This window comes from Chionomys nivalis, chromosome 3 (genome assembly GCF_950005125.1).
Source record: "Chionomys nivalis chromosome 3, mChiNiv1.1, whole genome shotgun sequence".
Classification (NCBI taxonomy): domain Eukaryota; kingdom Metazoa; phylum Chordata; class Mammalia; order Rodentia; family Cricetidae; genus Chionomys; species Chionomys nivalis.
Window position 1 is genome coordinate 102,726,982 of NC_080088.1, and position 576,716 is coordinate 103,303,697.

The 576,716-nt window shown below is 45.3% G+C and overlaps 3 protein-coding genes across 5 annotated transcripts in view; 2 read left to right on the forward strand and 1 right to left on the reverse strand.

The window, feature by feature from the left end:
• Positions 1-28,226: 28,226 nt before the first annotated feature.
• Galnt17 (polypeptide N-acetylgalactosaminyltransferase 17) lies at positions 28,227-467,430 on the forward strand. Its single transcript, XM_057764269.1, has 11 exons — positions 28,227-29,931; positions 193,549-193,732; positions 231,016-231,182; positions 260,754-260,928; positions 266,507-266,704; positions 376,856-376,973; positions 437,752-437,937; positions 443,711-443,848; positions 447,382-447,477; positions 461,358-461,525; positions 462,711-467,430. The coding sequence occupies exons 1-11, from the start codon at positions 29,694-29,696 to the stop codon at positions 462,837-462,839; spliced, it is 1,797 nt and encodes a 598-aa protein (XP_057620252.1). The 5' UTR covers positions 28,227-29,693; the 3' UTR covers positions 462,840-467,430.
• On the forward strand, positions 235,086-235,950 carry LOC130871085 (39S ribosomal protein L12, mitochondrial). Its single transcript, XM_057764270.1, has one exon. The coding sequence runs from the start codon at positions 235,094-235,096 to the stop codon at positions 235,697-235,699; it is 606 nt and encodes a 201-aa protein (XP_057620253.1). The 5' UTR covers positions 235,086-235,093; the 3' UTR covers positions 235,700-235,950.
• Positions 467,431-492,335: 24,905 nt separating the features above from the next.
• Caln1 (calneuron 1) overlaps positions 492,336-576,716 on the reverse strand; it is a 476,552-nt gene continuing 392,171 nt past the window's right edge. For all 3 annotated transcript variants that reach the window (XM_057765690.1, XM_057765691.1, XM_057765692.1), the window contains 2 exons: positions 514,213-514,369; positions 492,336-500,241 (listed from right to left, as the gene is read on the reverse strand). In XM_057765690.1, coding sequence (XP_057621673.1) covers positions 500,114-500,241; positions 514,213-514,369 — 285 coding nt within the window. In that variant the 3' untranslated portion in view covers positions 492,336-500,113. The remainder of the gene's footprint in view (positions 500,242-514,212; positions 514,370-576,716) is intronic.

A 576,716-nucleotide genomic window follows, 5' to 3' on the forward strand; every position in this document is an offset into this window, starting at 1 on the left:
ATGTAGGGGTCAAATGTCAACATTGGGTGTCTTCCTCAATTACGTTTCACCTTATTTTTTTAAAGATTGGATCTCTTTTTTAACGATTTATTTATTTTTACTTTGTGTGCATTGATGTCCTGCTTGCACGTGTGTCTGCATGAGGGTGTTGGAGCCCCCGAAACTAGAGTTGCAGACAGTTGTTGATTGGCACGTGGGTCCTGGGAATTGAATATTGGTTCTCAAAATTGGGTCTCTTGATAAACCCAGATATCATCAATTTGGCCAGATGAACTGGTCAACAAGCTACAGTGATTGACCTGTATGCACCTACCCCTCTAGCCTGGGGACACACCACCACTACCACCACCATCACCATGTCCTTCTTTTATAGAGATGCTGGGAACCAGAGTTCATGACCAAGTCATCTCCCTGGCTCATGGTAGATCACTCACCTAGAATCTTGCAGTGAGGCCCGTGTCTATTTGATTTTGTTCTATGCCGTTATTTTTTTTCCATTCTTATACCAGAAGCGAAAAGTGTCTCGTGTGTGTTTTCTTGAGCTTTCATATAAAACTGGTTATGTAACAGATGATCAATAAATATTTGCTGCATGGATTTATGATTGAGGACTCGAGCAGTGGATGAATTCAGAGAGAAGCATTACAAGATTCTGCTAAAGCGTTTTTAGAGTAGGTTACCTTGACACCAAAAAAAGCAAAACCAATAGGCACTCAATAAAATATTTAATATGTAACAGGAATTTTGATATGTCCATTAATTTTCCCATAGCTGTGATAAGATACCTGACAAAATAACTTAAGGGAAGAAATGTTTACTGGGGCTCACAGTTCAAGAATGCAGTCTGTCATGGTGGGGGGGGGGGGCACGGCAGCAGGAGCCTGAGGTGGCTGGTCACATTGTATCCATTGCCAGGAAGCAGAGAGATGGATGCTGGTATTTAGCTCACTTTCTCATTTTGTGTGCAATCTGGGACCATAGGTCACACTCATTGGGGGATTCTTGGCAATCATCCCATCAGTCACACACACACCCAGCCCTTATTGTTAAGATTCTAGAACAAGTCTGAAAAAGGTCCTCAGCTCCTCACTGGGAGAATCAGGGCAAAGGCTCTACCACAGAGCCACACCCCAGCCCCTCACTGGGGGATTCTAGGCAGGGGCTCTACCACAGAGCCACACCCCAGCCCCTCACTGGGGGATTCTAGGCAGGGGCTCTAACACTGAGCCACACCCCAGCCCCTCACTGGGGGATTCTAGGCAGGGGCTTTACCACTGAGCCACACCCCAGCCCCTCACTGGGGGATTCTAGGCAGGGGCTCTACCACTGAGCCACACACCAGCCCCTCACTGGGGGATTCTAGGCAGGGGCTCTACCACTGAGCCACACCCCAGCCCCTCACTGGGGGATTCTAGGCAGGGGCTCTGCTGCTAAGCCGCATCCTCAGGCTTGCTTTCAGTTTCTTAAACTACCAACATAATTTCCACCCCACACCCTTACTGGAACCTGTGGTTCTGTGCCATGTCTCCCAGAACTGCTTATTTCTTGTCCTTCAGAACTTTAGCCAACTGCTATTTTCTCACACAGACCTGCACTGACCCCCTAGACAAAGCATACCCACCTCCAGCCCGCTGTCAGTCTCTATACTTTATTATCTAATTTTTGAAGGTTTTTGTCCAACAATGGGCATTCTACTTCTCTAAAATGTAATCTTTGTAGGAACTGTTTTGAAAATCTTTTTTTTTTCTTGGAAAATCTGTCTTACATAAAAGTTAAAAGATGGGCACATGATGCCACATAGCCTAAACAGTTCGTGTGACACCACATTATAAATGTAGGTAGAGATGCGTGGATACATCTGTACCCAGACCAGCACACCTTTCTCCCCAGTCACCTGGGTAATTACAGCCAGTGCGTAGTATTTCAACCTAGATACGGTTTCTTACATTTCCCAAAATCAACACATCTCTTGCAGAATATCACTATGCCCCTTCTCTTAAAATCTAACAGTTTCAAAATTTCATCTATTATACAGTCTTGGTGCCCTGAAAATGTCTTTTTTCTTTCTGTCACTTTTACCTTCCCTCCTGATCTGGGATCCATTAACAGCCACACTCTGCACTCAGCTGTGATGTCTCCTCAGTCTTTTTTTTATTTACTTTGCCCATTAATTTTTCATGGTGTTGACTCTTCAGAAATCTCTAAATTCTTCAAAGAGTTTGAGGAGCTCATCTGTCCTGTAGAGCGTGTGGCTCTGTGAGTGTGTCTAGGCACCTCCCTGTTGTGTTAGCCCGCTCCTTCTCTTTTGGGGAAAGATGTACACATGTGTGTAGATCTGTGTACAGAGGGACACAGACAAGCGTTTGTGTGTATGTGCATACATGTACAGACTAGCAGTTGACCTTGGGGTCTTCCTGAATTAATCTACCTTGTGTATCAAGGCAGGGTCTTTTTCCCTGACTTAAATGCAGGAGAAGGGGCCACTTGTTCGTCCTGGCTCCTGGCTAGCTTAGCCCCAAAATAACCACACAAACTCTATTAATTAAATCACTGCTTGGTCCATTAGCTCTAACTTATTATTGACTAACTCTTTTTTTTTTTTTGGTTCCTGTCCTGGAACTAGCTCTTGTAGACCAGGCTGGCCTCAAACTCACAGAGATCTGCCTGCCTCTGCCTACCAAGTGCTGGGATTAAAGGCGTGCACCACCACGGCCCGGCACTATTGGCTAACTCTTATGTTACTTTAACCCATTTATCACCATGTGGCAGCGGCTTACTAGGTAAAATTCCCAGCATCTGTTTCTGGCAGCTCTATGGCATCTTTCTGGCTCTGTCCTTCTTTCTCCCAGCATTCAGTTCTGTCTTCCCTGCCTGCCTAAGTTCTGCCCTATCAACAGATCAAGGCAACTTCTTTATTCATTAATGGTAATGACAGCACACAAAGGGGACTCCCACATAGAGCAAACATCACATAGAGTTTACCAGTTTGGCCAGTCTGGCTTGCTAGCTTGCTTCAGGGATCTCCCATCTGCAAACCAAGCTTTGGGATTACAGGGGGACTGCCTGCAATCCTGCCCACCTGAGTTTTATGTGCATTTTGGAATCCTGAACTCTGTTCCTCATATTCACATGGCAAGTACTTTACCTGTCCAGCCATCTCCCAACCCTGCTCACTGCCTCTTTCTGCATATTCCTGTACGGGCATACACACGCACATACTTCCCCTATGTAATAAATTGGAGATTAAATGGCATTTCACTTCTAAATATCTTCTCTTTTGTTTTTTAGAAATAATGATATTTCTCTCTTGTAATGCAACTGATGTCCTCTTTCTTAAGAAACTTAATGATTTTATAATTCCATCTATTATACATTCCAAATTCTTCTAAGTGCCCTAAAAATATCTTTTTCTGTCAGTTTTATTTTCCTTCCTGATCCACGAAGGGCCACAGTGTACACTTGGGTATGATGTAAGACTAGGGCCAGGGAATTCCAGAGATCAGCCTGCTTGCCTTCCCAGTGCTAGGATTAGAGGTACACATACCACACTTAGCTTTTCACATGGCTCCTGCGCGATCTGAACTCTAGGCCTCATGTTTGAGGTGCCAGTACTTTACTAACTGAGCCATCTCCCAGGCCCTGTTGTTGTTTTAATACAGGGTCTTTGCCATGTAACCTAAGCTGGCTTTAAACCCACGATCCTCTTTCCTCAACAGATGGGGGGCGGGGGTTGAGATGCAGCTGTGTGCCACCATGCTCATCTGAGGAGCTACTTTTTAAACCGTTATACCATGAGCTCTGTCTCTCTTAAGAGATATAAGAGATATAAATACAGGCTAGTGAGATGGTTCAGCAGGTCAAGACCTCTGGTGCCAAGCTTGACGACTTGAGAGTTCAATTCCTGGGATCTGCATCCTAGTGGGAAAGAGGGAACTGACTCCCCAAAATTGTTCTCTGATATCTAGTGTGTGTCAAAGCACACACACATGCATGCACACACACACATGTATATGAACTAAAAAGTCAGAGGGGTGAAGGGCAGGACCAGTTAAAAGTGATCCAGTGGGCTGTAAAGACCTGTAATGGTTAGTTTTTCTGTTTTGTTTTATTATTATTCTATATGCATGAGTGTTCTGTCTTTGTGTTTGTCCATGCACCATACATATGCTTGGTGCCCAGGGTCCAGAAGAAGGTGTGGTATTCCCTGAAGTTACAGACAGTTGTGAGCCACCATGTGAGTGTCGGGAATAGAACTTGGTTCCTTTAAAAGAGCAACAAGTGCTCCCAATCATGGAACCATCTTTCAAGCCCTCTTTAAAACATGAATTTTATTCATTAGCACTATAAACATCGTTATGACCATTATTATAATTATTATAGAAAGGGCACACAGGTGCCATAACCCACATATGGAGGCCAGAGGAAAACTTATGGAAGTCAGTTTTCTCCCACCATGTGGGTACCAGGGATTGAACCCAGGTCGTCAGGCTTGGTAACAAATGCCTTCTACCCACTGAGCCACCTTGTCAGCCCACATCTTTGTAGTTACAGGAAGAAAGTAATACAAACCAAGTTTCTGGGTTCTATGAAAAGCTTAGGGGGCGCTATTAGATAATAACCCTGCAGTAGAAGGCTCTCCTTCATAACAAGGACCATTCACATGTGAGTCAGACATGGATGCAGACAGATTTTTCTGTTCCACCAGCCAGCTCCCAAATCATTCCAGGGAGACTTATTAATTATGAAAGTTTGACTAATAGCTTAAGCGCGTTTCTAACTAGCTCTTATAACTTAAATTAACCCATTTCTATTGATTTGTTTTCTGCCTTGTGACTTTATTACCTTCACTCTGTCCTGCTATGCTACTTCCTCTGAGTTGGGGCATCTCCTCTTTACTCCGCCCCTTTTCTTCCCAACATTCTCTCTGACTCGAAAATCCTGCCTAGCTATTGCATGGTTAGCTTTTTATTAAACCAATCACAGTGAAATATCTTCACACCGTGTAAAGGAATATTCCACTACACTTGGTCCCTGGGAGAATCTTTGAAACTGACTCCTTCTAAAGATCAGATTCGCAACTGCTGTCCATATGACAAAACTGTCACCTTGGCATCACCAAGTCCAGAACTGAAAAGTCCAGGGCTTGTTTGAAGTGTTTTGATCTAAATGCTCTTCCATGGTCTTAGCTAAAGTACTAAGTGCTGCATAAGGGAACCCAGTGTCAGTCTGAAGCAGTTTTTTTTTTTCCATTTAAATTTGCTTAGAGGTTAACTGTTCCCGTTTATGAAGGACCCCACTTTTATAATGACTGGACAAGGGGAGTCTGATGCTCTGGTTCCCCAAGAATTACCCCATAGAGAGCATTTCAAAGGGACTGAATGGCAAGATCCACTTTCCAGCTATGAGGAGACTTCATGCAGTGGAGTCTGGGAAAACTCCATTTTATACAGCTCTTTAGGAACCTTGGGTTAAAATGTGGAACAAATTATGCACCTTTGTTTCTACTTCTCTTTGTAAGACATACTAAAACTGTAGAAAAGAGATTTTTAAAGTATAGTTTAGAGGGCTGGAGACATAACTCAATGATTACGGGCGCTGGATGATCTTCCAGAGGACCTGGGGTCAGATTCCAGGATCCACACGATGGCTCACAACTGTCTGTAATCCTAGTTTCATGGGTTACAGTACCCTCTCTTTGCCTCCATGGGAACCAGGCTTGCTGGGGTGTCCAGATATACATAAAGATGACTCATCCGTATGCATAAAATTAAAAACAAATCAAAAAGCTTAAAAGATGTATTTTAGGGGCTGGTGACTTAGCTCAGTAGGAAAAGGTGCTTATAGCACCCCACCCCAGGGCCCACATGATAAAAGGAGAGCAGCTTCCTGAAACTCTGTTCTCTGACCTTCACATGTGTGCCATGGTGTGAACAAACACATACATATGCACACATGTATATAAGTGTAATAAAAATTGTTTGAAATTTATTTAGAAGCTTGTTTCTATGTAATAATGTATAACACACACACACAGAGAGAAAGAGAGAGAGAGAGAGAGAGAGAGAGAGAGAGAGAGAGAGAGAGAGAGAGAGAATAGATAGCAACATCCCTTGCAAATGATAGGCACTTTGCCACTAAGCTACATCTCCAGTTCCTAGATATTTTAATTTTGTAGTACTATTTATCTTCATACATACACACACATGTATGTGTGTGCCATTTATTGACATACTATTAAAATAAAAATAATGTGATTACATATTAATAAAATAGAATCAAGGGACTAGAGAGATGGCTCAACAGTTAAGAGTATATGCTTTTGCAAAGGCTTCATGTTCAGTTTCCAGCACTCACATCAGGCAGCTCACAACTGCTAATAACCTCAGTTCCAGGGGATCCAACACCCTCTCCTGGCCTCTAAAGTCACCTGCATACATATAGGCACATACCCTCCTACCCCCCCACATATGCCCATAATTAAAAATTGTTTAAATAGAATAAAAACAGATCATAAAAGGATAAACCTGAAAGGATTTGCACATGATTATAATGATTCCTTCACTTGGAGACCATTTAATTTTCCAACAGTCTTAAGAGACAGCGCTTTGCTAGAGCCAAGAACAGGGAGGCTAGATACAAAACAAAGACCACTGGCTTTGTGTCACTGGTTCTCATGGTTTAGTGGAAGAGGCTGACTCTAGGTCAAGAGAAACCCTTCACATTGCTAAGTGAAATGACAGCACTGCTCTGAGCTCAAGGGAACAGAGAAGAAGGTGAGAGGGTATGAAGGCTGGTTGGGAAATACTTTCTGAGTGGCATGTCCTTTAAATTGGGTCTGGAGGGATGAAGCATCATAGAGAGGCAGAGGCTGATGTGAAGTCATAGCACAGGGTGTCTGCAGTGAGGACAGAGGCCAGAAGCGACATGTAGAATATGAAAGAAACAATGACTCCTTGTTACAGGAGGGCAACAGTAATATAGAAGGTAGAACATGAGGCTGGAGAAGGAAGGATCTGACTTGGAGGTTCAAGTTCCTAGATGTGATCATTGTTCTAAAGGGGTGGAACTAGATGTGTTTAGGTTTGCCTCTTTGGTTACTCCAATAAAAAGTAGGTTTGTAAGTATTTTAATTACTCACTATGTAGACCAGGCTAGCCTTGAATTTACAGAGATCTGCCTGTCTCTGTCTCTGTCTCTCGAGTGTTGGGATTAAAGGCATGCACCACCACCATCTGGCTCATTTTTACATTTTTGAAACAATATTTTTATTACGTGTATTGGTATTTGGCCTACAGATATGTCTGTATGAAGGAGTCAGATCCATTGGACACTGAGTTACAGACAGTTGTGAGCTGCCTTGTGGGTACTAAGAATTGGACCCTGGTCCTCTGAAAGAGCAGCCAGTGGTTAAAATCACTGAGCCATCTCTCCAGCCTCCTTGTATCTTTTAATTATTAGTTAATAATGATTATCATCTTGACAGGATCTAGAGTCATGTAGGAGACCATAGCTGTGAGGGGTTATCTAGTTAACAAAAAGGGGAGAGTCACCATCAATGTGTGTCACTCATCTCCCTCTGCTTCCTGACTGTGGATGCAATGTGACTGGCCACCTGATGTTCCTGATACTGTGGCTCTCCTACCATGTGGGCTGCACTCTCAAACTGTAAGCACAAATAAACCTTCCTTCCTTCCCCTGTTTCCTTTTGTCGGAGTAGTTTATCACAGACGGGAAATTTTCTAAGCACATATCAAATCAAAATCTCTCATGAGCATAAAATTTCCCTCTTCGAAATTCCACCCAGTTTAAATGCATCCTTATGTGTGTTGAAAGCCACAAAGAATGATAGTCTTGACAGCATTACTCAGACAACATATGCCACCAATAATGGAGCCATAACTCAAGTACGTGAAATTTTTTAAAAGATCTCACAAATCCAAAGGAAAAGAAGCAACAGAAATATGGAGATAAAACGTAGGCAGTCACAGAACAAAAGAAGATGCCCAGATGACTAATAACACATTTGAAAAGGTGCTAATGTCATTAGTCATCAGAGAAATGCAAAGTAAATCAGTATTCAAAACACCTCACACCTCCACCTGAATGGTTAAAGGCAAATAAACATGACTGGGAGATGGTTCAGGCAGTAGAGTGCTCGTTGGACAAACATGAGGATCTGAGTTCAATTCCCCAGTATCCATATAAAAAGCCCAGTGTTGTGTTGCGTATCTGCAATGCAGAGCCAGGGAGACAGAGGCAAGAGGGTCTTCAGGGCTTGCTGACCAGACAGGTTCCGTGGGAGACCCTGTCTAGAAAAATTAGATGGAGAGGAACTAAGAGAAACAGTCAATGCTAACTCTCTCTCTCTCTCTCTCTCTCTCTCTCTCTCTCTCTCTCTCTCTCTCTCTTTCTCTTATAGACCAAATAAAAAGGTGATCCCTGAGACTCTTCTGCTGTCAGAAGCTAGGCACAATCACAGCCCCCATGCACTGATAGTAGGAATAAAGCTTTTGTGACCTTGTGAGCACTTACTACTAGGTTTCAATATAGAAACTTATGCAATCTCCATATCCCAGTAGGCCCACTAGGATAAACACTTCAAGGAAATGTGGAAGGGGCTGCAGATGTCCATGTGCTTGTTCAGCGTGCTTGACACCCTGGTTCCCATCCAGTACTGTATCAACTGCCTTGTTGGTGCATGCCTATAATCCCAGCATCTGGGAGGTAGAGACAAGAGGATCAGTAGTTCAAGGTCATCTTCGGCTCCATAGCAAGTTGGAGAAACTAGCCTGGGTACATGAAACTCAGTCTCAAAAAAATGTATGGGCCCCTTATTCATAAACTACTTGTGACACTTGTATTAATTTGCTTTCCACCAGTGTGATATCTGTGACCTAACATAGACAATCCAAGGGATGGGGGATTCAGAGGGATCAGTCCATGGTCAACTGGAGGCAGGGACTTAGACAGAACGCAGTAATAGGAACACAATGGCCATGTGAACATGACAGACAGGAGATAGTGAGATGGGAAGTGGCTTAGTACAGTACACCTGCTGCAAATCCTCCCTGCCCCATGGTTCTACTTCCCCCAGCTAGGCTTTACCACCTGAGTCTCCAGAACCTCCCCAAACAGCACCATCATCTGGGGTCAAGCATTCAACACAAAGGCCTATAAGGGATGCTTCATATTCAAACCCTAATGATAGTCACAGTGGCAGTCTCTGTTATAGTCTTAAGAGCCATTTGTAAGGAATTGCAACATGGGCATTGCAAGCAAACTCTGTATCTTAGTTTCTCTCCCTGCTGCCCTGATAAAATACCCTGGGGAAAATGACTCAAGGAAAGCAGGGGTTAATTCGGCCTTGGAGGTACAATCTGTCATGGTAGGGAAGCCAGGACAGGAGAAATCAGAAGAAACTGGTGAATACCCGCTCTCATCTCGCTGTCTTTATCTTACATAGTCTACGCTCCCCTGATAAGGAAATAGTATTTCCCATGATATAAGTATTGTACATCAATTAATGTTATCAAGATAAATGCCCACAGACATGTCCTGAGACATATCTCCTAAGTGATTCTGGATCAAGTTGTCAACAAATGCTCACCATCACACTCTGCAACACTCAAATGAATGAGACAGACCCACGGACAACCACTCAGCTGACATTCAAAGTCAAAATGTAGAAAGGTGCCTAGACAAAAGGGCACATCATGTGTGATCCCACTGATCTAAGTCAAACAACTAGGTGTTGGAGGAGGGCCGCTTGTTGGTTCATGGCAGCCTGGCTAGCTTAGACCCAAAATAATCACACAGAAACTACATTAATTAAATCACTGCTTGGCCCATTAGCTCTAGCTTTTCATTGGCTAACTCTTACATATGAATTTAACTCATTTCTATTAATCTGTGTATCACCATGTGGCAGTGGCTTACCATCAAAGTTTCTGCATGTCTGACTCTAGCTGCAGCTCCATGGCTTCTCTATGACCCTGCCTCCTTTCTCCCAGCATTCACTTCAGTTTCCCCCACCTAGCTCTGTTCTTTTGTCCTATCACAGGCCAAGACAGTTTTCTTTATTCATTAACCAATAAAAGCAACACATAGACAGAAGGACCTCCCACAATTAGGGAACCAAGAATTGGAGGGAATAAGGGAAACAGGTAGTTAATAAAACAAAGAAAAACAAGCCTGTTTACAGAACATTCTCTCCTTGACCAAATTTACCTATTTTTATGTGAACCCTCTTATTTTTATTGAACCTTTTTTATTATATGTATATTTATGTTGTACAGACTGATAATTTGAGACATGTATACTTCATGCAACAAGCAACTCTAGCTGGTTTCTAAGCATTGTGGTGCATGCCTTTCATTCCAACTACTTCAGAACTTGAATCAGGAGGATGATAATTTCAAGGCCAGCTTGGGATACATAGCAAGACCCTTAAAAACTACAAAACCAGGCCATGATGACACCAAGTTTGTGGCAATTTATACACCATCCCTAGGAGGCTAGTGTGGCAACCAGCTACTTTGTAAATTGAGTATGCCATCTGGTTCTGTCAGGTCAACAGCACAGAGCCAAGGAGCCTGAGCACCTATTAAACTGATTGTTTTGCTACCTCCTGTGTCTCAGTTCCTCATGGATAAAGGAGGTGGTTATAGCATTGACCTTAAAGGTCTTGAGGTTATAACAAGTCAAGCCATGTAAAACAACAACAACAACAACAGACCACGGAGACAGATCAGCTACACAGTGCTGGCCAACAGATCTGACTTTGGATCCTTGGAACCCTTCCAAAAGCCAGACATAGGGACACTGCCATGTCTATCATCAATATATGTATCTGTCTGTCTATCTGTCTGTCTATCTTTCTTTCTGTCATCTGTCAGTCCATGTATAATCTATCATCTATTTATCCATCTTCTATATGCCCATTATCTATTAAAGATAGACGAGTAAATGAATGGATACATAGATGATGGATGGATACATAGAAACATACATGGGTAGATGATAATAGATAGGAGGATGTTATAAAGAGGAGAGAGGAGGAGGGGAGGGGAGACAGGAGAGAGAGAGAGAGAGAGAGAGAGAGAGAGAGAGAGAGAGAGAGAGAGAGAGAGAGAGAGAGAGAGATGAATCATCCCTGGAGCTCTCTGATCAGTGAGTCTAGCCAAATCATTGAGTTTGGGGCTTAGTGAAAGAGCCTGTCTCAAAAAATAAGGTGGAAAGAGATAAAGGAAAACACTGATGTCACCTTCCAGCCTCCACAGAAAAAGACAGAGGGACCACCTCCAGTCTGGGCCATTAACCAGGATAGAAAGAACAACACAAGAGGGTGTATTGGATGGTGTATCACAAGTAGTTAACCTCACTCTCATCTCCTCATTGGAGAAATTCCTCAAGTGTCTCAGCCTCAAATTGAATAATTTTCCAATTTCCTCCTTAAGGTAATTTTTTAAACTACTGAGTTTTATAGGCTGGAGCATGTAAGACACTGACTACTGTATGTCTTTTTAATTAGATCCTCTACATGATAATTAAAATCTCGCTCTGCATCCTAGCTATTCTTAAACTCTGCTGTGATGCTCTTCTGGCTGGAATTGAGCTGACCATCTGGAAGCAGTAAAATATCTTAACCTTAAAATGCGAACTATCAGTTAGCGATACCGCAAATGAGACTTGCTCGCCGTTTCTTTAATGGGGAAATGCCAGGGTTCCATCCTTCATTCTGTCTAATCAAGAAACTGCAGAGTCTCACAGTTGGAAGAAGGCTTCCAGAAGTCACATGGCCCTTCTTCCTTCATCTCTGTAGAATAAGTCAAGGCCCACCCTCCCACTGAGGGCCTTGGGGCACATGGCGTTGCAGGGGGAAACTCCAAGCCTGTTCTTGGAAGCATCTTCTTCTTTTTCTTTTCTTTTCTTTCTTTTTTTTTTTTTTTCTTTGATTATTTGGGAGTTGGAGACAGAGCTCCAAAGCCTTGGAAGTATGTGAGTGAAAATGAGACTGGCTGGAAGTTTAGAAATAATTGGAGTAGAGCGAAGGGAACGTGAGGAAGAAATAAAGTGAGAATAAGTTAGGAAAGAGAGATGCTGAGGATGTAAAAGAGGATGGGTAAAGAAGGAAGCCTTTGATGTGGTACCCAAGAATCCTAACAATGGAGCCAGGCATGGTGGCTCACCGGGACAATGTTAACGCTTGATGTGGAAGGAAGACAATCATTGTAAGAGACCAGAAAATGGAGCAGAGGTTTCCCACTAGGGAATTTCTACAAGGTGGTCCAGGAATCCGGACCATTAGCCAAGGAATGCTATAGTTTGTCATCACAGAGCTTCAGCCGTGACAGGATCCCGACTCTGCTTCCCCAGCCCTGGGATGACAGACATGTGCCCTTCTGCTCAGGCGTGGGTTTTGCGTGGGTGCTGGGGATCTGAATGCAGGTCACCGTGCTCAGAAAGCATCCCACTTTCCTTTCTGCTGCTGAGATACAATACTCTGACAGAAAGCAACTTAAATGAGAAAGGGTTTGGCTTACAGTTATAGGGATAGAGTTCATCACGATGAGGAAGACATGACTGCAGACTGAGGTGGCATAGGGACAGCAGCAGGAATCTAGCTGACCACATGACATCAATACTCAGGAAGCAGAGTGAGAACAGGAAGTGGAGTCATGCCATACAACCCTAAGCTCTTCCTGGGTGACTGCTTCCTCCTGCAAGGCTCTGCCTCCTAAAGGTTCTATATGACAGCAACCAACTGGGGACCACTATACAAACACATGAGCCTTTGGAGGACATTTATCATTCAAACTGTAGCGTGTACTAACTGATTTGCTAAATGAGCCATCTCCCCAACCTTGAAATTGATGCTTCCTGGTCTCTGAACTTGGCATTCTGTGTTCAGGTCCATATTTTTCCATTTACGGTGACCCTGGGCCAAACACACAACTGTATTAGTTAGTTTTCTTGTCCACATGACAAAATACTTGAGCGAAGCGGTTTAAAGTAGGAGATCTTTACTTGACTCACAGTTTCAGAAGGTTCAGTACATTGTGGTGAGGAAGGCATGGGGGTTGGAATGCCTTGGTCCATAGCAAATGGAGCTTGGAGCTGTTTAGTTATACCACAGCTGCCGACAAGACGCAGAAGGAGCACATGCAGGAACCAGATGCAGATACTGCCTTCAAGGCCCACTTCCAGCAATTTATTTCTGCTGGCTAGACCACAGTTCCAAAGGTTCTGGAGCCTTCCAATACAGCACCACCAGTAGAGGACCGTGTGTTCAAATACATTTCACAATCATAACAGTGACTTTTATTAGCTTTGGTTTTCTGATCTATAAGGTTTATGAGTTTATCTATAGTTTATGAGTTATCTATCTATAGGGTTTCTGGAGGATCCTGAGGCAATAAGAGTACCTGCTTTTGTTGGTGATGTGTGTGCGCACATGTTTTTGTGTGTGTGCACATAAGTGCATGTACACATCTGTGCACACGTATGTGGGCCAGAGGTCTAAGTTAGATGTCTTCCTCTAACATCCCCCATCTTACTATCCTGTAGGGTCTCTCATTGACACATGAGCTCACCAATTCAGCAAGGACAGCTGGCTGATGAGTCCCAGGAATCCTTGTCTCTGCCTTCTTAGTGCTAAGGTTACAAGGGCACACCATCGCGTATGACTTTGTGGGTGCTAAGACTCTGAACTCACTAAGTAGTTTGCTTACTGTGCTTGCTCCCCAGGCTGTGGCTCTTGCCGTATATGTGGAGTTTGGAGACGTTCACCTGTTCCAGGTCAGGGCAAAGCCTCTGAGATAAACCTCTGAGAAGCATTCTACTGAGTGATGTTCTTCTCTGGCACTGGCTGCTCTGGTGTTTTCCCTCTGACCCTTGAGCTCTGCAGCACAGAAATGTTTTGCAACAGGACCAAGCCTGTCTGGAGGAAGGCTGAAAGCAGCAGTCCTGCTGGAGGGCAACTGAGCCCTTTAGACTTAACGGTTTACAACCGGGGAGCTGCCGGTGTGTGCGGCAGTGACCTTGAGTTGACACTCCCCACTTTCTGGTGGAACACTATCAAGATTCTCTTAAACCCTTCTTCCTCATTTTCTCTGCTGGGCACCTTGGTAGGAGGCTAGAACAGGCAGCCCAAACAGCCATATGACTCACTGAGTCCCAATCCCTCCTCTTTCCCTTTTGAGTTTCCAGTTACCTTTCCAGGCTTCCTCTCCACCCTCTTCCCACCCAAATTTGATCGGGGGGGGGGGGGACTAATTTAATTAGAATAAACCCCAGGTCTCTGAATATGCTAATCCTCCTCTCGATAGCTGCTATTTCCACATCCTGCTGTCTTTTACAGCTCTGCTGAGTGCAATGAGCCTTAGCCAGAAGCTGGGATAGGAGGCTGACATCTTCCTTGTTGCCCTGAGCTGGGACTCATTTATTTGGTAGCAGGGCTGCTCCCTTTGATGAGGATAAATAGCTGCAATTGCTGACCCACAACCCGTGGTGTCTTCCGACTCCTTCCGGGAGTGCATCTGTTATTTGATTAAGGGGGGTAGCTGTGAAGGGAAGAGGCATGGTTTCCTTTCTTACCAATTTGTGGATGTCAGGCAGATTCTTCGTTTTCTGGACTCAGAAGGACTTGAAAGGCTGAATGTTGGCTCAGGTCAAGGGATGTTTAATTCATTACCTGTGAGACTTTAATAGCCTCATCTAGGTCCTGGTGGGAGTTGTAGGTGGCTAATAACTTCCGAGAATGTTCTTTACTTTCTTCTCAATTCCCCTTTGTTCTGGCCCGTTATGTACGGAAGTCGGATTTGAAAGAAAGGGAAGAAGTTTCTAGGCCGTAGTACTCCTACGCGGCACTGCTTCTGTCTCTGCCCCTCTGCCTTCCCACTCTGCGATAGTCTGAGAAATGACCCTCAAAGGCTCCTGTATTCCAACACTAGGTTTCCAGCTGATTCTGTTAGGGAAGGTTATAAGACTGAAGAAGGTGCTATCATGGGGCAAGGGTGTCACTGTGGGTGAGCTTTGAGGGCTTATAGCCCGGCCCCACTTTCTGTTCTCTCTCCGTTTCCTGTGTGTTTGCGAAAAATGTACCATGGCTTCCCTACCATTATTCTAGCCCCCTGGAACCATCAGCTAAAATAAACCCTTTCTTCTTTGAGTTGCTTTTGGTCATGATGTTTTCACACACACATACACACACGTACTAAACATGAGAACATGAACTCGATATGGCACATGTTAACTAACTATCCCCACAAGCCTAGGTTAGTTCACATTAACTACTAGAGATGATCAGATTCAGATCATAACTAGTGCAATTAGTTTCCATGGCCAAGATAATCCAAGTCACTCCCTACCGCCAACTGCATATGGAGGGAGCAGGGTCCTCCACCTCATAGTGACAAGCCACTCAGACTCAGAGTGATCAAAGTGAACGAGACAGTTTATTTAGGAGCTGTCCAGTTCCGGCACCCACCCAAACAAAATGGTAGACATGCCGCCTAGTCCAAAACAGCCATGCATATACCTCTAAGCACAAACCCCTTCTTCCTCTTCCTTATTGGCTGGATGCTGGCAGAGGTTCAACTGTTGCCTCAGCCACCTAGGTCTCATTCACCCCTCTCCTTCCTTTCTCATCGCCCACCCCAAGTTATCACCCATGTCCTAATTGGCAGAGCTTTGATATTGTAGATGTGTTATTGTTCCACTGTGGACATAACCGACTAAGCATCTCCTTAAACCACCACCACCCTTAATGCCAGCACTTAGCAGTTCCCTGACCTGACATCAGCCTTTGGTTTAAATGTATGCTATCCAACAGTCAGCTGCTGGGGCAGGAGACCCTGCTGTCTCCGGTGGATCTAAAGTTTGTACTTACGTAAGATACTTGATCATGAAAATGGACCACCATATTTTGTTTCTCACACACAGAAGAATAATATCCCTGTCCAAAATATAAAAGAATTCTTATGATTCAATGTACTCATAAATAGCTTATTGAAAAATAGAAATGAGGCCAGATGTGGTGGCGTAGACCTGCAGTCCCAGTACTTTGGAGGCTGAAGTAGGGGGTGTCACAAATTTGAAAATAGCCTGGACTATGTAATGAGATCCATTCTAAAACAAAACAAGGGAAGGGAAGAAAATGGAGGAAGAGTGAAGGGAAGGGAAAGGAAAGGAAAACAGGAAGGGGGTATTTGAACAAGTATTTCCTGGAAGAAAATCTTTAAGTGACTTAAACATACACCAATGTTTGTTATCATTCATTATCGGACAGAAGGAAAATGAGCCAGGCATGGTGGTGGACATCCTGTGCTGGCTAGTTTTATGTCAACCTGACACAAGCTAAAGTCATCTCAGTTAAGGAAATGCCTTCACAAGACCGGGCTCCAGGCAAGCTTGTGGAGCGTTTTCATAATTAGTGATTGATGGAGGAGGGTCCAATGCATTGTGGACAGTGCCCTCCCTGGGCAGGTGGTCCTGGGATCTGCAAGAAAGCAGGCTGAGAAAGCCATGAGGAGCAAGCCTGGAAGCAGCATCCTCCATGGCCTCTGTATCAGCTCCTGCCTCTAGGTTCTTGCCTTGCATGAGTTCCTGTCCAAACTTCCTTCAGTGATGGACTGTAGTGTAGAAGTACAAATGAACCCTTTCCTCCCCGACTTATTTTTTTCGGTCTTGGTGTTTCATCAAAGCAATAAAACCCTAACTAGGATGAATTCCAATAGTTGGTAGGCTGAGGCAGAAGACTTGATTTAATTTCAAGGATAGCCTGGGCTACAAAAGCGAGACCCTGTCTAAAAACCACACCACCACCAAACCCACAATAAGGAGTCACGTTTTACCCACAGTAATAGCCAAAATGAAAAAATACGAGCCATATTGGCAAGGACATAGAGTAGTTTGGTGGTTTCTTGTGGAAGAAGATGTGTTTACCATGTTTTGCTGCAGTTATATGTTTAGGCATGAACTCAGTTCAAATCAAGGCTTGTCAGGATAGCAAGATGGGTCAGTGAGTAAAAGCGCCACACAGCAAGCCTGACCACACAGGTTTGATTCTCAGGACCGCACAGCAAGCCTGACTACTCAGGTTTGATTCCCAGGACCACATAGCAAGCCTGACCACATAGGTTTGATTCCCAGGACCGCACAGCAAGCCTGACAATGCAGGTTTGATTCCAAGGACTTCCATGATGGAAGGAAAGAACCGACTCCCATAAGTTGTCCTCTGACTGCTATGTACATAACAGAGTACATGCATACATGCACATATGTGTACATGTTCATACACATGAGTAAGATAAAATAAAATTAGAACAAAAAAGGCTTGTACACAAATGTTCTTAGCAGTTTTACTCCTAACAGTAAACAGGAATCTCTAAGGTCCCTAACATGGCACTTAGGGGCAGTGCCCTGCTACTACATGTTCTGTAACTTCAGTTACTTGAGAGGCTGAGGGAGGAGGGTCATAAATTCAAGACCTGTCTGAACTACAGGGGGAGGTCCAGGCAACCTTTAGCAACTTGGTGAGACCCGGTCTTAAATGACGACAAGAGGATCAGGAATATAATTCAGTGGTAGAATGTTTGCCTAGCACACACAAGGCCTTCAACTTCAGTGCCAGCAGCATAAAAAATAGATTAAAACATTAGGTCTTGGGAAAGAAACTGGAATGTCTCCAGGTAATTGAACATTACTTTTAATCACAGAACAAAGAGTGAATTATTGATATCTGCTGCAATACGGATTAATATCAAAATAGTTGTTTTGAGTGAAAGAAAAAGTACACATTGCACAGTTTCATTTATATGTAAACCAAATCAGCTTGTTTCTGGAAATAGAGTTTAGAGAGACCCGGTTAGTTCCAAGGGTGCAGAAGGGAACTTGCTGGAATGATTAAAATTGCCTGTCTTTCACGTGGCGTTCGCTGCTTTGGATGTTACAAAACCACAGCAGCTCTTTACGCATTGCTGTGACCTGATCCCTGGCAGAGTGACTTCAGGAAGGAAAGGTTTCTTGTGTCTCACAATCCAAGGATGCAGTCTGTCATGGTGGGGGAGGCATGGCAGGAGAAACGTGAGGCAGCCGGAAGCAGAGAGAGAAGAACGTGGGTGCTCAGCTCACTTCCCTTTGATGCTGGCCAGGACCCCAGCCTGTAGGGTGCTTCTGACCATATTCAGGTCAGGTCTCCCCCTGCAACCCTCTCTGGAAACACCCTCACAGATATACTTGAAGGTGTGTTTCCATGGTGACTCTAAGTCCATAAAAAGCCTGGCTTTGCAACTAGTGCCTGTAATCCCAGTTCTGGAAAGGCAGACAGGCATGTCCCTGGGGCTTGGTGGCCAGTGAGTCATGCTGAACGGGGTTCTGCGAGAGATCTTGTCTCAAAAACTAAGGTGGCAAAAATAAGGTAGTGAGCTACTCAAGAAGACACCTGATGTCAACCCCTGCCCCACACCATACACATGTGTGCGCGCACACACACACACACATACACAGGAGGGGTATTAAAGAGCAGACTGTGGTTCCCTACAAAACCACACCGTTCATGTTAGGAATAAAGCCTGGTCATTTGTAAGAGGCAGGCTCGAGTAGAAAAGCAATGGTTTCTGAACTTTGTAAATGTCAGTTCATGTGACTTTTTTTATATGTCTGTGTTGAAGAATTGAATACACTAAGCTCTGTGAAGTTATTATGGGTCTGGCAGATGGTTTTATGTTGGGTTTATGAATATCTATAAAGAAATTCCTCCACATACTCTGTGCACTGGCCACAAAGAGGCTTTCTCTTTCCATCACATTCAAATATTTCTTGTATTTCTTTTTATAGGAATCAAAGTCTTGATATATATATATATATATATATATATATATATATATATATATATATATATATATAATGGCAGGCAGAACTAAATTCCAGGACAAATGGTCTATATTTCAGGTGGAGCATAGCATGAGCCCTGTAGTGTAAGCCTGGTGTCCCATCCAGACCAAAAACTGCTCATGCATTTTCCCTCTTCCTTCCTTTCCCTCCCCTCTGACTTCCTCTTTCCCCCATTCCCCTCTCTTCTCCCTTCTCCTCTTTGTCTCCTGCCCTTCCTCCCTGCTTCCCTCCCCCCTGTCCTCTCCTTTCTCCTCTTTTCTCCCTTTCCCTCTCCTTTCCATTTTGATACTGGGGATTAAATGTGGGGTTCCACACAAACTTCGCAAATACTCTACTAGAGAGTTATACCCTTAGACTTTTACTTTAAATATTATTATCATTGCTTGTTCTTTACCTTGATTAATTTTTTCATTGACAGTTTCATATCTGCATATAATGCATTCTGTTGGCTCTCATAGCCACCCTTTTAAATTTTCCTTCCACTTCTGTCATCTCCATCCTCCATACCCTCCTTATTTTGTTTTGTTTTGTTTGTTTTCTGACACACTGATTTTTAACAAAGGCAGTCGATGTGGCCTCATATTTGGAACTGTCATTTGTAACCTGGCAGACACTCTTTTGGGTATGCTGATGAAGGCAATGACTGTCCCTCCTCCAGAGTCTACCAGTTGCCGATAGTTTAATAATTAGGGCCTCGTGAGGCCATCTTTGACCCATTATTGGCAGTTGATAGGACCAGCCTTGTGCAGAGTCAGCCTAGGCAACCACAGATGCTATGAGAACTGTGGACCCTGCAAATTACAATGCCAACCTGCCATGCAAAATGTGCCCACTGAGGCAACAGTGGCACCGCTGTTATGGGAGTAATAAACTGCTCTTGGATTGGTTTAAAGGCCTGCTGCACAGGAGAAAATTCATGACATGCACTGTGATTCCAAGAGTAGTTAAGAAAAGTCAGGCAACGGTGGTGCATGTCTTTAGTTCCAGCACTTGGGAGGCAGAGGTAGGTGATCTCTGAGTTCAAGGCCAGCCTGCCTTACAGGGTGAGCTCCAGGACAGAGCCAGGGCTGCAGAGAGAAACACTGTCTCAAAAGCAAACATACAAACAAGCAAACAGCATGGTCTCTTAGGGAACCTGGGACTCATCAATTTGATTTTCATGGCTGTCAGGCAAGCTTTAGAGATTTTCCTGTCTCTACCTCCACAGTGCTGGGATTACAGGTATGTGTTACTGTAATAGTCAAGATTCTCTAGAGGAACAGAACTCATAGGATACACATACGGGATATTATATATGTAACATATTTACATATATACATATTAGCATTGAAATATATGTCTAAAATATTTATATTACATATACTCGCATACATATCACATATGAATTACATATACATATTATACATTACATAAATACATATGTTTATATATGTATTAAACACACACATATTTGTTATATACATATACTACATATGCACATATACGGGATTTATTCAAATGGCTTAGAGGCTGTGTTATGACTAGTTCAACAATGGCTGTCTTTTGCCAATAATCCTGTAGATGTTCATTCTACAAGTCTGGATGTCTCAGTTGGTCTTTGGTCTATGTTGGAATCCCAGAGAAGTATGTTCTCATCTTGTAATCGTGAAGGAATGCCTCAGTGGCAGAATAGATGATCTTTTCTGATGTGGGATTCCCCTCTGTATGCTGCGAATATGTGTTATCACCAGTGGTTAATTAAAAAAGCTGCTTTGACCTATTAGCATAGGTTTCTTATTAACTAGCTTTTACATCTTAAATTAACCCACTTGTATTATTTTATACTTGACCACAAGGCTCATGGTTTGTTACTACTTGCCTCTTGAGTGGCTACTTGGCATTTGCCTGACTCTACCTTCTTTCCTCCTCTATCTCTGTGTGGATTTCCCACCTTGCTATATTCTGCCCTGCCATAGGCCAAAACAGCTTCTTTATTAACCAATGGTAATAAAACATATTCTATTCACATCATACAGAGGAGGATCCCACATCATTTGTCAAGAATGAGGACAAATTAAAAAAAAAACAACACAAAAAGATTCCTTCTTTCATGTCTTTTTATGTGGGCTGCCATCAGAAAGAAATAATCAAATTGACAACTAATTATTCATTATAGCTACCTGCCCAGTTTTCTTTTCTTTTTTTCTTAAATATAGGTCCTAAGGAATCAAACTCACACTTGCATAGCAAGTGCTTTACCCCCTGAGCCACATCCTCAGCCCCTATTCATGTATTTCTTCACCTATTTAACCAGTGTTACTGTGTAAGTCACTACACAGATACAGAATATGGCTTTTAGCTTTACTTCTCTTGCACCAAGCAACAGAAATGTGAGTGGATAGTTACAAGGATGGTAAGCAATCACAGTACCATAGCATCTAGACAGATGTGCAATCACAGTACCATAGCATCTAGACAGATGTGCAATCACAGTACCATAGCATCTAGACAGATGTTCAGTCGCTGTGCCATAGCATCTAGACAGATGTGTAGTCACTGTGCTGTAGCATCTAGACAGATGTGCAATCACTGTGCAGTAGCATCTAGACAGATGTGCAGTCACTGTGCCATAGCATCTAGACAGATGTGCAGTCACTATGTCGTAGCACCTAGACAGATGTGCAGTCACTGTGCCATAGCATCTAGACAGATGTGCAATCACTGGGCCATGGCTTCTAGACAGATGTGCTGTCTGTGTCATAGCATCTAGACAGATGTGCAGTCACTGTGTCATAGCATCTAGACAGATGTGCAATCACTGGGCCATAGCTTCTAGGTAGATGGGCATAAGTGGCACATGTTAAAATTTCTTTGGAGGAATGGGATGCTAGGCTGGGACTTTGCTTTTTTATGTTTTTAAATATTTTAAATTCGTAATGTGTGTGTGTATTTGCGCGTGTGCACGTGCACACACGTGTGTTTGATGGCATGTATGTACCATAGCACATGTGTGAAGGGCAGAGGACTCCATGTGCTGGGGTCACCTTCCACCTTGTTTGAGGAGGGGTCATCTTGCTCATCACTGTGTACCCCAGGCTAGCTCTCCCGTGAACATCAGGGGATTCTCTATTCTCCGCAATCCCATCTCTATGTTGGAGGCCGGGATCACAGATCCAGGTTCTCCATGCCTGACTTTAGGTGGGCTCTGGGGATCCTAACTCAGGTCCTCAGGATGGTGCAGCAGACATTTTACCTCTGAGCCATCTTCCAGCCCAGGACATATTACTGAAATGTAACTTCAGGACAGGCATACAATTTCATCACTCCCAATAGGCCTTTCAGTCATTGATCCATTGATAGATTATTGATGGCCAGAGAACTATGACCCAGACTCTTCTGAGAGCACACTGCACTGGGAATCATGGCCTCAGAACAAAGATTTTTGTAGTTTAACTGAACTTCATAAAAAAGAAAAATTTGAGGATCCATCTGAAATAATCCCTCCCTCCCTCCCTCCCTCCCTCCCTCCCTCCCTCCCTCCCTCCCTCCCTCCCTCCCTCCCTCCATCCATCCCTCTCTCCTCTGTCCTTTATCCTCCATCTTTTCCCACTCTCTCTTTTCTTTTTAGAGACAGGGTCTCACTTGCACTGCTCTCCCTTCCTCAGCCTCAGATTTTCTAACTTAAAATCTTGAAACACTTGAGTGTGGGTGGTACACGGCTGTGATTCCCAGCACTTGGGTGGCCGAGGCAGGAGGATCATGAGTTTGAAACCAGTCTTGGCTACCTAGTGAGTTCCAAGCAAGCCTAGGCTACATAGTGAGACCGTGTCTCACAACATGATCAATAAAAATAAATAGGTTTTTCTCTTAAAGTCAAGAACCAATCTGTTCCTTTGTGACAGAAGTGGGACACAGCCCTCACCTCCTGGTGATAGGCCACTCAGACACAGATATGTTGTTTTGCTGGTCTCTCTAACAGTACTGGGGCAGATGGTGTAAGAACAGAGGGAACTGCTGGTTGGGGGAGCATCACCACCCCTTTTGGGAGACGGAAGGGCAGGGCTCTGTGACACTCTCTCATCTATGTGGATTTAATTTATGTCGCTCTGTGGGCCTACGAATTTACCCAGCGAGTGGAACTGATTTAATTCATTTCTTTCCTATCCATTCAATCTTTGTTCATAGAAACACATGGGTCTCCACCCTGAGTCTTTTCTCCACCACGCTCTGAAGCTATGCAATAGTTCTGCCAGCCTTGGCTCTCTCGACACCATGCTGCCTTCAGAGCTGCGGGCTCACAACGGATACTCAATGACTTACATTCTTCTATATACACTCAGTCGTGTAGATCCCCAGACTCGACTAACTGCAAATGGAAAATACTAGGAGGAGGGGGGGGGGCTGGGGAGTTGGCTTACTCAGTGAGTTGAGTGCTTCCTGTCTAGAAATGAGACCTGAGGTGGGTCCTCAGAACCCATCGAGAGCTGAACATGACAGCACACAGTGTCCTCCCAACACTGAGATGCTGAGATGGAGGGTGGGTCAGGAGACTCCTGAGGAGTCAGCAGGACAGATAGCCTGGAACACACAGCAGTAAACAAGAAACCCTGGCTCAAACTGTAAAAGGTGAGAACACCCGAAGCTGCCCTCTGATACCCACAAGCATCCTGTGCCAAATATTACACACACAAATTTCATCTGTACCAACCTTTATTTCCCTTATCATTGTTCCCTAAATAAAGCGACACCAATGATTCCCACAGCAATTACATCATGTTAGCATTAGTGAGCTAGAGAGTGCTTTTGTTTTAATTTTGGTTTTCCCATTTTTGTTTTGAAAGAGGGTCTCACTCTGAAGTAGGTGATGGCCTGGAAATCATGTATGATTCTCCTCCCTCAGCCTTTCAACCACTGGGATTATAGTCACACAGCACCCCAGCTGCCTTAGACAGACAATTTAAAAAAACATAGAATGATGTAAACAGTTCATACCACACTATTTTATGTAAAAGATTGGCATTTGTTACTTTTTAATTTAGCCTCACCTAAATTCTTAGGACAGGGTCAGAAGGCAGCCAGATCCTTTGCCAGAATAGCACACAAGTGGCCTCTAGCCCAGTTGCTGTTAAAGTCCTTGCTTCCCTTGGAAACACTGTGAGCCAGGTCTCTACCGTCTACATTTTCTCTGAGCCCAGATGTCATTTAGACTCCCATTGGAAGGACCTGCGAAGCTCTGTTTACAGCATTCAACCATTTTCTTAGCTCAAACTTCTAAAGTATCCCACATTCTTCCAAAAACCAATACAGTCATGTTCTTCACAGCGACATCCCTATTGTCCCTAGTCCAGACTTCTGTGTTGTTACTTTGGAAGAGTCCCTTTGGCTTACGGTTCCAGTGGAGAGTCTATGACAGACACGGAAGCCTTGAGGAAGGCGTGACAGCTGGCAGTCAGATCTGGAAGATGACATATCACATCTCCAACCACACAGAAGGCAAAGAGACACTGAACTGGAAGTGGGCCAAGGTTATACACTCTCAAAACCGGGATCCCAGTTGCTGTGGAATATTAACTATGTAAAAAACGTGTTACATTTGTTTATGCTGTGAAGTATCACTTGAACTATGTAAAAGTGTGTTGCTCTTGTTTATGCTGTGTTTGTTTAACTATGTAAAGATGTGTTGCTGTTTCACCTTGCCTGCCTAAGGCACCTGATTGGGCTAATAAAAAGCTAATAAATAGCTAGACAGAGAAAAGGTAGGTGGGGCTGATAGGTAGAAAATAAATAGGAGAAGAAATCTAGGCTCAGGGGTGTTGTCAGTGGTAGAGCCCCTGCCTAGAATCCCCCAGTGAGGGGCTGGGGTGTGGCTCAGTGGTAGAGCTCCTGCCTAGAATCCCCCAGTGAGGGGCTGGGGTGTGGCTCAGTGGTAGAGCCCCTGCCTAGAATCCCCCAGTGAGGGGCTGGGGTGTGGCTCAGTGGTAGAGCTCCTGCCTAGAATCCCCCAGTGAGGGGCTGGGGTGTGGCTCAGTGGTAGAGCCCCTGCCTAGAATCCCCCAGTGAGGGGCTGGGGTGTGGCTCAGTGGTAGAGCTCCTGCCTAGAATCCCCCAGTGAGGGGCTGGGGTGTGGCTCAGTGGTAGAGCCCCTGCCTAGAATCCCCCAGTGAGGGGCTGGGGTGTTGTCAGTGGTAGAGACCCTGCCTAGAATCCCCCAGTGAGGGGCTGGGGTGTGGCTCAGTGGTAGAGCTCCTGCCTAGAATCCCCAGTGAGGGGCTGGGGTGTTGTCAGTGGTAGAGCCCCTGCCTAGAATCCCCCAGTGAGGGGCTGAGGTGTGGCTCAGTGGTAGAGCCCCTGCCTAGAATCCCCCAGTGAGGGGCTGGGGTGTGGCTCAGTGTAGGGAATCACCCTTCATCTATTATCTTCAATGCAGGCCTTTTTGTTCTATCCTATCGCTTTTCTGCATGACTATCCATTCTTCACTGCATAAAAATAAACAGTTCCCAGTCTGGGCATGGTGGTATGCACCTGTAACCCTAGTCCTTGAGAAGATGAGACAGGTGGATTACAAGTTTGAGGCCAGTCTGGGCGACATAGCGAGATTTACCTCAAAAATCAAACCCAAAACTAATCCAACCAAACCAAATTTCCCTTGCGTCTCAATACCTGAAGATTCCCATGTCATAGAAAACCATGGTGAAATTAGTATGATACGCTATCCTCTGACTACATTGTCTTGTATTTTGGGAGGGTGGGGGATGCAGGAAGAGTGACCCACAAATGTGGGATTGAGCAACGACAGCACATCTTCCGGCCCTTCACCAGCTAGCCTCTGCTGCAGCTCTGACACTGGCTGCCCTGGGTCTTCAGAGAACAACTGTGGAGACCCAGCCTCAACGGGTCCCTGATGATCTGAAGGCCTTGAAAGCCAGGGTTTCCTCGCACCAGCTTCATTCTTATCTCACAGATATCTAAAAGTGCTTTTTCCATGCTTTTTGATATTACTTTTTTTTTTTTTTTTGTTTTTCGAGACAGGGTTTCTCTGTGGCTTTGGAGCCTGTCCTGGAACTAGCTCTTGTAGACCAGGCTGGCCTCTAACTCCCAGAGATCCGCCTGCCTCTGCCTCCCGAGTGCTGGGATTAAAGGCGTGCGCCACCACCACCTGGCTTGATATTACTTTTTATTAAACTGTTGTTTTGTACTCAGTTCACTGTAGATTATAAAAAGTCAATACCCTAAGGATCTTGTTGAGCAGGCTCCGAAAAAATGAAAAATAAAACTGGAGGCCAGTGAGTTGGCTCAGGGAGGTTAATGTGCTCGCTGCCACGTCTGACTACTCAGGTTCAATCCCTGAGACCTGCAGAGCGGAAGGAGAGAACTGACTCCTGCATGTTTGTCCTCTGACCTCCACATGTGGGCTATGGCTCAAATACATATCCCGACACGTATGCAGCTAAGCATTTTTTTTTTTTAAATGGAAGGAAATGGAACTAGAGAGATGTCTTACTGCTCTCTTAGGAGAAGCAGAATTGGAATCTGTCATGGATAGGGTTTTTAATGCTGTGGAGAGACACCACGACCAAAGCAACTCTTATAAAGGAAAACATTTAATTGGCGCTGGCTTGCGGTTTCAGAGGTTTAGTCCATTGTCGTCATGGTGGGAAGCATGGTGGCAGGCAAGCAGACATGGTGCTTGAGAGGTAGCTGGGAGTTCTACATCTTGACTCACAGGTAGAAGGAAACTGAGACATCCTGACAAGACTTGAGCTTCTGAGACCTCAAAGCCTGCTCCATCAGTGACGTACTTCCTCCAACAAGGTCATACCTACTCCAATAATGCCACACCTCCTGATAGTGCCACTCCCTATGTGCCAAGCATTTAAACACGTGAGTCTATGGGGCCCACACCTATTCAAACACCATAGGATCCAAGCACCCTCAGCAATGGCTCACAAACACCTGTAACTCCAGTTCAAGGAATCAAATACCTCCTTCTGGTCTCTGTGGGGTTACATACATACATACATGCATCCACACATACACGTGTGTATGCATACACGTTCACACGCCCAATGCACACTAACAATGTAATAAAAAGAAAAGAATAAGATATTAAAAAAGAAATGAAGATTGTTATGGTTTTTCATGCCCCCCCCCATCTTTTCCTTTTTTTCCTTCCCTCCCTTTCTTTGGGGATTAAACTGAGGACCTCACATATGTCCAGCAAGTACTATATCAGTGAGCTATATCCCTGTCATTTTCCCCTTTATTTTATTTTAAGGTAGGACCCTCACCAAACTGCTCAGCCTGGCCTTGAGTAAAAGGTCCTCCTGTCTCCTCTGAGCTGCAGACCACCCTCAACCACCAAGCCTGGCCTTCCATGTATCTTTTTTTTCCTGGTGTGAAAAACTGTAAAAGTGCTTGCTGCTGTTGTTTGAAATAACAAGCAAAGACAGCAGAAAACATCCCCCAAAAACAAACAAAAAATTCTCTGCTTAATTGGAGAGCCCAGCTTGCTGACAGAGACTGCCATCCCAGTACTTGGGACCTGAGGTCAAGAGCGTCAAGAATCAGGAGTTAGGGACCAGCCCAGGCTAAGCGAGACTGAATAAACAAAGAAACACCAAAATCCCAACAAAGTCGAAACAAACAAAGAACAAAAATACTCTCCCCTTTACAAGAAACCCAAGCGAACCTGGAACTTACTTTGCAGCAGTGGGGATCTCTAGTTCCTGATCCTCTAAATGCTGGGCTTATAGGTTTGCCGGACGCAAGACTGGATTGTGAAGAACTGGGGATCCAGTTGAGGTCTAAGCAAGCACTCAACTTCAGTTCAACAACAGAACTACATCCCAACCCCAAACCCCAAATCCACCCACTCTCCCTCACCCTGCCCCAATTAGAAGCCTAAACCCAAACCAACCAAACAAAACTAACCAAGGATCGACAATAAACTTTCATGGGGTAGGAAGAATGAAGGGAAAGCCCCTGAATTCACTCAGCTATCTGTTGACAGCCTGGTTTCTTTCTTTGGCCTAACAAATTAAAGAATCAGAGGGCAGGTTTGGATTCCAGTCTTTGGCACTCCTGGGTCTCCGGAAAAGAAGGAGGTTGTGGGAGACCCATTAGGGCCATAAATCCGTGTGTTACTAATAAGATGTTTACTGAAGTGTGGGTGAGCACAGAAGCAGCAACTCGGATGGTCAGAAGTCTCCCAGGGCCCTAGCAAGGACACAAGGCCTGGCTCAGAAAGTAGTGGAATCCGAGTCTCCACGCCAGATTTTCCCTCTAGCCATTCCGGGCCAAGCTAAGCAGAGCAGCTTAGCCAAGAGAAAGGAACGTCTTCCTTGTCTGCCGGGATGGAACAAACCCGCCCGCTTAGAGAGCGCTGAGAACCCCAAGGGTCCCTCGCAGCCCTTAGCAGCCAACATGACTTGACTGCTCTCGGGTCCCGCGCGCTACCCACTCTCTCCTGACGCCCCCACCCTTTCCGGGTGCGCGCGCAAGAGCGGGCCAGCTTCCCTTGGCTGTGCGCTCCGCAGCCTGCGGGTGGCAGCGGCGGTGGCGACTGTCTCTCGGGGAAGAGGGTGACCAAGGGACCGCGGAGGAGGAGTCGGCGCCGCAGCCGCTCCCCTCGGGACCGCGCCCCGCCTTCCGTCACCACCTGAGCATCCCCCTTCTGTCTCCCCAGCTGCTTCGGTCTATCCCACCATCCCCCTGGGAGACAGTGTGTACTCTCAGTGCTGCAGCAGTGGTGTCATTGCGTCCAGAGATCTGGACACTCGGATCTTGGTTCCCCTGAGGGCTTGGGACGAGCGGCACGGGCCGTGGTGACAGGCGGCGGAGGCACCAGCGCGCATCTCTCCCCCGCGACGTTTAGAGAAGCGTGTAGAAAACTGGTGTGACTTTGGAGGTCCGACTCTTCCTTCCGGCCAGCCTCGCGACGCGCCACCTCCTGAGACAGGCCAGTGTGTCCGGCAGGCCCGGAGGCTCGTGTGGGGACTTGGAACGTGTTCGGTAACCCGTGGCGCTGTGCGCACTGGTGAGTTTTGCGGGCGGGGTGGGGGCGGAGAGGACGCAGCGCTGGGTTCCTGCTCCCGCCCCTTTCCTGCTGCCTCCCCCCCCCCCCCCCCCACTTTGAGAGAGTCATTGAGATTTGAGCGTGACTGCGGAGCCTGGAGGATGCGGGCAACGGGAGCGGGCTTTTCCTCCTCCCGGAGTGATGGAGAGGGCCGGTGAGCTGAACAAAGACACCCGCCCGGAGGAGCAGGTCCTCTGCTGAAGAACGCTGTCCTAGCCCCGCGACGGGCGCCTGCGAGAGTGTCAGCAGTGCAACTCCAGGAGTGGCGCGCTCTTCAGCCGGCGGGCGCAGAGCTGGAGCAAGGCACCTGCGCGCCACTCCCGCCACGTCTCTGGAGCATTCCGACCATCTTCGGGTTGTTCCTGAAGGTCCACGTCTCCGGAGGTCCAAAGTCCAAAGGCGACTTGTTCTGGGTGCAGCGGGGAGAGACCCCGGGACCTTTATCTTTTGCTGCCTCTTAGAAGTGATTGCGTGCCGTGGACGAAGCAGGCATTTCAGGGACACTTTTGCAAACCAGGGGCTTTCCATGTGAGTGATCACGCTTGGTCCCCAACAGCTGTGTCTTCCCAGTGGTCTCTGTCGCCTGAGCATCGGCGTTTTGTAGCCGGCAACAGCTGGGATTCCCCCAACCCACTCCTGGCCATTGTCAGGTGTGAAGGGTCTGCACGGTCTTAGACTGCCCTGCGCCTCGCAGGTGAGGCTGGTAGAGGCGTGGGTCCAGGGAAAGGACCAGCCGTGTTGTTTGATGGCTTCACTGAGAAGAGTCAAAGTGTTGTTGGTGTTGAACTTGATAGCGGTGGCCGGCTTTGTGATCTTCTTGGCTAAGTGCCGGCCTATCGCGGTGCGCAGCGGAGACGCCTTCCATGAGATCCGGCCTCGCGCAGAGGTGGCTAACCTCAGTGCGCACAGCGCAAGCCCCATCCAGGATGCGGTCCTGAAGCGCCTGTCGCTGCTGGAGGACATCGTCTACCGGCAGCTTAATGGTAAGGACGTGCACTGACGCCCGTGGGTTGCTGTGCGTGCGGGGGCACAGGGTGATCTCCCTGGCTCTCTGTGCTCTGTGTGCTCTAAGCTGACATCTGAATGAGTCTGATTTCTCGCTTCCATTCCGGTTCAGTGTCTGGGACTATTGTAGAAACCACTACCTGCTTCTTTCCCATAATGCACTCAAGCTGGAAGTTTGGTCTTACGCTAGAAACATGTCACTACAGTTGACTCGGTCTCTGCTTGTGACTTGACTCTAGCTTAGTCAGGATGGACTGCAGGCTAGGGACATCTGGGAAGGAAATAGCTGTCAGTGCATGGTGTTTGATGGGAGAGCTGGTAGTGAAGTGGGTGTCATGGCTTGCGAAGTGAAGGCTTGAATGGGTACAGTATCCCTTTAGGTTGAATGCATCACTAAGAAGGCAGACTCTTCCCTTTCCCCTTGCCTGGGTGCAGGGTGAGATTCTGAACGAAGCAGCAACCGAGGATCAAGTTCTGGGTGAGTCTGGGAAGCAGATGTTCATTCACAAAGTTCAGAGAAATAAGGAGGCACGGCATCTAGGTTTGTAGCATTCTCCAGAACCCGTCCCATCTAAAATATTCTACAGGAGTTACGGTAAAAGAACAGAGTCAGTGGAGCTCATCGCTGTTTCCATGTGGTCCCTGGGCACTTGCTATCTTCATGGTGTCACATCGCCTGTCTAGTATAAAGAAGACTGAGCCGGCACACATGTCCAGCCCTCTCTTCCCTTCCTAACCTTATGCATGTTCCCATGGCCCGGAACTGCCAGCTGTTATAATGACGGATAATAATAATTCTTGGCTGTGTACTAGAGAGACATTACAAGCTCCGCGTGTTCAATGGTAGGATATTACCGTTAGTCCAGGGAGGTTCCAGCCCGTCCGTCACAGGAGAACCCAGCAAAGCAGACTGGGGGAAGTTAACCACATTGCCTGTGTACTGATGTCAGTAAGTAGTACTTGAGAGGCCGGTTGGCCACAGAGCCCTTGTTCTTGGCTACAAGGCACAGATTTCTTTTCATGTGTCTGTGGTCTGTGTGCAGGTGTGTGTGTGTGTGTGTGTGTGTGTGCATGCTTGTGCACATAGAGGGCAGGGGTCAACCTGGAATATCATTCCTCAGACACATTTACCTTGGATATTTTGACACGGGGTCTCTCACTGACCTGGTGCTCGCAGAGTGAGGCTGGTCTGTCAGCATGCCCAGGGATTCAGCTGTTTCTACCTCTGGCTCTGGGATTACAAGGACATGCTACCATGCCCAGATTTTAAAAAATGTTGGCTTTGGGGACCGAACTCAAAGCTCCTCATGCTTGCAAAACAAGCGTTTTACCAACTGAACCATCTTCCTGGTCCCAAAGTGCACATTTCTATCTACAGCCTCCTACTTTGAATTTAAAAGTGTATGTGTGTGTATGTGTGTGTGTGTGTGTGTGTGTGTGTTATGTATTTCAGGAGGGTGAACACATACAACAGACTACATATAGAAGTCAGAGAACAACTTAGGAGAGTCAACTCTCTTTATCTACCACGGAGTCCTGGATGGTCTTAGGTCCTCGGGCTTAATTGCCTTTACCCACTAAGCCATCTCACGGGCTGGCTCTGAGTTTTAAAGTATAACAGTTTGTTTTTTTTTTTTTGATAAATGAACTACATGGATCTGTGTAGTTTACATAGAACCTGTGTAAACTTGGGTTGGGGACCAGACTTCACCTGTTTCCACTGATGAGAGTGACAGGCCAGCCTCAGGACAAGTGGCCGAGGACCGGGGAGACAGTTTTCTTCTTGCCCTTTGATGAGAGGGGTGTGGGCAGCCTCCTGCAATCATGAAAAGATGTCATAGTCCCCTTAGCATCATATCATTAGCTTCCAGGGGGCTTTGAACTTGCACCTTTAGTGTAAAGTTGTGGCCCTAATTACACCTCTCGCAGGTAATGAGACCAGACCATCGGGGCAGCCCACCAAGGCCGTGTTGAAGCTCTTCTCCCAAGCCCTCAAGACAAAAATGAACAGAACAAGACTAAATCCCTCAGTTCATTTCTAGAGCAACTAGAAGAACATACTCTCAGCATGCCGGAGGTGGGGTAGGAGGACCAGAAGTCTAGGGCTAGCCGGGCTAGATGAGGAGAGCTGGGAGGCTGAAATTATTTTTTCTGCATAAATACCCACAGAAGCACATTCATAAGACACCCCCAAAAGAGCCAGCGCTTGCTGTCTTTCAAGCTATATTCAGGAACACATTAGTTTGTAGCAGGTCATCTTAGTAAGAGTTTCCATTAGTGACATAAAATACATTATGGCCACACCTCTTAATGGCAATTATAAAAGTTCTGTGTGCTACTATACTTGTTTATTAATTAACATGTTCATTTATTTATTGTGGTGGGAATGCATATGTACACGCATACATGTAGAAGCTGAGAGTCATTTCTCTGCCTTGTACTTTGAGACACAATCTCTCACTGAACCCGGAACCTGCCATTCTGGCTAGACTGGCTGACCAGCAAGCTGCTGTGACTATCTTTCTGAGCCTCCCCAGCGCTAGGATTATAGGCAGATGCTAGCAAGTCTTGTGCAGCAAGCACTTTACCCAATGGAGTAATTTTCTCGGTCGCTCTGTGATGTTTTTTAAGGTAGCAGGTATGCATTTGCAACGACCCTGCAGGCACCTGCCCTTCTTTGTTCCTTTGAGAGTTGCTGGCAGTCACCCAGTGACTATTAGGGCTTTAACATGACTCTGGAACTTGTTGCCTGAAGGTGGAGGCTCTTAGCTGCCATTCCACTCTCCTGCCTGGACATTACTTATTAAAATCCCTTGCAGGGTCTATGTGTATGCAGAATTCAGGGCTCCATGTCCTAGAGGCTTCTTTTCAAAAGGCAGGGAGTAGGGGTCTGAGACTTTGCCTGTAATGAATGTCTCACTCTCTCCATCAGACACCCCTCTGCCTATACCAGACCTAGCAAAGGCAGATGACACACTCAGATTGCAAAGTCAGCTGGCCGGGTGGGACTTGCAAGAAGCCAAGATTTGCTTCTAAGGGGCTCTGGGTCTGGCTTCTTTCTCTGAGCCTTTTGCTTTGCAGAGAATGCCAATGCTAGGGAAATGCAGGGGTAGCTCACTTGGTAGAGCCTTTGCCTAGCTTGCACGAGGCCCTAAATTCTATCCCTAGCACTGCATCAACCAGGAATGGTGGCACCAACTTCTAAGCTCAGCCCTAGGGAGGAGAAAGGAGGATTAATACTTCAAGATTATCCTTGGCTGCCTATGGAGGCCAGCCTGGGCTACATGAGTCTGTCTCGGCATGAAAGGTTGGTGAAATTCCCTGGGTAGGGAGTGGGGTGGGTAGGAAGGTAGAAAAAAATTGACTGGTTGAGTGGGGAGCTAGAAGAGGAAGGCTGGGAGCTGGCTCAGTGACGTCCAGTTGAGAGTTTTCCTGGACAAGCTATGACTTCAAACTGGGACTTGGCAGATCTGTCATCCAGGACCCTGTGTGTGATTTGTAGGGGCACACAACCTGGAGGGCAAGAGCAAGGAAAGGTTGTGATGTGGAGAGAACCCTCCCCATCTCTACCCTGCCTTCAGGGGCACTAGTCTTTGTTCTTGTTTGGAGGACTGCTTATTCTATTGATTATACCAGGCTGCCTGCTGTACCAGGAGGCTGGGGGAGCGGGGAGGTAGGACTCTTCCTGGTATACAGAGAACTGTGACTAGGGCTTCATTGGGGCTCAGGCTGTGCACCTGACCCGTTGCCACTGACAAGTGAATAAAGAACCAGGGTTCTTTATTCCTCAGCTAGAGCGAGACAGTAGGCACATAGCAGCTCATAGCCAACTTCTTAGTGTCATATGAAGCTGGCATTTTTAAAGTTGCTTGGAGCTGGTCTAGGGGTATAGTTCAGTGGCAAAATGCTTGCCTAGTGTGTGCAAGGTCCTGAGTTTGATCTCCAGAGCAACAAGAGACATACAAATAAACAAACAAAAAATCATTTGGGTTACTTAAAGCCTTCCTGTGGCCTCTGGGGTCTAGCAGGAGAAATTCATGGAGATTCCACCAACCTCTGGGCTTTGGTTTGCATGATTGTTTTTGCTTGTTTGAGGTTGTGCCTTGAGGCTGGATCCATGTAGCGCAAACTAGCCTGAAGCTCCCCTAAGTAGCCAAGGATGGCTTTGAACTCCTGATCCTCCTGCCTCCACCTTCTCAGTGGCAGGATCACAGGTTTGCCCAGGCTGTTTTCTCTGAGGCTCACCATCTTTATATTCGTAATTGGCGTCACCTCTGGCTCTTTGCTGAGACACCCATCATTGACCTTAGGCTCAGTAGCCTGCACATTGCAACTCAGTCTTTGAGAAGAGTTGGTTATACTGATTTCTCTGCACAGTCCTCAATTCTATCCATGCTTTCAGGCTTGGCTCTTACGGCTGAGGGTTGTCAAATGTTATGTGGGCAACCATCCTGTTGCACTGAGCTGTTCAAGGTTTTGGTGATGGTCATTTTGCAGTCTTAGCCCGAGCTCTTATGCCTCAGTGGGTTTAACTTTGGAGTACAGAAATGACTCAAGGCTTTTTTTTTTTAAAGGACTGGGGCCCTATTTTAGACTTCTGCATCCCACCCTGTCTCTTACCATCTGTGCGTTGCATATATGGTGGGCAGCTGAGGTTTACTGAAAGCTAGACGGAAGCTGAGTTTTACAAAGGAAATGATAGCCACAGAGAAAATAACCTCCAGATTGCAAAGGCTGGGATGGGTGGTGTGGCGAAAGGAGGGGTTGGGAAGGACTTAATTTGGAAGACTGAGTGTAAGAAAGCTGTCTTGTTTCTGTCGTACTGCCTCAGTTCTCTTGCCTATGCCTTCTTGCCTGTTACCATCTTGCTTCCACCATCTTGGCTCTGCCGTCTGGCCAATGCTTTCTTGCTTCCAATACATTTCCTCTACCATGTTGTTCTCATCATCTTGTCTAAACCATCTTTCCTCTCTGTCTTGTCTCCCCTGTCTTACCCTCACCAGTTTGCCCTCCCTACCTTGCCCTCACTATCTGCCTCCCCCATCTTGCCTGCACTGTCTTGAAGTTGGTCTAGTTTTTTTCCTTCTTAAATTAAAGGAACCAGCTTCTTCAAGGAGCTTGGAAGTAAGGTGGTATTCCAGGTTAGACACCAGACCAGGTTAGACAATAGCCAGTATCAGTATATTTGGGTGTATGACTTTATATTATGAATATAGTTTTAATATTCTTTTCTGTAACATAAAATCAATTTATAGAACATCTGGAAAAATCTTTTAAGAATCATACACAAGAAAGCAAAACTCTCTTAAAATCTGTTAAAGCCGTTGCCCGGTGGTTCTTATAGACACAGAAACTGATTTCATGGTTGCTGTTGGAATTCCCCGGTCACGAGGTACATGATGTTTGGTTTCCTGTCACCTTTTCTGTCACCTTCTAAGGAAGTTATTTATTTCTCTCATTTTAGAGATGAGGAAGGTGAGAAATAGAGATATTGTTAGATTTAGCTGGTGTGATCCACCGCGATGCAGGCAGAGTGGAGGAGTAGGGATATGTCTTTTCCCCTTCATACAGGACCATTGCGATGAGCGGACGGGAGGGGAAGAGGGACCCATGCCAGCCTCGCTCCTCCTTCAAAGTCCCCAGCACAGTGAACTGGAAGTGGGAATGCCCGAGCTTTGGCCCTGTTCTCTGTCAGCCCCGGGCAGCTGTGTCGTAAGAGGAAATGCAATTGATTTTGAGTTAGTTTCCAAATTTAGATTTCAGAAGGATATTGAATAGAAGCCGGGTTGCTTGGAGAAATTGAAAAATCCTCGCGGAAATAGAGAGAAGTCAAAATTACCTCTCCTGCTCCTGCCCCTAAGCCACACGAGTGGACGGAGCCAAAGTCTAAAACTGCAAAGAAGAAGAGGGAAAATTAAAAAAAAAAAAAAAAAAGGACAAAAACCAAAAACTAAAACATTCCCAGATAACCCAAGGGCTATGCGCCAAAATTCTCCAGGCAGGGAGAGTGAGTTGGCACAGTGGGCACAGAGGAAAATCTGCTCTCTCTTGACTGCAGGTTAGCGCCAGAAAAAGTAGGATTGTGGGCAGCCCAGGCTGGCCTCAAACCCCCTGTATAGCTGAGAGTGACCTGCAACTCCTGATCCTCTTGCCTTCACTTCTATGGTGCTGGGGTGGCAGGTATGCATCATGATGACCAGGTTTTGATCTTGGTTTTGTTTTTTCAATGCTGGGATAGAATCTAAGGCTTTGAATGTGCTAGGAAAGCACTCGACTAGCAGAGATGTTCCCAGGCCAAGGCTGTTCTTTGGTGAGTGGCAGAGCCCAACCCAGCATTGTTTCCCTTTGCTACCTGGATAATGGTATCCTTACATAGACCTTGGATGCTAAGTGGTACCTGCATGTCCTTGCGGAGAGGACTAAAGGACAACATTTGTATTAAACCCAACCACTGCATGACTGCCAGGCAGAGAGATCAGTAGGAAGAGCACTTGCTACTGATGTCTAGGGGATGACTCCCAGGAGCCAATTCCATTTCAGGGGATCCTGCACCCTCCTCTGACCTCCACAGGTACCAGGCATGCATATACCTCCATGCATCCAAAACAGTCATACAAATAAAACCAGAGTAATAAACACATCTTTAAAAGCCTCAACCACTGGGTTGATGGCTCAGTAGTTAAGAGCACTGACTGCTTTTGCAGAGGACTTAAGTTCTATTTCCACCATGCTGGGTGACTCACAGTCACCCATCCTAGCTCTAGAGCAGTGGCTCTCAACCTTCCTAATACTGTGTGTGGCCCTTTAATACAGCCCCTCATGTTGTAGTGACCCCCATCATAAAATTATTTTCATTGCTATTTCATAGCTGTAATTTTGCTACTGTTATGAGTTGTTATGTAAATATCTGGTATGTAGGATATCAGATATGAAATCCCTGTGAAAGGACCCTTTGATCCCTCCACACCCCTCCCCCCCCAAAGGATTAGGGACTGATAGGTTGAGAATGGCTGCCTTGGGGGATCTAGCGACCTCTTCTGGTCTCTGAGGGCACCTGTACACACAGACACATACACATACATAAAAATAAAAATTAATCTTTAAATCAACAAACAAAGCCAAAAACAAACAAACAAAAACCCAACCCCAGTCACTGTAGAGGAGACTAGCATGAAGTCAAGTTTGCATGCCTTCTCTGTGCAGTCTAGACATTCAGCAGGGCCTGGAGGCAAGGTTGGCCAGTGTTCTAGAAGGTTTGATCCATGGAGGCGGGGGTAGGTTGGGGGCAAGGGGGTGCAGTGGGAGGGTGGAGCCAGGTGCTTTTCCTTTCTCCTTGGCATCTGGGTGAAGCTGGCTCCTTCTGGAGAAAGGGGGAACTCTATTCTTGGACAGCACGGACGTGCAGACAGGTCTGAGCAGTGTGAGTGTCGGACACCCTGTCAGTGGGGAGCAGCTGCCTCCTGCCCAGTTCGGGGGCAGCGGAGGAAGCAGCCAACATTAGTGTCGCCATCGCAGTCACTGCTGTCATCACCATCACCATCATCATCACCATCGCCATCACCATCATCATCATCATTGAAGAGATCCAACTGCCCCAGACCTGTGCTTACTGCCACACTGAGACACTACTTATTAAAAAGGGAGAAGGCTTAGCCGTGAGTGTGAAGAATGACAAGGAGAAAAAGGAGCATGGGCACGGGAGGCCTGAGTCCCCGAGACAGCTGAGATCAGACAACCTGCGAGTCTTTAAGACACCTGCAGAAGAAAGATTGTAGAAGAATGTCAGACAGGGCCGGTTTCATTTCCAGAGCTGTCAAGTTATGAATGCTGTGATTTTAGGTCAGTGGCTCCACTTTTTCACTCTAAAGTGGGGTCATGGTATGTCAGGATGAATTGAGAATAAAAACAGAAGGTATAGGGGCTGGGGTGGTAGTCCGGTTGGTGCCCTGCTTGATGTTCTTCAAGCATGAGGACCTGGATTTAAATCCTCAGACGCCACATTGAAAAAGAATCTGGGTGTGGTGGCATGCACTTGCAATCTCAATGCTGGGGAGATGGTGATGGGGAGATCCTGGGCTTCACAATCTGGTCAGCCTAGTGTAAGCGTAGCTCCAGGCTCGGTGAGAGACCTTGTCTCAGAAAGCCTGGTGGATGGGGCCTGAGGAGCAGCCCCCAAAGTTGACCCCTGGCATCAACATATACATGCACACGTTTACAAACATAAGCATGTGCACTTACATATCTGTGCACACTGCTCACACGGGCTGACATTTGTGGCCATGTATACCCATGCTAGCAGCAGCTGTGGCAATGTCAACTGGCTTAAAGGCACCCGTGGGATGACTCCCCATCATATTCCTGATGTTGGTAGGCATCTTGGGCCACAGCACTTACTCAGTAAGTACTTTCGAGCAAGCCAACAAACAGCAGGAGCTGTTTGATAGCAGAGTGTGACCCTGGTTATCTGATCCCAGAGGATTAAGTAGGGGCTCTTTTCACTCTAATTTTCTTGAACTCCATGGACTAATACTTTTTGGTGTTATTTTTTGAGACCATGTCTTATGTAGTCTAGACACACCTCACACTCATGATCGTCCCTTCTCAGCCTCCTCGCTCCTGGGGTTACAGCTGCGTATCATCTTGACTGGTTCTACTATGTCCTGTCTTTGATATGGTGACATGATAGCATCTATAAAATTCACATTGAGAATTTTGTGTCACAGAGATATTGCAAAATCAATCTCATAATGTTGTAAGGAGGTTGGTGATTTTGTGTTGGGCTGTGGCTTGCACAAACCTGCTAGACTAATTTGTGATCCCTTTTCTTTTTTGTGTGTTTGCCTGGAGATGTCCTTTATTTCATTTTTTCTTCCTCCTCTCCTCACCCCACGCCTTGCCTTACAATGGCAGCACTTTTGAGGCCTAGGAGAAGGAATGGCAGCCTATTACGGCAGCCTACCCCTTAGCCAAGGTTTCATTGTCTGTAGTTTTAATTACTAGAGGCCATTGGCAATCAGTAGTATATGAAGATCTTTTGAGAAAAAGAAAGAGAGGAGAAGAGGAGGAGAAGGAGAGAGAGAGAGAGAGTGATTGAGGGAGTTGGAGCTGCTCACATAACTTTTATTATGGTCTGTTGTTGTAATTGACTCTTTTATTACTAGTTACCATTATTAAACTATTGCTCTGCTTCATTTATTAGTTGAGTTTAATTATAGGTATACTCTGTGTGTGTGAGTGAGTGAGTGTGTGTGTGAGAGAGAGAGAGTGTGTATGAGTATGTGTGTGTGTCAGTGTGTGTGTGAGAGAGAGTGTGTATGAGTATGTGTGTGTGTCAGTGTGTGTGTGTGAGAGAGAGTGTGTATGAGTATGTGTGTGTGTGTGTGAGAGAGAGAGTGTGTATGAGTATGTGTGTGTGAGTGTGTGTGTGAGAGTGTGTGTGTGAGTGTGTGTGTACATGCGTGCATGTGTGTGTGTGTGTGTGTATGTGTGATTGCAGGTGTGTACTTGGAGGTCAGAGGACAACATCAGGTGTCATTTTCTACCCTGTTTGAGACAAGGTCTCTTGTTGCATATGTCAGGCTAGGTGACCTGAGAGCTCCTGGGAATTCTCCTGCCTGCACCTTCTCTTTTGCCATAGAAGCATTGAGATTATAGAGATACACTATAGTGCCTGGCTTTGGGTAGATTTATAGGGTATGAACTCAGGTCATCACTTGCACGGAAAGTGCTTTACCCTCTAAGTCACCTGTCCAGTCCAGGACTTTGTTTGTTTGTTTGTATTGTAACAAGGTGTACAGTATTGGAGTTATTAGCTTTATATTACTATAATACATAGTAGAAATAAATCAACACATGGAGAGGAAATTCTCGTCTGGGTTGGTATGATCTGTGGTTTCAGGTGATCCCTAGGAGATCTGGGATGCCTTGTTGTATGTCAAGTCTCCCTTACAATGGATGCTGGCCGCTCACCTTGAGGAGTTAACATGTCCTTGCCACTAAGTGTGGACTACATGCCAGAAACAGGGAGATGAGTAGACAATGCCTACCTAGACTTTGCATGGTACTTAGAAACATCAGTGTGTGCATGTGAATGTATGTGCACATACATGTTCATGTGTGTATAACTGCATGTGTGTCCAGCTGCGTATGTATACACAGGTGTGTGTGTGTAGGCTAAAGTCAACCTTGACTGTCATTCCTCTAACTCCTGTTCACCTTTATTTTTAGACAATGTCTATCAATTGTCTAGAGCTTGTAGATTAGGGTAGGCTGGCCGGCCAGTAGCACCCCAGTGCTGGGATTACACGTATGTACCACTACACTTAGACTTTTATATTAGTTCTGGGCATGAAACCAGTGATCGTGCTTGCAAGACAAGCACTTTGCTAGTTGGGTCACTTTCAGTCTGTCTGTGATTTTAACCAGCTCCTTAAAGAATGCTAGGACCAAGAGTGGATGTGATGGGCTGGAGAGGTGGCTCAGCAGTTAAGAGTGCTTGCTACTTAACCTTGAGGAGAAGAATTCGGATCCCACAATCTCCTGGGATGGATCACAAACATCTGTAACTACAGCTCCAAGGGTACCTTCTTCTGACTCCCAGGAGTCTTCTCCACGCGTGTACACATATACTCCCACCCCCCACATGCAGGTGCAGGGTCATATGTATGCATGGGTATAGAGGTCAGAGACTGACTTTGCATGTGTCTTCCTCGATTGATGTTTTACCTTGAAAGATAAGGACTATTTGTATGCACATCCAGGCATATGCACGCCCCAGAGTACGTGTGCAGGTCAAAGGATAACTTTGGGAAGTTGGGTTCTCATCTTGTACCTTGTTGAGATTGGGTCTCGTTTGTTATTTGGAAGTCGACTGTGATCTTCTGGGCACTTCTCCTATTTCTGTCTCTTGTGTTGCTATAGAAGGTATGTCCTTGGACTTGTAGTTTAGTTTTTGTGGCAGAGTCTCTTCTGGAACCCGGGGCTCACTGATACAGCTAGAATGGCTGGCCAGTGAACCTCAGGAAGCTTCTTGTCTCCACCTCCCAGTTCTGGGGTCACAGATGTACACTACCACATCTGCCTCTTTACACAGGTTCTGCAGATCAAAGTCAGGGCCTCATGCTTGTACAACAAGCACTGTAGTAGCTGAACTGTCTCCCCATCCTGGATTCTTGAACTCTTACACTCAGTGGGAACCAAACTGGGGTTCTCTGCAAGAGCAGCAAACACTTTAGCCACCAAGCCATTTCTCTAGCTCCTTCTCTCAAAATTTAAAAGAAGGATCAAAAAGATAATTTGAACATCTGTTACCTTTGTTATCTCTTTTATCCCATCTTCCTCTCTCCTCCTCCTCTTCTTTCCTTTCCTAACACTTCGAATAAATGCAAGATCCCCACGGATAGACATTCCTGTCCCATAGCAATATCTTCCATCCATCTGTGGATGCTGGTGACATGTAGATGACAGTCACCTTCATCATGGGTAGAGTTGTCCCTTTTAATAACAACCTCCCTAACTGCAGAGCCCCAGCTTTGCCATGCGTGAGTACCAATGCTCTGTCATGATGATGGGTGGCCTTAAGTCACTATGGAACATGCCAATAGTAAGCATGTACTGGAGTTCAAGACGAGCCTCCACCCTAGCCTCAAAGAGCAGGCCTAATGGTATGGTTAGCACTTACTTTAGAGTGTCCTGGGACTGTCCAGGTACAGAGTGTGTGCATGTGAGCCTCTTCTGGTGTTCCTCCCTGGTACAAAGGATACAAAGACAAATCAGAAGATTTGGGTTTTAGGCCTATTCTCTTTCTTTTTTATTCCTTTGTGTGGGGGGCATGCATATATGTATGTGAATACATATGTATGCATTTGCCTGTGGAGGTTAGGGGTCCTCCTTAGCTGTGGTCCCCCAGGTGCTGATCAGTGCTTAGTCTTCTAAGATAGGGATTCTTGCTGGCAGGGAATTTACCTACTAGGCTAGGCTGGCTGGCTGGCCAGTGAGCTTCAGGGGTTCATCCTCCTGTCTCTGTGGCTCCAATGCTGGGTTTACAACAACACACACACTCACAAATATAAATTATTCATTCATCTGGATTCTCATGGTGCTTTGCAGGGTCAGCTTTTAGCCTTTGAATTGTAGACGGTTATTGACATGCCTGACTTAATAGTTTGTAAGAGAATACATCTCATTCATCTGTGTGTCATTGGGGAACTCATTTACAATCCTCCCGCCTCAGCCCCTCAAGGGCTGGTACTGCAGGTATGCAAACACCATATCCAACTCCACAACTTTTTATTGAGATCTGCTCTAGCTTTGTTCTGGTTGCTGTGACAAACGCCTTGATGAGAAACAACTCAGGGACCAAAAGAGCTTCTTTTGGCTTACAGTTCCAGAGGGATAAAGACACTTATGGTGGGGAATTCACGGCAGCGAGAGCCTGACACAACCCTAGCAGTCAGAATCCATACATAGAGAGAGGGAAAGAGGTCATGCCAGGCTGTAAAGACTCCAAGCCCACCCCAGTGACGCACTTCCTCCAGCAAGGCTCCGCCTCCTGAAGGTTACATACCCCCCCCCCAAAAAAAAACAGCGCCACCTACTGAAAACCAAGTGTTCAACACAGGAACAGACAGGGAACTTTTCTTGTTCCAACCACAACATCTGATGCATTTCCTTCGCCAAATCTACTTATCTCATTATGTCCTGACTCATAGGCAAGGAAGCTGGACCTCAGGAGATTTAAATAAGTTGTCTGGAGACTCCCACCAATAGCTCCAGTCTGCATCACCCGCCGCTGCAAGGCACGTACTGAGCCTGAGGTGTGAAAGAAGTATTTATTCGGCAGGTGGCAGCTGGTCCTGGGGCCGCAGAGGGGAAGTGGCCAGGAGGGAGGCAAGACTGCGAACCCTCTCCGCAGCCTGTGGCAGGATGATGCTCAGGCTTAGCATTCACCCATGTGTAAAGTTGTAAAGCTGTTAATTTTAAGACTCTAAATTATGCTGTGTGAGCTTTAAATCCAGCCCATAATTAGAATAAAATGTGAGAAAAGTGAAATTGATATTAAGTTAATTAAAAGGCTTTGCTTATATTGCAAGGAAATTAGCACAACAGAGTGGGCTTGCTGACACAGGCTCATTGTTAATTTCTCCTGTTTGGGCAATGCTCCGCAGGCCTCAGGCAAGCCTTGTTCTATGGCGGCTGCCCACCCCCATCCTCCTGTAGCCTTAGTACTTGGAAAGCTGATTGCACATTCGTCCAGTGGAATCATCAAGGTCGATCATGTGTCCATCTGTTGGGGTTGCCAGACTCAAGTCTGTATTTCTATTACAGGGTCTTGTTCTGTGATCTAGACTCTCTCCCTGACCTGTTGCTTGTGAAAACAGGTCAAGCTAGCTGGGTGGTGAGCCTCGGGATTCGGGATTCTGATGATCTCTGCTTCCTCTTCACTGAGAGTACAAGTGTGTGCCAACTGTACCCAGGTTTGGTTTTTAAAGTCTAGATTCTGAGGATTGAACTCAGGACTTATCCTTGCAGGGCAAGCGCTTTACTGAGTGAGCTTTCTCCCCTGGACTCAGTCTCTGTTTCCAGTATGATCAGCAAAGAATGAATTGCGCATGGATGAGAAGTGGGGTGGCAGAAAGTGGCTGGAATGAGAGTCACCTGTTTCCTTTTTAATTTAATTTTATCGTTGCTATTATTGTGAACTTTGTATGTGTATCTGTGTGTGGGTATGTTCCTGCGCATGTAGGTGCCTATGTAGTCCAGAAGAGCGCATTGGAGCCCCTGATACTGGAGTTGCAGTTGGCTGTGAGCTGCCTAACATGGGTGCTGGGAACTGAACTTGGGTCCTTTATAAGAGCAACAGCGCTTTGAACCAGGAAGCCATCTCTCCAGCCCCGAAAGTCACCTATCTGAAAGCCAACTTCTGTATTCAATCTGTTGTTGGCTTTAAGAAAGCAGGTTTCTTCTTGGCATTCCAGCATCTGTTTTGCAGAGTGGTGGTAGGGGCATAATCACTCCCACTTATCTTCCTCGTGGAGCCCAGGCATTAAGTATTGAAATATAGACCAGCTGTTTGCATTTATAACAGCTAAATAATATGCATATTGTCTTTATTATGGCTGATAGAAACTGGCATTTTCCATGATGAAGCAAGGCAGAAAGGCAAATTTAAGCATTAGCAATTAAAAACAAACAAACAAACAGAAACAAGAAGCCCTGGCCGCTGCAGTCTCTGCATCCTAAATCATGCAAACATTTAAGTTTGTGCCAAAGTTGCCCAATTGCCTTTCGAGCAATTACCGAAATCCATTCAGAGATAAAAATGGAGTTCAGGGAATAATATTTAAGAGCTCTTTAATGAGGTTAAAAACTTTATTAATTTGCCAAGTTTCTCTAAAATCCACTCCTTTTCTTCATTTTTTTGTTTGTTTGTGTTTTCCTGCCTACTCATCTTTCTGCGGTTGAACTGATTCCAGGAGTTTTTGAATAAAGGGGCAGAAAGGACTCTGAAAGTATACAAACCTCAGGAATGATTTCTTTTCCTTCATTAGCTAAAGGTGAATATTCAGGGAGATGTAAAAACACTTGGGCGTTGTTTATTCTCTTTAAGCAAATTGATGTGAGAACAAAAGCTGAGCAGTTATTATAGTGGGTGGTTTAAATTAAGCTCTTTTTTATTTTATTTTTATTTATTTTTTAAAAATATTTATTTATTTATTATGTATACAATATTCTGTCTGTGTGTATGCCTGCAGGCCAGAAGAGGCCACCAGACCCCCATTACAGATGGTTGTGAGCCACCATGTGGTTGCTGGGAATTGAACTCAGGACCTTTGGAAGAGCAGGCAATGCTCTTAACCTCTGAGCCATTTCTCCAGCCCTCTTTTTTATCTTTTAAGGCAAGATTCTACACTCCTTGACTAGCCTTGAATTCACTCTACCTTAGGCTGGCCTTGAACTTTGTAGCTTAGTATAATGGCTAGCTTTAAAAGTCAATATCTTAGGATTTCTATTGCTGCAGGAAAACACCATGACCGAAGGTAAGTTGGGGAGGAAAGGGTTTTATTTCCATTTCTGGTATATAACACTTTCTGGTAACTGTCCATCACTGAGGGAAGTCAGGGCAGGAATCTAGAAAAAAAAAATGAAGACGGGACATAATTACCAGCCATGGAGGAAGACTACTTATTTACTTGTTTGGTCTGCTTTTTTATATACCCCAGGACCCTTTGCCCAGGAGTGGTACCACTCACAATGGGCCATGCCTTTCCCACATTAATCATTAGTTAAGAAACTGTACCACAGGTTTCTACAGGCTAATCTGGTGGAGGCATTTTTATCAGTTGAGGGTCACTGCTCACAATGACTACGGTTCTCCTAAATCAACATGAAACTAGCCAGTGCATTTAACTTCATGTGACCTAGACTCACTTGGGAAGAGAATCTCAATGAGGGATTGTCTACATTGGACTAACTCATCCAAACGCCTGTGGGGGATTGTTTTAATCTAAGTCAGTTCATGTAGGAAGACCCAGTCCATTGCAGGTAGCACCATTCCCTAGGCAGAGGGTCCTAGACTTCATCAGAGTCAAGAAGTCAACCTGAGCGCAAGCAAGTGAGGGAGCCTGGATGCATGCATTCATTTCTCGCTGCTCTTGACTCTGAGTGTGATGTAGCCAGTGGCTTTGGGTTCTTGCCACCTTGCCTTCTCTACACCACTGAGCAGTAACCTGGACCTATGAGCTGAAGCAAATCCTTTTCCCCACTAAGTTGTTGTTGTTGTTATTATTATTGTTTTGGCCAGGGTATTTCATCACAGTAACAGAAATGAAATTAGATATACTCAGGCTGGCCTTGAACTCCAAATCCTTCTGTATCACCCCCCCCCCCATGCTGGGAGGCACTATACATATCTGGCTTCTTTAACTTCTTTATTCTCATCTTCCTCATCCATATCTGAGCTTGCAAAACTAAAGCTAGTCCATGTCTCATGGTCTCCCCATCCTGAAGCACCGTTATTCATTCCTGCTTCTCTTTGGGGGTCATGGGAGACATTAATCTGTTTGGTCTCTTTCCCCCAACATAAGAAAGGATATAGCATTCACAGTTCACGTTTTCATTAAAGTGGAAGTTAACTTTTTCATAAGTGTCTCTCTTGAAAGCCTGATCTAGAAAATTCTGTAACACTGAATTCCAGACAAGGGTCAGAGAAGTGACCTGAACCTATATAGCTCCTACCAAAACCACCTAAAGTCCAGGGCATTTTGTGCAATGGGATATGAAGGGGTCCTGAAGTTAGATATAGTCTGTATTAGTCAGCTTTGCATTGCTGTGATAAAATAATTGAGGCCAGCAACTTAAAAAGAGGAAAGATTTATTTCAGTCCATGGCTGGTTGGCCCACTGTTTTGGAGCCTTTAGCAAGCAGGAACATCATAGAGGACATATGGGGCTGAGAAAGTTGATTATGGATGGCCTAAAGAGAAAGGGAGAAAGAATGTGAAGGAGAGGGTCTAGGAATCCAATCTCTCTTTCAGGGGTACTCCCAGTGACCCCACTTTCACCCATTGGGTCCTGTTTCTTAATGGTTTGACCACCTCCTAATGGTGCTGTGGTCTGCTTATCAAGCCCCCAACACGTGGGCATCTGAGACACATTCTAGATGGAGACTATGCAAGAATCTCAAACTTCCATTTGGGTTTTTCAGAAGGCCAAGGGAAAACTTTGGGTTTGGGTAATTCACAGTAAGTTAATCCTCACTGTCAACTTGACTAGTTGTAGAATGACCTGGGAGATACACACACCTCTTGGTATGTCTGTGAGAGCATTTCTAGGGAGGTTTAGCTGAGGAAGGAAGATTCATCCCCAATGTGGGCAGCACCATCCTATAGGCTAGGATCCTTGATGGAATAAAAAAGAAAGAGGAAGAAAGTGAGTTGAGCACCAGCATCCACCTCTGTCTGGTGCTCCAGCATCCATCTCTGTCTGCTTCCTGACTGGATACAGGTGACCAACTGTTGTTTCCTGCTGTTGCTCTTGTTTTCCCTGCCTTGGTAGACAGTGTCTTCAAAATGTGAGCCACAATAAACCTCCCTCCTGTAAGTTGTTTTGGTCAGGTGTTCGTTTACAACAAAATAAAATCAGCTAACACATTCAGGTGTCCTTGGTGAATCTAAGTTTATCTATCTGGAGAGCAACCATTGTCCCTACAAATGCAACAAAATCTCTGCAAAGTGAAGTTTGTAAAATATCTTTAAAAGTAGCTTTATGTAGAAGATTGTAGAATAGCATTATTGATGTTGTGATGGTGACAGTTATGGCCACCAAGGAACAAAACTAGTAGTCCCTCACAGCTCAGTTTTGTCCCCTTAAAAATCTAGATAATGGAGAAATGTGTTCATGTTCTGAAATTTTCTGGAATCAGAAAGATAGATTTATGCCCGGCAGATGACTCAGTTGGGAAAGTGTTTGTTATATAAGCACGGGGACCTGATTCTGGTCCCTAGAACCCAAGTGAAAATGTCAGATGTGGTAGCAGATGCTTGCATTTCCAACTGAGGAAGTGGATACAGGAGACTCCCTGGGGCATACTAGCCAGTCACTCTGACCTAATGGGTGAGCGCCAGACCAATGAAAAACCCTACCTTAAAAAGCAAGGTGGATGGTTCCTGAGGAATATCTAGGATTGACCTCTGACCTCCCCTACGAGTGTATCTACATGCACTTGCATACATATGCATACTTAAATGGACATATACCTGCATGTACACATACATTCACTAAATAAATACATAAGGTGTATTTACTGATAAGTGAGTACATTTCAGTGTAAATGATGATTAGAGCTGGTCATATTTACATCTTTAAAGTATTTCTCTCTCTCTCTCTCTCTCTCTCTCTGTGTGTGTGTGTGTGTATGTGTGCATGGGAGTAGAGTACCCACCGAGGCCAGAAGAGGGCATCAGATTCCCTGAAGCTGGAGTTACAGGTGATTGTGAAAAACCTGATTTAGGTGCTGGGGACAGAACTTTAGTCTTTTACAAGATCAATCAGTAAATTCTCTTAACCATCGAGTCAGTTCTCAGCTTCCAGATCTGCATCTTTAGGAAGTAGATCTAAAGGAACAGGAAGTGATTTTTTTCCATGGTTTTCAAAACATTATCTATACATTCTTTGACATTCTTCTGATCGGAAGGTGACATTTAGTCCCCTTCTAGTTGCCTATGTTCTGGCCTTAGTGTCTTACTTCTAGTGAACAGAATTCAGTGAAAGACTGTCTCATGATTTTGGAGGCTGCCTCACAAAGACTAATAGAACCTCTGGCCTGGAAGCTCTCTGGGAAAGCCATGTTGGACGTCTGCCTGGAAAGAGATGGGGTCTCCAAAGAGCTAACCTGTTCGTGTTTGCCCACTCACCAGACACACAAGATAGCTACTCTTCCTATCACTTTGTCTCCCAGAACCCCCAGACTCTTCCAACTGATACCAAGTGATCTAATATAGACACCAGATGTCCCCACTCCCAAGTCTAGACCCAATGGCAAATTTATGAGCAAAATAAATGTAGCTCTTGTTTTGAGCTGCTAACTTTTTACACAGCAGTAAATCACTGGTGCAGGAGGGTAGTATCCTTGTGTTTAATAAGGGGATTTTTTTTCCCTCTTTAAAGCATAAGAAATAGCTGACTGCTGCTGCTGAAGGCACTGATAGCAACACTAGCAGTCATAAAGGTAACCACAGAGGGCACTTATTGGGCACTTGTCTAATGTACCAGCCACCGTACTAAAGGCTTTATATGGACATAAAAATGGGTAATGAGTTTCTCTGGCAAGTCTTGGATTCACCTGCCATCACTGGACTGTGGGCAAAAACCTGATTACTACGGGGAAGTTAGGCCAGCCAAGAATTTCAGATGTCTTGCAGCCAAGTCTCTGGCAGTTGGCCTGGATGACTGTGGAGCACTACTGGATACAGATCGGAGGATGGGGCTGTCTCTCCATGACTTCATCCCAATGGACATCGCTTTGGTTGCTGTTACAGTTTGAACGTGAAGGGTGTCCCTCAGACTCATGTGTTGAAAACTTGGTTCCCAGAGGGTGATGGTGTTTTCAGAGGTTGTGGAAACTTCAGGGCGGAGGCCAGGTAGTGAGTGTTCAGCTGGAAGAAGTAGGTGGTAACAGACCTTTAGTGTGTATCTTGTGTTAGGAATTTTCCTAACACGAGCTCTCTGCTGATGCAAAAATCCCAATCAAGCCAAATCACAACAAGCCAAATTTTAAAATATCCAGATTTAATGGGATTCCTGTGCTCTTGGGTGGCCCCTAGGGGAAACTGGGAAGCAGCAAATGCGACCACCACCTAGGGGAGAGGAGAGAGACCACAAGGGAAGCAGTTTAAATAGATTGGGGGAGTGGTCAAGATTTTGGTGGGCAGTCTTGACACTCCTCCGGGGAGGAGTCAAAGCTTGGTGGGCACAGAGACAGGGCCTCCAAAGACAGAGGCCAGAGACCAGGACTTGGGACTTACATCTTGTCCTTGATTTTTTTTCTTGTTGTACACTCTCATTCCTATGTGACATAAAGACCTGTCTCTGAGGGCTGTGGTGTAAACAGATGTTTCTGTCCTACCTGGTCCCACAGCCGTTCAGTCCCAAAGAAACACACAGAGGCTTATATTAATTATAAACTGTTTTTATATAATTAATCAGTTTTAATTAGCTCAGGCTTATTACTAACTAGCTCTTACAGCTTAAATTAACTCATAATTCTCATCTATGGTTAGCCATTTGGCTTGGTACCTTTTTTCAGTGCAGCATTCTTATATTGCTTCCTTTGAATCTGGGCGGCGACTGCAGACTGAGCCTTTCCTCTTTCTATAATTCTCCTAGTCTGGTCACCCTGCCTTTACTTCCTGCCTGGCTACTGACCAATCAGCATTTTATTAAACCAATTTGAGTGACAAATCTTTACAGGGTACAAGAGCATTATCCTACAGTACTGTGGAAGAGGTTTAGTCAGTAAAGTCATGAAACCCTGAGTGAGGATCCCCAGTACTCATGGACAAGCTGGGTGTGGTGCTGTGTACCTGTGACCCTGCTGCTGGAGAGGTTGAGAGAGTCAGGCCCATGCTTGGAGTTTACAGGGCAGGCAGTGTAGCCTATTGGTGATCTCTGAGTTCAGTGAGAGATCCTGTCGCAAGAAAAAAGGTAGAGAGTGACTGAGGAAGCTCCCCTATGTTTACCCGTGTCCTGTGTGCGTGTGCAAATAGTGGGCCATTTGCTGCTTTTAGATGTGACTACACTGTAAACACACAGTAGATTTTCCTTTCTGGGGTTAAATAAAATATACCTCAGTCTTCTCTTTTATTCTGATGGTGCAGTACACTGGTTTAAATTATGGTCTCCTTGCAGAGGAAACAAATCACTTTTTCCAGAATGACAGCATCTCTTGTTTAATTCTTATTCTGTTTGAGTGAGCACATGCGTGGGCATGTGCGTGTGTGTGTGTGTGTGTGTGTGCACGTGCGCGCGCACACACACACGCATAACTGAACACATACTGGAGTGCAGGGGATGTAACAAGCTATTGCTTCTCATGCTTGACTGACTTTCCTGTTTATGTGGGGAACTTTTGAAAGAACTTCCAACTCCCAGCTCCCTCAGCCTTGAGATTCAAAATTTACCAGTACAGCTTTCGACATCTAAAATCTGAAAATACAAAATGTGATAAGCACCCAAATCTGATACTTTTTGGGCGATTGACATGCCAGATTCTGGAGTCTGGGTTACACATATTCAAGTGGTACATTCATTTGTGTTTGTGTGTATACATGTGTCTACACACACACAACACACACACACGTGAAAGTATGTGGGTGAGCACCCATATACAGTTATGTTTTCATTTGGAAGTCAGTGTGCAACCTTGGCTATCATTCCTCGGATACCATTCCCCTTAGCGTTTTTTTGAGACAAGACCTCTCACTGGCCTGGGGCTCACAATGTTGGGTCTGTTGGCCCTTGTGAGTCACAGGGGACCTCCCTTCTCTGCCTCCTCATAGCTGGGATTACAAGTGCGTGCCACCATACCTGAGTTTGAAAACATACGTTATGGGGACAGAATTCAGGTCCTCATGTCAGCCGTGCAAACATTTTACCTCCTGAGTCATCTCCTCAGCCCCTTGCCTGGTATATTCCAGTCAAATATTCAAAACTGTTATGTGCTTTCAATCCCAAGTATTTCAGATAAATGGCACTTGAACTGTCTAAGGTAAGAGTTCCTTTGGAGACTGGACTAGCTTCTTTTGTATCACTTGGACAAAAATACATGAGCACCTCTCACAGGGAAGTATCTATTTTGAGAGTTCAGTCCATGGTCACTTGGCTCCACACACCTTGGCAAAACATCATGGTGGCCGGAGGGTGGGGCAAAGGTATTTCTTCACAGTGTGATAGACAGGAAACAGATGCAGAAGGGATTAATTTTAGCTCTGCCTCAGACGGTTTGGTCCATGGTGGTTTGGTCCTATGTACTGGAGCAGAATGACATGGTGGGAAGATGTGGCAGAGCCTGGTCCTCACTTCTTGGCAGACGGCAAGCATAGGAGGGGGATACAGGACCAGGCCAGGGTAGGATGTAGCCTTAAGGATATGCCTCCCGTGATCTACTTTCTCCAATTGGATCTACCTTCTCTCTTTAACTCCATCCCAATCATACTGTCATACAATAAATCCATCCAGGGATGAATCTGTTGATTAGCTCAGAGTCCTTGTGATCTATGATTTCTGGAAACTTCTTCACAGATACACCCAGAACTGTGCTTCACCAGACGGTTGTGATTGACTATCACAGGTGTGTATATCTATATGTGTGTGTGCATGCATGTGTGTGTGGAGGTCAGAGGTCAACCTTGAGCACTCCCCTTCACCGCTTTCCATGTCATTTTTGACAGAGAGTCAGTCACAGAACCTGGAACTTGCCCAGTATGCTGGACTGCCTGGAATCCTCCTGTCTCCATCTCCCAACACTAAGGTTGCAAACATATAACACCACACCTAGCTTTTTATGTGATTGTTGGGGTCAGAACAGAGGTATTCCTTGCAGTTTGGGGGCAGCCACTGTGATCTTGGAAGATATCCTCCTAGATATGGAAGCCATTTTCTCATGAGAAACAGCCTGTGTGCCCGAGAGTTTATACCCAGGCAGACATGTTCCCAGTGCCAGTAACTGCATCTGTAAATGTGATCAGTTTCCCCAAGGCTGCTATGGAACAAAGATCCGCGTATTTACGAGGAATGTAAATCACGACTTCTAGTGGGTTGTTTTGTGGCTTGCCTTCCTTCCTTCCTTCCTTCCTTCCTTCCTTCCTTCCTTCCTTCCTTCCTTCCTTCCTTCCTCCTTTCCTCTCTTTCTCCCCTCCCCTCTCCCCTCCCCCCCCCGGATCTTTCTATGTAGCCCAGCATGACCTCATGATCACGACTGATCCTCCTGCCTCAGTTTCCTGAGTGATGTACTCTAGCTTCTGGCTTCTAGTGGATTTTTCTTTTATTTTTTGAGACAGGGTTTCATGTAGCCCAGGCTAGCCTCAAAGTCCCTATCTAGCCCAGGCTGGCTTTGAACTCTGGATCATCCTGCCTCCATTTCTTGAGTACTATGATCATAAACAAGAGTGTGACACCATGCCTGGTCCTTGGGATGCTGATGCTTAGATCTAGGACTTCTTGCCTTCCTAGCAAGCACTCTACCAACTGAGCCACACCCTTTTCTCTTCTTTCTCTTTCTCTGTTGCTGAGGAGTCAATCCAGGGTCTTATGCATGCTAAGCAAGTTGTTCCACCAGCGAGCCACACCCCAGTCCTTCACGGTGGTATTATTCCAGCCAGGTTCTCCATTACTGAGCCATACCCCTAGCCTCTTTTACGTTATTTAAAGTGAATCTGCCCCCTCCTTTGGGGCTTCCTTTGTGGGTTCATTGCAGTACTGATTTCCTTGATTGACAAGTCAATGCCTTCAATATTTCTCTTCAGACCCAATAGCTATCCACAGCCAGTTGGTGTCAACTCCCCTTCCTGCATGCCTTGTCTGCTGCCATCCTGCGCTTTCTTCCATCTCACTGGGACTGGCAGTACTGGCGGTACTGGCGGTACTGGCGGTACTGGCGGTACTGGCGGGTACTGGCGGGACTGGCGGGTACTGGCGGGACTGGCGGGACTGGCGGGACTGGCGGGACTGGCGGGACTGGCGGGACTGGCGGGTACTGGCGGGACTGGCGGGACTGGCGGGACTGGCGGGACTGGCGGTACTGGCGGGGACTGGCGGGACTGGCGGGACTGGCGGTACTGGCGTCTGGCTAAGTGTTTCAGTGTCTTCGGTCTGTGAAGTGTTTTGCTCACTCACACAAAGCAAGCCTCCTCTATTAACACCGTTCCCTTAGTCGGTGTTTTGTCCTGTATCACTGTCCTTGTGTATAGTGTGTATGTTTCATATGTGTGGAAGCCAAAGGTGGATTTCAGGTGTCACCCTTAATTAGTTCCGACCTAAAACAACAACAACCTCCCCCCCCTCCCCAAAAATTTAATGTGTGTAGCACAAGTATATGTCATGGTGACTTGCATGTGTAAGGCCTCTTCTTCTGCCATGGATCTCAGGAACTGAATTCAAATCATCAGGCTTGACCCACTGAGCTGTCTTTCCAGCTCCTATGTCTTTTTTGAAACAGGATCTCTAATTGGCTGGCTGGCCAGCAAGCCCCAGGGATCTGCCTGTCTCAACTTCCCCAGTCCTGGTATTATACGAGTTTGTACAGCTTGCCCTGCTTTTCACTTGGGTTCTGGGAGATTGGACTCAGGTGGTCACGCTTGTACACCAAGCACTTTCCTGACTGAGCCATCTTTGAGCTACACTTCTTAAACTGCCTGTTATCCCTCTGAACAGAGATGCTCTCTGATAGGAAGGTGACATATCATGTCACAGTTTCTAAGAGCAACAGGGTCGGACTCCCAGGAGATGCTATGTTGCCATGGGCAGAAACCATGAGTATATTTTATGAACTTTTCCAAATCTTTGGGCATACCTTCCTAGTCTGGGCATTTCTTTTTCCATCTTTCCAAAATGTTCCACTTGGGTTTTACTCAGTTACAATCTCTTTCCCCCTATCACACATAATGTCATCAGTTTATGTAATTTAATACGATTATATAATTACAGTAACAAGCACAGCTGGCGTGAGGAGGTGGGGGGATGGCAAAGTTGTTGGCAGGTGCACAAGGCAAGTGACAAGAGCAGACACAGGCAGGCCCAATAGGTGTCTAGCAGCCCTGAAGCTGCGGAAGCATCCCTGGGCATTTGCGGTATCTATGTTTAGCAGGGATGTGGGATGCCAGGCAGTGAGGTGGGTCAGTTACGAAACTTTCTATTGGGCTGGAGATTTGGACCAGCTGGTAGAGGACTTGCTTAGTTGCACAAAGATCTGGGTTCCACCCTCAGCACCAGATAGATTGTAAGTGGTGGTGCACACCTGTAATCCTAGTTCCCAGGAGCCGGAGGCAGGAGGATGAGAATTTGAGGGTCATCCTCTGTTGCATAGAGTTCTAGGAGTTCTAGGCTAGCATGGGCTCTGTGAGACATTGTCTCCAGAGGGGCAGGGAGAGAGAGAGGGAGAGAGAGAGAGAGAGAGAGAGAGAGAGAGAGAGAGGGAGGGAGGGAGGGAGGGAGGGAGGGAGGGAGGGAGGGAGGGAGGGAGAGAAGGAGGGAGAGGGAGGGAGGGGGAGGAAGAGAAATTTTCTATTGATTTAAGACATTTGTTCTAGTAAATTGGGAAAACAGCAAAAAATAGAAACACAAAAATAAACAAGTACAATCCCACAGCCTTAAAATAATCTTTTGTTCTTTTGATACATTATTGCATCTTGAAGTCTCACGATCCAAATCAGGAGCAGAAGGAGAGTGAGCATGAGCAAGGAACTCAGGACCGCGAGGGGTGCACCCACACACTGAGGCAATGGGGATGTTCTATCGGGAACTCACCAAGGCCAGCTGGCCGGGGTCTGAAAAAGCATGGGACAAAACCGGTCTCGCTGAACATAATGGACAATGAGGACTACTGAGAACTGAAGAACAATGGCAATGGGTTCTTGATCCTATTGCACGTAATGGCTTTGTGGGTGCCCAGGTAGTTTGGATGCTCACCTTAATAGACCTGGATGGAGGTGGGTGGTCCTTGGACATCCCACAGGGCAGAGAAACCTGCTTGCTCTTTGGGCTGAGGAGGAAGGAAGACTTGATTGGGGGAGGGGGAGGGAATGGGAGGTGGTGGCGGGGAAGAGGCAGAAATCTTTAATAATTAAATAAATTAATTAATAAAAAAAACCAAAAAAACAAAAAAAAGAGCACAGTGAAAATAAATGCCAGTGTTTGTCTTCTATGCAGAAAGTAACACTGTGACATTTTCACCCTGTATTATTATAATTATTTGTTTGTCTCCTATATCGCTAATAACATGTTATCATTAATGTCGCCCTGTATTATTCTATTAAATTTTCCTGTTACCGAGGCAAAATACCACACATAAGCAACTTAAGGGTGGAAGGATTCATTTTGGCTCATGGTTTCCCAGGTATCTGTCATGTTTGGGAGGGCAGGGTAGACAGGAAGCGGAGGAAAAGTGGGAGGCTACAAAAAGAATCCAGGGCAAGATAGAGGCCCCCAAGAGCTGGAAAGACGGCTCAGTAATTAAGAGCATAGACTGTTCTCATAGGAACTGAATGGGTCCCAGCACCCAGACTGGAGGCTCACCACCACCAGTAACTTCAGTCAGGGCATCTGACGCCCTCTTCTGGCTGCTGCAGGCACTTGCATGCAGGCATGCACATTTCTCTACACACACCATAAAAAAAAAAAAAAGACAAAAACTAAACAGCACCCCAGGGACACCCCTGCTGGTCACCAATTTCCACCTAGCACCATCTACCATCTACCCTTCCCCAGTTGCCAACGATGCCTTTGTGTTATGAATTCATCAGGAGATTATGTCAGAGCCATCAGCTCCAACAAGCTCTGGAGATGGCCTCACAGTCACACCCTGATGTTCCCTTCAGTGATTCCTTAGGTGTTTCTTAATCCAATCAGACTGACAGTTAAAATCAACCATTGCTCTGATTAAAGGCCTTCTAAGCGCACATTCCCGGTGCTGTGTGTTATTTTCATTCAATCTTTCGCTATCGGCAGATACTTTTTAAATCCTTTGAAATGGCATGACACGAATCTTTTTTTTTTTTTTTTTTTTTTTTGTAGAGCGCTTAATGTCCAATATCAAATGGAAATAGTCTCCTGTGGATTTTTTTTTTTTTTAAAGCCAAAAGGTAGAGGCTTTTAAAAGGCTTTTGGTGTATTTTGTCAAACTGTTTTTCCATTAGAGCTCCACTTCTGCCAGCCATGCGTAAAGTCTTTGTGGTCCCTTGTTTTCCTCCACAATGAATAGATATCAGAGTTTTTCAAATCTCTGCTAATTTGACAGATTACAATCACATTTTCTTTCATTTCCGTGATTGCCAGCGAGGTGCAAATTTTATTTTTTTTTACCCCCAAATGCCATTCATTTGCATTTGTTTGAAAATTCACGTTCTGATTTCGCCGTTCAGAGTGGAGCCTGTCTGTTGATGAGTTCGATTGTTGATCTGCATGCATCTTGATAACTTGAAGAAGTCGTCTTTGTCTTTCATACCCAAGAAGACTTTTCCATATGCACCATTTAACTCTTTATTCCTGAGATTTTTTAAAATGAGATTTCCAGCTTTTACATTTTCACGCAACATTCCAATTTTCAACATTTTCCTCTCTTTAATGTCTTGAAAGATTTAAACTTTTCCCTCCATTTAAAAATTTTATTGTTACTATTGTTTTCTTTTTTGTTTATGTGCATGAGTGTGGTTGTGTGTGCATGCACGTACCCGCAAAGGTCGAAAGAGGGGGCTATAGCTACAGGTGGCTGAGCCTCCTGTTGAGGCTCAGGCCCTCTACAAGAGCAGCAGGTTCTCTTAATCACTGAGCCTTCTCCTAGGTGGGTGTGGTGGTTTTGAAAGAAAATGCTCCCCAAACGGAGTGGCACTGTTAGGAGGTGTCTTGTTGGAGTAGGTGTGGTCTCGTTGGAGGAAGTGTGTCACTGTAGGGGCAGACTTGAGGTCTCATATAGGCTCAAGGCTCTCCCAGCGTCTCAGTTCACTTCCTGTTGCCTGCTGGTGTAGGACTCTCAGCTCCTTCACTAGCACCGTGTCTGCCTGCTGGCCACTATATCCCACCATGATGATAATGGATTGATGATAATAGATTATCATCTAGGCTGTTAGGCCAGTGGGCCCCAGGGATCCTGCTGTCTCCACTCTCCCAGCCCTCAGATTATTGGCACCTGGCTTTTTACTCAGACTCTAGGGTGTTTAACGCAGTGACCACCTTGCTGGCTGAGACTTCTCCCGTGCCCCTGAAATATAATTTGAAGATAGAACTGATAGGGTGTGAGATTGAGGGAAGAGGACTGTCGGGGTGACACAAGTTTTTACTTTGTCAGAAGGAAAAGTGTCCCTTTCCCTCAGTGAGTTTCATACCGAAGACAGAATACACCCTGCGGACTCCATGTATTTAAACTTCCCTAGTCTGGTCTTTGTTGTAGCCTAGGCTGGCCTCAAAGTTGTAGTTTCCATGTCTCAAAATAGGATTCAGGGGCTCTGTGGGTAAGATAATTGCTATGCAAGCATGACAACCTGAGTTGGGATCCTCAACACCCACATAAAAACTGGGCATGGTGGGGTGTGCCTCTAACCCCTGCACTGGGGGAATGGAGACAGGCAGAATCTAGGGGCTCACTGTCTAGGCAACCCAGCCAAAATGGTGAGATGTAGGCTCACTGGAGGACAATAGAGGAAGACATCTGGCATCCAATCTGCACTTTACACACTTGTGTACAGATGCACACAACTGCACACAACTGCACACACACACACACACACGACTAAATAAAAAGTCAAAGGAGCGTGGCCTAGCATATGTGAGGTCCTTAGGTTCAATCCCCACTATTACCAGCATGCATGAGGCTGAGGCAGGGGGACTGCAACTTTGGAGTCAGCCTGGGTTACATAAGGAGTTAGTCACCAGTCTCACTATATAATAAGAATATTTGCCGAGAAAGCCCATACTGGAGGAGTGCAAATACCCAGAGCCTGCACGATGTATTCCATGTTCAATATAAAACTTATTGAGGGGACAGAACACTGTCAGGCAATTTGGTGACAGCTTGAGTGTGTGTGTGCACGTGACAAGATTCTTATTTTATTACCATCCCAGTTGTTTATTCCCTTTTTATTTTATTTTTAAATTCTGCGTATTCATTTGTCATGTGGGTATTGCAAATGCGTGAAATATCCACAGAGGCCAGGAGAGGGTGTTAGCTTCCCTGGAGCTGTAGCTACAGGTGCTTGTGAGCCTCCCTGGAACTGAACTTGGGTCCTTTGCAAAAACAGTAAAGTGCTCTTAACTGCCGAGCCGTCTTCCCAGCCCCTCATTGCCTTTTAAAGATGACATTAAACCGACTAAGGATGCTTGCTGTGCTCTAGAGTGGGTTAAAGCCCATCTCATTTCTAGTGAGTGATTTCAATATTGCATAGTTCATTTATAATTGAATAATGGTGGCTCCCCCCTGCCGCCTCCATTTTGAAGGCATTCTCCAAAAAAAAAAAAAAAATGCTGTTTTGTTTTCTCTTTCCAAAATAAACATGAATCTGCATGAGAGATCAGGAGTCTGTGGAAGGAAGCGATAAAATTAACTGGAATTAGGTCTCATGTTTGAATGCATCACACACCACGATTAGGAGAGAGAGGAGAGAAAGAAGGGATGGGTTCAGAGAGGAGCTGGGTCTTGAAAGACCGACCTACTTCAAGGAGATGAATATTTAAAAATAAGAGCTTTGAAAATAATGCATTTATACCACGGAGCCAACACTCAGAGCAATAGAGAGGTATTTACGAGGAGCCTGCTTTTCTGAACTGAGTAGCCTAGCTGGTGCTGTGCCTACAGGAGTACCTACCCTTCTGGAAGAAGTGCTAGGCTTCAAGTTTGAAGATGCGTGTTCTGTCTCTAATACATGTTTCAAGTTGGACCCTTTAATGACGCCTCCCTTGGAGGCCTGGTGGTACGTGTCTATGATCTCAGCACACAGGAGGCCGACGTAGGTGGCATAGCCGCAAGTCTGATCCCAGCCTGGGCTACACGTGGAGAGTTCCAAGCCAGAATGGGCTACATAGCAAGATCTTGTCTCCAAAAACAAAACAAAACAAAACCTAAAGGCCGGGCATGGTTCTCTACATCTGTAACCCCTGCACATGAGAGGCTGAGGCCGAAGAACTTAGCGAAAGGTTGAGACGCTCGTGATCTCTGTGGTGAATTTCCTCTTTTTAGCTCAGGCTGGTCTTGAACTCGTAAAGATCCTCTGCTTCTGTCTCTTGAGCTCTGAGATGACAGGTGTGTGTCAACACACCAGCTCCCCTACACTTCCGAATGAATTTTGGATGCAGTCTCATTCTAGGAGGGAGGCCTCATGTCTTTTCATTTCCTGCTTAATTCAGTTTGCTTCTGTTTAAAATCATTGTATCAGCCTCCAGAGGCTGGTGGCAGCAGACACCGTTCCTGTCCCCATGGGAGGCACAGGAACTTTTACCTCCCAGCTTTTGGGGTGGTTCTTTGCTCAGGCTTGGGGCAGTTTCGCATACTACTGCTTTAATCAGATCCAGCTAATGACTGGAAGATCCCTCTGTAGATCCGAGTCCTGTGTGCCTCTCTATGTGACCCAGTGATTCTGACTACCTTGGTCTCTCTGCTCATTTTGAGATAGAGTTATTTCTGCAACCCAAGCACTTGGGGAGGTGGAGGGAGGATCAGAGGTGTAGGGCAGCCTCATAGAAAACATTTGAGGCCAGCCTCGGTTTGAGGAGGCCCTGTGTTGACAACAATACCATCGGAATCTTGCATGTGTGTTTGTGTACGTGGCTATCTAAAATAACAACTGGGTGTGTGCTGCATCAATATTAGTATACTGATGGCTAATTGGGAACTGAGTTGCATTCCCCCTAAATGCAAGGTATAGATAGCTTCAGGGGACAGAGATCTGGGATCTTTTGATCCTCAGAAATACACTTTGTTTTCCCCTCATAGTAGTGGGGCTGGAACTGCAGAGCCTTCTGCATGCTGGGCAAGCACTTCAGCACTGATCTACGTCGCCGTAGATAGAGCTTGTCTTTTTACTGTTTGTTTCTTTCTGATATGAGCTTTCTGTAGGTAGCCCAAACCATCCTCAAACTCATAATCTTCCTGCCTCTGGCGCTCAAGTCCTTGGTTTACAGACTTCTACATTGTACTTATTTGTCTATATATTTATTGTGCTGGGGGCTGATTCCAGGGTATTTCATATGCTAGACGAGTGCTCTTCTACTGAGCTACAGTTCCTTTTACTGTTTTCTTTGATCTTGCAGTGGGGGACCATAGAACCCGGGGCTTTGTGCATGCCAGGCAATCCTTCTGCCAGTGAATTCCCTTACTGGTCCACATTAGAAGTATTTTACTTAGAAGTTATTCTAAAAATTATGTGCATGCATGTGAACCTGTGTGAATCTTTGTACACCATGCGCTTGCCTGTAGAGGTCAGAGGAGGGCATCAGACTTGGTGTTACAGGTGCTTATGGACTGCCTAACTTGGGTGCTGGGTACTGAACTTGCATCTTCTTCAAGAGCACTGAGCCTTCTTTTAAGCCCCAGTTTATAGGTATTTTAAATAGTCAGCACTGTTTTGTCCTTTTTTTCCGTTTTATTTTGTTTTGTTCTGTGCTAGATGTTATAGTGATTTCCCAATAAATGTAGTTAATTGAAAGCCTTTATGGGATTTTTATTTATTTTTTTAATCTTAAAAAAAATTGTGGTTTAGAAAAATCTATTGTTGTCCTGGCTCTGTATGTAACTGAGGATGACCTTGAACTCTTGGTTCTTGCCTCTACCTCCCAAGTGATGGGATTACAGGACTGTGCCACTGTGCCCAGAATCTGGAATTTTCCTGCCCTTACAATGCCTAGTGAGTTTGAGGGACTCAAAGCCCAAGAGAATTAGGGGGAAAAATAGGCCAAAGGCTATCTGTATGAATAATTATTTCAGAAACAGAATTTAAATTTCATTAGGCATATTCTCATTAGAAAATTTTGATTTCCAATTACTTGCCTGCTGGTGTGTGGGGCGAACTTGCTTATTATCACTACCAGGTCCCCCACTCCATTCTCCTCGATCCCTGCTTGTAGCTATCATAGAATATACAATGAGTGGAGACTGGCTTTTTAAATCTCTTTGGACAATTTGCAAGCGTGCAGCCCACTGTAATGGAATTCACAATGTTGTGCCGAAGGATTTTTTTGTTTTCTTCTGACTCCGAAGCCCCTGTGCTATTTGCTTTTGCTCTCTTTGAGAAGGATTCTGGGCCGCTGCCAGGGACAGCTCGGAGTCACTTGTAACTATATTAGCCATACACGCAGCTGCGTGGGCTAAAGATGAGGGTTACTGTTGGTGCCGGGTTGGGCGATGGCTTGTCTTTAATTATGGTGATGGAATTTGTAAAGGCATAGCCAGTCAGAGAAATGTAGGCATCTGGGGATTACACAGAACAGTTTCAGAGTGTCTTGAGTTTCTACACAAGTTTCTGAGAGCACACCTTTGTCTCCCTCGCTCACTCATCTATAGCTTCCTCTTCCACTTTTTTTTCCTATTTTTTTAATTGAGACAGGGTCTTCCTATGTAGTCTATACTGGCATAATATTCTCCTGATCCTCTTGCTTTGACCTCTTGAGTTCTGGAGTTATGTGTGTGTATATACACATGCGTATGCATGCATGCACTGTGTGTGTATATGTGGGTGTGTTTGTGTGCACTTAATGCTTCCAGATGCATGTGTATGGATGTTAGAGGTTAGCATCAGGTTGAGAAAGAATGGCTTATTAGTTTGTCTAGAATGGCTGGGCAGTAAGTCCTAGAATCCTCCTGTCTCTATCTCTCTAGGACTAGAATTACAAGCATGAGCCACAATATCCAAGGTTAATTTTTGTTTGTCTGTCTGGGTTTTTTTTTTTTTGTTTGTTTTGAAGGACCAAACTCTGTTCCTCATGTTTGCAAGATAAATACTTCACTAACAAAGCAGTCTCCCCAGTACCCAGAGAATGTTGTTTTAGGAAGGATGCCCTGATTCTGCCTCTCATGCTAGCCTCCTGTCTGGCTGTGTTGTCTCTTGCTCTTGAATAGACCTTGAGTTATGCAGCAGGTTATCAGAAGGCAGTGCGATGATTTAAGCCTCCTGAGCATTGATGGCTGGTGCTTATTGTCAACCCAACATGATTGAGAATCACCCAGGAGACAGCTCTGTTCATATGTCAGTGAGAGAACTTCTGAGCTCATTGAGGAGGGAAGACCCACCCTGATTGTGGGCAGCACCAGTCCATGGACTGCTGTTCCAAAATGAATAAAAAGGAGAAAGCAAGTAGAGTGCTAGCATTCATGTTGCAATGGGAATGCTAGCATTCATCTGGATCTGTTTCCTGACTGTGGATACAATGTGACCAGGTCCTCCACATTCCTGCCAACATGCATACCTCACCACAATGGACTGCGCACCCTCAAACTGTGAGCCACAGTAAACCCGTTCTTCCTTAAGTTGCTCTTGCCAAGTATTTTGTTGAAGTGCAAGAAAAATAACAAATGCAAGAAATATGGGATAGCTAATTTTTTTTTCTTGATCAACTTACATAGAGCCTCAGGTATTTCATGACAAAAGAGGAAAAGGAAATATAGTTAGATTTGAAAGTTGAATGTGGGGGACAATGAACAGCAAGGACTGGGAGATAACACTCCGATTTCTGCTTTGTGAATCTGAGAGGGTAGAGGGCAGTCAATGTGACTGACAGGATGAAGTCTGCCAGGAAAAGGGAGGTACTGAGAAAAGAGTTTGGTTTGGGGTCTCTTTGATTCGTTAGGGGATGCTTGCACGCACACAGCTTCGGGAGCTATAGGCCCACAGATGTAGCTTCAGTGAGAATGGACAAGCATTTTCTAGGAGCTTTTGGATAATATCGGATTGAGTAGGGTTTTCTGGTCTCACTGGCTCTCCACAGAAATCTGCTGTGAACTCTGAGCCCATGCCGAGGCAGCCAGCTTTAGATGTGTTCTGAAGCATGCTGGGAATGAAGTGGCTCTCAGCACTTGCTTGGCTGTGTGGTGTTAGGGTAGTCAGTCAGGACTTGGAGTTACTCAGTTCATCCGGCAGCAAAGTGTTGAGTTGGTATGATGAGACCTAAGAGAATTTAAGTGGTGAGAAGACCGACTGTTATGGTTTGACCCTGAAACACCTTGTACAAACTCATGTTTGAATGCTTGGTCTCCTGACATTGGTATTATTGGAAGAAGTTATGGAACCTTTAGAAGTGGAGACCTGGCTGGAGGAAGTGGGTCACTGGGAGCGAGCCTTGCAGATTCGTAACTAGGTACTCTCTGCTTCCTGGGCTGCTGTAGGTGGGTGGTTCCTGCTACACACACTCCCCTATCACCATAGCCTGAGTAAATCCACCAGATCTTAACCACAGTGATAGGCTGTGCCCTCTGAAGCTGTGAGCCAAAAGAAGCCCTTCCTTCATTGCGTTGCTTTTGCCAGGTTTGTGGCTACAATGATGAGAAAAGCAGCTACGTCACCAGCTTTCCCTCTTGGGATCTGAATGAGGAATGTCCCCCACAGGCTCATGCATTTAATTAAACATTTGGTCCCTGGCTGGTGGTACTGTGTGTCCAACCATTAGGAGATGGAATGGATCCCTGGGAGTGGGGATTGAGGCTTCGTATTCACTTCCTACTAATGGCTCTTTGCTTTCTGACTCTGACTAGGCTGTGGTCAGCCAGACTCATGCTTCTGTAGATATACCTTCCCTCCATGATGGACTTTATCTGCCCTTCCCCCCCAAGAATTGTAAGCCTGAAAGAAAACCCTTTGTTCCTGAAGTTGTTTTTGACAGGATATTTTATCCTAGCAATAGAAACAGTGACAACAATAACAACAAAAATCAATATACCACTCTAAAATGTTTTGTCTGAAGGAAGGAAGATGTTTGGGCTGCAGTTTCTAAACTCCAGTTACTGAAGAGACATGGCTGTGAGCCAGAGCCTGGGCAATATGTGTTTACTGAACTTTGTTGTTGTCTCTGGGTTTCCTATTAATGTCACAGCTACTAGCATACAGAATTCCTGCCCTTCCTTTACCAAGAGAAGTAAGGGCATCCAATTGAATCTAGCCTGACAGATTGTATACGCAACACTGAGTAGAATATAGGGACTAGACTGTGCATACTGGAAACTCAAAAAATGCATGTTTTGTTTCTTGAAATGTTTTGGAAAGAGTTATAGAAGTATAAAATACATTAAAGTTGATATAAAATATGTACTTATTCCTACTCAAATTAAGGAAATTATATTAATTAAAAAATACAGTGTTTGCTTGCTTGGTGACTTCAGTGACCTTTTGAAATATATAGTCCTATTGTTAATCCAGAGACTTCTGGGTACATGCCATCCACAGTGTTCTTTTCTGTTTCTTTGAGATAATATTTAGAGGTATCAGTCCTTTAGAAAAAGGAGATTCCCTTAGCATTTAGACTTTTAAAACAAGATTTATTTTATTATTTTTAATTATGTGGATGTAGGGTATATGCATGTAAGTGAAGTTCCCACAGAGGCCAGATCCCTCTGGAACTGGTGTTACAGGCAGTCATGAGCTTCTTGGTGTTGATTGCTGGCTTGGAAATGAGCGTGGGTCCCCTGCAAGAGGAGTATGTGCTCTTAAGCAACGAGCCATTTCCCTATCCCCTAGAAAGTCTTATGGTGTAATTCAGCTTGTGACAAATTCTCTAATTTTTCTCCCTCGTGACAGCTTTATTTCATTTTCATATTTGATGGATTATTTTGCGGTATACAGGAGTCATTTAGGACTTTTAAAGCCATCATTATACTGTCTTCTGCCCTCTGTAGCTATGGATGAGAAATTCACTGCTACCTGTGTTATTGTTCCCCTGTATGTAATGTGTCATTTCCCCCTCTATTTTCAAGATGTTAAAATGTGTTTATCTTAATATTTATCTTGCTTGGGGTTTATTAAGATTGTACCTATCAATTTGATTTTCAACAAACTTGAAGGTGTAGGTATATTTCTTCATCTCTTTTGCTCAGTTCTTTCCCCATTTTCCTCTGGAATCACAATGACATATATAATGAGTTGATTGGTATCATCACAGAGACAGAAAACTGTGAAGCTCTGTTGATTTATTAATGTTTCCTCTCTTCCTCTCTCCTTCCTTCCTTCCTTCCTTCCTTCCTTCCTTCCTTCCTTCCTTTCTTTCTTTCTTTCTTTCTTTCTTTCTTTCTTTTTCTCTTTTCTTTTTTCTTTCTTTTGTTTTAAAAGATAGGGTTTCTCTATGTACCAACCCAGGCTGTCCTAGAATTTGCTCTGTAGACCAGGTTGGTCTCAGACTCATAGTGATCACTTGCCTCACCTCCCTGAGTGCTGATATTAAAGGCACTCACCGCTTTTCTTTCTTTAAAGTGACAATTTCTACTGATTATCCTGACTTTTGATGACTGCCTTGCTGGTTTCCATCATTTAGTAATCTTGTCCAACTAATGTAGTGCTCTTTTCATTTCTAGAATTCTTATCTGGTTATTTTACATCATTTCTAACTTTGACATTGAGGTTTCTTTGTGTGTGTATGTATGTGCGACGTGTATGCATGCTTTCCTCTGTGGTGTGTGTGTGTGTACATGTGTGTGTAGGTGCATGCGTGTGTGCACATGCATGTGGTGGGTGGAGAGTGATATTAGGTGTCCCTTCAATTGTTCTCATGTTTATTTATTTATGGATAGGGTATTTCACCGATCATGGAGCTCATCAATTTGGCCAGACTGGCTTATCACCCAGGGATTTGCCTATTTCCACCTCCCCAGCATGGGAATTATAAGTGTGTGCTGCTGTGCTTGGCATTTTTTTTTGTGGGTTCTATGGGATGGAACTCAGGTCTGTGTGTTTGTGTGATAAGTACCTTATGACTAACCCATCTCCCCAGTCCCCAGAAAACCCTCTCTATCCATTCTTTCACTGAATGGACTCTGTGATTTTAGGGTGGGGGAGGCTTGAAACATAATGTTTGGTGTGTGACTTGTCCCCCAAAGGCTCCTGCCCTGGAAGCAGGTATAGCAATCTTTGGAGGTGGCAATATCTGAGGGGTGGGGCCTCATGGACAGAGATTAAGTCATGGCCACCTGAAAGGATTAAATCTGGTTGGGGGTTGTTAGATCTGGTAAGAGTGACTTAATTCCCCACAGAGGGAGTCATTGGAAAGCAGCAATCTTGACTCCTCTTCAAATCAGCCTTCTGCTTTTTCCCTCCTGCCATATGGCCCGCCTTTCTCTGTAGCTCTGTATCTTGTTCTGCCTTTATCTCTTTGTCTCCTCACACATTTTCACAGCCAGAAGTACTCACCAGGGTCCAAGCATATGGAACCACCCAAACTTAGACTTCAGCTTCTGAGCCTGGGAGCTTAAAAACCCCTCTTATCTTTCTCTCTTTTTAACTTAATTTAGCTTTTTTATATGTATGTGTGTTTTGCCTGCATGTATGTATGCTCAGAAGAGGGCATTGAATTTCCTGGGACTGGAGTTAAAGATGATTGTGAGCTGGCACGTGGGTGTTGGGAACCAAACCCAGTTTCTCTGCAAGAGCAGCAAGTGTTCTTAACTGGTAAGCCATCTCTCCAACCTTTCCCATCCTCTCTTTTTATCAATTAAAAAAATCTTTTCCTTTGGTAAAGTATTTTGCTGTGTAGCCCTAGCTGACCTAGAGCTTGCTTTGTAGACCAGGCTGGCCTCGAAATCACAGAGATCTGCCTGCCTCTGCCTCTTGAGTGCTGGGATTAATGTGTGTGTCACTGTGCACATCTTGAATTATTTTAATTGTGGGGGGTCAAGCATGTGTGATATCTAGGGTTATAGGCATGTACTGTCATGCCTGATTTTTTTACATGAGTACAGAGGATCTGAATTCAGATCCCCATTCTTTCATGGCAAGTACTTCATCCACAGACAGATTCATCTCCTCAGTCTCCAGCCATGGGTATTTTGTCACAGCAGCACAACATATACAGAGACAGTGCTCCCTAAATAATGTTAAAATAGATCCATCCACTGGTGATAAGGAGGACAGTGTGTTTCCTGGCTTAAACCACAAACTGAACCCCTTTCCCTGAATAATGCAATCCCTATTTTCTTCGGTCTTCTAGTGACCAGGTTTTGGTCATCTTCCCTATGTTCTGTAATAATTTACATTTAATGCATAATTTAATGCATAATTTATTTGCCTGTGTCTTGGTGGAGTTTCTGATTCAACAGGTCATGGGTGGCTCCCAAATTCACATTGTAAAAAAAAAAAAAAAACCTTAAAAAATTGATCTAGTGCATGTATGAAGTGGGTGTGGGTCTGCATGTCATGGCACACATGTGAAAGTCATAGGACAACTTTGTGGAGCCTGTTCTTTTTTCATCATTCCTTGGGCTCAGGAGATCAAGCTCAGGTCATCAGACCGGGTGGCAAGTATCTTTACCTACTGAGCCATCTCATGGGCCTGAATTTATGCTTTTGACTAACAGCAAATACCAGGGTGAGGCCACTGGCCCTGGGCTGCACCTTGAGAATCAGCTGTGCAAAGCCAAGGACACATTTAATGAACGCTCCTACCTGCTCTTTCCTTGGAGCTGGTAGTAGTGAAGGATTTTGCACAGAGACTTTTCACCTAGTATTGTCAGGGGTATCTTTGGGATCATTAATTAAAATTTTATCTATCTATCTATCTATCTATCTATCTATCTATCTATCTATCATCTATCTATCTATCTATCTATCTATCTATCTATCTGCCTATCATCTATCTATCTATCTATCTATCTATCTATCTATCTATCTATCTGAAATCTACTTTATGGCTCACTTAATCTCCATAACCAAGAACCGTGTTTCAAGAGCCCCATAAGTAACATTTTGAGAAAACCATGTCCCCTGCTATGTATTCTCTATGTTCAACTGTTAGACCAGGTTCTGGGTCATGGTGAAGGCAGAGCTGGGAGGCTTCAGCAGCTGTCAGGGTGTGGGGTGGGGTCCTCTTGAGATTCCAGATGTTCTCTAGCTAACTGCAGAATCATGATCTTATGTGTCATCTGGAAGCATATTCTGGTCACCATTCCAATTTATTATTGAGTTTTATTGAGTTATTTAGAAAAGAATGCTTCCCCGTGAAGGAACAGCTCAGCATGTTCAGGGCTGGCAAGCTGAGCTGTGGGGTCGGGAGAGGAAGTAGTAACAGCTCCTTTGAAAACTGCATGGATTTCACTTCAAGTAGTCTTGTCCCAAGGAGCTCTTGAGAACACCAAGCAGACCCATTGGCCTGGACCTAGGCTTTGCTGTTGTCCCTTGATTCCTTGATCTACCCAGCCTAGGTAATATATTCTCCCATATGCTTGTGCTTGAAGTTCAAGGGCTTCCAATCCATTCTTCAGATGACTTCCCCATCCACTGTGGTTCTCAAGGAAGAGAATGAATTCCAAGCATTGTTCACGAAGACTCTGAAACCCGACTCAGAGATCTCCCCCAGGCTAGAGTCAAGTGTCCCTCTATAAGAACTAACAAAGCACACTGCCCAGCTGTACCACTTCTGGGTATATGTGTATAGGAATCTCAGCCTAGAGACGTCTGCCTATTCAATGTGTGGAAGCAGCCTAGGTCTGTGGTAGTTTGTATGAGAATTGCCCCCCCCCCTCCGTAGGCTCATATATTTGAATGCTTTAAGGTCCAGTGTCACTCTCTTCTCACTGTCTGTGGATCTGGATGTAGAACTCAGCCTACTGTTGCAACACCAGGTCTGCCTGCATGCTACCTTGCTTCCTACCATGTTGATAATGAACTAAACCTCTGAAACTGTAAGCCAGCCCCATTAAATGCTTTCCTTTATAAAAGTTACCATGGTCATGATGTCTCTTTGTATCGATAGAATAGTGATCAAGAGAATGTTCATCAAAAGGTGGTTGGAAAGTGTGTGTGTGTGTGTGTGTGTGTGTGTGTGCATGCGTGCCTGTGTGTGTGTGATGAAATATTTGGTCGTAAAAACTAAAATTAACTTTTTAACTGCCAGCCCATCTATGTGCGATAAATTTACTTTTTTATTTCAAACTAGAAGGTACAATTGTATCCCTTTTGTTAGAGTTTCAGTTTGAAATGCTATCACTACCCTTCCCCAAGCCCCTGTGTGTTAAAGATTCAGTCCTAGTTTGGTGCTGTTGGAAGATGGTGGAACCTGAAGAGGTGACTTAGTGGGAGGTTAGTAGTTCTTGCTCTCTCTTTCTCATGCTGGTAACGGCCACCATGGTATCCTGCCTCACCGCAGGCTGCAAAGCATGGGACTGCCATCTCCAAAGCTGTGAGCCAACACAAACCTTCCTCCTTTTTTTTTTCTTCAAGATTTACTTTGTTTTAATTATGTGTAGTTGAGTGTTTATGACTGCCTGGTGTGTGTGCTAGGAACTGAGCTTGAATACTCTGCAAGAGCAGTATACACTCTTAATAACTGAGCCATTTCTCAGTCCTCCTCCTCCTCCTCCTCTTCTTCTTCTTCCTCCCTCTTCCTTCCTTCTTTCTTTATTTACTTTAAATATTTTATTAATTGTATGTGTATATATAGAGGAGTGTGAATGTGTGGGGGTGTACAGTACCAAGGTACACATGGAGATCAGAGAACAGCTTGTAGGGGTGGTTCTCTCCTTCCGTCAGGGATAGAAATCAGAGGCCATCAGCCTCGGCAGCAAGAGCCTCCACTCACTGAGGGACCTTTTCCATTGATAGCCCTGGGTATTTGTTGCAGTAACAGAGACTGAGTGACACACTCTCCATTCCTTACCCTCCACCCCCTCTGCTTCTCTTCTGGAGAATGGGACGCTTGGGTCAGAGTCTAGGGTGGAGACGGCCTGAGGTTCCAGCTTCTTCGTAAAAGCATGGTCTCTGTTTTCTCTCACCTCTGCTGCAGCCCTAAAAGGATCGAGTCTCCCTCCTGGACCAGGCCAAGTCTCTTGCTGGTTCTGCTTTATCTTATGTGAGCTCTGTGGCTACAAGCTGGGGTATTTTAGATTTAAGGTTCATAGTGAATGGGACCTTGAACTTGATCCTAAGTCAACCAGTTTTGATGTTCATCTTTCATTGGCCTTTACTGGGCTGTTCAGCGCTGGAGACAGTGGAAAGGGAAGATGGTCCCAGTTTATGGGAACTCCAGACTCAATCCCCTAATGTGGAAGTTGGTAGGCGTTACTTTCTTAGTTAGTACTGAAATGAAAGAAGGGTTTGGACCTGTACAAACAAACGTAGCAACCTGGTCTTCTATGTCAAGACTGGTGATGTCTTGGGAAAACATTTATCCTCCCTAAGGCAAGAAAGACCAAGCATGCTGTAACCTGGCAACTCTGTCTCTGTGGACATAAATACAGTTAGCCATCTTTTTAGTTTTTCGTTCTCCCCCTTCCAGTTCCCCTCTTCTGTTTTTTTCTGGATTTAATATATTATTTCACTCTTTACTATTTTAATGTGTGTGTTATGTGCATGTGTGTATATGCATGCTTCTCCCCACCTCCATGTATGTGTACCTATATGACTATATATGCGGAGGACCAAGGTGGGTGTTGGGGGTCATCCTCAATGTTTCTTTCCAACTTACTCATTGAGGAGGAGTCTCTCAGTCAAAGCCAGCACTTGCCCATTTGCATAATCTCTCTCTAGACAGCTTGCTCTGGTATCCCCTGTCACTGCCTTCCAAAGCTGGAATTAGAGGCAGCTGCCATGCCTACCTGGCATTTTTGTAGTTTCTGGGCATCTGAACGACTCCAGTCCTTACACATATGCAGCAAGTGATCTGAGCACTTGGACCACTTCCCCCAGCCCCTACCTTTACTATTTTAAAACAAAACTTGATTCTGCAACAAATGGTCCCAGCTGCAGTGTAGAAAGGTACTGGATATACAAAGAGAAGCCATCCCTGAATCATGAGAGATTACTTAAAACTGGTAATTGAGTAAGAAGATCTAGGAGAAAGGGGATGAGAATATCCGGGCCTGTGAGGCAGCTCAGTCAGTAAAGTTCTCGCCTTACAAGCAATGGGATCCAAGTTTGATTCCTGGAAAAAAAAAAAAAAAAAAAAAGAAAGGTGGCTATGGTGGGGGAAGTGTGGAAGGGTGGATTCCTGATGTAGAACTAGGTCCTTCTGAACAAAACAGCCACCATCTTCATCGAACCAACTGCATCTCCTTGTAAAAGTCCATCATGGTTGGGCTTGTTGACTGTTGGCATTCCCTCACAGAAGGAGGGGTTAGGGAGGGTCATTGAACCCTCATCTGAGATTCCTGCCACTCCTCCAAGACACTCGAATACAATTCTGCCTTATTTACATGTGTGCTTGAAGCTCTGGATCTTGCAGGTCCTGGAATATATACCCTGGGGGAGGTTAATCGAAGGGGCTCTCTGTTGGTTAGTGTTTGTAAACACAGCATAGCTAGAGTTGCCTGGGAAGAGGGAGCCTCAGTTTGAGGAATTGCCTCCATCAGATTGGCCTGTGGGAAAGTATGGAGGGCATTTTCTTGATTAATGATCGATGTGGGAGGACCCCACACACCATGGCAGTGCCTGGTCACGTGTCCTGGGTTGTTAAAAAAAATAGACTGAGCAGGCATGGAACCGAGCCAGTAAGTAGCATTCCTCCATGGCCTCTACTTCGTTCAGTTCCTGCCTCCAGGTTCCTGTCTGACTTTCCTCAATGATAGACTGTGATCTGGAAATAGAACGAAATAAATCTTTTCCTCTCTAGATTGCTTTTGGTCATGGTGTTTTATCAGAGCAACGGGGAGCAAGCTAGAACAGGAAGCCATCATCTATTCCGGGTGAAGATTTCCCAGGGCCACTATTAGGGGGTCCCCTATGCTCCTTTAGGAAACCCCTCACCCATGCTTCGCAAGCAAGCTCAATAAACTGATTTGCTCCCCAGGATAAACACTGACCACCAGCTGACCTACTCTGAGTTCGGGGTCAGCGATATCTTAATCACAAAGGGGAGGCACCTGAAAAGTATTAGTTGATTTTGTCTTCTGGCTTCTACGTGTATACATGCACACACATGTGCACACACATGCATGCACACACACATTCATGCACGTTATTCATGCATGCACACACAGAAGCACAGACCCACATACACCTCCCCTCAGAGAACCTTGAGAGAGACTAAGCAGAGACTCCTCCCCCACCTCGAGTTCTGCTGCGGTCTTTCTCTCCTTTGCTTATTTATATCGTTGTTGGGAATTCGGCTCAGTGGTTCATTTTCAAAGTAGCCTCTGAAATAGCTTTCTAATATTATCCCCTCCACCCTTCATCCATCTTCCACTGTGGGATTCTTTGGGGAATACAGGGTGTGCTTCCATCAACCCCTGCTGGCTGGAAGACAGGCTGTACTTGTCCTGGGTGATGTCAGAAAATGATGGATGACCGTGCTTCCCTGGGAGGGTCAGGTCACTTTACACATTGAAATAGCCATTGCTTTGGACACGTCACAAGATCCCTAGCCAAAAGCATATCTCATAAGAAATGGGGCCAGTGAGGATAGGGAAGGGCTTTAATGGAGAGGTAGCCTAGTTTAAATGCAAAATACATTTAATGGTCTGGGAAGTGTGTGTGTGTGTGTGTGTGTGTGTGTGTGTGTGTGTGTGTAGGTCAGAGGACAGCTTGGAGCAGTCTGTTCTCTTCCTCCTCCATAGGGATCATGGGGGTTGAACTCAACTCACCAGGCTTGGTGGCAGCCTTCTTTGCCTACTGAACCATCTTGGTGGCTGCACCGTGTTTTAAGAGTTAAGGTTTCAAAAGTTGCTTCTGTCGCCATTTTGTCCCTGCCATTAGGAAAGTAACTAAGATATAGATGTCACGCCCTAGAGAGAAGACACACTCAGAGAAAGGGAGACCGGAGGGCCTTTGGTCATCAAAGTGGTGTGCAAGAAGAAAGGGACACCTCATTAGCGTTGATGCTCTGGGCGTGCTCCCAGGGGCTCCATTAAGGTCTGTCTCAGTTAGGACACCAGGGGAAGGGTTGACTTAGCTTCTACACTGCTTCTCCTGAGCCTCTTGGACTTGAACTTTTAAACTACATTGGGCGTGTCTTTCAGGAATGTTTGAGCAAAGACTGGATGTGAAATAAATATGAACATGATTGTTTTTCTGAGGAACAACTGGTTATTAAGAAACATCTGCACAAGATAATCTTAAATATTAATGTGAAGCTAGGAATACTTAGAGTCCAAAGGGAAGAGAAAGAGCAAAACCCTGGCTTTCTTGTGATAAACTGTTTTGACTTTTTAGTTTAACATGTAATTTGCTTAAATAATGAAATCCATAGTTGTGTGTGGAGGTCAGAGGACAGCTTGCTGGGGCCACTTCTCCCATTTTACGATGCAGGTCCTGGGGGGTTGAACTTTGGCCCCCAGGCTTGACAGCAAGTGCCTTTATGTTCTGAGTCATTTTACAGGTCCCTGTGTTTTTAAAATGTTCTTTAATAGTTTGGCTTGAGAGTAATAAAGGGCAATTTATGAGGTTGAAACTCTGATGTTCCTTTTTAAATTTAATTTATTTTTAATTAAAATATAATCACATCATTTCCTCCTTCCTCTTCTCTCTCCAAGCCCTTCCATGTTCCCCTGCCTCCCTTTCAAATTTGTAACTTCAATTTCTTTAATTACCATCGTTACACACATACACAAATAAATATATAAATATGACCTGTTAAGTCTGCTTAGTGCTGCTTGTGTGTATATATTTTTATGGATGACTGTTTAGTATTGAATAACCAATTAGGGGAAGATTAATTCTTCTATCACCTAAGGGGTAGGACCTCCTTTAATTTCCCCATCCATATTAGCATGTTAACTGGTGTTGTCATTGTCCAGGTCCTGATTTGGAAGTCATATAGTTAAGATTTCATAGGTGTAGCTTCCCTGTTATATCTAGAAGACACAGTCTCTGACTCTTCCAATCTTTCTACTCTTTCTTCTTCAGTGTTCCCAGTTGGAGCTAGGCTCCCCACGATCCATGGTTTTCTGCATTTTAACCAGTTGTAGCTTGTTGTAGTAGCCTCTACCTGTGGAAAAAAGAGGCTCCTTTGATGAGAGGTGAGAGCCACACTTACCTGTGGGTATAATTATTTAGAATGCAGTAATAAATTATAATGGTTTAGCAAACGTGGCCATGTTAAGTTCTTTCCTAAGACCCATGACCTCACTAGCCATGAGTAGTTGGCTAGGTTTCCAGAACCAGGTACTAATTCCCTTCTGTTGAGCGCATCTTAAGTCCATATAGAGAGCTGTTGGTGACTGCAGAGGTGCGAGGGCCACTATTGCACCTCTGAGGTTATCTTGTCATGTTGGTCAGTGTCATGCATCATAGGTGCTACAGCTGGGTAGAACTTTGGACTGCTCTCTCAGCAGTTTGTATAGCATCTTCTGATACCCTGAAAGCTGGTCCTCAGAGAGGATGCTTTCAAGTCCTATCAACCTCAGTTCCCTCAAGTCCTGTGTCTACAGTGTGTGGTGGCTTCAGAAAAGAGACTCTTTCAACTTCTGGAAGGCAGCCAAGGGCCTGTATTGCTTTGGGAGTCACTTGAATTATCTAGATAAACAGTTCCAAAAGAGATTTTTCATGCTTGATAGTGGGGTTTTTGTTAATCTATAGCTCTTGGGGATAACATTACCACCCCCAAGTAGCACAACTTCATTTAAACTCTGTGTGTGTGTGTGTGAACAAGTGCCTTTATGTGTACTATATATAATCTTAGATAAATATAAAACATGATTTCTATGCCTTTTCTAAACATTCTTAATTTTATTTATTCCCCCCTTCTCCCACCATCTTCTGCATTGTCCTCCTCCTCCCTGTCCCCAGTTAAAGCTCCCCACCCATTTTCCCATTTCAAACTTATCAGCAAATGCCTTCAGGTTCTGAATCATCTCACAGGTACCCATACTTGCCCTCTCTCCCCCTGCCTGCAAGATCTCATGTAGACCAGCCTAACCTCAGACTCACTAAGAAGCTGAAAATGACCTTGGACACATCTTCCTGCTCCCCAGTGCTGCGTTTACAAATACAAGTCACTGTGAGGCCTAAAAATCCATAAATCTTGTGCATGTGTAGTGTTGATAAGTGTGTATTATGTAGCCCATACTCCAGCCATGTAGAGAACAAGTGAATTCCCCAGAAATTTGCTTCTCAGTCCTCAGTCCTTCTTCTTCTTCTTCTTCTTCTTCTTCTTCTTCTTCTTCTTCTTCTTCTTCTTCTTCTTCTTCTTCTTCTTCTTCTTCTTCTTCTTCTTCCTCTTCCTCTTCCTCTTCCTCTTCCTCCCTCTTCCTCTTCTCCCCGCCCCCATATGTGTGTGTGCATGCACATGGTCCAGAGATTGACTTCAGGTGTCTTCCTCATCTTATGTTTTTGACAGATAGACTGGAGGGCTAGGGATCCAAAGCAATCCTCCTGTCCTTGTTCCCTATCCAAGTGCTGGGATTATAGGCCTGCATTGCCACATCTGCATTTCTTTTGTGGGTTCTGGGGTTAGATTTCAAATCCTCTTCCTTGCAAGGCAGACAACTGAGCTGTTTCCCCAGCCCTATTCTGGTATTTTTAACCTGTTAATTAGTTTTGTCAAGAATTTCACGAGAATGAGTCCTGGGATACGTAGTTCCTTGTTTCTCTATTTTTCTCCCCCTCCCATTGAGTGTGTTTCCCTTTTTTATTTTTGTCAGAGTTCTGCAGTTTTTATAGCATAGCAGATAGTAAGTATGTTAGATTTGGCAGCCACCGAGGTTCTGTACTAATTACTTAAATGTGCTGTCATGGGAAGAAAGTAGCTGTAGGAATATGTAATTGACTGAGCGTGACTATGTTTCAATAAACCTTTATTTAGAAAACAACAGGTGGCTAGTCTGCCAGGATAAGTGAGTGCTCCTCTGATGACTATTACCTTGTTTCTCAATTTTATTTTTAATCTTAATTGTGTGTGTGTGTGTGTGAGAGAGAGAGAGAGAGAGAGAGAGAGAGAGAGAGAGAGAGAGTATGATGACTGCAGGGGCTAGAAATGGACATCAAAGCTCCTGGAGCTGGAGTTATATAACTGCCATTGTAGGTAGTGGGAACTGACCTCAGGCTCTCTGCAAGAGCAGTATGTACTCTTAACCTCTGAGCCATCTCTCCAGCCCCACTCTCATTTCTTTTTATTGCCAACTAGCATTCCCTGTATGGGTGGATCACAGTGTATTTATCAAATAACTCCAGCCATTGCTCACCTGATGGGCCAGATCGTGTTTTATGTGTATGCCTGTGCCTCTCTGTGTGTGTGTGTGTGTGTGTGTGTGTGTGTGTGTGGCACTGTCAGAGGCCAGAAAAGGGTGTTAGATTCCTTGGAACTAGAGTTTCAAGCACTTGTGGACCATCCAAATGTGGGTGCTGAGAAGCAAACCTGGATCCTCTGGGTGAACAATAAATGCTTTTAACTGCCAAGCCACCCCTCTGGCCTCTACCATGGACATTTTGTACATGACTTGCATATTTGTAGTTGGTTGTTTTTTACTCTTTCGCTCTTTGGGGGTCACCACCCAGCTCCCAAATAAATCACATGGCAGGAGGGGACTTATTCTTACTTATAAGTGTCCAGCCTTAGCTTGGCTTTTTCTAGCCAGCCTTTCTTAATTTAAATTGTCCTGTATATCTTTTGTCTCTGGGCTTTTATCTTTCTCTGCTTCTTTCTCCGTGGCTTGCTTGTAGCTGGGTGGCTGGTCCCTGATGTCCTCCTCTCCTCCTTTTTTTCTTGTTTCTCGGTCTTCTCTTCCCAAGTTTCTCCTTTTATTTATTCTCTCTGCCTGCCAGCCCCATCTATCCTTTCTCCTGCCTTGCTATTGGCTATTGCTATTGCATTCAGCTCTTTATTAGACCAATCAGGTGTGTTAGACAGGCAAAGTATCACAGCTTCACAGAGTTAAACAAATGCAGCATAGAAGAATGTGATACATCTTTGCATCATTAAACAAATAGCATAAACAAATGTAACACCTCTTAAAATAATGTTCCACAACATTTGAGTTTTGATTTTTCTCATATAAATATCTAGGTGGGTGTGGGATCACCGAGCCACAGGGAGGTTGGCTGCTTAACTCTTAAGCTGCTTTACAATTTAACAAAGTCCAACGTGAGCGTTCTAGTTGCTCCTTGTTTTTTGCCAGCATTTGGTGGTATTAGTTTTTCCATTTTAGCTGTTGTGGTGGGCAGGGAAGGTATCTCTCTCCCTGTGCTTTGAAGTCTTCTTGATTGACATAACCCAGTATCTTTATTTCTGAGGTAGTGTGCCGCTGTTGACCTGTAAGATGTTAATAGCGCTCATTTTACCAGTGTGTGTGTACTCAGAGCTGTTGGCAGATCGTATCTTGCTCATTAATCCTCCGCTTTGTTGACGTGAATGATGTGAACCGATGCCCAGGCACCTTTTTGGATGCGAATGCTGAACTTACGGGATTTGGCTCAGTTGATGCCACAGATCTGACCTCACTAATGGTTTTTCATAAATGCCAGGATCCTTCTCCCTCCAGAGCCTGGAAATCAGGCCAGTCCTCATTTATGGAAACAGTCACTGCAGATTCTGAGGCTTTCCTTTCTCCCTTGAGAGCCTGGGGATCAGGCCTACCCACCCCCATCTTCACCCCTATTTCTTGAAACACCCCCTGCCATCTGGCTGATTTCTCCCTCAGGAGGTAAGATTGAGAAAGCACACCCATATGCTGTTGGTTATTCTGTTTGTGTTTGGATGTGGAGTTTAATTTGTATCAGAAAACAGCAGCATTCTTATTCCATTGATTTATTTTTTTATTTTTTTGCCTCTTTTTGTCAGAGGGAAGAATGAAAGCTGGGAAATGAGTTACAGGAATAGCAAGCGAATAATAAGATAATGTGTTTTGGTCTGTGTGCTGTTACAGAAGGATGCGTGTTTTACTGTCCTTCCTTCCATCTGTGTTGACACAAAGCAGACTGGATCCTGGTATCAGCGTGGTATCTTAGAGATACAGACCGTTTCTTGTACACGTGTTCTCAGTAATAAAAGGAACCCCTCAGAGCAGTTTCGAGTAACTAGGATGTCTATTTTATGAGCAAGGAGTCTGAAAGTCACGGAGGTTTCCCGAGGAGCCCCCTAGTTGCTGCAATAGGGCACTGTGCCTAGGGAAATAGGTTTTGCAAAAATTCCTTGGTTTGTCACATGCTTCTTTTTAGCTATTATGTTCCCACCCACCTGGGAAGAGGAAACACGGGGTTGGATTGTCAAGATCAACTAAGGTTCCTTATAGCAACTGGAAGATGGAGAAGAAAGGAGTAGGTAAGGAAGAGAGCTTCCTCAGTGACTTGTCCTAAAGTAAGACAGAACCTAATGCTGGGGCCAGTGGGTAAAAGTGCTTGCTACTGAGTCTGATGACCCAAGTTCAAATCCCTAAGACCCATATAGTAAAAAAAAAAGAACAGACTCCTGGAAATTTCTCTCTCTCTCTCTCTCTCTCTCTCTCTCTCTCTCTCTCTCTCTCTCTTTCTCTCTCTCTCTCTCTCTCACACACACACACACACACGCACTCACGGGGGGGGGGGGAGTTAGAGAGTTCAGAATAGTCAGGACTACACAGAAAAATCTTGTCTCAAAAAATCAGAAGGAGGAGAAGGAGAAGGAGAAAGAAGAGGAGGAGGAGGAAGAAGAACCCAGCACTTACATTTGCTTACTAGTAAGGATGCGCTGTGACCCTGGGCAGTCCTGTGTCTCACTTTACCTTCATTTCTCACCTGTGAAATTAGGTTCTTAGGCCATGAGCTTCTCTCCCCTTCCCGGTTTAAATGGAACTCAGGTCCTCTGCAAGATCAGGACAGCTACACTGTTAACTGCTGAGTCATCTCTCTAGCCCCCACACCTGTGTTTGAAGCTGGTTAAGCTACTTAATACGGTGTGCAAATTTATGGATCAGCTTGTATCTGTGTGTGTTCATGTGTGTGCAGATGCAAGTATGTGTGCATGGAACATGTGCGTGTGGAGGCCATTGCACAGGGCAGGTGTTTTTCCTTGGAATCCATCCATCTTTGGATTGTATGTTTGTTTGTATGTATGTATGTCTGTACGTATGCATTTGTTGAGACTGGATATCTCACTAGCCTGGATCTCACCAAATAGACTAGGATATCCTGGCCAGAGAGCCTCAGAGAGCCTCCTGTCTCTGTCATCCCGGTCCTGGAGTTATAATCATGCATCACCCTGCCCCTCTTTTCCCGTGGCTACCGGGGGAACCAAACTCGGGTTCTCATGGTTATGGGACAAGCACATCACTGAGATGTCTCCCCAGTCCCTTTAGTATTATATGCTAGTTCCTCATCTCAAAAAAGGGAGAACGAAAATACTGGCTTTTCCGGGATGTAACTTGTGCTAATTGAGAACAATCCCATGGTAGCTCTCTGTAAGGGCTGTACACTTCTTTTCTGCTGTCTCATCAACAGGCGATGGCTGATCAATAAAGGTCTGATGGTTCCATGGCTGTCACTTTAAGAACATAAAGACCTTTAGATTTCTAGTACCCGCTCCTTCAGCCATTGGGTTATAGTCACACTCTCTGTTGATCTGGAGTCTAAGTATGGCCCGGCCCTCCCTCTCTCTCCCTCCCTCTCCTTCCCTTTCCCTCTCTCCCTCCTTCCTTTCTTCATTCCCCTCCCCTCCCTTTCTTTTCCTCTCCCGTCTCTTTCTTTCTTTTCTCTCCTGAGACAGAGTCTCATGTAGCCCAGACTTGCTTCACATTCACTATGTGGCCAAGGATGATCTCAAACTCCTGACCCTCCCTCCTTTACCTCCTACTACTGTGAACCACTGAACGTGATTTATGTGGTGTTGGGTGAAGAGCTTGGGACTTTGGGCATGGCCAAGCAAGTGCTCTACCAACTGAGTTATACCCCTAACCCCAAATTCACCTTTCTAAATTGTTTCCAGTTACTGCTGCTCTCGGGTTATACTGGGAGAATTCCTGCACTGGTCAGCAGCCTCGTACCAGCATAACTGTTTCTGGCTGAGATCCACGTCTCTTCTCTGTCGAGAGTGACTCATTTAAGCACTTCAGGATGCTACTTGAACTCTGATGAAGCGGCCAAGGGGACTGAGCCTAATGGACAAGGCTGGAAGCTCTCAGTGTTTCCTTGAAAGTTTCACAAAGGATCATTCATTTCCCGTGTGATGACTTTTAAGAATTTGCATGGTTCCCTTGTTTGGCTCATGTTAGGAGCACCATAGGTCTTACTATTTTCACTTTTAAAGCCCACTGGTCCGTATAAGTTATTTGAGGGAGTCTTTACAGATTAGGGTTCATAACCTATGTATCTGTGTATCTAACAATGTATCTATCCTCTATGTATGTATGTATGCTTGTATATATCTATGTATGTGTGCATATGTGTGTGCATGTATCATCTATCTATCTATCTATCTATCTATCTATCTATCTATCTATCTATCTATCTATCTTTCTATCTATCTATCTATCTATCTATCTATCTATCTATCTATCTATCTTTCTTTCTATCTATCTATCTATCTATCTATCTATCTATCTATCTATCTATCTATCTATCATCTATCTATCATCTATATTGATTTATCTAGCATCTATTATCATCATCTCTCTCATCTACCTATCTATTTTCATTCATTTACTCCCCATCCATCCAAAACCATCCATCCTTCCTTGTATGCAACAATACATACTGTTTTTTTTAATCTGTTTACCCGTTCATCATCTACCCACCCACCCACTCCTTCATCTCTTCATTCACTTCCTCCATCCATCCACCTACCCACTCACTCACCCATTTACCCGTCCATTCACCCATCATTAAATGTGGTTAGACTGAAAGGGTATAAAGAAAACACAGACCATGTTCCTTTAGTGGGAGGATTATTGGGCTGTAATAAAGCTCCTGTTCCGTCTCCTCTGGAAACGAAACATGCACTCTCACACATTAGTTTTAGTGAGCCGAACTAATAGTTTAATCCATTAGATGAATATTGACCCTTCCTGTACACACATCTCTTCAGAAAATGTTTTGGGAAATGTGCTGACTTCTCGAAGTAAAGGCACAAATGTCTCCAACCTGATCTCTTATGTTGAAAATCGATTCCTCCCGGAGAAGCTTTTCAGAGCCTCGCGGTGCTGATGACAGGAAGCTTTTCTCCGAGCAAGGCTGCTGCTGAAGCAAGCTCTGTCATTGTATCAGGCTGTCTTAAAAGAGCGTCTGTTTCTGTAAGTCTGCCTCATGGTTCGGGCATGATATGTTGGGATGGCGTGTCTACATCCGCATTCGTCTTTACTGTGTACCCACATTCATGCACATCCCTACAAATCATCCTATAAATAATCTGGGATTCGTGGTCCAGCCGCTTGGTGATATTTCTTGCTATGTAAACTATAATTTGGGTGACTACATGTCTGCTGATGGGAACTTCTCTGATGATTCCTAGAGACTGCGCGTGTGTGTTCCCTTGAGTGCATACATGTGTGTATGTACGCATACATGTGCATGTATGTACTTGTGGAGGCCAGAGGTCAACTTTGTGTGTCATTCTTCAGGCACTAACCATTTTGTTACTTGAGACAGGGTCTCTCGCTGGAACTCTGGGTTCACTGATTAATTTGAGTTGGCTGGATCATCCTGTCTCAACCACCCTAGAACTTGGATTACAAGCATGTGCCACCAAGCCTGGCGTTTTTAAAAATTGCTTTTGTGTTGTATGTGGATGTGTGTGAATATGGTGTATGTGCATGCCTGGGGACGCCAGAGTAGAACATAGGGCATCCTGGTCTATCCTTCTCTGCCATATTCCTCGGAGACAAGGCATCTCATTGAGCCTGGAGCTCTCCTGGAGGCTAGCAAGCCCCAGTGATTCTCCTGACTCTGTCCTCACAGTGATGGGGATCAGGCTCCTGTGCGACCCCTCCTGACGGTTTTCGCATGGGTTCTGTTGACCCATTCAGACCTTGTGCTTGTATGGAAAGCCTCTCATGATCTGGATGGTCTGTCTAGCCACTAGAAGCTGGATTGTAATCGTGGTGTGTCGCTTGTTACCCTGCAAAAGTGTTTACCAATTTGGCGCTATGAGCTTGGGTTAAAAACATCATGTTTCCCCCTTTTCTTCCCTTCTTTCCATCTTTCCGTGAATGCATGAAGCTATGTGTGTGGTTGTCATCACTATGGCTATTCAGATTATTTCTGCATTTTCCCTTAGCATCATGTGGTAAATGCCCTTTCTCACTCTTGCCTGGCTGTGATGACACAATTGCTCACTCTTTGATATATCATTATTACTGTCCCATTGTCTACCCATGGATAGTAGGTCATTTCTGTTTTTTAAAATACTGAGTGTTCCCCTACATAACATCTGTAACACAGACATGGAAAGGACTGAGTTTTCTTCTTCTGAATCATTCACGTGTGCTGAATGCTGTGTTTATTGTTATTACTGTTAGTTTTAATTACTCCTCATAACCAGGTATATTCTTTTCTCAAAGAATCAAGCCACTGTGAGGATCTCTCTGCCAAAATTGGCCTGAAATTTTTTCTTTGTGCTTTCTAATCTGGTAGTTTATTCTTATTACTGTTAAATTTTCATTCTCTGTTATGCTGAGAGGAAGCCTAGGATAGGTGAATACTCTGCCCACGGAGCTACATGCCCAACACTAACTTAATACATTTTAAATAGTATGCATACCGTTTGGACTGGCGTTTAATTCATACCTCCATTAAACCCAAGTCCAGTTACTGTCGTAACAAAGAAGCGTGGCTTCCAAATCAAACATGGTGGCTCCCATCTGCATACCCAGCACATGGGAGGCTGAAGTAGGAGGACGCAGAGTGCCAAGTGACCCTGGTCCACATCGTGATTTTGATGCGAATGTTGGATGGTGAAATCTTGTCTCAAACAAAAGCAAAAACAAACAAAAACAACCTCAAAGCAACAAAGAGACTCTGCATTCATGTATTCTCATATGTTCTAGAAGCTGGTAGAAGGTTTTCTTCTGCATGAACTATTTATGTGCTCTCTGTGCCCCTGAGTGCATTTGTAATATGTACACAGATTTTTCTAACGTTGATATTGTCATCCTTTCTGTGTATTTTTATGCATTCTTAAGCTTGCTAATTTCTCTAAAATTACATGTAATAATGCTTGCCGCAGAATGGGAACACACATATTTATTGAATGAATGTTTGTTTTTCCTCTAAAGCTTCTGTTATTATAATTTTAAAAACTCGGAGTTAAGAGAAGAATGTAATTCTGTTTCAGTCTATTTCTTCCTATTCGGCCTGTTGTACTTAGCAACGCGTTGCCGATGAACTTAGACTGAATCTGGATTTAAGCTAATTTTTCTTCATTTTACTCTTTCATTTTAGATGTAAATGTATGAAGCTGCATTTTATTATACTGTGGTAGAATTGGTACTGTATTCATTACTTTCTCGTTGCTGTCACCAAACGCCTGACAAGATGCAACTTAAGAGAGGAAGGGTTTATCGTGGCTCTCAGATCAAAAGCACGGCCTATCATGGTGGCCAAGGCGTGGTGGCAGTAGTGTGCTGCAGCTGCTCACGTGGCGCTCACAGTCAGGAAGCAGAAAGAGAGAGGAATGGTGGTGCTCGCTTTCTCCTTTTGATTCAGTCTAGGACCCCAGTCCATAGCACAGTGCTGACAGCCCGAGGGTGCATGTTCCCTCCTCCATTAACCTAATCCAGAAAAATCCCTCACAGACACACCCAGAGGTGTGTCTCCCAGGAGGCTCAGGACCGTGTCACAGTGACAACCAAGGCTAGCCACCATGGATTAGTATTTAACCCCTAACATTTTTTTAATTCCTAACCTAGGAAGCTTCTCTTGTTTTAGTGGTCTGTGATTTGGTTTTAAGCTAACATCACTGCTTATGAAATTTTTGTTTTCAGTGTATTTTTGTGTTTGGTGGAGAATTTCCTCTTTTATCCCTCCCTTTTCCTAAATAGCAATATTTTTCCTTTTTGCTCTTTAAACTTTCACATTATGTTGAAGCATATAAATAAGTATTTTAAAAATAGCCAAGGCAAAGGAGGTATAAAGAAGTACATTTCTTGGGAGATATAATCGGAAAGGTTTACATTATACTTCTTGAAAATATTTGGTGGTTGGCTGGTGACCATGCTTGCTCATATCTGGGAGGATCTGGAAGCAGAGATAGGACAGGAAATAGGCCACTCCTCCTAGTGATCCACTTCCTCCAGGTATGGTCCCACCTCCTGAAGTTTATCCAACCACGATAACAGCATCCCCAGCCTGGAACGAAGTGGTCAAACACCTGAGCCTGTGGGGGTCCATATTCAAGCTGTAGCTTCCGTAAACAACAGGCGTTAGGATTTTAATACAGCACCAATGACCTTCTTTTCCCCTAAAACCCTCTGTGTCTACTTCATCATTTTGTTTTGCCTTTGATACCATGGAGTGCCATGTCCCTCCCTCTTCATTCCTTCCTACTCCCGTGTCCACACACAGTTGAATAGTTTAGTTGTTTTCTGTCGTTATCACAATGTGGAAGACAGCCGCCCTGTTTTGTGTTGCTGTATAAAACAGCCGTTCATCTGGAAAAGTGAGGAGCAGGCATGAGCCGGTTGGGGCAGGGATGGGGTGGGGGACGGGAGGGTGAATGTTATGCCCCGTGGATCACCTGAGCAAAGGCCTTGGGAGGGAGGAGACCATGTGTCACCTAGAGAGTCGCTAGTGCCTGGAGTGTAGCAGGGGGAGATGAGGAATGAGCTCTGCGTCATCAGTTGGCGGCTGTACGGGAACTGTTCGTGAGTCCAATTTAAACGGAAAACACATTGAGCTCGCGAAGCTGAGTCAGCATTTGTTTGAAATAGACTCGCCAACCACTGCCTTGGTGCTGCATGCCTGTAATCCCAGTACTTGCAGAAGTGCCCTGAGTTCAAGGCCACCCTGGGCTTCATGATGGGACCCTATGTCAGATAAACCTCAAGTAATAAAGACAATAATTATAACAACGGCAATAAATGGTAGCGATGGTAGAGACTTTGAGGTGTACTTCTCTTTCCGCATCTTGTCCCACACAGACATTTGGAGCCGTAGGTGTACTCAAGCGCTGAGGGGAACCTATGGATGTCATTTTAACTAAAAGATATAACAGATACCTATGGCCCGAGGAGAATGATAGAGGGATGTGGGGGGTGGGGTTCTACCCATAGCTTCCTGTAACCACAACCCTCACTCAGCCTGAACCATACCAGCAAATCTCCCCAAAGAAACTGTACTGAGGATCAAACCCACTGCCTAATATATGCTAGACAGATGCTCTACTGTGAGCCACGCCCCCAGCCCCAACCTCGGGGAATTCTGGGTAGGAACTGAACTTCTTTTTTCTTTTTTTATTGAAAAAAAAAATTTCCGCCTCCTCCCCACCTCCCATTTCCCTCTCCCTCCTCCCGCCCCTCTCCCCCTCCCCCCACTCCTCTTCTCCTCCCTCTCCAGTCCCAGGAGCAGTCAGGGTTCCCTGCCCTGTGGAAAGTCCAAGGTCCTCCCCCCTCCATCCAGGTCTAGGAAGGTGAACATCCAAACTGTCTAGGCTCCCACAAAGCCAGAACATGAAGTAGGATCAAAACCCCGTGCCATTGTCCTTGGCCTCTCGTCAGCTCTCATTGTCCGCCATGTTCAGAGAGTCTGGTTTTATCCCATGCTTTTTCAGTCACAGTCCAGCTGGCCTTGGTGAGCTCCCAATAGACTGGCCCCACTGTCTCAGTGGGTGGGTGCACCCCTCGTGGTCCTGACTTCGTTGTACATGTTCTCCCTCCTTCTGCTCCTCATCAGGACCTTGGGAGCTCAGTCTGGTGCTCCAGTGTGGGTCTCTGTCTCATCTCCATCCATCGCTAGATGAAGGTTCTATGGTGATATGCAAGATATTCATCAGTATGGCTATAGGATAGGTTCATTTCAGGGGAAATGGAGAGAGAAAAATGAGAAGGAGAGGAAGAGGGGAACTTGGGGAAACGGGATGATTGGGGATATAGGAAGGTTGGATAGGGGAGCAGGGAAACTCATATCTTAGTTAAGGGAGCCACCTAAGGGTTGGCAAGAGACTTGAACTTGGAGTGGCTACCAGATGCCCAGGGCAATGTCCCCAGTTAGTTCCTTGGACACCTGAGGATAGGGAACCTGAAAGGAACTGAACTTCTGAGCGACACATGAACTCCTTTCCTTTTTGTTAAAAATTTTTGAAACAGGGGGCTGGAGAGATGGCTTAATGGTTAAGAGCATTGCCTGCTCTTCCAAAGGTCCTGAGTTCAATTCCCAGCAACCACATGGTGGCTCACAACCATCTGTAATGAGGTTTGATGCCCTCTTCTGGCCTACAGGCATACATGTAGACAGAATATTGTATATGTAATAAATAAATATTAAAAATAAAATATTTAAAAAAATTTTGAAACAGGAACCTCTTGTGGCCTTAACTCACTAAAGTACTTAGGCCGTTCTTGAACTCATTGTCCTTCTGCCTCAGCTTCCTGAGTTGTGAGATTATGGGCCTGTACACCAGCCTTTACATAAATAAACACTTATAGCATAGCCTTTGTATCATTTCTGGTTCCATGTATGCACAACATTTAAAATCATTTATTTGTCTCTCTTTTCTGGTATAAACCAGTTCATTATTTTTATGACACGATGCGACCTTCCAGGAATGGGATCTTGATTTATGATATTATATTCCTGCAGAACAAATAACTGATTTATGAGTCCTTGACTTGCTGCTTTTGTTTAATAATTGGCAGGTCAGGGGTTGGCACAATTCTTCTTCTAAAGGCTAGGGAGGAGTATTTTTAGCTCTAAGGGACATATGGTCTCTGTCACAATGACATAGCTGCCACATCACGTGAAAGCCTCTGTAGATTGTGTAAACAAAGGAGTCCAGTGGCCCCATTCCAATAAAACTTTATTTTTAGACTGAAAAATTTAATCTCCTATGATTTCCATATGTCTCTAAATATCCGTTAGCTCTCTGTTGCTGGAAACTCTAAGCCCAACCTCAGATGGAAAATACTGAGGAAAAAAAAAACTAACAAATCCTGATCTTTCTTATCATTGTCCCCTAAATAATACAATATCACAACTGTTTACATACATTTACATTATATTAGGTATGCTAAATAATCTGGAGCTAATTCAAAGTAAACAGGAGATAGATTACATGCAAATATATTGTATAATTTATACAAATTATATGCAAATATGACACCTTTTACATAAGGGGCTTCAGCAAATTCTTTGTGTCTTAGGGTGAGGGGAAGGGGGGCCTAGAGCAGATATCCCTCCCCAAAACAAAAGATTATATTATTCTTCATTGGATGCAAAAATTAACATGCAAAACTCTTTTTAGCTTGTGGATCTCATACAGACAGGAATTGGCTAGGTTTGGGCTGCAGGTTATTCTCTTCTGACTTAGGGATCTGTTGAAGTCTCTTTCTTCATCACTGTGACCAAACAGCCACTGAAGGAAGAATATTATTGTGGCTCACAGTTTGAGAGCACCCAGTCCATCATGGCCAGAGAAGGCATGGCGGTAGGAGTGTGAGGCGGCTCGTCACATTGCTGCTGGTACTCAGCTCACTTTCTCCTTTTTATTCAGTCCCAGTTTAAGGGATGGCTCTGCTCACATTCAGGGTGAGAATTCCCTCCTCAGTTGAACCTCCTTGGAAACACTCTTGGAAGACATACTCCTAGGCAATTCTAAGTCCAGTCAAGTTGACAGTTGACCTTCACAGACACAATTGAGAGTGGTCAGCTGAAAGTAGTCTGCATAGCTAAGGTTTACTTAACAAATTCTCTGTGCTAGGTCCTGTGCACTTGTCCTGTATTGACTTGCATAATTTTTGTAAAAGTTCTGAATCATGCATGTATTTATTTGTGTGGAGAGACTATTTATTTGTATGGAGAGACTGTGGCTAAGATGAAACCTCCTTGCGGTTATTTATGGCTTGCATAATAACAGGAAGCAATTTCAACTGAGGTCTGTGTGTCTGAGTTGAGTTTTAACTGTAAAACCCTTATTCTTGAGTTTATGGGATTAGTGTATAAGGCAGTGGGTAAAGTTTGCCATTGTAGATGAATGTTCCTACTGTTCAGTTGGTAAATCAATTCCCTAGATATTCAGAAACTCTTAGAACCATTAGCTCTGGAGCTCCTTACCCTTCTTTTTTATCTTTACTCCCTCCATTTCCTTTCCTTTTATTCTTTCCTTTCTCCTCCCCCCTCCCTTTGTCCCTTCCTCCTTATCTCCTCTTCCTTTCTTGTAGTGAGGAGGCGAGCGGGCAGGCCTGCTTTTCATCCTACCCGGCTCCCGCAGGGCTAGCTTAACCCCGAAATAACAACACACAAACTATATTCATTTAAACACTGCCTGGCCCATTTATCTAGCCTCTTCTTGGCTAACTCTCATATCTTGCTTAACCCATTTCTAATAATCTGTGTAGCACCACGAGGTGGTGGCTTACCGGGAAAGATTCAGCATGTCTGACCTGGTGGCTGGCTCTATCATGTCTGACCTCACTTCCCTTCTTCCCAGCATTCAGTTCTGTCTACTCCACCCACCTAATTTTCTGCCCTATCAAAAGCCAAGGCAGTTTCTTTATTAACCAATGAAATCAACACAAACAGAAGACCCTCCCACATCACTTTCTCTCCTTTTCCTTCGTTCCTCTCTTTTTCCTTCTCTTTCCTTTCCCCTCTCTTTCTTTTCTTCCCTCCCTTCCTCCTCCCTTCTCCCCTCCATCTCTTTCTTAGATTAGTTCTCCCCCTCCCCCTTTGAGCCATGTCTCACTTCACAGCCCTAGCTGGCCTAGAGCTCTATGTGGACCATGCTGTTGACCTTCATTCTGTCTCAGATTCCTGAGTTCTGCAACTAGAGACATGCATCAGCACAGCTGGCCTTTTTCCTAACCTTGGTACAGCAGGAAGAAGAGATTGTCTGGGCTTGAACCTGACTCCACCCTTCCAAAGTTCAATGATCCTCAAGTTAACAAACCTCCCTGTCTCTCAGTTTTCTCACCTGTGAGATGCATGCATGAGCCATCCATTACAAGGATTCCCTGGTGGACTGTGAGTGGGGTGCACAGTTCACAGACGGTAGATAAGAGTAAGCGTGACTGTTTGCCATGCAGAGTGGAGTGGGTTCCTCTGTGACAGTGTTTAACTCAGACTACAGATGCTGGAGGGATGATGGCCCAGTGGTTAATTTTCTCAAGAACTCAAGTCTCGTTTCTGGCATGTAAGCTGAGTGGCTCACAGCTGCCTGCAACTCCAGTGTTCAACCCTCTTGTGGCTTCAGGTACTGCACTCTTATGCATGCATGTGTGTGTGCATGTACACATACACATAAATAACTAAATTAAAAATTAAATACCCATATAGTGTTGCTAAAAGAGTCATCCTCTGTTCTGTATGGGTGGCTTTGCTATGGAATAGATGACATTTTATAGGCTAGCACAGCACACATCACATCCCCCCCACCACCACTTTCCAAAAGGAAACTGTAGAACAATTCCACTGGTCACATAACTCTTCACTACACTGCCACGCTTACAGGATACAGGGCATCACATGCCCGCTGTTCTTCTGTTCAGAACTCCTTTGCCAAGGGCTGGGGTGATAGCTTAGTTCTTGCTAAGTGAACATGAGGATCTGAGTTCAGATTCTCGGACCCTGGCAAAGCTAGACATTATAGTTGCTGTGTATCAGTAATCTTAGCATGGCTGTAAGTTGGGAGCAGAATCGGGGCATGCCTGGAAGCCTAGCTTAGTGGGCACAACAGCAATGAGACCTTGTTCAAATAAAGTTGATGGTGGGGATCGATACTTGGGGCCATGTTCTAACCTCTACAGGCATGTCATAGCACATGAGTGCCCCCACTCACACATATAATTCACACACAGGTCTCATACATACACAGAGATTTAAAAAAAAGAATTACCGTGCCACACCCTTACCGCTATTAAAATGCCCTGTAATGTTCTCAGGCTCAGGAGAGTTCCTTGTCTCTCTGCCTATATATGTACAATTTTTTTTTCTTTTAGAAGTGCGCTACCCCCCAGTTAATATTTTATTTGAATTTTTCTTTCTCATTGGCTTTCTATTTTAAACTTTTATGGGAACATATCAATTATCATTGGACTAAACTGTTTCGCGCTATGTAACTGTGCTCGGCTCTCAGGAGTGGATGCTTCCTGCTGTGACTCACCCTTTATCGGGCCGAATCCTGTCATGCATTTTTATTTTTCCCACTTTTGGTTGGTGCTCCCCTTTCCATATCTATCAATAACCAGATTTTGTGGTCATGCATCACTGTGAAATTTTTTTTCTGTAGCCTTTATTCACACGTGGCCAGAGGATTTGACTTCAGTCATCAATACTTTTCTTTATTTTTAAAGATGTACTTGAATTTTAGTTATATGTCTTGTGAGTACACGGATATGAGCCCGGGTGCCCCTGGGGGGCCAGAAGAGGGCATCAAGTCCACTGGAGCTGAAATTCAAGGAGGTCGTAAACAATCCAACGTGAGTGCTGGGAACTGAACTTGGGGCCTCTTGCCAGAGCAGCAGGCGCTTTTCCTTGCTGAGCCATCTCTTGCCAGAGCAGCAGGCGCTCTTCCTTGCTGAGCCATCTCTTGGGCCTTCTAATTACCTCCCTGTTCTTATTGACATGCAGAATATTATCAATCATATTGGAGCTGTTCCTTCCAGGTTTGGAGAGAAGGCTCAGTGACAGAGCTCCTATCTGCCATTGGTGAGATTCAGTCTGCAGCACTGGACAGTCGGGGAAAGAAAATTTTCTCCTTTCATTTGATGCCTTCTAGTTTCCCACTGACCTAATCTTACCAGTTGTGTCTTCCAGATAGCTTTCTTTTGCTTCTAATTCTCCTAGATTATAAAATCCCAGCAGCATAATTTTATGACAGAGACTCTGTCAAGCTCTTTGTATGTCTGGGCCATTAGTTTTGATTTTTGTGATGTATTTTATTGTATGTTATTTGTCCTGTGCATATATTTATGCACGCTTGCATGTGTGGGCTTATGTGTGGAGGCCAGAGGTTGGTGTCAGGCATCTCTCCCCAAGACACTTGATTTTATCTCCTGAGGCATTGTTTCTCACTGAACTTGGAACTTGCCAATTTGGTTAGTCTACCCTAGGGCTTACTTGTACCTGCTTCCTAAATGCCAGGATCACAGGTGGACCACCAGGCACGTATGGCTTTATGTAGCTTCTTTGGACTCACACTCTGTTCTTCTTGCTGTTTGACAAAATCTTTATCCACTCTTCTATCTCCTAGCCCCAGGGAATCCTCCCGTCCCCAGTGCTGGGATTCCAATTTGGGGTGGCCATGTTCAGCTCTCCATCTCTCTGTCTCTGTGTCATGTGTGTGTTTGTGTGTGTGTGTATGCATACACACACACACACACATGGAGGTGCACATGGAAGTCTGCTAGCAACTTTTGTGAGTCAATTCTTTCTCTTTCTATCGTGTGGGTCCCAGGGATTAAACTCAGGTGGTCAGACTTGGTGACAATACTTTTATCCAGCTGAGCCATCATGTTGGACTTTTATCTGTCTGTCTGTTTAGCTAGTTATTCATTCATTTATCCGTTCATTCATTGCATGGGTTCTGAAAATCATTTTCAGGTCCTGTGAATCATTGGCAGAGTTATCTTTCTAACCGTAGTATGTGCGATATTTTTTTAACTTTCTGCTACCTACCCCATTCTGGGTGTTGTTGGTGTTTTTACCAGAGCTACTGCTAGGGATTAATACTGAGGTCTTACACATGCTAAGCAAGTATTCTACCATGGAGCTTTGGTCCCAGGCCTTTAGCTCCTCCCCCTTTTATTTTGAGCCTGACAACTTGTCTCAATAGCTTTGCCTGTTGGAATAGCTCTAATCACTGCTTTGCTTTATTGTAGGCTGTGCAGCAGAATGCACCTTGCCTGAGCTTTACATAACCAACCTGCTACTGATGGACACTGAGATGCTTACATTTCCGTCCTCTCTCAACCATTACTGCAGTTGCCATCCTTGCTGCGGCCCTTCTTGCTATTTATAGTCTTTCTCCACATAGAAACCTAGAAATAGGGTTCTCACTCAGAAGTTATGTCCATGTCAAACGGTAATAGATACCACTGTCCTAGTTAGATTCAACTGTCAGCTTGGCTCGGCCGAGAGCCACCTGAGAAGGGAATCTCTGTTGAGAGATGGTCCGGATCAGAATGGCCTGTGAGCATTTCTAGGGGAGATTGTGGGGGTTGCTAAATGACATAGGAGGGCCCAGCCCACTGTGGGAATGTGATCATGGACTGCGCACGCACACACACACACACACACACACACACACACACACACACACATATAAAATCTAGCTAAGTATGTTTGTTAGATTTTTGTCAGCTTGACACTTCCTTGGTCATCTGGAAAGAGGGAATGCCAACTAAGAAAAGCCTCCACCAGACTGGCCAGATAGGCAATGCTTTGGGGACATTTTCTTGATTAACGATTGATGTGAGAGGGCCCAGGTCACCGTAGGTAGTGCCACCCCGGGGCAGGTGGCCCTGGGTTGTACAAGAAAGCAAGACGAGCCACCCCATCAGCAGTACTCCTCCAGGGCTCTGCTGTTCCTGCTTGCCTTCCTGCCCAAGCTCTATTCAATGACGTGCTGTGGCCTGGAAGCGTAAGTCTAATAAACCCTTTCCTCTCCAAGTTGCTGTGGTTAGAGCAGCGAGTTGTTCTCAACTGTCTTAATGCTGCGACCCTTTCATACACTTCCTCATGTTGTGGCGACCCCCCAACCGTAAAATTATTTTTGTTGCTACTTCATAACTGTAATTTTGCTATGTTATGAATCATAATGTAAATAGCTGTGTTTTCTAATGGTCGTGGGTGACCCCTGTGAACAGGTCGTTTTCCTCCAAAGGAGTCATAACCCACAGGTTGAGAACCACTGGGATAGACTGTTTGATCAGGGCAATGGAGGAAAATTAGACCCCCGCCTGTTGTTCTCTCACCAGTGCCGTGCCAGGCAGAGAACTCTCTGTTCCCGTTTTGTGTTTGTTTATCTGTCGAGTCGCTTGTTGTCACTATTTTGTATTCCAGATATTAATCCTTTGTTATATTTTATTTGAATGGTAAATATTTGCTTCCAGTGTGTTCCACTTGGCTTTTTAGCTTTCTTGCTGGCTTTTATTTTTTAATCTTATTTTCCCAGTGCAATGAAATTTCTCAATTTCTTTGCATACTTCAGGTGTTTCCATGTCTGAGATGCAATTTTCTGACTTCCTCGTAATTTATTTTGGACCTCATTACTATGTCCTCAGATGCCTGGGGATGCATTGTTTCTCCTGGATTTAGGAGGAAGGTGCTGATGTTGGGAGCTTCCTATGCATTGTGGGGTAGAAGAGCGTTGTCCTCAGGGATGGGTGCTCAGGCAGGTGGGTGGCTGCTCGTCTGGGTTTCTTGTAGTTTGAATTGCATCTGCCTCAAATTGTATTTGCATGTGTATATGTGCAAATGCATATTCATAATATATGTATATTTATGTGTACACATGTGCATAGTATATTTGTGTGTACATTTGTGTATGTATGTGTGCATATGTATTTGTGTGCATTGTGCAAGTGCATGTGGCCACTGTGTACATGTATGTGTGAAGGCCAACCTCAGATGTTATTTCTCAAGCCCTGTCTGTCATATACTTTGGAGACAGGGTCTCCCACAGACCAAGAACTTGCCAAATAGACTAAGCTAACTGGCCATCAAGTCCTAGGAATCTATCCATCTCCAGCTCCCTTATAGTGAATGAGATTATAAGCATGAGCTACCAGGCCTAACTTACTTCACATGGCTCTAGGTATCCAGCTCAAACACTTCTGCTTGCGAGGAAAGCAATCTACCAGCTGCACTGTGCTTCTAACATATGATAACACATAGTTTATATTTTAAAGTCCAGCCTCCATACTTCAGAATGAGACTGATTTTTGAAACAGGGATTTTAAAGAGATAATGAAAGTTAGATGAAGTCATCAAGGTGGGCCTTGGTGTGATCTGAGTGTGAAATATCCCCACAGGTTTGTCTATTTGAGCCCTTGGGCCCCAGCAGGTGGCACTGTTTTGGTAGGCTATGGAACCTTTAAGAGGAGGGGTTTTGCTGAAGGGAGTAGATCACTCTAGGGTGGGCCTTGAGGCTTTCTAGCCTGACCTCACTTCCCGTTAACATTCTGCTCTCTGAGTGCAGAAACGATGTGACCACTGCCCACACTCGTGCCGTCACACAGTCCCTTAAGCTGTGAGTCTGAATAAACCTTTTTCTTTCATGACATGCCTGGTTCAGGTATTTGGTTGCACAAAAAGAAAAACCTAGTACCAAAGCTAATCCATAGAAGGCATAGCTGGGCATGATGGTGCATACCTGTAATCCCAGAACTTGAGAGGCAGAGGCAGGAAGATCAGGAGTTCAAGACCAGCCTGAGCTACCTAGTGTAAAATAAGCAATGGGAACTGTGTGGGGTAGCACATGCCTGTAATCCTAGGAACTCAGAAGGCTGAAGCAGAAGGCTTGTGGGTTTGAGGCCAGCCTGTCCTATGTAAGGCCTTGTTTCAAGAACCTGCACATTCCAGAAATAATAATAATAAATAATAATAATAAGGAAGGAAGAAAGGAAAGGAGGGAGGGAGGAAGGAAGAAAGAAAGATAAGGAAAGAGAAAGAGAGAGAGGGAGGGAGGAAGAAAGGAAAGAAGAAAGAAAGAAAGAAAGAAAGAAAGAAAGAAAGAAAGAAAGAAAGAAAGAAAGAGGGAAAGGAAGGAAAGTGGACAGGGAAGAGAAAAGGAGAATGGGTGGTTGAGGGAGGGAAGTAGAGTAGGGAAGATGACTCCATGACCTTTCGGGGGCTGACCCAAATCATAGAAGCAACAGCAGAGGACTAGGGGCATAGCCATTCCCCATTCAGACTAGCAACTGTGCTTTTGAAAATACTACATGGATTTATTTGTGTGTATGTGTGTGTACAATGTGTGCATATCCATGGTTTATGTGGAAGTCAGAGGACAACTTGCTAGAACATTTCAGGGATTGAACTTAGGTTGTTGTGTTTCATAACAAGTGTCTTTACCTGCTGAGCCATCTCGCTTGCCCCAATGATGCTTTGGTTTCTTCCCAACTCCACAACATTCTCTCACCTTCTGAGCCTCCTCCATGTGATCCTACACATGAATTTGCATCTCCCTTTGCAGTCCGCGTGGGTCCCTCTCTGCTGCTCCTCCACCAAGCCTTCTTTGAAAACTCCTGTCGGAGCCAGTTGGTGGTGGCACACGCCTTTAATCCTAGTGCTCAGGAGGATCTCTCTGAGTTCAAGGCCAGCTCTATAAATTGTTTTACAGAGCGATTTCCAGGACAGCCAGAGTTACACAGAGAAAGCCTGTCTGACTCCTGTGTGTAATCTCTTCTTCATTTTCTCTGTGTCCGTGGTGTCAGGGATGGAGACAAAGCTACATGTTGTCATCTAAAGCCATTTGGAGGTCAGAGGACAGCTTGCAGAAATTGGTTTTCTCCTCCTACTATACGGGTACTTGTTGGGGGCCTGGCAAGCCTCATGCCTGGCAGGGAAATGGTCTGCACGAAATGAAGAATTCTCAGTTCTGATGGCACTGGGCCGAAACTTCCAGAATTTGACCTTGGGATTTATTTCTTACACATTTCAACACAACAAAACTTTGGAAAAATATTTCCACATGACAGTTATCATAAAAAGCTTTAGGCATAACCACGCAGAGACTCCCTAGTGTCGTAACAAAACATCCATGACCTTTACAATAATGTTCTATTACCTATACAGTATGAGTTCTATTGACTGATAAACAGTGCTCAAAGAAAGGACCTAAGGAGAAGGGGGTCTATAATAAGCATCAGGATAGATTCTACTGGTGGAGGATGCCATGTAGTCAGGACCTCTTTCATAAGGACAGGTCCTATTCACTGAGAGACAAAGCTCAGGATTGGGGCCTGTACAAATGCCCAGAATGAGAGGGTGATTCAGTAAGGCTGGCTCCATAGAATAGGCAAAAGATCACCAAGTTGTCAAACAGCATTCACTCCAGCATCCTGGGTGACCAGGCGTCAGCCATGTCCTTTCTTTGAGCTGTGCCTTCTACAGGTACTGGGGATCGAGTTCAGGTTGTCAGGCTTGGTGCAAGCTCTTCCCACTGGTCGCCCACTGAGCAACCTTCCTGGTCCAACTTTGATAATTTTAAAGGGAGCTGGTTGGGTTTCTGGTCACCATGAGACAACACAACCCTTATTTCTGGTGTCTTCTCTTCTACATGTGTTTTCTCTTCTGTATTCCATCATGAGTTGAGATAAAATGAGGTCCTCCCAGATGTAGCCACCTGATTCTAGACTTTCCAGCCTCCGTAACTGAGAACGCAAATAAACGTCCCTCTTTTTCAACCACTCAGCCTCGGGGTTCTAGGGCAGCAACAGAACATGAGCTATGACAACAATTCCAGAAAGGAGAACCGCTCTGTTTCCGGTTTAGTCAGCCTTTTCCCCGCAGTGACAAAAAAACCTGCTGAATACAACATAAGGATGGGTTTCTTTCGCTCACCAGACAGGCTCCATTGCTCCTGGGCTCAAGCAGAGGCAAAATAACATGGCAGGGAACACATTGTAGGGCACAGCTACTCATCTCGTGGTGGCCAGGAAGAGAAGAGAGAGAAAGATAGATGACGGAGGGTGGGTTGGGGGAGTCAGAAAGAGGAAAAGAGGTTGAGGAAGAGGAGGGTTCAGAGAGGAGAGATATCCTTCCTTCCTGGACACACGCCATGACCATGCCCTCAGCAGAGGATCCTTGGGTGGATGACCCTTCACATCCAAACCTCAACACTGTGATAGGAGCAACAAGAAGACAGATCCCCCCTTTCCTAGGACAATGACGTGTTGAAAACAGGGCATCTGGCTCCATGGCAGCCACTCTGTCATTCTGAGTTCAGAGAGAAGTCGTCACTGTAGTATCTCTGGGAAGAGCCTGGGAGTGAAGCCAACCTTGGTTGAAGGAAGCAAACCCAATGAATCTCTCTGGGTTTTGTTTGAGTTACTGCTATAGCCTCCTTCAACACAGCCCACTCATGGACCGAAATACTCCCTTTATGACTGTAGCCAATTTGCAAAGCTTTCCTGGCACCTTTGTTAGTAACTAATATTGTCTTTTCTTAAAATGTGCATTTCTACCTTTGGTTTGCAGGCAGAATGCGCGATGGTTTATTATATCTGAATCGATCTGCAAATATTTTGAAGCAAACACATCTTATTCTCTTTCTGCGCCAGAAAGAGCTTTTTGCTGCTTAATGATGGCAAAAATTACATAGGAAACTGCCTTTGTTTGACATCTGAGATGTTCAGGGCTGTAAACTCCCCGCCACAGGCCTTCTCTCAGTTAGAAATGCCAATTAAGTTCAGTCAATAAATAAGGCTGCATGGTAGTCTCCACGCACAGAGCAGTACTGTACTGTGGCGCTGAAGACGCTTCCAAAAATGCCTTGTTGAGGTGAATAACACAACTTCCTTTAGATCAAGACATTGTATCTTGGGAAATTATTTCAAAAAAGGAAGTGCGTTAGGACTCTGTAGAAAAACAAAAATTATTAGAATGAATTTATCTATCTCTCTATCTCTCATCTATCTTTCAATAATCTATCATCTTTCAATCATCTACCTATCATCTATCCATATAGCTATATCTATATTTAAATGTAAATCTATAGATAGATGATATAGATAGATAGATAGATAGATAGATAGATAGGAGATAGATAGATAGACAGGAGATAGATAGATAGATAGATAGATAGATAGATAGATAGATAGATAGATAGATAGGAGATAGATAGATAGATAGATAGATAGATGATAGATAGATAGATAGATAGATAGATAGATAGATAGATAGATAGATAGATGATAGAACTTATTAGAATGACTTACAGGCTGTGATCCAACCAGTCCAACACTGTCTACCAACAGAGGTCCTAGAATCCGGTTCAGTCTACGAGGCTGGATGTCTCAGCTGGTCTTCAGTATACACCAGAATCCTGAAGAAGTAGTGAATGCCGGTGCCAGTGAAGGAATGGACTCGCTGGCAAGAGCCAGAGCAAGCAGGAAAAGAGAGAACCATGGTCTTCCTTCTGTATCCTTTATACAGGTTGCCAGCTAAAGGTGTGGTCCAGGTTAAAGGTGGAGTGTCGTACCTCAAAAGATGTGGATTAAAGGTACAGCTTTCCAGGTCATAGGCCAGATTAGAAGTGGGTCTTCCTACTTCAAATGGCTTAATTAAGAAAAAATCTTTCACAAGTGTGCCTTGTCATTTGGGTTTTAGTTCAGTTCACATGTAATTCAGTTGACTACTGAAAACATCTGTCACACTAAGTATACAGTTGTGTTACGCAGGAGGGAACGTACACAGGATACTCTAGTGCTAATAATACCCGGAAACATTTGGGTATTGGGAGAATGTGACCAATAAGGGCAGTTTGTTACATTAATTACCACATATTCATGCGTGGGTGTACTATGCAACCATTAAATGGTGATGTTGATGTTTATTTTTGACATACCAAACAATGTTTATGGCATTCTGGTGTGTTAGAACAAAGACAAGTTATACCACGGTAAGAAAAGTATGACTGCATCTAAAAGAACATTGTGTAGGCCGGGAGAGATGGCCCAGCAGGTGAAAGGACATTACACTCTTGCAGAGGACCCAGGTTCAATCCCCAGCACCCCCACATGATTCTGTAACTACAGTCTATAACTGCAGCTCCAGGAGACACAATTCCCTCTTCTGGCCTCTTTAGGCCCTACCCTCACATGACCATACCATGTCCCTCCCAAGTAAAAGGCTTTTGAGTCCTCTCTTCCCACATGTGTGTGTGTGTACATGTGTATGTACATGTGTATATATTCACAAGCACATGTGTTCATATACATACGGAATCGTAAGGATAATCCCAGGTCTTATTCTTCAGGAGTAGTGCATACCTTTTTAAAAGAAAAGGTATTTCCTTGGTCTGAAGCTCAAAGCCTTGTCTAGTCTAGGTGGCTGTCCAGTGATAGTCTCTGTCTTCACCTCCCCAGGATGGAGATTACGAGCTCATGCCATCGTATGTGGCCTTCTCACGTGGGTTTTAAGAACTGACCCTAGATCCTCTTGTAAGACAAAAGCTTTAGACTGAGCCATGCTTCGCCCAAACCCTTTTTATGATTCTTGTTTTTAGTTTTTCTAAGTCAAAACTATATTACTTATGAAATATTGCATATTAATAAAATTACTTAAGATAAAACTAGTTCTTTGATACTATGGCACTACTCTAGAAACCTAAACATTTTTACAGCAGTGGGCATGAGGTACCTCATTAATATTATATATGTATCAGTACATTCTTAGAGATCTGTGGTTTTGATATCGTATCTACCCCATTCTGCTCTGGGGTCAATATGGCTTGCACTCACCAAAACTCATGTGGAGGTTTGGTTCCCAATACAGCAGTTTTAGGGAGTGTGCACTAGTGGGAAGTCTATGGAGACCATGGGTCAAGTCCTAAGGAATGGATTGATGCCTTTTTCATGAAACTGGGTTGGTTACCTCAAGAGTGGGTTGGTATGTTTTTTTCGGTCATAAGATTGCCATTTTGGAGTAGAGAGTACCATGGCCTGGTAACCATGGCAATTAGGTCTCTAATTGAGACCTACTAGAGATATCTCAGTCTACAGTAATAGTAATGGAGCTATTGACACTCTCAAGTAGATCCAGGAAAATTTACATGACCCTTTCCTGGATTTTCAGCTATTATTCTTTTGTACTGCAAGGCTGCAAGGCATCTTGGGAGATACTAAAATATCTAGGAAGTGGAAGGTTAATGGAAAGGGGGACTCCAAGGTATATCTTCCATGAGGTCAGGTCATCACCTATGATGGGGTGGGACTAAGTCGTGATGCAGCCACTTTGGGGTCACCCCCATACCTGTACATGACACCTTCCTTATGCTTTGTACGTAAACCCAATAGGCTCATTCACTGGCTGAGTTGGACTTTGATGGAGAGATTACTTTGGTCTGTCATCAGAACCTTATCCGTACTGAGTAGATGTTTGCCGGTGTCTCCCCAGGAAAAGTTAACCCTGTCCTTGTGTTCTGTCAACCTCTCATAGTCCAGCTCATCCTCACTACCGCCAAGTTGAAACCACACCTGGACCTCAGCAAGTACGGCTGCCTCATCTTGGGCTTCTGGGCCTACAGACTGTGAGCCAAAACAAATACCTACCTTAAAGATTACACCCAGGCATTCTGTTAGAGCAATGGCAAACACACAAAGGCACACCCATCTTGTCCTTCCCAAGGGCTGGCCTGGGAACCCTAGGGTGCACATAGCTTGCCTTTGAGACAGCATTGAAAAGTCTTTGAAGCCCACCAGACTCTGAGAAAGTCTTTGAGTTCAGAATTGCTTAGGCTTGGGGGGTCTCATTGGAGTGCTTTCATTTCCAGTCATTATCAGTCCTATATTCTCTTAAGACAAGATGAAGTGGGCTTCTCCTATTCGGTACCTATGCATTAATAAATGGCTTATAATGTTCCCCGGGTACCTATGCAGTAATAAATGACTTATAACATTCCCCGGGTACCTATGCAATAATAAAAGACTTATAACGTGCCCTGTGAGGTCTGAAAGACGTCATCAGCTATGGTGGTTTCTCTTTGAAGGTCCCTCATAGGCTCATGTGTAGGAGGAACACTAGGTTCTCAGGGAGTGGTGCTGACTGGGGAGAGGATGGAACTATTAGGGGGTGGGGCTTATCTGGAAGAAGTGGATTGTTGGGAGGTGGGTCTTCAGGGTTGAAGGCTGGCTCTCTGTCTGGTCCTAGCTCTCTCTTTCTGCTCCCCTAACAGCTGCTAGGATTTAATCAGCCACTTAAGTCTGAAACTGCCCCTTGAGCAACTTCTGCCACCAGGATGGACTGTATCCCTTGCACTATGAACCACGATGAATCCTTCTTCCCTCAGGTGTTTCTGTCACTGTGAGACCAGTAACTAAATAAAGGAGACCGATGGGGAAGGGCTTCTGGTCCTCTTAGGTCTCGTTTGGAAGTGAAGCTGGAATGTCTTCCTTTGCCGCTTATCTCTCTGAAGTCAGTAGACACACACAGCTTTGGAATAAAGGGAAGCTGGAGAGGAGGGTGCGCATGTCCTTCTAGCCTGGGAGACCCGCCTCGGGGTCTGTGGTTAACATCTTCAGGTGTAAACACTGGGGAATCCCCTAGGCTATCTGGATGCTGACTTATTCTTCCATTAGATGCTCTGATGAACCACCTTTCTGCCATTTTTCTCCCAATTTTCTGTGTGGACACACAGTTAGATGCACACGAGTCTTTTTCCGTAAGCCATTGATTATGCCTCTTTGGCAAGGGGCCTCTGTTATCCCTCCTGCTCCTTTGCCTGATGGCTTCATTCTGTCGGCTCCCACCATTTGATTTGATTTGATGGTGTTGCAGCATGAGGCTCCCACATCGTTTCTGCCTGTTAAGCAAACATGTATTTCTGGGATGGATGTTTTTAATTGAATGAAACACAGTCTAATGAGGGTCAGCTGCAGCCGTGAATTTTTTATGGGCCATTTGCTGAGCAGCACATCCAATGCAGACTTCTGTGTTTGGCCAAGAGAGTCAGGTTGAGTCCGTATGGTAGCACGTTGGTCAAGGTTTTGCTGGCTTTGGTGTGCTGGGGTTTCTGGCTGTGAGCCACCATGGTGGTAGCCCCGTGACATGCCTTATTCTCTAGGCTCCTGTTTTCTTGGTATAAACAGGAAATAATTCGCTCAATAGAAAAGAGACAGTGGTCCTGGGAGACCTCAGTTTGGAACATGCTCCAAAGTCCTCCTCCAAGCTACAGCTGGGTAAGGAAGGAAGACCTTGCTTGGATTGTGTGTGTGTGCACATGTGTGCATGTGTATGAAATAGGTGAGTTTCAGAAGGTGAGTTGGGAAATACTCTCTCCTCACCATTTTAAATGTCTATTTCCCACATGTGTGTGTATATGAAATAGGTTGTATATGAATAGGTGTGTGTGTGAGATAGGTGTGTGTCAGGAAGTGTTGTGAGACTAGGTACGCATCAGGAAATGAGGTGGAAAACTCTTCCTCCATGGTCTCAGTGTGCGTGCATGTGTGTGTGTGTGTGTGTATGCACATTAATATGAAATAGGGGTGTGTCAGGAAGTGAGGAGGGAAACCCACCCCCTTCGTAGTCTCAGTGAAGGAATCTGAGACCTTTATTTCTGATTTAGAAGCCATTGTATAGGTTTCCTGTAGCCATGGTAACCAATTACCACATGCTTTGTGGATCAAAAAGCAGAAATGTACTTGCTCACAGTTTTGCCAGAAGCCCAACTTCAGCACCGCTGTGCGAAAGCCAAGGTGTACCCGGTGTCACATTCCCACTGACTGCCATGGAAGGGAATCTGCTCCTTGTCTCTTCCAGCTCCTAGTGTCCAGGCATTCCTTAGCTCTTGCCCACGTCGGTCAGTTCTTCAAGGCCAGGGTCTTCAAGTCTTGGCCTCCTCTTTACCTGTTTCCTCTTCCTGTGTGTGTCTATTGACTCCTCCTCTCTTTAGAACAGCATAGGATCACATTCAGGGCTATGTTAGTGACGTTTTATCATAGTGACAAACATCTGACAGAAGCAATCTAGAGAGAAAGGAAGGATTCTTTTTGTGCACAGCTCCAGAGGCCTTGGTTACCATGGTGCAGAGGTCCTAGCAGGGCTCTTGTACACTGTAAAGATTTGTCACTCATATTGGTTTAATAAAATTCTGAACCGGGCGGTGGTGGCGCACGCCTTTAATCCCAGCACTCGGGAGGCAGAGGCAGGCGGATCTCTGTGAGTTCGAGACCAGCCTGGTCTACAAGAGCTAGTTCCAGGACAGGCTCCAAAGCCACAGAGAAACCCTGTCTCGAAAAACCAAAAAAAAAAAAAAAAAATTCTGATTGGCCGGTAGCCAGCCAGACTAGGAGAATTTTGGGAAGAGGAAAGGCAGAGACACAGTCACCAGACAGACACAGAGGAAGCAAGATGAGAATGCCTTACTGAGAAAAAGTACCAAGTCACATGGCCAAATATAGAACTATATATAATTCTATAGTTGTAAGAACTAGTTAGTAATAAGCCTGAGCAATAGGACAAACATTTTATAATTAATATAAGCCTTTGAGTATTTATTTGGGACTGAACAGTTGCAGGACTGGGCAAGACAGAAACATCTGTCTACACAGGGCCTTTCACATCATGGCAGACAAGAATCAGAGAGCATGACAGGAAAGGCCCCGTGATAACACACCCCCAAGGTCGTGCCCCCAGTGAACTACTTCCTGCAGCTAGGCTCCACCCTCTTTGAGTTTCTAGAACCTCCCAAAATAGCACCACCAGCTGGAGACCACATGTTCAACACATGGGATTGTGGAAGAAATTTTGTATTTAAATGGTTAGAAGAGTCCACACGGCTCAGTCAAGTCAGTCCTGTCAGCTAAAGGCCTTCACATCGCCACACCTGAAGTGACCGCTTCCACGTGAGATGACTCTGACAGGCTCCAAAGGTTAAGACTAGCTCTCTTTGGGTGGCTGTTTCTCAGGGTATCCCAACCCACCTTTACAACTCTCAGTGTTATCCTTAGCCAATGCAGATTGAATAACCTTTACCCTAAATTACTTTGGATTAGAACTGTTTCAGACTGTAGATTGCTTTTAGATTTATATTAATATTATTTTGTTTTTGTTTATGTTTTTTTAGAGACAGGGTTTCTCTGTGTAGTACTCCTGGCTGTCCTGGAACTAGCTCTTGTAGACCAGGCTGGCCTTGAACTCATAGAGATCTGCCTGCCTCTGCCTCCCAAGTGCTGGGATTAAAGGTGTGCACCACCACCACCCTGCTAGATTTATTTTTTTATATTTTGAATATTTGCATATACATAATGAGAAATGATGGGGCAGTGTACACATTGAAAAGACACAGTGCATTGATATTTCATATACATTTTACATATATGTGCAATATTTCATATATATGCTTCATACACAGCACCTATATGTTGCTAGAAGGTAATTTATTTCTTTTGTGTGTGTGCATGTGTGTATGTTGGAGAGTGCATGTGTGTGTGTGTGTGTGTGTGTGTGTATGCATGCATGTGTGTGTTTATATGGAGGCTAGAGGTCGACCCTGGACACTGTGCTACCCTGTTTTCTGAGACAGGGTCTCTCATTGCCCAGAACCGGTCTCTAATTCACCAGGCTGGGATGAGAAGCACATGCTACCTACCATCTGCATCTTCTTTATAGAGGTGCTGGGTTGAACCAATGTCCTTGTGTATGTATCAGGCCCTTGACTGACAGAGACGACTCCCCAGTACTCCCCAGAAGATAAATTTGCATACTACTTTTTGTTCACCTGGGTTTGGGTTGTGAACCATCACAGGAGAGCAGGTGTGGAATTTTCCACTTGTGAAATCAGAAAACTTTTAATTTTGGAGTATTTGCGGTTTCACCGTTTCAGGTTAGAGATGTCCAACCTGTGTTGTCTGTGTGTGTGTGTGTGTGTGTGTGTGTGTGTATGTGTGTGTGTGTGTGTGTGTGTCAGTTCATGGCCACTTTCCTGGCTTACCAGGGACATGGCTCAGTTCTGACCCATGAGATGGAAGCACAGTTCATTGGTGGGGACTCAGGACATACTCCCTTCCCTGGCAGAAAAAAAAAATTAAGAGAAGTTCATGGTACCACCATCATCCACATATTTAACCATATATATGTTCTCTCTGTGTGTGCGTGCATGTGTGTGTACACACATGCATGTGTGGAAGGCAGAGGTGAATCTCAGCTGCTATTTCTCAGGCACCATTCTCATCATAATTTTTGAGACAAGGTTTCTCATGGGTCTGAAAGTCAGCAAATAGGCCAGACTGGTGAAGCCCGGATGTCTGCTTGTCTCTGTCTCCCAGTGACCAGTGTACAAGCTCCACCATCATGCCTGGCCTGTTTACATGGGCGTGGACTCAGGACCTCATGCTCTCAAGACCAGAAGCACTTTCTGGACTGAGCTGTCTCCCGGCCTCACGTCTTCCTCAGGATCTCCATATCATTACCAAATTCTATTTTCAGGCCCTGACTTGATTTCCTTATTTTGTTCAGCTCTTGGTTGTGTGTTTTCTTGAGCTTCAATCAGTTTGTCCCTGTCCTCTGTCTCCGTTCACTCAGAAAGTCTGTTTCTGGCCTCTTTAAAAGTCTCTAAACATGATTACAATCACTCTATTGAATTCTGTGTCTTGAATGCCATCTAAGCCCGTTCTCTCTGGGAACCCTTGCTTTTTAACTTGTTTTCTTGCTATTGCTTGCATTTCTCAACTCAGACCTGGGCATATGGATTTAGGTTGTTGCTTTTGTCTTTTGCTGTGTGTTTTCAGCCCATCTGGCCAGGCCAATGCCTAGAGGTAGCTGGTGAGACTGTAATATTTAAGAGAGGATGGAATGGAGACAGAGTTTGTTGCCGAGCAACTCTCTTGCCAGGTCTCTGCTAGCCTGGGACAACTAATGGAAGATAGGCTGTAACAAGTTCCTAAGGCCAGATAGAGTCACAGGCAGTCTGTGCAGAAGGATTTTACCTATTCCCTACTAGGTCCAGCAGAGCTGCTTGGGATCATTCATCTGGGGCATCCTTCCAGGTTTTGGAAGTGTGGTGGACAGTGAGGGTGGAAGGATTCCATCCAACACACACACGCACACACACACACACATGCATGCACGCGCACACACACATACATCACACACACATACACACACATCATACACACACGCACACACACACGCACACACATGCATGCATGCACACACACACACTTCACTTTCATAGACAAGTTTTTACTCATAACTCATGTTAGCCTTGAACTCAAGATAGATCCTCCTGCCTTGGCCTCCCAAAGCTTGGGATTTCAGACTTGGGCCACCATAGAAGTTCACATCTTCCCCGTCTTCTTGTTTGGGTTCTGGGAGTGATGTAGCCATTTTATATCTATGGAAGGTGACCAGGAAGATCACCCAGAATCTGGCCTAACACCCAGTGCTGTGACTGACTCCTATCTTTCTGGCTTATGCCACAGAGAGTCAAGAGCTAAATAAGAAGGTGAACCCAAAGAAAAACATATAGGCATCCTCCTGAATATTAACCTTCATCGGGCGATGAAAGGAGACAGAGACAGAGACCCACATTGGAGCACCGGACTGAAACCCCAAGGTCCAAATCAGGAGCAGAAGGAGAGAGAGCACAAGCAAGAAACTCAGGACCGTGAGGGGTGTACCCCCACACTGAGACAATGGGGATGTTCTATCGGGAACTCACCAAGGCCAGCTGGCCTGGGTCTGAAAAAGCATGGGATAAAACCGGACTCGCTGAACATAGCGGACAATGAGGACTACTGAGAACTCAAGAACAATGGCAATGGGTGTTTGATCCTACTGCACGTACTGGCTTTGTGGGAGCCTAGGCAGTTTGGAGGCTCACCTTACTAGACCTGGATGGAGGTGGGGGGTCCTTGGACTTCCCACAGGGCAGGGAACCCTGATTGCTCTTAGGGCTGACGAGGGAGGGGACTTGATTGGAGGAGGGGGAGGGAAATGGGAGGTGGTGGTGGGGAGGAGGCAGAAATCTTTAATAAATTAATTAATTAATTAATTAAACCCCCCCCCAAAAAAAGGAGTTACAATAGAGCACTGTTAACTGACTCAGGCCTCCCTTGGAGGGCTCTTCTTGTTTTTGCTGGCAGGTGGCATTGGTCTGAACAACCTTAGGGGTGACAATAAGACAGGGCCCAATCTGGGTCCCTGAGTCATCTCCCAGAGCATTTTCTGGCACTTGCCTCAGTCACAGCAGATTTGAGCAGCTGCCGGCCACACCATTTGGCCAAAGGCCATGCTGTGAGCTTCACACTCTGGTAGCCAGTGGGTTTGGAAGAGCAAGGTCAAACCGGGGAACTTCATCTTTGTGCGACCTTGGGGACATCTATAATGTGTTTCTGTTTTGGCTGTGAGTCTAGCAACTGCCCCCCAATGATCTTGATGTTTTGGTGCAACAGAGGCACAGGGAGCCTGGAATCTAGTAAAAGGTCCCAACTCAATTTAGCAGTTTAAGTCTGTGCACGTAGTCATCCCTTAATCACATCTGGGACCCATGAGAATGTAGCTCAGGCTCCTGAAGCATTCAAAGGCGCCGCAACCAGTGTCATTACACTAATTAAAGAGACCAGTAGGGACTGGGAGATGACCCAACAGTTAGGAGTGTATACTGCTTCTCTGGAGGATCCAAGTTCAGGTTCCATCATTCATGTCAGATAGGCTCACAATGTAACTCTAGCACCAGGGTCCCTCTGGCCTCTTCTGGACTCCACGGGCACCTGTGCTCATACATGCGCATACCCCCTCCCCACATATACATATAATTAACAATAAAATAAATAAAATCCTTTAAGAAAGAGTGAAACTGACTTCAAATCTGTGGAACCCATGTACATAGCCAGGGGCCACATGTCTATAGGCCCCGGTACGGGAGAGGTGAGGGGGCAGAGGTAAGAGCATCACTGGGGTCCTTCTTAAAAGATATCAGACTCCAGATTTGTGAGAGACCCTGCCCCAAAGCAATAAAATAAAGTGTGATAGAGCAGGATTTCCCACGACCCTCTCTGACCTCTTTGTGCACGCGTGGGTGTACACCCGCACATTTGAACATTTTAGCTTTTTTTCTTTGGTTGAACGCACATGCCTCTGGCCAGCATTTGTGACCTGATGCCACCCAGGTCTCCAGCACCCCATGTCTCACATGCTAGCTTTGCTCCAGCATGACTCTCTGCTGCTTGTATTTGCTAAGGAGCTGAAGTGACTTGGATAGAATTATGGCTGGAACAAATGATGTATGAAATGAGAAATCTTTGTCCAGGGCCGAAAGTGGGAGAGAGAGAGAAGCAGGGGGAGGGGGAGCCCCTCACAGAAGCAATTGTTTGGAATTAGTCTCTCGATGGTCAGAAGCTGCTAACGGAAGTGGTAGAGTCATCAGTTTGCTTGTTTGTTTGTTTGTTTTTACATTTACTGAAAAATCAGACATTTATCGATGTTTCACTGTTTTCAGGCTCCCAGTGATGGAAAATAGATCTTATACCAAGTGAAAAACTATCTCCCATCCAGTCCAACCTAAGTCTGTGCACAGAGGTGAAGCCCAGGGGAGTATTAGCAGCAGGAGACGTTTTCTAGGTCTGGGTCCCTCCTACCCCTTCAGGGTGACACTTCCTTCTACTTGTTTTCGAGTAGCCCCATTCTCTGGTCTTATGCACTACTTAAAATTTTGCTGTCAGGGAGCCGCAGGTATTTGTTCATTTGGTAGAGTGCATGCCTGGCATCCAGAAAGCCCTGAGGTTCATCCCAGCACCATATAAACCAGGCATGGTGGTATATACCTGTAAACTCAGCATGTAGGAAGTAGAAGCAGGAGGATCAGAAGTTCAAGGTTTTCTTATTTAGGGTTTCTATTGCTGTGAAGAGGCACCATGACCATGGCAACTCTAATATTGCTTACAGTTTCAGAGGTTCAGTTTTGGTGCATTACGATCATGAAGGGGGGCATGTTAGCATGTGGGCAGAAGTGGTGCTGGAACTGAGAATGCTGCATCTTACAGACAACAGGAAGTTGACTAAAAGTCACCCTGAGGGAAGCTTGAGCAAAAGAGACTTTAAAGTCCACCCCAACAGTGACACACTTCCTCCAACAAGACCACACCTCCAAACAGTGCCACTCCCTTTAGGGGCCATTTTTTTTCAAACCGCCACATGGGTCATACTCTGCCTCATATCAAGTTTGAGGTGTGCTTGGGCTACATGAAACCTGCTTCAAACATCAAAACCAAACCAAGAAAAAAATTATGTGCTAGCTGGGGATATGCCTCAGTGATACTGGGTTTCATCTCCCTGGGTTTCATCTCCCACACTGCAAAATAAATAAGCAATGAAAATCCAAGAAACAAGATAAAGATGAACTAAACAAGATGGTTCAGATGAAGGTACTTGTCAAACCTGAGGGCCTGAGCTCAATCCTTGGGACTCGTGGTGGAAAGTTCTGCCTCCCACCTCCTGAATCCTGCTTCTGTGAAGTTCTGTGTTGGGACATCATGGACTATGTCCCTGATCTGCAGCAACAAATCCAGGCCATCCCTCAGCAGGAGCCCCCTCCCCACCCCGCCATCCTTGACCTCATTGGCTATCAGCTCCAGAAAGGTGTCTTGCACTCTGCATATACATGCATGCACACATGTGTGTGCAAGCACACACACACATGCACACACACTAGTTGTTTAAGGATATAGCTCACTGGTAGCATACTTGTCTAGCATGTACAACACCACAAATTTCATCCCAAATGGAATGGAAGGAAACTTTGTAGACAAAGGGATTGTTGTTGAATGGTATGAAATTGAGTTCTGGGGCCAAGTCAGGAAAAGAAGAGCTTTGTGTAACAAGAGAGAAGGCTGAGCTGGGGGTTTTGTTAGGTGACAGAGCACTTGTTTGGCATGTCAAGGTCCTGGGCTCTATCCTCAACAGAACAATAAAATCCCTGAGTGGGGGCTGGACTTCCTGAGCGCTGCTAGCCATGAGTTTCATCACCTGGCCATCCACTGCATTCCTGCAGCCTCACTGCTGGATGGGCCCCATCTCTTTGTCAGGACTCTGAACCACACATCCAAGTTAGTAGCTCTTCTTCCTCGGGGTTTCTGTGGCTGCGATGAAACACCACGACCAAAGACCAAGGTGGGGAGGAAAGGCTTAATTTGGCTGACACTTCCACATAGCTGTTCATCACCAAAGGAGGTCAGAACAGGAACTCAAGCTGGGCAGGAACCTGGAGGCAGGAGCTGATGCAGACGCTGTGGAGGAGTGATGCTCACTGGCTTGTTCCCCATGCCTTACTCACCTGCCTTCTTATCGAACCCAGGACCATCAACCCTGGGATGGCCCCACCGCCACTGATCACTAATTAAGAAAATGCCTTATGGCCAGATCTTATGAAGGAGGTATTTTCTCAACTGCGGCTCCTTCCTCTCTAACGACTCTAGGTTGTGTCACCAAGAACCAGCCGGTCCAGATGCTATTGCGAGGCTACCTTTTCCCCTGCAGTTCTGCCGTGCACCTCCTGCATCCTGCTTTTGTGCTGAAGCTCTGTTTTAGACCATGGACTGTGCCCCTGATCTGCAGCAACAAATCCAGGCCATCCCTCAGCAGGAGCCCCGTGCCCTTGGCCTCTTTGGCTATGCTTCTGAGAGGTGTTTACAGAACCCCACTTCAGCTGCAATTGCTGACAGTTCACGTTCGAGAAAACGGTCAACGGAAGCCTCAGGAGGAGAGAGGCGATGCAAGCCAGGCCAAGGAAGGCACTATGAGGCACTAAGGGAGTGATCCCCATGAGGCGTTATTTTTGTCTTGGTACGTGCTCATGGGGGTGTCCTTGAGGGAGTTGCCTGACTCTTTCATCTCTGTCACTGCCCTGGCAGAATCACTTACGCTGTTTGCCAGGCTCACAGAGGATCCCATGCTTCCCTGACAATGTATGAACACACTCTTAAGTTCTTCTAGGGGTTGGGTGCTGAGACCAGAAGGTAATGTTCTAAGTCACAAGAGGAGCGGACGTCTTCATATCATAGGCCGATTGTGACCTTATCACTGCCATTTGGAAGTAGCTTCATCGACTCTGTTTGTGACCCACATAACCTTATAGACTGCCAGTAAAAGAAATAACTGGAACTTACTGACTGCCTATGGTATATACTTACTTAAGCGTAGCCATTCCCTTGGTCTCCACCCCCACCCATTTTGGAAACAGAATACCAATATATAGTCCAGGTTGGCCTGGAACCTCTAATCCTCCTGTCTCACTTTGCAGGATACTAGAATTAAAAGCATGCACCACCACCTCACTTCTTTTTATTTATGTTTATCCTTCCTTTGATATGGTGTGTGCGTGTGCACGCGTATGTGCATGTGTGTGTGAATTTGTGTGCATGCATGCCTATGCATGTATATGGAGGCCAGAGGTTGACACCGGTTATCTTCTTCAATTTTTCTCCACCTTATTTTTGAGACAGGATCTAACCCTGAACTTTGAGCTCATTTACACAAGGCAGGTTGACCAACAAGCTCCAGGAATCTTCCTGTCCCCACCGTCACCAGTGCTGGGGTTACAAACATGCACCTTCAAGCCCTGCTTTTATCTGGGTGCTGGAGATTTGAACTTGGGTCCTCACGCTTGTACAGCAAGGCCCCCAGGCTCTGAGCCATCTTCCCAGCCTCCAAACTCTACGAATTTGGACCAACTCTTTATGCAGCAATATAAAACAAATATATAAGTCTCTTCTCTTCGTGTATGAAGTCCTGGCGATAGTTTAACCTCTTATTCCCAGGATCAGGGCAGCCTGCTCCTCGGGAACATCAGCTCAACCAAGCAATGCTTAGATATGGTTTCACCCTGAGCCTTAGACTAGGGACTCAGACAAGCTGGGACACAAGAGGAGGCTGTGAAAACAGGTTTAAAAATAACTTTGCCGGCTCACACTTTGAAATTTAGGCCATCCATTCCGGAAATGCGGAATGTCGTTCAAAAATGGACTTTTTTTTTTTTTAACATTATTACTCTTCAAGAACAAAGTGGCACACGATGGAGGAGTAGGAGGAAGTGGTTGTGTGTAGAGTTTATTAAAAACAAGTTGTTGTCTTCGTCCTAGATTACATCTGAGGCCCTGGGAGTTGTGACTTGGCTCTGTTATATTGGCATCCTTTAAGAGACCCCGAATATACAGAAGGATAGCATCCAGTCGCACAAAAGTGACATTTTGCAGTTTCTCCCCTTAGAGTCTGGAATCTGTAAAGGTTCGTTAACTCCTTTGTGTTCCTCTTAAGCGGTCACAAGCCAAAGGGGGATGTTCTCGAAATCGACAGGTGTCGATTGATTACACACTGCCCCAGCCACCTCAGCAGACAGGCGCTGTCAACTGTATTTGTTTACCATGCTTTGTTTTGTTGATGTAGGGTCTCATGTAACCCATACCAACCTTGAAGTCTCTACATAGACAAGGATGGCCTTTGAATTTCGGATCCTCCTGCCTCTACCTCCACCAGTGCTGGAATTAGAGACGTGAACCACCACGCCTGGTTTAGGAGATGCTGGAGCTGGGACAGACAGAGCTTTGTGTATGCTAGGCAAGCCCTCTACCCATTAAGCCACACCCCAGCCATGTCAATTATATTTAAATAAGGCATATGCTCAGATGCCAAACTCACTTTTTTTCCCTTCTACTTCTTCCCCAACCCCAGTTTCCATTTTATTGTATTGGAGATGGAACCCTATTCTTGTGTTTGTGCTAGACCAACATTCCTGTGCTAAGCCAGGTTCCCAGCTCCTCACCGGGGGATTCTAGGCAAGTCTTCGACCACTGGGCCACGAACCTAGAAACAGTTGTGAGTGTCTGGAGGTTTAACAGTCTGTGGACCGTGCGGACTGGTTCTGGCTGGTTGGGTTATTTTGAACGTTCTGTGTTCTGACATTCTGATGGGCCAGTACGATGAAGTAGCATCAGATCTGTGGCTCAACGAATATCTCAGACTAGTTCTGGAGATGGGATGTTTTAAAAAGTACCACCCGAAAACAGGAATCTACAGGGACAGGCTGGCATGAAATATTGAGAAATTGTCAGAGAGATTTTTTTTTTAAGAATCTGTATTTTCATCCCTACCCACTGTAGCTGAGGTGTTGCCTGGGCCTGTGGGCTCCCAGCTACCTGCTCTTCTTGTGTGATGTGGTCAGTTGTACATCAGAAATCTGTACCATGAGTCATGGAAGCATCTCATTCCTCTGAACTAGTCATTTGTCTTCTGAGGGCTTATCTTAGGGACATCAATGTCAAAAGAGAAAAAAAAAAACTGCCCAATTTTAACACCAAGAGTTTAGGAACCCCTAAAGGCCAGTAGGCGTGGTGTAGGCATTTAATGACACCTTGTGGGGCTCGAGAGATGGCTTAGGGTCTGAGAGCATTTGCTGCTATTGCAGAGGACTGGGGTTAGATTCCCAGTACCTATGTCAAGCAGTTCACAACTGCCTGTAGCTCCAGCGGATCTGATGCCCCCTTCTGGCCTCTGTGGGCACTGCACTCACAAGTACACACCCCTGGCCCCATACACATAATTAAAATAAAATCTTTAAATTATGATAGGTTGAATCAACAGACTCTTATGTATTTGCCAGCACTGTGATTATGAAGCCTATTTGAATTAACTGCCTTTTATAACACAAATGAAATAAAACATAATGCAAAATGTTGTCTTCTCTGATTATATATATAATATATATTATATATGTGTATATATATATATATGTACACACATGTCAAACACGGTGGCACACATTTGTAGTCTTAGTGTTTTGGAAGCTGATGTAGAAGTACTAAGAGTTTGTGGCCAGCCTAGGCTACATGCTAAATTTGAGGCTAGCTTGGGCTATATAATGAGGCCCTGTCTCAAAATAAGTAAAGTCAAGCCTGATAGTAAACTTTTGTAATCCCAGCACTCAGGAGAGGGAGGCAGAAGGTTCAAAAGCTCAAGGGCATCTTGAGCTATATAGTGCATTTAAGGCTAGCCTGGACTACATAAGACCTTGTCTTGAAAAACAAACAAGACAAAAAAGATACATAAAAATAAACACTAACAGGTACTCATCACATGTGCACACACATGTTCCCATGCATGCACTCATGCACACACAATATACACACCAGAGGGACAAGGTCTGGAAGGAACATACACACAGAAAAGGAGAATGATTGATGGGCCCCTGTGGGGACAAGAGGAGTGAATTTCTTTTTTTTTAAAAATAGATTCAATTATTGTTGTAATGGCTCTGAAAGTCAAATCCTGCCTTTGTTTATGAATTGCTTTGTTTTTTTCAACTGATAAAGGGATATGATAGTTCAAATATTAGCAGCCCATTTCCCTCCAGCTTATGTAGTTAAACCTGTTTCTATACCAGCTTGTTCAGTCTTTCCTACCTTCCGTCTTTCCTCATTTAAATTGATTGTTATTTTTAATTTTGAGTGTGTGTACATGCATGCGTGAATGTGTGCATGTGCGCACACATGCATGTATGTGTGTATGCATGTATGCATGTGTGTGCGCTTGTCGGTATGTGCGTGTGCGTATGTGTATATGTGTGTATGTGCCCTCATGCGGACATCAGGGGACAACTTCAGGTGTCCACCCTCAAGCAGTGTCCATCTTGCTTTTTGAAACAGTGGCCTGGAACTTGCAAAGTCACCTGGGCTGGCCAGCAAGCCCCAGGAGGTTACCTGTCTCCACCTCCCTGACTCTGGGGTTACTAGTTAGTGAACATCACTGCTCCCAGCCTTTTGTATGTGGCGCTTGGGCCTTAGGGGTTCTCATACCTTCAAAGTTTGAGTTTTACTGATCAAGCTGTCTTCCCCAGACCTCCATCCCACCCTCCTCGGTACTTACAGACAAGCTAGAGAGCTTAGCCACCTTGCAAGGTCATTCCGAGCAGATCTGGGCCTTCAAAACCGCATGGCTCAACACTGAAGGTGACGCGCATCACACAACGTCCCGTGTGTTCTCCTTGCCCCTGGCTTAGCGGCTTCTCTTTCCAGATGTGCTCTCACTATCAGATAACGCGCATCCCCCGTGGGCCTGGCATTTAGCGACAGTCCTGCTGATCGCTGTCCGCATCATCATAACATTTGTGTAATGAAGTCACGAGAGAAAGCAATGAAAGCAACATTAGTGCCAGGAAGGTCGCGGTTACAGTGAGTGGAGCTCAGTGCTGATATCTCCAGGCACAGGCCTCGCTTTAATAGGTTTTTAAGGTCGATTTTGAAGTTAGAACATATATTACTGCGCTACTCTCTTATGGGTTAGATGTGTCTCTTGTGATGGAGATGCCGGCTTCCCAGCTCTGTAGAACTCCCTCTTCCATTAAACAAGTATTTTGCATATTTATTCCTTTGCTCATTAGCATGGTGAGATGTGTGGGTGGTTTCCAGTTTTACCTATTTCTATTTCCCCCCTTATATGTTTTTTCTTTTCTGTTCTTTTTGTACACTCTACTGATAAATTAGTATTAATTAATACATTTTGATCTTTTTCTGTTTTTTGGCTTAGGACCTTGATGGAGGAAGGTCATTGGTTAATTAATAAAAAAACTGCTTGGCCTCATAGGTAAGAACATAGGTGGGTGGAGTAAACAGAACAGAATGCTGGGAGGAAGAGGAAGTGAGCTCAGATGCAGGGCAGCTCCTCTCAGAGGCAGATGCGATGAAGCTCCGACCCAGGATGGACGTAGGCTAGAATCTTCCTGGTAAGCGCACCTCATGGTGTTACACACCTTAATAGAAATGGGCCAAGCTGTGTTTAAAAGAATAAAGTTTCCGTGTAATTATTTCAGGGCATAAGCTAGCCAGGCGGCCAGGAGCCAGGTGGGAACGCAGCCCGCTGCTCCCACAACAGGACCTTAGTAGGGAAAGACTCCACTACTGAGCCACACCACAGCCCCTCACTGGGGGATTCTAGGCAGGGGCTCTACCACTGAGCCACACCCCAACCCTTCACTGGGGGATTCTAGGCAGGGGCTCTACCACTAACCCACACCCCAGCCCCTCACTGGGGGATTCTAGGCAGGGGCTCTACCACTGAGCCACACCCTAGACCTCTGGGTAAGTCTAGCAAGTGTTCTGTTTCTAAGCTAAGCTCCGAGTCCTCATTTTCTTTCTATGTATTAAGGTTTGATTTAGTTGTACTGAACTGAATTCATTCTGTGGTACTAGCTACCAGTGAACTTTCTCTCTTCCTGCCTCAACCTGTCAAGTGGCTCCTATGTCAGGCCTGCACCACCAGGCTCTATTCATGTAAACTTTTGAGTACATTCCTTTAATAGTACATATTTGCTTATTTATAAATTATATGTGTGGGTCATTAGTGGATTATACATAAGAGAACAAACTGAAAAGATGAAGTGAGGCAGACTGACAAAGTGACTTCTATCATATATTCTTTAACAGCACAGAAATCCTTTGTGTTCTTTTTACAGTGCAGTTACTGGTCATATTTTCAATGAAGGCCATCTTCGTGAATATGCTTTATTATGTTTGACAATCTTCATGTAATACTGTGTGATATAATAATCCAAATGTCTGGCTTCAGTGCATTAGTTTTTTTTTCTTTTAATAGTGAGAAAGAAACCCTCTAAAGATATATGGATCTGGGTTGGAGAGGTTTGAAGTTCATAGTACTAACTGAACTGTGACAGTCAGGTTTTTCAGCACCGTGCATGGATTATGCACAGATTCGGTGTAAGGAAATTCAGCTAGCAAATTTCCTTTTCTCAGGATGCAGCAATGAATGCCCTTCATTATTTTTTTTCAGATTAACTTTTAATTTTTTTTTGTGTGTGTGTGTATGCATGCCATGTATGTAAGTATATGCCCACTTGTGTGTGGGTACCCAGAGACCAGGAGAGGGTGCCAGATACCCTGGAGCTGGAGTTACAGGCAATTGTGAGGTACTCTGATGTAGATGCTAGGAACCAAACTCAGGTCCTCTGCAAGAGCAGAAAGGCTTTGGCCCCCTGAGTCATCTCTCCAATCCCACTATCAACGTTTTTAACCAGTGAGTCAAAATTTTTTGTTCGAGTGGCACTGCCAAAGCCACACAAAACCCTTTCCAGGCTTTGTAAGTATACACATGTGAGTTTTTAGTAAGCCGTATTCCAAAATTTTCCAGAATAAATCATTAATCAGTCATAGACATATTTTTTTCAGAACACTTCTCTGATGGTGCAGACTTTTGTTCTTTTTCTCATCCATTCTTAAAATGCCATCCTTGGGGGAGATGGCTTAGTGGTACATGGCACTTGCTACCCTTACAGAGGGCTTTGAATCTCACTTCCCGTGACAGGAAGCTCACAATGTCCTGTACCTTTCGCTCCAGCCCTCTTCTGGACTCTGTGAACATTCCTTTTCCACATGAACATACACATAAATAAAAATAAAAAATTAAACCTTAAAAATATTTTTAAAGTGCTTTCTCTTCCTTGAAGGAAAAAAATGTTTTTTTTTTTTTTTCTGGAACTATCTTCTGGATGCTCTATGCATATTTGTATCTGCCTGTCTTCTAAGAATGGGCTGTCAAATTATGCACTTACTAAGAATGCCATTTACTCTTAAATTAGCAGAGGTTCTGAGGTCTTTGAGAGATGACCTGCAAACTTCTGCATGTTTCCTAACGGATATAAGTTATTGCTTATTTTGTTAAAGGAAATGTATAGCCTTATAGCTACATTTTAAAATACCTATTTTGCAATGGGAGCAGTGACGGTCAGTTTTAATTGTCAACTTGACGTAATCTAAACTTGTCTGGGAAGAGGCTCAATGAAGGATTGTCTCAATCAGGTTTGTCTATGAAGGGCTGCCTCTGTTACACTATCTGGGGTGAAAAGATGTGCCCACTGTGGGTGGCACCATTCCCTAGGTTGGGATCCTGAACTGTGTAAGAGTAGAGAAAGTAAATGGGGTGCAAGTAAGCAAGCATGTATTTATTTGTTTCTTTGTGTTCTTGACTGTGAATGCAACTAGCTACTTTGAGTTTTTGTTATCTTGACTTCCCTAATGACGGTCATAAACCCATTCTCCTTTAAGTTACTTTGTCGGTTACTATTTTTTTTTATCACAGCATCAGGAAAATAAACTAGTATCGTAGCCTCCTGTGCTCTTTGCTCCAGTAACTTTCTGTGCTAGTTTTTTGCCCACTTGACACAAATTAGAGTTATCTGCGAAAAGGGAACCTGAGTTGAGGAATTGCCTCCATCGGATTGGCCAGGAGGTAAGTCTGCTGGATTTTTTCTTAAATAATGATAGATGTGAGAGGGTTCAGCCCACTGTGGGTGGTGCTACTCCTAGAACCCTGGTCCTGGGTTGTATAAGAAAGCAGGCTGAGCCAGCCATGAGGAACAACCCCGAAAGCACTGATCCTCTGTGGCTTCTGCTTCAGTTCTTACCTCCAGGTTCCAGCCTTGAGTTATTGCCCTGGCTTCCCTCAGTGATGGACTCTAACCTATAAGTCAGATAAAACCTTTCTTCCCCAAGTAGGCCAGATTGCCTGGCCAGAGAGCCCCAGAGATCCTCCCTTCTGTACTTCCCAAGTGCTGACATCACAAATGTGTGGCACCACTGTCTGGATTTTCTTTGTGGGCTCTGGGAATTGAACTCAAGTCCTCATGCGTGTGTGTCAAGCACTTAATTGACTGATTCATCTTTCCAGTCCTCTGGGGATTTTTTTGTTTTTGTTTTTTAATTTTTTGGTTTTTGGTGTGTGTGTTTTGAGGCCAGGTCTTACTCTGCAGCCCAGGCTGGTCTCTAATCAGTCTCTAATGAGCCTTCTTCCTGCTCAGCCCTCTCAATGGTTGGGATTCCAGATGTAAGTCACTGTGCCTGGTATGTTAAAAAGCCATTTAATTTAACATGTAAAATTTCCGCAAATCTTTTGTTGATGACTCATAAAAATAGCATTTAATATATGTCATCGTGGAGATGGAATCTAGCAAGCAACTCAGGTTCCACCAGCAAGGATGCTGTGAGCATCGTGTTCACGTACTCGTCCTCTCTGTGTGTGGCTCTACCAGATGTTGTTTCCTAGGGAAGCAGCACGTCGAACTCGTTGCCAGGATGTTCTCTGTATTTGGATGAAGCCTAGTCTTTTCTCTCATGTGTCTTCTGATCTTTTGAAGTCAGCTGGGTGTCTTGACAGAGAATAAAAACGTCCATTGTTTAGTGTGGGAAACAACTGGAAGTTACTGAAATCACATCTGGTATGGTGTTAAATGTTACTGGAGAGAACAGCAATTGCTTTTCCCTTTCTGTTTTGTTTTAAAATGCCGTCGTAGGCTGGGGACGTGGCTCGGTGGTTAAACTGCTTGCTGTACAAGCGTGAGGATCAGAGTTCTGATCCCCAGAACCCATGTAAGTGCTTGGTGCACATGGTAGCCCACCAGTAAGAACCAGCCTAAAACTGTCCAATGTCAATTCATATGTGTAAATAGAATATACCATCTTTAAAAAAATATAAAATATTGATTCTGAAACCTGCCTGGGCCCAATTCTTGGGCACAAATCTGACCCTCTATGCTCCTCCCACTGCCCTGTGGATTTTTCTGGAGCTCGTCAATATATTGCTGGTATATAAAGATAACCCTAACTCCCAGGAGAGTTGTAGCTTGTTCTAGAAATCTGGAAACTAGAAGGCCAGTGGAACGCAGCCACAGCTGTCTATCCAAGTCACAGCACACTGCTACTCAGAGAGGAAGGTTCTGGGTGCGGTTTAAAGCAAGAGCTTCCCTCACACAGCCCAGATAGTCATGGACTTCCGCCAAGCGAAGTCTTCACTCCCTGCCAGCATCAGCTGTGAGAGGCAATGTCGGTGAGCGGGGCGGAATCACAGAATGTCATATTAGTACGTTTGTCAATGTATTGCCGTCCCTGTCACTCACCCATCCCACAATATATATAAAGGACCTGGGCCAGGAAGAAGCTCAAGCTGAAGTTCTTGAGATGTAAATAGCCTGCTGCCATCTTTCTGCCTGAGAGCTGTGACAGACAGCACATTGCCCCGATGCGGTTCAAGTCTGCGGCAGTGAATGTGTGTGACTGAGTTAGCTACTTGGCTTGTTATTCGTGTTTCTGCCGCTGCTGTTGTTTTAATAGAATATCTTTTTGACAATTCTGTGCATGTATGCCAGGTATCTTGATCATCTCCACCCCAAATCCCCCTACCATTCCAGCCAGGTACCCCCCAACACAACCCCTTCTCCCGTTAATGTTTTCTCCTTTGGTGAATAACCCACTGTGTCTGATTAGTACTGCCTGCTAGAATGTTAAGTGATTCTGATCTTGTGCACGTGACCATAACCACAGTGAGTTGATGAGTTCAATGGCCTTGTGTCCAGAAGACAAGTCACAGCACTCTTCCCCAGCCTTCAGTGCTTACATTTTAATCCATCTCCTCTTTCATGATACACCCTGAATCTTGGAGGCGTGGGGTTAGTATAGATGTCCCAGTTAAGCCTGAGCACCGAGTGGTCACTATCTTTCAGCACTTGGACCAGTTATGAGTTTCTGCATTCACTGCTGACCACTTCAGAGAGAAGCTTTTCTGGTCAAGATGCGACTCACGTTTTGAGGAGACACGCTCCGTCATAGTGAGGAAGACATGGAGTGGGAATGGCTCGGGACTGGGAGTAACAGCAGTAGCCACATGGGGCTGCTTGCTAACATTTTATAAGACCAGAAAGCAGAAAAAAAAAATGAATAGTAGAATCCAGTTGGATTCCTCTGTTTCCCTTTTTGTTTAGTCTGGGTCCTCAGCTGATAGGATGGTGTGGCCCACATGAAGGCGGGGCTTCTGCCTCCTGTCAACATCTCTGAATGTTTGCATCATAGACACACTAATTCCCTAGGCTTTCCTTAATGCAGCCAAGCTAGTAATTAAAAATTACCGTCACATGGCCTTACAGTGGATGGGGGAGAGGAACCCCCTCCGGGAGTGTTATCCACAGTGTGGTCTCAGAGAAGGTAACTCCTGGGTGGGAACTCAGAAGTTAACTAGGACTGTTGCAGCTGAAGGCCATGCCAGTTGAAGAAACAGCGTTGGCAAGGGCTTGATCTCGTCTACTTAGCTCAGCATCCTCAATCTTTCCGTCTTAATGTGGATTCAGATGAGGGTGAACGAGGTGGAGGACAAAACTAAGTTGAGTGTTGGGTATCTTATCCCCTAAGCGTTTGCCCTGAGGGGTGTATATATTTCTTAGTGTTCTGACACTGCAGGCCAGCCTGGCCTACAGAGGGAGTTCAAGGCCAGCCTGAGCAACTCAGTGAGCCCCTGTCTCAAAGCAGTATTTATAAAAGACTTGGGGGCATATCTCAGTGTCAGCGTGTTTGCCTATGTGGGCATGACTCCAATGAAGAAGCTAGAATCCCCCAGCGAGGGGCTGGGTGGTATGACTCAGATAGAGAACATTTCAGAGCGTCAATGAGTTTCTTTGAAAGTGTGACCCCTGCCCTGCATTGCTGTAGAAATTCCTGAGATACCATCTGTGTTGGGTGGCTGAGCACGCAGCTTGGCCACTTCCGGACTATTTGATTAACATAGAAGTTAGTTCTTTTGTGTGGCTCAGAATTTGTAGGCTCCACTAATTTTAAGAGCTGATATTTAAGGACTCTGGTATAACTCCAACTTGTCCTTTTTGGGGGGGGAAATGGGTGCAGGATATTTCAGTTTAATTCATTCTACCTTCTCATTTTTCACACCAGTTGTCTTATTATTCTTAACTATTATTAAAAGGAATGATAAAATGTAATTAACCATCTGGGACATATTCCTGCTTCCTATTAGTCAGGGCATCTATTATAAAACCTCTCTAAAGTTCAGCTTTGGAAATAAATTCTCTAAGTAGGTGGATTAGCTAATGAATTTTTCTTCTCTAAAGATGATTGGCTACTTTTTTTTCTTCACCCAAGACAGGACTTCCACTGGCCATTCATCAAAGTGGGGAAAAGTAGAAGCAAAAAAAAAAAAAAAAGGCCAAGTTGTCCATATAATATACTGTGTAAAAGCTGTGGATTTGATATGATTTTTATAAGGCTTCTGTATCATGCTTTGCTACTCATATTTATGAATTTAGCAGTTAACCTTGGCTTCAGGGAGATAAGTCTGTATTCATACAGAATGCTTGTGTGAGGCCCCTGAGCAATCAATATTTTTATTCATTCCCTTCTGTGGGAGTGGGAAGACTGGAGATGGCTCTGAACAGTGGAGATGTCAGAGGTCCCTGCTTATCTCATGGAGGTCCCACAGTTGATTTTAGGCTTGTTTTGAGATGTGATCAAGAAGGAATCATATCATGGGCTACTGTTTCCATGCCATCTGTTATGTGAATTTTCTTGTGAAGATGTAAATGAATGTCTATTTACCCCAGATAATACACCAATGACAGACCCAAGAAATGAGTCCAAATGCCGTGAACCAATGTGTTTAATTTGGCTTATTCACAGAAGGATTGATAAGGGGTTTCTTACAAGAGCCTCCCAAGGGGATTCTAGGCAGGTGCTCTACCACTGAGTCACACCCCAGACCCTCCCTGGGGGATTCTAGGCAGGTGCTCTACCACTAAGCCACACCCCAGCCCCTCACTGGGGGATTCTAGGCAGGGGCTCTACCACTGAGCCACACCCCAGCCCCTCACTGGGGGATTCTAGGCAGGTGCTCTACCACTGAGCCACACCCCAGCCCCTCACTGGGGGATTCTAGGCAGGGGCTCTACCACTGAGCCACACCCTAGCCCCTCACTGGGGGATTCTAGGCAGGTGCTCTCCCACTGTGTTACACTTCCCCCCCCTCCTTTTTTTTTTTTTTTTGTTAGTTTGAAACAGTCTCTTTAAGTTGCTCTTAGTAGACTTGAAGTAGGTATGTAGCTGTAGCAGTCCTGGAACTTTCCAGTCTCCTGCCTCAGCCTCCTGGTATGAAAGGCCTATACCATCAGGGCTAACTGATCGTGAATAATCCTAGTGAAGGGTCGCCCTGGAATTCACATGAATTCAGACCCTAAATCCTTTCTTGTCTCCGTAGGTGCTTCTTCTAGGGTAGAACACATGATCATGTTTTCTAGAGTCCAGAGGCTCCCGCCCTGTCCTCTGTCAGGAGAAACATGTGACTTTTGACTGCTCCATCCGAAGCTGTTTGCTGTTCTCTAGGATCCTCAAAGCACGATGCCGAGTCGTGTCCAGGAGAGAGCATTTCATGCTCCATGAACCCTTCCATGATTTCTCATTATCCTGATAAGGTTTAATTCATTTCTTTTCATGAAAGCCCCGATAAAGGTAGCTTACAAGTCAGCTGTGTTCAACACATGAAGTCCCTTTTATGTGCCAAGCCCCACACTAGACTCTGAAGACCCAGGAAGGAGTGAAGCATGAACCTAGAAGTTCTCCGTGCTCAGATAAAGACAGCATGGGCTTGTAGTAACAGCACAGCTCACAAACGAATCCGCTTAACAAAGGGTTTATATCACGGTGGGGAAGGTATGGCGGCAGAAGCGTGAGGCAGCTGGTCACGTGACATCCACAGTCAGGAAGTAGAGAGCGATGGACGCTGGCGTTCAGCTTACTTTCCCCTTTTCATTCAGTGCAGGACCGTGAGATCATGCCACCCACATTCAGGGTGGGTCTTCCCGCCTCAATTTAAACTGTAGAAATATCCGCACAGACACATGCAAAGGCTTGTGTCTTCAATGATTCCCTTTCCTGCTGCATTGATGGTATTAATCATCATGGGGGATATCAGAGGTCCCAGGACTTAGGAGCCGGGACAAGTCCCTTTGGAGGCATGGGAAATTTCAGAGAGGTGCCGTTTGTGCTGGGCTTTGATGTACTCACAGTCATTTGACAAGTAGAAAGCCACGTGAATCAATAGGGAAGGCACATAAGATCAAAAGGACATAGTCAAAAACACGACTTGGTGGGTCATGGGGTAAGGGCCCTGGAACTGCGGCTCAGCAGTTAGCAGAGTATATTCTTCCAGGGGGCTCACATTAGATTCCCAGCACCCAGGTTAGACAGCGCACAGCAACCTAAAATTCCAGCTCCGGGGACCTACACTTTCTTCTGGCTTCCGTGAGCACCTGCAGTCACGTTCGTATGAACACATACACTACATCCATAGTTACAAAAGATAAATAAATCTGTAGGAAAAAAGAATGCCACATGTGGGAATTCGTTTTTTTCTTTTTATATGTACATGTGTGTGTGACAGGCTGTGAGGGTGGGAGCGCAGGGCACATGTGGAGGTCAGAGGACAACTTAGCACGTGCAGTTTTGTGTTTCTACCCTTGTATGGGTTCATAGGATGTTACTCGGCTTGCAGGGTGAATGCCTGTACTTACTGAGTTACCTTACCAACCTTCATGTGCTTCTTGCCCCTGATACTCAGGCCGTGAGTTCCCAGGACATAGGAGAGGAGGCTGAGCAAGAAGCCCCTCCTGGTGATAGTTAATGTTAGAGCACATGCCTTAGACTCCAAGCCTGGGATGAAGGGCTCAGTGCAGAAGCAGCAGGAAGTCCCCACAGGATGTCTAGGAACTTTATGCTCAAATAAGTGTTGAAAGCCAGGAATTAAATAAAGCTTCAGGTGTCTGCGTAAGTGGGATATGGAATTTGGAAAACACAAAATGTGTTGTTTTAGACACAGAACAGTGATTGTGTTTCTCTCTGCCTCCATATGTATGTATGCAGGTGTGTGTGTGTGTGTGTGTGTGTGTGTGTGTGTGTGAAGTTGGTTCTGTCCTACTATGTAGTTTCTGGGGCTCAAACTCAAGTCATCGGTCTGCTAACAAGCGGCCCTATCCACTGAACTATCTCACTAGAACCCTGGTTGTATATTCTTGTTTTGTGCAAGGAAGCATTTTCTCTCCAAATATGTAGAAGGAGGAGAAATGGTGTCTGGCTGTCATTCCTATCCAAGATTGGCTAGACAGCATCATCCTGCACCGGTTGCCCAAAATTATAAAAATTGAAGATAACAGAGCATGGATACATGAAGTGTGTCTCATTAAAGTGTTCAGGAGGCCAGCAGTGATGATAACCTGTCATCCAAACTACTCAGGATCACAAGTTCAAGACGAGGTTGTGATAAAGAGTGAGTTCAAGGCTAACCTGGACAAGTAGTGAGACTCTGTTTCAAAGTAAAAAGTGAAAAGAGGGCTGGGCAATGTAGCTCAGTGGTAGGGCACTTCTATGACTTGAAGGAAGCTGCACGGTCAATCCTTGTAACTTCAAAACATAGAAAAATGTTTATGTGGAAGAGGAGTCACGCAGCCTCTTATTTTGTCCTATGTATAAAAATATTAAGATGAAATGCCAAAATTAACACTAACATTAAGAGAAGATGGGGAAGACATCTCTCTCTACTTCTGAGCCATACATCCAGCTCCTCACTGGGGGATTCTAGGCAGGGCCTCTACCACTGGGCCACATCCCAGCCCCTCACTGGGGGATTCTAGGCAGGGCCTCTACCGCTGAGTCACACCCCAGCCTCTCACTGGAGGATTCTAGGCAGGTGCTCTATTACTAAGCCACGCCCCAGACCCTCATTGGGGGATTCTACCACTAAGCCACACTCCCAGGTCTTTAGATATTTCAAGCACAATAAGAATTCTTCTTGCCCTGGTGGCCTTAGGGACAGTCACAGAATGCAGTGGAATGGCTTCCCTTGAACCATTGATGTTGTCTAGTACTGTAACAGATCATTCAGAAAGAGTGAAGCTGCCTACATGGGGAGGTGAAGACATTAAGGTCATTGTCAAGGGGATTTGTTTCTCTTGGCTGTGGGTTCCACCCAGTGACTGGCCATGTCTATACCCATCCAGAATGCCAACAGATGCCTTCATTCCTCTCTCATTCTTCTTTCCGCCTGGCCCCCAGGATAGAGCCTGATCTGGGAAGACACTAGAAGTTAGTTGAGTAGGCAGCTGATTGACAGCCAGCCTCTGCTTTCATTATTTCAGTGGGTGGGATCTACCTGCAGGCTAATTTGAGGAAAGTATTTTTAGTAAAGACAGCTGTTTTCCAGGGACCTAGGTTCCTCGAAATGCTCTGCTCCTCCTCTTCTATGTCAGACTTGATCATTGGGCAACACTGCCTTCCTTCCCTCCTTCCTTCCCTCCTTCCTTCCCTCCTTCCTTCTCTCCCTCCCTCCCTCCCTTCCTCCCCCTCCCTCCCTTCCTCCCCCTCCCTCCCTTCCTCCCCCTCCCTCCCTCCTTCTTTTCTTTTTTCCCTCCCTTGTTCCTCCTTCTCTATATCCCTCCTCCCTTGCTTCTCTCCTCCTCTCCCCCCTCTTCTTTCTCCTGTCTTCTTTCCAGCTCTACCTCTCTCTTACTCTTTTCCTTATGCTAGGACTCTCAGCATCACAGCCATTGAACCACAGCGTCCTGTGGAAGCCAGCACTCAGCATCACAGCCATTGAACCACAGCGCCCTGTGGAAGCCAGCACTCAGCATCACAGCCATTGAACCCACAGCATCCTGTGGAAGCCAGCACTCAGCATCACAGCCATTGAACCCCAGCGTCCTGTGGAAGCCAGCACTCCTGCACTAAGTCCCACCCCTACCTCTGAATCATTTTCTTTTTCTGCTCTACACTAGTTCGATTCTAAAGGGTTTTAAACCAAGGTGTTACATTTTAATATCTAGGGCTAGACATGGTGGCATTCAACTGTAATCCTAGCACTGGAGGTGCTGAGGCAGAAGGATTGCTGTGAGCACAAGTCCAGACTGGACTATAGAGTGAGCTCCAGGTTAGCTTGACTGTATGACAGACCTTGTGTCAAACAAACAAACAAACAAAAAACCAACAATGTGATAAAAAAACTTTCAGTTTATAAAGACAACATTTTGTTGAGTGTCAAACACCCTACCAGTCCTAGTAATACAGACCTAGAATTCTGCCCAGGAGACTATGGTGGGAGGATTCCAGTCTCAAGGCTAGCCTGGGCTAAGGGTGGTCTTCAAGGCTAGCCTGGGCATCTTCATGTGAGCTTATCTCAACCCAAAAAGTAGAAAATAAGAACTGAAGACATAGCTCAGCGGTGGAGTGCTTGCATTGCATGCATCCCCGATACGGTAAAAAACAACAATGCAAACCCTTCTGGTCCCTGATGGGCTATCCTGGGAATCCCTGATGGGCTATCCTGGGAATGGTTCTACTATTTGTCTGTGAGTACCTCAGAGAGTTTGATAAATTCCCATGTCTGGTTTCACCTAGTAGTATCAGACCATAAAATTGATCTTTTAGAGCATCAAAAGCTTTGAGAGCACTTTCAGTGTTTACAACTTGCTGACCAGTCCAGTCCCCCAGCCAGAGATAGTTGGCCTCAGTTCCATTTTAGGCTTTAAAGAGGCTGAGCTATGCAGCTTCCAGGCCCAGCACCTGCAGGCTGAGTGCCCCAGGGAGTGTCTTGATCCTCTGGAAATAAGCTCTTTTTTAAAAAATTGTTTTTCAGTATGTGTGTGTGGGTCCGTGTCCTTGTGCACATGAGTATAGTGTCCACTGAAGCTTGGCTTCAGGTCCCTTAGAACACTCAATGTGGTTTCTGCAAACTAAACTCAGGTCCTCTGCAAGAGCCCTTAATTACCAAGCGATTTCTCCAGTTCTAGGAACATTTGCGAGCTGATGTCATACTCCCCGAGTCCTCAGAAATGGTGTCTGGTCTTGTAGTTGTGAAATAATAATAATAATGCACATAGTTGTGCTTTTTGATGAACTTTGGCAACTCCTGTGAAAGGGTTGATTGACCCCCAAAGGGGCCATGACCAACAGATTGAAAACCAATGGTCTAAACTCTCTTCCTTTTTGTGAGAATGGGCCTCCTGCAACACAAGAGTGGCCTTGAACTCCTAATCCTCCTACCTCCACCTACTCAGTGCTAGGATTATAGGAAGCACCACCATGCCCCGTTTACACGGTGCTGGGGATTGAACCCAGGACGTGGTGCATACTAGGCAGTCTAGCAGCTGAGCTACTTCTCCAGCGTTGTTTTTGGCTTTGTAAGATGGGGTTATCCTCGAATTCATATAGGGCTAAGGATAGTCTGATCCCCTTGATTCTACCTCTTAGGTGCTGAGATTAAAGGCATGCCCTACCAGACCCAGCATGCTCTATGATCTTTGCACCTGAATTCTATTTAAGCACTGGTTGCTATATTTATCTCAGCTTGGTCCCACTGACACCTGTGTGGTACTCAATGACATTGGTGTGTCATGCTGGAGTAAAAGTGGGGCACGGGATGATGATAAGAGAGTCTTCTGCTCCATTCTGGGAGCCCTGGGCATGGATGGGGTATTCCTATTATCCCAATTCACACCTGGGGAGATCTGCCTTCCGCACACGATGGTGATGATGAAAAAGGGCATGATGGGACTAGTAAGATGGTTCAGTGGTTAGGAAGGTGCACAACTCTTTATAGAGGATCTAAGTTCAGCTCCCAGGACCCAGAGAGCTCGCAGCCAGCGGTAACTCCAGCTCTAAGGGATCCAAGGCCCTCTTCTGACCTCTGAGGGCACCTTATGCTCATATGCTATAAAGTTTTTTTTTCCTTGCACACATCACTCACCATGACAATAATATAGACGTTGTTCCCAGATGGGTATGGTTTTGATTGTCAGATTCCGTCTCTGCTCCCCAGGTGACATTCTCTGCAAACCCATGTATCAAAGTCTCAACTTCTAGGTCCTCACAGAATGTGTTCGGTTTTTGTAGGTGAGATCTTTAAAGATTGTTACAGTGAAACCCATGGAGTGTGACTGGCATAGCTCTTTTTCATGACTGATCTGACTGTTAAGGACCTTTTAGAGCATTGATGAGACGTGCCTCTGGGCTGGGCTGGGAGGGTGTTACCAGAAAGGTTTAAATGAACAGGGCAGACACATCCCAACTATAGGCAGTGCCTTCCAGTGGGCTGGATCCCTGGACTGAATAAAAAGGCAACTGTGAGCCAAGCAATAGCTTTCCCCTCTTGTTTCCTGGTGGTGGATCTAACATGACTAGATGCCTCACAGTCCTGCCACTGTGCCTTCCCAACCAGGAGGGACTATGTCCTTGAACTGTGAGCCATCACCCTTCCTTAAGTTGTCTTTACCTGGTAATATATCACAGCACTGAGAAGAGTAACTAACCCAACTGGCCTCCTTTATCTTGGTCATGGCCATCAAAAGAATGCATTCAAGGCCTTCAGTCAACTGTAGTCTGGCTTACACCTCCTGACCTTTGAAACTCCCGCACAGAGATGTCTGTACTCACCAACAGTCACCAGGTTTCAGAGTGTCAGTCTTTGATACATAGTGTCATTTGTTAGTCTGGAAATTGCTAGAATATTGTGTACGTGTTTGCCGAGGGGAGACGCTAGCTCTGGGGACTTCATCGATTCACAGGTAAACATTTGGGTGTCCATAATGAGGCCAGGGAGCCAGGCAATTGCCTGTTGCTAGGACGCACCCTCTCCCTGCTACCCTGGAATAACAGTGACTCTGTTAACCTTGGCTAAGCTTGGTTGATACTTTATTTCCCTCTCTTCCAAGAGGCTGTCAAGTCTTGAAAATGGGTGTAGATTCACCTCAGAGCTGGAAATGACTCTGAAATAATTTATGAGGGAGCAATCATTGAAATGGAAATATCAGGCAGCAAGCTCCTTGCCTGTGTATCACCAGAGATGGGCTTTCCTTAAGGTAATGGTTCCTGTGTCTGTTCCAGTAGCATCTGCTGATGGAGTTTGTACCTCTCTGTCTCCTGTGATTTCTGCACGTGTATGCTTTTAACAAATATTATCCTGTTTATTCTTTAAGACTTAGAAAACAGTAGATTTTTATGTTTAACAATGGGTCATTCCCGAGGAGATGGCTCTGTTGTTAAGTGCTTGTCATGTCGCTTGAGAAACTAAGTTTAATCCCCAGTACTCAGGTAAAGGCTGGAGCAGTGATGTGTACATAATCCCACAGCTGAATAAGCAGAGACTAAGCCTCCCTTGGGCTCCCTAGCCAACAAGCCTAGCCAAACTGTTAAGCCCCAGGTCCCAGTGGGAGACCCTGCCTCACAAAACAAGGTGGACAGTAGCTCAGAAATGACCCTTGAAGGTAACCTTTGCCTCCACACTTATGTGCGCACTCGTGCATACAACTCCCCACCCCAGCCGCGATGCACACTTGTTGCCCAACCAACCTAGGCCAATGGGTGAGCTTCAGTTCTCAGAGAAACTCTCAAAAGTAAAACGGATGTTACCTAATGAATGATGCTTTTACACACATGTACACACACACACACACACACAGAGAGAGAGAGAGAGAGAGAGAGAGAGAGAGAGAGAGAGAGAGAGAGAGAGAGACCTAAAGCCATGCAAGTTTGGAAAATAGCATGATGGAGTTAATCTATGCATTACTGAGCCTCAGCAATTCTTATGCCTTCCAGCATGCTGCATGCTTCTTTCTGCCTCTTTCAGCAGATTTATTTGAGGTAGTAGATGTTTGCTGAGTGGACAAATAAGGGAATTAAAAAAAAAGTGTTAAAGAGTAATTGCCATTTGATCTATAGCAGAAGACCGCGGCTTTCTTTGGTTTAAGATACTCCTTCTGAACACACTCTGAAGTTCAACTGAAGAGAATAAATAAATAAATGAAAAGTAACTTAAGTAAATTAAAATCTGCATGCTGAGTTAGGTTTGCCCTTGTCTTATGTGACCATATTTAGTCAGACCAAAAAAAAAAAAAAAAAGAAAATCAAAAGAATGCAAGACATGCCCCCGATTTTTTAAGAAACAGTTCTTACATAAATCTTTTTCGTGTTTTATTTTTATTATTTTAGTTATGTGTTCTCCTTACAAAAATGCAGAAGAGTTGTGGTCTATGGACCCACAAGTCCTCTAAAGGGAGAATTGATAGCCTCTTGGGGGTTTCCAGAGCTGTTCATGGTGATATGCATTTGTCATCCCCATTAATGAGGAGGCTTAGGCAGGATTTGAAGTTCAAGGCTAGTGTGGGCAATGTAGTAAGACCTTGTCTCAAACTAAAGAATCGAAAGAAGTTACAGGGCGTGGCTCAATAGTAGAGCATCTGCCTAGAATCCCCCAGTGAGGGGCTGGGGTGTGACTCAGTGGTGGAGCCCCTGCCTAGTATGTCTCATCACCAGGGGGACGTTGACAGTATATACAACTTAGTATCTATGAGCACAATCAAGATACAGAACAGCTAGGCTTGTAATCCTAGTTACTTGAGAAGCTGAGGCAGGAGGATGGTTGAAATCTCACTTGGGCTATATAATGAATTCAAGTTCATATGGACAACTTTGTTATTTCCTTTCTTAAAAAGAGAAAAAATACCATCATTTCAACTCTTTTATATATGTAATGCATGTTTTCGGAAGTGTCTGTGGTAGCTTGTTTCTATGTGACTTCTCTGAAAGGTCTTTAAGTGTTCATTATCCTTCCCAGTGTTCCTTCTTATCCCCTATCCAAATTTAATCCTTTTTATTCCATCACTCTCTTAAGCTCTTTGAGGCTCTTTACACCAGTGAATTCTTTGGGAATCCCTCTCTACAGCACCCTCTATAAGTTTATTGCCCTCCATGGGTATCCCAGATGAAGCATACACATCTGAAGACTTACAGCTAATACCCACAAATGAGAGAAAACATGCTGTGTTTGTCTTTCTGGGTCCTGGGTTATCTCACTCAGAATGATAGTTTCTTGCTCCATCCATGGGCCTGTTAATTTCACTGTGATCAAGGTGCAGAGAATGTGAGACTGGTGTGCTTGGCCCTAAACCACATACACACACACACACTCACACACATACATACACACACACACTCACACACATACATACACACATACACGCATACACACACATATACATACGCACACATACGCACATGTACATACACACATGTACATACACATATACACACATTCACACATGTACATACCCATACATACACACACATGCACACATATATACACATACATATACACACATACATGCATGCACACATTCACACATATACACACATACAAACTCTCTCTCTCTCTCTCTCTCTCTCTCTCACACACACACACACACACACACACACACACACACACCCCAGGGATCATTTGAAAGAGGCAGAAAGACTGTAAAATCCAGAGGCAGAGATGACTACAGGAAAGCAGTGTTTTCTGGACACCGCAGGCCAGCTGCATGAATGGAGTCTCAGTAGTTGTGGCAGCATATGCTGAACAAGACCTGCCCAAGCTCAAGCCAGGCAGAATGCCAGCAGGGACAGAGAGACGAGCGTGAAGTCCCAGTCTTAGCTGAGGAGCTCTTGGCAACGGAAAGCTGTCGAGAGAGAGGCAGGTTTCTTTAAGGATGTGGCCTCTGGCAGGTCAACCATGCTGCATAGAAGGCCACACATTCCGGAGTATAGAGGCAACACAAATTGGAATCAATTGAGTGAAATAAAGAAAGAAGAAAGAAAGAAAGAAAGAAAGAGAGAGAGAGAGAGAGAAGGGAGGGAGGGAGGGAGGGAGGGAGGGAGGGAGGAAGGAAGGAAGGAAGGAAGGAAGGAAGGAAGGAAGGAAGGAAGGAAGGAAGGAAGAAGACACAATGTTGTGTGGGTAGAGAAGGATCTGGGGCTGGGAAGAGTTTGGGAGGAATATCATCAAAATACATTGTATGAAATCCTTAAAGAAATAATTAAAACTTGCAAGCAAACAAAAAAGACCGAAGATGTCACTCATTTGTAGGGAGCCTATGACAGGTGCTGGGGTCCCTTCCCAGACACCCCTAGGAACCTATTTCTCCTGCTAGTTTCTCCCTCCATTATCAGAAAGCGGGTAGCAAAATCTCTGGGCACATGCCTGCTCTTTGCCACTCCTCCTTGAGGCTCTTCGACCAAAACCTGGGTTTGAGGTCCAGGCACAGTAACAGGGTAGATGAAAGATGTGATATGCTGGGAAGAATGGGGTGAAACTCTCCCCTACTCATTGCAAGCCGGTCTCTGCCTCTTCAACCAAGTGTACTCTCTAGACCACCCTGCTGGAGAGTAAAATAGCCCTCACAGGAAAAATTCAACCCAGGGGAGAAAGGGCATCGTCATTTCCACTGCTTTCGAGTTCTGCTGGCTCCAACCTCAGCACCAAGTAAAGCCTCCTTGTGACTGGCACTGAAGGTTGAGGAAACTGTTCCTTTACTCTCTTTCTGGTTTTTGTTTATTTCGCGTGTATATAATCACACAACCGCGTGATGAAGACTGCTCAGGATAGCAGTCGAAGGCCCGCCTGGGCCACTGGGATTTTTAATATAGAATCTGTCCTCGCATCTCACAGCATCCTGCGGCCTCCCTCCCCACTTCCTCGAATCCAATCCCCTTGAAATGTTATTGCAGACCTTGATCCAATTTCAAACACTGTCTACTCTTGCTCATAAAAGAAGCTGTGTATATAGCTTCTAGATTGTTCCTGTTCCCCCACCCCCCTTGGACCATTCATTTTTACAGCTCAATGCTATTCCCAGTTGGCTCCGACAGGAAAAATGGGAGTTGGTGAAATGGAGAGGGCATTGCTTTCTCCTGGTGAGAGCTCGGATGAAATTTTGGCTAAAATGTAGTTTTTTGGGCCTGTTCAGGGATTTGAATTATCCTTGTTCTCCCCCCTTCTGACTGTGAGCAGAGTCAGCAAAGGGTTGGATGAAGGTGAACAATGGAGTATTTCTGTTTGTGGTCTGTGGTTTCTGTTCTCTTAGACTGTGTTCCGAGTTTCTATGGAACAAAAATTCTTAGGATCTGAGTTCTCACTTGTATTTTGGAGCCAACAAATGGTTCTTTTTTGGGGGAAGTGAGGGGATAAAAAGGGAAGGAAATAAAGAGCCTTTGGCAGAGCGTTCCTTTGATCGGGCATGAAAAGTTTTATTGTTACTGATGGTCAAATACAATAGTGACATTTCTCAAAAAACCTTCTCCAACGAGACAATGTGCATGAGAGTGTGCTTGTGTGAGAGGGGACGGCGATCTGAATCATGGGCCTCCGCTGCCTTCCACTTTTCATTTTCCGAGGTTTGTTTCAGAGATGGACACCCACAGGAAAATGCCTGGTTTGTAGGCCTTGCAAATGCTGTGGTTTGCGTTCGTGGGGTTTAAGTGCTGTGGTGTTCATGTGCATTCTGAGCAGAGTTGTAGCTCCGGCACTGCCATGAGGCTATGCATTAACCATTTCTAGGATATCAGTCTTCCCACCATGCTCTGTTTTTAAGCAGTGCTGTTGGGTAATCACTCTGGGGCTAGGGTGAAGGCATGCATCGGTTATTTCTGACTTTGCTAACTTTCCTGGTATAAGCAGTCCTAAAGCAGGTCCATTATAAGCAATTCTGTGTTGGTAGGCAGCTTTAGGTCTCGAATTAGCGTGTGCACTGGTGATGTGTAGCTTTTTGTCAATTTCCCTGGTGTAAATATCCCCACCATGGTCTGTTTCAAGCTAGCAATGCTTGCCAATGTCTTTTCACATGGCTTAAACATGTGACTGCCAGCTCCAGTGTAGCATTATAAAATGCATCACGAGATGCGGCTCCGGATCTCTAGACTCCTGTGCATTTGTGCAGACCCACAGACCTGTGGATGCTCCAGGTCATAGACAGAGGCCCTCAGTAGAAACGATCTGGGTGACTGATAGCGAGATTTCTTTCTGATTTGAAATTCAGAGTGAGGATAGCAACTCTTTGAAAACTAAATTATTCAACCAACAACAGCGTCATGAGAGGGGTGTGCTGGGGACCACACTTCCCTCTGGAGGTACAAAGGGGAGCAGAGCCCAGTCCTTGTCCTATAGCCCTTGGCTGATATGGGGTTGACATGTTATGTCTGAGAGTTATGTCTGAGAGCAAATCTTCCAAATGACGTCTGTGCTGGAAGGTTTTGCTTCTTGCCATCTCGGTCACTGGCTCATCCCTAGGATTTCAGTTCCCTCCTGGGTCAAGGAAGTATAGCAGTCCTTCCTTCGTAGCAGGGTGTAGGGGCCGTCCCTGCCATAAGAGTTGTACTATTGCCTCTGAACTTGTCGAAGATGTGATTTCCAGAACTCACCTCAGTTTCCAAGATTAGAAACTCTGGGGTGGGCTCACCCGTGGGCTTATGTTCAACAAGTCCTGCCCGTGATGCTAATGTTGTTGTCAACTTTCTGGAGACTCACTGAGGCACAGGGCTAGTTAGGGTTCCAGTAGAGGGGTTTATAAACACAGCCCAGCTCCTGTCACGTAAACTATTCCATGTTATGACAGTTCCACCGGGGATGCAAGAAAGCAAAGAGCAGTGTGTGTGTGTGTGTGTGTGTGTGTGTGTGTGTGTGTTCACCCATGCTCACCTGTGTATATGTGCCTGCATGTGGAAGCCAGAGAACAACCTCAGGTAACATTCTTTGGGTTCCTCCCATCCATTGAGTTCATGTATTTATTTTGATATAGAATCTCTTACTGCCCCTGGGATTTACCAAATAGGCTCTGGTCAGTGAGTCTCAGAGGATCCACCTACCCCCACATCCCTAATTCTGGGATTACAAGTGTATGTAATCAAGCCCAGCATCACCCCCCCCACACACACAATTTGTGTGTGTGTGTGTATTTGTGTTTGTATGTGTATGTATGTGTGTTTGTATGTGAATGGGTGTATGTGTGTGTATGTATGTGTATGTGTGTTCATGTTCGTATGTGTGTATGAGTGTGTGTGTGTGATTGTATGTGTATGGGTGTGTATGCACATATGCACGGATACCTATGAAGGCCAAGGCTGATGCTGCAAACCATCCTTCATCATTCTTCCACCTTGTTCACTGAGGCAAGGTCCATCAACCCAAAAACAAACCCTTAGAAATCCCAAGTCTTACTACAGATACTGCATGTAGCTCTTGTATGTCTTCGTCTTCCAAGGCTGGGGTCATAGGCAGGCTGCTGCACCCACCCTGCATTTGAAGTGATTGTGTGGAAAGGGTTGTAATCACTGCATTTTTGTTCTTGCCCATGCCGAAACTTTTTTACTTTGTTTTGGGGGGGGGAGCGGGGAGCCAAACTCGGTTTCTTGTGCTGCCAGGCACGTGTACTGAGTTCTCTCCCCAGACCCAGCAACAGACTGGGCACAGACTTTCTGCTGGCGAGTCTGTCTGAAGTTGGTGAGGGAGAGAGAAAAGGATGCAGAGTTGCTTCTTCTGCTCATAACCAACCGGCTCCGTATCCATCCCTCCCCTAAATTGGGACCATTTGTTTGACTGGATTCTTGGGATGCTTTTGAGACTTTGTCTTCCTGAATAGAGGAGTAATTGAAGTAGGTGCTGGATTCTTCTTCCTTGTACAGCTGCATCCACTAGCTCCCTCCCTGCACTTCCCAAACTCTCTCTCGCATGGCCTCTGTAACACTTGTTAATGCAGCAACTTAATGCCTCTGTACTATAATCCACACTTATCTTCGACTACTTCTCTGGTCCATAAAACCATTAACACCCAGAAGCAGAGAGTGTTTCTAATGCTATCCTCTCTTCCAGATCCTTTGACTGACAGCCAGCCCCTATTAGGCCGCAGAAGGGCTTGGCAGCTGGGCAAGTGGAGGGTCACTGGAGAGTGAGGGTTCTGAGGTTAGGCGTGGTCCAAGCCTATAATCACAGCACTTTGGGAGGGTGAGTTTGAGGCCAGTCTAGGCTACTATCAAGAATAAAACAAAACAGAACAAAACAAGGATCTAGAGAGATGGCTCAATAGGTAAGAGTACTTGCTTCCCTTACAGAGGAGACCAGAACTCAGTTCCCAGTACCCACATTAGGCAGCTCACAACCAATTCAAGTTCCAGTGGATCTCATGCCCTAGCTTGTCTTCTGTGGGCACTAGCATACATGTGGCACACACACACACACACAGAGACAGAGAGAGACAGAAAGAGATGGGAAGGAAGAAAAAATATATATTTTAAACTTAAAAATAAAAAAGAAACAGAGAAAAATTAAATAAAAGGTATACGGTATTGGGCGAATCTGAACCCATCACAGATATGCTGAGAGAGTCAGAATGAGTTCCGCAGTTTGCCTGAAAGTTCTTTGGTGTTCTCGAAGCTCTAAGAGAGTCCATTAAGAGTAGACATCTGTCTCAAGGAGCAGGGGGCATTTTCCTTCTAGGAATAGTGACTGTTATTGTCTTTATCACCCCAATACCCATCTGTGGGCTCTCTCCCACTTACTGGCATGCTACTTCTGTGCTGCGGGTGACCGTCCCTCCAGGAAGACTGCCAGTCTTCAGGGGAGAGGGGAAACTCGAGATCCGCTGTTGCTTTGCAATTTGAAAACAAAATCTCCGTGCAGAATCTGTACTTAGAATCCCCTATAACTGAACATTTGCTTTGTGCTCTCTGAAGATGCTTGGGAGAAGGTCAAACACGGAAGCTCAGCTGAGCTTTGAGGTGTGCTCAGGGGAGGAGGATTAAGGCTACAATAATAAGCCATGTAGAGATTAATCCTGATGATCAACTTAATTGGATCAAGAGACCACCCCCTCTCTCTCCAGGAGATGTGTAAAGTATACTGCTGGGTATGTCTATGAGGATGTTTCCAGGGAGGATTATGTAAGTAAAGGTGGAAGACCCGCCCAGAGTGTGGATGGCATCACCCTTTAGGTTGGTAGGAGAGGGCCAGAAATGGGTCAGCAGTTCAGAACACTTGCTGCTCTCAGTAGACCTGAGTTTAGTTTCCAGCACCCAGCAGCTCACAGCTGTAACTCCAGTTCCAGAAAATCAGACACTCTCTTCTGGTTTCCACGGGCACCAGGCATATACGCTATGCACAGACATCCATGCAAGAAAACTTTATATACATAAAAAGGGTGGGCTGGGGGAGGAGAAGGTCAGCCAGCATAAGGTCGGAGTTCTCTCTGCTTCCTGGCTGCTGTGAGGTGAGCTGCTCTGCTTCCCAGAGTTCACTCTCTCTGGATGCCCTGAGTGCTGGGATGAAAAGCATGTGCCACCATGCTTGGCTTTTATGGTACCAAAGTCTCAGAGCCAGCGGACCACGCACCAACCTTCTCAAACCATGAACCAACCCAAATAAAATCCTTTCTGCCTTAAATTATTTCATATACTTTTTCACAAGAATAAAGAAACAGCCCAAATAACAACAGCTACAGCAAGAACAGCTGCTTCTCTTGTGTTCGTTATCATGTTTCTGCTTAATCTCCATAGCAGCCCTATCAACTGGTCATTTTATCAGGACCTGTTTGCAGATGAATCAAAGGAGGTTCAGAGGGACACGTATTCTGTGTGTATGTGTGTGTTCATGTTGGTATGTGTGGTACATACATGTGTGCATGTATGCGGAGGACAAAGGAAGATTGCACGTTTTGGTTCTCAGAAGCTGTCCATCCTGTTTATTGAGACAAAGGCTCTGTTGCCCTGGAGCTCACCCAGTAAGCTCGGCCTCCTCCCTAGTGAGCCCAGGGATAGCTGTCTCTACTCCCCATCACTAGAAGTGATGTGTCACAAAGCCTAGATATGTTTTTGTTTTTTGCACAAATTCTAGAGACCAAGCTCAGGTCTCTGTGCACATAAGGTGAGCCTTTTTGTTATGAAAGTATCTCCCCAACCTGTCAGAGAGGTGTATTGTCATGCCTCAGGTCACCTGCACCTTATATTAATTTCTCAGGTAGTTTTTTACAAATTGCCTTATTGAAAACTGGAACTACGTGGCTCCAGACAACAGAGACTTATGTCTTTCTCACATATTCTAGAACTTAGAAATCTGAAATCAAGACCAGCATAGGACTACATTCCCACTGAAGTTTTCCTAACCTCTTCTAGCTTCTGGTAGTTGAATGTCTACATTGGGTTGACCTGTCTACATGTCTGTAGAGATAGCCTCAATTAAGTGAATTGTTGTGGAGAGACCCAGCCTACTGGGGGTGGCACCATTCCCTAGGCAGTGGGTCTTTAACTGCTTAAGACCAGGAAAATCTAGCTGAGCCCAAGCAAGCCATCAGGTGAGCATGCATGCATTCATGTCTCTGTGGATGTGATGTAACTGTTTGACTTCTAGTGATAGACCATAACCTGGGCTTGAGAGATAAACTATGCTCTTTCTCCTTCCCTAAATTGCTTTGAACAAAACTTTATTTTTAAAATTGTGTGGTTGCACATGCATCATCTGTGTGGGTGTAAACATGTGAGAACAGTACCAGTAAAGGCCAGAAGAGGGCGTCCAGTACCCTGGAGCTGAAATTACAGGTAGTCGTGAGCCACCTGATATGGGTGCTGGGAACTGAGTTTGGGTCTCTTAACCACCTAGCCATCTCTCCAGTTCTCTAAGTTGCTTTCTGTCAGGGTATTTTTATCACCACAACAAAACCAAAACTAGACCATAAGTGAAGAGGCAGAGAGAACCCTAGTCATCTGTGGTTGTTGTTGGATAAAAGAACACACCGCAGCTCTCCAGCTCAGTTATCAAGCCAAGGAGGCAGAGGTAAAAGATGCCATTTGGTTCCAGCTCCTGTGGAGGCAAGCACATCATCACTCTACAGGCCTCTGCAACCCTCAGATGCACAAGATAGAGCAGGGCTTCTCAGCCTTCCCAGGGATGTGACCCCAACCATAAAGTTATTGTCATTGCTACTTCATAACTGTAATTTTTCTACTGTTGTGGATAGTATTTTAGGAGATAGAGGTTTGCTAAAGGGGTCATGACCCACAGGTTAAGAACCACAGATCTAGAGAAAGGAATTTCAGGGCCATGGCTGCAGATGTGAGTGCATTTGGTCCCCATGTGTCATGGTCCACAGAGTGTCATTGGACTGATGAACGCCCTTGCAATACAACAAAGACAGCAACAAGGATCGTGCGGAAACAGGGAGACTTCCTTTGCCATCTTCTGACACCTCTCACTTTTGGCTTTGTGACCTCATCACTGAATCAAGCCCTTTCCCTGAAGCCATGGCAGCCCCTACATGTTGCCATTTCCTGATGCTGGAAATTGCACCTGTAATTTTGAATTTGTGAGAAAATTATATACATTTTCTGATATCTGAAAAATCCCTTTTGACCTAACCACCTCTCAGTGGAACTATTTATGACTTTCTACTTGATGTTTTGAAAACTCATTTGAAAGATACAAGAAAAAAAATGACCTATAAATTTCAGGTTAGCTTCCTGGGATAAATATGGCCTCCCTGCCAGAGACAGTTCTGTCCTGAAACACATCCAATCCCTTCCCACCTTATTACAGCCCAGGTCATAGGTTGTTATCCTGTAAATTTTCTATGTCTTCCCCATCTAGCTTTTGCCTAGGTGGTATATGAGAATACCACTCCATGTGGTTGCCTGGGATATTACTTAAAAATTGATTCCTTGAAGTGTGTTAGTTATTTTTCTTATCACTGTGATCAAATATCTGACCAGAAGCGACTTAAAAGAGGATTTATTTTAGCTCACTGTTTGAGGGGATACAGTTCATCATAGCGGGTGTTCTTGTTTAATTTGTATTGTTGTGATTAAACATCTTGACCAAAAGCATCTTGTGTGTGGGGGTTATATGGTTTATAATCCCAGTCCATTACATAATAATTACAGTCCATTATTGTGAAATAAGTCAAGGCAGAAACTTAAAGTATCTCATACATAGTTAGGAGCAGAGATGCAATGAGTGCATGGATCTTAGCTTGCTTGCTACCACCTAGCTTTCTCCTGTCATAAACAGTTCAGAACTTTTTGCCTAGGGAATGGTGCTGCCCACAATGAACTGTCTCCCCCAGCATCAATTCGCAACCATACTATAGACATACACATAAGCTAATAGAATCTGGACAACTATTCGACTGAGGAACTTTTATCAGATGATTCTAGGCTGTGGCAAGCTGACAACTAAAAACTAACAGCGAGGAAGGCATGGGAGGCTTCTGGCTGTGACAGGGGAAGCTTGCTCATGTCTGGGTAGATCAGGAAGTAGAGACAGAGATGATTCTGGTTCTCAGATTGCTTTCTCCTTTTCCCTTTCATTCAGTCTGGGACCCCAGCCCACGGGATGGTGCTCTTCCTGCAGGGTGAGTCTCCTCTCCCCAGTTTAGCCTCTTTAGAAACAGCTTCACAGACACCCCAGAGGGATGCTTTATGAATGCCCTAATCTAGTCAAGTAGACACTTGGAATTAGCCATTATCATATGAGACAAATCCTACAAACATCCATGGGTTTCAGGAGGCTCCGGGAAAGCCAAAACCCATTTTGTAAAATGCTTTCTTGCTTGAGCTAAGCCCCTGACAAAACACGTGTTCCTCATAATGACAACTGGCAGGCTCCTGGCTCCCGACAGTGAGAGAAGGACCTAGGTGGCCTGCCTGATTTTCAGTTCGGCTTAACAAGCATTCGGAGTTTGGGACGCAACCAGATGGAGACCTTTGTGCTTGGTGGGATCAACAGTAATCGAATTCGTGTAGCGGAGTGAAGGGGGATCCGACACTGAGAGGCAAAAAGGAGGGTCTTATTATTCCCTGCCCCTCCATCACTTAACCCTCTGCTGTGCACTAGTAGGTGCTCGCTTGCTGTTTTTAGGATGGAGGAATGAAAAATCTTTTAGCAACTCAAAGGTCTTGGTGCATGGTTAGCAAAGGGCTTGGTGCATGGCTATTTGACAAAAGAAGACTCGGCGAAGGGAAGAAAACTGTGCGGGTCAGCTGGGGTTGAGAAATGATTCCAGGAGGTGCAATGATTGAGGGATGAATATCTCCGCTTCAGGAGAGGCCAAGGAGCCCCTGGGCATCTGTCGGGTTTCAGGGGAAGCCAACAAGGTGGTAGAACTTTCCATGGGAAGATGCCAAAGCCACCAAGGAGCACCTGCTGTGAGAGTGTGTTTGTGACTTTTATCATTGCTGTAATAAAATACCTGGCAAAAAGCAACCCAGGGGAGGGGATTATTTCTGGCTCACAGTCTAAAGGAATACAGTCCATCATGGCAACGAGTTCCCAGTGGTGGGAGCAGGAGGCAGCTGGTTGCATTGCCTCTGCAGTCAAGAAGCAGAGAGACATACATGCTCTCACTTTTCTTTCTTCTTTGTATTCAGTCTGGGATGGCACCTCCTTGTTGAGGGTTTAGTTAAACCCCTCTGGGAACTATCTCACAGACAAACTCAGAGCTGTTTAACATGCTCACTCTAAGTCCAGTCAAGATGACAATGGAGATTATTCATCTCAGATGGGGATCTTAGAGAGGTGACCAGGGACAGCTGGCCAGGAGTCATGAGGAGACTTGGATAGTGGGTGAGAGGAAACTCTGGGCCACAGGAAAGTGGGATTTGGGAAAGACAGACATCAGAAGAGTGGCCAGGAGACTCAGAAAATGGTGCTTGAGCTGAGGAAATGCTCAGATTCACAGATGTTCTGTAGGCACCTGGCTCCCAGAACTCACTTCTCCATGTGGCTCCCAGAACCCAGTTCTGCTCATAGCTTCCAGAGCCCAGCCCTCCATTGGCTCTGAGAACCAGAAGAGAAGAATCATGCTATGTGCCCTGGAGCTGGAGTTACAGATGGTTCTAGGGGACTCCACTTTGTGCCGGGAACTAACTCCGGTCCTCTGTAAGCGCACACAGCAAATACTCTTAAGCAGTGAGCTGTTTCCCTGGCCCATCTTCAGAGTTCTTAAAAACCCTGCTGTTTCCAGGTTTTGGCTATTACAAACAATGCTGCTATGAACATAGTTGAACAGATACTTTTGTCATTTGATGTGGCATCTCTTGGGTATATTCCCAATAGTGGTATTACTGGATCTTGGGGTAGGTTGATCCCAAATTTCCTGAGAAATCGCCACACTGATTTCCAAAGTGGTTGCACAAGTTTGCCTTCCCACCAGCAATGAATGAGTGTGCCTCTTTCTCCACAACCTCTCCAGCAAAGGCTATCATTGGTGTTTTTGATTTTAACCATTCTGACAGGTGTAAGATGGTATCTCAAAGTTGTTTTAATTTGCATTTCCCTTATCGCTAAGGAGGTTGAGCATGACCTTAGGTGTCTTTTGGCCATTTGAATTTCTTCTGTTGAGAATTCTCTGTTCAGATCAGTGCCCCATTTTTTTATTGGGTTCATTAGCATTTTAAAGTTTAGTTTCTTGAGTTCTTTATATATTTTGGTGATCAGACCTTTGTCTGTTGCAGGGTTGGTGAAGATCTTCTCCCAGTCAGTGGGTTGCCTTTTTGTCTTAGTGACAGTGTCCTTTGCTTTACAGAAGCTACTCAGTTTCAGGAGGTCCCATTTATTCAATGTTGCGCTTAATGTCTGTGCTGCTGGGGATAAACGTAGGAAGTGATCTCCTGTACCCATATGTTGTAGAGTACTTCCAACTTTTTCTTCTATCAGGTTCAGTGTGTTCAGACTAATATTGAGGTCTTTAATCCATTTGGACTTGAGTTTTGTGCATGGTGATAGATATGGATCTATTTTCATTCTTCTACACGTTGACAACCAGTTCTGCCAGCACCATTTGTTGAAGATGCTCTCTTTTTTCCATTGAATACTTTTAGCTCCTTTATCAAAAATTAGGTGTTCATAAGTTTGTGGGTTAAAATCAGGGTCTTCTACTCGGTTCCATTGATCGACCTCTCTGTTTTTATGCCAATACCAAGCTGTTTTCAATACTGAGGCTCTGTAATAGAGTTTGAGGTCAGGGATGGTAATGCCTCCAGACGATCCTTTATTATATAAGATTGTTTTGGCTATCCTGGGTTTTTTGTTTCTCCATATAAAGTTGATTATTGTCCTCTCAAGATCTGTGAAGAATTTTGATGGGATTTTAATGGGGATTGCATTGAATCTATAAATTCCCCTTGGTACCTGGAAACAACCTAGATGCCCTTCAATGGAGGAATGGATGAAGAAAGTGTGGAATATATACATATTAGAGTACTACTCAGCAGTAAAAAACAATGACTTCTCGAATTTTGCGTGCAAATGGATGGAAATAGAAAACACTATCCTGAGTGAGGTATCCCAGACCCAAAAAGAGGAACATGGGATGTACTAACTCATAATCGGTTTCTAGCCATAAATAAAAGACATTAAGCATATAATGTGTGATCCTATAGAAGTTAAATAAGAAAGTGAACCCAAAGAAAATCATATAGTCATCCGCCTGGAGAGGGGAAGTAGACAAGATTGCAGGGCAAAAACTGGGAACTTGCGGGTGAGGTGGCAAGGGGCAAAGGGGAAATGGGATGAGAAATATGAGAAGGGGAGGATGGGAGGAGCTCGGGGGATTGGGATGGTTGGGATATAGGAAGGATGGATACGGGAGCAGCGAAGTATATATCCTATCTAAGGGAGCCATCTTAGGGTTGGCAAGAGACTTGACTCTTGAGGGGTTCGCAGGTGTCCAGGAATATGTCCCCAGCTGGTACCTTGGGCAACTAAGGAGAGGGAACCTGAAATGACCCTATCCTATACTGATGAATATCTTGCATATCACCTTAGAGCCTTCATCTGGCGATGGATCGAGGTAGAGACAGAGTCTCAATTTGGAGCAACGGTCTGAGCTCTTAAGGTCCAAATGAGGAGCAGAAGGAGGGAGAACATGAACAAAAAATCAGGACCACGAGGGATGCACTCACCCACTGTGACAGTGGAACTGATTTATTGGGAGCCCACCAAGGCCAGCTGGTCTGGGACTGAATAAGCATGGGTTGATTCCGGACTCTCTGAGCATGGCGGTCAATGAAGACTGATGAGAAGCCAAGGACAATGGCACTAGGTTTCAATCCTAATACATGAACTGGCTTTGTGGGAGCTTAGCCTGTTTGGACGCTCACCTTTCTGGACATAGATAGAAGGAACTTGGTCTTCCTGCAGGGCAGGGAATTTGGACTGCTCTTCAGTATCGAGAGGGAGGGGGAATGGAGTGGGGGGAGGAGAAGAGGAGTGGGGATAGGGGGAGGGAAGTGGGGGGAGGGGGCAATATTTGGGAGGAGGGGAGGGAAATGGGAAACGGGGAGCAGGTGGAAATTTTAATTAAAAAAGAAAAAAAAAAAAACCCTGCTGTTAGGATGACCTCTAATCCTGTGGGGCTTTGGTTAGGACCCAATTCTAGTAACTCTAAACACTGGCCCGTGAAACTGATTGCCCAGCTGCGATCAGCCTTCTCATCTACGAGCACTCCGTGCTTCCTCATTGCTTTCAACACTTTATTTCTTTCTAGACGTTTATTGCCTGAGGTATTCCTGGATAATTATTATGTTAATATTTTAGCTTGTATTTTTTTCCTCTTATTATGCATTCTAGTTGCTATTTCTTTAGGAAAGTCGGTGGCTTTCATTTTCTGTGTTCTACATACCTATCTCCATATCACTGGATTTCCATACTTAACTTCCAGAATTATTTTGATTATTCCATGCTTTCTAGGTATTTAATCACATATTTGAAATGCAAATCATGCTAACATTCTTTGCCATGATAAGTTTGAATTTCCAAATGATCATATATTTTTTTTTTACTTTTAACCATTTTTTTTACTTTATTCTTCTGTGTTTTGATTCATTAGGTTTTTGTTTTACCCTCACTTTTCCTTTTCTATTTGCTTTCTTTATTTCTTAGCTCCATCAGTAGAGAATGCTGGGTTCATTTATTATAATATTTTCTGGTTTAATACCAAAAATAATTAAGGCTGTAAATGTAACTTTGTCATAGATTATTTCCTACATATTTGGATGACATATTTTCGTCCCCGTTTGTAACTAGATTGGATGAATCATTTTCCCAATTTCTTTTTTTTCTGCACTGATGTCATGGGAGAGGGAAATCAATAGCAAATAAACAGTCTAGAAATTGTCACTAGAGAACAAGTTTCCCAGCCAGGCTGAGAAAAACCATGAATAGGAACAGCACAGATAGCCAAGAAGTATGGGGTTGAATCTGAAATGCGCAATGGGCTCATGACGTTTCAGCTCTTCTTCTCCGGATCATGGTGGTGTTTTGAAGGCTGTGGCACCTTTAGGAAGTGGAGCCTACTTGGAGGAAGTAGGTAACTGGACTGGACTTGTAATTATACCCAGCCCTGGTTCATGCCATGGTCAGCCCGACTGGCCATGGTGTCCATAAACACCTGCTTCACGTTTCTGCCACCATGCATGGGGCCACTCTGCATGGGTCTCCCACCACGACAGACTGAGACAACTGAACCTTGAGCCAATATCCATCCTCCCTCTCACAAGTGGTTTCTACTGTGGGTTTTGTCCCAACAGCGAGAAAGGGAGTTAGGCGAGTAACTTAGCAGAGTGCTTCTGCTGCTAGCGTTAAGACCTGAGTTTGGATTTCTGGAGCCCACAGCAATCTGAATGCCCTGCTTGTGCTTGTACTCCCAGGGATGGTGAAGCAGGACACAGAGACAGGCAGATCCTTAGTAGTTCCTGGCCTAAATGTCTTAGCTGACCTGGTGAAGCCCCAGGCCAATGACAGGCCCTGTTTCAAACAAAAGATGGAAGGGGCCTGAGAAATAACTCCGGGGTTGTCCTCCCACCTCCACACGTATGTTCATGCATGTGCTGTTGCTATGATCACACACCCTGAGCAAAAACAACTACAGAGGGGAAAGAATTGATCTGGCTTATACCTCCAGGCCACAAACAAACAAACAAAAACCAGCTGGACTTCAATTTAAACAACCAAGCAAGAAACCCATCAAGTAACTAACTATCCATCCAACCAACCAGGAAGTAGAAAAACTTTTCTTAAGGGAGGGAGTACTTCCTACCTGGGGATTTTGTCTATTTGGAATGTCTTCTTCCAACACATATCCATCACCAGTGTGGCTCTCATAAATGGTTTATTTCTTCTCTCCAAAATCTCCTTGTAAAACCTATTACTGGTGGTGGTAACAGTGTATTTCCAGTTTACTGTCTGGCTATGCTGGTAGTGGCTTAGGGAGTTTGTTTTGCCTTTTGGCTTGCATCTGTAACAGCTCAATAAATCCTTTGCTCTAAAAACATCTTAGTCTCAAAAGTCTGAGTTGACAATACAAAATAATAATAATAATAATAATACAAAGAAGTATAAAGGGCTAGGCTCTGGTTCAGAAGCTGAGGGGAAGTTTTGACATTTCCAGGGGCTGTTCCTAGATAGAAACTCTTTCTTTTTGTTTCTGGTTCACAGCCCATGACTCCCTCTGAGCTGGCCTCAGAGGACCTCTAGACAGATTGTCCTGTCTTCTCCATGTCTTATTCATAGGTGGCTGCATCTTTCTAGTTCCAAGGGCAAAGTTGTGTTCCACTCACTATACACACACACACACATACACACACACACATACACACACATACACACACATACACACACACATACACACACATACACACACACATACACACACACACATACACACACACACACACACTTTATTTAGTTCCATCAGTTTCATGCAACATCCACCTACCCCTCCTGTAGATTATAAGATATTGGTAGACATTTATTTTGAATGAAAAGGAAGCTTATAATGATTAATCTGGATTGACAGACTGATTGGGTTAAGAGGCACTGTCCTAGTTTCCTTTTATTGTTCCAATAAACACGATGACCAGAAGCCACTTGGGGAAGGAGAAGGTTTATTTGATTTATATATCCTGAGTCACAGACCATTGAGGGAAGTCTAGGCAGGAGCTAAAGCAGAGACCGTAGCAATAGAGTCCATAATGGTTTGCTTCCTGTGGCTTGTTTATTCTGCTTTCTTGTACCACCCAGGACTCCTGCCCAGGATCTGCATCATCCCCTGTGGGCTGAGAACTCCCACATAAATCATTGATCAAGAAAACGCCCCCACAGGCCAATCTTCTGAGGTGTTTTCTCAATGAAGGTTCCGGTTTCCCAGATGGCTCTGGTATGCGTCAGGTGGATAAGAGAGCTGACCAACATAGTCACCCAGGAGATTAAGAAAGTACCCCTCTGGGCATGACTGTGGCCATGTTTCCAGAAACTGTTCCATCCTGGAAGTTCTTGTCTCCCTAATCAGTGTTTCCTCTTGCTGGTGGATGGGACTGTGAGCAGACTGTTGAGAGGTGTTCTGACTATGGAAAAGGGGTCCTGGTTGGAGGAAATGATTCTTTGTGGGTGTACCTTGGAAGTGTATTTCTTGGCCTTGGCCCCCTCTTGTTCCTTCCTTGGAAACCATTATACTATCTTCATTTCTGCACAAGGTCTCCCATGATGCTCTGACTCACAGTGGTCAAGAAACTTTGTATCCAGTTGACCACAGATGGAGCCTTCTGAAACTAAGAGTCATATAACATTATTCCTCCCTTTAATTATGTTGGGTCCTTTGTCACAGTGTCATACAGTCCTGCAGGGGGGCAGATGAAGGACTCTTGAACCCTAACAATAGTACTATAATGTCTAAGCAGCCTACCTGCTTGAAGGTTCCTAGCCGGTGGGTAGTGCTGTGGTGTGGGACAATTGTCTATATTCTGTCAGTTATGTTTTAAATAAACGCTGATTGGCCAGTAGCCAGGCAGGAAGTATAGGCGGGACAATCAGAGAGGAAGTAGAGGCGGGTCAATGAAAACAGGGGAATTCTGGGAAGGAGGAAGCCCATTCCTCCCCAGTCCTGTCCCAACCACAGAAGAAGGAAGATGTAATTGCTCTGCTGAAAAAGGTACCGAGCCATGTGGCTAACATAGATAAGAATAATGGGTTAATATAAGTTATAAGAGTTAATATGAAGCCTGAGCTAATGGGTCAATCAGTTTATCATTAATATAGACCTCTGTGTGATTTCTTTGGAGCTCAGTGGCTGTGGGACCTGGTGGGAAGACAGAAACCAGGCAGGACAGAAACCCAGTCAACAGTGCTGACAATGCCCCCTGGGTTTGCACCTCTCTATAGACAGGCATGTAAGGGCGTGTGGACAGACCATGGGCTTGCAGAGCCAGAAATCCCCTCTCAGGTTATTGACTAGTAAAGTTATTACCATGTATTAGGGGTGTGGCTTACAGCAAGCAGCTGAGAGGCCAGGTAGGTTCCTCCTACAGTGAGGTTCGGACACTAATAGGTTCACTTCTAAGTCCACATGAGCCCCCAGTTAGCTAGGATATCCCTGGCTGACTTTTCATGTGTGTATATGTGTTCATGTGTGTGTGAGTGAATATATCCATGTATGTACATATGTTTGGAGGCTACAGGTCACCCTCAGGTGGTATTTATCAAGAGCTGCTCATCTTGGTTTTTGTTTCTTTTTTCTTTTGCTTTTCTTTTTATCTTTTTTGAGACAGAGTCTCCCACTGACCTGAAAGCCACCAACTAGACTAGGTGACCAATAAGTTCCAGGGATCCTCCTGTCTCTTCCTCCCTAATTCTGGGATTACAAGCTTGTGCCATCATGCCCAGGTGTTTTCACAAAGATGTGAGAATTGAACCCAGGTCTTCTTGCTTACCAAAGCCCTTCATCAAGGCCCTGTCATCTCCCCAGCACCATGGTTATTTTTTTTTTTTTCGAGACAGGGTTTCTCCGTAGCTTTTGGTTCCTGTCCTGGAACTAGCTCTTGTAGACCAGGCTGGCCTCAAACTCACAGAGATCCGCCTGCCTCTGCCTCCCGAGTGCTGGGATTAAAGGCGTGCGCCACCACCGCCCGGCTACCATGGTTATTTTGAACACCAACATTTTCATGTTTCTTCTGGACAGCATTTGGAGTCCTCTGGTCTATGGTGTTCTGCCACAGGGTGTGAGAGTATGGGAGCTACTGTTTATGCCACTTTATCTTGGTAATATGGCTAGGAGGCCTAAAATAGTTGTGCCTTTGTATAGAGAAGGAAACTGAGGTTTATTGTGGCTAGCACTTACTATTTTGCATAATGGAAAGTATTGGCAGTGTGCCTGCCACGCCCAGTACACTACAATACTGTCTAGGATGCATTAGAGTGTGTGCATGAGTGCGCACCTGTCTTTCCTATGCTGTCAATGATAGCATAGCATGTGCCTGTTGTGACAGGGTTAATGATGAAGTCTAGGACTTGTTAATGTGCATACTCATTTTTCCTATGCTGTCAGTGATAGCAAGTGCCCACCATACCGAGGTTAATGATGAAGTCTAGGACTTGTTAGCGTGTGTGCCCATTTTTCCTATGCTGTCTGTGATAGCAAGTGCCCACCATAGCAGGGTTAATGATGAATTCACTGCTTTGCTTGTTGGTTTGATCAAACACTGTGCAAAGCAACTTCAGGAAGGAAGAGTTGATTTTGGTTCACAGTTTGAAGGTTCAGTCCATCCCAGTGGAGAAGGGATGGGGGAAGGAATGTGACCAATTGGTCACACTAGGTCCACAGTCAAGAAGCAGAGAGATAAATGCTGGAATTCAGATCACTTTTTTTTTCTTTTTATCTGACCCAGGTTTCTAACCCATGGAATAGTGTTATCCAAATTTAAGAGAAGTCTTTCCTCCTCATTTTATCAATTACAAAACTCTCCCATTAACCTGTGCAGAGACTTATCACCTAGGAGACTGTATATCCCATGACATTGACACTTAGTACTAACCAGTGACAGGACTTAGTTTGGGAAGACCTGTATAGTGAATGAACACCATGGGTCACACGTACTGTGTGTCCAGGTGTCACACCATACTGCGTGTCCATGGGTCGGCGATTTTTGACACCCTGCAGGCCTGAGCACTGGAAAGCTGGACCCTCCTTCATGTCCAACCATGAGAGTACAAATGTCGGCTGTGTTCCCTACAGCTTCTGAGAAACAAGGGGAACTGCTTTGATGCCGCCTCTGGGAGTGGAGACTCCTTTACTAATTCAGGATGGAGGGAGCGTGCTCTCATTAAATCAAGGAAGCTCTGGGCCTGAGGTGTTTTTTTCTCTTCAAGGGGATTTGAGTTGTAAAACTGAGGCGGTACCTTTTGGAGTACTGGAGATACCAGGAGAGAAGTTTTCTGTCTTGAGTCTCTCTCTCTTCCAGAGTGAAGATGGCTGATATTTTACTGAGTCACCAAGTATTGGAGCCTCATGAGTTTAGACAGGATAACAAATGGAATTGGACTATTCTGATGTTCATAAGCGGAAAACAGCTGTTCTTCCTAGCTTCAGAGACGCTGTTTGCTTTTCAAGTGTGTGTGCACGTGCGCGCGTGCACTCGCTCTCGTGCACACACACACACACACATACACAGAGTTATCAAAACTTACTAAAAGGAGACACACAAAAGGGAGAGCCAGGATCCCAGCCATGCGTCTACTCACAGAATAGACCTTCTGCTCATATGTCCTGGATCTGCAAAGCACATTTGTGCAGTTGTACTTGGGATCTGCTATGACGTTGACCTTCTCCAGGCTTTGCTCCTCTCTGATCACAGCTAAGGGAATGCCAGCCTTTTAAACAGCCTCAGCAGCAGGACTACCTCCTTTTTATTGTTTTTTCCCAAGCCGCTTTCCTTCTGTTCTCCAGAAGCCATTTTAAGAATGAATAATGCTCAGCCCATTGCCCTCTGAAGTATTGATAGTGAAGGACTTAACACTGTCTTTTTAGTCTTTGTTTTTTGCTAGTTTAAATATGGAAAGAAGTCTTCTGGGGCTGTATTAGTCAGCTCTCTGTTACTATAACAAATGGCTTGAGGTTTTCTACTTGTAAAGTGTGTATTTAGTTCATGGTTTGGAGATGCCAGCCCATTGGTAAGAGGCTCCATTGCTTTGATATCTGATAGAGAAGCTAGGTGGATGCAAGAGAAGGAGACAAAACCACTCACACCATCATCCAGGAAGTAAAGAGAGGACCTGGGGTCCCACAGTTCTACCTGAAGGCATGTCCTAAGTGGCGTAAGACTTACCATTGCTGGGCAATGGTGGCACATGCCTTTAATTCCAGCACTCGGGAGGCAGAGGCAGGTGGATCTCTGTGAGTTCAAGACGAATGTGGTCTACAAGAACTAGTTCCAGAACAGGCTCCAAAACTACAGAGAAACCCTGTCTCGAAAAACCAAGAAAAAGAAAGAAAAGAAAGGAAGGAAGGAAGGAAGGCAAACAGACAGACAGACAGGAAAGAAAGAAAGAAAGAAAGAAAGAAAGGAAGGAAGGAAGGAAGGAAGGAAGGAAGGAAGGAAGAAAGAAAGAAAGAAAGAAAGAAAGAAAGAAAGAAAGAAAGAAAGAAAGAAGGTTTACCATTAAGGTCTGACCCTTAAAAGATCCATTTGCCAGGCTGGAAAGATGGCTCAGTTAAGAGCACTGACTTCTCTTCCAGAGGTCCTGAGTTCAATTCCTAGCAACCACATGGTGGCTCACAATCATCAATAATGAGATCTGGCGCCCTCTTCTGGTGTTCAGGCATGCATGCATGCAGAACACCGTATACATAATAAATAAATCTTAAAAACAAAAGATCCATAGCCTCCCTATGGTGCCAACCCAGTACTGAAGACTTTGCTTGTCAGGATTTCTTTCTGTTACTTCTATTTTTGTTGTTTGAGAATTTCATTCACAGTTTGATCCTTGAGACAGGGTCTCATTATGTAATATCCAGGCTAGCCTTGAATTCTTGGTCTTTCTGACACACTGTCCCAAGTCCTGGGATTGAAGGCATGTGCTGCCACACCTTGGGAGACCCATTTTTTTTAAAAAAACATTTGTTTATGTATATGATTTCGGGGCTGACCACTTAGTATTAGCAGTTCGGGGACCTCATCCCTAACCGAGACGATTTCTCTGGTTCTCAGCAATTCTTAGTTGCCTGTGTTCTTTGACTACGGGTGTGGCTCTGTGAGATTTTTCTCCTTCCACGTGAGGGTGTCTATTGGCATTGTCCTTATTCAGGTCTTGTTTAGGAAGCCATATTGCTGAGGAGTCATGGGTGGAGCATCCCTGTCATTTCCAGGAGACATAATCTCACAGCAGATTTCCTGGTGCTTACAGTTTTTCTGCCTCCTCTTCCACAGTGTTTCCAGAGCTTTAGGCGTCAGAGTTGTGTCCATTGGGGATGGTCACTCCACAATCAGTTGTTTTCAGGTTTTCTAACCAGTTGTAGCCTTCTGGAATAGTCTCCATCTGTTGCAAAGAGAAGTTTGTTTGATGGAGAATGAGAGCTCCAATTACCTGTGTGCCTGAGAAAGATTAATTAGGATGCATGCAGGAAGTGGTTTAGTAAAGTGTCTTCTGCCCTGAGGTCTGTGAGCTCACTAGCCATGGGGAGCTGGCTAGGTTTCCAGTGCCAGGCATGATTTCCCTCATGCTGAGTGAGTCTTAAGTTCCATTAGACAAATGTTGCTTACAGACAGGTAGAAGGCCCAACTCTTAGCATCTATACCTTTGCTCGCCAGTTACCCAAGCCATAGCAAATGTGTACAGAGTTTCATTTGGGCATGATGGCTTCGTCCTAGAGATCTGATGAACAGTCTGTCGTTGACAGTACAGTGCTGTGCACTTGAAAAGCTATGGAGAAGGCAGAGTTCGTGTGCAGTGTCCCGAGGACAATAAGAGGAAATGAAAATGCATGATGAAAAGTTGAGGCGAACTAAAGAGTACACACAGGCACAAAAAGAATGTCACTGTCTATTCCATTAACCTCTTCTGAATGGCTTCTCTGCTTTTAACCCAGAGGAAGAGGCAGAGAAAACCGACCTTGACAATGACTTTGAAAAAATCATTTAAGTAGATACAGGAGCAGGATAGTAAACCATGAAGGCTTGTTATTTAAACACCAAGGTTTGTGTTTTGGAGGAGAGTTGTAGCACGGTGAGATGGCTCCGTGGGTAAATGCGCCTGTTTCCAAGTCTGATAACCAGAGCTTCATCCCTGGGATTCACATGGTGGGAGGAGAGAATGAATTCCTGCATGTTGTCCTCCACCTCCACATACACAGCTTGGCAAGTGTACACACACACACACACACATGCCTGCACTCAGTGAATAAAATGTTTTAAAAATAAAAGAGTTCACCAGGCATGGTAGTACACTCCTTTAATCCCAGTCCTTGGGAGGCAGAGACAGGTGGATATCTGTGACTCTTAGAGGCTGGTCTGGACTACAGAGTGAGTTTCAGGACAGCTAGAGCTGTTACAAGAGAAACCCTGTCTCAGAAAACAAAATAAAACAACAAAAAATGCCGGCCGGTTGTGGCGCACGCCTTTAATCCCAGCACTCGGGAGGCAGAAGTAGGCGGATCTCTGGGAGTTCGAGGCCAGCCTGGTCTACAAGAGTTAGTTCCAGACCAGGCTCCAAAGCTACAGAGAAACCCTGTCTCGAAAAACCAAAAAAACAAACAAAACAGCAACAACAACAAAAAACAAAAAACAAACAAACAAACAAACAAAAGAGTTCTGTAATTTTATACAAACAAAACAATTCTTTAATTTTATATTTTGTGTGTGTTTATGCGTGTGTGTATGTGCGCGCGCACATGCACACATCCATGCATGTGAAGACCAGAGGATAACCATGAGTATTATTCAGCTGCTGTTAACCTTGTTTTTTGAGCCAGGGTCTCTCACTGACCTGGAACTTGCTGACTTGCTGGTTTAGCTCAGCGGGCTGTCTAGTGATCCCCGAAGATCCTCCTCTCTCTCATCGCCTATGCAGTTCTGGCATTATAGGTCCGTGTCACTGTGCCCAGCTTTTTTTTTTTTTTATGTGAGTTATGGGGCTCAGTTCAGACCCTTATGCTTCCACAGCAAGTACTTTACCAAATAAGTTGTCCCCTCAACCCCGAGTTTTACAGTTTTAAATGCTCACATAGGAATCCTGCACACCCAGTTCAGAGCCTGAAAGATATGAACTTGCTGCTCCTACAGGGAACCTGAGTTCTTCTCCAGCACCCACTTTGACTCTTTGGCTGTGTCAAAACTACCTGTTATCACTCTAGTCCCAGGTACAATGCACTCTTCTTGTCTCTGCAGGTACTGCATACGCCAAGATAGACACATCAACAGATTTACACATACTTTAGAAAACCTTTTCTTCATTGTCCTTGGCACTGTCAATCTGACTTTTGCTCCTGAACCTTGATAATATGGTATCATAGAAGGTCAGTGTCGTGCCTCTTGGTGGGGAGTCAGAAAAGATCTTCTGTTGGGCCTTACTGCAGCATCCCTTTCAGGAGAGTAGCAAACCTCTGCTGTCAATTGATGAGGGCTGGAGAGGAAGCTCAGCAGCTGAGAGCCCATGGCGCTCTTCTAGAGGACTTGAGTTCTGTTTCCAGCATCCATATCGGGTGTATCCAAACTGTAACTCCAGTTCCATAGTATCTAACAACATCCTCGGGCTTTTGCGTGCGCACACACAAACACACGCAAATTAAAATAAACCTTTTTTTATACAGGATATCTTTTTTTTATGTTTTATTTAGCATTATTTTATGTGCATTGGTATGAAGGTGTCAGATCCCCTGCAACTGGATCTTCAGACAGTTGTGAGCTGCCATATGGGTGCTGGGAATTGAACCCGGGTCCTCTGGAAGAGCAGTCAGTGCTTTTAACCACTGAGCCATCCTCCAGCCCCATAAACCTTTTTTTTTTTTTTTTTTTTTTTTTTTATTCAGATCCTATGCTGGGCACTCAGTTGTTACAGGAATAGTGATTGTCATGCATGTTATTAATAGACTAAAACCCTTACACATATGCTCGCTTCAGTGATTTGGACGTTCCGGGCTTACTCATGCCATTTCATTGCTTTCTTTTCATTTTACTTAGAAATTATTTGCAAGAGAAATTAGCCAATCCATTTTGAAAGAGGGATCCCTTGGTCGGGGTTAATAGTCTGGTGTGTGGATGAGAACTACTTGAAGAGACAGCAAGACTCTTGGCGGGAAGGTGGCCTGGTCAGGCACAAAGGCCAAGTGCCGGGTCCTGAATGTGGTGGTGAGTGTTGGTAATCCACCCGAGGCAGGAGAATTGTGAGCTGGAGGACAGCCTGGGCTACACTGTGAGAGCCTGACTCCCCAAGAAGGGTGTGCGTCCGAGGAGGCGGCTCGGTGGGTACAGTGCTTGCCACACAAGCTTGAGGAACTGAGTTTGACTTCTGAGAACCCGTGTAAAAGCTAGCCACTATGGCATGTGTCTGTAATCCTGTCACTCCTACAGTAAGAAAAGTGGGGAATGGGGATGGGGAGCAGAGACAGAAGAGCTCCTGGGAGCTCCTGGGCTAGATAGCCTTAAGTATACAGTGGCCAATGGCAAGAGACTCTGTCTCCACTGTGGCTTGCACACCCCCTCCCCACAAACAACAATATTAAAAAAAAAAAAACCCTCAACCAAGGGATTGAAGAGATGTATCAGGAGTTTTAGGGGGAGCATTATTCTTGAAGAGGACCCAACTTTGGTTTCTAGTACCCATGTTGGACAGCTTACAACCACCTGTAACTCAGCTCCAGGTGATCCAGCGCCCTCTTCTGGCCTCTGCAGGCACCTGCATTCATATGCAAATACCTACACAGAGACATAAACATACACAAAATTAAAAATAAAATAAAATCTTTAAAAATAAAATAAAATCTTTTTTTTTTAAAGAACCCAGTTGAATCTAATATCCTTCTGACTTATGCCAGGAAGATGTCAGATCCTGCCTCTAATGTTTAATGTAGTGATTTTACATACTTAGCGTCTTTATTTATTCATTGTTTGTTTCTTTATGGTAAGCGATTCTGCTGTTCTGTGTTGTTGGGAAATCACCGTCGTTGTTTCTTGGTGACTCACAGTGACTGGAGTCCCAGCTAATGCAGTTATTCTGTTTGATAAAGACCCACATTCCATGAGGACTTGACCCCAAAGATTTCACAGTAGCCCTTGAAATCGCTCTTTCCAGAACTCTGACAACACAACGATGCATTTCTCTCTGCAGTATCCCAATAGCAACTAACTCCCCGGGGGCAGCAGTGAGGCAAGTATCTTAAAAACAACTGTGCTAAACTTATCCCAGGACTGGGAACAGCAGTCAGCTTTTATTTCTCCAGCTGGGATTCAAGGTACACATGCCTGTGTTTGCGTCTACCAATCTGTCTCTCAAGAAGGGACACGGGGTTTTCCCCTCTAATTTCCCAACTCCTCCCCTTAGCACATCTCACTGCTTTGGATGAAAACACACATTTCTGATCTTTAATTAGCCCTGTTATTGATATTTGAAAGCATTTCAATTCAGAAAATCGGGGGGGTCTTCATTCGTTCAGTGATTCATTGGTTCTTTGACACACTTTTAAGAGTTTGTGTGTGTGTGTACATGTTTGTGGACATGCTTGTGCATGTGTTTGTGTGTGGAATGGCCATGTATATGCATAGAAGCTAGAAGTAGCATGGGGTCTCTTCTTCTTGCTCTATCTTATTTTATTTATTTATTTATTTATTTATTTATTTATTTATTTATTTATTTTGGAGACAGGGTCTGTAATTGAGACTGGAGTATGCTTTTTGCCTAGACGAGCTTGGCAGTGAGCCCAGGCGTCCTCTTGCCTCTGCCACCCCAGTGCTGGGAATACAGGTGGGCCCCACTGTGCCCGGGTTTTACATGAGTTCAGGAAATTAAACTCGGGTACTCATGCCTGGTCTGCAGGTGCTTTAAAGACTGAGCTGTCTCCCCAGTCCCACATGGTTTTGGGGGCAACCTCATGTGTCTCCAAGCCAGCCTTGAACTTGATACAGTCACACTATGTAGTCAAGGGTGATTTTGAACTTCTGATTTCTCTGCCTCCACTTCTTTTACATATATAGGTATATATTTATTCATTTACTTACTGTGGTGCTAGTGGTTAAATCCAGGGCCTTGTACATGTCAGGGCTATCAGCTTCTTCATTGCTGTGGTGAAGGGTTTGCGTTGGTTCATGGTTTCAGCGGATACCATAGTGGGGAAGGCAGTAAAACCTCTACAGTGCAGGAAGCAAAGAGGCATAACTGGAGCTGTGGTATAGCCCTTAAGGGTCTCTTCTAGCATCCTACACACACCAGAAAAATCCCTGCTTCCCAGAGCTTCAATACCCTCCCCAAAGAGGTCCACCAGCTGAGAACCCAGTGCTTTAAGACATGATCCTATGGAGGACATTGCAAACCTAAGCCATAGCACCAAGAAGAGCCCAATCATTGTGTCTGGCGGATTTCTGTGCCTATGACTAAACAACTTAAAAAAAAAAAGATTTATTTCAGCAAGAGATTTCAGTGTCTAGTCACTTACATTGTGGCTAAGTCTGTAGCAAGGAAGAAGATGGTAGATAGAAGGTGGTTAAGCTGCTCATGGAAGCCAGGAAGAAGAGGAGGATGGAAAAGAGAGAGATAGAGAAAGAAGCACACAGGGAATGTGAAACAAATAAGAGACAGAGAGAACGAGAGTGGGAGAGGCAACTATAATGAGAGACAGAGAGGCGAGAGAATGAGAAATAAATGGGACTGGAGAGATGGCTCAGAGGTTAAGAGCACTGACTGCTCTTCCAAAGGTCCTGAGTTCAATTTCCAGCAACCACATGGTGGCTCACAACCATCTGTAATGAGATCTGGTGCCCTCTTCTGGCCTGCAGGCATACATGCAGACAGAATACTGTATATACAATAAATAAATAAATAAATCTTTAAAAAACAAAACAAAAAAAGAGAAATAGAGATGCAGAAAATCAGCAGACACTAGAGACAGAATGTGACCTACAGAGACACTCTCAGCCACCCATTTCCTCAAACTAGGCTCCACCTTCCCAGTGCCCCTTAGGGTGACTCCATTACTACATCTATCCATGGATGAGGTTGGAGCTGTCAGTATCCAGTCACTTCCCCAAAGTTCCACTTCTCATCCCTGCTGCCAGCGGGACCAAGTCTTCACCAATTGACCTTTGGGGGACCCTCCTAAATCATATGAAAACAACCACCCAACACCATTGGTGGCATTTCTATTGAGTAACCTTTGAGTCATCACAAGCACCAGTGTGGACTGATCTGTGTGTTCATGTGTGAAGCCAAGTGGGAAGGGATGGAGGGATGGAGAGGTGGCGTCAGGATCAATCAGGGGACCAAAGGCTCAGGGGAAATGAGGACTTGCTTGATAAAGCTTATATCGCTTAATCGGGATTCTTTATAAGTCTTCTATAAATGTTTGGCAGCATCCAATGGATGGAAAAGCTACCTTTCACTGAAGATGAAATGCTACCTCCAATCCTGTTAGGACATTCTCTGAGGGCGTCATTGTGGGGCAGCATCGGGTTCAGTCTGTGGGGAGCTGTACTACTTCCTGACTTTTACCATTGTTGTGAGAAACTGTCTGACAAAAGCCACTTAAGGAAGGAAAGGTTTACTTCACCCACTGTTTGAGAGACAGCTGGTCCCATGGCATCCATCACAGAAGAGGCACAGAGAGATGGATGCTGGTGTTCAGTTTACTTTCTCCCTTTTATTTGGTACAGGGCCCCTGTTATGGGATGGAGCTGCCTAAATTTAGTGTGGTTCTTCCCTCCTTGGTTATTTCTCTCTGAAAACCTCCTTACAGACTTGGCCAGAGGTGTCTGTTCTAGGTGATTTGAAGTCTAACCAAACCGACAGTGAAAACTGGCCTACACAATTAACAAGATAAAAATCATAGGCTAGAGAGATAACTCAGTACTTAAGAGCACTTGCTGCTCTTTTAGAGGACCCAGGTTCAAATCCCAGAACCCATGTGATACCTCACAACCATCTGTCACTCCACTTCCAGAGAGATGCAATGCTCCTCCAATCTCCAAAGGCACTGAGCGTGCACATGGTGCGCAGATACGCAAGCAGGCACTCACGCATACATGCAAAATCGAAATAAATACATCTCTTCTAATGATCTGTGTCTCTGCACTAAGGATGTCTTCACAGACTGAAGTGCTTGCATTTCTGCTCCTTACCCCCATGTTTGGGTTAGGACACCATCTGCTACGTGAGACCCGGTTGCCAGTTTTACCTGCAAATCCAGTATTTCACTTACAAACCGTTGGGAGAAAAATCAAAAGGATAGGCTTGGGATGGCGTTAGATGAGATATACCTACAGGCACAGCTATAGATGGAGTTATGGATCATAAAATTAAATGTCTGAATCCCTAACTCAGTCATGTATCTTCTATCGAATGTAATCGGATTTTAAGGCTTGTAATTTCTCTTGTTCCTTCGGGTTCTTCCCCTTCACAGTCTTGCTTGTAGGATTAGGAGTGAATTTTAATATAAATTTTCTTATACTAGCCAATTTATGCATTCGTTCTTCCTGAGGGTTATTCTACAGAAATTGTAGAACAGATCCAGCTGCAGGCTTAAGTACCATAATTTTTTATCTAGGGATGATCCATGGCTAGAATCCAATTTTCTATCCCAGAGGGCAGGGTGGAAGAGTGTAACTAGAGCGTTTTCTAGAGTGCAATATCATTAGCAGGTATGTCTTGTGGAATATTATTTTAACTGGGCAAAGATGTGTTACATTTGTTTATGCTACATTTGTTTGATGATGTAAGGATGTGTGTTTAATTATGTAAACATGTGTTGCATTTGTTTTACCTTCCCTGCTTAAAGGCACCTGATTGGTCTGATGAAAAGCTGAATGGCCAATAGCTAGGCAGAAAAGGGATAGGCGGGGCTGCAGGGCAGAGAAAATAAATAGGAGAGGAGAAAGAGAGAAGAAGGAGACAGAAGAGGAAGAAGAAGGAGAGAGCCACACCCCAGCCCCTCATTGGGGGATTCTAGGCAGGTGCTCTACCACTGAGCCACACCCCAGCCCCTCAATGGGGGATTCTAGGCAGGGGCTCTACCACTGAGCCACACCCCAGCCCCTCAATGGGGGATTCTAGGCAGGTGCTCTACCACTGAGCCACACCCCAGCCCTTCACTGGGGAATTCTAGGCAGGCATTTTACAACTAAATTGTATCCGCAGCCTCCTTCTGGCCTTTTGTTTCGGCAAAGGATCCCACTAAGTTGCCCGGGCTGGCCTTGAACTCAGTCTATGGCCCGAGATGCCCCTGTGCCAGCCTCCCGAGCTGCTGAGACTGTAGACCTGCACTGCAAGACCCAGCTGTCTTGACATTTTGAAAAATTGTAGAATTTGTAGAAAACCACTGAAAATTGAAGCAAGGGAATATCAAAATTTGTCTCCATTAAGAAATAAACCATGGTAAAATACCCACAACAAAATGTAGCATCTTCCCTGTTTCTGAGCATGCAGGTTGGGAGGGCTGAGGGTATTCACTGCTGTGAAGACATCTCCAGATGCTTTCTGTCTTAGAAGAGGAAACTGCCAAGTCACAGCACCTTGTCCTTTGTCCTCCCAGAACCAGACAACCACCCTTCTACCTTCTGTCTCTACACATTTGACTACTCTTGGTATTTCCAATAAATAAAAACCCCAGTGTTTCTCCTCATGGGACTGGTTTCTTTCTTTCTTCAACTTAGAATAACGTCCATGAGATTCATCCTTGTTTTCATGAGTCAGGATTCCCTTCTCTTTTGTAGAGCTGAATAAAATTGCATCCTATAGATGGACCACTCTTTGTCTGTCTATCCATGTGTCACCTCTACCTCTTGGCTAGTGTAAATAACTCTGCTATGATCACGAGTGTGTAGAAACATGTTCAAGTTTGGGTTGTAAATTTTATTGGACATATACCAAGATGTTCAGTTGCTGGGTCATGTGGTCTTTTTTGTTTTGTCTGGAATACAATCGTATTTGCCCCAGAAGCTGTACTATTTCACATTCCCATCATCAATGCACAAGACAAACATCCAACATCTCTGCATCCTCATTATAGTAATTTATTCTGTGTGTATGTACATGTGTGTGTGTGTGTGTGTGTGTGTGTGTGTGTAGCAAAGAGGACAACCTTGAGTGGTGTTCTGTCTTATTTTCTTGAGGCAATGTCTCTCACTGATCCCAAAGCTCACTATTTGGCTAGACTGCATGGGTGTAGGTCCCAGGGGAGTTTGTGCATGGGGACAAGTGTCTGGAAGGCCCAGTGACCAGGTAGCAAGTCAGAAAAGAGATTCCCAGTTATAAAGACCTGCCTTTTAGGAATGGTGCTATTCTTGTCCTGGTGACTCTCACTTCTCAAGCTTTCAAGGATCCTTACAAAGGAAGAAGGTAGCCAGGAATGGCTGTTTAGACGAGGGAGCCATCTGGCTTCCAGGGTCTATGGTCTCACCTGGGGTTCGGAGGCTTCATCTCCATACCCAGACCAGCTGGCCGCTTCCATTTGCATTCCCCAGAGTTGCCTCTTATAGCACACACAACCTCCATGCCTGAGATGGGGTGGGGAGAGAAAGGGGGAAAAGGAGAGAGAGGGGAGGGAAGAAAAAGGGGAGAAGGGGGTTAAGAAAGAGGGGAGAGAGAGGAAGAGGAAAGAGAAAGAGGAGGGAGAAAAAGAAAAGAGACGGGGAGGAGGAGAAAGAGAGAAGGAGGGAAGAAAGAGGGAAGAGAGGACTCATTTTTTCCCCATCTGGGACCCCAGCCAGCTGTGTGGTATCCACATTCGGTGAAGTTCCAACCTCCTCAGGTCACTGACATACACACACTTCTCTGAGGATGCCCTCATAGGCACCCTCAGAAGTTATGAGTCATCAGCCCATCAAGCATCTTTTAATCCTGTCAGGTAGACGCCCCATATATTCACCACACTTCCAAGTATAGAATATTATGATAATGCTTGCATCAAGGAGCTTGTGACAAAGGTTAAAGGGAGACTGAGGATACACTTGGGGGTCTTGCCACTGTAAATGGTGTGAGCTATGGAACTTGGTTACAATTGCCAAAAGTGTAGCCAAATGTGATTTTTTTTTCTCTCTCTCTTTTTTAGAGATAGTGTTTCAATTTTCCTGCCTCAGCGTCCAAAACAAAGTACTGGGATCACAGGCATACATCACCACATCCAGTTAGTATGTAGCAAGGATGGTCTGGAACTCTCAATCCTCCTGACTCAGCCTCCCAAGTGCTAGGATTACAAGTGTCTGCAGCCACATCCTCCTGAACCTGTGTTTTTTATTTTTAATCACCCAACACCACCAAAGAATAATGACCCATTCATGTACCTCATATTGTCACCGATTTAAAGGAAATCAGAAACATCACAGCTCTTCTTCCTGCCAGGACACTGATGAAATATTCCTAAAACTCTCACAGGACACATGTCCTGAGTCATATCTCTGAATGCTCTATGATATCATCTTAGCTAATGTGATCTCACATTCTATATGCCTTTTCTGGATTGGCTAGCAAATAACAGAACAGCTACCATTGTATCAATCAGTGAGGGCCTTTCTTAATCACTTAACAGGGACTTTAGAGGACTCAGATCCATTGGTCATTTGTCAACTCAGATGGGTGACTCTTTCTAGTTGGTTGTATCTCTTCCCTATGGCTGAACCAAACATCATGTCCTCTGTACCAGCATCCCAAAGCAACACAGAGAGAAAAGGGATGTTTATCACCTGGCATAATGTGTGTGTGTGCATTCGTGCACGCACACACACATGTAGTGGTTGGCTTGGATGTCATTTCTCTGTTGCTATCCACTTTGTATTTTGATGCAGAGTTTTTCACTGTTCCAGATACCAAGGGAAAAAAACAATGTAACAATCCACCAAAGTCCAAATGGGTGAAACACAATGAGTTATTGGACTAACCAACAAGTGTATGGGTGGAGGTAATTTACAGGACCATAGGTGACCCAAAGGCAGTTGCATCATTGGAAAGCCCATTCCACATGGTCAATGACACACAAAAGCCACATCCCTAGAACTCACTACCCAATTTTCAGTCATTTCTAGCAAAGAGTCTCTCTTCCCTAGCAATTGCTGCTGCTTTGTATAAGCTCAGCGAGGCACCTTATACATATTGTAAGTTTCTGCTTTCTGAGACTTGTAAGGTTTATGCATCTCCTGAGCCTTCTAGGATGACTTCCCTCCAGGAGGGATTGCTACACAAAGGTGTGTGTTGTGTTTTGAATGAAGTGTCCCTCATAAAGGTCACATGTTTGAACATTTTGGTCCCCAGTGGGTAGTGCTGCTTTGGGAAGTTGTAGAACCTTTGAGCTATGGGACCTAACTGTCTGTCTGTCTGTCCACAATGGTGGGGTTTCTACCTATATTAGCACTGCTATAGACAGAGTGGATCCTGCAACCATGCTCCCCCCCACACTCCCTGAATGGACTGTACCGTCTGAGACTGTGAGCCAAGACAAACCCTTTCTCTCCCACCTTGATTCTACCAGGTATTTTGCCATTGCAGCGAGAAAAATATGTATTCAATACAATTGATCTTCTCTAATGTGTTTGACCTGCAGTTGGCAGAACCTGGGCACACAGAGCTCATGCATGGGTGGGTCACCCTAGATGTACTTACTTACTCACCATCTCTTGTGTGTATGGGGCAGAAGTCTGGGAAGCGTATCTGTTTTATTTGTGGCTAAATTTCTAGGTCCAGGATGTAGAAAGAGCACACATAGTTTGAAGATATGAACGAGCCTTTTATGTTCTGTTGTGTTCGCTGCATCCTTGTCTCTCTTTCCAGACCCCTTGTTGTCACGTTCTCTGCAGTGGTGCTCACTGAATGCTGTCGGGACTTGGCAGGTGAGGGCACTCCATAGAGAGAGTTGTGAAATGTCAGTGTGGCGGAGAATCACAAGTAATTTCCTTTTAGATGTGTGTGCATGGGGATGGGGTGGGTTGTTCCATTGTATGCTCATGCCCACGAAGGTCAGAAGAGAGTCATTGACTCTCTGGAGCTACAGTGATAGGCAGGTGTGAGCTACCTGTGGATGTTGGCTGACAAATTTAGGTCCTCTGCAAGAGCAGCAAATACTCTTAACCAGTAAGCCATCTCTCCAGCCCCACAAATATGTTTCCATTTGTTGCACTCTTTATTTCTACTTTTTGTTTGTTTGCTTGCTTGCTTGTTTTTATTTTTCGAGACAGGGTTTTTATGTGTAGATCTAGCTGTCCTGGAACTTGCTCTGTAAACCAGGTTAGCCTTGAACACACAGAGATCTGCCTGCCTCTGCCTCCTGAGTGCTGGGATTAAAGGTGTGTGCCCCAACCACCTGGCATTTTTTGGTTCTTTCTCACCATGTGTGGCTATTTTATTCTGAACCATATTGACCTTTCAATTCTCATAATAAAAATCATCATAAAAATTATTCTCAGGGGCCTGCATTTTTTTTTTTAAACCAGTTAAGTGTTACAGATATATCTCAGGTCCCGTCTGGACTGTAAATACCAGGCCGTCATGGCTACATCTTCCTGGGCGCCTTTACTCTCTAGAGATTTATTTGAGTGCTTACAAAGACACTGTTTTAGGGTGGATTAAAAAAAAAGCAAAGGAAAAAGACACAATCAGGGAAGGGCAGTTTCCCTTGTACCGCAGCCAGCTACCCTACCCAATGAAGACACTTAGCAGACAACACTCTGGCTCCTTGTTAGGAAAGAATGATTACCAAGGAGAAAAGCAGCTTTGGGGAGAAACAGAAATCTTCTGTGTATCAGGTTGAATTCCTGTAAAGGAGACTTTTGACCTAACAAAACAGTGAGCCATTGCTTAATAGGAGCTAACTGGGGAAGAGGGCGAACTGGCCTGGGAAAAAAATGTATATTAGACTTCAAGTAGAGTTTTGCATAGGAATGCAGTTTGCATAACAATAAAGGTATCTAGTTCCAGCTGTCACTGTCCTGGGAGCTAAGCCAGAAGAGTCACACTGTGCTTGCCCAGCCCCCCAGAAACCCAACTTTAAAAGGAAATTAAATGTGAAGGGTTGTGTTCTGTAGTTGTTAGTCTTGGGAAGGGATGTGAGGGGACATTTCTGTGGCATGGAGTGCAGTGCCTGGGAAATGTGTGAGGACAGCATTGGATTTTCTACTTGGAGAAGAAGTATTCCCCTAATGGATTTGGAGAAAAAGATTATTTAGTATCAGGTCTCCACTGGGAGGGAGGTGGGGCTTTGCCTTCATCCTCATAGATAAGCTGAGTGTTGTTGTCTTTTGGAAGTGTGAAGTATTTATTGAAATGCCTATTTTTTGTCTGTAATCTATTGCTCTGCAGACAATGGAATGGAAAAGCTGTAATAGTTAATTATTCCTGGAGAAGAGAAAATTGGGTGTGCGTGTGTGTAGCCACGACACCAACTGCTTTTGATTTGTTTGAACTAAGCAGCATAAACAGAACACTAGAAACTTGAGTTCAATGAGGAATGTGTGTATTATATGTGGATAGGTGTGTGTAGGCATTATGGGTCAATAGATGTGTATAGATCATGGGTAGATGTACATAAATATGTATATTTATGTATGAATATATATTTATGTATTGCAAATAAGTATACTTATATACACATGTGTGTGAATGGATAGATAGGTATATTCATGTATGGATAGAAGATAAATGGATAGATGAGTGTATTTATGTATGTATATATGGTTATATAGATGGATGGATGAATGGTAGATTATGTATATATGTATAGATGAATGTATATAGGTGATAAGTGGACGTATGAATGTATGTGCTCATGTGAGGATGGGTGCACACATGTATGATATGCATATGTGTATGTATATATGCTTGCATGCATAAATAGATCAATGAATGAATAGATAAATGTAGATAGATAGATAGATAGATAGATAGATAGATAGATAGATGAATAAATGTATGTATGGATCAATGTATGTGTATGTCTTCAAGTATAGATGGATAGAAGAATGGATGATGGATTAATGGATGGATAGATGGATGGATGATTGAAGGATGGATGGGTGGATTGAAGAATGGAAGGATAGATGGATGGGTGGGTGGATTGATGGAGAACTGGATCCAGAGTTATCCAGAGTTGGATCCCCCAATGAAGACAGAAAGGGCCAGGGATTCCTGTGTTAGTGGAAACTTTTTTCTTTCCTTTTGAGCTCACTGAGTCTGATTAGTGCTACCTGTTAGAATGGTGGCCGATTTTGTTGGTTTGGTCTTGTGCAGGTCTGTTTCTGAATACACATTCTAAGTGCACTCACTCATTGTGGCTCTTTGGGGCTACAAACTGGCGTTGCTTGTTTTTTTCCCCAGCATTGAAGAAAGTTGTCTATTTGGGGTAAGGAAACACATGCGCACAGCGGACATACAGACAAAAAGGCCCTCTACAAAACCAAGGGGGCCTTGAAAAGCTGAAGAGTCTAGTCTCTTCTCTGAGGCTGGAGTTTTAAAGCCCTCGAAGAGTCTTCCTCCCCTAATTTAGGGTCCGTCAGTTTTAAAGAAAGACAGGATGGTTGATTGGTTGGCAACTATTGGGTAACGTGTCCTGATCTAGCCTTGAACTTTTTAAGCCAACCCATCAGCAGAGGACCTGCTGGTGGGAGACAAAAGTCCACAAGCCTTTGTTTTATTGTTTATTTTCTCTATTTTTTCTTTTATATTTTTTCCATACAATATGTGGGAAAAATTTCCCCTCCCCCAACTCCTCTGAGATCCTCCCATCTCCCCTCCCATACAAATCCACACCCTTTCTGTCTCTAGTTAGAAAACAGGCAGACTAAAGAGTACTAATAAAATGAGATAAAACACAAACAAGCAAACAGAAGAGAAAGAGCCAAAGAAAAAGCACAAGAAACATGTATAGACACAGAGACATATATGTTTGTATACATAGGAATCCCATAAAAGCATAAAACTGGAAATCATAATTGTGTATGTGTGTATATATGTACATACACATACATCTATATGCACATGGATATCTGTGTATATATACACATACACATATAAACTGTTAGGATTCTAGCATTATACTGACCCCGCCCACTGTCAGCTGGCAGGATCCACCCACTGGCATTCAGGCAAATACTTAGCTCAGAGCCCTGGAGCTGTGTAGGATACATCCCGCGCTGTGTGGCTCTGTTACTTGCTTGGCTGTGCAAGGCTCTATAAGCATCCACAGGCAAAGTTTCCCTTTTGATCAAGCTGCGCCTACCAATTCGTTGACTTCCTTTCTCCATCGGTAGCAACAACCCCCTCTCACTCCTCCCTCTCTCTAATAAATTTCCACGTGGGTTTGTTATACTCTGTGACTCATTCCTAATCACAGCAGCCAAACAACACACACACACACAGACCCACACAGACACACACACAGACATACACACACATGCATGCAAAGGGTAAAACTTTTTATTTTATTTTTTATTTTTTTTTTTCTTTTTTCGAGACAGGGTTTCTCTATGGTTTTGGAGCCTGTCCTGGAACTAGCTCTTGTAGACCAGGCTGGTCTTGAACTCACAGAGATCCACCTGCCTCTGCCTCCCAAGTGCTGGGATTAAAGGTGTGCGCCACCCCACCGCCCGGCCAGGGTAAAACTTTGTAAAAAATGCCCTGAGACAAAGAACCTTGAAGTCACTGGGTTTGTTTTGTGTTGGTCATCTACTGTTGGGTGTGGGGCCTGTTTTTTTGTTTGCCTCTTTGTTTTGTTTTGTTTTGTTTTGGAGACAGGGTTTTTCTGTAGCTTTATGGAGCCTGTCCTGGAACTTGCTGTGTAGACCAGGCTGACTTCGAACTCATAGAGATCCTCCTGCCTCTGCCTCCTGAGTGCATAGCATGCTAACCTGGATCACCACTGCCTGGCCTTAACAGTGGTGAGGATCCCCAGTGAGACTCCGTAAGAGAGAACTAATTTTTCCTTTGCAAGCTATTATCAATTGGAGATAGCTTCTGGTTTAGGGTGCTGGCTTGTGTCCACTGGGACCGCATTTGGAACAGACTTATGCAGGCCCTGTGCATGCAGCCACTGTCTCAGTGAGTTCATATGTGCTTTGGTCCTCTTACAATTAGAAGGCCTTGTTTCTTTGGTGTCTTCCATCCCCTCTGGCTCTTAACAATCTTTCCACTTCTTCTTCCACAGGGTTCCCAGCCCTGAGGGGAGGGATTTGATGGAGGCATTTGTCCAGTCCCTTTAGGACTAAGTGTTCCAAGGTCTCTCACTCTCTGCACATTCTCTGGCTGGGTCTCTGTATTTATTCCCATCTGCCACAGGAGGAAGCTTCTCTGATGATGCCTGAGGCACTGATTTATGAGTGTAGCAGACCACTGTCAGGAGTCATCTTACTTTCTATGGTCTTTTAACAGAAACGTAGTACTTAGATTTCTTCTGGGTCCCTGGTGTATCTGGTCTCTGGCTCTTGGACATCTGAACAGTGTTGGGGATTGGTTCCATCTCACAGAGTGGGCCTTAGAGCCAATCAGATATTGACTGGTTACTCCCACAAGCTTGGCGCCCCGCTGCACTAGTGTGTCACGTGGGTAGGTGGTCCTTGTGGATAGAAGAGTGTGTAGCTGGATTGGTGTTCACCTTTCTGCATTGTTAGCATGCAGAATACCTTCCAGTACTGTGAACTGCAGGGGTGGAGTCTCAAGATAGGCATATCTTAACTTCTGTGTTCAGTGAGTTGCTTAGGTATCATCTTCAGCAAGAGGGCCTCACCATAAACTTGTGGAGAACCACCGACAGCCTTGGCAATACACTAGGTTGTTGGGGGGATCCCATGGACCCCTTTGGCCAACAACTCATCAGATGTTAACACAATCCTGGTACTGGAAGCTTTATTTGATGACAAGTAATGTTTGGTTTGGGTCCCATCTCCACCATTATTCGATGATTTCACCTATATCAGCTTCATGTATGTATATATTTTAGGAAGCTTCTACTGTGTTAGGGGGGAAACTGGCATTTCAATATGGGCTTCTCAGCATGATTGTGTTCTGTAGGTCACCAATCCCCCACAGGCTTCCAGAACCTCTCCAGCCAAGCACAAGAAGTGTGGAATGTTCATCATGGGTGGTTCCACAAATCCTGACCCTCAAGGTCATTCGCTCAGAAGTGGGAGTGTGTTGTGGTTTGAATGTGAAATGGCCCCCACGAGCTCACATGTCCCAGTTGGCAGCTGTGTTGAGTAAAGTTGCAGCACCTTCGGGAGTTGGAGCCTTGCTAGAGGAAGTGCGTCACTGGGCTAGGTTTGGGTGTTACACGGCCCGGCCCTGCTCTCTCTGTCTCCTGCTTATGTAGAGATGAAATGGGATGTCTCTGCACCCTGACTGCCAGGCTGGCCTCATGCCTCTGTGGCCATGTCTTCCCCACCATGAGAGATGGCATCTCCTTAAAAACTGTAAACCATAATAAGTCTTTCCCTCCCATAAGCTGTTTCTGTTAGGGATCTTAACACAGCAACAGGAAGGAACCCAAGAGAGAAAATGTTCTCCTCTCTGTATCCTCAGGAGTCTCCCAGGGATGATGTATCTAAAGGTTCTACTTATTTGTTCATTTAAATTTATCAGCAAGTGAAGAGAGATGAGAGAAAGGCATGAGTGTTTCTTCCCGGAATTCTTACCTCTAATCTCTCTATGTTTTTATCAACTGGGGCCTCCAGCTGTGGAAAGTCATGATGTTTAATCTTGATTGACAACTTTGATGGGATTTAGAATTACCATGGGAGCAAAGGATACTCCCTGGGTCCCATCTGTCTAAGTTTCTAGATTAGGTTTATTGAGGTAGGAAGAGGTACCCTGAATGTGGTACATCACTGTGTGCTGAGATTCTGGACTGAGTAAAAAGGAGAAAGCAAGCTGGGCACCAGCATTTGTCTCCGAGGACAGCAGCATTTCTCCTGCCTTTCTGCACAGAAGCAGGACCAGTGAGTACAGAGTGGAATGTAGAAGCCAGCATGGCCTGTGTTCAGAGAACACACGAAGGCACTCCACGGAGAAGGGTGCTTCGCTGCGCGAGGCTGGTTCCCATCCTGCAACACTGTGGAAGACAGACGCAATGCCAGCTCCAGCACCAGAGTGGCCCATTCAGCAATCCAAGAGCCTGGGTGTTTGTGTGTTTGCTCATTTTGTGTTTAGTTAGGGCAATGTTGTGGCTCCTCTTGAATTTATCAATTCTCCAAGAAATTGGATTTCGCCATTCGTAAATCTGGTGGATAAATCTTAGGCTTGTGCTTATATTGCCTTGTCTGGGAACCCAAATAAGGAATTTTGTAACAGGCTAGGGATGTGCTTCAGTGCTTGATAGAATGCTTACCTGTCATGCAAAGAACACTGGGTTGGGACTAGACAAGGCAGCTCAGAACTTGCTCTTGCAGAGGACCAGCACCTATTAACACTGGCTGTCTCATAACCATCTGTAACTCCAGCACAAAGAAATTAGATCCCCTCTTCTGGCCTCCATGAGTGCAGGTGCCCACCCAAACACACACACACACACACACACACACACACACACACACACACACACACACACCACATGCACACATTTGGAGATCATGTCTCAAAAATCAAAAACACGAAAAAGGCTTGTTTATTTCAACTCAATAATAAGGAACCAGTCAGCCCAATCAATAAGTGGACTAATGAAGTAAACAGACAGTTCTCAAAAGATCAAACATATATGGCCAATACAGATAAGGGGGGAAAGTTTAATTTTACAGAAGTCAGAGAAACGCAAATTAAGCATACACCAAGAGTCCGTCTTACCACAGTCAGAATGGCAATCATTAAAACAACAGGGGTTGCAGACTGTTACGCCCAAAGTCCGGGTCCCCAAAACATCACCACAAGACCATTTCAGATGCAAAAGCGAAGAGTCTTTATCGCAAGTTAACTGGGGTTCCTTTGTCTGTCAGAAGCAGCAGCAGTAGTAGCGACAATGACAGCAGCATCAGAACAGTGTAGGAGAGACACCCCGAACACCCAGCAGCAAAAAGTGGGGGTTTATATAGGGGAAGAGACTTGAAGAATTCTAAGTCTCTGGGCTTGTGATTGGCTGCCTTTGAGTGGGGTGAGGGGAATTCTAGACTTCCAGGCTTGGGATTGGCTGCCCCTATGGCAGAAAGGGATTTTCAGGCCCAAGGAGAATTCCCAATTACCAGTAACTGCTTGAGGAGAATTCCAAGCCTCTAGAGGCTTGGTGATTGGCCCTTTTTCCGTGCTCAGGGATTGGCTGATTTTGTGTCAGGGGCAGAGATGACTCCGATTCTGGGGCCAAACTGTGTTTCTTTCCTTGGTTCTTTTTACCTTTTCTGACTCTAGTTTTGGGACCAGGGAAAATATCTTTGGTACACTCTGAATCTAGGGGCTTAGTGTGTTCTTTTGGTCCTGTCTTCAGATGAAGCAGAACACATCAGATGGGGTAAACACGAATCAAATAATCCCACACTAGCTCCAAATAGGGTTTTTCTTTATTAAAAGGGAAACTCATGGATCACAACAAGGAAATAGGAATGAGGTCCGACATCCAGATATGAAGCGCAGGAAGAGGGTTGAGTGGGTAGGACCGCGGCTTTTTGGTACCAAAAGCCACACCCACCTGGTCCAGCCTCTCAAAGCCATTGGCTGAAGGAGTTCTCCATCATTCAGGCTCTGGGAATTTTCCTCCAGTTCTAGGTTCCGAGGCAAAGTGTCTCTTCCTTGGGTTATGGTCGCATTTTTAGGGTGTGTTTCTTTCCCTGGCTCTGAACCTGGAGCCAGGCTGCTCAGAAGTTGTACTAGGGCTATAGACTCGCTGAATCTGTGCCAGCTGGAATTCTCAGAGACATGGCTTGACAATTAAGAACATGGGCTGCTTTTGCACTGAACCTGAGTTTGGTTCTGTGCTCTAGGTCAACCAGTTCATCCATTGTTGGGAATGCAAACTGGTCCAGCCACTATGGAAATCAGTACAGCCATTTCTGGAAAAACTAAAATTAGGACAACCATATGACCCGACTGTACCACTCCTAGGTATTTACCAGAATGACCCCAAGTCGGTGCATCACATAAACACGCATCAATGTCAGTTGCAATGTCACTACAGCCAAATTGTGCAACCAGCCTAGGTGTGCAAAAGTGAAGGAGTGGATAAGGAAAATATGATGTTTGTAATGGGCGTGCAGTGGATTTTTTTTCTGCTTTGTAATATTTAAAAATGTGTGAATGTGTGTACACATGTATGTGAAGATGCAAACATCTATGTGCATGAGAGTGGATGCAAGAAGGGGTGTTGGGAATTTTCCATTTCTCTCCCTTAGTACGGGTCTCTCAATGAATCTGGAGCTTGCCATATATTGTGTTAGAGTTGAATATGACCACTCTTGGCTTTTCACATGGGTGCTGGCTGGGTATCTGGAACCAGACCCTCATGCTTATGCACTAAGTCCTTTTTACTCACTGAGCATCTCTCCAGCATCCCACAATGGATTTTTTTTATCCATAAAAAAACAAAATTATGTCATTCACTAGAAAGTGGATGTAACCAGTGATGATCATTAAGTTAATTAAGCCAGTCTCAGAAAGACACATATGATATTTCTTCTTTCATTTGTGGTTCCTAGATCTTAAATAGATACCATAAAATCACAACTTGAAAGATCTGAGGCTGTCTGGAGAGGATGAGGAACTAATGGGAGTGGGAGGGGTGAGAGAGGAGAGAGGAGGGGAGTTTGGAAGGATGTGCAATCCATGTAATGTGAAGATGTAAGGATTAATTCAAAGAGGAATTTGTTGTTTCTCTATCATGACACAGTGTTGGGAGGTGTGAATCCAGGGTTGAGACCTCATGATTTCCCATCTGTCTGGCTCACAGGGAGTCACAAAAGGGACAGCTTTCAGAGAAATCTGTTGATTTCAGAGATGCACTCGTACGATTCCACACTTTCCATCGGCTGACGAATGAGCCCTTGAATCTTGAGTCTATCTCCTGTTTTCACAGGGGAGCCGTAGGGCCAGGAGAAGGAAGGGTTCTAAGGAGGCTTCCATCTTTTTGATTTTGGTCTCCATTGGAAGCCTGCACTTCGAGGAGAGTTCTGTCTGCAGCTGTTGTCTGAGCAGAGTGGAACAGGGCAGAGGGGTTCAGCTTGGGATCTGGGTTTCTGAACCTCCTGACTCCTCTGTGCTGCTGCTGCTGCTGCTGCTGAGATTAGAACACTCCCGACCTTGCTGAGCTCTGACCCTCTTTCTTGGTATTTGTTTCCCCTGAACACTGCTGGAATAGAAGTGGTCTCCCCCACTTCTGTCGTCTGTAGAAGATTCCTGGGGAAAGCTATGGACATAGGCTGCTTCCTCATCTTTAAAAAAAATGTTTGGGAAATTGTATCTTATTTATTTGTTGTATGTAATGGGCTGTGAACAGTGGACATAGAAGCCAAAGACCTCTTGTGGGAGTCAGGTGTCTGTCTGCCACGTGGGTTTCAGACATTGAACTTAGTTCTTCAGGCTTGCCAGCAAGCTCCTTTATCCATTAGCTCATCTCACTGGCCCCGCCTTTGCTTTTTTACCCATCTCTCCTCTGCTCTCCTCACCTCACCTCTCCATTCCCTTCCCCTCTGCTTCCCCTTCCCTGCCTCACTCCTTCCCTTTTCCCTCTTTTTCTTTCTTCCCCTTCCTCCTCCCCCTCCCTTCCTCCCTCCCTGCCGCCTCCCTCTCTTCCTCCCTCCCTTCCTCCCTCCCTTTCTCTCTCCCTCCCACACTATAATGTTTTTATTATTATTTTACCCAGCACTTCTTCAAGTGGTGCTTATCAATGCCTTTTTAGAGTGGTTGTTTTATTGTTTCCAGTTCTATAAGTCAGTGAGGAATGGCCTTGGTTATGTGTGACACAAATGGCTCAGGGAAAAAGGCAACAGAAGCTCTGTCTTAGGCTGCCTCCCTTCCCCTGTCCTCCCTCTTCCTCACTGGGCCAGAAATTACTCTCCGTCCTGCAATTCTCAGGCCCCTTGTTTTTTATGCCTGGGACCAGATGTGTTTCCGTTTTCATAGATTTTCAGATTTACAAATATTTATATCCACACTATCAGTTCATTACCCCTAATCTGAAAACTCACAAAGAAAAAGGCATTAGGGAGGCAGTGGTGGCACACAGCGGGATCCCTGTCTTGGGAGGTAGGAGACCGATCAGGGTCACTCACTACTGCCATTGGGCGACCTTTTCTGGGGAGACATGAATACACATCTATTTGCCCCAGACAAGGAAAGAATAACAACCTAAAGAAAAGATTTCATCTGCATCCCGGTTGGTGAACCAGAGTCTGTTGAGGTTACTTGGCCGCATAGGTGAGGGGTTACTGACAGAAGCATGAGAGAGAGGCTACTCACACTAGCTAGTGTGACTCAAAGGGAGCTGTGTCCCCCAGAGAGCCCACCCAAGCGTGGGTAAGGAGTCTGGCTTCCCTGGAGTTCCCCGGGCAACTTGCAAGCAGCCTTGTCAGTCTCTTCCCCGCCTGAAAATGTTACTGTTTGCATAACCTTGGGGTGAGGTCTTGTGAATCTTGTAACTTTCTCAAGTTCCTGAGTCCTGAAGCTTTGAGTCTTAAGGAATCTCTGCTCAAGAGAGAAAGCTTCACTTCAGAGCAAAAGCTGTGTGACAGCTACATAAGAACTGATGGCAATCCTGGGCTCTTTTTTTTTTCATTCAAAAATTTACACTTCCTCCCCTCCTCCCATTCCCCTCCCACTCCCCTACTCTCCCTCCTCCCTCCCCCACACTCCTTAAGAAGTCCAAGGCCCTCCTCCCTCCATCCAGGCCTAGGAAGGTGTGCATCCAAAATAGACTTGGGTCCCAAAAAGCCAGTACATGCAGTAGAAACAGGTCCCAGTGCCATTATCGATGGCTTCTCAGTCTGCCACCATTGGCAGCCACATTCAAAGAGTCCGATTTGATCACACGCTTGTTCAATCCCAGTCCAGCTGGATTTGGTGAGCTCCCATTAGATCAGGCACACTGTCTCAGTGGGTGGACCAACCCCTCATGGTCCCGACTTCCTTCAATCCTGGGCTCTTAGCATGCTTGTATTAGATACTTTCGCTTGCCATGACCAAGGCAGCTTATAGGTCAAAACGAAAAAGGTTTATTTGGGCTTATCATTCTAGGGAGTTGAGGTTCATAACAGGGGGGAAGGGACAGCATGGCAACAGGTGACAGACGTGGTGGCTAGAGCTGGAAGCTGAGAGGACAAACTGGAAACAGAAAGTGCATCAGGAATGGTTTAAGCCCACCCCCAGGACAGACTTCTTCCAGCAAGGCCACATTTCCTAAATAGTGCCATCAACTGGAAACTAAGTATTTCAGTATTTGAGCTGATGGGAGACAGTATCATTTGAACTACCACAACCCTCATTTCAAAATGCAAAACCCACAACAACAAAACAAAATTGGATTTTTTTTTTTGAGCGTCTTCTTGGCATACGAAAGGTCTCATATCTCAGAGCACTTGGAATTTTCAGATTAGAAATGACTGTCACTCATATGTGGATTTACATATATGCTAATAGAAATCTACTGAGGAAAACTAGTGTTGCTCGTACACAGGCGTCCTTACCTAACCTCTCTTCCCAGAATTAAAGCTAGTGTGTTCCTGCAAGGGAGTCTACTCATGAGTTCATGGGACTGGGTGCTCTTGAGCCCATCTGGCATATGTGTGTGATTGCACATGCGTGGACACCTGCAGATCTCTCATGTCCAGGTAGAGAACTTTCTTCACAGTTGTGTCTTCCTACCCTGGCTCAGTTCATTTCTCCCTTGTACACTTCTCTAACCAACATGAGGCTAAGTGATACAATTAACCTGTGTGATACAATTAGCCTGTATGATCCATGTTCTTCATCCATCTGCTCCGAGCGAGGCCCGATGACTGCCAACCTCTTCCTCTCTTCATTAGAAATATTCATTTCACCCACACACTTGGCAGGTTGGCAACCAGAGTAAGCCAGAGGCATATGTTAATCATTTTCACACACAGGGTGAGGCGGGAGGGGGCATGTTTGTGCCAGCGTTTGCTTGGCAATCAGAGTGAAACTCAGGCCCTTTCGGTCCTCCTCATCACAGTCAAGAAAAAGCTAAAAAGTTTATTTCACTTACCATAACTATCTTCAGTTCCTTTTATTTCCCTGCCAAATTTTGTTTTTGAATGAAACTCATCTGTGTGGGTACACCCCATGCATCTTTATCTATCCATCCATTGGTGTGCATGCTGTCTGGTTCCCTGTCTTGGTTATGGTAAGCAGTACTGCAGTAAACGTGAGTGTATAAATCTCTCTGTGGTGTACTGACTTAACTTCTGTCAAGTGTACACTCAGGAGTGGCATAGCTGGGTTATGTGGTAGTGTTATTTGGTTTTTGATTTCTGCAGTTGCTTTGCTCTGTTCATACCAGCAGCATGCAAGATTATTTCTACCAACATTTTCACAGTGTATTTCTTTCCTTCCTTCCTCCCTCCTCCCCTCCTCTGCCCTCCCCTCTCCCTCCCTCTCCCCTCCCTCCCCCTCCCCCCCCCCCCCCCTCTCTCTCTCTCTCTCTCTCTCTCTCTCTCTCTCTCTCTCTTTCTTTCTTTCTTTCTTTCTTTCTTTCTTTCTTTCTTCTTTTTTGTTTCCCTGAGATAGTATCTTGCTACATAGTCCTGGCTGGCCTGGAACTCACCATGTAGACTAGCCTTAAACTCACAAAGATCTGTCTACATCTGCCTCCTGCGTGCTGGCATTAAAAGCATGCTCCATCCTGCCCCGCAAGAGTGCATTCAATTTAAATTTTTATGTGTATGTATGTTTTGACAGCATGTATTTCTACGTACCATATGCATACCTGGTATCTCAGAAACCAGAAGAGCATGTCAGATCTGCTGGGACTGGAGTTACAGATGGTTGTGAGTCACCATGTGGGTGCTTGGAATTGAACCCAGGTCTGCTAGAAGAACAGCCAGTGTTCTCAATCCATGAGCCATCTTTACAGTCTCAAAAGTGCATTTTCTTAAGTTGCACTTGGTGAGTGAATACAGAAACCCAAGTTCAGGATCCCGGCTAAGTAGCTTGAATGACTTTAGCACATTTCATATCCTCATGGACTCTTAATGTTCTTACCCACCGAATGAGAATAAAATGAAATAATCTTTGTTGCAATATTCCAGGAAGTACAAAGTTCATGATACATGTAAGACATGCCATTTTGAATAAAACAGCAGTTTGGGAATTTATGGACGGTTTGTTCCAAAGGTACTTGGAGCACATCACAGTGATTCATCACTCCTGGAACGGAAAAGGCTGCGTGAACAGCTCAGCTAATGGACAAAAATGTACTTCTAGTGTTCCGAGCTGCAAGGGGATGCACAACCAAGGAACCTATTATTCATTGTGCTATCTTTTAGGCCACAATCCAACAGTGCGTGGCCATGTGTTAGCAACTGAATTTGTCCCCCCTCAGATTCTGTGGTGAAGCCCTGTCTATCAGTGTGACAGAATTGTGTGACTGTCTTTTTGAGACATGAATAAGCATCTATTCATCTCAGATGGGCATTGACAATGAATCAAAGAAATAAGCCAATGCAACCAGAGCTCAGTGAACCGTAAGTTTTGGGGGGGTGGCATACAGGAATGTGGATATGGTGACTCAAAGGCAGCTGCATCATTCCAAACCCCTCCCTGAACATGAGTGACAGCCCATGAGAGCCTTATCCCTGAAATTCTCTGAACAAGCTGTAGGCAGCTCTGTATTCAGAGAGTCCTCTCTCCCTAAGATTGTTACTGTTTTAATAGCCTTGGGGAAGTGTAGGTGGATTTTTTTTTTTTGCCAGCTCACAGATAATGACATGGAGACTTATTATTAATTATGAAAGCTTGGCCTTAGTTTAGGGTTTTCCCTGACTAGCTCTAATAAATAACTTAGATTAACCCATTTATATTGATCTATGTTTTGCCACATGGCATCACTTTTCTCTGTACTGCCCATCCTGCTTCTCCTAGTCTGATTGGCAACTCTGCCTCTCTTCTTCCCAGAGTCCTCTCTGTCCTCGGAAGTCCCGCCTAACCTCTTCCTGCTTAGCTATTGGCCATTCAGCTCTTTATTACACCAATCACCGCAGTGCATCTTCACATAGTGTACAATTATCCCACAACAGGGAAGGGCACTGTGAATACTGTAAGTTTGGGGGACTTCCTCTGTTTTTGTTGTGTTAGCAGTTTCCTCTGAGATTAAAACCTTCCTTCCTGCAGCTCCTTCACTGAGATACATTGTGTTGGCAGGGAGGGGAAACAATAAGGATGTTTAAGCTTGGGAAGCAAAGAAAGCAAAGTAGCTCCAGGATGTGCATGAAACATGAAACTCCCCCACCCCCGAGTTCATATATGAGCAGTAAGGATGGCTTATATCTAAGCCAGAAAGACCCTCGGGGAGGACCTTCCCTCAGGAGGAGACCCCTGAACCCAAGGAACAGTCCGAGACCACTGGCTGCAACGGCAAGAGGTTTTTTTATTGAGTGGTGCACAGGTACCTGCGGGCGCCAGAGTCTATTTGGAAGACTTGCGCACCCTCAGCCTGGGCAGGGGGTCTTTTATATGGAAACGGGTGGCAGAAGCAGTCATACAGAAGCAGATGTATGGTTACAGGGATCCCATTGGTCACTTCGAATGAGGCCATGGGTTCACTTGGGGACAAGTTCCTCGGGGACATGAAGATCTGATAATAGCTGACTTGGCTCTATCTAGGGCACATGCGGTTTTTCCCAGAACTTTTCGTTCCCCTCCTAGGCCTGATGTCTGACCACAGATATCCTGTTTGGCAGCCTAGGAGTACCAACTTTACCTTGAACTTATACTTGTTTGTGTGAAAGCCTTGCAAAATGGCATTACAGCAGCTAAGCTGGGGTCTTTCAAGCCTGTATATGAGGAGCAAGGAAACTCTTAGATAAGCTGACCTGCATGGAAGAAATAGAGACCACATGAACTGCCTAGAACAGAGGTCCTCAGCCTTCCTAATGCCACCACCCTTTAATACAGTTCCTCATGTTGTGCTGACCCCCAACCACACAAAATTATTTTTGTTGCTACTTTGTAACTGTAACTTTGCTACTATTATGGCTGTTTTTTTTTTTTTTTTTGGTTTTTTTTTTTTTTTTTTTTTTTGGTTTTTCGAGACAGGGTTTCCCTGTAGCTTTGGAGCCTGTCCTGGAACTAGCTCTTGTCAACCAGACTGGCCTCAAACTCACAGAGATCCTCCTGCTTTTGCCTCCCACAGGTTGATAACTACTGGTCTAGAAAAAAAAAATACAGAGCTGCTAAGCTGCCTGAAGAAGGCACTCTCCTGCAAGCTAGGTGGTGCTTCAGGTCCAGTTTTATGAACTATCATCCATGCTGGGGTGGGCTTTGGTAACGCAGCTATCTTTGAGTCATTGCTGTTCCTGTAATAACCCCTCACCCATATTCCTAAAGGTTGCCCTAATAAAACTCATTGATTCACAAAGTTGGACTTCAATGATATATGCACTGCTGTTAATTCCTTATCTGGGGTGAGTAAACAGTTATTCATATCTCCACAGGGATGGTGTCACACAACACTTGTGAGTTTTGTTTACTTTCTGAGTCTTAACAGAATGTTTTAAATCTTATGAAATAACGGCAGGACAGGTGGTATTTGGAGGCTAGACCCTTGGGAATTTAGAAGGTATCGATGGTGGATCTAAAAAATAGAGAAGGAGAGAGGCAAGTGACTTAGTGGCAGATGCGTGATAGGATGCACGAGGCCCTGGGTTCAGTCCTAAGCACTGACATGTACACTCACATGCACGTGCACACATGCATGCTCACTTGCACACACACACACATGAAAAAGAAGAGACACAGACTATATCATATAAAGACACTGCCAACTTACCTGATTAGAAACCAGGAGGGCAGCTGCATTATTTCCTTCCTAATTGCTGTGGGGAGACACCAGATGAAAGCCACGTAAGGAAGGAAGTGTTTACAGTTCATAGTTTGAGGCTGCAGTCCATCATAGTAAGGAAGCATGGTGGCAGGACCATGAGGCTGCTGGTCACATTGCACCCACAGTCAGGAAACAGACGAGAGATGAATACTGCTGTTCTGCTCACTGTTTTCCTTCTTATTCGGTCCAGGATCCCAGCCATGGAGAATGGTGCTGCCCTTGTTTGGGATGGGTCTCCCTACCTCACTGGACCCAATGTAGAAACTCCAATGTTCTTAGAGATGATTCTAGATCCCGTCAACTTGACATTAGCTGTCACGTAGCCCAATTTAACCAAGGCGCAGTGGCACACACCTGTATCCCAGAATTAGCAAGCTGAGGCGTGAGGATCATGAGATTGAATCCAGCCTGGGCTACATACTGAGGAGCTTTGGGTCAGTCCAAGTGGCATAGAGCAACCCTATTTCAAAAATAGTCAGAACCATAGAAAATGAAAACAAGACCCAAATCTGCCAGCAGTTTCAGGTGTTATGCTGGTTGGTTTTTGCCAATTTGATATAAACTTAGACATACCGGGAAAAGGTGATCTTAATTGCAGAATTGTCTGCATCGAACTGTCCTGTGAGGCCTTTTCTTGATTAATGATTGGCATGGGAGGGCCCAGCCCACTATGGGCAATGCCATCACACAGGTGATCCTGGGTGCAAGCCGAGTAAGTCACAGAGAGCAAGCCAGTAAGCAGCATTCCCCCATGGTTCCTATCCCTGCTCCTGCTTGCTTTCCTGCCCTTCCCTCCCTAATAATAGACAGTGATTGGAGTGTGGAAGCCAAACAAACCCCTTCCCTCAGCAACTTGGTCTTCTTACTCTTTTATTACAACCACAGAGAAGCAAACTAAGGCAAGCCTCTGGAGCCATGAGGTACTAACGAATTCCTTAAGCCAATAATATTGTTATTGTAGCCCAAGCTGGACACTTGATAACACATGAATATCAGGATGAAGTTTAGCCTGGGACCAAAGCAAAGATGAGAAGCCACATCATGGTAATGGCTTAGTTTGAAAATAGAAAAGAAAGTTTAAGTTTCAAAGTTGTAGAAGATACCGTATAGATGAAAACCAGGGATGTTATTTTAAGGGTAGCCCTTTGGAGCTACGGTACAGAATCTATTGCACAAAGAATGAGTGCTTTATCCTTGGCAGAGTGCAGTGCGGTAGGTATGGCCACCTGTCTGGAATTGCTCCACCAGATGAGGTGCCCAGTTGGCTGGTCAGTCCTTCCTCCCAACTCAAGAGTCTATGTTATACCACAGATGTGCTGTTGTCCTTACACACAAAGGACATTTTGCCTAGTTTTCTTTCACCGAACAGTGCTTGGTACAGTTTTTTTTTTTTTTTAATTTAAGAGGTTTGTTTTAATTGTTAAATGTGTGTGTGTGTGTGTCTGTAGAGGCCAGAAGAAGGCATTGGGTTCCCTTGATGCTGGATTTCCAGTTGGTTGTAGGCCACGTGATGTGAGTACTGGAAATCAAACCCGGGTCCTCTACAAGAACAACAAGCTCTCTTAACTGCTGAGCCATTTCTCCAGGCCCCAGTTGAATCCTTTTCATTTGCATGTGTATTTGTGTGTACATGTTTATGTATCTGCAGATGCACACACATGTGTATGTATCTGTGTTTGCACATGGAGACCAAAGGTTGACCTCAAATGTTGTTCCTTGGTGCTGTTTACCGTTTTGGGTCTTGCCTGTTTGATGAGGTTGACTGGTCAATGGGCCTCAAAGATCCACCTGTCTGCTACTGTCTAGTGCCGGAATTGCCAGCATGCACCCCGCATGCACCACGACACCCACCTCTTTTTTAAGTATGGATTCCAGGAATTAAACTCAGGTTCTCCTGCTTGCAGAGCAAACATTTTACCAACTGAGCTATCACCGCAGCCTGTATTTGAATTTTTATGACTCCATTCGCTGTATTAAGGCTAGGATAACCTTCGGACATCACAGTTAGCAAGCTGGGAGGATGCAGGATGGAAATGTCAGAATCACCATCATAATGCAGCTGCCAACAAATGTCAAGATCACTGCACTAATATATGAACTGGGGGAGATCAATGATCTGACTGAGTTCATGAAGCGATGCCGGCTGAGTTCTGCTGTGTCACCAGGACATTTCTATGTCAACCTAGAGCAGTGGTTCTCAATCTTCCAAAGGCTGCCACCCTTTAATACAGTTACTCATGCTGAGGTGACCCCCAACCATAACATTATTTTCGTTGCTACTTCATAACCATAATTTTGCTACTGTAACAAGTTGTGATGTAAATATCTGATGTGCGGGATATCAAATAGGCAACTCCCAGAGGGGTCGGGACCCACAGGTTGAGAACTGCTGACCTCGAGCATGGTGATGTGTTTCACCAGCCCAACACACAGAGCACTCATTCACTTCTTCAGAGACTTGCTTTGCTAGTTCAGCAGCACATTCGTGTACATAATATATATGTTTGCTGTGCACCGGGCTGTGTGCAAGACACCAAAGAACCATTCCTCTCTGTAAGGGCCCTTCTCCTATGTGCACGACAGTCAAAGGCTAATAAATACGCTATCAGCCACGCCATTTGATTGAGACTGAGAATTCTGTTGAGATTTTCATTGCACCGTAGAGCACATTTTGATAGTCTAGATTGGCGGGTGTTCAAAAACGGTGACAAGCTAGGCTTACTGCTGCAGATCTACCAATCCCACTTCTAGGGAGGCTGAGACAGGAGGATTACAAATTCCAGATCTGTCTGAGATACATAGTAAATTCAAAGCCGGGCTGGACAGCTTAGTAAGAGTCTAAGAAAGTAAAACAAAGGCTGGGCATGAGTCCATAATGGAGGAGTTGGCTGGAACCCTCCAGTGAAGGGCCAGGGTATGGCTTCTTGGTAGGGTGTTTGCCTGGCATGTGTATGAATCCCTAGATTCAGTTCCCAGTAGCCCTCAGTGTTGGGTGGAGTCATTGGAAGTTTGTAATCATCAGGAGGGCTTGGGAGAGTTTAAACAAAGAATGCAATGGAGAGGTGAGTTAGACACAGCACTGTGTGGACTCTTTCTGGCTGCCTTCCATAGGCCACATGAGTGTTAATCAAGTAAAAATCATGTCTGCGTGCTGAAAGACTCATTCTGTAGATCACTTTGAGAGCCAAGGGTGGTAACTTGAGCAAGAGATGAGATGCCCTGAGCTTCTCCAAGTGGAGTACAAGTGGAGAAGAGGGAGTAAGTCAAGAGACTTGTTGGGGTTTGGAGAAATGGCTCAGCAGTTAAGAGCTTGTTGCTTTTCTAGAGGACCTGGGTTCAGTTCCCAGCACCCCCATTGAACAACTCATAATCAATTTTGACTCTAGCTCTGGGCTATCCAATATCTTCTTCTGGTCTCCTCAGGCACTGAGGTAGATTCTCTCTCTCTCTCTCTCTCTCTCTCTCTCTCTCTCTCTCTCTCTCTCTCTCACACACACACACACACACACACACAACAAAAATAAGGCGAGACATCTACAAAAGGACATCTGATCCTTTTTGACACATTGTATGACACATGCTCTTAATGCCACCACATTGCAGCTGAGGCAGGGTGATTGCTGTGAGTTGGAGCCTGCCTAGGCAGCATAGTGAATTTCCGGCCTGAAGGGGCTACAGAGAGATCATGTCTAAAAACAACAACAAAAAGAACACAAAACAAAGAAGACAACCAACAAAACAAGACAAAAGACACCAACAGAAAAGTATACTTTTGGACTGCAGTGGTAGTGGTAGAGGCCCTGGGTTCGATCCCCAACACCAAAATGAATGAATGGCTATTTGACTTGGGTAGAGAACTTAAAATATTTTGCTATACATGCGTGCATGTGGAGGAAGCAGATTAGACTATGACACTCTTGTGTATGTTCAGCCCGTGTATTAAAGTGCCATTTGCTGCTGTGTGTATAATAGACTCTTGTCAATTGAATTAATTATCACTGTTGTTGGTATCCAGAATGTTGCTAAACTCTCTGGCAGCAATATTTCCCGACTCGCTTTTCTGTGTCTCCATCCTCATTATCAGAGCTGTTCCTTATGCTTGATAGAGAGGGCAGTAAGCCCCATTTCCTTAATCCATTTGTGTGTGTGTGTGTGTGTGTGTGTGTGTGTTTTGTAGGCAAAGTCTCATGTATTCCAGGATGCCTTCAGACTTGCCGTGTAGCCAAGGACGACCTTGAACTCCTGGTCCTCCTACCTCTTCTTGCTGAGTGCCAGGAGTACAGGCAGGCATCACCATGCCTGGTCCATGCGGTACAGGGGATGAAACGGCAGGCTTTGGACGTGCCAGGAAAACACTCTACCAACTGAGTTCTGCCTTTACTGCAATTATTATTCTGGCTTCTGAAAATAAAAGGCTTCTCCTCATAAAATAGTGGAAATTGGCCAGGAATAAATGTGGAATTCTTGCTATTATGCACACAGCTGTGTTTTCCATGGTCTATCACGTTCCAAATGCTTCAGCGTAGGTGGAATCTGTCCCGGCGCTGGGATTGAAGGGGTAGCGGAGTCTCTCCTAAAGAAACTCCTTTAATCTGTGGAATCCAACTGAACACTGGAACTTGACACGCTTGGCTTACTGATTAAGCATGTTAATGTGGTATGTGTGTGTGTGTGCATGCACATTTATAAGGGTATGTGGAAATATACATATATACATGTGTGTTTGTATAGATGAGTGTGTGAATATATTTTTGAGTAGGAATGCATGCGTGTGTTTGTGCATATGGGAGTGTGTATAAATGTGTCTGTGCATTTATGAGCTGAGTGCAAACGTTTTTAATTGTTTTTGTATATATGTGCACGTGTGTGTGTATGTGTGTGTGTGTGTGTACGTTCTGTTCCGGCTGAGTTACTTTGTGAGCCGCCAGAGCCCCGGATCACACCAGCTGTGTAGTCTCTAGTCTGGAATATGTGTTTGTTCTAAGTCTCTTTCCTATTTCTGGAAGAGTAATGCTGGCTATTGTAAACACAGAAGTTTCAACTGCAGTCCCCAAGAAAACAATGTCCTCGAGTGTGTGGAGGGAGGCGATGATTTACACTCTGGGCTGTTTGTGTTTGCTGCCACGCTAGAGCTGTTGTTGCTCGTTTGGAATCTATGGCCAGTGTGGACTGGGAGGATTTATTTTCCGCTGAGAAACTGTAAAGCCTTTGGACCTCACAGGATTTCTGGACCCTGTAGGATAGACGGACCCAATCCATCACCTATGTGAAAGGAGTCCCAGAGGGCTGGAGAGGATGCTCAGTAGATAGTGTGCTTATCTAGTATGTGCAGGGCCTAGGTCCCACCCCGGCACCACGTTAACCTAGTGTGGTGGAGCATGCCTGAGATCTCAGGACTCCAGAAATGGACACAGTAGGCCGAAGGTTACCGTCATCTTTATGATGTGGTGAGTACAAGGCAAGCTTGGGAGAAGCGGGACCTTTCCTTAAAAAGTAAGATAGTCAGCTGGGCAACACCTTTAATTTCAGCACTCGGGAGACAGAGGCAGGCAGATCTCTGTGAGTTCAAGGCCAGCCTGGTCCATAAGAGTTAGTTCCAGGACAGGCTCCAAAGCTACAGAGACACCCTGTCTCGTAAAAACAAAAATAAGATAGTCCCTGATCTTAATAAAAGGGAGTATCTTCCCTCCCTCCCTTCTTTCTTTTGTTTGCTTTGCTTTGCTTTCTCTGTGTAGACCTGGCCGTCCTGGAACTTGCTTTGTAGACCAGGCTGACCTCAGACTCAGAGATCGCTCTGTATCTCCCTCCCTAGCACGGAATAAAGATGTGAGCCACCACTGCCCAGATTTTTTTCATTTTTCTTTTCTCCTAATATTTCAAAAGTTTAAAGATTATAATCTCATTTTTACTGTTTCATGTTTGGTAAATATCTGAGAAAAAGAAATCCTTTGGACTGGTGGTGGGATGGCCCAGCAGGCAAAAACAGTTGCTTGAGTTCCATCTCTAGGATCCCCATGGGGGAAGGAGAGAGCTGACCACTGGAGGTTGCCCTCCGTCCCCCATATGTGCTCCACGCCATAGGTAAGTATGACACTCATACAAACTAAAGAAATGTAACAGGAAGTTTCAAAAGAAGGATTTTCAAGTCTCACCTCCCAGCAAGCGTTTGAATGTCTTCGCACCGATCAAACTTGTATTAAATGTATTTGCAAGACTGTGGTCAAAGCATCTGCAAAGCAAACTAGAACAGGGGAGATTTTTTGGGGGCCCCAGATTTCAGGAGGTTACAGGCCGTGGTCGCGGGAGCACAAGCAGAGCACCATGGTGGTGGGAGCATGTGGCAGAGAGTGTTCACTTTCTTTCCATCAGGAAGCAGATCAAAAGAGGTCTTCAGCTCAGTTACAGTCTTCAAAGACATGTCTGAAGTGACATCCTCAAGACAAGCCCCACTCCCTAGAGTTTCTAGAATCATCCGAAACAGCACTCCTAGCTGGGAGCCAAGCATTTAACCCCAGCAATCCTCCCGTCCCAGCTCACCACAGGGCTGGGTTGCAGGCTAATGTGCACTTATGTCTGGCTGTTTACCTGGGGGCAAGGATCCGAACTCAGGTCCTCTGACTCGCACAGCAAGCATTCTAGCCCATAGACTCATCTCCCCAGCTTTATTTCTCTCTTTTGAAAAAATATAATTCTTCTTACCGTTACCTTATTCTAAGTTAATCTTACTACCCTTTATTGTCTTCTCGACTTAAGTAACAGCACTAACAAAAACCAGCAGAGACTGGAGAATTGGCTTGCTGGTTAAGAACATGGACTGCTCTTTTATAGGTTCTGAGTTTGGTTTCCAGTACTCATGTTGGTGGCTCAAAATCGTCTATAATTCCAGTTCCAGGCATCTGATACTCTCTGCTGTTCTTCACAGGTACCTGCACTTTTATGTGCATACCCACACAGATACACATACTTAACGATTAAGGGGATGCTGGAGAGAGACCTCAGAGAGTAAAGGCACTTGCCACCAACCTGAACAACTGAGTTCAATCCCTAAGACCCATATGATAGAAAGAGAGGAACAAACTGTCACAAGTTGTCTTACGGCTTCTACACTTACACATGCCACACTCATACTCTCTCTCACACACACAAATAAATAAATTTAATTTTAAAAAATTAAGAAGACCACTGAGATGGTGGGACTGATCTAATGGGAGATCACCAAGGCCAGTTGGACTGGAACTGATGGAGCATGCTATCAAACCAGACTCTCTGAATGTGGCTGACTGTGAGGCTGACTGAGAAGCCAAGGACAATGGCACTGAGTTTTGATTCTACTGCATGGACGGGCTTTGTGGGAGCCTAGTCTGTTTGGATGCTCACCTTCCTGGACCTGGGGGGAGCGGGGACGACCTTGGAATTCCCATAGGGTAGGGAACCCTGACTGCTCCTTGGACTGGAGAGGGAGGGAAAGGGGGAGTGGGGAGAAGGAAGGGAAGTGGGAGGAGGGAGGAGGAGGAAATTTTCAATAAAAAAAATTAAGAAGAAATTGGACTTGGAGTACAGCACAGTATGAATGTGATTGCCCCGCTAACATGCACAAGGTTCTGAATTCAAATCCCATCACCCTTCCCAGGGAGGGTAAATTGTATTGTATAGTATTGTATGCTCCTACTGCTCCATCTTCCAATTAGGAGACATCTTCATTGCCAGTTTATGTAGGTTGCTTTTTATTCCCCTTAGTAAAATGTCCTTGTAGTCTTATTGGCTATAGCTGGAGCTGATGCAATATTGTTGCTGTTATAAATAGGTCCCCTGTAATATCATCTATTCTCGTTAGTTATTGTAGGAATAAAAAGCTCCTGTTAATACAAGATCGTTACATCTTCCACCCAGGCATCCTCACTGAGAGGCAGCGTTGCTTCCTCCTTCTTTTCTTTATTACCCTGGGGATACTTCCCTCCCGAGCAGGGCTGTCTTTAGTGCCTCTAAAGTCCTTTCTGCAACACCCAGGTGGCCTTTTTCAAGCTTGATTTCTCTGTGTCACTCATTAGTGGCTGTTCTCTTCTTCATGAATATAGATTCATTATTATATTTACTCTTCTTTTAGATGACTTCTTCAGGGTTACTTAATGTGAGTGTGTGTGTGTGCAAATGTGTGTGGAAAAAAAGAGATCAAATCAGATGTTTTTATAGAGACAAGGTCTCATTAGCTTGAAACTGGTCAAAAAGTCCAGACTGACTTGCCAGTGAGCCCCAGGGATCCATCTCCTCAATGCTGGGATTATAGCTGTGTTCTGCTGTGCTGGCCTTATATATGAGGGTTCTAAGGAGCAAACTCAGGTCCTTGTGCTCTAAGTGCTTTAGGCCAAAGACCAGGGGGCCCTTTTGTCCCTTTGAAAAAGAAGCATCTCTCTCTCTCTCTCTCTCTCTCTCTCTCTCTCTCTCTCTCTCTCTCTCTCTCTGTGTGTGTGTGTGTGTGCGTGCATGTGTGTGTGTGTGTGTGTGTGTGTGCATTGACTGATATTGACTGTCAGGTCAACTTGACCTTATCTGGAATCACCTAGGAGACACACTTCTGACTGTGATGAGGTTTCTAGATTGGGTTAATTGAGGAAGTAAGACCCTCCTTAAATGTGGATACTACAATCCCATTGGATGAAGTCCCAGACTGACTAGAAAGGAGAAAGGGGGCCAAGCACTAGCATGCATCTCCCTCTGTTTCCTGGGGATGCCATGTGTCCAGCTGCCTCACACTCTGGCCACCATGCCTTCACTTCCTGGCAGAGTGTACTCTCAGCCTCTAAGTCAGAATAAACCCTTCTTTCCTTGAGTTGCATTGGTTAGGTTCCTTCCTCGCAGCAGCAAGGAAGTGACTAATACAGTGGGGTCATCTCAATAGGTTCCAGTGGCAACATCCTGCGCCAAAGACTAATGTGGCCTTCATCTTTGGATTTGAACTCTTATTTGTCTTTGCCAGTGGTTTCTGGGAGTGTGCTAAGTAAACACATTAAAATCCTGAGGAAATTTGTGCTGCCTTGTTGCATCTCTCTGGCAGATGAAATTGGGGGGAAAATGGGAACACATGGACCACGAAATATATAATTAATAGCTGTCACATTGTGATGGGTGGCATGGTGTTGCCTTTGTGTGTGTGTGAGGTTGTTAAGTGGGAGTGTTTCATCCTGGGAAGAAATCATGCCCCAGTGGGGAGGGGCATTGCATTAGGAACCAAATTCCCCGTGTGTCCTTAATTGAATGGACATGTATTATTAATTTATTTCTGTTATTTTGCATGTATATGTGTGTGTACATGTTCATGTACATGTGGTTGTATGTGAATTGCAAAGGTCAGCCTTGATCATCATTCCTGAGGTGCTATGAACCTTGATTTTAGAGACAGGGTCTCTTACTGGGGCCTAAAGTATACCAGTCTGGCTAGCCTGTCTAGTCAGTGAGTTGTGCCCCCATTCCTTCACTGAGGAATTCTAGGCAGGTGCTCTACCATTAAGCTACATGCCCAGCCCCTCACTGAGGAATTCTGAGCTGATACTTTACCAATTGGCCATGCCCCCAGCCTCTCTGGGGGATTCTAGGCAGATGCTCTACCACTGAGCCACACCCCAGCCCCTCACTGGAGAATTCTAGGCAGGTGTTCTACCACTAAGATATACCACTAGCCCCTAACTGAGAGATTATAGACAAGTATTCTATAATTGTGCCATATGCCTGCCAAGTTCTTTTACTATAGTAATAATGATAATGATAATAGCAATAATAATAACAATAATAATAATAGCAGCAATCCATGCTTCCTTTCTAAGTACACTCTAATGAAATCCTGATTTTTACAGATACCTCTGTTTCAGTTTTATTTATCCAGGGAACTTGGAGTCCCCCCACCCCATATATCAACTTTGAGTCAATGATTAACTCATCTTTCCTTTCTTGACAGACTGTCTCCATTTTCTTTTTAACTCCTTCAGGAGTTTCCCTTTCTTACAAGCGTGGCTCTGCATTTTACACAATTTAAAATCATTTTATTGAGTGTTTCTTTGTTTCGCTGGAAAGTTTTTATGTGCACCCTTACATTTTGTCTTGTTAAGAACAGAATGTCTGTTTTTCACAAGCTGTGTGCTTATGGCTTTGTGAGGGTGTTTTATAGATCTGCAGTATTCAGCTATTGGAAGTGTCCTGCGATCCCAGCTCTCAGGAGACCATGTGGCTCTGCTGCACCTAAGGAGCCTGCCTTCCTTTGTATATATATGTATATATATGTGTGTGTGTGTGAATATATAATTATATGTATATACATATGTATATACACATATTTACATACACATATCTGTGTATGCACATGTGTATATATATAACAGCTCTATCATCTATCATCAGTCTATCTATATATCTACATAGCTACCTAATCTCCTGTTGATCATGTATCTGTATTTATATATCTATATTATTTATCGACCTGTCAATCACATATCTACTTACTTATCTATTATCTCTCTTCTATTTTTCTGTTGCTTATCATCTATGTATCAGTCATGTCATCTATCACCTACCTGCCTATTGTCTGTCATAGCTATCATCTATCATCTATCCACCCACCATATGTTTATATTTCCAACATCTATCTATCTGTCTGTCTATCTATCTATCTATCTATCTATCTATCTATCTATCTATCTTCTGTTATCTATTATATCATCTATTTATTTATCACCTTTCATATCTATCATCTATAAATCATACATAGATATATTCATCTAGACAGGTATCTCTGTCTCCCTATTCATCTACTATATGTAATAATATGGACCACCACACATGGACACTTTGTTCTTTTTGTTGCCTAGTACTCCATTGTATACCAACATTACAATTCGCCTACACTTGGGTAACCAGCTATGAGCCATTGGTTTGAGTTTTGTGTGAATATACATATTTATTTTGCTTTGATGGACACCCAGGAGTAAGCCCCTTGGTCTTATGACCACTGTGTTTGGATGTTGAAGAATTACTCAGTTCTTTTCCATTTTCCATTTCTCTAGTATTGCTCTGTCCCTAGTGACTTATTTTATTTATTTACTTTTCTGAGCCAGGAAACTGAAGTCATGCTCCTCCTGTCTCCACTTCCTGAGTGATGGGATGGCATGTGTGCACTGCCTTGTGTGCACTGCCTTGTGTGCACTGCCTTGTGTGCACTGCCTTGCCTTGGCACCACAGGATCTTAAACTCAAACCTAAGTGCTTAAGTCTGACTAAGGCAGCTGTTTGACCATGGCTAAGATGATGATGTCTGGGTCTTTTGTCCGCGTCAAAGTGGAGTGTGAGACTGATCATGAGGACGTAGGCAAGAAAGGAAGATCTCAGTTGATGGGGTTGTCTGCTGGGATGGGGGCTAAGAGTTGAGAGCCCAAGTATGAGAACCATCGGAACCATTCACAGGCCGCACAGCGCTGCCCTGGGTTGAGCCACGCTGCTCTGATTTTGTCGTTGCGCGAATGCATTCCCATTTGCAGCGATGCCTGGAATAGACGGTGCACCCTGGGGGTTTGTGATGCTGAATCTCACACGGCCCAAGAAGAATCGTTGGCTTTGATCATCCCAAGGATGTCTTCCTGTGAAGTTTGGGTCCACCTGAGATCAGTAGCTGCCCACTCTTAAAACTAAAGTGATCTATATTCGTGCTGTCCGTCATGGAAATGAAGGGCTGGCGATGTGGCTCAGTGGACAAGCGGTCATGTGGAATCACCTGCTGAAGGACTAGAGACCCAGACCAGCAGTATAGTGCTTGCCTAGACTCCTCCAGAAAGAAACTGAGTATATGATTCGGTGATAAAGAAAAATTGTGTGTCAGAGGTCCTGGTTCAATTCCCAAGACTCCAGAGCATGTGCATGTGTGTATAATAAGCGGCTTGTATATTTACAACCAATGAGAGCCATAAGCACACATTTTCCTAGCTAAGTAATTTAACCTCTCAGAGCTCTGCCATCTATGCTTACTCCTCAAGGTCTTTACGGGATTCTACGACAATGGATAGGGACCTACCAACATCCTGGGGGCTGCAGCTGCTCAGAGATGGTTGCCATGGAAGGCTCCTTCCTTGTGTATTGTTGGTTATCCTACTTAGGGGCATTTTTCTCTTCTTTGCAATTTGTTCTCAAGCACTTTGTGTTTTCCTTTGCCATTGAGATGGAAGTTAAATAAAACCATTAGGCAAAGAGTCACGTCAAGACCTAGCTTGTGCTTTTAGCTCATGGTGAAATTAACCTGTTTTTTTTCCTGGTTCAACTGCAGCAATTCTCACCCCCCCCCCCACACACACACACACTGAACCCATCCACCTGCTGCCTGGTGGTTCCCTAAGGTCCCTGGAACCTTCCCCTCCCTGCAGACCTAATCTGGCTGTGACTGTCCCAAAGAGGAAGGGGAGATGGGCATGGATAAAGTCCCACATTCATTCCATTTCTTGGCTTCCTCTTGGTTTTTATTTCTCCACGTCTCAGTGGTCTCCGTCTCCAAAAGAAGCATGAGGCTCCCAGTAAATATTCAGATGTGAACCCCAGAGCTTGGCATAGCCTGGGCCTCTCTCTCCGTAGAAATATCCCCACTACCACATGAACTGGATACTTAAGGTACAGCCCTGTAATGCCAGCACACAGGAAGTGTGGAGGCAGAAGATTGGGAGTTCAAGGTCATCCTCAGTTACATAGTGAGTTCAAAGTCAGCCCGGGCTATAGCAGACCCTACCTCTGGATACATACCCTCCAAGCATACATACAGACTGTGTAAACTGAAGCCATAATTTTTTTGTGTGTGCTAAGATACGTTAAAATCTTAATTGAAGCTCTATCGAAGGTCACATGATATAACTAGAGGAGGTGTTTTAGAGTAACTCTTTCTCCTCCTTCTTTGTAGGGTTATCCAAATCACTGGGACTCATCGAAGGGTATGGTGGGCGGGGCAAAGGAGGCCTTCCTGCTACCCTTTCCCCCTCGGAAGAAGAAAAAGCCAAAGGGCCTCATGAGAAGTACGGCTACAATTCCTACCTCAGCGAAAAGATCTCCTTGGATCGATCTATTCCAGATTATCGTCCAACTAAGTAAGTTCCAGCTGAGCCCTGGCAAGGGGCTGGCTAGCTTTGTCTTGATCTGTGATACGTTCTCATCTATTTGTAACCACAGAGGGATCTTCTATTTTGAACTCTCTCTTCTATAATCAATCAAGGGCTCTTGTTGCTTAGGAAATACTGGCTAAATAAAAAGTTAAGGGCTGGTGATGTGGCTCAAATGATATCGTACTTGCCCCCTATGAGTTCTGGAATGAAGCCCTGGGTTCCATCACAGACACTTCCGGAGTGGTGGCACAGCCCCTGAATCCAGCGGACAATTGGAGCCAGGAATATCAGGAACTCAGGACTGAGGTAGAAGGCCAGCCTGGGCTAAGTAGCTAGTTTGAAACCAGCCTGGGCTACATGATTCCATCTCAAAAAAGAAAGAGTACAACTGTTATAAAAGTAATAAAAAATATAGAAAGATTCTCAATATAAAAATCCTTAAATTTAAAATACCACCATGGTATCCTTTCCTAAGCATGGTAATTGTTGAAGTTTTGATGTCTATTATCTTTTCTCTATCCATCATCTATTTGTCTGTCTGTCTGTCTACCTATATCTGTCATCTACCTGTCTATCCTCTATCTGTTGAACTTTATATTTTGTATTTGTTGGTTTTCAAGACACTGTCTTACTGCGTGTAGCTCAAGCTAGCTAAAACTTACCATGTAGCCCAAGTTAGTCTCAAACTCATAATCAATCCTCCTGCCTCATCTCCGCCCCCACCACATGATGAGTTTACAGACATGAGTCACTATGCCTAGCATATTGGTAATATTGTATATTATCACATACTAATACACGATAACACTAAAATATTACCATTGAGTCTGTTTTCTATAGATTATGAGTGATGTATCAGTTTTGTCTTTTTGATTTGATATCATAACACAAGCACACGTGTAAATGTTTGTATTCTTATATGTACACATATGTGTGTAGGGGGTGTCCAGGCAAGCATGTGCATGGAGATGTGGAGGACAGAGGTAGATGACAACTATCCTCTCCTACCTCTCTCCGCCTTAGTTTTTGAGACATGGTCTCTTACTGAATATGAATCTCACTGATTCAGCTGGGTTAGCTGACTGGCCCTCCTGCATCTGTCTTCCCAGGGGTTGTAAGAGCATGCTGCCAGCCTTGGCACTTTCATGGGTCCTGGGGGTCAAATTTGGATCCTCATGCTTTCACAGCAATTATCTCTCCAGATCCAAAAGCACGTGGGAGTAGAGACAGCCACTGGGGCATAGGTAACCTACAAGTTCTTATACCCAAAGGATGGTGACTCACCCACCCTTAGCAGCCACCAAATTCCAATAGCTCCTCTACTAAGAGTGGGCTTGACACCCTCCCCCCTCTAACTAGAGCTTCAAAAGTCCCTATTTACTATGTAAGAGCTCACTCTGGTTTCTCAAATCTCCATTTTCTTAAGATTTTCAGTGTCTCCTTTATATTCCCATTTAGAATGTGCCCTCGCTTGTGGTAGATTATTTCTTTCTTTTTTTTTTTTTTCAAATGGATTTTGTGCAAATCAGTTAAGTATCCTGGTTACTGAGAAAAATAAATTCAAGATAAAGAAAATTATCTTAAATGGATTTAAAATTACAGCATTAGCCGAGAAACCCGTTAAATATCTCTCTCTCTCTCTCTCTCTCTCTCTCTCTCTCTCTCTCTCTCTCTCTGCCTAATAAGCGCACATTCATTTTGAATCACTGGGAAAAATATACATCACCCCCTTTGCATGCTATTTTGTCTTCCTGGACTTGTGTTCTCAGAAAACATCTGGCGGTTTTCACTTCCTGGTGCTTTCTGATTAGCCTTTCTTATTTCCATGTTGGCAAATAAACACGGCCCTGTGTTTCACTCTCTGATGAGCCTGGAAAGGCCTCCAACATGCAGTGTATTAGAAGTGGCTCAACTGAACAGATGTCGATGAATATCTACGATGCACCCGGTGACTGGCGGCACCCTGGAGATGCAATCCTGCAAGGGACATAGTCCTAGTTGACTGACTTCTTGTCTGGGGAGGGAAACAGGCAAGCAAGGCCGTCATTCCAGTGCAAGGTGACCTATGTGGTATGAGACCCTGTGGTACGACGTTTTTTTGGGGAGCTTGACAAATGTCTGTTCTCTCGAGATATGAAGACTTTTCTTGTTGCCGCGGCAAAATGTCTAATAAGAAGACGTTTAGGGGAGAAAGAATTCATTTTGGCTCACAGTTCAAGGGTACAGATCATCATCATGGGGAAAGCATGGCGGCAGGAGTGTGAGGCCCCTGGTCACATCGATTAGAAGCAGAGGGGGGGAGGGGGAGAGAGAGAGAGAGAGAGAGAGAGAGAGAGAGAGAGAGAGAGAGAGAGAGATGAATATTGATGCTCACCTCACTGTCTCGTTTTTTATTCAGTACGGAAACTCAGTTCATGAGATGGCCCCACCCGTATTCAGGCTATGTCTTTCTACCCCACTTAACTCTGTCTAGAAAATCCTTTGCAGACATGTCACGAGAATTGTTTTCTATAATCATTTGGAATCCCATCAAGATGGCAGTTGTGATTAACCATCCCAGGCACTAATGTCAGACCATCAATGTTTGGTGCACAATGAGATTACTTGATGTTATTTACAGGAGCACGGGTAGCCTCCAATGGCAACACTACCAAAGAAAATGCCCCCCTTCCCCAAAAACCATTAACTGCTAATAGATCCTCAGGGAGGAGTGGGACCTTGTGAGCCTCTCCCCCCAATGATGGAACATTAATCCATCCAGTCTAACACCAGTCTCTTGCAGGGAGAATTCAAGGGAGCAACACGCATGCCATTCCTGGAGAACAGTAGCCTACAGTAGCCATGGCAACTGTATGCACAGGGTGTGAAGGCAGGGTCTGAGCATCTCTTGCTTGAGGTGATATCCCCAAGCTAAGGAAAGCTTGAAGGATACGGGGGATGAAACATCTAAAGAGGAGAGTAGGATAAGGATGGACCAGACCAGGAGGACAGCAAGCAAACTTTGGATGTGGTTCTCTGCAGTAGAAAGTCTCGGCATCTCTGAGTGGTGTAGCTTGGTGGAGTGAACCCACATTCACTTCTGGTTCCTCCTGAAGCTCCTAAAAGATGGAAAAGAGGCTCAGAGCATAGAAAGGGAAAACTAAGTAAGATCATTGGTGTGGTAATTTGAATGCAATTGGCCCCCGTAGTTAGGGAGTGACCCTATTAGGAGGTGTGGTTTTATTGGAGTGGGAATGGCTTTGATGAAGGAAGGGAATCATTGTGGAGGTGGACTTTGAGGTTTCCTGTGGCTGGGATACAACCCAGAGTCTCAGTTGACTTCCTGTTGCCTACGAAATGTAGGACTCTCAGCTACATCTCAGACACCACTTCTGCCTGCATCTTGCCATGCTCCCTGCCATGATGGTAATGGACTGAGCCTCTGAAACTGTAAGCGAGTCACCACAATTAAATGTTTTCCTTTATAAGAGTTGCCATCATCATGGTGTCTCTTCACAATGATAGAAACCCTAACTAAGACAATTGGTGGCATCATCCAGCAAACACCTACAGGACTTTAGAAGATGAAAGAGGATGGATAAATGGTAGTTAACAGGTAGATAGAGAAACCGAGACCTAACTTCCCACATGAGATGCCTGTAAGTTTGCTTTAGTTTTATTTCTATGGCTGTGATAAATACCCTTGCAAAAAGCAATTTAAGGAAGAAGGATTTTTTTGGCTTATAATTCCAAGGCACAGTGCATCCTTTCAGAGGATTTAAGACAGGGACTCAAGCAACTAGTCATGTCACATTCATAGTCAAGAACAAATAAAAAAAATGCATTCTAGCTAGCTTATTTGCTTGATGGTGGTTCTCAGCTACTTTTATACACCCAGAGTCCAGCCCAAAAAATACTGCCACTCATATTTGGGGTGGGCCCTCCCACCTCAATTAACAATCAAGACACTCACACACATGCCAACCTGGTATAAGCGATCCCTCAATAGATTTTTCTCCTAAGGTGACTGATTCTGAATAGTTAAGTTGATAGTTAAAACTACCCCTCACCAGACTGTTAGAGCAGAAGAATACAACCTGATCAGATCATCAGAGACTCACTGTTGCATTCGCTTTCCAGGGGAGACATGACATTAACATCTGAGGTAAGACTATGACCAAATAATGATTCCACTGAACTCCAACTTGGTCAACTGATGAGTTTTTTGGGTTTAATTTCAGAGCACAGGTGACAGGCGACTTACAGGGCCATGAATGACCCCAGAGCAGTTGTACCACCAAAGCCCATCTCATAACAGATGGCAACCTCAGTGGACGCTGCACCATGGAGACACACCTTCATCTTCCACTTCCGAGATAGTCTAGCATCTCAAGATCCCTCGCAGCTGGGTGTGAGCCAGGAAGAGTGGTGGCCAAGATCCCTGATGATGGTCTCAAAAGCCTCCACTCCCTACTTCTGTTAGGAAATGCTAACTTCATTACTACTACCACAGACCTAGCTATCTATCATCGATCACTGTGCTTTTGCTCAAGCTGTTTCATAGCTACCAGGCCAAGTATTGTCTCTAGTTCCAAATGAAGACAGGATGGTCATATGATTTCTGGAAGAAAAGCCATGTGCCAGGACCTGGACAGGAGAAGACAGGTTTTTCTTTTGACTTGTGGGTAGGAATGGGAGGATTGTAGTCAGGTCCCTATTTTCTGTTGTTCTAGTTTCTTTCCTGTTGCTATGATCAACCATTCTGACCAAAATCATCTGGGGAGGAAAGGGTTTGTTTCATTTTACACTTTCAGGTCACAATTCGTTATCCAAGGAAATCAGGGCAGAAATTCAAGGGAAGAGCTCAAAACAGAAATGCTCAAAACAGAAACCATGAGGAACATCACATGCTCGATTATTGGCATGTTCATACTCTGTTAGATACAACCCAAGGCCACCTGTCTAGGAATGGTGCTGCCCACCATGGGCTGGGCTCTCCTACCTATATCAATGACTAATTAAAACAATCCTCCCACAGACACACCACCCCCCACAAGCCAGTCTGATCTTTGTGATCTCTCAATTGAGGCTTTCCTCTCCTAGGGCTCTAGGCTCTGTCAAGGTGACAATTAAAGCTATCCAGGACACATGCCTTCACATCTGCATAGCCAGAACCTGTTCCTGTCCTTTGCCCTCCAAACTCTAGTTTATAGAGGTAGCCTATGTCAGAATATACTCAATAGCTGGAGAGTGGTGACGCACACCTATAATCCCAGCTCTCGGGAGGCAGAGGCAGACGGATCTCTGTGAGTTCAAGGCCAGCCTGATCTACAGAGCTACTTCCAGGACAGCCAGGGCTGTTACACAGAGAAACCCTGTCTCAAAAAACAAACCAAGAAACCAACCAACAAAAAAGAATATACTCAATGTAGACACTTTCCAGCCTTGTGATCTTTCTAGGCTCTCACATGTCTGTGTGTTAAAGTTACAGAATCCACTTGGCAGAAACCAAGCCGACTGAAGGAAGAGGCCAGTTGATGACAGAAGGGGTGACTCAACCTGTTGTTATACTTTATCTTTATACAGCGTTGCTCATTTTTTTGTTTGCGATGTGTGTACGTGTGTGTGTATGTGTGTATGCGTGTGTGCGTATTTGCGGATGATGCAGGTCAATCTCAAGTTTGGTTCCTCAGGTGTTTTCCGCTTGTTTATTTGAGGCAGGATCTGTTCCTGGGACCACGGCTCACCTCTATAGGCTGACTAGCTAGCAAACCCCAGGGAGCCTCCTGTCTGTTTCCACTTCCTCAGTGTCCCATTACAGATGTGTCCACACACCTGGATTTCTGTGTGGGTTCTTCGGGCCAGACTCAGGTCCTCAAGCTTGCACGAAAAGCACGGCACTAACTAAATCATCTCCCCAGTCCTAGCACACTTACTCTGAGACAGGAGAGATAAACGCCCCAGACATCCTTTCAAAGAGTCCATTATCAACAAATAAACAAACAGCAACAATGTTGGGGGGGAACCTTAACAATAATAACAAATGGCATTCGGAGGAAGCAAAGAGACTCTAGGCTTTAAAACTATAATTGACTCCCAGGGATCACAGGCTGCTTTGTTTACGAAATGAGAACATTTCTGTTGCAGAAATAACCGTAATCAAAATAAATCCCATAAGTTTAAAACTGAGCAAAAATAGGCAAGTCTGCGAAGGGTTGGAAAATAGCACCGAGGAAATCATTTGGATAAGTAGCGATAAAAGAAGTTGGGGAAAAATGGAGAGGGGGTAAAATGCAGTTCTGCCCACCTGTGTCACCCATCATCCAAGGCCTAGGGAACGTGGCGGAAGGGGGTAAGGAATGTAAGAGCCGGAGGCTGGGGAGAAGTGTTGTAAAATGCTGTCGTGTGGACAGGAGTTGGCTGCTGTGCACACGAGTTCACTGCGGTTGTGGTTACCTGCAGACCAGCAAGCCAACACGAAGTCCATTCCACTGGGCAGCAGAAAGTAAACTCTTTGGGTTTGAAATAGAAAGAAAAGGAGTGAGGTCGGGTGTGTGTGGAGGGGGTAACAGACTTGTTGCTGGGTGTTCCAGTTTCATGTTTGTTGTCAAAAACAACTCTGAGGAGTGTTTATTCGTCTGGCCCAGATCATCATCTGTCACTGAGGGAAGCCGAGGTCGGAGTTAAGGTAGGCTTTCTTATTATTCTATATCTATTATTGGATCTTATCGAGACACTTAACAGCCAACAATTAGAGAAGAAACCATGGAGGAATGCTGCTTACTGGCTTGCTTGCATGGCTTGCTCAGCCTATTTTCTTATAGCTGGGCCAGACTAGGGGTGACACCACCCACTGTGAGCTGGGCCCTCCCACATCAATCATCAATCCAGAGCATGCACCATAGATGTGGCTACAGGCCAATTTGGTAGGGACCTCTTCTCAAGTAAGGTTTCCTCTTTCCAAATAGCTCTAGCTTGTGTCAGATTGATGTAAGACCCTGCACACCAGAGAAACAAAGTAAAGCCAGGGCTGGGGAGATGGCTCAGTGGGTAAACACAAAGACCTGAATTCAGATCCCCAGCAAGCACTGAGATCTGGGAATGGAGGCACGCATCTGTCACTGTACCATTGAGGAAGTGGGAACAGAGAGCCCTCCGGATTTTGCTGACAAACCAGTTGAGACATTTGCTGAATTCTGGATCCAGGGAGAGACCCTGTCTTCAGTAGTAAGGTGGGAACTCACAGAAGACACTCAACATGGATCTCTGTTCTCCATCTGTGCATGCACACTTTTGCACACACGTGTGCACACACAGAGGTTTGTTTGTTAAATAAAGTAATAGCAAACAATCAAAAACAAGAAATAGCACCTGAGTCATTGTTGTTCGGAAAAACAGGGAATACGGAAGTGATATGAAATAGTCTATGCTCTGCTTTAATAAAATAAAAGTTCTACTAAGACAAAAAAGGTCTGCAGAATTCCGTGAAACTATAATAGACGTGCAGTATGTATAAATATGATGTGTGGGCTGGCAAGATGGTGCATGTAGTAACGTCACTTGCTCCCAAGCCCAGTGACCTGGGTTTCATTCCTGCAACCCACTTAACAGAAGGAGAGAACCAGCTCCTGCAAGCTGTCCCCTGACTTACACACACACACACACACACACACACACACACACACACAAATTAATAACTGCAATTAAAAGTAAAGATGAATATTAGATGCAAGGCAATTAGATATAGTGAGGGAGGTTAAAAATTTTATTGAACAGTGCTATCCCGTGTTCTTTCGTTTATTTTTGGAAGCTCTTCGTGGGACAAATCTGAAAGTGGAATTGGGGTGATTTGGAGAATTGCCCACAGGCTATACAAGATAAAGTCACCCTTTGCAAGTTCTGAGTGCCGCACAAAAAGTGACCAAATTAACCTGTGTTGTCTGCAAATTAGTCTCCCTATCAAAGAGTGGCAAGGGGCTCTTTCTGGAATAAGGTTCTCCAAAAATGAATTCTGGGGTGCAGGAGAGAGAACTGCCTGGGATTCTAGTATCTTCTCTCTTCTAAGGAAGTGGTCTCCCAGAGGTGGCTTCCTGTGTTAAGTCCCCTCAGAATTCTCCCAAGGATCGTGTTTGGGGGAGCAGATTAAAGTAGATGGATTTTATTAGAGTTTTAAGCAGAACTCCAGTTGTCTTCATTCTAACTGCACTTGAGAAAACCGTTTTCCTAATACATATGAACGATATCGAGGGTAGTTGCAAAATTAACCCCTTGCTTGTCAAATCTCCTTCCGGAACTTGTTTCCTTTTTTTTTTTTCCTCTTTATTTGAATTCTACAGATCTCTTCCTATGGCTTGGACAGGCACTTTAAATTCGTCTGAATCTGGAACTGTCAATCTTTCCATTTTTTCATTTCCCGAGTGCTTTAAAGCTGAGGAAGATAGCATCCCTCCCAAGGCTTATAAATATTCCATTTCGGCGCAATCGTCTCTGATTGTCTTACGTTTCATCCTCCATCCACAGCGAATTTATTGTAGAATATGACACAGGTTTGGGAACTTTTGTTCCAAATGTCTGTACATCTTTCTTTCTTTCTTTCTTTCTTTCTTTCTTTCTTTCTTTCTTTCTTTCTTTCTTTCTTTTTTACAAATGGCCTTTTCAGAGTAATTCTGTAAGCAGTCGCCTTTCCCTCCTTGTGGGAAGGGAAATGCATTGCTTTTCTTTTTTTTTTTTCATACAAGTGGTTATTTTCCAGGTTGTACGTGTATTCTTTTGGTCCATATCTCTTATTTTCCTTTTCCATTTTTTGCTTTAAAATAAATTATTGTAAATGGTTGCATAACTGATGTCCCCTGGTTGTCACAGAGGAGCAAACCATAGCTAGGTCTGTAGGACATCAAAGGTGATGGGAAGGCAGGTATGCGGGCTGTTTAAAGTGCCTTGGGCCAGGTCCAGAAAGACAGAGATAAGAGACCGAGGGGTCCTGGAAGCAGAAGAGCCCTGCAGAAATGACCTTTATTTTTCCCATTGTATCTCACTTATTTAATTCTGTATTCAACACAATAATCGTTTGTGTTGGGTGTGAGGTGATAATTAGATGCACGTATATGTGATGATCAAATCAGGATAGTTGGGATTTCAGACTCATTAAACGTTGCACTGTCTCGATGGGATTCCCTAGACTCCTCTTCGCTGGCTCTCCATGAGATGTGTAGCAAGGCACCGCTTCTGCCATTGTGCTACAGCGAACCAGAAGTATTGTGTGGAGGTGGGACTGGAACCCAGGGCCTCACACATGCAGGCAAGTGTTCTGCCAAGGAGCTGCATTGCCAGCACTTGTAGTGGCTTTCTTTAAAGCTGTGTGTGTGTGTCTGTCTGTCTGTCTCTATTGCTCAGGATTTAACCCATGGATATGTGTGCACACACACAGGTATATGCATGTGTGTGTGTATGTCTATTGCTGGGGATTTAACCAGTGGATATGTGTCCACACACACAGGTATATGTGTGTGTGCGCGTGCACACACACTCGCGCGCATATGCATGATCAGAGGACAACCTCAAGTCTTGATCCTCAGTCTCCACCTCGCTTGAGGTGGAGTCTCTCACTTTTCTCCCCATTAGCTGGCCTTGGAGCGTCTGGGAATTCCCATCTTAGCTCCCATCTCACCTTAGGTACACTGGGATCACTGACAGGTACTGATATCTAATCCTGAACCACACTCCTAGCTGCACACTGGGGGATTCTAGGTGTGTGCGCCATCACTGAACTGCACTCTAAAACCCAGCTTTATGTGATATCTGGGGATTTGAACTCAGGTTTTCAGATGTATGCAGCAACCTGTTAAGCCATATCTTTAGCCCGCTTGACTGAAGTTTTCTTTTGGTTATTTCATTTACTGACTGTGTGCACACATTTGCATCATGATCCGTGTTTGAAAGTCAGAGGACGACTTGTGGGTGCTGGTTCTCTCCACGATCCTCATGTCGGTCCTGGAGATTGAACTAACTCAGGTCACAAGCCTTAGCACCTTTCCCCAGCCTCTTTGATAAGTACTTTCCCCCTCCCTATTTGATGACATCACACCCATGCATAATTGAGAACATGTAGCATTTGCCTTCCTGAATCTGGCTTATTTCTCTTGACATGCTATTTTCCACTTCCATGCCTGCTATAACCATTAAGGGAATTTGATTCTCTCTCTGGATGCATAGTGCTCCACCATGTAGATATACTGCATTGTCTTTTTCTACTCATGATAACGGATAGCTCCGCTGCTTCCATGTCTTGGTCCTCTGCAAGAGCAGCAGGCGCTCTTGACTACTGAACCATCTTCCCAGCCCTCTCCTACATTTCCTTTCAGTGGATGTGTGTTTTACAATGAGGCCGATGATCGATTTTCATGGATATTTTTTGTATGCCATAAGAGAGGGGGCTCTAACTTCATTCTTCTGCACGTGCACAGTGACGCTCATTGAAGAGGTCATCTTCTCTCCGGTGTTTATTTTTGACATTTTGGTGGGTAGTCAGCTAGGCCTGGTGCTGCAGGCCTGTCCATCCCAGCCACTCAGGAGCTGAAACAGACGGATAGAAAGCTCAAGGCCAGCCAGGCTTACAAAGTGACTCCTGGGACATACGGGGGGAAATAGTAAAACATTGTCTCAAAATAAAAGGAAAACAGGGTTTGGAGTGCGACTCAGTAACAGGGCACCTGCCTGGAATACCCTAGTGAGGCGCCAGGAGTATGACGTAATCTTAGAGTTGTACGGCATGTGCACAGCTAAAACTAAAAGATATAGAGGAGGAGGAAGAGGAAGAGACTTCCACGGAATCAGCAAAAGGCAGCAGCTAACTGGATATGGATGGGAGGTGCATGCAGCAGTTTCTCGAAAGGTGAATTTGCATTTGTGGTACTGCAGATTGAAACGCGGGTTTCCCATGTAAAAAAGCAGGCTCTGCAACACTGAGCCATCATCTCCTGGTGTGATGGTTCAAGCTTGGGGATGTACAGTGGAAGTGATTTTTCTAATTGGGAGTAAGGATCCCCCCATGGTTCATATTTCATAGAGAAGATGGTACCTCTGCTTGACCATGGATTTCCATGGTTACAGTTTCCTTGAGATGACCACATGATGTACATCTGTCCAGCTTCGTTTTACTATCTGCCAGTGTGTATGAGTGAGGTTGATGGCTCCAGCATCCAGGCAAAGCTTTCTAACTCCTGGTTCCTATCCCTTGTCGTGATGTACCATTCAGGTGATGCTGTGTTCGTTATCTGGGTGTTCGGTTATCCCATAACCTTGGTGGAGGGAAATCTGTCTGCTTATTAAAGCGAATACTGCAACTCCTGTGTAGGCTTTAATACCACGCCTCCCTGCTCAGACAGTGTGTGTTATTGGTGAGCAACTCCTGTTGTTGTTATCGCCGGTTTCTCCTCTGGCCTCCTGTTTAATAAATCCACGTATCAGTGGTCTTTGGCTTTTTTTTTTTTTTTTTTTTTTTTTTTTTCTTCACCAAGAAAGGGTCCTTGTCTTTTATCCCCCTCACCGACCCTGGTTCTAGCCAATCATATCACCGCAATGTCTCTTCTATGCATGAGTGTGTGAGGCATCTGTGGGATGTCATCATGCTGAGCTTGGGTGCATGCAGGTCGGGTCTGGATCGAGTATGGGGGGATAGTCATACTGGCAAAAGTGACTTGTCTCCTTAGTGTGACAAACACCTGACAAATTCAATTCAAGGAAGAAGGGTTTATGCTGGCTTGTAGTTTAAAGAGACAGCATGTCAAGGCAGGGAAGGCTAAGACACAAGAATGTGAGAAGCCCGATCACAGAGCGTCCATAGTCAGGAGGCAGAGAGGGGTGAATACTGGTGCTCAGCTCACTGTCTCCTTTCTATTCATCCAGGGATACCAACTCATGGATCCTATACACTATACACTAAGAGTGAGTATTCCCACTTCAGTTAATCCCATCTAAACACTCACTCATAGACATGCCCAATGGCTTGTTTCTATGGTGATTCTAGAACTGGTTGAGCTGACAACCTCTATTGACCAGGTATTTTCAGTGGCTTCTCTGGGCGTATGTGGGTTGCAATGCTATGTTTCAATGGGATGAGGGATGAGACTTTCCAGATTTTCCTCCTATGAAAGAACATGCATGACATTGGCCACATGACCAGACCCTTTCTATCTGAATCATATCTCTGATGATTGGTATACCTTGGTTAGTTTCCCTTTGCGCTCTCTCTCTCTCTCTCTCTCTCTCTCTCTCTCTCTCTCTGTCTCTCTCTCTCTCTCTCTATTTGAGTATTGGGTGATTCTAGGCAGGTGCTCTACCACTGAGCCACACCCCAGCCCCTCACTGGGGGGATTCTAGGCAGGTGCTCTACCACTGAGTCACACCCCAGCCCCTCACTGGGGGATTCTAGGCAGGTGCTCTACCACTGAGTCACACCCCAGCCCCTCACTGGGGGATTCTAGAAAACTCTATGAAGGTACTCCACCATTGATCTATGCCCCAATCCCTGGTTTTCACATGGCTTCAAAGTGACTTACAGAAAGTGAAGCATCCCAGGTGCGACTTTCTCTTTCAAAGACGCTCACCCAGAGGGAAGCTGTCCAATAAATACTCGCTGGTTGAAATAATAAATAGGTCCAGGCTCAGGAGCCTGTCTGATTCACCGAGCACGATAATTATTCCCTTTTATTGACTGCCTTTTATGTTTTTGTCACTGTGCTGCATGTTTTATTGATCTCATTTTAATTTAACCACTCTCTGAAGTAGCTGTTCCCATCTCTGTTTTATAAATGAGGCAAGGGGGGCTTGGAGAGGTTCAGAAGCCTGACTTAGGTTACATAGGTACTGTGGAGCTCTGACCCATGCCCACTTGTGTGCTGTGTGAGACTATGCTCACAGCTTGTGAATGCTGCCTTCCCTACCATGCACTCTCTCTAAAGATGCCATGCCTACCCTCACCTCCCCCATCTGCGGAATGGAACCTTCTAATCACACTGGTACTGATAACCTTCCATGCCTGCAACCTGGAATCTTCTACTCACACTGGTATTGCCAGGTATGGAAGAAAGTATGAGCCCTTTGCAGAATCTCTTCCCTCTCTCTTTATCTCTATGTCTCAGACTGTCTGTCCCTCTGTTTCTATCTCTGTCTGTCTGTGTGTCTGTGTATCTGTCTCTCTTTCTGTGTCTGTTTCTGTCTGATCTCTCTCCCTCCATCCCTCTCTCCCTTCCTCTGTGTGTATATTCCACTGCTTTAATTTTCTTATATTGATCCCCTTTATGTCATGTAGCAAGCATCTTAATACCAAAAGGGCTGCATGTGAAATCTGATGAGGTTATATGTAGTTATATGAGTTATGGATAGTATATATAGTATGATAGAGTTTAAACTGTCTACAGGATGTGATAATTTTTATTCAGCTCTGGAAAGGAATTAACAATAATACTAGGTGTAGGAAATGTTTTGCAATGGAATTAATTTAGCCAAGAGGTCTATGATGGGTAATCTTCATTGTCAACGGGATTTAGAATAGCCGAGCAACACATCCTTGGGAGTGTCTCGTTCTGGAAAGGTTTAGCTGAGGAGGAAATGTCCCCCCCTAAAGTTGAGTGGCGCAGCTCCATGAGCTGGGATCCTGAGTGACTGCAAAAGGGAAAGTGAGCTGAGTGTTAGCTTTCATCCCTCTCTGCTGTTCCAACCTCACGCACCTAACATGTAGCCTTTACTGCAGAACTAGGATTCTCAGTGTATTTATCAGCTGACTTCAAACTGATGCTAGAATTGAAAGTAGTGGTTATCCTTGTGTCTGTAGACCTTGAGTACTTGATGGCAACATTGTAGGCTCTTGTGTAGCAATTTTTACCTTATGTCCTGGAGGGAGACTCATCAAGACTCAGGAACTTAACAATTTGCTAGTCTCAGGAAGTTTCTGAAACTTACAACTTTTTATCCATTGAAGACAGCTGGGGAGAGGAGAATCTTCCATCTTCCACCCTGCTTGCAAGGAGCTCCAGGGCTGCAGCTTTTGCGAGTCATCACCCATTCTTGAGTGGGTTTTACAGTGACAAAGGCACCTGTGAATTAGGTGTGCTTTTGTAAGTAACTCTTCATCCATGCTCCCATAAATAACTCCAGAAAACTCATTGTTATACTTCGGTAAAATTTTTCGTTTGTCTGTCATTGGTGCCCTATCTGGTACCAGAAAATGTTTGTTCAGGTCCTGCTCAGGAGAAGTACTCAAAAGGTGGATTTGTCACTGTAAGAGGATACTCAGTCCTAATGCTTTCTCCTCATGGGTTCGTGGGAAGTTCAACAGTAGAGCCCATAACTGGTGATTCAGGGGAATGGTGCTGGGTTCTTAGTGTCTCATTGCAGTGTTAAGCTCTGTGGAGGGGGGACTTGATCCTAAATTAGTGATCACATGTTTACCTCCCTGCACCTACCTAAAAGAGTAATGATCTGATCAGTGAAGAGCTAGGTGAAGTGCTCTCCCTCAACCATGTATCTCCTAGTTTCCTGTCTGTTGCTGTGACAAACACCATGGTCAAAGGCAGCTCAGGGAAAGGAGGAATTTACTTGCCTTGCACTTTCAGGTCATAGGGCGTCATGGAAGGAAGTTTTGACAGGAACTTGAAGAAGGGATCTGAGGGGCAGAAACCATGGAGGAACACTGCTTGCTGGCTCTCTGATAAGGCTCAGGCTTAGTTAGATTTTTTTTCTTGTTTAATGCAGCTCAGGACTACATGGCTAGGGAATGGTGCCGCCCACAGTGAGCTGAGTTCTCCTGTATTAGTCAGTAATCAAGACAAATCCCACAAACAAGGCCACAGGCCAATCTGATCTAGGCAATTCCTCAATCTAGACTGTTCCTTTTAGATGACTGGAGGCTGTGTCAAAATGACAATGGAAGCGAACTGGGTCAATACCTTTCTCTACCTAGAGAATAATCAATAGGCCCCAGTGTCTGCCAGCATGACCAACATTTTATGTATTAGAGACCTCCAGTCTTTATGATCTGCAAGTACAGTGAAGATTCCTCAATGTGACAACGAGAGAAAACCATGGAGTGTTTCAGAAAAGATGAGATCTGCATCTGGGTCAGACTGGACAATAAGGTGGGCTTCTGCAAGAACAGGAGAGATGGACTAAATTCATGCATTCATGCGAACACCATTAGTGTGACGCACATGGAGAAGCAGGCACTTTACACTGCAGATGGCATGTTCTTTTAGTTAATTTAGAGGAAAAAAAAAACCTGATCAGTCAACGGGGCTTTGAAGATGAACACAGGGGGGAAATAAAAGATCAGGGCATATGGAGAGAACATATTTGTTCTTGGAAAATCAGGAGAAAATGTTTAATGTCATCCTAACCTCATCTGCATAAAAATAGTCTTACGCAGTGAATCAGAGGAAAGCAAAAGAAGACTATGTGACTGAACCCGTCCTGTTCCGAGCATCGTCTCATTACTGAGAGTGTAAGTAATTCAGCTGAATACATAAATTCAAAATCGTGCCGAGAAGATGTCCTAAAGTTATTATGCCTTGGGGATTTCTTCAGTGGTGGATGCCGTGATGATAACAGAATGTGATATGTTTGCAGAGGTAGCGCTTTTGCTGTAGGCTTGACCCCTGGTTAAACAAAATAGCTGTTCTAGCCTCATTTCTGTTGCTGTGATGAAATACCCTAATTAGGAAAGAAATGGTTTCTTTCAGCTCACAATTACAGTTATTGTGAGAAGTTTAAGTTAATGTAAAGCATCACCCTTTTCTTGTCAACAGCAGGAAACGAAGAATGACAGCAGGCATCCTTGCTTGCCTCACCTCAGCTGGCTTCTCCTCTCTTATATATCAGGACCGCTTACCTAGGGAATGATGCCACCTACAATGGGCTGATCTTTCTATATCAATTAATAATGCAGACAGTCCTCCACAGATATGCCAACTTGATTTAGATAACTCCTCAGTAAGACTCTTTTGCAGAAGAACTCTAGGTTGTGCCAAGGGACAGTTAAGACTGGTACCAGGCTGTCTGTAGCTCTCAAGTGTTTCGAGCATGGGAGGATTTTAGTTGCACCGTCTCATTTATACCACTGACTCTGAAGAAGTTTTACATCAGCCCTGACTGATCCGTGACGTACTTAACCCCACTCTGCACATAGGGACAGCTGAGGATTGAACTCAGGTCTTCAGTCTTGCTGCCAAGCACCTTTAATCTGGCTATCTCACTAGTCCCCTCTACTGCTTTGGTGATGTAAATGATTTAGGTCATTTACATGATTCAAAGATACCCTGTTGACCACAGGCCCTATTGTGATTTCATGAGTGGGTGTCTTTGTGTGCTTGTGGAGGAAGAAGAGTACTGATACTTGGTGTTGGATCTGCCTGGCTATTTAGGATTCATTCAGGTTCCCTTTTATTTGCTTTTCCATTCCTACTGTGTGTCCAAGGGCTGCCTTTTCTGTCATCTGGTCCTCTCTCAATCCAGTGCCTCTGATGCTCTCTCGCTCGCAAGCTATCATTGCTGCAGGTACTTGACATACCAGGGAACTCCATTTTTTTTCACATTGTCACACCTGAACAAGACTTTCTATTTATTTATTTATTTATTTATTTATTTATTTATTTATTTATTTATTTATGAGCCATCCTGGCTTCTTGCTAGATTCCTTCTTTGTCCCATATAGGGTTTCCCCATCTGTTCTTTCTCTGTGAAAGATGACAAGGAGGGAGTAGGGGAATGAATAGTCACTGGTAGTCTGTGATTATTTTTCTACTTACATTTGAGGTTTTAAGGAATCTGTGTTTTATCACAGTGCTGTAGTTTGGGGGAGCTGTTTTTTTGTTTGTTTGTTTTGTTTTATACCTGTGTAATGTGTTGAATTTATGGATCAGCAATTTATCATTATTGCTTAAAAAACAAACATTTCTTTGTTCTCTGTGTGTGTGTGTGTGTGTGTGTGTGTGTGTGTGGGATTTGGCACGCACATGCTATTACACACTCGCGGCAGTAGAAGACAACCTGCAAGAGTTAAGTTCACTCCTCCACATATGGATCACGTATGTGTGTGCATCTGGGAGCCACAGGACAAGCTTGGGTGCCTTTGTCACTCCTCAGCATGCTGTTCAGCAGCTTTTTGTTTTGAAGCAGCATCTCTCATTGTCCTGGAATGGACCAAGTAGGCTAAGCTAGCTGGGCAGTGAGTCCTGGATATGCATCTGTCTCCACCTCCCCAAGCCTAAGTTTACAAGCATGTGTCATCATACAGCTTTTTAATATGAATTCTGGGGTTCCAGCTCCCAAGGACAACCTTGAACTCTTGATCCTTCAACTTCTGCCTCCTGAGTGATGGGATAAAAAGCTTAGACTCAGTGTATATGGTACTGAGCTTCATACATGGTAGGCAAGCTCTCTATTGACTGAACACCTCCTTTCTTTCCCTCTTTTTTTCCTTTTTCTTAAAAAGAAAGTTTGAGACAGGTTCTCTTGATGTCCAAGCCAGCCTCAAAATTTCTAAGTGGCCAAGGGTGACTTTGGCCTCTTGAATTTCTTACCTCCACCTCCCAAATCTTGGGTAACAGGCAGGTACCACCGCGCCCCACTGGATCAATTCAGTTCAAACACTGGAGATCACAAGAGGTCTTTATATGCAACTATGGTGTCAGATTGTGTTCAGTAGGTTAATGTCAGCGCTGTGTGGCTTCCATTGTATTCAGCCGCATTGTATGAGATTGCTGGTACTTGTCCTGAAACGACAATTTCATCCAATGCAGTTTCCTGCTTCCATCCTTTCACCTTTGGCCCTGCATACCATTGAGCTAGTGGCTTCATTAATGACAGCAGTCAGGTAGCCACACTCTTTCTCTTCATCATGGGTGAATTATTTATTTAGCTTCAGCTTGTCAGGTTTTTTAAGAAAGGAAGTTCTTATGATCCGAGGCCAGGTGAATTATTCACGTTTAACTGAAAGATCAGTTGTGGCTTTAGCCGTGTTCAAGTGCTTCTTGACTTCTGGGGTCACATTTCAATGAGCCACGGTAAGCTGAATATATCATAAGTCAAAATGGTAATGCAGAGCAGGGGAGATGACTCAGTGCTAAACGTGCTCGCTTGCTAAGCAGGCGTGAGAAGCAGAGTTCAGATTCTGGGAATCCTCTCCATGCTGGGCGAGTGTGTCAGCTGCTTATAATCCCAGTCTTGGAATGGGAGCACAGGAGATCTTCAGAGCAAGCTGGCTAACAAGATTAGCCATATTGGGGGACTCTGGATTTGACTGATAGCCCCTGTCTCAATGAGTAAAGTGGAAGAGCAAAGAAGGTTGATTCTTGACATCAACTTTGAACTTCTACATGAATGTACATGAGTGCCACACACATGCAAAAATATGTGTACATTCATGCATCTCTCTCATACACACAAACAAAATGGAAAAGCAAAAAATTAAAATGCATAAGCCTGAATTCCCAATAGTGAGAAGGTTGAAACTAGAGGGTAGGTTTTAGGCCATACATGAAACCCTGTCTCAAAAATCAATTAAATGTAAGGGGCAAGCATTATGAATAGATCTATCTATCTATCTATCTATCTATCTATCTATCTATCTATCTATCTATCTATCTATCTATCCAGAACTCATAAAAAGCTGAATATATGGTGCATATTTACCATCTTAACCATTCTACAGTGAAGTGGGGGGAGCGTGCAGAGTCAGAAGAATCCTATGGAGTCTTCCAGGGTAGGTAACCTGGAACACAACACACAACAACAAAACCAAGAGAGGCCATGCCTCCCAATGGAGGATGGTGAGAGCCAATTCCTGAAAGGTGTTTTCTGGCCTTTCTCATGTCTACTATGGTATGTTTTCATGTGGGCAGAGGCCCCAGCACCCAGATCAGGAGGCAGAGAAAGGACAATGCCTGGCACCTTGGGACCAGGTAGCCTAGTATCCATAATGGTGAACACTAAGAGACCTGGTCTGAAGCAAGGTCCAAAGTGAGGATGCAAGGGTACTTGAGTGTGCCCATAGATCCAGAAGTGCGTGTGCACACACATACACGCATGCATGAATGAATGAATGCACACATACACAAATCTGTCTGTCTCTTTCTCTCTCTCTCTCTCTCTCTCTCTCTCTCTCTCTCTCTCTCACACACACACACACACACACACATACACCCCTACCCCTACCACATGGTACATGAGTCTTGAATTCTAGTTGAGATTTGAGAGGTTGTATGCTTGATCCTCATGGCTCCCTTGAGGAGTGAGTCATGGGAGAGCATCGACTCTCCTTTTTTAAGCTGACAGTCTGGGCTAGACCCTCTCCTCTTTGTCTCCTCTGCTCTTTTGTGCTCATCCCCCAGTTTTAAGAAGCCTTCTTCAATGAAGCTGCTGTGCAGTAGACACACTAAGAGACTGAAGAGAGGGAGAGTAAGACAGGCTGAGTGCAGGGGCTTCCGGTCTGTTTGCAGAAGCTTGTAGATCTGACTCTACCACTCAGTGGAATGAAATGGCTATGATCCCAAGATCCCACTGAGCTTCCAGACAGAGACATGCAGAGACAGAGAGACAAGAAGGAAAGAGAGGAGAGCAGGGAGGAAGAAAAAGAGAACGGAGAGGGGAAAGGGGAAGAGAAAAGAAAGAAAGAGAAAGACAGAGAGGAGAGAGAGAACGAGTGGAGTGTAGGAATGTAACTTGGGCATTTGTTTATGGGCTCGAACTATGGCTGGCATCAAGTGCCATTCATGTCTTCAAGAATCGGACTCAAGGAGCAGGACAGATGGTTCTATGAGCAACACTGCCTGTTATTCAAGCTCAAGGACCTGAATTTGAATCTGAGAATCTACTTTTTTTTTAAAGGAAGATGTTGGGGACTGATTGCTGGCTGCCAGCCTGTCTCCAGGTTCAGTGAAAGGCCCTGTCTCAGGGAAATAACATGGAGAGGGATTGAGCGGGACACCTGACACTGTCCTCTGGCCTCTGTAATGGTGCACGTGCACACACACACACACGCACGCACGCACATGCACACGTAAACACACACATACATGTGCGCGCGCACACACGTGCACACACTCAGACTTTTCTCAGGCAAAAGATTGTTTTTGCCTTTGTGCTTACACACTTCTGGGTGAGAGCTTCAGTGTACAAACTTAGATTATGCCCGTGAGCGCATGTGGGCATGCTCAAGCGATTTGATGGCTCCATCCTCCCCACCCTCCGACCACATTACAGCAAATGTTCTTAACAGCCATTAGAACATGTGCGCCCGCTTCGTACACATCTCCTCAGAACACAAAGCTCTCCTCAACAGCAGCCTAAGAAATTCGAAAGACTAAAGCTGCTGATTTGCAAAGCTCGGTGGTTCGTTTGCATCCTGCAAATATCAAGATTAACAAAGAAATTCACTGATCCCATGTCGTTCCCTTGGAGTGTATGCACGCAGACAGGCATGGCTGCAGGGCCTAGCAAGACTCCAGACTCTTTATGTCATAGAGGTGAATTCACTACCATTCCTCTTAGAAAGGCATCTCGGGAAAACATCTATGTATGTTTATTTGTACAGGAAGTGCTTCACACAGCCTTTTTCACTAACACTCATGGCCAGTTTGTGACCATTAAAGGGACAGATTAGGTCTTAAAGGCTGCAGCACAGTTGTCATTGAATGAGTGTTGGCCACACATTGACTCTTTCTCCCAACTCTAGAGATAGGATCCTGAACTAGATGCTTTCCAATTTTCCTTCCCTATCTATCTTAATTTTCTTCCTGTTGTTATGACAAAACATTCTGACCAATAGCAACTTGGAGAGAAAGGTTATTCAGTTTATACTTCCATGTCACAATCCGTCACTGAGGGAAGTCAGGGCCGCCACTTGATGGAGAAGCACAAGGCAGAAACCATGAGAGGAACCCTCCTTGCTGGCTGGCTCTCAGACTCATGGGCAGCTAACTTTCTCACATAGCCCAGGACTGCTTGCCTAGGGAATGATGCTGCCCACAGTAGACTGGGCTCTTCAACATCAATTAATAATCAAGACAATTATCAAGACAATCCCCTACAGGTATTACCAAAGGCCAATCTGATCTGGGCAGTTCCTCAGTTAAGACTCTCTTCCCAGAAGATTCGAGGCTGTGTGAGGTTGACAATTAAGGCTAACCAGGATAATGTCTAACATGTTAATTTGTTTAGGAACTAGTGTTTTGGGAGCATGAATGCATCCCAAGTTGACCGAGGCACAGGGAGACAAATACAATGGCTATGAGTCAAAGCCCTTGCCCATAGAGCAGAGAAATGTTTTCCAAATACTTCCTGGTTACATTAAAGAGACCAGTAGCCAAGGATGGCTGCCATATTGAATGACTTTCCTGGTGGAGCTAAGGTTGCCATTGTGTGTGTATGTGTGTGTGTGTGTACATGTTTTATGTATGTGTGTGTTGGTGTATTCACATGTATTCATGTGTAGGAGAGGAGGCCAGAGGTCTAGAGCAGGCATCTTGCCTCAGTTGCTCTTTGTTTTTTATGTGTATGTTTGTGTGTCTGCGTGTGAGTACGAAATATGTATGCAGGAGCTCAGGGAGGTCAGGAGAGGGTGCTGGAGTTCACAGGCAGTGGGAAGCCACTTGGGAACTAAATTCCAGTCTTCTGAGTGAGTCCTTTCAGCTGCTGAACCCCTTCTCACTGGCATAGAGTTAGGCTAGGCTGTGTGGCAAGGGAGCCTTAGGCAGCTGTCTGTCTTTACCTCCACGTTGCTGGGGTTGTAGCTACAACCACACCCGGCTTTTCACATAGGCTCTGGGATCGAACTCGTAACCTCATGCTTGCAAGGGAATCTCTTTATGACTGAGCCATTTCCCCAGTCTCTGGACATCTTTATAAATGCCTTTCCTGGAAGAATCAAAGCCGGCTTCCACTCCGAATGCTGAAGGAACTGCTGGTGAAGAGTTGGGCCACTACTTGAGATATTTTGTCTGTTGTTTCGTGAGTCACAGGGTTGTTCTGATCTACTTTCTCAGCTTGAGTTTTCCTCTATTTTCTGACTTCTTTGTCTTCCCTCACTATAGTTAAATAACTTTTCAGCAGCTCAAAAGGGACAGACCAGAGATCCAAACCCAGGCTTCAACACTGATTTTCTGGTCTTCCCTTGTTTCCTGATGTTTTGGGTCTTGGTGGTGGTATGTGATTTAGTTCTCCCTTATTCTAAGTAACTCAGGTGAAGTGTCTGGCACAACCCTCCATTTCAGAAGCTTACTGTCTTCTTACCAGTTATCTCTGCTGGAGCCCTGCGTAGCTTTTCTCCCACAAGACCACAAGGTCTCTCTGGGTCTGAGACACAGGGCACATGCGTGTGCACATGTGGAGGCCAGAGATCAGCATGGAGTGTCTTCAATTGCTTTACATTGTATTTTCTGAGACCATGTTTTTTTCAGTAAATCTGAGGCTTACATGTTAAGCTGGACTGACTAGCCAGTGAGCCCAGCTCCCGCCCCCAGTCACCTGGGATTTACCTGTCTCTGTTCCCAGTGCTGGGATTACAGGCATGTCCCGCTATGCCTCGCTTTTTACATGGGTGCTGGGGATCTGAACTCAGGTCCGTATTCTTATGCAGCAAACACTTTAATCCCAGACTCCTCTCCATGGCCTTCCCCACCCCAAAGTAGTTGCGATCATATGAAATTCACAATGCAGCATATCGTTCGGGGAAATGGCAACCTTCTTATGCCAGCATGTTTAGATGAGGTGGCAAAACAGAACATTTTAAGGATTTTTTTTGTAGACACATAGCTAAATGCTTTTCATTGGAGTCCTTTAGCTATCACTTGTGACAGCAGATTTTGAACCACACATCTGATAGGAGCCCACTGCTTTAGGAAGGAAGACAGAAGGCAGAGGCGCCAGCACAGCCACCCTGGGGGTGTCGCCATGCTTCCTGCCTGCACTCTTACCTGCTGGTAGACTGGGTAAAAAGACTCCCGAGCATGGAGGAGTAGAGACAGTGGGGCCTATGCATTGGGACTGAAGACCTGGTGGGGACTCCTTTTGAAACTACTTATTGGGGCTAAAGAGATGACTCAGTAGTTAAGAGCCTTTGAAATTATTTTTAAGTTTTTCGTGTGTGAGTTTGTGTGTGAGTGAGTGTGTGTGTGTGTGCATGCAGGTGACCACAGAGTCCAAAGAGGGAATTTGGTCAAGGTTTCAGTCCATCTTGGCAGGGAAAGTTGAAGCAAGTGTGTGACAGAGACCATTTCTGTTGTGCTAGACCAGGGAGTAAAGAGGAAGTGGCCAGTATGGATGTGATTCTGGGGCCCCAGCCCATGCTAACCTACCTCCTGTAGTTCAGTTCTGCTTCCCCTGGATTACCCTGGCTCTTAAAACAGAACCCTCATTTGTGAACCAAATGTTCAAAACTTGAACCTGTAGGGGACCATTCCAAGTGAAACCACAAGGCAGGGAGTGTCTGTTTCCACTTGTTAGTTTATTCTCTCTCTCTCTCTCTCTCTCTCTCTCTCTCTCTCTCTCTCTGTGTGTGTGTGTGTGTGTGTGTGTGTGTGGTATATATTTGTGGGTCTGCATGTGTCAAAGAGCATGCGTGGAGGTCAAAGGACAATGTAGGGAACTCAGTTCTCCCCTTCCAATACGTGGGTTCCAGGGATTGAGCTCAAGCTATCAGACTTGGTGGCGAGCGCCTTTACCTACCGAGCCATCATGCCTGCCTGAGGTGATATTGCCTTTCCTTGTACCATGCAGTCTCTGAAACCCCCATTTATTGTTGAGATTCTGTACTTTTTCTGCCCTGCTTTTGCACAAAGCTCCTTGTCTGTGGAGACAGCACCCCCCTTCTCCCAGCTCTCTATTTGTGAGCCATCTCCCCCCTGGAAGTTACCGCTTGTGCTTTACAGTCCAGATCACATTTTATCTCCAGTGTCAAACTTTCCTGGGTCCCTATCCATCTCTCCCAAACAGAATTAGCTCCCAGAGTTTCTTGAACAAACCTCTTGCGCAGCATTTATCTTTTGTTGTCGTGATCACGACTTACACGTTTCCTTTCTCTTATGGAACTCTAAGCTTTTCCAGGAGGAGACAGTAAAGAAAAAAAAAAGTAAGTTCTGGAGCCAGAGAGATGGCTCACTGAGCAAAGGACTTGCTACCCAAGGGTGAAGACCTGAGTTCAAATTCCCAGAACCCACATAAAGTTAGACAGGGTGGTGCATTGTCTGTGATCCCAGATCTCGTAACTGAGAAGGGAGATGGAGGCAGGAGAATCCCCCAAAGCTTGTGGTCCAGATAATCTGCCACATATGACATTGTGCAGGAGACACTTACCTGAAGAGATGGCACAGTATTCAAGAGCGCTTCTTGCTATTGCAGAGGACCTGTGTTTGCTTACCCATTCCCACATATGGCAGCACACTAACACTGGTAACCCCGACTCCAGGTGGTACAAGATCCTCTTCTGTCCTCCAGGGACACCCACATGCCTGCCTTTACTCCCATACACAGATATGGACATAAATTAAAAAATATATTTTTTGGTAGAGAGAGAGAGAGAGAGAGAGAGAGAGAGATCGACATTGTCTCAAACAAAGTGGGAAGCAAGGTGCTATCCAGGGTGCTGGGGCACTCGTGCACCCAGCTACACACAGAGGGTGGTGGTGTTAATTCTGCATCCTCAGCACCTTGTAGGTCCATGACAGATGCTAGCTTTTCAAATGTCATGGCAATGCTAATGTCTGTGGATGATGCAGACACGCCTGTCCTTTGATCTGTTCAAAATGAAGGAACAGGGAGTCCTCTCCCATCTGTGATCAGATTCGAGGCATAGCTGCTCTGTGCCGTTTCCTGGGATTTTTTCCCCCATTGGCAAAGCCAGTGGGATGAAAACCATTTAGAAATAAATAAAGTCACCATCCCTGGGAAGAGGAGATACTTCCCCAATGATCTGATGTGGCATCTTCAACCAGGCATAACAGGTACCCTGGAGCGGATTTAGTATTCCTACAATTACAGGCCCCTTGTTAAATCTTTGACATTCCCAAGCTAAATGCTCTGTAACCCACTGCAGGCACAGGCCACCAGAATAGTGTATTAATCAATTTTCTGTCACTGTAAGAAAATACCCTAGGCAAATTGACTAATAAAGAGAAAGGATTTATTTTATCTCAAAAATTTCAGAGCTTTCCATTTTTGATTGATCGTCCTCATGCGGTGGTTTGAATCAGAAATGTCTCATAGACTTCTGTCTTGAATGTTTGCTCTCCAGTTGGTGTGGTGCTATTTTAGAAGGTTCTGGAAACTTCCGGAGATAATGCCTGCCTGACAGATCTAAGGCACTAGGGGTGGTTTGGTGTTTGAGCCTATTTGTCTAGCTGTGGGTCCTAACTCACTTACCTGTCTGGGTTGCCTTGGCGTGCACAGCCTTGGCCACATTCTCTTGTCTGATGATCAGTCCATGGGCCTTGGGAGGATGCATAAGATCCATTCTCAGGCCAGGATGAAGCTTGGTTGAGAGAATGCTCAGTTTACAATCACAGGACCTGTGTTTCATCCCCAGAGCCCAGTCAAGAAAAAGCCAGTGTGAGGGTGCATGCTTATAATCCCAGTTCTGGAGTGGTGGATATATACAAACATGCACACACACACGCCACACATGCATGTGTGTACACACATACAAGCACACACATGCGTGTGCGCACACATATACGTGCATTTATATGCATATACACATTCATGTGTGTGCGCACACACATGCACACACATGTGTGTGCATAGAAACACATGCATGTATGAATACACATACATACACAATCACTTAAATATGATCTAAAAAAAGTTTTTAAAAGGCAGGAATTGTTAGACATGACATTTAGTCTTGCCAGCAGGGACCCTGCTCTGTGTGTTTATTACAGCTTCTCTACCTTCCTTTCCAGCCCAAGACATGAGGAGCTGAGTCTTCCCTGCTAACTTCAAGTCTGTCTTTGGTGTAACCTGCTGCATTTTATGAAGGAAGACAGCAAGTCCTGGATCATTAAGCAGAATAAAGATTGTATTGTGAATGCATCTTGGGGGGAAGGGGAAGAATTCTTGTAGACAGGAAAACAAGCAGAAATTAAAGTGTGTGTGTGTGTGTGTGTCCAGAATAGGGCATCAGATTCTCTAGAACTGGAGTAAAGGGTGGTTGTAACCTGCCCGACTTGGATGCTGCAACCTAACTCTGCAAAATGAGCCTATGTTCTGTACTGCTGGGCCATGTCTTCAGCCCCTCTCCCACAATTCCACTGACAAGCATGGCCTGTCTGTCAGGTTGGTGTTTACTCAGACTTCTGTTTCTAACTGTGGTCACAGAGGCTGATAGGTAGTGACAGGGCGTGTCTCTTCATGACACTTACGTCATGCCATGTGAACATCTGAGAACTCAGTCGAGCATGTCAGTTCCCTGTAATTTTGCATTGAGCCTTTATCATCCATCAATTCATCTGCCCCAGTCATTTTTGCCGTGATATATTGCTCATTATCACAAAGTAAGAACAGAGGCATGGGACATGGCTCAGATGGTAAGAGCCTTTGCTGTGCAAGTGTGAGCACCTGAATTCAGATCCTCAGCATCCGCCTAAAATGCCAGGTGTGAGCACACAAACTTTTAACTCTAGTGTGTGCAATGTGGGGGTGGGGAGAAGACAGGAGGATTTCTGGAGCTTGCTGGCCACAAGCCTAGCCCTAGGTTCAGTGAGAGACCATGCTTCAGGAAGGTGGGGGGTGATAAAGTAGGACATCTGACATTTCCCTCTGGCTCCCATGAGTGTGCATCTCCATACACATGTGTACACCACAATACATACATACATACACATGTGCACGTGCAAACACATACACAGACACCCACAGAAAGAAAGACACAGAGCGAGAACAGAAAACAATATGGAAATAATGCAAATGACATAATTTCTACTTGGAGACAAAATAGTATTTGTTTTACAGTGGACATCTTATGACCATGGAGGTTCAACCGGCTTCTGTGAAGTTGCTTTTTAGTTATATCTTCTGCTTGCTCATTTGTCTGTTTAGTCTGCTTAGCTAATGATTCTTTTTCAAAAACATTTGTGTGTGTGTGTGTGTGTGTGCAAGCGCACATGCTCATGCATACATGTACATGCTTGTGAGTACAGTGCCCACAGGGGCAGAAGAAGGCTTTCGATCCCTAGAACCGAAGTTGTGGTGTTTGTGAGCTGCCTGATACAGGAGCTGGGAACTTTACTTGGTGCTATTGCTTTACTCGGGTGCTGTTAACGGCTCAGCCATGTCTCCGGTCTTAATTATGCTTCTTGAATTTTCATTTTTTTAAATGATGTAAGGCGGTTTTCTCTTCAGCTATTACTGTAAATTATTTTTCATCTGCAATTTGCTGTATCTTCATTTTCTTTGAGGAGCATGAATCTGCGCTTTTATTAACCTACTGTGTTTCAACGTGGGAATTCTTTGACATCCAGAATCTGTAGAGACTCATATTTTCTCTTATATTTGGAATTCTAAACTTAGCCTTTTTTAAGTGTAAAATTAATCTCCGAGTGTGTTCAGAGGGTATATGCTCATGATTTTATCCGATAGAGCCTGGAATCCCAGCACCCTTGACAGATAAATTCTCTCCTTTGATTTGTTGTCAGTCCTTGACATAGATGATCTGAGACACGTCTGCCTCTTGGTTCTGTTTACTCTCTCAGAACCCACAATGTAAATGAGGACAACCTTGAACTCTGATCCTCCTGCCTCTGCCTCTAGTGTGCTAATTGCCCGTGTGCACCATCATGCCCCCTTGACGTAGTGACGGCTGTGGAATTCAGAGTTTGCTAGACAAATAAAACTAAAACTGAATCAAGCAATAAAACAACAAAATCTTTAGAACGGTTAAGACTGCAAGGGAATAGTGGAGAAGGGGCAGATTTTCTTCCGCTGAAAAGAGAGAGTTTCATGGCATGGCCTTAATTTCTGGAAGGAACCTGGCTGGCCAAGTATAAGGCTGGCTGGGCCTTAAAGCAGGCTATTTATTCTTCCCAGATTGCATCATTCTTAATGTCCCTCCAGCCCTCCTGCAGCAGTGGGGCCAACCCCTCTCCTTCCACTGGGTTTCAAAAGGTACCAGGTTAGCTGCCTCCTAGTAATGTTGGGGGCATCTCTCTTGCCTTGAGTGTGTGGAGGTTTTCTTAGCTCCGACCTAAAACTGTCTGCATCGATTTACTCTTAATTATTTTTGCAGATTCTATTCGTGGACCACTGCTTAATAAAACTCTAGGGGTTTTCTTGTCTTTCTTTTTTACTTTGGTATGATAAAAAATCAGCTGTATCAGACCCAGGTGGAATCACCTATTAAACTGAGGGTCTAGCGGCTATTCCCTGGTGCCCACTGCATGCCTGTGTGTGTCCTCCTTTCTCTTTCATAAGAGAGAGAGTGTCAGCTATGGTCAGAACCCAGAATAAAGGTAAATCCACACCCTTTCATTAAAAGAAAGGAAGGAAGGAAGGAAGGAAGGAAGGAAGGAAGGAAGGAAGGAAGGAAAAGAGAGAGGGGGAAAGAAGGAAAGAAGGAAGTGAAAGAAAAAGAGAGGGGGGAGGAAGGAAAGAAGGAATGAAAAGAGAGAAAGAGAGAGAGGGAAGGAGGAAGGAAAGAAGGAAGGAAAAGAAAGAAAGAGGGAGGGAGGGAGGGAGGGAGGGAGGGAGGGAGGGAGGGAGGGAGGGAGGGAGGGAGGAATTCTGCCCATAGAGGTAGAGGCGTGGAAGTTTTTTACCTATACCGGAACCTCCCACTGTACCTTAATATGGCTAAGGTGAGTTGGGTCTCTTGGATTTGTTGGCTAAAGATGCTTGTCCTGTCTTTAGAAAGCAGCTCTTTATGTCTCAAAGAAAAATACTTCCTAGGTAGCCATGGAGCCAGGAAATGAGCCATGCAAGAATAAAGATACCTTGGGGGAATATTCCAGAATCAATGTTTGTAGGAACCAGGCTGGCAAGGAAGACACGGGGCTTTGTGTGATCTTAGCATGGTGTTGCCCACCAACAGGGGTGCCCTGGTTCAACCCTTCCCAGCATTCTCCAGAACTGAGCTATCTAAAGGTACCGATTCCCTCCCCAGGATGGTATACTAACTGCATACCCCTGCAACCTCATGCTTTAATTTCTGGAATTTCTCTGGGGGTCCCTGGACCCTAAGATAAGCACTCATATGATGGAGTGGACTGAATTTCCATTGCTGAGAAGGGCATCACCAAGATGGATAGGGCCGACCCAGGGAGCTCTCGTGCTAGAGTAGGCAGTTTGTCAGAAGGCCTAGCTAATGAGGTATGTGGCTCCTCTGATAGGAGCCGTGGAGCTCCAGAGGAAATTAAACCACCCTGCAAAGTGTGCATTCTCCCCACCCCCAATAATGAGAGCACCAGGAGAGGGACAGTGCAGATCTGTGTTATTCCACCCCACGTCTCATTTTGCAAAGTCTGCTGTTGCTAAAAATGACACTGTTCTAAGAAACAGAAAAGGCTTGATGAGGAGGGATAAGCGTAACTAGAGCGCCCGCCAGGCTGAGGGATGTACTTGACCCAGGCAGCGTGGAGCATTTGAGCCCTGATTAGTAAATCAAGAGAGACAGGAGCATGGTTGTGCCGGAGACGTCTTTTAAGCCTGGGAGAGCTGTCACCCACATCGTAACTGTGGTGGAAAATAAGTGATACCTTTGATCGAGCGAATTGCAGCTGGGGTAAATACAGAAGGGGTCGGGGGAGAGTTTTTCTTCTGCGTTTCGCACGAAGTTCTGGGAAAACAAAAAGGAAGAAGATGGATGGTTGCCCCCGAGAGAGTGAGAAGAGGACTGTGGGAAGGGATAGAAAACAGCAAAGGAGAGGCATTGGAAATCAGGATGGAGGACTAGGAACACCGCTGGGTGTCAGGGCTTAAGGGTAGAGGAGTAGGTGGATTGAATGATAGAGTATTTTAGGCAAAGCGAAGTTTGTGTGCACAGAGGGGCAGCATTCCTGGGTTTAGGACTTGTGCATATTTATAGCACTGGGCAGGGAGGAGAGATGGGGCTGGAGAGAAGGGTTGGGGCTCAACCTAGGTGCTGTGTTCAGTTCCTTCTCTGTACTGTGTCCAACATCTAACAGAAAGAACCGAAGAGAGGAGGGGGCAGTGTTGGCTCCTGATTGTATCAGTCATCAGCTAGAACTTTCAGCGTGGACAGAGCACAGGAGTTCACAGCACAGCAGGCAGGGAGCAGAAAGAGGATGCAAGACGGAGCTGAGATAAAGTCTGGCTCCCAGGAACCTCAGTGACCAACTTCTCGCCTTTCGCCACCTCCCCATAACACCAAGGTGTCATGAATTCATCAAGGGACAAAGTCACGTATAAAGTCAGAGTCTTCATTCTAGTTTTATTTCATTCCTGTGATAAAAAGAAACCTAGAAAGCAAAATCAAACAGAAAAAAACCGAAACAACCAAAAGGAAAAAAAAACTTCAAGCAGAAGAAGTTCATATTTTATCTCCAGGTCACTGCACATCACTGTGAGGAAGTCTAGGCAGGAATCTGCAGTACCTAGTTGCATCATATCCACAGCCAAAAACACAGAGAAATGAATTCATGCATCCTTTCCACTCAGCTCATTCTCTAATTGTAGACTGTTCAAGACCCACCCTAGGGAATGGTGCTGCCCACAGTGGGCTTTGTCTTCCCAAGTCAAGTAATGCCTTCGAAGTAATCTCCCACAGACATGCCCGTAGGCCAGTCCTATCTGGACAATCCTTCCTTGAGACTCTCTTTCTAGATGATCCCAGGCTGTATCAAGTTGACAATTAAAACTAATCTTCACACTACTGAAGCACTTCTGATGCCACACCTTCCCCTCTTCTGAGCAGACTGAGAGGAAGGTTCTAGGTAGGTTCCTTCAGAGGGAAATATCCATCCAGAATGAGAGCTGAGGACCAGACATCATCTCTCTCTGCTTCCATCATCTCTCTCTGCTTTCTAGCTGTGGATGCAACTGATCAGCTGCTGTCTGCTCCTCCTGCCGTGCCTTCCCCATCCTGAGAGAGTATGCCAGCGAAGTGTGATTAAAATAACCCCCCTTTGCCTGAGGTTGCTTTTGGTAGGTAATTTAGCACAGCAGTGAAAAGAGTCACTGACACACACGGCAAGGGCTAGCAGATGGAGGGAAAAACTAGAGCATTCCCGGAACTGGAGGTCTAAGAGGGTCTCATGGGATAGAGGAGAGAAAACTGTTAGGGAGGGAGACTGTGGTGACTGAGGCTGAGAGGAGCTGACTACAGCGTTTCCGGCATGGCAGAGGAGGCCAGCAAAGGCCAAGGGAGTGTGGAGAGAATAGCATTCTAGCAACAGTATCCCTAAAAAGGTGGTTCTGAGTACTCCTCGGGGTGGGTCAGAGGCTCCAAGGCTCTGAGGGGAAAGAGGGGTTCCAGTGACAGTGTTTCATGAGGTAGGACACTCCAATCAGTTGCAAATCTCTCTCCCAAAGTAGGGAGCAGTGTGCTTGTCATGGCTCCTCAGAGGAAGGTGAGCAAGAGTGTGTGTGTGTGTGTGTGTGTGTGTGTGTAGAAAGAGAGAGAAAGAGGATAGGTATATGTGTATATGACACACAGAGAGGCAATGTGGTATGTGTTGTGTGTGTGTGTGTGTTGAGAGAGAGAAAGAAGGAAGAAAAGGAAGTAGCAAAATGAGAGAGATGAAGAAATGACGGTGGAAAGAGATAAGATAGATTGAGAGATAGATGGCAAGAACGTGAAAATGGAAAGATGGAGTTGGAGAAAAAGACATAGAGGGATGTAGAAAGATGGGAAATAATGGGGGAGGGATAAAGAGATGGAGAAAAAACAGGGAGGAAGTTAGAGAGAGATGAACAATGGAGATGGAGATACAGAGAGAAAGGAGAGACCAAGGGATCAGACAGAATTAAAGAGGAGGGAGGGAGAAAGATGGAGCAATTAGGAGATAGAAAGAGGAGGGAAGTAGGGAGGGAGGGAGAAGGGGAAGATGAAGAGACAGAGAAATGGAAAGACAAAGAGGTTGGGGAAGAGAGATGGACTCCACCCCCTTTTCTGCTTTTAAAGACAGGGTCTCATTATGTAGCCCTGAATGAGCTTGAATTTACTATACAGCCAAGACTGGCTTTGAACTTGTAGCAATCCTCCTGCCTCTGCCTCCAAAGTACTGCGGTTGCAGTTTTGTGCCACCATATCCACCTTGAATTAGTTTTTTTTCCCCTTCTGGTTAAGTTACCATCTTGCCTTGTTTAAGTGCACATCCTCATGTTTTGAAGCAAGGCCACCACTTATCTCTAGAACTTCTTCTGTCTTGCAACAAGAAGCTCAAAATTCACTAGAGGACTCTATTTTCTTCCATTTCTCCTGTGGTTTGCCCTGGTGGTCTCTCAAAGGAGAGTCCATCTGTAGGTCACCATCGTGATGTGACTCTGGGTATTTTTGGTATCAAGTGAACCAAGTCCGGTGGCTTGCTTGGGAAGAGGGGAAGGAAATGGTGATGGTTACCAGAGTTGATGGCCACATCCCAGGGTCACAACCAGAATGGACAGGGGCAATGAATGTGCACTGTTCCAGGAGCCTGTCACCAAGTTCTTCATGGCTACTGTTGTCGGATAATTCCATAGACGTGTATAATGTCCTTTATTGACCGACTTCATTGTCTTTTCTCCTTTCACTCCCAATCCCCTGATCCCTGTCTCTTCCCACCCCCACAAATCCATCTCTTATTTTAATGTCTTGTTTGTTTGTTTAGCTTTTTTGTGACCCACTAAGTTTAATTGGTCCTGCTCCATGTGCATGGTGAGGAATTATTGTAGGGGCTTAAGAAACCTACCAGTGTGTCTACACTGCCAAAGAGAATGTCTCTCCCTCCAGCAGTAACCTCCTACCGCAAGCCTGTAGATCCGCAGGGAGGGGCAGGAACTCGGGAGCTCCTCCCCAGTCCATGCTGGGATGTTTCTCACCTTGATCTTGTACAGGGAGTCACAGCTTCCATGAGTTCGTGAGTGCCATGGCCGTCTCCAGAGGTCAGCATTTCTTTATGTTCTTCCACATCTTCTCTTGGCTTCCTTCTGTGCCCTTTATCTTTCCTTTAGTTTCCTTTCCCCAGCCTCATTGGTAATCTATTCCACCCAGGAGTCCCCCATTTTTGGGGGAAGAGAAACTTAGTTTTTACTTTCTCTGGATCCTCTGAATCATGGTCTTGGGCATGGATTAAAATAGACCCCCCCACACACACACACATGTAGTCACTCATAAGTGGTTTTTAAACATAAAGCAAAGAAAACCAGTCTACAAACCACAATCCCAGAGAACCTAGACAACAATGAGAACACTAAGAGAGACTTACATAGATCTAATCTACATGGAAAGTAGAAAAAGACAAGATCTCCTGAGTAAATTGGGAGCATGGGGACCTTGGGAGAGGGTTGAAGCGGAGGGGACAGGCAGGTAGGGGAGCAGAGAAAAATGTAGAGCTCAATAAAAATCAATTAAAAAAAGAAAAAAATTGACCCTCCCCCACTTAAGACTCTGTGGTGACTTGAATAATATGTCCCCCCTAAGTCTCCAACATGTGAACATTTGATCCCCAGTTGGTGGCTGTTAGAGGAGGCTCAAGAGGAGTGGCCTTCCTGGAAGCAGGATGTCACTGAGGGTAAGTTTTGAGGTTTCAAAGGCTCATGCTATTTCCAGCTCTCTCCACTTGCTGTTTTGTGGTCCCAGATGTGAGCTCTCTCAGCTCTCTGCTCCAACCTCCTCTGCCTGCTACCTCTGATGTGCCAACATGGACTCTAACCCTCTGGAACCATAAGCCTAAAGTAAACTCTTCATTTTCCGAGTTGCCTTGGTCATGACGGTTTACCACAGCAACAGAGAAATAACTAATGCGGATCCCTTCCCTGCCAACCATCTCTGTTTACGTAAAGGACTGTTTATTGGTAACTGATTAGTTATTGAAAGGAGATACATTGTTTTGGAGAAGAGATCTGAGACTGTTGGTACAAGTTACACCTGGCACACTCCATGATGGATTCCGGGCTGTTTGCTATTTGTGTGAAGTGTTTTCCATTCCCCATGCTAGTGTCTTAGATTTAGCATCACCTCTAGTTCCCTTTCTGTTGCTGAGATAAAATACCCTGGCCAAAAGCAACTCGGGGGAGGAAAGGGTAACCGCCCATTGCTGGAGGGACTTAAAGCATCACATCCACAGTCAAGAGCAGTGAGTGAATAAGCACATGGATCTTTGCTTGCTTACTTGCTCTCTGTTGGCTTTCTCCTCTCTCATACTGTTTGGGTCTCCCTACCTAGGAAATGGTAACTGCTCAGACCATGAGACTCGATGTCTCTGTAGTCTGAATGGTGAAGGTCTGGGGGATTCCTAGAGAGCCACATTAGAAGGCTGAAGAAGCTGACGTCAGTGAAGGGTGGCTGCTGCCACAGTGGCCCGGCATAGATGCACTTGCTAGCAAGGCGTGAAGGAAGGCAAACAGTGGTGCTTTCCCATCGGAGTTCTCTATATTTGGGCTGCTGTAGAAGGGGAAGCCCGCTCTGGGGAAGCGTCTGCCCAGCAGAATGTCTCTTAGCTGATCCCAGATCCAATCAAGTTGACATCAATGAACTCCATACTGGAGTACAACCAGACTCCACTGCTCACGGGTAGAGACGGCTCAATACAGAGAGTGCTCTGTCTTTCCTTCTTGCTGCAAGGACTGGAAGCTGTTAAACTAACAGACCAGCACTGGGGACGTGGCTCAGTTGGTAGAATGCTTGCCCAGCATGCCCACAGCCCTGGGTACCATTCCCAGCACTACACAAACCAGCTGTGGCGGTGCACACCTCTAATCCTAGCGCTTGAGGGGTAGAGGCAGGAAGGTCAAACATATAAGGTCAACTCTGGCCACCCTGAGTGGCAGGAGACCCTGTATCAAAATTAATATAAAATTAAAAATGAAGTCAAACAGGACCAAAGAAGTAAGTGTTCAGAGCAGCTAGGCATGAGCTCCGTGGGCTCTCATCTTCAGGATGGAGAGTAATGGGCTGAGATGGAGCAGCTGCCAGACTCCCAGGCTGAGCATGCAAGAAGAAGCCCTGAGAGGCCCTCATTCCTTGGATCACCACCCAGTCAATGAGATGGCTTCCGCCAACAGCTCATGAGCCTATCAATGAATGGCCATTCGTATCCCTCCTGCATCCCTCAGCAGTGGATTTATGGAGCCATACCAAAAATAAGGCTGTGTGATCCATGAATCCCTGAACATTCTCCTCAGGAGGCAGGGATGCATATTGTAAGAAAACTTTATTTTCTTCTGAAAATTGCCAGTGTGATTCATGCGGCCTGACACAGCCCAAGCTGTTCGGCATAAAGAAACAGATGTAACTCGCCCTCCCTCCCTGGCGTGTCCCTCCCACTCCATCCCTTCCTCTCATTTCCTTTGTTCAAGTCCTCCACTCTTCTGTCTATGCCCCATGCCATCTCACAGAGGCAGAATAGTTCGATCTTTGTACTTCTTGTGTGCATGTACGTGTGTGCATGTGTGCGTGTGTGCATTCACATGTGCAAGTAGAGGCCAGAGAACAACCTCAGCTATTATTTCTAGGGTGTTGTCTGTCTTGTTTATTTTATTTCCTATTTAATTTTAAAGTTTCATCATGTGAGTACATGTTTTTGTCTGCATGGATGTCTGTGCACCACATGTGTGCCTGAAGCTCATGAAGACCAGAGAGGGTTCAGAGTCCATAGAAATAGAGCTACAGACAGTTCTAAATTCACATGGGGTGCTGGTAATCGAACCTGGCTCTTCTGTAGGAGCAGCCAGTGCTACTGAGCCATCTCTCTGGTGTGTATAGGGTATACTTGTGTGTGTGTGTACATTGTTCGGATGTGTGTGGGTTCATGTGTGTATGGTTGCACATGCATGTACATCCATGTGGAGGCCTGATATCAGGAATCATCCTCCCTCACTCTTCCACCTTATTCACTGAGATAGGGTCTCTCAATCAATCCCAGAACTTGCCGATTCAACTAGTCTCTCTTGCCCACTTACTCTGGGGATTCTCTGCCATTGCTATCTGTGCCTGGAATTACAGGTACACTGCCATGCCCAGCAGGCATTTACATGGATTCTAGTCTTCACGATTGTACTGCAAGCGAGCACTTTCCCAGCCCTTAGTTAGTCCATTAGTTTGTTTTTCAAACACAGTTTTTTACTACCTGGAGCTCACCAAGTAGGTAGTTTGAATAGTCGGTGAACCCCAGGGAACTTCCTGCCTCCGCCTCCCCAGCACTGGGATTATAAGCATGGACCACCACACCAAACTTTTTTTTCTTTATGTGGAGATTGAAGTCAGGTCCTCATGTCTGCATGGCAAGGACTTTACCAATTAAGCCATCTACCCCCAAACTGTGGGTTTTTTTTTTTTTAATAAACCTCTCAAGACATTAGTCTGTGGGGACATTGCAGATTCCAGCTCTAACAGCACAGAAGCATGGATGTGATGCAGGTGGGTATAGGTGGATATATGCCCAGTATTGGTGTTGCTTTTCCTTTGGGGTGATAAATTTGGGTGATGTAGGCTGGATTTTTTTAACTCTTTATTGCTTAGGTTTATCTCACAATTCTTAGAAGACTAAAGGAAGACCAGACACATAGCACAGTTGGTAAAGCGCTCTTACTGTACACCGAGCCCTAGCTGCACCCCCACAACATATAATCCTGGGTCTGGTGGTACAGAGCTGTAGTCATAGCACCAGGGAGTGAAGACAGGAGGGAGACCAGTAGTTCAATGTTATCCTCGGCTCCGCGGTGAGTCTGAGGTCAGCCTGGGATACCAGAGGCCTTGTCAGAGAGGGCGGTGGGGCGGTGCTAAGGGAGAGTGATGGTTTCTCACCTTGTCAAAACCTGGTGAGAAATTGGCTAGAATCTTCTGTGTTCAGCCATATCTTGTGTGCATTCTTTTTCTATTAATTTTTTTAAAGTTTCATTTCATATATATGCGTTTGTGTTCCTGAAGGCCTGTATGTGAGCCACATGAATGCAGGTGTCCATGAAAGCTAAGGAATGGCATCAGATCCCCCTTGAACTGGAGTTGCAGGCACTTGGGAGTAGCTCTGTGTGGTTCTGGGAACCAGAACCTTGGTCCTCAGCAAGAGCAGTGCATTTAACCTCTGAGCCATCTCTCCAGCCTCTCGAGTGCTGGCCTGCTTTCTCTGACAGCCTTCCTGTTCTCCCTTCCCCAGGTGCAAGGAACTCAAATACTCCAAGGAGTTGCCCCAGATATCCATCATCTTCATCTTCGTGAATGAGGCCCTGTCTGTGATCCTGCGGTCAGTCCACAGTGCTGTCAATCACACACCCACACACCTGCTGAAAGAGATCATCCTGGTGGATGACAACAGCGACGAAGGTACGGGGGAGGACAGTCTGCCTGCAGGACTCCGTGCCAGCAGGAAAGAAATGCCACTTCGGTTCCCAAGGGAACCATGCCGGTGTCCATGTCTCTTGCTCCCTGGAGCATATGGGAGGAAGGGAGAGTCTTGGCAAACATGGGTACATGACTGTTTGGGCCCTCAGTGGATCTGTGCTTGCTGGTTTTAACTGTCTGCTTGATACAACCTAGAATTAGCTGGGAAGAGAGTCTATATATCTAGATCGGGTTGGCGCATGGGTATATCAATGTGGGATTGTCTTGATTGTAGGTTAATTAGGAGGGACCAGCCCATTGTGGGTGGCACCATTCCCTAAGAAAGGGATCCTGAACTATATAAGCCAGGAAAAAAGATCAAATGAAAACAATCGAACAAGGTCCATCTGCTTCCTCTCTTGACTACGGGTAGGATGTGACTAGCCCTCTAATCTTGAATAGTGAGCCAAATAAACTGTCTTCTCCTAAATTGCTTTTTGGTCTTTAAGGTGTTTTATCACAGCAGCAACAACAACATGGAGATAGAACAAGCTCTTATAAAATTACGAGGTGGATATCCACTGGGGAGAAAGATTATTAGGGAGAGTGCCTTCCCCCAAGCGTGAAGACCTTATTTTGATTTCTCAGAGTCTGTGTCTTTAAAAAAACCATGTATGGCATGTTGACACGTGCTTATGGTGCTAGCATTGGGGAGGCAGTGACAAGAAGGTCTCTGGGGCTCAATGGCCACCCAGCCTCACCCAGTCAGTGCGCGCTAAGGCAGTAAGAGACCCTGTCTCAAAAAACAAAGTGTCCAGCTCCTGAGGAATGATACCCGAGGTTGTCCTATGGCCTCCACACACATCCACATATGTGTGCAAGTGCATTTGTGCACACACAACAAGTGCACACACACATGCAAAATTAAATAAATGGATAAATAAAGTTACTGGAGTTGATCATGATGGCCCATGATACCTCTAATCCTAGCACTTGAGGCTGAGGGAGGAGGATCATGTGTTAAAGGCTAAGCTGGGCTAAATGGCAATTTTTTCTCAGCCTGGGCTACATAGTGAGACCTTTCCTAAAGAATAAAAGAAAACCAACCAAACAAGAGTGAGTCCCTCAGCTTGGATCTATTAATTTTCCTTTCATGTCACCAAAAGAACAGAAAGAGGAAGGTCTAAATTCTTCCAACTCTACATTTTCCAACAGCAACAAAATTGTCCTTAGAACTGGTGAGATGGTTCAGGATTTGCTGTGAAAAGTTGAAGATCTGAGTTTGATCCCTAGATTCTGCCTGTATGAGGGTTGGTGGTGTGCACCTATAACACCAGGGCTGGTGGAGGCAGGAGAATCCCTGGAGCTTACTGACCAGCTTAACCTAGCTGAATCGGTGAGCTTCCAGTTCAGTGAGAGGTGAGGTTGCAAATGAAAAGGTGAAGGTTGAAGACACTCCACCTTAGCATTTATCTCCGTGTGTGTGTGTGTGTGTCTATGTGTCTGTGTGATTCTGTGTGACTGTGTGTGTGTGTATGTATGTATGTGTGATTCTGTGTGACTGTGTGTGACTCTGTGTGTGTGTGAGTTAAGAACACATTTTGTTTTAGAATTCCCCCACTGGGTCACTGAGCCTAAAATAGTGGCAGGCAAAAATGAGCCATATCAGGTCAAAAGATCTTTTGAATTCAGCGCACCTAGAGACAGTGGGTCAATTAAAATAGAAGGCAAGCAAGAATTTTGGTATGATTACAAAACTCCTAGGATGTCCTGAGACAACATCATACAAAAGTACATTGACCAGGTGTGCTGACGTAGGCACTGATAATCACGCTCTTGTATCTGCTCACAATGTGCTCACCACAGGGAGAAATCCCTCTGAGCTCAGGACAGACATGACAACTGAAGAGTGAGCCTGCTGAAGGCCCAGGAGGCTAATCTTCCAAGTGTTCATAGGATTAGGGGTACATAAGCCTCTTGCACTGAGTAGAGACATTACCCCACAAAGTGCTCTAGGGTTTGAAAGAAGATGAGCTCTCTTTGGTCTTTTTTGTAGCCTGATCTCCAGAAGACCAGGTCTGGATCAGCCTAGAAGCAGGGAGTTTCCCTCAGGGACATTTCAAAACTGCTGGATGATCCCCAGCGACTTGGTGAGCCGTGCTCCTGGGCTCAGTAATCTGTCTCCTCTGGGTCATCATTCAGTGCATATGAGTTGATCACTGACTAGATTTTAGTACTATAATTTTTCTCCCTTTACCCTTTCCTTTCCTTCTCTCCCTCCCTCCCTCTCTTTTTCCTTACCTCATTCCCTTCTTCCCTCCCTCCCTCTATCCCTCCCTCTATCCCTCCCTCTCTCCCTTCCTTCCTTCCTTCCTTCTGTCCTTCCTTCCTTCCATCCTTCCTTCCTTCCTTGACAAGGTCTCATGTAGCCCAGGCTTTCCTCAAACTATGAAGCTGAGGATGACCTTGAACCACTGATTCTCCTGCTTCTGCCTCCCAAGTCTTGGGATGACAGGCATATGCCAGTATAACCAGTAAAGGAAACTTTATGTCTCATGGTCGTGGTGGTAATTTTGTGGGTGAGAGTATGGGGATCACATTTTAGAATCCCTGGATGAAATAACCCGTCCTTGAGCCTGTTTCTGAAGGTGCTGTTTAGGGTGGTGTTTCAGGCCTAGATAAAGCTAGTGGAGGGGCTGGTATAATGGCGTAGTGGTAAAGAGCACTTGCTGCTCTTCCAGAGGACTTGAGCTCAGTCCCAGGGGATCTGACGCCCTCTTCTGGTCTCTATGTGTACCCGCACTCATGTTCACATGCCCACATGTAGACATACACATAATTAAAAAAACAAAATAAATTTTTGTACTAACAAACAATCATTACTAGAGAAGAAAGAAAGGAGGGAAGTGTTTGATTGGGTCAGACCATAGGTTAAGTCCTGTTTATCATCCTTTATTGGCCTCAGTGACCCAGGGGACCAGAGTTGACTATACGAATACCATTTCTTTCTTATCGTTTCTGGCTTCTAGTCTCCATATTTTCTCCACTCTACAAACACATTTTTTTTCCTTTCACAGAATTCAGTGCCCTCTCTGTTGTGTTTGTTTTACTGAGACATTCTTCATATCTGCTGTTATGTAGATGCCGAATATTTAATAACCCCACACACTGTAATAACCATGCTAAATTCCAGCTGAGCATCAGTTGTGTGTGTGCTTGCTTAGATAAACCCTGAGCTGAATGTGTGTTAAGAATCTGAGATAATGATATTTTCAGATCTCCCACAATGACTGCTTCTTTGTCATGGCTCCCGAACAGTGTCTGTTTTTAGCTGTTGTTTGGTAGCTGCAGATCTGTACCCATGGGCCTTCTGTGTCCACCATAGTTTTCACCATCACAGAATGTTCTCTTGACCTTAGAAGCATTTTTTTTTCACTTCAAGTTTAGTTCTTCAAGATTCATGGCGTTAATCTCGTTTAACGTCTGTTCAAATTTGATTAAAACATTCTCTATTTCTTCCAGACTAATAATTGTTTTCTGATATTAAAGTAATAAATATTCTTTGTAAGGAATTGGAGACATATCAAAAAGCAAATATAACTGAAAAAACAGACACTAACCAGAGATGAATTCATTCAAACTTTCTTGCTTTTAAGTGACGACTTTGTGTAGGTGAGATCTGGTAATGCAAACAAGTTAATATTCTGCTTTTTTCACTTCCTCCCTGCGGTGTTAAATATAATCACTTCTGTTTTTATTATAAATGTGTCTACAGACATCATTGTAAGGAGGTCTGAGCGGTCCATCATGAAGGTAGCTGGTCTCAGGCAGTAGGGGAAATAAGGATGGGGATACACAGCCCATGTTAAAGTATTTAATTTTTTAAAAATTTATTTCCTTCCGCCTGCGGAGCTATGCTGCAGGCGGCGGCTGGCCGCGTGTGGGGGTCGCGGCTTGGGCTGCGGGGAGCAGCGCTCCGCCTTGCCAGGCAACAGGTCCCCGGCGTCTGCGCAGCGCGACAGTTGAGGAGCAGCAGCCACAGAAGGAGTGAAGCCCTCGCGGGGGCCCCTCTGGATAATGCTCCCAAGGAATACCCTCCCAAGATCCAGCAACTGGTCCAAGACATCGCCAGCCTCACGCTCCTGGAGATCTCAGACCTCAATGAGCTCCTGAAGAAAACGTTGAAGATCCAGGATGTTGGCCTCATGCCAATGGGTGGCATGACATCTGGTGCCGTCCCTGCCGCAGCAGCAGCAGCCCCTGAGGTGGCTGAGGCAGAAGACACCCCCAAACAGAAAGAACGAACACACTTTACCGTCCGCCTGACAGAAGCAAAGCCCGTGGACAAAGTGAAACTCATCAAGGAGATCAAGAATTATGTCCAGGGCATAAACCTTGTGCAGGCCAAGAAGCTAGTGGAGTCCCTGCCCCAGGAAATCAAAGCAAACGTGGCCAAAGCCGAGGCTGAGAAGATCAAGGCAGCCTTGGAAGCCGCGGGAGGCACAGTAGTTCTGGAGTGACACCCCCGTTCTGAGGACTTTTGGACTGGGGTCCCTGGGACCTGGGCAAGGCCTGCTCACCCCTGCTTGACTCCCAGGTGGGGTGTTGGGAGCAACAGCTACTGACACTGGAGACCGAGTTCTGGGAGAGAGACAGGACGGACCTACTGTGATGGGGAGGGCCGCCACAGCTGTGCAGAGCTCTCCAGATTGCCTTGAGAACTTACAGAGTGAACACACCCCTGTGGCTACTGAGAAAATACACTGTTGAGGCTGGGTGAAAAAAAAAATTTATTTCCTTTACGTCTATGGATGTTTCCACTGTATGCGTGTCTATGCACCATGCTTGTACCTCAGGCCTCAGAGGCTAGAAGAGGGCATCAGATCCCCTAGAAATTGTAGTTACAGATGGTTATGAGCCACCATGAGGGCCCTGGGAATTGAACTCAGGTCCTCTGGAAGAGTGGCCAGTGCTCATTACTGCTAAGCCATCTCTCCAACCCTGATTTAAAAATTTTAATTATATTTAAATTTTTTTAGAGGTGGCACGCACACATGATAATGTGTATTTGAAGTCAGAGGAAACCTATGAAACTGGTTCTCTCCTTCCCATCCTGGAACTCCCAGGGATGGAACTCAGGTTGTCAGGCCTGCCAGACGGTGCCTTTACCTGATGGCCTATCTCTCCAGACCAGACTGCTTTATTTTTATGTGAGGTCATTCTTCACTCAGGTTACGGACTGACACTCTGTATTAACCTTCAATGGCTTTGTTCATCTTTTTGAGAAATTGACAGACTCCCTTACCCCATATCTGTGATATGTTAAGTTCGAGTTGTGTGCAATTCCTGTGCTTGATCCCTCAAACCAAATCACTCAAGCAAAACTAATCATTGCTTTCTCCTCGTCGGATACAGTTTCTGCTCCCTGACCTCATAGCATTTGTTAGCGAGAGCATATGCCTCCTTAAAATAGTTCTCTTGATACCTCCACACCGTTCTGATTCCATATCAAACATTCATTAGCCATACCAAGGGAATCAGACCTAGGAGAGGCCTGGGGAAGACTCCAGGAACAAGAGAAACTGAGGAAGGAGGATCACAAGTTTAAGACCTGAATACATTACCTACTGAACTGATAATCAGCCTAGGCAACATAGTCTTAAATTTTTTATAAAGTATAAAAGATAAGCAGTAGAACACCTGCTAGAATCCCCCAGTGAGGGTGGGGTGTGCTCAGTGCTAGAGCCCCTGCCTAGAATCCCCCAGTGAGGGTGGGGTGTGCTCAGTGGTAGAGCCCCTGCCTAGAATCCCCCAGTGAGGGGCTGGGGTGTGGCTCAGTGCTAGAGCCCCTGCCTAGAATCCCCCAGTGAGGGGCTGGGGTGTGGCTCTGTGGTAGAGCCCCTGCCTAGAATCCCCCAGTGAGGGGCTGGGGTGTGACTCAGTGGTAGAGCACCTGCCTAGAATCCCCCAGTGAGGGGGTGGTGTGCTCAGTGCTAGACAGAGAGAATTGGAGAAGACACCTAGAAGAAGTAACACCTAAGGAAGTTTACCGGAAGTTCCAAATACTTGTCCACGGAGTTGATCTTTGTACCACTGTCATTTGGAGCTCCTTCCCCTTCCCTTTTGGAAGTTTCCTGCCTCCTCTCCAATGCTTCACCCCGTGCCTTTCTTCTTCTCTATTAGCGTGCTTATACAGGTAAAGCACCACCTCTAGAAGCTTCCTGAGAAAAAGACTCCGAGGCAGAGAAAATCATCTGAGATGCAGTCTAAAGATGGCATTCTCCCTGTCTTCTGTATGATAGGTGACGCAGTAGAGTTAAATGTCACTTTAAGAATTTTGGTGGCTTTGCTCTGGTATTTTCCTTCTGCTGTGTGTGTGTGTTGTGTGTGTGTGTGTGTGTGTGTGTTTTAAAGAGAAATCAAAGACATTTTAATCCCTGATCTTTTGTATGCCCCCCCCCTTCTTCCTCTCTGGAAGAATCATTTTCTTCCTAGATGTTTGAATGTTACACACATGAACTGGTACAGGTCAGGTTTAATCCAGAAGACTGGCCCCAGTATAACTTTTGGTTACTTTTTCTTGTCCACTTTTCATGTATCCTTACACCACCACACACACACACACACACACACACACACACACACACACACACACACACACACGCTACTTGAGTTTTGTTAACTTGACACAAACCTAGACATATCTGGGAAGAAAGTATCTTACCAAGGAAAAATGCCTCTCTAAGATGTTTTCCTAATTAGTGATTGATAGGAAGAGTTCAGCCCACTATGGGCGGTGCCACCCCCAGGCTGGTGGTCCTGGATGGTATACGAAAGCAGGCTCAGCAAGCATGAGAAGCAAGCCAGTAAGCAGCACTCCTCCAAGGCCTCTGCTCCAGTTCCTGCCTCCATGTTCCTGCTTCCAGTTTCCTGCTCCAGAGTCCCTTCACAAGAGCTATGAGCTGAAATAAGCCCTTTCATCACTGTGTTTCTTTTGATCAGATTGTTTTATCAGATCCATAGAAACTCTAAGGCAGCACATATGTAATATGTGTGTGTGCACGCACGTGTGTGCGCATGCATGTATAGGCTCAGGATTGCTGTGAGGGATCACCCTCCATTACCCTCACCTTATTCACTGAGGCAGGGTCTCTCTGTCAAACCCAAAGCTAAGCTGCTCAATATGTCTCGTCTCCTTAGTTAGTTTACTTCAGGGATCACCTGCCTCTGCCTTTCAGGGTCAAATTGCACGTGGGCTACCAGGGCCACCATGTTGAGCTTCTGGGGAGCCCAACTCTGCTCTTCATGGGTGTGTGGCAAGCACTTTAACTTTTTAAAAACCAGTCTCCAGATTTAAAAGAAATAACAATCAATTTTATTTTCATTTGTGTGTGTGTGTGTGTGTGCATGCATGTATGCCCACATTGTAGGGACCTTGCAGGTGGTCACCAGGGCCACCATATTGAGCTTCTGGGGAGCCCAACCCTGTTTTTCATGGGTGTGTGGCAAGCACTTTAATTTTTTAAAGACCAGTCTCCAGATTTAAAAAAAAATCAATTTTATTTTCATTTGTTTGTATGTGTGTGTGCATACATGTATGCCCACACTGTAAGGACCCCTCTTAGGCCCGAGAAAAGCTTCAGATGCCCTGGGACTGAAGGTATAGGCAGTAATGAACAGCCCGTTGTAGGTGTTGCAAACTTAGGTCCTCGGAAAGAGCGGCAAGGGCCCTTAACCACTGAATCAGCTCTCCAGCCCCTACTTCTTTTCCCCCCTCAGACAGGGTTTTATCCTGTACTCCAGGAAACCCTCATACTCATAGTGATCCTCCTGTCTCTCAAGCACTGGAATTACAGGAATGTTGACTGTTTCTGGGTTGAGAGTTTTAGTGTTGAGGATTCTCATTCTGAAACTTAGTCTGGCCTGGAACACCTGGTCTCCTGTCTCTGCCTCCTGAGCGCTGGGACACAGGTGTCCATCAGCACACCTACTTGGTTCGTTTGTGTGTTTTCATTAATATGTATTAACTGTATGGAGGAATGGGTTTCGTCATAACATTTTCATACATGTAAATAATACACTTTGGTGATAGTCACTGTCTTAGGGCTCTTCTCACCTCCCCCTCTCCTCCTTTGCCCTCCTAATCCCCCTGGGAGTCCCCTGTCTACTTGTGTCTTTCCCCTGCTTATCAGTTCCACATATGAGTGATTACACCTTATCCTGGTCAGTTTGAATTCTCAACCTAACCCAGCCCATGAGCCTCTGACTGGAGTGCCTCAAAGGACAGAGAGCCCAGATCAAACTGGCCTGTGACCCTGTCTGTGGAACATCTGTTTTGGCTGTTAATTGCTGCACAAGGGCTCAGCTCACAGTGAGAGGCACAGTCCGTAGCAGGTGCTCCTGGACGATATAAGAAAAGTAGCTATGCACAAGCTGTGGCGTGAGTCAGCACAATGTTCCTCCAAGGTTACTTCAGGTTCATCTCTTGAATTCCCTCCCAGGATCCCTCAACAGTAAACTGTGACCTGGAAGTATAAGACAAGCTCCTTCCTCCTCAGGATTTTTTTAGTCAGAATGTCTTATCACAGCAACAGATAGCAAACCAGAATACTCTCTCCTTATGTGTTCTTCCTTCCCTCCTTCCAAATCTCCCTTTGCTTCAGCCTTGGATGTCTTAGCTCAGAGGTTCTCAACCTGTGGGTCGCGACCTCTTTAGGGGTCACATATCAAGTATACTGCATAACAGATATTTACATTATGGTTCATAACGGTAGCAAAATTACAGTTATGAAGTGGCAATGAAAATAATTTTGTAGTTGGAAGGTCCCCACAACATGAGGAACTGCATTAAAGGGTCGCAGCATTAGGAAGGTTGAGGACCATTAACTTAGAAAAGTCCTTTTCTTCTGCTTCCTTTGCTTTCCCTTCATTTTGTTTTAGTTCCCCTCCCTACCACTGTCTTAAACTTCTCCTGCTCTCTTAACATTAGTTCCCAGTAGTTTTTTTTTTTTGTTTTAATTCCCCAAAAGTTCCCTTCTATAATATATTGTCTTGACTTAAAGGAAGCAATATGTTTTCTTATTTTCTGCAGGATGGTAATACTCTGTGTGTGTGTGTGTGTGTGTGTGTGTGTGTGTGTGTGTGTGTGATTTTGCTTTTAGTTTTTCTTCCTGGACAGTCCTTTCCCAAAAATGGCCTTTCTCTCTCTCTCTCATCTTTACTTTTTAAATCTTCTGAGTTGGCAGCGTGCCACAGGTGTCTAAGATGTCCATTGAGCCTCATTTTCTACTCATAGTGACCCTGAAATGACACTTGCACAACCAGGAGTTGGGTGAGAGTGGAGATTCACCAATTAATGAGCACCGAAGTTCAGTGAAGGTGAGCGAAGCCATGGAGACGGTAGTGATGGCTGTACAGCATTCTGTGCTGGTGAGCTCAACACTTCAGACCGCTAAACTATGAGCTCTCATGCTGTTTTATCGTAATTTTAATTTATTTTTTATTCTTTCTATGGTGCTGAGGATGAAATCTAAAACTTTGCTGTACTATGCCTTCAACTTCTCACAGGGAAGAGTCTAGACTAATACTCTGCCCTGAGCCACACCCCAGCCCCTCACTGGGGGATTCTAGGCAGGAGCTCTACCACTAAGCCACACCCCAGCCACTCACTGGGGGATTCTAGGCAGGGGCTCTACAGCTGAGCCACACCCCAGCCCCTCACTGGGGGATTCTAGGCAGGGGCTCTACCACTGAGCCAGACCCCAGCCCCTCACTGGGGATTCTAGGCAGGGGCTCTACCACTGAGCCACAGCCCAGCCCCTCACTGGGGGATTCTAGGCAGGGGCTCTACCACTGAGCCACACCCCCAGCCCCTCACTGGGGGATTCTAGGCAGGGGCTCTACCACTGAGCCACAGCCCAGCCCCTCACTGGGGGATTCTAGGTAGGGGCTCTACCAGTGAGCCACAAGCCCAGCCCCTCACTGGGGGATCCTAGGCAGGAGCTCTATTGATGAGCTAATTCTCCAACCTTGATTGTTTTTGTTGTTTTGTTGAGGCAGAATCTTACTATATAGCCCAGGGTGGCCTTGATCTCATGTGTCTCCTGCCTCAGTTTCCGCAGTGCTGGAGTTTATGGGTGTGTCCTACTTTATCTAGTGATTACACACATTTTATAAAGTTGATTAGACAGAATCATGGACTAAAATTTCTAAAACTGTGAACCAAAATAAAGCTTTTCTTTCCATGTGTATAAAAAAAGATATGCATTTTATTTATTGCCAGAAAACTGACTAACACCCTATCTGCGACCAGGCATCATCTTGTGGGTTTCTGTGATCGGGTTGGTTATATAACTTGTCACTGACACTGTCTTTAGAACTAGCACACCTGGCAGTGGGTGGCCTCTCTTGTTCAGTTGTCTTCAAAAGTTGAAAGCAGTGTGGCTTGTGTTAAAAAACCTTTTTTTTTTTTTTTTTGAGTGGAAGGTTCTACCCTCTGGTCTTCTAGAAAGGATTTTGGAAAAGCATCCACCTGGCATTGTTCACTTTTCTTCTGGGTTTATAATTGAAGCGATAGAAGAAGTCTTATGTTTGGGGGAGATAGCATTCTCCCTGTGTGTGGTGGCGCAAATGAATGTAGACAGATTATATAGATATATACAGCTTTAATAAGGAAATAAACTTACAGGACCACAGGTTCCCGCGGTGTACCGGAAAAGCGGAGCAAAAGAAAAAGGGCTGCTGGGCTCACGCCCGGCAGATTTATCCGTAAACATTAGCCCGAGGCGAACACGCCCCCAATGGGTGGGGCTATGTCCCTACATCTCCCCCTTTTGTCTAAATAAGATAAAACCAAACCAAATACAACTATATACAATAATAACAAATAATAAATATAACAAACAATATTGAGAACAAAACTTTTGTTAAATATTTTATCTCAAGGAGTCTAAATAACATAGAGAGTAACTACAATTATATAATCTTCAACTCCGTCAAAGATCTGAGAAGGGAATAAAGATTACTTAACAATCGAGAGATATCCAAAATGTGCAACAATTGACAGAGACAACTGACTACCTGGGCAATCACCCAAAGTCTCGTTTGCAATGTTGAGTCAACCAACTTTGGCTAAGGCCTAACATAACTGGCATACCATTATTAAAGGCAAGGAACTTTCTTAGGACTATCCTACCCTGTCTTGGCAAGATAAGACAATCCTGTTTCATCCACTTAGGGATATTCTGTATCTTTGTCAGAAGTTGAGGTATGGGCTTTTCTTAACCCAAAGGCCAGTTCTGTCAAGAAGACAAGCTCCCAGTGGAGTGTCTTTGGTGTTCAACGTTCTCTCGGGAGTAGAGTGGTGTTGCCAGGAGTAATTGTGTCTCTTTGGCATAGAAATTTTAGGTTAGATTAAAGGCCATTTTCTACAGCTCTTCGAAGAGGCTGAAGATCATACTATCTATACTAAATATAATCTCTATGTAACTAAAAGACCTGATAAACTTAAAAATAAATATGACAAACATATAATTCTCAATACCTATCTAACTTTGAAGACTAAAAGAATAAACAACTGTGCAATATATGAAGACAATGATCTTTAACTGTAAACAATGTCATAGTATCAGAGGTAGAAATGTACAATGTAATATGGTAGATGTATCAATACAATATGGACAAAGTTATAAGCATACTCATACAAAAATAGAGGTAGGAACACTCATATTCAATATTCAACATATCAATATACAAGAAACAGTACCAGTACAATTTTCTATAGACAGTAATTCACAAATACCAATCATCCCAAAAAACCAGTTACCCCCTTCTTCTTAGTCTACAATTTTTTTTATATGACCCATTTTGTCATAATTAAAACATTTGGTATTTTGATGTCTCCTTTTACCATTGGAAATTGTTTTTTTTACCCATGCTTTAGTGCCATAGTCAAATGTATCAACATCTAGTGTATGTAAGACCCATTTTTTTAATGGCGCTGATCTGAGCTTTAAAGGTCCCAAAATCCTTTTGTATTTTATATTTGTATTTTTATAAGCCAAAGTCTCGATCATTATACGTCTTGCTTTTGGGTCAGATATCCCTATTTGTACAGCTTTAGTTATTTTTTGTAAAAAGTTATTAAAGGGTTTTCTTTGACCCTGTTTAACTCTGACAAATGATTTTATCCTCTGTCCTGGGTCTTGTACCCTGTCCCAAGCCCTTAAGGCTGCTGTAGTACACACAGAGAGTATGTTTTTATCCAAATTAGCTTGTTTTTGAGGCTCAGAAAATAGCCCCTCTCCCAAAATTTGATCTATGGAAATCTCAATTTCCTTTGTTCTTTCTTGCTGTTCTAAAAGTCTAGCCTCTTATCTGAATAAGCATTTTTATTTTAATTGTGTTTTACTCTCAAGGACAGCAGAGCTCAGTTGAAACCAGTCATTGGGCGTGACCTTATTTGTGGTAGCCCAGGATCTTAGCATCTCTTTAACAAAAGAGGCATTTATTTTAAAAGTCATTACAGCCTGTTTAATTTTTTTGAGATCATTTATACGGACAGGTTTTCATGTATCTTTCTTGATGACCCTAGGGTTTTTGGAACCAACTACTTTCTCAGTTGTTACAACTGGAAAGGCAGGTAGAACTGTAGGTAGAGCTTTGTGGGAATTGTCCCGGAGGGATTTACCCACAGATTTAGTTAAAATATGTCTTTTTACCTCTTGTTCTTTTTTCTCAGAATTTAGAAATTTTTTAATCTTTTTAATTCTATTTACCATTGTCTTTTTTAATGTCTGAATCTCCTGTCCAGAATTATGTTTTAAAGCCTTTATTGAGGATTTTAAAGTATGAAGTTTGTCCATTAGAGATAACGTCTCATCTTTGGACATAAGTTTTATAGCATATACCGTGCCTTCTTGTATAGATAATCTTTCTGTCAATCTGTCATAAGCTTTAGACAAAATCCGATTGTCACATTTAGCAGTTTTGATTTTCTCAGTTAATGTTTTTGTTCCTATTGAAAGGGACTGAAGCTTACGATCCAAATCAGCTGTTCCTTCTTCCATAGTAATAAATTTTTCCTTAATATCAGCCGTTAATATTTCAGTTCCTACTGAAAGGGACTGAAGCTTACGATCCAAATCAGCTGTTCCCTCTTCCATAGTAATGAATTTCTCCTTAACATCAGCCTGTACCTCTTCTAAATTTTTTTTAGTTTGTCGAGTTGTGTTAAACAAAGATCTGTTCTCTGCCTGGAGAACTTTAAACTGATTTTTGAGAAGATTGTTGTTATTTTCAATTGTTTTTAAGCGTTTAACCTTGTCTCGTAAAGACTTTATCATATTTTTATTATCAAACCATACGGTACCAAGGAAAACTACGAATCCCAGAAAGATCCATATCTGTGGGCTGACAGACACTTCTTGTAAAATCTCCCACATGGTACAACTGAAAAGGCTGTTAAAGTCTTGAATGGTAATGTTTTTAGACATTTTTTTTATTTATAAAAGAAAATTATGTACCTGTAATGAAGTTTTTCTGCCAGTGGTGGCTAAAGAAATGTACCTGAGCCCACGTGGTCTAAGCCAGAGCCAGTCTGAAACAATTAACTCAAAACAAAAATTATTGTACTGCCTGTTAAGGGAAGGGGTTGGTGGCTTTTACTTCAAAACCGCAGGTGCTTCACTTAAATCAGGCAGTGAGGGTTTGGAAGAAGCAGGGAGCTATTAACTACTCTGTGGGGGGTCGCTGCTCTGCGACTGTAGTGGCCTGGAGTGGGGGAAGGGAAAGCGAGCAGGGAGCGCGCTGTAAATCGCCTTCCTGAGCTCAGGCAACTAGCCGGGAAAGGTGGAGCTTGCGCCCCCCCTGTGCCGGGTCGGGGGCAAAATAGCCCCACGTTGGGCGCCAAATGTGGTGGCGCAAATGAATGTAGACAGATTATATAGATATATACAGCTTTAATAAGGAAATAAACTTACAGGACCACAGGTTCCCGCGGTGTACCGGAAAAGCGGAGCAAAAGAAAAAGGGCTGCTGGGCTCACGCCCGGCAGATTTATCCGTAAACATTAGCCCGAGGCGAACACGCCCCCAATGGGTGGGGCTATGTCCCTACACCTGTGTGGGTGGGGCCCTGATTGACAGAGGCGGGAGATGCCCTGTTATCACACAGCTCCATGCTTGGCCAGGCACTCATCCTGCGAGCATCACCTACCTTTCCTCCTGCCTAGAAAGAGCTTCCCTAATCATAAACAATTCTCGTTGTTGCCCCCAGCCAGATCACTGCAGTTTGACAGCCCCTGCTCAGTGGCTGTGTCACCACGGTTAGGTGACACATTTGCATTTTCGTGCTTGTGCTTTTAGGCTACGTGATGAAGGAAGCGGAAAGGACCATGTATATACAAGAGAGAGAGAGAGAGAGAGAGAGAGAGCCCTAGCCAAAGCCTTCTATGCCACCTGACTCTAAAAAGAAGAATAAGGGCTCAAGAGATGGCTCGGTGGTTAAGAGCACTTGCTGATCTTGCAGAGGAGCTGAATTTGAGTGGCTCACAACTACCTGTAACTCCAGCTCTGGAGGATTTGACACTTTCTTCTGGCCTTCATGGGCATCATGCACACACACACACACACACACACACACAGAGAGAGAGAGAGAGAGAGAGAGAGAGAGAGAGAGAGAGAGAGAGAGATAAAAATCTTTTTTTTTTTAAAAAGGGATAAACTGGACAAATACAGCAGAATAACAAACACCATTTAATTTTGTAGCAAATATAAACTTAGATGAAATGATGCCCTAAGTCCTTTCTGCCTCTGCCTTAGTAATCGCTGCCATTACATTCAGGACTTCCATCGACTCGAATTTGATCTGAAGATCTCATCCTGACTTCAAGGGCTCTGTGGTTGTTGTGTTTTATTTAGTTCTATTGTGGTTTTCATTTGTTTGTTTTTCAATTTCTGAAGAGTAATCCCTGGGCTTTGTGAAATTCATCACTGGACGTTTCCATGCAAGTGCTCCACTGCTGAGCAATGACCCCAGCCCCTCACTGGGGGGCTCTTGTTTATTACTCTTCCACTGAGCCAAGCTCCCAGTCCCTCCCTGGAGGATTCTAGGCAGGTGCTCTACCACTGAGCCATGCCCCAGCCCCTCACTGGGGGATTCTAGGCAGGTGCCATACTGGTGGGATGCGCACTCAACCCCTTACAGAGAGCTTCAGTTCCTTTGCTGCTCTCTTCTGTTGCTGTTGCTGTTTGTTTCTGAGACAGGTCTTTTAGTTATTAGCGCCTTGGTAAGAGATTAGACTGGATCTCCAGTGCACTCTGGGATCCACCAGTCTCCACCTTCCTGGCCTAGGATTCCTATTAAACATTACCAGGGCCAGCAATGTTTTTTTAAAAAAATATATATATATATAGATTCTGGAGAATTGGCCCTGATACTTGTAGAGCAGTGGTTCTCAACCTGTGGGTCATGACTCCCAAAGAGCATCAGAACACACAACTATTTACACTATGATTCATAACAGTAGCAAAGTTAAAGATACAAAGTAGCAATGAAGACAGTTGGGGGTCCCCACAGCATGAGGAACTGTATTAAAGGGTCCCAGCAATTAGATAGGTTGAGAACCGCTGTTGAAGAACAATTATTTCCTGAGTCATGCCCCGCATCTCTGTTACATATCTTTCTGTGTTTCCCTTTGGTAGAAGAGGTGTGTCCATTTCTACAAGCCCTTTATGGAATACCCTTGCAACACTTCAGTGTGGGCATTTCCTGAAAACTCACTGGGCATTTTGCATAGGACTTTCACTAAGAGCCCAGACCCTCTAACACCAGAAAAGGGGAACTAGTCACATGACTTGCTCTAGTTATTCCATCCTGGACTGTCAGCTACATTTAAAGAAAACTCAAGGAAGAAGCAGCCTGGTGCTGAGACGCCTCCCTGTGGTCCCGGGAGCTTTTCCTGTCTTTGATTTGTTCTGCTTTCAGTCCTTAATGATGGCAACTCCTGCTATTTCAAGGGAAGAGGTTTGCTGGCTTCAGAGCCTTCAGAATCAATATCACAGTAAATAGGAAACATAATGAAAGAAAAACACACTCCAGCCTGTAGACAAATTTTATCGCTTAAGTTCATATGTTGTTAGGGTCGGCTGCGGACACCAGATTTTTGACTGTGTGTGTCCCCCTCCTGTGTGTGTGTGTGTGTGTGTGTGTGTGTGTGTGTGAATGTATAGGCAGAGGACTGGCTCAGATCAGATACCATTCCTCAGGTGCTAACTACTTTTTTCTTCTTTCTTTTCCTTCCTTCCTTCCTTCCTTCCTTCCTTCCTTCCTTCCTTCCTTTCTTTCTTTCTTTCCTTCTTTCTTTCTTTCTTTTTTCTTCCTTCCTTCCTTTCTTTTTTCTTGCTTTTCCTTCCTTTCTTTTTTTTGGGGTAGTATTTGCTGCTCACCTGGAACTAGTGAACCTTGTAGATCTGCCTATTTTGGCCTCCCAAGCACTAGGATTACAAGTTTGTTCTGAACATTTTTGTCTTAAAAAAAAAGAAAATGACTTCTGGGTGTTGAATTTAGGTCTTCATGACTGAATGGCAGGCACTTTACTCACTGAGAGGTCTCCAGACCTTGACTGTTTTTGTGTGGATAGAATGGCAAATGCCATCTTAATTTGTGATAGCCACTTGTAGACAGAATGAGGCTTCCTTGTCAGTTTCTGTAACTTGTACTTATCTACGTTTTTTTTAATAAAAAGAAAACATGTTTATTTATTTGTGGGCATGCATGCTGCAGAATATGCGTGGCAATCAGAGGACAATCGGGTGGGTCAGTTCTCTCACGTGGGTGTCGGGGATGGAACTCAAGTTATCAAGCTTGGGAGCAAGTGCCTGTACGCACTGAGTCATCTCACTGGCACCCAAGAGGAAATTCTGAATGGAAGAAGCAGAAAGTGGGAATTTTTAAACAGTGGAGTTCAAAGCCACAGAGGGTTTCCTTTCCCCAGTGTCCCTCTTCATGGATTCACCACTCGGAGTAATGGATTGAGTTCAGCACTTTGGTATTCTGGACCTCAGGTCTCTTCTACATCTTTTGTGCCTTTGGATTTCTTATTTCTTTCCTTTTATCTCACCATATACCATTGACTGTAAATGCTTTTATATAGCACAAAAAACATTCCTTTTAGTCCTTCTCCAGTCTTTTCTGAAGCTTCTGACTTTTGTCTCTCCCCCATTCCCTTGCATTCCAACCCTTTTCTTCATAGTCAACAAGTACATTATTTAAGATGGTAAAGCTGGGGGATGCTCAGAGAATAAAATATGTGAGATAGATACCCTTCTTCTGTGTTATTATATTCCACAAGTATGTGTGTGTTATGCATGCAGATATATATATATATGTGTGTGTGTGTATGTGTGTTCATGTGTATATAGGCACACTCGTGTGTACATGTTCATACATGCATATGTGGGGAGGGCAAGAGCTGATATTATGTGCCTTCCTTGATCATTCTCCTCTTTATTTACTGAGGCAGGGTCTCTCACTGAACCCAGATCTCACCAACTCCAGCTAGTCTGACTAGCTAGCTTGCCTCAGGCATCCCTTGTCTCTGTCTCCCAAGTACTGGATTACAGGTAGCTACCATACATACCTGGTTTTTACTTGTGTTCTGATAATCTAAATTCCAGTCTTCCAGTTTGCACACAGCAAGCATTTTATATGCTAAGCCGTCTCCACAGTCCAATATCAAGGATGCATTCCTATGTGTGTCCTTGCTATAGATCTACTTTGATTCTGAGATCTCAGAGATGGACACCTCCACGTCTCAGCAATGGGACTATTGCAAAACTTCTGTGACATCACGACTCATCCAGTTTGGTGATTGTGAGGTCCAACTTGAACGTATTGTCTCTGATATGCCTCTGGTTGTACCTGTAAGGGTGTTTTCAGAGAGGAATAACTTAGGACCACAGACCCTGAATGTACGCAGGGCAGCCCTATAAATTTTGGTCTCAGAATTAATAAAAAGAAAGTCAGATGAGCCCCACTGTTCCCTTTCTCTGCTTCTTTATTCTACAATGTGAACAGGCAGCCTCATGCTCCTCCTGCCATACCCTCCCTACTATGACAGAATAAATCCTTTTAAATTGTGGGCCAAAATAAAGCCCTTTTCTTGTGAGGCCTTGGTCATAGCTCTGAGAAGAGTAACTAACACAGTGATGTTATCTAAAACCCCACAGTGTTCCCTCGATACCCCAAACTGGTGAGCCATCTTGATTAGCCCATGTGCCACTAGTACAGGAAGCATTGGCTGCTGTCAGCAGAAAGCAACGTAGAAGGGTCAATAGCCACTTCCAATCCAGAACATGAGCCTGCACTCCTGGACCAGCATCCTATGAGTAATGGAGAACCCCTGTAGATGGAGGCTACACTTTTGTTTCCCAGCCACCCAGACCCGAATAATTACACAAAACTTTATTAATTACAACATTGTTTGGCCAGTGGCTCAGACATATTCCTAGGTAGCTCTTACATCTTAAATTAACCCGTTTATATTATTTTATATTTTACCACGAGGCTCGTGGTTTGTTACTTCACATCTTGCTTCTTGGGTTGCTACATGGTATCTACCTGACTCAGCCTTCTTTCTCCCTGCATTTAGTTTAGTTTTCCCACCTAGCTATATTCTGCCCTGCCATAGGCCAAAGCTGCTTCTTTATTAACGAATGGTAATAAAACATTCATGGCATACATAGGGGATTCCATCAGACCCCTATCCTTCTTCACCATCAGGATTTCAGGTTCCAAATGGAGTGATGTGGTGGTTAGCTTTAATTGTCAACTTTTACAACTTAAATCACTTGTGGGAGAGTCTTAGTGAAGGATTGTCCACACTGGCTGGGCTTTGGATATATCTGTAGGGGGCTAGTCTTGTTTTGTAAATATTAAAATTTAATATTTTAAAATATTAAAAATTTATTGTAAAGAACTTGCCAATAAAAAACTATCACATAATGAAATTGACCAGACCCAAATTCTATACATCTCAAAGACAACAATGACAATAGCAAAACTTCCATATAGTTGGAATACCCATTCTGAAGCTTTGTGACTTCACATTGGATTTGAAACTTCTAATGTCGATTGTATTTTTATGGCTATCCACCAAGAAAAAAATACAAACAAAAAATGAAGCATCCACGACAGAGTTAAAACTATAAAAACAATTCGTTTCACATCTTCTTTCATGACACATGCCCACCACATGTATTCAGCCCTTCCTTACCACCCAATATTTACCTGGCCTTATTTCCTTTTATGCATGTTATATCATACACATGGGGGCTTGTCTTGGTTGTTAATTGATTTGGGAAGACCCAGCCCACAGTAGGTGGCACCATTTTCGAGTCAGGGTTTTTTTTGAACTGTGAAAGAGTAGAGAAATAAAGTTTGGCATAGGTAGGCCAAAAAGTGAGCAAGCGAACATGCATGCATGCATTTCTGTCTGTTTCTGACTATGGCTATGATTTGACTGGCTGTTTGAAGCAATGATACCTGTAACCTGTATTGTGAGTTTAAGTAAATCTTTCTTCCTCTAGGTTTCTTGATGACATGTGTTTTATTATAGCAACAGAAATATAACTAGGACAAAGGACATGTATTTTTCTGGGTATTTTACACGCTGTCACATTTGTTCTTCATATATCCCTAGGTGGGGAGCAAGACAGGACATACTGGTAATTTCTCCAAATATGCTGCAGAGCCTCTGAAAGGAGTATATCCTCAAGAGAAATCTATGACAGGTGTCAGAAGGTTCCCATGAACAGAGAAACGCCAAATCTCATAACTTCACAGGAGTAAGATGTGGGCAAATACATCACTTACAAATGTCATAAGCTTGGAAAAGTTACTGGCTCTTTCTTAGCCCCTTTGCACTGCTATGGCAAAACCCTTGAGTCTGGATAATTAAGGGCAGTGTAGAATTTAATGTTTGTGGTTCAGAGACCCAGGAAGTCCCAGGTCGAGGCACCAGCAGATCAGGTGTCTGGTGAAGGCCTGGTGTCTGTATTTGTGTCTTTACACGGCAAAAGGGATCAGCTAGTTTTTGTGGCCCTTTTGTAAGGGTATGAATCTCATTCATGAGCCTCCCTGTTATACATTCATCTCTCATCAAGGAGGATAACTTCTATCGCTGTTGTTACACCACTGGACCTTGAAACAGAGCCTTGTACATGATCAGCGAGAGCACTACTAACTGGGCCACAACCCCAGGTCATCACTGGAGCAATTAGGCAGGTGACCAACCACTGAGCCACAACCTCAAACCCTCTCTGGAGAGTCTAGGCAAGAATACCACTGCTGAATCATGGCCCTAGCCCCTCACTGGGGGATTCTAGGCATGTACTCTACCACTGAGCCACACCCCAGCTCCTCACTGGGGGATTCTAGGCATGTGCTCTACCACTGAGCCACACCCCAGCTCCTCACTGGGGGATTCTAGGCAGGGGCTCTACCACTGAGCCACACCCCAGCTCCTCACTAGGGGATTCTAGGCAGGTGATCTACCACTGAACTACATCCCCAGCCCCTCACTGGGGGATTCTAGGCAGGTGCTCTACCACTGAGCCACACCCCAGCCCCTCCTGGGGGATTCTATGTATCTTTCTACTTCTGAACTATATCCTTTGTCCCTTTTTAGATTTTATTTTGAGACTTTGTCTCATTATGTAGCCTAGTCTGACCTTGAACTCACAATTCTCTTGTCAAATACTGATGCTACAGACACATTCCACAATGCATGGGCAGGGGTTTAGTTCCCATCTTACGTCACTGGGGTGACACACACCCTCTCTGGACCTCTATTTCCTCATCTATAAAGTGATGATCAGAACCCTTTTACTTAAACAGAGCTGCCAAGAGGGCAGGAAGAGTTGGAATAGGTAAAGTCACAGTCACCAATGGCCCTCAATAAAGACTTGGGACACATTAAAGAAAGAATCATGGCTTGCTAAAGTCTGTGAGACATTCTCATTAGATTATGAAAGGGGGTGTAATCTCATTGAATGGTATATTCTGGAGTCTTTCCTGATTAGCTGACATTTTTACTCAGCTTCATTAGAAATTTGGGAATATAAATATTTCATTAGTGATACATCCAAGCCGAGTGCTTGGGATGTTTAAAAAAAACAGTGGTTGTCAGGGTAGAAACTCTGTCTTTCCAAAGCCCCTCTCACCAGGCTTACAGTTTTGTCTCCCCTTGTTTGGGATATGCTTCACAGCCACCTATAGGTTTATGTATTCTATAAAGAAATTATTTTATTTTATTTTTAATTTATGTGTATGGCTGTGTGGGACATGTGCATATGTGAATACAGGTGCCTGTGGAGGCCAGAAGGGGGCGTCAGATCCCCTGGAACTGGAGTACAGGTGATTCTAAGTGTCCTGACATGGAACTAAACTTGGATCCTCTGCAAGAGCAGTGTTCACTTTTAACCACGGAGCCATCTCTCCAGCCCATACTTTTGTAAAAGTATAAAAATAAGAGCTTTTGTTTCTTGTATAAAGAGGAATCTCCCAAAGTATATAAATTTCAGTCCCACAAATCTGAATTTATTTATTTTAAAGGACAAAAACAAATCCTAATTTTTAAATATTCTTTCATTTATATGTGTGTGTGTGTGTGTGTGTGTGTGTGAAGGAGCACTTGTGTGTCAGGATGCATGTGTAATCACACATACAGGAAGGTAGAGGACAACTTTAGCTGTTCTTCAGGCATTGTTGACCTTGTTTTGATTGTTTTTGAGACAATATCTCTCACTGACTTGGAACACACAATCCACCAGTCTCAACCTCCCTAGAGCTAGAACTATAAGCCACAATACTATGCATACCTGGCTTTTAAAAAAATACCAAAATCCATTCTTTTTAATTGTGTGTGTGCATGTGCATGTGTGTGTGTACATGTGCATGTGTGCTCGAGTGTGTGTGTGCACACGAGAATGTGAGTGTTCTTGAAGTCCAGAGAAAGGTGCTGTATCTCCCGGAGCTGTGATTGCAGGTGGTCTGCGAGCTGCCTCGTGTTTTCTGGGAACCAACTCCCGGTCCTCTGTAAGAACAATACATGCTCTTAAGCACTGAACCCTCTCTCCAGCCTCATGCCTGGCTTTTTGATCCCCATGATCTCTGGGGATCAAAATCAGTTCTTTGGGCTTTCACAGTAAACACTCCACCCAGCAAGCCGTCTCCATTACCCCAACCCCTAATTTTGAAGATAATATTTAGAAATGTTGGTATTGGTTTATCACAGAGGGGAAAGCATGGTGGCTAGAGGGACTTTTAGCTGAGGTGGTCCACATGGTGGCTGGAGGGAGGGTGTCCAGTGATAGAGAGCAAGGGGTGGCTCACTCTGATCTGGGTGGAGCAGGAAGCTGCGGAAGTAGAGTGCCAGCCTTCACCTGGCTTGTTTTTCTCATCTTCTTCCGTTTTAAGCGGCCTGCATTGTGTGTGACTTTCCTAGACATACATCTATTCGCTCCAGAAAGAGAATACATAGCAGACCAAAATAACGATTCTACCAAAATCCAACTGGTAAACGAATGAGTTTTCTTGGTGTTATTAATTGGGTTTTCTAGGTGTTATTATTATTGGGTGACTGGTTACATACAGGGCAGGGATGACGCAGGTGTAGCTGCATCACAACAAGCCCATCCCCAGAGGGATGGCGACTCAGGAAAGCGGAAGCCCTGGAGTTTTCTTCCATGGCTTGCTGGCGATCCAACGGTTCTCCTCCCAGCAGCTCAACTAGTCCTCCCCTCTCCCAGTGCTTTTTACTGCTTCTGTAGCACCAACGGGGAAGGGTCTGGTGACTCCTGAGTCTCATATCCCCTAGGATGAAATTGATGCTCAACCATGGCAGGGTGCCATTACTATTAAAGATGGGCTCCCCACCCCATCTGTTAATCATCTCACCTCTGGAAATTTCTACAGACATGCCCCAAAGATGTGTCTCAGGAAATCTTAATCCAATCAAGGTGGCTGTGAAGATTAGCTAGGCATTAGTCCTGGTTTGGCTGCATTTTTTATAGTTAGTGGGCTGGTTATTTTAGGCATGAAGATCTTTCCTTGCACACCTGGGAATCCAGGAATTTTAAGTCTATTTTTTTTGTAACTGATTTGTACATACATAAGATATGAAAATATCTCAGGAAAAAAATGATGCTCAAGAAATGTAAAGTATCCCGATGAGTGTCTGTGATAAAACCGTGTCTTCTGAGCTGAGTGTCATTGAACCCTGGTCTCGGAGCCCTCACCACGGGTATAATCAAAGGCTGGTACTGGGAAGGTTATGAGGTGCTAACAAGATGCAGGTATGCAGTGCTGCAATCCACTCACTCAGCTTGAAGGGATTTTGTTTTGAGGTCAAGTTCACATAGCTGAGGATGACCCCAAACTCCTGATTCTTCTGCCTCTACCACCAGAACACTGAGATTTCAAGTAGAGATCACAATGAACACTTCCCATTGGAAGGTCCCATTGGGAGGAGGAAGCTTATCTAAGTGTTATATTAGATCCTTCCAGATAGGTGGTAGCTTTTGGTGACCCAGGAGAGTGCAGAGAGCTGACCAGGAGCAAGGATCAACCATGGAGAAATTGATCCCTAGTGTCTTACTTAGCTTTAACTGTTAACTTGACATTGCCTAGAGTCGCCTTAATAAGGGACTGTCCGATGCCCTATCATACAACAAAAGTACATGCTCAACTATGTTCATAGCAGCATTGTTTGTAATAGCCAGAACCTGGAAACAACCTAGATGTCCTTCAATGGAAGAATGGATGAAGAAAGTATGGAATATATACATATTAGAGTATTACTCAGCAGTAAAAAACGATGACTTCCTGAATTTTGCAGTCAAATGGACGGAAATAGAAAACACTATACTGAGTGAGGTGAGCCAGACCCAAAAAGAGGAACATGGGATGTACTCACTCATATTTGGTTTCTAGCCATGAATAGGGGACATTGAGCCTATTATGCGTGATCCTAGAGAAGCTAATTAAGAAGGTGAACCCTAAGAAAAACATTTAGGCGATGAAAGGAGACAGAGACAAAGACCCACATTGGAGCACCGGACTGAAATCTCAAGGTCTAAATCAAGAGCAGGAGACAGAGCATGAGCAAGGAACTCAGGACCGCGAGGGGTGCACCCACACACTGAGACAATGGGGATGTTCTATCAGGAACTCACCAAGGCCAGCTGGCCTGGGTCTGAAAAAGCATGGGATAAAACCGGACTTGCTGAACATAATGGACAATGAGGACTACTGAGAACTCAAGAACAATGGCAATGGGTTTTTGATCCTACTGCACGTACTGGCTTTGTGGGAGCCTAGGCAGTTTGAATGCTCACCTTACTAGACCTGGATGGAGGTGGGTGGTCCTTGGACTTCCCACAGGGCAGGGAACCCGGATTACTCTTAGGGATGATGAGGGAGGGGAACTTGATGGGGGATGGGGAGGGAAATGGGAGGTGGTGGCAGGGAGAAGGCAGAAATCTTTAATAAATAAATTAATAAATAAATTAATTAATTAAAAAAAGATATGGAGGAAAATGTAAAGATATACAAACTCATAAAAAAAAAATAAGGGACTGTCCGGGTTGGATTGTCAATCGGCATGTTGCAGGAAGGAACATTGTCTTGATTTTTATTGATATAGGAGAGCCCAGCCCACTGTGGGTGGCACCATTCCCTGGGTAGGTTGTCCCGGTCTGTATAAGAAAGCCAGACAAGCATGAACCTGTTGGAGATCCAGCAAGGAGCATCCCTGGTGATTCCTATTGTACTTCCTTAGCTGAGAGTGAGTCCTCTGGTCAGAGGTGATGCTGCATGGAATTATGAGCAGTCCTGCTTTCAGGCTTCTGTTTAAGTTCCTGCCTTAGCTTGCCTCAGTGACGGCCTAGGAATAGGAAGTATAAGTCAAATGAATTCTCTCTCCCCTAAGTTGCTTTTGGTCAGAGTGATTTCTTACTGCAACAGAATGAAACTAACACAAATTGGAACACACGCATGCACGTGCACACACACAGATATTTCAAGATGATAAAAAATAATTATGTTTTTAAAAGTGACTTAGATGGCAAGACAGCTAAGCAAGTGAAGGTCCTTGTTACACAAGTCATCGACCCGAGTGCAACCCTGGAGCTCACATGCAGGTGGAAGAACAGAACCAGCTCCACAGAGCTAGCTGCCTTCTGGCCTCCCAACATGTGTGCCATGGCACACACACACACACATACACACCTCTTCCCTTCCACAACAATGGGAGATAAAATGTCTTTTAAATACTTTAAGAGTGAGCAAGGCTAACAGACACAAACTCTGAGACAGAAAATATTATCAGTGGCCACCAGGGTCTGGGGCAGGGGAACATGAAAGTCTTTAGAGTAGTGGTTCTCAACCTTCCTAATGCTGCGACTCTTTGATACACTGCGGTGACCACTTCTCCCCCCACACCAGCTATAAAGTGATTTTCATTGCTACTTCATAACTGTAATTTGTTAGTGTTAAGAATCACAATGTAAATATCTGATATTTCCAAAGGTCTTAGGTGACCCCTGAGAAAGTGTTGTTCTACCACCCCAGAAGGGTTGTGACCCCCAGGGTGAGAACCACTGCTTTGGCAGACTCGGGATTTATGATTGACATGATCAAACATTCCTAGGACATTTTGGGTGTGCTTAAGACTACTGACCTGAACATTGTTCAGACGTTTCCAATGGTACCTTTTTGTTATGTGTGCTTCTGAAACTTCCTGTGTTGGCATAAGACCCCTCAGCAAACCCCGCCGAGACTGGCTCTGTTACACCAGCTTCAAGACAAGCCAGGGAACTTGCACTTTCCCAGGCTCCCAGGTGACTCGGACTCTGAGGATGCCTGGCTTGGAGGCAGCCCCCGTTGTTCTGTTTTCTAATTGGAACACACCATATGCGCTGTTCGCTCAGTCCCAGCTGCCACAGCCCACACGTTCCCAGGGAGCAGCAGGTCCCTTATCTCAGCAGCTGTCGGCAGGGAGTGATGTCAGTAATCAGATTGGGGGGGGGGGTGGCTGATGGCAGCAACAGTAATAAAACCCTGATTTGGACATTACAGTTGTCACCCACCGCTTGCCTGAAATTTTGCATTCTACAGTTTGGGTTACCTTCAGTCAATTACAGTGCAAATATTTTAAAAATTAAGTGGAAGTTTCCAAGATCAAGTAGTTCGTAGGTTTTTTTTTTTTTTTTATTCTTTTTTACTTAAAATTTCCAACTGCTCCCCGTTTCCCATTTCCCTCCCCCTCCTCCCACATATTGCCCCCTCCCCCTGTTCCCCTCCCCCTATCCCCACTCCACTTCTCCTCCCCCTAGTCCACTCCCCCTCCCTCTCGAAGTTCGTAGGTTTTAATTTGTTTTGTTCTGTGCCCATACGCTCACATAGACACAGACAAACACACACACACAAACATAGATACATGCGCACACAACTTCTCAGGCTGTAACTTAGACCTTCCAGTGACTACCATGCAAATTCACCCTCTAGAAGACTGTCAAGCTCAGAACAATTCTTTATGCACCCACAGGTTGCGAGATCAGAGGCTTTGATTATTTTCAGCCCGCAGCCCTAACGACCGTGAGGGTGGAGAGGTGAAGTTGTGTGCAGTGTGGATCCATGAACTTCATTCAGTCCCTGGCCGAATGGCCACCTCCCTAGCCCATGTTCATGTGGCCCAGGGCTTCTTGCATTGCTTTTGAAAGTAGGTGGAGCGAGTCTCCTGGGTTAGCCCTTGTTCCTGAACAGGGTCTTGAGACAAGGGAATACCAAGGGAGTATTCCGTAACACTGAGGAGCATTAGGAGTCTGGATAGAATTCCGTAATAACAACCTCCCCTGTTAGTTTGAACCCTTCTCATTTCCAGTTTACACTAAGCCTGGATGGCAGTTGTTGCTTTTATTGCTAAGAAGCAGATGCTCCCCCCTTTGCTCGTCCCTTCTGATCATGGGTGGCATCTGCTTCCTCCTCCCCCTCCCCAACTCCCCCAAATACTGTGTATCAAAACCCTCAGTCACATAAGGATTCCCAAATGGCACCTGGCCAATTTCGTATTGTATTTCCTCTAGTCCTGGAAGGTAAACATTTATCTCTGCAGAAATAGGTTTTTGTTTTCTTATTTGAGTTTGTCTTGAGGAAGAAAGAAAAAACTTACACCAAGTGTTAGTCTTTCTTAATTATTTTTTTTTCCAGTGTTGGGAGTGGAAGTGCTCTATCACTGTGTGTGTGTGTGTGTGTGTGTGTGTGTGTGTATTATATGCATGCGTATGCACACATACACTCCTGTGTAGGCATGTACTGAGGTCAGGAGTTGATGCTGAGTGTTTTCTTCCTTAATCTCTCTCCACTTTAATCCCTTGAAACAAGGTCTCTCACTAAAACCTGGTGCTAGACTGGCCATCAAGGAATCTTCTAGTATCCACCCTCCCCCACCTACTATTGGGATTACAGGCTCATGCCACCATGCCTGGCTTTATAATAGGTTCTGGGGAGCCAATCTCAAGTCCTCACGCTTGTGCAGCAAGTGATTTAGCACGAGCCATCTCCCCAGGTCCATTTCTTTCTCAGAAGCTATTTTCAAATGAATAGTGTTTAATCCATTGCCACGGGCAGGGTTTCCTCTTGGCCACCTTATTAACTGCTTTCTAGTAGGCTTATCATTCTTTGCCCAGGTGAAAGAGTTCACCTGCCCTGCAGTGATGTATTTGTCTGCGTGTCAATGTGTGGTGGAATAAGTGCGTGCACGACCCCCTACCCCCTGCCTATCTTTACCCTGTCTCCCTTTATTCTCCCAATCCAAATAGCTCCTTTCTGTGGCTCGCGGAAGCACTTTCATCTGTGGCCATTTTTTTTGACATCTCTGACACCGCTTCCTCAGGCTTTCTGCCCAGTTCTGAAACCCCCATTCAGATCCCTTTAAACTGTGGAGGAAAAGAAGAGAAGTAAGAATCATCGTGAGAGGCTAAGAGATGGCTCACAGATAGCAGAGCTTGCCAGCATGTGTGACATTTGAGCTCCCTCCTCAGACCCATATGCTGGGAAGAGAGAGCCCCTTCCTGCAAGTTGCCCTCCGACTTCTGCATACACACCGTGGCCGGTACTGGAGTGGGGAAGGCTTAGCGTTTAAACAGATGAGTTTGGTGTTGGGGTTGGAGGACCATGCACAGACCTTCTCCTCCTACTGTCATCCCAGTCCTTGACTGACAGGAATTTTCATAACGCTCTGTCTTTTCTTCCTCACTTCTCCCTGCTCATCAGAACACCCCATCCTCTCTTCTTCCAGGAGCCACACGGCCGTACCTTTAAGGAACAAAACCCATGACACAGAGAGGCCAGCCTGAAAACACATGCCTTTAAATTGGCAAAAGCTGATGGGTATCCTTGAGGTGCACGGGATCTATACAGTTTCTGCGAAAGGAACTGTTAGAGCGCTATACAACAAAGCCACATAAAGGAGCCGTGTACAGTGGTGCATGCCTCTGGCCTACCACTGAAAGGGCAGAGGCCGGAGGATCCCTGCGTCTAGCTGAATCAGCAAAATCCGGGTTCAGCGAGAGATTCTGTCTTAAACAATCAATCAAGCAAACAAACAGAAAGCACACACCTTTAATCTCAGCACTAGGAAGGCAGAGACTGGCTTCTTGCCAAAGAGGATGTTGAGTTCTCCGTGGAACATCTTTTCTTCCTTTACACCCTGTATTAGTCACTTTTCTAGTGGCAATGAGAAGATACCTGATAAAAGCGATGTGAGGAAGGAAGGGTTTATTGTGGCTCACAGTTTGAGGATGCACAGTCCATCCTTGGGAGGACGGCATGGGAAAGTGGGGCAACTGGTCCCATTGCACCTGCAGGCGGGAAGCAGAGAGGGATGAAGGCTGGTACTCAGCTCGCCTTCTCGTTTTCATTCAGTCCGGGATCCCAGCCCCTATGTGGTGCCATCCACATCCACTATGGGGCTTCCTGCTTCTGCCAACCTAAGAGGTTACCTCACAGATGTGCCCAGATGTCTGTCTTCCTAGATGAGTCTAGATTCTGCCAAATTGATGGTCAGTGTTAACTGGTTACATGCGTCACAGCACAGCCATCTTAGATGTGGACGTGGAGATGTATTCTAGCTTCCTAACCGCCAGAGAGTTAAGATTCCTCACATGCCAACTTTTTTTGCAATCAAGAAACTTTCTAAAGACGTATAAATATCCTGGTGTTTTATAATATCAATTTTCAATGTTTTTAAGCTATGCATATTTGTATATTTGGTGTGAATATGTACACATGTGTGCAGATGTCTATGGAGGCCAAAAGAAAGCCTCGGGTCCCCTGGAGCCGGAGTTTCAGGTGGTTTTGAGTGGTCAGTGTGGGTGCTGGGACCTGAACTCTGGGAGTTTCCTTGAGGTGTTAGTACTCTGAACTACTGAATATCTCTCCAGCCCTATCACAGTGTTTAGGATGCAGGTCTAAGGTGATTTATTCATGCATGTCTTACATTTTTGTCATTTATAGAGGAGCTGAAGGCCCCCTTGGAAGAGTATGTCCACAAACGCTACCCTGGGCTGGTGAAGGTGGTACGCAATCAAAAGAGAGAAGGCCTCATCCGAGCACGCATCGAGGGCTGGAAGGTGGCCACTGGACAGGTCACTGGCTTTTTCGATGCCCATGTGGAATTCACTGCTGGCTGGTAGGTCATGAGCCAAAAGGCATTATGTAGCAAGAGCTGAATCTGGGAGGTTGGGCATTTTACCTGTTTCTTCTGGAGCCACTGGAAGGAAGGAGAAAGGATGCCTGGTGAGAAGGCCATTGGGATAAAGTTCAAAAGCAAGAAAATGAATCATGGGTTGGCTTTCTAGATACTGTTATTGTTATCATCAGTTTATGAGTCACTTCCTCATCACTGTGACCAAACATACCAGGCTAAAGCAACTTACAAAAGAAAGCAACTTTAGCTCATGTTTGAGGGTGTGGACCATCATGATGGGGAAGCCACGGCAGCAGGAGTGAGAGGCAGCCACAGTCAGGGAGCAGAGAGAGATGGACACTGGTGCTCATCTCACTTTCTTGTTCTTATTCAGTCTAGGGCCCCAGCTCATAAGATCATGCCATCTATACTCAAGGTGGGTCTCCCTACTTCAGTTAACCCAAGTTAGAAGCTACTTCACGGGCATGTCTTCCCAGACATCTGTTTTGGTTCTAGATCCTGCCAAGGTGACAGGATTAACCATCATGATCATTGTGGTGGTTAGTAAATTCAAAACCAGGCTGGGACACATGAGACTCTGTCTCAAAAATAATTAGCAACAGATAGGAACTGGAGAAATGACTTGGTGGCTAAGAGTACTAACTTCTCTGGCAAAGGACCCAACTGTGTCTGGGTTACATATGGGGTAGAGGGAGCTATGTATGCATGTACAGGTGTATGTGTGCATGCGTGTTGAGGTCAGAGATAACCTCGGGTGTCATTCTCCAGGTGTCGTCCACCCTAGTTTTCAAAGCAGGGTTTCTCATTGCCATAAAACTCACCTCATAGGCTAAATGACTGTCCAATGAGACTCAGGAATCCTCCTATCTCTGCCTTCCCTGGGATTACAAGTGTGTGCCACCATGTCTGGCTTTTTTACATGGATTCTGAGGATTGAACTTGGGTTCTCATGCTTACATAGAAATTACTTCACTAATTAACCTATTCCCCATCCCTTCTCCCGTCTAGAGACTGGCCTCTACCCCCTGCCTGTCAACCAACCACCTCCCCTCCATCACTTTCCCTCCTAACCACTTCTCTCATCTCACACCCACTCTGCTGGGATGGCCCCCTCTCTACCTTGGTGTGGCGCGTTCTCATTCACCCTCAGGAATGCAATGGATCTCTGAATTCATTCTTTGGTGCATTTGGCTATGTAATCCCTAACTGGCCTAGAATTCAATATGTAGCCCAGACTAGCCTTGCATTTACAGTGAGCCTCCTGCCTCCATCTCCTGAGAGCTGGGATGACAGGGTGCACCACCTCACCTGGCCACTTACTGGATCTGTGACACTGGTCTAGGCTCGGCATGTGCCTGGTTCAGATGGCTCCTCTCTCGGAATTTTCCATTGTCACACTGAAACAGTCCCGTCGGTCAACACAATGGGCATTCCAAACTGGCAATATTTGGCATCTTCCCTGAAAGGTATCATCTAACTTGGGCCAGCAGAGTCTAATTCCTCTGTGGTCTAATTCTAACGAGGCTCTGATGTCAGCCTTTGCCAATGCCGACTTCCTTTCTACACTGCAGCCAAAGGATCTCATGTCCCTTTCTGAATTAAAACCCTTGTGTGTTTCCTCATTAGAGACAGCATTTACTGGGTGAAAAAAAATCTCCACGGTGGCCCAGTACACTGAAGATGCCTCTATTCTCCCTGTGGCATTTGAACTGGGTATTTCTGTGGCTCCGTTCGAATGTCTTCCGTGTCCTGGGATCCAGGGAGAACTTTAGCCTGGGTCTGAAGAGAGAGAGAGCTGTCAGTAAGGTGTGTGAGCAGCTGAGCTAGCACCTTAGAACCCAGGTGGAAAAGCCAGACTGGTCGTACACACTGCCCCGGGGAAGCTGGGAAAGGAGCTAGCCTAGCCTGGTTATGAGGCCTCGGTAACAGGAGAGATGAGGATGGAAGAATGCCAGTTGAGGTTGTTACCTGGCACACATGAACATTTACATGTGAGTGCACATGCATTCTCTGCCGGTTAATTTTTATCAACTTGACACAAACTAGAGTCACCTGGGGAGAAGGAACTTCAGTTGAGGAGTTGCCTCCGTCAGATTGGCCTACGGGTATGTCTGTAGGGCCATCCCTGGACAGGTGATGCCCAGGATAGAAGCATATTATAGGCCATAGAAGAAGGTAGCTAAGCAAGCCAGGGGACGCAAGGCAGTAGCATATAGCCCATGATAATTTGGCTTTGGGCCGTCAACATTTCAACTCTCCACAGTCACATGCCACAGAGCATGTGTGGAGATCCAACAACGCCTTGCAGGATCCCGCTATCTGGGTCCCAGAGATGGACCAGTATCTTTACCCGCTGAGCCACCTCACCAGCGTAGTCATGAAAGTTCTAGACAACCCGTCAGACTTAGAGAGTCTCTGACCCAGGGGAGAGCTTCAGTCCACCCTTGAGATGGCTATCCAAGTTTCTCCTCAGCCCTGACACTGTTACTTATGTCCGCATCTCTTTGGCAGAGCAACTCACATGTGGAAACCCCCCATTAGGGGGATCGAGATTTGTTAGGTGAGTAGAAGAGACACAGTAGGGTCCCAGGACACTCCAGGGTGGAGTTGGGGATCAGGAAATGAGAAAGGTCCTAAGCTGTAGAAACGCTGTTTGAAGGGAATGGGGGATGGGTCCCCTGAAAGAGTGCTTGCTGTGTAAGTTTTGAGGGTGTGCATTCAGATCCCCAGCACTGTTGTTATTGAAGGGAAAAAAAAGGCCAGGGATAGCCCTGTGTGTGCCTATAACCCCTATGTTGTCATGGGTGGAGACAAGAGGTTCGCCGAGGCTCGCTGGCTGCCAGGCTAGCTCTTGGCTCACTGGCAGACCCTGTTCTGAGTTACTAAGGTGGAAAATTATGGAGCGGGTCACCTGACGTCCTCCTCTAGTCTCCACTTTGATGCACAGGCAGGCACATCTGCATACACCCGTGCACATGCACCACACACAGAGGAAGAATAAATGTATTGTTGTTGCATGTGTGGAAATATCACAATGAAACCCTTACTTTGAAGGCTCACTTAAAATATTAATTTTGTCTTTCAAATAAAAGCGCCAAAGAGGGACTGGGGAAATGTTTGGTCGGTTGGGGTCTTGTGATGCAAGCATGAGAATCTGAGTTCTGATTCCCAGTACCCACAGGAAAGACTGGGTACAGTGGTGAGCACCCGCAATCCCCACCCTGAGGAGACAGAAATGGGAAGATCTCTGCGGTTCACTGGTCATCCAGCCTAGCGGGATCCATGTACTCTGAGTTGAATGAGAAATCCTGTCTCAAATAAATAAATAAATAAATAAATAAATAAATAAATAAATAAGACGGAGGGCCCAGACTGGAAAGCGCTTGCTGCTCTCCCGGAGGACCTGAGTTCAGCTCCTAGCACAAACATCAGGCAGCTCACAACCAGCTTCCTCTAAGGCCAGCTCCTAGAGAACGCAGTCCCACACGCAGACAACACACACACATACATAAACAAAAATACCTTAAAAAAAAAAAACAATAAGAAGAAGGTGGATCAGAATCAAGAATGACACCTGACAGTGACCTCTGGCTTCCGCGTGTGAGCACACCCATGTGTACTTGTACACATATGCTCTTCCACACATGACACCGTACACACAAAAAAACACCACACACATGCAATACCAAATTTAAAAAATTAAGAAGTAAAAATTTCTTTTCTATAGTGCAGAAAATGAGCCTCCTTACGTAGAAAAAGGAGGCATGGTTTCTCCAGACAGGTGACATTGGCGCTAAGCTCCTTGGTGGCTCTGTTTTCTGCTGATTGCCAAGAGTGGCACCCCTCCCCGACCCCCAGAGAATCTCTCCAGTGACGACATGAGGGAGAACGCTGTAGAAGCTGAGGGGAATAATTTCCCTCTGGCTTCCACCTCCACCATGTGTGTAAAAAGTATCGGAGGCAGTCAACGACCCAGGGTATATTTTATTGCTCATTTTAAATAGAAAGATGAGCTGAGCCAACAGGTAATTCAATAGCTGCAAATGAAAAGAGATTGTTGCCGGCTGTAAGTTCTCATTATTCTTCCAAAGAGCACAAAGAAATGGGATTTTTCCACTTGACTCTTTTCCAAAGTCTACGCTCTGGTCCAAGCTGCAAGATTAATGTCTCGGCTTCCAGGAGCCATCTTTAGCTTCTAGGATGCTGAAAGTGATTCCTTCCTGTGATCAGCCTCACAGACACACACAGTGGCTTGACCATCTGCTCTGGGTTAAGCCAGCCAGCTAACACCTTGAAATCCGAGCCTGTTCAAGCCAGGCTGCAGCCTTGCTGGAGGAGGCACAGCTGGGAGTCGAGATTTGCCTGACTCTGGGTTTAATTAGTTCCAAGCCTTCTGCTGCAGACCAATCAGATCCTTTTAAGCAATCAATTAGATAATCAATTAAAACAACAAAAATAGTCGAGCCCACACAAAGAAACTAATGAAGCTGCTTATTAAATCCAGCACAGGAATGACCTATTTGAGGATAGGAAATTTAGTACCAGCAGAAAGAAAAAGAAAAACGAAAAAGACATCAGCAAGAGGTGGCAGACTGTGCTCTGAGGAGAAAACCGTTTAGAACTGCCGGACATACAGAGATGGGAACTGTGTTTATGATTAAAAAATAAATAATGTATTAAAATGGCTCGGGGCTGGAGAGAGGGCACAGCACTTACAGCTCTGATAGAGGACCTGAGTTTGGTTCCCAGGATGCACACCAGGGGGCTTACAACCACCTGGAGCTCCCTCTTCTGCCCTCCAAGGGCACTGAAGTTACATGCACACATCCACAAAATACTCCTGCCAGGCTTCTCCTGTCCACACAGGCATCATGATAGTGATTTTGCTATAAGTGAGTACAGCACACTTGAAAACACATCCAGAGTGTTCATGAATATGGATCCGTTGGTAGAAGGCTTCCCTAACATGCACTAAGTCCTAGGTTCCATCCCGAGCACCATATATACCAGGCATTTTAAATTAGAGGCTGAGGCATGCTTCTAATTCCAACAGTAGGTAGAGGCAGGAAGATTAGGCAGTTCTAGGACAGCCTGGGCTACATGAGAGTTCAGGGCCAGCCTGGGCAACTTAATAGAACAGTCTTCAAATAAAAACCCCATCAGGCTAGGGATGTAGTTTGATTGGTAGACTGCTTGCCTAACATGCAGGAGACCCAGGGCTAGATCGCCAGGCTTACATAGAAGGACTCTGGTGGCGTGTTCTTGCTGTTGCAGCACCAGGAGAGTCGGGGCAGGAGGACCAGGAACTCAGGTTCCTCCTCTTCCACACAGCCTTTGAGGCCAGGCTGGGGCACATGAAAGTCTGTCTCAAAACAAACTGGAAGCCAAACCTCATGGCCATCGCCACTCAAAACTCTTTTCAGTCACATGCTTTGAGTACCTCGGTCTCCTTCCCAGTTCCAGCCTTCGGATTGTCTTCATTTGGGGCAGTTTTAGAAGCCTGCTGGCTGACGTGTGCCCCAGGAGACAGAGTTTGATGGTGCCTTCTCTGCTTTTGCAGGGCCGAGCCTGTCCTGTCCCGCATCCAGGAAAACCGGAAGCGGGTCATCCTCCCCTCCATCGACAACATCAAGCAGGACAACTTCGAAGTGCAGCGCTACGAGAACTCCGCCCACGGGTACAGCTGGGAGCTGTGGTGCATGTACATCAGCCCCCCGAAAGACTGGTGGGACGCCGGTGACCCCTCTCTCCCCATCAGGTCTGTGGAAAGTAAGCTCTGGCGGGGCTGGGAAAGATCTGCCGGACAGTGAGACTCCAGGCCCAAGGGTCAGCTTGAGCCACGGAGCAGGGCTGGGAGAGGCTGGCAAAGGCAGGCGTGGCGCTGTGAAAGCAGCTCCCGGAGGAGTGATGGTGCCGTAGGACCGTCATTCCCGGCTGAGGGAGACAATTGCAGTTTATTGCAGCAGCTACACTTCTTAGGCGCCGCTTTCATATGGCTGCAATGAAAGTTTAAAATTAGTAATAATCCAGTTTTTCATCCTTCCTCGGGTGTTACACGGCTTCACAGTCTATGATCTTACCTACCCTTGGTTAATCTTCGTGAAAACACTAAATTACCTCAACGTCTCGACTCAGCATCGACAATAAAATCACATCTGCAAAGGTTTTTCCTATAGTGTCGCATTGACAGGTAATATAGGGGTATGGCATGGGGGAGGGGGCAGTATGGGGGAGGGGACAGCATCGTTCTACCTAGCGTCACACGTGTGGATGTCAGAGGACAGCTTTGTGGAGTTGGTGCTCCCCTTTCACCTGTATCTGGGTTCTGGGATCAAAGGCGGGGTGGCAGGCTTGCATGGGAAGCACCATTATTTGCTGAACCATCTTGTCAGTCCCAAGCTGACACACACACACACACACACACACACACACACACACACACGTACGTACGTCAGAGGATGCCGGCCATCGTTCCTCAGGCATCTTCATTTGAAACAGTGCTTCTTATTGGCATGGAACTTTGCCACGATGCCAGGCTAGCTGGCCAGCGAGCTTCCAGAGAACTCCTGTATGTGTCTTGCATCTCATCATTACTGCAATTACAACTGTGGTGCCTGGCTTTTATGTGGGCTCTTGGGATCAAACTGGGGTCATCACTTTTGTGAGACAATCACTTTACCAACTGAGTCATCTTCCCTGTCCCCAACTCTTTTTTTTATTTGTTTGTTTGTTTGTTTTGTTTTGTTTTTCGAGACAGGGTTTCTCTGTGTAATAGTCCTGGCTGTCCTAGAGCTTCCTTTGTAGAACAGGCTGACCTCAAACTCGCTGAGAACTGTCTGCCTTTGCTTCCCAAGTGCTGAGATTAAAGGAATACACCACCACTGCCCAGAAGTCCAGTCCCCAACTCTTAAAATATGATTAATTCTGTCTTCAGTTGTTAGGGGTGGGAAGGGCAGCTTCTCCAAGTCTGACTTTAGTGAAAGTTTTTTTCATATCAAGCAGGAAAGCAAGGTGGGTGTAGGCTCTGTCTTGGTTTGCAAATCTGTGATAAACAAAATATGTTAGTTTTTAAAATTCCCATGACAAGTATCTGAGAAAAAGCAATTTAAGGAAAACAAGATGTACTCTTTTTTGGAGACAGGGTCTCACTATGTAGTTCTGATTGTTCTGAGATTCACTATGTAGACCAGGCTGACCTCGAACTCACAGAGATCCTTCTGCTTCTGCCACCCAAATGTTGGTATTAAAGGCGTGTGCCACCACACATGGCTGGAAAACAAGATTGGTTTTAACTCAGCATTTCAGAGGCAAGCCTATTATGGCAGGAGCAGCATGGTAGAGAAAAGCAGCTCACAGCCTAGAGGCCGGAAAGAGGAAGAGGGAGATTGTCTATTCCAGCTGCCTTTCTCTTCCCACCCCCTTTTATTCCAGCAGGTACCCAGCTTTGTGACACGGTGCTGCTCACATTTAGGGTGGCTCTTCCCTCTTTCTCACTTCTGTCTGGAATGCCTTTGCACACGCACCCAGAGATGTGCTTTAATAATCTCCTAGATGTCTCTCGAACCAATCAAGTCAATGGCCAAAATTAACAACCTATCCTAGCTAGCTTTAACTGTTAGCTTGACACAGCCTGGAGTCACCTGGGGAAAGAGTCTCGGTTGAGAGGTGGCCTACATGAGATTGGCCTATGGACACTTTGGTGGGAGATTGTCTTGATTGTTCATTTGAGTAGTAGGGCCCTGTCCACTGTGGACGGCACCATTTCCTGAGCAAGTGGTCCTGAACTGTGTTAGTAAGCTGAACTCTGTTAGTAAGCTAACCTAGCATGGGCCAGTGAGCAAGCCAGTAAGGAGCATTCCCTAAGGGTTCTACTTCCAGTTCCTTCTTGAGCTTCTGCCCTCAGTGATAGGCTGAGACCTGGAAGTATAAGCCAAATAAAACATTTCCTTCACTAAGTTGCTTTTTGTTTGGAATATTTTATCACAGCCACAAAAAGAAAACAGGAGCATCATCACACCGAAGAAAGGGTTTGAGAAGTCTTTTTGATTTTCCGTCTCAAACCAAAAGCTGAAAAGTTGCCTGAGAGTGGTACAACCAATGAGCAGGCTCAAAAACCACGGAGGTGGACTTTGAGGGCCATCTCAAAGGAAGCTGTGTCGTAGCCCAGTTCAGCTCTCTCTGCAGTGTTCCAGAATGATCCCTCAGCTGTCTGTAAGTCATAGTGTAGACTTATCACTGAGAAGGCATTACCTGAGAGTCAAGGTACAACCCACAGAGATATTTAAACTTTAACAGAGAGTATGTGAAGACCCAATGACCTTCGGAACTTAAAGACATTAAGTTTCATATTTTAGTGAAATGATCCTTCCTCCCTCGTGTCCTTCAGACACAGGGAGAGGCTGGTCCCCAGCTATGACTGAAAGAATGAGGTGATAACGGGGGGGGGGCTCACAGTGAGGAACTTTGATGGCCTAGCTCCTGTGTGTGTGTGTGTGTGTGTGTGTGTGTGTGTGTGTGTAATAGTAGAAATAGAACTAGGGCCTTGAAGAAGAACTTTACTGCTAGCTCTTCACTGGGGTATTCCAGTCACGTATTCTTCCTCTCAGCTATGCCCCCAGCCTCTCACTGTAAGATTCTAGGCAGGTGCTTCTCCTGAGTCATGCCCTCAGCCCCTCAATAGGGAATTCTCATAAGAACTCTACTGTTAATCCATGTACCCCCAGATATTCACTGGAGGTTTCTAGGCAGGTGTTCTTACACTGAGGTGTTTTTGCTTTCGCCCCTTAACGGACACTTGCTCTGCCTCTGAGCCACGCCATCATTCCCTCACAGAGGGATTCTCATCAAAAGAGCTATTGCTGAGCTACACTCTTAGCTAAGGTGAAATGGCTGGCGGACACGGGCCCGTCTGTGCAGGAAGGCTCTGTGTGAAACAGGAACTGGCATCTCTCAAGTTGCTGCCACATTACCAAATGATTAATATGCGCTTTAAAGACTCAAGAACATAGAGTTGTGATCCTGAGCCATTAATATTACACAAGTTTCCGATGTACAAAATGGAAGCATGCACCAGCGGTCTCCTCCTTGTGCATCTTTACTTACCAGACACTTAATTTGTTAATGGTTGGTAGGGAGATTTAATTGTCGGAAAGGAGTTTTATGGGCCTGCTGATATTATTAAGCTGATAGAATGTGCTTTCTTAATCATGAGGACATGGTCATTTCTCCTCCATTCAGTAATGCCAAGATGTTAGTGGTTATGATTATACTCCATTGAAGGGTACAGGGAGCCTGTCATATTCCAAATAGCATAGCCCAGATAAAGCGTTGCACACTAGATTTCCTGGTAGGGGATGTAGGATAAGAAGTTTCACCCTGGGGGCTGAAGAGCGCTTGCTGCTCTAGCAGAGGACCCACACGCAATTCCCAGAATCCACGTTGGGCACCAAGCAATCACCTGTCACTCTAGCTCCAGGAAATCCAATGCCCTCTTCTGACCTTCCCGGACACTGTACTCATGTGCAAAAACCCACACAGGCACACATCCGTGCATGTAAATAAAAACAACAAAACTTTAAGGAAGCTTTGCTTTAAGGGAGCGTAGTCCATTTCTTTTGTTCTAGTGCTGAACACTGCAGCTAAAGCTTCATGAGTAACAGGCAAGCCCTCACCCCCCCCCCCCCCCCACCGAGCCACCTCACAGCCCTTTCGTTTTATTTTTTCACTTTTTGTTTGGGGATAGGGTCTTTATAAGTGGCATATGCTGGCCTTGAAGTTATTCTTTAGACCAGACAGGAACTTGTGATCCTCCTGCCTCAGCCTCTGGGACAGCTAAGATGACAGGCCTGCACCACCACACCCAGCCTATATTGTTGTCCACCTCTGACCTAAGGAGCTATTTGCTAAAGTTTCCTGTTGGTTCTCTGTCCTTCATTGTCTACAGCTGAGACTTCAGGTGAGTGTGGGCAGGTGACCTCAAAGAAAACAAAGACCCCATGTAAAGGCTGTAGTTAGGGATGGTTAGAAAACACATCCTGCCCAAGGAGGCACCTGCCTCCAGCCCCATGTGTTACTATACAGAGAACCAAAATGACTGGCCCCCAGCCTTTTGAAAAGTCTTCTTTTCGTGTGTATGTATATGTTTCTGTGTGAGTTTATGTCACATGTGTGCAGGTGCCCATGAAGTTCAGAAAGGAGCATCAGTTCCCTTAGATCTGGAATTACAGTTGGTTGTGAGCTACCCCACCCGGATGCTAGGAACGAAATATAGTCCCACTGGAAGAACAACAAGCTTTTTTAACCATGGTGCCTTCTGAAACAGGATCTAGTGGAGACCTGATCTTGAACTTGCTGTGTAGTTAAGGAGGACCTTAAATCCTTATCTTCCTACCTCCACTTTCAGAGTGCTGAGTTTATGTGATACTGAAGATAGAACCCAGGACTTCGTGTATGCTGGGTGCATGTCACATGAGTTGAGTTATATTCCCAGCTCTGTATTCCTAGATCAGAACTTTTATGCAGTCTTCTGAATTCAAATGTCCAGGACTGCATTGTCTTGTCAGAGTTTCTAGTGCTGTGAAGAGACACCATGACCATGGCAACTCATATAAACGTAAACACTGAATTGGGGTGGCTCACAGTTCAGAGATTTAGTTTATTATTATCATCATGATGGGACACGTGCAGGCAGATATGGTGCTGGAGAAGTACCTGAGAGCCCTACATCTTGCAGGTAACAGGAAGTAGACTGATGTCACACTGATCAAAACTTGAGCAAAAGAGACCTTGAAGTTCACCCCCACAATGACATACTTCCTCCAACAAGGCCACACCTACTTCAACAAGGCCTCATTTTCTAATAATCCCACTCACTTTTGGGGGTCATTTTCTTTCAAACCATCACATGTACCATGCTTCAAGGTGGCATTGCAGACCTGGGGAGATAGTTTAGTGGAGAAAGCACTTGCTGAGGACCTGGGTTTCATTATCCAGAACCCTCATAAAGCTGGATGCAGAAGCGTAAGTCTGTAACCTCAGCACTTTAAAGAAAGACTTACAGACTTTTGATTGTTTTTATTCTTACATGAAAGTGCCTGTAGAAGTTTGTGTGCACTATGTACATGTTGGAGCCTTTGGCGACCAGAAAAGGGCATCAGATCCCCTGAAGCTGGAGTAGCTGACATCTGTGAAAGCCCAATGTGGGTGCTGAGGACTGAGCCTGAGTCTTCTGAAAAAGCAGTAAGCATTCTTAACCTCTGAGCCATCTTTCCAGACCCCCATCCCAGCTGTTGTACAGTAAGATGGAGACAGAGAAAGGAAAATCCCTGGATCTTCTTGTGGTGGTCTGAATGAAAATGGGTTGTAAAAGCTCACAGGGAGTGACATTATTGGAAAGGATTGGGACACTTGGCCTTACTGGAGTAAGCCTGGCCTTACTGGAGGAAGTGTGTCACTGGGGGCAGTTTTTGAGCCAGACCCAGTGACTCACTCTCTCTTCTTGCTTCCTGCTGATCCAGCTGATCTCAGCTGCCTCCCTAAAACCATGTCTGCCTGCACGCTGCCATGATTCCCATCAGGATGATATTGGGATAAACTTCTGAACTGTAAGGCAGCCCCAATTTAATGTTTTCTTTTGTAAGAGTTGCCATGGTCATGGTGTCTCTTCACAGCAGTAGAAACCCTGACTAAGACACTCATGGATCATCTAGTCTGGTGTATGCAGTGGAAAACAACAAAGAGACCTGTCCCAAACAAAACAAAGCAGAAAGTGAGGGTTGACACCCCAGGTTGTCCTCTGACCTACACCACACACACACACACACACACACACACATACACATGCACTGATTAAAAAGAAGAGATAGCATTTGGCTAGTTAGGTCTCTAGAGTGGAGTATGGTCCTTGCTCTGTGCTTGCCCCATGGATATTGCACCATTCCCAGGATGGCTTTGACTTGTGTTTCTTGTATGGGAGTTGTGGACTTCTATGATAGTTGATTTATTGTGGGGTTGAAAGATTTGGGAGAAAGGACACAGAAAGCTATAGGAGAAACATAGTAAGCCTTCTTGGAGGCTCTAGAACCCAATCCCAGGCACATGTCCCAAGTCTTTTCTTCTGAGATTTCTTGGTAAGACAGTTTGTAATGCCCTGATGTAGTTCTTGCATCTGTGTAGGAAAGGTCCAGAATCTCTTTTAGTCTCCAGTGGTTTTCCAGAGAGAGGGCACTTCCATCCATGTCAACAGCAATGGGTGTAATAAGTGAAGAGCCTCTTTGATAGCTTGATGAAAGCCATAGTCCCCTTTACCCCGAAGCTGTGTAAGTGGCGAGGACATGGCATATACATTCCCTTTAGTCTATAAATGCCATTGAGCCAGTATCCTGGGAAGCTCTGGGACTCCTGAGGTGGACCACCATTCAGTGTTTCCATCTGGCTTTCCTAGTGGGGTAGCCTTTCCTTAGCCACTCATCAGTGTTGAAAGCATTACAAAGCCAGACCCACGGCTGACTGTTGTGTAGCTGGTGCTCTTGTGTCTAATGAACACCCAGAACTTAAGAGGTGATGCCAGAAACATTGGTGGATACATGGGCAAGTGGCAGATGAGGTTCAGGAGAGAGGTCGGGTCTCATAAATAATTAGACAAAGATTGAGGGCTGGAGGATGACTCTGTCGAGAAAGTACCTGCCATGTAAGTGGGAGTGAGCACCTGACTTTGGGAAAAAAATCTAGTTTTGTTTCTTTGGGCTTGTAATCCTAGTGCTGGGAAGGAGGAAATAGGGAAATTCCTGGGGCTCAGTGTCCAGCCAACCTAGCCAAATGTACGAGCTCCGTATTCAGGGAGAGACCCTGTCTTAGAAAACAAGGTGGATGGTATCAGGAAGGACATCTGGGGTTGACCTCTGTGATGGGGGAGGTCCTTCTGTCTCTGTGTTGCTTTTATTGGTTAATGAATAAAGAACTGCTTTGAGCCTATGGCAGGGAAGAACAGAACTAGGTGGAGAAAGCTAGGTTGTATGCCGGGAGAAAGAAGGGTGGAGCCAAGAAGACGCCATGGAGCCTCAGCCAGAGATAGACGTGCTGAAACTTTGCTGGTAGGCCACAACCTCATGGTGATGCACAGATTAATAGAAATGGGTTAAATTAGTATATAAGAGTTAGCCAATGAGAAGCTAGAGCTAATGGGCCAAGCAGTGATTTAATTAATACAGTTTCTGTGTGATTATTTCAGGTCTAGGTTAGCCGAGCGGCCAGAAACCAACAAGCAGCCCTCCTTGCAATACCTCTGACCTCTGCATGCATGAGCACACACTTACATAAGCAACTACACACCACACACATACACACACACACATGCAATCCTTTTGAATGAACTAATTCTATTAGTCTTAACATTGTGTGCATGGATGTGGAAAATCAGCCAAGATGAGCGTGGAGGGGAACGTGCGTCTAACCTTGAGGGGCACTAGGCTAGGGGCACCATGTATTTACAAACACCTGGCTCAGTTCAGCAGCTGAGTGCCAGAGCTGTCAGCTTTACATCTGCTGATCTGAGAGTCTCTCTCCAGCTGTGAGACTCCCCCCCCCAAGACTCTCACCAGGAAAGGACCGGGGACCTGAGGTGTTGTGATGTCTGAAGGGAGAAATTCACTGCACCCTGCTTGTGGAGCCTCGTCTGCACACCGCGCCAGGCATTTTCTGTGAATTGACGGTGGGGCCTCCCCGTTCCATGTTAGGTGACCTTGTAATTAGTGACACTGCTCGTTAATAACCAATTCAAGATGATGAGTAACAATTAGCAATCCTTAATCCAACATATAATTTGATGATAAATTATAAGGTACCGGAGTGTCAGCGCCTGGGAGAGTCATTTAGTCGAAAGAATTGCCCTGGGTGTGCATAGCTGCTGAGATTTCACTTTCTGTGCTGAGATATATATAAGGGGAGAAGGCTACTTTTCCCTCCCTGGGGGAACGTGACAAGCTTACACAAGAGGAAAGCTTTAAGTGACAAAACAGACCTTTTTCTTAAGGCTTTAAAATAGACATCTTTTTCTATGTATCAGCATATATATTTTAGGCATTAACTGTGTTCAGCTTTATGGTAGGTACTTCCATGGGGACAGTCCTGGTTAAATGATAAGACTTTTATCCTGAAAGGATCTGGATACTGAGCAGGGACATGGCTCAGTGGGGAAAGCGCTTCTGTGCAAGCATGAGGACCTGGGTCTCATCCTCAGAATCCGTGTTAAAAAAAGCCCTGGCCTGATGGCGCGGACTTCTAGTCCCAGAGCTGGTGGAGGATGCCTAAGGCTTGCTGACGGACCAGCCTACCCATATCAGGAACAGGGTGTGTGTGTGTCAGTGAGAGACCCTGTCTCAGGAAAACAAGATAGACAGCACCTGAGGAATAAAATATGAAATTGACCTTTGGTCTCCACATGGACATGCACACACATGCACCTGTGCATACCTGCATACCCACCACATACACACACATACACACACACAGCTTGATTGGAGACACAGACCCAAGTTCGTGTGATAATCCTATTCTGGTTAGTGGGGATTGTGGAAGGAGGGTAGTAGATTTTTTGTGATTGTCTTGGTGGGAAATCTCATATGAACCCCATGGTATTTTTGTGTGCAGTGTTTGCCATTTATATAGCAAATATCTCTAACATCTTACGGGTTGAAGGTTTGGTCCCCAAATGTGGCATCATTGGAGAGGTGGTTTTATTAGTGTCATAGATGGGTTGACCTGTTGATGTTTGTGTTGATGAATGGGCTCTTAGGAGGTAGAGGCATTAGGGGTTTATTTTGTACCTTGTTCATATTCTCATTCTCTCTCTCTCTCTCTCTCTCTCTCTCTCTCACACACACACACACACACACACACCTGCTCTCACTCATTCTGTATTTTCTTTGCCTCTCCCTTTCTGTCTGTCTCCTTCCTGTATGTACTTGTGCAGTCAAGATTTCTTGCCTTCCCCCCCATCTATCCTTTCCTTTCCCTCCACCATAACGTTCCCCTCACCACAGTCTAAAACCTAACAGGGTCAGTCAGCTACAGACCAAGAGCACTAAAACTTGACCCGGATAAATCTTCCCTCCTTTAAATTATTGCTCGCAGCTGCTTTGTAAGAGTGACAAACAAAACAAGACAAAAACAAAAGCCCTAAGTAGCAGAGTCAAGTGTTTTACACAGTGCAAATCCACTAATCCCCATAGCATTCCTAGAAACGCTAATGTTATTCCTGCTTGCTTGTTTGTTTTTTGAGACTGAGTCTTATGAATTTGAGACTATCTTTCTAGTGGCTGAACTCTCTAGTAGCTGAAGATGACCTTAAACTCCTGAGTCTCCTGTCTCCACCCCTAAGTGCTGGGATTGCAAGTATGTACCACACCCCTGCAGCATGAGGACAGAACCCAAGGCTTCTTGAATGTTGGCACAATGCTCTACCCAATGATCCCAGCCCTACTCCTGGTCCTTGTTTCACAAACAGGCCTTCTCAGGTCCTTGCCCATAGTCACTCACTGGGTAAGAGGTACAGCTGGGACTCATGGAGGAACGGGAGGAGCAAGGGATGAGGGAAAGATTCCGGACTGAATTTGAGTGTTACATGGAGCCATACCACACACTGGCAAGGGCTGTTGGCATTCCTGGTGTTATGTATGAGTCTGACCAATCTCAGTATGGTGAGGAATTAGAACAGGAAAAGGGCGTTGGTAAGATGATCTGTGCTGGACTATATGGAGCCTGTCATGGTTCTCCAGATACCTGGATACCTTTTAGCCATGGGTCTACCCCGCACAGCGTATTCCACAACCACCTGCTCACAGTGCTCAGAGTGTAAGTGCAGGACTTACCCAATGGCAATGAGTAACTTCCAAAGGTCTTCAAGTGTCAGCTGCAGGATGGAACAGGAAGAACAGAACCTCAGGTACAACAACACATTTTTTAGACTTTAGGCACATTCGTGGGATAGCCTGTGCTGTCTTCCAGCTCATAATCCTCCTGCCTCAGCCTTCTGATAGCTAAGATTACAGGCATGACAAAGTAGAGGTTCAAAATAAAAAAAAAAAACCCACTTACTTGGATGTGCATGAATGTTTGCATGTGAACATAGCCCAGTTAGCTCACTTTTCCTTTTTGCACTGAACATTTGGGCTGCATCTACACAGCTTTCTATTGGAAGCAAAATTCCCAGGCAGTGCCCTGAGGCTACAGCAGCATCTGCAAGGCAATCACTCTTCCATTTGACAAGAGGAGAGGGACCTGTCTCCATCAGCCAACATGGGCCATGACAGCTCGCGGTAGCAGGTAGATTAATCTGAACCATGTAGCGGCAGAGATGGTCCTTTATCCCAGTAGAGAGTTCTGATGTGGCGGGCTGCCTCAGAGTAGACAAGCTTTATTTAAAACTGAAAGAGTGTTTTAAAATGGGAGATACTTTGCCTTCGAGTTAAAAGTGAGATTTGTGAGATATAGCTGGCTATAAATTGGGAAAGCAGGGTACCATTAATTTTATCAAGTTGGTTTGGCAGAAGGGAGAGAAATAGGGTTTAGATACCTCTCTTGAAGCAGATTGGGAAATGTAAGCTTCAGCTCTTTTGGCTTTTTGTTTTGTTGTTGTTGGTGGTGGTGGTGTGTGTGTGTGTGTGTGCACGAGAGCACATGTGCATGTGTACATGCGTGTATGATGTATATACACATGTGTACAGGTTTGCAGAGGCCAGAAAAGGACATAAGGTATCCCACTCTACCTTGCTTGCTTGAGGCAAGTTCTTTTACTGAACCTGGAGCTAGGCTGGTGACCATCAAGTCCCAGGGATTCTCTTTTCTCTGTCTCCCATGGTGCTAGAATCGCAGGCTAGGGTAACAGGCTTATGTGTATCTGCCACACCAAACTTTCTATGTGGGTGCTGAGGATTCGAACTCAGATCCTTATGCTTGTGTAACAAGCACTGTTAGCCACTTAGCCATCGTGTCAGCCCCTATAGGCTTTATTTTGTTAGCTCTTCATTTTTCGGTATAGTGTTGGGAATTGGACCCAGGGTCTTTTCCCACCAAGCTATATTGGTCTCTAGCTCTTTGCTTTATTTTGAGATAGAGTCTTACTAAGTTTCCCTGCCTGACATCAAACTCACTGTGAAGTCCAGGATGACTTCAAACCCTTAATCCTCCTGCCTCAGTCTCCCAAGAAGCTGGGATGACAAGCCGGCACCCTAAACCTGAGCTTTAGTCCCCTTCCCAGATTATTCCAGAATGTGTTATGTTCCTGGCCGTCCCGCATGTTTTCCTTCTTTCTTTTCTTCCTGTTTCTCATTTCCTCCTCCACTCTCAAAGCCCAAAAGGTATGTTTGGGAGACTCTCAACTTGGGTTCAAAGTAGACTGTAACTTTGGCTTACTTCTTACAACTCCCTTTTATGAAAGAAAGCTCCATGCTGGCTTGTTTACAGGCTCATCCCTAAAGCTAGCTGTCTTACATAGCCCTGCATCACCTGCTTAGGGAGTAGTGCTGCCAATGGTGGGCTGAACCCTCTTGCATCAATTAGCAGTCAAGACAATACCCTGCACACATGCTCACAGGTCAATTCCTCACCTGAGGCTCTCCTCTCCAATGACTCTAGGATCTGTCAAATTGACAATAAATCTAACTTGGATTTCAGGTATTTGGCCCCAGCAACCTAGAAAGCAGCTAACAATCCTCTGATGAACCTTACAGTTGGAAAGCAGGTGTTATAGACACAAAGCTGGGTTTGGAGCCAGCCCTCACCTACTTTCCTGTTTCTGAAATGTAAGAAGCTATGACCGTTTCACTTCTGTTAGGTCAACAAGAAAGTAAATAGACCTGGGAACAACAGTGGCACACACCTGTCATGCCAGCTCCTTGGAAGGCTGAGGCAGAAGACTGCAAGGTAGAGAACAGTGTGGGCTACAGAATGGCGTCAAGAACAGGCTATATAACTTAGGAAAATCAGTGGATATACCTTTGTAGTAGAGCCCCTGCCTGAAATCCCCAGTGAGGGACTGAGATGTGACTCAGTGGTAGAGTCCCTGCCTGGAATCCCCCAGTGAGAGGCTGGGGTGTGGCTCAGTGGTAGAGTCCCTGCCTGGAATCCCCCAGTGAGGAGCTGGGGTGTGGCTCAGTGGTAGAGTACCTGCCTAGAATCTCTCAGTAAGGGGCTGGGGTGTGGCTCAGGGACACAGCACATACCTAGAATCCCCTAGCTAGGGACTGGAGTTTAGCTCAGAAATACAGTACCTGCCTAACATGGGCAAGGCCCATGGTTCAATCATTAGTATTGCAAAAGGAAGAAAAAAAAAAAACATGGGGAAGAAAGGAAATGGAGTTTTACTTTAATACCTGGGAAGGTGGTAAATTCTGATAGCAGATCTCCCAATGCCTTTTCTGAAGAACACAGGCTATTTTCATCCCATTGTCCTAACTGAGTTTTTAAGGCCCAGAAGAGTCCAGCCGACTTTCTCAAGATAAGAAAACGGGGGCTGACACCTCGCAACATCTAGTTGGAATTTTAGGTTATAGTCTTCCTTCTTTCTTTCTTGTTGCCAAAGTGACTCTAAAAATAACTGCTGCTACCAGGCACACGGGCAGTCGGGAGCCGTCTTCTTCACTCCTTGTGAGAAGCCTGGGTTCCTGTAACATCAAGTCATCCTTCTGGCACGTTCTCAAACCAAAGAAAGACTGTGACAAGCTTGTTTAACATCTAAGAACAGCATAACCACTACACGTACCTGCTTGTGCATTGGACCCTTCAAAGGGCCTGTAGCACAGGCAGCTTGTGAGGCCCTGGGTAGCTCATCCTCACGGGAGGCCCTTCATAGACTTGGTTGGGTGCCCCGGGGCAGCATTTTGGAGTCTGACTTCAGTGCAAGAAGTTCAATGGTCTTGGGAATGCCTAAGAAGTTCCCCCTTAAAGGAAAAAGCAGAGAAACGTTTCTTCACTGTCTCTCATTAATTGAGCTTCCTACCGTGGTGGCTGCGGTGAGCGTGGGAGGGCTGGGCTTGCAGGTGAGGGGCTCCTAGGTGTGAGGAACACTGAAATCTCCCCGGTGTGGATGAGTTCTGAGAAAGGTTTTCCTCTCGAAGTCAACTTCGTCTCCAGTCTGAATTCAACCTAATCCCCTTTGTGAGTTTGATTTCTCTTTTACCCCCTTTCTTTCCTTTATTTCTTATTTTATTTTATTTATTTGTGTGTGAGTGCTTGGTTTTGATGCTGGGTATTAGACTGAGAGCCTTGCACTACTAGGCAAACACTTTACAGTTGAGCTTTACACCCCCAGCCCCTCAAAGGTGAATTCTACTTAAATGTTCTACCACCAAGCTGTGCTCCCAACCCCCACGCTCCCCACACCCCAGCCCCTCACTGGGGGATTCTAGGCAGGTGCTCTACCACTGAGCCATGCTCCCAGCCCCATGTTTGTAAACCTATATCCATAATGCCTTAGAAATTCTGAGCCTCACTCAGAGAGATTCTTGGCCTCTTTGCCTACTGTCTTTCCTAGCTTCCCTAGAAAGCCTTCCTGGGATGTGGGGATGAGTGAGTGTATCACACCTGTGACCAAAGGGAAATCTCAAGGCCTTTGCTTGTAGCATCCTTCCTTCTCTGGGTCATTGTCCCTAGCCAGGCTGGTTACTCCTTATGCCATAGTGTTCCTGGCAGACATTCACAGCTGGCTTCCTATGCGACCTTGCTCCAGACTGATGAGGAATCCTCTCAGTTCTCCATAGCCATTCCTGTCTGCAGACTCCCTCCCTGAACCTCAGCCATGGTCCCCTGCCATTCCAGCCTCAGCTGCAACCTCATTTCCCGCTCAGAGATGAGTGTCAGCTGCTCCCGTGGCTTCCAGCTCCACCCCCGCCTTCCCTCCCCCAGGAATGGAGCAGGAGGATTAAAGCACTTGGCCTCCTGCCGCATGGCTTCTGGAGCATCATGTTCCCCTTCGTAAGGATGCCCCAGATGGAGGCTGTGAGGCCATCTGTGGGGCGCACTCCATCCACAGCCCCCATAGAGAACAGCAGAATAGCCCACTCTGCTCTGTGCATAGAAGTCATTGGGAGGCGCCTGCATTTCTTCCCATCTGCTCCCTTCTTCCATGGTTCCTGCAGTAGAAGATCAACCTACAAGCTGCCCTTGCTGAAGCACTGACCCCTCGCTCAGTCCCAGAAGGTGACTAAAAACAACACGGAGGTCTGGCCTCTCCACCTTCATCCTGTGCCTACCTCCTTCCTGATTCTGTCCAGATGTGTTAACACCCAAGGACAGACTCTTCCCTCAACTGCCTCATCCCCCTTCAATGCTGAAAGCATGAAGAAGTCATTTTCCTGCTCCTGCAGTTACCCTGGATACATCACACAGAATCCTCTTGGACCAGAATACCTCCAGGTGAAGACAGTTGTCTGCTGTGGAGACGCTGCATCTGGAGCAAGACTGATGGTCTCCCGAGGACTGGTTTATCCTTGAACCACAGTAAGAACTTTCTGGAACTACCTTGCAGGGCCAGAGCTGAGACAATGGCGATCATACCTCACTTTGACCAGGACTTCTTAATTAAGCCTAGCCCCACACCCTCCTGCAACTCTTCCTCTATTTTATTTATCTACTATGTATATAGTGGTCAGCCTGCATGTTTGCTTGAAGACCAGAAGAGGGCACCAGATCTCATCGCAATCTCTGGTTGTGAGCCACCATGTGGTTGCTGGGAATTGAACTCAGGATCTTTAGAAGAGCAGCTAGAGCTCTTAACCTCTTGAGCTATCTCTCCAGCCCTAACTCCCTCTATTTTAACCTAAAGCTCAATCAGTACCCAGGGTTGAACCTGGATTCTCTGGGCTCCTTTATCTGCTCCTCTTCCCAATGTCTTGATTCAGTTTCCTTCCTCTGGGTCTCACTGTTATTCCTGTGTTTAGATGGCTACTGGGGGAGCTATAGATTCGGCTCGGTTAATAAAGTGTTCGCCTAACATGCAGGATGCCTCGGGATCCAAACCTCATCCCAGAGTGAGCAGAGTGGAGCATTCCTGTAATCCTAACACTTAGGAGGAGGAGGCAGAAGGCTCAGGAGCTCAAAGTCATCCTCAGCAACCTAGTGACTTTGAGACAAGCCTGGGCTGCATGACACCTTGTCTGAAAAACTAACAGCAACAACAACAACAAAAGGTAATGGGACATTGGATAGGAGGTGACCCCACGCCTAGCCTCTTGGGGACGCCAGAGTCCTAGCTTTTATCTATGTCACAATTATGGTTACACAAGAATATTAGGTGGGAAACTGTGGACTTTATCCTCCTCCCCTAAGTCCTAGCTGTGCCACCCCTGTTCTTTCTGTGTAGACAGGAGCCCTAGGCTCTGGCTTCCCCATCATTTCCATTATCTTAAACGAGGAAGCAAAGGAAGAGACTGGGGAGATGGCTCAGGTAGTAGAATGCTTTCCATGCAATATGGGGACCTGGGTTCCAGCCTCTAAACTCCCACAAAAGCTGAGCAATGCACAATTGCAATGTAGAGCTGCGGGGAGTGGGGGGCTCCATCCCCAGTGAGTGAAGCTGAGCCAGGCGCCTCCAAGTTCAGTGAGAAACCTTGTTTCAGAAATAGAGAAAGGCATCGGATGCTGACCTCTGGCCTCTGCATTCACACACGCATGTTTTCTGCCATCACACACACACACACACACACTCATAAGGACAGGTAAAAGAATTGAGAAACACAATAACGAGCTAGCTGTATCTTCGAGCAGAGGTCACCCCACCCCAACAGAGAAAGTCACATGTACAGCTTCCCAACTGTGGCCTCATTTCCAGACTGAAGAGCAGGATATCCCTGAAGACAGTAGCTTCCCCCAGGCTCCTCTCCAGTGCCAGGGATCAGAGGTAGAGAGAGGGGGCACAGCGGTGAGACCTCTTTCATTAACATGACCTCATTCTTTGCCCTGATTCCCAGAGACCTCCTCTTTGCTGCCCCTCTCTCTCATCTGCATCCTATACCTCAGCTGGGATCCTGGTTAACCACCGGTAGGACTATCTCTGACCCCGATGCTGTGAGCTGGAAAGTGGCGCTCATTACTTCATATAAAACTGGGTGTAGTAGAGACAGGAGGATCACGAGTTCAAGGTCACTCTCAGGTGCATAGTGAGTTTGAGGCCAGCCTGAGCTGTATGCTACTTTTTCCCCAAAATAAAAACAATAGTTGGTGTATCTATATCGGGATAAGTGATTCTCAAGCTTCGTCTGTTGGGGCAGCCGTAGTCCCGGCTTTTGACACAAAACTGCTTATAAAAGAACCTTAAAAGTGAAAACTCAGGGACTGGGTTTGAGGGCTCACCTCAGGACTTCAAAGCCTTTTCTGCACCAGCATGTTGATCCTCAGTGGGTCTTGTGTGCAGCACCCTGTCTTCCTTGCAGCTTGAAGCGCCTCTTCACTTCCAGGCATCAGCCCCTCTATCAGGTTGCCTTCACTGTGTTCCAGATTATTAGAAATTGACGCATATCCTAAAATCCATATTTCTGAGCCCTGTTTCTTTTCAGTCTGACTGAGCTTCTTTTAGTCATGCTTAGGATATAAATAGAAGCTTTAAAGGTTTGAATTTTTTTTAAACAATTGTTTGACAGCTTCATATGTTTATATAATGAGCTTTTGTCGTTTTCACTCCTTCCCCCTCTCTCTGCCACTGGAACACTCCCTAGAAACCTAGTGTTTAAACACATGGGCCTATGGGAGATAAGTCACATTCAGACCACCGCACTAAATAGTAAAGTAAATAGGGAATGCCACTTTCAGGCCCAAAGCCTACCTCACCCCTTGCACTTCTGCCAACAAAGAATACAAAGAAAAGAGCCCCTGGGAACTCAGATCTTTCCATATTTTTTTCCATATCACTCACATCACCTTCCGTGATTATCTTTAACTTACATTCTGGGAAAAATATGGGTGCAGCTCAGTGGGTAGTGCTCACCAACATGCATGAAGACATGGGTTCCATCCTCAGCTCTGCATGAACAGGGCATGATGGCACACACGCAGGAGGTGGAGGAAGGAGGAACCGAAGTTAAAGGTCAGTCTTGGCTACTTAGCAAGTTGGAGCCCAGCCTGGGCTACCTAGCAGGTTGGAGGCCAGCCTGGGCTATGCAAAACTCTGTCTCAAAAATAGAAAAGTATGTTTCTTTCTCTCCCCCATTGCCTTCCCCTAGCACCTTAACCGTGATGCTCAGAGCATTTGCTCTCCCAGGTCATTGAGTTAACCTGTAGATTTTTCTTAGTCCACACCTTCAATTCTTTCATGGCCAAGACCAAAAACTTGCAAAAGGAACTCAGCATGGCAGCAGGATTGATTACCAGGCTTCATGGGAAGGAGGACGTCCGTACCCTTGTTCATCAAACCCTGTAGGATTTTTCTTAGGAGTTACTGTGCACAGGAAATCAAATTTCTCTACAGTCTGTCATCTCCAAGAGACAGGGATACTTGCTTGAAGAAACTTCAAATCGCAGAGACTTCAAAGCTGAAGAAGATGAGGAGGGTGGAGAAGGGGCTGACAGCCATGGAATTAGAACTCCCTAAATTGTCTGTAGAGATTCGGAAAGGGGTGGCTTTTTTTTTTTTTTTCAGATGTCATCTTCCAGGCCAACTGAAAAGAACAAGGGTGGAGACTAGGAGCCTAAAGACTTTTAAAATCATATTGTAAAACCGGCTTGTAATGATGTATTCGTTGTAAAATTTATACTGTGTTCATTGTAAGTTTAATATTCATTGTAAAAATTAAAAATACAACAGAGGATTTGCTAATCAGTCACCACGCAGTCCAGTGATAACCACTGTTAATATTTTATGAAGATGGCACATATTTTACATTTTTTTTACTTCTATAAAAAAATTCATGCACATGCATCTCAAAAGTCAAGTGTGTGTTCTATGAGCCTCTACCTGCTCTCCAGAGGGACAGCTATGGTTTCTTTAATTTGTGTGTTTGTGTAGGTGTTCCCAAGTGTACAAATACGCATGTGCATATGTGCAGTGTGTGCGCATGCGTGTGTGTATGTGTGTGTGTGTGTGTGTGTGTGTGTAGACCGCTGTCAACCTTGAGTGTCATCCTTTAGGCAGTCTACCTTGTTTTTTGAGGCAGTGTCTCTAATGAACTGGAGCTCACCAAGTAGACCAAGTTGTCTGTCTAGCCAGCCTCAGGGATCCCCCTGCCTCTACCTCCCTAGTGAGAGGCTTGTAAACATGCGCAGTCAAATCTACCCTTTTCAGCTGGACTCTGCTGAACCCAGGTCCTCATTCTTCCAAGGCAAACAGTTAACTGACGCAAGAATTCAGTATGTGACCCCAGCTGGCTTTGAACTCAAAGCCATCGTCCTGCTTCAGCTACTTGAGTGTGGGGACTACAGTCATGAGCCCCTGGGCTGGGCTTTATATGGTGATTTTGTTCACTTCTGCATCTCTACCATAGCTCTAGTTGTACACTGAGAGTTAGAAACTGCTTCTGAACTTTCTTCCGTGGTGGAAAAGGAATTAACTCTGGCTCTCTGTCTGACACTAATTGGGCTCCCTACGATTCTATTCAATTCTGACACTAACCCCCAGAGTTAGCTTCACACTCCAAAGGTTTAAAGACTCAGTCTCAAAAGGAATGGCTTCATTTCAACACCCTGGATGAGGGGTAGGTCTCCAGAGATTTAGCGATGCTTCCGTGTCCATCTTGTAAGTTTTCAGGACTTCCCACATCTCCCTTCAGGCTCCATACTTCGCTAGAGTGATACAAGACTCCAGAAAACAATTCCTGAGCCATCTCTAGTTACCATAAAATACAAAGCCCAAGAAGCCAATGGGAGAGGTGCTGTTGGGTTTTGGATGAGCGATGGCTCCCGTAGGCACGTTTGAATACTCACTCTCCAATGGTGGCACAGTTTAAGGTTGTAGAAAACTTAAGAAGGAGGTAGGTAGATTCTTCCTGGGGGAAGTATGTCACTGGGAGCAGACTTTGAGGATTTGTAGCCTGGCCTTACTTCCTGCTCTTGTTTTCCCTTCCCCCACTTCCTCCCTCCTCCATGCCAGGCACAGTTCATTCTCCTGTTCTTATGCTGAGGGCTCTGTCCCTCTGAAACTGTGAGCAGAAATAAACCCTTTCTACCTAAGGTTGCTTTGATCACAGCAAGAGAGAAGCCTAGGACAAGATCTAAGGTATAAGGATGGAGCTTCCATAAGTTTGAACCTTATCTCAGGATATTTTTAAATAGGGGTTTCGTCAAGCATGGTGGGCCCAGTGCACGATTAATGTAATGGAATCCAGTGTCTAGCTCCTGTCCTCTCTCTAGAGGCTGGGAAAGGGGTAGATCAGCATATCTCTAAGTAATTTAGTATGTGCCTGTCTGAAATGTTTGAATGACATATTCCAAATCTGAGTGATTTTATCTCAGAATCTGAGACTCTATTCCATTGTGTTCTAACAGCACTGCCAGCAAGAATTCTACAGTCACCCTGTTTCCTGGTTATTTGGATGTGATCCGCCCCTTCCTCTTTTGAAATCCTTTTATTCCAGGTATTCTGAGCTGCTCAGTTTTCATGATGGGTTCTGGAGTAGATTGTGTTTATCCGTTGTGCTGGGCATCTGCTAAAAACATTCCAGTGAGAATTTCTATACTTTTTTTTTTTTTTTTTTTTTTGCGTCTTGTTCGTGTGTATCTGTGTGTTCTACTTTTGGAAGTTAAATTTGGCTATTGAACCTTCTTTATGAACTGAATGTTTATTGAGTTTTGGGGAGTATTTCTTTTTTCTTTTTCTCTTTTGTCCTTCAGCTGTGATCTGGGGTGTATCTTTAACTTTGTTTTCTAAACATTCTATTTCTGCTTTTGTGTTTTTTTTTGTAGGATTCTTTTAAATCTCTACCAGTCCTCAGCTGGGGTGCCCAGTTTTTACTTCATGAATGCAGTATTTTATGAAATTATCTGAGGATATGAATGTCATTTTTCAAAATGAAAACTATATTACACACATACACACATTCATATATGTGTGTATATATATATGTATAGATAGATATATATAACATAATATCTAATCAGAGAATCTAGGCAGACTTGGGTACAAATGAGTACGTAACATAATTTGATTCTTCTTTATAAGTTTCCAAACTCTTGTGTCTGCAATTGTTTATGAGTCAGTCACACTTCAATAATGCGCTTTTAAAAAGAAGTAAATATCAAATATAAGACAAAATAATCTGCAGTGTTGGCAGTCAGCAGCCAGGAAATGCCCAGGATAGGCCTCCTGGGAGAGTAAGCCTCTTTGCTTCCTTGCTTTGGATACTGCTTGAAAGCAATGAGTTCAGGCTGTGGGAACCGGAGAATAAAGCACCTGAGGCGTGTTCATTTCCGTACACCCGCTTCACTCTAGTCAAAAATCTTTAAACAGTTCTCACTCAAGCACCAGGACCTGAGTTCGGATCCCCAGAATCCACATAATACCTGCTCTCCCATAGCAAGATGGGGCACTTGAGGGCCAGCCGGTCTGATGATGCCATAGTAAACAACCTGAGGTCCTATCTGAAACAAGGTAGAAGGTGAGGACAGACACTGAAGGTTGTCCCCTGTGCATGCTGTGGTATTGTGTGTGCCCACACAGACACATAGGAATGAACATACATACATATATATCCACATACATTACACATACACATTTTTTTAGAAAGGAGAAAGAAACAAGAGCTGGAGAGATGGCTCTATAGCTAGGAGGTTTGGTTCCCAGCACCCATATCTGGCAGCTCACAACCACTTAAAACTCCAGCTGCAGGGGACCCAACACCTCTGGCCTCTGCTGACACCAGCAACACAGATAGGCGCAAAGATATACACATATCACATGCTCTAAAAGAAAATAATACTAGAAAATGGCCTATTTCCCAAACTCTGATTCATTCCAATAATTCTTGTTGTTTTTCTTGTTTCTTGTTCTTTCTGGGAAGTTAATCGCATTATGTACGAATAAGTGTAATTTTCTCCCTCCGTCTCCTAGCATTAGGTTTTAACAGTTTTTGTCTTAACTGCAGTCTGAAGACCAATATTGAGTATTAACGACATCCTCGCATCATCAGCTCATTCTTGACTTAATGAGGTGCCTTGAGCGTGTCGCTGCTACCACTCACCCTGGTTGTTTGTTTTAAATAGACATCAGGTTAGGGAAATTGTCTTTCTAATTTACTACGAGGTGTTCTTGAGAACAACAACAACAACAAAAAAAAAAAATTGGAGAGACTTGTGTGTTTGGGGTATTTATTTAAGAGATTCTATTTTTCCCTTTATTAAAAGTTTGAATTATGTTAATAGACCATCTAAAATGTATTGTGGCTGGAGAGATGGCTCTGTGGTTAAGAGCACTTGCTGCGGAGCCATCTCTCCAGCCACCTGGGCTCCGTCCCTAGGTTCCTAGCACGCAAATTGGATGGCCAGTAACTCCGGCTCTAGAGGTTCTAATACCCTCTTCTGGCTCACAAACCACCTCCCCACCCCCACCCACACTCATCTATACACATATACACACCGCCACCCCAACACGCATACATACATATGCACCCCATCTATACACACACACAAAAACACATATGCACCCCTTCTACACACACACACACACACACACACAAGCACGCTCATGCCCATAACCCATATAAACATTAAAAATTAAAATGCTTTTCTTAAAAAAGATGTTTCCATTTTCTTCTTACCCCCGTGTTTGTGTGTTGGGGACAGAGGTAAACACTGGGTGTCCTCCTCAGTTGCTCTCTACCTTTTTTCTTTTTTTCCTTTTCTCTCTCTCTCTTTTTTTTTTTTTTTTTGAGACAGAGTCTCTCACTGAACCCCTTTAGTTCAAGAAGCTCCCTAAGCTGCCTGGCCATTGGCCGGGGATCTTTCTGTCTCTGTCCTTCCAGTGCTGGTGTTACAGGTGTGCACAACCACATGGGGCTTTGTTCACCTGTGTTCTGGGGACCAAACACAGGGCTTCACATTTGCAAAGCAAGTGCTATATCAACTGAGCCTTCTCCTTACTCCCTGGTCTCCTCTTCCTCCTTCTTCTTTCATTTTTTTCCCCGTTTTGTTTTTCAAAAGTGCCTGAAGCTTTAAATTGTGTAGCGTTTTTCTATCTTATGAAAATGGACCTATTTAATTCTTGGTCGCACTGTGTCCAGGGTCTGTGTGCACTGGGATGCTTGACAGCCTCCACGGGAGTTAACGCTTCCTTCTGTGCCTGTTTTCTGCTCTCTCAGAATCTTCTGTTTTGTCATTTCTTCCCTTATTAAAATATTTGCCTCTTTATGCATGGCTAAAGCCCTCCTCTCCATCCCAGTGGGTATATATATGTATATACGTGTGTGTGTGTGTGTGTGGTATGTGTATGTGTGTGTATGCGTGTGTGCACGCACCCGCCTTTCTCCTCTCTTCTTTTAAAATGAGATTGAATTTTTAAATCTTTCCACGGGAATACCTCTATTTATTCATTCCCCTCCTACTCTGTATTTGAGTTCTACAAATTTGTTTTGTGCCTCCCCCTTCCCCGCTCCACTTTCTGGATTGCTAGCTCACTTTCCACCTTTTTGAACTGAAATCCTGTTTTATTTATTTTCCTTTTGTTTTTCTTAATAGCAAAAGCATTTAATGCTTTGAATTTTCCTTCGAGTGCTGATCTGCCACTGCTCATAAGTTTCCACAAGTTAGACTTGTCACTATTTTTTAAATGGTGTATGACTCCAGGTTTTATTTTTTTGACTTTGAGCTAAGAGAAATTTAAATGTATTTTTTATAACTGAGTGGTCTGGTTTTAAAATGTAAATCCTTTATTTTTTAATTCCTTGCTAACCTTGAGTTATGATGATTTTCTTTATAGTGTTAACAGCTTTGTGGGGTGTCTAACATTTTTGATCGATTATTATAATATTCTTTTGGGAAAAAATAATGTGTTTGAATTCTATCCATTCGGTAGAAAAATGTGTTTGCATTTAACAAAGTCATTTGTGTTTACTGCCACGGTTTGTCTCCAAGGAGTAGAGAACCAAGCAGGGATACAGTGTTGGTTCTGTCAGGGTGTCCTGTGGAAGGAGCATGGGTGGAGGTTGCTGGCCCAGGAACCCTGAAGCAAGCACAAAATTCCCTGTTCTTTCATTCCTTCATTTTATTTACTTTAATGTGCTAGGTGAGCACTTTACCACTGAGCCACACCCCAGCCCCTCACTGGGGGATTCTAGGTAGGGGCTCTACCACAGAGCCACACCCCAACCCCTCACTGGGGGATTCTAGGCAGGGGCTCTACCACTGAGCCACACCCCAACCCCTCACTGGGGGATTCTAGGCAGGGGCTCTACCACTGAGCCACACCCCAACCCCTCACTGGGGGATTCTAGGCAGAGGCTTACCATTGAGCTACACCCCTAAACATCATCTTCAATATTTTTTTTTTTGAGACAGGGTCTCACTATGTAGCCTAGGCTGGCCTCAAACTCACTATGTAGACCAGGCTCACCTCAGTGTTATGTCAGTACACATACCTTGGTCTCCTAAATGTTGGGACTATGGGGTCTGCCCTCCTAGGCCTGTTCTGGCTCTCTCCCTCCCTCTCTCCCTCCCTCCCTCCCTCCCTCCCTCCCTCCCTCCCTCCCTCCCTCCCTCTCTCCCTCCCTCCCTTCCTCCCTCTCTTCCTTCCTTCCTTTCTTCCTTCTTTCCTTCCTACCTTCTTTCTTTCCTTCCTTCCATCCTTTCATCCTTCCTTCCTTTTCCCTTCCCTTCCCTTCCCTTCCTTGTCCCTTCTCTTCCTTTCCTCTGGCAAGCCTTTGCAGGATAGCCTTGCTTTTCTGTGTGTTGTTACCTGGTAGCTTTGTTCATGTGTCACCCAGACTTAAATCAACTACCATTTCTGGCGGAATCTGGACCACTCTGGTTTTAAGATGATTCTGTCTGGTCTTTCTATGTCCCCATCAACTCACAGAAGAACTAATCCCAGTTAAGAGGCTGTCAACTTCATTCCAGCGTAGCTTCTAAAGGCATAGCCTTTGCATGTGAGTAGATTGTATTAGGCAATTGGGTGCATCTCCTGGTTGAATACAGGTGACTTGAAGAAAGGAGGGAGGTGCCACATAGTTATATATGTGTATGTTTCCACTAATCTGATCTTCTGATCCCCCAACTATAAGGTAAGCAGGATGACAGGCATTGCCAGTTTGACAGAATCTGAAATGACCTAGCAGATGGGCCTCTAGGTATAACTGTTGTCAATATCTTGATTGAATTAATTGAGGTCTAGAAACCTGTCTGCTGAGGGTGACACCATGCCTTGGTTGGAGTTATGAACAATATAAATGGAGAAAGGTTGCCAAGAGGCAGCATGCGTTCACCACTCTTTGTTTGTCGAGTGTGGGTACAGTGTGACCAGCTATGTCAAGTTCCTGCTGCACTAGTTAGCCACCGTGATTGACACTACCCTGGAACTGTGGCCTAGAATAAACCCTTTTTCCCTTAAGTTACTTTTGTTCGGTTACGTTATCATAGCAACAGGAAAGAAACTAAGACATTAAGTAAAATATCCTGCCTCGGGTATTAGGTTATAGTCAAAAAGAGCTGATTACCACATTGGCCCTGGATTCTTCATCATTGTTAATATTTTGCATTGCAATATTCATCATTTTCTTTGTTCCCATCTAGAAATATGTGAACCCCAGACTGGAAAAGTCCAGGAAGATTAAGTGTCGTGCTTACCTTATTGGTGATCTATAACATGAACCCATACGTTGGTCATAATAATTTCACATTAATTGAAGTGGAGAGAGGATCCCTGGGCTATGGAGAATACAAGCTAGATTTCATTTTGAATGTCATTCATAATTATATTCCAGCTATTCTCTTTGCCTAGCATAACTGAGTCAAAGGGAAAACTGGATTCCAAAATATTCGTGATTGACATTCTTCAACATGTAACCTTTGTGCTTAAGATAGCAAGGCGGGGGCAGATGTGACGGAGGCTGTGAAGTCTCCCGCACATGTAGAATGCTCTTCCCTGCTCCTCTTCTTGGTTGTTTCTCCCCTTTCAGCTGCACCTTCTTCTCCCTTTGCAGAAGTCCTTAGAGCAGATTAAGTACTGTCCTTGTTGAATTTCAGTTACTATGATAAAATGCACCAACAGAAAACCAGTTAGAGAGTAAAAGGTTTGTTGTAGCTCATAATATAAGTCATGGTTCATTGTTGCAAGTCATGACAGCAGAAGGTTCCAACAGCTAGACTTATGGTGTCCATAGTCAAGCAGAGAAAGAATGAATGCATGAATGCTTTCACGCTTGCTTGTGCTCCACATGATGTCTCCCTCTTTTCTAGAGCAGCATACTATGCCTAGGGAATGGTGCCACTCACAATGGGCTACCAATAGCGCATTGTGTTTATAGCTCTGACTCTGCTACATCCCAGCGCTCCACAACCCCAAAGTTCCGACCAATCACCCTTGTAGAATCTTTAGTACAGGTGTGACTTTTTACTTGGGAACTGTAGCTTACAAGTCCCTGGTGGCCTGTCCGCACTCCCTTATGACAGATCTCTTTGTGTCTGGGCTCTGCTCTGTGACTGACATGTACCCGTCTCTTAAATCCATTCATGGTATAATTTAGAAAGTTCATGGAACAACTTTAATGTGTCCCAGGGTATGAATAATTTCCAGGTGTCAAAAGATAAAATTACAATAATTCCATTTTAGATATCTTAATTGACTTTACCTGAAATCCTAGATCCAGCCAACACTTGTTCCCAGAATGTCAGGCTAGCAGAAGGATTTGATTTTACATACCTGAAGGAGCCAGCAGAGACAATGGAAAGCAGATGGCTTCCTGTAAAGAGAAGGGGGTGGGGAGAATTACTAGATTGGTTGCAATCGGGCTACATCAGGCTATTTTTCTATAAGGATTAAAGGAAAAGAGACTTTATTAACGCCTTGCTTAATACTGGCTTGTTGAGAGAAATTTGGGTATCAGCCCACTCTTGATTTCTCAGCAGGTCAGGTAACAACTTAGTTCCATTTTGGTCTTTGCCATAAACAACCGAATTACACAGTGAGAGTTCAGTGAGTACTTCGGAGGTCAACCCATCAGTGATGCATAGCTCGTGGAGATGGACCTCATATAGCAGGGCGATAAGGGATACCACCACCAGAGATGTGTGTGATGGAGACACCATATGTAGCAGGGTGTTTAGGTTACTGCCTTCTGAATGTGCTAGCTGTCCTCATAGATTTCTTGTATGAAGAGCTCCCTCACACCACAGCTTGGGGATTCTTCCCACAGCACTGCAGTGTGTGAATTGTTTACTGGGCACGATTTCCCCTATGTGCTGGTATATTGGCTGACTTCTCCCAGCAATGTGTGATTAGGCAAGAAAGTAATCACAGTCAATAAATACCCTTATGCTCTCAACCAGGTCTTTGTGTAAACTTAGAAGTCTGCCCTCTTGTAATTATTTTCCCTGGCAGAGAGTTGGTCAGTGTTAGTGTCCAGGCAAAGAGACATCTATCGAGACGTTCACAGAAGCCCAAGGACAAGAATTAGAGCATATCTGAAGTTGTTGAGCCATAGCTCCCTCGTGTTGCCATGGCAATGGCTCTGCCCTTATCACTTAGCCTAGGAATATGCTTCTGACCAATGAGAGCTATTCTTGTAACTCCTTCTTTGGCTTCAAGCCTTAACGCGGGGGGGGGGGGGGGATTTTTTTTTTTTTTAAGAGAGAGACTAGACAAAAGAATTAGTAGCTGGAGAGAAGCTAACAGAAATGAGCAGAGATGTAAAAGGATAAGAATGTAGAAAAATATGTGAAGAAGGAGGAGGAGGAAGAGCGAAGAAGCATGGAGAAGTTAGAAGTAAGTCAGCATTATTAGAGCAGAGACAGAACAGTAAAGAGCACATGAACAGAGAGAACGTGGGTGAGAAGATTCTTTTTCTATAGTCCTCAGACTTTGGTTCTGCTTATCGTAGCCCCTCTTTTGGACCCTGAGTGAAGACTTTTAAGGCTGGACCTTGAAGGGTTCAATAGGTCATGTATGAATTTAGCATGAATGATCTCATCTTGATATGTTTGGTCTATTAGGGGCTTGTGGTGATCAGCTTTAATCGTCAACTTGACACACTCTACCTAGAATCATCTGGAAGGGAGTCTCAAAGGGAAAGCCATCTAGATCAGGTTGGCCCATGGCGCGTCTGTGGGGGCTTGTCTTGATTGTGTTCATTGATGTGAGAGACCCAGCCTGGAAGTAAGTGACACTTCCTTCAGCTGGGCATCCTGGACTGTATACCATGGAGAAAATGAACTGAGCGCTGCCATGCATACATCCTTTGATCTCTGTTTCCTGTTTTGGATGGGATATGACCAGCTACCCCAAGCCTCTGCTGTTGTGACTCCCTGGATGTTATGGACTGTAACTTGGACTATGAGCCAAAGCAAACCATTCTTCCTCTAAGTTGCTTACGTCAGAGTCTTTTATCATAGCAGTATGAAATAAGTTAACACAGGACTCGGTGTAAGAGTCTAATCTCTAACAGTGGACTCCTGTAATTGTTTTTAAACATTTAATCCCACTCCTCCCATACCCTCTCTCTCCAGAGTTTCCTTATATAATTGGCCTCACACTCTCTATGTAGCTTAGGCTGGCTTCAAAATCACTGTATTGACCAGGCTAACCCCAACCTCAAAATCTTTCTGTTTCTACCAACCGAGTGTAGGGTTTATAAGCATGTATCAGCCCTTCTCAGACAATAGGCCCTCGCTTGCCACCGAGCAAACTTCAGTGAGCAGGAGATGAATTCTTGAGGGGAAGAGTCTGTGGTTGGAGCTAAAGGTTAAAACATGCTTAGCCCTATATTTGAATCTCCTGCACAAAATAAATGGATGGAAGATAGATAGATAGATAGATAGATAGATAGATAGATAGATAGATAGATAGATAGATAGATAGATAGATAGAGCAAAAGCTAATTGGACTAGATTCCATCTTCAGTTCAATCCCAGTACTTGTTTTATCTTTGACCCGATTAGATCAGCAAACCATTGATATGCATGGAAGTCTCAGGAGAGATCTCCAATGCCTGGGGCGCCTGTGAAAGTTCAGCTAAGCACTGTGTCTGAAACCGTTCCTCTGTGTTGTGGGATTCTGCGGACTGTTAGCTCTGACTTACACTTCTGAAAATCAAGTGTGGGGGCTGGGGAAAAAATGAGTGCTGATGCTGTTGCCTTTACATTTTCAAAAACAAAGTCTCTTTGTGGAAAGGACACGTTATCCAGGGCAGCAGGCATCAGCAAGACTCACCTCATTTCTGTTGCTATGATGGAACACTCCAAACAAAAGCAACGTTAAGGAGAGAAAAGGTTTAGTTGGCACAGTCCACCATTTGGGGACATCAAGGAAGAAACTCAAGCCTGGAACCTGGGGATAGGACTGATTGCTTTTCCACACAGTATGACCTGTGGCCAGGGAAACTCATTTCACAACCAGATAAACATGGCAGAAACCAGGAAGGTTGCTATTTGCTGGCTCACTCATAGACTCATACTCAGCTGGCTTTCCTATACAGTTCACAACCACCTGCCAAAGGAATGGTGCTACCCACAGTGGGCAGTCCCTCCTATGTCAGCTGATAATCAAGACAGTCCCCCACAGACATAACCTATGGACCAACCTGATAAAGACAATTCCTCAGTTGTGCCAGATTGACAGTTCAAACTGATGATTACAATCCTCACCCAAAATTGTACACAATTATGATAAATACAAAAAAAAAAGGATATCTTAAAGTGGGGAGGATTTTTTGGCTTATATTTTTAGCTATGATCTTCTTGGTGCATTGTGTGTGGCTTGTACTAAGATAGAGCATAATAGCAGCACAGACGTGTAATAGAACATAGCTACTCACTTCATAGGGTTCAGGTACCGGGGTCAAGTATTGCCCTTCAAAGGGGACCCCAATGACTCACTCTCTCTAAGTTTACTCTGCCATCTACAGTTCCATCACTTTCCAGAGTCTGTTTAAAATTTGAATCCATCAATGGATTGAGGTATTGATTAGCCCAAAGCCCTTGTGATTCAATCACCTCTGGACATACTCTCCAAGACACTCCAGGCTTCACTTTTCTAAGTTCACTTGTCTTCAGAAAACTTAAGAGAGTTACCGAAATCATACAGGCTCTTAAAGGAGATATAGTTCGATGGCCAGTGTGCTATGGGGTTACACTCTGTCTGCTTAATTGGCTTTTCCAAGAGGCCCTAAGGATGCTACAGACTGATTCAAGAGTTGGGCAAATGTCTTCCGTAATAACTTGTTTATGGAATGGATATGTGTGTCCCCAACGGTCTATAGATAGAAATCCTAAAGTCAGTGTGATGATTGATACAAAGGGGTGGTCCCCAGCCACCATGAATGAGATCAATGCTCTTCTGAGACAACCCAGACAGTTCCTTCATCCATTCTGTTAGGTCAGGGAAGAGAGAAGATGCAATCAGCCAACCAGGAAGCAGCCTTTTGCCGGATACCAAATCCATCACATACTTAATTGATCCTTAAATTTCTAGTCTTTCTATTTACAAGACACACAGTACGTAGTTTCGTGGCACAGCTTCCCGCAGTCACCAAGATAACCTACTACATTAAAAATGGACCCTAAAGGGGATGGGACTGGAAAGAAATCTCAGCAGCAAAGATAGAGCACTTGTTGTACTTACAGAGGGTTGGAGTTGGGTTCCCAGCGCTCACATGGTGGCCTATAACTGGTAACTCTAGTTTCAGAGGGATCCAAATACATAATGTGCACACAAACAAACGCAGGAAGGCACACATACACATATGTGTAAAACAAAATAAATAAATATTTAAAATGAACCATAAGGGATGGGGATACAGCTCAGTAGGTAAACTGGTAGCCATGTACGTGTGAGGACCTGAAGTTCAGTCCCCAGCACACACAGTAGTGAGCACTGGCAGTCATGGCCTCCAGGGCAGGCAGAGGTAGGCAGGTCTCTGGGGGCTTGCTGACCAGCAAGTCTGGCTGGAACTGGTGACCTCCAGGTAGGTCGGTGAGAGATCCTGTCTTAGCACAGTGGACAAGGCCTGAGGACCCACGCCTGAATCTGACCTCTGGCTGCTTACATGTTCACACACATGCACCCAACACCTGCACATACACATATCCATAAGAAAGAAGCACAGATCAGCCCCCATGAGTATAGACCTGAAAAGGCACCTGGTGGGAGAAACACAGGCTTTCCTCTCCTCCTTCAGCATCTCATCATAAAATGTAAATATTAGGATAGAATCAACACACATATGCAAACTAAAAAATAAATACCTAATACCTATGATGGGAAAAATAAAAGGCTATTTGTTGTCCATTATTTACAACTGCAGAGGAGGGACCACTTAAAGGGTGTTTTGTTTGCTAAATAGGATGCCGAATTTCAAAACTAAGATTGGACCATCCAAGAAGTAACCTGCTTAGCATAAGGAATTCTAAAAAGTGAAGCAGGAGGAGGTGGGGCTAGTGTGGTGGTTACTTTTTAGCTGTCAATTTGATACAACCTTGAGCCACCTGGGAAGAGAATCTTAATGGAGAAATTACCTACCTCAAATTGGCCTGCAAACATGTCTGCAGAGGAGGGGAATGACTTTTACTTGACCAGAAGACTCAGCCCGCTGTGGGTGGTACCATTCCCTGACCAGTGCTGGAGTGGTGGTGGTGGTGGGGGGTGAGCTGTATAAGAGAGGAGAGAATACCCAAGCACCCTTGCATGCATTCATTTCTCACTGCTCTTGACTGTGGATATTATATCATCAGCCGTCTTGAGCTTCTGCCAATGTGACTTCTCTGTTGTCATATGCGCTAACCCAGGCTTGTAATCCAGATAACTCCTTCTTCCCCTAAAATTGCTTTGTGTTGGAGCATTTTATCACAGCGCCAGAAGGAAGCCAGGAGAGCCAGTGAGGAATAGAGAGTAGACTTGGGTGGTTAAGAGCAGCTGTATTTTGTTTTACTGTGAAGCATTTCCTATACAGCCTTATTTGTCTACCAGAAGCTTAGGCTAAATGCTCCAGATTTTTCTATTTTAAAAGCAATGAATTCTCTTTCTTTATTAATCTTGTTTACCAGTTAGTAGTAATTGTTTGTTTTCATTAAAAATAAAATAAGCCAGGCGTTTTAGTTTCTTTTCTTTATTCTTTTTCTTTTCTTTTCCTTCTTTCTTTTTTTTCCATGATAAAACCAAAAACAGCTTAGAGGAAGAAGACAGGGTTTATTTGGCTTATACTTCCAAGTCACAGTCCGTCATTGAGGGAAGCCAGGACAGGAACTCAAACAGGAAACCAAAGAGGAATGCTGCTGGCTCACTTTCTGGCTCATCTTCTAGCCCATGCTCAACTAATTTTCTTTTACAGTCCAGGACCACTTGCTCAGAGGATGGTGCCACCCACAGTGTACTGGGCCTCCCTTCTTCAATTAACAACTAAGACAACCCCTTCATAGACCAATCCATCTGGAAAATTCCTTAGTAGACACTCCCTTTCTCAGGTAAATCTAGACCGTTGTCAAGTTGACAAAGCTAGCTACAATACCAGTTATTGTGGAATGTGTAACTGGAGATTTCTCTCCCGCCCACCAGTTTCTGAACATCCACTCTGAGACTTGATATTAATTATAAGCTGTTTGGCCTATTAGCTCAGGCTTATTATTAACTAGTTCTTACAACTTAAATTAATCCATTTCTATTATTCTATATTTTAGCACAAGGCTCATGGCTTATTATGTCACATTTTATTTCTCCAGCAGCTGCTGGCATCTTTCTGACTCCGCCTTCTTTTTCCCTTTATCTTCACTTGGAGTTCCCACCTGGCTCTATTCTGCCTGCCTATTGGCCAAATCAGCATCTTTATTAACCAATGATAAGAAACCATAATCACAACATACAGAAGGGCATCTCATATCAGGGAGGTGACTGCAATCTTACTACTCAGGAAGCTAAGCCAGGAGAACTGTGGGTATTAGGTTTCCATATGCATGTGCATAAACACACACATGAAACAGGGAGACCCAGTGATCTCACTGTGCAAATACATGATAGGACCTAAGTGTTATTCAATGTGTAAACCACTCACTCTTGCTCTAGATGTCCAGGATCAGATACAAGAGTTGGTCTGTGGTTCCCAGGTTCTGACTTTCAGGACCATAGAAGCCCATGGGTGTCTATAACTGGAGTTCTCCAGCCTGCTCTTTTTCTGATTTTTTTTGACCTATACCTAGCTGCCACAGCCAGAAAGGTGTAGTATCTTCTGCACCTGCTTTGGCCCACCTGTTGCAAGTGTACAAACACCATGTTGGCCAGAGTACCATTTTTCCAGGTATAATAGCTGACTTTGAACACCTGCCAAGAGATGCCAAAGCCACACTCCCCTGTGAGCCCTGGAAATCCTATCTCATGGGTGTTAGACAAACACGTTTACTAACGATCTGAGCAACGAAGGGAAGGAGAAGGTCACATGAGAGACCTTACGTCTTTCTTAAGCAAGAAGTGTTGAAATAAACAGTTGACCTCCTCTGCTCTTTTCTCACTAAGAAACCAAGGACTTAATGACTTCTCTGGTAAGTACTCAGGAGAGGGAGGTGATGATAGGAGAGGTTCTCAGAAGCGGAGCGTAGCATCCTTCATCCAAAGTGACTCCGGAGACCATGTGAAGAATGACAGCTGAAGGCTGTGGCTCTCTTCCATGTGTACAATAATTCAGCATCCTTTTCCTCAGTGGGGCATAAATATACATCATTTAAATTAATACAGGAAGTCAGAAATAAGACCCCCGTTAACATATCCACGGGGGAGGGATGGGTGAGTCCCGCATGACTGCTTGGTTCCTGCTGTTTCCTGGGAGCTGAAACAGGCCAGGCAGAGCCCTCCTGCTGACTACCTCCTGCCCCCCTGCCTTCTGCGCTCCAGTTCTGAAGGGTCATTCCCAGCTCGTCACTTTATCTCAGTCTCTCTTTTACACGTGTTCCAACAGGTCTAAGTTATTGTGTGAAGGCTCTCTACTAGCTGGAGACCCTCTGGGGTAGGACATGAAGTGTGTTCTTAGTTTGGAATGTAGTTGAAGGTGGCTTGGTTGGCTAGATGATCTATCTTCTTCAAGGAGGCAAAGGGCTGAGAAGGCAGAGCAGATCCTGGCACATCATCATAGTGGATGTGGTTGTCTCTCCAGGCTACAGATACATCTTTCTAGTGTCTACTAGGTCTATTGGCAAAAGACACAACCCTATAGCGCTACCTGTAACAACCTGAGGCATTCTCCCAACTTAGGGGCCTCTGTCCAAGTAAAGATACATCCTGGACAACAGTGCAGAAAAAAAATTTCAGGACCTGTGAGCATGAAGCAAAGTTAAAGTTAGCAAGCTTATGAAGGAGAGAGAAGTGTTAGGTCCAAAAGAAACAAATGGCTGTGGTGCCTATTAGCATGCCAAAGCACATGGCAGCCTCCAGTCTCTCGCAGCATCACAAATACCTGTCCATGCTAGCATCCTGGTTCTTCTCACCCCTCCTCCTCCCCTGAACTGCTGCTCATGGGCTTCCCTTCCCCCAGCTTCCCATTCCTACACAACCCTGCCATTAAAGCAGTGGGCTCTCTTGTCTCTCCAGGTCCCCTCGCTCTACCAACCCCCCCTTGGTCCTCCTCTCTTGCATTCACCTCCCCGCTCCTCTCATGACCCCATCCACTTTGCTGGCCATGTTCAGTTGCTTTCTCTCCCTGCTCTTGACTCTTCCAGAAGCCTCTGGCTATGAAAGACCCCCGGAGTGGGGAGACTCTCACTCAAGTCTCAGGATAACACGACCCCCCAAGAACTCATGAGAGACCATCCTTGCTACAATCACGCAAGGTTTATTGACAGGAACCAGCATGCTGGGGCCGAGACTCATATTCCATGCAGGGGTAGAGGAGTTCGACCTTGAGTAGCTGGGAGAAGGGGTATTTAGGAAAAGAAACTGATGGAGGTGGGTCTTGCATCTATCTGTTGCCTTCATTGGTTAATTAATAAAGAAACTGCTTGGCCTTTGATAGGACAGAAAATTAGGTAGGCGGAGTAAACAAAACAGAATGCTGGGAGAAAGAAGCTGAGTCAGTCAGTCGCCATGATTCTCCCGCTGGACACAGAGGCAGGTTAAGATCCTCCCTGGTAAGCCACCAGCTCGTAGTGCTACACAGATTATTAGAAATGAGTTAATCAAAGATATGAGAGTTAGCCAATAAGAGGCTGGAACCAATGGGCCAGGCAGTGTTCAAAAGAATACAGTTTCCGTGTAATTATTTCGGGTAAAGCTAGCTGGGTGGCGGGAAGCACTACAAGAAACCACAACCCAAAGGGGGTAGGGAGGGCTTCATTGGAAAATTCTGAAAATCCCAGTGATAATCACAAGGGGGTAACTCCCTGTTTCTCAAAATTATTCTCGATTATAATCTAACTTTATGGTCAGCTAGTTCCTGGAACAGAGTCACTGAACCTGCTAACCAAATTTTTTACTCTTCTCTTTCTGCTAGATTTTTGGCTCTATTCTTCCTCCTAGATTTTTGGCTCTATTCTTCCTGCTAGAGGGGTCTGGATTTATCCGAGTCTTTCATCTGAACTCTCCCACGTGTCTATAATAAAAAACCTCCCCCTCCACCATACTTTGGAGAGGTCATGCCCTTCCTTTATACAATACGGGGTAGAACATGTTTCAGATTTAAATAGGGAGGGAGGGATAAGACAGCACACGTTCCTTCCATACCTGCATGTGGGTTCCTTTAGAGGGGGTTGTGTGTGAAGGAGACGTGACATCTTGAACTGCTCAGAGGTCTCTAATTGATAAGCATCTCAGCCCAGTTCCAGGAGTCCTGAACCGTGCAGGATGTCTCATCTTGCGAGAAATCTTTTGGATAAAGATCAAAGATATACCATGCCCAGTCTTGTAAGGCATGTCAATCATCTGGAGATCCCTCGGGAACACCAGCTTGTTAGAGACTTTTGAAGTAAGATGAAGCCCATCAAAACTGTAGATTGGCACTATGGTCCCCTTGGTCATGGTCCATCCTCAGCTCTTGAGAGCCTGCTCCGCTCTATTCTGCCATGTGTGTTCTGTCTTCTCCACTGCTCTGTGTGTGTCACTGACTTCTTTCAATGTCTCTCACAGTGATGCTTCTTTCCTTGTTACTTCCTGTCTCTTCCTTTGTTGTCACCTCTCTGTCAGGGGTTTGTTTACACCCAAGGCTCCCTAGTCTCACATTCTCCCCCAGGTCACCATCTGGGTTACCTCTAGGTCTAAGGCTAAATCAGAACAAACTGTTGAGCAGAGTGTATATGTTGGCATTGCAAATACACAGACCCCTTTCCACGGTATGAAGGTGAGATTAGCTCTTGTGTTATTGAATGCAAAGAGCCCCTGTCTGCCCCATTGCCATCCCTTCAGGGATGTGTACTTAAAAGGGACCAGCCAGCCACTTACCTGGCAGTCTTCCTCAGATGACCCCTGCTGTGCTAGCTACTGTTCTGCCTCTGTAGTAATCTAACAAAAGTGACTTAAGGAAGAAAGGGTATTTTCCTAGCTCACAGTGTGAGGGTACAGCCCATCAAGGTGGAAAGGCATGGCCACAGGAGTATGAGACACTGCATCCACAGTCAGGAAGCAGACAGAGAGGGATGCTGGTGCTCAGCTTGCCCCCTCACTGTGTATCCCTGTCTGGCCTGGAACTTGCTATGTAGACCAGGCTGGCTTCAAACTCATGGAGATCCACCTGCTTCTGCCTCCTGAATGCCGGGATCAATGGCATGTACCTCCATAGTTGGCTTACTTTCTTATTTTTAATTAAGTCCAGGACCCCAGATCAGGAGATGGTGCTACCTACACTCAGGACAGAACTTCTTATCTTAATTATCCAGTCTAGAAACTCCCTCATAAACATGCCTAGAGATTTATCTCCTGATGCTTCTAGATCTCAGCAAACAGTTGACATCAGCCATCACACCAGTTGGGCAGAGATGTTGTAAACGCCTTTCAAGGCATACCTTGGCTCCCCACCTTAAGTTGATACCTGGTCTCCAACATCCATAGTGCCAAAGGTGAGGAACTTGGCTCTAGGCTCAGAGTCCTGGAAGGACTCTTGGAGATGGTCAAGTTCAGAGAACTTGTAATGGAATCTCCAGATCACTCAGGGTCAGATAAGGGAGGCCCGGGAGCTATGGGATCCAAGGGGCTGCAGGGGGTGAGTCTGTAGTAGCTCTTTTTACTTTATTATCTACTGACTATTTTAGTAACCTGGATGCCTCTGCTGTCTGTAGAGCATGGAGGTAATATCCCGAGTAGGTCACCAGGGCAATTTTATCTGGAAAAAAAGTGTGTAAATAATTATTGGTTTTTTATTCTTCCTTGTGTATTTGAACAATGAAGATCTGACAGTGGGTCTTAGGTCATCGATGGTGCTAGGTAGGAGTATGCCATCCTGGCTGCCCCTTACAGAGCATCCACTGGAAGCACACCAGAAAACCACTGATGTGTAAGACTCCATTGTCTGAAAATCTTTCTGGCACGAACTGGTTTGATTTCTGACCACAACACATGCATTGAAGTATATACGGTAAAGGATCTCTTTATTTATTAAGAATGTTACTGAGGGGCTGGGGAGCTGGCTCATCAGTTTATAGTGCATACACAGATCTCACAGAGGACCTTAACTGGGTTCCCACACCCACATCAGATAACTCACTATTGCTTGTAACTACATCCCCAGGAGATATGACGCCCTCTTCTGGTCTTTATGGGCAACTGCATGCACATGCATAAACCCACACATAGGCATACATCTCATTTAAAAACAATAAGAAAAAGAATGTTGTTGAAAAGACTTACTGTGGTATTTTCTGTTTAGCCTTTACTCGGCTCTATTTAAAGGATACAGAATTCCAGGTTCAAATTATGCTAAGTTCAGTAGCTATTTCTGGAAGACGGGGTTTTAAATTAACAACAGCCATCTTACTTATGAACATAATTTTCTTGTGTTTAAGGGAGTTTCTACCTTGTGAGTCCTGCCTACTTAGGGCCAAATGGAAACCAGTCTTTCTGTCTCCCTTGCACCCAAGACCCAAGCCTGTGAGCCTGGCTTCTCTAATCAGGCCTCCATGTATAGAAATAAGAGAGGCTATTATTGGGTTTTCTGCTGTAATAATTGACTACCTGGGGCCAGATACTTATAAAGGAAGGAAGTGTATTCAGTATAGTGCCATTTCTGGTGAGGGCCTCTCCTAACTACACCAGATCGTAGTAGGTAGCATCGTGATGAGAATGTGTGGAAAGCAGAAAAAAAATGGCATGGCGATGTCAGGTGACCTTCTACCACTCTTACAGAGCCTATCACCTATCATCTTTGCCACAGGGAGCACCAGGTTCCCAATGTGTGAGTCCTGGGGGGGGGGGGATGCTGGGTGTGGCCACATCCCAACTATAGCAGAGAGGGCATGGGGAAAGAGTCTAACTTCATTCATTCCTTCATCTAGAAACAATTTCTTATAGACTGGGACTGACACCATCCCCCACGTGACTGAGGAATGACCTTGAACTTCTGATCCTCCTATTTCTACCTCTGGAGTGCTGATGACAGCTATGCACCACTATGCCTATTTGTGCCAGATTGGGGATTGAACTCAGGACATCCTGAATGCTAGGCAATTCCTCTACCAACTGAGCTATAGTCCCAGGTTGAAAGGCAAGAGAGACTTCTCCTTAGCGATATTTGGTTTGGGGCCTCCTTCACTGAACTTCATTTCTGTTAACTAGCCAGTGTTGGTTCTGGAGACTGTAGCTGGAAGCAATGCCTGATGAAGGAGAGATGTTACCATAGAGACATCTCAGATCACTTTTCAGTTTTCTGACACCCTTACTGTAAGCACCAGACGTGCCATCCCCACCTCCTCTACATTGTCTGCACTAATAGGTTTTAAAAGATCCCGCCAATAGTCGTGACTTAATATAGATGAGAAGTTGTCCTTTGTAGTCGGGTTTGATCAGAGCTTTCCAGAGAAGGGCTTTGCCCAGATCACAGTGGCCAAGTCCGTGATGGGGCACATCACTACACATGGACGTTTTTAAACAGGCCTCTACTGGAGAGGCAAAGACAACTGGATCTCTGGAGCTCCCTGGCCAGCTGGTCTGTACTTGGCAAACTCCAGCCCAAGACCTGGTTTCAGTGATGGGTTCTTTTTTGCCACCAATTTAAAGAATAAAATGCAAGGAAAAGTAAGGTCCATTACACAGCCAAGTTTCACTGAAAGCAGAAGCGAGTGTGTATGTGTGTACACACATACACACACACACACACACTGAGAGAGCGAGAGACTTCCCAAGAGTGTATGGGGATGGGGGTGTGTATCTAGGGATAAGGTGGCTCCCCTTTCTCCCTCAAAACTAGCAGATTCAGGCTCTTGTGGGGAATCAAATAATCTGAAAATAAGGGAGTTTGCTGATTCTAGCCACTGAATCCCACCACCCTACCCCTATGGGAAATTAGAAAGACCCAATGAACAATAATACCCCTGGCCCTAAAAATCCCACCAAATGTCTTGGAAAGGGAAAAGAATCTGGAAGTTAGCTGTCCTAAATGTTTAAGTGAAAAATTTCTTAATCTGCCTAGAGCCTCTTTTCCTTGACTGTCTGCCTGACATAGAACTGTTTGTTTGACTCCTCGTCTCACACTTAAACACACACACACACACACACACACAAGCATACACACCAACCACACAAACCAATCACACACACACACCAACCACATACACACAAGCACACACATCAACCACACACACACCAACCACACACACACCAACCACACACCATAGACACATACATACACTAATCACATACCATATACCCACCACACACACACAAGCATACCAACCACACACACAAACCACACACACCAATCACACACACACATAAGCACACAAACCTTATACACTTCAACCACACACACCATCCACACACGCATAAGCACACAAACCATACACACCAACCACATACACCACACACACACACCGGCCTGAGTGTATCTCAGTGTTAGTTTTTGCTATCAGTGAGGTTTTGAGCTCAATTCTTATTATCTCCCCACAAAAGTTTCAAATAAATTAAAAACAAAAACTAATCCCCCCGCAACCCAGGATATCACCTTATCAGTCTGTATCTACCCATGATACTTAGGTTTTAACTGTCTACTTGCCACAACCTAGAACCACCTGGAAAAAAGTCTCACTGAAGAATTTTCTAGATAAGGGTGGCCTGAAGGCATGCCTGTGAAAGACTGAAGACCCAGCCCTCCATGGGTAGCACCATCCCCTCTACTGGTCTCTGAACTGTATAGGACAAGAGAAAGCAGGATAGAAAGAAGCAGGCATCCTGGGTGCAGTTTGCTCTGCTTTTGGCTATGGATGTGACATGACTAATGGCTTGGGTTCCTGCTTTGATGTCCCTAAAACGACGCACTGTGGCCTGGAAGTGTAAGCTGAAATAAACCCCTTTATTTTTCCTTAAATTGTTTTTGTTGATGGTGTTTTATCACAACAACGGAACTGAGACTAGGCCGATTCAGTAGCAGCTATGTCCTAAAAGCTTCTTGGGCAAAAACCACAGAGCCGAGACGATAGGAGAGATAGATTCCTTGATGAGCGCCTAGCATGGCTTCCAGCATCATTCAGGCAGCTAATTGATTCAGGCATGAGAGTTGGCTGGTGATGAGTACCACGGCCCTGCCGTTTTCATCTGGCCCTTCAGAAAGAAACCTCTGTAATTCTATTTCCATGAGTGTCTCCTCTCTTTCTCACTGGAACTCATTTGCTTGCAATGAGAAGGAGGGCAGTACCCCTCTCAAAATGCACAGACCAACAGTAAGACTCCTGGATGATGTTAGGAGAGATGGCCCCAAGTTCATGCTCCCATCAGTAAGAAAATCGCATTCAGATGGGCCTAGTCTTAAAAAGCTGCTGGTAGCCTCTGAGTCAGGGGTGTCTGGTGTTCCACATCATGACCACTGTGGAGCCGCTGTTCTAGGAAGTGTCACATGGGAAATACCATGCCGAAACTACTGTCCTGGCCCGATATCACATTCTCTTGCATGACCCGGATTGAACCATCATCTCTTTCCTTTTCCTTTGCAATTGTTTCGAACACTTTTGCTCAATCTATGGAATGAACTCTTCATCAGCTGAAGAGCTCTGACCTTTGAGAAGCTGTCTCTGCCATGATGTGTGTGTCTGCCACCTGATTATTTTATTCATGATTTCCAGGTCATGGTAATACCAGTTGAGCTGCCAGCTAAAACAGTGTCTCCAGGAACAGTCACAGGTCTAGGATTCTTTGGAAGCGCCTCTACATCTACTCCTTGTGGTATCTCTCTTGGGCACATATATTTGTTATGTTTCTCGCCGCAGTGACCACAACACTTGAACATTATGGTGAACAGGATGTGTATCATCTCATATCATGATGGTGTCTTGGTTAGGGTTTCTATTGCATGAGACACCATGATCACTGCAACTCTTATAAAGGAAAACATTTAATTGGGGCTGGCTTACAGGTTCAGAGGTTTAGTCCATTATTGTCATGGCGGGAAGCATGGTGGTGCATAGGCAGACATGGTGATGGAGAAGGAGCAGAGAGTTCTACAGCTGAATCTGCACACAGCAGGAAGAGAAAGAGAGATGCTCAACCTGGCTTGAGCTTTTGAAACCTCAAAGACCACCCCCAGTGACACACTTCCTCCAACAAGGCCACACCTACTCCAACAAAGCCACACCTCCTAATAGTGCTCTCCTTGGTAACCAAGCTACAAAACTATGAGCCTTTGGGGCTATCCTATTCATAACACCACAGGTGGGCAGGAAGTAGATCAGCTCACATCATGGTGGATAGGAAGTAGATCAGCTAACATCATGGTAGACAGGAAGTAGATCAGCTCACATCATGGTGGACAGGAAGTAGATCAATTTACATCATTGTGGACAGGAAGTAGATCACCTAACATCATGGTAGACAGGAAGTAAATCAGCTCACATCATGATGGACAGGAAGAAGATCAGCTCACATCATGGTGGACAGGAAGTAGATCAATTCATATTATGGTAGAGAGAAACAGGCAAGTTCACAGCATGCCAGACAGAAAGCAGCTTATGATGGTGGCCAAGAATCTCCTCTAGCTTCCTTCTGCTTCATTTTTATTCCTTCCTGGTTCCTGGCCTATGGTATGGTGCCACCCGCCTTCAGGATAGGTCTTTCCACATCAATCAGTCTTCTCTAGACTCTCCCTCACATTGTCAGTGGAGATGAACCATCCCAGCAGGTTTTAGAGTTGATCCTCCTGACTCCCAGCATGATACCTTTTTCTAATCTTTTGTTTTTCTGTCCTGTTCCCCTTGTGAAGTTCTTGGTTGCTACTGATGCCATAAATAGCCAGTGTCATAGGTAGCACAGTGCCTACAGCATTCAAATCTGTCTGTGGCCTCTAACGATGCTTTGTGACGATCTGTTGGCTGCTACCGAAAGCCCTGAGTGTCCCCAGTCAAGGACTCTGTGTCTTCTCCGTGTCTGGTGCCTGCTGAGGCCTTGTGCTTTCAAACCTCTGAAAGAGCTGAAGGGCTGTTTCACAGCTACCTGGGCTACCACAGCGCTCCCTGGAACAATAATGGAACACACAGACCTCCTCTTGAGCGGGCTGTCACCTCTCTGCATGGAGTCCTCCTACTTTGAGCTACCTCTCAGCAGGGAGCTTGGAATTCCAGAAAAGACCACTGGAGGAATTTTTTCAAAAGAACTCATCCGGCAGGTTGGCTTAGGGCAACTACACTTTCCAGAATTGCCTGCCTCAAACGTTTTGCCCCTACAGTGATCCACAGAGAGAGATGCTAGGGGAGATGTGATGTGGAGGATGGAAGTGAAGGGCAGCAGCTTTGGAACTCACCCAGTTGACATTCATCCGTCCCTAAGCCTGGCTTGGTGTGTTCAGCTCTGTGATGAAATCTCCGGCCACTACAAGACTCCCAAAGCCATCAAGCCACCCTCCTTGTCTCTAGCTCAAGTTTGCCAGCTCCAGTTTATCCTTATTCCTTACTTTATATACATTGTCCCCTTCCTGGATGTTTCCCATGTGCACTGCCAGTGCCAGCATCAGATGAAAAGCCTTCAAGAGGTTGCTGAGATCAAATCCCTGCAGCAGGTGATAGACATAAGCATGTATATGCCCATATACACCTGTACTGTGTGGCTATTTGTATACATGTTTTGAGCTTGTTGGTGCTTTTTGTTCCATATAAAATAGGCATGGATTGCCTGTCGTCTTAGTCACTGTTCTGTTGCTGTAAAGAGACACCACGACCAAGGTGACTCTTACGAAAGAAATTGTTTAACTGGGGCTCCCTTACAGTTTCAGAGGTTTAGTCCATTGCTATCTTGGTTGGGAGTATGGAGGCCTGCAGGCAGACACTGGAGCAGTAGCTGAGAGCTACATCTTCATTCACAGTCAGAGAGAGAGAGAGAGAAAGAGAGAGAGAGATTGGGCGATTGGGCCTGGTGTGAGCTTGTGAGACCTCAAATTTCACCTCCAGTGACACACTTCTGGCCAACAAGGCCACACCTCCTAATTCTTTAATCCTTTCAAATAGTACCACTCTCTGGTGACTGAGCATTCAAATGTCCCATCCTATGGGGGTGGGGCACATTTTTATTCAAACCACCACACCTACCCACCTTCAATAGGCCAATTAAATAGTCTAGTAAGAGTGAAAAGTAGAGAGAGGGGACTGGCAAAGAGATTCAGTGACCCCCAAGTCCATCTTTGAGACACTGAGAAGTGGTTTAGGTTTAAGTAACCAGGCAAGAGGTATGCATAACTAAGCCATCTTGGTCAAGGTGTGGTTCCACCCATCACTGGCCCATCATTGTCTCAGCCCCAGTCTCTCCTGCAAGGTGGTCTGACAAGTTGTCAGCACTGTGTGAAATCTTTCCAGGAGATAAACGCCTGCGTTGCCTGGCTCCAAGCATCAGCCTCCGCCTTCTCCCCTCACGCCATGCCTGTCAAATGCCCAGTTTCTTGGGGTCCATTGATCCAGTGGTCTGAGAGGCAAAGGGAAGGGCATGGATCTCTTTAGGATACCTTCTCTCCTACCTGGGCTTTGGTTTTGTGTCAGGGTTACAGGGTTATAGGACCTAACACTGATCAATTAAGGAGTGGCTGGAAAGAGTAGCTGGAGGTAAAAGAATTGGTAGAGATACGGTTGTTGTCTTGGGCAGGGAGGGTTATGTGAAGCTCATGGGGCAGCTTCTCCGCAGCTGGCTGCCTTTCCCAGCTAATGATTTGTAGTGATCTCTGTCCTGGCCAGAAAGCTCACGCCATTACTTATGTTTGTGCGCTGCCTTGTTCCCCAGAAGATTTAAAGCAATTGCACACCCCGGAAAATCAATCCATCCTCTGAGCTCTTGGGAGAACAGGGCTCTGTTGTCAGCACAGGTAGGTCAGCTTGGTTAAATGGTTGTGGTGGACTGAGCCTACCAGGGTAACAGGAAAAAGACTGGCAGGTGGTTGAAGAATTCACATGTTAGAACAAAATAGGAATGGTAGTTTTTTAATATATATATATATATATATATATATATATATATATATATATATATATATATACATATTGTTGTATGCATGAGTACAGCATCTACAGAGGCCAGAGGTGGCTAGGGACCAAACTTCGGACCATGCACTTAAACACTGAGTCATCTTTCTTTCCAATGGTTTACTAAGTACATTGCAAGAGGGCATCAAGCATGCAATAACTTGAGCACCAACGACACAGCACAGGGTAGTGGGTTTTGAGGGTCTCCATGTGAGAATGACTCATGGTTAGTGTAATGGTCTGCTCTGTTCCTTTAAGAGACAAGCCATGCCCACTCCCTCCCCTGTCCACCAAGGCAAACTGATCTTCAGCTTCCAGTCTGAGACCTTTCCTTTTCCATCTTTCCCCCTGAAAGATGACTTGCCTATCCATCTCTGTCTCTCACCCACTGGAACTGCAGCTCCCTGCCTGCGAAGCCACTTGGGGAATTGCACCATCCCTGACTGGGACTGACTGCTCTCAGGACCCACTGCCCCCTGGCCTGGCTGCCTGCCCCTGTGGTCTTGTGATCTCATGGCCTGCAGGCAGCCCACTGAGCCCCTCGGGGAACCAGAATTATTTTTATTTTTACCATTACAGTTAGGGTGAGCTTTCTTTCTGTGGTTTGTATTCAGTTTCCTGGTATATAATCGAGGGGAGGAGGGCAGTCTAGATGAGCAGGTATACAGTTAGTGTGACCCCACTGTGCAGGTAATTACCAGTATGCCATCTCTACCATGCAAATGTGGGGTCATGCAAATGAGGACCATGCAAATAAGGCAGTGCTGGTCAAAGTCCAAGGGCAAATTACCACAGTATTCCATGGATAACAGTTTGGAATTCTTAGGTCATGCTTGTGACATTTTCCTAGTGGGAGCAGTTCTATTATCTGCTCTCTTATTTTCTCAACCCTTGGTGCACCCCCCCACCCCGGGGGAGTGTGCATATGTGTCTGTGGGTGTGCGTGTGTGCACATACATACACAGACACAGGACAACTTGTGGAGCTTTTTCTGTCCCAGGGTTGGAACTCAGAAGCTCAGTCTGTGGCTTCAATCCACCTGGTGCCCCTGGGCTCTCATGAGCTTGTCCAATGGAGAGCAACTGCAGAGGTAGTTTCTTAGCCCAGTGAGGCTATCAGGTAAAGTAGATTGCTGCCCAATTGTATGAGTGTTTTCTATTTCGTATTTTATGTGTGTGCAGGTGTATGTGTGTCAAATATCAACCTATGATGTTGTTCCTTTTTGAGGCACGATCTCTCCCTGGCCCGAGGTTGACTGATTAGGCTAGGCTGGTCAGTCAGTGAGGTCCAGAGATCTGTCTGTCTCCACCTAGCCAGTGCTGGGATTACAGACACATACTGCCATGCTCAGCTTGTTACGTGGGTGCTGAGAATTGACATCAAGTCTTCATGCTTGTGAGACAAGCACTCTACAGACTTCACCATCTTCCCAGCCCTCCAACTCTTTTTCAAAACTAAAACTGGGATTATTAATCCCACAGATATGAAGAGAAAGATGATCAATCCAAATCATTGTAGCCAAATTAATTAAAGCAACCTTTTTTTATTTGTAGACATGGGCTGTCTCCCCCTAAAGGCAGAGTTCAAGAGATCAACCTTGGGCATGGATAAGATAAAGGTATTTATAGCTCAGGGTAGGTTTCCAAATGAAAACTTTGACAAGTAAATAGGTTATAGAAGCAGAAGATAAGCGTAACAAGGTGGTCATAACAACCCCCTGAAATAAAGACAGGGTTGGAAGGTGGTCATAACAACCTCCTGAAATAAAGACAGGGTTGGAAGGTGGTCATAACAACCCCCTGAAATAAAGACAGGGTTGGAAGGTGGTCATAACAACCCCCTGAAATAAAGACAGGGTTGGAAGGTGGTCATTACAAGGTGGTCATAACAACCCCCTAAAATAAAGACAGGGTTGGAAGGTGGTCATAACAACCCCCTGAAATAAAGACAGGGTTGGAAGGTGGTCATTACAAGGTGGTCATAACAACCCCCTGAAATAAAGACAGGGTTGGAAGGTGGTCATAACAACCCCCTGAAATAAAGACAGGGTTGGAAGGTGGTCATAACAAGCCGGTCATAACAACCCCCTGAAATAAAGACAGGGTTGGAAGGTGGTCATTACAAGGTGATTCTAACAACTTTTTAAAACAAAGGCATGGTTGTTTCCTGGGACAGGAAGTACAGAAACTGTTTTGTGCACTCTAATCCTGAGCCCCATTTAGGGATGTGTCAGGTTGTTTATTTCCAGGGAAGAATGAAGCCTATCAGCCTTTTGATAAGGGACAGGGGGAGGGAAGAGGCCAAGGATAGACTTTTCTCTGTGCCCTACTTCAAACAATAATAATGACAACCAAAAGAAAGAAAGAAAAAGAAAAAAAGAAAGAAGCTGCCTTCATTGAGCTCCTACTATATACCAGGTACTTTGCTAATCTCTATGATTCATAACTTAGCTATATATAGCTATATATCTACCTTCTATCTATCATATCTATCCATCCACTAATTAGCACAGTAGTTAATTAATTAGTTAACTTATCGAGACAAGGTTTTATTATGTAGGCTAGACGTGTAATAATCTCCCTGCCTTGCCTCCCCATTACTGGGATTAGAAGCAGGCAGGACCATGTGCCACCAAACTTTTGTAATATATTATCCCTTAAACTAGTGAGGACTCCCCATCTCTAACCAAGGAGCTGTTGACAGCTGACGGCTCCTAGGGAAAGAGGATCAGTTTTCTCTAAAGGTGTAGCCCCTGGTAGGTCAGTACTCCAGTGGGTAGCCCCACACCCATGAGTATCCAGGCAGAACAAACTGGCCTCAGTTTAAAAGAAGAGGAAGATATGAAGTTGAGGAAGGAGTGGGGAAGGGAGGGATCATTCTAGGAGGAGTTGGGGACAGAATGGAGGTGGTGGTGAACATGTGTGAAACTCTCAAAGAATTAATTTTTAAAATCCAATATATTAAAAACTAAGCTAGTGATGGAAACATACTCTTTGCATTCTGTTGCTGTTGTGACTTTATAGATGGGGCTGGACATGGAAGAACAGGACAGTGATACCCAGGTCCAAGCCTGGGGCTCTGACTAGGTCTGGGAAGAGAGTATTTTATCTTGGTTCATCCCTGGCAAGTGTGCATGTTTGTAGGTCAGCAAGGCTGCTTGCCTCTCTACTTACATTTAAAACTAGTAATAATAGAGGTTGGAGAGATGGCTCAGTTGGTAAGAAGAGCCCTTGCTACACAAGCGTGGAGACCTGGGTTCATCCTCTCAGCATGTATGTAAATAGCTGGATATGGTAGCATGTAACTCCAGTGCTGTTGGCTTTTGGAGAAAGAGAGAGGGTCTCTGGGGGGCTTGCTCAGGCTTCACGTGTAAGACCATGTCTCAAAAGAATGAGGTGGAGACTGATAAAGCAGAACACCAGACACCTTCCTCTGGCCAACACACACACACACACACACACACACACACACACACACACACACACTCCTTTTCCTGTATGGTGTAGCCCCCTTTCCAACTTCTCATTAGGTGTGTGGGACTTTATCACTATAGCAAAGAAGAAGCTCTTGGGTGGGTGTGTGTTTCTAATAGAGACAGATAAAAACCGGAAACCAGGGGACCACTGAGTACCATCTAGGCAAGAGGGACTCCAAGAAGCAAAGGAGCGGCCTGCCTCTGTTTCCATGTTTTTGGTGCATGAGGACAAGGTTTCAACACATCTTGGAATGTCCATATGAGGGGTATGAGGGGTCTTACAGATGGAGGGGTTGGGTCTCACTGGGATGGGCAGGTGGCCACAGGGACCAGGAAGAGGACACCTGACCCGGAGCTATGCAGCCAGAAGCACTGATGGGGCCAGAGAAGGTATCACTGCATTGTCTCTCATGGGTAAGATGGAGAGCCTACAACACTGGAGGGTAGTAGACCTTAAAAAAAGCTTCAGGCTGCATGACTCGGGTGGTCACACCTAGGTGAGGGAACATGACATGGGTTGAACCAACAGGAGCCTCAGTGGGGACAGGGCTTCTGCCTGGCCCCAGCATCAACGCTAACCTTAGCCTCCTTCCCTGCTATCTGCTTCCCCAGGACCATCCTCCAAAGGTAGGTGAATTAGAATGGATAAATAAGAGAGGAAGAAGAGATGTTTACAATCGAGCACACTTAGCTTTCCTGGTCCAGGATAAGGCAGTATGATGAGGGCTCTCATGTAGATCATCCTGCTTCAGTCATTGAACAGGACTTGTGAGCTTGGAAATTTACCTGTTGAAGATGACAAGGATATTTACCATCTGTTTTAGTTATTTTCATTCTTACTGATACTTAACAAAAGCAACTTAAAGAAGAAAGGCTTTATTTTTGGCTCACGTGCCAGCCATCATGGCAAGGTAGGCGGGGCAACAGGAGGATGAGGCAGTCAATCACATTACACCCACAGTCAGGGAGCAGAGAGAGACGGATGCTGGTGCTCAGCTCACTTTCTCCCTTGTATTCAGTCTGGATCCCCCAGGCCACGGGATGGTGCTGCCCAGATTCGAGAAGGGTCTTCCCAGTTAGAAACTTCCTCACAGATAGTCGACATTCAAACCATCCTCCGATCTATTTAGAAGCAAAGGCTGAAGAAACAGACCCTGTGTGAGAGGACCTGCCCTTCCTTCACACACTGGTGTATGCTGACATCCCGTGGCACCAGTGACTGTTCTAAATAGTGCATATGCTTCTTCCGGACTCTGGTGGCTGGAAGTTCAAAATCAAGGTGTGAGGCTCTTGGTTTATTCTGATGCCTGCCTCTCTCCATCACTTGAAGATGGCTGGATTCTCTGTATTTTATATAATCTTCAGTGTGTGTGTGCGCGTGTGTGTGTGTGTGCGTCCTAATCTCTCTTTTTTCAAGAGCACCAGTCACATTGGGTTAGTTTATTAGTCCGCTTTCTGTCATTGTGTTCAAATACCTGAGGGAAACAACCTTTAAATTAAGGAAAGGTTTATTCTTCTTCACAGTGTCAAATATTTCAATGTGTGGTCATCTGGGTGGATTGCTTCAGGCTGGGGTGAATCAGAATTATCACCATTGGGGTATTCATTTCCTGGGAGGAGAGAGGGGGTGAGGTGGAGGAGGAGGGACAAAAAGAGGAAAAAGACGAGAGAGAGAGAGAGAGAGAGAGAGAGAGAGAGAGAGAGAGAGAGAGAGAGAGAGAGGGAGGGAGGGAGGGAGGGAGGGAGGGAGGGAGGGAGGGAGAGAGAGAGAGAGGAGAGAGGGAGGGAGGGAGGGAGGGAGGGAGAGAGAGAGAGAGAGAGAGAGAGGAGAGAGAGAGAGAGAGAGAGAGAGAGAGAGAGAGAGAGAGAGAGAGGAGAGTCTGGGAGAGTAAGGGACAAAATAAAACCCTCAGGAACATCCCCCAAGGACCCCCTTACCTTCTGTTTGTCCACTTCCTTCATGTCCATCACCTTCCAATAGTTCATCAAATTCTAAACCTATGAATGGGTGAATCTTTCATAACATCATAAGCTTCTTGGTTCAATCAATCTCTTCCCAAAGCCCTGCCTCTGACATCATTTCATTAGGGATTAAATCCTCCATATGTGCATCTTTGGGGGACAATTCCCATCAAATTGAACAGGATCTGCTTTAATGACCTTGTTTTCATTCATTTTCATCTTCCTAGACCGCCCTCTAAATATAGTTCCTCTTTAAGGTACAAAGGACCAAGGTTCCAACATGTATATTTTCAGACTATACAATGTAGCCCATAATAGCAGTGAGACAGATACAGAATGAGTCACTGTGGTCCATTGGGAACTGTGCCGTTTTTTTCTAGAGCACACGCAACAGCCTACCAAGTGTGGTGATGTCTGTTGCTGCAGCCCACACCTATTACAATTCCTGAATCTGAACACAGTCAGGAGTGACAGGCACACCATCTCAGGGGCTCCCACAAGAGCAGGCAGCTGGAGGAGGCCAAGTGCCCTCTGTATTTATCTTACAGATGGCTGAGCATGGCGGGGAAGACCATTCACACTGTACCGTTGTTCTCTGGAAAGGGCAGTGTGCGAAACAGAAGGTTTAGCACAAATCTATTTGAAAAAAGTGTGTGTGTGTGGTGTGGTGTGGTGTGTGATCATGTATCCTCTCTTGTCAAGCAGAGAACTATGAGTGATAACTGAAGACAGTGGTAGCCTGGATCGCAGCGTGAGAGACGATAAGCAACCACCATTCAAAAAAATATTGTGTGTGCATGTGTCTGTGATGTATGTATGTGTGTGTGTACCATATATGCATGTGTGTGTGTGTGTATGTGGAAGCCAGAGGTTGGTACTGGGTGTCTTCCTTAGTCCCTCCCCCTACCTTACCTTTTGAGATAGGGTCTCTCATTTAATCTAGAACTTATCTATTCCACTTGGCTAATTGGCCCATGCCCCAGGGATCCCTGTCTCTGCTTCCCCAGTGGTAGGGTTACACGAGTACACCACCACATCTGGATTTTTACATCATGGCTGCTTGGGATCTGAATTCAAGTCCTCATGCTTACCAAGTAAGCCATCCCTAGCCCTACCTGTTTCTGTTTTTTAGTTTAGCAGTGTGCTTTAGTCAAGACACCGTCTCATTATGTTACCCAGGATAGCCTCTATCCTATCAGAACTGAGATTACAGGCATATGCCATCAATCCTGGCTCTTAGTTGTTTTTTGGTTTGTTTGTTTTGTCAAAGTTTCTCCAACACATTTATACTTAACTTTGTAGGACACACACACACACACAAACAAACACACACAGCCATGCTGGAGATGTAGCTGTATGGTACAGTCCTTGCCTAGTCCCCAGCTTATTCCCCAGCACCACAGGGAGGGAACAGGTATATAACAAAGAAAAGGCAAAACTGTAGAAAAAGTGGAGGCTTAGCCTTGCGTTGTATTGATGGAATTTGGATTTCTGAACCAAGTCTTAGATATTAAGGGGTGTGAGGTATGAGTGTAACAGAGAATGTCCTGCCTAGGACACAGGTGAACATTCTCTCAGGGTCAAGACGGACAGCATTGCGGTGTGATGGTATCTAGCAGATGCTGAGCTGGAGGGCACGCTAGGTATATCTGAGAAACAACACAGAAAGAATTATTGGGCGGCATCAGAAACCCCCAGAGATGGATTTTCTAAACGGAGTGAGAGGACTGCATCAAAGAGAAGAATAGTATAGTAACAGGTGACATTTAAGGTCCCTGCTCACCCCGAAATACTGTGGTCCTGTAAAAATGCAGACGCTCTGAGTTAAGCTATCTTTGAGGACACGGTGACATTTGATGCTAAGAGCGTCTGTTGATATTTTCTTTGAAAACTACGCTGTGCCATCTCTACCTGTAAGGGTGACCCACAGGACGGTGGGATGCTTTGTTAAGTCTCCATGGCAACCCTTTCAGCAGCAGTCTATGTGTCTGGAGGGTCTGGAGACGGAAAAACAGTGGAGCATTATTTTTTCATCTCCAAAGCTCACGTAACTACCATTTGATCAGGCGGCACCATTCTCTTACATCTCTCCATCACCTGCAGCGAGAGGCACCCGTTCCGGCAGGGTATGTGGGGTGTGGCCGCAATGCACTGGTATTTTGCGTGAGTCAATAACATTTCCAGTCTCAGACAGTTTATAGACTACATTGTCAGTGGGGATAATTAGTGGAACCTGTGCCCAATGCATACAGAATGTAGACTCAGCTCCTTGCCAGGAAAACCACAACCCGATCCTTTCATAGTGAACACTCCAGAGCATTCCAGGAAAGAGTGTCAAAGTGCTCTGCTAGTAAGAGTGTGGGCAAGACCCTCTTGCCCTTGGCCTTTGCCTACTGGAAAAGGACTCCCAATTGGACCCGCCCTAAGATCCCAGAGTGGTTACCAGTCCACACTCATCCTCTATAAGCCAAGCCCAGCTCACTCATTGCTCCCCACTGACTGCTTTCCCTAGCGAACTTCCCAGAAGGATTCTGGGCAATTCCTTGCAATTTTTTAAAAACAGTTTTTTATTTCACTCTTAGATGCCTGATTTATTGTTTTATGATGCTTCATAGTGTTTCACAGAGTGCTCTGTCCATCTGTCCAAAGCAGCAGCTCAGGGATGCTCTGATTTCTCCAGAGAGCCTTGGTTTTACTCCATGATTTTAAACTTTGAGACATACTTTTACCTCGGTTTTTCCCTGACACCCCTCCATCACCATGGTCATAGTTATATTTAAATAGTTAATGTTGCAAACTCCACACAGTTTAGAATCTAGGATGCAAGCCTCTTGGATATATCTGTGAGAGAGCTTCTAGAATGTACTAGTTGAGGTGGGAAAACCCAGCCTGAACTCAGCAGCAGCATCCATAGACCACATAGACTCCTACATCTATAGACTACATAGAGTAGAAAGGAGAAAGTGAGCTGAGCACCAACATGCATCTCTGTCTGCTTCCTGACTGTGGACACAATGTGACCAGCCACCTCACATTCCTGTTGCCACGCCTCCCCCACCACGATGGGCTGTACCCTCTAGATCGTGACCCCCTAACAAACATCTCCTTTCTGCTGTTTCTGTCAGATCACAGCAATATAAATATAAGGCTATAGGTCCCTTTGGAGAAGTAGGAGTCTCACATACATTGAGAAGGAGCCAGTAATGGATAAGGAGAAGGAAGAGTTTGCAAACAAGGAGACCCAGGAGGATGTGAGCGCTTTGACTCACCCTCTGTTTTAGTTGGGGTTTCTATTGCTGTGAAGAGACACAGCCACCTCTTACAAGGGAAAACATTTAATGGCGTGACTTGCCTACAGTTTCAGAGGTTCAGTCCATAGTGGGACATGGCAGCATGCAGGCAGACATGATGCTGGAGAGTTCTACATCTTGCCCAGGCATCAGGAAGTGGTCTGAGACACTGGGTGTGACTTGAGCATATTTGACCTCAAAGTCCACCCCCAAAGTGACACACTTCTTCCATCAATACCATACCTACTCCAGCAAGGCCACACCTCCAAATAGTGCCACTCCCTATGAGCTGATGGGGGCAATTACACTCAGACTACCACACCCTCTGTGTCCCCTGTCTTGAGTGTCTCTCCACCTCTCCCACCCTCTGCCGCTCCCACTTGAGGTTGTGTGGCTGGCCTGGCTCCCTCTAGCATTCTCTTGCACACCATGGCCTGCAGATTGGCTCACTGCCATCCCTCCTTGGCACACTCTAATTTACATCCTACATGGAAATCCCAGGGTTTTGTGTGAGTACAAATTGGATCAGCTCCCACCCCAGCTTGAGCAGTCTCACATTAAATCCTACAGTGGCTTCGCTTGGCTTTGGGGATTACAAGTCTAATCCTTGACTTGGCCCACTGTGCTCTGTGTGCTGTGGTCTAATCTAGTGGCTTCTGGCCCACCTGAGTAGTCTCACCCTTCATTTTGTCTTTTACCTTGAGGCCTTCCTGTTTCCACCCTGCCCACTCCTGCCACAGGGCATTTGCACACATAGCTCCACTGCAAGGTTGGCCTCTGTCCCACCAGTTACATTCTCCTATTCACTCAGAGTGAGACTGTTCTAGAATATGAGCGTTCAAAGCCAGCTTCCTCTAGTGTGTGCTGTTAGACATCACATGACCCAACCAAAATTGTGTGGTTATTTGATTATCGACCTTATTAGTCACTTACTTTGTTGCTGTGACAAGGCAACTTAAAGAAGAGTTTGTTGTGGCTCATGGTTTGAGGGTACACAGTCCATCATGGCAGGAAGGTGTGAGCATTGGGCCAACTGGTCACATGGCATCCACAGTTAAGGAAGAAGAGAGAGAAAGAGGGAGAGAGAGAGAGAGACGATTGCTGGTGCTCAGTTCACTTTCTCCTTTTTATTCAATGCAGGCATGGCGACGTCCACATTTAGGGTGGGCCTCCCCAAGTCCACTGACCCATTCTAGAACCACCCTTGAAGACATGCCCAGAAATTTATTTCCATGGGTGATTCTAAGTACCATCAAGATGACAATCAAGATTAACTGTCATACTTCCTCCCCCTGAATACAACTCCCTTGGAGCCTTTCCCTAAGTGTCCAGCTTCAGAGAGCATCATTAAAAATAAAAAAAGTGAGGAGCAGAGAGGAAGGAAGAAAATTCACTGTGCGTCTGCAGCACCAAGCACGCATTTCTGAACACTGGGCTGGCATTTCTTCCTACTCTGCACTGAGCCTTCTAGACACTCGAAATGTCAAAGCTACAGGCTCCGTGGCTGTGGAGAATTTAAACAAAACTGGCAGACACCAGCTGGACACAGGCAGGTACCCCAGAAGGTTTAAGGTTAGGTCCTGTGGATTGAATGTGAACCATTCCCCTCCCACAAAGTCTCAGTGCTTGATGTGTAGTAGGTGACACTGTTGGGGGAGGTTATAGAACCTTAGGGATGTGAAACCTTACAGGTTGGAGGGTTTGTAGTCTCGTTTCCTATTCGCTCTCTCTCTCTCTCTCCTCTCTCTCTCTCTCTCTCTCTCTCTCTCTCTCTCTCTCTCTCTCCTCTCTCTCTCTCTCTCTCTCTCTCTCTCTCTCTCTCTCTCTTCTTGCTGACTTTTGGGCTAGCCTCACACACCTGTCCCTATGCCCTCCACATCCTTACTGGATGTATCCCCTCTCGAACTGTGAGCCAGAATAAGTCCTTTCTTCCCCAACTTGTCTTTTGTTGGGACATTTTGTTTATTTGTTTGTTTTGGTTTTTGAGACAGGGTTTCTCTGTAGCTTTGGAGCCTGTCCGGGAACTAGCTCTTGTAGACCAGGCTGGCCTCGATCTCACAGAGATTTGCCTGCCTCTGCCTCACAAGTGCTGGGATTAAAGGCATGTGCCACCGCTACCTGGTGTTTGTCAGGGTGTTTTTTATCACAACCGCAGACCAGTCGCTAATACAGGTCTCCATCTCTTTCTTCCTTTCCTGAATACTTGTTGCTTGGTTTTGACCCTGAGCTAATGCTATTTTTTAAACAGTAAAAATTAAATGGAGGCACTAGGAGATGTCTCTGTAAAGCTTGCTCTGTCTCTCTCTCTCTGTCTCTGTCTCTCTCTCTCTGTCTCTGTCTCTCTCTCTGTGTCTCTCTCTCTCTCTCTCTGTGTGCGTGTGTGTGTTTGGTTTATGCAAGCATGAGGTTCTCAGTTTCGATTCCCAGTATCTACATGAAATCCTGTGCATGCTATGATTCTGTAACCGCAGCACAGTGGGCAGATGGAGACATTGGAGACAGGAGGATCCCTGGAACTTGTTGACCAGACAGCCGAGTCAAATTGGTGAGCTCCAGGTTCAATGGGAGACCCTGCCTCAAAATCTAAGGTGAAGAGTGATAGAGGATACCCAGTGTCTATCTCTGGTGCATGTGCGCACACTCCCAGAGTGGTCTGGCCTGTGAATCCTTTCTGCCCCTGCTGTTTATTAGCAGCATACTAAGAAAACGAAACCAGCTTGTACTGGTGGATGTACTGGGCCCTGAGCCAGTCACTTGCCCCATTTGTGAGCTGTGTCCTTTTAATGGCTGGCATTTACATCTCCTGATTACCTATTTATTACCTGTCAGGTCAAAGAATGACCTAGAACACTGCCTCCCTTTTCCCCCAGAGAAAGAGCTGCTTGGCTGGGAAGCTGTTTGGGAAGAAGGGGAGGTGTCTCCCCCAGAGTAAGCCTAATTGTTTTAAGCAGGGGGAGCCGGGTGCTCCACACCTAGATCAGCATTCAACTGGCGGGCTTCAGTTAAGCTCCTGCGACAGGATAATCTCCTTTGTTCTGCGCCCAGGGAGGATATTCTCTGCGTTATTAGACAAGCCAATGAAGATAAAACAAAATATTAACTATTTTAAGCCGTGCCAGTCCACCCCAAAGAAATGAAGCCACCTCACCGTGTGTCGTGTTTCTTCCCCTAATGAGCTGGAGGCAGTGCAGTTGGCTGTTGGCTGCACGCTCCTGATGGCTACAGTATCCCCTGGAGACCATACGCTTTCTGTCCCAGCTTTCCTGAGCCCAAGTTTGAGACTACAAAACCAGAGCCCGGCACACACCTTTAATTTCAGCACTCAGGAGGCGGAGGCAGGCGCATCTCTGTGAGTTTGAGGCCAGCCTGGTCTACAAAGCAAGTTAGAGGACATCTAGGGCTACACAGAGAAACCCTGTCTAGAAACAACACAGCAAAACAAAAACAAACAAAACAACAACACAGAAACACCAGAACAGGGACAAACACACCCTATGTGGTGGCTGGCAAAGACTAGGCGCTTCATGAAGGGGCTGGGCTCTGTTACCCTGCCTATTGGTTGAGGTCATTATTTCAACTCTCTACCTACAGCAGTCCCAAAAACGGGTCCCACAGGGACACAGCCCCTGCACCAGCTGACAGCCACTGCACAGGGGCTTAGAGTCCCTCTGGTTCCCCACTTGTCTCCTTCCCTTCCCCTCCTCCCCTGAGAATCAAGATGGTCACTTCCGATGTCACACCCAGAAGTCATACCCAGGACAGCTGTCACCCCTGGAAGTCCCATTCAGGGACAAGGTGTCACCCTTCTCGTTCCCACTGTCATGGGGTGTCTGAGACCTGTAGTAGAGACTTTCCCCATCTTCTCAGCCTCCACTGTCCTGATGGTATATCTTTCATTTTGTGATGGTATATCTTTCATTTTGTGATTATAAAAAGCCCAGATGGCACGTGGTATTGGGGGCACCCTCAGTCTGCATCCCAAGCTGTGGGCACTCATATCCTGCCCTAAATCAACTCATTTTCTCACTGAGGTGGCGACTGTTTTTGTTTTGAGGTTTTTGGTTTCAGAACTTCAGAAGTTTCTAGAAAAAAATTGAGTGCACCTTCCTGGTCCTTGTATAAACATAGGTGTCTGTGTGTTCATCTGTGCCCCAGTATGTGCATACACGGATACTGCCATGTTTGTGCAGGCACATGTCCGCGTGCATCTGTGTGTTTCTGAGCCCACATGTGTGCACACAGCCCTTCTCCAGCTTTTTGTCCCAGGGCTCCTGTGTTCTGAAGCCCCCCTCCCCTTTGCCAACCCCAGCATTCAGCCCCACAGGCGGCATTTATCTTTGTTATCTTACTTAATCCACAATCAGATGTTTACCAAGTGGTGTTATTATCCTGTTTGTGGCCGAGGGAACTTGGGTCTTTCCTGAGCCTTCAATTTACCCGAAGTCACAGGGCTTTCAAGATAGGAGTAGAGCCGGGCGATGGTGGCGCACGCCTTTAATCCCAGCACTCGGGAGGCAGAGGCAGGCGGATCTCTGTGAGTTCGAGACCAGCCTGGTCTACAGAGCTAGTTCCAGGACAGGAACCAAAAAAGCTACGGAGAAACCCTGTCTCGAAAAATACAAAAAAAAAAAAAAAAAAAGATAGGAGTAGAAGCTGGAGTGGTGCAGGCTTAGAGCCTATTCCCCGGCTGCCATTGTCCCCCAGAGACCTAGGCCTGGGGCTGTGAGACAAGGAAGCAGATCCTGAACAGTGTGCGAGGGCATGAAAGGAAGGTGACGCCGTGGCTGCTTCCAAAGAGGGGATGACAGCCACAAGTCACCAGGACTCACCTGCCAGGGACCTTGAGGAACTGTGGTCAGCACCCTTCAGCATCTCCCTGGGAGAGGAGAGGTGAATGTTTCTATTGTTTGTGAAGGTTTGTTTGCTGGTTTGGGTGGGGGGGGGGCTGTTGCTTTCTCCTTTCTAGGAGGATCTATCATGTTGCCGCAGCTACATCAGACCTCACTGTGTAATCCAGGTTGTTGTGAAACGGGTGGTCCTCCTGTCTCAGCCTCCTGAGTGCTAGGGTTACAGCTGTGCACCAACTAAGCCCTCCTACCTCCTTATTCTGCCCTGTCCCCAACCAAGTGTCCCGTAGTAGCTGTGCTTCAGGTATTCTCTGTCACTTCTTGTAAGTCACTGCTTCTCAGCCTTCCTAACGTTGCAACCCTTTAATACAGTTCCTCAGGTCGTAGTGAACCCCCCCAGCCATAAAATTGTTTCCTTTGCTACTTTATAACTATAATTTTGCTACTGTGAGGAATTATGATATACATGCCTGTGTTTTCCAATGGTTTTGGGTGACCCCTGTGAAAGCATCATTTGACCCCCCAGAAGAATCGTGACCTTAGAACCGCTGTTCTAAGTGGTGGTGAGCCGTGTCCTCTTAGGGTGTTCTTTAATTTGCCCATCCTTTTGTAGGTGGGCAGGAGGATACTGCAAAATTGGATCATCGGCCTCTCTGAGTTGAGAATAAAGCAAGGAGAGTGCACGTTCCTGGCAGTTTCTGGGAACACCCTCAGCTAGGGGATCTAATATGTGGACAAGGACTAGAAGCTAGCTTGGAATGAGCAAGGATCAGATAGGGAGCCAGAGCCTGGAGTGTGGGGGTTCCGGGGAGCAGGATGAAGAGGAGGGGAAGGAAGTGAAGAGATCCTTTGCCCATGCTGGGAGTCTGAGGGAGAAGTTTGGGTTTCACCCAGCATCACGGTGTAAGCCTGTAATCCCAGCACTTAGGGGGCATCCTTGGCTACATAGTTCAAGGCCAGCCTGTACTACCAGAGACCCTGTCTCAAAAAAAAAGTCAGAGACAAGAACTTAGATATTAACAATGAAGAGAATCAATTGCACATGAATAACAGGCCAGTCTCATCTGTACAATCCCTCAGTGGAGACCCCTTCTCGGGTGAGTCTAGACTGTATGCCACTGCCCACGAAGGCTAACTAGGACATGCTCCATCTCCCTAACGTTGATGAGGTTACCCTTTCTTGCCAAGCTGGGCCATGACATGTGATCACGACAGTAGCTCATTCAGGGTAGCGGTTTCTCCCCTGGCTCCTAATATCTTTCACCAGACATGTCTATATGTCACAAAAGGGCTGTAGGTCCCCCCACCATCTTACCTAAAGAGGTACCTACGCTGGGGAAGGGGGGCACTTATGTCTATTTTTGTTAGCCTTGTTTCTGAGCTACCTCAGTTTCCCGGCTTGGAATCCCTCTGGAGCCTGGTGTGAGATACCATTGATTTTGTTGTTCTTCTGCTGTACCTTTGGTGGGCCACTCTTCATCTAGTTGCTGCTCCCAGGCAGATGCATCCCGGAGCCTGGTCCTTAACTCTCCTCTGACACTCTTGGCTCCCCGACTGTGGGGAGGTTGTAAGTGGATGGCGTTAAGGTGGTGACCAAGGGGAGAAGCCAGCCTGGGGCTCAGGTCTGCTGCTCGAGGAATAGTTCACTCTCGTCAAACAGCTCCAGACCCCTCTAGTGACAGCCCTACTTCCTTTCCTGAGCGCTGCCATTTCCCCAAGACAGCAAATGGGAAGTGAAACACTACATTAAATAGCATTTCTATGCAATTAAAACACATTAAAATGGCAATTAAGTTTCACAAACAGCCTTCTCTGTGTCCGGGGTTGATTAAGCTGTTTGGGTTACTTTCCAAGTGCGCTTGTTGTAACTAAAGGCTGAGCTGCCTGTTTTTTTATGGATGGACCCTTTCCATGGGAGACAAGGGACTCTCAGTTCCAATTTTTTTTTTCTTTCTCCCGTGGAAATGACACATTGTTTTCATTTTCAGTTCTTAATTGTAGAAGAGTTCGAGTATGTTTGAAATTGCAGAGCATGGCCTGCTTTGTGCGCACGTGCGCGTGCGTGCATACACACACACACACACATACACACACACACACACACACACACGCACGCAGCCACGCATTAGTACTGACAGAATGAGCATTTCTAACTCTTGAATTTTCCTTAAGTGAGCAAAGACTGACCTGAGCCTGGGGTCCCTTATACAGTGCATAGGGCAGGTGACACAGTGACCTCACAGTTATCCACTACAGGAAGGAATGAGAGGTCTCATCACAGAACAGCTTCCAAAAGCTCTGTGAAAGATGGTGTTTGACCCCTTCTGGGGGCTACAAGACAGCCGGGAAGTTCAAGGCGGGGAGGGTGATGTGGACTATTATCTTCCCAGCATGCATTGCTGGTGAATTCTTGACCACTCAGCTGCTGGGATGGCCCACAGGAGACCTGCCATACACTGGGCCCTTTAAAGTTCTGTTATGGATGGGGAGGAGACCCATGATAGAAGTGCCAACCCTCCCTGAGGATCTATAAGAAGTTAACCATTACTGGGAGAGTGGTTTTCTTTCTTTAGTGGTATAGCTGCCCACAGGTTACTCCTGCTCCCATCAGTGACTTCTCAATACCAATACTGTACCAACCCTAGCAGAAACCACTTGCTTTGTCCTCTCTGAAGTGAGTAGATGTTGGTTTGTGTCTCCCAGCTAAAATTCTTTCATTGGGGGAAGAGGGAGGAAACTCGAGCAGGGAAGAGTCTGAGCAGGTCATCTGGGCTTCCCTAAAATGATGAGGCAATGGTGATTTATTCTTGGCCCAAGAGAGAAGCTCCACAAGGCCTTCGGGGCGGTGATGACACAAGGCAATTGAGTTTCCAAAAACAGAATGCACTCCGAGGCTCCCCTGCCCCCCACCTCTTTATGTGTCCCTCTCATTTTCTACAGAGTCTCCTAATTTTCAATTTCCCTTGATTTCTGGAGGAGATAATTATCTGATCTCATCAGCATTGTTCTTAGGGAGTTCCTTCCTAGGATCTAAGTTCTAACCAGAATTGCCTCCCCAGGGAACCCGTGGTGGTGGCTCACCCTACTTAACAGCTGTTCCGACCTGCTGATGTCTATAATATCCTGTTTCCTACGGTCCTGGGTAAACTGTATACGAGTAAGTCCAGTGGATACCAATAGTTACTCTAGAGTCAGCCTGGCAGGTGATACTCCAGTCAGTATGATTTGAGACTGAGTTCAGACACATAGTGAGTCACTAGGATGCTTTTGTATTCTCTCTCTCTCTCTCCCTCCCTCCTTCCCTCCCTCCCTCCCTCCCTCCCTCCCTCCCCCCCCCCCTCTCTCTCTCTCTCTCTCTCTCTCTCTCTCTCTCTTTCTTTCTTTCTTTCTGGAAACAGGAATTTTTCTTTTCTTTTTATTCCCCCGAAACAGGATTTCTCTGTGTAACCCTGACTGTCTGGAACTCACTCTGTAGAACAGACCAGGCTGGTCTTGAACTCACAGAGATCTGCCTGCCTCTGCCCCCTTAGTGCTGGGATTAAAGGCGTGCATCACCACTACTGGACTTTTAATTTTTATTTATTTTTTAGATTTTCTTTTTAAAACCAGCTTTCTTCTGAATACACAATCACCTTTCTTTTCGGGTGGAGGTTCAAAGGATGGATGTCTAGAACACTGTATATATTCATTTTAAACTTAATTATTTAATGTGTGTGTGCACACGCGCACATGTGCATATGTAAGCACCACATGTGTGCAGATACCTGCAGAATTCAGAAGAGGGGATCAGATTCCCCAGAACTGGAATTACAGGTGGCTGTGAACCATCTGGCGTGGGTGTTAGAAACTAGATTCTGACTCTGTGGAAGAACAAAACGTGCTCTGAATCACCATGTCATCTCTCTGACCCCCAGTATTTAGAACTCTTATTAGCATATGTCTTAATTGGGCTCACTGTTGCTGTGATGAAACACCATGACCAAAAGCAACCTGGGGAGGAAAAGGGTTGATTTGGCTTACGTATCCTGAGTCACAGTTCACTGAAGGAAACCAAGGCAGAAACTCAAACTGGGCGGGAACCTGGAGACAGGAGCGGATCTACATGCCATCAAGGGATGCTGCTTACTGGCTTGCTCAACCTGCTTTCTTATTGAACCTGGACCACCAGCTCAGGGACGGGCGCCCCCCACAATGGACTGGGCCTCCCCCAACAATTACTAATTAAGAAACTACCCTACAGGCTTGGCTGCCTATAGCCTGGTCTTATGGATGCGATTTCTCAACTGAGGTTCTTGTTTCTCAGATGACTCTAGCTTGTATCAAGTTGACATAAAACTAGCTAGACAACATATATTCATTGTATAAAACAATGGGTTTCATTTTGGTTTTATGTATGTCATAGAGCTTGTATGTACTCACTCTCCCATTACCCTGTTTCCTCCCACCCACTCTCCCAGTGACAAAGAGTCTGTCTGTCTGTCTATCTACCTATCTATATCTATATATTTATGTTTATATATTTAGAAGTCTCTAGATTCTGTATATGAGAGAAAATGTGTCCTCTTTGTCTTTCTGGAGCATGGCTCATTTTGCGTAACAAAATGATTGACAGTTCCATCCATGTCCTGCAAATATCCTGGTTTCATTTTTCCTTAGGGCTAAATAAAACTTTGCTGAAAAGACATCACGTTCTCTTTACCTGTCCTTCTATTGATGGCATCTTAGCTGACTCATGGATGTCTTGGCTACTGTGGGTGGTGCAACAAGGGACTTGGATATGCAGGCATCTCTTAGGGTCCTTTGGGCGCAAACCCAGCAGTTGTATGGCTGGATCATATGGTGGGTTTATTTTATTTTAGGTCATAGTTCAAGGTCCAGTCCATCATGACAGGGAAGGCAATGGCAAAAGAGTTTGAAATGAGAGCTTTGAATATCACAGCCACAAACAGGAAACAGAGAGGGACGAAGGCACTGTCTCTGCCAGTTCCAGTCTAGTTTTCTGAGCAAACTTTATACCAGTTCTCATAGCAGTGACACTAATTCATTGCCCTTTTTTCCCTGCCTCCTTCCAGCATTTGTTTGAACATCATTTATTTTTAAAATGGTTAAAAACCTTTGCCTGGAAGGAAGTCGGAGGATGCTCTGGATACCAGTAAATAGCCCTGCTTCTTGACTAGATTCAGTAAATGGTTTCATTAGTGAGAGTTGCCAGGTCCTGTCTCTGTTCCCAGGTTCACTCTGTCTGATGGCTGGGAAGGAAAAGAGATGGTTTTTATCTTCATGAATCACAGGAATCTTCGAGGTATCGACTAAGGCGCATCTTTCATTTAGTTCTGTGTGTGAGTGTATGTGGTATGTGTGTGTGTATGTGTGTTTGTGTGTATGTGTGTGTGTGTGTGTGTGTGTGTGTAGGCCAAAAGTGGACCTTGGTCGTCTTCCTTTTTCATTCTTTACCTTACTTTAATTTATTGTATTTTTGTTGATTTGTGTGTGTATGTGTGTTTGTATGTGTATTTGTGTGCTCACACACCCACAATTTTATTCTAGTTTATAGTTTAGGACCCAATCCATCATGAGAGGAAAGGCAAGGCAACAAACTCAGTCATCTCACAATACCTATGCGGAGGTCAGAGTACAACTTTCAAGGATTAGTGGCCCTTCTATCATATGGGGCCCAGGGATTGAACTCATGGTGTCCGACTTGATGGCAGATACCTTTACCCACTGAACTATCTCATAGGCCTGTTACCACCTCATTTTTGGAGACATGGTTTCTTACTGAACCCAAAGCTCACCAAGCAGGCCAGGCTGACTGTTGAATACTGATGAGCAGTGAGTCTCGTGGCTCTTCCTGGCTCTGCCTCCTCCCTCAACACTGGGTTGCACCTATGAGCCACAGAACACACCTTTCAAAAACAAAAAGCCAAACATGGGTTCCAGGGATTTGAACCCAGATCTCTGTGCTTGCATGGCCGGCACTTTCCTGGCAGCCATCTTCCCAGCCCCTCATCAAGGCAGATTCCTAATGAAAATGGTACCTCCCTATGGTCTAAGGGCAGGGAAGGTGAAACAGAACCTGGCACAGTACATGTGACTCTCAGGTATGAGAAGCATGATCCAGGATCGAAGAACTCAGTTATAGAAACTCCTATAAACACACAATGATGAAGCCGTGGGGATGTGGAATTGGAAATGTCTGTGGCCCTTAGGCAAGCCAAAGGCATCAGTATTCATGAATTCACCTAGATATTCCTCCCTGGAGCAATTTATTGAGTTCTTACTATGTGCAGAGTTTCATAAAATCGAATAGCTCAGCTAGAGATGTTCCAGGCCTTCCTAGAGTTCACCTTCAAGGAGAAAGACAAAACATAGGCAGGTCATTGAATACTGTGAGGTTTGATGGTGACTGACCTATGCATTGGGACCCCTAGGAACCTGTATTTGGAAGACCTCTGATCCTGTGTGGGCCTCTTCATGATCTCTTCCTAAAGAAAATAATGCTAGGTTCCACATAAAGAGGATTTGAGCTGGACTTCAGAGCAGAAGATTCAGTATGGGGGAAGGTATGTTGGGGGGGGTGCTCCTGACAGAAACCAATAGAATAGACAGTAAGGAAAGACAGGGTAATGGGGAAGGGCTACTTTGTCCTGGAATCCTAGTAGGCTGGCCATTTTATTCTCAGCGAGTGTGGTTTGTGGAAAGAAACAGACAGGAGGCTGGGTTTGGATATTGCACAAGAGGGTGAAGACCGGAGATACAGAGACATGGCAGAAAATGCTGTGTAGAAATGACAAGAGTCAAGCAGTGGTGGTGCGTGTCTTTAATCTTAGCATTTGGGAGGCAGAAGTAGGCAGATTTCTGAGTCTGAAGCCACCCTGGTCTACAAAGCAAGTTCCAAAACAGCTAGGGTTGTTACAGAGAAACCCTGTCTTGAAAAACAAAACAATAACAGAAGTGGGAAAGGCATAACTGGATATCAACATGCAGATGAATGAAAATAAATCCATATCTATCACCATGCACAGAACTCAAGTCCAAATCGATCAAAGGCTGCAACATAAAACTAACCACACTGACCCTCATAGAAGAGAAAGTGGGAAGTACACTTGAACACATTGGCACAGGAGACCACTTCTTAAATATAACCCCAGTAGCACAGACACTGAGAGCAACAATTAATAAATGGGATCTTATGTAAAGCAAAGGACACGGTCAACAAGACAAAACGGCAGCCTACAAAGTGGGAAAAGATCTTCAATGACCCCACATCAGACAGATGACTGATCTACAAAATATACAAAGAACTCAAGAGACTTGACATCAAAAGAACAAATAATCTAATAATGGGCACAGACCTAAACAGAGACTCTCAACAGACAAATCTCAAATGGCTGTAAGACACTTAAGGAAATACTCAACATCCTTAGCCATCAGAGAAATGCAAATCAAAACGACTCTGAGATTCCATCTTACACCTGTCAGAATTGGCCGAGATCAAAAACACTGATGACAGTTTATGCTGGAGAGGATGTGGGGTAAAGGGAACATTCTTCCATTGCTGGTGGGAGTGCAAACTTGTACAACTGCTTTGGAAATCAGTATGGCGATTACTTAAAAAATTAGGAAGTAATCTACCTCAAGAGCCAGTGATACTGCTGCTGGGTATATACTCAAAATATGCTCAGTCATACCACAAGGACATGTGCTCAACTATGTTCATAGCAGCATTATTTGTAATAGCCAGTATGTGGAAACAACCTAGATGCCCTTCAACCAAAGAATGGATAAAGAAAACGTAGTATATTTACACAATGGAGTACCACACAGTGGTAAAAAAAATAATAACATCTTGAAATTTGTATGCAAGTGGATAGATCTAGAAAACTTATTGAGTGAGGTAACCCAGACCCAGAAAGACAAATATTGTATGTATTCACTCATAAATGACTTCTAGACATAAAGCAAAGAAAAAACCAACCTACTGCCCAGAACCCCAGACAACCTAGACAACAAAGAGGACCCTAAGAGAGACATACATGGATCTACAAAGGAAGAAGAAAAAGACAAGATCTCCTGAGTAAATTGGGAGTATGTGTGGGGGTTACAGGAAAGGATATAAGGGGAGAGGGAGGAGAAAGAAGGGTGGGAAAATGTATAGCTCAATAAAAGCAATAAAAATGTTTAATAAAAAAAAGTGGGGACTGGAGAGATGGCTCAGCGGTTAAGAGCATCACCTGCTCTTCCAAAGGTCCTGAGTTCAATTCCCAGCAACCACATGGTGGCTCACAACCATCTGTAATGAGGTCTGGTGCCCTCTTCTGGCCTGCAGGCATACATGCAGACAGAACATTGTATACATAATAAATAAATTTTTAAAAAAAAAAGTGGGACAGAGTGACATAGAGCAGGAAAGCCAGGGTGGACCTTAGGCTGAGTTTTGCTGGATGGCAGCTGGTGTTCTCTCTGTTCTGGCTCACCACATAGCCTCTAGTAGATTCTACAGATGGGTCAGTACAAGATTTTGGCACTTTGAGAACAAAACTTTTCTTCGCAGGGAGTAAAAGCTGCCCGTGGGGAAACCAGCGAGGACCCCCAGGACTCACTGAGCAGCTTGGATGTGTGTGTGTATGTGCGTGTGTGTGTGTGTGTGTGCAGTAAGTTTTAGAGCTGGAGAGATTACTCAGTGGTTCAGAGCCCTTGCTGCTCTTCCAGATACCTGACTTCAGTTCCCAGCTCTCACATGGCCGCTCACAATCACCTGTAATCCCAGTTTCTGGGGGTTCAGCTCCTTCTTCTGATTTCCGTGGGCATCAAGCACACAAGCAGTACACAGACATCTATACAGGTGAACCACTCATATGTAGAAAATAGGGATTTTTCATTTAGAATATATAAATAAAAAGCGATAGATTATTTGTGTGTGTAGTGACCATGTGTTGGGGAAACACGTGGAGATTCAAGGTCAATGCTGGGGATCCTCCTACCTTATTCATTGAGGTGGGGCCTCTCAGGCAATCCCAGAGCTCACCAGTCTGGCTACTCTCACTAGCCAGCTTGCTCTGGGGAGTCTCAGTCATTGACACCCAAGTCTAGAATCACAGGTGAGTTGCCACACCCAGCCAGGATTTGATGTGAATTTCTGGGGAAACTCTGGTCCTCACCTTTTTGGAACAAGTGCTTATTAACCTCTGAGCCATTTCCCCTGCTCCTTTTCTTTATTTTAGAGACAACTTTATTTTTGTAAACTTTGTGCTGGCATATGTTATATGTTTGGAGTATTGTCCCCATACTACCTCCATTTTCTCACTCTTTCCCACTCTCTGTAGCTCCCTGTGCTCCCTTAGATAGCTTCAGGTCTTTCATTGTATGCGAATATTTATGATTTTATGTAGCTAATAAGATCCAGGAGACACAAGTGATTTATGCAAAGGACCCCAAGCCGACACTTCACAGAAACTTGTACATCCATTTTCATGACTGCACTATTTGTAATGGCCAAGTTAAGGAACCAACCTTACTGTCCAGAGCAGGCACACATGCCTACACAATGCCTACAACCACCTATAACTCCAGCTCTAGGGCGGTCTAATGCCCTTCTCTGGCCTCTGTGGGCACCCTCACACATATTGTATATACTCACATAACACACATACACAGAATTTTTTTTAAAAAAATTAAAGCAGAATGAAGGTTTATTACTTATGGGAAAATGCATGTAACTAGAGAAAATCCTATTAGGTGAATTAGGCCGGTCTCAGAAAGAGCCATCCTGAGTCTCCACACCTCCTCTGTCAAAACTGCACTAATATTGTGCCCACACAGGGCTCACCTGCCAGCTCCCCTGTTTGCCTTGCATGAGGACCATGGTAACGTCAGATCGCCACTGCTAAACCCAGCTCTGGGCCAGCTGCCCGCTTTCCCTCCCAGCTCCGTTCGTTCTTTCTAGACTTCTACCGAGGCTCAGAGCCCAGCGCTTGCTCCATGCTGGCTTGCTCGGCTGATTGCTTCTTGCTGGTACATTGGATGGCACGCTGGATGCTATCCATCAGCCTGTAAGGAAAGGACAGAGATTCCCAGCTGATGCCACTGTGTTGACGACGCCTCCGAAATAGTGACAGATGGTCTGCGTTAAGAGTGTGGCTGTGGGCGCTGGGGAGATGGCACATGGATTAAGAGCGCTTGCTTCTCCAGAGGACATGAGGTTGTTTCCCAGCACCCATACTGGGCAGATCCTAACTGCCAGTAAGTGTAGCTCTAGGGGATCCAATGCGTCTTTCTGGCCTCTACTGGCACCAATACGCACATTCACATACCACCCCCACCACCTACACCACCCTCACTCATTCGAATACCACCCCCACCACCCACCTCATTCACATACGGCTCTCCACCGCCTGCAACAAACACACAGAGATACACATAAATCCGCAGGTCAACCTTCCTGATGCTGCGACCCTTAATTACAGTTCCTCGTGTTGTGATGACCCCAAACCATAACATTATTTTCGTTGCTACTCCGTGCCTATAATTTTGCTGCTGTTATGAATTATAAAGTAAATATCTGTGTTTGCTGATGCTCTTAGGCGACCCCTGTGATGGGGTCACGGCCCACAGGTTGAGAATTACCGAAATAAATAAAAAGAAGAAAGACTTCGAAATAAATGTCCTGCGAAGAGAAACCTCTCATTGCGTGGATTGTTTACCTCGCCCTAAGGTCTGGATTCTAGAAGTCACAGAACAATTAGTTCATGAAGGTCCCCGAAAAGTTTTCCTGTCTAAATGTTTCATTTCACAAACAAAGTCCCAAAGCACACTGGGATCGACCGACCTGCCAAGGCCTCGTTTCTAATTAGTGGCAGCAGGGAAAATACAATCAGTGCTCTTCGCACAGAGCCACGGAGCCTTCTGCTCTGTTTTTCTTCTCTTGGAAGAAAAAGTGTGCCAGAAACCCACCAAGTTGGCCAGCGCTCCTTAGCACATAGTCTATTCTAGGCTTCAAATAGCCCTCCAGCCTCCCTGAACATCTGAGAATTGCTAGCTTTTTCCCACTTGGTTGGTGAGCTACCGTTCCAGCCCGTGTGTAGAGGGGAGTACACACACGTGTGCACACGCATGTTTGCATATGCTATGGAAGTCAGAGGACAACCTAGGGTGTCATGCCCCAGGTTCAGCCTACCTTGTTGTTTTTCTTAAAGGTTTCTTTCTATGTATGCGTATGTCTGAGTGTTTGTGTGTATAAGTCCCTGTGTTCTAGTGTCCGCAGAAATCAAAAGAAGGCATTGGGTTCCTTGGAACTGGTGAGTGTGAGCCACCCTAAGTGGGTGCTGGGAGCCAAACTCTGGTCTTGTGCAAGAGCGGTCTATGCTCTTAACCACTGAGCCTCACTCCAGCCCTCCTGCCCAGCTTTTGTTTTCTTTTGGAGACAGGCTGTCTCATTGTTCTGCAATTCACTAGAAAGCCTAGACCACCAGGCTAGCAATCCTCAGGGACCCTTCTGTCTCCACCTCTCCACCTTTGGGATTATAAGCATGTGCCACCATGCCCAGTTTTTTTTTTTTTCCCACATGTTCTGATGCATGAGCTCAGGTCACGCTCGAGCACTAAGCATTTTACCAGCTGAGCTTTCTCCCCAATCCCAGCCCTTAATTTTTTTGAGACAGACTAAGCTGGCCTCAAACTCAGGAGCTTCCTGCCTCTGTCCCTTGGTCAGTAGGATTGTGGGAACGTGCCACCAAGTCTGCCTCTTTGGTCATTTCTTGATTCATTCGGGGATGTCGGGCTCACCGAGAGTCTGTTGTGGAGACCAGCAGTTCTCTAAATTCATGTCCTACATCATCTTCATGAGCATCCAGAGTGGAGCTAACTAATCAAACTCTAAATGCCGACTCCAGGGCTATAGCCCAGCAGCCTTTGCTTTATCCTGCTGATTCCGACATCACTTCTATTAGAGGATCACTGATGGCAGCTCTCCCTAGTAGGTAGGACTCTTCCCGTAGTCCATGCATGGTTCTGGTAACAGCCTCTGATATACCAGATGCCTCTTTCAAGCATTTGGTCCTCATCCCTGCTAAAAGATGTCCAAGAAAGTAAGCGTGCTTGATCTCTGAGAGGATAACATTACTGTTTTGAACCTAGGAAAAATGATGAGAGGAACCTGTCTGTGTGCATCTGATTTATATGGAGGTGACAAGAAGTTTATTTTATCTTAATACTGGCTGGCTTTCTTGTTTGTTTTTACCCATTTTTTTAAACCTTTCTATGTCATTTTGATTTGTGCCTGCATTGGTTGGTTGCTTTTTTTTTTTCCACTGCTATGGCAAAATACCCAACAAAGCGACTCAAGGAAAGATGAGTGTCTTGGCTCCCACTTTGAGGGAATACCGTCCATCATGGTGGGAAGGCATGGCAGGGGGATACTGAGGCAGTTGGTCACATGGATCCCACAGTCAAAAAGCAGAGAGAGAGATGAATGCTGGTTGGTGCTCAGCTCACTTTCTCCTTTTTATTCAGCCCAGGACTCCAGCCCATGGGCTCCACTTAGGGACTATGTTCCCATCTCCATTAATGTAATTGAAAAGCTCTCTTACATGTACCCAGATTCCCATGATGATTCCAGGTCCTGACAAGTTGAGCATCAGTATTAACCATAACAATGTATGTTGTCTGTAAGAAGTATGCAATTATTGTTTTAGAACTCAGGGTCTTGTAGGTTACAAGTCTAAATAGTATATATGTTTATGGACAAACGTGATTAACATTGATCCAACAATCTGCTCTGTCTCTCTTTTTAATTTAAATTCTATTTCTGAGAATCTCATAAATCAATTTAGAACACATTCACTCTCCAGTTCCTCCCAGATCCAACCCTCTTCCCTACGACCCAACTTTGTGTTTTCATTGTAAACAAAACCCAAAAATACGGAGTCAAATTTGTGCTATCAATATACTCTTGAATGTGATGCCGTCACCAGAATGTGTACCTACTAGGATTTGTTTTTCTCTTATGTTTGCATACGTGTATTTGTGGCCACTTGTCCGTATAGGCACCACATGCATGAAGATGCCCGTAGAGGCTGGAAGAGGATGTTGCTTGCCCTGGAGCTGGACTTACAGGCAGTCGTGCGCTGTTCAAAGTTAATACTGGGAACCAAACTCAGGTCCAATGAGAGAGCAGTGAGCAGTCTTAACTATTGAGCCGTTCATGCCCCTTGCCTCTTTCTTACACATGTCTTGACTTAAATATTTTCTTTCCTTTCGCCTGTCCTAGTTTGGTTTCTGATGCTGTGATAGAACAAAAGCAGTTTGGGGAAGAAATGGTTCATCTGGCTAATAGATTGCAAGTTTGTCATCTAGGGAAGCCAGAACAGGAGCTGGAGCAGGGGCCATGGAGGAGCACTGAGTACTGGCTTGCTCACAGGTGCACGTTCAGCCCTTTCTTATACAGCCCAGGCCCACATACCTACGGGTTGGATGGCACTGCCCACAGAAAGCTGGGCCCTTCTACATCAGTTGGCCATCAGAAAATGTCACACAGACATGCACATTGGCCGGTCTGATGGAGAGAATTCTTCAGTTGAGGTTTCATCTTCCCAGGTTGTGTCAAGTTGACAGTGGAAGCTGACGACAATATCTTCTCTATCGTCTCTGAAGCTTTGGAAAATACACATCTTCTTACAATGTATTTATTTATTTGGAGAAAGAGTATCATATAGCTCAAGATGTACATAAAATCACTATGGAGTTGAGTATGACTTTGAACTCCTGTCCTCCTGCCTCTGCCTTCCTAGTGTACCATCATATACACATTGGGGAGATATATACCTCTGTGCTCAATTTCCACAGTCCTGGGGACGGAATCCAAGGTTTGGTGAATTCTGGGTAAGCACGCTGCCCACTGAGCTACCTCCTCATCTCTGATTTTCTGGCACAAATTCTCACTGGGAAGTCCAGGTTACCTCTCGCAGCTCTCTATGTAGATCTGGCTCGCCTCAAACTTATAATCCCCCTGCCTCAGCCTTTCAGATCCCTTTTTCTGTCAGCCCTGTTGCTTTATATTTGCAAGCACATCATAAAGTGTCTGTATCTTTCAATATATCTTCACTGTCAGGTCTTCTCTATCGCCTGCCTTCGCACTAAATAAAAGTAGTGAGCTGCTGTAAATTCATCCTGCTGTTTCGTCTCCCCCTTCTTTCCCTGCTCTCTTTTGACAAAATCTAAGACTTGAGGCTTACATTATTCTGTTAGTGATTAAAATTTACACCCTGTGAAAAATGGCACCGACTTCCATAACTGAGCAGATAATGATTATTAGATCCAGTAGAGGTAGATGTTTTTAGTGCCAAACTGAATTTTTTTCTATAACGCCTCTCTCTCTCTCTCTCTCTCCTCTCTCTCTCTCTCTCTCTCTCTCTCTCTCTCTCTCTCTCTCTCTCTCTCTCTCTCTCTCTCTCCCTCTGTGTGTGTGTGTTCATATGTGCAGGTGTGGCTATAGATCTTCTCAGGTGTTTTACTTGTTTGTCTTTAGACTCATTTATTTTCATATATATATATATGTATGTATATATATATGAATGTTTTGCCTTCATGTATACAACATTTGTGTCTGGTGCCCACAAAGGCTGAAGAGGCATTAGATCCCCTGGAGCTGGAGTTATAGATGGTTGTGATCTACCATGTGAATTCTGGGAATCAAATCTGGGTCTCCTGCAAGAACAGCAAGTGCTTAACCACTGAGCCATCTCTCCAGGCCCCCACCTTATTTGGGGGGACAGGGTCACTCCCTAGCCTGGAGCTCATCAAATAGGCTAAGATGGCTGGCCAGTAAGTTCAAGAAATCTTCCTGTCTCTACCTTCCCAACCCTAGGTTTACAAGTACATGCTACGATACCTGGATTTTACATGGGTTATGGGGATTAAACTCAGGCCCTTATGCTTATATGCCAAGCATTTTACTGACTGTCCTGGTTAATTCTAAACGTCAACTTTCATGACCCAAAATCAGCCTGATAGAGAGCCTCACCTGAGGAACTGTCTAGATGAGGTTGTTGTCTAGACCCGTCATATTTGGAGGAGACTGTCTAGTTTGTTAATTGAAGTAGGAAGCTCGCTGTGGGTGACACCATTCCCTGGGCTGCTGTGATTCTCGAATAGTGTAGGAGAGGAGAAAGTGAGTTGAGAACAAGAAAAATCAGGCAAGGGTATGCTTCTTCTCCCTCTGCTCTTGACTGTGACTGTGATACTTTGAGTTGCTATTCCAAGTTGCCTTCAAGGAGGAATTATAACTTGGAGTTATAAGTCCCTCTGCTCTCCTAAGTTGTTTTGGGCCAAGATGTTTTTATCAGAGCAACATAAATAAAGCAAGAACACTGCCTGAGCCCCGTCCCAGCTCTTCTGTCTTCATTTGATTCTTCTTTCAGAAGCATGTTAGCCATTTTCCCCAGAAAACATTTTCCCGACTGCCGATTATCCACAGGAATAGAAACAAGGACCAGGCTTATTTCAATTTCTTTTTCTCTTTCAAAAAATTGACTTCATTTTCAAAATCTATAGCAAATTCCTCCCAGAGAGGTCAAACCCACTCAGAAGCTGGGGAAAGATTTCTCAGATTGAAAATGCAGATTGCAGCATCTCTTTTTACAGAGTGCTCTCCACATGTCTAGATAGCCTCAGGCTGCATGGCTGTCCTGCCGCAGTCACATAGGATTGAAGTCATCCTGCTGGGCCGGTAAGATGGCTCAATTGGAAAAGGGGCTTGCCACCAAGCCTGGGGACCGAGTTCAAGCCCCAAAACCCACATGGTGGAAATGAAAACCAATCTTACAGGTTCTTTCTCTGTCTCTCTCTGTCTCTGTCTCTGTCTCTGTCTCTCTCTCTCTCTCTCTCACACACACACACATGATGTAATATAAATAAATAAAGTTTTAAATAAAAACCCATTCTTATCCATAGTTAAAATATGTGAATAAATTTTTTTTTAAAAAAAATCCCTGGGAAAAGTTTACACTGGCCATTAAGGACTACTAATTGACAGAAGAGGACTATTTAAGCAAATTAGTGAAGAAATGTCCCCCCTTTAAGTGAGAGGAACTGCCATGTGCCCAGGATGACATGAGCTCAGCCCTCTGAGACTGACATCGGGTTCCCAAGGACCTCGGGAAACCCCTTCAACCCTGGATTTCAGAGCTGCATTCTCCTCCTCTCTGGCCTGCCTCCCATCCACCCCCTCATGAGCTGGCAGGGAAGGCTGACTTTACTCTTGACTTCCCAGGCTCTTGTCAACTTCTAGCTGTCTCTTCCAGCTGCGCTCATTTCAGAGCTGGTTTGTTAATAAATATTTGCCATCTTCGTCCAGCTCAAAATACGGCAAAATCTTACAGTGCTTGCAGTCCAAGTGAGATGGGGGAATGTGGCTTTTATCCAGAGATATCAATCTTATTTTTGAAATGCACATGTGTGTACATACACTTACACAAACACACACTTTCATGGGACACTCACAAGTGCCATACCCACTTTGTATGCACACTGCATGTGCACACATGTTCTTCTCAAAAATATTTATTTTGTGTGCCCACATGCAGAGGCTGGGATAAGGCATTGGGTCCTCTGCAGCTGGAGTTATAGGTGGTTGGGAGCCACCTGATGTGGGTACTGGAAACTCAACTCTGGTCCTGTACAAAAACAGTGTTCTTAACCACCAAACCATTTCCCAGCCCCACACAGAGATTTTCTTCCACAATCCTCTTTCTGTATTTATTTTTTTCTTCAGCTTGGAATAAGGTTAGTGTGACTGAGGTTTTTGTTTGTTTGTTTGTTGTTTAAACAATTTTTTCTCAGTTCCAGGCAAGCTAGTCAAATCTAGTGCCAAATGCAAAGGCTCTTCTTAGGGCAGCTCATGCCTTGCAAACTGTGGCGTAGGGTTTCATGCTACTATCTTTGTGTGTATGTGTCTGTGTGCGTGCATGGGTCCATACTTGTGCAGAGACTGCATGCGTGTGCACAGGCTGGAGGTCAGTGTTGTGTATTTTCCTTAATCGCTCTCCACTTTGTTTTAATTTTCTTTACATACCTGTGTATGTATATGCAGGAGTACATCAGGGGGTAGTGGTCCCCACTGTGGCCAGAAAAGAGTGTCATAACCCATAGAGCTGGAATTACAGGAGGTTGTGTATTTCTTGTGGATACTGGGAGCTAAACTGGGTCCTCTGGAAGAGCATCGAGTGTCTTAACTCCTGCGCCGTCTCTCCTGCCTATCCACCTTATTTTTTGAGGCAGGTACTCTCACTGAATCAGGGGTTCAATGACTCAGCTATACTAACTGGTGAGCAAGTCCCAGGGACCCTCCTGCCTCTGCCTACCCAATACTGGGATTACAAGTGTAGGCCCCCAAGCCTAATTTTTTTACGTGGTTGCTGGAGATTCAAATTTGAGTTCTCATGCTTGCCCACTGGCATTTCACCAACCAAACCATCTCCCCAGTCTTCATGTTGCTATCTTTCATATCTTATTTAACTACTATCTAAAAAGCAGATCGAAATGGGCTGGGAGTTCTTGCTATTCTGTGTAAGAAAAGAAATCTGTTTTCTTCCATAGAAGACCTCGGTCCTCTGTAACAACTCAGTTTCTCTGCCTTCGATTTCAGACGTGGTATTTCTTGTGTTTTGTTTGTTTTTTTTTTTTTTTTTGGTTTTTCGAGACAGGGTTTCTCTGTAGCTTTGGTGCCTGTCCTGGAACTAGCTCTTGTAGACCAGGCTGGCCTCAAACTCCCAGAGATTCACCTACCTCTGCCTCCCGAGTGCTGGGATTAAAGGCCTGCGCCACCACCGCTCGGCTATTTCTTGTGTTTATCTCCTCTGGGAGTTAGTACTCCATTAGATACGGTACTCCCCAAGGTCCCTTTTCATCAGCAATAAAAATGCAACAGGAGAGCGTTTTGCTCAGTTCTGCAGGATCAGCTGTGATCTCATATCCCCATGGCCCCCGAGGAAGCGCCAACGGTGCTCTTGTTGCCAGTTACCCACAGGTTGGGGGAGATGCTTTAGCTCTTGCGAAGCCTGTTGACTGACCTGCTGTCCGTCCTCTGTGACGCTCATTGCTCACTTACTGTTGCAAGAACTCGGGTGGCATTCTGATGGCTTCCCTGCCCTCTCCTTCCAGGAGGGAGTATAAAGAACCTGCAAGCCCCATTGTGATGGACTGTCGGGAGGCGCAGCTGATCTCAGGATGACAGCGGCTGCTCAGCACAGCGGCTGCTCAGCATGGAGGCTCACATTCTACAATCAGGGAACAAACCTAAAGACCACAAAGATGACTGGTGTCACACCCGGGAAAACAACAGCTCTTCACATAAACAGACAGGAGCAAATTAGAACCAGGCACAGGGGTGCATTTGTAAGTCTTACCTGTAAACAGTCATTGCATCCGTCAGTTCCCGTGGGAGCAATCTGACTCAAGAAACCACGTCAGAGCAGTTCTGCTCCGTAAATACCAGCCAGCTCCACTTAGGACTCCAGGTTGTTGTAAGGTGGTCTGGCTTCGTTCTGTTGTTGTGACCAATGCCATGGCCGAAAGCAGCTTAAGAAAGAAGAGGGTTTATGTCTGCCTACAGCAGCGGTTCTCAACCTGTGGGTTGTGACCCCACAGGGATCACATATCAGATATGTAGTGTGTCAGAGCTTTACATCACAATTCGTAACAGCAGCCAAAATTACAGTTATGAAGAAGCAGTGAAAATAACTTTGTGGTTGGGGGATCACCACCACATGAGGAAATGTATTAAAGGGTCAACGTTACAGCATTGTCCTTCATTGAGAGACATCGGGGCAGGACCATAAGCAGGATGCCGGAGCAGAAATCACTGCTTGCTGGCTCTCTCTCTCACTCATGATTAGCAAGCTTTCTCATAAATCCCGGGGCCACCTGTCTATGGCTGTCTTCAGACTCCAGTGGGTCAGGCACTCCTATATCACTTGAAAGTCAAGACAGTCTCCCCCAGGAGTCTCCGCGGGCCATTCTGGTCTGGGAAATGCCTCAGTTGAGATTCCCTTCTCAGGTGATTCTAGACTCCAGCTACCAGTTAAACCTGACAAGGACAGAGACGGTGTTGGAAGGCTTGGTGAAAGTTAATTACCAAGCAATAGCCTCCCACACAGCAGGGAAAGATCTTTGACCAAATGGGTAGATGAATTCACAATTTTCAGGGGGAAAATGATGATGCTCTATCCAGGAAAGGCATAGCAATGTAACAGTTAAGCCATGCAATATCAGGTTAGATGGGAAATAAAGCGTTGGCTCACATATCAAGTGGATGTATAAGGCTCCAGTGAGTGAGATGGTCCACGTAGCAGTCAGAGCAAAGAGAATGAGAAAGTACCTAGCCTTCATTTGGTGCCAGTGAGATGTGCAGACGTATATTATGAAAGACGTTTGCCTGCTCCGAGCTTCGGGAAGCATTCTTCAGCTCCAGGGATCCCGCAGCATCTTAAGCAGTACCTTCTGGAGAAGATTGTGTATGCGGCCTGTGTCCCCTCCGCTGCGGAAGGTTGAGTGCAGAATGTTTCCGTGTAGCCTGGTAGTTAATAATCCGTGAATTGTAGTCCTGTTTGCTTCAGCATTTGTAAAGATAATTACTTAATCAAGAATTCATTGTTACCAACGTGTTAAGTTTGGCTCCTGGGGGTTCTCTAGGGAAGCTTTTGAAGTATAAATACCTGCAAAATGCAAATATATTTTTGTTTTAAAATAAAGATTAATTATGATAATTATGGTAGAAGTCTTTCACTAAACAAATGAGATTTATGATTAGAAAGATAAACAAAAACACACAATTAATTAGTTGATGAGTGTTCCAGTTAAGCCCCACAGGTATTAGATGACTGGTGGCTCCTCCCACCCACCTGACCAATCGCTGCCTAAGGACAGGGTTTCGATGAGAAGGTGGACAAATCCTGGGTCCCTGGTGTCCCTTGACACAATTTTTGCCCCAAAGATTTCAACTATGAAAGTTTGGTTTCAGTTGGGATTGTCTCTAGCCTTTTTGGTTTCTAGTATGTTGCTTAACATTGAGTTAATTGTATATGCATCTGTCGGTCTTCTTTGTAACTCTCTCTCTCTCCTCTCTCTTCCCCCCCTTTCTCTCTCTCTCTCTCTCACACACACACACACACACACCATTCTCCAGATTAACTCCACATTCCTTTGTTACGCCCACATAGGGAAAAACAAAAGGACTGAAAAACGCTTTTCACGTTTGCTTTCTATTGCTGCGACAAAATGCTCTGACCCAAACCAGCACAGGGAGGAAAGGGGTTGCCTCGTCCATTGCATGGCTCTGGAGACAGACCAGACTGGGGCAGCGAGTGAATGAAGAAAACACAGAGACAGACACACAAACAGTAAGGTTGGGAATCAGGTGGTCTGGGCTCTTTGTTGGAAACACACACACGCGCGCACACACACACACTCACACACACAACCTGAAGCTCTGAATGTTTATTGGATAGAGTTGGGTGGGGAAGCAGGGCGAGTGTCTGCAGCTGAACAAGGAGGCGGGGTTATTACACACAGGTAAAGAGGCGGGGTTTAGGTTACAGGGCTAAAGCGGGGGTTCTCAGCCTTCCTAATGCTGCCACCCTTTAACCCAGTCCCTCACGTTATGGTGACCCCCCCCAACCGTAAAATTGTTTTTATTGCTACTCCATAACTGCAATCTTGCTACTGTTATGGATCCTAGCGTAAACAAATATCTGATATGCAGGGGATATGCTATGTGACCCCCGTGAAAGGGTCATTCCAGCCCCAAAGGGGTCACAGCCCATAGGTTGAGAACCAATAAGCTAGATTAAGGAACCAGGTTTGACTAATCTTTGTAAGGAACAGTAAATATCTGGGGGGGGGATGTAGAAAGCTATGGTGGAGGGGGCTGGAGAAATGGCTCAGTGGTTAAGAGCATTGTCTGCTCTTCCAAAGGTCCTGAGTTCAATTCCCAGCAACCACATGGTGGCTCACAACCATCTGTAATGGGGTCTGGTGCCCTCTTCTGGCCTGCAGGCATACACACAGACAGAATATTGTATACATAATAAATAAATAAATATTTAAAAAAAAAAGAAAGAAAGCTATGGTGGACGTTTTCTGCACACACTATCAACATCTCTACAAGGACCAGGTGAAGGGTTTGACATTTCTTCACAGGTCTGAGGCTTTAGAGCTCTTGACATGACCTTGCCTGTGTCAACAATACACATTCCCTTCGGACTTCACGCCCTACACTTCCAGGTCAGTCTGTCATTGAGAGAAGTCAAGGTGGGGATTCAAGGCAGGAGCTGGAAGCAGAAACCATAGGGGTGCTACTCCCTGGCTTGCTTGGCCACTGGACATCAATTGGCAATTTAAGATTTATTTATTCTAGGTGTATGGTGTTCTATCTGCACGTACATCTGCACACCAGAAGAGAGCATCAGATCACATCTATCCCATGTGGTGGCTGGGAATTGAACTCAGGACTTCTGGAAAAGCTGCAGGCTCTCCAGCCTCTTAATTAAAAAAAAATTGCCCACAGGCCATTCTGATTGAGACAATTCCTCAGTTGAGATTGGTGACTGAGCAAAATGTGCCCATTACTCCATTCACAACCCATATGACGGGGAGAAGTAGGACGCTCTCAAATTCTCTTTACTCAACACTCAAAACCAGGGTGTTTAGAAATATATCTCTCGATGACAATTTAAACTAGTTCAAAGAATCTGAGATTGTCTCTTGACTTCAAAGATCTCCCGTAGAGGACAAGCTGAGGAATACAGACAAGAGCACACACAAGTTGGTAATACAATATTACCAACTCATGAATTTATTAAACTATAAAGGCATGCATCTGCCTTCCCTGCCAGAAGCCATAAAAATCAACACGAAGCATAATGTATTAGGAAATTGGTTTGAGAGGCCGTCACACGATGGGTTTTTGCATCTTGTACAGATGATGATACACTTTTGTTCCCCTGTTGCATTTCTGGTTGCTCTAACAATTTCAGAGTTGCACCCATCCCCTGAGCCATCCAGAGGAAAGTCTCTTTCTCCAGCAATTACAGTCTCTTCGCAGATTCCCCTCCTCGGGAGAGGTTCTGTGCAGCATAAGGTCGATTATGTTAGTCTTGGCTTGCTGGTTGGAACTGGCTGATTTTCACTGGGAGCCAAGAGGTCCAACACTGTGTGTAGATCACAGGAGTGCTTCTCCACACTTCCTTCGGGGGTTGTGTGATGTCATCATCTGCTTACCCAGTTTCAAAGGTCTCTAAGGCTCTTCAGGTTTACTTTGCTTGCTTATTTGGGGGTTCTGCAGGTTTTCTTCCTCTGTGTGTGTGTTGTGTGTGTGCAAGCATGTGGAGGCCAGAGGTCAACATGACATGTTCTTCTCAATTGTTCTTCACACTTAATTTTTTCTCAGACAGGATGTCTCACTGACCTTGAAGCTAATGGACAAAGCTAGCTGGCTCATGAGCTTCAAGAATTCACTTGATTCTGTTCTCTAACTTCCCAGCATTGGGAATGCCTTCAGGTACCTCCACACCTGCCTTTTTACACGACAGCTTAGTTAGTTTTGACTGTCAACTTGACACACCCTAGAGTCACCTGAGAAGAAAGTCTCAGTTGAGGGATTTTCTACAGGAGAGGGGCCTGTACACCCGTCTGTGAGGAAATAGCTTGATTGTTTATTATGTAGTAGGATCCGGCCGACTGTGGGCGGCACCATTCCCTGCACAAGCAGTACTGGGCTATGAAAGAGATAGTTCAGTATGAACCTTCGAGCAAGGGACAAGCCAGCAAGCAGTGTCCTTTCATGGTTCCTGCTGTACTTTGTGGCTAATTTCTTGTTCAGAGGTTGTTCTGTGTGGAACAGCAAGCAGGCCCAACTTCATCATCCTGTCTTGAGCTTTCCTCCCTGACTTCCCTCAGTGATGGACTGTGACCTCAGAGTGTAAGCCAAATAATCTGCTTCTTTTCCATGTTGCTTTTGCTCAGTGTTTATATCATGGCAACAGAAATAAAACTCAAATGATGGATTCTAAGGGTCCATCCCAGGTCCCCATGCTTGCTCACCAGGTACACTGAGCACCCCCTCCCCCATCGCCTGTTAGAGTTCTTTACATGCATGGTTTTGGATTTTTGCATTGAGTCTCTGCCTCAGACATGGACTAAATGTGACCTTTTCCCTCTCCTCTCATTGGTTGAAACCACTGCTGGGACTTGGTGTACCCCTCCGTTATATTTCCAAACTATTGTGGTGGTGGGGGGGGAGTTTTATGTTTCTATTTTTGCAATTAGAAGGACAAATGAGCACAACTCAGGGTGTTGTTTCCCAAAATAATAGGAGCCAAGATGTCTTAGCTATTGATTTATTTCTTTCCTTGAGCCTCAGAGTCAAGAGAAGGTTAGGTAAGACAGGGACAAATAGAATTTATGACATCCTCCACAAGGGCAAAGGATGCTGTGGTCTCTTGTGTGGGTGGCCACAGTTGTGTCCTCACCCATCCCCACATATCTGAGGCCATCGGATATTTCCACCAGAACCCAAACCCACCCTTTAGAATGACTGGAAAAGTTTGTTTCTCTTGCATTTTCACGAATCTTAGCACTTGAAGAGATGGTGACATGAGTGGTTGCTGGCCAGAAGTGACTGAACATCTGGATTGAGTGCCTAGTATTCTCCGTCCCTTTGTCTGAAATGTTATGCAGGTTTGCATTTTCTGGGATGTCAAGGAAACTCTAGTACATTTCTTCTCTGTTCTGTGTCTCTGGTTGCACATTTCATGTATTTGCAGGTGTGTGTTGCTACAGATGCACACGTGTGTGCTCCTGAAGGGAGAACACAGAGGCTAACCTTAGCTTTTCTCCTCAGGTGCCTGCCCCTGTTTGCACTAGGACTCAGAACTTGCCAATATCACTAGAATTGGTGGGCAGTACACCCAGGAATCCACCTGTCTCTGCCTCCCCATCACTGGGATTACAATCATACTTTGCCCTGCTTTTTTTTCTTCTTAAAAGTATGGGTTCTATGTGCGTGGGAAGAAATTAGGTCCTTATGCTTGCAAATTTTCCAGTTTTCTTTCTGCTGGCATGATAAAACATGCTAACCAAAAACAACTTAGGGGGAAATGGTTTATTTGTAGGATACAGTTCATTGTTGATAAAAGTCAAGACAGGAACTCAAGAACTTAAAGCAAAACCACAAATTGCTTTCTTGGCTGTTCTTAGGGTCATGCTTGCCTAGCTTTCTTATACATACTAGCAGCCCAGTGAATGTTGCTGCCCACAGTGGGCTGGGTTAACAGTCAAGTTAACAGTTAATAGTCAAGACGGTTCCCCACAGACATGCTCACAGGTGAATCTAACTCTAGGCTGTTAAACCAATAGTGAATACTAACTAGGATATATAACAGCACTTTACCCCTCAACCCCATTCCCCCATTTCTAAGCATTCACACCTGCAGAGTGACACACACACACACACACACACTGTATTTAAAGACCACTGAGTTCTTTAACCAGTATGATTGGTCAAACAAAATCAACCCATGTGGTCATGTTCCTTTCTGACATATGGCCTGGAGCTGGCATTGCTGTCGTTGTCTCTAGAACTCACAGTAAACATCTGTGCTGGGAATCTAGGCAAGCATGCAATTTCAGTCCTGTGGTCATGATTTCATTTTATCTGTTCATTCGGAAGACAGATGTCATTTGCGGGACAAGTGTCGAGACCCAACAGGGCCACTTAGCATTTTGACTGCAAGTGGGTAAATATTGAATGTTTCAGCACCTGAGGCTCATCTCCCCCAAGGTAATCTAATTTGTAGAAATAGATGCATTTAATTTTCAGTAGTTGGAAGTTTTTGCTCCGTGTCCTGCGACACCTTAGCTGTGTCTCTTTAACACCCCAGTCAGGCCATTATCAGAGCTTGTTTAGCAATAAAAATCAATGAATTCAGTGTAGCAACTCGTTTTATGACTCAACTGGTTGTGTTAACAATTGGTCTATTTGGGCATTTAGCTCTCAAAGATTAAAGACCAAACATCGATGAGTGTTCACAGGCAAGGAGAGTGTTTATCAGTTTTAGTGACTGCTATTCTCTGTAAGCTCTTCTTCTGCAGAGATAACGCTGGCGGCTAATCACCATTAATAGCAGTGTTTACCTGGGTTTCTGATGGCCTCCTATTCTGCAGCGGCTTCTACCTCAGCTCCCCACCCTTTCTCGGGCACAGCTTGAGTAGAGAGAGCTCCAGGCTCCAAACATTGCAAAGACATGAACATCAGCCAGGGCTAAAAGTGGGAACAGAGGAGGCAAGCCATAGCAGTGAGCTGCTCCTCATTGAATGGGGAAGAGAAAGGCAGAAAATTTGCACTGTGGACCAACAAGAAGCTTGCCACCAAACTTGACCTGAGTACAAACCCTAGACCCATCTGGTACGAAGAGAGAACCAATTCCCACTCCTCTGACCTCCAAATATGTTCTTCCGCACACATACTCTCTCACAACTACATATGCTCACATACAGAAAGAAAATAAAAATATAATAAATCACAATAAAAAGAAAGTTTGCCCTTCAAGGATTAGGAGGTGACAGACAGTTAGTACATGGTAGCATAGATAGTTCATGGACTGATGCTGTATGTTTAACCCTATCTTCTCCCTCTCCTTAAAACTAGGACCCTCTGTTCTTGTCATCTTTGGTTATTCTATATCTCTGGCTATGCCATGTCCCCCTGGAATACTCTGTTATGATCCAAGCATACCATGTCCCCTTAGGCTTCTCTGTATGCTCTGGGCACATCAAGTGGCCCTGGGTTACTCTATATGCTCCGAAGTCTACCTTGAGTTAGTCATTATGGATACAACAAGTCTCCTTGGGTTACTCTGTATGTTCTCGGCATACCATGGCCCCTTGGGTTACTCTGTAAGAGCTAGTGACTCCATATCCTCCCAGGCCTCTATTCTGTCTGCTATGGACACTCTATGTCCTCTTGGGTTATTTTATACACTCTAGACACACCATGACCCTCAGGGTACTTTGTGTGTTCTGAACGTGTCATGGCTTCTTGAGTTATACTGAATGCTTTGGACATGTGTGTTACTCCTGACTCCATCTTTGCCCACTTCACGATGCCCAAGGCACTCTCTAAGGTTCAGCCCCCATTCTACCTCTACTTATGAGCTGTAAATTCAGTCTCTCAGAATCAGGCGTTTTCCTTCCATGAAACTTTTATATTGCGTGTTGCATCGCACTTCCATTCTTTTATTATTATTATTATTATTTACACAATATTCTGTCTGTGTGTATGCCTTCAGGCCAGAAGAGGACACCAGACCCCATTACAGATGGTTGTGAGCCACCATGTGGTTGCTGGGAATTGAACTCAGGACCTCTAGGAAGAGAGGCAATGCTCTTAACCTCTGAGCCATCTCTCCAGCCCCACACCTCCATTCTTACTGGACATTATCTATTAGTTGTTTTAATATAGCCATGACAAAACATGGCAGACATTCCGTATTGGGAGGAGAATTTGTTTTGGATCATGGTTTCAGTCTGTTGTGCTGGGGAGGCATGGCAGCTGGAAGAACTCAGGGCAGCAGCAGTGTGTGGTGGAGCCTGCTTACATCATGGTAGATGGGAAGTAGAGAGTATGACCGAAACCAGGGTCCATGCATAAATTTCAGCCCTCACCCTCAGTAGCTTACTTTTATATGTGAAACCCTAATTTCTTAAAAGTTTCACAGTCTCCCCAGTGTTGCCAGCTGAGGACTAAGTACTTGAACATATGAGACTATGGTGAACATTTCAGATTCAAAACACCGGATGCTGAGTAACAGATTACCAATTCTCCAGCGAGGAGAATCTCTGTGCAGGCATCTTTGGATACACAGGACTTTGCATAGTGTGGTAGGTGGCATGGTGGCGCATAGGAGGATTTCCCATACTCCAATCCACAGAGCCCATGAATATGATTTTGTTTGGAAAGGGATTTTTTTTCCTGTAAAAATGATTGGTTTGGGGGACTAGGAATAAGAGCATTCTGTATTATCCAATTGGATTCCAAAGCAGATAATAACTATCCTTATAGTGGCATAGGAAGAAAAGGCTCGTATTTAGAAGAGGATCCACGTGAGCATCAGGACTAGAGTTAAGGTATTCCGTCATAAACTAATGAACAACTGGAGTAGCTGGAGGAGGCAAAGATAGAGACTCCTGTGGACCTGCAAAGATAGTAGGCACTGTTTATGCACGCATATTGGCTGTCTCATCTACTCTGAGAACATATTTCCCCTTGAGACGAGGTCCCTGCTTCCCCAGTGGTGGGATGACAAGTGTGTACCACCATGCCTGAATAATTCACCTGAGTTCCTAGAATCAAATGCAGTTACTCAGGCACTTGACCGAACCATCTACCCATCCCCCAAGACAAAATATTTTCATGTAAGAAGATTTTGGGAGGGGGCTAAAGTGACCCTAAGAAATTATGATTATAAATCCCTCAGTAGCTATAGATGGTTGGTCCTAGTCCCCCCCCCCCCAAAGGTACTCAGATATATGGATGGATGGCCATGACCACTATGTGAAATGATCAGTTCTACATAGAACCTCAGCACAGATAGGTGAGGTGGAACATGTCTGTCATTCCCAACACTCAAGGAGGCTATGACAACAGGACCATGAAGTCAAGTCAAACTCAGGCTACAAAGCAAGGTCCTAACTGACAAAAAAAAAAAAAAAAAAGGAAAATGGAAGAATATCTTCATATCTCCCTATCTACTTTCGATTGTCTCTAGGTTAGTTATAATTCCATGTGCATGTTGTATAAATAATTGGTACCCTGTGTTATTGGGGAGGGGAGTAACAACAAGAAATACCATGTCTATGCATGCTGTTCAATATAGCATAGTATTTTCTTATTCCAAATTTCTGTTCATGTAGCGTGAGACAGAGGCTTAAATTTTCCCCCCACAACTGGGTAAACAAATGTACACCACCATGTTGGTTTTTTCTCTATTACTGGGACTAAATATCTTAGAGGAAATGATTTGAGGTAGGAGTATTGTTTCTGGCTCCCAATTTGAGAGGATCTTGTCCATCATGGTGGTAGACATGGTTTCTAACTTGGAAGCAGAAACAAGAATGTGATATTCCATTAGCTTTCTCTTTTTCCCATTTTTTATTCAATGCTGATCCCCAGCCCATAGGGTGGTACGTCCACTATTCAGGGTGAGTCTTCCCTCCAAAGTTCATTGTATCGAGAAATACCCTTCACACTGGAGAAAACCATCACAGTTACATTGTCTGGGTCTTTTGTTCTGAGTGTTTCTTGGTCTGTGGTTGGTTGAGTCTATGGGTGTAGAAGCTTGTCTTATTCAGGGATGCTGAGACAGAACACCATATTTAAAAAGCAAGTTGGAGAGAAAAGGGGTTGTTCAGCTTATGCTCCCACATCACATTTCATCATCAAAGGAAGTCAGACAGGAACCCAAGCAGGGCAGGAACCTGGAACCAGGAGCTGATGCAGAGGCCATGGAGAGATGCTGCTTACGCGCTTGCTTCTTATGGCTTACCCGGCCTGTTTTCTTACAGAACCCAGGTCCACCAGTCCAGGGTGGGCACTACCCAGAAGAAACTGGGAACTCCCCAACAAATCATTAGAAAAAAATGCCCTATAGGTTTGCCTACAGCCCAATCTTATGGAGGCATTTTCTCAACTGAGGCTCCCTCCTCTCTGATGACTCTAGCTTATGTCAAGTTGACATGACACCAGCCAGGACAAAGCTCCATGCTGGGCAGCATCACTCTGTACTGCAATTGGCACCAAGCAGGCACTCAGCTCTGAAGCGCTTGAATATTGAGCATCTCATGCTTGCCACACACAGAGTGCGTAATGAGAGCCAAGAGCAAAGAGAAATTCTAAACATACCTTCTGCTCTGAGCGCGTGTCTATGATGTTCTGGGAGGCAGTTTAGAGATTCTATTTCAAGCACCCTGCTCCTACACAAGGGATCAGACAGCTTGCGATTCCCTCGGCCCCGAAGCCAGCAACAAGAAGCTGCAGTGTGGGCCTCTGTGCTTCCGGGTCTCAGCAGGGGTGAGGAGAGCCAGCATTCCACTTCCTGCAGCTTCCTCTGACAGGACACAGCAGATCATAGAGCAGAAGAGCCCAAAGACACCATCAATTAACCCAATAAAACTGATTTACAAGCCTTTAAGCTGGAGAGTGAGCTTGGCGGCTGAAAAAGCTCTCTCTGCTACCTTGAAGTGAGGGAATCAAATGGTCAATTGTCCTTCACAACCTTCCTTTCTTCCTTTTTTTTTTTTTTTTTTTTTTTGGCCATGCCTTAGCGAGATTACCTCTTCCATTGACAAATTAACCTTTGTTATACCCAAATCCGTGAGGTCTCCTCAAGGCCAACAAGGAAACCAAGTCCCATATGTAATAAATAGCAAAGAGCCTTTATTTTAATCAAGTTTGCAAACTTGGTCTCTCCACAGGTCCAATGTATTGGAATAACCGGAGAGTCCCGAGCTCAATTAGAACTGGGTTTTTTATAGTAGTAAAGGTGGGGGTGAGGGATTTCTGAAGTTCAGGACCTCTGATTGGCTGACATCTGTCTAGGGGTGTCCTGGTGAATGTGTACTGGCAGGTGATCCTATCTACAATGGTTGGAATGCCAGGCATTTCCTTTGAATGGTCTGTTCTTTGGTGGGAGTAGGGTAATCTCAGCTTGTGGTTCCTCCTGCAGCCAGGCATTGTCTCAGAGTAAACTACTGAGACTCCAGCCTCTTATTAAATTTATCAAAGGCCGAGTTCTACTCCGGCAAAGGACTTCCTTTGGGTGACCTGTCTATACTTAGCTTAGCATGGCTGGCTCCCACACCTTCATTTGGCAGAAGGGATCCCACAGCTTTCCCTTTTTCAAGTTCCTTCCTGCTGCATCCCCAGCCTCAGGTTATGATACCAGGAAGGGGAATAGTTCTGGCTCAGTAGCAGTTTCTGACTATACTTAATATAAGCTCAAGACCTTTGTCTAAGGAAGCTTTCCCAGAGACCCTTCCTAATGCTGTGACCCTCATGCTGTGGTGACCCCCACTATAAAATTATTTTTGGTTGCTACTTCATACCTGTAATTTTGCTACTGGTATGAATATCATGTAAACATCCAATATGTTGGATAGCTGATATGTGACCTCTGTGAAAGGGTCGTTCAGTTCCCCAAACGGGTCATGACCCACAAGTTGAGAACCACAGCTCCGTGTTGTCCAGGCTGGTCTGGAACTCATTGCAAAGCCGGGGTCAGCCTAGGACTCTTGTCGTTCTCTTGTCCCCACCTCCTGCCTGCTGAGATTATGGGCATGTGCCACCCAACTAGTCTAGACTGAGGGTTGTTTTTTTTTTTTTAAGAAAAAAAGATTTATTTTGTTTATGTTTATATAAATGTGTGTGTGTGTGTACAGGTGAGTGCAGGTAGCCTTGGAGGCCAGAAGAGGGCGTTAGATCCTCTGGAGCTGAAGTCACAGACAGTGGACAGTACAGTGTGGGCAATAGGAGCTGAACATCAGCAAGAGAAGTATAGATTCTTCACCTCTGATCCACCTCTCTAGCTACATAGGCAGAGTTCTTTGAAACATCTTTTAGGTTATAAAAATGAAAAATGTGCACTGTCAAAAGAAATTCAGACCTTAGGGAATTATATAATCTCAGAAAGTCCCTTGTCTTGTTCTCGTCTTCTGAACAGTTTTAGCGATGGCTGTTCAAACCCTGTTCTTTCTGTGTTTATAAGTGTGTATGTGCGCGTGTACAAGCATACACTTATGAACATGTGTAGGACCTTTCATGCATATTTAACCCACGTTGTTTCCAACAGATATCCTTTAAATTTGTGTTACATTTATTCATTAATTTAGTATAAGTGGGTGTGTGCAATCACGCATACAACAGCACATCTGTGAAGGGCAAAGGACAAATCACAGGAGTCAGTTTTCTCTTTCAGCCATTCAACTCCTGTGCAGATTAAATTAGGCCGTCTCTGACCCTGTTCCTCAGGCTCCATCCAGTTTGGACTCTGGTGCTGACTGGAAGGCCTGGGAGATTCTAAGGGAGCCAGCCACTGGTCTTCAGTCTACATTGGAATCTCAAAGGAGCTGTATTCTGATATCAGTGAAGATGGTGGCAGCGGCAGCAAAGTAGATGCTCTTACCAATAAGAGACAAAGGCAGGCAGGCACACTGCTTTCCCTCCGCCCTCTTTATATCTGGACTGCTGCGGAAGGTGCCGCCAAATCTGTGGGATAGTCTCCTCCTCTTGGTTAATCTCCCCTGGGAAAGCCCTCAGAAACCAGAGGTGTGTCTCTGGGCTGATTTCCGATCCAGTCAAGTTGACAGGCAAGATTAACCATCGCACATGGAAGCCTTTTCTAGAGAGGACTGTAAGAAACATTGCTGGAGAATGTGTCCTAAGGAGACCCACTCATTCATTCACTGTAGATGAATGAGATAAAATAGTCCCATGCTAGCTCAGAATGGAGTATAATAAAGGGTTCTTTATTTAGGGGTAGACTCACAGATCTGCACGATCAGGGAACAGAAATCGAATTCAGCAGCCGAAAGAGAGAGACAGGAGTAACTGCACAAGCGTTACATCTGCCTATATAGTATCAGAGACCACACCCCAGTGGGCTGACATCTTAAAGGCTATTCGCTGAAGGAGTTCCCACAGCAATTCCAGAAATAACTGCAGACCACCTTCTAAAGGAAAGCCGTTGTGTGGAGGGTGGCCACGGCCCTCAAGGGAACTAAAGAGAAGAGGTAGGTGTGTCACGGACAGCTATAGTATAAGACAGGAAGCAAGGAATTCTGAGAGGCAAGAAGTGAAGCTTGCTGGAAGCCAGAGAGGGGCACAGTGCTTGCCACCATAGCATTTCTCTTCAGGTACAGGATAACACACTCCTCTGCAGTGAGATCATGACCATCCTAAGAAGTCATCCAAATGGTCAAAGATGTAGCAGGAGCAGGATTTAGAGATCTGGGTTTGATGTTCTTCCTTTCCTTGTGTGTGTGTGTGTGTGTGTGTGTGAGAGAGAGAGAGAGACAGAGAGAGAGAGAGAGAGAGAGAGAGAGAGAGAGAGAGACTGGGTAGGGTATGAATTACCATAATGCACTTGTGGAGATTAGAGGATGACATCATGGAGCTGGTTCTCTCCTCCCATCTTTACATAGGTTCTAGGATTGAACTCAGGTTGTCAGGCTTGTGTGGAAAGCACCTTTGCCTGATGAGTTGTCTTGATGGCCCTCCATCAACTTCTTCCTCCTCCTCATCTTCATTCATCATCTTTCTTGAGACAGAGCCCGCCATTGAGCCTGGAAACCACCAATTCAGCTAGACTGGTCCCAGGGATCCACCCATCTTCACCGCCCCAGTGCTAGGATGATAGGCATGCACCATCATGCCCAGATTATTATGCGAGTTCTGGGCCTCAGAGCCCTGATCCTCATCTTGCATAGCAAGCATTTTGCTCACTGGGCCATCTTCCCAGTCCCACTCAGCCTTTAAAAATTGCAGTATGCAGCAGGTGTTTTGCAGACAGACTCACCCAGACTTGTTTTTGCCATGGTTAATAAATCCAGATCTGGATTAGATTTAAGATCCCAGCTAGGAGATATCTTGAATTGCAACAACTCAGGCATGTCAGTTATTGTATTGTAGGAACTGGGCCTGTCCGGGTCAGGGTTTCTCAAGAATGGGCTGCTTGAGCAGATTGTCTCAGTCTTTAGAGGGAGAAGATGCTTGGTTTCTATAGTTGGGATTTTCAGTGTCTCCAAGAGGCTACTATATATTGAGGGCTTGATCGTCAGCTTGTGGTGGTATTGCAGCAGAACACTTAAGAGGCGAGGTATAGTGGAAGTTCACTGGGGGCATGCTCTCTGTCCTTTTCTTCCCAGCTGCCATCAAGTAAACCAGATATCCACCATGATGTACTGAAACTCTGAGCAAAAACCAGTCTCTCCTCTTTTTAAGTTGATCATCTCAGGTATTTTGTTACCATAACAGGACCCTCACACAATATCTTGAAAATAGAGCCCATAGTTTGAACTAATTTCATTTGCTTTTCCTTTACTACTACTCATTGTGGTGGTTTGAATGAGAAATGTCCTGATAGGCTCGTGTGTTTGAACACTTGGCTCCCACTAGGTGGGGCTGTTTGGGTTATAGAAGTTTAAGGCGGCAGGGCCTTCTAGATGAAGTAGATCACTGGGGGCAGGCTTACCCTACTTCCTTTTCCTTCTCTGTGCTTCCTGTCTGTGGAGGAACTATTGTCAGCCAGTTTCCTGCTCCTGTCACCCGTTTCCCACATCTGCAGCTACCACAGACTGCCTCCCTCTGTGACTGTAAGCCAGACTAAGTCCTTTCTTCCTTTAGGTTGGTTATTTTATCTCAGTTACAGGAAAGTAGCTAGTCACTCACAATTGGGTTTTGGTTTCAATACTCAGCCAGGAACACGTTTCTTATCTGTGTGCTGCCTATGCGCTAGATGCCGACCTATGCAATTTATTGGGGGAAATGAACTATACATGGCCTCCCCTCCCCCGCACCCCCAAAAGTGATAAAAGACCGCTAGGAACTCATACTGAGATGCCCAGCTTTCTGCAAATCTTGTCTCCTTCCATTGCAACTGCAGGCTCCGTGTGATCAGAAAAAGGAGGCGCTCAAAACCCAGGCAGGAAAGTCACTTTCTGCTCTGGGCTAGCTTTGACCTGACAAAGTAGGGAATCTGTTAACTTCTAGAAGTTTCCTCCATTAGCGCGACAGCATCTACACTCCTTTTTATCAAGGTGAATAGCTATCAGGAGGGCGTGTAGGAGAGGTAAGCTGTTTTAATTGCCAAGTTCCCTTTTGATTTTCAGTTTCACCCTTGTCAAGTGATACAATTTCCTGAAATCTGTCTGAGCTCAGTGTCTTCTTCCCTAAGATGTCGAACTTAATACCCTTCACCATGAGTGACGTCTAGGAGGAGCCAATGAATCGAAGGAATTAACCTCACCATCCTTCTCATATAAGACACAAAGCTTTGAAGGTGCTGCGTTAGGTCATTTCCATTCCTGTTGACAAGGGGCAGAAATTGACAAGCTTCTGGTGGCTTTTGGATGGTATTTCCATGCAAGAATGCAACCTCCCTGTGTCTTTATCTCCTTTTCTTCTCTCCCCATCTCTTTATGTGCACTAGGGGTGATCTCATTGCATCTATTCCTTTATTTCATTTATCATTTATTCTCCTCAGCTGTGTGCGATCCTCTTGGCTTCCCTGCTGTGCTCGAAATTCCAAAGGCTCCTTTTTCCCCCCACTTCCAGAAACTTTGTTTATTTTGTTTTGCTTTTTTAAATTTCTGCCTTTGACCCAAAATATCAGGAGAAATGTCGGCATGAAACTGGGTCTCATCTTTCAGCCACATCAAAAGAAATGGTGTTAAGATTCTGGTCCCGGGCCAGTGAGATAGCTCAGTGGGTAAAGGCACCTGCTCCCAAGCCCGATGGCCTGGGTTGATCCCCAGGACCCACTTGGTAGAAAGAACCAACTCCTGCCAGCTGCCCTCTGGCTTCTCTATGTACACTGGTGGTATGTGCTCACCCACACGGCTCCTTCTGTGCACACACAATATATTAAATAGCTGTAAAAGACAAGCATGCAAGATTTTGGTGTGTCCATAATACTTCCGTGCTGGGAGCTTTTTTATTTTTTAACCGTCTTAAAAGATTGTTTGGGAAGGGTATGTGCACGTGAGTGCGGAGCCCATGGAGGCTCAAAGTGGGACTTGGATCTCCTCTAAATGAAGCTACGGGCAGTTGTGGGCTACCCCATGTGGATGCTGGGAACCATACTTGGGTCCTCTGGAAGAACAGCAAGTGCCCTTAACCACTGAGCCATCTCTCCAGCCCCTTGACTGCTTGTTCTGGGAGAGCTAAGACAATAATGAAATTACATCTATAATTAATACTGACCAAATAATGATGTTTGATATTGAGATATGGGTGGTGATTTTATGGTTATAGTTACTGTGATCAAATTAATAGGCCTTAAAATTGAGGAAACACCTGCTTTCAGTAATAAAAATATATTAGGTTATATAAGGGCTCTGACATATTCTTTTGTGTTATTTGCTTATTTATTTTTGTTTGTTTTTCAAGACAGGGCCTCACTATGTAGCTCTAGCTGTCCTGGAACTCACTATGTAGACCAGGCTGGCCTCAGACTCACATGTGCTGGGATTAAAGGCATGGGCCACCATGCCTGACCCTCATTATTTTCTATAAACGCTTGTCCTCATATTTCTAACCCCACTGTAATTTTTAAAAGATTATTTGTATAAGAATAGGTGTGTCCTTGTATGGTTTTGTCCAAACAGTGCAGTACCTACAGAGGCCAAAAGGGGTCAGTAGATCCCCCTGGATCTGGAGTCATAGGGCGTTGTGAGCCACCACAAGAGTGCTGGGAACTGAACTCAGGTCCTACGCAAGAACAAGAAGTGTTCTTTCTAGCTCAGCCCTCTCTCTCCAGCCCCAAGGCTCCTTTGTCTTCCATAGCTCTTGTTCTCTTGTCTTAAAACCCATTTTAATGTTTTTACTCATTTGGAAATAACTATTTTGAAGTCTGTGTCTGATAGTTGTCTTGTTATCTTGAGTTCTTGGGCACTGTAGCCCTGTGATATCCGCTGATTCTCACTCATGCCTTTAACCCCTTGTGGGTTTTGTAATTGTTGGTTATGATCTCATCCTCAGTGACGTCTCTGCTATGGGATTCTGGGCTTTTGACTCGAGGTTAAATGTGATTACATTTTATTCAGTGTGAGTTCATGTGTGCGTGCGTGTGTGCATGTGTGTGTGTGTGTACATGCATGTGTGCATGAGCAAGTGCCATAGCAAACAGTGAGAGCCTGAGGATAGCTTGTGGGAGTCAGTTCTCTTCCACCAGGTGGGTTCTGGGTATTAACCTGGCTGATTGTCTCTTTGTGGCAAGCACCCTTGCCCACAAAGCCCTCTTGCTGGTCCCTTCAATGTGCATTTCTTCTGCGCAGTTTTATATTTTCTTTCATTGGTCTCTCTTAGGTGTTACCAACTGGACCTAGAATTTCTGGGCATGGTGTTTCCTGGCTGTGCGGCTATTGTAAATGGAAATCTCCAAATGTCCAGGGGCCAGTCATGAGGAGTTCCTAGAGAATGCTTTATTTAATGCCCAGAGCTCCAGAAAAGACAGACATGTCCCTTTCTTTCTGCTTCCTTGTTACTTGTATCTAGGAGAGACTTTCTGGATGCGGGGTGGGGCGATGGGGTGTCTTCTTAGCTGTGGGACAACTCAACTGCTCTGAACTTGGATATTCGCCATTGTCAAAAGCCTCCCGATACTAATTTGTTGGTACAGCTGTGTCCATGAGACAGGATCGTTAGCCTGTGTGATGCTCACATCCCTGAACTCACATAGAGGAGCTGTGTTTAGGCTCCTTGCTTTGGACTTTGAAAGATCTCTGGTAGTCCCCGTGTGTAAGCATCCGGCCTCCTCTGGGATTCTCGGGAATCCACTACCCAGGTTTCCTAAGCTCTCCCTGCTCTTGGCTCCTGTCCTGCCTGGTTTTCTGTTAACTTGACACAAGCTAACGTCATCAGAGATGAAGGGGCCTCAGTTGGGAAAATGCCTCCGTGAGGTTGGACTAAAAGCAAGTCTAAATGTATGACATTTTCTTTCTTTTTCTGTTTTCGTTTCTTTTTTGAGACAGGGTTTCTCTGTGTAGCCTTGGCTGTCCTAGAACTCACTTTGTAGACCAGGCTGGCCTGGAGCTCACAAAGATCCACCTGCCTCTGCCTCCCAAGTGCTGGGATTAAAGGTGGCATTTTCTTAATTAGTGATTTATGGGGGGAAGGCCCAGCCCATTATGGGTGGGGCCATCCCTGAGCTGATGATCCTGGGTTCTATAAGAGAGCAGGCAGAGCAAGCCAGTAAGCAGAACTCTTGTATGATTTCTGCATCAGATCCTGCCTCGAGATTCCTGCCCTGCCTGAGTTCCTCTCCTGACTTCCTCTGATGATGAACTATGATGTGGAAGCATAAGCTGAATGAACCCTTTCCTTCCCAGTTGCTTTGGTTGCGGTGTTCCATTATGGCAGTGGTGGCCCTAATTAGATAACATGGGGAAATCCCATACAACCCTAGATATGTAGCTTTATACGTTTGGTATATAAATCAAGCATTTACTGATAATAAGTCATAACTTGAAGCACTTTGGAGAGATGGTTCAACAACTAAGAGCCCTTGCAACACTTGCAAAAGAACCTGAGTTTGGCTCCCAGTACTCTCCGGCAGCTCACGACAGCTGAGCACTGGGAATCGAACTCAGAGCCTCTGAAAGGGTAGCAAGCGCATTTAACCAGTAGCCTTCTCTCCAGTCCCTATGCGTCTGAGGCTGAATTCACTGTGGGTCATTCCATGCCTGGGAATCTTTCCCTGGTGTAAATTGTTCGCTCTCCCCACATTTCTTCACATAGCCCAATATGACATCATGACCCAGTTTAAGAAGCCTGAGATGCACTTGGGTGAATCTGCATGTGTTTTTAACTGTTTTCAATTAGCTGTTACTGTGTGCATGTGTGTGGGCGTGCGTGGGCATGGTATGGGTATGTAGGTGTGTGCACCATGGTATGCGTATGGAGGTCAGAGGACAACTTTATGGATTTGGTCTCCCCTTCAACTTTGATGTGGGTTCTGGGGATCAAACTCAGGTCACTAGGCCAGTTCAGCAAACACTTTACCCAAGGAGCCATCTCACCAGGATGGGATTCACCAGTCTTTAAACAGCAGAAAAGCTGAGGGCTTAATTATTCCATTCTAGAACCACCTGCATGCTTGGCAGCCACTCCGCCATGGGACTACAGCCACGGTCTCTGAGAATTTAATTTTTCTCCCTTTTTACTTTTTTCTTAAATTCTGTCACACACTTAGTGCCGGACTCCTGGCTTCAGCCTGAAGTAGAAGAGAGAGGTGAGAGGAGAGAGAAAGGACCGTCACTGTGTTTTCATTGGTAGTGGAAACCATTTCTAGCGATGAAGGAAACACAATAAATGTTGTCTCACAGAATGGAGTCCATTACCCGTTTTCTATGCGTTTCTAAACAATATACAGTGGGAGTTTGATTGTTAATTGTTTTCCATATTTTTTAAATAAAGAATTAAGTTGTACACAGTGGCTTCTTGAGGATTTTTTTTTTTTTCTGATTGTCTGAATTTAGTTGGGAGAAATGCAGAAGAGGTCTAAGCTCCTAAGGACTGTCAACACGCAAACCTCACCTCAGAGGTGACAAATGGAAGCTCATGCTGGAGCCAAGTATAGGTGGACCACAGTCTGGGAACACACACACAGGTTACCCCGCATTCTACTTTCCAATGCAGTGGTAGCTTCATGATGTTTCTTTAGTAGAAAAACAAAGTCTTTAGTTAAGACACTTTTCTTTGGAAAGAAGATGTCACTACTTATGAATTTGGATATTTTGTTTGCATGTTCATCTGCACATCAGAAGAAGGCATCAGACCCATGCTGGTGCAAGGGATTGAACTTAGGACCTCTGGAAAATCGACCAGTTCTCGTAACTGCTGAGCCATCTTTCCAGCAACCTCAATTAAGACATTTTCCAAATACATTGCTGGAAGCATGGGCGAAGCAGGAAAATCTCTGTTCTTGGCCTCACTCACACTTAGCCTTTTAATTGGTAGACATAGTGCCTTGCCTGAGATTCAAAAAGACACAGAGGAGGGCAAGGGAAGGCTATTTAGAGGGCTGAAAATAGCCCAAGATAAATTGTGACTGGCCCCTGCACCTTCAACATCCCAACCTCCTCATGTTGATGATATTCTAAAGTACTGGTTCTCAACCTTCCTAATGCTGCGTCCCTTTAATACAGTTCTGCATGTTGTGGTGAACCCCAACTGTAAACCTGTTTTTGTTACTAGTTTATAACATTAATTTTGCTACTCTTATGGATCGTAATGTAAATATCTGTGTTCTCTGGTGGTCTTACGTGACCCCTATGAAAGGGTCATGAGACCCCCCTCCCCCAAAGAGGTCGCAGCCTTCAGGTTCAGAACTGCTGTTCTAAGGCATTAAATGGCCTTGCAGAAGGTTTGGTTCTTTCTGAGGAAATTTGTTCACAAGATTGAGAGCATCCTTCACCACTGTAGTGCTTGAGTGGTTGAGAGGCATCACTGCCTTCCTCTACCTACAAATGGAAATAACCACAAGCTTATCTTGGGTTCTCTTGCCAGGAAGTTCCATAGGCTTTGCCCTGTGGCCATGGGCCCTGCTGTCACTGGCTGACCAGTCAAGCTTTCTCTGTGATTTTCTTCATAATTTAAAACCAGGCATCTTTTCAGCCCTTCTCTTAGACATGTACTTTTTAAAGGGTTTACTTGGATTTGTAATTGTGTGTGTGTGTGTGTATGAGTCTATGTATATAGGTGCAGTGCCCATGGAGACCAGAAGAGGGCGTCAGATCCCCTGGAACTGGAGTTACAGGCAGTTGTGAGCCCTGCAATATGGGTACTGCAAGAGAAGTGTGCTCTCTTAAATGCTGAGCCATCTGTCCAGCCCTGTCTCTTGCTCATCTTTAAAGAGATTAACTCTGCTGCCTTCTACACGAAGCAATATATAAAATATGTGAGCTTTGGAAGCATGGCATTCACTAAAAATGTCAAGAAAATAGATCAATTGGGATATTATACCATCAATATCAGAAAGTGCGTAGTAAGCGTAAGATCGTGAGTGTGTAGTAAGTGTAAGATCGTGAGCTTAACGACTTTTCTTAAAGCAATCATCTTTATTGAGGTATGGCCTAGTTACCTCCAGCTATCAACTTGACACAACCTACAGTCTCCAGAAAAGGCAGCCTCAACTGAACAATTGCCCAGATCAGATTGGCCTCTGGGCATGTCTTGGGGGGGAATCTTTATTCTTAACCAACGCAGGAGTGCCTCGCCCACTGTGGGCAGCAACATTCCCTAGGCAGGTGGTCCTCGTCTTTATAAGGACGCTAGCTAAGCGTGAGCCAACCAACAAAATTCCTCCATGGTCTCTGCTTCAAGAAACGGCTTCAGTTCCTGCCCTGGCATCCCTCAATGACAGATTGTGACTTGGAAGTATAAAGTAACCTTTCTCCCTCTATGTTGCTTTTTTTAGCAGTAGAAGGGAGACTAGAACAAGGTATTAGTTGATGAACAGTGAATGCCACATTTGATCTATGTAATTTGGTGACCTTGACATACACACATGTGTGACTGCATCACCACCCCACAGTCAGGGCAATGAATGTATCCATGTTTCCCTGAAAGCGTCTGGGTTCCTTTGGCACTTCGGCAGGACCGTTGTTTGATTGACTTTGTTATTCTCTTAACGGGTCTCTACAAGGTGGGGCCAAGTCAGAAGCAGTAGGTCCCTAGGGACAGCCTTGCAGGTTACACCTACCCTCCTCCTCTGCTTGGCTCACACCACCATGTGAGCAGGCTTGCATCACCCATTCCCACCACCACAGGCGCAGCACCTCCTGCCACCACACCTTCCTCAACGTGATGGACTTAAAATATCTCAGAAGATGCGAGGTCAGAGGTCAGTGGTACCCAGATTGGCCCACAAACTTCAGAAATCTCTTTGTCACCAACACTCCAACACCGGGGCTGCAGAAGCACACCGCTGCCCCTGGCTCTTTCTGTGAGGGGATCCAAACTCAGGTTCTTGTGTTGATACAGCAGGCTCTTGGCCTGTTGTGCTGTCTCCCCAGGCTCTGTTATAGCAGTAGGCTTTGTAGCCCTAACGCCTGAAGATTGCTCAGCCTCACCACCACAATACTAAGTTATTTTCCAGAGAAATGTTGGGGGCCCAAACTCACTCCATAGACAAGGATGGCCTTGAGCTCCTAGGCCTCCTGCCTTTGCCGCCCAATAGTGCTGAGATTACAGGAATCTGCCGCGCCACCCGTGCTGTGTGATGCTGGGGGTGGACCCAGGGCTCCAAGTGTGCCAAACAAGCAGTCTCTGGCTCTCCTAAAGCCCCAGCCCCCGAACTTGATTCTCTTTTTCTTTTATCCATCTTCCTTCCCTTTCTCTTCCTCCCTTCCTTCCCTGTATCTTTCCTTCCCTCGTCCTTTCTCTCTTTCCTTCCCTCCTCCTTACTTTCCTTCCTTCCCCCCCTTTTGCTCTAGTCAAAAACTAAAAAACACTCACGGCTTTGCACATACTAAGCAAGCAGGTCCTCCACCCCCCGAGCTGCATCCCCTTCCTTGTGACTCCTGTGTCCTTGTCTCCTTGCTTTTCGTGAGTGTGACAATCTCTGGAGCCCAAAGCACAATTTCAATTTCAATCCCAAGTCAGATATATATATATATATATTTATTTCTCCACATCTAGATACAGCTTGCTCTCCAGCCCTCATTTTCACTCATGATAGAAAAGAAAACTCATCTAGTTGTTTCAAGGTAGCCCCCATTTCTTCCAACTAGAACATGATCACTTTCAGGAGAATTGCTCTGTTAAATTGGGTTTAAACATGCTATTCTCTGTAAGCACCATTCTTCCCCCTCCCTATCTTCCCTCTCCTCCCATCTTCAGTAAAGATTACAGAAGAGCAAAGGGAGCTGCTTCTGCCTTGTACCCAAGGGAAATCTTTTTAACAACAGGTCTTCCTTCAAGGATCTTCCTGCTTCTGCTAGATGACCTCACACCTTGCACTTCGGGTTGCTTTTTCTTTAAAGATTCTTATGATTAATTACATGTCTTTGTCTACGTGGAGGGCTTGTGCAAAGGTCATAGAGGCCATCAGGTCACCTGGAGTTGGAGTGACAGGTGGTTGTAAGTCAGCTGCTGTGGGTGCTGGAAACAGAATCTCCAAAGAGCAATACATAGACTCTTAACTGTAGAGCGTCTCTCCAGCCCCATGACTGCAGGTACTGGGGATTTTTCCCCTCTTCATAGCTGATCCCTTGTCATGAACCCCAATATTGATGTCCTTCTATCTCTCCCTCCAGCCTTCTGATTCTTCTCTTCACCCTGTTGAGTTTATTTCCCCTTCCCCCAAGACTATGCAGAAACACCAGGGCTCCTTGCATGTCCAGAATGCTGTTCTGCCTTTGGGCACTATGAGCATTATTTAAGATCCACTTTCTGCCTGAACATCAATTCCTTTACTATTTCTGCTCCCCTGCCTGGATTAAGACATCTGTCCTCTCCCAGAAGGCACAGCACCAAGCATCCTGTCTCTCACCTTCCTGTCCTTTAGCCCATTTGCCGGATTTCTCCCCGGTTTGTGAATTCTAATTTGAGCAGCTTAGCTGAGTGACCTTGTCTTTCTTCTTTCTTCCAAGAAGAAACTTCAAGTTGGGTTTAGAGATGTGCCCTGTATGTAAGCCTCTCAGCCATGGTTGTACTTCAGATCAAATCAGAATGTGGAGTGGTCCTGACTGGGTACGGGTGACTTTCGAAGCGCTCCAGAGGCCGGGGAGATGGTTCAGTTGCTAAAGTGCTTGCTGTGTTCTGGTTTCATTCTGTTGCTGCAATAAGACATCTTGAACAAAAGCACCGCAGAGGAGGAAGGAGTTTATGTCAGCTTACAGTTCCACTCATCTAGGGAAATTGGGGCAGGTTCTCAAGCAGGAGCTTGAAGGTATGACTGTTATTCTGTGCATTATTACCTCAGAATAAGGAACTCGCCCTAGTAAGAGAAGCACAGCAGAAAACCTAGCTGAATGCTGCTTGTTGTCTTGCCCTCTGGATCATGCTTAGCTAGATTCTTACACAGTGCAGGACCACCTGCCTAGGGAATGGGGCCACCTACAGTGGACAGTACCTTCCTACGTCTGTCACTAATCAAGACAATCCCCTAAAGACATGGCTACAGGTCAATAGGATCTTGGCAACTCCTCAGTTGAAGCTCTCTTACAGGACTCTAGACTGTGTCAAATTGACACAACTAACCAGGACATTATGCAAGCATAGGACCCTAGTTCAAGCCCCAGAACCCACATAAATAGCCAGGCAAGGTGAGACATACTTGTATAATGCCAGCTCTGGGGAGATGGAGATGGGCACATCCCTTGGACTTACTGGTCACTCAACCTGGCATACTTGGTAAATTCCAGACAAGTAAGTAACCTTGTCTCAAAGGAGGTAGGTAGCATTTCTGAGAGATGGCATTAGAGAGTGTTGTCCTCTATTCTTCATACACATGCACATACACACATGTATACACACCTGTTTTTGCACATGTGTCTGCACGCAGGAATACACATACATTAAAACAATAGTAACAAACCAGACTTCCCCAGGTCATCCTAAGTTAAGCCAGTATTGACACCCACTGCGGGGTCATACCCCCCTTCCTGTGACTTCATGCGGTAGCCATCTTTGATCCATAAAGAGGATTTAGAGATTTATAAAATACTTCTCTCTCTGGTGCCTGACTCATGCACTTGAGACCCTGTTGAGACTGCTGCTTTAACAATTAATCTCAAATGTTGGCTTTGCCGTCACAATAGACAATCTCCTTCAGTTCCTTCCATCCTGGCGCTGGCGTCTTTATCATCTCAAGGTTGTGGCTGCCTCCAGATGGCAAGGCAGGTGAAGGAGAGAGAAGCCCACATACACCTTTCAAAGTAACTGTGGTGTAATTCCACTCAAACCTCTTTTTTAAAGTGACATGGGCAAGGCCACCTGAGCCAGGGTCTCAAAAGGATGATATTCAAATTCTGAATACAATTCTTATTCTTGGGCACACAGAGAGCTGATGCCAATAAACACCTAAAGGTTGGTGAAGTTTGTTGTGTTTGCTGAAGACTTCGCCAGGTCATTATCTCTTGGACCTCAGTGGGTTGAATAATTGCAACTGTGTGTGTGTGTGTGTGTGTGTGTGTGTGTGGTGTCTGGGAGGTGCACAGCTGTGCAGAGGGCAGAGGTAAACTTGAGTTGTCCTTCCTCAGATGATATCCATGTTGGTTTTTGAGACAGGGTCTCTCTCTGGCCACAAACTCACCAGTTACATCGGGCAGGTGGACACTGCGCCCCAGGGACCCATCCGTTTCTTCCTTCTGGATGATGGGATTACAAGCGCATGTCACTGTATGCAATTTTTTAAAATCTGGATTCTGGGGATCAAATTCAAGTTCTTGTGCTTGCAAGATGAGCATTTCACGGACCGCACCTTGTCCCAGTCCCAACTGTACCTCTCTTAGAAACATCTTTTAGAGGCGACAGATGAGCCCAGTGACTCTGCTTGTAGTAGACATAAGGAAGCTTGGAGCTGAATTTGCAGTTGCGTTGGTTGCTTTCGTCACTGTGAGAAAACACTCAGGAAAAGCAGCCTTAAAGAGGACCTTTTGATGTTGGCTCATGGTCCTCCTTTACTCCTCTCTGGAACTCGCTCACGGTAAAACTGGTGACTATGAGAAATGCATTTTTGCTCCATTAAGGTTTAGGGTTTTTGCTCCCATCAAGACACAAGTGATAGATATTCATCTATAAAAATATTCAGCCCAGGAACGGGTAGGTGGCTAAGCTGCAAAAAGGCTTGTTACACAAGCATGGGGGCCTCAGTTCAAACCTTGCCTCCTTTGCTCTCTATTGCTATAGAAAACACCATGACCAAAGTGGGAAGGAAAGGGTTTGTTTCAGCTTACAGCTCTCCAGCTACACTGCATAACTGTGAGATGCTGAGAGAAGAACTCAAGGCAGGAACTGGAGCAAAAAACCATGGGCGAGCACTGCTTGCTTTCCATGACTTGTTCAGATTTCCTCCTCCTCCTCCTCCTCCTCCTCCTCCTCCTCTTCCTTCTCTTCCTCCTCCTCCTCCTTCTTCTCTTCCTCCTCTCTTCTTCTTCTTCTTCTTCTTCTTCTTCTTCTTCTTCTTCTTCTTCTTCTTCTTCTTCTTCTTCTTCTTCTTCTCCTTCTCCTTCTCTTCTCCTTCTTCTTCTTCTTCCCCTCTGATTCTTCTTATTTTATTTTATGTGTATGATTATTTTGCCTGGTGCTTGCAGAGGTAAGAAGAGGGCATCAGGGGATACCCTGGAACTGGAGCCATGGATGACTGTGAACTATCATGGGTGCTGGGACCCAACCCTGGATCCTCTGTAAGAGCAGCCATGATCTCAACTGCTGAGCCCTCTCTCCAGCTCCTCAGCTTGCTTTCTTATGAAGCCCAGGACCACCTGTCCAGGGGTGCCACAATGGGCTGGACCCTCCCAAGTCAATCATTAATCAAGAAAATGCCCACGCAGATTTGTCCACTGTCCGCAGTTTTATGGAGTGGCATTTTCACAGTTGAGGTTCTCTCTTTCTGTATGTCCCCACCCCCAGCCTGTGTTTAGTTGACAAAAAACTAACCAGCTGCCGGGTGGTGGTGGCGCACACCTTTAATCTCATCACTTGGGAGGCAGAAGCAGGCAGAAAACTGTGAGTTCGAGGCCAGCCTGGTCTACAAGAAGTAGTTCTAGGACAGTTAGGGCTACACAGAGAAACCCTGTCTCAAACAACAACAACAAACAAAATCAAACAAACAACAACAAAAACCTAATCAGCACACTACCACATAACCTATGTAAAAGGTCAGGTATGGTAACGTGATGAAGGAGGCAGAGGCAGGGGGATCCCCAAAGCTCATGGTCCAGTCAGCCTAGTCAGAGTGGCAAGCTTCAGGTTCCGCAAGAGATTCTGCCTCAAAGCAAGGTGAACACACACACACACACACACACACACACACACACGGCTTTAAGAAGTTCTGATGGCTGATAATGGCTTTAAAGAAGATCACGTCTGAGAACCCACCATGTTTTTAAGAAAATACTCTTCAAAGACCTATCAGGGAATCAGTTCCTCAAAGACTAAATCAAATGCGATTAGCAAAGAACAAAAGTGTTATGCTGAGGAAATGGTTCCTAGGAAGCATCTCTCTGGAGAGGGTGGAAAATGGTCTTTGTTTCAATGAAACAAGCCTGAGCAGAAATCAGTCAGCCAAGGAAGCAGGCATCGGAAACTGACAACTTTAATCCTCACCGAAGGGTGGGTTTTTTTTTTTCTTCCTCCATCTGTGAAAAATCACACTCGAGGAGAGAGGAGATGAGCCTTTCCTTTATCCCCCCCACAAACAAAGGCTCTTAACACCCAGGCAGCCTGCTTCCCCCACCCCGTTGGTTCGGAGGAAGTTGTTCCAGGGTGAATTATCTCCCCAGCAACAAACGCGAAAAATGCTCCCTCCATTGAACCGCAAAGCTTTGGCCTTTGGGTCCGATCTGTGAGATACGTGTGTGTCGAATACGGAGTTTGATTTCTTTTCAAAGGCAGGGGTGCTAACCCTTCTGGTATTTATATGTGTAGCACAGACAAATGGAACTTTGAGTATTAAATTACTCTCCCATGTAAGCTAAAACTCTCCAAGCCTGCCAACTCCTTCCCCCAAATTATATTTTTAGTGTTTAGCAGCCCGCAAGTTCCCCCAAAAAAGCTTCAGAATGGGACCTGTTGGTTCATGTGGTGGGAGCGCTCTTAGCTGCTGTGGGTTTTAGCTTATCTGGCTGGGGAGGCAATAATGTACCAAGGAGTGGAGGGGATTCTGCCACCACCAGGTAGCTCTGGGGTCGTCGCTGCTCAGATGAATGGAACTGTGTTTGGTCAACTCTTTATTATTACCTCTACTGAAGTTTGTGTCAGAAATATTCCCTAAGTCATGGGTGTTAAAGGCCTGCTCCCCAGCGAGCTGGCAATGGAAAGTCATGGAACCTTTAAGAAGTGGACTCTGGGGGTTGGAGAGATAGGTGGCTCAGCAGTCACGGAACTTGACATTTAGAATCAACCTGAAAAGTCAGTAAATTGCTTGCCATGTAAGTGTAAGGGCCTGAGTTCAATCCCCACAACCCATATAAAATGCCAGGTATGCGTGGTAGAATGTGCTCGTAATCCCAGTGCTGGAAAGGGAGAGACAAGAAGATCCCTGCGGCTCACTGACCAGCCAGCTTAACCTACGCGGTGAGCTCCAGTCTAGACCCTGTCTCAAAATACCAAGGTGAAGGCTGGAGAGATAGCTCATCAGTTAAGAGCACTTGCTGTTCTTGCAGGGGACCTGAATTCAATTCTCAGCACCCATGTGGCAGGTTTGAACTATCCATAATTCCAGTTTCAGAGGATCAAATGTTCTCTTCTGGCTTTCATAGGTGCTAGGTACATGGTATACAGACATACATGTGGACAAAACAGGGTGTGTGTGTGTGTGTATTTATATATGTGTGTGTGTGTATAAAAAAATTTAAAGAAAAGAAATGGACTCTGAGAAGATTGATTTTTTTTTTTTTTTTTTTTTTTTTTTTTTTTTTTTTTTGTAAAATACTTACCCTTTAAGCATGAAAACACGAGGACCTGAACGTCACTGAGGACAGACCTAACCATACCATACCTTGGGGCTAGAGAAATGTCATTGGTTAAGAGCACATACTGCTCTGTCGAGGACTGAGGTTCGATTCTCAGTGCCCACATGGTCCCTAACAACCATCAGTAATTACAGTTCCAGAGACTCTTGAGTCCCTCTCCTGACCTCTGCGCGCACCAGGTAACACATGCGGTGGTGCACACACAGACACGTGTGTAAACAAAGCACTCTTACACAGTGAAAAAAATCTTTTAAAAATATTCTTTTAAAGTGGGCAGCCAAGACAAGTGGATCCCTGGAGCTCACTAGTTAAGCTAGCCTACTTGTCCAGCTCGAAGCCAGTTGGACAACCCCTGAAGAATGTTACCTAAGGTCATCATCTGACCTCCACATCCATGTGCACCTGTACACACACACACACACACACACACACACACACACGTTGTTGGGGGATGCCCTTGGATAGTTCTTTTCTTCTCTTCCTGCCCTCTGGCCAGGAGGCAGTTTTTCTCTGCCGTACCCTTGCTATACAGTGCCCTCTGCTGAAGCCGGCCGCCAGGTGGCTCAGCAGATAAAGGGGCTTTACAGCAAGGCTGACAACCTGAGTTCATTCCAGGGGACTCACATGATGGAAAGAGAGAACTGGCTCTTTAAAATTATCCCCTGAGCCCAATAATAGTAATAGTAATAATATTAACAATAAGATAATAAATACTAAGAAAGCAATGGAACTACTAAATATAGGTTGAAATCTTTTAAGCCCAAATAAACCTTTTCGCTTTGTAAGCGAATGATCTCGGGTGTTTTGCTATAGTAAGGGAACATTAGATAAGCACAGTCTCTGAGTGTCAGATCCCTTGGACAGGAAATGGGCTTAATGACATCTCTAAAGCAGTGACACTTTGAAGATTATGAATCTCCCCAAAGTAGTGAGGTTCTCAATAAAGGGCTTTGCTGGACTGAGAAACCCGCAGCAGATAATTCTCCACCCTCCTCTGTTCTATCAAGCTGGTGTCCTTAACATCCAGCTTCTGGAACTGAAGGGCAGCATCCCCTCGTGGACCTCACACTGTTTACGGGGTAGCACGTAGAGAATCAGTGGAGCATGACATCCTCACAATGTGTACTGTAGTAACTGGGATGTTAACAGCGAGGATGCCTATTGCCAAAGAAGTTGACACGGTGCTCCTTCAGTTCTGTGCCTGGAGGACCAGTCCTAGGACCCACCACTGCCACCCAATCCAGTATGCTCGTCCCTTACGTAGGCAATGTGGTGTTCCCACAACACCGACATCTTCCTGGGCCACTGATCATCTCAACACTGAAAACCTCAGCACGATATCAACGTGCAAGTGTGCATTATATTCTTAGGGACTAAGGGTGAGAAGGAATGTCTGGACATATTCAGTACAGATGCAGTTTCATTTCCAAGTGTTTCCATTTGATGAAGAACCAGTTCCATGGGTGTGAAGCCTATGAGCAGAGGACTGATAACAACTGCTGAAAGCCCCCGGGGTTGATGATACTCTGAGAGCAAGAGTCGCTGAAGCTGATGCCGAGATGTCTGTGAGGATGCTGTGGATTGAAACCAGGGTCTTGCGTCTGCTTAATAAGTGTGCTGTGACTTGGCCATGCCACTAGCCCTTCCCTGAGGGATTCTAAACAGGAGCTCTACTGCTGTGACCCTCCCATAACTCCACACTGGGGGGGGTTCTAGCAGGTCATCTACCAGTGAGATGCATCTCCAGCCCCTCTGTGGGGGAGTCTAGGTAGGAACTCCACCCAGAAGTCTCTTCCAGCAGTGTACTATAGGTGTGCACTGGTTGCTTATCTCTTGGCTATGGCAAAATACCAGACAAAAGCAACTACGGGAAGGAAGGTTTTGTTTGTGCTTCACAGTTTGAGTGGATACAGTCTATCATGGTAGGGAAGTCAAAGCAGCAGAAATTAGAAGTCACATTGCATTCACATTTAGTCAAGGACCCCGGACTATTGGATGGTGACATCTCTGTTCAGGGTGGGTCTTCCCACCTGTGGTAGTTTGAATGTACCTGCCCTCCCTAAGCTCATAGGACTATTAAGAGGTGTGGCCTTGTTGAAGGAGTTATGGCCTTGTTGGAGGAAGTGTATCACTGTGGGGGCGGGTTTTCAGGTCTCATATGCTCAAGTTATACCTAGTTCAGTTTACTTCCTGTTGTCTGGGGATCAAGATGTAGCTCCGTCTTCACTCTCAGCTCCTTCTCCAGCACCATGTCTGCCTGCATGCCACCCTGTCCCTACCATGACGATGATGACCTAAACCTCTGAAGGCCCCCAGTTAAGTGTTTTTGTTTATAAGAATTACCATGGTCAGGGAGTCTCTTCATAGCAGTAGAAACCCTAAGACATCTCCTCAAAGAACACAATCTAGAAACTCCCTCACAGACATGCCCAGAGGTTTGTCTCCTAAGTGGTTCCAGGTCCCTTCAAGTTAATAATCATTGCCATTCATCTTGGGTTAAAGATAATCTTTTGGCCCATGTCTTGGAATGTCTCATTCCTTCTATCATGACTGGAAAAACATGGAGGAGTTCATGGTGGGAGTTTGTGATAGAGACTCCTTACATTATAGTGGACCAAGAACCAGAGGTTGGAAATCAGGTCTGAGGTATGACCTTCAAAACTCCACGCCTGTAGTGACCTACCTCTTTCACCTGGGTCTCGCCCCCTAAAGGTCCTCTCAAACAGCCTGTGGGGGATATTTTAGGTTCAAACCATAGAAGATGTGGAAGCAAACAGTGCCAAGCTCTTGGTCAAACCTATAAAAAGGACCAGCATGGAAACCCAGAATGCTTGATCCCTCTGAATGGGAATTCTCGTGGCTACCACCCATTCCTGGCTGACTCTCTCTTCCTTCCTGCCTCTCTCTCTGTCAGCTGGACTGGTTGTGTGTGGTGCATATATTTTGTATAATAGCAACAATAAAAGTGATTGTTTTTAATTTCTGTTCTTCTCTGTAATGGAGCGATTAGGGCATTGGCAGATTCCCTTCATATGATTATCATTTTTGAATGATTTTGAGTGGAAATGTTTGTGCTAATGGTAGTAATCACCACTGAGCTTGAAAAAGTGAGGATGTACGCAGGCGTTCAAGAATCTCATCATCCCCGGCGTGCTATTGACTACGGCTCACATGGTTGGACAGGTGGCATGGATGCCTACAGTGGAAGTGAGGCCACACTTTGTTCTCAGTTCACCAATGGTGAGGATGAGGATAGTTCACCTGGCACCGGACACAGCAGGTCTCATTATGTCAAGCGGCAGCTTCCTGCCAGGGAACTGTTTCTCCCAGGCAAAGGACAGCTGATTGTGTTAAGTCCCTTCAGATGGTCCCGGAATAGCAAGCAGTTATGGTCTGAATTGACTGGCAATGACAATGCTGGCTGGCCCAGCCTCAACTCATTAGTGTAACCTAGGCTGGGTGTGAATTAACTACGTAGCTGAGCCTGAACTCACTTAGCACCCTACATAGGCCTCGTACATATGATGTGTTCTAGCCTGGCCTTAAGTTCACCATGTAGCCCAAGCTCTCTTTGAACTCACTATGTGGCCCAGGTTGGCCTTGAACTTATTATACAGCTCAGGCTGGCCTTGAACTTGAGACGTAGAAAAGGGTTGCCTTGAACTCTCTCTGCAGCCAGGCTGTCCTGGAATTCACAAACCCTTCTTTCTCCACCTTCCTCCTGCTGGGATTTTAAGTGTATACCACTATGGCCAGCTTGACTGTGTGTGTATCTTTTAACTAAGTCATCTTTTACCAACTAGTCACAATGTTTGGCTAAGAATGTCACTTGTTCCTAGCATTATGAGGCACCCCACAGCGCTTTGTTTACATTTGTTTCAAAGGGATCCTGCATCCTGGGGCCTCATCCTAGGCTCCTTTCTGCCTGGCCTTCCCACAGTCTGTCAGACTCCTTGATACTGTGGCAGATTCCAACCACAACTTCTTCTCAAGATGCTATCAACAGTGGGGTGACTCCATCAGGATCAGCCTCTCAGCCCTTGTCTCCAAGGTCTGATGAAGTACCCAGGATGCAGACGAACAGGACAGGCTTCCTCTGGTCTCCGGAGGACTCCCACCTCCCTGAAGAGCTGTCTTTCCTTAGTCCTGTTTCAATGAGGAGGCATTTCAGCTTTTTTGGAGCAATGTCTTGGATACCCACAGACACAAATACTTTCCCCTCTGAGTCTTCTCCCTTCCTAAGACACCAGCTTCCAGGTGTAGTGTCTCCAGACAGAGCATGGATACTGGATTCTTTGGATTTTGGACTCTATGTTAGTTATTTACCCATTGCCATGACAGAACACCCGACAAACGCAACTTAAGAAATGAAGGGTTTATTTGGGCTCACAGTTTGAGGGCACAGTCCATCCTGGCATTGGGAGCACGAGGCTCCTGGCCACACTGTATCCACAGTCAGGAAGCAACTAGAAACGATGCTGCTGCTTACTTTGCCCTCCCCTTTTTATTCAGTTCAGAGCACCAACCCATGGGATGGTGCCGCCCTCCACTTGTGGAATCAGATCCTTTCTTCCTCAGTTAAGCCTTCTTCATGAGGAGATGCTATCAGCAGTGGTGTGACTCCATCAGGATCAGCCTCTCTGGAAACACCCTCAGAAGCACAACTGTTGGTGTGTCTCCTAGGTGATTCCAGACCCAGAGTGTTAAAGTTGAAAATTAACCATCACGTATCCTCTTGTTTACCTTCATGCTTCAAGTTTAACCGTTCCTGCCTGTTTCCTGGGTTGAGCAGATTAGAGCTGTGGCTCATACTGAAATTCCTTTACACAGTCACTGGTCCTCCACGGAGTCAACTCTCTTTTGGGAGTACAGTGAGAACCACTCTCCATGTGGTAGACGCAACACCATGCATACATGAGACTGCTTTTTACCCTATTTATCAGGGTTCTGTGATATTCCTAGATGCAAACACTCCTTGTCCTTCTGCAGCTAAAAGGCAGCCTTATGGGGAGATAGGGAGTGAGGAAATCAAGGGCTCAAAGAGGACTAGAGCAGAAATCCCTGCCTACCGTATGAGTGTCTGGGGAAAAAAAGACGTCACCTACCTACACATTGACAATCTTGCTTCTTTCTTTCTCCCACAGAACACCAGCCATGATTGGCTGCTCATTCGTGGTCAACAGGAAATTCTTTGGTGAAATCGGTCTGCTGGACCCTGGGATGGATGTGTATGGAGGAGAGAATATTGAACTTGGAATCAAGGTGGGTAATTTGGCATACCTTCCTCCTGGTTTGTGATGTGAACTTCATCCTTGAGGTATGTTACAAGCTTCTTAAACCTATCAAGTGTGGTTCGTTTATCCCAGCCCATTCCAGCGGAGATACTTAAGCAGAGACATCAAGACTTCTTGGGTGTGGATGGCTTTCTGTCTCTAAAGACTGACCAGTGTATCTCATGTTTCAGTGACCTGCTCTGGTTGTTAAGTAGAGAGCCTGATACTTTTATCTGTTTAATTTCTTCTGAAAACCAAGTAGTCTCCTGAATTAAAATTTCTATCCAAAGCATTTTGATGGTGTTGTGGGTTAATTTTAATCGTCAACTTGATACAACCAAGAATCACCTGGGAAGAGTCTTCATGAGGAGTTTTCCAGATAAGTTTGGCCTGTAGGCTTGTCTGTAGAGGATTGTCTCCAGTTGTTGGTGGTTGAAGGAAGACCCAGTCCACCACGGGAGGCTATTCCTTAGGCAAGGGACCCTGAACAGTGTATGAGAACTGAAGGCAAGCGAGGAATGAAGGGTGTATTTGTTCTCTCTCTGCTCTTGGCTATGGGTGCATGTGACCAGATGCTTAAGTTCTTGACTTGACTTCCCCAAAATAATGGACTATAACCTGGAATAGTAAACCAAATAAACCCTTCCTTTTCAGTATTGATTTTGGTTAGGGTATTTGTCACAGCGACAGAAATGCAACCAGAGCAACTCTCTACCTTATTCCCTAGAGACAGGGTCCCTGGCTGAGCCTCTAGCTAGACTAGGCCAGCAAGCCACAGCAGTTCTCCTTGGACTCACTTTACACAGTCCTGGAGTTACAGCAATGGCCAGCTCTTTACTTAGGTGCTAGGGATTTGAACGCAGGTCTTTATGCTTGCACAAGTGTTCTTACCTCCAGATCCATGTCCCCATTTTTTCCTTGAATACAAGAATGATATGAACATCTGTATACACTCTGATAACAGTGCCAATGAAGGGTAAAAGGTTACATCAGGGGAGAAAGTGTGGGGATGGGGGTGAAGCACTGTCCTTGCAGGAGTAGATGTGTGACTGGAGGGGTCACCAGGGACAAGAGGGGCCCCCCACATTTGAGGCCAATTCAGGCTGTTCTCAGTGGCTGCAAAGCTTGTTGCTGAAGTTCATTAGAGTGATGCTCCTCTGCCCACACTCACAGACGGGTTTCCTTTCCCCTTTTCTTTTGACTCGTAGGTTTTGCTAGGCTGTCCTTAAAGCTGTATATCTTAAAGCTGTTTAGTCTGTGATGTTTTGATAGATGACAGTGTGAAATGATCAGTTGGTGCGGAAGAATTGTCTGTATTCTGTCAATCATGTTATAAATAAACTCTGATTGACCAGGCAGGAAATACAGGTGGGAAAACCAGACAGGAAGTAGAAATGATGTAATGAGAACAGAAGAATTCTGGGAAGGAGGAAGTTGATTCCTCCCACTCCTGCCCAGGCCACCGAAGCAGCAGGATGTGACCTGCCCCACTGAAAAAAGGTACTGAGCCACATGGCTAACATAGATCAGAAAAAGGGGTTAATCAAGATGTGAGAGTTAGCCAGTGAGAGGCTAGAGCTAACGGGCCAATCAGCTTATAATTTATGGAGACCTATGTGTGATTTTTTTGGGGGGGGGCTAAACAGTTGTGAGGTACCAGGCGGGACAAAAAACCCAGACAACAAGCAGGCCCCCAGCTCATGTTACAATCAGTACCATCGAGCTAATTAACATACCTGCACCTATGGAGTTGCTGCTAGCGAGAGATGAACATAATATCTGATCTCTTAGGTCAGTGGTTCTCAACCTTCCTGACGCTACGACCTTTTAATGCGGTTCTTCATGCTGTAGTGACCCCCAACCATAACATTATTTTCATTGCTACTTCATAAGTGTAATTTTGTTACTGTTATAAATCATAATGTAAACATCTGTGTTTTCTGATGAGCTTCAGCGACCCCTGTGAAAGAAAGGGTCATTTGTCCCTCAAGCGGATTGTGACCCACAGGTTGAAAACACTGTCTTAGAAAATTAGGAGTGCTTTGTTTGTTTGTAGCACCTGGAATGGAACTCAGGGCTTTGAGTGCCAGGCAAGTTTTCTGTCAATCCTTAAACTTTTTTGTTGTGTGTACAATGGAGTCATTATAACTATACATAAGTAAACAAATCTTTTCTTTCTTAAATTGTACATTCAAATTTTTTTCCATTTTTCATGCATGTACATGTGTGTAGCATACATGTTTTTGTATGTTTCTGCACATGGAAGCCCCAGGTTCATATATGCAATCATCTTCTATCATTCTTCCACCTTATTCATAGAGGCAGGATCTCCCGGTCAAACCTAGAGTTCACCAATGTGAATAGTGTTGCTCACTAGCTTGCTCTGTGGATCCTCTGCCTCCTCCTTCTGAGGCTGAAATTACAGATGGTCTTCCATGCACACCTGGCATTTACATGGGTTTCTGGAGATCTGAACTCCAATCCTCAAGCTCATGAGCCAGGCTTATGTCAGGTATTTTCATCACGGCAACAAAAAGTAGCTAATACACGAGAGCTCCCTGTTACGTGAAAGAAATGGATGCGCACTGCTTTGTTTTATAGGTTATATTCCTGGTTTATACCGCATGAAGCAAACACTAGCTAAATAATAAATGTCCTTTTAGGAAATTGATTCCCATTCTACCAGGTCTGGTGGTACGTGCCTGCCATCCTGGCACTTGGAAGGCAGAGCTGGGAAGATGATGTATTCAAAACCAGCCTAGGCTACAGGGAGAGCTTATGTTGAAATGAAGAAAGGGCAAGAAATAAAAAGGAGAGAAATAAGGGAAGGAGGGAAGAAGAGAGAATGGAAGGAAAAAAGGAAAAAGAGGGGCAGAGAGAGAGGAGGAAGCGGACAGGAAGGAGTGGAGAACTTTCTGCATACACTAATATGATTTTCACTCATTGTACATGTTCATGTGTGTATATAATTTCACCTATAAAAATTACACAGAGGGCCGGCAGGATGGCAGAGTGTGTAAAGCGGTGCCCCAGGGAGCCTGACAGCCTCCAGAATCCACACAGAAGTTGTCCTCTGACAATCACATGTGTGCCACAGCATGGGCATGCTCAGAAATAAATCAGCACATTTTAAAAAGGAAAGAAATAGCATAGATTTCCCAGGCCTGTGGAGTATTTTGATGTCTGACTTGCTATGCATTCTACACTTTACAGCAATGTTTGGTATTGCGAACGCTGTCTTTTCTTGGCAGTTTTTTTTGTTTTGTTTTGTTTTGTTTTGTTTTGTTTTTTACAGGAACCAGGTCCTTCCGAGATCTTTCTAAGAACCCTGTGTTCCCTCTTAATCCTGTCCTCGGTGGGTAAGATGCATCAGAACAGGGAGTTTTCCTCTGGTTCAGAAAACTAAAGAAGCAGAGCTGGCTCTCGAGTGAGCGATTGCTTCCATGCAAAGCAGCCAGATGCCTGGGACTAAAGCAGTCAATGGATGGCAGGGCCAGAGGCAACCAAGACCACACTACTCAGGGCTGGAAGGGAAAATAAGAGCAGATCTTGAAAGATTGGGTGTTTTTCCTGGGTAATGTTAATCAGAAACCACTGACAAAACATGTGACGACAGCATCTGGATCTTTTCTTAATATTTTGTGTGTGTACACATGTGTATGTATATGTTTGCAATTGTGCGTTACGGTGTGTGTGTGTGTGTGTGTGTGTGTGTAGGTCAGAGGAAAACTTACAGGAGTTAGTTCTCTCCTTCCACCCTGTTGAGCATTGGGAATGGAGCTCAGGTTGTTAGGCATGGGAGCAAGCCTTTACCTACGGAATAAACCATCTCACCAGTCCAAATCTCCGAATCTTAAGAGATAAAAGATCTCCAAGGAAAGAAGAGATAAATTACTTTTAAATAAGTTGAAATGAGATGTTATTAGATTTTTCCACTGTATTAGTTTCCAGAGAAGAGGTATAATGTATAATGAGCCCTTACAATATAGGAGTATCACTAAGCCTGGCCCTGCAGCTGTCTCTAAGGGGAAATGGAGAGAGACGGTCACTTCCAGGCTACCAGAAAGTGAAAGTTTACTATCTTATTCTCCTTTATTCATGAACCTAAAGAACCCTCTCAAACAGAACACCAACTGGGTGTTCAATCTCATGGACCCTTGGCAGAGAATTCTTATTCAAACCATCATATATGTTGAAGGAGGAGGGCTTGTTTGTCCTGGTCACCCAGAACTGAAATAATAACACAGAAACTATATTAATTAAACCATTGCTTGGCCCATTAGCTCTAGCTTCTTATTGGCTAGCTCTTACATCTTTTTTTGGTTTTTTTTTTTTTTTTTTTTTTTTGGTTTTTTTGAGACAGGGTTTCTCTGTGGTTTTGGAGCCTGTCCTGGAACTAGCTCTTGTAGACCAGGCTGGTCTCGAACTCACAGAGATCCACCTGTCTCTGCCTCCCGAGTGCTGGGATTAAAGGCGTGCGCCACCACCGCCCGGCTAGCTCTTACATCTTAATTTAATCCATTTTTATTAATCTGTGTATCACCACAAGGCTGTGGCTTACCAGGAAATGTTCTGGCATCTCTCTCTGGCAGGGCTACATGGCTTCTTCCTGACTCTTCCTCCTTTTTCCCAGCATTCAATTTAGTTTTCCCACCTAGTTCTGTTCCCCTATAGCTCTGCTATAGGCCCAAAGCAGTTCCTTTATTAACCAATGATATTCACAGCATACAGAGGGGATTCCCACATCACCTCCCCTTTTCTGTTTAAATAAAATGGTTTTTAACTTTAACATAGTAAAATTACATATACAAAACAGGTATCAAGCAAGAATTACAGTTACAATATTTATTTTGTGTGTATATATATACTTTATCTTTTATTATAACTAGGGAAAACTATAACTATAAATTCTTCAACTCCATCAAAGACTCCAGAAGGATATAATATTACCTAAGTAAACAATAAGTTCATTGTAAGCAACTTCCAAAACTCTAGAATTGACAGAGACATCTCACTGTCTGGACAGTCACCCAAATTTCTTCTGTTCCATTGGGGTATCCATCTTCAGTCTACAGGCCCATAATATCCAGCAAACTTTTCTGTGAAGCAGGAAATTTCAAAGACAGTTCCATCTATATTGGCAGTTTGTCAGTAACTTTCTTCTGTGTCCTGCAGAATGTCTAGTAGACTCTTTCATGAAGCAGGAACCCCAAAAGATCGTCTCACCTTTAGGCAAGTTCAGCAGTCATTTCTCTTTGGGTCCTGCATGTCCAGTTCTTCAAGCAGTTCAGGCAAGAGCAGTTTCTTGGCCAAATACTCAACCAACTCCATAAGGAACCTCTTCAATGCCTATCTTCCTCTTGAAGTAGATTGGTGCTACCAGGAGCAGATGAGTCTCATTGTCATGAAAAGTCCTAAATTCTTAAAACACTTTAAATGCCATATTCTGTAGTCTTTGAAAGATTTGAAGAATCCCTATCCATCTGAAATTCATCTCTGTACATCTAAAAAAATCTAACTAACATGACTACAAGCTTGATTATTATAGATGATTACCTATTAACGTATATTTTTGATTATAAATCACATTTTAAAATGAGCTGCACAAACACAATACCTTAATCAAGAGCAGAAATGTATATATATATATATATATATATATACAGTATAACAAAATTGACCTTAAATTTGTATCCATAAAGCAAGATCCATACCAATGAAAATCTCTATAGCATATATCCCTGTTGCAGGAGGTCCTTCCGCTCCTCCAGCCAATAGCCGCTGAGATACCAGCCCATTGGGGCGTGGTCTCTCTCCCTTTATAAAAGCAGCCACTTCCCTCCTCGCTCTCCCTTACTTCCTGCTCCGCTTCTGGCAACTAGACTCCCTTCCTGATTGCGCAGAGGGCTGTTGTCTGGGATGGTGATCTGTAAGTTTTTTCCCCTTTAAATAAATAACCATTATATTAATCATAATTCCAAACTAGCGTGGGATTGCTTGTGACTTACGCCTTTGCCTTCATCTCCCTTTAAATGTAAAGAAACATTTATAAATAAACAATATTTGGGAATATGGGTGTAGTTATTCTCCAAACTGCTTCCTGCTGTTTATTGGGCAAAGTAACTTTTTGAAGGGTGTTCAAGACAACCTTTCAAGGGGTCTTGGTCCATTAAACTACATTAGTCTGGGATGATTTCATAGGTTCTCATCCTCTGTGGAAACAAAAGAAGAACCTTTTTTCCAAAGCAACATATCCTTAGACTCAAATTCTGAAGTCAAGATACTTTTAAAGTATATATGTTGGTTACTTAGCTCCTTCACAGTCAAAAAATTTAAAGAAAAAACAATAATTTACATAATCCAGACTCTCTGTGAAATTTTCATCTTTACATGGGTTATTTTTCTTTACTCCTTTCAATTTGACTGTCTATTTCTTTTTATAACTCTATACTCTTTTTCTTCTCTCTCCCAAGCCTATGTACATTTATCTAATACTGTGACCCATTTAGAGTTTTTTTATGTCTGAATCTGTCCTATTGTGTATCTGTAATTCTTTATTGTCCAGGAGCACTTCTTAAAATGCTAAGTGCTTATTAAAAACTTGCGATGTGCTATTACTAGAATATATACATCCTGCCTGCTTGTTCTGCCCAGTTCGACATGGCAGAGGAGGTCTGTTCACTGCCTCTGAGCTGCACACACTGCCCCAGTTCGAAGTATTCAATGGGTCTATGTTGAGACATCAAGCTGTTTGTAACATGCTGCTTACAGACCCCATTTAAATGCTCGGCCTCCTGAAAGAGCCAGAGGTGGTGCTGACAGCACAGCCTAGAAAGCTAGCATTTCAAAATGGCATGGCTTTTTTTCTACTACTGCTGAATAAGGAAAACCTCTCTTAAAGAAGCCATGCCTCTGCTTACTTCTAGCGAACAGAGCCCACCCAAGAAAATGCCGCTACCAAGCCATGCTTAACTCTGTTCTTTTGTGTTTAGGATTCCTTTTAAAGCTTTCTCAAGTTTTACATGGATTTAGTCCACCATGTTGGCACACTAATTTGTGGAAGGGGGCGACATGTGTGTGTGTGTGTGTGTGTGTGCATCATACATGCCTGGTGTATAACTATAATAGACACACACACACACCAAACAACCCTGTCTTGAGAGAACTTCCAAAAGACACAAAGAAATAGAAATAATTTGTAGAACAAACCGGATTCTCTTGGTAGGATGTCTACAATTATGTAGAGTTAAATTTTATTATTTATTTATTATCATGTGTATGAGGGTGAAACATGTGAGTTGTGAGGTGTGTGTGTGTATGTAGGTCAGAAGACAGATTGCAGAAGTTTGTTCTCTTCTTCTGTCACATGGGTCCCAGAGATCAAACTCAGGTCATCAGCCTTGGCAGCAAGCACCTTTATCTGCCAAGCCCTCACACTGGTCCCTAAAGTTGAATTCTAGACCAGTTGGGTATTCTTTCTACCCTGACTGAGTAAATGGATCTAGATTTCTTTGTTTCTTAATTTTCTTCTACCCCTTCAAGATAAATTGTGATTGTGATATGAACTCTCTCTCTCCTCTCTCTCTCTCTCTCTCTCTCTCTCTCTCTCTCTCTCTCTCTCTCTCTTTCTCTCTCTCCTACCCTCTCTCTCCCTCTCTCTCTCTCTCTCTCTCTCTCTCTCTGTCTGTCTGTCTCTCTCTCTCTCTCTCCTCTCTCTCTCTCTCTCTCTCCTTCCCTCTCTCTCCCTCTCTCTCTCTGGTCTTTCATTTCTCTGTATAGTCTTGACCGTCCTAGAACTCCTCCTGTAGACCAGGTTGGCCTGAATCTCACAGAAGTCCACCTATCTTTGCTTCCCAAGTGTTGCCGTTAAAGGCATGTGCTACTAACACCCAGCCATTTCTGACCGACTTTCTTTCTTTTCTTCCTTCCTTCCTTCTTTTTTTTTAGTAATTTTAATTTATTCATTTAATTTATATGTGTGTTAGTATTTGACCTGTGCATATGTTTGTGTGAGGGAGTCAGGTCCACTGGAACTGGAATTATAGTTGTGAGCTGTCATGTGAAAAATTGAACCCAGGTCCTGTGGAAGAACAACCGGTGCTCTTACCCACTTTCTCCAGCCTCCATTTCCTTTCTTTTAATTCAATATTTTCTTAGGGAAATTTGAAACACACTAAAAAAAAAAAACCAGAACAATATAATGATTCCAAATGCATGAATTACTCAAGTTAAATGAATGTCAACATTTTGCTGTGTTTGGGATCTTTTTTCTATTAACTTCCTGGTGTTTTAAAAGCAAATTCCCAGACATGAACCTAAACTACCTTTGGCTCTCTGCTAACATATAAAGACTTTCTTAAAACATAATAGACTTGATGTAACATGACACTTAACAAAATTTAATATTCATATTTTCACAAAAATATTCCTCAAAATGCTGTCACATTTTTCTCAAACAGCACATTGTTTTAACACTTGGTTTGTTCAAATGAGACTTCAAACGAGATCTGCGTACACATCACACTTCCTTGGTGTCTCGTAAGTATCTTTTAATCTCTTCCCCATATAATTACACTCTGTTCATTTTTTCGAAGATTGATTTTGTTGTTTTTAGTCATGTGTTTGTATGGGGGGTACATGCTTGTGAGTGCAGGTGCCTATGGAGGCTAGAAGAGGATGTTGTGACCCCTTGAGCTGCAGTTACAAGTACTTGTGAGATACCAACATGGATGCTGGGAACTAGACATGGTCTTCTGTGTAACCGTTGAATCATCTCTACAACTCCATTTCTCTTTCCTATTTTAAAAGAAGCCATCATTTATCTTATAAAGTTTTGCACAATCTGGATTTGGATAAATTGATTCTCCTTGGGATCTTTAACTGGTGACTCTAATGTCTACTATCTATAAATCATAAGAAGATATAGAAAGGTTTTTGCTTGCTACTTCTGTTTCTGCTTTTTCATCTCCATTGTATGCCAGAAATCAACCATTAAAAACTCTACCCCTGAGTCATATCTCAAGTACTTAGATACAGAAAGTTGATTCTAATCATTCTTTCCATCTCTCCCTCCTTCCCTTTCTCTCTATTTCCTGTCCCTTTTCCCCCCTCCCTTTCTCACTTTACTCTTGCCTTAGTCTATGTTTTGTTGCTGGGAAGAGACAGTATGACCAGAGCAACTCTTTACAAGAAAGCATTTAGTTGGGACTGGCTTACAGTTTCATTTTAGTCCATTATCATCATGGCGGGGAGCATGGCGGCACACAGACAGACATGGTACCAGGAAGTAGCTGAAGTGGCTGAGAATTCTACAGGCTGGATCCACAGGCTTCAAGAAGAGAGACACTGTGTCTGGCTTGGGTTCTGAAACCTCAAAGCTCACCCCTAGTGACACACTTCCTCCAGCAAGGCCACACCTACTCCAGTAAGGCCACACCTGCTAATCCTTCTCAAGCATTGCCACTCTTTGAAGAACCAACTAAGCATTCAAATGCACGAGCCTGTAGGGGGGACATTCTTGTTCAGACCACCACAGTTCTTTCCTCCTTTCCTCTTTCCTGCCTTCTTTCTATTGTTCTTCTCTTGCTCCCTCCCTCTCCCCTCCTTATACCCCTCTCTTCCCTTCGCCTGCCTTCCTTTTTTACTCTTTTTTTCTCTCTTCCTTCATTTCTTCCCTTTATTTCATCTCTTCTTCCCTCTTCCTTTCTTTACATCTTCTCTTCCTTCCTCTGTCTCTCCCTTTCCCCTTTTCTCACTCCCTCACAGGCCAACAAACCATAGATCATGCTGTGCTCTTCCTGCCATGCACATTAGTAGAGCTAACACAGTTCCCATTGTCCTGTTTCAGTGGTGTTAAGATGCAATGCTGGACTCAGGTGTTGTCAGCTTGACTGATGCGTTATAAAATCCCCCCATCAACCTTTCATCTAATTAATGGTGTCAGCAGCACCAGCATCTTCCCCTACATCCATTATTTCATTAGTGCCTGGGAAATAGTGATTTTCTTTTTTAACAATCTGTATCCATTCTGCATTGCTAAGCTGTAACTCTTCATCAGAAAGCTTTCCTCTTCAGATGTCTGGGTAGCTGAAACACACTTCAAGCCAGAAAAGCTTGGCAAATGCTCATTCCTTCTTTATACTTAAACAATTTTTAGAAAGATGTCGGTGCCATGGCAACTTCTAAAGTTGACCAAAGAGGTCATTTTTATTTCCTGGTAATTTGGTGTCAAAAATTTTTAAATATACTTTTTATGTGTCTAAATCCATTATAGTCATTTTCCCACCCTATATGTATTTTTATGAAGGCATAATTTAATATAATAAAACCACAGTGATTGTCAGTCTCAAGTGGAAGGTTCCCACATTTGCATAAACCTCTACAATCATCTCCCAATGTGACATTGAACATAATATGCCTGAGAAGAGCCTCCTTTGGCTCCTCAGTCCTTTCTGCTTCCCCAGACCCTTCCATCTAGGTTATAATGTTCTGATACCTTGTGCCACTGGTCAGTGGAGAAGATGTCAGAGCCCAATGAAAATGGCGTCAGAATATTTAGACCATATTGTAGTTAGCCACAGTCAACTCAGTTCGAGTTTCTGAGTTTCTCATGTGGTTGCTGCATGAAACCAGAAGCTCTATTTTTAAAAAGACAGGCTCTCACTTTGTAGACCAGGATAGCCTTGAACACACAGAAACCCACCAGCCTCTGCTTCCTCAGTGCTAGGATTAAAGGGGTGCACCACTACATTCAGCTTCATTCTTTTTTCTCTGTGACTCAGTTTATTATTATCATTGTGTTTGTGTATGGGGCATTGTGTACAATTTATGGAGTCAGTTCTCTTCTCTCAAATCTATGGGGTTGGGGGATTGAACTCAGGTTACCAAACTTGCTTGATAGTCACCCTTGCCCACTGAGCCATCTCCACAGCCCTAGGTGGTGCATTCTTTGGATTGTTGAGAAGGAAAGATTTCACTATGAGAATACAAGGTGACCCTTTGTTTTCATTTCCCTGCTGAAGAACGGTTGGGTCATTTTCAATATGGAATTATTATGAGAATTCCCCTATAAACCTTTTTTGGGTTCATGTTTTGATTTTTCTCAAGTAAATACCTAGGAACTGAGTAACTGGAGTAGTTAAGAAGATGTCTGTTTAAGGTTGTAAGAAGCCATCAAGCCTTCTAAGTTTGCATTTTTTAAGACAAACATGGTGATGCATGCCTGTAAACCCACCGTGACTCAGGAATCAGATACAAGAAGATCTATGGGGCCTGCCTGCTAGCCAGCTTAGCCTGGTGGGTGACCTCCAGGTCAGGGAGACAGTCTGTCTCACACAGAACAAGGAGGATGGTGCCCGAGGAATGGCAACTGATGTTGACCTCTCTGGCCTCCACATGCAGGCACACATGCAAGGATGCTCACATGCATGCACGCAAACATGCAAAAGTCCTGTTGATCAGAACTAACCCTGTGACACTTCACAAACAGCACAGACTCTTGTGCTTCCAAGACACCCGTTAGTCACTATTGATCTCAGCTTACAAATGGCAGCAGTGGGCTGAACAGACATCAAGTAATTGTCCAAGAAGACTCAACTCAACTTGAAGTTCTGTAATTGTTTCCACAGACTGCCTGAAATATTTATCTTTTCATGACCGGGGCAACTCTGTAAACACTGCTGATATACAGTGATATCAGCATCTAATACAATGGTTCTCAGCCTGTGGGTCCTGATCCCTTTGGTCGGGTCTCACATGAGACATCCTGCAAATCAGATATGTACATTTTGATTCCTAACTGTAGCAAAGTTGCAGTTATGAAGTAAAAACAAAATAATGGTTTGGGGGTCACCAGAACACGAGGAAATGTATTAAAGGGACGCAGCATTGGGAAGGTGGAGAACCACTGACCGAGTAGACACTCAGGGTTGGATAAACATATCTCCTAAAACAATCCTATTTGTAATAGATAGGGTGTTGGCCGTCTGCTGTATTCACACATGGCTTCGGAGGCTTGGCCCTGACTAGGGTGGTGAGGAAAGGCAGAAATGACTGACAGACAGACACCCAGAAAAGCTGGGGTGTGGTAGACTGGCCTCTCCGCTGGAGAAGTACCGCAGCACCCTGGAAATTCCACTTGTGTATTGTATAGAGTTGAACAGGAAGGCAGGTTTATTACATACAGGTGAACAAGAAAGTAGAGTTCACGTTTTACAGCTGAACAAGGAGCCCGGCTTAGCTAGCTTCCATGGGAGCAGTCTCCAGGCTGTGAATAACCAAGGAGAGAAAGCTACTGTGGACACTGTCCCTACATGCTGTCAGTATCCTCACACTGACCAGAACTGCAGGCTTCGCCATGTCCCTCTGAGCCTCACCCTGAGGAAAAGGCTCTGCCATTCCTCCATGGGTTTGAGGTGCTGGGGTCCTTGGTAGGACTGATCCCAGTTCAACAACACACTCAGGATTTTCCTCACTCAGGGCTCCCTCTACTGCAGTCTTTATATACACACACTGGCATGTACCATGCCCGCCCCGCACAGTTCGTGCCACACACTCTCTTGTATATGAGAACTGTCCTTACGTAATAAACAAAAAATGTGTTTGAGATGGCATGAAATTGGATTTCCTCATCCATAAATTGTGTGATGTTTATGTCTAAGCTATAGTTCAAGAAACAGAACTGCTCTGTTGATATTTTTATAAATGGCGCCTAATGTATTTCTATTAAGAGGAGATACATTTGCTCTGCCAGAATGTGTTATCATAATAGCCACACCATTTACTCTACGGCTGGAAAATTGTGTGGGTTATTCTGCTTGGAATTCATTCGCCCACTCCCCGGCCTGCCAGATTCGATCATAAATGATCTCGGACGTCTGTGAGTTATTTTATAAGAAGCATCCATCTATTTTTACAACTCCAGAAACTCTGTCACTCTTATTCATCTCCCTGGGAATAAAGCAATAATTTGATTCCCTGTAAACGTGAACTTGAATTTATACCATTCTCTCCACTCAAGACTTCCCTGACGGAGAGGAGATTTATACCTGTGTTTCTGGGCCAGGAGACTAGAAGGTGGTATAGAAGGGGGTATAGAAGGTGGTATAGAAGGTGGTATAGAAGGGGGTATAGAAGGTGGTATAGAAGGGGGTATAGAAGGTGGTATAGAAGGGGGTATAGAAGGGGGTATAGAAGGTGGTATAGAAGGGGGTATAGAAGGGGGTATAGAAGGGGGTATAGAAGGGGGTATAGAAGGGGGTATCCTGGTATGTTTCTTGGCAGTTTTCACGATTTTCCTGGAGAAGCCAGAAATGACACTCAGAGTGCTACTGTTCTGTTTTGGATAAAACTATTTTATTTTCTGTTAGTGTAAGCAGCCCTCTCCATCGACGGGAGAAAATGTACACAGAAACACTCTGGGCTCACACCCCAGGGGACTTCTAATCCAACTGTTTTAAATCCCGGAGCTTCCTCAGCAAAACAGAGGAATGCCTCAGAGTCCCTTGGGCCTTTGATACCTCTCAGGAAAGCCAACAGGCTCCATCTCTGGTGTTGCATTCTCTGGCCCATGGAGACGTGCTTGTATGAAAAATCCTGTCTCCTCCCGTCTTTGCTTCCTAAAACACTAAGAGGGAAGATGTCTGTCATGTTGCGACTGTGAAATGTCTCCCACAGACTCATAGGTGGTGCTATCCGAAAGCTTGTGGGATCTTTAGGAAAAGGAGCCTATGTCACCAGACCGGGGTGGGGGGGGTGAGCCTTGGAGGTGATAGACTTCCCTGGATACCACCTAATGTTTCTTCCTAGTCCACTAAAATGTGAGCAGCCCCAGTGACACACTCCTGCCACCATGGTGGACTGAAGAAGGAGCTGTGGGCCCTTCCTTCTTAATGGTACCCGTCGCGTACTGTCACATTGAGAAGAGAAACCACACACACAGTGCCCATGTCAGCTGCCTAAGGTCCTGAGGGAGATCAAGGCTGTTTGTGCTTAGAATGGAGGATTCTCCCAGCATTATATTAGTCAGTTAAGTTCCTGGCACTCTTTCTACTTCTTAAACTGTAGGACAGAGTCTCAGTAGGTAGCGCAGGTTGTCCTTGAACTTCCTGTGTAGCCCAGGCTGATTTTGAACTCCTTGAACTCACTGTGTAGCCCAGGATGCTCTATGTCTTTTTAGTGGCTAGAGTTGCAAGCATACACCACTAGGCCTGGTTGGTTCCTCTTCTCGAATCCAAGCCTCCCCCCACCCACCTGCCTTTAAGTTGTGGTCATGGTGACATCTCATGGGTCCATGGTCTAATAAAAGCGACATGAAAATAATTATAATGGAGAGTGACGTGTGTCCTCTGCAAGTCACAATGAGACTCTGTCCCATCTTCTTCCTGGCTCCTGGTGATGACCACCAGATACTTTGTACCCCTGCCTTGCAGCAATATCCCTCCTTTTCTGCTTCTATAGTCACATGTCACTCCCTGTATCTTTGTGTCTCCTCTTCTGTGGTGGTTTCAATGAGAAATGTCCCCCTTAGGCTCATGTGTGAACACTCGTTCCCCAGCAGGTGGCACTGTCGGGGATAGTTGTAGAGCCTTTAGGAGGTGCAACCTTGCTGGAAGACATACATCACTAGGGATGTGCTTTGAGAAGTATGTATAGCTTCACCCCACTTCCTGTTTTGTCTCCCTGCTTCCTGTGTGTGGATGAAAATGTGATCAGCCAGCTTCCTATTGGCTGTCTTGCCATGCCTTCACCACCATAATGGACACTGTCCCTTTGAAACACGTAACTACAATAAACCCTCTCCAAATTACTGTTGGTTATGGCATTTCATCACAGTAGCAGGAAAGGAGCAAATGCATCTTCTTGTCAGAATGCCACTCTTACTGGATTAGGCCAGCTTCCTCCTGTTAACTTGATTGCAGCTGCAAAGACTAGCTGCAGATAAAGTTGCATGCATAGCCTTCTGAAGTAGGAGGACATCCTGTCATCTGGGCATCACATGGCAACCCCTATGTACTATTTCCTGTCTGAACTGATGCTCAGGGGAGAAAATAATTGCATGGGTGGAGTGTGACGCAGCTGCCACTGGAACATGGAATAATGTGATGCTCATCTTGTCTGTGTCGGTACCCTGGCTGTTGCTCAAGACCAGGAGTGGGTTCCTCACCTACGCCAGCCTGGGTGCTGACCTCTTTCTTTCCCCCAAGCTCTTCTGGTCTTGGAATAGCCTGACAGCTTTAGGACATACTGCATCCTGCCCTGCTTTGCCATGAGGCAGTTTCATTCCTTACTCTGAGGACAGATGTGGCTTCCTTATTTATAAAATGTTTACATACGTACTCCCCTGTGACTAGGCTGTCTCTGTTCTCTGCAGCAAGAAAGTATGTCATTAACACACCATACTTTGGCTCTGTCAACTTGACAGCCTGGAGTCAGCTGAGAGGGGAGTCTCATCTGAGGGTTCCAGATGAGGCTGATCCATTGCCTCGGCTGTGACAGGTTGTCTTGAATGTTAATTGATGTAGGATGTCCCAGTCCATTGTGGGCAGCACCATACCTATGCAGGTAGTCCTGGACTATATAAGAAAGCTAGCTGCTCACTAATCTGAGACCTGAATTAGTCAGAGATATCTGACGTCATAACAATGACAATCTGGCTGGAGGCTAGATATTAAGTAATTCAGTCCACAGATAGTAATAAATAGGGGATATTAGTCAAAGGAAGATTACTAAGGGTTCTGGGAAAGAATCTGAGTTTGAGGAGGGGGCTTGGGAGCTGGAGAAAGGCATGGCAGTTAAGAGTGTATACTGCTTCATTTCCCAGCATCCACTTTGGGACTTCATAACCATCTGTAACTCCAGATTTGGGAATCCAGTGCTCTCTTCTGATCACCATGGACACAGAGTTCATGTGCATATCAACACACAGATTCACACACATGCACACAAATAATAAACTCACTCTTCAAATTTAGAGAATGAAATGATAAGGATGGTGTCTGGGGAGAGACTGGAGCATTTGTGGTCAGGAATGACCCTCATTCAGGCATGATACTGAAGAATAAACCGAAAGGAAGAAGAAAGTACCTGGGGTTGGGCTGATTGCAGCCCCTTCACATCTTCCTTAGAGCTACTGCAGAGTGGGGCAGGAACAGGCTTGGCTGCACAGCCTCCAATCGACTTTTCCAGCCACCCCACACCAGGCTGGCTCAGCCAGATCCTTTCACACTTGCTTAACAAATCCATATGCTCTTGGCTTCCCCTGGGGCCTGTCTCCAGAGTTCTTTCTTGTCCTAAACTGGTGATCTTTTCGGGAAAGAATTTTACGATCATCCCTTTAATAAAAGACTATTTCCCTGCCCAAACTATACATCCACAAAAAGCAGGGACACTATTTCATGTTACACTTTTAAAAGGTATTGCTGTCTTTTCAGACTCCAAAGTTTTAGCTATTTTTATCCTTACCTGCTGCAGAGAGAGTCTGGTTTCAGGTCTGAAGGCCCTATTGCTGGGTTAGTGGAGCCCAGACCCTGCCCAGCATGCACTTTAAAACAACTTGACCCTGCTTTGATGGCCAGTGGTAACCTGGGAAGGCTCTAAAAGTTGTGTCTTTGATGTTTTCTCTTTGAAGAAACTTTCTGTGATGTGTGGCAATTTGGAGCATTTCAAATTAGGAGTGGAATTCTTGTATAAGTGTGTGTATATGTGTCCACATGCGTTCATGCAGGGGTGTGTGTGTGTGTATGTATGTATGTATGTAAGTGCAGGCATGTACATACCATAATATGTGTGTGGAGAGACAACCTCTGGTCTCTGTCTTCATATTCTGCAAAATTTCTTATTGTTTGGTGATGAGCACACCAGGGTATCCAGCCCTCCAGGTTCCAGAGAATCTCCTGTGTGCCTCCCCTCTCACTGGGCAATAACAGTGCTGTGTTTATAGACATGCACTTCAGTGTCTGGATCCACATGGGGGTCCTAGGAATCTGAATGCAGGTCTTCACGCTTGCACACGTGGCATGTGCTTTACCCACTGAGCTATCAAGAATGAACTTACAACCATGGAATCTGCAATGTTGGTGTCTCCTAGATGTTTCTTGTGTGTCCAACTCTCTCTCATTTCCCCTCTCCTCCCTTCTCCCCCACCCCATTTGAATCCTTATTGCAGGGGAGATCATAATCAAAGGAGACTATTTGCAGTTTCATTGTTAAAATGGTAGAGTTCTGTTGGAGGACACTGGGTTCCTGTCTTCTACACAACGAGATTCCCTTGTTCCTTGTCAGCTAGCTGGAGCGCAAACCTCAGCAGTAACAAGACATTTGCCATTTTCTCTTCAGTCAATGCCCATGTTACAAGCAAGGATCTGAGTCCAGATGATATCTGCTGAAATGTGCAGGTCTCTGTGTTCTGGAAGAAAGAACTGAACCAGAGAAACATGGATAATGAAATAGAGACAGACCTGGAGGAATAGGAGTGGGGTAAAGAGCTGGTGAGGGGGGTGGTGGAGGGGATGGAGCCCCAGACAACCATAAGCCTTTATTGGTTATTTACATAACATCCACCTTTTCCAGTGTTAGTGGTCACTGGCTTTTTTCCATACATGTTCTGGATTTGGGATCCACATTCTTTAAACCAGACCTACCCCACTCTTCAGTGCTAATGTATTTAACCTTAAAGAAATGTTGGCTTGGTGACAGCATTGTTTAGCCTTCTCTTACTCTTTTAGTTAATATATTTAATGCTTAGTCACAGCAGGGGATTGATTCTGAGATACTTCACCCCTTGGATTTTATCTTTATATAAGTGGTATAGAGCCAGGCATAGTGGTTGTGATGTTAATTTTAAAAGCCAAGTTGTCAAAACCAAAAATCACCTGGGAAAATCATGCCAATTGAGAAACTGTCCAGATCAGGATGGCCTATGGGCATTTGTGTAAGCCACTGTCTATTGTTAATTGAATACAGTCCACTATGGGCGGTGCTATTCCCTAGGAAGCTGATCCCGAACTATATAAGAGAGAAGGTTAGCTAAGATTAAGCAAGTAAGTATCTATGTATTCATTTTCTCTCTGCTCTTGATTATGGGAACAGTGCGACCGGCTGTGTGAGTCCCTGCCTTGACTTGAGTCCCCGCATTGATGGACTGTAACTTGGAAGTGTGAGACAATAGGCCTTTGCCTCCCTTATGTTGCTTTAGTAAGGGGTCTTTTATCACAGCAGCAGAAAAGAAACTGGGAGGGGGGAGAGGTGATATAGGAGGCTACCTAAGAGTTTAAAACTAGCTAGGCTACAGAGTGAGAATTTGCTTCAAAAGAAAGAAAATTTTCTAAGCCTGTATTTGTATGTAACTTTTAACAAGCCTCTCATATATGTTTAACCATCTCTAGATTTGTAAATCACATGTAATAGTATCTAAGTATTATGTAAATAGTTATTATACCGTACTGTTTCAGGGGGAAAAAAAGGCCTACTTTTTTTTTTTTATTACTTCAGTTTGAGCTGGATTGGATCCATGATTACAGAACTGGGGGCTGATTATGTTTACAGAGTAAGAGTGCACCTACAAGGTTGAAAGCAGAGAATGTGGGGTTCATAAGACATGTGATGGACAGTATTTTATACTAGGATATTAACACTAGACTTTGGGGAACAAGCACATGGGAAGTTATGGCTTAAAGTGACATGTTTGCATGTCAGGTTGACAAGGAGTGTATCGTGCTGGTTAGTTTTAACTGTCAACTTGACACACACCGTAGACTCACCTGGGGAAAGAGTCTTAATGAGGAATTTTCTAGATCAGGTTGGCCTATGGATATGTCTGTGGAAGGGTTGTCTTGATTTTTAATTGATGAAGGAAGAGCCAACCCCTGTAGGAGGCACCATTATCTAGGCAAAGGGTCCTGAAACCTAGCTAGCTGAGAGCAAGCGAGAAAACAAGGGAAGATGTGTTTATTCTCTTTGCTCTTGACTGTAGATGTGACGTTACTAACTGCTTGAGTGTGTGCCTCAAATGGCTCAGTGATGGACTGTAACCCCAATTTATAGGTCAGATAAGCTCTTGCTACCCTAAGTTGTGATTTATCAGGATATTTTATCACAGGAACAGAAAGGAAACTAGACCAGGATATAAAGGTGAGGAGGTCCAGCCGGATAGTGTCATACAGGCTTGCAATGACAGCTACCTATGAAATGGAGGCAGAAGGATGAGAAATTCAGTACCTTCCTAGGAAACTTAGTGAGGCCATGTCTCAAAAGAAAAGGTATAAACAGGACAGGGATGTAATGCAGGGGTAGGGTGCTTCCTTCAAATGCACGAGGCCCTGTGTTCAATCCCCAGTATCAAACTCGATCTCTCTCTCTCTCTCTCTCTCTTTCTCTCTCTCTCTCTCTCTCTCTCTCTCTCACACACACACACACACACACACACACACACACACAGAGAGAGAGAGAGAGAGAGAGAGAGAGAGAGAGAGAGAGAGAGAGAGAGAGAGAACAAAAACCATTAAAGGTAAAGAAATCAAGGAAGAGGAAGAAGAAATTGGTGATTACCATGAGGCATAAAGAGACATTGATTCAGGAGTATGTGGAACATTCTGTTATTTCCGAAGAGGACTGCAGAGTGTCTGGGATCCAGACTGTATCCCAACTATACCTTCAAAGACCAACTGGAGGAATGAAATCCCATGGGAAGAAAGATTCATTAAAACCGAGCTCAAGCACAGAGAGTTAACATAAGTTCACAGTCGAACAAGCTCAGAGTTTATGGTCTGCAATTAATTCATTCACGCTACTGCAGACATTCCTCTCTCTATTGTGGGTCTGTCCTGTGTGTGACCAGTGTGCTCAGATGACAGGCTCACAGCAGACAAAGGTCTGGGCAGCTCTCAGCAGCAATATATTTTAGTGAAATTGTCCCATTTTTCACCATAAGCATGTCTGATTTTATTGACTTTTTGTGGCATCTGAGCTTATTGCTGGGACTAACTGCTCATTCCTTTCTCCAGGAGTTCTGTTCATAGTCATGTCTTACTGCAGTCTTCTGTCTTCTAGTGGGCCTGACACCCTCCTGGCCCTCTGCCTTCCATGTTGAGGAATACTTCTTAGTAGGTCCTTGGGATTATAGGGTTGATGCTATATCCTCCTTAACCCTTCTTCAACCATTTACACACAGAGACAGACACACACACACACAAAGAAAGATAGAGATACGCACACAGAGAGATACACACACTGGGAGACACACAGAGACAGATACATACACAGATACACACAGAGATAGAGATACATACACAGACACATATAGACGCTGAGAGAGAGACAGATAACACACAGAGACAGAGAGAGACACACAGATACATACAGAGACAGAGAGACAGAGATACACACAGAGACACATACAGAGGCAAAGAGAGAGAGATAACACACAGAGATACACATAGAGACAAAGAGAAAGAGAGGCACACAGAGACAGATACACACACATAGACACACACACAAATATATAGAGAGATGAATATACTATTTTGATTCATCTTGCTCCCTATTTTGGTTACTCAAAAGGACAAAATTATACACTAAATTTAGTTTAAAGACTCAGCTGGCTGTCATAGCTAATGTGATAAGTCTCAACTTCACAGGATTGAGACTCACCTAGGGGACAGGCCTCTGGGCTTGGCTATGATTAGGCTAACTGAGCTGAGAAGACCTCAACTGTGGTGGCACCTATCCAGTTGACCGGGGTCCTGGACTGAATAAGAAGGAGAAAGTGAAGTGAGCTGAGCACCAGTGTTCATCTGCATCTGCTCCCTGGCTGTGGACGTGATGTGATCGGTTCCTCATGCTCCTGCCGCCACACCTTCCACCACGACAGCCTGTTTCCTCCAACTATGACCCATGGTCAGCCCTTCCTCCCTTAAGCTGCTGTGGACAGGTGTTTTCTCACGACAGCAATGGATGCAATTCAGGAAAAGGATCTCACCTCATTCTGAAAGAAAGAAAAAGATCAAGTGCTTTCGTGGACAGAGTGTAGAGAGTGACTTTATATGCAGAAAGGAACTGAGTAAAACACCGAGAATTAAAAACAGATTGGTTATTTCAACATTACTGTCCTCTTAAAAGTTAAAAAGACTAGAGAGATGACACAGCAGTTACAAGCCCTTCCTGTTCTTGCAGAGGTCCTGAGTTCTGTTCCCAGCACCCACATCAGGCAGTTCTCAATCATCTGTGTCATCTGTGTCTTAGTTTGGATTTTTAATTGCTATGAGAGACACCATGACAACAGCAACTCTTATAAAGAGAACATTTAGTTGGGGTGGCTTGCTTACAGCTTTAGAGGTTCAGTCAATTATAATCATGATGGGGAACATGGCGGCATGCAGGCAGATGTGGTACTGGAAGAATAGCTAAGAGTCCTGTATCCTGCAGGCAACAGAAAGTTGACTGAGAGCCACACTGAGGGAAGCTTGAGCAAAAGAGACCTCAAAGCCTGCCCCCACAGTGACACACTTCTTCCAGCAAGGCCGTATCTCTTAATAGTTCCACTCCCTTTGGGGGCCATTTTCTTTCAAGTCACCACAGTCTGTAACTCCACCTCCAGGGGGGGATTTCATGCCGTCTTTTGTCCTCTTCTAGCACCATGCTCATGTGCAGATATCTACCCATGCTGAGACACAAAAGCAAAGTTAAAGTTAACTGCAGAAGCGATTTTCTTATCGTGTTGGCTGAAACTGGTCAGTTTAGGATTTTTCTGTTTTCACTCTCTGATTTCCCAGGGCAAACGTACAATTTAACTTTCCCTTGACAGTGTGGAATTTCACCCGTGAATGACTCTGAGTCCATCTGAACCAATGCAGGAACTCAATCCAAACCAATCTCCTTCTGTTAGTTTTATTTAAGGAATCGCAAGTCTCTCATCAGGGTGAGAAGGTTTGATACATCCAGGATCCATGTGCAGCAGAAATGGAATGGATAATTGAGACAGCTACACAGCTGCTTCTGGATGTCCATGATGGAGCCATGGTAGAAAGATTATTAAAAATACTTCGTATGGCCTTAGAAGCTAAGAGTTCCATTGTGAACTCATTGAACTCACAATAACTTGTGGGCAAATGGACTATCTAGAGCCCAGAAAACATTTTATAATACAAAAGTACAGTCGTGGGAGCTTGAAGATTCAACTAACTTATTCCTAACTCAGGTTACAGAAGAGAAACAAATTATGGATTCCTTATCAGACAGAGGAGAACATTGTGTCTATCCATAAGAAACAGGGTGGCACTCACCAGAAAGCAGAAGCAATGCAGGAGAAGCTGGGTTGTATTTCTTTGAGTTGCACTGAAGAGTAAACTACTGTTGCCAAAGAGCCAGAGGAGTGGTGGCTGGGTTGCTGAGGCAGGGGGATAGACCAAGTTTGAGTTCACTTTCAGGCTGATCACTCATTGTCTGCTAGTATTGACCCAGCCATGCACTCATTTGAATTAATCATGATTGTCAACTGGGAGAGATTGCGAGGCATCCAGGAGATCAGTGCACACACCTCTGGGTATGTCTGAGAGGGATTTCCAAAAGACAATTCTACGAGGACTCCGAACTAACCAGTGATTTAATACATTGATGGGTTCAAAATTTAAACACACTATTGAAAGGGGTGGAACTTCCTACCTGGTATTCTGTATGAGCCAGACAATGATTGATGGTAACTATGCTTTCAGCTCTGAATGAGTCAGATTGTTAAATGCATGATAAGTCAAAATAAAAGAATTAATATCAAAAGAGAGAGAGAAAGAAAGAGGGGGAGAGACAGAGAAACAGAGGGCAAAACATCATCAGGTTGGGCACTTACAACATCCTAGGAAAACCAATTTGGGAAGTCCCATTGAGACAGTCAGCTGAAGTTCCTGATGGTGGTGGGTGGGAAGTGTGTGTGTGTGTGTGTGTGTGTGTGTGTGTGTGTGTCAAGGGCAGAGCACTGTACCCTGGAGTGAGGAATCCAAATAGCAAGGGAGAAGCAGCAGCATCAAATCAAGTGTTCACAGCATCCAACAGAACCCAAATATGGAAGCTGCAGCCGTCAGCTAGATTCCAGACTGGGTTCTCTCTCTCCATGACTGAGTTTCCCATGGCTGATTGTCCAGCTTCTCTCACCCACTGCAGGCACTTTTATAACTTTTATATCATGGGACAAACACTAATGACCTCTGTTGGAAATGGTTCACCTTCTGGCTGTTCTCAAGGACATGATGTTTTCACTCTTGGGCTGTTTTTGTTTTTTTTTTTTTTTTTTTCTCTCTTCCCTTCCTGTCACTAAGTCAAGGAGGCCAGCACGTCCTCAGACAAGGGTGTTTGAAGGACAGTTTGAGACAAACATGCTTAAGTCTGAAATGGGGAGCAAGGAGGCAACCTTGATTTCAGGGCCAGCTTTTCAGTGAGCTCAAATATCACATGGCAGTTTACCTGTATAATGTATGATTACATCTGATTGGAAGAAATAGGTCCCTTTGGTGGGGCAGGCATGTCTCAGGATTCTATCTTCCCTGGGCCCCTTGCTGCTATGGTTACATTCTATTCCTTATCTACCCTAATGTGCAGGGTTTTGCCGTGCACCACAGCCCTCCCTTCACTGTGGATAGAAATGAAAGCTAAAATAAATGCTCCCTGCTGTTGCTTTGTCACAGTAGGAATAGTAACTAACAGAAATACCCGGGGCTTTCTGATAGAAGCCATACAGTCTGGGAGGCGCTCACTCCGTGTTCTGTACTATGGGGTTGTTCTGTCTCTCTGGCATGTTGGCTCAGAAATGAGTGTATTTATTCTGCATATTTTTCTTGGATTTGTTTATAAAGTTTGTAGATTTAGGATAAATCTATACCTGATCAATCATCAGACATCAGTCAATGGTGTGGGACAATGGTCTGTATTCTGTCAATTATATCTTAAATAAATGCTGATTGGTCAGTAGCCAGGCAGGAAGTATAGGCAGGACAACCGGACAGGAAGTAGAGGCGGGTCAATGAAAACAGGATAATTCTGGGAAGAAGGAAGCCCATTCCTCTGCAGTTGTGACCCTGCCACAGAAGAAGCAAGATGTGACTGCCCCACTGAATAAAACTACCAAGCCACATGGCTAACATAGACAAGAATAATGGGCTCATATACATTATAAGAGTTAATAAGAAGCCTGAGCTAATGGGCCAATCAGTTTATAACTAATGTGATGGAAGAGGGTCATTTGTCTATCTGTTGCTTTCATTGGTTAATTAATAAAGAAACTGCTTGGCCTGATAGCTCAGAACATAGGTAGGCAGGAAAGACAGAACAGAATGCTGGGAAGAAGGGAAGTGAGGCAGATGCTATAGCTCTCCACTCCAAGATGGACGCAGGCTAAGATACTTCCTGGTAAGCCACCACCTCGTGGTGCTACACAGATTATTAGAAATGGGTTAATCAAGATGTGAGAATTAGCCAGTAAGAGGCTAGAGCTAATGGGCCAAACAGTGTTTAAAAGAATACAGTTTCTGTGTAATTATTTCAGGGCATAAGCTAGCCGGGAGCTGGGCTGTGGACCACCGCTCCTTCTACACTAATGTAGACCTCTGGTGATTTCTTTGAGACCTAATGATTGTGAGAACCGGGCAGGACAGAAACTCAGTCAATGATTAAACCTTAAAGATGACTGGAGGTGCAATGTCTCAGTGAGCTTCAACTGCCAATTTGATACAACCCAGAATTATTCAAGAAGAAAGAACACAATTGAGGAGCTTCCTGGATTATATTGGCCTTGGCCATGACTGCAGATGGATTGTCTTGGTTGTTAATTGATGTAAGAGGGCTTAGTCCACCATGGGAAGCACCATTACCTACACAGTGGTCCTGAGCCATATAAGAAAGCTAGCTGATCATGAATCTGCCTGCCAGTCAGCAATCAGCAACCTCCATGGTTCCTACTGTGCTTCTTTGGCTATAAAGTGAGTTCCTTAGTTAGAGGTTATGCCGTGTAGAAAAGCAAGCAGTCTTGACTTCTGGTTCCTGCCTTGAGCTCCTTCCTTGACAACCCTCGGTGATGGGCTGACTGTGGCCTGGACTTGTAAGATCAATAAACCATTTTTTTCCACAAGTTGCTTCTGATTAGGGTGTTTTATCATAGGAACAGTTAGGAAACTAAAACAACCCCTTTATACTTATTTTATTTATTTGTTTGTTTATTTGTTTATTTATTTGGGATTTTGTTTGTTTTTTGTTTGTGTTGGTTTTTGTCTGTGGTAACAACTCTGGTTGTCTTGGAACACACTCTGTACACAGGCTGGCTTTGAACTCACAGAAATACATCTGCCTCTGCCTCCCAAGTGCTGGGATTAAAGGTGTGCACCACTGCCTGGCTAGAAGAGCCCCTTTGTAAGTGGTGACCCCTGAAACAGGCAAGGGAGCAACCGCCATGGTAGGAAGAGTCCTATATGTCAGTCACCAAAACAATGATGTCCTAAGCTGCAAAGTGTTCATAGATAGAAAATGTAGAAAAATTTCACATATCATTCTCTGATCACAATATAAATGGATGACAGAGGATTAAATACAAAGACCTGTGAGGGGAAGAAGTTCTAGACCTTTGAAAATGTTCCCAGACACTGCATCCAAAGATAAAATAGATATCCAAACCTATCCCAACAGTACTTAGCAGACCTAAGGATCTTTATGTGCCAGCTGACTCTCACCATAAGTCTTTATTCATATCAGCTCCCCTATCAGGTTTGGCTTGAAATAGTTTTTTTTTATTGTGTTTCATTTTTATAATACTGGAAAATAAAGTTACTGCCTCACATAAACAAGGCAAGCAGCTCCATCCTTCACTGGAGGAGTCTAAGCAGAAGATCTACCACTGAGCCACACCCCAGCCCCTCACTGGGGGATTCTAGGCAGGTGCTCTACCACTGAGCCACAGTCCAGCCCTTCACTGGGAGATTCTAGGCAGGTGATCTACCACTGAGCCACACCTCAGTCCCTCTCTGGGCGATTCTAGGCAGGTGCTCTACCACTGAGCCACACCCCAGTCCCTCTCTGGGGGATTCTAGGCAGGTGCTCTACCACTGAGCCACACCCCAGCCCCTCACTGGGGGATTCTAGGCAAGTGCTCTATCACTGAGCCACACCCCAGCCCCTCACTGGGGGGATTCTAAATAAGCAGTCTACCAATGAGCTACAGCCCCAAATCTTTTTATTTATTATTAAACTCTCCCTTAAGTTGCCCAGTTCAACCGTGAAGTCACCCGGTAGTTCAGTTAACCCTTGGACTTGTTACTCTCCTGCCTCAGCTTCCTAAGTAGCTGAGATTACCAACCTGAACCTTCAGGCACAGCTGACACTGTTATATGCTAGACAAATGTGTCTTTCACTTGTCTATTGACAAGTTACTTTAGAGCAGGCCCCCACTGTCTCCATGCATGCCTCTGCTGGTCCTTTGCCCCACTGCAATGCCTGGAGCACAGAAATACATAACAGGTGTTTCCAGATGTCAGATATTTCTTCTCAGGGCCTTGAGCAGCCATTCACTAAGGAAAATAAGTGAACAAACAGTAATTCTTTTATTTTGGGTTTAATACATCAACTCTCCTTTCCCAAGAATTGTTTATTTTCCTTCGTGTATGGCTGTGAAGTTATACTGTTCGGTTTTTATTACTATAATAAAAGGCTATGACTACAAGTAGCTTAGAGGGAAATGAGTTTATTTTGAGCCACAGTTCCAAAGGGATAGAGTCCATAGTGACAGAGAGTCATGGGAGGCAGAAACTTGAGACCATTCTGGCAATTTGAAGCAGAGAGATCACATTTCAGCTGCACACAGGAAGCAACGAGAAAGAACAGGAAGTAGGGTGAAGCTCCAGACCCTCAAAGCCTGTCTCCATTGATGTACTTCCTCCAACAAAGCAGCACTTCCTGAAAGTTCCGGAACTTTCTTAAGCAGTGCCCCCAACTGGGCACCAGGTGGTTTAAAACATATGAGCATAAAGGGGATATATCACGTTCAGACCACCATATCAGCACACTCAGATCCAGCCAGAGCTTGGCTTTTCATAATTTCCCTAGCCTTTCTGTTGAAACAGTCAAGTGCACACTTGTTCTGAGGAGATTCAAACAAATGTCTGCATACCCCCAAGATAGGGCATGAAGACCAGAAACAAATTATTCCAACCAAGGGTGACTTGGTGAAGCACTGAGATTCCCTGGAGTTGGCCTTCTGAACAGGCTGCGCATATGGAAATTGCCTGTTAGACACTCAGGACTGGCCTCTTCATATTCTGCCTGTGGGTTCTTTTTTGTTTGTTTGTTTTAGCATGGACAGCTGGCCTCCAGCTTCATGCTGTTCTTGCATTTTTTATCAAATTCAAAGGGGATGCATGGAGAAGAGATCATGATTAGCAAGCCATTGTGCAGATATTCAGATAAAGCACAGACTGTTTAGCATACTGGCTAAGATGAAAGGTATCATTGTATTAATAAGTTTAATTTGACATAATTCTTTGATGCACTGAGAACCCGAAGTGATCCATTCCTTCCAGAACATCCATTGTCCTCCACTGTGACAGAAGGTGAGAGAATACATCGCTGCTTCTATTTTCCGTTGGAAAGGAAAGGACATTTGGGCTGTCACGTTGATGGAAAACCAGGATAATTTCCCTCTGTGCTTCCTTTCATCCCTTTCCCTGCCGGCATAGACATCAGCTGGGTTGGGGAGACCTTCTGCCTGAGCTACTTGGCATTCTTTGTTTGCCGGTCCCCAGAAACAACAAGCATTTCTTTTTTCAGGTCAGAGAATGAAAATTCTATTTTCCAAGCCATCGGGGTCCTCAGGTATGAAGAAATCCTCCCCTGGGAGCCACAGCCTAAAAGTGGATGACTCTAGTCACCCCACTCCCCTGTCCCTAGACTAGAACAGCCACTGCCGATGCCAGGAGCCCTCCCCCTCACCCGCCCCCCACCCCGTTCTGAATCCAAGCCAACCCTGGTTGCTGGTTCCAATTAAAAAGCAATTGCATTCCCAGCAGTTCAAGACTACAGCCAAAAACCCAGCCTGTTCAGAAAAAGCATGATCTTTTTTTTTCAGAAGCAGTTAATCCACAAAAGGGCTAGATGCTACTCACGAGAGCCAGCGACAACACAGACGTGGCCATGTGCTGCACAAATTACAGACGTTCAGAGACAAAACCAAAACAGAGATGCCCTGGATTCTCTGGTGACTGCCGCGAGACTTTCTGTTGGTCTTGGTGGTTCTTTTCCCCCTACCCTCCCACATTTATTAGAGAATAAACAGGAGCTGACCTTTTGTCAGGCAGCAAGGAGCCAGAACAATCGAATTAAGGAAATCAAAGGCGAGAAGGTCAGGGGGTCAGCATTAACCATCCTGGGGAGCTGTCACCCAAGGCTGCCTCAGCCAAGTGGGCATCCATCTCTCCAGGAGCAGTCTGTGCTCCAAGATGGCCAGTGAGCAGGCAGAGCTGGGAAGAACACTGAAGACCACGTGTTCAGCTTTCTTCGTGGCTGGGATGGTGGCTCCCAGATTCCAGAAAAGCCAGGTATTAAAACTCCCCCACTTGGAAGTTAAGAACCCCCAAATAGATATGCGTGCCTGCCTGTAAGGTCAGCATGTGGGAGGCAGAAGCAGGTGAATTGTTAGTTCCATGTCAGCCTGGGGTACGTAGAAATACTGTTTCAAAAGGGAGCAGAGACAAGGAGAAAGCGGGTGCAGACAGAGGGTGGCAGAGGAGGAAAAAGAGGACCAGACAGAGGAGGACCAGACAAAGGAAGCAAAGAGGGAGGGGCGTCCAGAAGAGGAGAAGCAAACAGAGGAGAGAAGGGAAGGCAGAATCACCTCTACCCTGATTCAGTTTTAGGTCTGTCCCATTTGCCTCAAGTAGTTGAACCTCTGGGCATTCCTTGAGAGATTTTTTTTTAAAAAACCTTATTTTAGTGATTTTGATTCTCATTTATGTGTATACGTGTGTATGCCTGTAGCGTCCAGAAGAAGGTATCAGATCCCCTGGAACTGTTGGTCTGGGCTCTTGTGAACAACCTGATGTGGTTGCTGGAAACTAAATGTGGGTTCTCTGTGAAAGCAGCGAGTATTCTTAACCTCTAAGCCGGTGCACCTCAACCTTCCTGACGCTGTGGCCCTTTAATACAGTTCCTCATGTTGTGGTGACCCCCAACCATAAGCAACCATAAGGTTATTTTTGTTGCTACCTCATAACTGTAATCGTGCTACTGTTATGAGTCACAGTGTAACGATGTGAAAGGGTCGTGGCCCACAGGTTGAGAACCTCTCCTCTGAGCCATTGCCCAGCAACAAGAGTTTTATTTTTCATCTCAGTGATCTAGGATTTTATGATTAGACCATTCAACCATATCACCAATAAATAAACACAGATCAACCTATGATCCATAATTTGAGAATGTGACTCACTAAAGTTCATCAACCCCTTTTTCTTCGTCTGGAAAGGACACTGAGCTCAGGCATGGGGACACACTTGTAATCTCAGCGCAGAAGATGCAAAAGCAGGAGAATTATGAGTTCGATCCAGCCTGGGCTCTTCGGGAGAGCAGGAAACGTTGTCTAAAATCAACAACAGAAAAAAAAGGAAAGAAGAAAGAAAGCCTTTTATTTATGCATTTTTCCTCTTTGAGACAGGGTCTCATTATGTAGCCCTGGCTGGCCTGATACTTGTTATGTAGATCAAGCTGGCCTCAAACTCACATAGATCAATCTGTTTTGCCTCCTGAGTGCTGGGGTCAAGGGTATATGCCTCCTTGCCTGGCAAGAAGGAAGGAAGGAAAGAAAGAATGAATGATTTATTTTGACTCAGTTTCAGAGGTCTGGTTCATTGGAGAATGGCTCCCGTGTGCTTGGGCAGAACATCGTGGCAGTGGAATGTGTGCTGAAGTCTCTTCTTTCCTTTTTAGAAGACAGGAAGCAAAGAAATGGGATACACAGAGGAACCAGGGCAAAATATAGTTAAGGCACACACTTCCAGTAATCCACTTCTTACAAAAGCCCCATCTACTTACCACTACTTCCCAACAGCATCATCATTGATTGTTACCATGTGCAAGAATGGACCACAAGATACACAACGAAACCCACTTTAAGAGTTTTATTAATCAAGAGAAGGAGGAAAGAGGGGAGCGCACAGGCATACTTGAAAGCAAGCTAAGGCAAAAGCGTGGAGAGGGCATATCCGTTTTTTAAAGGCCATCTAGCGCATGTGCATAGGGGCTTACATAGCCATGTCACACATAGATTACGTGACCACGCTGCACGCAGATTTGGTAGGGCATAAGGTTGTTTGCCTGAATGCTGATGGTGCCTGCACAATTGTGGGACCGGGAAGTGCTAACGCCTGGGGTGACTAAGCATTCTGCCTGAATGCTGATGGCTGTGGGACCCCCGATGTGATGGACATAACAGCCATGTTATAAATCGTTCAAGGAATCCGTTGATTAGCTCAGAGCCCAATGATCTTTCTTTGCCCCTGCTGTTTTCCTCATAGCCACACCATGAGGGTGTACTTTACTGATCACCTAGCTATTCTTGGTCCAATCAAATTGATCAGCAGATGTCCTGTGAAGAGGGTATCCTGCTAATATCTCCAGCCATCACCCTGACATAGCCTAGAGTCATCTAAGAGGAGTTGCAGTCAAGGGATTTTCGAGACCAGAGTGGCCTGTGGTCATATCTGTGAGGGATTCTCTTGATTGGTAATTGACACTGGGGCGCTCAGCCCACAGTAGGTGGCACCATTCCCAGAAAGATGGTCTTGGCCTATACAAGCTGAACAAGAGAATGGGACTGAAGCAGAGAGCGTGACAGCAGTCAGCGTTGCTCCATAGTTTCTACCTCCATGTCCTGGCCCTGATTTTCCTTGACGATGGGCTGTGACCTGGGTGTGGATAATGAAATAACATCTTCCTCCCCTAAATTGCTTTTTGTCACTGTGTTATCACAGCTGCAGGAGAGGAAATAGGACAGAGAGAAAACTGAGCCCAGTGCATGGCCTATTGTGCGTTGGCCATAGACACATCCACCATCCACGGCATTCCCTACTGTGCATGGATGCATTCTGAACTGTATTGGGAACCCTGGACTTTGAGACTCTAAGGTAGCCTTACAGATTCTCTATAGAGTCATCACGTTCCCACACTTAACAACGAAGGAACAGCAAACACTATGTTCAGTAGATTCTCAACCCTCAGTGGAGATTGTACCCATGGGTTGGATACTTGAACCATCTCGTTGGCCATCATAGTCATTCTCTAAGAAGAAATGAATCAGGAAGTTGACCATGGTCAATCAGGAACAAGACCATCTCTTAGGCCTCCACTGCCCGGGAATGTGAGCTGAGGTCTCAATCATGATCCTTATTTTTTTGTCTCATTTCTGTTGCTGTAATAAAACATTGACTAAAGGCAACTTAAGGGAGCAACATGTTTATTTTCATTTTTGTTTCCAGGTCACAGACCGTCGATGAGGGAAGTCAAGACAGGAAGCATGCAGGAAGGATAGCTTGCTATTTGAAGCAACATTAGCTACAACCAGAAAACTCATTCAGCCAAGGAGTTAGAGCAGAAATCATGGAGCAATGCTGCTTGGTGGCTCAGTTCCAGGCTCACACACAGCTTGATTTCCCATGTACCAAGGCCCATTTGCCCAGGGAATGTGCTACCCACAGTGAGCTGGGCCCTCCACGTCAGTTAACATCAAAACACAGACATGCACACAGCCTTCTCCTCTCACATCTGTCATTGTGTATGTACGTGTGCTCACATATGCTTGGAGCTGACAGTGCCAGGTTTCCCTGTGTTGCTCTCCGCTTAGTTTTGAGATGAGGTCTCTCAGTGAACCTTGAGTTCAGTGATTTGGATATACTGACTGCTGGGCACTGTGACCTGAGAATCTTGCTGTCTTCACCTCCCGTAACACTGGGATTACATCCACACACCACCATACCCAGATTTTATATGGGTGCTGGGGATCTGAACTCAGATCTCACCCTTGCATAGCAGGCATAACAGACTAAGCCATATCCCCATACATCTTTATCATTTCGTAGGATGAAGGAGATTCCGAAGGAAGGGATGACGTCCCATCTATTTCTCCTTGCTCCTAAGCTTTGTTGGGGCTGTCACGTGACACTGTCACAGATTGCTTCCCTTTGATCTTGGTGTTCTGTGGGAAAAGAGCGTGAGAACTGGTAGCTTTTATCTCCCATTCATGCACTGATTGTTTTTCATAATATCTGAACCATTTGCACCTGGGAATCATTTTTAAAATAAGGTGGGATTTGTAGGGGTTGGGTCAGAACATTTTAGTGGTAAAAAAAATAATTGCTAGGAGCATAAAGCTTTGCAAATGTCGCCTTCCTGCTGACCTCTTCTGTTCTTCTGATTGTCATTCTTTTCTGAAATCAGCAAGGACTTTTTCCACTTCGGATAAATACCAGGTTTATCCCTGAGTCTCAATTCACACCGACTTGCAAATTCAGATCACACTGAAATCCAAATGACTGCCTTTGAGACAATGGCCTTTGTGTGGCTGCTAATGGAGGACTTACTATACAGCTCCAGAGACAGGATTTGGGTCTGGGATTTCACTGGGTTGCACTTTATTGTGAACTCAGTTAATTATGAGCTAAAGTCATATATTCAAATGCATATGCAAGAAATACAGCCTTGCTTTATTTTAATTGAATCTTTCCATGAAGAATTTTAGCTGAGTTTTCATTCCGTCTGAACAACTCTGCTGTTCCTCTTTTCTGAGCAGCAATCTTTTTTTTCTCTCTCTCCTCTTGCCTTATGTCTGTGTTCCCACAGTCCCCTTTATGTCCCCTTTTCTTCTCAGTGTACTTGAAATATTTGTAATTGCTTCATTAGCTCCTTTCTCCTTTGGATTACAATAGAGAACCTCTGGTGTGTTTGTTCATCCGTTTATCTCCTAAGTAACCTACCATGGTGTCTAGAATATCATCGGTCTTAAAGAAAACCGTGTAGGATGGATGGATGGGTGGGTGGGTGGATAAAGAAATTACTTGATAGATTAATGATTGGGGTGATCAGACAAATGGCCATATAGTTGGGTAGACATTTGGATGGCTGGATTAATAGATGGCTGGGGGGTAGGGTAGACAGATGGATAAATGGGTGGATGAATGAATGGGTGGATGCATAGATAAATGGAGAGGTGAATGAATGAGGTGATCAGATTGATGGGTACGTGAGTAGATAGATGATTGACAGTAGATGGATGGATGGATGGATGGATGGATGGATGGACAGATAATGAATTGGTGTATGGCTGAATGTAGATGCACAGGTAGATAGGGTGAACAGAAGAGTCGATGGACAGGTGGATAGATGAGTGAGTGGATGGGTAGATGAAGAGGTGTGGATGGGTGGATAGATGGATGAACAGGGATAACTGGGCGGTAGATGAAAACAAGTATTTCCCTCTTGTCCCTTTCTGACAGCATAGAACACAATACCCTAGGGCAAAAATACAGCCTTAGTCATGCAGTTAAAGAGGACCTTGCTCTCCCTGTCTTCCACACTGGTCACATACTGTGTCTCTAGGAAAGGACTCTTGTCATCATTCCTTAGAAGTTCAAAAGATTACCATTTCTTTGATCATGATCATTGAAGCTCGTGTTCTTTTTATTTGTCCTTCCTGAATGGATGCATGTTGAGGGGCCTGTTTATCTTCCATTCCTTGGAAACGAGGGGCCAGTAGACCCCACATAGTAGTTTAACCAATTCCTTTGCTGTAAGAACTTTACTCATACTTGATCTTTTGAAATCAAGGTCTTTCAGCAAAAGAACACAGCCTTCAGGACCCCAGGCTTCACATCTTTGGAGTACAACCTACAGGAAACAGGGGTCCAGTACAAACTCTTTATGCATGGGTGAGGACCTCAGACTGCTTCAGCATGGCATGCCATGCCACAGGGCAGGCAAAGGGTCTCCTACACTAGGAGACCGTCCATTGTATTAATTACGCTTCCCTGGGCATTTATTCCCGGGGCTTTCCTCGCCTTAAAAACAGGAGCACACTTCTTTAAGCTTGGAGAGCTTCAAGGCTTGCTGAGATCAATGGGAACATAGGTTCTTTAGAAGTCCTGTTGTCCTTGGGATGTGTAGCCTGGCCTGTGACTCCTCTGTGGGCTCGTTCTTATTCACACCTGCGCTTTTGTGAGCTTCTGAAGTCTCTACCACATGAGGTGCCCTTCCATGTCACATCTGCACCTGATACTTCCAGCATGTGGCATCTCCCAAGAGCTGACCTGGCTCTGTTTCATTGTCCTTGATCACTCTTGTCATCATGGCAATGAAATACCTGGCAGAATAGCTTAAAAGGATGCTCTGTTCCTTTTTGCTCATGGTTCCTATTCAAGGTCTTTTAAAATGAAAAGTCTTGAGTGTGTGCACAGACATCAGGTCAGACGGAAGGGGCACGTGGGTAGCATATGCTCATGTGGAGATTAGAGGAAAGCCTCAGATCATCTCCATCTTGTTTGAGGATTAGATTAAAGTTAATTGTTTACAACTACATACGCCATGTATAGGCTGACTGGCCCATGAGCTTCTGGGGTATGCTGGTTAATTTTTTTTTCCCAATTGGATCCTAGCTAGAGTCATCCAGGAAGAAGAAACATCAACTGACAAATGCTTCTATCAGATGGCCTGTGGGCATGATTGTGGGATGTTTTCTTGATTAATGATGATGTGGAGGCCCCGCCCACCGTGTAGGCTGGTGGTCCAAGGGGATAGAAGAAAGCAGGCTGAAAGAACCATAGGGGGCAAGCCAGTGAGCATAGTTATTCCAAGACTTCTGCTTCACTTTCCCGCCTTGATTTCCTTTCATAATGGACTAAGATCTGTAAGCTAAGATAAACCATTTCCTGCCCAAGCTAGTTTGCGTCATGGTGTTTATCATAGCAATAGAAGCCTAGCTATGCTGTGGGGGGTTCTCCTGTCTCCCCCTCCCACACCATCACGGGAATACTGGGATTACAGATGGCTCTTCTGCACCCACCTTCATACAGATCTCAAGGATTCTGGCTCAGATCACCATGATTGCTTTACCCACTGAGCCGTCTCTCCAGATCCAAGTTCTTTCCTCTAAATGTGTGCAGTGTGGGATCCGCATCAACATCCATCTCCCTGTCCAACTCCCTTGGTTTGGACCTTGTCTGTCCTTTACTTTGGAGGTCCATGCTCCCTGACAAAGGACCTCACATTGTCCTGTACACAGAGCTGGGTGGGGTGAGCACCAAGATTTCCGAGTACGGCACTTCTCCCTCTGTGGGAGAAGCTGTACTGGCTCCGAGGAAACTTACTTCATATCCCCGTGCCTTTTCCTCCTGAAGATAAGAAGGTTAACAAAAGCACCTACTTCCCAGGAAGCTTCAAGAGAGCATAAGCTGCTGTTATAGCTCTCAGCAGTAGTACATCTCAGCAGGGATGCACTTGGGAAATAAGAGCCTTTCTTGTGCACAAACGTGCATACTCAGGCGCATGCCAGCTGCTCTGGGTATAGGACCCAGGGCCTTCTTTGTACACTCTGAGATATCACCCTACCCCTGAGCTAGATCTCCAGCCACCATCATCATTTTATAATTTGGGGAATGGTACCCAGGGCTTTGCACACGCTAGGCTAAGTACTCTACCGCTAAGGTACATCCTCAGTCACCACCACCACCACCCTTTTGTAATGCTGGGGATGGTACCCAGAGCCTCGAATATATTAGGCAAGCACTCTTAACTCTGAGGTACATCCTCAGGCATCATCATCATATCATCATCATCATCATCTTATTATTATTATTATTATTATTATTATTATTATTATTGGTAATGCTGAGGATGGTATCCAGGTCCTTGGTTGTACATGCCAAGGAAGCGTTCTACCACTGAGCTCCATCCCCAGCCTTTACTTTTAAACTTTTATTTTGTCTTGGGATCTCATTGTGTCCCCCTGGCTGGCCATAAACTCTATATCCGCTAGTCTCAGCCTCCTAAATAGCAAGAATTACAAAAGTACCAGCACCATATCCATCTACAGTGCTAAAAACGATGGAGGATTCCAAGGCTGTGTTGTATCTATTCTATCAATATTTGTTACTTTCGACTTTAGAATATAAAACAATTTATATTAAATTATCCAAATCTAATAATTGTAATTCATGTCAGTATTACAGCACATTTTGTCAAAAAATAACTTTTTCAAAACATGAAAAAGAAAATTGGCAAAGCCAGGTAAGCTGGCACATGTCTCTAATCCATGCTGCACAGCCAGACCCCATCTCAGAAACAAGAAAAATTAGACGATGTGCTGGTTGGCTTTAACCATCAACTTAACACAACCTAGGACACCTGGACACAGGGACCCTATGGAGGAATTGTCTAGATCAGATTGGTCCATGGGCATATCTGGGCAGGATTATTTTGATTGTTAACTGATGGAGGAGGACCCAGCCCACTGTGCGCAGCGTCATTCTCTAGACAGAGTAGCTTGAACGTTACATGAGAAAGGAGAGCTGACAGTAAGCAAGCAAGGATCCCTGCATTTATTCTCTGTCTGCCCTTGACTGTGGATTTGATGGTTTACGTCCCTCCCTGATTTCCCACAATAATGGGCTACAGCCTTGAATTGTAAGCCAAGTAAACCCTTCCCTTCTCTAAGATGCTTTCTGCCAAGATGTTTCATCATAGCATCGTTTGATCTTGTAAAACTTGGATTACCCTTGCTGCTTTATATATTCCACTCCTCACTACAGCAACGACATTGTCCCACATGACAGTGGTATCTAGAAGGTTCTACTATTCACCCATGAGACAATGAAACTTCAAAGAGGGAAACAGGTGGACCCTTTCATTTACGTCATTTTCCTTTAACTTTTGGAGCTGGGGAATCTTTGCTATGTTGCCCAGAGCTGATCTCACACTCAGCAGTCTTTCTGCCTCAGGCTGCTCGGTGCTAAGATTACAGGCACATGCCATCACACCGGCCTTCAAGAGACCCTTTCAAAGGTCTGTGATCCCGTGGGCTGTGCTTTGACAATTACAGAGCACAGCCGTACTAATGTTGCTAGATTAGCTTTTGTAAAATTAGGAATTGAATATCTGCCTCATCTTCAGGGCACTATGTATTCATTTCTCCATTCTTTCTAAATTGCTCATCACCTTTTGGCAGCTTTGCCTTCTCACCAAGGGCAATGAGGAGGAAAAAGCCTAGCAGGTGCCTAGGAAAATTTCTGGACAGACACCCTCGGGAACACTGGATTTCAGCCTTGAGCCTGTGAACTGGGTTATTGTGAGCAAGGTGCCTTTCCTTTCTGGACCTCTTTGTTTCGATAGATGAAATAAACGAGTTCAACAGGCCCCAGAATCCAGTCGTCTGCATTTCTTAGAGACTCTAAACCTTCCCCATCTGATGCCTTTCCCATCTGTTAAAGGATAATTGTGCCCTACAAAAATATGTCTGTGTTGAAGCTTTGCTCTCTAATATCCCAGAATGCAACTGTATTCAGAGATAGGGTCTTTAATATAAAATAACATCACTAAGGTAGGTTCTAATCCAATGTAATGAGTGTGATAACCACGCACACACACACACACACACACACACAGAGCCACAGCCACAGGAAGGCAAAAAGGGCATAGTCAAACACAAGCCAAAGAGAGAGACATCAGAAGAAACCAACCTATCTACCAGCCAGTTACGTGGCAGGTTACGGCACGAGGATGACAGTTCCAAGCCTATCCTGGGCCACAGAGGAAGCTCAAGGCCAGCTTGGGTAACTTCGTGAGACCAATCCCAGCATAGACTGAGAGTGAGAGAAGGTCTGGGAGACAGCTCAGAATACCCCCCAACTGTCACTCTTCTTGCCTTGTAAGGATGAGGATCTAAGTCTGATCATCAATTTCTGTTTAAAACGCCAGTCGTAGTGATTAATCATTGTAGTCCCTGAGCTGGGGGAGGCATAGAGAAGTGGATCCTAGGGGCTCCCTGGCCAGCGAGCCTAGCCCACTTTGTGAGCTTCAGGCCAGTGAGAAGCCCAGTCTCAAAAGACAGAGTGTCCTGTATCTAATAAAAGACACCCAAGGTTGACCTCTGGTCTCCTCATGCTCACATATATGTGCACCTGTGCATACAGTTCTCCACACATGCACACACAGAAGTTTAGAGCATTAGGATTTGGGATGCAACTCAGTAGATGTGACTGTATAGCTCGTTCTCTGGCTGCTAATGCAGGAGACCAAGAAAGTGAGAAATTATGGGTGTATTAGTTATGCCTTTTATTGCTGTTGGTCTTGATCTTCAACACCATAGAAAGAAAGGGTAAAGGAAGGAGAGGAAAAGAAGGGAGGGATGAAGGAGCAGAGGTTGGTTGCTGACACATTTATTATTTTCTCGGGCTTCTCTGCTGTGAGAAAACACACTTCTGTTACATAAAGCCACCCGTCAGCAACATTGTGTCATGATGAGCCTGGAACAGGCGGTTGCGCTGTCCATGTATTCTGCTGGCCTGAGACTTGGCATCATCTCAAATCTGTTACTGTGGGCTCCAAGTTACCTCTTTGTTTTCAACATAATTCCCTGAGGGAGAAAGAATGATCACTGTGTAAGGACATAATCGGAAGAATCTTCTAGAAAGAATCCACAGTCTGGGCAGCACATGGTGTGTAGACACTAAATTGTGACTGTAAAACTCATTTTGTTTGGCTGCTAGTCAAGGCAGGGGAGCAAGTGGGAAAGTATGGGTGTTTTGTTTACTTTTCTTAATACTGTGACAACTGATTGGAAATAACTTAAGGTTAATTGAGGCTCACTGAGAATACAATCCAACCTGGTGGGGAGGCATGGTGGCAGGAGTGTGGGGCATCTGGTCACATGGTATCCACAGTCAGGAAGTAGAGTTTAAAGACCAGTTTTACATAGATTTGACACAAGCTAGTGTCATTTGAGAACAGGGAGCTTCAGCTGAGAAAGTGGTCCCACCAGACTGATTTGTAGGCAGGCTATGGGTATTTACTTAATTAATGATTGATGTGGGAGAGCCCAGCCCATTGTGGATAACATCACTCCTGGGCAGGTAGTCCTGTGTGGTATAAGAAAGCAAGCTGGGGGCTGGAGAGATGACTCAGTGGTTAAGAGCACTGACTGTTCTTCCAGAGGTCCTGAGTTCAATTCCCAGCAACCACAGGGTTACTCACCACCACCTGTAATAAGATCTGGTGCCCTCTTCTGGCCTGCAGGCATACATGCAGACAGAACACCATATACATAATAAATAAATATTTAGAAAGAAAGAAAGAAAGAAAGAAAGAAAGAAAGAAAGAAAGAAAGAAAGAAAGAAAGAAAGAAAGAAAGCTGGGCAATAGACGAGGAGAAAGGCAATAAGCAGCATCCCTCCAGTTCCTGCTCCTGCCCTGACATCCCTGAGAGATGGAGTAGAGTTGGAAACTTAAATAAACCGTGTCCTACCCAAGTTGCTAATCACAGAATTAGAAACACTAAGTCAGAGATGGATGCTGGTGCTCAGCTCACTTTCTCTTTTTTGTTCAGTCCAGGCCCCTAGCCCATGGGATGTTACTGCTAACATTTAGGGTAGGTTTTGCCTCCTCAGTTAACACAATCTAGATCAATATTAACTATCACAGCTTTCTCTTATAAGATCGCTAATTTTATTTGCCTTTTATATAATTATTTTTATTATTTTAATTACGTATATCCTGTATGTCTATGTGGGTATGTATGCATATGAGTGCAGTGCCTGCTGAAGCCAGCAGAGGGTATCAGATACCGTGGAGCTGGAGTAACACATGGTTGTGAACCTCCTGATGTAGGTGCTGGGAGCCAAACTTGGGTTCTTAGTAGGAGCAATTACACTCTTAACTACTGAGCCATCTCTCCAGGCCCTCCTTCCATTTTTTAACACATATAAATTATATAAATAAATTGGATTTTTGGTTTCTTTCCCTCTCACTGTGACAAAATACCTAACAGAAGCAATTAAGAGAAAGAAGGATTTTTTTTTCCAGCTCATGGTTTCAGAGACTATTATTTGATTATTAGGGAAGGCATGACTGTGGGAGTGGGTCACTGTCTTGATTTCATCTCTGGCTGTGATAACATACCATGCTAAAAAATCAACGTTGGGGGAAGTAGACTTTGAAATAACTAGTCCCATCACGTCCACAGTTAAGAGCAGAGGAAATGCATGCTCGCTTGCTTGCTTGTTTGCTTGCTTAAACTCAGCTTGATTTCTTTACTTTTATACAGACTAAGACTCCCTGTGTAAGGATTGGTGCTGCCCACAGTGGGCTGAGTCTTCCCACATCAGTTAACTAAGTGAATAAGGTCTCTATAGACATGCCCACAGGGCAACGCAATATAGAGAGTGCCTCTTTGAGACTTTTCCAGGTGATTCTAGATTAGATTGGTAATTAAGTTAACCATTGTAGGCATTCTGTGACATCTTTGGTGGATCAGGAAACAGAGACAATAGAAATGGAAATGGGACCAACCTATAAAACAGCAAAGGGCCCACTAGTGGCTCACATCCACCAACTATGCCCCCAGAATAGCTCTAAACAGTGTCACCAGCTGGGGACCAGTTGTTCAGGCACATGGACCTGCAGGGGACATTTTAGTTCCAGACCATATACACTGGGGATGAGTAGGGTGTTCTTATGCTCAGATATAGTACTCGTTCAGCACCCTGCATTCTTTATCCACCCTCCATCCTTCCAAATCTCAGTTCTGCATCTATATCCCATTTGTGGACACACACCCCCCCGACCGCCGCAAGTGCAAACTGATGAATGGTGATGCCCAAGGCCACTCGGAACCAGAATGTTGCTGAGAGCTCTTAGGATCACTACATATTTGTACAGAATGTGAAAATGAGTTAGCCCATGGACATGGACCCGGAGAAGCAGCTGGTAGAATTGGCCATAACAAACACACAAGTGCTCTTCTAAAAATACGGGGGGCAACCCAGAACTCAAATGGCAGGCCAAAACCTCCAGAGACGGAGACCAGAAAAGAGCAAACGTGTTTGGATCCTTCAGAACAAGCCAGAAATTATGGAGCTGAGTCAGGTGCGAGTTGAAGTTGCCAGGGAAAATCAGTTTATTGTAAAAAGCCTTGCCTGTGTTAAAGATCCCGCAAGGCCGGTTGATTGATTGATTGGAACTTCTGTGATTGTGGAGAATTGGCATGTTTCGGGTTCAGAGCCACATTATCTCAGGCTGTCTCCAGCCTGCTTAATCCGCCCCTCATTGCATTGCCCGCCGTTGTGTGTGACCTAACCACTGTGTGACTGTTAAATAAACCCTTTCAGAAATGTACAAACAGGCCCTGAGCGTCCACCAACTCAGAGGCTAAGAACGTCATCAGACAGCGTCTGACTTGCTGCTCTGTTGCAGCCCAGCTACCTGAAGGTCCCACCAATGCATTTCTTTAAAGTACTTTGGTTTGCGATTTTCTTTCTCAATTACTGCAAAGTATTACTTCATTTGGGGCAACCAAAATCTTTGCTCCTAGGCCATGGTCACCATCTTTGGATCCAGAATCAACTAACCCTTTGACGCAAGAATTTTTCACATCAGCACAAGGAGAGGTACCGTTCAGGATTTAAGACAAGCAAATCAGATGGAGGCAACATGGTTAGATTTCAGTGCAAGAATTCTGAGTCAGTGATGAGCGTGTAAACTCAGCCAGATGCACTTCAAACCTCACACTGAGCTAAGAGCTCTGGCCATCTCTACCAGGCTGTGCTCTGGCACTGGGGAAGCAATGTGGGAGAAGAGTCGGGCAGAGAGAGAGAGAGAGAGAGAGAGAGAGAGAGAGAGAGATCAAATCAATGATGAAAAGCCTAGTTACGGGGTGGGGGGGACTCCTCTTCACCAAGGCTAAGAATAAGGCGCAGCGCATGCACGAGCAAAGCAAGTGGATATGCAGATATGAGAGCAGGAAGCACTATGCAAATGACCCATAAAATGTCATGATGCTGCCGGGAGCAGGGATGCTGTTGAGCTCTGACCTGGTCCATCTCTCCAGTCCACTTCCCTTCTCAGCAGTGTCTTTGTCTTAATAAACTGCCTGTTTTATCGCTATCCATATGCCGTTGGTTCAGTTCTTCATCCAGGGCACCAAAGGCTGGAAATGTCAACCCGTGCCCACCATACTCACATCCCTGAACATAAAAACAGGAGTGAACAGAACAGGCCTAGGCTGTGGAGGAAGAAGGCAATTGATATATAATTTGAATCAGGGAGACAGATGTTGGAAGTGGGGTAGATTGTTTTGAATGGCATGGGCAGGAGTGAGGAATAAGTGTTTACATAATTGATGAAAATGAAGGCAAAGAGCAAGCCATGGATTTCTGAGGGAAGAATAACCCGTGCATGTTGTGGTTTGCACCTATTGTCTGAAATTTCTGTCCTGTCGGGTTCCCACAGTCATTAAGTCCCAAAGAAATCACACAGAGGTCTACATTAGTCATAAACTGATTGGCCCATTAGCTCAGGCTTCTTATTAACTCTTATAACTTATATTAGCCCATTATTCCTGTCTATGTTAGCCACGTGGCTCCGTACCTTATTCAGCGAGGCAGTCACATATTGCTTGCTCTGTGGCTGGGGTCATGACTGCAGAGGAATGGGCTTTCCTCTTTCCAGAATTCTCTTGTTCTCATTGACCCACCTCTACTTCCTGACTGGTTGTCTGCCTATACTTCCTGCCTGGCTGTTGGCCAATCAGCGTTTATTTAAAATATAATTGCCAGAATACAGACCATTGTTTTACACCAGGAACCATCTCCCATGGACGGACACATGAGTCTCAACACTTGCTCCTCAGTTGTTAGTGCTGTTTGGAAAGACAGACCTCTAGGAGCTGTAGCCTTCATGGAGGAAGTATGTCACTGTGGGTGGGCTTTGGGGGCATATTTCATGGCCCCACTTCCTGTTCTCTCTGCTTCCTAAATGCAAATGATTTCCTAGGCCAGCTTCATGCTCCTGTGGCTATGTTTTCTCCACAATGATACACTGTATCCACTCTCTGGAACTGCCAGCCAATAAAATAAAATTAAAAAAAAAACCTTTCTTTCCTAACTTGTATCCTTGTCAAGGTATTGTGGCAACAGAAAAGTAACTAGTAAATATAGAAAGCACAGCCAGTGCAGACACTGTGTGGCCCAGTTGTGGAGTAAGAGAGAAGCCAGTGTGGCTAGACCCAGAAGGCTATAGAAGGATAAAAGACCAGATAGTGGAGGAGGGTTCCCAATAGGGAATTTTCACCAGCATGATTCAGAAATCCCAAAAGCTAGCCAAAGAATGCTGTAACCAGCCGGGCGGTGGTGGCGCACGCCTTTAATCCCAGCACTTGGGAGGCAGAGGCAGGTGGATCTCTGTGAGTTCGAGACCAGCCTGGTCTACAAGAGCTAGTTCCAGGACAGGCTCCAAAGCCACAGAGAAACCCTGTCTCGAAAAACCAAAAAAAAAAAAAAAAGAATGCTGTAACCAGGCCCCACAGAGCAGCAGTCCTTCATGCTGTGACCATAGCCTCGGACAGGGACTGAGCTCCGGTTTGCTTTGATTTGTATGACTGATTTGCATAGCTCATTTTTGCATCGCAGAAATTTACACAACTGGAGACTGTGCGCAAGCAACTCACGCTAACCTCCCAGCACTGTACACCTGCCAAGCTGGACTTCCCTTCTCTACACAGAGGGAATTACTGCACACAGAGAAACTCACCATGCTGGGGAGGGCTTCTCCCAGTGGGATGCCCTGCAGCCCATTCCCCCATTCCAGCTGCTGTCTAGCCTGTTTCCTTCTCACACTGAGCTTAGAAGACTATTCCAAATCTAATCTAAAGGGTGAGTTCATCCCCAGTGTTGTAGTGGCTGGCCAGCCTAACCTTACAAACAAGAGGACAGAAGGGCAGGAAGGTGAGTTAGTTTTTTTCTGCCATTGTGACGAAATATTTAAAGTTTATTTTGCTGCATAGTTTCAGATTTCAGTGCATAGTCCATTGGTCTGTGGGCAAACCTGTGGAGCATTTACTTGATTAGTGATTAATATGAGATGACCCAGTCTACCAATGCCACCCCAGGGTCCATCTTCTTGGAATGTTTAAGAAAGCAGCTTTATGGCTGAGCAAGCCGTAAAGAACAGATCAGCAAAGCAGCAAATCTCCATGGCCTTTGCATAGGTTCCTGCCTTGACTTCCTGGATGAATGACCGCAAGCTTTAAAATGAAATAAATAAATATAAAGAATGATACCCCTCCCAGTTGCCTTTGGTCATGGTGTCACCACAATAGGAAAGTATATCAGTGCATCAGTATACACTCATGAAGTTGGATCCACCAATGAACTGACCCACTAATGGCGTCTGAACCTTACAGATCCACCCATTGATTAGGTACAAGCCTTCATTGATCCATATCCATCAATGGGCTGATTCTTTGATGAGGTCTAAGCCCTAAGGATCCACATCCCCTCAATGAATTGATCCACTAAGGAGACCTGAGTCTTGTAGAAGGGGAAAGGGAGGGAGGTAGTGGGAGGAAGGGAGGAAGGAGACAAGAGGAGGGAGGGAGATGGAGAGGGAGAGAGGGGAGGAGAGAAAGAGGGAGACAAAGAAAAAAAGGAGGGACGGAAATGAATGATAGAAGGGAGGGCGGGAGAGAAGGAAGGATAACTAGGGCATTAATATGGCACACTTCTGGGTGTCTCTAGTAGGGTATTTCCAGTGAAAGAAAGATCTATCCTGGATGTCAGCAGAACTGTCCCCTAATGAAATAGAAAGGGGAAAGGAGGAAGTCAGCTGAGCACCAGAGTTACCCGTCTCCACCTCCTGATTGGTCAGGACATGAACAAGCAGGCTCCTCCCACCACAAACAGGAGCGGGCCCCACTACCATGTCTTCCCTAGCATAATGGACTCTATCCCCTGGACTTGTGAACCAGAATAAACTCTTCCTCGTTTCTTGTCAGGTCTTTGGTCTCAGCAACAAGAAGTAACTAATAAAGCCTCTGTCTTTTATTCACCTGTCCTGTATTCAGCTCAACTACAGCTTGAGAGTCTGCCCTTTACATGGGGCTGGAAAAATGGTTTGTGGTTAAGAGCATGTCCTGAGCTTGCAGAGGATCCAGGTTGGGTCTTTGCCCCTCATTGGGTGACTCACCACCATGGGTAACTCCAGTTCCAGGGGATAAGAGGCCCTCTTCTGGCCTTTGCAGGCAATTACACACAAGCACTCATACATAGCCCCACACAGATAAACAGGTACATATAATTAAAATCAAATGTAAAAGATTTAAATTATAGGAAGGGACGTTCAAATCATGCTCCCTTGTACTGATGCTTTTAAAAGGCACAGGCTGAGAGCCATGGGCAGACTTCAAGTATGCGATATGTTTGAGTAGCACTCCCGTGGCATCTCTCTGAATAAGGAGTAAAGTTCTTTGACCAGGCAGTGAATGTTCAAGGGGAAAGGCAGCTGAGGAAATGAAGGTGGCGGCCAGTATTTACCACCTTATCATTTATTTATTTGGAAAGATTGCCTGCTCTCGCTGCTAATCTTCATATAACATGCCTCATTGCCCTCTACAGGCCCCCAGAGGACTCGCCTAGCATTTGTTTGGTTGAATTCGTTCTTGAAGTCCTGTTTTCTGGTTGCTCATTACTTGCTCGCCTGGAAATGCTAGAGAGAAAGTGAACAACGTGAGAACCGAGCCTTTAACTCATTCGTGCCAGCTGGTGACAGAGCCAGGGTACAGCTGGCATTTGCAGTCCAGAAGCTGAACAGAAAACCCCATTCATATGCTTGGTTTGGAACGGCGTACTCATTTTTTTTTCTATAAGTATGAGAGCAGCCTACCTCAAGTGTGGTAGTCAGCTATTCCTCACAAGGTGAATACCCAAGAGGGGGCGGGGCTGGAGAGGTGGCTCTGCAGTTAGGGGTGTTTGTACTTTTCTGGAGGACCTAAAATTGTTTCCCAGCACCCATGTCAGATTGTTTACAACTGCCTGTCATCCCAGATCCAGGGCATTCAATGTCCTCTTCTGGCCTCATGTGCATTTACATGTACATATGCATACACACACACACACACAGAGAGAGAGAGAGAGAGAGAGAGAGAGAGAGAGAGAGAGAGAGAAATGCATGCTCACACACCTGGTTACGCGGGATAAATCCTTCAAGAAATGAAAGAAGCGCTCTTTTTCCTCAGAGATCTACTTCTTCCCGCTAGATCCCACCTGGCATCTTCTCCCACGCCCCAGTAAGGCAGACAGATTATGAATCTGTTAGTAGACGAACCTATGGATGAACTTGGAACTTTCAGGATCTAATCACCTCCAAAGATTTGATTCACCTGCTCAGAATCAACAACCCATGAGCCTGCCAGGGCCATTTCATACCAAAACTACATCAGAAGGTAAAGTAGCACTATAGGAATAGAAGTTGGTGTGTAGGACCTAAGCTCAGCCCACACAGGGCACCCACATCATAGTGGAGTCTCCTTAAAGGACTCCTCCCTCTCTTATACTCGGGTCATCAGGTCTCCCCTCCCCCACCACTGGTCTTAGCATCCACCCCAAACTCCAAATCCCAGTTCCCACCTGTATTGGTTATTTCTCTTGTTGCGGCAACAACCTTCTAGACAAAAGCAATTTAGAGAAAGCAGGAAAGGTTGAATCCAGGCTCACACTTCAAGAGTACTGCTGTCCATCCTGGCAAGGAAGTCACGAGAGAGAGGCATGTCGTCTCCTAGGTGACTGTAGATGCAGACAAGCTGATAATGAAGACAGACCACGCCACCTCCCCGAGCTCCAGTCCTTGTCCTCTCCTTCCTTAGGGAGCTGCATCCTTAGGTTCAGCCTGTTTGCTTCCTCCAGTGTTTCATATTCTTCTCTCTTAGATTTATTTCTTATGTATAGTGTTCTCCCTGCATATAACCCTGCAGGCCAGAAGAGGGCACCAGATCTCACTACAGATGGTTGTGAACCACCAGATGGTTGCTGGGAATTGAACTCAGGTCCTCTGGAAGAGCAGCCAGTGCTCTTAACCATGGAACCATCTCTCTAGCCCATGAGTCACATTCTTATAGACATAGAGATAAAAGGAGGAGAGCCAGGATGTGACAGGCTGGGAATCTCCAGCATTGGCGAGGAAGGCTGTTTGGACAGAGAAGTCGCTAAGGTCCCTCATTTCTAAGATTCCCACAGCACTGCCCTCAACTTTCTGAACCTCCTTTGAGACCTCTTCCCTAAACCATTGACCTCTCAGCTCCCTCTCTCAACATCTGTGCCTTGCTAAACTTCATAAGCCATTGGCGATTGGTCTTTGATCCTGGGAGGCTCATAAGCTTTCTCTAGAAGGGATCCTCGGCATTGTCAGCAAGAATTGCGTTCAGCCTTCCAGTGGTCAGGGGTCAGTATATGAACAGTGAACTCTGTTCCTTCTTTCTCTGTTGTGTCCAGTGAGATCACTAGGTACAAAGCTAAGGACAGGTCGCTTGTCATCACTGGTTTAGGAAGGGGAGTTGTGGGCTTGCCTTACATCCTGGAAGCTGTAACCCCAGGGATCTGAAGTCTGCCTGCTGGTGTGCTAGAGGCCATCTCCTTGAATAAGGACTCAGTGACTCCAGGTAGGCTGGTGGAAGACCGTCCAACAAGCCACAATAGAAATTTCCAGTTCTTCGTTAGAAGCCACTCTGAGGAGACTGGATTGGAGAGGCATGTTGATAAGGACAAAGCATCATGTGTATATCTTTTAGAAAAAGAACCCACCTGGTAGATGGCTCAGTGGTTAAGACTACATGCTACCCTTGCAGAGGACCTGAATTCGAGTTCCACGTCACAACCACCTGGTAACTCCAGCCCCAGGAGATTTAACACCTCTAGTCTCCTCAGATACCAGTACTTACATGTCCATATCAATACCTAAAAATAAAATAAACATTTTTCAAGAGTCCAATGCGAGCTGGGGAGATGGCTCAGACAGCAAATGACTTGCCTTGTGAGCACCTTCAGAACCCACAGAAGCATGATGGTGGGTGTTCGTAAACCCCATGCTGAGGAGGTGGAGACAGGGAGATCCCCGCGACTGGCTGGCTCGGTAACCCTGCGTGTCTCAGCAATCCCAATCCTGGACCAAATATTTGAAGGGTTCCTGGAGAGACACTCACCTTCAGGCCATGTGGGAAGCCCAAAGGGGTTTCTAACAACAGAGGACTCAGCATAGCAGTAACAGGATAGGTGGGCCCGCCAGCAGGAGTGAGTGCCAACTGGACAAAGAAACGATGTCTCCTTCCATGACAGAAGTAACATCCAATTTAAGGCAGGGGTCTTCCCTGTCAAGACAGCCCCCACAGAGACTCTCTTCACATGATTTGTCTCAAGGTGACAGAGCTCTCCATCGCAAATGGAGAGAAGAAATAATCCCGCTTTAAAATGGGTAGGTGATCTGAATGGATTTATATCCAAAGAAGAAACTGAACCGCCTAATAAGATTATGAGAAAAATCCACAACTTCACTAAACTTGGGAAACACAAGGCAAAATCACAGTGAGGGGCTGGAGCGATGGCTCAGTGGTGAGGAGCACTGGCTGCTCTTTCAGAGGACCCAGGTTCGATTCCCAGCATGTGTGCCTGCACACGTGCGTGCGTGCGTGCGCGTGCACACACACACACACATACACACTTATAACCACCAGTTATAATCCAGTTCCAGGAGATCCAACACCCTCTTCTGGTCTTTGTGGGCCATGTGTGCAGATATAATACAGGCATAATGCAACACACCCATTCTTAAATAAACAAAAATTTAAATAAAACCACAGTGAGATAGCACCATCTCAGTTAGAATAGTATTCTAGTTTTCTCTCTGTTGTAACAAATACATGGTGGTGGGGGAAGGGTTTATGTGGCTTACAGTTTCAAATTGCAGCCTCTCCCTTTGGGGAACTCAAAGAAGGAACCCAAACAACAAGCCATACCACATCTGCAGACAAGAGCAGAGAGAAGATCTTCACATCTTCACTTGCTGGTGCTTCACTGCTAAGTTCCTCCTCTCGTATATTGTCCAGGATCACCTGCCCAGAGAATGGTGCCATCCCCAGAGGGCTATGGTGCCACCCCCAGAGGGCTATGGTGCCACCCCCAGAGGGCTATGGTGCCACCCCCAGAGGGCTATGGTGCCACCCCCAGAGGGCTATGGTACCACCCCTAGAGGGCTATGGTGCCACCCCTAGCGGGCTATGGTGCCACCCACAGCGGGCTATGGTGCCACCCCCAGAGGGCTGTGGTACCACCCCTAGCGGGAAATGGTGCCACCCACAGCGGGCTGAACCCTCCTACATCATTTAATAATCAAAGAAATGTCCATAGGCCAATCTCATAGTTTTCTGGCCGTCTCAGATTGACAGTTAACATTAACTAGAACAGAAGGAGAGAGAGAATAGGAAAAGGAGTGGGGGGGGGGGGAGATTACAAAAGACCATAGAGGGTGCGTAGCATTCAAGTACACTGTGTGTCTATATGGGAGTATCACAATGGAATACCTTACTCTGTCCAGTTAATATACGCTGATGATTAAAAGGAAGGCTGAGTCAGTGAGCTTAGTTGGTAAAGCTCTGATCGTGCAAGGGTGAAGCCCTGGGTTCAAGCCCCAGACCTCTTGTAAAAACAAGGGCGTGCTTGTCATCCCAGCGATGGTGAGATGGGAAGCAGAGACAAGCAGATCCCCGGAAGCCTGCCGGCCAGCTAGTGTAACCTACATACATGGCCGGGTCCAGGACAGTGAGAGACCTCTCTCGAAAGAAAACTGGAAGACACCTGAGGAATGACCCCTGAGGATGTCTTCCGGCCAACACACATGTGTACACGTGTACACAGACACCATGACATACACCACTACATGCCCCCATACAAAATTATTAATTAATTTAAGTCCAAAGACAACGAGTACTACTAGTAAAGATGGAGAGATGTGGAGAAAAAAGTTTTTGTTTTTTTTTTAAATTTTTGCTTTCAGTGTGTGCATGCGTGTGCACGTGTGTGTGCTGTGGTATACATGTTCAAGTCAGAGGACAGTTTTCAGGATTCAGTTCACTCTTCTGTCGGATGGGTCCCAGGGATGGCGCACTTCAGGCCATTGGACTTTACAGCAAGGATTGCTGAGCTTTCTCATCGATCTGCAAGCTAAGGGACGTCCAGCACACTGCAATGGGGATGTGAATTTGTAGTCACTGTGGGAACACCATGAGTCAGCGAGTCAGCTGACACTGAGATGAGGCTCCCGAGAGCCCCTCCCACTGAGGCTTGCTCTCCTCTCCCCTGTCCACTGCAGAAAGCAAGCCCACCATTTAGCAAGGCTCCATCTTCTCCCAGAATGCCTCTGCAGTGCCTGCTCGTGTCCCAGAAAAAAAACAGATGCCAATCTTCTTGGACTGGTGTCTCAACTTTGCTTCCAGAGGCTCCCACGCTGAGCAAGTTCAAAAGGGCAACTCGGTGGGGGTACGGACACAGTTCATCTCTGATGGGTGAAGCCGGGCGCTCTGTCCCCTCAGCCACACATGGTCCTGGTGACCATGGCGTATAGCTGAAAACAGCCTGCAAGACATGCATTAAGTTATCAAATCCTTGTCACGTGCACGGAATCCTATTAACCCCAGGACGGATCAAAATGCTAGATAAAAGTAGCCAACCCTCTGGCGGCCCTGAAGGATCAGTCCTCCTTGTTGCATGGAGATTTCCGTTATGGGTCCGCCCACTGGAATAATTTTTTCTTGGCGTCTCATCAGAGGAGACAAGATCTGACAGGATGAGGAATGGACGTTGGCTGTGGGAAGGCTGCAGCCCCGTCCGCGCAGGCACCGCACCACTGGCTCCATTTTCTCTGAGTCAGGGTAATCATGCTTTACAACAGAGAAACTACACTTTTTAGGAAATTAGGGTACATATGAAAACAAAGGCAGGATGGGGAGGGTGAAGTAGCTGCCAGAAATAAACCGTGATTTGTGCTTCCTGGCAGAATTGTTGAGAATTTGGATTCTGCTGGTTATTCATCAATGCAAATTTGTATTTTAATTATTAGTTCATCTTTAAATTATGTGTGTGTGTCCGTGTGCACATGAGTACAGTACCTGCCAGTAGAGGATGTCAAATGCCCGGCATTTTGTGAGTTGCCTGATGGGGGTGCTGGGAACAGAACTCAAGTCCCCGGCAAGAGCAGCACATACTCTTGACTCCTTAAGCATGGAACCATCTCTCCAGCCCGGTTCGTAAGTTATTAAGCCAATTCTTTATCACAATCCCTCTGTAAAGAATAGAAAAGACTCAGCCTAGATATAGTGGGGAGGGCCTTGGTCCTGCCTCAAAGCAATGAGCTAGACTTTATTGCCTTCCCATGGGAAGCCTTACCCTCTCTGAGGAGTGGATGGAGGTGAGGAGTGGGGAGGGGAGGGGAGGAAGGTGGAGGGAGCAGGAGGAGGGGAGGGAATGGGAACTGGGATTGGTATGTAAAATGAGAAAAGATAGTTTTTTAAATAAATTAATTTTTAAAAAGGATAGAAAAAGATCAAAACGTCTGCAGACTTCACAGCTGGATGAAGGCCAGGGGCCTCTTTGGCTTGTTCCCACCTCTTGTAAAACAATAACAAAAATCATGTTTGTGAGGACAGAAAAAAAATCTCCTGAGATCTGAACTTAAAGGTTTGTAAACAGAGCTGAGCATGGTGGAACAGGCCTGCTGTCTCAGTACTCAGAGGTTGGGGCAGGAGGATTGCTGTGAGTTGGAGACCAGTCTGCATTACAGAATGTAACAAAATTTTAGAGTCTGGCTTGATAGCTCAGCAAGTAAAGACATTGGCCACCAAGCCTGAGGACTTGAATTTGATCCCAAGGATTCAAAGGAGAGGGTCAACTCTTGAAAGTTGTCTTCTGACCTCCCTGTGAGTACTGTGGTGCAAATATACACATATATTCACACGCCTGCACACAAATAAATGTAATTTTTAAAAATCTGAATACAAAAAATACTCCCTAAGTTCAAGCAAGTGTATTCAGCCTTTTTACACAAGGAAAAATAAAAAGTCTTACACCAAAGAAACTAATGCAGCATCCTCCCTGGTCCGCTTTGCGCCTAGGAGCAAAGTTTGCCGTTTTGATCATGCTGGCTTTCATTGTCAAGGAACTGTCTATGAATGGATGGTACACCTGTGCCGTCCACCTCTCAGACACTGTGGGAGCCAGACTGTCAGCCCTTGGTGGCGGCAGCAGCAGCAGCGGCTATCAGTAGGCAAGAGATGACATTTCGGACCCCGGGTCCTAGGAGATACACAGGACACAGTGTTAGGCGAGCCAAAACAAGACAGCAACAGAAAGGACTGTTTAAACATTTAAAAGACTGCGTCGCCTTCATCAGCCTTGCCACAGGCTGCCTGTTCCAACAGATTTCTCAGTGTGAAACTGGTCCCCAAGCGGGCCGAGAACTGAATGGAACCGGAGAGGTCAAGGAAGTTTGCGGCATCCCAGGGCAGGATCCCACTTCCATGGACAGTGGGGAACGGATTGTTTTCCAGGAGAAAACCAAATGAAATGACTCAAAGTTCAGTGAGGCTGTTCGCCTCTGGATACTAAATCCTTCAAAAGCCGGGGCTTCTCAAATTTCAATGGCTTGCAGTTCAGAGTAAGGACTGCATAGTGCCTGGGGCAAACCACTCAGGTCCCTGGAACGTGCTGAATTCCAAATCTCCATTGTTTTATGTGGAAAAAATCTGGGTTGGAAAAAATGACTCAGGAGGTAAAGGTGCTTGCTGCCAAGGCTGACGATCTGAGTTCAGTCCCTGGGACCCACATGTTGGGAAGAGAGAACCGACTCCCATACATTGTTCTGTGACCTCCACATGGGCACATTCCTCCTCCAAATAAATAAATAACAGATTAAGAATCCATGGTGAAGCTGAGCCTGTAGTTCAATGGAGAAGTGATTGCCCAACATTTATAGGCAAGGCTCTGTCTTTGGTTCCCCAGCACTTAAATTCATGGAGGGGAGGGAAATATGGCTCAGTGAGTCCATTACTTGCCTTGTAATTAAGAGGTCCTGAGTCTGGGTCCCTAGCACACATTCAAAAAATATGAGCATGGGGGCTGGAGAGATGGCTCAGAGGTTAAGAGCATTGCCTGCTCTTCCTAAGGTCCTGAGTTCAATTCCCAGCAACCACATGGTGGTTCACAACCATCTGTAATGGGGTCTGGTGCCCTCTTCTGGCCTGCAGGCATACATGTAGACAGAATGTTGTATATATAATAAATAAATATTAGCAGGCAGTATGTGGTTGGAAATCTCAGAGACAGGATGCTCAGGTGGGGGAGATAACTAGGCAGACAGATCTTTAGAACTCATTGTCCGACCAATATAGCTAAATAAATGAATTGAGGGTTCAATGGGAACCCTGTCTCAAAAAAAAAGTGGAGTATAATCAAGAGAGACACCCGATTAGACCTCTGGCCTCCCCATGCACACACAAACATACACATATATACATGCACATGCACACATATTCACACTTAAAGCCATACATACATACATACACCACACAGGCCCAGAAAGCAAATTCACGGTAGGTGTTGGCAGGGAACCTAACATGTGATCATTAGAAGATCTCAACTCCTTCCACACTATGGCTCCCCTCCCTTCAGTGGGTAGCTTCCGAGTTTGACCATGTGGTGGGGAACGGGATGGAGAAGGGCACTGTCTTCGAAGCCACAGAAAGTGAATGGTGAAAAAGAAGAGCCTATGGCCAAGCCAGCTAAAAGGGAGGCTGAATATGGGGTGCCCAGGAGACTGTGACGCCCACACTTTGGTTGCTGTTACTAGCCGGAAGCAGACCCTGCCTGTCACTAGCAGAAGGCGTCTGATCCTTCTTATGCAGCTTGTCATCTGTTGCTAGACTGGCCCAGAGACGGAAATGGCATCACTGAGGCCTATGCTGGCTAGTTTTAGCTGTCGACTTGACACAATCAGAATCACCTAGGGAGGTTTTCTAGATTGGAATGTGGACGTGTGTATGGGAGACTTGACTTGTTAGTTAACATAGGGGGACGCAGCCCATTATGGGTGGGCACCAGCCTCCGAGGGGTTAATTCTTTAGCCCCCACTGCACACTTTGGAGGCCATGGACCACAGGAGTTACGAAATCAAGCTGATCTGGAGCGAGCGTGTGTTCGTTTCTCTCTTTGCTCTTGGCTGCGGATGTGATGAGCTGCTTGAGTTCCTCCCTTGACCTCCAGGAAGCGGCGGATTGTACCTTGGGGGACTGTAAGTGGAAATAAACCCTTTCTCCCTGCTCTGCTTTTTGGCAGAGCGTTTCCTCATAGCAACAGAAATACAGCTAGAATGGAGACCCAGAGTGAAGTTTCTACTAAATAAAGGGACTGCGAGCTACCATCGTGTCAGGGTGGGGGGAGGCACCCTGTTGAGGGGTGTGTTAGTAAAAGTCCCACAGACATTCTGATATCAACTAATGGAACTCACCAGCAGGGGGCGTACAGCCACTAGAACCACAGTGACTGAGGTAGAACAATTCCAAGAATTCAGGCCTGTGGGAACCTGTACTGGTCTTTGCTTCAGCTGTGGCCTTTGGTTTGAGAGGACATAGTCCACTGTAGACATGGCGGCAGGAGCGTGAGGCAGCTGGTCACACGTCATCCACAGTCAGGAGGCAGAGAGAGACGGTTGCTGGTGCTCAGCTCACTTTCTTCTTTTTAGTCAGTCCACGACCCCAGCCTAGATAGGAGAATGTCACCCTGATTCAGGGCAGACCTTCCCTCCTCTGTGAAGGCTCTCTGGAAACGTGCCTGCAGACACACTCAGAAGTGTGTTTCCAACTGTCCAAGTTGGCAGTGGTGATTAAGCATTGCACACTGTCTAAAATCACTATGGAAACTGGGACCTGAGAAATGGCTCAGTAATTAAGATTGTAAATGCTCTTATAGAGGACCCGAGTTCTGTTCCTAATTTCCGTGTGGGACAGCTCACAATTGCTCAATATAACTTCAGGTCCAAGAGCCCTGTCTATCCCAACTGACCTCTGTGGATATCAAACACACACACACACAAACACACACACACACACAAAACCAGTTTTTTAAAAACTGTAAATACCAACTTCCAAGTCCCAGCATACACTCTCAAAGCTGTGGCCTTTGGCGTTGAGGATAGAATTAACTATAATTTACTCTCCTGTGGCTGAGCATAGATTATCTGTAATTACACTCTAACAGCTGCTTTCTAATCCTCAGCAAACGCACGCTAAATGGCGGTAGAAGGGAGGATAATATGCATAGATAGGAAAGTGAATATAATGTCATCACCCACCTGCCTTCTGGAGACTTCCATGTGAAGGTGTTAAGGCAGCTTGCAGCTCTTTCCCGACATTTGCTGTAGTGTTCGGCACTGAGGAACCAGTGAAGGTTATGGGCTCTGTCAGTGGGCTCCCTGTTCTCTTACCTTCCTAGCCCTGGCAGCATTTCACTCAGAATGCTGGCCCTCATAAACGTGTATATGGTGTTGGGTTCAATGACTGAAGGCAAATTGTTGTAAGTTTACCATCAGGTTCTGGGAACACAAAGAGCAATAAAATGCTTCATGTTGCTGTAGGGGAAGGGAGGAGGGTCTGTTTGGATGGACACCCTAGTTACTCTTGTGCGGCTGTGATAAAAATACCTAGTTAAGGGCTGGAGCGATGGCTCAGCGGCTGAGAGCATATACTTCTCTTTCGGAGGACCTGAGTTTGGATCCCGGAACCCATGTTAGGTGGCTCACGACCAACTGTAACTCTAGATCCAGGCATCTGATACCATCCGCTCGCCTCTGCCCAAGCACACAGACACACACGAATATTAAAGTTTATTTTTCAAAATATCATAATAAAAGCGATCTAGGGAAGTATTTTGACTTACGTTTAGAGAAGCATTCCACCATGGTGGCGAAGTCAAAGCCACAAGGCACGTGGCAGGTAAAGTCAGGAAGAAGAAAGTGTTCAGCTCACTCTCTCTTTGTCATTGTTCCCTGGCCCATGGTCAAGATGCATCTTCCACACATCAGCTGAGCCAATCAGGACCATCCCTCACAGACAATCTCAGAGCTAACCTTAATCTAGAGCACTGGTTCTCAAACTTCCTAATGCTGCAACCCCTTAACGCATGCTGCGCTGACCCCCACACATACCACACACACCATAAAATTATTTTCATTGCTGCTTCATAACTGCAATTTTGCTATTGTTATGAAGCATAAAGTAAATATCTGATATACAGGGTATCTGATATGCGGCCCCTCTGAAAGGGTCATTCAACCCCCAAATGAGTCACAACCCACAGGTTGAGAACCACTGAGCTAAACGATGCTTCAGGCATGCCAGGAGGCTTATCTCTCACGAGATTCTGGATCCCATAAAGATGGCAATTATTAAGAAGCATCACAGTGTGGATTCGAGTTCTGAGGAATATCCAATGATGTTTTTAGGTTTTTGTGTCCAGAATGAAAGAAATGTACTAGATACACAGTTAAAAGTAGGAATAGATGCCGGGTGGTGGTGGTGCACGCCTTTAATCCCAGCACTTGGGAGGCAGAGGCAGGCGGATCTTTGTGAGTTCGAGAGCAGCCTGGTCTACAAGAGCTAGTTCCAGGACAGGCTCCAAAGCCACAGAGAAACCCTGTCTTGAAAAGCCAAAAAAAAAAAAAAAAAAAAGTAGGAATAGAGACGGTTTATTAAGAAAAGGGATCCAGGCCAGTGAGATACATCTGATTGTAAGGACACTTGCTAACAAGCCTAATGTCCTGAGAACAGTCTCCGGAACTCAGATGGTCGAAGGAGAAAATCAACACCCACGAGTCATCCTCTGACCTCCACCTGCACTGTGGGACATTTGTAAAGACACACGCATGCACATAGACACACACACACGCAAAAAATAATTTTTAAAGTGAATGGTACTCCCAAAGCTGAGAGTGGTCTAGCAGGGTGGGCAGAGGGTGTCCACTTAAACATGCTGGTCCAGAAGACTCAAGATTCATTTCCTTCAAAGACGCCTCTCCCATGGGCTTTTCTCAAACACTCTGATCCGCATAGCCCTGGTGGGGAAGAGATTCCAGTCTCTGCCAACTGCTTCTTTCATGGGCTGATCTTAAAGTTTTATTATATTTTATTTACTCTGCATGTGTGCACAAGTCCCACAGTGTGTGCGGAGGTCAGTGGACAACTTGTGAAGTCAATTTTCTCCCTCGGCCTGTGGGTTGCAGGGAAGGGAACTCCTGTACGCAAATGCCGTCAGCGACTCGGCCATCTCTTCAATCCTTCGTATGTTAATAATCTTGATGCTATTGTCCCCGATCTCCACCACAGCACAAAGAGAGGAAGGGATCTGAAGCAGGAACAGGATTTTAGGAGGGAGAGAAGGAGGGAATGGAACAAAAATGAAGGGATTTGAGGAAAGAGGAAGACAGAGCAAATAGGACTTAAACATGCATAAAGATTACATGGGATTTTTTTTATCTAACACAGGAGCCTGATCATGTACGACAATAGCATGCTATTCCACTGGGTGGTAAATCCATGATGATTTTTTAACTGATAATAAGTTCAGGCCAGTATGATTCTCCTCTCTCTCATATAGCTAGTCTTTTAAATACAAAAGCAACAATAATTTAAAAAAAAAGAAAAGAAAAGAAAAAGAAACCCTTTCAGCCCTTGGTCTCTGCTCAATGAATCTGACTGCTTTCAATAATGCCTTTCTTTCCTCCTCGGAATCTCGTGTCACTTACCAAGGTTCATTTTAATTCCTCAGCCTGTGTGAAGAGAAATGACTTGCATCGACCCAACCGGCAGTAGAATCTAGATGTTTAGGGGTTCTCGCCGCTGCGGTACTTAAATTGAGATATGTCTCAAGATTTGCATTTGTAAATCCTGTTTCTGAGAAACTGTAATAAATAAAGCCCTGGATTGAAATTGAATTTTTGTAAAAAGGAACGTAGGAGGAACGTTACGGCGCATCCATCCAGGTGTGGAAGAGAAGATGCGTTTAAACGGGTCCAGGGGAGACATAAAATACTGGGGGTCATTACCAGTGGCAGGGACTGGGATGGGCAAGTGTTCCCAAGAAGTACCAGAGAAGAAAGGGATGAACAAAACAAACTATTTTCTTAGCCAGATACCTAGTTATTTTTTAGTCATATTTTATCAAAACATAGAAGGCTAAAGTTTACCTATACTTAGATGACCCAATGGGATTATCTGTTGATGAGTTTTGCATTGCGAGATCCATTGATGTTACTTTCTATTGTTGTTGTTATTAGTGTGTGGTTGTTTTGTCCATAACCCAGGACCTGGTGCAGACGATTCAGCGGCTTTACCAAGCCCCACCCCAGCACTGAGGGGATTGTAGGCGGGTGTTCTACCACCGAAATACATCCCAGCCCTCCTACTTTTTATTTTGAGGAAGTCTCACTAAGTTGCCCAAACAGTACTTGGAACTTGCTGTGACCCCTCTGCCTCCATCTCCCAAGTATCTAGGAAGACTAAAGTGTGCTTCTAGGCCCCGCTCACTGTTGCTTTGATCCGTAGCTGTTGTAATAAGAGCGGCGGGCTGCGTCCCCGGCACCCGGCCGCCCGCATGGCTAGCTTATGCCCCGAAATAATTACACGGAAACTGTATTCTTTTAATCATTGCCTGGCCCATTAGTTTCGGCCTCTTATTGGCTAGCTCTTACATATTGATCTAGCCCATTTCTAATATTCTGAGTAGTACCACGAGCTGGCTTACCAGGAAAGATCTTAACCTGTGTCTGTCTGGAGTGGGAGAATCATGGCGACTCACTGACTCGGCTTCTTTCTCCCAGCATTCTGTCTGTTTACTCCACCCACCTAAGGGCTGGCCTATAAATGGGCCAAGGCAGTTTTCTTTATTAGTTAACCAATGAAAGCAACAGATAAAATACAAGAACCACCTCCATCACGTAGCGTTGAATTTAGATGGATTTCAGAGTGACCTTATCATGGACACAGACGACATTTGGGAGAGACAGTCCTCAGACTGCAGAAGTGCACACCCTTAAGGGAAGGAGGAAAAAGCCCTGTGTGTGTCAACAACCTCAGAGACCATCTTTAGGGCTAATGTGTGAATGGGGATCCTGAAGAAGGTGGGGTGAGCCCCACACTGTTCCCAAAGTCTCAGTAGACTGTTGTAAAGTCAGTGACATCCTGTGTGCCTCACAAACACCAACAATGTCACACAGGCTGGGCACGGGGCTCAGTTAGCACTGAGTGAACACTCACCTAGCCTACACAGGGCCCCAGGTTCCATCCCTCACACCTCCAAGAGATGAGGTGCACATCACAACCTGAAGTCCTTCACTATTACCTAATTCCAGAAAATGAATGAACCTCCCCACCCACCTAACACTCACCATTCCTTAAGAACTGAGTGTGATATTCTTTATAAGTTTAATTTTGTGTGTGTGCTTGTGTTTATGTTCATGTGTGGGCCACAGAAGCTAGAAGAGAAACACACACACACACACACACACACCACAAAGATAAAAGAGGCGGAATGAGAGAGATGACATCAGAAGAGCCACAGTCAAGTTCTCCCAAAGGCCTGAGCTAATACTAACAACGACAAAGTAGCCAAAGGAGAAATTGGACAAGCCAGACATATTGAAATGTAGTGGTTACTTTTTCATCGCTGTGACCGAGTACCTAACAAGAATCAACTTTAAGGCAGGGTCTATTGTGACTCACAGGTCAGGGATTCAGTCCATCGTGGTGGGAAGGCGTGGTGGCAGGAACATGAGGCAGCTGGTCATGTTGCTTCCTCAGTAAGGAAGTAGAGACGGATGCTGGTGCTTGGCCACTTTCTTCTTTTTATCCAGCCCAGGACCCCAGCCCATGCAATGGTGTCACCCAAGTTCAAGGTTAAGCCTCTCTTCCTCTGTTAACCCAGTCTAGAAACTCCCTTATAGAGATGCCTGCGGGTTTGTCTTCTAGATGACTCTAGATCCATTCAAACTGACTGTCATATTAAATGCATAGTGAACTTTGACTGTCAACTTGCTGCAGCTTAGAGTAATTGTCTAGATGAGACTGGCCTATGGGTCTGTCTGCGGAGGGGGGATTGTTAATGTAGGAGGGTCCAGTCCACTGTGGGTGGCACCATTCCTTAGGCTGGTGGTCCTGGGTTATATAAGAAAGCTATCTAAGCTTGACCCTATGAGTGCACCAGTAAGCAGTATTCCGTGTTTCCTACCTTCAAGTTCTTTTTTTGAAAATATTTTTATGGTTTTTATAACTTTATTTTATGTGCATTATGTGAAGGTGTCAGATCCCCTGCAACTGGATCTTCAGACAGTTGTGAGATGCCATGTGGGTGCTGGGAATTGAACCTGGGTCGTCTAGAAAAACAGTCAGTGCTCTTAACCACTGAGCCATCTCTCCAGCCCCGCTTTCAAGTTCTTGCTAAAGTTCCTGTCCTGACTTCTCTCAGTGATAGGCTGTGACCTGGAAGTGTAAGCCAGATGCACCCTTTACTCCTTCAGTCGCTTGGTCAGAATGTTTTATCACAGCAATCGGGAGGAAACTAGGACCTATGCAAAATGTGTTCAATCACTCTGGGATATCCTCTGCTGCACTGATCAAGTCTCTGTGCCTCCAGGTGTGGCTCTGTGGCGGCAGCATGGAGGTCCTTCCGTGCTCGCGGGTGGCTCACATCGAGCGGAAGAAGAAACCCTATAACAGCAACATCGGCTTCTACACCAAGAGGAACGCGCTCCGGGTAGCCGAGGTCTGGATGGACGATTACAAGTCTCATGTGTACATAGCGTGGAATCTGCCTCTGGAGGTAGGAGCAGGTGCCTTTCCCTGTCAACCTAGCACAATAAGCTTGGCATTCAGGCAGACCACAAATCCCCTGAAACAAGCCAGCAGTTCTTCCATTGCCAAGGCTAACAGATGCCTGCGTGTTAGATCCTCTTAGCACCAGGGTAGCAATAGGAAGGCATCAATCCACTTACAAAGACGGGCAGGTCTTGTTGCTGTGTTAATCCAAATCTGCCAGGGACAAGCCCTTACTGAAAGCTGTGACTCCTGTTTCTAACCTTACCTCTCTCATACGTTCTGCCTGTGGCTCCAGGAAAATCTCTGGCTACTTCAGGCTCCCAGCAGGAACCCCATGGCTGTGCCCACCTGCATCTGAATCCTACCTCTGCCTCTTGATGGATGAAATCTTCGCTGACCACTTCTCAGAGAGTAACAGTAAAATGGGATGAAGCCAGGTCTTCCTTTCCCGTTTCAATAGGCGGCAACAGAGTACAGTTGAATGTGTGCAAGGTCTGAGTGAAAGATAAACCCGTATAAACTGTATCATTGTTACAGGTCTCCTCCCCCCAGTACCCATGGTTGAACCTCGGAGCTTCTGTATGCTAGGAAAGCATCCTTCAGCCCCTCACTGGGGCATTCTAGGCAGGTGCTCTACCACTGAGCCACACCCCAGCCCCTCACTGGGGCATTCTAGGCAGGTGCTCTACCACTGAACCACATCCCAGCCCCTCACTGGGGGATTCTAGGAAGGGGCTCTACCACTGAGCCACACCCCAGCCCCTCACTGGGGGATTCTAGGCAGGGGCTCTACCGCTGAGCCACACCCCAGCCCCTAACTGGGGGATTCTAGGCAGGGGCTCTATCACTGACCTACATCTCAGGTCCTCCCTGGGGAATTCGATAGAGGGGCTCTACCACTGAGCCATGACCTCTGCCCCTGGTCCTGGGGAATTCTAGAGAGATGCTCTACCTCTGAGCTATACCTCCCAACCACTGTTTTTCATTTTGAGACAGGGTCCCACTAAATTGCTCAGGTGGCCTTGAATTCCCTCACCAGGCCAGGCTAATCGAGAACTTTTGACCTTCCCACCTCAGCCTCCCAAGTAGCTAAAATGACACTGTAGCCCCATCCCACCTCACATTACAGGTGTTGAACTCCATCCTTTCACACTGTTCGCCCTGCATCGTCATTGAACGTGTTGTGCCTTTACAGATGTTTAACTTACCCTTATTTATTTAGTTTACATAGGGGAAAGGATGCGACAGTGGGCATTGTATGGAGGTCAGAGAACAGCTTGTGCAAGAGAGGTCTCTCCTTCCACCAGGCACGTCCTGAGGTAGACCAGGGGTCATCAAGCTTGGCAGTAAGCCCTTCTACTCACTGAACCATCTTGCCAGCCCAAGCTTTCACATATTCCTCTTATGTAATGTTGGGTAACCTTTGATGAGCCCTTAGTTCATCCCAGATGATAAATTTCTCATTTACAACAGCTCATTTAACCTCACGACAATGAAGAGATACACCTGGACTTTCTACATTTGTAGAACGTTAATTGTTCAGTTGTTCATACTCACCCTACGGGGCCCCAGTGGCAGACAAATGGAGCACAGAATAGTACTTAGGCCGTCTTAAGTAGTCTGTAAATGCGCTGTTCTGTCCATTTTACAGACAAGAGACTTGGTAGTTTGGGAGGCACGTGGCACTTGTTTAAGGTCTTACACAAAGCTCAGGAGCAAGAATGTGAACTCAGGGTCGGAGAGATGGCTCAATGGTTAAGAGCGCTGCAGCCCTTGCATAAGACCAGACAAAGTCCAGTTCCCAGTGCCCATTTCAGTAGCTCTTAATCACCTCTAACTCCAGCTCTAGGGGATCTGTTGCCCTCTCCTGGACACTGGGGGCATTGCACTCGTGTACACAATCTCACATACATACATACACATTAACTAGAAGTAAATTTTCTTAAAAAGGAATATGAGAATATTTACTCAAATTATCAGGCAAGGGAGTGAACTCATACCCCTGGTGAGCTAGTGTTAGGTTATTTATGTTTTCTAGAGAAAAATCTAGAATGATAAGTTTTATCTGTTTTACAAGTTACTATTCCTTTTCTAGAATAAAACACCCAACAGAAGTAACTTATGGAAAGATTTTGTCATTGCTTTGTCTGTTTTTTCAAGACAAGATTCTCTGTATAGCCCCCAGATGTCTTAGAACTCACTTTGTAGATCAGGTCGGCCTCAAACTCACAGAGACATGCCTGCCTCTGTCCCCTGGGTGCTGGGATTAAAGGTTGCACCACCACATCTACTTAAGAATGTTCACTGTGGCTCAAGAATATAAGGGTCTAGTCCATCATGTTGGGGAAGGTATGGTGTCAGGAGTCTGAGACAGCTGGTCACGTGGCATCCACAGTCAGGAAGCAGAGAGAGATGGATGCCAGTACTCAGCTCACTTTCTCCTTGGTATTCATTATGGAATCCTAGCCCATGGGATGAAGCTATCCACGTTCAGGGTGGGTCTTCCTTCCTCAAGTGAACCCTGTCCAGAGACTCCCTAATAGACATGCCCAGAAGTGCTGTTCTAGATCCTGTCAACCTGACAGTCAATGTTAGCTTGTAACCTTCGAGTCACAAGAGCCAAGTGATAGTCATTCTTGCCCAGTGCCATGTCCTACAATCCCTGCTTGGCCCTGGGGTGCTTGGAAGGAAGTTTTAAAGACTAGAACTCATACACAGGACTGAGCACCCCGGTGAATACCTCATGAACACCGTGTTCAAAATAACAGACTTGGGAGAGTTGGGATTTGTGTTTTTCACTTGAAGGATGTTCAGCCAATAAAAGTTATACAAATTATTCTGTGATCCAGAAAAATTTTCTAAATCTTCTTTGGGGGAACATTGAAGCAATCCCATTATGGAACAAGCCCTGGATGGTTTAGAACTAAATCCTAAATCTGAACTGAACTAAAACCATATCTGGTCCTAAGGCATTCTCTTCTTCCTTCTTTTCCTCCCTTCTTCCTTCCCCTCCCTTCCTTCCTTTCTCCTCTTTTCCATATTTTCTTCCCCTCCCTCCACCTCTTTGCTGGGCTTTGACACAAGATCTCACTGAACAGCCCAGGCTGGTCTCAAATTGTGACGCTCTTCTCTCAGCTTCCCGATGCTGGGATGACAGGGCTGTGCCACACTCCCGGCCTAAGCACTGGGACAGACGAAGCACATGCACACTGTAGGTGCTGCCCTCCCCACATACAGACTATGACCAAGTTTTATTTATAAACTTGCACAATAAGAGACCAACAGCAATGTCTAATAACAAAATAGCGTGATCAGAACAAAATCCTTTGATGAAATTTACTTCAAATTTATAAATTGCTTGCTTCTGGAATTTTCCATTTAGAATCTTTGGACTGTGATTGATCATAGGTAAGTGAAGTCAAACAACATGGAAGAACAGTTGGTTGGCTGTATCCAGATCACTAGGCCATAATTATGAATGCTATCTTGCCATGCTTTTAACAAATGACTAATTTCAGTGTATAATCCCTACACTGGAGAAATGGAGGTACCAGGATCAGGAGTTCAAGGTCATTCATTGACCTTGACGCACAGCCAGTTTGAAACTAGCTTAGACCACTTGAGATCCTGTATTTAAAAAGAGGAGGAGAAGGAGGGAAAGAAGGAGGAGGAGGAGGAGGAGGAGGAGGAGGAGGAGGAGGAGGAGGAGGAGGAGGAGAGAAGAAGAAAAAGGGCCATTTTCAGCTAAGTATGTTGGCACAAACCTGTATTGCCAACACTAGAGGAAATGAATCAGGGAGGGTTATGAGGTCAAGGGTAGCATGGGTTATATAGTATGAGGTTATGACTCAAACAATCAGACTAACAAATTAAGCATAGCAAGTATATTCAAGCAAAGAACTACATATTGTTTTCAGGCTTGCCTTGAAGTATTCATAAGTATGATATTTAAAGAATTTTTCTAGAGATTGCTCCATGGGTTAAAAATAGCACTTTTACTATGGCAGAATGAGGACCTAAGTTCACATCCCCAGCATCTATGTAGAGCCAGCCATAGCCACTCATGCCTGGAACCCCAGCATTGAGGGGAGGAGACAGGCAGATCCTGCAGTATTTTGGCCAGTGGGCTTCAGCTTCAGAGAGATTATGTGTCGACACAAGAACAGAAAGATAAGGTTGAGAATGATAGAGAAAGACAACCAGTGTTCTGCTGTTGGCCCTGCATATGATGTACAGACACACAAACCACATACACAGACACACACACATACACACATGTGCACACACACAACAACATAAATACACACTTACACACATAGAAACACACCAGCATATATACACACACACACACACACACACACACAAATACACACATATTTATATACATTCACAGACAAACACACCCCTACACACAGACATCTACATGCATACACACCTACTTAAAATCCTTTTCTGAGGACTGAGGAAATCTTGACAGAGTAACTACTTAGCTGTTCTCAGTGCTCCCAAATCCCACCTGACTTCCCTTCCCAGCCTGGCCAGTGTCCTTCGACTCACAGTCGTCTTGGGACTGAGACTGAGGCTCATATTTCAGATACTTGATTTCTCCTGTCATCATCCAGCAACCCATTACAGGTTCATTTCAATAAAAGCAGAGTGAATTATTCATCAGAACATCATCACACGGAAAATTATTTTCTCCCCTGCATATAATGAGCTTTGCAGAGTGCCCACAAAGAGGGACGTCACGCGCAAGGGAAAGACGAAGGAGCCTAGACACATTTATTTTCTTGTCACCCAAAAACAATTCCTGCAATAATTGTCTTGGATAATCACCGAGGGCCTGTGAAATAGAAGAATCCCAGAGGGTAGGTTGTTGCTATCCTTTGTGTCCTGGGGTCCTTAACCCCAGGGGTGATAAAGACAGAGCCCTGTCTAGAGACATCTGTCCAATCTTCCTACATGTGCTCCACGGGGCAGGTATATAATCTCCAGCTTAGGTTTAAGAGACACAGTGCATCTGCTGAAGCCAGCCTTCTGAGCACTACTGGGCGCTGGGCAGGGGATGTAGCTCAGTCGGTCGGGTGTGCGCTAGAACACACAAAGCCCTGGGTTCTTTCCTTCGTGCAGCATAAACCAGGTGTGGTGGTGCACACTTGTAATCTCAGCACTTCAGAGGTGAAGACAGGCGGATCGGGAGTTCAAAGTCATCTTTAGCTATATAGCAAGCTCCAGGCTAGCCTGAGCTACACAGGGCCATATGCAATGGTTGGTTTTTAATGTCAACTTGAGACAGTCTGGGAAGAGAGTCTTAATGGGGGATTGCCTACAGGTACGTCTGTGGGGGGTGGGGCTGTCTTGATTTTTAATGGAGGTAGAAGACCCACCCTGGAAGTGGGTCGCGTCATTTCCTGGACTGGACGGTGGACTGTGTAAGAGGGAAGAAAGCTAGCTGAGGCAGCAGGGGTGCGTTGTTTTCTTTGCTCTGTGGATGTGACTGACTGCTGAGTCCCTGCCTTGACTTTCCCCCAAATAATGAATGGTAGTCTGGAGTTGTAAGCCAGATAAGCCCTTTCCTTGCCCAAGCTGCTTTTGGTCAGGGTGTTTTATCACAGCAATAGAAATGAAGCTATAACACTCCCCCAAAAAGAAAAAACAAAAACCAGTACAGGTTCCACTCCAAATCTCCTAGATTCTCTCTCTGAAAGTAACTCTGTCCTCACAAGCCCCTGGCTTGGGTTCCATGCTACTAATGTCCTTTGTCTCTCTGCTTGCAGAATCCAGGGATCGATATAGGTGACGTCTCAGAAAGAAAAGCATTAAGGAAGAGTTTAAAGTGTAAGAATTTCCAGTGGTACTTGGACCACGTCTACCCGGAAATGAGAAGATACAATAATACTATTGCTTATGGGGAGGTAAGGTGGACTACACTCGAGGGACAGCAGAGCCTTCCTCCCTTCCTCCCCTCAGTGATTCCTGGAGGTCCAAGGCTCAGGCAGGGATGGGTCTGTGGCTGTCTTCTCTGCCCAAGAGATGATGGTTTTGAGATGTTTGGACACTGAGGGCTTCTGGGCCATGTAAGTAGAGACACTGAGCAGGAAGCTGGACACAGCAAGAGTCAGGAAGCAGAGGATATGGCTCAGTGGTAGGGCACTGGTTTATCATGCTCTGCTTGATTCCCTGGGTTAAATCCCCAGCAACAGACAGACAGACAGACAGACACACGAGAGAGAGAGAGAGAGAGAGAGAGAGAGAGAGAGAGAGAGAGAGAGAGAGAGAGAGAGATGCAGGAAGCTGGGTGTGATCTACATACCTATAATCCTAGCAGTTAAGGACACTGAGGCAGGATTGCCATGAGCATGGCTTATATATTGAGTTTCAGGCCAGTTTAGATTATTTAACATGACCCTATCTCAAAAGAGAGAGGGGGAGGCTGGGGTGAAACTAGAGTTTCAATTCCTCACTGTTGTGGGCCACTGCGGCCAAGTAATGATAAAGAGAAGAAAAGGAAGGAAGGAAGGAAGGAAGGAAGGAAGGAAGGAAGGAAGGAAGGAAGGAAGGAGAAGGGAAGGGGAGGGGAGGGGAGAGGAGGGGAGGAAAGGGAAAGGAAAGGAAAGGTGGAAATCTCAGATTTTCTGTTTTTGAGGCATTTAACATTCTAAAACAGTTGGGCATGTTAACACATGCCTTTAATACCAGCATTTAGGAGTAGTGGCAGAGAATCAAGAGTTCACAACCTCAGCTACATAGTGAATTTGAGGCTAGCACTAGCCACACAAGACTGTACCATCCTAGGCAAACTCAACAACGACAAAAACATGTCTTTTGCACTAATGGCTAGACTCTCATTCTGGTAAGTTATTGCCAGGCACCTGGCTTCTCCCAGGTTTCATTTCTTAGTGTATAAAAATGAGAGAAATGAAATGGGGGTGCTGGGCAGAACAATGAGCCCCGGTGTGTAGGGTCTGTAGATCCGCAGGCAACATGTGGCAGTCGTTGTTAATGCATGCTAACTGCCTTCTTCTCCCTTCTCTGAAATACAAGGGTTTGAAGGAAGATCAAGTGTGAAGGAGACATCAGGAAATGAGCAGGGATTTGTCTTAGTTGTGTAAACGGCTTAGCTCTTTATAAAAGAAGCCATGGCTGGGGAGGTGGCACAGTCAGCGGAGTGCTGACCCCACACACGTGGAACCCTGGGTTCCATTCCCTGCGCTGCATACACCAGTATCACACAGCTGTAATCAGTTTGAGGTTATTGTCAGCTGCATAGTGAGATCAAGGTTGACCTAGGCTACAGGAGATCCTGTCTCAAAACCTCCCCTAAAAATAAAGATATGAAAACAGTCATATAGCCATGGAGATAAATGTGATCTATCCAAATGGAGATGGGCTCTCTAAGAGTGAAAGCTGTGGGAGGAACAGCAGAGAAAACAGATAATTGATCTGAGCTCATAAAGAAATATAACCCACACTCCAAATGTGGAAATGTTCTGCCACACTGGAAATTGATACATCACAAATCTTACAAACGAACAGTAATTTATGTAGTATGTAGTGAGCGAGCCCTACAATTCAATTTAAATAAAATAATTGATTTAAATAACAAAAAAAAATCCCCCAAAGAAAAATTGACCAGCTGTCTTAGTTATTTTTCCCAGTGCTGTGAGGAGACACCATGAACAAGACAGCTTAGAAAGGAAAGCATTTGCCAGGCAATGGCGGCACACGCCTGTAATCCCAGCACTCAGAAGACAGAGGCAGGTGGACTTCTGAGTTCGAGGCCACCCTTGTCTACAGATCGAGTTCCAGGACAGCCAGAGCTACACAGGGAAACCCTGACTTGAAAAACAAAAAAAAAAAAAAAATATAAAGCAAATAAGAGAAAGAGGAAAAAGAAGAGAGATCATTTCATTGGGGGCTTGCTTACAGTTTCAGAGGGTAAGTCCATGACGTTGAAGAGGAAGAAGAGGATGCTTAAACCGGCCCGTCACACTGTGACCCTGGGCTGTTATCATGGACACACTGCAGAGAGAAACAGCCGTAGCTGTTGCCCATGGTAGACCTATAAACTGTTTGGGTAGGGATTTGAGTATTTTGTTTTAAAGATTTATTTTTATTATTTTATCTATTTGCATACACATAAGTAAGTGTGTGCAGGTACCCTCAGAGCCAGAGAGAATCAGATATGGGTGCCCTGGAACTGTAGTTATCAAAGGTTGTGAGCTACCTGATGTGGTTGCTGGAAAGCAAAGCCAGGTCCCTTGAAAGAGCGGTATGTGCTCTCAAATGCAGAGCCATCGCTCCAGGCCCTAATAGTTTTTTCATAGATACCATTTTCACAATATTCTTGTGATAACTTCATAATTAGAAGGAAAAAATATTTTTAAAAAATCAAAGATTAACAATGAAAAGTTGGGGTTAGAGAGGCTAGGGAGATGGTTCATTTGGTGAAGTGATTGCCTGAGTTCGATCCCCAGAACTCATGTAAACAAACAAGATCGAACATAGGGCATGGTGGTGTGTACTTTTAATCCTTGCAGCACTGGGGAGGCTGAGACAGGAAAATCCCTGGAGCTCAATGGTCTAGTTTAAGTGGCGAGCTCCGGGTAGTTAGAAACCTGGTCTCAATAAACATCACCTGATATAGTCCTCTGGTGTCCACAGGCATGTACACATACATGTGCACCTACACATTCATGAACAGCACATGCAGAGTTCTCTGATGTCTTCTTGTTAAAGATTTATGTATTTTTATTTTATATGTATGGGTGTTTCTCTCCATGCATGCCTGTGCACCATGTGCATGCAGTGCCTGCAAGGGCCAGAAGAGGGCACTGTAGATCCTCTGGAACTGCAGTTATAGATGGTTGCTATATGTTGTGTGGGTGCTGAGAGCCAAAGCTGAGTCCTCTGCAAGAGTTACAAGTGCTCTTAACTGAATCATCTATTCAGCCCGTCTCCTTAAAATGATTATTTTTTATGTGCATATGTGTTTGTGTGGGAATGGCTACATGCATGCATGTGAGTGCAGTGCCTGTGGAGACCAGAAGAGGGCAGCAGGTATCCTGGGCTGGAGTTACAAGTGGTTGTGAGCCATCAGAGTTGGGTTCTGGGAACTAAACTCAGGCCCTCATTAAGAGTGGCTAATGCTCTTAACCACTAAGCTATTGCTCCAGTCCCCTGACATGTCCCTTGATGTGGGAGATGGCAGAGGGTCAGGGGTGGAGGTCAGGGTTTCCAGGACCCAGACACAGGGTTCACACCCAAGACACCCACTGCATGGCTGTGTGACTTATTGACTCCCAGATTTAAGCACCAAACCTTTTTGGAAGGACTATGCATGGCTGCTCTATCATGAAATCACAGCCAAGGGACATCATGGCGGTGGCTGGGAAGATGCATCTCTCCTAGATGGTTTCTGATTGGTACATTTCATCTCCTCCTGCAGCTCCGTAACAATAAGGCCAAGGATGTCTGCCTGGATCAGGGGCCACTGGAAAACCACACAGCAATCCTGTACCCATGCCATGGCTGGGGACCACAGGTAGGACCACATGTCTGACCAGGAAGTAAAATCAACAACCCCAGGCTCATGGGACTTCTGAAAACATCTCTTTGGGAATCACCAAAGAGACGGCCCTCTGGTTGTGTCTGTGAGGGAAGTTCTAGAACAGGGTAGTTGGGTTTGAAAGGCACACAGGGAATGTGGACAGCACCATTCCATGAGTCAGGGGTTCCAGGATGAATAAACGGGAGAAAGTGAGCTGAGTACCAGCATCCGTCTGCCTCCCCTTCCTGACTGTGGATATGACATGACCAGCTGCCGCAGGCTCCTGCCACTGTGCCCTCACCATCATGATGGGCTGCGCCCTCAAACTTTGAGCCACAGTAAACCCCTCCATTCTTCTTCCCTTCCTTCAGCTGCTCTTGTCAAGCACTCTGTAATGTCAGTGCTAAGAGTAACTACATACATAGTCACATCCATACACATATCCAGGGGACCTATGTGTCAATGTGTATGTTACATATTGAAAAGAAAATTACGATAAACTTTAGAGTCATTTGCTAACAGACAGAGACGTACCATATTGTGTCATTCAAATCAAAATTACCTACCTACAACCATGAAGAAACAACAAGGACCCTTTTTAATTATTTTTGTTTGTTTTTCAAGACAGTGTTTCTCTGGAGACCCTTTTTTTAAAAAAAAAAAGTGTGTGTGTATGTGTGTGTGTGCGCGCACGCACGTGTGTATGCATGCATGTTACCTCTAAGGGCTTGCCAGAACTTTCCTAAGAGCAGGGAGGAAATATATACCCAAACACCATTAGACTTGGCTTTGGCAGACAGACTAAATGTTCTGTCAGTCATCTGTCACAAAAGGCAAGCTACAAACTGGGAAAGCATTCATGCTCCCTTCCTGAAGACGGAGAGTCGGTGCTAAGTTGGCATATTAGTTACTTTTCCCACAGCTGTGACCGAACCCTGACAAGAAACCATGTAAGAGCTTGAGAGTTAAAGAGAGGGTCCCTGGGAGCTTTCTGGACAGCCGGTATGGCCAAATCATCGAGTTTCAGGTTTAAAGAAACCTTATCTCAAAAGACAAGGCAGAAAATGATAGAGGGAAAAGCCCGGTGATGACCTCTGACCTCACATACATACACACACATCCACATGCACACATGTGCACACTGAGAAAAGACTGTTCGGTGGTAGATCATTTATCTAGCATGCTCAAAGTCCTTATATACATTGCACCATAAAAACAAAATTTTAATTGAAAAATAATTTAAAGAGGGCCTAAGTAGACCCAGACATGGTGGTGCACGCCTGTAATACTAGCAGTTGAGAAAGTCAGGATCTTGAGTTTGAGGCCAGCCTGGGTGACATAGGACCACCACAACAAAACAACAGGATCTGATGAGATGGCTCGTGGTTCCTAGCAGATTTTGCTTTGTAGAGTTTGGTTGCCGGCATCCATGTGTGCCAGCTCACAGCTCCAGCTTCAAGGGAGCTGTCACCCTCTTCTGGCATCCATGGGAAAGTCCATTCCCATGTGCACATCCCCCGTCACTCCACAGACAAGTAAATAAATACTTTTACTAGTGAAAGAATACATTCAGGTGGAAATGGCCATCCACATTCTCCTCCCTCCCTCAGTAGGAGTCAGAGGATCCGGGCACCACTTTTCCCTCCTGGTGGAAGGTGACTGGCATGGCACAGTCCCAGGGCTTCTGTTGTGAAGTAACTAGACTTCATCTTTCATCCATCCCACCTGTGAACGTGATGTCCCTGTCACCTATTTGATTGCAGAAGGGCACTAGACTTAGGCTCCTCACTGTCATCACTAACCCGCCCTTCTCGGGTGAACTCCCCTAACAACATCGGCTGCTTTCTGAACTGATTTTGAAAGCAGGACTAAGGGTGTTTGCAGTTCCTCCTGCAAGCTCTGAGTGTGCGTTTGGCTCCGTCCTCCAGCTGCCAACCAGGCTGAGCCCCTGATCCCCCCTTGAGGTTCTCTCTTTCCTTCTCAAAGCTGTTCACTCGGATGGAGGGGTCCCCTCTCCCCCACCAGGCACACCGGCATCTTTCTCCACTGCTCCATAAATACCATGGGCAGGGGCTGAATCATGCTTCCAGACTCAGGCAAGTCCCAGAAGACAAGACAGGCGTTCCACGGTCATTGTTAGCTTAATTAATGGACTCTATGTTGTAATTTATTATCAAGCAGCAATTAAACAGAGATAAAAGAGGCACCATGGAGGATAATTTCCTGTCTTGCAGCATGTGTTTATCAACAAGATGGAAGTAGTTCCTGGCCACTCAGAATGCCTGCTTGCTCTGAAGTGTCTGCTACAAGCTCATTAAGACTCTCATTTTTGTCTGATTAATAATTTGCATTAGACAAAGATCCACATTTTTCTTGAGTCTAAGCTTTTTTAAAAAAGATTTTTAAAAAATTTATGTGCATGTCTGCGTGCACACACATGTGTTTGTGAGTGTGCCTGCCAGTGTCCTCACAGGCCAGAAGAGGCTGTCAGATCCCCTGGAGCTGGAGTTACAGGTGATTGTGAGCTGCCTGATGTGGGTGCTGGGGACCAAGTATGTGGGAGACATTTCAGATTCAAGTCATAGCAGTAGGCCATAGATCCCACCCTTCTGCCAGGACTAGGCTCATGTCTAGAGTGGTCACAGGAAAACCCAACAAGAGAACTAACTGACCATGATGTTGGCTTCATTTGTACCCTCTTGGCGTGTGTGTGTGTGTGTGTGTATGTTTGTGTGTTTGTGTGCTGTCTACCTTGCATTTGAGACAGGGTCTCTCAGTGGCCTGGAGTTCACAAAGTAGGCAAAGCTGCCTGGATATTGAGACCTGGGGATCCTCCTATCTCCACTTCCCCAACACTGAAATTACAAGTGTGCATCATCACACTTAGATTTGTGTGTGTGTGTATCACTTTTTATGTGTATGTGTGTGATGGTCTGTCTGTATATGTATCATGTGTACCCAGTCACACAGAGGCCAGAAAATGGCGTTAGACCTCCTGGAACTGTGAGCCACTTGGCATGACAGTAATAGGTTCTGGTATTGAACTCAAGTCCTCCTGCCTGCACAGCAGATCAACTGGGCGATCTCCCTAGCCCCTTCTCTGTTGCTTCCAGCCCAGCCAGTCAGAGATTTCCCATTACCCCGAGAGGCAGGTCACTGCCCCCCAGGACCTCAGATCTTCACTCTCCTAGGGCATGCAGGCTGCTCTCTCAAATCCCTCCAGCTTAATCAGGATGTTCACAGAATTTGCCTACACACCCAAATGCATGGAAACTGAAAACATCACAGAAGGTTGTGAAGAAGCCCCACGGACAGGGCATGTCGATCCCTGATGGGATTTTAGACTGGCTTGATCCTGTGTAGGCAGCGGTATCTGCTGGGAGATCTTGGGTACAACAGCTACGTCATATCCACGGGATAGCATTCTAAGCTCTCCTCCCCATCCTCTGGCTCTCGTATATTCTTTCTGCCTCCTCCACTTTGGAGGGAGGAAGGGGGATAGAGCTGTCTCATCAGTGGTTTAGTCTCAGAGACACACGTTCTCAGCGTTTTGACTAATTGTGAGTTCCTCCATCAACTACTGCCCACTGTTGAAAGAGACTGGCCATTCTGAAAGCAAGTTTGCATGGAATTGGTTCCTATTTGAGGGGTGTCCAGCTCTGCTCTGGGGCATGAGGGGCAGGGGATGACTTTCTGGTCAGATGGAAAGAGGGATTTACTCTGACTCCAGCTCAAGGGTACCACCCATCATGACGCGAAGGCATGGTGTCAGAAAGGGCTGTGGGAAGTGGCAGCGGGGATGTAAGATTATTTTTCCACCTCTTGGTGGGTCTGGAAAAAAGAAGGGGAATTACCAGTCTCTCTCTCTCTCTCTCTCTCTCTCTCTCTCTCTCTCTCTCTCTCCCTCTCTCCCTCGCTCCCTCCCCCCTCTTCCTCTCCTACTTGTGGGGATTGTGGGAATTTGTATACATGTGTATATGTATATGGAGAAACCCCATCCTGTCATCATGAGGATTACAGGCTTTTTACATGGGTTCTGGGGATCAAACTCGAGTCCTCATGCTTGCATGCATGTTTACTAAGTGAACCATCTCCCAAGTTTGACTATCTTTTTTCCATTTTGAGTCCCTCTGGGACCCCAGCCTATGGGTTGGTGTTGCCCACATGGTGGATTTTCTCTCCTCAGTTAACCTTCCTGCACACCCTTCCAGACAAACATAAAAGTGTTCCTCATTATTGCCCTAGCCATTTATTTATTTATTTATTTATTTATTTATTTATTTATTTATTTATTTATTTTTACTGTGTGTGTGCACATTCCGACGCATGCCTATACGCTCATACACAGAGTCAGAGGAAAACCTACAGGAATCATTCTCTCTTCCATCTAGACTCCAAGAATCGAACTCAAGTCCCGAGGCTTGGCAGCAAACACCTCCACTAAGTGAGCCATCTTGCCAGGCCCTTTGGCGTTGCTTAATCCAACTGAGCTGACAATAGGAAGGAGCCATCCTCAGGGCCAGGTCCATCATTGTCCCCTTTCCTGTCCTCTCTGTTGATGTGCCTTACTCTCTCACCCTTCTTTCCTGAGACACTCACGTTCCTTCTCTCGGTTAATCTGTCACCGGAATGACACCTAAGAATTCTTTTTGTCCCCTAATTAAATGTAATCTGATCTTGGACTCCCTCTTCAGTGGCTTCATCTTGGAAGCGATGCATCATATAAATGCCTTGTCATGATGATGCATTGTGCCAATAAGACATTCACACCCTGATGGAATGGCGTGGCCCAGTGAGCTATTAGCTCAGGGAAGGCAGAGGCAGAAGCGAATGACAGCCAGAAGGCTGTTGCCTTTCAAATACAATTCTGTGAGTGCTGAGGGAAGGAGACAGACGTGGAGAGCATGGTGAAGCAAGCTCCCAGGGAAAGATGCTTTTGCACAGAAAGTAGCCTTGGGATGCCAGGAATATGCCTCTGCTATTTGGTAACAATAGATGACTTTTTTGCCTGGGACATGCCCACTTTATGCTTGCTTCATTTTTTAAGATATATGAATGAGTGCAATACCTGTGGAGACCAGAAGGGGGTGCCAGATATCCTGAAGCAGTCTGGCAGTTGTGAGTGGCCTGATAGGGCTGCTGGGAACCAAACATAGGTCCCTGGGTTCTCTGTAAGAACAACCACTGAACTATATCCTCAGACCTATTAGCTTCATCTTTAAAAATGCATAATCTTATGTCAGTTTTATATAATTGCATCTTCAAAGTTTCTTTCAAATAAAATGTAGTCTTTGTCGGTGTGTGTGTGTGTGTGTGGTGTGTTCCTGTGTATATATGAGCATTTACATGTTGTTGTGTTGGAGTGTGCACAGACATGCATGCGAAGGCTTGTGGAGGCCAGAGATCAGCCTTAGATGCTTTCTACCTTATGTTTTGGGGACTGGGTTTCTCACTGGCCTGGAGCTCACCAAGTATGCTAGGCTGTCTGCCAGGGAGCCCAAGGGATCCTCCTGTTTCTACTTCCCTAGCCCTGAGATTGCAAGTGTTTACCACCAGACCTGGCTTTTTTGTACGTGGATTCTGGGGATGGAATTCGGGTCCTCATGCCCACAAAAGAAGAACATCACCAACTGAGCCATCTCCCCAGCCCTAAAATGTACTCAAGGCGGAAACCCGGAGGCAGGACCTGATGTAGAGGCCATGGAGGGGTGCTGCTTACCAGCTTGCTCCCCCTGGATTGCTTCATTTATTTTCTTATAAACCTCAGAATGAACAGCCAAATAAGGAAAACCACCACTCATCTTTTTGGTTGCTGCTCTTGCTTGACTGACTTTTTTTGGTTTCAATTTTTGTTTTGTTTTGTTTGAGGCAGGGTCTTGCAGTGCAGCCTCAGATTTCAGGTGACTGACTCCTTTTGCCTTTGACTCTAAAATGGTGCCATGACCACTGAGTCCCAACCCCAACGGCTCATGGGGGATTCTAGGCAAGTACCATAACCACAGAAACACACCTCCAATCCCCATCTTCCTTTTTCATTTGAAATAAGGCTTCACCAAAGCTAGCTGTAAAATCGCTCATCATAGCCTTGGCTCATCTTGAACTTGAACCTGCCTCAGATTCCTGAGTTGGTCGGATCCCAGGCCTGTGTCACCAAGCCCATATCTGTGCGAGGATAATTTCCAAAGACTTTGTTCATTTGAAATGGAAAGGGTTCAAGTCTGTAGCAAATCGGGGTGGGTCCTAAAAAGGTTGGTGCTGGTCATTTCAGCCAATGGGTTCCCACCAGAGAAGGCCATTGGAAGAGGAATGTGATTGCTACCTGTAATCCGAGCATTCAGCACACAAAGACATAGGTGCCCCGGAACAAGGTGGATAGCTCAACTAGCCAAATCAGTGAACTCTATAGGTTTGTTAGAGACCCTGCTCGGTATGAAGTGGAGGGCAATTGAGGAAGACCCCTGGCATTACACCCTGGCCTCTACATGCGTGCACACACAGATGTGCCCATAAACATGCGTACACACATGTGCATGAAAAATGAAAACCAGAGACATCCAGTAGCAGCAGAGAGAGATCTGGTAGGAGCAGAGTAGGGGCAGAGGGACCTGATGCACAGCCAGCCCACACACGCAGCCTATAAGTGCCCAATGGGAGGGAGTCATTGGAGTCTGCTGTCCTGCAGGGCTGGTGAGGCACGTGGGACATCAGCTCTTGCACAGGGGACTTTGGGACAGAGCAAGAAACTCAGAGTGTCCACATGCTGCAAGGAATATTCCAGAGCTAGGAAACACCAAACATGTGAGGCCACACTACCATCTATGAAGACAGTAACTAAATGGCTAAATAATCAAAGTGTCTAGTGAAATAGAAGCCAAGGCTCCCGTTCTCCAATGGTGTGCATTATTGTTTTTATGCTGAACCTGAATGTAAATAGTGCCCTGTGTAGAAGGTTCCTATCTGCTGCTAGCCTGCCACTTCCTCTTCAGAGCAGCTCAGAAGTTCTGGAGGGACACCTCAGCATTCACAAGAGTCCTTGCTGCTCTTGCAGAGGACTCAATCTCAATTCCTAGCATCCATATTGGGCAGTACACAGTTGCTTATCACTCGGGCTCCAAGGGATCCGACACCCCCTCCTGGCCTCTGTGGGCACTGCACTTCAGTGCACATATACATGCACATTACTTAAAAATAAAACATTAGAAAAAGACCAGTGATGGAGAAAACTATTTCTGTATTCAGAATAGACAGTCACAGTCGTAAGAAACCATTCTTATCACATCTCAGGTGAGCACTAAGCTCACACAGCGGCTGAAGGAGCAGGTTGGAATCAACAGGACACACTCCCATCTCCTGAACAGAAGGTTCACAGTTTTCATTCTTCGCTGAGCCTGGCTCTCCATGCTGACTGTGCCTGATTTTAAAGTGATGGGAGAGCCCCTTAATGGCCAAGGCTTTGCGAGCCACATTTTTATCGGCCATTTAATGGATTTTTCAATGCGTTCCAGAGCCATTTCGCAATTATTGTCAGATTTTTGTTTATCTGGCTGTAACCTGAATATTTCAGTTCTCCCTCAAGGCTGCTAAATCTGGGTTAATAGTTGTGAGTCTCTCTTAGATCATCTCAACTAGAAAATGCTTTTCCCCTCTAAATGAGAATTAATTGTATTTGATGGTGGAGGTTTTGGTTTTCCTCATGCATTAGGGGTGTGGATAATGGTGTTCATTTCTTCTCCTGGGCCCACCAGGCAAATCTAGAGTGATCCTACCCCATTCAAAGGTATTTAGCTAGCATTGGCTCTTTGTACATACTTTTCTTGGTCCTCATGGTATTAAAAAATGGGAGGGATGCTGTTAGCCTAAAAACTACCAGGGCTGGGGAGATGACCTCATCACTGAAGTGCTTGGCACACAAGGACGAGGACCTAAGCTCAATCCCCAGCACCCACACCAAAGAGCCAGGTGTGGTGGCTCATGGTTTTAATTTCAGCACTGGCGAGATGGATGCAGGGAGATCTGTTGTGTTCATTGGCCAGTCATTCTTGCCTATTCAGTGAGTTTTGGGAAAGTGAGAATCCAATCTCAAAAAGTAAGGTGCATGACACCTGAGGGATGACACCCCAGGCTGACCCCTGACTTCCACATGTGCGTGCACACACATACATGTGCATCTGCACACAAATGTGTGCACCCACATGAACACATGCACACAGAGACAATATGGTTATATCTGTGGCTAGAGTAGAAACATGAACTGGTCGAGAACGGCTCATGGTCTGCATAGTGGGGCCAGGGGTTCAAGAGCAGAAAGACTGGGAGAAGGTGAGTGAGGCAAATTTCGACGAACCAGGAGAGACGGTCTAAAACAAATGGAAACATAGACACCCAGGTCCCACCCAGGCTATGGGGCAGGAGACTGCAGGGCAATGGTGTCCCCTGCAGGTATGGAAGAGATGCCATCTAACAGAGTCATGGAATGATGATGAAGCCGACAGGGACCCAGGCACATATGGGACGTGAGTCTGTGTGAGTGTGCTCAGTGGGCCTGACCATGGCCTTCAGAAAGCAGTCCTTAAGGAAACATGCAGAGCCCATTGTTCGGTGTGGCCATGAAATCCCAGAGGCCTGACTGTGCTCAGAGAAGCTGTCTAGACAGCAACTATGTACAAATGGTAAAAATTCTGGCAGTGGAATGTAGAAAAAAGAACAGCAACAAAGAGCAAGGGCTACCGAGATGGTTCAGCAGGTGACGGTGGTTACACCAAACCCGACAGCCTGGGTTCCATCCCCACGCCCCACGTGGTGGAAGGAGAGAACCGATCCCTGCAAGTTGTCCTCTGACTTCTTCTAGCCACACCTGTCCACCCAAGATCAAATACAATGCTAAATTCATAAATACATGAATAAGAACAATACTAGCTGCCGCAGCATTAAAAAAAAAAAGACAAAATGCTTGAGAATAAATCCAACCAAAGACACACAAGACCTATCCACTGAAAAATTATAAAACATCATAGAACGGCGTTACAGCCCCAGGGTGGGGGGGATCTGGGAGCATGGAATAGAAGAACAAACACTATTAAGGTGGCTCCCCTCCCCCAAGACGGTGCCCAGGTGCAATGCAATCCTGCCAGAATTCCACCTACCTTATTTTTTTTCCCAGAAATTGAAAATGCAATTCTAAAATTGATTTAAAAACATAGGAGATGCAGCATAGACAAAACAGTGTTGATTGCGAAGAATTAAATTTAAAACATGCGCTCCTGTTCTGAACTCACTCCAGAGCTGGGCCAGAGAAGTGGGCCAGAGATTAGAGGGCTTTCTGTACAAATGTGGAGACAGGAGGTCAGGCTCCCAGAACCGCAGAAAAATGCCAAGTCGACATGGTGATCCGTTTGTAACTCCAGCCTCAGAAGGCAGAGACAAGCAGATCCTCAAAGCAGGCAAGCTCGCGAGAGTAGCCACATCCATTTTGACTGACAGACTCTGCCTCAATGATTAAAACAAAATGCAATCAAGACAGATGCCTAACGTCAACATCAGTCCCCCACATGTGTACACATACCTTCAAACACACCCTATACATGCAAAAACATTCATGCATACACATATAACACACACGTACGAACACACACACACACACACACACGTGGCTATAATGGAAGAAAGACCCAGAGATCAATGGAATAGCATTGAAAGCCCCTAAGTAAATCCTCACATTCACAGGCAACTGACTTGTGACAAGGGTGACATGAGAGTCTTTTCAACAAATGGCACCGAGACAACTAGACACACACATGAGAAAGAGTGGATTTGGACGCTTCCCTTAGATCATCTAGAAAAAGAGCTCAAAATGGATCAAAGGCCTAACTAAATATAAGAGCAAAAATGATGAAAGCCATAGAAAACACAGGGAGGGATAAATGCTCCTGACCTTGGCGTTGTCGATGGTTTCTTAGATACATCAAAAGTGCAAACAAACAGAGAGAACAAACATTATTACCAAAATTAAAGACACTCTGTGCTTCAAAGGACACTGTCAATACAGTGAGAAACTCACAGGACGGAGCGAAGTGTCCAGTGTTCCATCATCTGAAAAAGCTCGAGTGTCCAGATGTGTGAGGAATTTTTGCATCTCATGGAAGAAAGGGAAAGAAGACAGGAGGGGAGAGGGGGAGGGAAGGAGGAAGAGAAAAAGGAAAGGAAAGGAAAGGCCTGCAGGATGGCTCTATGAGGGAAGACGCTTGCTTCCAAGTCTGGCTAATTGTATTCAATCCCAGGACCCACATGTTGGAGTAGAGAACCTGTTTGTCCTTTGACCTCCGCTCCTACATGCACATGTGTGTATGCACACATGCACATACACATGCACACGAAGAAGCACAACTCAGACAACTCGTTTTTAAAGCAGACAGAGGTCCTCAATGGGCATTTTCCAGAAGAATATATGAAACAGCCAATGTGATGTTTGACACTGAAAATTACCAGAGAAATGCAAATAAAAACCACAACGGCCAATTCTCGCTCTCTAGGATGTCTAAAATAAAAATCAAAGCAGGCAGTCACAAGATGGGGTCAGTATGTGGGAAATGTGTACCCCAGTTTGTTAATGGGAGTGTAAAGTGGTGTCGTTGCTTTGGGAGACAGTTATTGAGATTCCACACAGAGTTGCCATGACCTCAATGAGCAATTCCAACTATTGCTATACACCTGAGAAAAGGGGGCATCTGTGGCCTGTGTCTTACTGGGGAGATGTGAGCAGACTGTACCCACCCCAGACGAGTGACAGGAAACCAAAGAAACTCTCGGTGAGCCAGTGAATCTTTGGGGGTGACTGCAGAGTTGCCGATGAGTGGGTACTGCCAGCAAGACACCCACCCACCTGGTTGTGTGATGGCTCATGAAGTCACCGTGTCCAACAAGCAGCTGGTTACAGGCCTTCTTCTCCATTGTCTGTTACTATTCATATGATCTCCCCACCCCACTTAGGAGGCTCCTAAATTTTGGGAGCTTCCTGGAATTTCCATTTTGTTTTCTTCCTGAGTTTTAAGATGCTTCCTTGGGAGGAAGGGATGTTTTCAGTTTAGAGAGAATTACTACACAACTTGTAAATACCACACACACACACACATACACATACACACACACAATGACATTCCATGCCAGTGAGATTCATAATTCCCAGAGACGAAACAACCCAAATGCCATTGAGTGGTAAGTGAAGGCAAAAGGATGTGGTTTAATCACATCTGAAAAAAAGGGACCAGAGTGCCTGAATCCATGTGCACTCAATGAGTTGTGGCTGGAACAATGAGAGGAGTCGTGGAGGAAAAGAGCAACTCACACAGGGGGCTTGGCTTGGAAACTTGAAGCCAGAACATTCTGGAGGAAAGCCAAGGAATATTCTGTCCAAGCATGGAAATACCTGAAGTGATGTCTTGGAGGCGAGGAACCAGAGCATGAGGAATGTGGGTTGGAAGCCACAGCAGTAGGCAGACTACTCCAAGATAGCGCCCAACCTGGGCCTGAGACAAAGCAGACTTTGACAGCGGGTCCTGGGTCCTCTACTCTCCTACCTTGCAACAGAAAAGTAGACAAAAAGTGGATCTGATGGCATCACTTCCTTTTCTCATCTCTGCTACAAAAATACCAGCCACAAACACGGTCGTAGACGGATTCGTTTTGACTCATGGTTTCAGAGGGTCTTAGGGCATCACCGTGGGGGTGGGGGAGAAGCGTGGTGAGGCAACTCACATTCTGGCAGATGGCACATGTGGAGACCACCTACGTCATGACTGACCATGCCCCAGCATGAGGTAGCAAGCAGTCAGGGATATTAGATCTGCAAAGATGTCCCCCGGTGACCCACTTCCTTCCTCTGGCAATGCCCATACCCCCTAAATGTTTGACAAACTCCGAAAATGGCGTCACCATTGGGGGACCAAAACATGAACCCCACTCAAATTTGCAACATCTACCATCTTCCAGGACACAAAAACATTCCGGGTAACGGCCCACAAAGCTAGCAGAACCTCTGTATATGGATGTGAGAATCCCACCAAGAGCTCCTCTGTCCTTAGCTGTCTACTTGGCACAGCCTAGAATCGCCTGAAAAGGGAGTCTCATTTGGGGGCTTGCACATATTTCATTGGCTTGTGGGTGTGACTGTGGGAGACTGCTAATGAATGCAGGAGGGCCCAGCCCACTGTGGGCGGCTCCATTCCCTGGGCAGGTGGCCCTGAACTGAGCACAAACCTATGAGCCATCCAGAAAGCAGCATTCTTCCATGGTTTCTACTTCAAGTTCTTGCTTGAGTTTTTGCCTCAGGGATGAACACCTGGAAGTATAAGATAAAATAAACTCTGTCTTCCCCATGTTGTTTTCCCCCTCTTCTTTTTTTTTTTTTGGTTTTGTTTGTTTTTTCAGGACAGGATTTCTCTGGGTAATGTCTTGACTGTCCTGGAACTTGCTTTATAGACCAGGCTGGCCTCGAACTCACTGAGATCCACCTGCCTCTGCCTCCCGATTAAAGAGGATGTACCACCACAGCCCAGCTCCCTAAGTGGCTTTTGGTCAGATTTTTTTTTTTCCCGCGGCAGCAGAAATGAAACTAGAACACGCACCCCCCCCCCCTTGCCTGGACTAGTATCTGATTTTCACTGGTTTCAGTACAGTGAGTGTGTCTGTCATACCCTGGCAGTCCTCAGAAGGGAACCTCTCATTCCGAGCAGCATTAAACGCTGCTCTTTAAACATCTGGGTCACAGATATGCTCAGTTAATTAATGTTCTTAGCGCTGCTCATTTGCCGGCTGGATAATAGATTGATTCATAATTTCAATAAGCAGCTGTGTATATCTTTCCCTGGAACATAAAGGCGCGGCCTGCTGTCATTCATCAATTTGCATTTGGGTGAATTGAAACTACTCGGGGCAATGTTGTTTGGGGAGGGGAGGGGAGGGCTACTGAGTTTCCCACCACTTTGCTGCGAACAATTACTCTGATTTGGAACTAATTTGCGTGTAGAGCACACATTCATAGCATCTCTCAAGGACACTTAATAAGCTCGCTATTGCCTGTGCGAGGGGAGCAGCAAGGCTCCCTTTGGGGATCAGAGCCAAGGGTTTCTGAGTAGCTTTCACCGAGAGATGAGAACCCCTCCGGGAAATCTCAGCACCTGAGAAGAGTCGCTCCCGTTTCTGCGCACAGCCCTCATGTCTGGTCCCTTCTCTCATTGCTGTGGCAAAAACACCTGACCACAAAACATAAGGAAGGACTAATTGGGGCCCACAGCCTAAGGGACGGTCAGGCTGGCAATGGTGTAACAACAACGGGTCTCACGGAATCCGGAGTCAGGAAGCAGAGGGAGATGGATGCTGGGGCTCGGCTTACTTTCTCCTTTTTCTTCAGTTCAGGATCCCGGTCTGAGAATGGTACCACTCACATTTCAGGTGGGCCTTCCCACCTCAGTTCACTCCCAGAGAAACCTCTAAGGGCATGCGCAGAGGTTTGGATTCTGGATGATTCTAGATCCAGTCAACTTGCTGTTCGATATTACCCACCATCTCCTACTACCTTCTTGGCTGATTCCTAAGCAGAAACTCCCAGGCTCTGTAGAAGGTTCAGTGGTTTTCCAGAAGTCTAAAAAGTCACTTCTGCTGAGCTATAGGGCCAGGGAAGGAGGAGTTGTTGTGATGTGGTGTATCAATGTCCGGGTGCAGCTAGCTCATGGTTCTCCTAGAGCAGGCTGTCCTGTGTGTTAGGCATTCGGGAGCAACTGTGGAATGGACAGAGAGTTGAGGTAAAGCTGGGGACCTGAGCTATGGTGCCTCTTAGGGCCTCACCCTTTCTCTCTCTTGCTACTCTCCCTCCTCCACAGCTCGCTCGCTACACCAAGGAAGGCTTCCTGCACTTGGGTGCTCTGGGGACCACCACGCTCCTCCCTGACACCCGCTGCCTCGTGGACAACTCCAAGAGCCGGCTACCACAGCTCCTAGACTGTGACAAGGTCAAGAGCAGCTTGTACAAGCGGTGGAACTTCATTCAGGTGAGCTCTCTGGGGATAGGGCTGAGCGAGGAGCAAGATCCTACCAACCACAGGGAAGGGGGTAATGGTGCTATGTCCCCAAGGCTCCCCACACCATGCCACTGGGGAGTCAGCTCTGCCAGTCTTGGGCCAAGCTCACAGACCCAATTCCAGGACTACTGGAGGAAGGGTTTCTGTGAGAAGTAGCCTGTCTGATTCCATTGCCAGTGTTGGGGCTGCTTAGGGTAAACCCATACGAGAGGATTCCTGAATGCTGCTATGCACTCTCAAGCAGGGCTGAGAAAGTCAGCTCTCAGATAGCTCTGGAAATTTCTGTGTATGTACACACTCCCATGTATGCAGGTATGCATACATAAGCATACTTATGGAGGTCAGAGGGGAACCTTCAGCTACCTACTGCCTTGATTTTTTTAAGATTTTATTTTATTTTCAATTATGTGTATGTGCACATGAGTGCCCTGCTCATAGAGGCCACAAGGAGGCGCCAGATCCTCTGGAGCAGAAGTTACAAATGGTGGGAGCTGCCCAAAGGGTGGGCTGGGAACTGAACTTGGATCCTCTGGAAGAGCAGCAAGTGCTGTTAAGAGCCTTTTCTCTGGCCCCTCCAACCCTGACCCTAGTGGGTTTTGTTTTGTACTTGTTTTTGAGACAGCGCTCTTACCTGCTTGGAACTTGCCAAGTGGGCGAGGCTTGCTAGCCAATGAGCTCCAGGGATCTTCCTGCTTCAGCCTCCCCAGATCTGAGATTACAGATACACATCGCTATGCATAGCTTTTTAATGTAGGTTTTGGGAATCAAACTCAGGTCTGCTTGCCTGCATGGCAAACATGTGCACGTGTGCACACACACAGGTTCACACACACACACACACACACACACAGCTATCAGAAGACAATCTGAAGGAGTTAGCTCTTCTCTTCCAAGATGGACTTGCGGTCATCAGGCTTGGCAAGCTCTCTCCCCATCCTGACCTCAGGAAATCTCTATCCTGCCTCGGTCACCACCAGTTTCCCCCACCTGGTTCAGCCACTCGAACACAGTGGCTCCCATGGTCCCTTCCACTGTGGGAGAATGTGAGTGGGTATTTGTTCCCTGACAACAAGTCCCAAATACAGGTGCTATGGTGGTAAAAGCTCTGTCTGACTCTCTCTCTCCCTCTTGTTTCTTTCTTTTCTTTCCTCCCAGAATGGAGCCATAATGAATAAGGGCACCGGGCGCTGCCTGGAGGTGGAGAACCGGGGCTTGGCCGGCATTGACCTCATCCTCCGAAGCTGTACGGGACAGAGGTGGACAATCAAGAACTCCATCAAGTAGATGGAAGGGACGAGGGCACATGGAGCCCAGAGCCAGGACAGGGCCTGGTGATCCTCAGAGCCAGCCACATGGTGGAGAGACAGCAAGCGCCCAGAGAGTGCTCAGCGGACCTTCCAGGACTCCTTCAGGACAGCCCTGGATAAAGATGCTAAGTCCCTCTCAGGCATCCAGCCTGTACACTTCAAAGATCTCCCCTCACTCTTGTCTGGGAGACCAGGAGCTGCATCTGCTGCATACCAAGGGGCGAGACTGCTCTTCTCTCTGCCATATCATCTCCCATCCAGCGCCAGCAGCTGGGTCTGGCAGGGTCTCTCTCTCTCTCTTTCTCTCTCTCTCTCTCTCTCTCTCTCTCTCTCTCTCTTTCTCTCTCTCTCTCCCTCATCTCATTCTTTGCTGCAGCTGCTTGTGAAACTCACCCTGGCCCTCCAAGAAATGAGGGGTGGGCATTGGGGCTTTAACCACATCCTGGCTCCCTCCTGGAGAAGGAGGAGGCAATGAGACCCTGAGACTTCATTTCTGCTGAGGATACTTTGGCCCAGATACCCGCTTGTATGCCAAGGCAGTCACCACCCAGACCATCCCAGCAAGGTGGCTTTGGGACAAGTGTTCTGGACCCCTCTGGGTTCCTCTTGAGGCTCCCTGTCTCCATCAAATATGAACAGCACCTGCCTGTGTCTAGAGGGAGCCAAATCAACTAAGCATGCAAGATGCTCCCAGTACCTAGTCAGTACAGCCAGGGCCAAGGTGTCCTGGTTTCATGGAGCAGGAAGGGTCCTCTGTGCAGGACAGAAGGGCTGAAGAGTCAGCCTAGCAAAGGGCACAGGACAGGACCCTCCGCGATGCTTAGCCCTCAGCTCATATTACCCCAGCTCTGCTGGCTGATGGGGAACAGAAGCAGCAGTCTCCTCTTGTAAGAGTGATGGCTGCTTTCCGATTGCCCTCTGGTTAGGGTGCACTTATAAATCAGAGTTAATATATGGATGCGTCTGCATGCGCGGGAAAGCGAGAGTGCGTGCCTGCCTGGGCGATGCGTGTGACTGGGTGCCGTGTTGGTGTGCCTGAGCGTGTGAGTGTGCTAGCGCAGAAGTAGCGGTGTGGTCTTGGGCTTGTGGCTTCATTGCTGACTGGATGGGGACGAGGATGCCTAGAAGTATGGGCTGGGTGGTCCCATGTCCCTGGATCACTGGCCCAGAGGACGTGGCTGGGTCTTCCCTGCTAGGGTACCCCTTCTCTGAATCCCCACCCCCATCCACTACTGTCCTTGGCCAACTCCTGCCCAGAGCCAAATCCTGTAGGTGCCCAGTATGGGATCTCATTTGGTGGTATCTCTATTGGGGATCATTCCTCAACCCATCTCCCCTCCTTGTGAAATAAATGTGTTAGCAATTCCACAATGCATACGTCAGCCTCACCTGCCTTTTGGTTTTCATATTGGTGTTTGCTTTTGTTATTATTTCGCAATTGTGGATCAAATCCAACTCAAGCACGCTACCATCAAACTACATATCCCCAACACATAGGCTTCATTCTTCCCATACCCAGTGACCGCAGGAGAATTTCTGAGACATAGAGTGTTTCTTTGGCTTAGAGGCAGTTAAGTTTGGTTTAAGACAAAGCCTTGCTCTATAGACCAGGGTTAACATCCTCTGACAAAAAGTACATTCCGGGAGGAAATGCGTATGTGGCTCACAATTCCAGGTTACAATCCATCATTGCAGGGTAATCAAAGCAGGAATCTGCAGCAGCTAGTCACCTTTATGTCTAGTCAAAATCAGAGAGAAAGGAATGTAGGTGTGTTAACTTGTGCTAAGCACAAATTTCTCCGCTGTTATATAGTTCAGGACCCCCTGCCTAGGGAATGATGCTGCCCACAGTGGGCTGGGTCTTCCCACATCAATTAAGACAATCCTCACTGACCTTCCCACCGTGCAATCCAGTGTAGACAATCCCTACTGAGACTGTCTTCCCAGGATGTGTCAAGTTGACAACTGAAGCTAGTCACGTCTCTAACACGTCCGTCTGGGTTTGATCTTACTAAAGATAAACAAACAAACACCCTCACAGCTAGGTTTGAGACAAAGCCTGCCTACTCCTCCAACATCTATTCAAACCTGCATAGAACTTGACATTTAACCCTGGCTCACCCCCCACCCCCTTTGCTGACCTCAGGTTACGAGGTTAAGTTGTTCAGAAGGCCGTGAGTCTGGCACTGCAGACCTGGCCTGGCCACCTCACCTTTCCCTTCTATTGCCTCCAGCAACTCCCACTGTCCTTGGTGCACACTGTGCCTCCCGCCTCCCAGGCGTTCTTAGAGAAGCTGAATCCCACAAGATGCCTTGGTATGGAAATGTTGGGTCCCATGTCATGACTCTTTTGTAGGAAGAAACCAGGAAGGACCATCTTTGCTAATGTAGAAAGACAGAGAGAGGGAGAGGGAGAAGGAAAGGGAGAGAGAGATGGATGTATCGGTAAACATAGGTATCAGTTACCATATTCCTAGTGTGTTCTTTGAGAACTGGGCTCTGACTGTAGACTCATGGAAAATGTTTATCCTCAGCTGTCACCTTAAGTAGCCTTGTCTCAGGGTAACTGAAGGGCAAACAGCTTGAGAACTTTGGGTTTGGGGAGCGATGGAGAAGGGGAGGAGACAGTTGGCAGGCCAGAGACCACGCAAGCTTCATTGGACTACTGAGGTACAAAACCTCCCGAGGTAGCATCCGTGTGGGGAAGAATGGCTGGTGTCCTGGAACTTCACTGCTGTGAAGCATGGGGGCAGGGTTGCCGTGTCATGCTGGGGTTGGTCTCTTAGGAGGTTAATTCCCTATGGGCATCAGTACCCTGGCTTTAAATCTGAGCAGTGGTCTTTGGTCCCAGGGTCCAGGAGCCGGGATGGCCATTCTCATAAGCACTATGTCATCAACTTCCTCCCAAAGCCTGGGGTCAGCAGCCAGGTCATCCTGTGGTTCTGCCCGATGACACAGGTTGAAAGCCGCTGGAGGTCAAGGGAGAAAAGAGAAATTGGTGAAGCTGGAAAAGGGGGGAGAGAACAGAAAGATCGGCTGAAGTCGATTTGAATGGGAAATGTCCCCCAGAGGTTCATTGGTTTGAACACTTGGTCCGCAGAAGGTTCTTAAACCTCAAGAACTAAGACCTTGCCAAATATATGAGCCACTGGGGACAGGCTTTGAGGGTTTTTGTTCTCACTGGTGTGTGTGACTGCGCAGAGGTCAGAGGACAGTCTGAGTGTTAGACCTGACCTTCTACCATGCTTGAGGCAGTGCCTCTTGCTGTTCATATGCCAGAGTACCTGGCGTGTGAACTTGTGGGAACTCTTTTGCCTCTTCTTCCCGGCTTACTACAGAGTCCTGGGATTACAGCCATGTGTTACCACAACCAGTTTTACGTGGCTTTGGGGAACCCTGTACTGCATTAGTTATCTCCCCAGTCCTGTGATTCCCCCCACCCCCACCCCCGACTGGGCTTCTCTGTGTAGCCCTGGCTGCCCTGAAACTCACTCCATAGACCAGGCTGGCCTTGAACTCAGACCCTCCTGCCTCAGCCTCCCAAATGTTGGGATTTAAGGCATGTGCCACCACACCCAGCTAGCCCTGCCATTCTTAAGGTACAGACTTCCCATCAACACTCTGCTCTTAGACTGTGGATACAATATGCCCAGACCGCTCACAATCCTGCAGCCATCCCTTTTCTACCATAATGGACTATACCCCTTCTCAAACCATGAACCAACATTGCTTTATTTGTTTTGTTTTGTTTTGCTTTTTTGTTTTTGTTTTTTGATTTTCGACACAGGGTTTCTCCGTAGCTTTTGGTTCCTGTCCTGGAACTAGCTCTTCTAGACCAGGCTGGCCTCGAACTCACAGAGATCCGCCTGCCTCTGCCTCCCGAGTGCTGGGATTAAAGGCGTGCGCCACCACCGCCTGGCTCCAACATTACTTTTAATCAGGTGCTTTGTTGTAAAGAAGGAAAGTTGGTAACACAGAGCCCTGGGGGAATCTTTGATCCCAAGTCCTTTGGGAATGTGGGAATGTCCCAGTGATGCCATTTTGCCCAGTAACAGCAGAGCAGCAAGCTCCAAGCATTCAGCTCAAAGAGAGCATGGGGTCTTTCACCAAAAACTTGTACGTGGCATAGTTAGAGACAGCATATCGGTCTCTTACTGTCACCCCATCTTGGCCTCAGAGGTGGCTATGACAGGAGGTGTTGGGCTCCAAATGCTTTCACTGTCCCCCTTCTTCCTCCCCACACTGACCACCCCCCCCACACACACACCCATTCTCTTTTCTCCAATTGATCCCTTAATCTCATAAATAGTACTTCTGAGAAATGCCCAAGCTGTCAAAGTCTGTGCCTTTGAATCTGTGTGTTACGTCGCAAATGTCTTCATTATGGGTGTGCTTAACTCTGGAGCCTAGAAAAGGGACAACATGAAGCTGGGCATAGTTGACATATCTGTAATCCCAGCATTCAGGAGGCTGAGCCAGGAGGTAAGACATGAGTTTGAGGCCAGATATATTGTTAGTGCCAGGTCAGCGGGGAATGCATAGTGAGACCATGTCTCAAAGCCATGGAGGAGAAATAATAAAAGGGAGGGAGGGAGGAAGGGAAGGAGGATGAGAGATGGAAAGAGAAGGGAACAGAGAGAAGAAAGAGGAGGGAGTGGGGAAGGGAGGGGAGGAGAGGGAAAGGAGAGGGGAGGGGAGGAGAGGGAGAGGAGAGGGGAGGGGAGGAGAGGAAGAGGGAGAGGGAAGGGGAGAGGAGAGGGAGAGAGGGAGAGGAGAAGGGAGGGGAGGAGAGGGAGAGGAGTGGGGAGGGGAGGAGAGGAGATGAGAAGTAGAAAAGGCAGATGCAGCAGCGTGGAAACTGGCGGCCATCTTGCCACCTACTGTGATTTCTAAGCCCACTTCGTTCACCTGCTACATTTCCCGCTATACTTGAAAAAATCCCTGTTTTACAAAGTGAGCCCCACAAGACCAGGCCACTCTGCTAAGACTGTGCAAGCACACGTTGTCCCCAATTCATACGTCATGCACCTTTCTTGAACTAAATGACAGCTGGCTGGGGGCAGGGCTGTTGGAGCCTGCTGAGGTAGCCAGGTGCCCAGAGCCTGCTTACCGCCAGCCTCCCGTTCTGATCTGGGCTCCAAATCACCAACTCCCATTCTGCTGGCTTCTCCTTTCCTCGTTTGAAAACTGCTTTTTCATTGATCACGTAACTTTTCTAGATCTGAGTTAGGGGCCGACGGGAAATTTTTCATTCTGTAACACCACTTCAATGCCATTTGACAAGTGTATTTAATCACTTCTCCTGTGGGGGAGCTTTGCGCAATTTCTTCTAGAAATTAAAGCCAGGCAGCAGTGGTGCACACCAGTAGTCCCAGTACTTGGGAGGCAGAAGCAGGTGAGGATAGCTTGGTCTACAGAGCAAGTTCCAGGGGCAGGCTGGGCTACACAGAGAAACCTGTATTGAACAACAACAAAGAAAGCTAAAAAAGACATGTACAAAACACACACAGAGATGTTAACTGATAAAATGTTTGAGGGACTGGAGAGATGGTTCAGCGATTAAGACAACTTGCTGCTTTTACAGCGGACCCAATTTCAATTTGCAGCACCCACGTGGCAACTCACAACCACCCGTAACTCTAGTTCTAGGGGATCCAAAACTGTCTTCAGCCTCTGTGGTGTTTTGTTTTTTGTTTTTTTTGGTTTTTTGAGACAGGGTTTCTCTGTGGTTTTGGAGCCTGTCCTGGAACTAGCTCTTGTAGACCAGGCTGGTCTCGAACTCCCAGAGATCCGCCCACCTTGCCTCCCAAGTGCTGGGATTAAAGGCGTGGCCACCACCGCCCAGCTCTCTGTGGTGTTGTATACAGTATACAGTGCACAGACGAAACATTCACATATATAATGTGCAGGCAAAACATTCACATATATAAAATAAAAATTGTTAAACGTTTAAGATAAAACCCTGTATGTGTAGGCATGTATTGGTGTGTGGGTATGAGCATGTGACTACAGGTGCTTGAAACAGCCAGAGGCATCAGGATCCTTGGAACCAGTTGTTGCAGGTGGTTGTGAGTCATCCAACGTAGGCGCTGGGAACCGAGCTCAGGTCCTGTGCCAGAGCACCAAACTCCCTTAACCACTGAACCATCCCTTTAGACCCTATTTTTTTTAATACAAATCTAGGCATACGTGGACGTGGTGGTGCCCACCTTTAAACCCAGCACTCATAGGCAGAGGAAGATGGATCTCTGTAAGTTCGAGTCAGACTGGTCTACATAGTTAAGTTCCAGACCAGCCAAATATACATAGTCAGGCACCATCTCAGCAAAACAAACAGAAATCAGCAGGCATAGGAATTTGTTCTTGTAATTTCGCACTGGGGAAGAGAGAAAAGGTTCCCTGTGGTTTCTTGGCTGCCAGTCTGACCTTTTCAACAAGTACCAGGTCAATGAGGGTACTGCCTCAAAACCATAGTGGACAATACCTGAGGAACTACAGCAAGGGTTAACCTGTGAGCCACATACACATGCATTAATATGTGGACATATATGCACCTGCCTACACCACACACACACACACACACACACACACACCACATTTGTGTACACTCTTAATTAAAAATGAAAGAAAGGGCAGAAAGGGGGAAGGGACAAAGGGGGCATGTGGGAAGGATAAAATCACAGTAAAATGTATTGAGAATTTGCAAGTTGTAATGACAAACAGATATCAATATCTCTGTCTTTTGCAATTTGTATCTGAGGGGCTAGAGAGATGATTGAGTGGTTAAGAGCACATTGCTGTTTTTCTAGAATACATGAGTTCAGTTCCCAGCACCCACATCAATCACCAATCAGTTCACGACAACCAACTCCATGGGATCTGATGCCCTCTTCTGGCCCCTGGAGGCACTGCACTCATGTGAACATAGCCCCTGACATATATATGTAATTAAAAACTTTAAAGGCTAAAATCTTTAGAACTCATACTTGAGAGATAAAAACAGATGCAATTACTTAAAGTTCATATTGCAGGGTTGGCATGGATCTGGAAGGAGGAGGGGGGGATCAATCTAAGCATTCAACACCAGCAGATTCTCTTACTCTTGCCCCTAAAAAGGCCAATTGATGGGTCTTGTGCATAGCACTCCCAGCTTGACATCCCTGCTTTCAGTTGACAGTGGCTCCCAATGCTCATTTCTCAAGCAGAGAATGCCAAGGAGTAGAAGAAGAAGCCATAGGGAAATTGTGGGTACTGCAGGTGTTTTCTGAACTCAGGAGGCTGCCATCCAGACTCTTGTTACCACTGTCCTTAATAAATTATCAAGGGTTCCTATTGCCACAGGATCAAAATAGCATCTAACCACCCACCGTGTATTGGCTTCTCTCCTTGTTGCTGTGACAACATGCCTGATCAAAGCAGTTTAAGGATCTGAGGGCTTGCCGTGGCTCTCAGTTTGAGAGGATACAGTCCCTCATGGAATGGTTGGAAGCTGGTATTTAAGGCAGCTGGTCACGTGGCATCCGCAGTCAGGAAGCAGAGAGAGATGGATGCTGGGGCTTGCTTTCTCCTTTATATTCTCTCCAGGACCCCATCCCATGGGATGGTGCCACTCACAGTTAGGGGTGGGTCTTCCTCCCTCAGTTAACCCAATCAGACAACTTCCTCAGAGATGTAGCCAGAGGTCTGTTTCTATAGTGATTATCGACCCTGTCAAGTTGACAAAACTAACTATTATGTTCCCTGTGTGTGATTGCTCACCTGTCCAGGGCCAGCCTGTCATATTCTGGAGACAGGTTACTTTAGGGCAGAAAGTCTTTTCCTGTCAGGAAGCTGACAAGGGCCTCTTCTCACTACCCAGTTCTCTGCAGTACCAAGGCCTCCTCGATTTGTCAGTAATAACTATTCACTGAGGCCAAAGCAGGCCAGATGTGGTGAGATCCACCTGGAATCTCAGCACTCAGAAGGTAAAAGTAAAAGTCCAGCCTGAGCTACATAGTGAGCTCCAGGGCATCCTGGGCTATAGAGCAAGACTGTGTGTGTGTGTGTGTGTGTGTGTGTGTGTGTGTGTGTGATCATTCAGTGTGAAGTGTCTCCCATAGGCTCATGTGTTTGAACATGGGAGTCCCAGCTGGTGGTGTGTTGGGGGAAAGTTGTAGATAGAACCCTTCCAGCATGGCATTTGCCTGGTGGATGGAGGCATTGGGGGTGAGCCTGGAGGTTTGTAGCCCAGCCCCATTCTGGTTCCTGTTTTGGTTCTTCCTCATCTACCATGGGAGGCGCCTCCACTGCCTACTCCTGTCACTATGGATTCCACAGTGTGTAGTACGAGGTGAGCGGGCTACATCCTGCCACCCAGCTAGCTTAACCCCAAAATAACCACACAGAAATTGTATTAATTAAATTACTGCTTGGCCCATAAGCTCTATCCTCTTATTGGCTAACTCTCATTTCTTGATTCAACCCATTTCTAATAATCTGTATGTCACCACGAGGTCGTGGATTACCGGGAAAGATTCAGCATGTCTGATCTGGCAGCTTCATGGTGGCTCTCTCTGTCTGTCCTTCCCAGCATCCAGTTCTATCTACTCCGCCTACCTAATTGCTGCCCTATCAAAAGGTCAAGGCAGTTTCTTTATTCAACCAATGAAAGCAACACAAATGCAGAAGGACCTCCTCTACCAAGTGTCTCCCCTACTGTGATGGGCTGAAGCCCTGAGCCAAGATAAAACCTTGCCCCTTTAAGTTGCTTCTGTGAGGTAACTTGTCAGACTCGTGACAGAAGTAAAGGAATAAAGGAATGCTCCAAGGCTCAGTGTGCCTTCTTCAAGCCGCTGCCTGTACCTGGGAGGGAGACAAACTCTGTCCTATTGACAGCAAAACCATCAGTGCAACAGTCTGCTTCTTCCCCTTGGAGAAAGAGTTAACTGTCCTTGATAGGAAAGCCACCTGACATTTCCTGCTGGACTAAGCAGAGACAGTGGAAAAGTTTTAGCTGAGTTTCTTAATTGAAACGGAGTCTGAATTTGCTTAGACTCGGTTTCCCAGCAATGGAAGGCCTGGCAGGGGGACTGGAGAGATAGTTTATCAGTGGGAAGTGCCTCCTGCTCCTGAGAGGAAGTGAGTTCAGTCCCCAGCACCCTCAGCAGGCTCACAACCACCTGTGACACGACCCCCTGCAAAGGAATGGTTGCTCTTTTCTGGCCTCGGAGCACACCTGCATTCATGTGCACACAACCAACCTCCCACCCCTCTGAGCACACCTGAATTCACGTGCACACACCCAATCCCCACCCCACCCCTCCAAGCACACCTGCATTCACGTGCACACCCCAAACCACACCCCACCCCTCCAAGCACCCCTGCCCCGTATACATAAATAAAAATAAAAACAATTTTTTTCTTAAAGCAAGAGAAATTTAGCTGAAGATATGAGTAATTATCTTGTTCAAACATAAAATGTGGGACCTGGGGAGAAGGCTGAGGAGGCTAAGCCACTTGCTAACAGGTCTGGCGATATGAGTTTAATTCCTAGAACCCCCGTGGTGGAAGAGAGTCCACCTGAAGGTTGCCCTCTGACTCCACATGTGCACTGTGTCACAAATGTCACCCTTCATACACAAAACACATAAATAGATATAAAAAACTTTGAGATATGTTCATACATGATTTTTATGTGACTATATAAAATCTAGGAACCATACATCAGGAAGAACATATTTATTAGCTGTCTCTCTGAGACTGAGTTCACTTAATGATTCTCCTCCATGTCACAGGTGGGATCTATAAGGAATAGAAAAGTAAATAACTCACAATCCTTGGGTCAGGATTGACCCTTACTTATTATTGTAATGTCTTATATAAGCACAAGATGGCTTCTGCTTCTAGGTCTGTGACACCTATCAAATAAAAATAAATTTGCAATTGAATACAAACATTGCTACAATGCGAACAGAATTCAAATTAGCAGCATGCATTACACCTGCCTGCATTGTGACTCATTGGAGCCAGTTACTGCTTATGCCATGAATGTGGTACCAACCAATGGCACCAGAGTTTCCGCAATGCCTGGTGATAATGGTTCTTCCCCCACTTTCCCACAGCTCACAGATTTTGAGCATTTATTTATTGAGTGTCCACTATCCATCCATCGCATGGCTAAGGATAATGGATAGGTATGTCGCTTATGGGACAGAATACATTCTCATATTGTACTGCTAGGCAATCATGTCATTGTGCAAATGCCCTGAAGTATACGAAAACACACACAGCAACAAACACAGCTGCAATGTCAGCAGGAGAAATTAATCGGTCACATCTTTGTGTGAATATGGTGGTGAGACGAGTAAAGGGAGTGACGTGGACAGACCCTGGTCTCTGGGGATTTGTCTCTAATGGTGTTTGTTTTAAACGAACACATTTGTATTGCAACCTCCACTCTCAGGCTGGAGAGATGGCTCAGTTAGGGTGCTTCTTAGTTCTTTTGTCAGCTGGACATGGGCTAGAATCACCCGAGAAGAGAGAACCTCCCTGGAGATAATCCCTCCATCACATTATCCTGCCAGCAAGTCTGGAGTGGGCATTTTCTTGACTGGCCATTGATGTGGGAGGACCCAGCACATTGTGGGCTTGGTATCCCTGGGTAGGTGGTCCTGGGTTGCATAAGAAAGCAGGCTGAGGCTGGGCAGTGGTGGCGCATGCCTTTAATCCCAGCACTTGGGAGGCAGAGACAGGTGAATCTCTGTGAGTTCGGACAGGCTCCAAAGCCACAGAGAAACCCTGTCTCGAAAAACAAAAAGCAGGCTGACTGGGCACAAGCACTGGCTGCTTTGTCAGAGGACTCAGGGTTCAATCCCCATCATCTCCCTGATGGCCCACAGCCAGTTACATCTAGTTCCAGAGGATCTGATGCCCTCTTCTGGCCTCTTTTGGCACCAGACACTGAAGTGATACACTGACAAAGACAAAGACAAAACAGTCATACACATAAAATAAAAACAAAATTAAAGCTTTTTTTAAAAAAAAATTGTTTGAAGAAAGAAATGAAGGCCAGTGGGCTGAGCAAGCCATGGGAAGTAAGGCAGTAACCATGCTCTCTGTTTCAGTCCCTGCCCTGAGCTCCTACCTCAGTTTTCCTGGAAGCCAAATAAACTGTTTCATCCCCAAGTTGCTTTTGCTCTGTGTTTTATCACAGCAACAGAGATGCAGACTAGGACAGCTGATGAGATTTTTGAGGGCCTGAAGTCAGTCCCTAAAACACATAGAAGAAGCAGGGCATGCGCCACACATATGGGTTGGAAGAACAAGTGAGTGAAGGGTTTCCCACCTGAACTGCCCCAACCTCCAGGCCCTAAGCCAGGGTACATCCCGTGGCCCTCCCCCTCCTATCTCAGCCCCAGCAAGGCAGCTGAACCCTGCCCTCAACTCTGGTGGAACTCCACTGCTGTTGTGCAGTCCCCAGCAGTTGAAAGACCTGCAAGCAGGCTGCACCACCACCGCGGCCACCCATTGGACACTGTTTCCACAAGACCCACTCCACCACCCAAATCCACCTACCCCAGCATCCTCCCCATGGACAGCCCTCCCTTGCAACATCAGCAGACCCTATAGGTACAAGAACAACCCACGCTAGTTGGAAGAACAGTTCCCAGCAGCTGGTCAGCAGACCCTATAGGCACAGATAACCACCTACACCAATTGAAAGAACAGGTAGAACAGGCACAGCCCACACCAATTGGAAGAACAGACTCCCATAGGCACAAGTAAAGACCACATCAGCCAGAAGGACTAGAGGATATGATGAATTTAGGCACCGAAACGCTCACAAGCCTCAGCTGAGACAACCTTACTGGACCTGACAACCAGCCAATCACCAGAACCCTTGGTCATTCAGGTCAAAACACAATAAATAAGACAAATAATAAAAGAACAGAAGACCCATCCAACAAAGACATCGTTAGAATCAACACCAACCCCAAATGGGTAAATGCTAAGAATACATTCAACAATATAAAGGGTGTCATGGCACCACCAGAACCCACTGGTCCTACAACAACAAGACTTGAACATTCCAATGCAGTCAAAGCAGAAGAAAACAGCCTTAAAACTAACTTGATGTGATGGAGGAAGGTCATTGGTTAAAAAAATAAAGAAACTGCTTGGCCCTCATAGGTTAGAACATAGGTGGGTGGAGTAAACAGAACAGAATGCTGGGAGGAGAAGGAAGTGAGCTCAGACACCATGCTCCCCTCTCCCAGGCAGATGCAGGGCAGCTCCTCTCAGAGGCAGAAGCGATGAAGCAAGCCGCCAGGTCAGACATGCTGAATCTTTCCCGGTAAGACTGGTGCTACACAGATTATTAGAGATGGGTTGATCGGTATATGAGAATTAGCCAGTAAGGGCTAGAGCTAATGGGCCAAGCAGTGTTTAAAAGAATACAGTTTGTGTGTTGTTATTTTGGGGCATAAGCTAGCCAGGTGATCAGGAGCTGGGGCGGCAGGAACACAGCCCGCAGCTCCCACTACATTGATGAAGTTAATATGATGTGGGAGTGTCATATCAATCTGTTGCTTTCATTGGTTAATTAATAAAGAAACTGCTTGACCTGATAGGTTAGAACATAGGTGGGTGGAGTAAACAGAACAGAATGCCGGGAGGAAGAGGAAGTGAGGCAGACACCATGCCACTCCTCTCCAGGGCAGACGTGATGAAGCAAGCCACCAGGTCAGACATGCTGAATATTTCCCGGTAAGACTGGTGCTACACAGATTACTAAATATGGGTTAGGCAAGATGTGAGAATTAGCCATTAAGAGGCTAGAACTAATGGGCCAAGCAGTGTTTAAAAGAATACAATTTGCGTGTTGTTATTTTGGGGCATAAGCTACCCAGGCGGCCGGGAGCTGGGTGGCAGGAACGCAGCACACAGCTCCTTTTACAGAATGGTGGCAGGAATGCAGCCGGCAGCTCCTTCTACATTAATAGAGGCCCTTAAAGAGGAAATGAAAAATTCCCTTAAGGAAATCAAGGAAAAGACCCAAAAAATGGAAGAAATCAATAAATCCCTTAAAGAAGGCCAAGAAAAAATAATCAAACAGATGAAGAAAACAGTTCAAGACTTGAAAACTGAAATAAAGAGGCAATACAGAAAACACAAACTGCCGGGTTGTGGTGGCACACACCTCTAATCCCAGCTCTCAGGAGGCAGAGACAGGCAGATCTCTGTGAGTTCAAGGCCAGCCTGGTCTACAGAGTAAGTTAAAGAGAAACTCTGTCTTAAAAAACAACAAAAAAAAAACAAAAAACAAAAACAAAAAACAAATAACAGCAGCAGCAACAACAACAACAACAAAAAAAAAACAGAAACCAAGGGAATTCTGGAAATGGAAAATCTGGGCAAGCAAACAGGAACTACAGATGCAAGCATCACCAACAGAATCTCAGGCATTGAGGATATGATAGAGGAAATAGATTTATTGATCAAAGAAAATGTGTTGGTTGCGCACGCCTTTAATCCCAGCACTTGGGAGGCAGAGGCAGGCGGATCTCTGTGAGTTTGAGGCCAAACTGGTCTATAAGAGTTAGTTCCAGGACAGGCTCCAAAGCTTCAGAGAAACCCTGTCTTGAAAATAACAAAACAAAACAAAAACCAAACAAACAAAAAGTTAAATCTAAAAAATTCTTAACACAAAACATCCAGGAAATCTGGGACATCATGAAAAGACCATACCTAAGAATAATAGAGATAGAAGAAGGAAAAGAAGTCCAGCTAGCTCAAAAGCACAGAAAATATATTCAATAAAACCAGAGAAGAAAACTTTCCCAACCTAAGGAAGGACATGCCTATGAAGGTACAAGAAGCTTACAGAGCATCAAATAGATTGGACCAAAAAAAAAAAAAAGTACTCTTGTCACATAATAATCAAAAACAAAATAGCCAAGTAATATATGAAGGCAGAATTACACCCAACTTCTAAATGGAGACTCTAAAGGCCAGTATGTCCTGGACAGACGTTTTGCATACACTAAGGGACCACAGATGTCATCCCAGACTACTACAGCCAACAAAACTTTCAATCATCATAGCCAGAGAAAACAAGATATTCCATGACAAAACCAGATTTAAACAAAGCCTATTCAAAAATCCAACCCTCGAGAAAGTACTAGAAGGAAAACTCCAACCCAAGGAAGTTAGTTAGCTTCCCATGAAAACACAGGCAATAGGTAATCTCACACTAGCAAAACCCAAAGAAGGGAAACACACACATACTACCACCATCACCAACAAAACAAAACAAAAAAATAACAGGGATTAACAGCCACTGATCATTAATATCTCTTAATATCAACAGACTCAATTTTCCTATAAAAAGATTCAGGCTAATGGAATGGATACAAAAACAGGATCCATCCTATTGATGCATAAAAGAAACACACTTCAACCTCAAAGGCGAACATAAAGTAAAGGGCTGCAAAAAGATTTTCCAACCAAATGAACCTAAGAAGCAAGCTGGTGTAGCTATCCTAATATTTAACTTCAGACTAAAATTAATCAGAAGAGATGGAGAAGGACATTTCATATTCACCACAGGAAAAGTCCATCAAGATGAAGTCTTGATTCTGAACATTTATGCCACAAATACAAATGGCACCCACATCTGCAAAAGAAACATGGCTAAAGTCTAATCACACATCAAACCCACACACTAATAGTGGGAGACTTCAGCACCCCACTCTCACCAATGGAAGGGTCTGCCAGGCAGAAACTTAAGAGAGAAATAAGGAAACTAACCGATGTTATGACTCAAATGGACTTGACAGACATCTACAGAACATTTCACCTCAACACAAAAGAATATACCTTCTTCTCAGCACCTCATGGAACCTTCTCTAAAACTGACCGCAGACTCTGTCACAGAGCAAATCTCAACAGATACAAAAAATACTGAAATAACCCTCTGTATCTTATTAGATCATCGTGGGTTAAAGTTAGAATTCAACAACATTACAAACAACAGAAAGCCTACAAACTCATGGACACTGAACAACTCCAAACTGAATCGCCACTGGGTCAAGGAAGAAATAAGAAAGAAGTCAATGAAAATGAAAATGAATTACAACATACCCAAGTTTATGGGACACTATGAAAGCAGTGCTAAGAGGAAAGGTCCTAGCACTAAGCATTAAGTTTTTCCAGTCCAACAAACCTCTCCGCTGATGCAATAATCCAAATCAGATCAAATCAATCAAATTAAAAGAAGCCCAGGTTTATGGATGCCAGTGCTCCAGGATGGTCCTCCAGGAAAAGACGGAGAGGGGGAAGGAAAACCAGGAAGACCACGTGTTCATTCTTTGGGGTCAGTTTAAATAGCCTATGGGAATAATCTTGAACCTCCCTGGGGAGGGTCACCATTTGACAGGCTTTCTTGGAGGTGGAGTCTGGACTGTGGCAATTCCTAGGGGAGGGGGAGCTTGGAACTTTCCACCAAACATCCCAGACTCCTTGTATAAAGGAGGTGCCAGGGAGCTGAGGTGCCGCTTCCAACCAAACACTAAGTGCCTACATAAAGAAAGTGGAGAAATCTCACACTAGTGACTTAACAGCACACCTGAATGCTCTAGAACAAAAAGAAGCAAACTCACCCAGGAGGAGTAGACGGAAGGAAATAAACTCAGGGCTGAAATCAATAGCATAGAAACAAAGAGAACACTATAAAGAATCAAGGAAAAAAGGAATTGGTTCTCTGAGAAAATCAACAAGATAGACAAACCCTTATCTAAACTAACCAAAGGGCAGAGAAAAAAATATTGAAATTAGCAAAATCAGATGTATTCCATCATGCTCAGTTTTATGCAACACTGGGGATCAAACCCAGAGTCCTGTACATGCTAGGCAAACACTCTACCAACTAAGTAAGCTACATCCCCAGCCTGGACAGATGGCTCAGCGGTTAAGAGCACTGGTTGCTCTTTCAGACGTCCTGAGTTCAACTCCTAACAACCATCCATAATGAGATGAGATCTGGTGCCCTCCTTTGGCCTGCAGGCAGAATAAATCTGAAAAAAAGCTGGGCAGTGGTGGCGCACGCCTTTAATCCCAGCACTTGGAAGGCAGAGGCAGGCAGATCTCTGTGAGTTTGAGACCAGCCTGGTCTACAAGAGCTAGTTCCAGGACAGGCTCCAAAACTACAGAGAAACCCTGTATTGAAAAACAACAACAACAACAAAATCTTTGAAAAAAAAACCAACACAACAAAATCAGAAATGAAAGGAGGGAAATAACAGACACTGAGGAAATCCAGAGAATCTTTAGGTCATACTTCAAAAATCTGTTCTGCACAAAATTGGAAAGTCTGAAAGACATGAACAAAACCAAAATTAAATCAAGACCAATTGAAATAGACCTATGACCCATAAGGAAATAGGAGCAGTCATTAAAAACCTCCCAATCAGAAAAGCCCAGGGCCAGGTGGTTTCAGCATAGAATTCCACCAGAATTTCAAAGACTACCAATATTCCTCAACAGAAACAGAAGGAACACTGCCTATTCTTTTTGTGAGGTTACGGTTACCCTTATACCCAAATGACTCAAGGAAAGAAAATTGCACACTAATCTCCTTCATGAACATTGATGCAAAAATACTCAATAAAAAAAAAACTGGCAAACTGAATCCAAGAGTACATAAAATAAAATCATTACCATGCTCAAGTGGGCTTCATCCCAGAAATACAAGGATGGTTTAACATAGGAAAATTTGACAATGTAAACCAACATATAAACAACCGAAAGGGAAAAAAAAAACACATAATCATCTCATTTGATGCTAAAAAAGACGACAAAATCCAACATCCCTTTCTCATGATGAAAGTCTTGGAGAGATCAGGAATAGAAGGAACATACCTAACCATGATAAAAGCAATATACAGCAAGCCAACAGCCAACATCAAACTAAATGCAGAGCAGTTGGGGGGGGGGGGCAGTGGGTTAAACCGGTTGATCCAGGTGCCTCCTCTCAAGGCAGCCTCTGCCAGGTGCTTGGGGAAACAAAGAATCAGGACATTTCAGGTCTGCTGATGGGGGCACCACACTGCCTGAACAGTCTGTGTTTCCTGATCTCATCACAGAAACGTTAGGACAGATAGAATACCTGCATAAGTAATAATACATATAGCTACAGAGGTCAGTAATGCACAGCTGTTATGAGACTAAGTATAACGGAAGTTGATTTGGGGTTTTGATTTGCAATATTCCAACTCTCTGCAATCCCAAGTCAATCATCTCTCAGCAATCAGTCATATGCAGGATGACTGATACAATACAGAGGTAGCCTTTCCAGAGAACTTCAGTTCCCAGAGGCTAAAGATGAATAAGTAAATCTACAAAGAGTTGTGACTAGTTCCACAGGCTTTTAATCTCAGTCACTCCTACTCAGGAGGGTGAGGCAGGAGACGACAGGGAATTTTCAGCCGTCAAGAACACTGCAAAGAACGTAAGCTCCTTTCCCAGCGCTCACTTTGGATGACTCACAACTGCTTGGGACTCCAGCTTTAGGGAATTTGATGCCTCTGGCCTCTGAGCACACCTGCATTCATGTGCATGTACCAGACATAGGCAGGCACATATGCCCAATTTTAAAGAAGCTAACAAGAGAAGAAGAAGGAGGAGGAGGAGGAGGAGGAGGAGGAGGAGGAGGAGGAGGAGGAGGAGGAGGAGAAGGAGAAGAAACAACCTTGGCTGCAGAGTGAGTTCAAGTTCAAGGCAGCCTGGGGAGGACTCAGTGAGACACTGTCTCAAAAGAAAGAGGAAAAAGAAAGTTGGAGATGAACTCAGTGGTAGAGCATGCTTAGTATGTGAGAGGCTTTGAAGTCCACCCCTAACGCTGGAGGAAAGGAGGAAGGGGAGAGGAAGGGAGGAGAGGAAAGAGTAGAAAAGAGACGGGAGAGGAGATGGAGGAGAGGAAGGGATGGACAGAGAAGGGAAGAGGAAAAGGGGAAGAGACTGAAGGAGAAAGAAACCTGAGAAAGACAATTTCCCTCCCTGGCTTGGCAGACATCTGCCTGCTCACCGGCTCCCCCTGTTGGACATTCATGTTATTTTCAACCGCGTCCATCTAAGCCCCACCAGCCGCAAAGCAGAGCACGTGACCCGAAGCTGGGTCTCGTTCCGAAGTTGGGTGCAGTGTGGAGGGTACCAAAGACTATGATGCAGTGTAAAATGAAGGGGCGGTGCTCAGTTCTCCTTTCTAGAGACTCGTCTCGGGGTCAGAGGACCACGCACTAGGAGAGAGATGGGTGCTGAGAGCTTGGGGCAGCCGAAGGTCTGAGAGCGAGTCTCTGGCACCCCCTGCTGGCACCTGAATTTGATGTCTGCGACTTCCTTTCCTCTTTTAAATGCTGAGCCACCCCTCCAGGCTCCGACTTTGGACTTTGAACTTTTGATTCTCCTGCCTCATTCTCCTGAATAGGAGCAGCTGAGATGAAAAGCCTGTGGAACTAGACACAGTTGTAATTTATCCATTTGATTTTAGTGCCCGTGAACGGATCTTCGCTGAAGAAGCCGCCTCTGCTTTGAAAAGCCTGCAGGCTGACATGAGAATTTTATGACTGTGCAGAGTTGTAACATTGCAAATTAAGAATGAAATTATCTCGAGTTATTCGCAAAAAAAAGTCTGGTGGTTGTGATACCTCCTGGATGGTTTCTGGAAGGGAATGATCTGTGGAGAACAGAGCCCGGTGGGACCTTGGTCTTGGGCTCAGACTGAGTTGACCTTGGGCCTCCAAGCATTTATGGAAACCTTCAGGCATACACGCACATGCTTCTCTCTCTCTCTCTCTCTCTCTCTCTCTCTCTCTCTGTATGTTTATGTGGGTGTGTGTGCATATGTGTGAAGACCAGAAGTCAGTATCAAGTGTCTTCCTCTATTGCTTTCCATCTTATGGTTTTATTGTGTATGTATGTATGTATGTATGTATGTATGTATGTATGTATTGTTATATGTGCATGTGTTTATGTGTTGTGTGTGCATGTGTGTATGTATCATATATGCATATGTGTGTGTACCTGTTGTGTGTGCCTGTATGTGTGCAGAAAATGTTGGGTGTCCCACTCTATCTACCTTATTCTTTCTTTTTTTTAAATATTTATTTATTATTATACATTATTTATACAATATTCTGTCTGTGTGTATGTCTGCAGGCCAGAAGAGGGCACCAGACCTCATTACAGATGGTTGTGAGCCACCATGTGGTTGCTGGGAATTGAACTCAGGACCTTTGGAAGAGCAGGCAATGCTCTTAACCACTGAGCCATCTCTCCGACCCTACCTTATCCTTTCTTAAGACAGGATATCTCTCACTGAGCCTAGAGTGAGGCCAGCAGCCAGCAAACCCCGGTGACACAACACCACTGCCCACCACCCCTCATCTCTGCCCTAATGCTGGGATTACACATGGCTACATGAGGCTTTTTCTGTGGGTGCTGGGATCTGAACTCAGGTCCTCATACTTGTGCAGCGAAGTATCTTACCCACAGGTCCCAGCCATCTCTCCAGGCCCTCCAACTTATTTGAGATAGCATCTCTTAGTGAATCTGGAGCTCATTGGTTAAACTAAACTAGCTGGGCCCCAGGTATCCTCCTGCCTCTCTTTCCAGGATGAGGTTCCAAATCAAGGATACCGTGCTTGTTTTTTGTTTTGTTTTGTTTTGTATGTGGGCGCCAGAAACCACAACTCAAGTCTGCATAGTAGACACTTTACCATTTTACTGTACCATCTTCCAGGTACTTCCAAACATTTTTAACCTTTTCCCCCCTTTGACAGTCTATTGATGCCTATAAACTACCTTCTTAGAAAAACTTTTTTTTTTCCTTTTTTAAAATCAGTGGCCCTTCTTCTAGACAGAATTGGTACTCCATAGCTCTTAAGACAGGGAGTGCATCTACCTGGGAGTAACTCTGGTCACTCTTCCACCCCAGCTACTTTCTTCCCTGGTCCTGCAGTCATTCAGTTCCAGAAAAATACACAGAGGCTTATATTAATTATAAACTTTTAGCTCAGACTTATTATTAACTAGCTTTTACAATTTGAATTAACCCATAATTGTTATCTATGTTTAGCCACGTGGCTTGGTGCCTTTTCTCAGTGCAGCATTCTCATCTTGCTTCCTCTGTGTCTGGGTGGTAACTGACTCTCTGCCTTCCCTCTTCCCAGAATCCTCCTAGTCTTGTTCCATCTATATTTCCTGCCTGGCTACTGATCAGTGTTTTATTAAACCAATACTGGCCAATCAGCATTTTATTAAAGCAATACGAGTGACAAATGTTTACAACGTACCAGAGCCTGTCTGCAGCAATAAGTCTCCTAAAGTAAATGCTAAGTAAAAAGAGAAGCCAGGGGTCTCCTCACCCCAAGCCTGAATTCCTCACAAGCCCGAGGTTGCATGCTGCGCCTTTTGTCCACTAGATGTCGCTGCTGTGGCATTTATTCCTGGAGCAAGGAGACCTTCTTGCAGTTTAATGCCAACCAGAATTACATAGTGAGAACCCACCCCCGACACACACACACACACACACACACACACGCAAACAGAAGGTCTTTAGTTTATGAGCCTGGGGTTGATCAGTGAGCTGGTCAGAGTGAGGAGCTAGTCCTTTGAAGGTTCCTTGTGAGTGGGGAGGGTGGAGAAGGTGTCTTGCCTAAAGGTAATGAGTGGGGCCTGCCACCATCTAACCGGACTTAGGGACTTGGCTCTCTGGCTGAAGCCAGTGTGGAAACGGCCCTGAGGGTATTTCTGGATTGGGGCATCCCAGATAAGGAAACGAGCCGAGTCTAGTGACTGTGTTGTTCTCTCTGCAGCTCTTCTTTGTTTGTCTGGAAATACTGGATTAGGGGTAAGGCTCATAGTGGGTGGATGAGACTTACCTGTTAAATGATAAAGAAAAACAGAGGGAAGAGTGGCCGTCATCTGTGAGGCTCCCCACAGCAGCTAGAGAGACTGTGACCTAACATGCTCCATGACTAGAACAAGCTGCCTGGGATCCCCACAAACAGGAAAGTGCTTCAGACCCACCTACCAGGGTGCAAAGCGAGTCCACCAATGAGGGCAGTCTTCCGGGATTTGATTTCCTTGAGACACCGAGGGCCACATAGTTTACGCGGAACTAAGAGAAAAATAGTGGCGTCCTGGTGGAAAGAGGGGGCAAGCGATAGATAAAGGGCCCAGCAACCACAGTAGACGACTGGGGTTTCATTCCTAAGGGACACAACACTAACATCTGCTGGAGCTGGGGCTCACCGTTTCAGCTGTACTACCTGGGCAGTGAAGCCCGAACTCAGGTCTTCTCACGTGTGCAGTGAGTGCCTTACTCAAAGGGCCGTCTCCCCAGTTCTCTCTCTCTCTCTCTCTCTCTCTCTCTCTCTCTCTCTCTCTCTCGTGTGTATGTGTGTGTGTGTGCTTTCTTTCCATCTAGATTCCACGAATGAGATAAAACTATGATGCTCTTCTTTCTCGGTTTGGTTTATTTCGCTTAACTTGATAATTTCCAGTTCTATCCATTTTCCTGAAAATGCCCTAGAAATGCCTCGCTGAGCCTATGCACTGCTTCTTTTTATCCATTTATCCACTCAGCAGTCACTGACCATCTTGGGTGGTTCTGCATCTCAATTATTGTGATGCTGGTTTTCCTAGAAACAGTTCTGTAATAGGTGGGTGAGGCACGATTAATAAAAACTCAGAGACAGAAATTGGGATTCAACCTGAAGATCAGAAAAGCAAAACAGCCAGCCACTGACTCTTGCCTCAACCTCAATCCAAAATGGCGATCCTGCCCGCTGGAATCTCAGAATGAGACTGAGACTGAGAGCTGTCTCTTGCCATCATATAATCCTCTCTAGTTCTGGGATTAAGGGCGTGCACCACGCCTGCCTGGTTTCTATGACAAGCTAGTGTGGCTACTGGGATTAAAGGCGTGTGTCATTGCTGCCTGGTCAGTAAGGCTGACCAGTGTGGCTGTTTTACTTTTCTGATCTTCAGGCAAACTTTGTTTATTAAAATACAAATGAAATGCCACTTACAGGTGGGAATATTTGGCTCCAGAAGAGGCTGGGAAGATGAGTTAATGTGTTTGGGTGGCAGGGGTGGAGCCTTTGTGGCTGAGTACACACACGCATTCACACACACACACACACATGACTGCGTGTTCCAATTATCCAATTACTTTGAGAGTGATTTTATAATGTGAGCCAGCCTTCACAATATATGAATTATATATATATATATATATATATATATATATATATATATTGATCGATCTACTTGTTTTTGAGACAAAGTCTCATCCTGAGACAAAGTTGGCCCAGGCTAACCTTAACCTGGTGATCCTCCTGCCTCAGCTACCTAAATGCCAGGTATACAGGAGTGCACCATGATGCTCAGCTTTTTTCCCCTCCTTCCCTCCCTCCCTTTCATCCTTGTTTCCTGTCCCTCACTCCCACCTCTACACAACATACTTGTGGACTCAGGTGATCCTCCTGCCTCAGTGCCTATGAGTAGCAGGGAAGACAGGTGTGTGATACCACGTCTGGTGTGTCTGACCTCCGATGTGCCCTCTCGGCCTTCCACCTTTGCCCAGAGTTGAAATAGCATGTGATTGGTGCAGCAGGAATGAGGATATTATAAAGAGACCCTGGCATCTCAATCTGACTATAAGACTAGAGAGACAATAGACCCCCCCCCTCAAAAATGCAAATTTCTCCAGGAATCTCACGCTGGGAAAAGGAAGAGGCACCAGTCAGAGGAGAACATCTGGGAAGAGACTTATAGAGCTAACTTACACCATACAGGACGAGACTGAAGCCCAAACAAGGATGGGTCACTGGAGGACAGGACCACACCTTGGCCAGGACAACTTAGGAACACATACCCCTAGCTCTCTACTTAAACTTAAATTTAATTCAGGAGCCCAAAGATGGACATGAGGGGGTGTCCTAGTTAGGTTTATATTGCTGTGAAGAGACACCATGACCACGGCAGTTCTTATAAAGGAGACCTTTTAACTGGGGTCGGCTTACAGTTCAGAGGTTTAGTCCATTGTTGTCATAGTGGGAAGCATGGTGACCTTTGGGCATCTGGGTCCCCAGGCAGCAGGAAGAAACAGTGACTGGCCAAGCTTGAGTATCTGACACTTCAAAGCCCACTCCAAAGGCACACTTCCTCCAACAAACCATACCTACTCCAACAAGGCCACACCTTCATTTAGTGCCACTCCCCGTGGGCCTTTGGGGGCCGTTTTTATTCAGACCACCATGGGATAGGGGTCACCAGATCTTTTTATCCTTCTTCCCAAAGTGTCCACATTGAATAAATGTCCCTTTTCTGCTGCTTTCCACCAAAAGTGTGGCTGTCTTAATTGGCTTATTGAAGATATGGATCAGGGCACAGGCTGTGTTCCCTAAGTTCAGGATCAAGCACACAGTCCTGGTCATATGTACCACCTCACCATAGACTCCCCCGGCCCCCACCTCATCATAGACTCCCCCGGCCCCCACCTCACCGTAGACTCCCCCGGCCCCCACCTCACAGTAGACTCCCCCGGCCCCCACCTCACCGTAGACTCCCCCGGCCCCCACTTCACCGTAGACTCCCCCGGCCCCCACTTCACCTTAGACTCCCCCGGCCCCCACTTCACCTTAGACTCCCCCGGCCCCCACTTCACCATAGACTCCCCCGGCCCCCACCTCACCATAGACTCCCCAGCCTCTAGGACCAGGCAGGAGACATATCCCTTTCCACCACCAACTTTCCAGTCTGTGATAGTAACGGGAAATAAGTGTGGGGCGAGTGTACCAAGAGCAGTCCCTGGTGGCATCAAATACTTTGGAGCATTTATTTCGCCCTGGCCTTCAATTCTAGAAAGCACAATTACTAAGAAGTGAGGAGGAGGGTGTGTCCACCCCCGTTAGAAATGGACGACAGAGAAACTAAGTCTCAGCCCTGGCTGCATCGGAGCTGGTTGGGCCACGTGTGTGACTCAGGCAGACGGGAGACGTTCTGTTCTGTGTATTCTAAATGAGATCTGTGGGTGTGTCTCGGAGTGGGTGACTTCTGTTTGAGTCAGAAAACCTCTGTCTTGATTTCCTCCGTGCCTGCCCCTCTGTACCAGGCTTTTTCTTTTGGGCCACCAACCAGCTCCCAATCCATGACACCGAGACTTATTATTAGTTATGAATGCTCAGCCTCACTTAGGCTAGTTTCTGGATTGCTCTCTTTAACTTAAACTATCCTGTTTCTCTTCGTGTACCTTTTGCCTCAGGGCATTTTACCTTTCTTTCTTTCTTTCTTTCTTTCTTTCTTTCTTTCTTTCTTGCTTGCTTGCTTTCTGTCTGTCTGTCTGTCTGTCTGTCTGTCTGTCTGTCTTACTTTCCAGCTTCCTCCAGTGTTTGTCTGTCTGGCAGCTATCTGGCTTCTGGCCACAGGCCTCTCTTTTCCCATTGCTCTTTTCTCCTTCTCTCCTCTCTAAAATTCCTCCCATTTATTCTCTCTGCCCCCCAGCACCACACATCCCTCTCCCGTCTAGCTATTGGTCATTCAGCTTTTTATTAGACCAATCAGATGCCTTAGTCAGGCAAGGTACAACAGCAACACATCTTTACATAATTAAACAAATGCAACACATGTTTATATAGCTAAAGTGATATTCAACAATATGCCTCGGATCTTCTGGCAGGACCATTCCATCTAAAGGCACTCCAGTGTTTGTAGGTGGGTAGGGGGCAGACAGCACAAATATAGCATAATCCAATAAACCAGGAATGGTCAACATTTAGGGGTTGGATTCAGAACACAGCATGCATCTCTCTAGCTGATCTCCCTTTGGTCCTGAATGACTTGCAATCCCAGTACTCAGGACCTTTGACCCTCCTGCCCCCCAGAACATGGCATTTCTATGCTGGACACACAAGAACGGTGACCTCCGCATGATAGAAGGAGGCCAGGACCAAGGATTAAGAGAGGCCAGGGACAGGTTCTCAGGACTGAGGTGCAGACAGAACCTTGCTCATTGTGTTCCCAGAGGTTTGAGAGACCAGAGATTCATGGGCAGGGACTGGGGAGGCGGCTCATTGTAGATACCTGACCGTCTGTGTTCCATTCCCAGAACCCACATGGTGTGAGGGGAAAATGGGCTCTCGAAGGTTATTCTCTGACCTCCATTCACATACACAGAAATATAATAAATAAATAGATATATAGACAGATGACACTGCACATTCTGATACACTGCTCCAGTCTAGGTTAACCAAATATATCCTCTCTTTGCTTTGGGCTGAAAAACTGGTCAAAAGCTATTCCCCAGCACTCCTGCGATTTTATCTGCAACCTGGAATTCTGATTTGCCTTAACTGTGAAGTGTTATTTAATAACTGCATTAAATAAAAGTTTCCAAAGCTCTGCTAATGAAATGCAGTAAGAAGCAGCGAGAGCCTGGAATCTGTCCAGCGTAGCGTGATTCTTGAAGTCTCTTTCCAGCCCTGAGCTATGCCACAAGCAGCCACCCCCAAACTCAGAACAGGCAAATGGATTCCGCAATGACAGCTCTGTGCCACCAGAGGGCTCTCGGCGTGCGGCGTACAAATGCGTCGGAGCTATCGGTAGGGGGCGCGCGTCGCCTGCAGAAAGTTCCCCAAACAGGCCAGAAAGATTAGTTGTGTAACCCTCAGACAAGCGTCCCATCTTTCTAACTTTATGTTTCATCTGCAAAAATTCTAATTTCAGGACTATGGAAAAAAAATAATAATTTCAGGACTATGATTTTGTAAGTCTCTGGGAAGACCTAGGAGGGAGTTTTGGATGAAGGCCATTTCAGGAGTAAAGGGAAAGAAAAAGAAAGAAAGAAAAAAAGAAGAAAGAAAGAAGAAAGAAGAAAGAAAGAAAGAAAGAAAGAAAGAAAGAAAGAAAGAAAGAAAGAAAGAAAGAAAGAAAGAGAGAGAGAAAGAAAGAAGAAAGAAAGAAGAAGAAAGAAAGAAAGAAAGAAAGAAAGAAAGAAAGAAGAAAGAAGAAAGAAAAGGAAGGAAGGAAGAAATGAAAAGGGAAGAAAGCAGAGTAGAAAGCAGAGAATAGAGAGATCCACTCCAGTCACCTCAGCTACTTGGAAACCTGAGATTGAGGGTAGCCTGAGCAATTTATACGCCCCTCCCACCCCGCCCCCTTCCCCCCTTCACCAGGCCGTGTGGGACCGAGGATGTGGCTCAGCAGTAAAGGGCTTGCCTAACATGAACAAGGCACCGAGTTCGACTCTCCACCTCCACCAAATAAAACAGAAGCAAGAGAGAAGACACCTCCACCGACAATCTAACCCTGAGCTAGATGTGGTGTTCACCTGTCATCCCAACATTCGGGCTTGAGGCAGAGAGAAAATAGTGAGTTCAAAGCCAGCCTGAGCTACATAGGAAGCTCCTGTTTCAAACAACAAAACTTTAATCCTGGAGAAGCCCCTCATGGTGGCATCATGAAGATGCAGTGGTGAATCTGGAAGCTTCTTTTTAACGCCAGCTGTTGGCATTTCCATGTCCCCCCCCCCCCCCCACACACACACACCAAGTCTTTTTCACATCTCATCCCTCAGTACTGCACAGCCAGGGCATCCAGATCCAGTCCTGATAGAAAGAAAGCACCTCTGCAGTGTGGTCCCTCCATAGATCCCCTGGCCTCAGTTTCCCCATCTGAAGATAGAAAAAAAAAAGACTCCATTGGTTTTTACAGTCCTTTCTTTTTGCCTTGGCATTTCAAACAGTTAGGGTTCTAACCTTCCCCCAGCTCAGACGTTAACAGTGCCAGGGGAGTTTTAGACTATTATGACCTAAACACTCCCCCCACCCCATCCCTGCCCAGCAGAGGTAATTGGTCTGCGGAGGAGCAATGCTGCAAACGTTTTTTTAAAAGGTCCCTAGGTGACTCTGATGCACTACTGAGTTCAGAACCTCTGGCATCAAATCCCCCTGCTGGGAACTCTGCAAACTGGTGAGTCCCTGTCCAATGCATCTCCTGTGTAGAACACAGACTGGGATGGATGCCAGGAGCAGGGCGTTTGGAGGGCAGGGAGTGGGCCAGTCCCGGGGCACCCAGAAATAAATCAGCTTCAATTGAACTGTTGTGGATTTGGTCTTTCTACCTGAGAATTAGATTTTCAGATTGAACACGGTGGTGTATGTGAGGAGGTCCAGGGAGTCAATCATCTTGCAGGAGTTGATTCTCTCTTTCTGTCATGTTGTTCCCAGAGTCCAAAATCAGGTCACCAGATTTGCGTGATAAGACCCGCTGCCCATGAAGCCATCTTGCTATCCTTTATTTCATTTCTGAGACTGGGTCTCAGGTAGGCCAGACTGACCTCAAACCTGATATGTAGTAGACACTGACCTCGAACTTCGTATCTTCCTGCCTCCACCCTCTATGTGCTAGGGTTACAGGCTTGCACCTCCATGCCAGTTTTATGTGGTTCTGGGGACAGAACCCAGGGTTTCTGCAGGGACCCTGCCTGGTAAACCGGAACCCCTCCTCCACATAGCTTGACTCTGAGTGTGTCTATACTGAGAAGTGACTGCAAATGGATTTTTGAGTCGTTGGATGTGTGAATATGCATTTGTCATGAGGACACTTAGAAAATGTTCCCAGGCTCTGTCGGAACCATGCTGAGGGTCCCACACTCCAGAGAGGGAGCAAGGGGGGGTGGTCCACTGTGGCCACACTGATTCAGCCAGAGACATCTTTCTGGGCTTTGCTATTCTGCTTTCTGGGGTTTGTTTGTGTGCTTTTGTTTGTTTGTTTTGTTTTGTTTTTTCAAGACAGAGTTTCTCTATGTAATTGAGAAACTGGCTATCCTAGACCAGGCTGGCCTCAAACTCACTGAGATCTGCCTGCCTCTGCCTTCTGAGTGCAGGAATTAAAGGCATGGACCACCCCCCCACACACACATACAGGGTTGTATGCTTTTAGTTGTGTGTGTGGTGTTTAAACACCTGGGTAGAAAATTCAGCTATGTTTTATCCTCCAACCTTCTCCAAAGCTTGAAGAAAGTTCCCTCTAATGATAGATTATTTGGCTTTTTATTCTTTGGGCAAGATCAATGCTTTGTGTGGGTTGAGTTGAGACTTTCTTGCCAATCGGCTTGGATTTAAGTGAGCCAGCTGACCTTGGTGTTTGTGGGAGTCAAAACAACCAAACTTGCCCACGTCAGGGCTGTGAGACCTTCCAGAAACCACAGAGAAAACTCACAGGGGGGAAAAAAAGCCAAACCATATGAGATCAACTTCATCTCAGTCCTGGAAGTTCCTGGAACTCATGTAGGAAAGCCCAGGTTTGGCAATGAGTCGGTTCAGCGACTGAACGAAAAGTCACACTTAGTTCCGCGCAGGCTGGCGCGGCAGGAGGCTGGTGCCACACTGCATAGCTTATATGAGGCATTTGGAGGATTTAAGATTGTGCAGCCCCAGGTCCTTCATAGAGCTGAGCTCTGTCTTGTTTGGGCTCTGTTCTTAGAGCTTACTGAGACAGGCCCTTGCTATGTAGGTCAGGGGAGCTTGGCGTTCATTGTGTAGCCTCATTTGGCCCAAGCCCGTGGTTCTCCAGCCTCCTTCTCCAAAGCATATCATTGGCCTTTGGGGTGAAGGCATGACTTTTTACCAGGGCAGCCCTACCAAGCCGGGTTTGGCCACTTAGATCAAATGAAATGCAGCGAACAGACATTTATCCAAAGAGACCCAGTGACCCCCACCGAGTTCAGGGCCCTGACATGAGATTTAGATTTAAAGAGAAGGCTAGAGGGCTGGGCGTAGATCACTTAATGGGTAAGAGAGTTCGCTACATAAGCATGCGGCCGAGAGTTCGAATCCCCAGCACCCAAGAACCAAAAGCTGGGCATGCTCACGCCCATGCCTGTTGCTTGTGTGGGGAGAAATGGGAGGTACTCTGGGCTTGCTGGCTGTCATCTGAACTCCAAGTTGAGTGAGGGACTCTGTCTCAAGGGAATAAGGTAGATAATGGGAGAGGACACGGGACATTGTTCTCTGACCTCCAAATGCATGCATGGGCGTGCCTGTATACACAGATGTGCATACACACACACACACACACACACACACACACAGCCCTCTTTCTGATTTAGGTGCTGGGGATGGCTCAAGTCCTCATGTTTATACAAGCGTTTTACTGACTGAGTCATCTCCCCAGGCCCAAAGTTGTCTTAATTACCATGTCTGCTCCGAAGCCAGGAGACAAGTCATATTTCCTACCATATGCTCCGCCACCGTCAGTTTATTTTCTGGATGCCAATCATCCCGCTTTAGAGTCCCTCCGCTCAATAGGCTCGGCCACCTTCTGTACCCGCTGCTTCTCAGATCTGTTGAACTGTCTCCTATGGGGCCCCGGGAACACATCTCAAGACCCACTGCAAACCAGATCATAAAATAATGAACGGATTCTCTCATCAAAAGGAAAAAAAAAGAACTTTTATTTTTTTCTATTGCATAAATAATGGTAAATTAGACTCTTTTTTAATAAGATTATATATTTACAGACAAGATTAGTTACAGAAAACATCTGGTACATATATGGCAGTCATTTTCCCTTTATACAGTAAGATAACATGTGAATAATATCGCTTCATTGGATCACTTATGTTGCATGCCGAGTTCATTTATATTAATATTTACATTTGATATAAAGATAATTTTTTTTATTTCACTAACCTGCTGTCTCACCACTTAATAGCAGAAAAATCACCAAACTCACACTACATGAAGGAAACAAAAGAATGTAAATGAGGTAAGGTGGGAAATCGAGATGCATGATTGACATCTGACTGGAACATTCTGGAAGGAGAGGCAAGAAGCTCCTGTTTAGAACAGTCTTTACCTGTGCTTCTGAGACACCCGGCATGTAGGGGTCCAAATCCCAGCCATTTACATCTGTGCTTTGAGAATTAACTATGTCGATGACCTGTGCCCACCTGTGGACTAAGCTCTCCCACACCTGGCAGGACCAGCCCTTCAGAGTCTGAACAGCTTCCACGAACATGACCTTGGATCAGTCCTTGGGCAATTAGCATCTTTCTGACCTTGGATCAGTCCTTGGGCAATTAGCTTCTTTCTGAATTCAGAATTTGGGTCAGAGAAATTAACCCCCCGGCCTGAGGAGTCACTGGACAGCACTCAAATGGTCCCAGACTTTCCATCTATGTGAACTTGTACCAGAAGCTGAGTGAATCTTTTCTCAACAGGTCTTTTCAGGGAAGAGCAATGGGGTCGCCTGTGAACATCGACTAGATCTCAGACTGCTTCAGGGATCAAGAACCAAGAGCACAAACCAGGAGTTTATTATTCCCATGGTTTTGTTTAGGAGACAAGGCCTCCTGCTTTAGCCCAGGCTGACCTGGAACCTCATAGACTATTCTGGAACTTGTTACAGTCTGCCTCTGTGTCCCATGTTTTGGGATTGTAGGTGTATGCCACTGTGCCTGGCTCAAACAGGCTCGGAGGTAGCATGCAAAAGAAGGGACAAAGACTTGGGTACCTACAAACTGCTGAGTTCCTGCCTAGGTCTCTTGCTACGGTTGGAGCATTGCTGTGGCAGGCATCTATGTCCATCTAAAGAACAGCTTCAGATTGCTGGTCCTGCACCCCAGACTCGTCATCTACTTCCTGATACTCATTAGAGATGGTAGCTTTCTGTCCTCTGCAGGACCACATCCACCTGAACTGCTTCCAAATCCAGTGGCCAGGGGAAAGTAAGGGGGTATTAACGGTGGGGAGACAGCATGGGCGTGCACACTATTTGGGGGAGTTTCCAATTAGACATCCTCAGAGAGATTTTGGTAGCATCGTTTTTTTGGAATCTGAATTTTATCTCAACCTATAATCTCATAAATTCAGATTCCATATACCCTTTATCCAGGGAACCAAACTCCTTCATTGTCAGGCTGGAAGACAAGGAGACATAGAAGCTCATCTTTTTTTTTTTTTTTTTTTTTTTTGGTTTTTTGAGACAGGGTTTCTCTGTAGCTTTGGTGCCTGTCCCGGAACTAGCTCTTGTAGACCAGGCTGGTCTCGAACTCCCAGAGATCTGCCTGCCTCTGCCTCCCGAGTGCTGGGATTAAAGGCGTGCGCCACCACCGCCCGGCTAGAAGCTCATCTTGATTCAGCAAACTTTTGGACAACAAACAAAAATGCATCTCCCCTGTGTGTGACATGCGACATATTGGCTGGGAAACAGAGGGCACAGTTTCCTTCACAAATAGTAGACACCGACAGGAACACACAGCTGCCCTTGGGACTCATGCCACCAAACAAGCTACCCCAAACAATGCAACACACAGGACTTCGCAACCTTCTCTACTGGAGATGAATTTTCTCCTGGCCTCTAGCAGCAAGGATCCTATTTCTGGTACCCTCCCTTTGGTTTTTCTATTCTGTTTTCTGGCCTCTGTTCATAGGTTTCAGAGCCTTGGGCAAGACCTGCTGAGGCTGGCAGGAGTCAGCATCCACCCAGAGGAGTTACTACCCTCCTATTGGTGGCATAGAGCTTGTGATTTGGGAACATGCTGATGGGAGGTGCATCCCTTGGACATTCCCAAAGTAGGCCAGATATACAGGGCCTAGAATCTAGCAGCCCTTAAAGAACATTCTCTGTCAGGTCCAAGGATGGAGCAAACATCTGGGTGAAACCTGCATTCTCTGAAATATTCTTTCCCAATTAGCCCGTACTTTCTGGAAAATTCTAGTACCTGTCTACTTTCTAGACATCCCCTCCCTCTCCCTGCCCCTCCCCCACTCTGTGTTTGCACGCATAGCTCAGTCCAACTTGTTCTGTAGAGAGGATGTCCTTGAACTCCTACTCCGGGTTCCTGCACCTCCCAACTGCTAGAATTATAGGCATGCCCTATTAGCCCTGCTTGGATAACTTCTGAAAACATATGAAGGACTGGTTTGGAAGCCAAGACATCCACCTGAAGAAAAGGTTGACCCTATATCCAGAACGTGGGATGTCTTCTCTTGACAAACTCCCCAAGAGAGGAACTGGATAAGTAATGTTGAGATACAGGGGGCTGCTTTGTGAAACTGATTTTTCTTTTCCCTTCGAGTGGGAAGGAGTCTTATTGTGGTAGCTCATGCTAGCCCAGAACTCTCTATGTAGCCCAGGCTTGCCTAGAGCTTAACTATTTAGCTCAGACTGGCCTTGAACTTGCTCTACAATCCAGGCAAATGTTGAACTTCAATCCTCCCACCTCAGTTTGTCAACTTTTAGGCCCTGGAAGCACGTTCTCCTGTGTCTGGCTGAATCCACCACTCTTTGTAGTATTTTAAGATAGAACCAATAATAAATATAAACCATTGGCATTAACATGACGGTAATGCATTTGCAGGAAGTATAGGATCCAAGGAGAAGGCCCAGTTAGCTGGTCCACCTGTCCCCTTCCTCCAAACCAACTGTGCGTGGCAAAGGCCACATAGCTGAGAACAGTCCCCTGAGTGTTAGTGAAAGCGCGGATGGAATGAAGCTAAGCAATTGTGACATTTACATGATCGTGAGGATGGGGTGGCCTAGAGTCTCCTCTATTCTGTCCTGACTATAAATAATTCAAGTGAAACACTCTAATGGCTGCATAGCTCGTCTACAGAACATGGATTTTTCTCCTCGTGGAGGAGGGGGAGCCGGGGAATCAACGTGGAGGAAGGAAAAATGGCTGTGAATTCTGGACTCTCAGCCCTGTAGGGCATCCTGGAAGAGGCCAGTGAAAACTGCTGATCTGAAGTTGTTTGTGACGGAAGCTTCCCAGGGAATGGAGTTCTGTGGTCTTCCAGATCATTACAAACAGTATGTGCCAAAGTCTAGAAGATTCGTCGGAGCTCACCTGTTATCGTTATCATAGCGTTATATAAAAATAAGGACCCTTTTCATGAGAAGGTTCCAGACTCTCTATGTATCTTAGGTAACAGGGTAGATCGAGTCGCTGTGGACCGTTAGTGACATAGTGTAGGGACAGGAGCTAATATGGTTTGAGGTACAAAACTTGGCACTGTCATCAAGGGCACACAAGGAAACAGTCCACATATGACATGCAGCCAGACATAGCCAAGCCAACCCAACCCAGGAAGCACACCCAACAATCACCTTGTTCATCTTCTCATGCTGCCCTCGTAGGGTCCCAGGGACACTATCTTAGATTCAAAAACAATGTACACAATACTCTTTGATGTATGACCTGAGTCTGGATTTGAGCCCATAGCAGGAGACTGCAGTAAAAGCCAATTGTTTCTCTCCTGGCTCTTAGATTTTCCAATCCCTTTGAGGGCTGGGACTGGGACTGGGACTATCTGCTGGGGCTAGAAGAGATGCTCTCCTCAACATACTCTGCCTTTCTTTCTTTCTTTCTTTCTTTCTTTCTTTCTTTCTTTCTTTCTTTTTTCCTTCCTTCCTTCCTTCCTTCCTTCCTTCCTTCCTTCCTTCCTTTCTTTCTTTCTTCTTTCTTTCTTCCTGATTCCATCCTTTCAGATACTAGATCACCTGTCATGTAAACTTTGAGACAGGAGCAGGTATGGCAGACACCTAGTTGATGTCCTGGTTCCTGCATATAGGTCATCCAGAACGTCTTGCAATGGCTGAGCTCGTCCAAGAACTCCTGAGAACCGCGGTTCACCTCAGTTCTTATTTCTAGCTTACAGGATGGGAGAGTGTCAACAAGCAAGCAAATGCTATTAAAGATTATAAGCTAAACATGTTTTGGCCCGCCAGATGATGTAGGTGGTTTTACCCCTCCCATATGGAGACAGTCTTGTTCTTCGAGGTGAGATAAAGGGTAGAGGTGAGGAGGCTACCCATACAGGGCTTACTCCTTTTCTCCTGAGTTGGGGCAAGGACTCATTCAAATACAACAGGGAAAGGTAGGGAAGTCATGCATATTCTTCGGAGGTTAATTCCCCATCTCAGCAGGAGATGGATTCTGGGAGTCAGGGTGCAGGCAGGTAGGATATACAGTGTCTTTTAAGAAAATGTTCCCTATGTTTGTATCTTGGCAAACTCAGGGAAGATGCAATGTTTCCATGGCAATCTTTATAGTTGTCATGTGGAACTTGCACCCTTTCTGGAAGCCATCGTTAACAGTTCCAGGGTGGAGTCCTGACTGGGGATTCGATCTACCTCCAGGGACAGTGAGGGGATAGCTTGTTTGAAGGTGACAGGGTTCAGAGGCAGCCTGTCTTTCTGTCTCAGGTCAAATGCTGTCCTACTGTCTGACATTCATGGAGTCCTGGGGGTGTGGAGCTGAGCTGGTAGCAAGAATGAGCCAGTCACCAAGTCACCTCATGGCTGGGCAGCCTCTGTCGCCCATTCCTAAGGCAGCAAAGACTGAGGCCCCTGCCTCTCCTACAGAGGGTGCCTTAGCGAGTATGGGAGACAGAACTTTCTGGAACCATCAGCCAACCAGCTCCTCCTTCCCAGTTACTGTCCTGAGAATGTGAGGGGGTCATGAACCTCGGGGTAGCATTTGTGTGAACAGACCTGGGAGTGGGGCTGCCTGGAAAAGAATCCCAACACCCTAAATATGTCAAAGACATATAATACAAGCAAAGCAGTTAGCAGGCAGGCCAACAAAATGCCACTAGACCTGGTTTCTTGCCCTGTTGTATTCAGTCGCTGGGTGCCGCAGATGAGGAGGATGCTGGGAGACTAACTTCTGGGCCATCGGAGAGAATCTGATGGCTGTTTTCCTATCATTTCTTCCATGCAATTGGGAAAGATGCTGGAGGGTTTTTTTTTTTTAAGGGAATAGGTGCTCATGCCCTTCATATTATTATTACATCTCCACTCATTGCTGAAGGAATCTAAACTCTTCATCTTTGGGGATCAGCCTCCTCCAGTATGGGGCAGATGTTGCAGAAAGCAACATTTGAAGACATCTGTATGTCCCCCTCAGTAGCTAATCTCAGCTGCAGCATGGCTTCTGCCCCCTTCGGGTCCTTAGAATCCTGTACTTCCAGATGCATTCGCCTGGTTTCTCCAGCATGCTCCCGAGAGGATGCAGTTTGGAGTTTCAACCATCAGCAAGAGATAGGGAAGCGTGCCGCTGCCCGCTATGCTTGCCTTCTCGCTCACACCCGGCAGAAAGAAGGCGATGGCTCCAGGACGAAACTTAGGGGGTGGGAAGTTGTGCGGTGTATTAATATTCTGTGTCTCTTCCTGTTCTAGTGCAGGAGTCTGGTCCTATGGGGACCATGGTGACTCAGCCTAGGGAAGAAACAGAAAGGGCAGGTTTGCAGAGGGCACCGTGAGAAAGGCAGGCAGGCTGCTGCCTGGATGTACCAGACTCCAGGCAGTTTTATGAAGTGACTCTGTGCCCCTTCGGGCTCTTGGGACCTCTGACTTGCTCTCTCTTGCCTATGCTATGGCTCAAACCTAGTTTGACTTGTGCTCTTAGTGAATATTCACACCCTACAGTGGGAAAATATCGACAGCCGCCCTCCACACTACTGCGTGGAGCGCTTGTAGAGGTCGGCTAGAGGAAGACCCTAGAAGGAGAACTTGCATGATCCAAGTCTAAGGCGGCAGTAAGGAGGGAGAAGGGAGGGAAGCTAGGCTAGAGGAATATGCATCGCACCAGAAAAACCCTACCCGGCTGCAGGAGGGGGGGGGGAGGGGGAGGCTGCCGGCCTCAATGTGGCTGGAGAAAAGGGTAAGGAAGGAGGAAGGAGAATCAGGAAGCTTCCGCCTGAGATCCAAAGAAGCAGGGGCAGGACGATTTCACTACAGAGATAAAGACTTGGGCTCAGAAAAACACAAAGGAAACTAGCACATCTATCACATCTATAGATGACAGGCAATCTGACCACTCACACTTAAATTCATAGTGAATCTAGGAAAACTGAAAGAAATGAGTCCCAGACTGCTGCTGCTGAAAACAGACCCCAACAGAAGTGTCCTGTGATCAGGAGTCAAGTCTCCTTCACATCAGCCACGCCCACTAAACACCGCGTGTGCTCTCTCTCTCTCTCTCTCTCTCTCTCTCTCTCTCTCTCTCTCAACGAGTCACTGGCACAATCTGAATATCTTGAGATATTAAACAAAATCCAGCCCATACAGCCATGTGATCCTTCCAGCTTTTCTGCTTCAGGTTCTAGGTCTCTTTTTTTTAGCTGGGGAAAGACTCACTAAGAAAGTCCGAGATGAGGGAAGGGTTTAGGTGTACACCAATCTTAACTAGCATGGCGATCAGAGGGGTTCTGTTACTTTGGATGCCTGGGATGTGGGCCTCCTTGCCCCCAGGCTCAATCCTTCCCCTCCCCCAGTAGCTTCACCCTTTGCTCCCAAGAAGCAGGGATGGGTGTGAGTTAGAGGACAAATTCCCGTCCAAAGTAAGCGGTTAGGGAAGAACAGCATCAAACACGCAGAAGTCGCTTGTCTGTCTATGCTTCTGGGTTACAGACACACCCGGGTTGTAAATTTTTTTTTCTTTTCTCTAATGGTGGCACAGGCAAGAAAAGCTGGGAGCCAGGCTCTCTGCAGATTCCAAGATGCTGGTGCGGGATGGACTTCAGAAACAGAAAGCCAAGTGCCAAGGAAACCAACCGAGAGCGCCCCAGCTCTTCCGACAGGAGTCCTGTAGAAAAGGCAATAAGACCAGCAGTGGCTGCAAGGAACTTGCGCCCTGCCTAATGGCTTTCCCCCTCATGCCTTGGGGGGAGGGGTCTCCACGGGGTGGAGGAAGGAAGCCAGGGTGAGATGGAAAGTCCCCTTTCCTGTAGCAACCCAGAAGTCAACCTCAGCAGGGAGTTTCTTTGGGTCCCTGGGTTGAAAGAATCGGGGCATGGATGGAGGTGAGTGTTGTTCATACTTGTCTTTTCTTTCTCGCTCTGTGATGCCACCGCGATACTTGGATGGCTACTGGAATTCCAAGACGAAAAGAAAGCAGTATTTTTCCCCCCTTCGGAGTTGCTACTGGCGGTTGAAGCAATAATTGAGAACTCCCGGGTATTTATTGCATTGGGAAACAAAACCATGAAAGCATTGAAGACACAGCCCTTTAGTGTCCCTGCCAAGGAGATGGAGTTGATCCGTGATCCCGGTTATCCTGCAAACTTGAGTTCTTTACTGAACTGTACCAACGACTGCATCCATCCATAGGTCCAGATCTCCGGTGTGGAGGAACAGAGTCTGCCCGCGGGGCATGCACATGCGCAGTGAGCTGGCAACGCGGTTGTGGCTGGTGGGAGGCTGCTACTCCATGCCGCTCCGCAGGATCTGGTTGGCTGCAATCAGCATGACGCTTATGATGAAGGCCATGGCGAAGGCGCATATGAGGCTCTTGCGGACGCAGGTCTGCCGGTTCTGCTTCTGTGAATGAACTGGGGTAAGGGATGGGGAGGAGAGAGAACAGAGAGATAGCTTGAGACAGCTGTATGTTTACTACACGGCATAGACTGTGGCTGGTCTAACCAACTCAGGTGATGGATACAATGGGACTCTTAGCAACTGCTGAGCAGAAACTTCTGGCGAAAGGTATAAGGTAAACCATCCCTACCAGAACTGTGGTCCGTAAGATGTTTAGAGAAAGGTTTAGACGTCTGGATATAATAGACCTACAGTGAGTTTCAGAGACAATTTCTGTAACATTCTAGAATGAGTTTCCGAAAAGACACCGTGCAGCCATTATCATCCCCTTTCTGTAACCAGCACTGATAGAATGAGGTCTGGAAGCTTCCGGCATATGGTATGTGTGTGTGTGTTGTTTGTACCTGTCACAGGGCTGCACAAGAGGACAGTCCATCTTGGTTTTTTGATACACTCTGACCAGCTGGGAATTTGCTTAGTAGCCTAGGCTGGCTGTGTGTGTAGCGAGCCCCAGTAATCTACCTGTCTACCTCCCCAGTCCTGGGATTATAAGCACACACTACCGCATCTATGTGAAAATCAGGTTATCCTGCTTGCAACGCAAGCATTTCACCAAACCAAGCTGGTTCCCCGGTGTGCTTTTGGAGACTCAATCACCTCTCGATAGTGCCGCCACTTGGGGACCAAGTCTTCAACATAGGAGCATCAAGAAGACACCTCATAGCTAAACAGGGCATGGGGGGAGGTTGATACAAAAGACACTGTCCTGTTCATTGTGGAGTCACTGAATCAGGTCACTGGGAGGGAGTCTGGGAGTTCGCATCTTAATAAGCTCTCCCAGGGTCTGGGCAACTTTCAGTTGATTTGATAGGCCTGGATGGAGGTCGAATTGCCAGAGACTAAAGAGGGGTGTGTGAGCATGCGTGTGTGTGTGTGCGTGCATGTGTAGTGTCTGTGGTTTTTGCTTGGGGTGTTGGGAAACATGGTCTTTCAGATTTACCTACTAAAGAAGACTAGGAACTTGGGAAAGTGTTTGCTGTGCAAGCATGAGGACCCGAGTTCGATCCCCAGCAACAACATAAAAAAATCTGGCCATGGTGGCAAATGGTCCCAGAGCTGGAGAGGGAGAGGCAGGTAGGTCCTGGGGCTCCCTGGCCAGCCAGTCCAGCGTACTTGATGAGTTCCAGTTCCTCTATGTACTTGCACATCCACACAACACACACTCACATACGTGTGCGTGTACACCAAGAATATTGGAAAAGCCAGATATGGTGGTGCATTACAATGCTAGCTACATGAAGGCAGTCAGGAGAATTGTGAGTTTGAGGCATGGGTTGGCTACATGGTGAGACTCTGTCTCAAAACAAAATAATAAAGCATTTTTTTTAAAAAAAAAAAAAGAAGAAAGAGTGGGGAGAGAGAGAGAGGGAGGGCAGGCGGCAGGGAGTCAGGGAGGGAGGGCAGCATGGAGGGAGGAAGGGAGGAAAGAAAAAATTAGGCTGGCAAGATGGCCCATGGGTAAGGAGCTTGCCATCTGGCCTGACCACCTGAGTTTGCTCCTGGAGACCCACATGGTACAAGGGTGAAAACGGATTCTTGAAAGTTGGCCTCTGACCACCGCAAGAGCGACCTCCCCCCCACCATTAACACAATAAATTAAATAAGTAAATAAATAACATTTAAAGGAAGCAAATACATAGAAGACTAGAAAGAGGAATGGACCAGTCGGGCCTCTCAAGAACACGAAGCCCATTGTCATGCTCCAGTGTCTCCTGCCATGTTGGGACTCCCCTGGGCCCTGAGGAAATAACAAACTAACGAGTAGGAATCAGGCCATGTTTTCAAAGCCAAAAAGAGCCTTCCCTGGGAGAAAGGGCCCAAGGGTTTATGAAGGATCTCTGAAAATTACTGTCAAGCCAGATTCACCGTGAGCCTGTGCCCCCAGCCATGGCTCTGGTTCCCTCTCCAATTTGCCGAGATCCTCTACCCAGAATCCCCTAAGTCTCATCTTGTTATCGTTAATCCTCCTGGATCCACCAGGCTTGTGCTTCCCCTGGGTGATTTAGGAGTGTTTTTGTGGTTCGATTCTCCAATTCCTGATTAACTCTGGGTTTTAAGCTCTTAGCTGAAGGAGGAAATTTTGTTTGGTGTGGAGATGGGCTTCTTCTGGGAGTGGGCACACTGAAGGAACAAAATGCTAGCTGTTAGAGAGGGCAAAGGAGATGGTGTTTAAGAAGGAAAGGATGGGGACGGGGCTCAGTTGGTGAAGTGCTTGCCCAGCATGCTGATGCCCTGGGTTCCATCCTCAGTGCTGCCTTAAGAAAGGGTGGGGTGCACAGCTGCAAACTCAGCACCCAGGAGGTGGAGGCAGGAGGATCAGTCGTTCAAGGTCATCCTTGGCTACAAAGGGAGCTCTAGCCCAGCCGGGGAATCCATGAAACCCTAGCTAAACAAACGATGAACCAGAAAAAAAAAAAAAAAAAAAAAAAAACGCAAATGTGTTTGTGGCTTGTTGAGGACCAGCTGAGGTGTTCCGGGCCTGTGCCTGTGTAGAAATTGTCCTGCCACACACCATCCTGAGAGGCTGTGGAAACCTTCAGCCACAGAAAATGCTGGCCCAAGGGGAAACGTGTTCATGAAAACCTTTCTTTTTGAATGATACTCAGGAAACAAGGTAACAGGTGACAGGCTTTTATCCCCCTGTTAAGTTGTGGCTATGATGTGTCTCCGACACGCTGATGTGTGTGAACATGTGGTCCCCTGCTGGTGGTGTTGTCTGGGGACCCTTAGGAGAAGGGATGAGTCACTCAGGGGGTGGACACAGCCACACTTCCTGTCTTCCTGATCCTAGCCTACCAAAGCGAGGTACTTATGCTTGCAGTGATGAGCTGCCTTCACCCGGAACCCTGCCCCTCTGGGGGACTGTATTAAACCCTGAGACCAAATAAATCTGCCGTCCCTTAGATGGCTTCCTGTGAGGATTCAGTCACACAGAAGAGAAAGGTGACTAACATATCTCACCAGGGCCGCTTCCTCTTTGATCTCAGAATCCTTCAAAGCCTGGGAAGGGAGAGATAAGAGGTGCCTGAGAATCCAGACAGGCGTGTCCAGCCTTCTGACACTGTGGAACAATGCTGTCATCTATAAAGTTCACGTTATACAACTGTGCTGTTGTTTGTTGTTGGTTTTTATTTTTTTTTTAAATCATGCCCGCAAGCGATACAATGTTTTAACTAACTTTACAGTTTCGTGTTGGGCTGTGTCTGTAGCTATCATCAGCTGCAAGCCAGGCATGCATGCCAAATAAGCTAGAACAGCTGCAAACTGGGCTTGCCACAGTTAGAACAATGTCCTATAAGCGGAGGAGGCCTTCTAGAACATTCTGAGGCCATAGTAACTTGGAAACAGATCTGAACTGAAACCTGTAAATCCAGCTCAGTACCGGGTGGAAGATTGTTTTGCAGTGAACCCGGAAATCACCAGAGAGCAGAAATTGTACGGTGGAGCAAAAATATAATGTCTTTTATGGCTGGACCTAACACTCAATTTCCTTATCTATAAATTGGGGATAATAAGAGTCACCTTGGAAGAGATTTAAAGACAAGAAAGAATTTAACTTCGAGAAAGGATATTGCTTGTGCCCAATTCCAGCTGACTTTCTCCTTTAAAAACCCAAGCTGGTTTATTTCGTACGTGTGGGCATGTGTGTGTGTGCACAAGTGTTTGAACAACCACCTTGGGTGTCTTTCCCCAGGTACCACTCACCTTCTTGTTGAGACAGGAACTTGTCATTTAGGTTAGACTGACTAGTCGTGTCCCTACCTCTGCAGCGTGGGGTTACAGGAGCATGCCACCATGCCCTGCCTAGTTCACGCAGATTCTGGGGATGGAATGTAGGTCCTTATACTTGCAAGGCAGATACTCTATAGACTGAGCCATCTCCCTAGCCCTAGAATTCATATTGAGTTATTGGACATCCCTCAATGAGTTGGTTATTGTGCTGATTTTATGTGCATGGCGCACGCAGACTTGGATCTTGCGCAGGCTGGGTGTGGTGTCTTTAGATAGATGCAGGGCCTCCGGGGCCAAGCAGCAAACGCCAATAGCATTTGACAAATCACAGAGATGAGATTTGAGCCCATGGTTTGCTCTGCCTTACAAGCTCAAAACCTCTGTATACACTTTCCCTGACCCTCTGCTTGATGACAGCGAACAGGTATCAGAGACTTGGTGTGGCTGGCAGGGGCCTGAGCCAGGATCTGGTTCGTTTTCTTGCAACTCTCTTAAGGCCCATCATCGGCAATTTTACATTTGCATTGCATTATAATTGCATCAGATAAATATTACATATTCTTAGTGTGTATTCTTTTCTTTCTGAGTCCTGGCCTTGAACCTAGAGCCTCTTGTCTGCTGGAGAAGTCACTGCCGCTTAGCTACAGCCTCTGAGCCACAGTTTCACCCCTTGTTTGTTTTATTTTGTAACTTGATATCATTGTTTTGGAGACAGTATCTATCTTACCATGGAGTTCAAGATTCCCTTCAGCTTGCAGCAACTGAAGCCAGAGGCTGCCTCAGCCTCTCAGACTGTCTGGGATTTAGGCACGAGGCACCACGGCATGTTTATTTACTTAAAGATTTATTTTTGTTTTATTTATGTGTATGCCTGTGTATAGCATGTAGTTGTGAGTTCCCAAGGAGGCCAGAAGAGGGCGCCAGATCCCTTAGAGCTGGAGTTGCAGGAAGTTGTGAGTCACTCAATATGGGTGCCAGGAACTGAACTCCTTTGCAAGAGAGCAGCATGTCCTCTTAATCGCTGTGCCATCTCCTCTGTCCTTTCCTTTAGATCTGTACTTATTAAACTTGCTATGTTCCCAGCAGGCTTTGAACTCACTATGTCTCTCAGTCTGGCACTTAGGAGCTCTGAAAAGTCTAACCTCTGAACTTCAGTCTCCCTTTCTGTCAAAGGAGCTAACAACAGGAGTCCTAGGCACTAAAAGAATTAATTCAGAAGCTGGGGACGTGGTTCATTCCATCGAGTGCTTGTCACACATGTGTGAGGATCTGGATTGAATCACCAAAACATATGTAAAAAGCTGGGCCGGATGGCACCTGACCTCGGGTTTCACAGGCCTGAACTCCCAGTACTGGGGAGGCAGAGACAGGTACATTCCTGAGGCTCATCCACCAGTCAGTGTAGCTGAATTGCTGAGCAGCAGGCTAGTGAGAGAAACCTATCTCTAGAAAGGTGAAGATGAAACCTTAGGGTGGCCTCTGGCCCACACACATGTATACACACACATGCATAATACTTAAAAATAATCAAATCGTCTGGGCAGTGGTAAGTAGCCCATGCCTTTAATCCCAGCACTCGGGAAGCAGAGGCAGGTGGATCGCTATAAGTTCGAGGCCAGCCTGGTCTACAGAGTGAGTTCCAGGACAGTCGGAGCTACACAGAGAAACCCTGTCTCGAAAAGCCAAAATAAATAAAATAAAAATAGTTAAGCAAAACCAAATCACCACAAAGATTGCTGAGCTGTCCCGACTGAGAGCTATGGCCCACCATGACTGGCTAGAGAAACACCAGCCTGCCTACTGCCTCCCCTGGGGCTGGAGGAAATGCCTGCTTCTTTATTCTCCCATTCGCTGCGGCTTCCAGTGCAGAGCCGAGCACACCTCAGATGCTTGCAGGCCTCTCCTGCACTTCTTACCTTCATCAGTTCTTCCTGAACTGCTGCCAGGCTCACCTTCCCAGGGCCCTGCTTGGTATGCAGCACTGCTCCCTGCAGACATCCTGCGCATCCCTGCGCTGGCTGCCATCCCAGGAGTCACCGTCTCCAGCTGCCCCACTCAGCTGGAAAGGCCGCATCTCACTCCCAGACCCTTCTTGCTGACTTTCCCGCATCCCTTCCCTACTCCTTTCTCCTTTCTTATCCTCTCCTTCCCTTCCTTCTTCCCCTTTTCCTTTCCCTTCCCTTTTTTTACCCTCCCTTCCGTTCTCCCATGTTACCGTGGGGCTGGACTATTGAACCCAGGGCCCCACACATCTTAAGCACACTCCGTACCACCTAGCTCCCTCCTTGATTTTAATAACCTGATGATATTAATCTTCTTATTAGTCTAGCTGCATAGTTCACATATCAAAAACCACACACTTCTAAAGCTGTGCAACCATCTTCGCTGTTTAACACAGAAACATTTCTGCCACCCGAAGAAGAAACCCAGTGCTCATGAACATCACTTATTATTCTCCTCTGTCCCCAGCCCCAGGCAGTCACTGACCTTTCTGGTCCCGTGGATTTGTCTGCTGCACGTGTTGTTGCATGGCAAAACACTGCAGACTGTGGACTCTTGTGTCTCCTTCTGTCTACTTTACAGACCGGAGGTTTGTCTGTATTGGGGGTTGCCTCAGCATTTCATTTTTTAAAACTTTTCAGACAGTGTCTCATGTAGCCCAGGCTGGCCTCGTTCTTGCTATGCAGTCAACGATGACCTTGAACTCCTGATCCTCATCAGGTCTGGCATTACGGGCATGTACCCATATGCCTGGTATCATCTGATTTCTTTCTACTGATTAATAATATGACATGATAGATTTTGTTTTTAAGTTCATTATTTTAGGGCATTTGGATGGTTTTTTTTTGTCTATTTTGAACATTTGTGTACATGGGTTCTTTTGTGTGTGTGTGCTTGTGTATATATGTGTGCAAATGTACACGTGTGTAGGTGCTTTCTGTTTGAGGGCATGCGCGCAAGTGTTCACATGCACATGGACGCTCCAAGCTAACAACAATCTCTTGGGAAGCATTTTATTCACTGAATCATCTCCACAGCCCTCATGTACATGTTTTCAGATAGCCCTGCCTTCTGAGGTCCCCTGGCTACAAACTTAGGAGTAGGATGGCTGTTTTATATATTAACCCCATGTTTAACCTTGGTGAGTTGGCTCTGTCAGGGGTCATGCTTTTTTATGTCCACCTTCCCATTATATTTCAAGTATTCTTTATAGCAATTGACACATCAAGTGAGCAAGTGGGCTGTAGGGGGCAGTGCAGGACGTACCAGTTGAGCTTCTGTTTTCTTATCCCCACCCCTAGCCCCCAACTTGTTAACCAGCCCTATAAACCAATGGACTCTGTCTGCCAGCAGGACCTGGGTTTGCAAGGGTTTCCTTTAGAGACAGTCTTTCTTTGCGCTTCTTATTTTCACACCAACTCACACAGCTCCCCTTAGCAAATGACAGGGTGGCTCAGGGATTCTTCCCTTGGACACAGGAGTCTGCATAGATGTTGACACTGGCTAGCTGGGCAATTTACAAGGTCTAATGAGTTTGGAATCCCTCTGGTTCTGTGTGGATGCTGGCAACTGGGCAGCTTGTCTGCTTGAGGGTGAGGGGAACTGATTCATGATCCTGGTGCAGATCTTCCGCACTAGCATTCCAGTAGAAACTCTGAGTTTCAGGAATGGATACAAAAGTGGGTGAAACCAATTCCAGCTCCTGCGATTCTCAGGATGAGCCAGGACCACCCAGTTTGGAAGCTATAATTGCTTTCTAATCCTTTTGGTTAGATACTTTGAGTGTCCTTGAGTTTTGAATGTGAGATGTCCCTCACAGGCTCATGTGTTTGAACATGTGGTCTCCACTAGGTGGTGCTATTCAATCTGGGGGAGAGCGTGGAACCTTTAGGAGATGGGCCTTCCAGGAGGAAGTGTGTACTGGTGGGAGGGGACATGAGGTTTTGAAACCAAGCCCCACTTCCTGTCCACTCTCTGCTTTCTGGTCTATTGAGATATGAGGTGTCTCAGACACAGGCTCCTACTAACATGAACGGCATCATGCCTTCCCCACCATGCTGAACCATGGCTCTTCAAACTGAGAGAGAAAATAAGCCCTTCTCCATCAACCTGTTTTTTCTCAAGTGTTTGATCAGAGCACTGAACAAAAGTAATACCCGGTCTAGGAAACTGGCTCTTGACACACATGGAGCAAATTGAAAGGGACTTTTCTTTTTACTTTTAAAAGGAATTTATTTTTATTTATGAACCTGTGTATATGCACAAATGTGCAGGATGTTAGATCCCCTGGAGCTACAAGTGGTTGTGAGCTGCCCTCAAATTTGAGCAGTATGTGTCCTTAACCACTGAGCCATCTTTCCAGTAAAGATTTAAAGATTTATTTTGTGTGTGTGTGTGTGTGTGTGTGTGTGTGCGTGCATGCCTTTGCACACAGAGGCCAGAGGAGGGCATCTGATCCCTCAGAGCTGGAGTTGCAGGTAAGCATTTGAAGCCAACGTGTTTTGGCCCTGGGATCTAAGCTCCAGTCCTTACGATTCCACAACAAGCTCTCTTAACGACTGAGTTATCACTCCAGCCTGGAAAGGGAAAATAGAACTCTACTTTGATGATATTAGGTAGCGTCATCAGGAGAGACCTGCAGGGGGAGATAGAGGATGGAACTGTAAGGAGTGGAATGAGGTTGGCATTTTATGATGTTTTTGTTTATCATAACCTCTGCTTGTACAATTCAAAGCCGGTTCACTTGGTACCACAAAACCTTGCTCTCCTCCTCTTGACTCTTATGCTCTTTGGACAGCTGTGCCTCACTTCTGAGGGTCCTACCCTGGGCTCCTGGTGTACAAGTAACACTTTGTGTTGACCTAACTGTCCTTCCCTTCCTGTTGATGGTATCTTGCACATTCTGTTTCTGGGATCTCTACTGCTCTATGCAGTGAGACTCTCATCCCAAGACTTCGCCTTATACCCCATCACAAGCCAGAAGGACCAAAAATGGTGCACAGCTCTTGGTATGTCTGGGGGTGGACATGGGGGTCAAATAGGTTTGAGAAGGGACTCTTTTGAGGGATGAGGATGAGTCCTGAGAGGGGGAATCCTGTTATCTTCTGAGCTTGGCCAAGAATGAAGCCAATAGAGAGGAAGGAGAGGAAGAGAGAGTGACAGTGAGGGAGAAGACAAAACGCAGGGAAGGAGGGGGAGAATGGGGGAGGAGGGAGGGGAAGAAGGGGAAAGAAAAAGAATAATGAGGAGAGGAAAGATGAGGAAGAGGAGGGAGAGGAGCTGTTTTGAATACTTATCAAAAACAATTCTCTGGGTCTTTGGTATCGCAGAATCTCAATTGGTCCTCAGAAAATCTGTGTACAAAGTTGTTGTAGAAAACCTAGTGGGCCCCCAGATAGAATAAAAATGCCTCACTTTCCAACTGATGCCCTAAGTCTGCTTTCAAATGTTGCTAAGTTTTCCACAGGCTACCAGGGTCAGCTTCACATTTACCTCCTGCTCAAGCCAAAGGCTTAGGTTTTATTTCAGGAAAGTCACAGGGCCAGCTGGAAGCAGATGGTCTGGGTGACATCTTGTGCCCTTTTCATTTGGATGGGCCCAATGCATCCATAATGAATTCCCAGGTGACAAGGGAGGTGGCACCATCCAGGTGAGCACTTACTGACCGGACAGGAACATTGTGACTTCAGAAGGGATGACTGCCCTGGTGACCTTGGATTTGACTACAGAATTCTCCCTGATCTCCTATTGTGCCCCGACATGTTTGTATCTAAGTACAAACCACTGTAAAATATTTGAATTGAATAGATAAGAAGAAACAAAACTCAGAGAGACCAAATGACAAGACCACAGAGAATATTTCATTCCTCACCAGTGTGACTGTGCTGGCTAATATTAATTATTAATGTCACTAGATCTCCAGTGAACCTCTGGGCACACCTGTGAGAGATGCTCTTGGTTATGTTAATTAAGGTGGGAGGAGTCCCAAAAGTAGGCGGTACCATTCCCTGGGATTGGGTTGCATAAAGAGGGAAAAGCTAGGAGAACAGGAGCATCCATTACTCCCAGCTTCCTAACTGCAGGTGCAACGTGTCCAGTTGCCTCACGCTTCTGTTGCCTAGACTTCCTCAACATGGTGGACCATACCCTGGAACAGTGAGCCCAACCAACCCTTTCTTCCTTAGGCCGTTTTGGCGAGGATATTTTACCACAGCAACAGAAAGTGAATCAAGTAGCCAAATGCCTGACAGAAACAAAGGAAGACAGGTTAATGGTGGCTCCTGGCTTCGGAGACTTTGGTCCCACATGCTCAGGCAAAACATTATGGTGTTAGGAGTAATGGCAGAGGAGAGCTTTTCACATCATAGCTGACTAGAAGCTCGGAGTGAGCCAGGAAGTGGCCAGAGATAATATCCTCCCAAGGACCCTACTCCAGTGACATACTTCCCTTTAGGTGACGTCACTTCAAGTATGATGTCCCAAAGCATAAACTTTCCAGAACTCCCCAAATAGCATTACCATCTGGGGACCATTGTTCAAATTATGTGTCTAAGCCCGGTGGTGGTGGCGGCGCATGCCTTTAATCCCAGCACTCGGGAGGCAGAGGCAGCAGATCTCTGTGAGTTCGAAGCCAACCTGGTCTAGAGAGTGAGTTCTAGAACAGCCAGTTCTACACAGAGCAACTCTGTCTCAACAAACCAAAAACCAATACATAAATGAATAAATAAATAATAAGAAAAATGTGACGTTCATGTTTAAGCCATATCACAGTCAGGACAGAGTTAAAGCCGAGTACTCCAGAGAGCGACCTTCCTTGACCTTTGCTCCTCTTTAATCAGATGGAGACTCAGGGGCACAGAAAGGCTCAGCCATCTCTTCCCCAAAAACTACTTATTTCTCAGCATCCTAGTTTCGTCTCTGTTGCTGTGACAGATGCCTGCAGGAAAAAGCGACTTAGGGAAGGAAGGGCTTGTTTTGGCTCCCAGTCCCCAGTTACAGGCCAGCGTTGTGAGGAAGTTGCAGGAGGCACTCAAAGTATCATATCCGCTATCGAGAGCAGAGAGAGAAAGTGCATGGGTCCTTGCTTGCCTGTTCTCAGCTAGCTTTCTTCTCTGTTTTACAGTTCAAGACTCCATGCCCCAGGAATGATGCTGCTCACAGTGTCTGGGTCTTCTCCTATCAGTTGTCTTAAGACAATCCCCCACAGACACCTGACTAGATAATCTCACATTGAGAATCTCCTCTCAGGCTACTGTAGGTTGTGACAAGTTGACAATTAAAAACTAACCAGATGGGACAGAGGTTTAAGAATGTGTACTTGTCTTAAAAACTACAGTTTGACCAGGCAGTGGTGGTGCACACCTTTCATCCCAGCACATGGGAGGCAGAGGCAGGCAGATCTCTGTGAGTTCGAGGCCAGCCTGGTCTACAGAGTTCCAGGACAGCCAGGACCGTCACACAGAGAAACCTTGTCTTGAAAAACCAGAAAACAAAACAAAACAAAAAAACCCTACAGTTTGGTTCCAGCACCCACATCAGGCAACTGCCTGTAGCTCCAGGGCAGAGGATGCCCTCTTCTGGCTCCCAAAAGCACTATACTTATGTGCACACAGATACACACACAATTGGACATAAAAATATTTAAAAAGCTAACTATCACACCCAGGCGGTGACTTTTGTTTCGCTTCCACTCCTTGTGCCTGTTGTCAGAATGTCTAGGGGAGTTCTGCAAGGTGGGACTCCAATGACAGAAAACAGAGAGTGGAGAACTTTTCCCGAGAGGATCACACAACTCTGCTGCTCTTCTCTGATTGACTTCCAGACACCATTTGATTTCAGCAGCCGGACAATGGAATGCTACTTGATAGGGAGATTTTGGAATGGCTCTGGCAAAGGACCTCTAGAGACAAATGAAGAAACCAGGGGACTGGGGAGATGGCTCAGTCAGAAAAGTTCATGGAGACCTGAATTACGGTCCCCTAAGGCCCATGGAAAATGCCAAGCACGACAGCACACATCTGTCATCCTGCTGCTGAGGAGAGACACGGCAGGATCTCTGGGGTTTGCTTGCCAGTCAGGGTGGCTGAGTTAACGGACTTCAGTTTCAGCAAGAGACTCTGACCCAAAAATAAGGTGGATGGTCACAGGATGTCAATACCTGGCCTCCACATACACACACGTGCATGCACAACTCCCCTCCACGCTCACATACACACATACAAAAATAATATTAATTAAAAAATTAATCAACCTCAAGAAGCCTCAGCATTGAGTATGTAATAAAAACTCTGCTGATGGCTAAGTATGATATTTTAATGTAATTACCACATATCAGTTTCCCTCTATTCGTTAGATCAGCTGTTTTCCTCTAAAATACTTTTTTTAGCTGAGTGTGTGTGTGTGTGTGTGTGTGTGTGCGCTCGTGCGTGCGTGTTTGTGTGTATGTGTGTGCAGGGGTGTGTGTGGTGTGAGCACAGGTGCCCTCAGAGTCCACAGGAAGGCATTGGATTCCCTGGAGATGAATATACAGGCAGCTGTGATACACCTGCTCTGGGTGTTGGAACCCAAACTTGGGGCCTTCGCAAGCACCATGTTTTCTTAGACACCGAGCCACCTCTCTAGCCCCCCAAACAGTTGGTTTTCAAAGCCTGAAAGAGGGAAAGACTTTTAGCTTGCCAGGACCTCTTGAGTGATTAGGAAATAAGCTTTGTGTTCCCCTCATTTTTTTTTTCATGAGGCCAAGAAATGTTGACCCTCCCTGTGTCTCTTCTTGGAGTTCAGATGACTTGCTCCTTCTGTTAGCCCTTTGCAGAAAGGGCTCCATCCCTGAGCTCTTTCTGCTCAATGCAGCTGAGAAGCCCAGAGCTTACCCTTCCCAGGGATTCTGTGAAGCAGATGTAATTATCCTGACATATGTAGATGAGGGAACACAGAGGAGTTACACAGCCTGCCCAAGGTCATTCAAGTAGCCAATGGCAGATTCGGCGGGCTCCTTCCACCATCCCTGAAGCAGCTAGCCTCCAGTGAGCAACAGCAAATCTCCCCAAAGCCACAGAGCCGACTCCAGACTCAGAATGATTCCAGAAAGGACAAGGTCCATACAAGGTCTTCTGAAACTGGAAGTTTGAGCCCTATGTGGTGGGATGTGCAATGATCTGAGAGCTCTAGAGATTGAGACAGGAGAATCTTGAGTTTGAATGAGTCTGAGTATAACCTAGGCTACATATGGAGATTATATCTCACAAGAACGCCAAATAGCGGCAGCAGTGACAAGAAATCTAACAAAAAGGAGGAGGAGAAGGGGAGGAAGAGGAGCAGGAGGAGAAAAAAAGAGGAGGGGCAAGAGGAGGAGGGGAAAGGAGGAGGAGAAGAAGAAGATGAAGAAGAGGAGGAGGAGGAATAGGAGGAGAAGGAGAAGGAAGAGGAGGAGGAGGAGAAGAAGGAGGAGGGAGGAGGAGAAGGAGGAGGAGGAGGAGGAGGAAGAAGAAGAAGAAGAAGAAGAAGAAGAAGAAGAAGAAGAAGAAGAAGAAGAAGAAGAAGAAGAAGAAGAAGAAGAAGAAGAAGAAGGAAGAAGAAGAAGAAGAAGAAGAAGAAGAAGAAGAAGAAGAAGAAGAAGAAGAAGAAGAAGAAGAAGAAGAAGAAGAAGGAAAAGAGCGGCTAGAGCGATGGCTCCGTATTGGCTTGAGGTGCCTGCTGTATAAGATGAGGACCTGAGTTTGATCCCTAGCACTCACAGAAAGGCTGGTACAGCACCACAGGTCTCTAACTCCAGCACCGGTGAGGCAGCGAGAGTTGGTCTCTAGGAAGTCACTAGTCAGAGCCAACCACACTGAAACAGTGAGCTCCAGATTCAGTGAGAGACCCTGTCTCCCCAAACAAGAACTCGATAGCGGAAGGTGCCTGCTACCGACTTCTGGTTGCCACAGGAATGGGTGTTTGTATTTCATTCCCATGCACCTGCACACACATGTGAACACGACCCCAACCTCTGCACACAAAAGGAAAAAGAAAGGAGGAAGAAGTGAAAACAAACCCATAAGGCAGAATTAGAGACACTGTACGTTCTCTGAGCTGATCTGTTAACTTAGCCCAGACTTTTTAAGCATTGGGACAAGGCTGCTTCTTGTCCCGAAGATTGGTAACTATAGAGCATGTGGAGGCCCTGGGTGAGCCACCCAGGCAGGTGCACTTACCTCCTTCAAACTCTGTCTGGCAATTCCCCGAGGTCTCGTTCAGACTCTCCTCCTCGTTGATAATGATGTTCTCGATGTCCTTCATCGTCAAGTGGTCCCGGAAGGCGTGGTACAGGATGTGCTTCAGCTCCTCCAGGGTGACCCTTTGCATATCAAACTGCAGAGACAAAGAACCGGAAGAGGGCTGTGAAGATGGGTGCAAACTCAGCTGGGGTGCCATCATGTGCCCGGAAGCTCCCCGAGAAAATGAGTTTCGGGATACCAGATGAGCAGCGTTCAGTCTGTTCGGCTCCCAGCATATGTGCGGTCTTATTGGGGACAGAGTGAGTGAAATATAGCATCCTTCATTTAGGAGACAGAGAGTAAAAGCTACTTGCTGGCTGGATTGATCATGGGCCAGCCATCTGCTGTCAACCCTCCGCATTTTAGGTACTATAGCGTGGTGCCATACTTTAGACGGCGCATATGTTTCTAACATTCTATCATTTTGCAAGAAACCAGCCATTCCCATCTTGAGTTTCCACTTTGGACAATGCATATGTTTCCGTTTTTTTCATCATTTCCGAAGGAACCAGCAATTCCGATTTTGCTTTAAAGTGTGAACTTAGACATGTTTACTGGGGTTTGACTGTGAATTCTCTCCCCACCATCCCTCCAACAGAGTTACTGAGTTGGAAGTCTTGTCTCTGTGCTATGGTGCTGAAGTAGGGGAAACTTTAAGAAGTGGGACATGGGGCTAGAGAGCTTGTTCTGTGTTAAGAACACTTTCTGCGTGTCCAGAGGACCTGAGTTTGGTTACATCCTATCCAGTCGACAGTCAAGATTAATTAACCATCACACAAAGGGGATAACGAGGGCCCATGGTTGAAATGAGTACATACAACACTGAAAGTCAAGCCCTACACATTTCCCTCTCCTTCCTGTCTTTTCAAGCATTTAAGAAGCATTCACCTAGTTCTAGGAAATTAAACTGAGTTACTGAAACTTCTTGGGAAAGTCAAGATGATTCAAGTCAAAAGCCCTGTGTGAGTCAGAGCAACAGATGGGCATTTGGATGTTGGATGTGTTTTCTGCATTATAGTTTAGCAACTTGTCACAAAACTAGGCACAATGTCCCCCTTCACATTGGATAAATGAGGAATGTAACCCATGTGCAGGAACGAGGCACAAAGAAGGCAGAGGAGAATAATTCTGATGCAAAAATGGAGATCCTGTCTTAGTTAGGCTTAACTGTCAACTTGACACAGCCTAGAGTCTCCTGAGAAGGGAGTCTCAAAGGGAGGGATGGTCCAGATCAGATCAGCCTGTGCGAATGATTATGGGGAACTGTATGGGGTGTGTGTGTGTGTGTGTGTGTGTGTGCGTGCGCACGTGCACACACACACACACCACTGTGGGTGGTACCGTTCCATCGATAGGTGGCTCTGGGGCTGTGAGCAAGCCCAGATAAGCCCTTTCCTATCCAAGTTTTGGGTCAGAGTGATTTATCAGGGCAACAGAATAAAGTCAGAACAGCTCCTCTGCCATGGTCAGGGATGAGTAATGTTGACGTCAATCAGATTCTTTGGGGGAAGAAATGAGTCATTACTTCTTAGAAGACCAATGTAAGAGGTAGAGTGCTGCCTGGAAAAAAAAATAGACCACTTTTAAGAGCTTTCTGCTGTTCAGAAACTAGGCAAAAAGATTGACTAGAGGCTAGGAGATGGGAAATAAAGATACAGGTTCCCTGGCTCCACTGTTTAGTCTGAGTCTTAAAATCATTAGAAAATACTGTGGTATGCTGGACAGTGACAGCATGTACCTTTAAGCCCAGCACTCGGGAGGTAGAGGCAAGCAGATTTCTGAGTTCAAAGACAGCGAAGGCTGCAGATAGAAGCCTTGTCTAGAAAAACAAGACGAACAAAATACACTGTGGCTTGTAAATCAAATGTTCCTTGGCAGCAATGGTAGAAGACTTGGTATCCAGCTGCTGGTGATGTTGAGAGGAGACTGGATCATGAAGACGCTGACTTCATCAATGGATTAACCTATTAATGAGTGCATAGCTGAATGGATCCTGTAATGTGAGATGTCTTTCTATATATGTGTTGCTTTTATTGGTTGATGAGTAAAGCTGCATTGGCCTATAGCAGGTAGAACATAGCCAGGCTGGAGCAGATATATAGAGAGAATAGGTAGAGTCAGAGAGATGCCATGTAGCTGCTGGAGGAGACAGACACCCGAAACTTTCCCATAAGCCACAGCCTCAAGGCAATACACAGATTAATAGAAACAGGTTAATTTAAGATGTAAGAGTTAGTTATAAATATGCCTGAGTAGTCAGCCAAACAGTATTGTAATTAAAAAAAGAAAAAGCAGCTGCTGAACTTTCCAAAAGATGGGACGGTCCTTCAGGGTTCCTGCTTCACAGAAGAAACTGCCAGACATTCTGCAGGATACAGAAGAAAGCAATGCTACAGAAGACTTTGGGCGATTGCCTAGGCAGCAAGATGTCTCTGTCAATTCTAGAACTTTGGAAGTTGCTTACATTGTACTTCCTGTTTACTCGAGTAATATTATTTTCCTTCTCAGGCCTTTGATGGGGTTGAAGACTGGATAGTCATAGTTACTTTTCTCTCATGACTTAGCCAAGTCATTTTTAATATAAGACTTAGACTCCTTAGAATAGGATAACTATTGAAATATTTATCATATGTTTCTTGTTTAATGTTGTTCATACTGGTTGTAGTTCTAATTTTTATGTATGTTTTTGCCTCTTCTTTCCCCTGGACAATACTTTATATTTGTTATTATTGTATATAGTTTTCTATTAAGCTTAGAACTCTCTTATTTAGACAAAAAAGGAGGTGCTGTGAGAATTCCTTCAGCCAATAGCCTTTAAGATAGCGGCCCACTTTGAGCATGGTCTCATGTACTATAAATGCAGACAAAAAGTGTGTGTGGCCCTCTTGGCTGCTGGATTTGATTCCAGTTTCCAGCGCATGCAGAGGACGGTGGATCACTATCCCTTCTGTGAGTTTATCCCCAGATAAATAAACCTTTGTTATACTCCATTCCGGGCTATTGTGGAGCTCTTTTGTATGTCAACAGTCCTGCTTGGCGAGTCACTGGAAGTGTGTATTTCAAGACTTGAGAGTCTTCTCCTGTGAGTTTCTGTCTTTTTCTGTATTTTCTTCTTTAAGTCTCTGTGCCCCTCTCTCCCCATTCTCCCCCCCCCGTTCTCTCTCATGTTCTCTCTGTGTGTCTATGTTTACCTTTGTTTCTCTGTCTCTGACTGTCTCTGTCTCTGTCTATCTCTTTCTCTCTCTCTCTCTCTCTCTCTCTCTCTCTCTCTCTCTCTCTCTCCTGGCCATCATGAGGTGGGCAATTTTTATCTGTCACTCTCCTCCAACTTCATCTCAAGCTCATATTAACAGACTCAGGGGATCATGAACTGAAGCACTTTCAACCTCAAGCTCAGATATATTCTCCTCCTTAAAATAGTGTCTCTTGACTATTTTGTCACAGTGACACATGACCATCTAACATAGGGTACGAACACCTAAACATACCTGGCAGAGCAACTTCCCATATTTCATCTATATTGACAGGGTACCACTCATCTCTTAAAGTTTGTTTGTTTTTTTTTTTAAAAAAAAAACAAACTTTAAAAAGTTTATAGAACAGGAGCATGGCACCAATAGGTATTTTTCCCATGATGACCCATCACTTCAGCTTTCATATTTTTCTTGAGTTACTTTTAGAATTTTATACTATTTTTGGAGAACTATCCACAAGCTTCTTATTATTTTTAGCATGTCATTATGCACAGTAGACCCATATTTTAAAATTCCTCTCAAGACTGACTGTAGCATAGTGACGGTGGCTGTGGCACAGTTGGTAGAGTCCTCACTTAACATACACAAAGCCCTGGGTTCTATCTCAGCACTACGTAAATCATGCATGGTGCCCGATCTGCCCATAATACCAGCACTAGGAAAGAGGGGCAAGAGGATCAAAAGTTCAAAGTTATCTTTGGCTACATAGCAAGTTTGAGGTCAATCTTGGTAGCATGATTTTTTCCTTAAAAAAAAAAATCATTTATGCCCTATCTCTTATAATTTTATGTGTTTCTCTTTTCTACTTTTGATGTAATTGTGTTTTGTTTTGTGGCTCATAGAGAATGCAGCCCTTACATATTCATGCTTTGGACAGCTAAGACATTTTCCATTATAGTAAATCTCTATTAAACTAATTTATAATAATTATTTTATCTTTACTAATTATATTATGTAGTCATAAAATTATAATCGTTCCTTCCTATACCCTTATTTTTATTTCCATGTTTGTCAAAAACTATGAGTAACATTTCATAGCCTGTGAAAAGAAATGCCTGCCCATTAATTATTCTTCTAGACATAATACTGTTTTCAATGAGTTTGTCCTTAGTGTAAAAAATTAGTCTTTAATGAAATGAATAGCCATGGAGGATGGCACTGAGATAGAGAAACAGATGTTTCTGTTGCAAGTCATACAGAAGCAGATGTGAGCAAGTCATAGCAAACCCCACTCACAAGAAAATTTAAATTCAGATTGGTACACATTGTGACAAGAATGGATTGATAGCCCCCAGTAAGTCAGGAATGAATCACAGAAGGTTTCTTAAAAATGTATCTGGAATTGAAGACCCAAATGTTCAGAGGGAGATGGCTCAGCCCATAAAATGCTTGCTGCACAAGTGTGGGGACCTGAATTCAAATCCCAAAACTCATGTTAAGAAATGGGCACAACGTTTAGCTTTGTCAACTTAACACTAACTAGAGAGACGGTCTTAATTGAGCAATTGTCCAGATCAGGATGACCTAAGGGTATGTCTGTGGGGCTTATCTTGATTGTTGACTGATGTGGAAGGACCCAGCCCACCGTGGGTGACACCATTCCCTAGGCGAGGGGGCCTGAGCTGTATGAGAGAGGAGAAAGCAAGCTCATGAACATCCATGATTTACTTTTCTGTGCTGTAGACTATGGGTGTGGTATGACTTCCAGCTTCCCCTAAATGATGGATTGTAACCTGAATTGTGAGTTAAAATAGATCCTCTCCCCCCATAAGTCATTTTTTGTGAGGTTATTTGATTACAGCAATGAACAATTAAATGGAACAGTTGGACACAATGGTACATGTAATCCCAGCACTGGTGAGGAAGTGGGTAGAGACAGGAGGCTCACCCAGTTAGACTTCTGGGTGAGCTTCAGGCCAATGAGAAAGACAATTGGATGAAATGTATGCCCTGGCAATGCTGAAGTACGCATGGCAGCTTGTGTATGGCGGTTCTGTTGAACTTGTCCATATTGGGTTTCATGGTCTAAGCTGATGAAGATGACTGACCAGGTCTCTCCTCCCAATAGGAAACCTGGTGGATGGTGTTCCTGAAGAAGGACAGGAGAAGTGGTCCTCTGACCTCCATACATGTGTGCACGTGCACGTGTGTGTGTGCAAGCACACACACACAAACGAAAGCAGGAAGGAAAGAAAAAAGGAATGAGAAAATGAAAGGAAGAAAAAAGAAGAGAAAAGAAAAGAAAAAGAAAAAGAAAGGAACAGAAAAGGAAAGGAAAGAATAGGACAGAAGAGAATATAAAAGAAAAGCAAGCAACTTAGACTTGCAGGTATGTTAGGATGGGTGGCCACTATCTATCTTCCATTGTCCTCTTGACACACCTAGAGTCTTTGAGTCCCCTGAGAGGAAAGCCTTGGCTGGAGAACTGATCTGAGCAGTCAATCTGTGGGCCTCTCTATAGGGGACTATCCTGATTCTTAGTTGATGTAGGACCCAGCCCACTGTGGCACCATTCTCTGGACTGATGGTCCTGGGCTGTATACAAAGCAGTTGGCTGAGCATGGTCTTTGAGTAAGGATGCTCTATGGTTCCTACCTCCAGTCCTGAGTTCCTCCCTGATTTCCCTCCAGGAGGATTACGACCTGCAAACATAAACTAAAATAAACCTTTTCCTCCTGTGAGCAACTTGCTTTTTTTGTAACTGGAGGTTTCCCTCCTGCCTGCCAGTTCCAGAATAACCACTCTGAGACTTAATATTAATTACAAACTGTTTGGCCTATTAGCTCAAGATTATTATTAACTAGTTCGTACAACTTAAATTAACCCATTCTATTACTCTATATTTTACCGTGTGGTCATGGTCTTACCTCACATCTTGCTTCCCCGGCTTGCTGGCATCTCCTTGACTCCACCCTTTTTCTCCATGTATCTCTGTTTGGATTTCCACCTGGCTCTATTCTGCCTGACCATTGGCCGAATCAGCTTCTTCATTAAACAATGATAATCAAACATATTCACAGCATACAGAGGGTATCCCACATCACTTTTTGTCTTCTTTTCTTCTTTGTTTTGTTTTGTTGTTGTTGTTTTGTTGGGGGTGACCCAAGACCCAGTGGTGCAGAAGCCTGGGCATAGTCACTGATTGGTCAAACCTGGGTCTACATATCCCTCAAAGGCCTCTAAGTTAAAAGCATGATTTACTGTCTGTGATGTCATTGGAAGATGTTGGAATATTTCAAGAGATGGAGTCTAGTAGGAGGTCCTCTGGTTACTACAGAGGAATTACAGTCACTTTAAGAGGATTGTGGGACTCTAGGCTCTTCCTTTCCTTTTACTTCATGACTATGGTTGGGCATTTTATACCCTACCATTCTTATTCCCTACCATGACCAGCTGATCTTCCCACAACCACAGAAGTACCAAAAGTACAAAAGTGTCCTGGCCTTAAAGGTCACTGGAGACGGACCCCCACCTCCTGTGTCTAGTCCCCTGGCAACACTGAAAAGGTCAACATCACAGTTGCTCCGAGGTGGAGGAGTCTGAGCTGTGTTGAGGTCCATTAGGACAAAGCTTCCTGGTCAAAAGAATGATATCTGGATGCGGGGGAAATGGTTCAGCTGCTAAGCATAGACACGCTGCCCTTATGAGCACATCGGTGAGGAGGCTCACAACTCCCTGTAATGCCAGCTGCAGGGGGTTTGATGCCCTCTTCTGTCCTCTTCTGGTACTGCACTCAAGTGCATACATATATACACACAACTAAAAATAAAAATAAGCATTAATTTAAACAAAAAAAGAATGAAATCTAGCTCTGGCCCTGAGCAGAGGCTTTATTTTGAAGCTATCCAAATTATTACATGCTATTGTTATCTCTTTTAAGAGTCCAAGCTGGGAGGTGGTAACACGTGCCTTTAATCCTAGCACTTGAGAGGCAGAGGTAGGCTGATCTGTGAGTTTGAGACCAGCCTGGTCAACAGAGTGGGTTCGAGGATAGCCAAGGCTGTTACACAAAGAAACCCTGTCTAAAAAACACATAAAACACAAACAACAACAACAACAAAACCTGTCAATCACCTGGCCCAAGTCTATTCCCAAAGAAAACTGATTCACCGGAAGCCATGCTAAGGAGATGAAATGAATAACTATCCCCTTAGTGAGGCCTGGCATCCCCCAGTCCATCCCCCACACAGTTGCTCTCAGAGCATCCTGTAGCAGTGTGGCTGACCTACTTTTCTGAGTTATTTAGAAAAAGTGTAACTTATCTTTGAAGATATAGCTATCATCATTAGTGTTTGTGTGTGTGTATATATGCCACATGTTGTATGGATACCCATAGATTTAAGAGAAAGGCATTAGGTCTCCTGAGGCATGTTACAGGTGGCTGTGAGCCACCCAGCGTGGGTGCTGGGGCACAAATTCTGATCCTCTGTAAAAGTTGCCTGTGTCATAACCGCTGAGCCATCTTTCCAGCCCCCACCCCGCTTTCTTCTCTCCTTACTTCCAGAAAGTGACCAAAGCCCCATCATGCTTCCCCACACACTCTCATCTCTCATCCTCTGCCTCTGACTTAGAGAGGGGTGACAAGGTAAATTTGGGGTGTGTTCCCTGGCGCTCCCTGAGCGACAATTCCCGCATAACAACTAGGGGATGGAGTGTAGATGTGACAGCCTAATGATACGGATTTGGAAGTCATTTGTGTTAGGATGACAATAAAAGTCACCTGAAGGATGACAAGCCCAGAGAAGAGTATGTGGAACATGAAGATGCCTGGAGAAGGACTCAGAGGTCACAAAGGTCAGCAGGTGAGCAGCCTCCACCACAGAACATCCAGGGAGTGTCTTAGATGCAACACAAAATATCTAAATGAAATGACTTAGGCATTTTGTAAAATGCTACACTGACATTGGGACAGACACCTTGTTTTCTTTCTGTATGAATATGTTACAACCAAGCCAGCCTTCTTGACAAGTTCCAGGCAGTGTCAGAAAAGCAGACAGCACTTGAAGAATGACAACTAAGGTTGTCCCTTTTCTGGTTCCCAACCTCCCCGAGTGTTTTACAGGCATAGATTTAGAAAGAAGAACAGCGTTCATATAATAAATTGGATTTGGGCATGGCTGCTGCTCAGTTAGTAAAGTGTTTGCCTAGATGCATGGAATCCTTGGCTCTATCCCTAGGACCACATAAGCCAGGTTTCCTGACACTTACCTGTAACCCCAGGCCCTGGGATGATCAGAAATTCAAGGTCATCCTTAGTCTGAGGCCAGCCTGGATTATGTGGGACCTTATCTGCTTGGGACACAGGATTCAGGTTATTCTAGCTGGATTGAATCTGAAACCACCTTCCTGCAGTCTAGCTCCAAGAGTACCAGACAGGATTATGCAAGTTGCTAAGGAAGGAGAACAGTTAAAAGTCCTATCCAGCCGTGACACCTAGGAACCACATTAATGGCCAGCATGGCAAGATCGCCACAAAAGCACAATAGTGGCACCCGCATGCTGGCAGTAACCAACAGTTGCCTAAGTGGGCTTAGGGCCAGCTCAAAAGGAAAGGAATTATGCCTGGTCTAGTTAACTCCCCAGGGCTAGTGTGGTCATGGACCTTAGAAGAGAATCTACTGATGCCACTTTGCTAGATGAGTATAGTTATTAACTACCTCCTAAATCTTATCCTTATACCCACAGATACATATAGCTACCACCTTCCACCAAAAAGGTCTCTTTGTAGCAAATAGAGACCATCCCAGAAAACTGCAACTGGGGACATCAGGGGGTCAATGTGTTATGGGGTTCCCAGCTCCAATGGATACATCTGCAGCACAGCTCCTGCATCTACGGCTCAAGGAACATCTTGGAGGAGGGGACAGAAAGACTGTCAGAGCCAGAATATGAGGATATCTGCTGTGTGTCTTTCTCTCTGCACAAACAAGGCCTGAACAATAACAATATCGAAAGACAGGCTAATGGGAAAGTGGGGGAATCTCACAGGGTCTCAGCCCTACACACACACACAAAAAAACTGCAAACAACCAATAACTGCCTAGAGAGGAAAAGTTCACCTCTCCCAGGGATGAGCCTCCTGATTGGTTATCCAATAACGAATGGTCAGCTCTGAAATCATATATATATGAACATACATACATACATATATGTGTATACACACACATACACACACAAATAACAAAAGTGGACCCAGCAGTAGGATTTATATATTTGTCCACATATATATGCATATATATGAATGTATATGTAACAACCATAGTGATAAAGGCTATCAATCTGACAGCATGATGTGTGGTGGTGGGAGAAACATGGGCAACTGGAGGGAAGAGGGGGAAGTGAAAAAGTGACAGAATTATAATTTAAAATGTAAACTAAATACCTTAAAAAATCAGACTTATACTCTCTGCTTCCCAATAATGGGAATGCATGCCATTTCCAAATATTAATATATGCACACTTGGTTCTACTTTGTTCGCTTCTTCCTGCTTGCCAGATTTTCCCATCCTTATGTCTTCCTTTTTCTTTTGTGCACAGTGCCTATGGCTGGCTTCGTTTTGATTAAACTAGGAGGCCTCTTCCTGGTTATCAGATAGATGGCTTAACTGGCAATTTCATAAGATCAAATTCAGGAAAATGGAATTGCCTCTTTCTCCTCCCTGTGTGAGACGAAAAGGTCCATGCCCCTTACTTCCAGACTTCTTCCTGCGCCTCGGCCATTGGGTTTAACTCGACAGTTGCTCTAACACATTGAGGGCATTCCTGCTAGCTGGGCATGGTGGTGCATACCTCCAGTTCCAGCATTCCGAAGGCTGAGGCCAAGGCAGGTGGGTCCCTATGAGTTTGAAGCTAGCCTGGCCTACATAGCTAGTTCTAGGACACCCTGGTCTACATAGCACATTTCAGAGCAGCCAGGGATATATAGTGCTATCCTGTCTCAAAATAACACTTCCCACCCCAAAACATACCCCTGTGTCTTTTTTTTTTTTTCAGAAAAATACTGATTCTGCACTGAATTTGGGGATGCAGCTTATAACCACGGGCTGTTATCTCAAGATGCTGAATGGATTGCATCCCTTGCTTCCTTTTGTCCGGAACTGTCCCACCTCAGGGCACCCAACTCTCGTGGTATTAAAAACAGCTATACAGGGGGCATTTGTGCATGTTACCTCTTCTGAGAGATCTCATAACTATTTAAACATTTTGTTATCGCTACTAATTAATTAACTTAGCATGTTTATGTGTATGCATGCACATGTGTCTGAACAAAACCTAGAGGAACTGGTTTTCCCCTTTGAACACGTGGGTCCTGAATATGGAGCTCAGGTCACTGGGATTGATGGCACATGCCTTTACTCCCTGAGCCATTTTTCTGACCTAAGACATTATGTTTTTCACAGTATCTTTCAAAAGTAATAAGGGTGTTTTTTAAAAAAAAAACTACATAGGTGTATTATCCATATGTACATCAGTGTATCATGTGCTTGTCATGTCTGGAAAGGCCAAAAGGGGGCGCCAGATCCCCTGAGACTGGACTCACAAATAGCTGTGAGCCACCATATGCATTCTGGGAATCAACCCTGGGTCCTCTGGGAGAGCGACAGGTGTGTTCAGCCTCGAGCTATCTCTCCAGCCCTACAATACCTTTCTTCCTCCAGTCTCCCGTGATAGAAACTTTGGCTTAGTAGAACATCCTAGAATTGCCCAGATGTCTCCTCACTGATGCCTGAAGAGATGGTGTGGGTACAGCTGAGTTAGTAGAGACTACATACTTGTACACACATACACACAAACACACACACACACCACACAAGATGCACACTCAAAGTTGAGCTGCTATTTCTAGCTCTTTCTGTTTGGCATTGGATGGTTGACCCAAGTTTTCTTCTTCAATATCCTTTATCTGTTTTCCAGCCCCAGTAGGGATGTTTATTTGCCCTTGAGATTTAAAAACACACATGGCCTCTGTGCCATATTTGGGCACATGTTTCTGCATTCATCTTGGCTTGAGTTGAGTCAGGGTTTTTCATCTTTATACCAACATTGTGTTCTGCTTCCTGTGTGCTTCCTCACAACCATTTCAACAACGGCTTCCCCATTGTTCAAGTTTGATATTTCCTCTGGAACACAAATTAGTCTTAATTAGCTGTCTGTCCTGTGCCACCACACATTTCATCTCTTCCCTAATCATTTGCAAGTCTGTGTTCTGGGTGGTACAGTTCTTTTTTGTTCTCCCCCCCATAGATCATTCAGCTCCTTTTAGCTTTTTATTTTTATTTATACATATATGTGTATACACTGTGTGTGTGCACACGCATGCATGTGCATGCATATGTGAATGAGCATGCACTCAGATGCCCTCAGAGTCCAGAAGAGGGCACTGGATCCCTTGGAGCAGGAGCAACCGATGGTTGTGAACCACCCAGTGTATTTACTGGGGAACCAAATTCAGGTCCTTTGCAAGAGTATTCCACGCTTTTAACCAGCGTGCCATTTCTTCAGTCCCTTCCTTTAAAAAAAGTTTGTTTTTATATTTACCAATGTGTTCGTGCCCCGTGTGTGTGTGTGTGTGTGTGTGTGTGTGTGTGAGAGAGAGAGAGAGAGAGAGAGAGAGAGAGACTGCAGTACCCATGCAGGCCAGAAGAGGGCACCAGAGTCCTAGGAGCTGGATGCAGGTGACTGTGCTTCCCTGATGTGGGCGCTAAGCATTTATCCCGGGTTCTCTGAAAGAGCCATGAGTGGCCTTTCCCACAGAGTCATCTCTTAAGTCCCTCATTCTGCTTTTCATTGGTTGAGTCAAAGACCAGCTCTGCTTTTATTTTGATTCTGTGCATCCTTTCTCGGGTAATCCTAGTCTTCTTTTCTTGCTCCAAAGTGTCAACATTTACTGTCTTTCTATGTTTTTCTTTCATATAAATACATGTTGGATACACATTTGTGTGTGATGTCGCACATGCCCTCAGGCCAGAGAAGGAATCTCTTGTCTTGCTCGATCACTTTCTACCTTATTCCCTCAAGGCAGGGTCTCTCGCTGAACCTGGAACTAGACTGGCAAAACCTGGTGATGTTCCTGTCTCTATCTCCCCAACTATGTTAAGGTTACAGGTTCACATGGCCATGCCCAGCCATGTGAGTGTTGGGGATTTGAACTCAGGTCCTCAAGCTTTTTTTTTTTTTTTTTTTTTTTTCGTTTTTCGAGACAGGGTTTCTCTGTGGTTTTGGAGCCTGTCCTGGAACTAGCTCTTGTAGATCAGGCTGGTCTCGAACTCACAGAGATCCGCCTGCCTCTGCTCCCGAGTGCTGGTATTAAAGGCGTGCGCTACCACCACCCGGCGGTCCTCAAGCTTTTACGGTAAGTGTTTTTATCTGCTGAGTCACTTCCCCTGCCCTCTGCTGTTTTTATCTGCTGAGTCACTTCCCCTGCCCTCTGCCCTCCCTCCCGCCCCTGATAAGTTCCAAACAGCTTTTTATGCATCACCTTTTCAGGTTAAAGTGTGAAGAGATGCCATAAGCGTACCTTCTGCAAATTCTCCCTTGATTCAATTTTATTTTTCTTTTCTATTAGTATAGTTTTAACTTTATTCATTTATTATTTCTATACGTATGCATGTTTTGCCTGCATATGTGTGTGTGTACCACATGGCATGCAGTGCTCAGAGAAGCCAGAAGAGGGTGCTGCATTGCTTAGGATTAGAGCTACAGATGGTTGTAAGTTGCCATGTGGGTGCTGGGAAATGAACTCCTGTTCTCTGGAAGAGCAGTCAGTGTTCTGAGCCATCTTTCCAGCTCTCTTGATTTAATTTTCAAAGGCAAGTAATTCTTTTTCTCTAGGACATAAGTGAGGTGTGTGTGTGTGTGTGTGTGTGTGTGTGTGTGTGTGTGCAGGTGCACATGTGTGCTTATGTCTGGAAACCAGAGGGAACCCTTGGGTTGTTTAAGAACAGGTGTTACTCTACAGAAGATTAGCCTGGGAATCACTCTAAAAGTCCAGGCTAGCCTCAAACTCTCTGGTGCAAGATTATAGACTCAATCACCATGCCTAGCTTTCAAGTTAATTTTGTCTGCTTGTGTGTCAGCTTCTTCCAGTTAGTGAAGAGCCCTGGGAAGATATGCACCATCTCTGAAACAATGGCTAGTCACAAGCATGCAGACACACCATATATGTTTGTTGAATGAATACATGTTAGCCTTCCATTTCTTCTTCCTCCCTTTCCTTCCCCTGCAAATTCATCAGGAGGCCAGGAAAAGTATCTTCTGCAAGAAGACTCCCAGTGGAGACTCACAGTGGAGAAAAGAAATTGAACTCCTGTTCTCACTGTGATGGGAGCCTCAGGGGGCCCTAGCTGCAGTGAAGTCCTGAATTCTGAACAAGATGAAAGCCAGACCACTAAAAGGACAAAGCCTGAGGCTCACCACAGGCTGCCTGTGAGGTCTCCCCCATCCCTGACTCCCACAGAGACCAGCACTGTGGGGGACCGCATCTTCTCTGACCAGCTTTTAGGTTAATCCTCCGCTGGTTCCAACTTTCATAGGCCTGGAATTTACTTCATGGCGCAATTTAGTTCACCTTGAGGGAGCTGGAGACAGGGGTCAAATAAGCTCCAGAATATTCAATAACCTTTGTTCTTCCCTCTGCCTAGTTAAAAAGGTGATATTCTACTGTTGTATACTAATAAGTTCTTTCAATTGGAACATTTCCTCTAGGAAGAGGAGCTCATGAAACTCTGGAAGTAAGTAAACTTCACATGCTTGGGGAAGCTGGATTCTGGTCAGCAGCTCCCCACAGTTTTGGAAGCAATGGCCAGTACTGGGGAGAAGACTGTGACCATCCCAGCGACCTGGAGGAGACGCTCTAGCATGGCCAGCTGCCTGCAAATCCTGCAGAGAGCTCTGGGACTTCAGCTGTGCTGTCAACCATGCTGGGGTGGGCGTTTTGGTGACGTGGCTGTTTTTAAGTCATCCCTATTCCTGTAGGTCACCGCTCACACATACTCCTGAAGTAACCCCAGGGATCTCATCAGTTCCCCAAGTGAGACTTTGGTGGCCTCATTACTTTGGTCCATCATGGGCTCCCTACCAGGGCTGAGCAGACATTTTTCTCATGTCTCCCGGTGAAAAAGCCTCACCTACAACATCCATCTACCAAGAGCAAGAGCTGCCCAGAAGTTCAATACGACAAAATACCCCCCCCCTGGAAGCAGGGCTCTTTCCAACCCACAGTAATAGCCTGTAGTCTGGGCATACTTATAGTGCCTGGGGCAGCTGAGTGCCACCTGCGTGGCTGAGACACCTCATAAGTTTACCCTGGCACAACAGAAATAACTTAAAAAGAAAAGTGTTCCCCAAGCACCACGTAGGTCATTTCACCCACATTCTGCGGTCTTCCGTTCAACCTTGGCTACACACCGTCAGCCGCACACATGCCTCTGCTGCACGCCTACCCCACTGTTAATGGTGCTCTTCAGCCAGCACAGGAAGCCCCAGCATGCTCAAAGGAGCTTCCAGAAGTTTCCCTAGCTCCAGGTTTTCCCCAACATAGAGCATTTAGCAGTGAGCCTGAAGTGACAGTATTGTGAAATCTCTGAGTTTATGATTCTCACCTGATACCCAGCAGGAGCAACTTAAGCAAGGGTTGGCTTTGGCTCACAGTTCAAGGGCACAGCCCATCATGGTGGGGAAGGCATGGCGGCAAGATCTGGAGACAGCATTGTGCTCACACTCAGGAACTGTAGTAGGGGGACATGGGGTTGGGCTATAAAACCTCCAGCACTGCCCCTCATGACTCGTTTCCTCTAGTCAAGCACCACCTTCTAAAGGTTACAGAGATTTTAAAAAAATAAATAAATAAAAATAGGAAAACAGTGCCACCTGCTGGGTAACAAGTGTTAAAACACACAAGCCTATGACGGACATTTGAAATTTAAGCCATAAGACTCCTTTGCTGCTAAGAATGAAGACATGGGGTCATAAGAAGCCTATAGCCCAAACTGTTTAGTCAGACCAATGAGATGAGGGAATTGAGGGTTGATCCTGAGAATAATTAGAGTTGGTACATGGGTCTATCTGGACTCAGGTGTGTCTGTGATGGCTAACTGTGCACTGCCAACTTGACAGGATCTGGAATCATCTAAAAGACACTCCTCCTCCAGGTGTGTCTGTGAAGGCACTTCCAGAAAAGGCTTAACTGAGAGGAGAGGGTACTCACCCTGAATGAGGACAGCCCTATCCACTAGGCTGGGGTCACAGACTGAATGGAAAGGAGACAGTGAGCCGAGACCAGCATTCATCTCTCTCTGCTTTATAGTGGATGCCACGTGACCAACCGCCTCACGCTCCTGCTGCCATCCCTGCCCCGCCACCCTTGAGCTGTGAGACACAGCAAACCCTTCCTGCTTTCAGTGGCTTTTGAGACAGCAATGAGAGAAGACACTAACGAACCATCTCTTCCTCACCTGACGTTGGGGTACACGAACAGAAGGACAGGGACGTATTGTATTCTTTGACCCTGCTGGGTACCACCAGCTGAATGGGATTCAGTTAATGCTTTGGCCTCTGCCAATTCCCCCAGTGCCCCAGCAGGTGATAACAGCTCCGGGAAAGAAAAAGACTCTCCATCAGACCCAAACAAAGATTGAGCACCTATCGACTGACACGGTCTGGAAGAAATTTTCCACCAGCTACGAGGCCCATGGAGCAGACACATCATTCAGAATCTTTGGCTGACACTGGAGTTGTGAAGTTTCCCTCAGAACATCATTTGAGGGAAAGCAAGGGGGAGGTTGCACTGGCCTCACCAGGCCCCCAGTGAGGACCACTCGAGGTAGATTCAGTATGAGCTCTGAGCCCCTGTGAGTCAGCGGCAATACTTCTCTTCCACAAGAGAGCCTTGGTCAAGGCGACACTGCCTGACTTGTCCCTGAGGAAGTGGGGGTGAACTGATGCCTCCTGGAGGTTCGGATTTCTTTATGTGAGTGTGGGAGGGGGTGCCTATGCACACATGTGCCTTCATGTGGAAGTCAGAGGTCAACATCATTGGTCTTCCTCCATCATTGTCTACCTTGTCCTTTTTCTTCAGATGGGGTCTCTCAGTGAACCCGGAGCTTACCAGTTTGGCTAGACTGGCTAAAGAGAAGCCTCAGGGATGTTTCTTGTCTTCCTGGTCCCCAAGAGACCAGGGTTACAGACAAGTACTGTTAAGTTGGGGGGTAGACCCCAGCCCCTTGCATCTATCCTAGCCCCCATGCCTGAGAGTTGTATTGGTCTGGACTCCAAATCCCAGCATGCCAGAGACCACTCCCACACAGTACTTAAGTGAACTCCCAAAAGAAGAACACGTGGTCCCTTTTCCTTCTTCCTGGTGGTCGCATTCTCGGCCTCCCGGTTCCCCCTTGGGGCCAGTGGATATTCCTTAATTTGGCTTGTTTTGATTTGGCTTGATTGGGAATTTGCATCGGCAGAGAGCTCACATTCCTAACAAGTACCACCAGGCCTGGCCCTAGACTGTGTAAGGGTGAAGAAAGCTAACTGAGAGCAAGTGAGAAACTAGCAAGTAGGACGCACAGATGTGTTGATTTTCTTCCCCTCCATTCTTGACCGTGGACATGATGTGGCTGTCTGTCTGAGTTCCTGTCTTGACTTCACTCACCAAGGGCTGACACTTGACAGTGTAAGCTATTAACCCCTTTTCTCCTTTAAACTGCTTTTTCTCAGGATGTTTTATCACAGCAAACAAACGAAACTAAAAGGCAGAGAGATCCACCCGTGCTAGAACATGCTTACAAACCTGACACTTTGGCAGTTGAGGAAGGAGGACTACCCGGAGTTTAAGGCTAGCCTAGGTTATATAGTAAGATCCAGGCTAACCCCAGTCAATGCTATCAGTATCAAGTTTCAGTTTCAACGAATTAAAATCTACAGGAAGACAAGTTTTGGTCACATGCAAATAGTGGACCATTGTGTTAATAAATAAGAGACTTAAAGAGCTAAAGATTTTATCATAGGACCAGTGAGAGGGTTCAGGAAGTAAGAGTCACCAAGCCTGGCCACCTGAGTTCCATCCCTGAGGCCTATATGATGGAAGGAAAGAACTAACTCCTGCAAGTTGTCCTCGGACCTTTCACATACACCATGGACGTACTCATCCCCTTCAAAAAATACTTAAAAAAAAGATGAATCCCTTGACAATTGGGGGGGGGCGGGGCAATCGTGTATGTGAGACTCCTAGGTACTACTTGCTGTAGACAGTGCTGGGACACTTCAGGAAATAAAAAAGAGAAAAATGCTCGTTCCCTGAAAACCTTACAACACAACTGGGGAGACAGAAAATATGCAAAGAAACACCTAAAATAGTTTGGCGTGGTGGCACATGTCTGTAACCCAGGCCCTTAGAGAGCTGAGGCAGGAAGACTACTGTGAGTCTGAGGCTAGTTTGGATTGCATAGTGAGACCCTGTCTCTTATTCTATGATCCCCCCCAAAACACACAAAATGGTGAGACAGGCTTAGGGACAAAAGGACACTGAGAGAACCTGGCAGCTGTTTGAAGGAAGGAATTCAGACACAGGCTATGAGAGGAGTTGACTTGTGATGTGGGAGTTCCCTCTGGGTGCTGTGATTACCATTAATGAATAAAGAAACTGGTTTGGACCTATAGCAAGGCAGAACTTAGATAGGCAGGGAAAACAAAGCTAAATACTGGGAGGAAGAAGGGCGGGGTCAGAGCTGGAGATAAGCGCTGTAAACTTTACCCAGTAAGCCACAGCCACATGGTGATATACAGATTAATAGAAACGGGCTCAATTAAGATGTAAGAGTTAGCCAATAAGAAGCTAGAGCTAATGAGCCAAGCAGTGATTTAATTAATACAGTTTCTGTGTGATTATTTCAGGTCTAAGCTAGCTGGGTGGCTGGGAACCAACAAGGGCTCTCTCCTACAACAGACTTGGAAGTGCGGGTTGTTGGAGCCAGAGAGGAGCACACACATTTCCACTGAATATGCAGCACTAAAAATAAAACAAAAGTGTCTTCTTTGGAATTAGAGCTACAAGCACTATGTAGGAGTGTTCCAGTAAAGCAATGGGGGTAGTTTGGAAGTATCGGTCAAAGGGGAGGCTCGTTACAATGCTCAGTGCTCAGTTTCAGCGACTGTTTATGATGGAAGCCAGAGAGCAAACTAACAACTCACTAATGTGTTGTCGCTTTTCACCAGCACAGCCTGTCTCCCTGGAGGGTGTGGCGTGCAAGACAACAGAAAAAGCAGCGGCTTCTGTTCTCTCAAACTCCATTTGATGATGGGCTGAACTGCGACCTGGAAGATACCAACATCCCAACCCCAGGAGCCTCATCTGGCATTTGGTTAATTTTATTCTCAGCTTGACACGATCTAGAATCTCCTGTGAAGGGTCTCAACGAGAGACTGTCCAGGTCAACAACCGGTGAGTACGCCTGGAGGGGACAACTGTCTTGTCTGCTAGTGGATGTGGGAAGACGCAGCTTGAAAGTGTGTGGCACTACCTTTGGGATTGGGTCCTGAACTGTTAAGAGTAGACAGCGAGGAGCACCAAGCATGCATGCACTCGTTGCTCTCTGCTCCTGACTATGGGTGTGGCTGTCCCAAGCCCCTGCCACTGTGACTTCTCTGCAGGGATAGACAGTAACCTGGAATTTTGAACTAAGGTAAATCTTTCATCTTGAAGTTGCTTTTCCTTGGCGACATCTCACTCTGATGCTCAGGTAGCCTTGAAAGTCACTGTGTAACCCATGAAGGGGAGGCTTACAGTTTTCTATAGCTTGCAGATTTTGGTACCCTGGCTTTTTGTTGGATTGAGACCCACAAGTGAAAAGTTAAGGGTAATCAAAACCATGTGGTTAGTAATTTTAGAGGTAACAATGAATGAATGAATGAATGAATACATACATACATAAAACAAAAACTCCTGATAGGTCTACACACAGTATTTGTAGAATATGACTTATGTGTGTGGTATATTAACATGTATTCTTATGTTTAAATGTGTTTGGGGTTATAGCTCTATTCCTGGTTATATCTACTTGACACTGTGGTTATAAAAACGTCTCTGACAAGATCGCCTGACAAAATTGGGAGCATGAGGGTGAGGGGAGAAGGAAGGGTTGAAAGGGAAGAAGAGAAGAGAAGGGGAGGAGGGAGGAGAACTTGAGGGAATGGGATAGTGGAGATTGAGGAAGGGCAGAGATGAGAGCAAGGAAAGAGATGTCTTGATTGAGGGAGCCATTATGGGGCTAGCAAGAAACCTGGCTCTAGAGAAATTCCCAGGAATCCACAAAGATGACCCCAGCTAAGACCCTAAGCAACAGAGGAGAGGGTGCCCAAACTGGCTTTGTTCTGTAGTCAGATTGATGAATATCTTAAATGTCACCATAGAACCTTCATCCAGCAACAGATGGAAACAGAGGCAGAGACCCACATTGGAGCACTGGGCTGAGCTCCCAAAGTCCAGTTGAAGAGTGTGAGGAGTGAGAATATGAGCAAAGAGGTCAAGATCATGATGGGGACACCCACTGAGACAGTCTACCTGAGCTAATGGGAGCTCACCAACTCCATTCAGCCAGACTGTCAGGAGCCATGTCCCCCCCAAAAAAATTATTATAGGGAGCATTGCCCTGAGAAGTTTGTAGAGGGCTCCACTTCCCAATTGTATTGAGAATTGTTTTATTGACAAAGCCTATCCCAACCCAAATTGTCTGTTAATAGAGAGCTATCTGTTAGCAGAACCCGCCTCACACTCTAACTATCCAGAGAACTAGGTGTGTCAACTCGTGACTTCCTGACCAAGGAATTGTGACCTGACCGATCGTAACCTCTTGGCCTACGTGACCGGCGTGGACCACGTGGCAAGATCCCGTGTCCCAGCCCCCCAAGCTCCTCATCCAGGGGCTATATAAGCTGCAACCATGACTCTAATAAACGGAGGCTTCGACAAATTTGCCTAGCCTCCTTCCTCTCATCAGCCCATGTCTTTCAGATGGTACCTCTCCGTGACCCTGGAATAACTGACTGCCAGGCGGGTTACAGACCCTAGACAAAGTAACTCGCCAAGGCAGTCAACACCAGACAGGGAAGGAACCAGCATAAATCCAAACTAGAACCACTGAATGTGGGTGACAGTTGTATGTGCTTTACCCTCTCTGAGGAGTGAATGGGGGGGGGGGGTAGAAGAAGGATGGGAGGAGGGGAGGAATTGGGAACTGGGACTGGTATGTAAAATGAAAAAAAGATACATTTTCTTTTTTAAAAAAATAAAATAAATTATAAAAACTCTCTCTGCATACAAGCTTCTGGTTTCAACTATACACTAAGGACTATGGAACTTACTACAGTGAAGCCCACTATGACATATTACACCAGTTGATGGGGGCTGGAAGGATGGCTCTGCACTTAATAATGTTGGCTGCTCTTGCAGAGGGGGACCCAAGTTCGGTTCTAAGCAAACACATTAGGCAGCTCACAACTACTTGTAATTCCTAGTCCAGGGTATTTGATGCCTGCTTTTGGTCCCTGTGGACACCATTCTCTCTCTGTCTCTCATCTATCTATCTTTATCTCTCTCTCTCTTTCATACACACACACACACACACACTTTTAATTTTTTTTTAAAATAAACCCCAGCTGATATTCTGATCCATACCCAGAGTCCTTTCATAACACCTCAAACATGGCAATTCCAGAAGGCGAGGTGACCTCCCTCAGTCCTCAGCCTCCCTATGCAGATATATGCAGGGAAGGTCAACAGGTGCCTGCTGGACACTAACAGACTCACAGTCCAGGAAGGGTCCTTCTATTAACTACCTGGGCATCCCCTCACAACTCGCAGGTCATTTCCCAGCTTAGATTCTGTAACTCTATCCACTTAATAGATAGTCAGAATGATTAAAAAAAATAAAAAGAATACGGGGTTGGGAGGATGGTTCACAGGTACAGTGATTGCTGCACAGATGTGAGGAGCTGAGTTAGAATAAACCAGATGTGGTGGTGCACATCTGTAATCGCAGTGATCCTTTAGAGAGACAGGAGGCAGAGATAGGAGAATCCCTGAGAGCTCGCTGACCATATGCAGAAGCAAATGAGAGACCGTGTTTCAAACAAGGTGGAAGGTAAGCAGAGATACCTGAGACAATCTTCTGACCTGCAAAGACATCATGATGCAGGCATGCTAGTATTCACAGACACAAGAACACACACACACACACGGATAAAGAAAAAGACTAAGAATAGAAATAATAAGATAATAGAGTAATGGTGTCTTCAGTCTTACAAAGACTTGATAAGGCTCAAACACAATGAGAAATCTTAAATGACATTAAAAAAATGTCAAGCAGTACAGATAAAATATGCAATTTTAATAGATCCACTGGTGAAAGGGTAGTTAAATTCATTTCTTTTAAAATATTTTCTAATTTTTATGTGTATGCATCCTTCCCTGAATGTATGCATATGCCTCCCATGTATGCAAGTATCTGCAGAGGGCGCTGAATCACTTAGAACTGAAGTGAGCAGCCATGTGGGTGCTGGAAACCAAACCACGTCCTCTGCAAGAACACCCAGTCATCTCTCCAGTCCTAGGAAAAACCCAATGCTATTTGTTCGTATGTGGATGTGTCTGTGTGAGTTTCTGTGCATCCTAAATCCGCGGGTGTCTGCAGAGAGCAGAAGAGGGTGTCGGGTCACCTGAAGCTATCGGAGGAAGTTGTTGGCTGCTGGGTACCAAACTTGGTGCCTATAAGAGCCGTGAGTGCTCTTAACCACTAAAGCATCTCTCCAGCCCCTTCTCTCCATACCCGTGACTGTATCTTTCCCCAGAAGATCAAGGGATTCAACAGAGAATTTTCTCTGAGAATCATGAAATTTAAGCTCCTCTGAGTGAGAAAAGACCTGCTTTTACCTCCTTGAAAGAATGTCATTCATACTTTGAGGCTTTTCCTGACAGTTTCTGTCTGGCGCTCCACACGGCAGCAGGATGGATAGCTCAGTATTACTTGCCTCCTTCAGCACATCCCATTTCCCCATCATCCAAGACAAGCAATTACTTCTGAGATGGCTCATCTTAAGTAGTCTGGACTAGGCTTGAATTCAAGAACCTCTTGCCTTTTTTTGGCATCATTGGTGTCTCCCTCTCTCTCCCTCCCTCTCCCCCTCTTCCTCTTTGTCTCCTTGATCCCCTCTTTCTTTCTTACTTTCTTCCACATGCATGGCAGGTGCTCTACCACTGAGCCACCCCAGCCCCTCACTGGGGGATTCTAGGCAGGTGCTCTACCACTGAGTCACACCCCAGCCCCTCACTGGGGGATTCTAGGCAGGGACTCTACCACTGAGCCACACCCCAGCCCCTCACTGGGGGATTCTAGGCAGGTGCTCCATCACTGAGCCACACCCCAGCCCCTCACTGGGGGATTCTAGGCAGGTGCTCTACCACTGAGCCACCCCAGCCTCTCACTGGGGGATTCTAGGCAGGTGCTCCATCACTGAGCCACATGTCCAGTTCCATATCGGGAGATTTTAGGCATGTTCTCAACTGCTGAACCATGTACCTAGTCCTCCTTTTGCATTTGAGGCAGGGTCTCACTAAATTGCCCAGGTTGATCTTGAATTTGCCATCCTCCTGCCTCAGTCTTTAGAGGAACTAGGATCACAGGCTCATGTCTCTAGGGCAGAGCCTACAGCTAACATTTGCTGAATAAATGAACACACTGTCTTAGAAAATGTATAAACTATCCAATATATTGATAAAAAATTTCTCCTTATAAAAGAAAAACAAACAGCAAATGGAAGGGCCCAGTGAAATGGGTCACAATGACGTAAGAACATAGAAGATGGCCTCTGGCTGCTGATAATGACGTCAGAGTGGTAGCGATGACACCAGGGTGACACCAGAAACAGGAAGTGGATAAAATCCAGTGACAATTGTCAAAACATAGAGAATTCAGGAGTGCATGATATGGACTCGGAATGAAGGAAAAGAAAAAGAGACCATACAGAGTAGAAGGAAAGAGAAGACTGGACAAGATGGCTTTTTCCACTCCAGGCTGGGTGGAGGAAAAACTCTCATATGGAGCTGGATTTGTATGCATCTCATCCACACTCCAGAAATGCCATCAACTATGTTAGAAATGAGAAATAAAGTGTGTGGTTCTGAATTAAAAATTGAGACTAAGGGGCCAACGAGTGGGTCGCGAAGCCCAGAGACCCAAGTTCAATCCCTGGGAAAAGAGCCTTGACTTCTACAAATTGTCCTCTAACCTCCACACGAATGCCCAGGTACACACTCACACGTACATATGCATAAGAAATAAAATATACCAGAGACGGCTCAGTCAGTAAAATGCTTGCCATGCAAGAGTGAGGATTTGACTGTACACCTAGCTCCCATGGCAGCCATGTAAAAGCTGGGCACAGCAATGCATGTCTATAGCTTCAGCAGTAGGGGGCAGACTGCCGGCAGGGGCTGGGGGCTCTGGCCAGTCAGCCTGGCAGAACTAATGAGCTACAGCTTTAGGGTGAGTCCTCGACTCTAAGAAAGAAAAAGTAATAAAGTCGTCAAGGAAAATACCCAGTGTTGACCTCTGGCGCTTCACATGCGTGTTCATAGGAGCAAACACACACGCACACACACCCATGCACACACCCCCTTCAAAATGCAAAACCAACTTGGCTATTTCGTTTCTTAGAACCCAAACTTAGGAATATGACACCATTTTGGTTCCCAGTTGGAACCCCGTGGGGTCAGCAACCTTGTCCTTCTGGCTTCACGGTGACCCTCTGACCTTACCGGACCATAAACGGAGAATTGGTTTTAGTCACTGAAACACACATGAAGGAACATGGCCCAGTTCTCATTTTGAGGAACCCAACCACAAACATGGCTGTTGGTGGCTCCCTGCCCTCCGTTTCTGTAGTATAACCCATGGCTGAGCTGCGCCACTTCCTCTTGTTGGAACCAGATTTGGAATACAGCATGGAGGCAAATGACTGCCCCTTCTGCTGGCCCCATTGCTTCTTGAATGAGGCCTGTGGTTAGGAACAGAGAGCTTGTGCTTTAAGGATGATGTCAGAAACATAGCATGTGGGAAGCAGTAGAATTTGTCATTTTTGAAACAAGATAAGAAAATCAGACTTCTGGGTAAGTCATGGTCTCATCTGTGTGCATGCGTGTGTGTGTGTGCGTGCATGTGCACACACACACACACACACAGCATCATGGGCCCAGAAGATGACTTAGACCTTGGGCTACTACTGAGGAGTTATCTGTCTACTTTTTATATACAAGATTTTGTAAATACTTAAGTATTTAATTTAAGTATGATTTATTTAGTTAGTTTTTTGAGACAGGGTTTCTCTGTATAACATTCTTGACTGTCCTGGAACAATCTCTGTAGACCAGGCTGGCTTCAGACTCAAGAGATCCACCTGCCTCTGCCTCCCAAGTGCTGGGATTAAAGGCATGCACCACCACCACCTGGCTAAATATTTTTTACATATAAGATTTTTTTTTTTTTTTATCAACCTAGAGCTCACCAATTGGCTAGAATGGCTGGCTAGTGAGTCCCGGGTATTCTTTTGTCCGTACCTCTCCAGCATTGGGGTTACAACCATGGTGCCTGACTGTTCACATGACCCCTCTGCTTGGATAACAAGCACTTCCCTGCTGAATCATCCACAAAGTCCCTAGCCTGCCTCTGTTAACAAACAGGTCACAGCCACAGCAGGTGACATTGCATCTGAGATCCCGAATTGTGCCTGAGGCTAAGCTGTATAATGTTGTATTTATTGGGTTCTATTACACATCCTGGCCTCATCTTTTTAAGTTTTATTTGTTGCCTGTGAAATTTTAATCAGCTACAGCAAAACAAACACATTATAAAAGCGAGATAATGGAGGCCATAAAACCAACAGCTCCATATTAAATACTTAAAAATAAAAAGGAAGGCTGTGATCACATCTAGAGTGTCAACATAAAGGGAATTATGGAAGAAATGCATCAATTCTGACAGACGGGGCATCGTGAGGGCTTCAGAGTCGCCATGGGGTAGACCGAGGACCTTTCGTCTCAAACTGTGACATTGTGTATCGTCGCAGGGGGAAACAGCTGGGGGGTTATAATTTGGAAGATAAATGGGATGGGCACTATTCACCATCGTGTTGACAGGATCTAGAACCATGGAAGAGATAACTCTCTGGACATCTCTAGAAGGGATTATCTAGATTAACCTGTCTGAGGTAGGGCAACCCACCCTAGCTGTGGGGGGAACCATCCGATGGGCTGACATCCTGGGACGGCATCAAAGAGAGAAAGGAAGCAGCACTGTGCCTCTTCCTGCCTCCTGTAGTGTGACCAGTGATGTCATACTCTAGTTGGCCTCACATCCCCCACCATAATGGACTGTACTCTCAAATTGTGAGCCAAAATTAACCCATCTTTATAGAAGTTGCTTTGGTCAAGTGTTTTGCCGTAGCAATGAGGAAGGAAAGTGACAAAGCCAGGCTGTTGCTCTCCCATTAGTACTGGGCATGACCATGTGACTCTCTTTGGGTGATGGTGTATAAGCACACTTGCCTTGGGCAGAGGCAGTGGGTGAATCCTCTTGCACCAATCATGTCTCCATGAGAAAAGTGTTCCCTGGATCTCTCTTACTGGGCATCAGAATTAAGTCATGGAGGCAATGAGACCCAAGGAGCTCTTGAAGAAAAATGACCCAGCCAAGCCCCCTGGGTTCATTTAGTTTGCAGATCCATAATCGTCAGAATAAATGCTTCTTGGGACAGTCTATTGAGTACTGCGGTGATTCATTGCACAATATCGTTCTCAAGGTTTGTATGTGCAAGACTGCCCACAGGCTCCTGTAATGAACAGTTGGTCTCCAGCTAGTGGCAGGGCTTGTGGGAGGTTCTGGGGTCTGGGTGGAGAAGAGGGGGTATACTTTGCAAAGCCTAACCTGGTCCTTGGTTACTCTTATCTTTCCCTGCTTCCTGTAAACCACGAGGTGAACCTCTATGCTGTTGCTGCCATTATACTCTCTCATCACAGACCCAGAAGTAATGCGACCAACTGGAATCTCCAAAATGGTGGGCCAAATTGAATCCGCCCTCCTTTGAAGTTATGCCAGACACACTTTGAGACTGAATACATCTATTGATTAATTAATCACTCAGTTGATTAAGTGCTTACCATGCAAGCATGGGTATCTGAGTTCGATGCTTAGAACCCATCTCTTTAAAAAAAAAAAAAAGCTGGGCATACATGGGGTGTATGTTTATAAATCAGCACTGGGGAGGCAGCGGGGAGAATTCCTGGGGTTTGCTGTTCAGCCAGTCTTGTTTACTTGATGAGTTCCAAGCCAGTGAGAGACCCTGTCTCAAAAAACAAGAGGGACAACACCCGGGGAATGCTAACTAGGGTTTGTCTCTGGTCTCTACAGGCATGTATACATTTTTTTCAGCACACATATAGACACATTCATGGAAAAACTCCTGGCTTACCTATTTTGTATGATGGAAAACCCTATACTATCATTTAGTAAAGCTCATGTACACGAAAATAAGTGAACACAGAGTTTGAAATCAATGTAGGAGATTTAAACCATCAAAATCGCAGGAAATTGAAGGCCTTTGGAGACTAAAGAGAACACGTTTTGAAAAGCAAATCTAGGAAGTAAAAGTAGACATGACATAACAATTGTTCTGATGGCTACACACACGATTAATCCTTCACACATGTGCACAATCCTACACACGTGCACATACGCTCATGGGTGCACACGCATGCGCGCACACACACACACACACACAGGTTATTTTTAATTGAAACAACCTGGAGTCACGTGAGAAGAGAGAGTCAATGAGAGGCTGACTAGATTGGCTTGGCCTGGGGCATGCCTGTAGAGTTGTCTTAAGTAAATCATGGGGAGACCCAGCCCACAGTGAGTGGCACCACTCCCTAGGCAGGGGGCCTAAACAGTGTAACAGTGGAGAACTTGAGCAAGTGAGTAAGCAAACAACCAAGCAAGCACACACTCCCGTCTCTCTGCTCCTGACTAGATTTGATGCAATTAACCTTGAAGTTCCTGCCTTGACTTCCCCACCATCAAGGACTGTACCCTGGCCTTTTAAACCAAAATAAACTTTCTCTCCTAAGCTACTTTTGATCGGGGCACTCTTCCACAGCACCAGAGCTGAAACTAGGGCATACGCACAAATGTGTGTGTTGGTTAGAAAGAAAACTAGTTAATATATAAGAAGCGATGTATTTTAGAATCCAAAAGAAAGCAATAGCGGAGCCGAGAGCCAGTGAAGGAGAAATTTACAGCTGAGAAAATAGACTCAGTGCCTCGGGTGGCAAAATAAATATCATTAGTTCTGTCAGGCGGAAAAGAAAGATTGAGGGATAAGAAGATATAAGAATAGAGCATAGGCATGAAGAACTCAGGATAGAAATGTATGGAAGATTAATCTCTCTGAATAGCCGTGTTGCAATGCAATAGAAACAATACCCTAAAATGTCCTTCAATTGAAAAAAAGAGTCTCCGGGGCTGGGAGGTTGGCTGAGAGGCTAAGGGGGAGTAATGTCCAATTCCCAGCACCCATGTCAGGAGTCACCCGCCTGTAACTTCAGCTCCAATGGATTTGACGTCCTCTTCTGGCATCTGAGCAACTGTATACCATATAATTTAAAAAAAAAAAAATCCTAAAACTCTGCCTGTCAAGTTTTTATTGTTAATTATGTAATATAACTTAAAAGACATCTATCTATCTTAAACATATTTTGAGAATTGAGGTCTTTGTAGACCAGGCTGGCCTTGAACTCACAGAGAGATCTTCCTGCCTCTGCCTCCCTAGTGCTAGGATTAAAGGAATGCATCACCACTATCCGGCAGATTGAAGTCTTTCTAATGGAAGAAGAAAAACTTCCTCAAATATATAGATATAAAAATGGGCTGTCGTTTCTCCCCTTATGGCTTCTGCCAGGGCTGCTGCATACAGCAGCCAGCTGCCAGTTTCAGAAGATGCCGTCCCATAACGATCTGAAAATAGGGTGGGCTTAACCCCCCGAAGGAAGGAAGCGACGGTTCTTGACGGTGTGCCTGTGTAATTTTGGATGCCTTCATGTGATGGAGAGGGGCCTCCCTCGGGACCTCAGATCTCTGGCAGCAGCGAGTTTCAGCATGTAATATATGCAGGCCCTCTGACATGAAGTTCCTAATTAGAAAACTTCAGCTCAGATGGCAAGAAGAGGTGGATTCACCGGGGATGGGGAGATGGTTTCGTGGGTAAAGTGCTTGTCTCGCTGCATCGGGACCGGAGTCTGGATCCTCCACACCCATATAAGGTCCAGGCACAGTTGCTGGCAACCTCTAACTCTAGCACTGGGGAGGCAGAGGGAGGTTCCTGGGAGCTCACTGCCCAGCCAGTCTAGCCTAATTGGTGAGTTCTAGCTTCAGTGAGAGACCCAATCCTCCCAGATGAAGTGCAGATAAGATGACTCTATGCTACCAAGCCACCAAGCCTGAGTTCAGTTTCTGGAACCCCCATGGTAGAAGGAGCAAACTGACTCCTGTAAGTTGTCCTCTGGTTCCCCCATATATACTACTGAACACACACATGCGCACACACACATGCACACACCACATACACACTATACACACTCATACACACAGCACACACACATAATACCACACACACACACACACCACACACACTACACATACACACCTATCACACACATACATACACACACACACACACACACAAAACTGGATTCACTACAGGGTAAGGAAAACTTTCTTGGACTTTTCCTTGGCATGCCTACATCGTAGGAACCAATAGAGAGAGGCCACTGAGATTTCAGTAGGAGTGTGGTACCTGGCAAGGTGATGATTCAGCCACAGAGGACAACAGACTATGAGTCAGCCACGCACATGGTCACAAAGCATGGCGTGCATCCTCTGCCCGGCCTCTGCAAATCATATAAAATGTGCCGTGGCCCTGTGAGAGATGAATCAATATAGATTCCACAATTAGTGGGAAGCCTGGCCTGGCGGTACATGCCTGTTATCCCAGCTACTGGGAAAGGTTGAGGCAGGAGGATAGAAAAATTCAGGCCAACCCTGCCAACACGATTTCAGAATAACGAGTGAAAAGAGGTTTAGCAGTTGCCTAGCTTCTGCCATGCTCTGGGTTCAGTTTGTAATGCATTAAGAAAAGGGTGTGTGTGTGTGTGTGTGTTGTGTCTGTATGTGTTGTGTATATTGTGTATGTTTGTATGTGTGTGGTGTATATATGTGTTGTGTAAGTGCATATGCGTTGTGTATGTGTGCATATGTGTGTATGTGTGTAGTGTGTGGTGTATATGTGTGCTGTGTGTATGTATATATGTGTTGTGTATGTGTGCATAACATGCTGTAAGAATTTAGAACCATTGCAATATATTATTTAATTAAATGCTAAAACTGAGACAATAGTCTAAGGAGCAAATAAGATGGAAAAGTTTTGAAAAGGAAACATACTATGAAAACCCAATAACCATGGTTCAAGGGATCCTTTAGTTAGCCACAATCAATTACCAATTCCAAGATCAATGGCTCCCAGTCCAACTTAATCAAACACCTACCCTCAGTTCTGAAAGATGAGAAGATAACACTTGGCTCACTCTTTTCTTAAAGGGGCTATGGATGGCTAGATACATCAAAGACTTCCTTGTGTCTGAAGGACAAAATTATTTGAAGGACGATGTTAGAGTTTAAACATGAAATGTCTCCCATAGGCTTATGTCTCTGAAAACTAGTCCCCCACTGGTGGCACTGTTTGGGAAGGTTGCAGAACCTTTAGAAGGAAGTGGGCCACTAAGGGTGGGCCTTAAGGGTTTAGAGCCCAGCTGCACTTCCAGTCCATCCTCTGCTTCCTGATAGAAGATGTAATATGAGTAGCTTCCCCTGCTCCAGCTGCCCTATCTTCCCCTCCATAAGGACGATTAGATTCTCTAGAACTGTGGTCCAAAAGAGCGCCTTCCTCCCGCAAGTTTCTGCTTCTCAGGTATTTCCTCACAGCAAGGAGAAATGTCACAAAACAGATGTGAGTGATCCAAGGTAGCACGGAATTACAGCTGGGCCACGGGGAGGGGGATATTAGAAGTTATTAATGTCACTACATGAGAATGGGGCTCTTGCCTCCACAGAGCTGATTCCCTGTGGCACCCTTCTAGAATTCTCCTCTGACTCTCCCCAGCTGTCATCTTGCCTGAGTTCTCAGAAACCGAGACCCCCATTCTCATAGGGACATGGCATTCATTTTATGAAATGAGGAAGGTGGGCAAGGCTATTGGCTGCTTTTCCCTGTGGCTTAGCCATCTGGGATGCTGGCAGCCTGACTAGTGGGGCCCCAAAGCGAGACATCCAGTTACAGTTGATGCTAAATTCAGAAAACCTCTGTGTTACCTGGAGCCCAGCTAGAAGCAAGCAGTGGTGCATTCGCTTCTGAGCATCTTCACTGTGCAAGGATGCTGCAAGCTGTGCCTGTCACTCATCCCTGGATAACATGCTGATAACCTCAGAGAGGCAGGGTTTCTTGGAGCTTTCCCCTCCTGGACCCTATCACTGTTGGAACTTCCATATGTAATTCTCCAAAGAAGCAGATAGGTCAATTCTAAAACCTCAGTATTGCCAAAATTTGGAGCTATAGATTCTCCTCATAATGCCACGCAGATCACTAACTTGATTACGTTAGCTATGACACTGAACTTTAACCCAAAAGTATTTCTACACTTTATAATGCCATTTTGATAATTGGTGAAGGAAAAATTTTAGGACAGGCGGAAGTTACTTAAGGTTTTTTTTTCTCAAATATATGTTTGTTTATAAAGGTAGAAGCCGTGTGTGGTGGTGTGTGCTTGGAACCCTGACACAGGCTGATGCAGGAGGATTGACACAGTGGAGGTCAACTTGAGTTAGGTAGTAAGACCCTGTCTCAGAACCATCATAAAGAATACGTAAATAAACAAGTACATAAATGCAGAGGTATGAGCGTGCATACCAGACATCTCCAAAGGAATACATGGGACAAAACCCAACTGGGTAATGAGGAGATTTCCCAGAGGTTAAAACGCTTGTCCACAACTCTGAAAACCAGAGTTCAGATCCCGGAGTCAAGTAAATGCATGGGGTATCCTGCCTGTAACCTCAGTACTCAGGAGGCAGACACAAGGCATCTCCAGGATTAGTTACGCTATCTGGATGGCCAAGTTCCACTTCCAGCAAAAGACCCTGCTTCAGCGTATAAGGTGGACAGTCCCAATGTCAACCTCTGGTAGCACACGCACGAGTGTAGACAAACATGAGCACTTGTGCATACACCTGCACGCACACATCTGGATACTGTAGTCGCATGCATGCATGCCACACACATACATATACAAGAAAACCCACCCTAATTGATAGTAATGGATTTCACTAAGATCACTGATTCCAGCACAAACGAGATCCTAGGTCATCAACTCTTTACAGCGAAATATGATTGCTGTCTTACACAGTGTCTTCTTTTCAAAAGACTCGAACAACATGGAGGCTGGGGGTGGCTCAGTGGGTAAGACTGCTTCCTGTACAAGTATGGTGACCTAAGCTTCAATCCCCAGCACCCATGTAAAAACTGGGCACAAAGCGCATGTCTGTAACGCCGGTAGTAGGTGACTGTGGTGGTTTGAATGAAAATGGCTACTGTAGGTTCATATATCTTAGCATTGGGTCTCCAGTGGAACTATTTTTGGAAGTATTAGGAGCTCTCTCTCTCTCTCTCTCTCTCTCTCTCTCTCTCTCTCTCTCTCTCAGCACCATGCCTGCATGCCTGCTCCCATGCTCCCCACCATGATGCTCATGGACTCACCCTCTGAAACTGTAAACCCTAAAGACACCCTTTCTTCTATGACTTGACTTGATCATGGTATTTTGTCATAGAAAAGTAGCCAAGATAGTGATGGGGGTGCAGAAATCCTGATAGTACAGAATCGAATGGTTGAAAGCAAATATCTGATTATTTATGTATGTATTTATTTTGTATTTGTAATACTGAGGCTTTCGAGCAAATACCAGCCAAACTTTTCTATATTTGAAAAATACTTCCATTTTTAGAGTCTTTTAAAGGACTACTCTCTTAACTCAGACATCTGAGGGGATGTTGGGCAGGGTCATGAGGACTTGAGTTCCACCCCCAGAAATCACATAAAAAAGTCCGAGTGCATAACAAGCTCTTTACACACTAAGCCATTTCCCCAGTTCTAAATATGATATTTCATTTAAAAAATTATGTGTTTGTGCACATGAGTGCAGTGTCTGTGGCCAGAAGAGGACACTAGAGCTTCTGGGGCTGGAGTTACTGGTGGTTGTGAGCCACCCATGGGGATGGTGGGAACTGAACTTTGGTCTTCTGCAAGAGCTCTTAACTGCTGAGCCGTTTCTCCAGACCACCCTTAACAGATCAGATTTTTGACCATACACTCTTTATGTATCTCCCTGCCTTTAGCACCATTGAAATCAATGCTGCATTGCTCTGAGTTAAGAATTCAGTGCAGGAAGATGGTAAAACACAGTTAGAATGAGAATTCAGTCTGTGAGTCAAGGGAATTTAGTGTGTCTGGACGTGTTGAATGGGTGCTATAGCTCCCATTTCTTATTGCTAGTTCTGCCTTGGGCACTTTGCAGTTTTTAATCTATCTGCAAGTCTTCAAAGGAGGTTTGCTCTCACCATCCCTTCATTTCCATCTACAGCCAACTGTCTCCTGAGTTCCTTTGTCCTGTCCTCCTCCTCTTGGCCCAGTTACCCACGCTCACTTAATCAGGCCAGAGGCTGAGGCAGAGACAGGCCGATGGCCCCAGGCAAAGGCTATGCGATTCTTCATTAATGTTAATGAAAAAATAAGCTGCTCTTCTCATTCCTTCTGTTGGAGAAAGGTCCAAGGACCAAAGGATCCTTCACTGAGATATTTGATAAAAACACAAAACAATAATTAGAAATGGAAACGGGTGGAATAAGTAATAGCTATTTTCCTGATGATTCAGTGGCTACGAGGAGAACGCCACATTCACAGGAACACTGGCTCCTACATTCACGTTAGCGAGGAAGCAAGCCAAGGAGCTGCAGAGTCTTGGCATGTAAGAATTCATATCAGAATTTTACAGGCTTAAACTGAGCAAGCCTACTCGAGTTCAGAGCAGAAGTGCTTCTTGGGTTGGGCATCATTTTTCATTTGTTTCTTTGTGTCCCAGTTTAAATACAAAGTACCCCCAGGCAGTCACATGTAAAAATATAGGGTCCCAGGGGGTGGAGCTATTTTGGGAGGTCACAGGAACTTTAGGAAGTGGGGTCATGCTAGAGGAAGTAGTTATCTTGGGGAGGGGAGCAGGTCTTATCACAGGTCCCCTTTCTGTGTTGCTCTCTTGATACCCTTTCTACCAGAGGTATAGAATCCCCTCCACCATATGTTCCTGCACCATTACATTCTGTCCACACATGTAAGTCATGTGATCATAGACAAATTCTCCATAGACAAATTCTCCAAAATCATGAGCTAAAACAACTCTCAGCTCCTATAAGTTGCTTCTGACAGGTATTATAATGATAATAGTAACCTACACATATAGAACCTCACCTGAGCTCTGTCCTGTGCTTGCATCACTTGCAGCTATCTTTAGAAACACAGGTTGTAAAAGTACCCATCCGATCATTCTATGGACTGTGATTTCCCCTTCATCTTCTGACCCCAGGTTGACCTCATGGGTATATGAAATCAAGACTCTAAGTGTTGATGTCATCCTGAGTGACTCCAAATTCATGAGATCTCCCGGGTCCTCCTCTCATTCAAAACTTGACTATATATCAATGAAAGATGTTTGATGTTCAATGGTGACTGTTGACCTGACAACCATCACCATGGAAACACCCCTGAGTCTGCTGTGAGGGATTATCTGAACTAGGTCAACTGAAGAGATGACCCACTCCTGAGGCTGGTTTTAATGTCAACTTGTCACAAATCATTTGAGTGTGGAGCCTCACCTAAAGAATCATCCTGACTGAGCTGATTGATGTGAGAATATCCACCCCAGTTTTGGATGGTACCTTTTGGTAGAAGTTCAGAGATAAAAGAGTTTGTCACGAGGAAGGTTATTTTGCCTTCTGCTTACTTGACCTTGCTCTTGCTACAGAGTGGATGTTCGATGCTGCTGCGATTCCTTCACTGTTAACAGAATTAGAGTATCCAAGCTTTTAAAGGGGACTAGAGGACTAGACTCTATCTATGATTCTGTTCCTCCAGAGAACCCCGGCTAAAACACTCACCATGAATATGGGCGTACCACAGGCTGGGGTCTTGGACTGAATAGAAAGGAGAAAGTGAGCTGAGCATCAGCATCTGTCTCTCTCTGCTTCCTGACTGCAGAGTCAAGGTGAGCAGTTGTCTCCTGTTTCTGCTGCCACGCCTTTGCCCACCAGGGTGGACAATAAATCTGCCTCCCTTAAGTTTTGTTGTTGTTTGGTTTGGTTTTTGTTGTTTGTTTGTTTGTTTGAGATAAGGTTTCACTGTGGAAGCTCTGACTGGATTGGAACTCACACCGTTGATCAGGCTGACCTTGAACTCAAAAAGGCCTGCCTGCCTAGCCTTTCTAGTGCTGAGATTAAAGGCGTGTACTACATACGTGGTCTTAAATTATTTCTTGTTGGGCATTATGTTGCAGCAATAAGGAAAATAACTATGACAGATGTCAGACCAGAACCAATTTTTCTTCCCAAATTATCTTTTCTGGCAATCTAACCCTGCATCCACGTGAATGCATTTGGGTGAAGAGAGGATGGAATGACCACCCTGGGTCCTAACTGAACCCATAATGGTGACGCAATAGTCCCTATGACATAACATACCAAGCATGCACCACGCGGGGAGTCAAGAATGGGTCAGCAGGCCAGCATCGTGTCATGAAACGTTTAAGGACACCCAGGCACTGCCAAAATGGAAAGGCAGAAGACAAGGGGTTTGGAACAATCTCCCCCAAAAGCCTCTATCCAGAGAACAAATGGCGATGCTTCTCTGGTCACAGCCACAGATGAGCAAGCATGAATGGCCCCATGGAAACACAGGCTGACACCGAAGTGAATCCTCCAGTTCAAGGTTGTCCACCCATCCCGTGTGCATCGCTGCAGAGAGGAAAGAAACACAGGGCATCCCTGTGACCCTGTGTGTGAAGATGTGTGTCTGACCTTGAACACAGGACACCACTTTCCATGAAGGACACAAAGTGCTATGTGTATACACATGTGCCTACATATGTCTGCATATTACATCAAGCAAGAACAATTGTGACAGTTTTGTCATTTGGATACAGCCTAGAATCACCTGGGAAAAGGGTCTCAGTGAGGAATTGTCTAAGATCAGGTTGGTCTGTGGGAGATTATCTTGACTAGGCTAATTAATATGGAAAGACCCAGCCTGAAAGTGGGTGGCCCTAGACTGTGGAAGAGTAGAGAATGCTAGGCTGAGCAATAAGCATTTGTTTTCTTGTTGCTCTTGGCTGTGGTTGCTATGTGACCGGTGGTACCAAACTCCTGCACTGTTATCTCCATGCAGTGATGGACTGTAACCTGGAATTATGAGACAAAGCAAACTTTTCACTGCCTCAGAACTGCGGACATTTCTCATTCACACCACTGTTGCCTATAAGTTGCTGGCTTATGGCATGTGCCTGACTCCTTAAAGGTTGGTGAAACTTTACCTACTATGTGACTTTATGCTGTGTCTCTGACTTTGGGGATCTAGACAAGAGAGTCCTTCGCCCGATTTTGCTTCTTATAGTCAGCATAGGAATCGGCTGTAAGCCACCTGGGCTCCCAGACTTGCTCTGCTCCTAGGCATCTAGGGTAGAGCTGAGAAAAGATCAGCTTATATAAACAGCTCTTAAAAGAGGGAGGACAAATGCCAATGAGCAGGAGAGGAAGTGTTGGAAATGCAAATGGAAACTCTGCTGAGATTCCATCTCACCCCAGTCAGAATGACTATCATTAAGATAATATACAGTAAATTCTGGCAAGATGTGGAAATGAAAACTGCTAAAGGGAGGGCCAGGGGCTGAGATGTGCCTCAGAGGCAGGAGGGCCTGTCTAGAAACTTCCCTGTGAGGGGCTGGGGCACGGCTCAGTTGTAGAGAACTTGCCTAGAATGTAGGAGACAGAAAGAGGGAGGAAGGAAGAGAGAGGGAAGTAGAGAGGAAGAGAGGAAGAAAGGGAAGGGAGGGAGAAAGGGTGAGAGGAAGAGAGAGAAGGGGAGGGATGGAGAGGGAGGGAGGGAGAGAGGGAGGGAGGGAGGAAGAGAGGAAGGGAGAAGAAGAAAGAGGGAGGAAGGGAGAAGAAGGGAGAGGGAGGGAGGGAGGAAGGGAGAAAGGAAGGGAAAGGGAGGGAGAGAGGAAGAGAAGGAGGGGAGGAAGGGAGGGAGGAAGGAGAGAGAGGTTGAGGGAGGGAGAGAGGGGGAAGAGAGATGAGGGGGGAGGAAGAGAGGGAGGGAGGAGTTCAAAAAAACACAAATGCTTAAGGAGATATTGATATTAAATGGATGCTAAGTATTTACTAATTTAATCATTATGCATTAGGTGCATAAAATATATTTGTAGAGCAGGGCGGTGGTGGCGCACGCCTTTAATCCCAGCACTCGGGAGGCAGAGGCAGGCGGATCTCTGGGAGTTCGAGGCCAGCCTGGTCTACAAGAGCTAGTTCCAGGACGGGCACCAAAGCTACAGAGAAACCCTGTCTGGAAAAACCAATATATATATATGTATATATGTAGAGAATTACCACCATACCCCATAAACATCCATAATTAATATATAGCAATAAAAGATTAAGCAACTGAAAACAAAGGACACCTTTAAGCAGTTCAGGAAAACGCAATTACAATTACTTCTTTATATCTGCCTTGGTGTGAAATGTTTCCTAACTAAAGATTAATTTTTGGGGGGGGGGAGGTAAAACGATGAAATGTCAACAGTGGCTGTCTTTGAGGAGTAGAATCCTTTTACTCCTACCTCCTCATTTTCAACATCTTTCAAAAATATTGAATCTTTGTTACTTTCATAATTAGGAAGAAAACACAAACTCCATTTTGAAAAAGTCATATAACCAATCAACCAAGGTAAATGGGAAAGTACTCAGGAGAAAAATGGATGAGGGATGCCTCTGATGAAATGGAAACAGAAAACGCATAAGATTTGGTCAAATCTCATTAACTGGTACTTTACTTATTCTGAATTAATTAGTGGGCAATTGGGTTAGGGCCTTGCACTGTCAGCAAGGAGAGATTATTTGGTACCCAGTGGAATTCCAGTTTTAATGATATTTAAATCCTGTGTTTTGATGACATGTGCTTTTTCTTTTAATTAGTTTTTTTTTATAAAGGTCTTACTATGTCACCTTGGGTATCCTTTAACTTGAATAATCCTCCTGCCTCAGCCTTCTGAGTGCTAGAATGAGAGACGAGTGCCATCATACCTAGCTGAAAACATACAAAACATCAGTTATGTGTCAAACAAAAAGTGCTTTTGATTTCTTACAATAATGGGATCAAATCCAGGACCCTGTGTGTAAGATTTAATGCAAACACTAGATTGGTAGACCACTGAACCACAACCTGGCTTTTCACCCGGGATTGGAGGCAGGGCCTCTATCACAGAGTCCAGCTCTCAGCCCCTCACTGGGGGATTCTAGGTAGGTGCTCTACCACTGAGCCACACCCCAGCCCCTCACTGGGGGACTCTAGGCAGGTGCTCTACCACTGAGCCACACCCCAGCCCCTCACTGGGGGATTCTAGGCAGGTGCTCTACCACTGAGCCTCACCCCCAACTCTCACTGGGGCATTATACATTATTCTACCACTGAGTCATGCCCCCTAGGCCTTTAACCGCATGTGTCTTTAAGGCAGGGGACTTGCTTTCTTCACTTTTGTTTCCTCTTTCCATCCCTCGATCTAGACCCTTGACTGGCAGTGGAGAATGCACACCTGTTGAAGGGATGATTAAGCCAACAAGGTAAGCAAAACTGCAGGGAGATTTGTGATTCACTTAAGAGAACAAACTCTTTAATAGCTGTTGGCTCATTAAGTGTTGAAGTAAATATTGTAGCTAATTAAATACAGCTTTATTTATTCGCTTTCACAAGACCCAGCAGAACATCAATTACCAAATAAAAATTTAATGAATCAAACAGCTTTAAAATTATTCAATGTATTTGCTAGTGCTCACTGACCACCTTTTCCAATTAGTGTGCAATTATCATAAAGTCTTGTTTGCCAAGGATCTCTAACCTATGGGAGTTTTCTCAAATACTGGCTACATCATTCAGGTCTCAAGTTATTCAGATCTTTCACCCACCATACCTAGGTGTAATGGGGGAAGAATCAGTCCACTGGTTGAGCATATGCCTGTTTTAATTTCCCTGTTGTTGTGAAAGAAAGGGGGGAGGGAGGGAGGGAGGGAGGGAGGGAGGGAGGGAGGAAGGAAGGAAGGAAGGAAGGAAGGAAGGAAGGAAGGAAGGAAGGAAGGAAGGAAGGAGGGAAGGAAGGAAAAAGACCCTGGCAAAAGCAACTTGGGGAGAAAGGATTTATTTGGCTCACAATTCCAGATGTAGTTCATTATGGTGGGGAAATCACGGTAGGAGAAGCTCAGGACAGTTGGTCACATGACAGGCAGACTCAGAAGACAGCAATGAATGCACACATGCTTACTACTGGGCAGCTCCATTTCTCAATAAAAAGATTGATTTTAACTTTGTGTGTTTGTGTCGGTGTGGAGTTTGTGCCCTTTTGATTTTAACTTTGTGTGTTTGTGTCGGTGTGGAGTTTGTGCCCTTGTGTTCACGGGCATCAGACTCCCTTTGGAGCTGTCTGAAGTGGGTGATCGGAATTGAACTTCAGGTCCTTTTAAAAGAGGGTAGGTGAAACTTGAGCCAATCTGGAAAACAGGAACTGGATCCTCTAAGAAAGGCTGGTTCGGGTTCCTTGGTCTCCAGAGTCCTCAGGAGATGGCCATTGTTACAAAGTGACCCAAAGGGGTAAAAGAACATATCCAAGGGAGCGTTCTCTGGGCAGGACCGATCAGGGAGGAGAGGAAATCTGGAGCGATGAGGGAGTCTAGACAATGTCTTACCACAGCGGAGGTGGGGTTCGTACTTCTGGGGCTTCTCCCGTGCCAGGGATGGGAACTATTTGTTTGTTACAATAAAGACTATAATTTTGTTCTCTTTTATACTCCTGTGTTCCTGTCAGTTTGCAACTGTTGCTTTCACTCCGTCAGTCATGCCCAGGGTCTGAAACTGCCCCTTTCTGTCAGAGACCTTCTGCTGGGGGCCTCTGCTCTCAGGTCCCCTGTCCCAGGTTCCATGTCACAGTCTCTAGGGAATCTCTTTCTCTTCAACTATCACTTGCCTTTGCTGTTTGAGTGGCTCTTATTTCTAGAACATAAAATTCTTTGGTGATCCCACCGAATGGACCAGACGGTACCACCCTCACCCAGGATCCCCATAATAGTGCAACAAAGGTATTTTATATCAATGCTGAGCCACATCTGATTTCTCCACTCTAATGCATTCCAGGATCTATCAAATAAGAAATGGTACCATCCACAATGGGCAAGTCTTTCAACTTCAATGAACATAACCAAGATAATGTTCCTTAGGCATGCCAAGAAGTCCTTCTCTCTCACAATTGTAGATTTTGTCAGGTTGACAACACTAAACATCACCATGACATTGTAAATTTGTTGTCACATCCTCCACAGTGTCCTCGCCACTGCCCAGCCATGAGATCATATCACACTGTATTCCCAAAGCCTCTCCCTTAACAACACAGCTCACACAATCTGTCCCCTATGCCCACTCCACTCCACTCCTCCGTCCTTTTCTTCTGTAGCTGACCAGGGCTTTCTATTTTGTGGAAAAACATTAAGTCACTTTGTATACATTTCTCTGCAGATTTGTCAATGCCGCAGCTATGATACGTGTCCCCCAAAGCTTTCTCTATTAGAAACATGGTTCTGAACTTTAATTCAGATGTGGTTTGTGCACCCCACAAAACAACATTAACAAAATTCCGTCTAAAGGAAGCCTGGTTCCCAGTGTGGTTGGTGCTAGAGGGAAGTGGGGAAGCTTCAAAAGAGTACACAATGAAATTTTATTTGGCTACAAAGAAAAAGGAAATTCAGAATTTTGCTGGAAAAGCGGTGAAACTGAAAAATATTACATTAAGTGAGTTGGCCTTCCTCTCCCTCCCTCCCTTTCTCATATAATCAACTTTTATTTTTAAAGATTCACTTGATTTGCATGTCTGTATGGTGCAGGTGTCCACAGAGGCCAGAAGAGGGCACACATTCCCTGAAGACAGAGTTTCAGGTGGCTGTGAGTTGCCCAATGTGGGTGGTAGGAACCAAACTTGGAGCCTCTGCAAGAACAGGAAGTGATCTCATCCACTAAGATACGTCTACAGCCCTGAATAAATAAATATGAGCAGGAGCAATACCGATTCCTTTCTGCTCCCTGGCTGCTTCTCTTGCTGCAGGGTCTCTCCATCTTGTACAAGTTCCCACCATGGTGCCACCATGATATTGTGGTGTGTGTGTGTGTGTGTGTGTGTGTGTGTGTCTGCCTAATTTTGAATTTTGTTCCACCAAAGCATTAGGATCAAGCCTTCATCATGAGAACTCTTAGGGTTCACCCAAACTACGGCAAGGATCTAGCCTTCAAGACAGCACTTTGCCGTCCCTTCTTCACGTTCTGCTAGACCCAGTCTTCCCGGTGAGACATAACTCAGCCTCACTTGTTCCTCTGGAGTTCATTTTTTCCCCCACACCACCAGCTCTCCCCTTTACTGGGTCTTCTCCATCAGCATACAAATGAGCTGTCATTTTTCTACCATTTCAAGAACGAAAATAGAAATTTAAACTCCTCGTCACCCTGTGTCCCTTCCCATCCTGCCTTTCTTTTGTCTCACCTCAACAGCTAAATTCACCTCAAGAATTCAGGGTGCTTATTGTATGACGAGTCTCTCACACATGTAGCTCATCACGACACCCAGAACTCTTAGTCAAGGTCATCAACGAACTCCATGGTGATATGCAACGGTTTGTTTGTTCTTCGTTTGTTAGGAGGTAGTAGGTTTATAACCCAGCTCAGCTTCTGGTCCTCTCTCTGTTTCCTGCCACAGCCACCACAGCGGACCACATCCCCTCAAACTATCAGCCAAAACAACCTCTCCTGCTGTAAGTGACTTTATGTTAAGTATTTGGTCACAGCGATAAGAAAATAACCAGTAGAAGTTACATTGAATTTCTAGCTTTTCTTACCAAGTCCCAGCAGCTCAGTGAATTCCAAGTCCATCTCCCCAGTTGCTCAGGTGCAAATTTTAAATTTAAGTTTAGTTCAGCCATGTCTCGCCTCTGTTAGATGCTCTTATCTCTTTCCAAATGTATCCAGCATCTGGCCATTTCTCCCTACCTCATTGCTACTCTGAGTGCTGGACCAATTTCCTCAGAATCAAAACATTACTTCCAGGAGGGAGGCCTATGAGACTCAGAAAGTGAGCAAATGTCCCAAGTTCAGTGAAGCTGCAACTTTATCGATGATCCCTGAGGGCATCTCAAGGTCATAGAAGCAGCGAATGAGCTGGGCAGGAGACTCCAACCAGCCAAGTTGCTACAGGTCATGCAGGGAGCTCCAGGGACAAAGCTCTCATGAGTCAGGACTCACGTGGAGGTGGGCGTTTCAGTGATGCAGTGGAAATCATCCACTCCTCTAACTTTTCACCCACACTCCCATCAGTCACCCCAACATAAACCCATCGGTTCACCAAGCTAGACTTTGGAGTGATTGCTGCTTTGGTCTGTTGTGGGTCCTAGGGTAAGCAGCTAAGCGTGTGTCGGATCTCCTCAGGAAAAGTCTCAAATGACACGATGCTGGTCCAAGTCACCAGCAGCTCCCGTTTCAACTACTGTTCCTCTTAGGCTCCACTACGGACAGCTAGAGTGACCCTGTTAGTCTGTGTCTAGTGATGTCACTCTCCTCAGAGCTCTCCAGTGGATTTCCTTCTCTAACATGAGATGAAGTCCTGCCCCTAAAGGCCATTTCCCCCACCTTATACATCTAACTCATCAACTTTCTCAATTGGCTAATGCTAATTGATTTGCATTGAGCTTTTAATTTATTATGTAGCTGTGGTCATTGTATTGTTCTCATTAACTCTAGAACTTATTTTCAGAACTTATTTTTGTTTGTTTTTTTGGTTTGTTTTTGTTTTTCGAGACAGCATTTCTCTGTAGCTTTCAAACCTGTCCTGGAACTAGCTCTTATAGACCAAGCTGGCCTTGAACTCACAGAGATCCGCCTACCTCTGCCTCCCGAGTGCTGGGATTAAACGCGTGTGCTGGGATTAAAGGCTTGCGCCACCACCGTCCCACCAGAAGTTGGTTATTTTTGAAAATAATATTGATGGCAGACTTATCTCCTTCTTTAGAATATGAAAGTCTATGAGTCGAGACCTCTTCCGCTGTGCTAGCACACATTGGGTGCCCAGTAAACATCCGCTGAACGGATTTTCTTTACCTTGAGTGTCACATTTTAAGAGCCAAAGTTTGCTTTTATTAAGTTTGTCATTAGAATTATTTAACTTCTGTGTGCATGAATATACGTGACCATGTGAAGAGGGGCACCATGTGGCACAGTGTATGTGTTGTGGAGAGGTCAGAGGATAACTTGTGGAAATCAGTCCTTTCCTTCCACCATGTGGTCCTAGAGACTGACTCAGGCCATCAGACTTGGTGGGAGGAGCTTATCCACTGGGCCATCTTGTGGGCCCCATCTTTATCCACTGAGCCATCTTGTGGGCCCCGTCTTTATCCACTGAGCCATCTTGCGGGCCCCATCTTTATCCACTGAACCATCTTGTGGGCCCCATCTTTATCCACTGAGCCATCTTGTGGGCCCCATCTTTATCCACTGAGCCATCTTGTGGACCCTGTCTTTATCCACTGAGCCATCTTGTGGGCCTCATCTTCTTCTATTTTAAATATTCTCAGAATTTGTTCTCTGCACTCTCTACATCCTCGCCTTAATTCATTATAAAATCTACTGTTTCCCTGAAACATGAAATGTCACTTTTCTATATTAAATTATGTCACAAGAATCGTGTCATTAGAGACAGTTAATGTCACCCTTTCATTAAGTGTACCAGATTGCGGGGCTTTTATAGTCTGTCTGCCAAAAGACTGTTTATCATGAACTTTTCCTTGCTGACGTCTCCAGGTTCCTTGCTTGATTTTGAACAAAAATAACTGCAAGAGTTTGGGGAGTTCCTCTAATCTCCCAGAGAGATGGACGAGGTTTGCAGCACCTTTTACTGTGGGTACATTCACCGTGCGGTCAGCCATTGCGTGGTATTGTAATTTCGTTCTGAGATAAAATACTATGGCCGAAAACGGCTTGAGGAGCAAAGGGTTTGTTTGTCGTCTACTTTCAGGTCCCAGTCCATCACTGAGCTCGGAGAGGGCATAAAATCAAGACCAGAACCCAGAGGCAGTAACCACAAAGGCATGCTGTTTACTGGCTTGCTGTCCACCTCACACACAGCTCGTGCTCACCTGGCTCTCACATGTAGCCTGAACCCGCCTGTCTAGGGATGGCGCTGCCCACAGTGGGCTGGGTCCGCCACAGCAATTAACAATCAAGTCAAGACAATCCCTCGCAGTCATATCCACAGGCCAGACTGGTCTAGTCTGGCTCTCCTTTCAGAGGACTCTGGGCTGTGTCACGGTAACAAGTAAAGCTGATAACACACTTGCCTATCAGTGTCCTCTTCATGGACCCCCGCAGAAACAAAGACAGTAGTCAGTGGCCCTCCTTTGAGGACACACGTGAAAACGCACAGTTAGAAGTCTGGTTTGGGGAAGACGGCTCAGTGGAGATATGAATTTGAATCCCCAGAATCGATGTAAAAAAGTGGAATGTGGAAGGGAAGCCAAGTCAGGAGACTCCTCGGAAGCTCCTGTGCCAGCTAGCCTGGTACACGTCACAACAAGCAAGGGGCCCTGTCTCTAACACGGTGGAAGGTGTGGCCTGAAACCTAGATTCTCCTCTGACAGCTACAATGCAGTATGGTACCCGTGCATCCCCCAACACATCACACACATGCCGCCCACACACGTGAACACACGTACACACATCACACACATGCCTCCCACACACATGAATACACGTACACACATCACACACATGCCACCCACACACATGAATACACGTACACACATCACACACATGCCTCCCACACACATGAATACACGTACACACATCACACACATGCCGCCCACACACACGAATACACGTACACACATCACACACATGCCTCCCACACACACGAATACACGTACACCCATGCAAAGACAAAAGAGATTTGGAAATCTGAAGCTACTGGGCTGGAATTAAAATCCAAATATTTGCCTCTGAGACCAGGGGTTTCTCACCAAACACACCTCAAAAATGTGCTGAAAGTGCAGAAGTAAGACCGGCACAATGACTGAGCAGGTAAAGGCACTTCCCACCGGGCCTGACGACCCAAGTTCAATCCCAGGACTCGGTGGAAGGAGAGGGCCAATGCCCGCAAGTTGTTCTCTGACTGCCACTGCACGCTGAAGCACAAGGGCACCCTCACACACATATACAGACGCAAAGAAATGAACGTGATACAATTTTAAATACATCAGCAACTGGGGGTCCTTCTTAGTGGTGCTGTGGACAAAACCAGGGGTTCTCACACACACTTGGCAAATGCTTGACCGCTGGGTTACATAATGATGTGATACTTATTGAAAATGGGCATCCCCAGGCTTCTCTCTAGACCTCCTGACTAGAACCCTGGAGGGCTGCACCCAGGAATCTATAGCACACAGTAGACTCAGAGACCCACCATGCTGCCTACTTTGTGAAGAGAATAGAATACACTCACCCCTTGTATCCATAGCAGACGGACCCGGAAACACCTGTGGAGACCTACTGTGATGAGGCTTCCTTTTCCAATAAAAGATCTATTTTTATTTTTAACTGTGTGTGTAGCAGGGTCTGTACACACGAGTGTCGGTGCCCGAGGAGTCCAGGAAAGGGTGTTAGATCCCCTGGATCTGGAGTTACAAGTCGTTGTGATCCACCCAGCGGGGGGGCTAGGAACTAAACTCAAGTCATCTGGAAGAGCAGCCGCGTTCTTAATGGCTGAACTGTCTTTCCAGTCCCCCGAGGATGCTTATTTATATAAAATGGTGTGAATTATCTTGCAGGGTGCGTATCCTCCCATATGCTTTAAATTATTTCTGTATAACTTATTACAGCTAATGCAATGTAAATGCAATGCAAATAGCTGCTATACTGTATTGTCTAGGGAATAATGACAAGAAAAACTGTCTGCGCACGTTGAGTACAGACATAATTATATCTCGGGATATATTTGATACATGGTTGGTTGAACCTATGAATACAGAACCCACAGATACAGAAAACCCACTGTCGTCTCTTGAGATTTTATTCCATAGGGGAAGTGATACTACTTAAAATTTTTTAGTTGTGTTCATTTGTTTTGTGTCTGTGCACTTTGTGTGTGTATGTGCATGTGTGTCTATGTGTCTGTATGTGCTTGCACACGTGTGTAGGGGGAAGTGTGCATGCCATGGAGAACATATGAAGGGCAGAGGACAACCTGTGGGATTCTTTTCTTTCCTTCTACCATATGAGTCCCAAAGATTGACTACAGGTCATCAGGCTTAAAAGGAAGCCATACCCACTGAGCCATCCTGCCACCCGAGACTATTCTCTGTGGTTGCTGCGTCACTAACTTACAGCTGCTACACAGTGGAGAGCCAAAGGATGATCTTAATCAGACAGACACACATGCTGGATGAATCTGAACTATATCATAGCTGAGCTGTGATCAGTTAACAGATGCGTTCCATTTAACACCAAAGGATGTCAGAGGGATGTGGGGAAAAGAGGACCCTCACCTGCTGCTGGTCGGAGTGCAAACTAGTACAGCCATTGGGAAAATTGATATGGAGGTTTTTCAAAAATACAAATAAAGGGGGCTGGAGAGATGGCTCAGAGGTTAAGAGCATTGCCTGCTCTTCCAAAGGTCCTGAATTCAATTCCCAGCAACCACATGGTGACTCTCAACCATCTGTAATGGGGTCTGGTGCCCTCTTCTGGCCTGCAGGCATACACACAGACAGAATATTGTATACATAATAAATAAATAAATATTTAAAAAAATACAAATAAAAATTGATCATATGACCCAGTTCTACCAGTCCTGGGCATACACCCCAAGGGTTCCATATCTTATAACAGAGATACTCGATCAAGTATCTAGAATGAAAACACCTCTGTACATTAAATAGCACCAAAGAATAGCAATAAATATTATCACAAATTGGAAAGGGAACTAGGAAGTTTCAATTTTATTTTGCTGTTTTTATTTTCAGTGACATCTGGAGGGTCTAATATTTATTAGAAGCATGTGCTAGTTGGCTTTAACTATCAACTTGATACATAGAGTCATCTGAGACGGGAGTCTCAATTTAGGAATTGTCCAGATCACACTAGCCTGTGGACATCTCTGCATGGGATGTCTTGATTGTTAATTGATGTAGGAGGGCCCAGTTCATTGTAGGTGGTACCATTCCCTGGACACATGGTCCTAGGCTATATAAGAAAGCTAAACATGAACTGGACAACAAGACAGCAAGCAATGTTCCTCCATGGTCTCTGCTGCAAGCTCCTTCTTGAGTCCTTCCCCTGACTTCTCCTGATAAAAGACTGTGACCTGGAAGTGTAAGCCAAATAAAATCCTTTCTTTATCTAAGTTGCTTTTGGTCATGGTGTTTGTCAAAGCAACAGAAAGGAACCTAGAACACATTAAGTAAACCAACAAGAAAGAAATACAGGAGAAGAAATAAAACTATGCTTTTGTAAGCCAGGTACAGACATTGGCACACACCCTTAATCCCAGCACTCAGGAGGCAGAGACAGGTGGATCTCTGAGTTTGAGGTCAGCCTGGTCTATAGAGTGAATTCCAGGACAGCCAGGACTACATAGAGAGACCATGTCTCAAAAAACAACCAACCAAACAAACAAACAAAACAAAAACAAAACAAACAAAACAAACAGGGAAACAGTCCCCTTGCCCTCCAAAAATAACAATGGTTTTGCTTAAAAGTCCCCACTAAAGCATGGCATTTGAATAAGATAAGATGGCAAGAAGCAACACAAATACTTAGTTTACCTTACATTTTCCCTTCAATTTTAGAAACAAGAGCATAGAGGTATAATGAAAAAATTACTTAATATCATGAGCTAAAACAATAAATTACCATGAATAAATTGGCAAGAAAGTTGACATTATGAAAAATGGCAACAATAAAAACATAAGTGATGGAGAAATGAAGAAGCATTTATTCTCAGACACAAATACTGAATGTCATTTTTAAAAATTCCAGTTTTTGAAGAGAGAGATCGCTTGGCAGGTAAGATTTGCCACCATGACTAGCAATCTAAGTTTGGTCTCTGGGAGCCATACAGTAGGAGAGAAACAACTCCTGAAAGTTGTCCTCTAACCTCCGCTGGTTCTCAGCTCACAAGTGCACTACTCCCCCACATACATAAATAAATAAGTGTAAAAAATATCAGTTATTTTAATGTTAATGTAACATTAGTGTTCATTATCAACTTCACACCTTAGAGAGTCCCCTGGGAGACACATCTCTGGGTGTGGCTATGAGGGTGTGTCTGGAGTCCCCAGGGAGAGACACTTCTGGGTGTGGCTTTGAGGGTGTATCTGGAGTCCCCTGGGAGATACACCTCTGGGTGTGGCTTTGAGGGTGTGTCTGGAGTCCCCTGGGAGATACAGCTCTGGGTGTGGCTTTGAGGGTGTGTCTGGAGTCCCCTAGGAGATACACCTCTGGGTGTGACTATAAGGGTACTTCTGGAGTCCCCTGGGAGATACACGTCTGGGTGTGGCTATGAGGGTGTTTCCAAAGAGGTTTAGCACTGGAGCCTATTGGAACGATGCATTATAGCAAAAGGGACAACTTGGGCTTCCTCTCAAACACTGAAAAGAGTCTCAACGAGACCAACAGCTCAGAGGCAGAGTCTGCTAAGGTTTCACACCTACCTGGTTGCTAAGTGTTCACCATAAAAGGGAAGGGAATGTGTTGGGTGTTCTTTACTCCTAGAGATTACAAGAAAGAGCTAGGGTGACCTCATAATTCTTTACCCAAAATAGATACACTAAAAAATATTCTCTCTCTCTCTCTCTCTCTCTCTCTCTCTCTCTCTCTCTCTCTCTCAAGTTGTCCTGGAATTTGATGTGTAGCTGAGGATGACCTTGAGCTTCTGATCCAGGTGGTGGGATTACAGGCATGTGCCTCCATACCCCACCACACTAGGGATTGAACCCAGGGTCTCACACATGGTAGGCAAAAATTCTACCCTATTAGTTCCAGTTCCCAAAAGAACACATTTCGCATGAAATCATTATAGCTGGACAAGGGGAGTTTTACATGAACCAGACTATTCAGGGGGCACTCTCCAGACCATCACTGAGAGGGGACCACACACCTCAGGAGGAAGCTGTGGGTAGCACCAAATCCTTAGAGGTTGCAGCAGAGGGAGGTGACCGGCTGGAACGAAGGTGGTTTTCACTGGATGTAGGAGGCTGCTGGAAAGCATTCCTGAGCAAGTGAAGGGTAGCAAGTGTCATTGAAAGTGTGGAAGTACCCAGGTGAGAAAGAGGTGACCTTAACCATCTGCCAAGCACAGAGAGCCGGGACACTGGATCCTCACAGCGGTTCAGCGACTAAGAATGATGACCACAGTTCCTGTCCCTGTACCTCTTGCTGTCCCTGTGGTGGGTGCTATGGAAACCACAGGTTTGGGGACTTCAGGGAGGGCAGGAGCACTGATGAGGAAAGAAAAACCAGTCAACCAAGCCCGTTCAGACAAACTGGGGAAGGGAGGGCATGTGGGCAGCAGTGAGTTCTTTTTTTTTTTTTAATATTTTTTTAAAGATTTATTTATTTATTTATTTATTTATTTATTTATTTATTTATTTATTTATTAGGAATACAATATACTGCTGGCAAGGAAGGCACCAGGTCTCATTACATTACAGATGGTTGTGAGCCACCATGTGGTTGCTGGGAATTGAACTCAGGACCTCTGGAAGAGCAGCCAGTGCTCTTACCCTCTGAGCCATCTCTCCAGCCCCAGCAGTGAGTTCTTAATGTGCAGTTTTGCTCGTGACACACTTCAACAAGTGATCGCAGCAGAGTGTGTGTACTGGTGTACGTTCGAGTATGTGTATGATTATGTGCATATATATGTGCATGTTTATATGTCCTCTCTCTCTCTCTCTCTCTCTCTCTCTCTCTCTCTCTCTCTCTCTCTCTCTGTGTGTGTGTGTGTGTGTGTGTGTGTGTGTGTAGGCCAGAGATTAACCTTGAACTCATTCCTCAGGAGCCATCTACCTTGTTTCTTGAGCAAGGGTTTCTCACTAGAATATGGGGCTTGCCGGTTCTTCTGGTCTAGCTGACCAGATGGATCCCAGGGTTCCACCCCTGTCTCCCCCTTCCCCCATGCTCTAGCCTGCAGGCACACACCACTATGTCTGGCTTTTGCTTGCCTATCATGCTGGAAATGAAACCTGGGTTCTCAAGCTTGTGTGGCCGGCATTTTGCAGAATGAGCCATCTCCCCAGCCTCACAAAGAACTTTCTTCTCTCTATTGCAGATGTAGGCTGTGTGTGCAAATCCCAGCAGGCATTTGAGGGTCAGGCCACGTGTGCTGAGGGAACATGACAACTTTTGGGGAGTAGGTTCTCTTCCTACATCACGTGAATCCTTGGCAGCAAGCTCTTTTACCGGCTGAGCCATCGTGCTGGCCCACAGAGGACATTTTCATTACCTAACTGTGACCTGAAAGAACTGCGCATGCAATCATTTGACGAAAGGATTAAAGAAAATTAAAGGACAAGAAAAGACAAGAATAGAGTTGCCTTATTCCAAGAAAGCATTTGTTCTGTCTGAGAATTATGTAATAATATAAGATATTTAAATGAATAACAATTGGAAATTGTTATTTCCAATAAATAAAAGTTGGAAAAACTTGAGGAGTGCCCTCCCCCATTAGAATAATGTTTTCTCTGTGCTCAGAGTAAGGGACACCATGACTTAGGCCATGTTGACTAGTTTCAGTACCTTAAATGTCATGGTGGGGCGCTCACGGGATAGCCTAGCCAATTTCTCCTGTAAGATGTATGAGAGGTAGGAACTTGCTTAGAGAGGGACAGAGGTACTTTCCAGGAGTGGAGAGGAAGGGGCGGGGAGATAGTTCAGTGGGTAAGGCACAGGACCTCAGTTTGATCCTTTAAACCCATGTTAAAAACAAAAAAGCCAGGCATGGTGGCACTTGTCTGTAATTCCAGCACTAGGGAGGCAGAGACAGTCAGATCCCTCAAGCTTGCTGGTCAGACATTCTAAGCTACTTTGCAAACCGCAGGCCAGTGAGAGACCCTGTCTCAATAAACAAATGAACAACAGCAACAAACTCTGTCCAGCGCCTGAGGAATGACGCCTGAGGTTGTCTTCTAACCTACACACGAACACACACACACACACACAAGAATGGGAAGGTAGTGAGATGGCAACTGTCACAAAGCCTGGGAACCTGCATTTGGTCCCTGGATCTACATAATAGAAGATGAGAACCAACTCTTAGAAGTTGGCAACTGACCTCCACACGTGGGCTGTGACATGTGAGCCACTTCTACGCATGTGTGGACAAATAAATGCAATAAAATTTTGTTTGTTTTTGAAACAGTTTCTCTGTGTAGCCTTGGATCTTCCAGAACTCACCAAGGAGACCAGAAGTCTACCTGCTTCTGTCTCTCGAGTGCTGGGATTGAAGGCACACACTACTAGTTTGCTTGTGAGGTTTCTGAATGTTATAATAACCCAGTCCCTCTCTTGGCAATTTCCCCAGAAGCATCAGGAGAATAAGCAGGCTAATCAGTCCTCAAGCTCAGAAAACAAATGGAAAAGATGTGCTGAGGACCAGCAGGATTCAAGGCATGTCAAAGATGCAACATAGCATCAGCAACAGCAAAGGGCAAAACAATTACCATGGCAACCTCTGTAGCACTCTGGGTACCACTCTGATTCCTACACCCCCTAGGGATGAAACCTGAGTCAGAATTCCTTGCCACTCTGCTTAGGGGAATGTAGAGGTGGGCAGAATTTGGCTGAAGCACACCGTGTATTTGGGCTATAAACATCTACGCACTGCGAGGCAGATCTGAGAAAAGCGGGCATTCAAGATTCTTGCATTTCCCTGAATTGCTCAAGGTTGATTAGTTTGATCCCTAAACTGTGCTCATCAGTGTTAAGGTGAGACTTGAGGGAAGAATTAGCCTGACTTGGTGCTAATTCTACATTCTAGAGCATTCTCCTCAGGTCAATTCTATTCCCTCTGCCAGCTTGTCTTCCGGCTCGGAAGGTACATGATTACTTCCTCATTACTCTCAAGTGCACTCTGCTCTGCCTGTCTGTGCCCACGTGTCCCCAGCTGTCCTTTAAATTCAGGAATCATCCGAGATTCACACACATCTGTTAGCATTCTTCCCCTTGGCCTCTCCTTCCCTCCTTTGCTCTCCCCTCTCTCTTTCAGTTTTTTTTTACAGCAGAATCTCATGTATCCCAGGGTGTCCTTGAGCTCATTATGGGTGAACGTAAACACTTAATTCGGCTGCCTCTATCTCCCGAGTGCTGAGATGACAGGTGTGCACTAACACACCTAGTTTAGCTTTTGCTGGGGACTGAACCCAGAGCTTTGTGTATGCTGGACAGACATTCCACCAGACATTTAGCTTATGCATTAACAGTGGCATCCTCAGTGTCTCGGAAGTACCTGGGGCAAGACAGGGCAATCTAACGCATCGGTGCATTACAAACACGAGATCGAGGTCTTGGTTAGCTAGAGTGTGTGTGGGTCGAGCAAAAGGCTGTCTTTAAGGGTCCTACAACTCGAGAGCTCTCTAAGTCTCTAAAATGTAAATTTCTTTCTTCTTCCTATTAACTTGGGAATACAAAGAGCAAGGAAATGTCCACGTTTAACTCCTGAGAGGTCCAAATCTTAGAAGATATGAGCCCTCCACAAAGCCACTGGACATGGCTGAAGATTTACCCTACCCTCTGAGTTAGCCTTATCAACTTGACAGAGGCTAGACTCATCTGAGAGGAAATGGCTCTATTGAAGAACCACTTGATCAAATGGGTTATTGGCATGTCTGTGCAGGACTGTCTTGTTAATTGATGTAGGAGGGTCCAGCCGACTATGGGTAACAACATCCTTAACTAACTGGGCCTGGGCTATGTAAGAAAGCCAGCCAAAGATGCGCTAGCAAGTGAGCAGCAAGCAGCATTCTCCATGGCTTCAGCTGCACTTCCTTGGCTGTGAGTGAGATCCCTGGTTAGGGACGATGCTGTCTTCAGCTTCCTGCTTGAGTTCCTATCCAAATTTCCCTCGATGATGACCTGTGACCTGGAAGCAGAAGTCAAATAAGTCCTTTCCTCCCCTACATTGTGGCCAGAGTGTTTTATGACGGCGTCAGGATGAAGCTAAAAGGCATACCAAAGGACAACACCTATGGGAATTTAAAAAAAAAAAAATGGGACAAAAGCCACAGAATCTTGGACGAGAGGCGATGAACAATGAGGAGTCACTAGAACCCCAGTTTGAACCAAATGGTCTCTGGGTGGGGATGTTGGTGTATGTTGGAGACAGTTGCCTTTAAAAACAAATGTGTTTTTCTCTTAGAAAGTGAGTTTTTTGTGGGCTGGAGTGGAGCACTCAGGAAAGTGCTGATCTTAGCACATGAAGTCTAAACAAAAACAAGCATCCGTGATCCCCTGGACTGAGGAAGGAGCTCATCTAGTGTTTTGGATGATCACACACTGGGGCGGGCTGGCTCTGCGATTCTATTTTCATCCTGTCTTCTCTTCGGGGAGAGATTAGCCAGAGCTCTGCAGAAGTTGCCCTTCAGCCTAAAACTGGAAAAGGAATTACAAAAGAAACAAATCCATCTCCATGGTAACAGGCAGGTGACCACCGTGGCCAACAGGAGCGTGAGACAACTTGATCCACTCCACATCATAGACTCCTGGCTTTAAAATGTTGAGAGGTGAAAAAGAAACTCATTCGAGGGTCCAGGAAAGACAGCCCAGAAGAATTCCTAGCAACCATCAGCTGCCCATAGAGCCTCAGTTAGGGGTGGTGGTTCATGAGCCCTCCACTCTCCATGCTAGAACACTGACTGGCTTGATCTTGTGCAGATCTTGCATGAGCAACCACAGCAGCTGTGAACTTGTGAGTTCGACAGTCAAGAAGATAATGTTTCCCTCAGGTCCTTCCTTCCTGACCTCCGGCTCTAACGCCCTTTCTGCTCACTCTCCTATGAGAGACTTTGCAACTTGGGAGGAGAAATTCTAAATACGATATGTGATGGTTAATTTCCACTTGGCTGGATTTAAAAAAGGCCTAGTAGTGAGGCACGCCTTTGGGTCTGTCTGCCATCTTGTTTCCAGGAATGGTTAACTGAGGTTAACCCACCGTGAGTGGGCTGCAGGAGTCAAAGCAGGAGGCGCTTACATGTGTGGGTTACAGAAGTTGCTATGCATGTGAGAGGGAGCAGGGTCAGGGAAGAAGCATCAGAGAGGTCTGGGGTCAGCTGGAGCTGGAGGGGTGAGACAAGAATGATGAGGCCTACCCCACGTGATGGTGACCCATTATGTAACAAGTCATGTGTGCACACGATTGGGCTGCCACTGAAGGAGGACACTGTATAAGTTACCTGTCTGCTGCTGTGAGAAAACACCCTAACGAAAGTAACTTAAGCAAGAAAGGGATTCCTTGGGCTTACCATTCCAGGGCGATAGAGTTTATTCTGGTGGGAAAGACAAGGCAATGGTAAAAAAAAAGCATGATGCCAGAGCAGGAAGTTGGCCGATCACCTCTCCATGCACGCATAGGAAGCAGAGACAGAGGTAGGAATTGAGGCCAGGCTATTAAACCTCAAAGTCAGTGCCATACTTTCCCCAGCAAGGCTGCACCTCCTAAAACTTCCATAACCTTCCCAAACAGCGCCACCTGCTGGAGACCAGGTATCCAAATAATTGAGCCTATGGAGGACATTTCTCATCAAACTACAGCAGCTGCTACTTTCTTATCACTGTGACCAACTACTTGGTAGAAACCATCTATGGGGGTGATTTTGATGGATGTACTTAGCTGGGTACCATGCCCATAGGATCACAAGGCAGAGGAAAGCCAACAGGGAAGCAGGAACTCAGGCAAGAGGCAGCTAGGGATAACCCATGACCCACCCCAAGCGACCTCCATCCTTCAGCTGGGCTGACCTGGTAGATGTTCCATACTTTCCCCCAAATAACTACAGATCAAGCACTCAAAATACAAGCCCTACAATATTTTATATCCAAATCAGAGCAAAGGGTTTGTCTTATGGTGAATGGGTTGGAATGTCTATGGAAAAACTGGTGTTGGTATGAATATCTCAAATGTACTACAGCATGCATAGAGTTGAGGTCTCAGGCTAAACACTGAGCCAATGGAGTTTCAGGAGTCAGTCCAGTGTGAAGTAAGAGACTTAAATAAGAATCATTCCTTCACCCAATTGGGAAAGGCCATCTTTAGCCATTGTGATTATCAATCACTAGCTCACAACACCTGCACTGGGCCAACATATGAATGGCCATGCCAACAGTCACAGGAGGAGGAGGAGGGCCTCATGGGTCCCCGTAGCCAGATTTTGGGAGAAGGGATTTAGTCATAGGTCCACGGTTGAGCCTACCAGCCTCCAACAGATTGCTGTCACACAGATGCCCCTGGTTAAAACCTAATGGGTCGTAAAACAAAACGAACAGACATGAACATGAAAAAGAAATTCATAAGGAAGTGAAGTAATAGACGGGTGGTAAGAAGGCAGGTAAGGTGAGGGATATGAGCTATCTGTATGCATTATGTACACACGTAAAATTATCTTTGAAAGTTTAGTTAGTACAATTTTTAAAAATTATTCCTAAAGTGTGGAATGATAGGTCAAGGACAGTATCAGAGAGTACAAACGGGGAAAGTGGTGTTGAAAACTATTAAAACTGTTAGCAGGAAACAAGAGCAATAAGCAATAGGCGGATGTTCCCAGAAAACCAAGAAAGAAAGGTCCACATTTTAACAACCAATGAAGTTGCCAGGCATAGGATCACATGCCTGCAATCTTAGCAGTTTGAGAGATTCTCTGGTGGCTACAACTTGAGATGCTCTTGGCAACTAGGCAAGGCTGGGGTGCCGCTGAACACTTATGAGTCCTCGCAAGCCTCGGGCACAGAGTTGCCCAGAGCAAATGCCAAATAACATAAGGTCAAGAAACCCGTTTGAACCGGAAGAGGGTCTGCTTGTTGAAATGAGAAGCTCGCGGGATGCCAAAGCTCGGTTGGGATGACAAAATAAGACTGCAACACACTATTGCACCCCTATTGCTGCTCTTTTCTTCTCGGGATTTGGGCTGTGGGAACAGAAGGGCAGGAAAGGGAAAGGGAAGGCCAATGTGGAGGATCTGTGGACTATTTTCTTTTCCCCTTGTGAATCAGTCTTCGATTGCTTCCCGTGAGGACGCCCCAGCAAGACATCGAGAAGCCGATACAATCTGCCAAGATTCATCAAGCTTGGCAGAGCCTGTCTCCTATCCAGCCAAGCTCCCCAAGAGCCAAATTCCCATAGCTACCGAAATTGGCTTCTAGAAGCTACTTGTTACCCGATACCCCAATGCTCAAGTCCTTGTGAGGTGATCTTACTGGCTGGAGCTCTTATTTACACGGCTAGTTTAATTTTAGTTTAATTTGTCATTATATCTTAAATTGTTTTTGTTATTTTAATCTCAGCAATAGGAAATGAAGATAAGACAGCTACATTGATTTTAAAGTGTATTTTGTTTTCATTTATGTGTATGTGTGTATGTGTATGCCATGTGTGAGCAGGTGCCTGGAGAGGCCAGAAGAGGGCGTCATATCCCCTGGAGTTGGAGTTCTATATGCGTTCACACTCGCGCGCAAACACACACACACGCATACACACACACACACGTAAACACACACACACAAACACACACATACACACATATACACACGCACGCACACACATGCACACACACATACAAACACACGCTGTGCACTTTTACTTTAATTCCCACTGTAACTCTGGAGCCACAGAGCCTCCCAGTGTGGGTGGAGGGAACTGAACTCCTGTCCTCTCTAAGAGCAAAGGGCCTCTTAGCACTGAGCCCCCGAATTCTCTCTTCATTCCAGTAATTACTCTGAGTGCATCTCTTGCTGGCCATCTCATTTTAATTGCTCTGCTTGCCCTCCCTTTGTTCTCAGAAGTGCCTCCATCTTGTAAGAGACTGTAACTTTTCATTATTTAACAATGGCTATTTGGGGTTGAACACTCCCATGTTAGGATTAAGGGAATTTTCCTCACTTCTTGATGAAGTCTCCAATTTATTGTTATTGGGGTTAAGCTCTCTCTGGTGTCAATGTTGCATGCAACAAATCTCTCCCCAAGAACTGCAGAAGGCCAGCAAAATAATACAAAGGACAAAAGTGACTTTGTTTACATTTATTTGTGTGTGTGAGAGTGAGAGAGACAGAGAGAGACAGAGACACACAGAGAGAGAGATGCAAGGGCTGCATCTGCAGATATCAGAGGACAGCTTGTTGGAGTCTCTTCTCTCTTTCCACCACATGGGTTCTGGTGCTCGAATTCATACCCTCATCATTTTAAGTAAGCGCCTTTCCCCACTGAACCACCTCCCTAGCCTGAAATGCCCTTTTAAGAAAGGCAATGTAGCTGGGCCATGGCATGTGCCTTTAATCCCAGCACGCAGAAGGCAGAGGTAGACAGATCTTTGAGTTTGAGGCCAGCCTGGTCTACACAGTGAATTCCAGGACAGAACCTGGGCTACACAGAGAAACCCTGCTTCAAACAACAACAACAACAACAAAAAAAAAAAAAAAAAAAAAAAAAAAAAAGAGGAAGAAGGCAGGCAACAAAAACTGTAGATGTGGCTGGTCAGTGGAGCCCCCTAGCATCCATTCTCAGGGAGGCATAAGCCAGGTGTGGTGACTCATGCCTGTGAGTCCAGCACTAGGGAGGCAAAGGTGGGGCGATCAGAAGTCCAAGTCATTCTCAGCATCACGGGGGAGGGGGGTTGATGTTAGCTGGGGTTACATGAGACCCAGATTGGGGTGTGGATGAGGAGAACGAAGGAAAGAACCACCAGCCAGATAACCATAAGCGTGCGCAGTAGACTCCACAGAGACTAGAAACCACACCTAACCAAGTCCTGGCCTCATCATCTTAGATTCAAAATAAGCTGAAGTTATGCTAAAAGCTCCAATTGTTAATAAACTCGGCACCACACTGGTCACGAAAAAAAATATTTTAATGTGCTTATTTCCTGAAAGAATAAGAGCCTCAGTAAGTGATCTAAAATAGGCATGAAGCGGCCTATAATATGACCCCTGTGACTTAGAGGCACATGAATTCTACAAAGGGGACCAATTATTCTGAAAATGACACATACACACACACAATTATAGATACGTTAATGTTTTAAACAGTTCATCCATTCAGAGTCATTGCCCAGATGTGTGAGAATGGAGAGGTGACCCGGTTTGGTCCCTTTCCTGCACAGGCCTCAAGCCTCACACATTGTGAATATCAGGGAGTCTGTGATTTCTCTAAGTTTAACAACCGAGGGCTGAATTGTCACCAAAATGTCCCCTCTCTTTATTAATTCAACATGTTTCCAGAGAGGTTCTTTCTCTCTTGCAAGATCAGCACTTCTTCATGTTTAATAAAACATTAAGTTTCTCTGCACAAAAAAAAAAAAAATAGCTGAGCAAGTTAGAATGGAATTGTGGGGCTGTGCCTATAAACTCTGATGCAAAAACTTTCCTAGAATACTTACCAAATAACAACAACAAAAACAACCGACACTGAACACAGACCACAAGCTTTGTGTGTTTGTGTGGAAGGAGACATGTGCGTGTGTATATAGGCCAGAGGTCAACAGTCAATCAGTCTCCACTGAATTTTTATTTTGAGACAGAATCTCTCCCTGAACTTGGAGTCCACTGATTCAGCTAGACTGGTTGACCAGTAAGCCTTAGAGATTTTCCTGTCTCTCTTTCCCCAGCATTGGGATCATGGGTACATGCAAAGATACTGAGTTTTTTATATGAGTATAGAAATCCGAACTTGGGTCCTCATGTTTGCACAGCAAGCGATTTAAGATCCGAGCCCTCTCCCCAGCCCCAGCCCAGTCTTGAAGGACTTCACAACTAGAAGTTCTATGGTGTTGGATTAGCATACATCCTAGGAGCCCTGACTCAAACCCATTGAGCTTCATTCCCCTGTAAACACGGGCCAGGTATTGGAGGGCCTTCAGCAGCTCTCTCAGACCCTGGAAGCCAAGACTGAACCATCAAGGATTCTGAACACACACATCTCAGTGGAGCCAGCCCCAGGACAGGCTGTTCTGCCCCATGTCCACACTTAGCCTAGCCTGTGCTACAGTTTGAATATGAAGTGTCCCCATACTTAAGTGTTTGGTCCTCAACTATTGTGGAATGTGGTTCTCTATACAAAACAGCTGCCGTCTTCATGAGACACGCTATGCCTTCTTGAAAGAGTACCCCAAAACTATGCTTCTTGATTCTTGACATTTAAGGAGGGCATGTGGAAGGTCCCTGGAGATTCCAGTCATTCCTCCCAAACGTTTGTATGCAATTCTGTCCTAATTGCATTAGGCTTCTTGGTTTAGGCCAGAGGATGGCATGGGAGGGATGGGGGACCTCAGCATATAGGTAGGGAAAGGTGAGCTGAGGGAGCCCCAACATTGTGCCTCTGGAGAAGCAGTCATTCATGTTGGGATCACTCCCTCACCCACACTCTGTAGGCGAGTCTAATAGACTCTGGCTCCCCAGGGGGAGCTTTATTTTGCCATTGGGACTTCATGAGGAGGAAGTAGATGTCCTTGACATCTATATTCCTTGGGGAAGAGTTCTCACCATGTGAGAACTTGAGAAGTCAGTTTGCCAGAGGTGGGTCATTGAGGGAGTGACCTTTGGGGGTCTGGCCTTTGAGAGTCATATCCTGGCCCTGTTACCGATCCTGCTCTGTTCCCTAGTCCACAGTCTTAATGGGAGCATCACACACTCCTTCAGCCTGGAAGTTGCTGCATCATCCACTCTATGATGTCCTTTGGTTTTGGTTTTGGTTTTGAGACAGATTCTCCTGTCCTCCAAGCTGATCTTAAACTCACTAGGTAGCCAATGGATGACCTTGAACTCCTGATCCTCCTGTATCCAGAAAAATAAGAAAAATAAGCTAGCTTCGCAGAAACAATAGCTAGACTGACAACTGACAGTTGACCTCAGAGGAGCAATACGCAGTCAGAGAGCAGTTATCCCAGCAACAGTCCAAGCAAGAAGCCAGTGATTAACAGCAGTTTCGCTGCGAGTGGGCAGATGATTATTTGCCTGGGAATTCATTCTGTATATAAGGGGCATCACCCTCAGAAATTAGAAGGCCAAATTACTATGATCAACTCTGTAAGATTGCACATCTCTAAAATCCAACTGATTAAGATCCAATAGGATTGGTACAATTTAGCAAAACCCGGTAGCTTCTCTACAAATGACAGTAAAATATAAAGAAACCCTACTCCCAGCACACACAGAGACACAACACAGACACAACAGAAGAGAGGTGAGATGGAGAGAGAGAGAGAGAGAGAGAGAGAGAGAGAGAGAGAGCCTTTCGCAGCATCTCCTCACCCAAACACATTACTCTACACCTTTTACAAAATGTCAAGAAATAAGGCTGATAAGAAATGTATGAAGTGCTTAAGGAAATGTGAGAAGAACCAATATTGAAATTTATAAAAGAAAAATAAATATTTCAAGACCTATCCCCCTGTCCCTGGATTGCAAGAACCTGTATCTTAAAGGTCCTCAAAGGGACTTAATAAACATCTCTATGATATTTATTTTAGAATCAGAAAAAAAACACGCTAAAGTTCATGTGAATAAGTAAATAGGGAAGGGCTGGGGAGGTGTCTCAGTGGTTGGGAACACATTCCTGCTCTTTATTTTTTATATAAACTTTATCATATAAAAACATCTTGCAAAATCTGAGTTAAGGTCCCAGCACCAACCTCAATAACTCCAGTTCCAGGGGAGCCCAGTTTCTACAAGTAATGTACTCGTGTGTACAAACACATACACATACAGACACGTAATTAAAAAAACAGGAAGAACCATGTGGCAGAACCAGACCCCTGAGTACTAAAGTGTATAAAATACAGCAGTCCCCTTCTAGGCTGAGCTACATCCCAAGACCGACTGAAACTACAGGTTGTACTGAATCCTCCAGATACCTTGCTCCTTTCTGGGCATACATATCCATGGTAACCTTTAACATCTGTTATGGTTTGTGGGTGAAACTTCCCCTCTCTCCCCCAAGCTCACGTGTTTGACACTCAGTACCCAGTAGATGGTATTGTTAGGGAAAGCTGTGAAATCTTTAGTGGGTGGACCTGTGCTGGAGGAAGTAGGTTATTAGGGTGGAGCTTGATGTTTTATAACTGGCACCTACTTCCTGTTCACCCTTTGTTTCCTAGATGTATAATGAGCAAGTCAGTCTCCTATTACTGTCATGTCTTCATCATGATGAACTATATGACTCTGGAATCATAAGCCCCAAACACATCCTCTGTCCTTCAAGTTGCTCTGTCAGGGTCTTTTACCCAGCATTAAGAAAGTAACTAAAACATCAGCTGATGTAAAAAAAAAAAAACACAATGGTTGGATTATCAAGTGTTACTCAGTCCTCAACACCCAACTCCTTTCTATTTCTTGGCTTCTTGTCTACCATGAAGAGAAAAATTGTCTCCACCGCACAATTTGGCTGATGTGATGCTCTGTCCAATTTCATGGTGCCAAGTGACGATTGGTCAAAACTCTATGATACGATGAGTCCAAATGTATTTCTTCTTTACAGCCGTCCTATCAAGTACTTTTTGTCCTGACAATGAGAGCTAACTGTCCTGGTTAGTTTTGAGTGTCATCTCCTTGAGTTGTCAAGTTGGCATAGTTCAGCATCATCTGAGTAGGAGTATCAGTCGAAGGATTTCACAGATTAGATTGACCTGTGGACATGTATGTAGTGGGACCATCTTGATTGTTCTTTGATGTGGAAGGCTCCAGCCCACTGTGGGCGCCATCATTCCCTGAGAAGGTAGTCCTGGGCAGCATAAGAAAGCGAGGTGTTCTTTAGTCTGAATGAGCCATCAAACACCATTTTGCTTTGGATTTTGCTTTAAGTTCCTGCCCCTAACTTCCCTCAGTAATGGACTTTGATGTGCAATCTCAAATATTCCCTTTCCTCCAATAAACTTTTTTGGCCAGGGAGTTTTTATCACAGTCATGGAATAAAACTAGAAGTGCACGATTTAGCTTTGTCAACTTGACACAAACTAGAGTCATTTGGGAAGAAGGAACCTTAGCTGAGGAGATGTGGACACCAAACTGGCCCCTAGGCAAGCCTGTGTGGGCATTCTCTCGACTCATGATTGATATAGAAGGGACGGTGTAGGCAGTGCTCTCCTTGCTCTTGTGCTCCTGGGTGGAATAAGAAGTCATGATGAGCAAGCCTTGGTGAACAAGCCAGTAAGCAGTGGAATATTTTTGGAGTACTGGATTGGAAAAGTCATTGAGTTCTCAGAACTTAATGAGCTATATTCTACGGGAACTTGGAGGCAAGGATACTGAGAGCAATGTAAACAATGGAGGCCTGGCGTGTGGGTTTGTGAAGTTTCAAAATCCTTTCAAGACTCTGTTAGGAATTTGTATTTTTTTGTAATAAGTCTCTGTGGTCTCTGGTCATCTGGGGCAGAAGAACCAGTTGTAATTAACAAAAGACCCCC

Coding starts and splice junctions, on each gene's coding strand:
- Galnt17 (XM_057764269.1), top strand. CDS start 29,694: ATGGCTTCACTGAGAAGAGTCAAAGTGTTGTTGGTGTTGAACTTGATA. Junction 376,974..437,751: donor ATATTGAACTTGGAATCAAG/GTGGGTAATTTG, acceptor CTGTGCCTCCAG/GTGTGGCTCTGTGGCGGCAG. Junction 437,938..443,710: donor CGTGGAATCTGCCTCTGGAG/GTAGGAGCAGGT, acceptor CTCTGCTTGCAG/AATCCAGGGATCGATATAGG.
- LOC130871085 (XM_057764270.1), top strand. CDS start 235,094: ATGCTGCAGGCGGCGGCTGGCCGCGTGTGGGGGTCGCGGCTTGGGCTG.